The sequence below is a fragment of the Geotrypetes seraphini genome, chromosome 4, assembly GCF_902459505.1.
Source record: "Geotrypetes seraphini chromosome 4, aGeoSer1.1, whole genome shotgun sequence".
NCBI classification, from domain to species: domain Eukaryota; kingdom Metazoa; phylum Chordata; class Amphibia; order Gymnophiona; family Dermophiidae; genus Geotrypetes; species Geotrypetes seraphini.
The window spans coordinates 74374220-74950935 of NC_047087.1; the positions used below are offsets into that span (position 1 = coordinate 74374220).

General features: G+C 42.2%; 1 protein-coding gene and 1 long non-coding RNA gene across 9 annotated transcripts; both read right to left on the reverse strand.

Moving 5' to 3' along the window:
- Positions 1-11510: 11510 nt before the first annotated feature.
- EPHA3 (EPH receptor A3) lies at positions 11511-439122 on the reverse strand. 8 transcript variants are annotated; one of them, XM_033941962.1, is made up of 17 exons: positions 438920-439122; positions 378130-378194; positions 283815-284475; positions 150163-150318; positions 148835-149170; positions 121976-122100; positions 113303-113462; positions 106273-106375; positions 100748-100815; positions 88640-88765; positions 76936-77121; positions 72816-72877; positions 55518-55727; positions 50827-50976; positions 48892-49085; positions 23622-23777; positions 11511-14319 (listed from the first exon to the last, which is right to left on the reverse strand). In XM_033941962.1, the coding sequence occupies exons 1-17, from the start codon at positions 439014-439016 to the stop codon at positions 14214-14216; spliced, it is 2961 nt and encodes a 986-aa protein (XP_033797853.1). In that variant the 5' UTR covers positions 439017-439122; the 3' UTR covers positions 11511-14213. The 8 variants fall into 8 exon arrangements, with proteins under 8 accessions (XP_033797853.1, XP_033797852.1, XP_033797855.1 ...); XM_033941961.1 differs by having other exon boundaries at positions 113303-113465; XM_033941964.1 differs by lacking the exon at positions 438920-439122 and adding an exon at positions 438395-438454 and having other exon boundaries at positions 113303-113465.
- An 82070-nt stretch (positions 439123-521192) lies between these two features.
- LOC117358904 lies at positions 521193-522036 on the reverse strand. Its single transcript, XR_004539117.1, has 2 exons — positions 521851-522036; positions 521193-521628 (listed from the first exon to the last, which is right to left on the reverse strand). It is a non-coding gene; the product is annotated as an uncharacterized LOC117358904 (long non-coding RNA).
- Between the last annotated feature and the right edge of the window lie 54680 nt (positions 522037-576716).

Below are 576716 nucleotides of genomic sequence, written 5' to 3' on the forward strand. Positions count from 1 at the left end.
ACCTGATGAAACATTTTGTAAGGGCTTTGAATAATGATGGTTCGTACATTGAATACATAGCACATACTGTATATTATCTGGATTTAACATAGAAAAAACTGAAGGCAGAAATTTTCAATGGTCCACAGATCAGATAACTTATAAACGATCCATATTTCATAGCATCAATGAATGAAATCAAATCATGTGCCTAGTCTTCATTTGTTCTTCTTGTGAAAAACTTTCTTGGCAACAAGAAGGCAGACAGCTATACACACCCCCTCCTTTACTAACGCGTAGTGTGGGTTTTAACACCGGCAGCGGCGGTAACTGTTCCGACGCTCATAGGAATTCTATGAGCGTTGGAGCAATTACTACCGCTCTGGCATTAAAACCTGCACTATGTGTTAGTAAAGGAGGGGGACAAATAGTAGAGGACATGCTCTTTCATTTCAACAGGCTTGACTGTAACATGAGTGTTAAAGTTCATTATCTGCACAATCACTTAGATCGCTTTCCAGAGAAACTTGGTGACTTAGGCAAAGAGCAAGGTGAAAGATTTCACTGACATAAAAACAATGGAAGCCAGATACCAAGGAAGATGGGAGGCTCTTCACAAAATTGTAATGTTCTCTTCCCCCCTGGACTCAACATCCAACCCCTCTATGCTACTCTTTCCTTTATTAAACTCTTGTAAACCGTGCCGAGCTGTATAATTATGGAGAGGATGCGGTATATAAACTTAAGGTTTAGTTTAGTTTAGTTTAGTTTAGATGGCAGACTATTGTTGGAATCTTATGCGGGATTTTCCTGGCAGATCCCATTCTTGGAAGTCTTATAAAAGGAGCTTCTTGTGTGTGGAATGACTGGAAAGTTTATATCATAAACTTGTGCTTTTGGTACGAAATAAGTAGATTTTCATGTTGTACACTTTTCTTTTCATTTTTAATATGTTTCCTTCAAGCTTAAAAGATATTAATTTAAACACTTTAATATCCTGATTTTTTAATGGGCGAGCAGAGTGAAGAGTGGTATATGGCATATATTCTGAATCTCAAAATCTAGAGCTGATAGGAGAAAACTGGTGCCAATTTTGGAATCAGCAGGCCAGATATACCCAGAAACAGGTCTAACATTTGAGGCACCAAAATGAATGTTGACCAGTGTAGTCTTCAGTGTGAAGTACAATCCATAGCTAAAACAATACAACTTGTTATCAAGTCAGAAGTTCCCCCAAGCTCTCTACGGAACATGTAAAAGATGAGTAGTCTTTTCATATACATGTATATTTATTTAAGTCTTTAAAGTATGTGAAGATTGAAGTTTGGTCCTATATTGTCTAAATAATGAAAATAGTCACATATCGACTTGAAATGGACTGATGAAGAGTCTGACATACTACAAGTTCAGTTTGGATAACAGAAGCCAACTGAAGTCTGTGATGACATACAGTATAAATCATTTTATTGTGGTGTGAAGAATTTTTGTGTAATTTATTTCTTTGAAGTCCAAACTAAGCTCAAAAGTAGACCTGGTTTTCATTCGTTTACAATATAGGCATGCTGCCTTAGGTCGCTCAGTTTTATGTAAATGAATCGAAGGACGCCCAAATTGAGTCATTGCCCAAACCATGCCAATTCCACCCCACGCCTATTGAGTTAGGCGTGAGGGCGTCCATGAAATTGTGGCTGTGTCTACAAAATGATGTCTACGTCCTTTAGATGCCTAAGTACCAATTATTGCTTGTTAAGACCCTTAATTGGCTCATTAACCACTTAGATTGGACGCCTAAAGCATGCATAACTTTAGGCATGACTTAGGCGCCTTTTATAGAATCAGGGCCAGAGTGCCAGCCATTTTCCATTAGATATAATCTTCTACAAAAGGCCCTATGAGTCCAATATATAAGGAAGGCTGAACATTTCAGTACATGGGGTGTTGACAAGTTCTCAGCCCAACCAAGAAGAGAATAACTTTGTTATAGTTCAATCAATGATCTGAAACAATGTGTGTGTGTGGTGGTGGGGGGGGGGGAGGGGAACGGTCAATGAACACGGGGGGATTGTGTGTGTGTGGGGGGAGGGGGTCATGCCTTCATGCATCCAGTGGTCATCTGGGCAGTTTGGGTTCATTTGACCCTATGTACTTGTAGAAAGAATCAGCTCCGATCCCCATAGGGAGGAGCGATGGCAAATCGGCCGAAGCCGTTGCCATTAGCAGGGGGGGGGGTCGAGGAAAGGGGGGGGGTTAGATAAAAGAGGAGTGCTTCCTTGTTTCTCCCATTGAAGTAATTCCAAAAAAAGAGCCTGGCAAGTTCCGCCTCATCCATAACCTTTCCCACCCAGCCGGGGCAGCAGTTAATGATTTCATCGACCCTGCGTTATGCTCCGTACAGTACACCTCACTAGACCAAGCCATATCATTCATAAAAGCATCTGGCCCCAGTACTAAGTTGGCAAAAGTTGACATAGAATCTGCGTTTAGACTTTTGCCGGTACACCCCCAATCTTTTCCCCTACTGGGTTTTCACTGGAACGGGCAATTCTATTTTGATAAATGTATGCCCATGGGCTGTTCTGTTTCTTGTGCTTACTTCGAGCAGTTCAGTACATTTGTAAATTGGGTATTTGGTCAGACAACATCACATGGTTTAGCTGTCCACTACTTAGATGACTTCCTGTTCATTGCTAAGACTCAGAATGACTGTGAACATTTAATGTCGTCATTCCATCAACTGGCCAAACAATTTGGCATCCCACTAGCACAAGAAAAAACAGTAGGCCCGTCAAGCGTTCTCACCTTCCTAGGTATTGAGCTGGACGTGATTAATCAAGTTTCACGCCTTCCGGCAGACAAACTCTATAAACTTCATGCAGCAATACATCACATGTGTACTCGGAAAAAGGCTACATTACGCCAATTCCAAGAAATTCTGGGCTTACTAGCGTTTGCCACCAGGGTGATTCCCATAGGCAGAATTTTCGCCAGACGACTAGCTAGAGCTACAGTGGGAGCAGATAAGCCTCACCACCACATTAGAATTACCGGAACTATCAGGGACGACCTCAGACTATGGGACTCATTCCTGACCAATTTCAATGGACGCGTGTTCTGGCAATCGTCTACCGAAAATGCCGACGCCCTACAGCTCTATACTGATGCAGCAGGCAGCCAGGGATTCGGTATATACTTTCAAGGGGCATGGTCTTCAGCAAAATGGCCTAGTTTATGGGTTAGCTCAGGCATCCTCAAAAACATTACATTTCTGGAGCTGTTTCCTATCATGGTCTCCCTTCACCTATGGGGTAGTTTGTTAACACATAGGTCCATTGTGTTTCGGTCTGACAACTCTGCCGTAGTCGAAGCCATTAATAGGTTAACCTCCAAATCCTTACCCATTATCAACTTGTTAAGACACATTGTACTCATTTGCCTACGCTACAACATCACTGTCAAGTCGCAGCATATACCCGGCTCCCAAAATGCCATTGCTGATGCTTTATCTCGCTTTAAGATGGCAACATTCCGGGCGTTGGCCCCAGCAGCAGAACACCACCCAACGCCGATTCCAGACGAAGTATGGCGCTTTGGACCCCCGAGGTTTGGAAGTTGATGCTCAATTCGCTATCCCCATCTACTCGGCGAAGATATATTCAGCTGTTCACGGACTACACAGCTGCCTGGATGGACTGCACATTGCCCTCCCTCGTCCAATTTATATTACACTCCAAACAGTCGGGCATACGAAGAACTAAGATAGCGGCCACACTCTCCAGCGTGAGTTTCTTCACCGAGGCGATGGGTTCCCCAAACCCCACGAAGACTGCGGTGGTGCGCCGCATGATGAGAGGATAGGAGCGCGAGCAGGCTTCCCTCCCTGACCGCCGCCTCCCTATTTCCCTCGATTACTTAGTTCTGATTCTACAGGTTCTGCCAAAAGTATGCCGCGATGCATACGAGGTGACGCTGTTCCGGTGTGCATATTGCCTGGCTTTTCATGGCGCCCTACGCGTTAGTGAACTGGTCCCAGCCTCCAAACGTCCAGGAGCGTTGGGAGGCATGTTACTAGCCAACGTCCATTTCACAGAGACCTCCTTATCTATCAAGATACCTAGATCTAAAACCGACCAACTAGCCAAGGGCGCCTGGCTATCATTAATCCCCTCCAACGATCTACGGGTCTGCCCAATAAACAATTTTCTACGTTATATGGCCCTCAGGCCCATTGCACCCGGCCTTCTCTTGTTACATTACGACGGGTCTCCGCTGTCCCGTTTTCAATTTGCAAGAATTTTGCAACTTTCCATGAATCAGCTAGGTATGCAAGACAAACATTTCCGCACGCACTCCTTTCGCATAGGAGCAGCAACCACTGCTGCACACCAGGGTCTCTCAGACAATCAAATAAAAGTCTTGGGGAGATGGAAGTCTGCTGCATTCCGAAAATACATCCGTCTACCCAGTGCTCACTAATCGATATTCTACTAACGCTTCTCCCATCTCCTCTTCCCGGTTGCAGGTTCACTGCGACACATCTGGATCTGCGGCCACTCCATCGTGCATTGGGCCAAGAGAAGAACTCAGGTGAGACCTGGGGGTATTAATCTCGGCTTCCCGATGTCCGAAGCAGTGGTCACTTGGATGGGGACAAGGGGAATGCTATGGGATCAGCTCATGCCATCCATTCAATGGGCGCTACGGTCCCACTGCAGTCCTCACACAATCATCTTACACCTGGGAGGGAACGATATCACATCCACGAACAGTGTCCTGCTAGTTAAGAGAATGCAGCACGACTGTCTGTCTTTAGCCGCCATGCTACCCCATACCACGTTAATGTGGTCGCAAATAATACCACGTTTAGTTTGGAAAGGAGCTAGATCCCACTCAGCGGTAGAGAGAACGCGAAAAAAACTAAATAAATGGATGTGCAAATTCATGCCTACCATCAGAGGACTCTACATTGTACATGACCTGCTTGAGGACGGCTGTCCGGGCTTGTACCGACCGGATGGGGTACACCTCTCCGATATCGGCCTAGACATATTCCTCAGTACCCTACAGGATGGCATAGAAGTGCTACTGATGCGTCCCGGGCCGCAGCCGCAGCCATGACACTTGGGGGGAACCCGCGCTAAGCGAGGTTTCGCTAGTCACGGGTAGTGGAAGGTAAGCACAGCATATGTCTAAAAGCATACATATGGGCAGTGTTAAGAAATAGGGCACGTCACCTTGCTTGGACGGCAGGGAGGCCAGGCCATGAGCTTCACTGCAACCTAACGCTGAGGAGAGGACACCTCCTTGCACGGGAAGGGTCCGGCGAGCCAGGGAAGCTTGTACGGCCCCCTACATCGTGCAGGGAGATAGGCATATGCTGTGCGGCTGTTGCTATGTTATATAGTTATGTTATGTTGTTATGTTATGTTCATCTGTTGCAGATAAGTAATGTTATATTGCGCTGCTGGCTGCGGCCTAATAAATTCCACTCTGAGTTGAAATTGTCTGAGTGTCGTTTGTACCAGGTCCTACCTGCCAAGGGGCAACATGTGCTGAGTGCACGATTTGAGAATCAGCTCCGATCCCCATAGGGAGGAGCGATGGCAAATCGGCCGAAGCCGTTGCCATTAGCAGGGGGGGGGGGGGTCGAGGAAAGGGGGGGGGTTAGATAAAAGAGGAGTGGGAAGGGGGACACACCCTTTTCGGCGACGCCAGAGCTAGGAGAAGGAGGCAGCATCCCTCCCACCCACCCTCGACTATCGTCGCAGCCATTCACCTGGAAGGTAAGCACAGCATATGTCTAAAAGCATACATATGGGCAGTGTTAAGAAATAGGGCACGTCACCTTGCTTGGACGGCAGGGAGGCCAGGCCATGAGCTTCACTGCAACCTAACGCTGAGGAGAGGACACCTCCTTGCACGGGAAGGGTCCGGCGAGCCGGGGAAGCTTGTACGGCCCCCTACATCGTGCAGGGAGATAGGCATATGCTGTGCGGCTGTTGCTATGTTATATAGTTATGTTATGTTGTTATGTTATGTTCATCTGTTGCAGATAAGTAATGTTATATTGCGCTGCTGGCTGCGGCCTAATAAATTCCACTCTGAGTTGAAATTGTCTGAGTGTCGTTTGTACCAGGTCCTACCTGCCAAGGGGCAACATGTGCTGAGTGCACGATTTGCAGGTCTAACTCCAAATGATGCCCTGGATGTCTTCAAAAAGGTTTCATTATCCCTGCAAGACATCCAAGTCCTAAGGCCACCATAATCCTGCCCAAAACACGGTCCTTAAGATTTAGATGTACTAGAGGGAAAATTACTTGCAAGACTTCTAAAAGATCTGTTTGAAAATTGGCACTTGGACATTTTGGTGATCGAAATATCTAAGTACCACTTTATGCTGTTTTTGGACGTCTTTCTGTTTTGAGAATGAGCCCCATAGGTGTTTGCACTTAATGCAGGTTAATAGCCAAAACAACATGCCTTAAATGCAAAGGCTCTGTGGCCACTCTTAGGGGGTGTGACCAGAATTCCCCTGCAGTTTCCACATAGACAAGTACTTTAAAGTGCCTTACTTTTGAGCCATATTAGTGAGGATGCACCTAATGTCACTATTGATGTTAACTGCACTTTTGACGATTAGGGGCAAATTCTGCAATGGACGTCTGAAGTTAGGCAGCCATAATGTGGACGTCCGGCAAATTAGACGTCCAAATAAACTGGATAATAAGCTCAATTTACAACTTTAACAAGCAATAATTGAAAGTTAGACATCCAAATGCTATGCAAGATTCACAAAATAAGTGTCCACAATTTTGTGGGCACCCATCAGAAAAAGCTGCGCCTTATGGTATAGGCGTGGGCGTGGCATGGGCATGATTTCCATATAGACGTCCATTTATAGAATCACATGCTGCTCAGCACCCTGTGTCTATCTAATGCCTAAAATGTATTGCAAAAGCAGGTCTACTTTTGAGCATGAGTTGGGCGTTAGTTAGGTGGGCGCGACTTAGGCATCACTTAGGCATGCCAGAGGCATCCACATATAGGTGAACGGGGCTTTATTTTTTTGAGGTACAGAAGATTCCAGTTTGATATTAAGGTCAAAAGAGGCCTCCTATTTGATAATAATAGAAAAAAATGTTTAATAATGCATTACTCAAGCGAGCGAATCTTGTGGCAGTGCTTGAAAGGGAAGTAACTTCACAGGATCAAAAAACCCTAGTGATTAATTAATTTTAGCCTCACTGGGTATTGCTCTAAGCATTCAAACTATCAACAACTTCATTTTTTATTATTATCAAAGAGGAGTCCTCTATACCCCAAAAAATAGAAGCCCCATTCACCTATATGAGGACGCCTCTGGCACGCCTAAGTGATGTCTAAGTTGCATCCACATAACTCATGTCCAACTAACGCCCAAAAGTAGACCTGGTTTTGCAAAGGAGTTCTCTTTTTACCCCCCAAACAGAAGGTTTAGTATGCAATATAAATATATATTTTTCATGTGCTTTGATTGAGGAACACAGAGGCCAAAAGAGGAACTGGGCAAGTGTTGAAGGTACATGTTTGATATTTATCCTAGACTAGAGAAATGACTGCTTATGAATCAAGAGGATATAAGTTTGGCTTTTGAATTGACATGTGGTTTACTATTAGTGTGTATGGTGCAGTGGTTAGAGCTACAGCCTCAGTACTTTGAGGTTGTGGGTTCAAACCCTTCACTGCTCCTTGTGACCCTGAGCAAGTCACTTAATCCCTTTGAGCTCACTAGGACAGAAGGGAAATATGATAAAGTAATGGAATATAAAATTGGGTTGCCTTCTGCATGCCAGAGTACTGCATACAATTTTAATGTAAAAAACAACATAAAATCGCTGTTCTAATGACATCATAACGCTAAAACGCAACAATGTCATAGACATTGGGAAGACATCTATGTGACACCTAAAAGGCGATTCTATAAAGCAAGCCTAACTATATAGATGTGCTTAAATTCTTTGAGCACCGCTGAGCATGATTCTCTATAGTACATCTATGCATTATAGAATTGCACTCAGCATTATCCCGTTGGAAGTCTAAATAATGCCTAAAAGTTAGATGTCCTTTACAGAATCCGGCCCTTAGTGCATACTGCCTACCAGATGCTGATTACAGGGTGCAGTCTGTACCCACTCTTCACCCCTACTCTGCTGAGTTCCTGCCCCTTCCCATGCTAAGCAGTTAGCACTAGACTTTTACGGCACTGGCTGTTTTAACATTAGCGTGTGCTAAAACCCGCTTCAATTGCCTAGTGCACTTTACAAACCAATAAAACAGGTGAATGAGTGTATTTGCTTAAATATTTCAAAGGAATCACCTCATCATTCCATTCTGTAAAAAATACTTTCATTATGTTTATTATAAAAATATAAATGTTTCCACTACAAATCATTGTACATTAGTAAAAGGCCATCTACAATTGCACAACATAGAATCTAAATGGATAATGCACAAAAGATACAAATAAAAGAAAAAAAATATATATTGCCAATCTGACCACTTATATGCATTGCTTACTGTATGCTAGGTACAGCACAGAAATGAGAGATATGTTAACAAAATAAATAATATGGAAATCATATTTAAGATATAAAACAGATAATATGGTATATAATTTTATGGATAATTTTTCTGTTGTTGCAAATAAGCACTGCAGGTCCTAGAGAAGGAGATGGCCACAAAATTTCTAGTACCTCTATTCCACAATGAAGAATTGTACACTATATACAGGGGACTAAACCAATTGATAGAGCCTGCAAAGGTGAATCGGGAAGGAGGGCATGAGCGTAGATCAGGAGTTCCTTAGCAGGAGGGTTACAAGTTCAAGCACCACTGGGGATACAGCATTAACAACATTACACCCCCCCTCCTCTGAGTAGGTCCACCAAGGTCAAAAATATAAATGCATGGCAGAAAGACAGCAATTTGCAAATTCTCTTATTGGGACACATTGACTTTGGAACACAAAAGTTGTGATTTTGACATAGAAGCTGATCTCAATTTGAAGTGGGCCACTGCTACCACCTCTTGTGTGAGTAATTTCTTCAGAATTAAAAAAAAAAGCCCTAAAAGCTAGAAATTTGTTCATTTCCTCAGATGGATGATGGACTCAAAGGGGTGGTACTTAGCCTATGTCTAAGAGAAAGATGCAAAGTGCGTGTGTGGGTGTTTAAAAAACAAAGCTTGATCTGAGCTGAGTCCTTTGCCAAAAGAGGATATATCTAACTTTCTGTTCAAATTGGCAAAGATCAACAGTTTCCATAAACTTTACTCCAGTGTTTTCGGATTTGCTTTTGGATTGTTAAATGAAAGCCTCATATTTCTCTAACCAACTTTTCAAATTCGAGTTCCCAAATCTCCAACAACATTCTGAATACATTGAGCTGTCATCTGCAGTTGAGGCCTTTTGTACCATGGTCCAGGGTTCCTGCTTTGCTGCACTTCATGCAAATGATTCGGGGGGGGGGGGGGGAGGGAGGGGGGAGAGGATCTTTCTCCTGGAGGTAATTTTACTATCTACTTTGTCTTGCTTCTGAGGAAGTACATTGTGAAGCATTGATTCATTTTATTTAGGGTATTGAAAAAGTGTGCACAAAATCAATTTAACATGCATTAACCTAACAAACAAAAACAATCAAGATAAAATGGTATAGAAAAACGAAATGAAATTTTATTAATTGTATATCCATACTAGCTTTCCTGTAGTTTGCAGTATTTCCAGTTCTAATCTGAATAAAGCTTGCCTTTGACAAATTGCCTTTATGCATGAATTATCTACTGTGTTTACAATTTGTAAATGCATGTACTATTATTCTCATATAAAACTAGTTATTGATGTATGCTATTGCATTAGCATGTGCTAGCACCAATTATGTGAATTATTACTAACTAGGTTCTATTTCATAAAATAAGACCTCCAATAAAATAATATGCATTAACAGTGTTAGTACATATATATTAGAGTATCTAAGCTGATAATAAGATGTCATCTAAAGAGCTGTTTTCGCCATCTTAAAGGAAAGTCATAACCCCCATAAAAATTTAGATGTACTATCTACCGTGCTTGCTTGACAAGATAGTAGACATTACTGTAGTTTCAAATGTGAGCAAAGAAATATCTATGCTATGAGTTGAGGGCTGGGTCCTTACAAATGGGCGCCATAAAAGATTGGCGCTAAATATGATTCTAGAATGGGAATGTGCCCTTTAAAGAAATGCGCTTACCATGGATTCCTGCCTCCTAACTTTGGATGCCAGACTTATGCCTACTAAAACGTGGTGTAAAATTTGGCGCCCAAGTTGGGCACGCTGACCTGTGATTGAGAAACACAATAGCTTTTTGGAATGCCCCTGACACGTACATGACCTTCTCATAGCCCATGCCCCTTTTTGAATTGTGCTATGGGATTTGTGCTCCTGGCGTTATACTGTAGGATAGTGTTCAGCCAGACAGCGGTGTACCTGGTGGGGTGGGAATCCAGGGCAGAGCACACCATCCTCTGGGCAGTGGGAGGGCAAGTAGAGCTGTGATGGGGCCACGGCTTGACTGCACGCAGCCATCAACTCAGCCAACCCCTTGCCTTGGAGCAGGAAGTTGACATCAGAGGAGGCGAGGCTGGCAGAGCCAATGGCCACATCCAGGTAGACTGCAGCCCCATGAATACTCCAGCCCCCCAACTCTTTGCACCCACACCACCCCACCCTTGGTGCATTACAGCAGCAAGATGCGTGTGCAAATCCCAAATGGTGCCAATTAACGTCAATAACAGGTTATTAACATCCAATGATTGCTCCATAACAGCTTATTAGCCAATTGTGATGCAAAACACATCTCACATGAATTTGGGCACCCACACTTGGGTGCATTATATAGAATCTGGGAGTCAGTCATTTGTACAACAGGATAGAAATGAAAGGGCAAAGTTTTGCAAAGAAGAAATGCTCAGGCCCTCACGATAGGTGCACAGATGGTTTGTTTCCAGAGCCCAATAAGTGACAGTGGGAATGACACAGGGGAAGGGGTAAAACGCAGACCTCACGGACCTGACGGACCTCGCGGATCTAAAACCGCACATCCTTAAAAATCTGAGGTCTGTGTCACTTGGAGTTAGTTTCTAGTTCTGACAGACCTCGGTGACAATTGAGCGCTGACGGATAAGTCTCAGCATAGGGAGGGAAAAGTATTAGGATCCGTCAGTGCTAAAATGTCACCGAGGACTGTCAGAGCCGCGGACCTCAGATTTTTAAATGTACTGGGGCTGCAGGAAACCGGTTTAAAGGATTTGTTTTAGAGCCGCTCCAGCACTAGTCTCTGGCTCTGACAGACCTCGATGACATTTTAGCGCTGACGGATCCTAATACTTTTCCCTCCCTATGCTGAGAGGGATCCGTCAGCACTAAATTGTCATCGAGGTCTATCAGAGCCAGAAACTAACTCCAAGTGGCACAGACCTCAGATTTTTAAGGATGTGCGGTTTTAGATCCGCGAGGTCCGTCAGGTCCGCATTTTACCCCTTCCCATGACACAGTACTGGAAATGGACAGCCTTGCATTTTAGGCTAACAACAGGAATGGTGAGCAGTCACTCTAAACGAAGGGGAAGGGAGTGAGGGGAATAATCCAAAATCACTCAATATTTCAGCAAAAGGTGGACCCTTTGTGAGTGGAATAAGTTATTCCCTGTCATATAATACTACAAGACGTGCATATATGTATGGATGGATAGAAGACCAACTGACTATTTTGATCACCTGTCACAGAGATAGTCTAAATTGTTTTATTACCAGTGATGCATTTCCTCCTGATAAGTTGGGAAAATAATGAGCAGCACACCTGTAGCTCAACAGCTTTACTATATCATGGAAGCAATTATTGAGAAAGGACAATAAACACTCTGACTGCAAATTCATGGGGTGGTGGCACAGGAAACAGCTTGGGCATGCTCAATAAACTGAGAGATTTTATCATTTTTCAGTGATTGCCAAATCACTGCATACTAATCAGAAAGCTCCACTAAAGCATCGTTTAGAATTCATGACCCACTATTCTAGAAGCAGAGGACAGGACTGAGATTAAGACTGGAAAAAATAAAAGGGGATGGAGGCCATTTACTGAACATATGCTAATTCTATTAGTGCACATTATTTATCGCAGGACCCAGTGCCTAATACAAGCCCTTAGTGGTTAACAAGGGCAATTCTATTAGTTAGGCACCTATGTGCTCTAATCTAATCTAAAACTTGGATTAGTATGTCATGTCTTCATCTAAAAGGAGCTCGACTCGGTTAACAAAATAGCGGTGAGACAAAGAATCATTAAAAAAAATAAAAGAACTCAGATTAAAAACATAACAAGCTAAAAAAAGGAGAAATATTAATGGATAAAGAAGAATAGGCAGTATTCTATAACGTAGCAGCTAAATCCCATAGCTCTTATGTGGGCAGAACATGAGTGGGCTGTGGGCATGTCTTCCATTTATGTGTGTACCTTATATAATACTATAAACTATGCATATCACATGGTACACACTCACCTATGCCTACCATTGACATGTCATGTGAGAATGTACCAACTTTTATGAAAAAAACTACTCCACTTGAATAGCTGCTCTGGCATAGCACAGAAATTCACATTTAATGGAGGAAAAAGCCTCAGACGTGAAGAGAGCAATCATAGTAGCTCTACTCCTTAGATATCACTGGCTCAAAAAAACCCTCCAGAACACTGTGGAAAACAACGAGGGTGGAATGACCAAACGGACACCCATTAGTAGCCCCTTCCAACGGGGAACCCGGGTTTCACGGCTGCCTACAGCTTCATCAGGGCAATGGGGTATGAATGCTGCAATAAATAGGCAAAACCTAAGGCTCAAGCTCTTGTAAAACCAGCACAAGTCAAAAAAAAGTAAAGTTTAGTACTTACAATTGCTTCTGTTCGTCCCTCCTGTGAGAATATGCCTACAAATGGGTGCAGTATTCCATAATGGAATCTTGGCACCAAAATACCATTATAGAACTGGTGCTATGTGCTTGGCATTGGGGCATCTAGACTGAGGCACCAATTTATAGAATTGCCCTTATTATGTGGGTCAGAGGCATTAGCGCATGTTAGTAAATGATCCACAAAATGAATCGCAGATTGCTATTTGAGAACTTTGTAAATCACTATAAAATTTTCATTGATTGAAAAGTCAAAATAGAACTTAAGATTCAGAAGGATTGGTCATTAACTTCCCTTACTTTGTATCTACCTTGAGTGAACCCAGAACACCTATGATTGCTCATCTATATATGCCTCTCCCCCCCAAAAAAAAACAATTTAGCAAATCACAAATTCAACCATGACACACAATTTATGAATTAGGATTTATGTGATATGAAATCCTAAATGAAACTCAGCAACGTGCTTCCTGGATTATAGATTACTTATCTACAGTATATGGCTTATTAGGAAAAAAAAACCTGCCTTCTCTGCCAATGAAGTCTGGTTTGGCAGCAGAAAATGATTGTAAAAAAAAAAAAAAAATCAATGCATGAATATGAATTGGAAGAAAAGCAAACTTGAAATAAATCGTAGATTGTTTCTTAAAAAATAAGACATTTTCCACAAACACGCTTCAAGAAACTAGCATACAGTCACAATTTTAATTGTGAGATAATTCTTCAATTCACTGCAAACACCGGTAATGCATCTTTTGTATACCTCAAACATGATCAGGTATTAAAATCACATAACTGTAAACATGGCTGAAGGTTTAAAGTCCTTTAATTTGGCTGCTTTGAGATTAGAGAAAGAAAAGCACAGCTGTGCTCTAGATCTCCTGCTGCAAGACTGTAGTGACCAGGCATAGACTGCTTCTTCCGTATTTCAGCCTTTCCAGTATTCTCTCAGCTCACGTTCCATTGCTGCAACGTTACCTTTTAAACATTTTATCTGCAATATGAATTTGTTACCATAAGAGGAAAAAAATATCTCCCACCCTTTATGACTAAGAGATAGAAAAGCAGAGTTTGTCACTCCCTTTTTAAGGCAATTGTATATCCGTATTTGAACGTCTCAGTGGGCTGAAAGATTCCCATAAAGTCCACTGTGCTCTTTCACTCTTTTGCAACCCTTGCAGTTCTTCAGCTGCAAATGTGCTTTTCTGCAGGAATCTACCAGTTCCTTGTTATTTGTCCTGAGTACCATGGTTGGGTGCCTTATACTGCTACTGGTCCATTCTTAGTGTGTGTTTCTAAAGCTTTAATACTGCTAATGATCTTCTTCTGGGGCCCGACGATAGTAACACCAACCTTCTTCATATCACTGCAATGAAGAAAACAGATTGAATGAGAATGATGGGAAATAAGCACTGAAAGGCGCTAAGAAACACCTGTTTCTCTAAATTCAGGAGAAATAAAGTAGTTTTGTCAATATTACATCTATTGAACCATTTTGGCCAAAATTCTATATATGGTGCCGTTTATAAAATGAGTCTGTTTATGTCCAATAACCTCTTTCAAGATAATTCTATGGAGCAAATATATGGTTGGTGGTAGTTAGCCTTTATTGGACACCTTCTTTAGGCCTGGGATATTCAATGTGGGGCCATGGCCAGGTACCGACACTGAATATCTGGATTTGCTCAGTCTACTATCCCTTATCCAGTTAAGTGTGATATTCAGCACTTAACCACCTAAGGGCCAGATTCACTAACCTGCCCGATCGAGCCCGATCCAGGCAGGTCTGACAAATTCAGCAAACTCTAACATGCAGATGAGGGCGATCAGAGGAATGCCCCCATCTGCCGGCACGGATTGCTTTATAGCGATCCCCGCGCATGCACAGACCATCTTTAGATCTTTAGGTCCTGGACCTGATGGGCCACTGCGTGAACGGACTGCTGGGCACGATGGACCTATGGTCTGATCCAGCAGAGGCACTGCTTATGTTCTTATGTTCTTATGTCTGCGCATGCGCTGGACCTCTGGCCCGGCACTTTTTTTTTTTCTTTTTTAAAAACTTTTTTAAAACCACAGTCTTACACTGCGGGTAAGAGTGGGAGAGGCAGGGCAGGCAGGCGATCAGGGCAGCTACAGTCGGGGCAGGCAGGCAGACTGGGGAATCAGGAGATCGGGGCTGACAGGGCTGAGAGCAGGGAGGCAGAAGGCAGTCAGAAAGGGCTTCAGCGACTGGTCCTCAGCAGTCGCTTTTTGGGTTGATCGGCCAGCACAGTCGAATCGGCAAATTTGCTTAGTGAATCACATCCCTGCCTACTTTGCATGCAGTTCCCCTCATTTGCATGCATGGATCGGAATCGGATCGCAAAACAGGTTAGTGAATATCGCAGGAGGGAAATCGGGTCGCAAAGAGCTCGCAAACCGATCGGTACACGCTTGGTTTGCTTAGTGAATCTAGCCCTAAGTGAAAGTGAATAAAGATATGACAGAGTTTTATGTGGTTCAATTTGTCTGATTAGCCTAGGCAATTAAGGGGGAAATTCATCAATTGGCACTAACCACCTTAGCTTGCACTAATTACGTTAGCGTGTGCTAATGATTAGCACATGCTAAACACTAAAGATGCCCATTATATTCATTTAGCATTTAGTGTCCACTAATCATTAGCACCTGTTGATGAAGTCCCCCTAAATGCTGAACATTGGCATTTAACCACAAAAATGCCAACTCCACCCCAGACCACCCACAAAGTAGCGAATTTAGAGCTAGATTCACAAAGCAAACCGATCGTGTACCGATCGGTTTGCGACCCCTTTGTGACCAGATTCGCCTCGGGCTCCATTCACGAACCTCTCCAGCGATCCGCTTTGAATCCGTGCAGGCAAATGAGGAGAAACGCATGCAAAGTAGGCAGGGATGCGATTCACAACACAAATTTGGGACACCAATTGGGCTAGCTGATCAAGAATAGAAGCGACTGCTTGGGACCAGTCGCACAGGTCTCTGCCGACTCTCCTGCTCCATTGCCTTGCTCTCTGCCCCAATCTTGTGTAGGAAGAGGTTTCAGGCACCGGGGGAATCGTGCAGCTCCTGTCCCTGCTCTGCTCTCTGCCTTGAGCTCTCCTTTGGAGCTAATTCTAACCAATAGGGAAAGAAAGAGAAGGCAGGAAGTGTGACTCTCTCTGCCACCTTCCCTGCAGTGTGAGCCTACGGGTTTAAAGCTGGGCTGCAGGCCGCAGTGCAGCCCGGCTTTAAACCCGTGGGCTCGCACTGCAGGAAAGGCGGCAGAGAACAGGAGAGTCTGGGTGGCAAGAGTAGGGCTTGGAGAGAGCAGGAGAGTCAGCACGCATGAAGACTAATCTCTTAAAAGTTCCCAGCTCCTGAAAAAAAAAAATCTAGGCCGGGCCCGGAGGTCCAGCGCATGCGCAGACCATCTACAGATGGTCTGTGTATGTGCTGGGATCGCTATCAAGTGATCCGGGCAGGCAGATGGGGGCGTTCCTCTGATCGCCCCCATCTTCATATTGGGGTTTCAAGAATTCATCGGACCTGCCCGGATTGGGCCCAATCGGGCAGGTTTGTGAATCTAGCCCTTAGTGAACAGGGCAGTAGGTAGGCTGCCAGTGTAGAGTAGGACATGAAAAAGAAAATGAGACCAGGAGAGGAAGAAAAGGCTTTCAAAAGGAAAATGAGACCAGAGAGAAGAGAAGACACTGACCTCAAGAGCAAACTCATGAGAAAAAGGCAGGGAATACTGAAATGGAGCAGAAGGAGAGATGGAACTGTAAAGGTATATAGAAAGGCCTTTTGTAAAACGACCCTTAAGTGAAATGCAGACAGCTCAACTTTCCATAACCTTATAGCAGAATAAATGCGAGTTTTGTTGCTGCCCCTGCTCCATTCCTGTAAGCTCTGCCTTAACCACATAAGCCTCGAATATTTATGATTTTAAAGTGTTTGAGGCTTGTGCAGATGAGGACGGAGTTTGCAGGGATGGGGCAGGGACAGGAAAAGAACTCGCTTGGACGGGGTGGGCAAATGAATTCCCACGGGGAAGGGGAAAAATTTGTCCCTGTATCATTCTCTAATCTGTATACCATGCACATGCACATAATCAGACTTTTAAGTTGGCACATGAAGTCCTCTTCTCCAAAGTTATTTGAAGGTAATAAGTGGAAGGTTTCCCAGTGACTTGCATAACCATAGGCATATCAAGATATGGAACTAACTGGAAGAAAACTGTTCAGACAACAGTTCTGAATAACCTGTATAGGGGAGTTTTATCGATGGGGGGGGGACTATTAATCTGAAGTTGAGGTGTTTTGGCTAAGTGCCAGTTTGGATAAACCAAACATTACGTTCTGTAGTCCTGTGCCAGCTGCTCTGTTCCATCATCTCCTAAATCCGGAAGACAGGTCCTGCTCAGCTGAAGAAATGCATGTCAATTAGCAGACCCGAGGCTGTTTTAATTTTTCCATTTCTTTAGACCCTCTGTATCTACTGGTTTTATACTTTGCCTGTTTCTTAATTAAGCACTAAGCTGAAGAAAATGGTGCATAATAAAGTGGCTGCCACTTCCTGCCCCACGGGGATAATTGCAATAATAAACCATAATCAGCATTTCACAATGGTAACAACATATTGAGTGTATTCCATTTTTTTTGAAGCTTTTTGATAGCGAGCTGTTGGTGACTCTGCTGTCGATTAACGATTTTCTCCATCCAGGTGCCCTTTTACCAAGTTGCGGAAAGCACTACCGTAATGCATACTTTCCACAGTTCATAATGGCATGCTGAGGTATCCCACAGTACTTTTGACGTCTGTGTGCATTACCAGCTCGTTAAGAAATAAAATACATTTTTTTTCTGAGGAGGCATGTCTCGGGGCAGAGAGTGGGAGTCTCTGCACTAATCAGTTAGCACAGCTATATTACAGCACACTAATTAGTGCAGGAGATAGTTTAATACTGTGGATGGGCAGACTGGATGGGCCATTTGGCCTTTATCTGCCATCATGTTTTTTAATGAGCCCTTATGCCTTTAAAATAAGTTGTCGTAAGGGCTCATGCATTATTAGGTTAATGCGATAAAACCAAAGACACTGTGGAGAAGATGATCAAGATGCAGGCATTATTAAAAGTTCAATCCAATAATCCACAAAAAGAAATATCTTGGACCCAAATCGTTAGGGACTATAGACCCAACACGGTCCGTGTTTTGACAAAATTGTCTTCCTCAGGGGTCCCTAAAGGGCCTGGCACAGAAACTCGTGGATCAGAGGCTAAAAGCAACTCTGGTAAAACTCTGCACGGTTGAGAAGTCCCCCTCTTCTCCCGCTATTGAGAACTTCTCAACTGTGCAGAGTTTTGCCAGAGTCGCTTTTAGCCTCTGATCCACGAGTTTCTGTGCCAGGACCTTTAGGGACCCCTGAGGAAGACAGTTTTGTCGAAACACAAACCATGTTGGGTCCATAGTTCCCAACAATTTTGGTCCGAGATATTTCTTTTTGTGGATTATTGGATTGAACTTTTAATAATGCCTGCATCTTGATCATCTTCTCCACAGTGTCTTTGGTTTTATCAGATTTTTATTTCTATGGAGTTCTTAGGGTCAACCTTTTGGTTGTTATCAGGTTAATAGCACATGCTAATAGCAATATTAGCACATGGAAAATTGACCATTCTCTGGCTGTAGCAAAAAATGACCTTAGCATGTGGGAAAGTCCTGTATAAAAGTGCCATAAAGCCACTTTTTGCTGCAGCTCTGTAAAAGGGCCCTTAAATTTGTAAACAACTGTTGTCATTGCCAGTGGTCTTCTTAAGAACAATCCAGACATTTTTTAGGGGCTGATTCCATAAGTGGTAAGGGTTTTTACAAGTCTACATTTTTGGCGTCTAGGGTCCTTGCAGAATCGCGGCTAACGTTGTCTAGTGACATCAAAGTCTGATGCTACCTCTAAACGTGCTGTCTTCTGGACTTTGACATCACTAGGCAACGCTAGGCGCTATGGACCCAGGTGCGGACCCAGATGTCACCTAGTGTCACCTAATTTTTTAATGAGGGTTTCATTGTTTTTTATTTGTGTGACCAATTATTGCACCACCATGGTTGGGTGCTGAGCTGGCAGGACTCCCTGAAACTGTAGCTTCGGGGAGTCCTGTCGACTCAGCTGATTGGGGATTTTCCTGCCACAATTAGCTGAACCAATAGGGATATCCCTGATTCCTTTCTCCCTCCCTCCTATCCACCCATCCACCAATTCTACCAGCACCCCTCTAAAGAGAGACCCCTCCCACCGAGCCTGATTGGCCCATTGCCCAAGCATGATTAGCCTTAGTTGCTTGGGCCAATCAGGCCCCTCCCAGTGCATCCCAGGGTGTACCATGAAGGGGAAGGCCTGCCATTTTGAAGAGATGGGCTTCCCAGCAGGAGGGAGTTGGCATCCTTCTAGCTGATTTTCCATTTAGAGGTACAAGGGGGTGTGGAGGGGTATGTGGGGATGTCGGGGGTATGTAGAGGGGTATGTGGAGTGTTGGGCTTGGTGGGATGAGTCTCTCTTTGGAGGGGTGTTAGGGAGATCAGTGGGTGGGTGGGTAGGTGGGATGGAGGAAGGAAAAGAGGAATCAGGGATCTCCTTACTGGTTCAGCTAATTGCACCAGGGGAATCCCCAATCAGCTGAGCCAGAAGAACTTCCCAAAGCTGTGGCATCACTGAGTCCTGCTGGCTCAGCTGATTGGGGATTCCCTGTGACAATCAGCTGAGGGCAAACTGTGGACTATTTTCGGGATCCCTCAGCAAAAATTAGGCGCCAAAAATTTAGGCCAGGGTTTTCCGGGCATACATTTCCGGTCCCTATCTTTGTGCGATTCTCTAACTGGCGCTGCTGCAAGATTGACACGTGATCTGTGGCTGCCGACATGGGCACTGGTTAGAGAATCTAGGCGTTAATGTAATCGGACATGTAGCTCATGCACAGTAACAGTGTTTCTTGGCAGATTCTCTGGAGAAGTTATAGGAATTCATGCTCTACAAGGTAACATAGAGGGGCATATTCAAAAGGACACCCAAGTCAGAATAGAGTCAACCAGCTCATATCACCCAAAACGGACGTCCATTTCGCATATATTTTCCAACAGAAATAGATGAGTAATGGTTTTCAATGCTTTAGCCATAAGTTTAAAACAGGGCTGCCCAAGTCCGGTCCTCGAGATCTACTGGCAGGCCAGGTTTTCAGGATATCCACAATGAACATGCATGAGAGAGATTTGCATACCAAGAAGGCAGTGCAGGCAAATCTCTCTCATGCATATTCATTGTGGATATCCTGAAAACCTGGCCTGTCAGTAGATCTCGAGGACTGGACTTGGGCAGCCCTGGTTTAAAATGTCAGCTTCAATTGCTTTAGAAGTCAAAGAAGCAAGAGTAAGCCACTAGGCACCAAACTAAATAAGTAAGTGAGTAGATTTTCATTTATTTGGAAAGGCAGACAATGATGAATATAGGAGATACTGAACAGATGTAGGACTGGCTATATATATTTCAGTAAGACTTCTAAATAAAGTAGAATTCTTAATCCCTTTGCAGCTATTAGTACTTATGAACAAACATTAGGAGCTAATGTTTTTTAAGGGTTCATCAGATATGCTACTACAATTATTCTTTAGTTATCCACACACATCTTGAAAATGTCTTGTGAGCATACAATGTGTTTCTAATAAATTGCCCGGGAAATTGAATCTCTTTAAAAGCAAAACTTACCGCAACTTAAAAGGGCTTACCGCAAGACACATTCAGGTGTCCTGCAGTAAATTTGAGATCTGTATTTGTAAACCACATGTTAATAAAAGTTTGTATTTTTTTCTGCAGAAGGGGTATGTTGGGGGTAGGGGTGGCAGCTACATTACCCCATATAAACTCCCCCTTTTATGAAGCTGTGTTAGTGTGTTAGGTTTTTTTTTTATTGCCGGCTGCGGCAGTAAAGGCACTGATGCTCATAGAATTCCTATGAGCGTCATAACTTTTACTGCCGCAGTCAGCGATAGAAAATGCTATCGCAGCTTCATAAAAGGGAGCCCAAATGATTAGTGCAAGATTAGCACATGAGCCTCTACCGGCTGCAAAATAGTTGGCAGTAAGTGCACACATGCTAATTTTGGGGTAAAGACCGCATGCTAATGATTACATTAGTGTATGTTCAATCAAAAAGGCCACTCAGCCCAATATACAATAAAAGTAGTATCACTTTCTTCAAATGACCTATATATTCATTCTACTTCAAAAATTATAGTTCTTATATTTTATCTCTTCAGAGACCTCAGTGATGTAACCCAATGTTGGGTCAACATTTCATTACCGACAGGGATTTAAACATCCAATCGGCACCGGTCTCACTTCAATGTTATAAAGAATTCTTAATGGCCATTTTAAAAATTAACTACTGCACTTATAAACGTTGTGCTTGGCAAACTTATATTTAAGATGTCTTGCAACCATTCAATGAATGAAAATCAGATTGGGGACTCAATCACTGACATGACTCATGTTTTGCATAAAAACCCTGTATCAAGGCTTGTTTCCTTTTAGAAATGCCACTATCATCTAGGAACCTCCTTCTCTCATGTTTCTGTTGTAGCCATAAAGAGAAAAAATGGAAACTCAGCCGTTTTAATGCTGCGGTGAAAATGGCCTTAGTGTGCTGGAAAAGCCTACTTTCTAACGTAGCTCCTTATTGATTCGAAAATTGTTTTAGTACAGAAACTGGATGAATGATAGATTATAAATGGTGTTTAAACTTCCTTGTAAATGACTGTGTGTTGGAAGCCTAATGAATGCATACTGCATGTATTGCCTTTTGAATATCTATAGGGCATCAAGTAACCAATACATATGATGAACTAATAAACTGAATTACGGTAACTGCCCAATTAGTCAAAATTTATGTGCTCCATCCAAGGCAATTTGGCTTTTGCCAGGACCACAGTACTGAGTCCATCTTAATTGCCAAGGCTAATCAAATTAGACTCATATTTGGATTTAAGAAAGAGGTCTATTCTACTTGATTCATTAGCGGCTTTTGTTTTCATCAGCTATTATATTTTACTGCCTCATTTCCAATAGTCTGGGATCACTGGTGTTCCCCAAGTTGCTATGTCCTACTAGAGGAGGATGATCGTTTCTAAGCAAATTTTAGTATCAAAACTAAAATCTCTTTCTAACTCTATTGCAATTTTCTTGTACTTGGAGTCTCGCAGGAATATCTTTTAGTTCTAGTTCTCTTCAAAATTTATGTCTCCTAATTGGCTACCATGATTCAGTCTCTTGGGATTAGCCCTTTTATCTACGCTGATTCTTTAGAGACTTTCGTTTCAGATCCACAAGGGGCTGCTAAAAAGTTCTCAACCCAGTCAAGAAGAGGATGATGTGGAGCCATGAAACTTACAAGTTATTTCACACTTTTCTTGACAATTTTTGTTTCATTTCATGTCATTGGAGGCTATTTGACTTGTACAAGATAGGCACTACAGTGTTTTCTATTCTGTGACTCCTGAAGCAGGCAATGATTGCTGAAACCCAGTTTTGTGTTGAATTCACTGGTTTGTTATAGTGCTCTATTTTAGTCCTGGTGATTAATTGTGGTTCTACAGTGCCCCTTTGGGTGCTATAGTTTTGATTTTTAATAAAATGATACATTTTTATCCTTTTACCTTCTTTTTTGGGAAGATCTATGGGCCACTCCTGTTGGTCTGGGTTTTTTTTTTTTTTGTATTTCAAACAACAACAATAACAAAATGTGAAAGTACTAGTAACATTCCTTCTTGAAGAAGAATTACTGTGTTTTCCTGAAAATTAGACTTGTCTCGAAAATAAGCCCTAGCATGATTTTTAAAGGTGCTCCTAATATAAGCCCTACCCCCCCCCCCCAAATAAGCCCTAGTTAAGATCTACCCCCGATGCCCCTCTCGAATGGCCTCAACACTCCCTGACTCCATCCTTGACACACGGGCTGCTATGCGGTCTTCCCTCTGCAGCATTTTTCTATTCCTCCCTCCCATCACCCTGTGCAGCAGAACCCCACTATGAGACTAACATACCTCCTCTCCGAGGCCTCCAAAAACAGCAGTGGTGGCAGCGGCAGCGCTCTGAACGGTCTGCTCTGCGGCCTTCCCTGCTGGGGCCTTCCCTTTGCTGTGTCACCAATGACATCATCAGTGATGCAGAGGGAAGGCCCCGGCGGGGAAAGCCATGAAGCAGCCCATTTAGAGCGCAGCTGCCGCCGTTGTTTTTGCAGGCCTCAGAGCAGAGGTATGTCAGTCTCACAGTGGGAGGGTCAGTGGGGTTCTGCTGCACATGGGGATGGGTGAGAGGGGAGGAAAGATGCTGCACATGGGGGAGAAAGGAAAGAGGAAGAATTGGGGTAGAGGAGAGGAAGGGAGTGATGATTGTTATATATGGAAAAAAATAAGACATCCTCAAAAATAAGCCCTGGTGCATTTTTTGGACCCAAAATTAACATGACACCATCTTATTTTCGGGGAAATACAGTAGTTTTAGGCTTCTGTGCATTAAAATCCTGCATTATAATGCATTAAGCCCCAAACTTAACATGCTTTAATAGAAGGGCCCCTGAAAGTATTACTACATGCAACTGCGTGTACTATAGGCACTTACACAGAGCAAATCTTTGCTATGGTATCGCATGAGCTGTATCCGACTCCTGTAAGGCTGTCCTTACAATGTCCAGTCCAAAGGCCATCTAACCAGTCACCCGTCGTGTGGAAGGCAGTGATATCAGTGCTGTTTTGGTCCAGTAAAAGTGTTGATGGCCTAAAATGACAAAAGGAAAGGAAAGGAAATGAGAAAAGGGCTGAGAAGAGGCTTGCATTGTGCCTTAACTTACTACTAGCAGCAGCAGGAGGCTTCCCGGCTTCGTGCTGCCTTCCTGTTCATCTGTGGAATTTATCTGCCACTGAGGCCTCATCAGTTCAAGCTGGCAGCTCTGTGAAACACAGCAGAATCATCAAGTTTAAATGTTTCTGCTGCTACATTGTCCATGCCTGTGTTTTGAATCATTGAAGCGCTGCCAGAACATGATAGATATCCTTAGATTATAACTTAATTTGTTTAACCATTAGCAAAAATGAGTGTAATTTAGAATATATTTATGTGACTTGACATAAAGTCCCAAATACTGTTCCAGTTGCAACAGTGATAAACCTCTTTTAAATGTATAATTCAGCTGATTTATAACTCAATATACAGGTAACTGCAAGGTCTAAGGACTTTGTGATAGAAGAGAACTTTAGGCTTGTGCATTTCCAGAAAAGCACACACTAGTGAAAGCCAGACATCAGCTATACCCTAAAAGCAACAGTCAACCATCTCACTGAAGGAGATTCTCATGAGATATTTTGAGCATTTTAAAAATGATTGCTACTACAGTGCCAAACACTGAAAGCAGCATTTTATATTTTGCCAGTATTTTATCTATGCCATAGTTACCCTCAGCAAATATGTTGGAGGTGAGTCTATTTCTGGGGCTTTGAGACTTTAACCCAATTCGGGAAAACTACAGTATGTATTTGCAGACTGGTTACTATTTTCAGTAGCAGGAGTAGGGTACACCTAGGGATATATTGCCAATTTCCCATCAAGTGGACCTTTCCAACTCTGTGCAGAGGCAAGCGACAAAGCTTGTAAAAGGTATGGAGAACTTGCGAGGGGATCTGATAGAGACTTTTAAAATACTGAAAGGATTCGACAAAATAGAGCAGGGAACAACTTTATTCACAATGTCAAAGGTGACTCGGACAAGAGGTCATGGACTGAAGCTGTGGGGGGACAGGGCCAGGACAAATGTCAGAAAGTTCTGCTTCACACAGCGAGTAGTGAACGCCTGGAACGCTCTCCTGGAAGAGGTTGTGGAGGAAACCACCATTCAAGGATTTAAGGGCAAGTTGGATGCACATCTTCTTGAAAGACACATTGAGGGATACGAGTAACTAAGGTATTCACCAGGGTAGGCCTGGCTGGGCCTCCGCGTGTGCGGATCGCCGGACTAGATGGACCCAAGGTCTGATCCGGTGCAGGCATTTCTTATGTTCTTATGTTATGTTCCACTTACAGCTGGAGTGTGTCCACTTATAGTGATATCCTCTGAGTGAACCATTCAGATTAGACTCAGATTTCTTCTGTACTGCAAAAGCTCAATGCAACACAACTCACACAGCCAAAGAATAACTCTGACCCAATAAGGCAGGTATAATAGAGATGTTAAAATACTTCTGTGGTATAAATGCACAGGAGAAGAGTCTCTGAATTGAAAGGAGGCTTTGGATTGAGGGGACATAGAATGAAGGCAAAAGCAGACAGAAGTAACCTAAGGAAATACTTCTTCATGGAAAGTTTGGTGAACTTGTGTAACAGCATCCCATTGGAGGTGGTAAAGACAAAAACTATGGGTCCTTTTTGCAAAGCTGCAGTAGCGATTCTCATGTGGAAAATGTGACACAGCCCATTCAGTTCCTATGGGTTACTTCACATTTGCAACGCTGGGACTCATTACCATGGCTTTGCAAAAGGGGCCCTCTCTGAATTCAAGAAAGCTTGGAACTGGTACATAGAATCTCTAAGGGACAGGAAGAAATAATAGATGACATGGATGGGCGGACTGGATATACCATATGGTCTTTATCTGCCTTCATTTTTCTATGTTTCCATAAAGGGCCATTTTTCAGTAGGACGTCTAAGTCTGTTTCAGGATGTCCAGAATTAGATGTCCAAAATTTAGGCACAATAACAAAAAAGATGTCCAGGATGCCCAAGATGTTTTGAAAATGAAGAGTCTAAATCTGGAAAATCACCGTCCAAAACCCATTTGGGTCGCAGCAGTTCGGGTAGAGGAGTGATCGCATCGCGGCAGGGGAGATGAGCCATCTCTCCTGCCGCAATGGTTGCGGCGGGGTGGTGGGTAGGCTGCCGGCCCGCTGAGCTGATTGCGCCAGCCGCCATCAGCTCAGCGGGCCATTTTTTGGCACTTATACCTGTTTTGACTTGGTCTAAGTCAAAACATATAAGTGCCGCCTAGGCAACCTGTCAAAAGGTTTGGCTATACCTGCTGTATGCCTAAGTGTAGGTCAGTCCACCTCACGCCCTTTTCCCTCCTCTAAAAACGCCTCTTTTTGCTCTATGTGTTTAGAGGCAGGGGAAAGGCCTAAGCTGGTTTTAGATACGTCTAAAACCAGCTTTGGTTATGGGTACTTGGACGATCAGGCTTTTTGATCGTCCAAGTACCCATTTAGGCCACTTTTTAGATTTTTTTTTTTATTATTATGAGCCCCTTAAGGTTTAGTTTATTTCAGCATCAGTGAGCAAGCCTGCCCCGGATCACTTCTACTTCTGGTGGCAGGCCTGCTTGCTGATGCTGCGCAGTGGCTGCCTGAAGATTTTAAAATTCAGCGTCAGGAGGAAGTGGGTGGGGAATCGGGAGCTGGGGAGAGGCCGCACCGTATGATTCTGCGGGGCTAGGGTGGAGATCCTGGGAAACCCCCCCCCCAACCAAGCAGAGTTCCATTGTCTATGTGTATACCCATAGCATGCTCCGATCATATTTTGAATAGGCCTTAAAATATATAAGTATTTCCTATTTTGCAATGGAAACATGTGTAGTTCAAAAAAATGTCAGCATCGGCACTAGCATCTGCTTGCTAACTGCTTGCTTAGACCTGGGGCTTGGAGGTGTGTGTGATTGGTGGGAGGAAAGGGAGCTTACCTCCCTTACCAAACAGGACCTCCTTGGTAGTGACATATAATCCAGAGCTGGAAAAACTAAGAAAAATTATACGAGATCTATAGCTCCTACTGCAGGAAGATTAATTACTAAAAGAAATATTCCCAGCTCCACCTGTGCTGGCCTTCAGTCAGCCATCTGATCTGAAACAAAAATTGGTAAAAAAAAAAACAAGCTTCCCACACAAACCAACAAAGAACATGGCATACATTCTTGTGATGTGGCAAACTGTGCGAGCACATCTCAAAGGATCCCACAGTCACTCATATGGAAAAAACATTCAGCATAAAGGAATCCTTCACATGCTCATCTTCTTATGTGGTATACATCATTCAGGGCAATAAGGCCCTGATTCTGTATAGGACGCCCCGGAGAGGTGTCCTATTCAGAATCGGGCCTACACTAAACCCCGATTCTGGAACCGGCGTCCATGTTACAGACGCTAGTTAGAGAATCGGGTTAGATTAGACACGGCCCGCTACACTTATCGCAGCAAGGGATCTCTCTGCCTAGGCGCCTGGGCCAATCAGGCCTTAGACTTAGTTGGGATGGGCGGACCCGCTATGCCTTAGGCCTGATTGGTCCAGGCTTCTAGAGCCTGGGCCGATCAGGCCTTAGGCTTCGGCGGGATGGGCCGGGAAGGGGCGGGCCCGCCTCATTTCGACGAGGCGGGCCTGCCGGTTGGACGGGTAAGACCTGTCTGGCCAAAAGAAAAGGTTAGTTTGGTGGGGTGGAGGTTTGGGAGCTGTTAGCGCAGGGGGGGAGGGTGTGGAGGGGGTGCGTCTTCGGGCAGGAGGGATTGGGCACCCTCCTACAAGCGATCGGTAGTGTCGGGGGGGGGGGCATCTTCTGGCAAGAGGGTTTGGACACCCTTCTGCCGGCAATCGGACAGGCGGTCGCGGCCCGCTATACTTATAGCGGCAGAGAGATCCCTTGCCGCAATAAGTATAGCGGCAGCGTCTACTTACAATGTAGACCAGCATTTTGTTGGCCTATATTGTAAGCGTCTCTTCCTCTACTAGGGAGACGCGTAGGGCCGCCTAGGTTCGCCTAAGGTCCGCCTAAGGCCCTTAGGCGAGCTTAGGTGTCTTGCGGGCCTCCCTAGGTTCCCGGAGGCGCCTTCAATATAGGCGGCCTGCCTGGGGAGCATTTTTTAGAAAAACGTGCATCCCGATTGGCTGATTAGACAGCTGTAGGACGCCTACAGCTGCCTAAAATCGGGACGCACTTTGTAGTATCAGGGCCTAAGTGCAAAGAAGCATGTTACATTGGTGAAACAAGCCAAATGCTAAAGACCAGAATCGGACAACACCCACCTCATCAATGTTTCCCAAGTCAAGTCAGTCCTGGAATACCCCTTGTCAGTTAAGTTTTCAGGACACTTGCAATGAATATGCATGAAAGAGATTTGCATATAATGGAGGCAGAATATTCAAATCAATTTCATACATATTCATTGTGGATTTCCTGAAAACCTGACTGGCAAGGAGGTACTCCAACTTAGGAAACACTGTTCTATATGAAATAGAGAATGACACAGGGACAAATTTTTCCCCCTCTCCAAGGGAACTCATTTTCCCATCCTGTCCCGGCAAGTTCTTTTCCTGTCCCTGCCCTATTCCTGCAAGCTTTGTCCTCATCTGCACAAGCCTCAAACACTTTAAAATCTTAAATGTTCGTGGTTTGTGCCCCAATGATTTTATTGTAAGAATACTAAAAGGGAACTATAAAGACAATCCAAGAATGTAAAACCTTTGAAATCAAAATGATAAAATATTTTGACACCTACCAGACAGGACTTGGCAAAGATCTGGGCTTTCTTTCCCACTACAAATACATTTAAAACTGCTCTTTCACCTTTCCCTCCCCCCCCCCCAGCCCCCCTTCCTATCTGACAAAGAAGGGGAGAGTGTGGCGCAGTGGTTAAAGCTACAGCCTCAGCACCCTGAGGTTGTGGGTTGAAACCCACACTGCTTTTTGTGACCCTGGGCAAGTCACTTAATCCCCCCCATTGCCCCAGGTACGTTAGATAGATTGTAAGCCTGTTGGGACAGAAAGGAAAAACTGCTTGAGTACCTGAATAAATGCATGTAAACTGTTCTGAGTTCCCCTGGAAGAACGGTATAGAAAATTGAATAAATAAATAAAAGCTCATCATAAAATGCATTGAGTTAGTCTAGTGTATTTGAAATTGTGTGCCTCCTGAGATTTCATGGGTGTCACTGAAGAGGAGAGATGCCGGTGCCAGCTGACTCTACAGGATGTGCCTCTTGCGAAGAGAGGCATGTCCTGCAAGCAATCTCCCAACACCAGTACGTCTTTCTCTGCTGGCTCTTCTGACTTCAGTCCAATAAAAAAGGTATTACCTTATTTCCTTTGTTTTTTTTATTTTATTTATTTATATTACCTTGGAAAGCGGACTAACATGGCCACCACACCATTTCACTCTCTGGTGCAAAAAAAAATCTATACAAATTTTGCAAGAATATAAATACATGTATCGTGCCTTGATTAGCTCCATTTGAACGTGAAGTTTTGAAAAAAACGCACTTGCACTTGTGAGCGCTACTAGTTTCGTGTTAGAGGATGACACGGGGGCCAAATTTTTCCCTGTCCCTGCAGAAACTCAATTTTCCCATCCCGTCCCCACAAGTTTTATTGCTGTCCCTGTCCCGTTCCTCTAAGCTCAGCCTTAACCGCACAAACCACTAACGCTTAAGATTTTAAAGTGTTTGAGGCTTATGCAAATGAGGACAGAGCTTGAAGGAATGGGGCAGGGACAGGAAAAGAACTTGCCGAGACAGGAAAGGAAAAGGAGTTCCCTTGGAGACGGGGAAAAATTTATCCCTGAACAGTGTTTCCTAAGTTGATCCTGGAGTACCTCCTTGCCAGTTGGGTTTTTAGGAAATCCACAATGAATATGTATGAAATTAATTTGCATATTCTGCCTCCATTATATGCAAATTCCAGGACTGACTTGACTTAGGAAACATTGATGAGATGGGTGGGGAGTCAGGAGCTGGGGAGAGGTCATACCATAGGAATGGCCAACGGATACTGCTCTTTTATATACATATATTTATATTGCAAAATTTGTGCATATCTCGAATCTTGACATGAACATTTTCATTAGCTGTGGGTAGCATTAGTGCTTTGCCTAACCACATGCACACATATTTTATCTGTTGCGCTAGTATTCTTTTAAAAAAAGTGGGTGCCTATTTTGCTTTATAGAGTGGGCTCCACATAGGTACCCACTAGGCACCTAAGTATGCCCTCATTCTGCTACAAGATTGCTGCTTATATGGTGAAAAAATATTCCTATCTATTCCTGACAAACTGATCTAAGAAATGCAGTTCTCAGTTAAAGAACGAGTGGCCAAGCTTAAGACATTTTAACCAAATCTAGCCTGACAAGCTGATTGGGCCAGCAAATTTTACATTCATTTCTAATCAGGTTGCAGCCTATTCATAAATCCTGCGAGAATGTGAAACCGGAACGAGCCCTTTAGAACTAGATATAAAGCTGGTACATATTCTTGCTACTTGCAAGCAATGACATAGAGAAGTCTTAATAGTAAGTGACAGATACATCCTTTACAAAATACTGGTAGTGAGCAGTAGCAATACCTGACATCATAGCTATGGCTGTTTCTTTGTCCCAGAAAGCACATTTGATTTATTGCTATGCTGAGGCATGCTGTCTTGTCCCCAGACATGGATCAAACACATTTATGATGTGCACACAGAGAGGAAAATGCTAAATTGGACTTTTTACTTTCAACCCACTTTTCCCTCTATTCATTTTAGGAAAGCAGTTCTTCCCCTTGAAACACTGTAGTAAAAATTTTAAATACATATACAAGTTGAAATTGAACAGGACCCATGGATTAGGGATTAGAGTGATCCAACAGAGTTTTCATGCTTATTACTTGGATCAAAGGATCATTGGGACAAAGAATATGACCTCATTTTAATGTAAGTGACCTCTGAATAACCAGCCCTGGAAAGCATTATTTTTCTCTTCGCAGGGCTCTGCTGGGGATTCTAAGCAACGATTGCTTATTTTTCTCTTAAGAGAGGACATCTGGACAGTTTATCAATGAAGAGGAATTTGACTCTTGCTGTGAAGAGTCTGCGAAGTCTCCTTGAACCCACTGAGGGAATGCTGGGATTTCAGAGCATCTGCAGGCATCGGCAGTGACTGGGCCCAGCCCCCAGACAGTGGGGACTGAAGGCAGAAATTTATAGCCTTGGCTGATGTATGCTTTGAGCTCACGTGTTAGCAGACAAATTAGATGGGTCTCAGGCCCATGCAGCTGGAAGCAGCGTCCTGCCGAGCTCCACCTGATCTCCTAGAGTTTCCCATAAATCAGTACCTGCTAGGCTACAGACCTCGGCCATTAAAAAGAAATCACGGAAAATGCATGTTTGCTCAGGGAGAAGAGGAGTGGAATGTCACCTCCTTTTAGTGTTTTTAAGTAGTGGGCATAGATGTAATTTTTGACATTGCTCGCTCTATGGGGAAGGGGGAAGAACTAATCTATACCAGAATTAAGAAAAAATTATCACATGTATAGTAAGTTTCTATGTATATTTAAGACAGATTCCCTCCCACCTGGAAAATGTATTCACTGAACCTATTCACTACACTGACGAGTGGGGCTAACCTTGAAATGTTTGGAAGCACTGGGAATGGTAAATCGATGTGCCATTGACACAGGCCTTATGACACTCTTCCACAGAAAAGAAAAGAAACTATCAGAGTGTTTCTCATTGGTGTGAAAAACCTTCCTTAGGAACAGCTTACTGGACCAAAAGCAAAATCATTCTAAGATATTTGGACACCGTAGGTTTAAATGCAAGTGCTATCGGTAGCCCACAATGAAGCTACTCATAAGTAGTAAATTAAAAAAAACAAATCAGAGAAAACATTTCTTCACTCAATGTGCAATTAAATTCTGGAATACACTGCCAGAAAATGTAAGAACGTAAGAATATAAGAATTGCCATACTGGGACAAGACCGAAGGTCCATCAAGCCCAGTATCCTGTCTCCAACAGTGGCTAATCCAGGTCCCAAGTACCAAGCTGGATCCCAAGTAGTAAAACATATTTTTTGCTGCTTATTTTAGGAATAAGAAGTGGACTTCCCAAAGCCTTCTCAATAATGGCCTATTGACTCCTCTTTTAAGAAATTATCCAAGCCGTTTTTAAACCCCGCTAAGCTAACTGATTTCACCGAATTCTCTGGCAACAAATTCCATAATTTCATTACATGTTGTGTGAAGAAATATTTTCTCTGATTTGTTTTAAATCTATTACTTAGTAGCTTCATTGCATGCCCCCTAGTCCTAGTATTTTTGGAAAGAGTAAACAAGCGATTCACATCTACCCTTTCTACTCCTCTCAGTATTTTATAGACCTCTATCATATCATCTCTGAGTCACCTCTTCTCTAAGCTGAAGAGCCCTAGCCACTTTAGCCTTTCCTCATAGGGAAGTCATCCCAAACCTTTTATTATTTTTGTCGCCCTTCTCTGAACCATTTCTAATGCTGCTATATCTTTTTTGAGATACAGCGACCAGAATTGCACAGTATTCAAGTTGTGGCCATATTATAGAGCGATATAAGGGCATTATAACATTTTCTAGCAGTTTAAACAAGTTCCTATAAGAAATGTTCATAAACCATTATTAATACGGACTTGGGAAAATCCACTGCTTATTTCTGGGATAGGCAGCATAAAATCTGTTTTACTCTTTTGGGAACTTGCCAGATACTTGTGACCTGGATTAGCTACTGTTGGAAAAAGGATACTGGGCATGATGGATTTTCAGTCTGTCTCAGTATAGTGATACTTATGCTCTTATTTAATAATTTGTAATAAACCAGTGGTCTCTGATATGTGGCCCCCAAGGCTGCTGGCAGCCCCCCAAAGTCCTCCATTGCAGCCCTCAAACAGTTGGCTCAAATGCTCTTTAAATCCTGTAAATACAGTAATTTCAATCATGCCCACGAATGCAAACTACAATCTTTTAAGTTTACAGTTTATTTAAAATTTGATAAAAACGCAGATAAAACTTTTTTAAGTGCTGAATATAAAAAAATGAGATACAAAAACATACAGAAATACATAAAGACAAACAATGGACTACAACTTACAGGAACAGAAGGAATAGAGGGAGAGAACTACAATGGTATAAAAAAGAGTTAACAATAAAGGAGAAGATGAAGGGAAGGGGACATAACTGGAAAAATTTTTAAGGAAATAGAGGAAATTGAATGGTTAACTGATCAGTTGTTTAGCTGTGCTGAGGTAAGTAAATTTAGATTTCAAATGCATCCTTAAAGATAAAAGTTTTCAGGAAACTTTTAAATTTTCATAGTATGGACAAAATTGGCACACAGCACTTGTCCTCCCCCCAAACACCACACAGACCCACTGCTCTTCAACAAATGTGGATTCATTAGTGGTTGCAGCCATAAATGCCCAACTACAAACATCTTCAAACAGTAAATATCAACATACCACAATCATTAACGATGCACATTTTGATACCAATACATAACATCATATTCAACAGCAATGAACATTTTGATACCATTGTACAATATAACATTGCTGTATATTGATTCTTACAATAAGCAACTCATACGTGGATTGTCCAGTCTATCTGGCTGGGCTAACGTTGTTCTCCTGGGAGAGCCATTCAAGCTGTCCCCGCCTTCTCCCCATCCTGTTCAAGGAAGGGGCCCTTCACCTATCAGTTGTCAAAGTCAATGCCACACGGCCTCCCCGCCGTCCAAGCAGGGAGACATGCCTCTAAGTGTTTACATCACTTGCTTCTGCAGGTCTATACATTGCCACTTTTTTGCTATTACCAAAATATAATGCTGTATTCTTTCTTGGCCATATGCCGTGCGTATGACCCCAATGATCTCCTGCAATGACCAGGGATAGCGAAACCTCGCTTATCTTGGGTTCCCCACCAGGTATATGGCTGCAGCCCAGTGCCACCTAATGTGGTCCTGCTGACAAGTACTACACCAAGATCAGATAGAGCCGTCTAATTGGGTCAGTCCATGCTCGATACCTCTCTGTGATGATGAGCAGCATTGGTGAAAGGTGGTTCCACTCGACTATAAACATGTCATGGCCATAGTAAAGAACCAGGAAGATGGGTCAGAGGTAGCCTTATATTGCGAGTCGAATAATCCAAAAAGGTCACGAGCCTTACAGAAGCAATATGTAGAAGAGTGAGAAAAGGCCATCGAAAGGAGCACCAAGAGCCTTAGGTTATGACCCGAATAATCCAAAAAGGTCACGAGCCTGACCGAAGCAGGAGATCAAGAAAAGGCCATCGAAAGGAGCACTTAAAGGTCAAGGCCTTGCCGGGTGACATAGATAACTTCCCAAACTCCGTACATGCGATTAGGCTGTGTGATCCTCGGCCTAGTTTACACTCAAGCGTATTGAGCCCTACTAGGTGGCTACTTCACGAGATGTTAACTTACAGAAATAACCAGAGCCTCTGCAAGGTGCTACCCTACATGGTCCTCTGAGCCTAAATGATGGCATAAAAAGTTTCGCAGCACATGCCTTGTATTACCTCAGAGAAGACTTGTGCGCAATAAAGAGAACAATCAAGGGGGGTACTCTCCATTCCCCGCCAACCGCAGACTTGCATAAAAACTCCCAAAAGATCCCAGCCTTCGGAGAAAGCAGTATAGCATATATCCTAGCACATCGGTGCCTATGTCCCCTGTCCCTAATTGGCTCCCTGCCTGTTCCCCTTCCCCTCTTTTCCCTTGACCCCGCCCAGCCCCCCACCTATTTCCCTCTCCAAGCAATGGCCTCAGCCCTTTTGTCACCGCTGCCCCCCTAGACGGAGGGGTGCTTGTCCTTTCCTCTCTAAAATGATTTGGGAGTGAGTTCCAAAACTGGGGCGCAGTGATAGAAAAGATCTTATTACGCCTTGTGCTCATGATTTTTAAAGATTATGAACATTCAAACGTAGTGCTCTAGTGGTGGAATAGGGAATTAACAGTCTGTCTAAAAAGATAGGAGATGAGTTTGACGGATCTTAAATGGTAAAAGGGCAATTTTATGGGATATGTGATGAGGAATTGACAAGTATGTTACTCAAATGTTCAGATAAGCGCTTCTTCAAAGAATAAATTTCTTAGTGAAAGTTTCAAGTTTTAAGTTTATATTAAATTTGAAAACAAGATATTCTTAAGACAAATCTAAAACTTGAGCATAGTTAAGCATACATCCTCACATGCCATCCAGGTTGTTTCAAGGTTACTTCCCCTATAAATAAAAGCATATAAATGAAAATCCTTTTTCATCTCATCAGCTAAATCTCCAGCAGCTAACATATAGAATCCTACTTTTAGGCTGCCACTTCTACGAGTACAACTCTTCCGTTTCAAATGTGGCTGCAGCGTCCTGTAAAATTTAAAGAGCCGTGACCCTGTATGACCTCAGTATTCAATCGACCAATTGGCTCAGACCAATGTCATCCACTCAGTTTCCTTATTCAATCCACAGGGTTCAACTGTCTGCAATTTAAAAATCCAAAACTGTTCTCTGAAATTATCTAATTTTTGAAAATCACCACCCACCCACCCTCTTTCCACTAGTTCAATGATTCGCCATTTGAGGCCAGAAGTCTGATGTTTCTTAATCGAATGCTGGACTAATGGAGTCTCCTGATTTTTGGTATTAATCTTTGACTTGTGCTCAGTCAACCGAACCTTAAGTGCTCTGCTACTTCTACCTACGTACACCAGGTTACAGCGACATAGAATGACATCAATCATTCCTTTGGATAAGCATGAAGTTGCATCTCTAGATATCACCTTATATCTTGATTGTAGATCAGTCCAACAATTTCCCGTCATCACTCAAGTGTGCCATTTATGGAATTTTGTATTGTTGAAAATGCAAAACATATCCTTGAAGTGTTATAGAATCAATAGTAGTATTCATTTTTAATGTTTCATACCCAGTCCGAACAAGCAGGTCAAGGCGGTTTACAAAATCAGTAGTAGGTGTAAGCTTGAAATCTTTTGGTGGCCCTCAGAACTTTCTCATATACGCACAGCATCACTTTACATTGAAAAGCTTGGAGACCACTGTACTAAACTATCTCCTTCTTTTACCAAGGCGCGCTAGCTGATTTAGTGCACGCTAAATGCTAATGCGCCCATTATATTCTATGGAGCATAAGAACATAAGAATAACCTTACAAGGTTAGACCAATGGTCCATCAAGCCCAGTAGCTCGTTCTCACAGTAACCAATCCAGGTCACTAATACCTGGCCAAAACCCAAGGTGTAGCAATATTCCATGCTACCAATACAGGGCAAGCAGTGGCTTCCCCCATGTCTTTCTCAAAAACAGACTATGGGCTTTTCCTCCAGGAACTTGACCAAACCTTTCTTAAAACCAGCTACACTATCTACTCTTACCACAACCTCTGGCAATGTGTTTCAGAGCTTAACTATTCTCTGAGTGAAAAAAAAATTTCCTCCTATTGGTTTTAAGAACATTTCCTTGTAACTTCATCGAGTGTTCCCTAGTCTTTGTAATTTTTGACGGAGTGTAAAATCAATCCACTTGAACCCATTCTACTCCGCTCAGGATTTTGTAGACTTCAGTCATATCTCCCCTCAGCCGTCTCTTTTCCAAGCTGAAGAACCCTAAACGTTTTAGTCTTTCCTCTTACGAGAGGAGTTCCATCCCCTTTACCCTCTTGGTCACTCTTCTTTGAACCTTTTCTAGCGCCACTATATCTTTCTTGAGATAAGGACACGTTAGCATTTAGCATGCGCAGTACTCAAGTATTTTTCCCTGTCTGTCCCGGTGGGCTCACAGTCTATCTAATATACCTGTGGCAATGGGAGGATTAAGTGACTTGCCCAGGGTCACAAGGAGCAGTGTGGGTTTGAACCCACAACCCCAGGGTGCTGAGGCTATAGCTTTTTAACCACTGTGCCACACACTCCCATTACCTGTGTAAAGGTTTAGAATAATGGTATTTAAGCATGTCTGTGCCTAAATGCCAAGAGTCTGCCTATTTTATCAAGCTGCACTACAGGTTTTTAGTTCGGGCCAGCGAAGTATGTGTTTCAGTGCTCATAGGAATTCACTGATCGTCGAAGCATTTACTGTGCAGGCTCGCACAAAAAAAACCTCTCGCACAGCTTGATAAAAGAGGCTCATAATGTGTTATTGCAAGAGGGGGTGGATGCATGGGGAAACAGGCAGCATATAAGAGAGCTCAAACTTACATAGGTACGAACAATGTTTAGGTGTGAGCATTTAGGATAAAAACTTGTATTGAAAAATCTTGGACTGTAACTAAGGGAAATCTAACCTCTAATCTGCATATTATGCTTATAGGTACTGGATCCCTAGTATGTCTCGAGTTATGATAAAAACTTGTATCAAAAAACTTGTACTGTAACTATGGCAAATTGTAACCCGTTAACTATATATTATATATATTTAACCTGTAACCCGTTCTGAGCTGTTTGGGGAGAACAGGATAGAAAATGAAATACATAAATATACACCCATTTAATTTTTAGGCACATATTTATTCTGTCATAGAATAGGCCCCTACCAAGTGCCCTCTGGCTATCTATTTTTTTTTTTTTAATCTTTATTGATTTTCATATATCAACAGTGCAATACAGAAGTATATAAACATATAATAAATCAAGAAAAGCACAATCATCTTACAGACATACATGAGCATTTAAACCCACCCACCCACCCAACCAATAACTAGTCAACAAAAACATAAATAAATAGATTTTTTTCAATAACCTTTCCCTATTTAAAGTAGTAACGTAATCCCACTCTCCTCCCACCCACCTGGATGTATGTATTCAAAGGGCTAAAATTAAGATAAAAGCATCCCTCCCCCCACCCTCACCCTTCCCTGGATGTGTATAGAAATAAACAAAAATTAAAGACAAAAGACAACTATAATGAAGAAATAAAAGATGTCAATGGTCCCCAAACCAATTTAAATAAATTGCTATGCCCCAACATGTCAGCATTCATTTTCTCATATCTATAGCTTGAACATAATTCGCCCACCAAAAAGGAAAATTGAGGCGATCATAATTTTTCCAGTTACGAGTTACCATCTGCATGGCTATCCCGGTCATAATTAGAAAAAGCCGGCATTTTTAGCGGTCCATAGGGGCCTATGCAATAATGTTCCATATATGACTACCACATATGTCAATGAAATTGATGATTCCAGTGTGATACTAATCTGTCCCCATATTGACTTCCAAAAGTTGAGTATCATAGGACAATAGAACAACAGATGATCCAATGTCCCAATGTCCAGATGACAGTGCCAGCATCTATTAGATTTAGAACTGTCTAACTTTTGTAACCTAACAGGGGTCCAAAAAGATCTATGTAACAAGAAAAACCAGGTTTGTCTCAAAGATGCTGACACTGTACATATCATCCTCCAAGACCAAATTTGTGGCCATTGAGACACAGAAATGTACTGGCTATCTAATTGTAGATGCCTTGTTATAAAATTGCTACCTCCCCCCCCCCATATGAGCAAAATTGTACGCTATTTGAGCAATAATGTGCATTAGTGATCAACAGTGTGCACTATGGATAGCATTACCTCTAAAATATAAACACGATTTAAAAATCTCAAGTTAAAGATGAAAAATCCTGTAAACAACTTGGGAAAGTAAACAAATTTGACCTGAACACCCCTGTTAAGTCGTCTGATGTGTAAATTCTGGTTGAATTCTGAATTAATCAATTGTGATACTATCCCCCTGATTTACGAAGCTGCCGCATGGCAACGGTCCCGAAGCCCTTTAAATCTCTATGGGCTTCGGAGTCATTACCGCAGCTTAGCCGCTAGTGTGGCTTCATAAAACAGGCCCTATATCTCACTGAGGTGTGGCTATTTGTTATGGCTCGCCCTGTAGCCACATTTCTTGAAAAGGCTTGCTCTGGAACTTATTTGCATTCATTGCAGACTTTTGCTGGAAATGGGCTGCACGTGTGGGAAATCCTGCAGGCTAGTTCATTTGCCATAAAGTTTCTTCCATGAAGGCTTACAGTGATCTTTAAAGTTGTAATTAAAACATGGAAATATTTTCCTGAAAATTAAATCCAGAATTTTTTTTTACTCATTTTGCATAAGGGTCACTTTAACTTCAACTTATGGAAACATAATCAGATCTTTTTTTTTTTCAATGGTTTATCCCTATCATTTCTCAGAAAAGTCTAATTATAGCAATGTAGTGTACAGCTGTTTCTTGCTAACTCCTAATTCTATCCAGGTTCCATTTTGACTTTCTATACTATACACAACCCTCATTTAATATCTTAGCTTGGTCTTGGCATAGGATCTACAGAACTTCCACAAAACCCATTTATTTACTTAATGAACCATTTTCTAACAATAGCTATATAGGAAGGATAATAATAGGGCATCACACATTTTACAGCACGTAGGGTAAAGTTTGAGATCATGTAGATTTCATGGCATGTTTCTTAGAAGCTTTTTACTAAAGTCTGATAAGATTTTGCACTTACCACACCTGAACAGCAAAAGTGAAAGGGACAGATTCTCAAAACTAAAATCTGCCTTTAACGTGCTCGCTAAACTGGTTCCAGCTGATTTAGCGTACATTTATTTTAGCAATGGATTAACAAAACGACTTACCAAGGTCTTTTCTGAGTTTTCTAGCAGTCTCCAATACGGCCATGCAAATGTAATACAATGAAGTCATTAAAATGATCACGCCGAGCGATTCTCTATAAACGCCAAGTGATTCTCTAACCTCGTTGTGCCACATTTGTGGCCAAAATTTGCCAACAGGTCTGAGCTGTTGTTGCCTTATTTTCTGATCAGTGCCTGAGCACTTATTGGCTCAGACACTGACAGGAAAGTAAGATTTGACAGTTCAAATCCCCTCCCCCATGCAAATTAAAATTAAAAAAAAACCTAAATTGAAGATCGGCAAGAGAGATGTCCACTCTCTCCTATTGCGTCGCACAATTATCTGACACTGCTACCCCCCCCACACACACACAGTGGGAGGGAGACCCACTCCCTCTCGACACCAAGCAATACCCCCTGACACCTCCCTGGCAGCGGAAGAGATACCTACTCCCTTCCACCACCACACAACTCCCCAATCCCCCCATGCCTGCAATGACCCCGCCCCAGGATGAACCGGGGAGGGGAAGGCCCGCCATTTTGAATAGACTGGCCTTCTGGCTGGAGGGAGTAGGCATCCTACCGGCCAGCCAATGTTAACAAGATAAGGGTGAGGGGCAGGGGTCATCACAGGCATGGCAGGGGTTGTCGGTGGTGGAAGGGAGTGGGCATCACTCCCAGTGCCAGGGTAGTGTTTGGGGAGCATTGCTTGGGAGCAGGAGGAAGTGGGCATCACCTCCGCTTCTGGAGGGGTGTTGGAGGGGAATTGCTTGGTGGTGGGAGGGAGTGGGCATCTCTACCGCTGCTAGGGGGGTGCTAGGGAGGGGAGTTGCTTTGTGGGAAGGAGTGGGCATCTCTCCCGCTGCTGAGGGGGAGCATTGTTTGTCAGTGGGAGGGAGGGAGCATCTTTCCTGCCGGAGATCTTTGATTTTGTGGTAGTGGTGGTGGTAGTGGGGTTGTGCATTTATTCTGCGCATGTGCCCATCACTATTACCTGCGATGGGCACTTAGAATTTAGCGAACCTTCGCTACTCTCTGCCAACCTCATTTGCATGAGCATTTTGTGGAGAATGACTCGCTTTTTTGAAATCGCTACAGTAATGGCTGTGACAGCGGTCCATCGGTTTTTAATGCAAAGTTTTGAGAATCTAGCCCTCTGTGTGGTAAATGTAGGGGATGTGCTCAGCACCTACCCTGCATTTAACATCCACGGCCAACATTTACTACACAAGCCCATGTTTCATAGTTTTACAGATGAGTGTACTTGTGCTTTCTTGCCCAGGCTTTGAATTTGGCCTTTATGCTCATAGTTAAATAAAAAGAAAGTCTTTGATAATTAGATTGTAAGCTTTTTCGAACAGGGACCGTCTTTTGCGTGTTTAATGTACAGTGCTGTGTGCATCTGCTAGTGTTTTTGAAATAATAAATAGTAGTAGTAATAGCAGTGTTGGCAATTCCATCCTTTGATACCCCCCATCATTTTGTCCCTTCCAATATCCCTGGCACTTCTGATCCTACTCCTCTGGACCATTCTCCCCCCCCCCCCTCCCTCAAGCTCACTCCTCCTTGAGTACAGCCTGCCAGGAGTATAGTCCTCTAAGCAGAAGCCCCAAGTAGAACTACCCCCTCCAGAGCACAATCCTCCTTCAATTGACATATTATGAATTGCCCCACCCCCTCAGAACAAATGCATCCAGGGAAATCTAGTGCATGGGGTGAAAGCAGTTTCCTTCCACTCTGACTCCCTATTGCTCCAGATCTCAAAATGTCGATCCTGACCCCTAGCAGTAGTCTCTGCAGTACTGCTGCTAGGAGTAATTTTTCTATATATGGAGTGATTACCTTTATATAGAGGACAAACCCTAGAAGTAGTGCTATGCAACTACTACCAAGAGTCATGAAGGCCCTGCAGAAACTAGTCCTGGTGGGGGCAGAGAGGTTCAGACTATACTGGAGTAGAGGGGTTTATGCTCAAGGTGGGTTTGTGCTTCAGGGGATGTGCATTGGGGAATGTGCTCTAGGATGCCTTGTGTTTGGTGGGAAGAGAACTGGAGGGCTGGGGGATGGAAAGGAGGGGAGTAGGTGCCAGGGAATGTGGAATTGGATGGAAATAATGGAGGGAAGATTAGAGGAGCCAAAGGTAGACCTGCTTTTTAGATGGGTCCATCTGGCCACTAGACTTAGCCGGCATGTCAATGGATATTGGCAGTTACTGGCTAAATTGCATGACATAGCCAGTCACTGGTCAATCCACTGAATGGGATATTGGGTAAAGAACAGCATCCACAGAATCACCAGGTCAAGCTGTGTATAGTTTACATATATTTCTGATCTTAAGGTGCTGCTGGTATTGTCAGCTGTATTAATATGGACTGTTATCACATACAAATCCTGTGATTTACATGGGTCAGTGTTTATGAGACACAAATGAAGCAAAAGCTATCACAGATAGCTTGGCTGTTCGCGGTCCCGGTCATTTGCGGTATTTTCTGACCGCGTCATTACCAGGCAGGGGAGGTAGGAGAGGGCAGCTGGAGAGGCAGGAGAGGGCGGCTGGAGAGGCAAGAGAGGGCAGCCAGAGCGCCGGCGAGTGAAGGAAATCACTCGCTTGTATGCTCTGACCGCCTCTTCCTGTACTAAAGTCGGGCCTTACCAATCAGGAGCTGCGTGTCAAAGCAGGAACTTGTCCAACCTTGTCTTGAATCCCTGGAGAGTGTTTTCCCTTATTACAGACTCTGGGAGAAGAATAACTTTCTTACGTTTGTATGTAATCTATCCCCTTTTAACTTTAGAGAGTGCCCTCTTGTTCTCTCTACCTTGGAGAGGGTGAATAACCTGTCTTTATCTACTAAGTCTATTCCCTTTATTATCTTGAATGTTTCAATCATGTTGCATATGGAAATATTCATGCGCCTATGTTTTTACTGCACTAATATGTAATAAACTGTTTAGCATACTTTTGAAACTTACTTTCTCATTAGCACAGATTTTACATTATCACTAACCCAATTATATTTATATGCATTAACCAGGGAAATACTTTTTAAAACCAATAGAAGGAAATATTTTTTTTTCACTCAGAGAATAGTTAAGCTCTGGAATGCGTTGCCAGTGGATGTTGTAAGAGCGGTTAACGTAGCTGGTTTTAAAAAAGATTTGGGCAAGTTCCTGGAGTAAAAGTCCATACGTTATTAAGATAGACATGGGGAAGCCACTACTAGATGGACCATTGGTCTGACCTAGTATGACTATTCTTATGTTCTTATTGCTGTCAGTGGACTTTGGAATACTGATTTTTTTAGTTTTTACAAAGATTAACCCCCCCCCCCCCCTTTTAACAAAACCGAGATAGTGGTTTGTAGTGCAAGGCTGCACTAAATGCTCCGTGCTGCTCCCAACACTCATAGGAACTCTATGAGTGCCAGGAGCAGTGCAGAACATTCAGCGCACTGGCCTGCGCTAAAAACCACTATTGTGGTTTTGTAAAATGGGAGTGAATTTTAATCAATTTAAAATTGACACTTTAAAAAGCCAGATATTTATACAGAAACTTTAAAGTTTCAGCCTACAGAAAAGCAGAGAGCCTACAGGGTAGAACCAAAAATGGAATAACACTTAAATTGAAATGCCACTTAAACTGAAATACAGATCTTTCTAAAGAGTATCAAATAGCATCATATCCCACATGGGACATGTAGGACCTGGACCGATTTAATTGCAGGTATCCTGGCAGGACACAGGCCTAACTGAACTATAATAAACCAAAGAAGGGTAAAGTGATCTGAGGGTACAGAACCCAATTTTCTAACAGTATTTGGTCTATAGAGTGCTGCTAATATGAGCCAAAACATTTGAGATTCATAGTTCCCAAATATGAGGTAATATACCCAAAGCATTAGAACATGTTGCCAAAAGTAATGGAATGCAACCCAGGAGTCAAACTGTAAAATACCCAAACAACATAGAGAGAAATACAATTAAAAAGACTAAGACCAGACTTCTACGGTGACTAAACAGCAGCTTAGATCAGCTTGTTGTATTACATAGCTAAGTTTGTATGAATCTTTAATTTTTATTATATGTACAACCTGTCTGTATCTCGCCTTGTTAACATTTCTCTTTTTGTACTTAATGTGTATTAAAATCAATAAAATCTTCAAACTTAAAAAAAATTCTGAAATGATAAACCTAGTTAACATTCCCCAGGACTGTCATCTTCAAGTTTTCTTATGCTCATAATAGATATCTATAACACTGACAATATGCATCCAGAGCACTTTAGGAAGCAGGTGAAAATTTAACTCTTCACCTAGAACTTTAATGGAAGAAATAACTAACTTGCTAGTCACACACACAAGAAGTGACACTTGGCTGCACATACCATAGCAGGACACATAGGCAGCGGAATGCTACTTGGTTAGGGGAGGGGGGCAGGAGTTCCACCCTAGCACCACGGAATCCTACAGTTCGGCCTCTCCCCAGCTCCCGACTCCCCACCCACCTCCTCCTGATGCTGTACTTTTAAATCTTCAGGCAGGCGCTGCGCAGCGTCAGCGAGTAGGCCTGCCCCCATGAGTAGAACGAAGTGCTACGGGTTAGGCTTGCTCACTGAGCAGCAACTGCCGGAAGATTTAAAATTATGACACCAGAAAGCGGGTGGGAGGGGGGGAGCCACCAATCGAGAGACCACCAATCTTTGGGGAGGCCATGGTCCCTGTGGCCTCCCCCCTTCCGACGCCTATGGCAGGACATGTTTATCCATTCCTACCCTACATAAGATCGTTTCCAAGCACAGTCTGACCTCGTGCAGCTTTCTTCAAATTACTCTCTTATTTTCTAACTTCTGTTACTCTCTCTCTTCTATCTATATATTCCTTCTTTGCTTACACCCTATGCTGTCTACGAAAATGTGTTGACACTGTAATGTAGCACACTATGCCATACTTTGGGCTCCTTTTACGAAGGAGCGCTAGGGCCTTAACGCGCGGAATAGCGCGCGCTAAGATGCCACGTGTGCTAGCCGCTACCGCCTCCTCTTGAGCAGGCAGTAGTTTTTCAGCTAGTGCATGCACTAAAACCGCTAGCGCACCTTTGTAAATTTGAATTTTTTTTATTGCTGTAATTGTCTATTGCTTATGGTTGACTTATTCTTGCTGTACATCGATTTCAGTGAACTCCTTCAAAAAAGTTGGTAAATAAATCCTTACAAATAAATAAAATAAGAGATTCACTAACAAATCTTGGTTGAGTGGTCTCCATTCACTCCATTCAGAGATCTGTACAATCCTATTATAGAAAGGAACAATCTGTTCAGAGATGAGTATCCCCTGAGCTGGCTCAAGTACCAGACTTCACACTTCAGAAAACATGCTGCTGAGATAGTCTACATCTATTTGGCCTTTCCTTTGCTTGGGAACTTTGCAGAATAATCATTAATAAACCTCTTGTATCTAACTGGTACATTTTCATTTTCCAAGTCTCAAAACTCATTATTTATTTATTTAAAATTTTTCTACACTGCTTAAAAAACTAAATCGTTCACATGAGTTAAAACAAATACTTCCTAGTATAAACATTCAATGTGGTTCACCAATAAAAACTGGTACCAAAAAAAAATGCAATTTAGGTCAGTAAAGATCTCAACAAATATCTAAATACTAACAAAACCTTAAGTTCCATAACCTACAATTATGACCCAAGGTCTCATACCTACAGCATAAATATTTGCAAGTGGAAAGGAATCTGGTTCCTGCAGATGCAGGATTGATCAGAGGGAGGTCATGCAAGCAAGAACAATAATGGGTCATTCAATTGCCCTTATTTGCATAAAAATAACAGCTTCATAATGAACAATGCAGAGACAAACAATAATTTCTCTAAGAAAGTCAGTTCATTCTTCTCCACTTTCCTCCTAAACCCTCTGTTCTCCATCTCTGCAAATACTATTATCATTCCTGTCTCCTCTCCTTGTAACCTTGGAATCATCTTCGACTCTGACAACACTACTAAAGTCTGTCACTTCTATCTCTACAACATCATCAAAATTTGCCCCTTCCTCTCTGAGCACACTCCCCGGGCCCTTGTCCACTCTCTTGTAACCTTACGCTTAGACTACTGCAATCTGCTTCTAACAGGTCTCCTGCTGAATTATCCCTCCCCCTGCAATCTGTACTAAACTCTACTGCATAACTTATCTTCTGCCAACCTCACCACACTCACCTCATCCTTCTCCTCAAATCACTTCACTGGCTCCCTATCTGCCTTCACATACAGTTCAAACTTCTATTACTAACCTACAAGTGTGTTCATTTTATAGCATCTCAGTTTCTCTCCTCTTGTCTCTCCTCATCCACCTCCCCGAGAACTCTGTTCCTAAGACAGCTTGCTTTTATCTGTACCTTCTCCTTCACTTCCAATTCCAGATTTTGTTCCTTTCATCTCACCACCCCTTATGCTTGGAAAAAAAAACTACCTGAGCCCATCCGCCATGCCCCTTCCCTTGTTCAAAAGTAGGCTGAAAACCCACCTATTGAGACAGCCTTCAACTCATAACTCTACTTCCATCTGCCCTCTATTCACCACCCCAGCCAGCAATTTAACCATCCCCTCTAACTGTAACCTCTACCATGGCATCCTGTTTGCCTGTTTTGATTGTTTAGATTGTGAGCTCATTCGAGCAGCGACTGTCCCTTTTGTGTCTCTGTACAGCACTGCGTACGTCTGGTGGAGCTCTAGAAATAATTAATAGTAGTAGTAGTTAGAGGTGACATAATTATTCCCAACTTTGTGCCAGCTTGGACTGGAACATCTCAGGATGAACACATTTTTTGGGGGGAGGGGAAGTTATTAATGGGACCTAATGTTAAGATGGGCTATTTTACAACAAGCCGTGTTATTTTAGCACAGGGTCTTATTGCATAAAATAGGACACTTGCTAAATCTGTACAACGTGTAGTAAAATAACGTATCTGAACAGTAGCCCATATTGATAATTTTTCCCATCCTCCAGATGTGTTCATATTGAGATGTTCCAGTTCAAGCTGATGCAAAGTCAGGTGTGGAAAGTAACTCACCCTGCTCTCAGGGCATACATACCCTGAATTCCTGTAAAAGGAAGGAATACAACTTGCAAGAAGTCTGTGGAGCTGTAGACACTGCCATTGAGCAAACTGAATTTTGAGAGCACAGAGAGGAAGTCCATTCAAATCACAATCAGCAGTAGTGAGAAATGCATTTGAGATAACACACAAGACCGTGTTAACAGATTTCCATGTGTCACATGTCTCTAAAATTTTCATGGCATTCAAGTATATTATGAAACTATGAAAAAGACATCTTCAAAAATATATATTTTCTGTGGTATACAGAATACCAATGATGGGGTAGTGTGCTTAAAAATACCAGGGCAAATTAGAATAAACTAATTCCGAACAGATGTCTATGACTACTTGTTTATACAAGGTTTTATAAAAATATGAAATTGCCAGTCAGGAAAAGTTGTTTAGGCTAAAAATGTGATGAGATCAACCAGGAAATCATTAGACATTAGAGCATTTGAGCAACAGTAAGCAGAGAAAGAGGAAGCTTGCATGGCCCAAAGAGAATGTCTCTTAATCAAGTTTCTTATATTTGTATAATGTGACTCAGAAATTAGACCAGACTGTGAGGGTGGAACACCCTACAGTAAGACATTTTATCTGAGCACAACTACAAATTTTTCAGTATGCTATAAAACCTAAAAACAACTGAAACCAGAGAATAGTATTAAAGAGGAAAAATTCAGGGACTCCCCTTACTTATCCTTAAAAGAAAAAAAAACTCCCCATATTTTAGCTGCCAAAAATTTGCCTTGGCCTCTGACTCTGGAAATAATAGATTGACCTCCCTCAGTGGGACAGCAACAAACCCTTTGTACATTTTCAACTTTGCCTGATCACATTGCTATTTTTAAAATGTTTTTTTTTTTTTTTTTTTTGCTTGGCCTAAGAGCTTGCATAGAATGAAAACAATACTTTTTGTCGTTCCCCCTTGTTGCTTCAGTTCATGCTCCCTGTTCAATGCTTATGATGTGCCTTCTTCTTGGATTCATCCTGCAACCCTACATGGTACTTGAGCAGTAAAGAAATGCAGCATGGACTAAACTGCTACATTGACCCAATTTGTTTTACAGTGACTGGTGCCACAAATAGCATCACTGAGCAGCTGAAACTAAATTCTGTTCATGGCATTCAAATACAGTATTCCTCTACAGTTTCTTTACTTCATTAGACCTTGAACCCCATGGCAGATACCAGTTCCTCTTTCTTCATTTTTCTTTCTGCGTACTTAAGTTATGCTATATGCGTCCCAATTCTCTATTTTTGCACTGGAAACTTTCAATAACACAAATTGAAAAACACTAGATACACCTCTCAAAATTAGCAGCCTCTAAGGGACCCAACTGTGTGCCTTATTACTAGCAAACATCTGCTACTTGCTGTGGAATTTGACGTTCTTGTTACCTTCAAATATATCTCAGCAACCTCTTAACATTTGTGGCCTTTCCTTACTTTACACCCATCTCTCCCCATGCAGAGCATCTGCAGCCCATTCTTGGACACCATATCACTTCCCAGCAGAACATCTAATTCTGGATCCAGATCTCCTTCCACACATACCTCATATCTGGCCGTCTTCCAGATGCAGCCACACATTTTCATCTGCACATACATCACTGTCATCTTTCCGGCAACAGTATCATTTGATTAATGAACCACTCAATCAATTCACCAAACTCCCATGACCACTGATCTACCAATTTTTGAGGAGCTCTCTATTTTTCTATTCTAGTTAATCACTCTTTATAATCTTCCACGTTTTTTGCTTTTTTTCCCCCTGAATCTCTCTGTATGCTTCTCAAGTAATTGAGAGCTTTAGTAGTTGTACCAGGCATGGAGAAAACTGGAATCTTCATTATTAAATTCTCATAACCTACAAACTCCTTTGATTATTTTTACTCTGGTCTGATAAAATGCTTCACAACCTTAATCATCAAAAACAACATTTCTAGTTTTAACACCAGTGACCACTTATCTGATCAATTTTATATTTAAAAAAAAGAATTCTCATATATGTCAAATCTTCCAAGTCTTCTAGATCAGTGGTTCCCAACCCTGTCCTGGAGGACCACCAGGCCAATCGGGTTTTCAGGCTAGCCCTAATGAATATGCATGGAGCAGATTTGCATGCTTCTCACTTCCATTATATGCAAATCTCTCTCATGCATATTCATTAGGGCTAGCCTGAAAACCCAATTGGCCTGATGGTTCTCCAGGACAGGGTTGGGAACCACTGTTCTAGATTATCAGGTATGAAAACATTTCTATAATGACATGGATTAATGGAAATATACGTATTTCAACACAAAATAATCCATGTGTCACCTTGCCGCTGTGTTGGCGATGACTTTTAGACTGCTTGGATTCCGGATTAACTTGTCTAGGATACTGACAATCTGCTCAAACTTGGGTCTGTTGTTTCTGTCTTTCTGCCAACAGTCCAGCATCAGTTGATACAGGGCAGCTGGGCAGTCCATGGGGGGTGGCAACCGATAGCCTTCATCTACAGCTTTAATTACCTGCATGAATACAAACATTTAATGATGCTTATGGTGATATAGAAACATAGAAACATAGAACATGATGGCAGAAAAGGGCCTTCGGCCCAACAAGTCTGCCCACTCAAATAACCCTCCCCCTAAGTTCTTCTTTGAAGTGAACCCACATGTTGATCCCATTTGTTCTTAAAGTCAGTCACGTTATTGGCCTCAACTACCTGAAGTGGAAGATCATTCCAACGGTCAACCACCCTTTCGGTGAAGAAGTACTTCCTAGTGTCACTATGGAATTTCCCACCCCTGATTTTTAGCGGATGCCCTCTTGTCGCCGTAGGGCCCTTAAGGAAGAAACATAGAAACATAGAAATAGACGGCAGATAAGGGCCACGGCCCATCTAGTCTGCCCACCGCAATGACCCTCCCCCACCTAACTCAGTGAATAGATCCCACGATGTCTTCTTCCATCTCAATACGGTAAATAACGTATTTGAACGTCTCTATTATGTCACCCCTCTCTCTGCATTCCTCGAGAGAGTAAAGGTGCAACTTACCTAGTCGTTCTTCATATGGTTGATTTTCCTTAGAGACTCAATAACTATATGACCAGGACATTTTAAGGGCAATTCTATAGTTTGATACCTATACTTATATGCTACTTATGTACATTAGAGGTGCCAAAATTGTCAGTTATATGCATAAGTACACTATGGGCTCCTTTTACTAAACTGAAGATTAGCGCATGCTAACCCCTGCACTACGCGGAAAAACTAATGCCAGCTCTATGGAGGCATTAGCACTAAGCGTGCGCTAAAACCGCTAACACTGCTTAGTAAAAGGAGCTCTATGTACTATTCTATAAAATAGTATGCAAATACTTTAGCATGAAACTGCAAAGAGGCATACACATGAGAGGAGCACGGAAGGAACACAGACGTGTCTCTACCTTAGCAAAAGAAACTGTGGAAACAGATGTTCCTGGTGCAGGCTTTTTAATCAGTCTATAAATGATAGCAGGACAATCCACATGTATATGATGCAAAGAGGATCCAACACGGTCCGTGTTTCGGCCAATACGTCTTCTTCAAGGGTCCTAGCATTAGCAACTAATTGAGAAACAAATGTGGATGTGGTGAACATAAGCCCAGGTGCATGGGAGATGCTCAAGGAAATTTACTCCGGTTGGGTCCTCTTTGCTTCATATACATGTGGATTGTCCTACTCTCATTTATAGACTGATTAAAAAGCCTGCACCAGGAACATCTGTTTCCACAGTTTCTTTTGCTTTGGTTCATTGCTTCACTGTGAAAATATAGGGTTCTTTCTTGTTGGTTGACCCACCTTATACATATAACGTAGAACTATCAGTTACACTTTGACTGTCATTGACTTGGCATAAATAGTCAGCTACATTAGATAGATTGTGAGCCTGTCAGGACAGATAGGGAAAATGTTTGCGTACCTGATTGTAAACTGCTTAGATAACCTTGATAGGCAGTATATAAATATATAAACAATAATAATAAATAATAATAATAAAAGTCATGCTTAAATTTAGGTGCACAAATTTAGGTTTATTCTAGTATTCTATAACAGCATCTTGGTGCACAGATGTTGTTATAAAATTGGTGCTCAGTTCATATTATTGACGTGGCTAATTGGAGGTAACAAATAAGAAAATCAACCCTTTCATATTTGTTTGGAATATTTGACTTTTCTTCATAGCTTGGTAAAGGAGACAGCTCATAGGCTAGAGTATACTCACATCCTGATTGGACATCTCCCAGTAAGGTCTTTCACCATATGACATCACCTCCCATAAAACAATCCCATAACTCCACACATCACTGGCAGAGGTGAACTTGCGGTATGCAATGGCTTCTGGTGATGTCCATCGAATTGGGATTTTCCCTCCCTACAATCAAAAAAGTAAAGGTAAGTATGTTTTCCGATAATCATGAATCAAAACTAAACTGGGTTTTATTAAACTGCAGAAGAGCTTCTTACCATGGGACAGTAAGGAAAATGCTCTGACGCTAATAGGAAGTAAATGAGTGTCGGAGCATTTACTTCACTGGCCCGTGGTAAGAAGCTCTTCCATGGTTTTGTAAAAGGAGCCCCGGGTAGCAGTAGAGAAAACAAACACATAGAAACAAATGCATAGAAACATAATTAATGAAACTGTTTTACAAATAACTAGATGTTCAGTAATTGTCAAAATCTTAAATAATTCTGTTTGTACCTTAAATCTATGGGTAAGAGATTTGACATAGCAAGGAAAGCCAGACTATTTATTTGTTTAATTTAATTTATTAGGATTTATTTACAGCCTTTTTGAAGAAACTTATCCATGGCAGTGTACAGCAAGAAAAAGTTTAAAAAGTTATTTTAAGCAGATACGAGTCGAATAGAAATTGCAGATGGTGATTCAAAAATTTTAGGTCGTTCAAGTACTGATTTAGGCAGGTTTTTAGACATATTTCCATTTTGATTATGAACCTCAAAACTACTACAACACAAACAAGGGACTAACCTCCCTTTTACAAAACCCTAGCGCAGTTTTTAGCACCAGCCGCTGCAATAACAGCTCTGACGATCATAGAATTCCTTTGAGCGTCGGAGCTATTCCTGCCACCGCCGACGCTAAAAAACACACTATGGTTTTGTAAAAGGGGGTGGGGTGGGAAGTCTAGGCTGCAGCATGTGAAGGTTTGAATATAGTATATTGGACTGAATTTTATAAATGGCACCTAACAAATCAACGCAGAAAAAAAAATGCTCAGCACTATTCTATAAATGGCGCTGTTTAAGGAATAGCGCTTAACACTGGGAACTGTGACTAACTATAGGTGTGGCCATTTGCAACAACTGAAACGTGCTACAAATCCTTGCACCTAATGAACACCTCCGATCCGAAACAACAAGGTGGAATCCAAGGTGACACCTAGGATTTTAATCGATGTTGAATACGATAAAGGATTACCCTTCAAACTATAATTAATGGGTATATACAAAAACTATTAAGTTACTGTTTGAAGGAAATGCCCAAGAATTTCATGAAACCTAGAACATTGCCAGTCCAACAGGTCCATAGTTCTGGTACAGTTGGTGTTTGAAATTTTGCAGAATCCTCCATCCTAAAGGGCTAGATTTACTAAGGTGCCCTTTTATTAGTATATGCAGTTACTGCAGCTTAAAATGGTACACCGTGGGATGCGCTCAGGCATCCTTTGCTAACTGCCAAATCCGTGTGTGCTAAAAAATATTTTATTTTTTCTTGGCAGGGGCATGTCAAGGGGACAGAGAGTGGGTATTCCTGCACTAATCTGCTAGCATGGCTACATTACTGCATTTCGCACAGTAACTGGTTAGCGCAGGATCACTGCATGAACCCTTACAAAAAAAAAGGAACATCTGCCATTTTACTGCAGTGATAAAAAAGGTCTTAGCATGTGAGAAAAGCTTGTGCAAGGCCACTTTTCACCACAGCTTAGATAAAGGAGCCCTAAGTGCACTGCTGTGAATGTGTGTTATTGGCAATTAGGCCTCTTTCCATGAAAAGGAACCTGCAGAAGATAATACACGACAATGCACACTAGCACTTGGTAACGCACATCCCTGCTTATAAGGTAAGAAGAGTTGGACATGAGGCAATGAAAACTGCGGTAAAGGATTGTGAGAATAACCAAAATGGATAAAGAAGGCGTTCACTAGACAGTTTTGCATCATTTCTTCATTATTGTATGAACCAGAAATGAAAGGCGCTGTTGTTAGTCCCTGTTGTTTACTATCACGCTTCTCCAGGCAATCTTGGACACATGGTTTCCTCATGTGCCTCTTTCCTAATTTCCTTTCTGGAGCCAAACACCTGGAACTGTCTTCTGTTTCTCATCCGGTGATTGCTTCTCTTAAAGAAAGCAAATTACATTTAAAGTTGGATCAGGATTTTATTTATCCCCTGTAGACCTTTTGAGTTTCTATCTTTGTAAGGAAAAGGGATTTGGACTTAGCTCATGCCTTTCTCAATAGTTCAAGAAGTTATTTGCAGGTGCAGCAGGTATTTCCCTGTGCCTGGAGGGCTTACTATCTCAAGATGGTAATTCTATAAATTGGTACCTCAGTCAAGGCACCCCCAGTGTCCAGAATGGCATTTTTGTGCCAAGATTCTGTTACAGAGTGTTGGTGTAAGTTGGCATTGGTGCACCCAGGTATTGCAAGTTCCCAGGGCAGTCTTGTGAGACCGTGAGACTTTGCGAGACTGCTGCAAGAACTCCCAGCAGCCATTAAACCGCATAGAACTTCACAGTATTGCGGTATATAAACTGTTATTATTATTATTATTTCTGATTTTGGGCTCTGCATGGGATAGGAGCAAATGAAGGTAGCTCCTGCCTCACTTCACCTCTAGACCACCAGGGTTCAAAGGTATGTTATAGAGGTGGAAGGTGGAAGGTAGGAGGGAGATGGGGTGGTTAACAGTTGGCCAGGACAGGACATGGTAAGATTGCTCCTGTTCTGGCTCACCACTGGACTACTAGGGCTTAATCAGGCCCTTGAGAGGTCTACAACGAGTCCAGGAGGTGGGAGTGAGGCATGGTGGTTAACAGTTGGCCAGGACAGGACGTGGGAAGGATCGCTTCTGTCCCGGCTCACTGCTGGGTTACCAGGGCTTAAGAGAGGCCTGATGTAGGCATTGGAGGCTTGGTGCAGAGCTGGGTAGGGAGGGAAGGAAAGAGGGAAAAATGTTCTGGTAGTATGGCAGGGCAATTGAATATAAACCCTTGGAGGGGCATAATCGAAAGGGACATCTAAGTCTGTTTACATCCATCTCGCAAGTCGTCCAAAATAAAAAACAGCTTAAGACACATTTTCAAAAGATACGTCCAACTTTTTTTTCATTTCGAAAATCGTCTAATTATACGTCCTGCCGATCTGATCATCCAAGCCACTAAATCATCTATCTCTATAACACATTTTTGTCCAACTTTCCGTCCAATTCCAAAACGCCTAGAACAAGCCCTGTTGGACATGGGAGGGGTCTGCAAAGTGATGGACTGCACACCCAGACATGCCACCTAAATAGTGGGGTACCTTGCAGGGCACTGCTGTGAACTTCACAAAAGGGTGCCATGTCTTCTCCTCCCTACAGCTCCCTTATAGGTTACGGTCAGCCCCCCAAACCACCTCCAGAATCCCCTAGACCTACTTATCTACCACCCCAATAGCCCTTATGGCTGCAGGAGCCACTTATATGCCAGTACAAAAGGGTTTTGGGGGTGTATAGGGGAGTGCACATGTTTAAGTATCAATGCAGTGATTACAGGGGCTTATGGGCATGGGTCCTCCTCTCCATGAGTCCCTAATCCACCCCCAAGACAACTTAAGCTGCCTCTGGGATGGACAACTAGGCTTTCCTATGCCAGGTGGCCAGCTGATGATGGTCTGGAGGCTGAATTTTAAAGTTATGATTAAAATTTTTATGGGGGTGGGGGGGTTGGTGATCACTGGGGTAGTGTGTGGGGGTATTTTTTATGTGTTTTCAGTGCTTATCTGGTGACTTTAGGTGGGTTTTTGTGACTTAGACCATGTTTTACATGGTCTAAGTCACAACATCCAATTTCCATCTAGGCTCTGTTGTAAAACTTTTGGTTATACATGCTGTACTACTAAGTCTAAGCCAGCCCATGTCCTGCCCAACTCATGCCCTCGACATGCCTCCCGAAACGCCCCATTTAGCTTTGATCGTTCAGCGGCACTATGAAGGCCTAAGTTGTTTAGAAATACGTCCAAAACCCGTTTTTATGATTGCCACTTGGACATTTTTGAGAAATGTTCGTCCAAGTGCCGACTTAGGCCGCTTTTTTTATGTTTTTCTCTTTCAATTATGAGCCCCTTGGCTTATATTTGAGTAAACCTTTTTCCACCCGTTTTTTTGTGGGGGGGGGGGAGGAGGTTACCTTGGTTTATAATCAGATCAGTTTATATTCATGTATATATGGTACTGTTATTTGAATGTCTTGATTACGGTAATTGTTTATTGTTTTTGCCCAGGCCCCTTTCTTTACAAAGGTGGTAAATACATCTTAATACTAACTAACTAACTAAAATACTACTAATAAGAACTAATTGAAATGTACTTTAGTGATAAACAGAGTTATCAATTAGTTTTATGCACACACAGGAAAGCAGCCTAGTGAAGGGTTTTTTGTTCCACTAGCTCTTTCAAGGACTGCCTTAAATGGAACTTGTACCTGGTACTGACAATATTTTAGCAAAGACGATAAATAGATCCCTCCCCAACTTCTGAGCTGATGTCAGAGTATGAATTGCACACTGTGTATTGATGTCTTAGAAGATAATATATTTTTGTTCCCAAGACTATCTTCTCTCAGGGCCTATAAGGATCACAGGCAGAGAAAATTATACAATTCATCCTATCATTTGTTCTTTTCTCACCCTCGTTGTGTAAGCAGCTTCAGGGTCATCCTCCAGGACACGAGAGAGGCCAAAGTCAGAGACTTTGCACACTAGGTTGCTGTTGATGAGAATATTGCGGGCAGCCAGGTCACGGTGCACATAGCCCATGTCGGAGAGGTACTTCATGCCGGATGCTATTCCACGCAGCATGCCCACCAGCTGGATGACAGTGAACTGGGCATCATGTTTCTGGAAAACATTAGACATGCACAATTGAGATGTTAATTATCCATGAAAGTGAACCTGATTACAGAAGAATAATTTTGGGAATCAAAATGACATAGGTCAACATTCTCCATGCTGAAAACTAATGGCTGCACGTGAGGGGTCATTTTGAATATGGCAATCCATGTCCTTGCTCCTGGGCTTAAAGATCACTCTTGCACATCGATATAAAACAAGCCCTACTGTCTAATGAAATTGCTTTAGGAAATCCCTAGCATGCAGGAAGAGACTTCTACTACTATTACTAAGAGAGGGGATGCAAGCAGAGTTTTCCATGAGCGAAATGAGTTCTAGTAACAGATAATGAGAAACTGGAAACAAGCAAATTGGAGACAATCATTTTTTTCACAGACATATCAAAACAATGATTAGCAAACTAGAGATGTCCAGGGAAAATAATTGTTTAATTTAGGGGTCTGTTTACTAAAGTGTGGTAAAGTTTTATAGCTACCATTCATTAATTGCAAATGTTAACAGAAGGTGTGACCAGCATCTGCCCTGGAGTTAAGGCTAAGTACAGACATTAAGGGCCTGATACTCGAAATGTACATCCTAATTGAAGGTGGCAGTAGGTATCCTACCGTCAACTGGCAGTCAATCAGGATGCACATTTTTTTTTTAAAGTGTCTAAGGCAGGATGCCTACACTGTAGACCTCTACATTGTACCCACGCTTAAGCATGCCCATGGTGGGGTGTGGGCGTGGTTTTGCCTAGAAGTGGCCTTGGGCGGGCTTAAGTGTCAGTACGTGTCTTTAAAATGGTGGCCTACATTGGACCAGTGATGAATTGATACGTCAAGCTCTAGGGCTATGAGAGTATTCGAGCCCTGAGTGGTATCGCTGAAGTCCTGATAAATCCTTGCTGTATGAGCTCTTCATTATATGACTGCATAGGCCTACATTTAAGGCATCAGTCCGGGAGTGCAGAAACGATTCTGAATAGGATGCCAATACGTGACTGACATGCGCTCAGCGGCCACTTCTTAGGCAGCCACTGATATCGGCACTTACTGCACAGTATTGAGGGAAATTCTGTAGAAGTTGCTCAAAGTTCTGTGCTAGGATGATCCATGCTAAGTGCAAAATCTATAAAGGCCATTCTGCATGAAATGGCCTTCATAGAACACTAGTTTAGCATGAATTTTGGCCCTGATTCTATAAATGATGCCTAAAGATGAGCATCTAGATCGGCACACCTAGCCGATCGGCACACCTAGCCAATTTAAAAAGCTTAATTGGCGCTTTAACAAATAATTAGCACCTCATAATTGGCTTATACTAAAACTAATTGTGGCTAGATCGGTAGGTGCCTAGTCCAAGGTATCTACCAGAGAGTAGACATGGTTAGGGGGGATTGTGGGCATGTTTGGAGTTAGGTGCCCGTATTTAGGCCAAGAAAACCCTGGTATAAATAGGATGCACCTAAGGTTAGGATGCCTACTGGCACCTAAGTTCACTTAAGGCGCCACTAGGCACAGTTCTATAAATGATGCCTAACTTAAGATTACTAGGTGCCACATTCCTCGGCACCTATGGTTTAGATGCCACTTATAGAATCATGCCTAACTTTGGGCACCAGCATTTATGTCTGCCAAAAGCTGGTGTAAATGCTTGCACACAACTGCAGTTAGGTGTGGAAATGCAGGGTTTCTATAAACTTGTGCCAACATTCTGGCCATGTCCTTTTGAGTGTAGGGCAGATCTGCATGTAACTCCTAAGGACTGCCAATTAAATGATTGTTAATGCCAATCATTGATTGCAATGAGAGGGCATAGGATGAAATTAAGAGGTGATAGGCTCCGGAATAATCTGAGGAAATACTTTTTTATAGAAAGAGTGGGAGATGCCTGGAACAGTCTCCCGGAAGAGATAGTGGAAACAGAGACTGTGTTTGTATTCAAGAGGGCCTGGGATAGGCACGTGGGATCTCTCAGAGAGAGAAAGAGATAATGGTTACTGTGGATGGGCAGACTAAATGGGCCATTTGGCCTTTATCTGTCATCATGTTTCTATGTTATCACCAATTTAGTCAATTACTTAATGCATAGATAAGAACTTAAGAATAGTCTTACCAGGTCAGACCGATGGTCAATCTAGCCCAGTAGTCCATCCTTATGGTGGCCAATCCAGGTCACTAGTACCTGGCAAAAACCTAAAGAGTAGCAACATATCATGCTCCTGATCCAGGGCAAACAGTGGCTTTCCCCATGTCTGTCTCAATAACAGACTATGAATGTTTCCTCCAGGAAATTGTCCAAACTTTTCTTAAAACTAACTATGCTATCCACTCTTACCACAACCTCAGGCAACGCATTCGAGTTTAGCTATTCTCTGAGTGAAAAAAATATTTCCTCCTATTGGCTTTAAAAGTATTTCCCTGTAACTTCATCGAGTGTCCCTTAGTCTTTGTAATTTTTGAAAGAGTAAAAAAAAAAATCGATCCACTTGTACCCATTCTACTCCACTCAGGATTTTGTAGACTTCTATTATATCTCCCCTCAGCTGTCTTTTTTTCCAAGCTGAAGAGCCTTAATCTTTTTAGTCTTTCCTCATACAAGAGGAGTTCCATGCCTTTTTCGTCTTGGTTGCTCTTCTTTGAACCTTTTCTAGTTTCACGCTGGTGCCGAATAGCAGCGTGCACAGGCGGTCAAAGCAAGAAGAGAAGTCGGGGAAGCTTTGAAGCCTTGCACAGGAGGAAGGAGAGCCGAAGACTCGGGGAAGCGGCGAGAGTACGCTCCGCCCACCCCCTACACGTCAGAGGCAGCGCCGGACTCCCCCTTGAAAAGGGGAGGAGCCAACGCGGCACACAGACGCTGGTGCCGAATAGCAGCGTGCACAGGCGGTCAAAGCAAGAAGAGAAGTCGGGGAAGCTTTGAAGCCTTGCACAGGAGGAAGGAGAGCCGAAGACTCGGGGAAGCGGCGAGAGTACGCTCCGCCCACCCCCTACACGTCAGAGGCAGCGCCGGACTCCCCCTTGAAAAGGGGAGGAGCCAACGCGGCACACAGACGCTGGTGCCGAATAGCAGCGTGCACAGGCGGTCAAAGCAAGAAGAGAAGTCGGGGAAGCTTTGAAGCCTTGCACAGGAGGAAGGAGAGCCGAAGACTCGGGGAAGCGGCGAGAGTACGCTCCGCCCACCCCCTACACGTCAGAGGCAGCGCCGGACTCCCCCTTGAAAGGGGAGGAGCCAACGGCGCCCAGCCATTCGGCGCGCGGCGAAGGCGAGCGGTAAAGGCGCTCGCCTTAGCGAGAGCGCCTTTGCGAAGGGCCTTGCAAAGGACGAGCGCTACACTCTCAAGAACACCAGAGGAGAACAGACCGGTAAGGAACCGACAGACACAGAAGATAAGAAAGAGACAGACACAAAAAGAAACCAACCTGCACATACAATCAAGGTGAGGTAGAGCAGAGACAGCACACACGAGAGAGAAAACAAGACAAGCAACACAAGGAAGCAGCAGGCAAGGGACACAAGCACACAAAGGCACAGGCACTGTAACACAAACAGACACATTCAAATAGGAAGCCTGCAGTCAGGAAGTCAGAAGGTAAGGGGGAGGTAGGATCAGTAGGAAAAAGAGCAGCAGTAGGTCACATCAAATCACTCAGACAACCCACGAGTAAAGCACGAAATGGAAGCCCAAGGAAGTCAGAAGATGAGCTTTCCTGTCTTCTGTATCGACTGCAATATGTATGACTACCTCCCTTCGGGGATCCAGGCATACATTTGCGATCGATGCACGGAGATGGATAGCTTGAAATGTCAGGTAAGACTATTGGAGGGAACAGTGATGGAACTCGAAGACAGAATCCGAGTACAGGAGAAGATTCTAGTGGAGTACAACCCAAACGATGAGGTCAAGGATCTAGAAATGTTCATAGAGGAAGCCCATCAGCACCACGTAGAGATCCCAGGGCTGGAAAACTGTACTCAGGAAACCCATGTGAATAGAGAAGACACCCATGTAAACACAGAAGGAAACGAAGACGAGGTAGGAGACAACTGCACACCAGGAGGAAAAATGAGAGCACAGGAAGATGTCCCCCCGCTCAAAGAACAGGAAACAATTTCAAGAGTAACATTGGAGGAAGATGACTGGCCCTACTCCAAGGACGTGGACCGACGCCCCCCAAGGAACTCCCGAATAAAGAAGATGGGGATCATCGTAGGCGACTCCATCATACGACACGTGGACAGCCACACCGCAGGAGGAAGAGAGGACAGAGTCGTCACCTGTCTGCCTGGAGCAAGAGTAAAGGATGTGACCAACAGGATCTCCAGGATCATAGATGGCGCAGGGGGAGTGGACACCGCTGTGCTTATCCACGTGGGAACAAATGATGTGAGCGGGCGGAAGTATGACAGGGAAGAGATGAAGGACCAGCTCCGCTCACTCGGAAGACAACTGAAGATTAGGGAGGTGAAGGTGGCCTTCTCTGAAATCCTCCCTGTACCAAGAGCAGATGGAAAGAGACAAGGGGAATTGCAAGCGATCAACGCCTGGATGAGACGATGGTGCGAAGACGAGGGCTTCGACTTCGTGCGAAACTGGACAGCGTTCTGGGGAAAAAGCAAGTACTACAGAAGGGATGGACTACACCTCAACAAGGAAGGAGCAAGAGTTTTGGCAGGCAACATGAAGAAAGCAATAGAGAAGGCTTTAAACTGAAGGACAGGGGAAAGCCGACAGTCGACGACCGGTCGATGGTACGGACAACAGGATGCCCGGACGTAGGAACAAAGGACTACTACTCATACACAAGAGAGGTCAACCTCACAGCCAACAAAGGAGAACAAGCAGGAAAGGACAACTCAGACACAGGAGGGGATGACCACACAACAAACACGGGAGATAACACAGGAGCAGTAAAGGATACCGTAAATGAAACTGTAAGGGCAGCCAAGAGTAAAAAGTCCAAAAAGGTAACACGAAGGGAACTTAAATGCATGTATACAAATGCTAGAAGTCTAGGAAACAAAATGGGAGAACTAGAGACGATAGCAAGACATGAGAACATGGATATCATTGGCATAACAGAAACATGGTGGAATGAAGAAAACAAATGGGACACCGTACTGCAGGGATACAAACTATATAGAAAAGATCGAGTAGGGCAGAAAGGTGGAGGTATTGCCCTATATGTTCAGGAAGGAATAGAATCTGTTGAAGTGGCTACGACGGAACAAAAGAGAAGCTAGAGTCCCTCTGGGTCAAGATTCCTGGCCAAAACAGCGCAGACACGAAAATTGGCCTTTACTATCGTCCCCCAGGACAGGCGGAGGAAACTGACTCAGAAATGATAGAGGAAATCAAACAAGAAAGCAAAACGGGCAATGTAATAATATTGGGAGACTTCAATTTCCCGAGGATAGACTGGAAACTAGGAACCTCCAACTGCGGCAAGGAGGCCAAGTTCCTGGAGGTGCTAGGGGATTGCTTCCTGGAACAATTGGTAAAGGAGCCGACAAGAGACAACGCCACCCTGGACTTGGTACTAAATGGCCTCACGGGACCGACAAAAGAAGTAGAAGTTACGGTACCGCTGGGGACGAGCGATCACAATGTGATCAACTTTAAGCTTGACATCGGGAATAGTAAACGTGCCAAAACCTTAACCAAAACCTTTAACTTTAGAAAGGGCAAATACGATTGCATGAGAGCCATGGTGAAACAACGACTCAAGAAAAAGGTGGACAAACTTGAAACGGTAGACCAGGCATGGTCCCTACTGAAAAATACTATCACAGAAGCACAAAATCTCCACATTCCAAGGATCTCCAAAGAGGGGAGAACAAAAGGTAAGGGAGAACCGGCATGGCTTACCGGACAGGTGAGGGTAGCCATAAAAGAAAAGAAGGACTCTTTCAAAAAATGGAAACACATGAAAACAACCGAAGCATGGAAAATACATAAAGATGATCAAAAGAAATGTCACAAGGCGGTGAGGGATGCCAAAAAGGACTATGAGGAAAAAATAGCGCAAGAAGCCAAAAACTTCAAACCCTTCTTTAGATACGTGAAAGGGAAAAAAACCCGCAAAAGAGGCGGTGGGACCCCTGGACGACCAGGGAAGAAAAGGGTACATCAAGGAAGATAAACAAATTGCTGACAAACTAAATTCCTTCTTTGCGTCCGTCTTTACGGAGGAGGATACCGCTAAAATACCAGAAGCAGTGAAAGTGTTTAGTGGAGTAATAGAAGACAGCCTCACCACAGTTGAAGTGGAGTTGGACCAGATATACTACCAGATTGACAAACTTAAAAGTGACAAATCCCCTGGACCGGATGGAATTCACCCGAGAGTTTTAAAGGAATTGAAGGTTGAAATCAGAGAGCTATTGCAGAAACTTGCCAATCTGACAATCAGAACTGGACAGATACCAGAGGACTGGAAGATAGCGAATGTCACGCCAATTTTCAAAAAAGGATCGAGAGGGGAACCGGGCAACTACAGACCTGTGAGTCTTACGTCTGTCCCTGGAAAGATGGTTGAAGCACTGATCAAGGATAGCATAGTCCGGCACCTAGATACACACGACTTGATGAAACCCAGTCAACATGGGTTCAGGAAAGGGAAATCATGTTTAACGAATTTACTTCAATTTTTCGAGACCGTGAACAAGCAAATTGATAGTGGAATGCCGGTGGACATAATATATTTGGACTTCCAAAAAGCATTCGACAAAGTTCCACATGAAAGGCTTCTCAGGAAACTAAAAAGCCATGGAATAGAGGGAGATATATAAAGGTGGATAGGCAAATGGTTGGAAAACAGAAAGCAGAGAGTGGGCATAAATGGAAAGTTCTCAGACTGGGAGAAAGTGACTAGTGGTGTGCCCCAGGGCTCAGTACTTGGGCCGATCCTATTTAATATTTATATCAATGACCTGGAAGACGGAATATCCAGTGAGATCATTAAGTTTGCAGACAACACAAAGCTATGCCGGGCAATCAGATCGCAGGAGGATAGCGAGGAACTCCAGAGCAACTTGTATCAGTTAGAGAAATGGGCAGATCAATGGCAGATGAAGTTCAACGTGGAGAAATGCAAAGTAATGCATTTAGGTAGTAAGAATAAGGAATACGAGTATAGAATGTCAGGCGCAACTCTGGGTAAGAGCGAACAAGAAAAGGACCTGGGTGTACTGATAGATAGGACTCTGAAGCCGTCGGCACAATGCGCGGCAGCGGCAAAGAAAGCAAACAGAATGTTAGGCATGATAAAGAAAGGAATCACGAGTAGATCGGAGAAAGTCATAATACCGCTTTATAGAGCAATGGTCAGACCACACTTGGAATACTGTGTCCAACATTGGTCTCCCAACCTAAAGAAGGATATAAAACTGTTGGAGAGGGTGCAGAGACGAGCAACGAAGTTAATAAGAGGTATGGAGAACTTGGAATATGAGGAACGACTCAAGAAACTGGGACTGTTCTCCCTTGAGAAGAGAAGGCTGCGAGGGGACATGATCGAGACGTTCAAAATGCTGAAAGGCATCGATAAAATAGAGCAGGAAAATAAATTATTTACATTGTCCAACGCGACACGGACAAGAGGACATGGTTTGAAGCTAAGGGGGGACAAGTCCAGGACAAATGTCAGGAAGTTCTGTTTTACGCAGCGAGTGGTAGACGCCTGGAATGCTCTCCCAAAGGAGGTTATTAAAGAATCCACTGTGCTGGGATTCAAAGGCAAATTAGATGCACATCTCCTTATGAGAGGCATAGAGGGATATGGGTGACTAAAACTACATCAGGTGTATACCTGACTGGGCCTCCGCGTGTGCGGATCGCCGGACTCGATGGACCATGGGTCTGATCCGGAGATGGCAGTTCTTATGTTCTTATGTTCACTATATCTTTCTTGAGATAAGATAACCAGAATTCAACGCAATACTCCAGGTGAAGTTGCACCATAGAGCAATACAGAGACATTATAATAACATTCTTAGTTTTGTTAACCTCCTTAAAAGGACGATCAAACCTTGAAGGCATCTTTAAAAAGAAAGGTTTTTTTAGACTGGATTTAAACTTATCGATTTTAGTGATCTCAAATAGTTTGGGGCTGAGTTCCAGAGTGATGGGGCAGCAACGGAAAAGATATTGTTTCTCATAGTATTAATATGCCTTAAAGAAGGGATGGTAAGCAGATTTTGGTTGGAAGATCGAAGAATACGCTGAGGGGAGTGAGGTAAAGGAGCCAGTTAATAAATTCCTGCTGCCCTGCTATCCTTGTTTTGAATATCAGCCACAGGACTTTGTAAGTAATGCGGTGTTCAATAGGAAGCCAGTGTGCTTTATCAGGAAGGGCGTGGCGTGATCACATTTTTTTGCATTAAAAATGATCTTGATTGCTGCATTTCAAACAGTTTGTAAGCGCCTAATTTCTTTCTTAGTAATGTCCATGTAGAATGCGATACCATAATCTAAACAAGAAACAACTAGAGTGAATGAGGGTATTTAGAGAAGACTGGTCAAGCCATTTGGAAGGAGAGCGTATCAGGCGGTGACGGCAGAAACATTTCTGCACTTTTATTTACAGAATAGCCTCCAGTTAGGCATCCTCTAAGGCCCTCTTTTACTAAGGTGCGCTAATCGATTTAGTGTGTGCTAAGTGCTAACGCGTGCATGTTAGTCTATGGTCGCGTTAGCGTGTGCTAATTCGATTAGCGCACCTTAGTAAACGAGGGGGTAAGTTTCTAAATCTAGGTGCCTTTTTTAGCATTGTCCTTTAAGGGGGCAAAGATGCAATGGGGCAGATGATCTGCAAAATACAATTTGGTGGCACAAAACTGCAGATCAGACAAGAATATCTTCCTTTCAAATGTTTATTCACTCTAATAAATAAACATGGTCAGTGGTCTGTGTCATAAAATGTATAAAAAACAGAAAGAAAAGCAGTGGCATAGTAAGGGTGAGTGGTGCCCGGGGCATTGGCGCCCTCCCCCACCCAATGCGCGCATACCCCCTTTCCCTTTCCCCATACCTTTTTAACTTCTCCAGCATGTGCAGTATGCCCACGTCGATGTCAGCTCGCCCTTTGATGTCACTTCCCCGGAAGTGACATCAGAGAGAGCGCCAATTCTGACACGGGCAGCAACCCCATACCGGGGAAGTAAAAAAAGGTTCGGGGGAAGGATGGTGAATGTGTGGAACGGCCTCCTGGTAGAAATGGCGAAGACAAAAAGCGTATCTTAATATAAGAAAGCTTGGATCAAGAATGTCTGATCTCTAAGGGAGAGGAGGGGGGATAATAGATGACATGGTTAGGCAGACTAGATAGGCCAAATCGTCTTTATCTGCCATCATTTTTCTGCTTCTATGTATTAAAATAGAGAGAAACAGAATGAAAATGCATATCCTTACCGTACACTGGTTGTACTGGAGTAACTTAATACAGTGGTTTCTAACATTTGAGGTCTTACTCCCCCCTCCTCCCCTCTACCCACTTTTTACAAAGCTGTGCTGCCAAGCAGTGCGAGCTAAATGCCAAGCCACTTATAGGAACAGAATGGGCGGCTCGGCATTTAGCTGGTGCTGCTTGGCAGTGCTGCTTTGTAAAAGGGAGGGTTAGTTTCTTTTTTCAGGTCAGTCAGGAATCACAGTTAAACTATTTCTTTTATATGGTATACAGCACTAGGTTTAAATAACACTGAGTCAGCTGAACCATTGGTTGATTACATATGCTATTACACTGTAGCTCATGAAAGCGAGATGGGTGGAACGGGGATAAACTCCTCATTATCTTCAGTTATCCCTCAGGGCAACATCTCAAAAGTGTCACCAAACTCCAAGGATGCCATTTTCCAAAGCAAACCAACAAGCTCAGATTATTGCACAGCAAAAGTACCCAAATGTAAACTGTTAGGTTTCCTGTGGCTATCAAGCGATGAAATTAGATCAGCTACTGTGCAGTAGGGAGGTGCATTTGCTTGAAACAAAAATGGGAAATATCAATGACATATCGCATGTCACTTTGTGTCATTTTCTGTTTTTTCTTTTTCGATTCTAAAAAGTGTGCAGTCTTCTGAAAGAGTGCACATTAGGAGTGATACGGCTCTAGAAACTGAATCAAAGTGTTAAAACCCGACCAAAACAAAATTGCTCAGACATAGAAAACAAAACAAAAATGAAAATTTGGGGACTGAACATCCCCAGCACGGATCGACTTGCTTCATCTGAAATGGCACTGCTCTAGGATAACTTTTACCATCACCCAAAAGCTGTAACATTTTTGCAGCTTGCAACCCAAATTAGAATCGAGTGCCTGCGGAACTTGTGGTGAAATTGTAGATGCACTACAGGCAGAAGAGGGGAGCCGAGAATCCCTAAAAGGGGAGACATACATCAAATCTCACACCATGTGGAAGTGCTTCTGAGCTTAAACATGTAGAAATCTCCTGAGCCCTATTTACTAAGCTTTTTCCCATAGACACAGAATGAAAGAGAAGCCTTCGTAAATCATGCATGGCATGTAGGATTAAGTAGGGTTTCAGGGGCTTTTTTTTCTTCTTCTTTGCTTTATTTCAATTCATTGGCATTTTTCTGTGTTTTTAATTTTGTTTAATTTATATCCATTTATGTTTTCTAAATTACCTCATGTTAAATATTTCCAACATACATGCTAAGGGGGTACTATTTTAAAGGGAGGGTGCATATTTTAAAATATGAGGTACCCATTAAACTGGGGTTTATGGTAGTCATTATTCCACATATGTAGTAACAAACTCATGTACAACATGACCAGTATAAAAGTAAGTGCATCGTTTGATGCTGCATACTTAGGTCTCCTTTTACTAAGCTGTGCAGCCGATTGCTGAGGGGCAAATGCTCTGAAGCCCAGTTGCTACATTTAATGCACCAGCCCACCCTGTCGGACTTAATAAAATGGGGGTTAGTGTTTATGTTTCGTAAAAACTTGCTATATCGCCTGTACTTACAGTGTATATCTAGGAGGTTTCAAGTTTCAAGTTTATTAGATGACTTGATAAATCGCTTAATCAAATATTCTAAGCGATGTACACTTTAAATTTAACAATTATTAAATATAAAAAACAAAAACAAACAATACAGTACATACAATTATTAAATAATGGGTAAGAACTCATGATTATTAACATTGATAAACATGGGAAAGAAGGGATGAACTACAATTCATAAAGTAAAGAAGAAACATTGAGGGGAAACACAAAAGGAAATAATTAACACAGGTGTCATATAGAAAAACATAATACACATTCTAGAAAAAAACGTACACAGAGGGAAAGAAAGCCATAATTTAGACTACATTCAATCAACAGTCATGACTTATAGAGCCCCTGTCTTGCAGGAGTGTCCACCCACCTGGTCTGTAAGAAAGGAAGCAATTGTATCAAAAGCAATTCAAAGAGGTTATAGCTAAGGTAAAAAAAAAAAAGGGGGGGGGGTTTTCAGAAATGATTTAAATTTTGGAGATGACATTTCACTATGGATCTGTGGTGGTAAATCATTCCATGGTTTTGGTGATAGGAAAAAGGAAGCTGAATGACACATGGCTTCACGGTAGGCTGAGCTTGGGATAGGCAAAATGAAACAGTTTGTATCTAATGAACTCAGGGTGTGAGCAGGGCAGGCATCTAATGGACAGCTAACGCGAACAGATATTGTGGCTCTTCTGAGTTATGGTGAGAATCTTATAGCTAACACGAAAAGGGATGGGTAACCAGCGAAGATGAATGAACAAATGGTGTCACCGATCAAATCTTTTCTGCTCTACAGAGTAATCTTGCAGCTGTATTATGAAGTGATTGTAAACATTTTATTTAGGCTTGCTTATGGGTGGAGTTCGGGCAAAGTATAAGTGGAGCTTAGAAGCCCATTATAATTTACATGTCTTTGTTAACCTCAAAGATGCAGACAGTGACATCAGCTCTCAAAGCTGGTGAAAAGATCATGCCTCAAATTAAGGTGCGTTCTTGGCTACTTGTGCAAATATTTTACAAAGAAAAGTAGATGCCTCTTGAAATATTGCTAACTGCTCTGTGGTCCCAGGCTGTTTCCCCCTCCTCCCAAAACAGGTACAGTAAAACCTTGGATTGCAAGTAACTTGGTTTGCAAGTGTTTTGCAAGACAAGAAAAACATTTTATTAAATTTTAACTTGATAAACAAGCAATGTCTTGCAATACAAGTACATACAGTATACCCACATCACAACTGAGCCAATGGTTCTTTTCTCATTGACACTGCAAGAGTGTAGTGACTGTTCTAAACGAGCAAAGTCTTACAATACGAGTATATCCAAAATACACACATCACATCATCACAACTGAGCTGATGGTGCTTCTCTGACGCTGCGGGAGTATAGAGACTGTTCTAAATGAGCGAGGTCATGCAATTCAAGTACGTATAGTATTTTGTATTAAAGTTTACGGGTTGTGGAACGAATCGTCTGAGTTTCCATTATTTCCTATGGGAAAATCTGCTTTGATATACAAGTGCTTTGGATTACAAGCATGCTTCTGGAATGAATTATGCTCACAAACCAAGGTTTTACTGCATTTTCTTTGTTAGTTTCTTAGTCCTCCTTTTACAAAACCGCAATAGCGGTTTTTAGCACAGGTCGGTGCGCTGAATGCTCTGTGCTCCTGACACTCTTAGGAACTCTATGAGCGTAGGGAGCAGCGCAGAGCATTCAGCACGCCAGCCTGTGCTAAAAACCGCAATTGCAGTTTTGTTAAAGAGGGGTGTGTGTGTGTGTTAATCTGATAATTATCAAGAGTAACAGTTAATCCCATGCACATATTGTTAATATGACACCGCAATAAGTACTGAGTTCTTTATATCGCACCTAAAAATCTGGCACCAAAAAAACACTATTCTATAAACTATGGTTTATAGAATAGAGCTTACACCCAGGAACCAAAACAAATTTAGGCATGGCCATTTGCACCAACAAAAACATGGGACAAATGCCTGTGACTAAGGGTCTGGTTTACAAAGCTGCTGCGCGGTAACAGCTTCAAAGCCCATAGAGAGTTAAAGGCCTTCGGGGCTTTTGCCACGCGGCTTTGTAAAACAGGTCCTAAATTTAGGCATGAATGCCTTTATCTATAATTACCTCTTATATTTGCATATATCACACATTATCTCCATTATTCACACATTATCTCCATATAACTACATTTATATATATTATTTTCAGTCAGACCTCAACGACACCACTCGAGGCTGAAAAATGTTTCAATCTGCAAGCTTTATCATCAATCTTAACTATACAATATATTCATTTAGCATATTCTTTTATGCATCTTTTGTCTTTCATAATTACACTTATAAGTTCATATAAATAAACTGAGAGACTTAGCTTAAGGACTTGGGGTAGATTCACTAAAGATAGCGACAATTGCTGTTGGCCAATTCTCTGGCCAATTTTCCAACAGCGATTGAATCACTATCAAGTTTGCATGTAAATAATTTGCATGGAGGTGGAAATCATTTACATGCAAACCCAACGACTCAATCATTCAGTGATTGACACATGCGCAGAGCCCTAACAGTAGTGACAAGGGAAGCAGCCTCCTGTCACTGCTGTCAGGATTTCTGCTTTTTTTAATGGAAAAGCTCTCCCCCTGCACTAGCACCCTCCAAGCCACCATCCCCCCCAAACCCCAAAAAAATGGCAGGAAGGAGACCTACTCCCTCCTGCCAGAAAAGACCTCCCTCTACCCTCCTCCCTGAAGAAAATGGCAGGAGGGATGCCCACACCCTCCTGCCACGAAGGTGCCAATGCCCACTCCCTCCCCCCCCAAAAAAAAAAAACAGCAGTAGGGATACCCACTCCCTCCTGCCAGAAAATCCTCCCCCCAGAAGAAAAAGGCAGGAGGGATGCCCAATCCCTCCTGCCACCGGAGGCTCCCATCCGCCTCCAGGCCTCTGTATCCCGTACCTTAAAGTTGGGAGCAGGAGATACTGAAAACACCTCCTGCTCCTCCTCTCTTCACGATGACACTGGGCCCTAGGCCCCTCCCCGAAGCATCATGTGCCCCTTGGGAGGGGCCTGAGGCGTCTGAGCCAATCAGAGACTTCCTTAGGAAGGAGCATAAGGAAGTCCCTGATTGGCTAATCAGGACAACAGTTTCATCTATAATAATAAAACCCTAGCGCGCACATGCGCTGTTGAACGATTGTGAGTCCTGGTAGCATGAGGTGTGCTTCTGTGTCACACCTCACGGCGCCTGCGCTAGCTGGAGGCGCGTGTTCCAAGGACTCCTCCCTCCCGCTGCCGCTGCTCTTCAAAGCGGCCTGCTGAGGTTCACCAGCTGCTGTAGCGAACCTCGCAGGCCGCTCTCCACCTTCCCAACATGGTGCTGAAGGAGTCGGGGTTGCCGCTGCCGCCACACTCGGTCTTCCTGCAGCCCAGCCCACTGCCATGAAGGAGGTGATCTGGGCTGAGAGGTGAACGATGCAGCCCCAGCTCCAGTTCGAGGAATGGAGGGAGGGGAAGAATGGGAGGGGAAGTGGAAATGGAAGGGGGCCATGGGGCAGGCAGGCATTGCACAACAGGGGCCAGGGGGAGAGGGAAAGGGGGCTTCTTTGGGGGGAGGGGGCAGACAGCAATCATCAGGGGGAACAGAAGGGGGCCACGGAGCACGCAGGCATGACACAACAGGGGGAGAGGGAAAGGGGTGTGCTGGGGGGCAGAAAACAATCATGCTTTGCTCTGGAAGGGGGGGGGGAGACAGAAGGGGGCCACGGAGAGACAGGCAGGCATGGTGCAACAGAGAAATACATGTAGGCAGGGGGGCCAGGGAGAGACACAGACAGAATGAATGACAGACAGACAGACAGACAGCGTCCAAGGAGAGAGAGACAAAGAAAAAAACCCAGACAGACATCTGCTCTAGCGCCCGTTAATGTAACAGGCTTAAAGACTAGTATATATATAAATTGGTAAACTCTGCAAATACCCCAAAATGCATAACATTAAACATCAACCTAATAACTCATTCTGCTAGACATTATCAAACTAGCTGTGAAAAGTTCCCAGTACCTCCAGTGGCCCACAGTGATGCTAAGTCCCCAAAACTCCCCTCCCTTGAGGCAGTAATGCTCTCAAATCAATTTCATAGCATAACCCAAAAAGCCCCCAGTGATTCCATATCCATTCCATTCCCGCTAAGCTGTGACCTATCCTCAACACCCTTCCCACCCTTTGTGTATATCCTTATCCACCGGGAGAGTGGGGGAGCAACAGTTCAGAGTCCTCTACACACTTCACTCCCAAAACAAAGCCCACCAAAACCCAAACTACATATAAACAAATAGAGGGGCATAATAAAAAAAAACGTCTAATTCCCTTTTTGGCCTAAGGCCTTAAACATTGAAAGCAGAAGCAGGGAAAGTGTCCATAACCAAAACAAACGTCCTTGTTTTGATTATGACCTGCCTCTACCTTCAGCTGTTTAAACGCCCAGCCAACCACTACGTCTACAAGTACACCCAAACGACGTCTACACTTATACCCCATAATGAACCAAAAAAACGCATAAGCCCAAAACGCCCAACACAAGGTCTTTTAGGCAAAGGAGGAGCCAGTCCTGCACCTAAAAGCTGGATTCTGTAACCGGTGTCTGTCAAAAACAACACCGGTTACAGAATCCCCCCAACCCCCTCCCCACACACACAACACCGGGGCAAGAGGGAGCCCAAGTCCTCTTGCCCCAGCGATCGTGCCCCCCCCCCACCGAGTACGATCGGGCCAGGAGGGAGCCAAAACCCTCCTGGCCCCAGCAACCCCCCCCCCCCGACTGGATCTGGACAGGAGGGAGCCCAAGCCCTCCTGGCCCCGACGACCCCATACCCCCCACCCCCCACTACAATATGGGCAGGAGGGATCCCAGGCCCTCCTGCCCTCGACACAACCCCCCTCCCCCCAACGACCCCCCCCAACCCCCCGATCGCCTCCCCGCCGACCCGTGACCCCCCCGGCCGACCCCATGACCCCCCCAGCCCCACCCTCCCCTTCCCCGTACCTTTCAATGTTGGCTGGACAGACGGGTGCCAAGCCCACCCGTCCGGCAGGCCAGCCGGCTCCAGAATGGGGCCGGATTGGACCAGGCGGCTGAAACCCCGCCCACAGGCTCCTCCTGTTGGTGGGGCCTTAAGCACATGGGCTCCCTCTTGCCCCGATGTTGTCAGGGGGGGGGGGTTTCGCAGTTCGACAGGGCAGGAGGGCTTGGCCACCCTCCTGCCTGGATCTTTGTGGGGGAGGGGGGGATTCTGTAACCGGTGTTGTTTTTGACAGACACCGGTTACAGAATCCAGCTTTTAGGCGAAGGACTGGCTCCTCCTTCGCCTAAAAGCCCTTGGGTTGAACGTTTGGGGCTTAGGCATTTTTTTGGTTCATTATGGGCAAAAAATGTAGATGTCGTGGGGGTGTACTTGTAGATGTAGTGGTGATCTGGGCGTTTAGTAGAGGCAGGCCATAATCAAAACAAAACTCCTTTTTGGACGTTTGTTTTGATTATGGACATTTTCCCTGCTTCTGCGTTGAACGTTTAAGGACTTAGGCCAAAAGGGGACTTAGACGGTTTTTTTTTATAATGCCCTTCCACGTATTTAAAATGGATAAGTGAAAAAAACAAACCATGAAAAAGCACACAACGATACAGAAAAATTTGAATATGTGAACACTAACCAAATTGGTTACTTGGCTCAGCACATCTTTACTGTTATCCTGTCTATTTGGCCTACTATTTCTCCTGTCCTTGCTTATAACCATTCAATATATTTTTTTCTTTCTCTATAGCACTGTTTCTCAACTCGGTCCTGGAGTACCTCCTTGCCAGTCAGGTTTTCAGGATATCAACTTGATTAGCATACACTGCCTCCATTATATACAAATGTATTTCATGCATATTCATTGTGTATATCATGAAAACCTGTCTGGCATGGGGGTACTCCGGGACTGAGTTGAGAAACACTGCTTTATAGTATGGTACTGAGCAGCTATAGGCTGATCCACATTCAGAAAAATCATACACATACAGAATAGGAGAGTCTTGGTCCTTACCCGGAGAAAACTGTCCAATGATCCATTTTCCATGTATTCCGTCACAATCATCACTGGTTTACCTGACAAATATATTAAGCCAATCAATTATAAGTAACATGATTAGGCCACATACTTAGGGCTCCTTTTACTAAGAAGCGCTAGTGTTTTTAGTGCGCACTAAATGAAAAATACTAACGCAAGCTCTATGAAGGCATTAGCATTTTGCGCATGCGGCATTGTAGCACGCGCTAAAACCACTAGTAAAGGAGCCCTTAGTTACTAACTAAAATTCATAGCATAAAGATTTATCATTCTTTTAAAAAAACCTTTAGTTCGGGGGTAAGGAACTCCGGTCCTCGAGAGCCGTATTCCAGTCGGGTTTTCAGGATTTCCTCAATGAATACGCATTGAAAGCAGTGCATGCAAATAGATCTCATGCATATTCATTGGGGAAATCCTGAAAACCCGACTGGAATACAGCTCTCAAGAATTAGAGTTCCCTACCCCTATTTTAGTTCTATTAGAAATAAAAAGTAAACTGTATCTAACAATGCAAGTGGTATCCCTCCCTCTTCTTCGCCGTTGGACTGCTGAGACTGAGAATGCCATTTTTCACATCCGTCCCGTGGGGATTTGTTTTTAATCAGAAACACATGCATCAAAGCAACATACTACATTCATTCAAAACGAAGTCACATGCAGTATACTATAACAACTCATGTTAACAGTGAAACTAAAATTTATTGGCTAAGCAGGTTACAATTTGCTTTAAATTATTTGGAAAATTAGCAGAACGTGTGTGCTGACTGGGAGCGGAAAACTGCAGCACTGCCGTGTTAGGCCTCAAGGCAAGAAAAGGCAAGTCAAAATGAGAAACAAATTTAGAGGAGTGGGGGCTGGCCCCTCCCCTGTTTCTTCATCAAAATGTCCACAAATCTTCTAATTTCAAGCTACCACCCCTGAGAAAATTGCTACCATGCAAAGATGGGATCGTTTTCTGAATGCCTACTTGAAGTGCATTAGCCTTCTCAAGATGTCTCTTTTTGTACCACTTGCCCTGTTTGCCTGTAAATTTCAGATATGGACTCATGACATATCTTTTTCCGTAGTCTTTCCCTAGTCACATGCCACTTCTTTTCATTCAGAGTGTAAGCTCATTAAGGCATGGGCCTCCTGATCATCTATTATGCCTGTGCAGAGCTGGGGTTCATCTATTTCACCCCTCACTTTCACAGCTTTACACATACCCTGTATAATACAATATGCCTGTCTATAGCTAGAGTCGTACTATATTCATTAATGACACAAATAAAAATTTGTGGTTACTTGGAATGTTTTTATTCAACAATTTATTTATTAATTTGTTCATTTTTATAGCCGTCTTCCCCAGGAGTCCAGAACAGGTTACAATAAAATAAAATTAGGTACTTAGAAGTTCCCTAATTTTCCCGAAGGCTCACAATCTAGCTAATTCAAGGTTATTAAGATGGGCATGGGGAAATCCACTGCTTATTCCTAAAATAAGAAGCATAAAATCTATTTTTACTCTTTGGAATTTGCCAGGTACTTGTGACCTGGGTTGGCCACTATTGGAAAAAGGATAACGGGCTTGATAGATCATTGGTCTGACCAGGGCAGGATTAATTCATCAAGGGCCCCTAGGCACACAAGTACACTGGGCCCCCTGCCCCGCCTCACTTCACCATGCGCCCAGGCGGAAACAGGAAGCTGCGTCAGAGGGGAGCTTTGGGCAAGCAGCACCGCTTTCACAATTACAGTTCCCGTTGCCTTTCTTACCCGCGTTGCTTGCTTGTCTTACTTTCCGTCGAGGGGGGGGGGAACGCGCTGCCGATCGGGGTGGGGTCCGCGTTGCTGATCGGGGGGGGGGGGGCCCGCGTTGCCGATCGATGCTGGAGGAGCCCATCGCTGTTTGGAAAAAACAATGTTGATGTCCTTCTTCATCGGGCCCCCCTGACCATTTTGGGCCCTAGGCACGTGCCTACTTGGCCTTTATGTTAATCCCGTCCTGGGTCTGACCCAGTATGGCAGCTATTATGAGGGGTGTTCAATAATTTATCTACTTAAGTATGAAAGAAAGTGGCAAGCGTGTTGAAACAAAGTCTGGGCATGTTGTGACATGTCTCAAGGCTACTCATGCACCGTTGCGGCTCAGTGTGAGTCTAACATTCCAACATATGGCACTGACATTTCCTAGGTAAATTGCCAAATGACAGTTCTTCCCTATTAATTGTATGATTTTTGTTTGGTCAGCTCTATTTGCATTGGTATATTCTCAAAGCCATGTGACCCTTTCTTTGTTATGATTCTTTTCTTTGAAGAAGTATAACAAAAAATGTTTTTTTTTTAAAATTTTCAGAATAAAATGGGCAGGACGTTTTCAGTTTACATTTGACTCATATCTCTTGTAAAGGCTGCTGCATTCAGTGCTATTAAGGTCTCTAGAAGTGGGTGTGCGTATCTTACATGCTCTGTCTGAACTACATGCATGTGAGCTAAACATTTGGAAGCTGCTCTTAAAACTTGAAATTAAGCCAGGATCATGATCAAACACAATGAAAACATAGAAAAGACTGGGAACCACAAGGCTAGTAAGTAGATTCATATCAAAATATGTGGACATTAATTCTATTCACAGTGGGTTTTGTAAAGTTTATGAAGCTGATATGCAAATCTATTTGACCAGCCAGGATCTTCTTCTGACCAGTTAAATAACATTTTAGCACCTAACTGAAAAGTCACTAACTGGGTTAGAAACTGGCTAAGATTAAGAAGACAGCTTTGTAAAAGGAGCCCTTGATCTCATGCTTCAACAGTGAAAAGGTCTTTTGTGTTGCTATGCAAGAAGCTTTATCCATTCGACAGTCATAAAACCATGGCTGTGTACAAAAAAAGGATAACGTCTACAAAGGCCTTGCTGTTCTGTAATATTAAAATCGATAATTACAGCAATATTCTGTGGATATTAAACCTGCACTAATGATAATGACTTACAATTAAGGCAAACCAGGATATATTGATACCTCTAGTTCTAACACATTATAAAACCTCTGGCAGTGAGTGGATATTATCAACTAACTGTACTGAAGCAATTAGAGGCTGGAGGGCTTAATTGGTTTACAAAATCTGCTTGTGTTTTGCAACTCTCCTGCAATGTGCTTTTCAGATTCTATTTTCTAATTTTTTTTTTCTTTTGTGCCTAGCTGGCATAAGTCTAGTTTTGGAGCAGTACTGATAACAGCGCCCCCAGCAGGCCATTGATCTAAAAGCAGCAAACAAAGGGCATATGAGATATTTTCCAATTTATCTTAATCATGTCTGTTCTAGTGGCATACATCCTAACAAATGTTCCCTTGGGAAAATGCCCTGATCATGTGATTTAACTGACCAGCAGCTGGCTAAATCACTTTGAATATTGACTGGAATGTTATTTCAAGTAGATATTTTTAGGAAATTAATGTATTATATTCAACTGTAAATGTGCAGTTTTTATTTCATTTTGTAAATCGCATAGAACTTAATGGTATAGTAGTATATAAATAAATTATTATGTTATGTTATGTTATGTTAAACCATTACTACCCTGCAGAATAGTTCTTTCATTTTCAGTCAATTACATAGTACAGTGTCTCGCAAACTTTGTCAAGCCATGGCACACTAAACGTAGTGGCTGCGGCTCAAGGCATCTGGAAGTGCGTGGCCATTGATGTGATGATGTCATGCACATGTGTGATGTCATCATGTTGACATCTGCGCATGCATGAAGGCCCTACAGATGGGCCCTGAGCTGCCAGTGGGGAGTGCCTGAAGGGAGGACGCATGAAGAGAGGGAGAGGCACTGATGCCGGATGACTGCATGCAGGATGTGCCTTTCACCATGAGAGGCACATCTTATAGGCAATCAGCTGGCACCGGCGCCTCTCCTCCTCTCTGGCATCTCGCGGCACACCTGAAATCTCGGGAGGCACACTTTGCAAGGCACTGATATAGTATAATCCAACATGCAATATTTGTGGTTATATGGCTATTACTGTAAATACTATAGATACAGCAGGAGACTGTAACAACTTTACAGCATGCTTTCTAAATAGGCACCACACATCAACTAGCTCATTCTTACTTTTGGTGACCACGCCTTCCAGTCGAATGATGTTTGGGTGGTCAAACTGTCCCATGATGCTAGCCTCACTCAGGAAGTCCCGCCTCTGTTTCTCACTGTAGCCTGCCTTCAATGTTTTTATTGCCATAGCAACCTCTTTTTTGGATGAGAGCTTCAGACGTCCACTGCACACCTCCCCAAATTCTCCTAAGGAAGGAGACCAAAATAATGTCAGCGAAACTCACTGGGATATAATGTGTAAATGTGCATATTCAGGGTAGCTGATATGACAGTTTAAATCGGCTAAGGTACTTTAGATCTTGCTTCTTAGTTGACGAACTAAAATCTTGTGGATAAAAATTGGAGGGTATTAGTACATGCAAGTAATCAATAATATACCTATTATTCAAGAGATTTAGATATAGGACTTGTAGGTTCTGCTCCATGTGGTTGTCAATAAACCACACAGCACCATTTGTAGAATCATACCTAGCAGCACTTTAATGGACTTAGGTATTGCTAGGCATCCTAGAGGTAGGTGCAAGTACATTAGGCCAGATTTTACCTGGCATAATATACTGGTGCTTACCTCAAATGCCTAGTGACACCTAAGTCTACCACACCTATTCTGCACCTCTAACCATGTCTACTTTTCAGGTATTTTCACTCTACATCACAGGTGTCAAAGTCGGTCCTCGAGGGCTGCAATCCGGTCTGGTTTTCAGGATTTCCCCAATGAATATGCATGAGATCTTTTAGCATACAATGAAAGCAGTGCATGCAAATAGATCTCATGCATATTCATTGGGGAAATCCTGAAAATCTGACTAGATTGCGGTGCTCAAGGAGGGACTTTGACACCCCTGTCCTATATTGATTTCTTTCTCCTGGAATAACAGCATTCCCAATCCCTGAAGGAAAAAAAATATGAGGTTGATATTCAAAGAGTTTGAATCTCCTGCCCATTATAGAGGCTATATTTTATTTGCACACAATTTGATGTACCTCAAAATTTATTGGCATATTAGAGGAAGGGTTAGAATGCTGACCTTGAGCCTTTACCACATAAATTCTGTACTTATCTGGTCACAACAAAAGGCTGTCCTAAGTTAAGTGATGAAAATTATGTGCATAAACAGAAACATGACGGTAGATAAAGGCCAAATGGCTCTCTCCTCATGCACATTTATACCACATAGGTATTTAAACATCTTTGTCATATCTTCCCTCTCCCACCTTTCCTCCAAAGTATACATACTGAGATATTTAAGTCTGTCCCCATACGCCTTATGATGAAGACCACCGATCATTTTAGTAGCCTTCCTCTAGACCGTCTCCATTTTGTTTATCTCTTTGAAGGTGCAGTCTCCAGAATTGTACACAATATTCTAAATAAGGTCTCACCAGAGTCTTATACAGGGGTATCAATGCCTCTTTTTTCCTGCTGTCCATATCCTTCCCTGTGCACCCTTGCATCCTTCTAGCTTTTGCCATCACCTTTTCAACCTGTTTGGCCACCTTAAGATCATCACATACTATCACACACAAGTCCTGCTCCTCTTTCATGCCCAAAAGTTCTTCACCCCCTAAACTATACCATTCCCTCAGATTTTTGCCTATTCTTCTGTGCATTAATGTGCATATGTCATGCTGAATACATGCATAAAACAGTGTCCCACAAACTTTTTTTTTTTTGCTATGGCACACTAACAGAGCAAATATTTTTCTGTGGCACATCTACAACCTCACCCCACTCCATCCCCCGCTCTGCCCCCTGCCCTGTCTCGCTCCACTCCCCAGCTCCGCCCCACACAAGCCTCATCTCATTTTCCCTGAGCTTGGGGCCATGTCTGGAGGGCCTCTGAGCATGCGAGGGCGTTGATGTGATGAAGTTGCACGCATGTGCAGATGGCGCATGACATCATCATGTTGACATCTGCACATGCTCAGAAGCCCTCCAGACACATCCCCTAGCTCAGGGAAAATGAGATAAGGTTTGTGTGGGAGCAGAGAGTAGGAAAGGCGCCGATGCCGGAAGTGGCACTCAGTATTTGTCGTGTCATTCAATCCCTGGCGGCACACCCGGAATCTCACCAAGGCACACAGTTTGCAATTCACTGGTATAAAGTTAAGCATATAACTTTTATGGCTACGTTACCCGCTCACTGGTATTTGGCTATCTGCCTCTATGTTAAGAGCAACAATATGTGTAACATCCAGAACAGATATTTCAGGAACATATGGGTTAGTTATTAAATAATTTACTGACGTGTTCCTAATTACAGGCAGAACCGCAGTCCTAGAAAGAGAACACATTCCTGGCATTCATTTAGAAACAGGGTTACCGTCCTATGAGTAATCTGCGCAATTTGTAAAGCAGGCATTGATCAAAACAATTTATGCAAGCAAAATTAGGTTTACCCATGCAAAATTGACATTTTATTACAGCCTCTTCTCCTTGGATTAGGATATACATACAGTATCTTTACCTCAAATTAAGACAAAATTAAAAACATTTCTATTCCAGGATGCCTTCAAAATATAACTGCCCTTAAAAGGGCTAAATTCTCATCATTTTCCCTCTTCTTGAGAAATTACTTCCCTGCCTATTCTTTACAAATTTTGTAGTTCTCCCCTTTTGCTTTTTGTTCCTGTTTGTCATAGGTTGTAATCTTTATTTACTAATTGCCCCTGTTGTCACTTGTACGTGAGTTTTAACCTTGATTATTGCAGTTGTACAATGTTTACTGTTTTTATTATTGTACACCGCTCAGAAGTCTGATTGAGTGGTATAAGAAATTTTAAATAAACTTGAAACTTAAGTCATGGGAAGGATATTAAGGACTCCTTTTACTAAGGTGCGCTAGCGTTTTTAGTGCACGCAGGATATTACTGCATGCTACACCACATGCTACGCGGCTAGAACTAATGCCAGCTCAATGCTGGTGTTAATGTTTAGCGCACATGGCAATTCAGTGCACGCTATTCCGCGCATTAATGCCCTAACGCACCTTAGTAAAAGGAGCCCTAAATGTGGAAACTGAATACATTATATTTGGTTTCTGTTTATCATTTCCTACCATGCTGCTGGAATGGTTTTCATGCAGATTTGAACGTATACGGATACATTCTGCCTGCAATCTGCACTCTGCCTTATAAATGAGCATTTTCATTATTGGCTTCAAAGTGCGTCGTCGGCAAACCCAGTTTTTCATAATCAACATGATGGAAGTGAAATAAAGCAATTATGTTATATCACCAATTTCTATATGGTACGATTCCTGAATTTTGTAAGAGCTTGATGTCTGAGTATCAACCATTACGATCATTGTGTTCTGAGAGTTCGGCATTGCTAAAAACGAAAGCTAATCCTAAGTATACAGAAACGAATGCCATGACTTTTACATGTGCAGGAGTTAAGTTATCGAATAGCCTTGTTGGCCAAATTCGAAAATGTAGAGACAGGAATTCATTCAGGAAAATGTTAACACAACTATTTGTAGATGCATTTCTTTGAGCAATTGATCCTATGTAAAGATTGAATTTGTTTGTTTTGTTCTTATTTTGTTCCGATTTTTAAATATTTTATGTATGTAACTTTTTGAAACCGTTTTGGGAAAAAACAGTATAGAAATTTTTAAAATAAATAAATAAATTAATTGATTAATTAAGAGCCCAGTATTCAAAGGCATTTATCTGAATAACAGTAGCTGAGAAGTTATCAATGGGGCTACAATTATGACGTGTTATTTTATGGCTGACCTCAGTTATTAGTAACTAGGGATCCCTTTTACTAACGTGCATTACCTTTTAGGAATAACTTGCCGTAATGCAGGATTTTAACACATGGCGAGACCACAAAAGAAGGGACATGCCCATTATTTTTTATTGCAGGTTGTATGTTAACATTCAGATTAACAGACTGTACCTGTTCCAGAAGCCCTTAGTGGCTCCTGTTTTGGAGGCTGTGAGCAGCTCTATGTTAAATCTATCCAGATGGTGCTTGGTAAGTGCAACAAATTAGCTGACTAATTCTTCCATACCCACTTTCTACCCATGTCATAACCACTGAAGGAAAATTCTGACACATTCAGCAATGCACAGAGGCAAACTACTGCAAAACCCCTTAATGCAGTCTTGCAATTTTTTTTCCTTATGTAAAATATGTGATAAGTGGTTGGTTTTATTGACTGATGTATTTTTTTTCATGTTTTATTTATTGTGACCTGCTCTGTACACCCTTTTGGATTGAAAGCATGGGCTATGAAAATATATTAAATGAAATTAACTTGATGCCCTTAGGTATAAGAGCAACAAGTGCTGAAATAATACGTTTAGTGGCAACATGTCTTTTTTTTTTTTTTTTTTTTTAGTTCAATAAATTTTTATTGAGTATTTTGAAAAGTATAGGGAGCAGTTCAAATACATAAAAATAATATAAAGCTTTGTGTATAAAGGATCTACAAATATATATTTAACTGCAGAGGACCATAGTAGTAAGAAAAGTTCAAAGTGATGGAATTGTTCATGGAGACAATGTGAGAAAAAGATGAGGGAGAACAGGAATAGAGATTAATAGAGAAAGGAAAGAAAGAAGAAAGTAGCCAATGTTGATAACTATGCCCTTAAGGGAGGATTATCATTGGCGTAATAAGGGTGAGCGGCGCCTGGGGTAGTAGCACCCCTTCCTTGCCCTCTTCCCCACCCCACCCCCACCCCACTGCACATGTGCCCCCTTCCCTTTTCCATACCTTTTTAACTTTTCCAGCATGAGCAGCATGCTCACATCAGTATCGGCTCACCCTTTGACTTCACTTCCTAGGTGTGGATCCCAGAAGTGACATCAGAGAGAGCGCCAATGTCGACGCAGGCAGCAACCTCGCACCAGGGAAGTTAAAAAGGTACAGGGGCACATGCGTGCAACAAGGAGAGGAGCGGGTGTGGGGGTGTGTGGAGAGGAGGGGTAGCACACCTTTATGTAGACTGCACTAGGGGCGGACTGTTCCCCCACACCCTCCTTACTCCCCCTACCCTCCACACTGTGCAAGGGCAAGGGCTTTTTCACAGGCAGTAAGGCTTTAACACGTGTTAAGGGAATTAATGCATGCTAAAGGCTAAGAAGGCCGTTTTATACCTATTGCCTACGTGAAGGCTGTAACAATGTTTAAATTCACCCCTAAACGTCTTATCCACCATGGAATGTGGATATTCAGTGACACTATCCACATAGTGCTGCTAAACATCCTTACAGAATGCCTTGGCACTATCCAGATAGTTCAGGAGTGGTGCATGCGTAGAGCCAGGCCAGAACAGGTAATTATCCGAACACAGTGATATTCTGACCATTATCCAAATAACTGCCTGGATCAAATTAAGCCAGAACAATTAATCACTAACCCCCCTCTTTTACTAAGGTGCGCTAACCGATTGGTGCGCGCTAATTGAATTAGCGCGTGCTAAACGCTAACGCATCCATAGACTAACATGCACATGTTAGCGTTTAGCGTGCGCTAAATTAATTAGCGCACCTTAGTGAAAGAGGGCCTAAATATACTCAGTTAGCTTTCCGGATACCAGGCTCAATATTAGCATGGCACTGACCACGGTGAAGAGATATTCAGTGCAGGCTGCAGCTCGGATATCTACTACTACTACTATTAATTATTTCTATAGCGCTACCAGACGCACGTAGTGCTGCACAGAGTCACAAAGACTAAGAAAACAGTCCCTGCTCAAAAGAGCTTACAATCTAAACAGGCAAGACAGACAAACAGGATGTCATGAATACAGTTAAGAGGAATGGTTAATCAGCGGGCTGGGTTGGAGGGCAGAGGAGTAGGGCTAAGGATTGAAATCTATATCAAAAAGATGGGCTGACTATCAGTGTTTTATTTAACCACCAGTGCTAACAATTATCAACAGTGCTGACTTTGAATATTGACCTCATCAACATTTATTTATTTTAAAAATTTCTGTTCCGCTTGAACCTAAGCGGATTGCAGTAAAACAGACACAAATTGCACATCAACTTAACCACAACAATTACAAGTCCCACAAAATCTTCCAACAGTCTGCCTAGGTTAGATGCCTAACAACGCCTAAGTCAATCAGGCCTGTTTTCTACCCATCACCATGCCTACTTCAAACATAGGCATTGTTAGGCATCCTAACAGTTCGGCACCAAACTCTTAAATTGATTCATTCATGGTTGGTTGGTTTTTTGATTGGCTGAAAACCAGCATGGTCAATTACCACGCTGAATAAGCCAATTAAAAAATAAAAACTGGGCGTGGATCCCGAACTTAGGCATTGCTATGAGGCTGCAATTAGGGCGCCTAGCAGTGCCTAGGTTTGTAGAATTCCCCAGGTAATGTACCTATGTTAACTAAATCTGAAGTTTCTAATGCATCACCACATGAAAACTAACAAGAATTTACAAGTTATTATAGGAATCATGGGCTTCATATTCAAGAACAAGCAGACAAAAGTAGTTTCTTATGCTAATAGGGTCATGGTTGCAATGTGGTTGACTGATGAGGCGGGTCTGTGATTTCATATACGCCCTGTAAAATCTAGGAATGTGCATCCAGTTCTTGAAAATCAAGAAAAGCAACACATATTTTCCCTTCAGATTAAGTTCTACTTGGACAATCTAAGACGTCTTGAGTACTCAGATCACCTGGCCTTTGATCCGGGGCTCTGTGATACATCTAAAGTACCTTTAACTGAGCAAGCAAGAAACCCTTTTCCATGTGTTATAGCTACGATCCCTCCTTGTCTGCAGAAAAATGAGTGCAAATGTATCATTTTAGGAGATGCTAGAGAACAGTGCACTCTTGTGGGGCAAAATTTAAAATATTTTGAGTGTGTGTGAGAAAATAATTGGATTTTTATAAAAGTGGCAGAATGAGAATGATTCAGAAACACAGTGGTGTTGTGGTTCCTTGCTGCAACAATCAGTTAGAGGTGCCATCCAAATGAGATTAAGCTTTAGAAAGCTTCTTGTAATATAGAATGCATTTGTTTCTCCAGCCAGCAACAATGTGTACTGTATAGTACTCCCCCGAAATTCGCAGGGGTTCCGTTCTAGGAACACCCGCAAATTTAAAAAACCCGCAAATGCGGTTTTGAGTATGTCAAGAGGCAGGAGAGGGCAGCTGGGACACCGGCGGTACAGTAAATCATACCGGTGTACTCTGACCATCTGTCAAGAGGCAGGAGAGGGCAGTTGGGGTGCCAGCGGGTGCACTAAATCATACCCTGTATGCTCCAACCACCTCTTCCTGTTACTAAAGTCAGGCTACACCAATCAGGAGCTGCTTTGACACACAGCTCCTGATTGGTGTAGCCTGACTTTAGTACAGGAAGAGGCGGTCGGAGCATTTCACGAATTACTGAGGCCGCGATTTGTGAACCATGAATTTGCAGGGGAACACTGTATAGTAATTCTATACAATATAAGATATATTTACAAGAACCCTTCCCATCAACATAGAAATTTTACAGGAAATAAAAGGATCTCTGGTCAATATTCAAAGCAATTTAACCTGGCAGGAGATTCGTATGCCCATTTAAATTGCTTGTACCTGCTTAACTGCTGTGCAGTGTGTGGTGCAATGGTTAGAGCTAAAGTCGCAACACCCTGCAGTTGTGAGTTCAAATCCCACACTGTCCCCTGTGACCATGGGCAAATCACTTAATCCCCCATTGTCCCAGGAACATTAGATAGCAATTGAAGTAAAACCCAGATGTCTCAACCCATCCTCCTTTTTCTAGAGTATAGGTAACCCTATATAAGTGATACACAAATACTAAAAATAAACAAATATTTAGTGACACTTAATTGGTCAAAACCATTGACTATCTGCACTAACTGCCTTTGCACTGCCTGGTAAGTGCTAGGGTGGTTCTTAGATGGAGCCTGAGTAGGGTTACCATACATACAGGAAAACCCAGATATGTCTTTTTTTTTTAAGGACGGACTTTTCAAACCCCTGCAATTTTGTCTGGATTTTGAAAAGCTCTGGCTGCATCTATAGGGCCTCTAAGCATGTGTATTTGATATCACATGCATCCACGCATGCTCAGAGGCCCTCGGATGCAGCCCAGAGGTCAGGAATAAAAAGATAAAGGTGTCTGGGGCAGGGCTGGGGGCAGAACAGGGCGGAGTTAAAGGCAGAATGGGGTGGGACTGGGGTGGAACAAGGTGGGGCTGGAGGCAGAACAGGGCGTTGCCATGCATCCAGGATTTTTCGATGCAAAATATGGTAACCCTAAGCCTGGGCAGAGAAATGATATTCAGACTGCTAGCTTGGTAAGTGGGTAAAGTTAGGAGAACAAAAAGGCTTTTCAAACTTTACCCACTGAACTAAATAGGCACCAGTCTAAATATTGACCAGTGTCCTGTTAACTTCTGGGTAGCAATAGAGGGGCTTCTGATGCTCCCCTCCATCTACCACAGTCCTGATGCCCCTTCTAGCCATGATGACTTGAAGTTCCCAACTGTTAGAGGTTGTGGCAGCTATCTTGTGATTGGAGCCACAACGAGCAGAAAATAATGGACATTGCACCTGCCCATAGGATTCCCTAGACCATCAGGGATACAAGATAGGTTGAGAAGGGCCTATGGGTATGGGTAGCCTAGGTCAGGGCCTTCAAGTTGTAAGGGGGGGATTGGAATTGTGAGGGAGGGGAAACAATTGGAGATGATGAGGGCACTTGCTTTACCTCATGGGTGTCCCATGTAGTGTTCAGCTGAGAACCGCAAACATGGCTCAAAATTTGTCTAAACTCCTAACTTTAAGAGCATAAAAATTGGGTGGCAACAGATGCAGATAAGGGGTGTGGAAAACTTTAGTTGGTCAGCATAGATTTTCAGCACTAGGCTCATAAATGTAGCAAATTAATAGTAGACCTAAATTTATAAACATAAATGTTAAGCTCCAAATTAAGATTAATTTCCAGCAAAAATGTAGGAGTTCTTTCACTAAGGTGTGCTAACAGATTTAAAGGCTCATTTTCAAAGCAACTACACATACAATGCACTATAGAAACCCTTGGTACTTTGTGTGTATAAGTGCTTTGAAAATGAGCTCTTATGTGTGTGCTAAATGCTATGTATACATTCTTATATTCTTATGGACTGCATAGCACTATATAATTTGTTAGTGCTCTATAGTAAAAGAACCCCTTAATTTGGCTGAAAATAGGGCATGCATTTACCCCCAAATTCTACAAAGTTTGACTAAAGTTAATCGCCTACATTGGTGTGCCTAACTTAATTAATAGGCTTAATTGTCACCTTAATTGGCAATTAGCAACTCATAATTGATGTTAATTGGACTTAATTGAAAGTAAGGCATACAACTTGTAAAGCACGATTCTATAAAAAGTATGCGCCTAGTCAAAAGCATGCAGTTAAAACTGGGTATGGTTAGAGGCAGATTGTGGGCCTGTTTTTGAGTTAGGGGCCGTTGTGTGCACACATTAAACATAGGAATTTAGCCCAAGAAAACCCTGGCATAAATAGGGTGCACATAAATATTGGGACACCTAATGATGCTAGTGGCACTTAGAGTATGACGTCAGTAAAGGGCCGACGGCCCAACAAGTCTGCCCACCCAAGAACCCTCCCTCCTTCTCATCTATTAAGCATTCCTCTAGAGCGACCCCACCTGTCTGTCCCATCGTCCCTTGATGTCGAGCGTGTTGCTGGCCTCGACTACCTGACTTGGAAGAACATTCCATCAATCAATTTCTCTTTCGGTGAATAAGTATTTCCTAGTGTCCCCATGAAATCTTCCCCCTCTGAGCTTTAGCGGATGTCCTCTAGTCGCCGTGTATTTGAATGTTTCTATCATGTCCCCCCTTTCTCTGCGCTCTTCGAGAGAATATAAGCACAGCCTGCTCAGACGTTCTTCATATGGGAGATCTTTAAGTCCTGCGACCATCCTAGTGGCCATTCGCTGAATTGACTCCATTCTCTTCATGTCCTTTAGATAATGTGGCCTCCAAAACTGCACTCCAGATGAGGTCTCACCATGGATCTCTATAACGGTAGTATAACTTCAGGCTTTCGGCTGATAAAGCTCCTTCTGATGCAACCCAGCATTTGTTTAGCCTTTGCGGAAGCTTTCTCCACCTGATTGGCAGCTTACATGTCTTCCTGGATGATTACTCCCAAGTCCCGTTCTGCTACAGTTCTTGTTAAGTTTTCACCATTTAGGGTGTATGTTCTGCATGAATTTCCGCTACCAAGGTGCATCATGTTACATTTTTTGGCATTAAAATTCAGTTGCCAAGTTCTGGACCATTGTTCCAGTAAAAGCAGGTCCTGTTTCACAGTGTCGGACGTAGTTGCGCTTTCAGGTTCTGCTGCGCTGCCCACAAAGTTGCATAGTTTAGCGTCATCGGCAAATAATGTAATTTTGCCACGAAGTCCCTGAGGCAGATCCCTTACAAAGATATTAAATAGTATCGGACCCAAAACTGAGCCCTGCGGTACTCCACTGGTCACTTCCGATGTTTTTAAGGGAATATCGTTTACCATCACTCTTTGAAGTCTGCCGCTAAGCCAGTCTTCCACCCATGCAGTCAGTGTTTCTCCCATTGCATTCATCTTGTTCAATAATCTACGGTGTGGGACACTATCAAAAGCCTTACTGAAGTCCAAATACACGATGTCCAGGGACTCTCCCCCATCCAGTTTTTTTGTTACCCAGTCAAAGAAGCTTATCAATTTGGATTGGTGCTAGGTGAAATTCTATACAATGAACATAAATTTTAAGGAATCACACTTAGGATTGTACTAGTTGGCACAGATTTTAGGTAACATATATAGAAATTGGGCCATAGGGCCTAACTTAGCAGCCTAAATTTAAACGATCTGCTTTTTAATATATATATTAATATATATATATATATATATATATATATATATATATCAGACCCATTTGTCTTGCTTATAAAGAATTCTCAGACTATGCAATAGGAATATAAATGAAGAAATAAAATTATGCAATATTTGAAATGACAGGCAAATGTTATGAATTGCATAATTAATTGAGGTGAGATTTTAGGACACCATCAGGCTGCCTCAGTGAGTTTTGGTCTAGCAGCTCCTTAGTTATGTTATGTTATGTGCAGTCTTATGCGGTGACAGGTCAAAGGCGCGCCGAGACAGCTGAGCGCAAGGCGGAAGCCTGCACCGAAGAAAAACTGTGTTTTAAGGGGCTCCGAAGGGGTGTGTGGGGGGGAAAACCCCCCACTTTACTGAGTACAGATCACACCAGCGTTGTGGGGGGTTTGGGGGATTGTAATCCCCCACATTATACTGAAAACTTCACTTTTCCCCTAAAAAACAGGGAAAAAGTTAAGTTTCCAGTATAATGAGGGGGGTTACAACCCCCCAAACCCCCCCAACGCTGCACAATGCCGGTGCGATCTTAAAACACTGTTTTTCTTTGGCGTGGGCTTCTGCCTTGCGCTCAGTTGTCTCGGCGCGCCTTTGTCGGTGCCCGCTTTTGACTATGTACTGTCTTATACAGATGTATCTCTGGACTCACTATGAGGGTGTTCACCTTTCATTTTTTTGCCCTTTGGATACCTTCAAAGGTATGAGATGGAGCTTTAAGTATTCATTCAGTTGAGCGATATTAACTGAATGGCTATGTTTACCGCACAGGTCTATCATTTCCGGTCTTCCTTCTGAAACAGGTTATATTACCTGCACCCACAACTTTATCAATGGTGATGCAGACAGCATCCAGTTCCTTGGCAAACTCATGCACAGCCTGGTTCGGATCTTCATAGGTATGGGGATCTACATAAGTCCTCAGTCCTGGCAATTTTACTGTTAAAAGAAGAAAGTAAATTAAAGGCTAATTATATAATAGGAAGAACACCAATGATAGAAAGGAACAGAATTTGTATGGTAAATATTTGCAGAATGTAATCTTTTCTAGACTAGATATTACTTCAGATTTGCATTGCATCATTCTTTCCATGGTCCTAACTAAATTCCCACTTGTTTCACAGTTTATTTATTTATTTTAGTATTTATACATCACTTATAACTTAAGTCAGTGGCTGTTCACCTCTATTATATGCAAATCTGCCTCACGCATATTCATTAGGGATATCTTGAAAACCCGACTGGCTGGGGGTCCCACTGGATTAAGTGGTTTACATTCAGGTACTCTGAAACTGAATATGAATAAAATTGAACTCCTTATCTTTCTGCCTAAACCCTCCTCCCGTCATTCTCTATTTCTGTGGATACCACTCTCATCCTCCCTGCCTTGTCCGCTCATAACCTCAGGGTAATCTTTGACTCCTTTCTCTCTCCTTCACTCAGATCCAACAAACTGCTAAAATCTGTCGCATCTTCCTCTATAATATTACTAAAATCTTACCTCTCCTCTCCAAGCACACTACCAAAACCCTATTCCATGCTCTCATCACCTCTCACTTACACTACTGCAACATACTTATTCATTCATCCATTCAGTTTTCTATACTGTTCTTCCAGGGAAGCTCTGAATGGTTTTCATGAATTTATTTAGGTACTCAAATGTTTGTCCCTGTCTTGAGTGCCTGAATAAATTCACGTGAACTGTTCTGAGCTCCCCTGGGAGAATGGTATAGAAAATTGAATAAAATAAATAGATGCAGGTATATTAGGCCTGGCAAAACCTGCATCTACCTCTAGGATGCCTAGTGATGCCTAAGTCCATTTAGGTGTTGCTAGGCATGATTCTATAAATGGCGCTGTGTGGTTGATTTCCAACCATGTGGAGCGGCACCTACAAGTTAGGTGCTGTTTATAGAATCAGGTTTAAAACAAATATTATTAATAGTGTGCTTTATTTGCATATAGTGCACACTTTTCTAAAAGAGTGTATATATGTACATAGGGGGAATTCCATAAATGGCCCTCAAAAATTGGCACCAGAAAAAAAATAGATGCTTTCCGACATGAGAGTCCTTTATAGAATAGAGCTTACTGCTAATTCTTGGGTCTAAAGTTAAGCGCTGATATTTATGTTAGCTAAAGCCTGGTATAAATGCTGGCACTCAACTCATCATTGGCTGCTCATAACCATATTTTATATATTACTAATCTTTTTAAATCTTTTGTTTGTGATATAGTGAGTGTACTTAACTTATATATTTAGCTGTTGTCTGCCAACGCCTGGGAGTTTAACCCGACATGTTTCGCACCGACTGGCGCTGTATCAAGGGGACCCTTGATACAGCGCCAGTCGGTGCGAAACATGTCGGGTTAAACTCCCAGGCGTTGGCAGACAACAGCTAAATATATAAGTTAAGTACACTCACTATATCACAAACAAAAGATTTAAAAAGATTTAAAAAGATTAGTAATATATAAAATATGGTTATGAGCAGCCAATGATGAGTTGAGTGCCAGCATTTATACCTACTATTCAAGAAATTCACCCAAACGCCCTAATCCCTTCCTTTTCCCCTTTCACCCCCTCTTAGAATCATCTCATCAAAATTGCTTTAGACCTTACGCCTTTAATTGTAATTGTATTTCTCTTCCTGGAAATGTCCAGTTATCGTTCTGATGTAATCCGCTTAGAACTGAAAGGTACAGGCGGAATATAAGCCAGTAATGTAATGTAATGTAATGTAATACTCATTAAAGTAACTGATTTTGCATATACCGGTTTCCTTACCACTATTTGACATACTGATATTTGATTCCGGTAAAATATTACTTATTAAAACAGCCATATTTTTTGGAGGCACTCAACTCATGGCATTTTGGTACATAAATGGTGCAAATTTTCAGAATGTCCCTGACCCGCCCATGGACATACCAGAAAGTAAAACCCAGATGTCTCAATCTGTCCTCCTTTTTCTATAGCTATATGGCAACCCTACATATACATATTCTACTGACTCACTTTGTAATTCTAAACATTATCAAATCATTCAATCAACGAATAACTGAAGTTATTTAGTGAACACTCAGACCCACAGCTGAGGTCTCAGTGAAAAAATTCACGGAGCAGCTGCTAAAGAGACCATCATCGTTGTTCACAGTCTCACCCTCCATACAACAGCTAAATAACTGCACAAAAATGGTAAAACAAAACCAACTTAGCTTTGAATGGAGAGGGAAATCAATATAGCTGCTCCGGGATTCTGTTTATTCAAGTGACTGCATTCATTACAATTGCCGACCCCCCTACCCAGGTTTCGCCAACTGGCTTCTTCAGGAGGGGTACTATAAATGCAAAACAACCACATTAACACTAAAACACTTCAGTTATCACTACTATGATTTTACACAATACTCACAATTAACTACCGCATCATTCACATTCAGACCTACCGGCATAACGCACTCCACGCAACTCACAGACACTAGAGCTTTTGACGACGAATTTCCATCAGCAGGCCCACCTTATATACTCCTCCCTTTGTGGTACGTCATACTGACGTCGCTATACTCTAACCAATTGAACCTGCTCCTTTTCTATAGATGGAACCATTCGATTTCATTGTTTAACCCTTTTGGGGTCAAAGTGTGCCACTGGAAGATGAATTTTTGTTCCAGATATAATAGACACTGGGTCACATCCCCTGTTTTTTTATGTGTCTTGGCTATAACTGTATATTTAACATCTTCAATTGAGTGCTGCTGTTCAAGCCAATGGTTCACAAGAGGAGCAGACACACGATGACATCTAATATTACTTAGATGTTCGGCAATTCGAGTTTTAATGGCCCGCCGAGTATGCCCGATGTAATAAAGCCCGCAGGGGCATATTATACAATACACCACTGCAGTGGACTGACAGTTAGTATTAGTTCGTAAATAAAATTTCTTTCCTCCTGATTGAGGAATGAGAACTTGGTCAGTATTGAGGACATGAGAGCAATATACACAATGAGCACAACTTACATGAGGGCCCCCATAATTCGATTGACCGGGGGCTTGTTGTTTGAGAATTTGGCCCAAATTACGGCCTCGAGTATAAGCAAATAATGGAAATTGGTTCATGCTTTCATGTACCTGCAATACTGACCAATGCTTTAAAATGATTTGTCTAAGTTGTTGACTCCTACAAGAATAGGGTAATACACATACTAGGGCCTCATTTTTTTCTTTCTCCTTTGTATGTAATAACCATTCCCGCTGACAATTGCGGGCTCTTTTCCATGCTGCTTTGACCACACGAGGTGGGTAGCCACGTTCAATAAACTTTGCGTATAATAGTGTGGCCTGCTGATGGAAATCCCATTCGTCAGAGCATATCCTTCTCAGTCTAAAAAATTGCCCCACCGGTATACTATCCCGGAGAGGCTTAGGGTGATAACTGTGGTAATGGAGGAGTGTGTTACGGTCGGAGGGTTTCCGATACAATGTGGTATTAAACTGTACCTGAGAATCAAATTAGGATTTAACTACTTGAATATCTAAAAAAGATACTTTGTTAGAACTCACTTCATGAGTGAGAGAGATGTTCAAATCCACCTCATTTAATTCTTTAAGGAATTCCTCCAACTCATGACGTTCCCCATTCCACGTGAAAAAGATGTCGTCTATGAATCTTTTCCAAATGCCTACTCTGTTAAACCACCTAGATGTATACACATATCTTTCTTCATGTGGTCAAAGCAGCATGGAAAAGAGCCCGCAATTGTCAGCGGGAATGGTTATTACATACAAAGGAGAAAGAAAAAAATGAGGCCCTAGTATGTGTATTACCCTATTCTTGTAGGAGTCAACAACTTAGACAAATCATTTTAAAGCATTGGTCAGTATTGCAGGTACATGAAAGCATGAACCAATTTCCATTATTTGCTTATACTCGAGGCCGTAATTTGGGCCAAATTCTCAAACAACAAGCCCCCGGTCAATCGAATTATGGGGGCCCTCATGTAAGTTGTGCTCATTGTGTATATTGCTCTCATGTCCTCAATACTGACCAAGTTCTCATTCCTCAATCAGGAGGAAAGAAATTTTATTTACGAACTAATACTAACTGTCAGTCCACTGCAGTGGTGTATTGTATAATATGCCCCTGCGGGCTTTATTACATCGGGCATACTCGGCGGGCCATTAAAACTCGAATTGCCGAACATCTAAGTAATATTAGATGTCATCGTGTGTCTGCTCCTCTTGTGAACCATTGGCTTGAACAGCAGCACTCAATTGAAGATGTTAAATATACAGTTATAGCCAAGACACATAAAAAAACAGGGGATGTGACCCAGTGTCTATTATATCTGGAACAAAAATTCATCTTCCAGTGGCACACTTTGACCCCAAAAGGGTTAAACAATGAAATCGAATGGTTCCATCTATAGAAAAGGAGCAGGTTCAATTGGTTAGAGTATAGCGACGTCAGTATGACGTACCACAAAGGGAGGAGTATATAAGGTGGGCCTGCTGATGGAAATTCGTCGTCAAAAGCTCTAGTGTCTGTGAGTTGCGTGGAGTGCGTTATGCCGGTAGGTCTGAATGTGAATGATGCGGTAGTTAATTGTGAGTATTGTGTAAAATCATAGTAGTGATAACTGAAGTGTTTTAGTGTTAATGTGGTTGTTTTGCATTTATAGTACCCCTCCTGAAGAAGCCAGTTGGCGAAACCTGGGTAGGGGGGTCGGCAATTGTAATGAATGCAGTCACTTGAATAAACAGAATCCCGGAGCAGCTATATTGATTTCCCTCTCCATTCAAAGCTAAGTTGGTTTTGTTTTACCATTTTTGTGCAGTTATTTAGCTGTTGTATGGAGGGTGAGACTGTGAACAACGATGATGGTCTCTTTAGCAGCTGCTCCGTGAATTTTTTCACTGAGACCTCAGCTGTGGGTCTGAGTGTTCACTAAATAACTTCAGTTATTCGTTGATTGAATGATTTGATAATGTTTAGAATTACAAAGTGAGTCAGTAGAATATATTTAAGTATATCACTTTGGATAATTAAATTCCCTCGAGACATAAGATATTAACCCTACATATACCCCATTTTGAGTTGCATGCTATGAGGTTTAGACACTCAAGGTAATAACATAGGACCCCTTTTACCAAGCAGCATTAGAGTTTTTTATCGCCGGCCTCTGTGATAAAAGTTCCAACGCTCATAGGAATTCTATAAGCATCGGAGCTTTTATGACAGCGGCCGGCAATAAAAAACCCTAAAGTGTCTTGATAAAAGGGGGCCAGATGCACGTGCAAATCCACATTAGTACCAATCAAGTACAATTATTGATAATTAAGATCCAGTGATACTTTGTTAATTAATTTGGTTGAACGTGCATCTTGGATTTATGCTGAAATTTTGGCACTGATATTTCAGTGCCATATATAGGATCCAAGGGATATCGTGCACTCATTTCTGATAGTCTGCACTTAAACAAACCATTACATGTGCACAAACCATCACACATACCTGTGCATGCGTGCACTATTAAGCCTAATTCTATAAATTCATGCCTACAAGTAGGTGCCAAATACCCATGTGTGTTACAGAATACTAGCACACACATGGGTAAGAGACACCATCATTGGCATTAATTTGCATATGTGCTAGCCATAATTTTATTAAAAACTTCATGTATTCATTTCAGCACATATGTGAAAGAGGGTGTTTACGTTGGTGGAACATGGGCAAGCAAATGCCAGCTCTACGAGATAACTACGTAACACGCGAACGTGGTGCCACATGCCCTTGAACACTTATGCCAGCTATTGGCATGACATTAGTGACAGCAGCTACATGTTTGTGTCTAAGTGGCATCTTATTTCCATATTCCATAAGAGCATTTACCTATATAAATGGCCTTATAGAATACCACTTGACATCATGATATTTGACGCTAACTTCATGGATCCGATCCTCTTTACTGAATTGCCCCCTATATGCAACTAATGCACACTCTTATCTACAAATAACATTCATTTCAAATGAAAACCCAACTTGGCTATGGACCCTGGAACGTGGTGTGCTTTACCACCCTGGCACATTTCGAGACAGTGTAGGCTGGCACAGGCACTTGAATATGATGGACACTCAGGTCATGCACCTGCCAAATTTTTGCATTGCACAATGTCAGGAAGTAGAGAACTTGGGGGAGGGAAGGCAAGGATGGAATTTAATTTTTTTTCCCTTGAACTCCCACTCAAACAAAAAGGTATTGTTTTGCCTTTGAAAGCTGGCAATACAGTGAGCTCTGGCAACCTCATTTACCATAGCAAGGAAAGGAGATGCTAAAAATGGGAGAAGCAGCAGGGCTAATAATAAGCCACAGATGCTCGGAGCGTCGAGTCACTGCCCAAATGTATTTATTTATTAATGTTTTTCCATGAAGAATTTGCAGCAGTAAATTAGCCTCTGCACTCTCCCTTGTCAACTGCTGTTTTATTTCTATTATTTAATGCCAGTCCAAGAGGTTCCCTGGGGATCAGGTGGAGCATTTAATCCCTTCTCACTAATAATTAAGGGCCGCACACATCATGAGTGCACTCTGTCAGGAATCACAGATAATAAACACGTGTGCCTTGGTTAAGCTGTGCTGCTTTATTGCTTATTCTGTACAAAACACACAATCAATCCCATTTCCACTCTGCCAGCAGGAATTGCCCTAAGGGAAGCAGAAAGCAAATAAGGGTTGGCCCAGAAGGGTGACGGGAGAGCATCTGAGCAGATGAAACTGTTTCTCAGCCTTTGGAGGGATTGGCAGTATGCTGGAGGGGGGGCGTACTGCAGAGCCAGGCTTTTGTTGTGAGTTAATTCATAATGCATTGCTTGAAAAAAGCCAACTGTCACAGTGAGAAAAATAAGCCAACAAGATCCGCTCTTCTTTTCAAAGTGATTTTATTCCCGTCCTCACTCTCCCCCGCAGGTTCAGCAAGGATCAACACTTTGGGCATCATGGCTTGTTAAGGGTTGGGATTTATATAACGCCTCTTTGTTGTTTTACAACCACATTCAAAGCGGTTTTCCCTATCTGTCCCGGTGGGCTCACAATCTATCTAACATACCTGGGGCAGTAGAGGATTAAGGCCTGGATTCACTAACCTGCCTGATTGGGCCCGATTCGGGCAGGTCCGATGAATTCAGGAACGAAAAATATGCAGATGGGGGATCGGAGGAATGCTCCCCTCCCCCCATCTGCCTGCACGGATTGCTCTATAGCGATCCATGCACATGCGCAGACCATCTGTAGATGGTCTGAGCATGCCCGTCTGAGACGCGATCTTTTTTTAACTTAAAAAGTTTTGTTAGTTTTTAGCCCTGCGAGCCCGTGGTTTTAACCTGCTTTAAAACCACGGGCTCGCTGGGCGGGGAAGGGCAGGAGAATGGTGATGCGGCAGGAGAGCTTTAGGGAAGGGCAGGAGAACGACGATGTGGCAGGAGAGATTCGGGAAAGATCGAGGCAGAGCAGGGCAGCATTAGGGGCAAGCAGGCAGGAGAGATTGCAGGGCATAGAGCAGGATTTCCAGTCGGAAAGACGTTTTGACTGGTCCCCTGCTGTTGCTTCTTAAGGTGATTGGCCAGCCCAGTCGGATCGGAAATTTGGTGTTGTGAATCGCGTCCCAGCCTACTTTGCATGCGTTTCACCTCATTTTCATGCACGGATTCGAAGCGGATCGCAGGGGAGGCAAGTGAATCAGGCCGGATGGAAATTTGATAGTAAAGGGGTCGCAAACTGATTGGTACACGATCAGTTTGCTTTGTGAATCTGGCCCTAAGTGACTTACCCAGGCTGTAGCTCTAACCTGTCTGCAGCTAGATAAAATTCCTAGCTGACCAGAGAAATGGTGGTGAACATATGGAATGGCCTCCCAGTGGAAGTGGTGGAGACAAAAGCTCTGTTTATGTATTAACTGCCTTTTTCATGAATGGATCCAGCCAAAGTGGTTTACAATACACTGAATAGTAATCAAATATTTAATCTAACTGTAGTAGTTGGGGCAACAGGGGGATTAAGTGATTTGCCCAGAATCACAAGGAGCAGGCTGGGATTGAATTTACAACCTCAGGGTACTCCAGCAGCAGTTCTAACCACAAGGTCATACCTCTTCCTTAGAAATCAAAAGACCTTGGGATAAATGCATAGGATTCTAAGGGAGAAGAAGGTAGAGAATGACACGGTGACACTCCTTCCTGCCAAAAACCCCTCTGAAGACATGCCCCACCCCAATATCCCCAAACCCACTCGGACTCCCCATACCTATTTCTTGCTGGCTGGCTGGAGGGATGCTTACTCCCCATGGCTAGCAGGCCCACTCCCACAGAACAGCAAGCCTTCCCTTTCCTGGTGCATCCTGGAATGTACCGAGGAGGGGCTAAGGCCCTTTCTATTGGGGTTGTTTAATTAATGCTAAGGCAATGTATCACACGAAGTGCTGGTACAACGGCAGTTGAAGCAGTTTTTTTCCCTGTTGAAGCCGACAGTGAAACGGTAGAGCCCAGTTGGGATAAGCTCAAAGTTAAATACTACTTTTGATTTTTGTATTGAATGAATTTAAGCATTGTCAAATGGACGGAAGGAGGTTTTTTTGATGGGGGATTAGATTGAGGGTTCTAACGGCAGTACCAAATATAGAGTCTGCCTACCCTGATGAGGTGATTTTCCTCCTTATAATTCAAAAATAAAATTTGACAATAACAGTGCCATTATTTATTATATTGATAAAGTTGCTGGTTGGGTACCACTTGTGTTTTGTTATCCTATCCCAGATACAACAATGTATTGACACTGTATATCTTTGGTTCCAAGTTAATCATTTCATTTTAAACCCTATGAATACAATCACCTGTTTGAATACAAAACAATGCCGAGTTATTGCCCTGATGCTAGTTGGGTTCTTTTGATCACTGATAATTCTTTTAAATATCTTGGGATCTATTCTGTTCAACAACTTTATTTAGAGACCCAGATTTCCCACACAGAATGTGCTACCCTTTGTCTATTCAAATCTATATGCTCATATCTTGAACATGACTTTCAAACTACTACACTTTATGCACATATTACATTTAGACTAGACTACTGCAATTCTATACTGTATATGCAGGTCTACCATTGGGACTATTTAAGCATCTCTAACTAGTGGACATCATGTTTGGGAAGATCGAAGGAACCAGGTGAAGAGGGCGACCTGCAATCAGATGGCTGGACACATTGAAAACAACCATGGAGATGATGCTGGAGGACTTTTCTGGACTAGCACAAAATCAATTTCTTTTAGCTCCACAATTCATTAAGTCACTAGGACTCAAGCATGAGTTGATGGCAGCTAACAACAACAATTAGTGGAGAACACTGCAATCCATTTGCTTTGCCATGTTCATAGGTTTGACTGTATCATCCGACTCTGTTAGTACCATTGGCTTTCTATCACTTCTGAAATCAAATTCAAAATTTGTAGTATTTGCTCAGAAGATTATATACACATGTTGCCCTCCCTACCTAATATCACTTATCACTCCTTATTCATCCTTTCAACTCCACTCCACTAATGTACTGTGGCTATTCATATTACTGGCTTCCCTGGATATTCTTGAAGTCTCTAGACACACCACTTTATTTCTTTCTCCCACAGCACATACAGCTTGAACCACTGCTTATTCAATTTAAAGTGGTCCTGAAAACTTTGGGAGTGGCTAAGCTCAAGAGGGTAAGGCAAGTAAGTGAACAGTTTCTGAATTCCTTCCTAATCCCTGTCTATTCTTTCTTAATCACTTTTAACTTTCTTGTTTGATAATTTGTCCTTCTATCTCAGTATTTTTAATTTTAAACAACCTTGTTTTGATCTCAAGAAAGGTGGTGTATTAAATGAAATAAACAAACATATTTTCAAGGTATTTTTTGTCCGGTTCTTTGGAGCATTATTGGATTTCTTTGCAAGATAAGCAGGGCTCATTTAAAAGAACAAAGAATTTTTTTAAAAAAAGTCCCCCATCCAGGTGTTGCACTGCAGCCAGAGCTCAACTGCTCACCTGCTCACCATTCACAGCATTGGTGAAGGATTTTCACTTAAGCCTTTGTTTTATGATCTGCCATATTAGGGGAGTCATTAGCACCAAAGCAGATGCAAGTTTTGGATTCTCTGAGAATAATTCATTATCCAGCAGCTTTACAGCAAGCACTAAAGGAGATGCTGACCTTAGGAACAAATCAAAACAATTAAAGCAAAACTGCAGGTGTGGAGAGTAATTGAAGTAGTGACAGGGGAGTCCTCTGAGCTGAGCAGGACTGGGGTTGGATTGCAAATCTTGGGAGATGCTGGATGACAGCTAGTATGAGGGTTCTTGCAGCTATAAAAATCCCAGAGTTGCAATTAGAAGTCATTCCTGATATCAATGGAAACAGACAAAGTAAATATCCAAGGATATTTGCTGCATGAACTATTATGTTTTATGGACAGATGTACTGGGAAACTGCAAAGCTGGAAATATATTTTGGAAATATATAGAAACTGCAGAAAGAAGTTCTATTATAGAAAATTTGCTGTGGTTTCATTTCATTTCATTGCCTTTATTTCTGGGCCAATTTCAGTAAATTTTGCTCATATGTAGGTGCCCTTTATTATAGAATATCACTTACAGCAGATTCCCACTCCCAAATGTGGGGCGAGGACTTATGCCAGCTGAAACCTGGTATAAACCCTAGAACAGAAACTGGGCATGTCTCTCTAGTTTTCTATTATCAGCCTCAGCTCCCTTCTCACAACACTTCCTGGTCATGGGACCAGGACGTGATATCACAAGGGAGCTGAGGCTGGCACAAGCAGCAGGTGGAAGATGCTACTTATGCTGGCAAACATTTCAAGAAGTAAATGGGGGGGGGGGAGAGGGGCTCAAGTGGCAGGGAAGAGTGGGGGTGCACAGTGTGGCGATGCCAGGTGCCACCGCCCTGGACACTAACCTCCCTTGTTACGCCACTGTCTCCTCCCACTCTCTCCCTTTTTTTCATCCCCCTCCCACTGTTTCAACATGCAACCTTTATTTAGACTTTCTGCATGGTCCTTGCCAGCAGGAGAATTGAGCAAGGCAGTAGTGTTGGGAAGATCGGCTGAGCCTACCAGTGGGGCTACATCCCCTGCCTGCCGGTCCTTCCCATCTTCAATGCAGCTGCCTCTGCTAGGAAGACTTGGGTCCCCACTGGCAGCTGCTATGGCTTTTTCTGCTGCCATGGCCTTGCTGCTTTTCTCAGCCAGTAGGGCTTGGGGTCTCTGCCAATAGGCATTGTTGTTCTTCCTTGTGATGGCAGCCTTCTAAAGTTTCTATGCCGGGGAAGATGAGGTTCCTACAGGTATATTTTTTTCCCTCTCTGGTACCCACCCTGCCTTCTTCTGCCAGTAAATAGTAATGCTCAGCACTCAAACTTGGATGTAAAACTATGCTCCAGGGCTGGCTTCTGGGAACATAATGAAGTTAGAACAAAGAGGCCAGAATGTACTGCCTGATTACCTGACATCCAAACATTGCACACAATGCAGAACAGATCCACTTAGTAGTTTTCTATAGATCCTCTAAAGAATTCCCTTGTATTTAAAGTTAACCAGTGGATGGAGGATAACAAGGAAGTAGATGTTCCGCTCTGCACTGCTGCAATGCATGGCAGCATCAGTTCAACGTTAACCTACTGCACGCTTTACTGAAACAGAGACCACAGACTCCTGTTCATTATTTACATAAAAGGAGAAGAATGAAGAGGAAACAAATATGGATTAACAGGCAGCAAAAAAACCTGAAATGAAGGTCTTTGTTTTGCCAAGTATGGGTTTTTATATGCAACCGTGCTAACCCTACATAAAGAAATAGCAAATTCTCTAAAAACTTACAGTGGCTGATCCCAAACTGAAGCCGCTTCTCATCAGGACTGTGCAAAGTTTTTTTGTAACCACAGAATCTGTCAGAAGAAAACAGGATTGAGAAGCTTGTGAGCTCCCTGAAATGACCACACAGGTAAAAAAAACCCAGCAAACAACACAACAGAGATGAAAGTCAGTTGCAGCATACCCGGTTAGGGTTCAATATCAGGTTATGGGGCCTATTTACCAAGCTGCAGTAAAATTGGCCTTAGCAAGTCCTTACGAAAATCCTCACACGCTAAATCTACTTTTGCCGCTTGGGTTAAATGGCAGATTTTTCTTTTTTTTAAATTGATGGCCATGTGCTAATTTTCTTATTAGCGTGTGACCATTAGCATATGGGCCCCTACCACCACATATCTTGTAGGCAGTGAGGTCCTGATTGACGAAAATGCATCTCCCGATGGCAGGCGGCGATAGGCGTCCTACCACCATCAGGCAGCCAATCAGGATGCACATTTTTCAAAAAAACCTCTCCAAAGCAGGATGTAGGCCTCCGTAGCACATTTACAGAGATGTGCAGCACATCAACATAGATGCATATGACGCTTAAGCACATCCAAGGTAGGGGATGGGCGTGGTTTCACCTGGAAGTGACCTTGGGCAGGCTTAAGCGTCAATACGCGTCTCTGTAGATGGAAGACAGATGCCTTAAATGTAAGCCTGCAAAATGATGGCCTACATATAAGCCGTCTGTCCGGGAGTGTAGACCCGATTCTGAATAGGATGCCCTATACAAGATCAGGCACTAAGGGTTCACTCACTAACCACATGGTAATTGGTTACCCCCCCCTTTTACAAAACGGTAGAATGGTTTTTAGCGCTGGCCGTGGCAGTAACAGCTCCGAAACTCATAGGAAAATGTTTGAGTACCTGATTGTAAAGCTGCTTAGATAACCTCGATAGGCGGTATATAAAATCCTAATAAACTTGAAACTTGAATTCTAAAAACCAAGCTATGGTTTTGTAAAAGGGGGGAGGAGGTTAATGTGCAGTAATGTGGCTGTGCTAATTGATTAGCACAGAACACACATACTCACCGCCCCCAGGCCCTCTCCCAGTGCTAAAAAATAAAATCTATTTTTCAGCACATGGAAAAATTGCTGTGGGATGCCTGAGTGTGCCCTATAGTAACTGATGGGATGCCTGAGTGTGCCCTATAGTAACTGATGGGATGCCTGAGTGTGTCCTATAGTAACTGTGGTAAGCATGTGCTGGTGTGTACTGCAGCTTAGTAAAAGGACACCTAAATCATTGCTACTGATTATTCTACCCTTAAGTTAGCCAACTGTCTGCTTAAATTTAGCACACTGACGTTTTTAAATACAGATTTAATCAAATAACTTAAACCAGATTGATCTGAATTTTAGTGTTATCTGGTTAATGTTCAAACACATGGGTCCATCTCCTCTATTGAAACAGCACAATGAGTTGCCTGAGGATTGGAGAAGGGCGGATGTGGTCCCTCTCCATAAAGTGGAAGTAAGGAAAAAGTAGGGAACTACAGGCCCGTAAGTCTGGCTTTCGTGGTAAGCAGATTAATGAAAATGGTGAAGTTTCTGGAATCCAGTGGATTACAGGACCTGAGACAACAAGGATTCACTAGAGGCAGGTATTGTCAGACAAATCTGATCAATTTTTTTGACTGGGCAACTAGAGAATTGGATAGAGGGAGAGCGCTAGATGTGGTATATTTAAATTTTAGCAAAGCCTTTGACATTGTTCCACACAGACATCTAATAAATAGAACATAAGAATAGCCTTACTGGGACAGAGCAATGGTCCATCTAGCCCGGTATCCCATCTTCACAGTGGCCAAACCAGGTCACAAATATCTGGCAAAAACCCAAATAGTAGCAACATTCCATGCTACCAATCCAGGGCAAGTAATGGCTTCCCCCAGGAACTTGTCCAAACATTTTTTAAATCTAGCTACGTTAACCACTCTTACCATATCTTCTAGCAATGCGTTCCCACAGCTTAACAATTATCTGAGTGAAAAAATATTTCCTCCTGTTGGTTTTAAAAGTATCTTCCTGTAACTTCATTGAGTGTCCCCAGTCTTTGTAATTTTTGATGGAGTAAAAAAAAAAAAAAAAATTGGTTCACTTGTACCCGTTCTATACCACTCAGGATTTTGTAGATTTCAATCATATCTCCCCTCACTCCCCTCAGCCATCTCTTTTCCAAGCTAACCTTATTAGTCTTTCCTCATAGGAGAGGAGTCCCATCCCCTTTATTATCTTGGTTGCTCTTCTTTGAACCTTTTCTAGTTCTGGAATATCTTTTTTTATATAAGGTGACCAGAATTGAACGCAGTACACAAGATGAGGTCGCACCAAGGAGCAATACAGAAGCATTATAACATTCTTAGTCTTGTTTGCCATCCTAGCATCTTGTTTGCTTTTTTGGCCGCCACTGCACATTGCTGAATACTGGAGTTGCTCAAGCATTCAAAGCACCCACAGAACTGGCTCCTGTGGTTGTTAGCATAGTGATAGGAGCTCCAAAGAGCCTTTATGGGTACTAGAGGTTTCTCCGTGGCTTTCTGGTGTTTGTTTAATGATCTTTGTATAAAATCCTGATGTTATTAACCATATCTTACCACTGATTGCCGTCTGTTTGATATAGAAGTTTGATGGATGGCTTCAGTGGTGAAAGGAAAGGCAGGATTTGATGATGATTTAAAGCTCTTGAAGACACGACAAGCTGAATATTTTTAAAAACGCATAAGAGGTACTTCCCTGAACCCTGCTGTTCTGTGAGCAGCCCTTTTGAGGAGCAATATTTCAGCCGCCGATATGGTTCCTGCTAATTAGGAATGCACATGGCAGAAAATTTCATTTTATGGCATTTCAGGACAGCTTTATGATGTTTCTATGATTTTGCCATCCTGTGCACATCATTTAGTCATTTCATTTTAGTGTCTGCTATATTACTATGACAATACATTTCCTTTTTTTTTTTTTTTTACCATGCATATATTTCACTGTGCGCTAAAGTCTTTAAGATCATACTAAAGTACTTTAGTGTGGGCAATCTCACTTTAGATTTAGTTCCTCCTGTGCAACTGGACAAATTGGGCAGCTAGTGCTCTAGTTATCAAATCCAAAAGCAGAAAATGGAGGGAAAACTAAACAATACTAGAAAACCCACCCTTAAAGAATACAAAAAGGAACAAGGATTACCGTACATTACATTACATTAGTGATTTCTATTCCGCCAATGCTTTGCGGTTCAAGGCGGATTACATCAAAGTTATCAAGAATTACTACTGAGTTTGGAGAATGAGCAATGCTTGTTTTGCTGTTTATTTACTACCGGACACTGCATAATGTTTGTGCCTCTATTGTTGCTATTTTTTATGTTTTTGTTACTTCTGTTTTGACTATATACCAATAAAGATATTGAACTTAAAAAAAAAAAAGTTTGAAGGATTAAATAAAAGGCTATCTTGCATGAAAATAAAGACCTCAATGAATAAAACAATGCAAGAGCCCAAGGTAACCCATCCCTTGGGAAAAATCAGCATGGAAGTTTAGGGGGTCTTTTACTAAGGCACACAAGCCAATTTAGCGCGCGCTAAATGCTAACGCGTCCACTAGCGTTTATCGTGCACTAAATCGGCTAGTGCGCCTTAGTAAAAGACCCTCTTAATGCCAAATGCCAACTGATTTCAAATAATGGCAATTAAATTTCAAGTAGTAGTAATAATACTCTCCAATGGGTTCTGTTGGCCACTTTCATTAGAACCTAATACAATAATTTAACTTGACTAACATCATTGCTATGCTCATGTCATTTTTTTAAATGACTATCTGAAATGTAGATGGAAAAATGACAGGTTTTGGGCTCCTTATCCATAGCCATGGGAGACGTTTCTCTACCGTGTGCCAGCGAGGTAAATGCTCAGACATTCATAGGAATTCTGTGAGCGTTGGAGCATTTACCTCGCTGGCCCACAGTAGAAACTTCTATCGCAGCTTTGTAAAAATCAGCATTTATGAATATACCTTTTTCACAGAACAACAGTTTCCAGGCCAGTCTTCAGCCACCAATCTCAGCATTGTTTTTAAACACCGCCTATAGCAGGTACAAAAAAAAAAATCTGGATATTTATGCCCTCTTTTACTAAAGTGCGCTAACCGATTAGCGCGTGCTAATTGAATTAGCGTGCGGTAAACGCTAACGCATCCATAAACTAACATGCACGTGTTAGCACTTAGCACGCGCTAATCGATTAGCGCACCTTAGTAAAAGAGGGGGGTCAGTGTCACTGTGCAGATAATGCTAGCACTGAATGTTCAGATTAGGCAGTTATGACCAGAACTTATCCAATTAGTGGCAATATTTAGGGCTCCTATTTCAAAGCTGTGGTAGCGATGCTGCTGCAGTAAACACACCAAAGCCCATTCAATTCAGTGCATTTACCGCAGCAGCATCACTTCCACAGCTTATTAAAAGGGGCCCTTAGTCCTTAGCTCTTCAGATAAATTATTATCTGAAGAGCTAATTAAATATTGCCACTCTCCAGATAAGTTCCAGGATCACCTTGGCTCCATTCCATCACTATTTGCATAGTGGCAATGCAATCTGTGAAGCTACATGGAAATATTTTTAAAACAAATAGAAGAAAATATGTTTTCACTCAATGAATTGTTAAGCTCTGGAACTCATTGCCAAAAGATGTGGTAACAGGGGTTAGCATAGCTAGGTTATTGAGATAGACATGGGGGAAGCATCTGCTTGCCCTGGGATCAGTAGCATAGAATGTTGCTACTATTTGGGGGTTTTTGCCCGGTACTTGTGACCTGGTTTAGCCACTGTTGGAAATATAATACTGGGCCAGATGGACCACTGATCTGACCCAATATAGCTATCTAAATAGTGCCACTGAAAATCCTGGTTAGCAGCCCTTGTCTCGACAGGAGATGCTTTTACTCAAGAAAGTATTTTTGAATAGTGACCCCTATACTTTTTAAATATCCTTTTTTTTTCTTCCAATAGTATTGTTCTACATAGGTCATAGGAGACATTTCTTTCAGTTATTGCTTTCCTTGTCTTTAGTTTTAAGGCTGGTTTGCAACCTCACTTTTCTGTGTTTCCAGTAAAAAGGTCTCACAGTTTGCAAGGAATTCAACATGGCTGCCTGAGTAGAGAATGACCCGGGGACAAATTTTCCCCCGTCTCCACAGGAACTCATTTTCCCACCCATCCTTGTGAGTTCTTTTTCTGTCCCTGCCCCATTCCTGCAAGCTTCATTCTCATCTGCACAAGCCTCAAATACTTTAAAATGATAAGCGTTCGAGGCTTATGCACTTAAGGCAGAGGCGTACAGGAATGGGGCAGAGACAGGGACAAAACTCACGGGGACAGGATGGGGAAATTGAGTTCCAGAGGGGATGGGGGGCAAATTTGTTCCCATGTCATTCTCTTTCTCAGAGCTCTGCACTGCAGTAAAAAAATGGAAACTGAACACTGAGCACTGAACTAACCTTCCAATTAAGATATAGACCACCACAGTAAGGAGAATAATGGCCACTGCAGCTGCAATTGCAATCACCACAACCTGGCTGTTTTCACTGGAGATTGAGAAAGCTGTGAGGAAAAAGGGACACAAGAGAGAAGGAAGGGTTAGTGCAATACAACTGCCTCTTTTTTTTTTTTTTTAATAATTTTTATTAAGAAAGCAGTCAAGACAAACAACAAGGTCCGAACAGAGGCGTACATAAGCTGTTTTTGTTTTCCCCCTGCTAAATCAAAATTTCAAGGAAAATTGGTCTTCAAATGAACAAATAGACATGTAACATTATATTCTCTGTTTAGTTTATTTTTAAAACCTTGGGAATATCACAACCATTTCCTACCTCATGTCTGTTTTCAAAAGCTTTTTCATTAATATATTTGATATATCACAGGGCTTCTCAGACCTGCCCTGGGTTTTCAGGATATCTTCAATAAAAATTCATGAGATCAATTTGTATATGCTAGATCTCAAATGTAACAATCTCTTTATCTTCTCTCCAAGTTAATGCTGTTGCATTCAGCATAATATTTAATACTTTCTACACATTTTTAAATGCCACCACTCAGCACAGGCCTCAGAAACACCACTCCACCACTCAAAAAACTTTCACTGCGGCAAGCTTTACGTGTTAAATCCTCACGGGCCTATCTTTTCTTTTCAAATATTATTTTGGCTTTTAAATTTGCTTTTCTTAAGATTTATTTATAACTCTCATAAGTTTTTCAGTTCAGAACTGCTTTAAGTTTGATATCAATTTAAACTTATCTTAATAATGTGACGTTGGATATTCCGAATGAATATGGTGGAACCAGGGGTGGGTTGAACACGGAAGTAGAGTGGGCCACATTGAGTTAAATTTTCACTCAATGGAAGGCAGGGGATATCAGCTGTTATGTAGTAATTAACATACTGTATATACTCATAAGTTGAGACCCCCATTTTCCCCCTACAAAAGGAGGAAAAATGGTTGACTGGATAGGCATCAAGTGTCCCCTCCCTCAAGCCTTCCCCTGCCAGATTCTGCACTCAGCCTCCCAACATGCCAAGTTCTGCACCCAGTCCCTTTCCCTCCCTGCCCAGCAAGGCTCTGCACTCATCCCTCTTCCCTACCAGGCTCTGAAGTCAGCCCCCCTCCCTGCCAGGCTCTGAACCCTGTCCCATCTTCCTTCCATGTACCCTTTTCCCCCTCTAGTTGTCTAGTGGTAGGCTGGGACAGGAGGGATCCCTCCTGTGTGCTGTCCCGGCCGATACTAACAATTACCCCCCTCCTCCTCCCTCCATCCCTTAGTTGCGTACCTTTTCCCTGGTGGTTCAGCGGTGTATCCCGCACTGAACCCCTCCTGCGGATCTCGCAACCAGCAGCCAGAGGCACACCCGGACCGGCACACAGGAGTGAGATTATCGAGCTCCTGCCCAGCCCTGCCGCTCCTCAAATGGCTGCCGCGAGAACCGCGAGTCCTACGAGAACTGGTATTCAGAACTATATCCATATTGTTAATGTCACTGCACTGACCCTCTGGAATCCTTTACCTTTCCATCTTCACTTGGAAGCCTCATTCTAAATGTTTAAAGGAAGTCTGAAAACATTTTAATTTGCTTACACTTTTGAAAATTAAGAAATTTAATGTTCATGTAGTGGTGTGATGGCTAAACCCGGTGACTGAGCGACATATTCTCCTTCTTACCTTTCCTGTAATGGAGCTGTAATTTCTGTTATTGTAAACTACCAGGACAGCGTTGCCTTTAGAGGTATATCAACCACAAATAAACTGAAAAACTTGAACCCTGAAACTTCACTTATACTTCTTTCTTCTTCATAGAAATCACCTTTTAGGTCCCCCTCCAGGTCTAATTCCTCCCCCCCCCCCCCCTAGTGAGAAGCAGTCTACTTTTTTCTTATCATAGCCTTTCTTTTTCCATTTCTGGATGTTGAGGGTTGGGTCATCACCAACCCTGCCATGACACTTCTGAGCTTTTCTTGGCAGAGGTTTCTCATTGTCTTCTACAGCTGCAACTGGTCTCCACAGACTGTGAGTGATCCAGAATACGGCTGTAAGGTTGATTTATAATTTGAAAAAACATGGATCATGTCACTCCTTGTTATCATAGGCTGCATTGGCTTCCGAGTGAGGCCAGGGCTATTTTGAAATGTGGATGGCGGACTACTTTGCTACAAAGTGTTGTTTGGCCTTACAGCGGATTATTTAGTGGAACATTTCGCATTTGCTACGTCTAAACATTCACAACGTACTCTGACATATTTCTTGTTTCCTTCTGTTAAGAATTGTCGCTGTAAAAGGCAGCAATTAGAGACAAGGAATTTAGAGGTCTATTACTAAAGCGCTAGCCGATTTAGCGTGCTAAATGCTAACACATCCATTATATTCTATGAACGCATTAGCATTTAGCGCGCACTTAATCTTAGACCCCCTTAGCCAGCTATTAGTTAATGCTGTGTCTTACATACATTTTAGAAAACTTCTGAAAACACATCTATTGTATTTGATAAATTTTTATAAAATCAGAACCGGATAGTTTGTTAATCTGTACTTCCTGAGACTGTCTCAGTTTCTTTTAGCTGTAAAACGCATAGAAATGGAAGGTTATGCGGTATATAAACGACAACGTAATGGCCACCATCTCGATACTGACTAGCTCTGTGATAAGTTAGTTTATTATTATGTATTATTTGGATTTAAATTTAATGATTGTAATCTCCCTTGAGCATGTTGATTTTATGTAAAAGCAGATCGGTGTTTTATCTACAATGCTGCATACGTCGAGCAGCCCTATAGAAATGATTAATAGTAGTAGTAGTAGTTTTAAATTTTCATTTCAATGGGTGTCAGGTCAAAAGCGTGCTTGGACAAAGGCGCGCGCAGACAATTGAGTGCAGCGTGGAGGTGCGCGCTGAAGAAAATTACTGTTTTTAGGGGCTCCGACAGGGGGGCGTGGGGGGAACCCCCCACTTTACTTAATACAGATCGCGCCGCATTGTGGGGGTGTTGTGAGGGGTTTGGGGGGTTGTAACCCCCCACATTTTACTGAAAACTTCACTTTTTCCCTGTTTTTCGGGAAAAAGTTAAGTTTCCAGTAAAATGTGGGGGGTTACAACCCCCCAAACCCCCACAACGCAGCTGCGATCTGTATTAAGTAAAGTGGGGGGGCTCCCCAACAAAAACCTCCGTCGGAGCCCCTAAAAACAGTAATTTTCTTCGATGCGCGCCTCCATCTTGCGCTCAGTTGTCGGCGCGCGCCTTTGTCTTCCGTGATTATGTCTATGAACCTTTCAATGATATACATCAAAACATCATAACTCTGAAACAGAAATATAGAAAAAAAGACAAAAGGAAATAAGTCAACATAGAGAAATACAGTGGAACCTTGGTTTGCGAGCATAATTCATTCCAGAAGCATGCTCATAAACCAAAGTACTCGTATATGAAAGCACATTTCTCCATAGATAACAATGGAAGCTCAGATGATTCATTCTACATCCCAAAAAGCCCCCCCCCCAGAGGCCACTGGCAAGCTTATATCCCACCCCACCACATCTCAAACAGACCCCCCCTCTCAGGCCACTGGCGCACTTACATCCCAACCCACCACATCCCAAAAAGACACCCCCCTCGAGGCCACTGGTGTGCTTCCACCCCACCCCTGAGAACTGACATCACCCCCCCCCCCCAAACCCTTACTGCGATTGGGCACCGGCAGGCAGCACCAACCCAGAGGACATGCCAGTGCCGAAGGAGCCTGCTGCCTGCCGCCTGCCGGTGATCTCTGCTGGGCCTTGATCATCTATGCATGCTCAAGGCCTTCTGGCTCCTGCTCTCTCGGGTTTCTCTGAGAATCTCATTAGAGTGGGAGCCAGAAGGCCTTGAGCATGCACAGATGCTTAAGACCCAGCAGAGATCACCGGCAGGTGGCAGGCTCCTTCGGCACCGGCATGTCCTATGGGTTGATGCTGCGCCCAGACATGGCCACCCAGACATGGAAAAGTGGGGCACCTTAGAGGGCACTGCTGTGAACTTCACATAAAGGGTGCCCTTATAGGTTATGGTAAGCCCCCAAAACCCACTATACCCACCTATCTACAACCCCAATAGCCCTTATGTCTGCAGGTGGCACCTATATGGCAATAGAATATATTTTTATAGGGTTTTGGAAGGTGCACATTTTCTACCATAAATGTAGTGGTAAGAGTGGCTAATGGGCCTGGATCCTCCTCTCTATGGATCATTAGCCCACCCACTAGGCTACTTAAGACACCTGTATGCAGCTCTACTAGGATGCCCCATACCAGATGCTGGTGTTTTAGAGATATAACAATCTATGGCAACAGTGTATGCTCTTCCAGTCACCGTATGTTCAGTATAATAATCAAATATGGTCGTGGCTGGATAAATTCCTCTTATATCCTCAATACTCCTTGATTTTATAGGAAGCCTTAGCCCCACCACTCCACCACTGTATTATCTTATAACTGCGGGAAGAATTATTTGGTGCCTCATCATTGGCTGTCCCTTCAAGTATTTATAAAGTGTCGTTGTGTCAGTTTTGATCCCATACAAAATAAATACAGGATAAATATCTTGTCTGTATATATATATAAATATAAAGTGCTTAAATACTTAGCTCCATATCAGCCAAAAACCTGGGAGTCTGACCAGACATGTTTCGCTCACAAGGAGCTGTATCAAAGGTCTCCTCAAACAATAAACAAGTGTAAAGAGAAGAAAGTTGTAAACACAAACATTTATCTCCAACTAACCCCCCTATATGCAAACTCAACCTCTATTATCTCATATCTCAGACTCACTGAGATTGCTGCCGTCATCCAACTCCATTTATCTTCAGTTGTAAGAGAAAGATGGCGGCGGCCTTCTTCCCCAGATTTAAATACCTCCCACCAACTTAACGAACATACACGCCCCCTGGGTCCCATTCGCTTGAAAATCAGCCAATCACAGTCGTCCATTCGATCTCACAGTTCAAGCCCTTAGGTTCTACTGTATCAAGGGTAAAAATATAGCGTTGTGCTCATTCATTCATTTTTTTCTGATCAGTGCTGATTTAGGATGCTTTATGGATATTAATGTTGTTTTTTTTATTATTATGGGTCCCATAGTCTTATCAACGGTGGAAAGAACTCCTTTAACCTAAGGAAATATCTGTAACTGTAAGGGCTCCAAAAAGACATAATGAGTATTTTGTTAAGAAACGTGGCATTTACAAGGAAATGTTAGTTGGTAAGTGGCTCCTAAAGATAAAATAGCAGAACACATAGATAAAAATTTAATCTGCCTAAGTTGTAGCTAGCTATCTAGAAATGTCTAGAAAAACACTTTCCCCAAAAAAAGTTGGGATCACTCGTAATAAAGTCTCAAAATTGTTTCTTTGTCATGAAGACGTACAAATGATGTCAATATGATAGCTCACCTGTAAACTTCTTCTGATGACTTCAGAATAGCTCTGAATGCTTTCTGAACTTACATTTGAAAGGCTTTTCCAGCCTAACATGAGCCCACAATAGATAACCACTAAAGTTCTGTGGGGTGAAAGAAGACCACAAACCTTGACAAATGGTAGAAAAAATGTCTTGATCCTTTTGAACCCCCCTCAAGCTTACTCTTAAACATGAAGCTAAATTAGGGAAGCAAGAAAACAATTTCCTGGTCTTAGGATCTATAACTATTTCAGACATTCTCCCTCAGTGGGAATTGATGTGCAGAATCTAATCATAAGATGGGAAAGATTAAGGCACACCTGTGCTATGCATATTTGTGGAAGCAGTGATTTTTAATTATCAAATTAAGATAGAGAAGGAAGATAGGCCATTAAATAGTCTTTATGAATCATGTATACTGCAGCAGCAAGGAAAATTAAAGCAACTATTTAAATCAATCCCAAATTAAAGCAAACCTATCTCGATACAGCTTCCTATAGTATATACTTGATGGTTTAGAATTATCTCCCTCATTCCTGCTTGAGTTGTTTGCATCTTTGAAAATTATTTTGTTCAAAAGAGGAGGCCTGCAGGTGGAATTTTGAGAGGTTTATTAATTAACTACTCTTTAAGCCTGTTATATTAACAGGTGCTAGAATAGATGTATGTGTCTGTCTTTCTTTCTCTCTCTCCTTGGCCGCTGTCTGTCTTTCTTTCTTTCTTTCTGTCTATCTCTTTCCTCGGCTGCCCACAACCACCCCTTGCCTGCTCCCCCTGTCCAGCAGTAGCTCTTCTCCCTTCCTTTAAACTCCCCCCTGTCCAGCAGCACCCCTTCATAGCTCCCCCTGTCCAGCAGCAGCCCTTCTCCCTTTGTTTTACCTCCCCCCTGTCCAACAGCACCCCTTCCCTGTTCCCCCTGCCAGTAGTACCCCTTCTCCTTTCTCTGCTCCCCTTGTCCAGCATCCGCTAGCCTGGGCAGCCTCGGAGCTTTTGCTAGGCCGGCCCACCTCGCATTATCGAAGTGGGCCGGCCTAGCAAATACCCCGCGGCTGCAAGATTAAACCGCGGCTGCTGCGTTTGCTGGTCTGGGAGTGAGAAGAGGCATCCCAGTAGCGGTAGCGCAGGAAGTCAGCCGGCATCGGAGAACGGGGCAGAAGGCAGACAGTGCGCATGTGCGGTGTGGAAGCACACATCACGGCAGCAGGGATCACGGCATCGTAAGTGCGCATGCGCGCTTAGGGTTTTATTATAGAGAATAGTGAGAAACCATCTGCTCTACCATAGCATTACTGCTCATTATATTTATGCAAAACTGATATGGTTGCTAAAGTAATAATTCCCTCTTAGAGCCACTCTAGGAGAAATTCAACCTTGGAGTCCATTACTGAATGACTCAAGAGATAGTAATACTACATTTATCCTGGACTAACTGAGGACTTTATTCTAGGTCTTGGTTTTTAACTGGCCAAGACTCTCCAGCTTTGATACTATCCTATACAGACAGTCTGCTTTGTCATACAAAACCTCCCTTATTTCAATTTGTACGTACAGTCTGGACTGGTTTCAAACTCAAATTTGCGGCTGTTGGTTCCATATCCCGCTGCTGTGCGGGCTCGGATCTGGAACACGTACGTGGTGTCAGGTTTCAATGATCCAATGCTCACGTTGATGCCTCTGGCTCTTAAAATGGTGTAACTTGTTTCTTGTTCCTGCTTTGGGGAGAAACGTAGCAAAATTTAGAAACCACACAAATAGCAGCCAGCCAATGACCTAAATCTGGGCTGCTTGGACATTTTCAAAGAACTGCACCTTTGCCTGCAAATTTAAAGCAGTGAGCAAGTATGTTTCCTTTGCTCTGAACTTTTCTGTCGGTTTGGCTAAAAGTGTATTTTTAGTTGCATTGAAGCAAAGCAATATTTAAATGGACAAAACTACAGTTTAGACTCATAAGTGGCTTTGGAAATCTCCTCATGCAGGCCAGCATGTGTTATGCCTCTGTTATACTTAGGACTTCTAAGGAGTTTACAATTTGTAAATTGAGGTGTCTATTTTCAAGCTAAGTTTTGTGAGGATTCACTAAATGGTGTTTGTCAATGTTTTCAAGCCATAGATACCACTGCTTGGCACCTTTTCAAGTAAAATCCATTGTGTACAATACATTTGCATCATTTAGGAATAATCAGGATAAAAAAGACATAAAAATCGAGTGGACGATACAAGTCAAGCTGGAGAGAGGGGCGAGAGAGTACTTAGAAGAATTATTTTATTTTAATATTCATATACCCCTTAAAGCCTAACCGTGGTTTACATTCAGGTACTCAAGTATTTCTCGCTAACTGTCCTGGTAGGCTCACAATCTGACCAAGGTACCTGGGGCAATGGAGTGTTAAGTGTAAGGTTACCAGATTTCCGTTTGGAAAATCCAGATCCCTAGGCCCGCCCCCCAGGCCCGCCTACTCCCACCCTTTCCTGCTCTATCATGCCCTAGTCCCGCCCCCAATCCTTCCCCAACCCTGCTGCCCGACACGACGTGGAGGAAAGCTTTTCAAAACCTGGACCAAGTCATCTGGATCCCCGGACATGTCCTCAAAAGGAAGACATTTCCGAGGAAATCTGGACGTCTGATAACCCTCGTTAAGTGACTTGCCCAGGATCACAAGGAGTAATGCAGGGTTTGTTAAATATTTATCCAATAGACACTTTTATTTTTGTTTCAGAGGTGTTTTGTCAGTGTTTATCATTCTGTAAGCTAAAATCAGAATTGAGCTTGCTCCGGGAGTGCTGTCATTGGCAGCTGGAAAGCTTACCACTGACTTCCTCATTGCTGAGGGAGCATAGGGGACAGTGTATCTCTTTAGCTGGCAAGGCTTGGGCACCCCACTAGGAAAAGTATAATTTTTAATGTGGGGGAGGAGAAGAGCAGAGAGGAAACGCATGGCCTCCCCCCCCCAACGAACTGCTGTTTAAGTGGGTAGGGTGTGCTCAACATACTGACCACCAGTATTCAGTGGTATTTAACCTGGTGGTACCACTGAATATCAGGACTAATTGGTCATCTTAAATCCAGGCAGAAGAGGAGCATTATAGAGGTGGTGTCAGAGAAGAGCCTGCATTATGGCCACAATTTTTGTTAGAACACAGTCACCATTGAGATTTAACAAGACCAAGTTCAACAACAACAAAAAACCTCTCTATTCAGATAAGTACAAATACAACAGCTGAATAGGTTTAAGATCATTCAGGGAGGGTCGGGGACAGGTGGTTGCAATGATGGTCCCCTTGTTAAACTCATGGTAGTGACTTCACTATTTATTGGGTTAAAGGTCTGAGCACATCACCGTAATAATTTTAGATATATATCTATTAAATGAAAAAGATATAAAGAAATAGTAACTGTGAAATTTAGTAGCAAAACCACAATTATGTAGAAAATCATGCACTAATTTGGCATTCACTAAATATCAACTGGCATACAATACTTCACACTATCATGCTGATATATTAATGGAAGCTGGTCGCTAGGCTAGGGAAGTGAATACACTTGTGCAATTGTTGCAGCACAAACCCCTATCCTGAGGAAGATCCGAAACGCATTGGTGGGGACTAGTGCAACAACAGCATAAACGTATGAGGAGAGACTGGAAGCCCTGAATATGTATACCCTAGAGCAGGGGTACCCACACTTTATGGACTTGCGAGCTACTTTTATAATGACTAAGTCAAAATGATCTACCAACAATAAAATTTTTAAAAAACACAAAGCACACTGAAAGGCAGAGAAAATGTTAATTATTCATATTCCGGGTTTTTTCAAAGCGGTCACGGCAGATGACTCTATGCAATGTCACCTCAGTAACAAAATACAAAAATAGACAAATACACCCCCTCCCTTTTTACTAAACCACAATAGTAGGTTTTAGCACAGGGAGTTACGCTGATTGCCTCGCGCTGCTCTCAATGCTCATAGGCTCCCTACGCTAAAAAATGCTATTGCGGTTTAGAAAAGGGAGCCATAGTGCAAAATATAGACAGCAGATATAAATTCTCAAAACAACACATTTTGATCACTAAATTGAAAATAAAATCATTTTTCCTACCTTTGCTGTTTGATGATTTCATGAGTCTCTGGTTGCACTTTCTTCTTCTGACTGTGCATTCAATCTTTCTTCCTTTCTTTCAGCCTCCTGTATGTTTCCTCTCCTCAAGACCTCATTCTCTCCCCCAACTTTTTCTTTCTGTCTCCCTGTTCCCCCTTCTTTCTGTCTCCTTGTCTGCCCCCTTTCTTTCTTTCTCCGTGCCTTCCCCCAAGCCACTCGGTTTGCTGCCACCGCCATCGGGGAACAGCCCCCAAGCCACTGCCGTCCCAAGCTTTCCCTGCAGAAGCGTTGCACTGACCAGCATTCTGCTCCCTGACGTCAATTCTGACGTAGGAGAGGAAGTTCCGGGAAAACAAGGCATTTCTCCTCATTCCATCCAGTCTGAGCTCCATCTCTCCTTGATCCAGCATTTCCCTTCTGTGTCTGTCAGAATTACCATTCCACCTATTTTCCAGCATCACCCTTCTTTGTGTCCATCTCACTATATCCCTATCTCACCACTTTTTCAGAATCTTCATTTGTCTCTGTCCTTGTCTTTACCCCATGTTCACCATTTGCCCTTTCAATGTCTTTATCTCCCCCCCACACACACTTTTTCAGCATTACTTCTATGTCTCTATTTCACCTCCTCTTCATGTCCCCTCTGTATCTCTATCCTTATTCAGTAGGTCCTGCTCCTTTCTCTTTCTCTTCTTTGTGTCACTATCTCCATTTTCAGCTTTCCCCCTTTTTCCTTTGTTACTGCACCCTGTAGACAGAATCTTTCCACCCTCCCTCACTCCGGCCCAGCCCAGTAAGAAATATTTCCTTTTGTTTCCCTCCCCTCTCTCTTTCTCTCTCTCTTCTTCTCCCTCACCCACGAGTCCTGCATATGGCCCTTTCCCTTCTACCTGCACCTGGCAACACCCCCCTGCTCAGCGGCTCTCTTCAGCAACTAGTCAGCAGCGGTGATCAAGACAAGCTGCCGACATCGAGGCCTTCCCTCTACGTGTCCCGCCTTTGTGGAAAAAGGAAGTTGAAACAAGCGGGACTCGCAGAGGGTAGGCCCCGACGTCAGAAGCTTGTGTCGATCGCTTGAGTGGCCGAAGAGAGCCGCGGAGCAGGGGGTGTGGCCGGAAGCAGGTAGAAGGGAGAGGGAGATAGGAAGGCTGTAGAAGCTCCGAAGCATGACACTGACCCCGGCCAGGATAATTTCTTTTTCAGGCTGCTGCTGCCGCTGCCACCCTCCCCCCCCTCCCCGAAATGACAAAAACAGCCTAATGCCCGGCGTCGGCGATTTGACGTCGGGGAGAGGAAGGCTGATAGGCCCGGTAGTTCGGGACGGCAACACGAGTCTATCACAGAGCCTGGGATGAGCTCTGCGATCGACTCACGTTGCCTTCCTGAGCTACCGGTCGATCGCGATCGACGTGTTGGGCACCCCTGCCCTAGAGGAAAGGAGAGACAGGGGAGATATGATTCAGACGTTCAAATACTTGAAGGGTATTAACGTAGAACAAAATCTTTTCCAGAGAAAGGAAAATGGTAAAACCAGAGGACATAATTTGAGGTTGAGGGGTGGTAGATTCAGAGGCAATGTTAGAAAATTCTACTTTACGGAGAGGGTAGTGGATGCCTGGAATGCGCTCCCGAGAGAGGTGGTGGAGAGTAAAACTGTGACTGAGTTCAAAGAAGCGTGGGATGAACACAGAAGATTTAGAATCAGAAAATAATATTAAATATTGAACTAGGCCAGTTACTGGGCAGACTTGCACGGTCTGTGTCTGTGTATGGCCGTTTGGTGGAGGAGGGGCAGGGGAGGGCTTAAATGGCTGGGAGGGTGTAGATGGGCTGGAGTAAGTCTTAACAGAGATTTCGACAGTTGGAACCCAAGCACAGTACCGGGTAAAGCTTTGGATTCTTGCCCAGAAATAGCTAAGAAGAAAAAAAATTTTAAATAAAAAATAAAGCTAACCTCCTCTTTTACAAAGATGCGCTATGCTTTTTAGTGTGCGCTAAATATTAAAGCGCACTAAACACGCGCTAAACGCTAATGCGTGCATGTTATCCTTTGGACGCGTTAGCGGTTAGTGCACGTGTTGATTTAGTGTGCGCCAAAATCCACGTGAAAACGCTTAGCGCATCTTTGTAAAAGAGGCCCTAAGTTCAAATACTATTAGCGTTAGGAATTGAAATGAGTTAAGCAAATTCAAAATGCAACAAAATGAAATGGAGAGTTCAACATTCAGTATGAAATTAAGATTAAAAAACATATTTAAAACAAACAAACAAAAGTATAAAAATAATTTATATCACGTAATTGGGTAGAATCAGTGAAGAGTGCTGCCACGCTGTTCCTGATTGGACAGGGTGGCGTTCTGAGAATCCCCATTGTGATACATAATATATCAGCATGATAGTGTGAAGTATTGTACCACAATTATATAAACAGTGTCTACCAGTAGATGCCTAGATTGGGGATGCTTATTGATCTAGGCACCTAACTTAATTTTTTTAATTGATTCATTATAAACCAGTTAAAAACATTAATTTTCAGGTAGGTAGGCATCATGTAGGCGTTTACACTGAAGGGCCTACCAGTGCCTAGCGGTGCCTACCCAAATGTAGGTGTGGTTATGGGCAGAGTTTGTGCAATGATAGGGATGAAGTGCCAGCATTTTAGGCCAAGAAAACCCTGGCCTAATATATTGGCACCTAAGCTGACGATGCCTCCCAATACCTAACTTGGTTTAGGCGCTGCTAGGTGTGATTTTAGGAATGGTGATTAACTTTGAATGAAATGTGGTAGGTGCCATTTCTAAAGGCATCTATCGAGTTAGACACCGTTTATAGATTCAGGCACTCTATGGGTACCAGCGATATTCAGTGCCAGCTAAGTGGGTAGATAGCACTGTGCAAAGACGTTCCTAACCTTGCTCACTTAGCTATGTGGGTGCCAGCACTGACTATCATTGAATATAGACTGGTACCCACATATCTTCTAGGAACAAGCCTGTAGTCTTCAATGTGCTCCCTTCCGAACATGATCCAACCCCATCAATCAGAGAAGCACTCCACAATGTAATCCAACCATCCTCTTGCCAACAAAGAAGCATCCCCAAATTGATCCAACTCCCTCCCAACATCCCCAAACCTTCTCAAGCAGCAAAGCACCTTTAAACCAATCTAACCCCGTTCACTAGAGGTTACAGTCATCATTTTCAAGACAGAGTGGTAAGGGACAGGAGCAAGTGGGATTTGTTCCTACCTGCCTTACCCTCTGGATCACCGGGGATGGGAGGTTGGTAAAGGAAAGTTCATATCAGTTTAGGGGGTGCTTCGCTGGTTGGGGGGTTGGATCATTTTCAGTGGTGTTTCTCTGGTGGGGCGGGCGTCATGAAGGGAGTTAGATTATGGGGGGGTGCATGGGGGGGGGGGTCATGATACTCCTTCCAAGTAGGTCCTAGTTGATATTGAGCATAAGTGTCATATTCAGGTCCTGGCTGAATATCACCCAGGACTCGCAAAAGAAGTGGAAGGCAGTGCATGACTACATGGCCCTGGATATTCAGTGAATACTCTGGGCTAGTTAGATAGCCATAGCCAACGCTTAAAAAAATGTTCTTGACTACTGGCTCAATATCAGGGGGTTAGAGCACACAAAATTGATTTATTGCAAATTAAACTACTTTTGAAAAAAATTTCTAGTGCAGGTTAAAAAATTCTTAACAGAAATATGTGAACTAAAAAAAATAATACTGAAACTCAGGGGAAGAAGCCAAATCTTAAAAAAAGGAACCCCAAATCTTTTATCTATGCACATACCTTTGCCTGCCTTCCAAAGAGTTTCAGAGGTGATATTATGAAGAATTAAATAATTAGGTTAGAAGCCAATACATTAGATGATTTTTATGTGTGAAAATAGTGAAACCAGGCTGACTGCATGATTATGAAGTGCCAGAAACTCTAGTGGAATGCTGGATACAAGTATCATAGGCAGATTCATCATAGCATGGCAAAAAAATAAAAATCATCTTTACAAAATTTGGTGCAATGGGCTTTTCATTTTCTTTGAATCTTCTGACTTCTGTGGTAATGAATCCTCAAGCACTCCCCTACACTTAGGGTATTCTAATTTCACTCTCAGTAGAATTGCTAAGTATGCAATTCTATACATAGGCCCCTCCTGTTAGGTGCCTTACTGCTACATGCGCCTTACTGCTACTGCACCTTACTGCTCTAGGCGCCTGGGCCAATCAGGCCTTAGACTTAGTGGGGATGGGTGGACCCTAGAGCCTGGGCCAATCAGGCCTTAGGCTTCGGAAGGATGGGCCGGGAAGGGGCGGGCCCGCCTCATTTTCCAAGTTTCCAAGTTTATTAAATGTCTTGATTTATCGCCTATTCACATTTCTAGGCGATGTACAAATTAATATCATTTACAATAAATACAAATACAAAAAAGAAAAATTAAACCTTAAGTGGGATTTAACTGACAATACTAAAACATAAGGAAAATTATTTAATTCGAGGGTTACATACAGTTATTATGTTTAAAAATTCAAGGGAAATACATTGGGATGGGTAAACAATAAATTCAAAGAATTAGCTTGACAAGCAGAGAGATTTATTCAATAGTAGACTTAATCATTAAATGCATCTATAAATAAGAAGCTTTTAAGAAGAGCTTTAAATTTTCCTAAATTTTTTTCTAGTCTTAGGTAGAGTGGGAGGTTATTCCAGGACTGAGGGGCTGTTATAGAGAAGATTGTGGTTCGTCTTGTATTGATGACTTTCAATGAGGGGATAGCTAAGAGATGTTGATCCTGTGATCTGAGAGATCTAGAAGAAGTATACGGTATTAATACTCTATAGATAAAGGCAGGAGTTTTAGATTCTAAAGTTTTATGTGTAAGTAAGCATTGTTTGTAAATGATACGGTGTGCGACCGGAAGCCAATGTGCTTTTTTAAGTAACGGTGACACATGGTCAAATTTTTTAGCATTATATATAATTTTAATGGAGGCGTTCTGTATTATCTGTAATCGTCTAATTTCTTTTTGTGGCAAACCAATAAATAGGGAATTACAATAGTCGAGTTTAGAAATTACAAGAGAATGAAGTAGGATATTCAGAGATTGAGTACATAAAAATTTTGATATAGAACGAATCTGACGGAGTCTGTAAAAGGTTGACTTGACCACTTGGCTTATATGGTCATGAAAAGATAATTTGTTGTCAAATATTACTCCTAAGATCCTAATGTTTTTGGCCATTTGCAAAGGAATACCCTTAATAGATATAGGAGAGGAAAGTGTTTCGTCTTCTTTCCATGGAAAGAACATAGTGTTAGTTTTCTGGATGTTTAAAGATAATTTATTACTTTCAAGCCAATATTGGATTTGATCCAGTTTGTCATTAATTTTGACGAGGCGGGCCTGCCGGCTGGACAGGCAAGTCCCGTCTGGCCAACAAGAAAAGGTTAGTTTGGTGGGGTGGAGGTTTGGGGGCTGTTAGCATGGGGGGGGGGGTGCGGAGGGGGTGCGTCTTCCGGCAAGATGGATTGGGCACCCTCCTGCCGGTGATTGGTAGTGTCGGGGGGGTGCGGCAGGAAGGTTTGGGTACCCTCCTGCCAGCGATCGGTAGTGTCGGGGGGGGGGGCATCTTCCAGCAGGAGGGTTTGGGCACCCTCCTGCTGGCAATCGGACAGGCGGCCGCGGCCCGCTATACTTATAGCGGCAGAGAGATCCCTTGCCGCGATAAGTGTAGCGGGCCGTGTCTAATCTAACCCGATTCTCTAACCAGCGTCTGTACCATGGACGCCGGTTACAGAATCGGGGTTTAGTGTAGGCTCGATTCTGAATAGGACAGCTCTCCCGGGCGTCCTATACAGAATCAGGGCCTTACAGTATAATGTGTCATTACTTTGCTGTCACTTATACCTGAAGCCTGTTCTTGTGAAGGTATCAGTGTTCTGTGCAAGAAGTGGGCACCCAGTTATAGAATTGCCCTTTAGATGTCCTTGCCCCGCATGGTAAACTGAGATGCACAACACCCTATGAACTTATCCTGCCCTTTAAGCTTGTAACAGCAATATCACCCACTTTACTAGAGAGTAGCTGTGGAACTGAGCACAGCTCGTTTCCCACCTTCTCGTAGTATTTGATCTCGTAGTCCAGGATGATACCGTTGGGATGTTCAGGCTCCTGCCAGGACACTGTAACACTGTTTCTGGATGTTCGTTCCTTCCGAATGATGGTGACAGGAGAAGGGGCTGCAAGGGAGGGTAAGAAAATCAGTTTGCTCATGCACTAATTATTGGCAAGCAAGAGCTGTCCCAACTGTAGATGTCAAAGCTGTTGGAGTCTAGTCTTGGTACTGGATCCATGCACACCAACAAAGAAGACAAATGAGAGAAGACTTTCTATCACTCCTGAGCTGGTGTCAAATGAGCAGATGGTTTCAATTTGCTGCTTGATATATTTAATAAAATATGATTGATAGATTTAAAAGGACAATGCAAAAGTGAACTTACTATGATGGTATCTGTTTAGATCAAGGAATCTTAACCTCGTCAAGAAAGACACCCAGACAATCAGCTTTTCAGGATATCCACAATGGACACACATGAGATAGATTGCATATGACGGAAGCAATGCATGCAAAAGTATATCATGCATATTCATTGTGGAAACCCAGACTGGTCCAGTATATCCTGGAGGGGGACGCAGGTGGAAAAGTTTCATTTGATTTTGGTTTGTTTGGCTCTGTTTCATGTTTTAATTATATCCTTCTATTTTATATAATAAGAGTGCACACTAAATAAAATACAATCTGAAACAAAACAGCACAAAAATGACACATCCCCATAGGATACAAGAAATAGTGCATTTTTTTTCTGAGCTCCCAAGCCTCTGCATTAATTTGCCACTGGAACTACCATCAGAATAATCTTCTAAGCAATTCAGGTCAAAACTTAAGACTCACTGTTTAGCAGGCAGCATCAGCACCCCTTGAGATAGATGATTTACTGATAATAATAATAATAATAATAACTTTATTTTTCTATACCGCCATAGTCAGGCGACTTCTAGGCGGTTCACATTGAAAGAAGGCTGGACAGTCAGCGAATGATAAGGGGCCTAAAATAGAAAAGTTACATAAACAAGGTACATACTAATTTAAGTTCCATGGGTAAAGAATACATGAAAATTGGAGCTTTCTGGGAGATTGAATAGCGTTTACGGGGGGTTGTTTAGTTTAAGGGTGGTCTGTTTTAGTCAATGAATTTGTCGAATAGGGCGGTTTTTATTGCTTTTTGGAATGCATTGTAAGTCAGTTTTGGTTAATTTATGTAGTTTCGCAACCAGACTTGTTGTCTATTCGCTTGGAACATGATGGTGTAAGGGGCTTTGACTCTCCAAAATGATTGACTCTTCCCTATTCTGCTATGGAGCTCTTTTCTAATTTTACCCTTATTTTAATTGTAAATCGCCTTGATTTGACTGTTACTAAGATTAGCAATACAGTAAAATTTTAAATAAATATAAACATAAATATAATAGGAATGCACATTTTGGCCTGGATTCTATAAATGGTATCTCGATTGTAGGTGGCGGTAGGCATCCTACCACTGTCTCACCAGACAATCAGGATGCACATATTTTTTTAAAACCCTCCTGAGGCAGCCCACCTACATTGGAGGCGCCTCCGGGAGCCTAGAGAGGTATGCAAGCCCGCATAAGCTTGCATAAGGCTAGGGGCGGGCATGGTTTGGCCTGGAAGTAGCCTTAGGCGGACCTAGACAGCCGTACATATATCCCTAGGTCAGCGGGAGACACGTACAATTAAGGCCAGCAAAATGTTGGCCTACATTTAAATTAGATGTGGCCACTGAGCTTATCGTGGCAAGGGATCTCCCTGCCACGATAAGTTTAGTGGCTGCGGCCACCCGTCCCCCCCAAATGAACATGACAGGAGTGATGCCCAGTCCCTCCTGTCCGGCACCCCCTGATCAAACGCAGCAGGAGGGATGCCCAGTTCCTGCTGCCCGGAACCCCCCGTACATTGAGTACCCCCTCCCCGAACTCCCCTTCCACCCCCACCCCCTCGCACCCCCACTTGAACCCCTCCTAACCCCACTTGATCCCCCCCTCTAACTTTGTTTGTTGGCCAGCCAGATGGGTTCTCCTTCCAGTCGGTAGGCCTGCCTCCATCAGAATGGTGGGCCTGCCCCTTCCCGGTGCATTGTGGGATGCACCAGGGAGGGGCCTAAGGGCCTGATTGGCCCAGGTGTCTAAGGCCCTGTCCATTGGAGGGGCCTTAGGCACCTGGGCCAATGGGGGGTCAGTGGGGTGGGCTACCTGATCTACGGGGGGGGGGGGAGTGTTCCAGGCAGGAGGGATTAGACATCTCTTTTGCCGAAGATCTACTGAGGGGTGTGGGGCTTCTGGGTATGAAGGATTGGGCATCCCTCCTGCTGAAGATCTACCAAGGGCATGGGGTTCCGGCAGGAGATATTGAGCATCCCTCCTGCCAGGTTTGATAGGGAGGGGGGTGCTGGGCAGGAAGGACTGGGCATCCCTCCTGCCATGTTCGTTCGTGGGGGGGGGAGACAGGTGACCGCAGCTGCTAAACTTATTGCGGCAGGGAGATCCCTTGCTGCGATAAGTTCAGCGGCTACGTATACTTTGTACACGTCTCCTGCTGGCCTAGGGAGATGCGTATGGCCACCTAGGTCCAACTAAGGCTACTTCCGGGCCAAACCACACCCGTGCCTAGTCTTAAGCGAGCTTAAGCGGGCATGCACGCCTCCCTAGACTCTCGGAGGTGCCTCCAATTTTGGCGGCCTGCCTCAGGAGGTTTTTTTTTAAAAAAAAAACAACGTGCTTCTCGATTTGTTGCTTAGATAGCAGTAGGATGCATACCACCACCTACAATCGGGACACCATTTATAGAATCTGAGCCTGAATGTCTAATATTAAATCTCTGCCCAATTCTTCTGTCTGTGAAGGAGGCCTGTATATCAAGAAGGGTATTACAACCAGAACGAAAGAAGTTATCCTGCCATTGTATTGGGCGATGATGCGCCCGCATCTGGAGTACTGCGTCCAATATTGGTCGCCGTACCTAAAGAAGGATATGGCGATACTCGAGAGGGTTCAGAAGAGAGCGACACATTTGATTAAAGGTATGGAAAACCTTTCATACCCTGAAAGACTGGAGAAACTGGGGCTCTTTTCTCTGGAGAAGCGGGGATATGATTGAGACTTATAAGATCATGAAGGGCATAGAGAAAGTGGAGAGGGACAGATTCTTCAAACTTTCAAAAACTACAAGATTGAGAGGGCATTCGGAAAAATTAAAAGGGGACAGATTCAGAACCAATGCTAGGAAGTTCTTCTTCACCCAACGGGTGGTGGACACCTGGAATGCACTTCCAGAGGGTGTGATAGGACAGGGTACGGTATTGGAGTTCAAGAAGGGATTGGACAACTTTCTGAAGGAAAAGGGGATAGAAGGGTATAGACAGAGGGTTACGTACAGGTCTGGACCTGATGGGCCGCCGTGTGAGCGGACTGCTGGGCATGATGGACCTCTGGTCTGACCCAGCAGAGGCACTGCTTATGTTCTTATGACTCACAATGTCTCTCCCTTACCCTGCAAATCAAAATGACAGGGCAGATAAAACTGGTGGAGAAGTGGTGCTATATGATAAGACTACTAGACCTCAGCGCTGCCTTTGACACAGTCGACCACAATCTCCTCACATCCAGACTCTACGACATCGGAATCAAGGACACAGCCCTCCAATGGATCACCTCCTTCCTCCATCAAAGGACCCAGACTGTCCTACTAGGAACACATAAATCTAACCCCAAGCCTATCAAATATGGTGTTCCTCAAGGCGCCCTTCTATCCCCCCTCCTATTCAACCTCTACATCAGGCCTGTCATCGATATAGCGAAGAAATATAACATTAAAATCCACTCTTATGCAGATGACATCCAGCTACTCCTCCCTCTAGGCGAGAACCGGTCGTCCCAAATTGCTAACCTCCAACACTGCCTCTCTGACATGAAAACTTGGATGTCAAACAACAAACTTCAACTTAACGCCTCTAAAACCGAACTCTTATGGATCAGGAAAAAAAACACCAAATACCCACGCCCTACACTAACATGGGACTCCACTCTACTAACGGCAACAGATCAGGTTCGCAGCCTAGGAGTAACCCTAGACGGACACCTATCCCTATCTGCCCACATATCCCAAGTAATCTCTACCTCTTTCTACTACCTTCGCCAACTGAAAAGGATCAAACCCTACATCTCCACACCGGACCTCGCCCAACTCCTCTACGCATATGTTCTCTCCAGAATGGATTATTGTAACTCCCTATTTAATGGACTAACCAAAAATAATCTCAAACGCCTTCAACGGGTCCAAAATGCAGCTATCCGCCTCCTACACAACCTCAACTACCACGATCCCATCTCCCCAGCACTCCGTGCTGAACACTGGCTCCCAATTAGCCAGCGCTGTGCCTTCAAGGCCCTGACAATTGCCCACAAGACAATTTATTCCTCCACCCCCTCCTACATAAAATCCAAGCTTCCCATCTACACCCCCACTCGCACCCTCCGCTCAAAATCAGAGATACGCCTATGCACCCCCCCCGGAAGGTCCCTCCTCACAGAAACTGCCCGCAAACGGTCCTACAGCCACTTCATTCCTCACCTCTGGAACCAACTCCCCCCTCAACTCAGACAACAGAACTCATTATTAACATTCCGCAAATTGATAAAGACCCTCCTCTTCAACTAAAGATCACCCTCTATCTTCTCCCCCCCCCCTTAAACCCCCTCTCTCCTCTCTCCCCTGCCTATCCTCTCCCTAAATCTCAATATAGTCCTCTCCTAGTCCTTACACTGACAAACTGTATCTAAACTCATAGAACTGTTCTTAACCTAAACTACTTATATGTAAAGTCTACTCTTAATTTGCTTATTCTCCCTTTATTTAAATTCATCACATTCTTATAGTCCAAACATTTAAACATGTTGTACTTCTTATATGTCAAATTACTCTCCATTGTGTATGTTCACTTGTAGACCGTTCTGAGCTACTGGGAGGACGGGATAGAAATCTAAATAAATAAATAAATAAATAAATAAATAAAAGAATGGCATAGAATCATGTGCTGTGGAATCTTTATGAACAGAAATTCCACTTGTAATGGAATACAGTATACTACCATCTACTAGCAAGAATGAAGACGCAGTCAGTAAATGCTAACAGAAATTAGAAAAGCTAACAGAATTAGTAAGATGATGATAGAAGGAGATTTCAATCACCTCCGAATTGATTAAATGTCTCATCATGGCATGCTAAAGAGGTAAAGTCTCTAGATGTCATAAATGACTACTTCATAGAGCAGCTGATCCAGGATCTACATTAGAGCAACTTATCACTATAATGTAGGACTTGATGCAAAGGATAATGGTGGGGTCGCTTGGAAATAATGCTCAGAAAGCAATCGACTTTAAATTAATCAGCGGAAGAAAGATATTAAGGAAAACGACTGCTCTTAGCTCTAAAAATGAAGACTGATAAAATGAGGAAATTAATAGAGGTATGCAGGTAAAGAAATTTCATGCTGCCTAAAGATTAATGCAGTGGCTTGAGAACCAGGGGAACTGGGTTCAATTCCCATTATAGCTCCCTTTGAAGTAAACTGCTTTGACTCTAACCATAGAGAGGCAGTATATCAAATCCCACCCCTATTCCTTCTTAGAAATTTCATGTTTTATTTTGTTAAAAAAAATCACTGTTTTTTGCTTGTATCATTCTACTTCGTTTGAAAAGAGCAAGTGCTATTTTTGAACAGCATCCACTACCACCGCGTCTAGTGATGAGGAGGTGGTGTTTTTGTGATATCTGCTGATATATTTCTCTTACACAATTGTTCTATAGTTTTGTTAATTTATATTTCTGATATAGACTCATGGTAGTCCTATTACTAGATTTCAATTTGCCATTTTCAAGTTTACCTCATTGACTGTATTTTTGCTTGTGTCTGGTCACTTTACTGTTTTTGGCCCCCTTTTACTAAGCTGCAGGAGAGAGTGCCGTGTGGCAAATGTGCCGATGCCCATTCAATCCCAATGGGCATTGGAGCATTTACCTCCCTTGGAAAGCCTAATGTGGCTTCATAAAAGGGGGTCTTAATGTGCCAGCCAGCCATACATGAAGAAGAGCACGGTACTACTCGAAAGGGTCCAGAGAAGAGCAACTAAGATGGTTAAGGGGCTGGAGGAGTTACTATACAGCAAAAGATTAGAGAAAATGGGCCTCTTCTCCCTCAAACAGAAGAGATTGAGAGGAGACATGATCAAAACATTCAAGGTACTGAAGGGAATAGACTTAGTAGATAAGGACAGGTTGTTCACCCTCTCCAAGGTAGGAAGAACGAGAGGACACTCTCTAAAACTGAAAGGGGATAGATTCCGAACGAACATAAGGAAGTTCTTCTTCACTGCGACAACAGACTATAAATATTGGAGCAACATTTTTATTGGTGTATCCCTGCAAATGCCTGGTTAGGTACTTAGGTGTTAAATATGTTTTTTTCTCTCCTAACCATCTGAAGGAATTTCTAGATGTTAAGCAGATCATCAAGGATTAAGGATTAAGGGATAATAATAATTGGGCGCTAGATACATTATGCCTTTCTTTTTTGTATTATTCCTTTAAATTTCTCTCTAATTTTAGTTTTGGTCAACCCCTGTTTATTGTGGTCTAAGAAGGGGTTTATTATCATCATTATGATGATTGTGGCAAAAGTATTATTGCGTTAAAATTTTCTTTCCTGTATTCAATGTACAAGAATTAATTCTTGTAAAATAAGATTGTATAATTATAAATAAAAATTACAAAAAAAACAAAAAAAAACATTTTGCTCTGTCCCTTTCAAGTCCAAAACATGTTCCATCAGGTATCATTTCTTGCATAAAGTTGCCCATTTTTATTGTGTAACTCCAACACAATTCAGTGAAACCGTGGCTTGTCTGTTGCTTCCCCTCTCCCTTCTAGGACAAACAGCCTCCTCAACAAAAGGTTAAAACCAGAGAATGACACGGAGAAAAAAAATTTATCACCGTTCCTGCCCCGTTCCTGCGAGCTCGGTCCCCGTCCCTGCCGTGCAAACTGTCAGATCCTATTGTTATTCATTCTGCCTGTTTGTATTAGTAGATTGTACACTGCCTTGCTCTTCTATTGCAGTTAAAGTCAATACAGTAAATTTGAAATAAATAAATAAATAGCATGTAGTGCTGGGATCCAAACTGCTTTGGGCATGAAGTGTGTGGTGCAGTGGTTAAAGCTACAGTCTCAGCACCCTGAGGTTGTGGGTTCAAATCCCATGGTGCTCTTTGTGACCCTGGGCAAGTCCCCATTGCCCCAGGTACATTAGGTAGAGTGTGAGCCCACCAGAACATGCTTGAGTACTGAATGCAAACCACTTAGGTTATAGGTGGAATATAAATCCTAAAATAATAATACAAACCTGAAACCAGGTGTAAATCTGCAGATTAATACTACTCTATAACACTTCATGCCTCTTGAGGGAATGCTCATGTCTCTCCCATCATTATGTCCCCTTTGCAGATCAATGTGGAAGCACTTAGGCACTATTCTATAAATTGGCGTTTAAGCGTATTTTTGCATGGATCTGACGTTTCTGGCCTGTTGTAGTGCCTTGCATATGTTATATTGCTTTCCCGCACCAAAAACTCGGCATGGAAGAAGTGCCTAACCTTAGGTCCCTCTACAGATTTCCTCCTATAGATTATGGGGAGTAAGCAATAAAGAACAGATTTACTCCATGGTATCCTGTCGAGAACTTATGACCTGGATTGGATGTGCTCAGATATAGAGATTTGACCAACATACCTTTAACACACCTCCTCCCAGACAAAATAAATATAGTGCATGGTTTGAGCATGCACATCCAAAACTTACCAAGGGACACTTGAGCACATTTAGGGTTGCCAAATTTACTTACGTAAAATCTGGACTCCCCCTAGACTTGTTCCCAATCCCGCCCAATTCCACCCACCCCGTCCCACCCCCAATCCTGTCCTAGCCCCGCCCCACGCTCGCATATGTAGATTTCCTCTTGCCCAACGAGATTTAGAGAAGGCTTTTCAAAACCCGGACAAAGTGCCAGGTTTTGAAAAGCCGTCTGGACCCCCGGGCATGTCCTCAAAAGGAGGACATGTCCGTGGAAATCTAGTAACCCACATCCCACTATAAGCCATTTTTAGCTGTGGTAAACCGGTGCTGGCACTTACAGCAGCTTAGTGAAAGGATCCCTTAGGGCCTCTTTTACCAAGCTGTAGTAGTGATGCTGTCACAGTAAATGTATCAAAGCTTCGGTGCATTTACCATGGCAGCATCGTTACTGCGGCTTTGCAAAAGGGGCCCATAATCTTTCCAAACTAATGTTTATATATGTAGATATGGTAATCAATTTTCCATTGCTCGTTTATGGTGCATGTGGTTTTGTGGCAGGCTATGAAAAATTATTTAGATTTGAAGGGATATAAATGACCAGAAATAAGTAAGGAAATAAAATATGACCTGAAATTTAGGGCCCCTTTTACAAAGCTGGGGGTAGTGATGCTACCACAATGAACGCACCAAAGTCCATTCAATTTCTATGGGCTTTGGTGCATTTACCGTGGCAGCATCGCTACCATGGCATTGTAAAAGGGGCTCTTGTATTTTATGGATATCTATAGATTTCTCTTGTAATAATATAATATATTTTTATTGTATAGCGTCTGGAACAAAGGGCTGAAAATTAAGAAATGTTAATAAAAATAAATAATATGCTTATTTTGAAGGGGTTGAACCATTTCTGTGTCTTATTGTTTAAAAGTATTCATTAGCGAACAGGAAGAGAGGACCATATGTGCTGATAAGGTAATTATTGTTTAGGGGCCATGAAGTGCCATAGTGCTTAAGGCGTGTGAAATTCTCTTGATTCATAGCAAGAGAATTGTGCAAGTAACAGGAAGAGCCTTGTAAGGAAGACAATAAAACAGGCCCTGTCAGATCATTCATTTTTATCTCCTTTAATAACAGCTGTATATAAATTTCCTCATTGGCTTTTTTATTCCCTGCTTATTGCTTTCACATGGAGCATATGCATTAGGGTTACAAATGAGAGCATGGATGTGTGTGTGTGTGCAGCGATCAGAGATGGCAGGAGAAAGTGATGCTCATCACCTATAGATTGGGTGTAGAAGCACTTCTGCGTTCACCTCTGAATCCTGCTCTGTACTATTGACCAGATAAAATGAAACCTGATTTTGTTACATGGAAATTTGCCCCTCAAATGGTGCATTGTGCCTTGGAGTTATAAGAGAATTAATAGAGTAAGAAAAAGAGGTTGTACTGCCTTCCTGGGACACTGGGGAGAAAAATGGGTGCTAGAAAAGTCAAGTGCTAAGTGAAATTCTGTAAAGGGCATGCACCCTTTATAGAATCACATTTAGCAGTAATTCCTACGCCCTAACTTTGGCTGCCAGACATGCCTACTGAAACTGGGTGTAAATACTGGTACCCAAGTTGTGCGGTCTTGCATCTCTGTACTTCCCTTACTTTCCCAGGAGGTCTGACATCGCTTTATTTATCTATTTTGGGGGGATTTATAATCTCATCCTCCCCAAAGAGCTCAAAATGGGTTACAATTTTACAGTCATTCTTTCCCTTCCCTCTCCATCCCTACAATCCAGCATCTTTCTACTAACCCCCCTCCTCCCCACCCTATCTCTTTCAACATCTCCCATTTAGCTTCCCCCCTTACATCAACTCCTCTTCTCTGTCTCCCCCATCGGCCTTCTCTCTCTCCTCTTTCTATCGAGAATCTGTCTTCCCCACTTCAATACAGCATCTGCCCCCTCTCTCCCCTACTATCCATATCTTCCTCCTGTCTATCCACCCTTCCATCCAGTGTCGGCTACCTCTCATGCCTCTCCCCCTACTTCCATACAGCATCTGCCATGCCCCTTCTCTCCTTTCCACCCAGCACCTCCTTTCACTTCCTCTTTCCCTCATCTAAAACCTTTGTCTCTTCCCCCACACCATTTAGCCTCTATCTCTCTCCTCTTCCATCCAGTGTCTCCTCCTTCTATAAAGCATCTACCCCCCTCTCCCTTTCCATCAGTATCTCCTAGTGTCTTCACCTTCCATACAGCATCAGCCCCTCTCTCCAGTGTCTTCTTCTCTCTCATCAACTCCCTCCTTTCATCACATATTCCTTCTGTCCCCACTTGACATCATTGTTCCTGTTGTTGCTGCTGCTGCTACTTATGTTCCACACCAAGGCCCAGAATCACTAAAGATTGTGACTCAATCGCTCTTAGCCGATTCTCTAGCCAATTTTCAAACAGTGATTCATTCACTATCAAGGTTGCATGCAAATGATTTGCATGGAAGTGCAAATCATTTGAATGTAAACTCACCAACTCAATTGCTCAGTGAGCAATTAAATCTGTGCAGAGCCCTGACAGTAGTGACAGGAGAAGCAGCCTTCTGTCACTGCTGTCAGGGCTTCTGTCGGGTTAAAAAAAAACAAAACACATTTTTTTTAATATGGCATAGATATTTTGGGTGTATTACACACGCAAAATATCTGCCCATATAAAAAAAAGAAAAAAGCCCCCCTCCCCCTGAAAAAGAGCCCCCTCCCTCTCTCTCTGATTCCAAAAAAATGGCAGGAGGGATGCCCACTCCCTACTGCTACCATATGGTCCCCCAGACACTCCCCCCACACGTGAATATGGCAGGAGGGATTCCTGGCAGGGTGCTCAATCCCTCCTGCTCCTCCACCGACCGCTCTCTGCAAATGCAGGCCTTAGACCTCTCGCTGGTGCATCATGTGATACATGGGGAGAGGCCTAAGGCCCTGATTGGCTTAGGCTCCTCGGACTCCTCCCTTGGAAGGAGCTGAGGCACCTGAGCCAATCAGGGACTTCCTTAGTGTCTACAGCAGTCGGGTTTTAGGATCGTAAAACCCGATGCAAAATAGCCAAACAAATGTTAGTGAATCATTCGCTTGGCTATTTTGCATGGAGCTTTACAAATTTGCATGGCTGGATTAGAAAATGGGCAATCAAGGGGAAAACACATGGTGGGCCGTTTTGTGAATTGGGTCATTTAGCACCAATTGTCGCTAAACCAGTGACGATCACTGTAGTGAATCAGGGCCCAAGAGCAGCACTTCCCCTCCTCCCACCCAGGGCCACCCCAGCCACTGCTGCTGCTTCTCCAAACATTGTAAATATTAGTGGCACACTACCCAAACAACAATGGCAAAAAAAAGTCCCCAGTGTGTATAAAGCAAACCAACCACTGAACCTTATCACTTGATTGTATAGCATGTGTGGAATATCACTTTTATATGAAGCCCTCAGATACCTGCGCTGGTCGATGATCACATAGATTCAGCTATCTGCAAGTGTTGCAGTTTTCTTTCATCGGGCTTTCATATATTTTATACTTTGTTTTATATTTGAAATCTAAAAGTGAACCACACCCAATAAATAATATAAAAGTTGCATGCAGAAAAGTGACACTTATCTTTTAACTTGTCGCTTGTTTTGTGGCTTGAACAGCTGTCCCGACAGGAGCCGTTTCGCCAACTAATGGCTTCTTCGGGGGTCTGTGTGTTCAGGTGTGAACAGCTCGAACTGTGAAGTACAGATCAAAAATGGTGCCGGCCCAGGGCCACCCCGGCCACTGCTGCTGCTTCTCCAAACAAGCAGCAGCAGTGGCAAAACAGCCAATCTAACTCCCCAGCCGGGCCACGCTCCACACTCACAGCCTCAGTCTGCATGGCTGCCGGTCATGCCCTTCCGACATCCTCTTCCAGTTCCGGGCACCAGCAGCAGCAGCAGATCAGACAGAAGCTGCGAGTGAAGTAGACTGTTTTGCCACCGCTGCTGCTCATTGAGAAAAGCAGTAGCAGCTGCTGGGAAGGTAGCAGGAGGGCAGTGGAGAAGGGAATCCAGTCTCCCCATTACCATGGGAATGCCACAAGAACAGTTCCCATTCCCACGGCACCACCACGGAACGGTCCACCAATCATGCGACATTCCCGGAGGATATGTGAATGCTGCTCCCACGACCGTGATAATTAGCTTGGTAACTGTGGTTCCTGTATCACTCGCTAATGATCTGCCTTAATTTGTACTGATTCGTGTTGATTTGGATTTATTTCTTTCATATAACCGTTTTAATGGAAATGTTTTAGAAATGTTACTTTCTTTTATGCTCTCAAGCTCTGCCAGTGACGGATCTGTGAAGTGTGATGTGCCGGGAGTTGTATTAAGACCTGCACTAAAATATGACTGTTTGATATCGGGCCACTTCAGAGACTTTTTTACTCTTAAATTTGTTTTATTTTTAATTTTTTATCTTCTTCCATTCTTTCTATTTTCTATTTCTTTGATTTTTGATGTTGGAAATGTATTGTTATTACTTAATTTTAGTTTATCAGGTACTTTAGCTATATTGTGAACCTTTGGGACAGATAGGGTAGTTTTTCTCAAGTACCTAATTTCATTTTAGGTCAGTCAAATGCAGGAGCAGTATAACAAATCTTAAATAAACATAATGGCAATTCTATATATGAGCATCCTGATGCAGTGACAGGAGCGTCTATCCTATAATGACATCTGGGCACCCAGATTCTGCTATGGAATGCTAGCATAAACTTGCATTGGTGTACCCTAATGTTGGCGCATTTATACTTGCCAGGTTAATGGCAAGTATAAATGGGTGCATTTCAGTGCAACTCATGCAACTTGGAGTATTCTGTAAATCAAGTGCATATGTGGCAGACATCCTTGGCAAGCTTCCACATGCTTGGAGGGTTTTTAAACAAATATGGGCCCCAATTTGGGACGAGCTGTCCTATAGCTAGAGCATGAAGCACGATGTTAAATGTATAAAATGGAGAAGAATTAGTGAATTGTATAAGTAGCATGGATGCCAAGGTTGAAGTTTATGGATTCTTTAAAGAACTGTGTGGGTTTGGGAGGAGGAACTGCAATTTGTAGCTCTGGCTCTGGGGAGGAACAAACATGAAGTGGGTTTGCTTTTGCAGTATGAAGTGAGTAAAGGGGGGGAGATAAAAATAAAGAGAACTGTTTCATAAATCACTTACTCATCTTGTGGTGGGCACTAGAATTGTTCTATTTTAGTTTTGTGCTGCTGTTTTGTACTAAAGTCCCATTGGATCGCTTGAATCTTGTTGTTTCAATAAGGAATACATACCGAATCCTACCAAGGTAATATAGGGGTGATTCCTGCTTCACATAATGGTAGGCCTCAGACTCATGTCAAGCAAGTCATGAACCATCTTTGCTGCCTGAAGCATTCTGGATGTGTTTACAAGAACTGTGTGTGTGCAGTCAAGGACATTTGTCCATCCCAGCATGTCCATCTCCTAAGTGAACATGGAGGAGGGTTACTTTATGAACTATGCTTTATGCTCTTATCATCTGTGGCGCCTACCAAGGCATCTGCACAAGAAGAAGACTAATCATTCTTGCTGTTCTGCTTTGATTGGTCCTGGAGGGTCATCTGACACGATCTAAGGATTGAGGTGCTTTTCTCAGGGTTAGACAATTTTGGATTTGGGTGAACTCAGATCTAAACTTGTGTTTTTCCTACTTTGCACTGTTTTACAATAAGAACGGATAAAAGGTTTCCTACTGTGACCAGCTCTTGGAGGAGAGTGAACTGTCTTTTGGACATATCTGAAAGTGTTCTGGTTTACATCACAAAAAGGAACTTTGGCCATATCTATTACAGCTGCACCAGTGATAAACGTCCTTGTCTGACTGGATGAAGATCTACATACAACCTGCTAGAAGCTGAACAAAGAGAAATTCCATCCCTAGGATTCGCTGAGGCTGGAATTATCTTTTACAGTCTTGCTGGGTTAGATAGTATCTTGTTTTGTATGGACGGGAAAGTTAGGTCACCTTTGGTGATAAGCTCTAATAAATTGCTGCTAACTTATCAGGAATCAGTATTGTAAGGAAGTATACTTTGTGTGTAAGAATTAGTCATATATTTACTAAATTACTTAGTAATTACTGTGTACTAATTATGTGCTGACATTTATATATATGTATATATTCAGAGATATTTTGAATAATTATTAGTTTGTTGTTTACTGCTGGCTATATATGAATATATTTTTCTATCTTTATAATAAAACTATTTCAGATATTTGGGGTCTCTGTTTTACTCGTGTAAGGAGGCATAGGGCGTAACCCAGCAGCAGGTGTTTATCTGATAGATGTTTATCTGCACTAATTAGCATATTATACCATAAATCTGCCTACAGTAAGCAGGGCCCCATACCTAATGGCCCCCATTCTCTTGCCTGTTCAAGAACCTCAATCAAGTCTGTCAACTTTGTACTGCTTTTTTGCAACTTCTTGTCATTTCTATACCACTACTAGACATGCAGTAGCATAAAGAAAGATGATTTTATACCCCACCTCGACCTTATTACCTTCCAATTTTTTTCCCCCCGACAAAGGCAATAAAAATGCAAAACATAATCCTGACCTTATCAGCTCATAATCTAAATACAAAATCTCAGTTCCTATGGAGATTGCTGGGTCTGCTTCTGTAAGGATCACTGAGGCAGACAGATATGGTAGCAGGGTGATATGTTCTGAAAAGAAAGGTATCTGAAGACATTTAAGCTGCTGTGGGGAGTTCTGTGGTGGAAAGGATTAGTGCACTATACTCTTACCCCTGAAGACGATCTGGCTTTCACTAAAAAGCTTTCACTGGTCTCAGCTTAGTCCTTAGTGAGAAGGATTTGTCTACATCTTGAAATGTCACCCATTAAATTGCCAAAGTCTGGACTGAACTTTACTAACAGGGAAGACAGAAAAATCTTCTCTAAAATATAGCAAAAGAATTGCCATAGATCAAAAGCAACTCATAATAGAACATACAGCAGAGGAGTTGTGCCTATGTTTTCTGTGTTATTTGTCCACATCTTCAGTCATGTCTACTTAAGGGCACTAGGAAATAAACTTAGCAAATGCTAAGGTGGAACTTTCCCATGTGCTAAGTACAATGGTCAAAGAAAAAGAAGAGATAAGAAAATAGCGAAAGATGGTCCCAACCAGCAATATGGAAAAGAATACAATGAATAGCTAAAACACTGTGAAATTGATATAAAAAGCAATGGAGGAAGCCTCGACCCTGAGGAAGTTAATAGAAACATGGTCATGTCAGGAGAGGCACTCCACTAAAATATCAAAGAAATGAACAGATAAGTTTATTTGGAAATTATTGAGAATAAATATTTATAAAAATATAATTAAGAAGAAATAAAGTATAAGAAAGCATTTTTTTTAAACAAAAGTGAAAATCCAATGACAAAAGTGGCTCATACAAACAATGTATGAACATCGAACCTGGGGAGCCAGCTGAAGATCTAAAAAAATAAGATATATGAAAGTATTGAATTGGGGATATATGGTTATAGGTTGATATTAAGTACAATTCCAGCATACCTAGGAAACAGGGCATCTGCAAGCATTTCTTTTTTAGGTCATATGTCAATGTTCCCATTTGTGCATATAACCTGAAAAATAAAATTGACTTGGGAACACTTACCATGCAAATGTCAACACACTAGCTGAATATTTATTTATTCAATTTTCTATGCTGTTCTCCCAGGGGAGCTCAGAATGGTTTACATGAATTTATTCAAGTATTCAAGCATTTTGCCCTGTCCATCCTGGTGGGCTCACAATCCATCTGATGTACCTGGGGCAATGGGGGTATTAAGTGACTTGCCCAGGGTCACAAAAAGCAGCTTGGATTTGAACCCACAACCTCAGGATGGCTTTAACCACTGTGCCACACTCTCCCTGTATGTCCATGCCCATTCTATGCCCCTAGCATGCCTCTTTCAATAATAAATACAAAATTATAGATAACACTCATTTAACACAATCGGAAAAGGTTACTTACCACACTTTAAACTGCTTTATGATAAGTGTTTTCACATGCTAAGCATGCATTGAGTCTTAACAACTTTTAATAGAGATATTCTCCCTTGCTGGCTGGATTTTCTTTCTTATTGACTTTAGTAATTAACAAAATGTTTCCAAATGTCTATAAATATTTTCCAACGATATTAATTCTTATAGTAAAGCCAAATCCTCCTTAATGGCTTTTTTCATGTACCATTGGAACTGGCAAACACTCTTCATTGATTGGCTTTTTTTTAAATTTAGTGAGTCTTCATGAATTGAATTCATCTTTATAAAAAATCTACTCAATATTTTCGTGCGTTTCATACTTTTACTCCTAAATTCACTTATCTGTCAATCAATAATCAACTGCATATGAGGGGTGCTGAAATGTTCTCAGCGCAACCAACCAACTTCCTAAATTCTGAGTGTTATTTTGCCACTGTAGTTGAAAAGAGTACAGTGGTGCCTCACACAACGAACTTAATTGGTTCCAGGAGCAAGTTTGTTATGCGAAAAGTTCGTTATGTGAAACGCGTTTTCCCATAACAATACATGTTAAAAAAAATAATTCGTTCTGTAGCATAAAATATGCTAAGATGACATAAAAAAAGATAAATTTTTTGTTATTATTTTTATTTAGATACATCTAAAAACATAATTGTTTTTTTAAAACAACACACATTTTTTTAAATTTAAAGACAGACTAAGTAGAGTCAAATTTTACAGTGAGAGAGGGCAGAGTCTCAGCGGCAAAAACTGGGACTTAACTGTTCATTTTTTTTTTTTTTTCTAGCATCGGGGAAGCGGCGAGAGTAGCTCCGCCCCCCCCAACGCATCAGCAGTAGGCGCCGGGCCCCTGCGAGCCGACGGTCCGCCACTGCACAGGGAGCCAGGCGGAGAGAGGGCAGTTAAGCGCAGTGCCTGCGCGGAAGGATGCAGCTCAGGCGACTTCGTTGTGTGAAACGAAGTTCGTTGTAGGAAGCAAGACATGAAGTTCGTTGTGCGCAGCGTTCGATGTGCGAGGCGTTCGTTATGCGAGGCACCACCGTATTATATTTCGTTAAGTGTCAATTTGCAGAAACAAAATTCTATGCTTTGACATTGTTTCAGATCATTCATTGAACCTTATCCGCATCATTCTCTTCTTAACTTTTCAGCACCCCCTCATTTTTTTTTTAAATTCAATTTTCTATACCGTTCTCCCAGGGGAGCTCAGAACGGTTTACATACATTTATTCAGGTACTCAAGCAGTTTTCCCTCTCTGTCCCGGTGGGCTCACAATCTATCTATCGTACCTGGAGCAATGGGGGGATTAAGTGACTTGCCCATGTGTGCTCGATTTGCATACGGAACAAGCACTGTATTGAAAACATACTGACTTACCAAAATAATGTCATATAATGTACCCTGTACTGATAATACAGTACAAATGAAAATTCCAGCCTGCACAGAGGCATCAAGTATGTATAACAATAGTGAACATTAGTTCTGTTCTTTATATTTGTTAGTCATCTAATCCCTAATATTAAGTTCTAGGAGAGATACAAAAAGTTAAGGCCCCCTTTTAGAAAGCTGTGCAAGCACGTGCCACACGGCAAATGCTCTGACACCCATTCAGTTCCTATGGGCACTGGAGCATTTACCATACTCTTGAGCAAATTATTTTGGCAATGATAGCTAAATATTGTTTCAGTATCTGGTTAACTAGTGTAAGGAATAACCATAGAGCAGTGCAGCACAAACTGTGCCGCGGCACACCAGTGCATCTCCTGAGATTTCAGGTGTGCCGCGGCGAGAGGCACATCCTGTAGGCAATTAGCCGGCCTTTCCTCTCTGGCCCTTTTCCTTGCTGACACCCCCACTGCCGGCGCAGGGCCTGTATGAAGGGCCTTTGCGCATGTGCGGATGTCGACATCATGCCACACTTGCACGTAATGATATCATGGCGATGTTGCTTATTACGGCGATAAGTCCCTCCTACAAAAAAAACAACATCCCCCCACTGAAAATCACGGGCATCCCCCTCCATCCCTTGGACCTCATCAGCCCCATCCCCAGCCCCACCATCTTAAAATGTTGGCCGGCCAGAGGCATCCTTCCTGCCTTCGGTCGACTGGCCCACCTTCTAATGAATGGCAGGCCTTAGGCCCTAATTGGCCCAGGTGCTTAAAGCCCTAACCATAGGAGACAACTGGAATTTTAGGCCCCATTCATAGTGCCTTCTGGAATGCACTGGGATTGGCCTAAGATTCTGATTGGCCAGATGCATTAGGCCATTCCTATAAGCAATTTGGCACACTTTAGATTTTTAGGGATCCAAACAACCTGTACTTATACTCACCAAGGTACAGTACACTCCTAGAATTAGTAAATGCACTATGATGGAAAAGTTAGGAAGGATATGCACTTGATAGCATGCATTTGGTTAAGCAAGGCTATCCATGTAAAAAATATATATATATTACTTTGAGTACTCATCTATAATTTCTGAATGGTGCACATAAATTTGGTTAATTTTATTTATTTATTCAGTTTTCTATACCATTCTCAGAACGGTTTACATGAATTTATTCAGGGACTCATGCATTTTTCCACATCTGTCCCGGCAGACTCACAATCTCTCTTTGTTTGCATATATAATTTTATACCGATAAATCAAATTGCCTGCACACTCATTTCTGAACCAAGTGAAAAAAAAAAAAGTCCCAAAACTGGCAAACATGTCCAATATGCATCCAAAAACCAACTAAAGGTTTTCCCCATTCACATCCCTAGAGGAAAAGGAAGGATGTTGAAAGACTGCAGGGAGCAACAGCTGCTGGTTCTCAGTGTCTTGTCTCAGAAGCAGCTCCTATCACCCTCCTGCCAACAGCTGTCACACTGCTAACAATCCTAGCTACTCTGGGCTGACTTTCACAGGGAATAGTGAAAAGTAATGTAAACTTGATTTAGTGCCACATTTTTTTTTCCTGTTTGTTCCTGAAACATCTGACACAACCCTCTGTACAAAACAGTGAGTAGCAAAAACCCAGAAGTCCTATTTACTAAGCTGCAGTGAAACAGCACTGTAGGTAAACATTTTGCAGATGGGAACTTCCTACATTACTGGCTATGGCAACACCTGATGGCAGCTTCCCCATCGTGGGTATGCAATCTTTTAGAGAGCCCACAAGACCCTTAACCTCCCTATACCCAACCTCTACTCACATGCCTATCTGAGATATACACTAAAAAAAAAGAAATATTAAAGACTAGCCCTTGCCTGAAGCCCTTTGGAGCAGGGCTGCCCAAGTCCGATCCTCGAGATCTACTGGCAGGCCAGGTTCTCAGGATATCCACAATGAATATGCATGAAAGAGATTTGCTTGCGCTGCCTTCTTGGTATGAAAATCTCTCTCATGCATGTTCATTGTGGATATCCTGAAAACCTGGCCTGCCAGTAGATCTCAAGAATCGGACTTGGGCAGCCCTGCTTTGGAGTATGCTTATCATAATCCCCAAATCTTTCACCAGACATAGGGTTACCATATGGCTCCAGAAAAAAAAGGACGGATTGAGACATCCGTGTTTTACTTCCATTGAAAGCAATGGAAGTAAAACCCAGATGTCTCAGTCTGTCCTCTTTACTTCCATTGCTTACATTGGAAATAAAACCCGGGTGTCATAATCCGTTCTCCTTTTTCTGGAGCCATATGGTAACCCTAACCCAGGCATAGTACAACCTGGCTTTGCTTTCAAAATGGATGCTGCAACTGGGGCATTGCTCCCACTATGACTACACCACTAGGGAATGTAAAGTTGTCCTGGGAGGGGCAGGGCTAGTTTTTGTATTCTTGTTTGTTTGTTTTTTAGTATAGAACTATGATTGCAAGTAATGCAGTTATGATCTCCACAATAGCTTATATGGCAAATAGAGTGTTCCAAATAAATTCATCTGATACAAATTTTAAGCAAGAATCTAAGTCTGTAAATTTGGGACGATAAGCTCTTTCAGAATTAGTCTCTATGTGGCATTATGACATAACTTTCCAAACTTTTGTGAATCTCACTAAAATCTTTAAGACTAGGCTATCACACAAGTCTATAACCACTTAAGTAAGTAGCCTAGAGAGAAACCAGGGGTCTCAAGTGCTCACAGTCAGAAGCCCGATGTTTTTCTCAAAGCTAGTGACTTATTCGGTGAGCTATCATCGGTCCCGTATGCTCTCTATGACATATAAATATTTTTTTATGCTTCTTTTTCTTTCTTTGTCTAAATTTCTAATGCATTACTCTTCCATTTTCATTAAAGTTACTTAGCTTTCATATTCTTTGGCTGAAAATTGAAATAAAGTATTTTCAGCCAAAGAATATGAAAGCTAAGTAACTTTAATGAAAATGGAAGAGTAATGCATTAGAAATTTAGATAAATAAAGAAAAAGAAGCATAAAAAAATATATAAAAATATAAAAAAATAATTATAAATCAATGTCATAGAGAGCATACGGGACTGATGATAGCTCACCGAATAAGTCACTAGCTTTGAGAAAAACATCGGGCTTCTGACTGTGAGCACTTGAGACCCCTGGTTTCTCTCTAGACTACTTACTTAAGTGGTTATAGACTTGTGTGATAGCCTAGTCTTAAAGATTATGACATAACTGCAACATCAGTCACTGTAAAGGCACTGTGGCTTTTAGTTTCCTGTGGTCTCTGGATGTGGAGGTTATTTTGCTTCAAGTTAAAATATGGTCTTTTGTAATACAAATAGCAATATTACTTTCCACCTATAACCTGTCTATAAAGCAGGCAGTTCACAATATGCATACTGCCACTCCCTAGGCAAATGCCTAGGGCATAATGGGATGTGTGTAGCGCCTCTAAACGGCACAGAATGTCTAGAAAGGTGTAGCTCTAAAGTTAAGGAGACTTCTTTCCTGCTTTCTAAAAAGAAATTCTTCCATCCTTCCCGGGTCAGATGGCTCACTAAACAAGAGTCAATCAGACAGTTGTAGTGACTTAAAGCTTAGGACAGCTTTTTATTTCAGTTCCTCACTGTAGGCCCAGCAACAGAGTCACAAACTGGTCTTATCAAAGAATCTCATTCACAAAACAAGGATGCAGCCTGTAAACCAAGCCGAGCTGTTGCAAAAGCTCATTCTCACCAGGTCTTTTTTTCCACCTATTGCTTATTGCCCCAGGTCTCTCAGGCACTACAGTCCAATCAGCCTGGCTCCAGCCTGGACTGTAGCTCTTACAGCAATTGAATCTGGCAAAAGAACTATTACCAACAGTCCTTATTTATCTGTGCTTTCACAAAGTCCCCACGGCAACTGGTTTCTACCTCTGCCTTCCTTTAACAACCATTACATCTAGTGCTGGGCTCTGCTCCAGTGGAAATGTCCCAGAACAGAGAGAGAGAACCCTCCCCCCTCCCCCAAAAAACCCAACCAAATAAAAATCTCCTAACATTTTGCTCTGTCCCTTTCAAGTCCAAAACATGTTCCATCAGGTATCATTTCTTGCATAAAGTTGCCCATTTTTATTGTGTAACTCCAACACAATTCAGTGAAACCGTGGCTTGTCTGTTGCTTCCCCTCTCCCTTCTAGGACAAACAGCCTCCTCAACAAAAGGTTAAAACCAGAGAATGACACGGAGAAAAAAAATTTATCACCGTTCCTGCCCCGTTCCTGCGAGCTCGGTCCCCGTCCCTGCCGTGCAAACTGTCAGATCCAATCCGCACAAGCCTTGAATAGTTATGATTTTATACTGAACTTATTTTATTAAAGTATAAAAAGAGACAATATTCTGTATAATTGTCATTTTATAAACACAAATAATATAGAGCAAGGATCAACAAAACCCCTGTCTCCCCTCCCTTTCATAAATATCCCCGTCACTATTGTGAAACTGAACAAACCAAATTACTAAAGAATGCTACATAGAAAAATCAAGCTAACAGAATACTTCAGTCACACATGGCAGGAATAGTGTTAGGAGAGTGCAACTAGGGCAATTGCCCCTGGGTCAGAGAGAGAGCCCTAAGCCAGCTGGAAGCTAAAGCAGCACAGCCTGGGCTTTGCGGTCCCTAGTTATGTCTAATACCAGCTCTAGCAGGATACATATTTCAAATCTGAAATATTCTAATCACAAAATATAAAATAAATTTATTTTTTTCTATCTTTTGTTATCTGGTAATTTAATTCTCAGGCTTTGGTTTTGGGTTCCTTCTGTTTTCATCGTGGCATGGCTGGCTCCTGAAGGTAAAATAGGCACAAGAGGAGCTGGGAAGGAAATGCCGAGTCTGACACGGGCACAATTTTTTTAACACAGGAGCAAGACTTTTCACCGTTCCCACGGGGCGGTAAAAGGTCTTGTCCCATTCCTGCGGTAAACCAGTTGCAAATGTCTCCATTCCTGCAGATTTACTGTGGTGACCATGGTTTACCGCGGTAAACAGTCCCATGTCATTCTCTATTTCAAACAGTGCTTCCCTTAGTGCAAAAAAAAAAAAAAATGGAACATGGGCTTGAGTTTGGTTCTTGCAGTCTGCTTAGCTAACTTAAGTCATATTCAGATATATGACACAGAAAGTCCATTAGATAGTTTAACTCAGATAAAATATTTCTCCATAATACTTTTGAGCAGGGTGGCTAGGCTTAAGGACTCGGGTCAGTTTATTTTCTCAGCATGCAGGGCCAGGTCAGTTTGGCTTGCCTGTACCTCTCAAGCCAGTGCTTCTCTCCCTCTTTTCTTTCTCATCAATTGCTTTAAACAGCTCCAGTTGGGTAGGGTTGCTGTTCACTCAGCCCCTCACTAGGTCTCTCATTACTGAGCTGCAGAGCCTAGTGCATTCTGGGACCAGTAGTTCACTCAAATAAACCTCTATTTTACCTTTTTAAAAGTGCTAAGGTGAGCTAATATTTCCTTGTACTTCATTATCTTTACTGTAGCAAATAGCATCTTGCCTGATCTCTTAGGCTCCAGTTATAGTGATGGGCAGCAACTCCTTTTCCCCCTTCCCCCTGCTGTCAAATAGGTAATTCAGCTTCCCCGGGCAACTACCTGCTCTTCCTTTAAGAAGGCTTTGCATAAATTTGGGGTTTAACTGGAAAGAGTCTCATCCAACTCCTCCCACACCATCCCCTGGATTCTACTGTATATAGGTAGCCCAAATTTGGATGCGGTCCTCAGATCTGCATGCAAACTAATTAATTAATGAGCCATTAACAATCAATAATTGGTGTTAATTGGCACGCATATGTAGGGTTACCAGATTTTATGTATGTAAAATCTGGACTCATAGACCCGCCCCAGGAACGCCCAGTTACAACTATCCCCACCCTACTATGCCCACATCATGCCCCAGCCTCACTCCTAGTCCCACCCCCTTCAGCCTGTTCGTCTTGGTCGGGAGGGCATCCGCGCATCCGTAGATGCCTCTCCCGACGCGATCTGTTTTTCAAAACCTGGACAAAGTGCTGGGTTTTGAAAAGCCATCCGAACGCCTGGACATGCCCAGGTAAATCTGGATGTCTGGTAACTAGTGCTGCCCGATTCACGATTCGAATCGGTTCACCGATTTACTTCGGGTGAATCGATTCGAATCGGTTCAAAACAAAAAAAAAAAAAACTGGCTTCCCGATTCGCCTGACCTTCCCTCCTCGCCCCCTAAAGCAGGAGCAGCGAGGGGGGAGGTTCAGTTGGGAAGTGCTGCTGTCGGCTTTCCTTCCACCACCACCCCAGCGTCAGGCTTCCGGCTTCCAGCCCCCTGGCCTTCTGCTTCACCCCTGGCCTCCCCGCACTGTTTACCTTCCAGAAACAGCCTGCAAACAAGATTGCGGTGCTAGCGACCTTAGTACTTCTGACGTCAGAGGAGGGACGGGACCGTGACGGAGGAAACAGCTCCGAAGTTGTACTAAGATCGCTAGCACCGCAATCTTGTTTGCAGCAGAGCAGGTATACATGTGTGTGCTGTTTGGGCCTGGTTCTGTGCAAAACTCTGCTGCACTACTCATCGTCTACCAGCCTCGCTACACTCACGTCACCCCTCTCCTTAAGTCACTTCACTGGCTCCCTTCATACAGTTCAAGCTCCTATTGCTGACCTCTCTCCTTGTACACCTCCCAGAGAACTCCGTTCCTCAGATGAGCCGCTCTTAGCTGTACCCTTCTCCTCCACTGCCAATTCCAGACTTCGTTCCTTTCATCTAGCTGATCTCATGCCTGAAATAAATTACCCGAGTTTCTCCGCCAAGGCCCTGCCCGTCCCTTGTTTAAAAGCAGACTGAAAACCCACCTTTTTGATATAGCCTTCAATCCATAACCCTACTCCTCACAGCCCACCAACCCTGCCAGCTGATTAACCATTCCCCTTAACTGTATCCATGACATCCTGTTTGTCTGTCTTGTCTATTTAGATTGTAAGATCTTGAACAGGAACTGTCTTCTTCTTCATGACTCTGTACTGCACTGCGTACATCCGGTAGCGCTATAGAAATAATTTAGTAGTAGTAGTAGTGCTCCATAAAATATATTTGTGGCACCCATTGACTTGTTTTTCTTCCTGTGAAGTTCAATGTGCAGTTTCTTTTATAAGTTATCTGCAGGTAACATTCTGATCAGACGAAAGGAATACAATTTATTAGAATAAGAAGCTTAAAAGTCTCCTTTATATTCCTTTTTCCCCTCTGTTTTGTTCTGGCCTTCTGCCTTATGTGTGTAGAAGTGAGGCTTACAGAACATTGGCTGCAATAATTGATTCTGTAATTTAAATAAATTTGTACCCTTGAGGTTTGATACCTAAAATATGACCAGGTCAGGTAATTTTAAATAGGGTTTTGGCATTTTTATTGCCTTATGAGGTGATAGCGGATCCACTCTTCATTGCTAACATTTTTTTGATCCTGTTCTTTGTTCCCTTTCACTCTTCTGCTTTGTCCATCCCATTAAGGCAATGCTACATCTAGTTTAAATAGGTAAATGAAATTGTCTTTTAATGTTGTTTGGTTCTGGCTAATGAATGCAACTGGAGCATGACTGTATGTAAATCACTTGCTCCCTCTACATACATTTTGCCAGCTTACAAGCAAACAAACAGACCTCTGAAAAATTTATGAACACAAAGACTTACTATATTACCTCAGAACCCTTTAACAGTTTGATATGTTCTCTAAAGATTTTGCATTGCAGCCAAAAAAAAAGAGAGTTTTGAACACCATTTGTACTACTAAAATGCTTGCGTACCCAAATAAATTCATGTAAACCATTCTGAGCTCTCCTGGAAGAACGATATAGAAAATTGAATAAATAAATAAATAAACACCACTGGAATACCCTTCTCTTAAACAACTAACTTCAATGTCCATATCAACTAGAATCACAGAAGGAATCTTATGGTAAAAGTCCAGTATACTGATAACAGCTATATGTTACAGTGTGTAGCTAGGGCAGTGTATCGGAAATTGTGCTGCGGCGAGATTCCAGCTGTGCCACGAGACGCCAGTGAGGAGGAGGGGTGCCAGCTGACTACCTACAGAGTGCGCCTCTCGTGGCACGAGGCACATCCTGTAGGCAGCCAGCTGGTGCCTCTACTCCTCTACCCACCCCCACTGGAATACCAATTTCAGGTCGAGCAAGCTCAGGGACCTGTCTGGAGGGCCTCCACGCATGCACGAACGTCATCATGATGACATCACACATGCATGTGATGCCATCGCGTCAATGTTTGCGCATGTCCAGAGGCCCTCCAGCCGCAGCCCCCGAGTTTAGCGTGCCGTGGCTTGAAAAAGTTTGTGACGTACTGAGATAGGAACTGAAAAAAAACCCCTGCATATGGTGCAAGTGCTTTGATTGTACCCACAGAAAGGTGGTATATCAAATCCATTACCCTTACCAATTACTCCTTTCTAATCCTATAAATCAGGCAATGTTCTCTACAAATATTTCTATAGACACCAAAAAATACAGCGCCAGATCACTGATTGCACAAGGTTATCACACCATATCTGCAAAACTACTGCTTGGAAACAAGGCCACTTAAAGCAAGGTGAATCCTTAATAAAACAGAGCTGGCCCATTCCACAAGAAAGATTTTAGGCCTGTTTTTGGTTTCTGGCAGTCTCATCTTGGTGTTTTATAAGACTTGCAGCATGATTTCAAAGGATAGAATTAAATACAGTCAAACCTCGGTTTGCGAATAACCCGGTTTGCGAGTGTTTTGCAAGACGAGCAAAACATTCTCGCAAACCGAGTGTTGACTCGATTTGCGAGCAACCCCCCCAAATAACCGGCATCGCTCCCCCCGCTTGAACCGGCACCCCCTGCCCGAACAACTTGAACTTACCCCCCCCCCCCCACCATCCAGGACGTGCCGGTGCCACTAGAAGATCTTCCTGCCTCTGCCGGGCCTTGAGCATGCATCTGCACATGCTCAAGGCCTTTTAATTCTCCCTCTTGCCTTGCAGATGCATGCTCAAGGCCCGGCAGAGGCAGGAAGATCTTCTAGCGGCACCAGCACGTCCTGTGGGCTGCATGCCAGTACCAGACGGGGGAGGGGGGGTTAAGTTCAAGTTGTTCGGGAAGGGGGTGCCGGTTCGCGCGGGGGGAGGGCCTTTGCGAGAGGGGGTGGGAGCAGCGCTGCTGGCCTCGGGGAGGGGGGAGAGGTAGGAACGCATCAAAGCAAGTTTCCATTATTTCCTATGGGGAAACTCTCTTTGATATATGAGTATTTTGGTTTACGAGCATGCTTCTGGAATGAATTATGTTCGTAAAACAAGGTTCCACTGTACTACAAAGACCACATTACACAGGGGTGTCCACTGAAAACCAGAGCTCCCTCCTGGAACTGGGTAACTTAGTAGCTCTGATAACATTTGTCAGTTGATAGTGAAAATAAATCTCAATAACGTTGTTTGGGAGAACTAGTAAAAGTTACTTACCAGCTTGATTGGTTGTGATATTGACTGAAGCAAATTGTCTCGAGAAAGCACTGGAGCCAGACACCGCATTCAGTGCCTCGATCTCAAAAGTGTAGTTGGTATGTGCCAGAAGGTCTGTGACTGTCACAGAGGTGTTAGTAAGCCCATTCTGGCGGGGCACAAAGCGCACATTCCCACTGCAGGGCTCACAAACCATTGGCTGACCCCCACATTTCTTGCAAATAATACTGAAAGTCACATCTTTCCGACCCCCAGTATCCAGAGGCCAGTTCCAGTCCAGGATAACTGATGTCTCATTGATATTGGAGATTACATTTCTTGGTGAGGAAGGAGGTCCTAGAAAGAAAATTTAAAAAGGTCACAATTATACAGAATGTTATGACTTGAGACACATTTAATTACACTTGTCTCAGCTAATTCCACCGAGTGAAACAAACTATGGCTAATCAGGGACTTCCTTAGTCTCCTCCCTAAGGAAGTCCCTGATTGGCTGAGGCACCCCAGGCTTTTCCCAAGGGAGGAGCCTGAGGCGCCTCAGCCAATCAGGGCTTTAGGCCCCTTCCTGTGCATCAGATGATACATCAGGGCGTGGCCTAAGGCCAGTATCGCAGCAGAGCAGCAGGAAGACTTTTGCCCTTCCTCCTGCTCTCGTAGATCACAGGACTTGGGAGGCCTGAGGAGCAGGAGAGACTGGGCACCCCTCCAGCTCCCACAATTTCTAAAGGTACAGGGATGGGGTAGGCCCAGCCCGCCCAGCTAGATGGCCTACTACAGGGAGGGAGGTGGGTCGGGCTCAGCCCGGCCAGGTGGTATTTGTGATGGCAGAAGCGAGATGGCATCCCTCCTGCCTTGTGTTCGGTGGGGCATCAGCATGTGCGCGGGGGGCATCGGTGCGCAGGAGGACGGGCATCAGTGCACGGGGGCATCGGCGCAGGGGGGGGGGCGGGTTAAAACCACAGGCTGGCAATTATCTAGAATATATAAAAAAAAGGAATAATTTATTTTTTATGTATTCTGTAAAAATTGCCAGCCCGTGGTTTTAAAGGGTAGAAGAGGGCAGGAGAGTCGGCGAGGATAGAAGTGACTGGTCTTCAGCAGTCACTTCTTTTCTGATCAGCAAGCCCAATCGGTGTTAGCTAAAGTGTTTAGTGAATTGCTGCCCTCCCAAATTTGCATGCCATTTCCTCATTTGTATGCACGGGAGGGGATCGCTAAACACTTTAATGAATTGGGTCGGAGGGAAATCAGGTCGCAAAGGACTCGCAAACCGATCGGTGCACAATCAATTTGCTTAGTGAATCTAGACCTTAATATCTAACACTACTCACTGGTGCAAGCCATAGATGGAGGATCTGTCTCCGCCCGAAAGTAGTTCTTCTCACAGCTGCAGTGGGTCAATGCCTCTTCATGGGCAAAGCTGTGAGGTGGGCATTTAACACACTTCGTGTTGCCAACAAAGGGTTTGTAAAATCCAGGTTGGCAAGCTGTAACACAAAAACAGAAAGATTACTTTTCAAAATTGCTAATTTTTTTTTGTATGGGTAGAGGTTGGAGTCTATAGATTACTATTGTCCACGGACCAATGTAATGTACGGTAAATAATCTTTAATGTTTATTGATTGGCAACCTCTTTTTAGACAGATTGTAGAAATCAGAATTGAGACATCCAGGTTAAGATGTTATAAGTGTCATTAGCATTGTAAAACAAAATCTACTGAGGTAAAAGCTGTTCTAAAGTACAAGAGAAATGGATATTTATGTAATGATACAGGTGGCATAAGCATCCATTTTAGAAAATAAAATGTTAGAATAGTCCATGGTTTGAAAACAAGCAAATAAAAATGATTGTACTGGCATATATCTGTAAGTGCTCATATTTGCCATTTAAAAAACATAAATAAGGGCACTAAAGGCTCCTTTTATGAAGGTGTGTTAGGGCCTTAATGCGTGGAATAGAGCACGCAAAAATGCTGTGCGTGCTAGCTGCTACCACCTCCTCTTGAGCAAGCAGTAGTTTTTCGGCTAGCACGCGCTATAGTGTGCGCTAATCCGGTGCGTGCGCTAAAAACGCTAGCGCACCTTCGTAAAAGGAGCCCTAAGACCTGTATCTTTTTTTTTTTGGGGGGGGGTTTGACAAAAACCACTGGGGCTTAAGGAGGCAATCTCTCCTAATTCCTCCAATGGAATGCTGCTTGATGAGAACAATTTGCCGAAACCTAAATGTGCTTGGTAGAAAGTGTAACTTTATTCTTTTAGGAGATAGAAATTTAGTCCCTTTCTGAAATTCTGACACATTCTTGTCCTACCCCAAACACACCCAGACAAAGCCCTCTTGGCATTTGAATGCACTTAGGTTTAAAATATGCATATCCCAGCTTTGTTCGACGGGGTCTAGATGCTTATTCAAGATAAATGTTTAAGTGCTAGTTTGTGCATGTCTCAAACATTAATGGCCCTTCTAAAATGACAGCCTAATTATAGCGAGAAAACTCATTTTTTGTGAATAAATTGGGATTTTTGATAAAACGCAATTGACTTGTTTCAAAAATACTAAAATTCAGCTGTAACCTAAATAGTATTAGGTATGGAAAATCCAAGTAGGATCACTCAAATTTTTTCCAGTATAGTAGGGGGGGTCCCCAAGTTTTTCAGAAAATATTCACATTGGATATTCCAGATCAATGAAAAGGCCAGTGTGTAGGAGGTTCCACTTGGATATTGCTGAGCAAGAAGGGGAGATCCCCCCCCACCTTAGAGTTTGCTGAGTTTATTGTGTGGTCTCGGAATCCAGCAGCCTTGTTGCCTTTGCTACTGCCCCTTGTGAAAAAAACAAGCAACCTTCCTCTGGGGGTCAGATACTGCCACAGACAGGAAAAGTATGGCAGGATGGAAAAGTGAGCCTAGAGACTGTAGTTTGTGGACCTTTTTACTGCTTCTTCCTCTATAATATTACCAAAATCCAACTTTCCTCTCTGAGCTTGCTACCAAAACCCTTATCCATGCACTCATCACCTCAAACTTAGATTACCGCAACTCGCTACTCTCAGCTCTTCTGCTTTGCCATCTTTCTCCCCTTCAATCCATCCATAATTCAGCTGCATGATGCATATTCCATGAGAACTGCTTTACTCACATTACCCTTCTCCTAAAGTCACTTCATTGGCTTCCCATCTGTTTCCGAACACAATTCAAACTCCTGTTACTGTCCTACAAATGCATTCACTTAGTTGCCCCTCATTATCTCTCTTCACTTCTCTCCCCCTATGTCCCACCCCCCCCAAACCCGGCGAGCTCCGCTCAACTGAAGTCCCTCCTATTTGTGCCCTTCTCTTCATCTGCCGACTCCAGACTCCGTCCTTTCTGTCTTGCTGCACTATATGCCCGGAATAAACTGCCTGAATCTCTACAACGGGCTCCGTCTCTGGCAGTGTTCAAGTTCAAGTTAAAAGCGCACCTCTTCGAGATTGCTTTCAGCTCCTAACTCTCCTCCTTGGGTTCTGCATCGCCAACCCTCTATGTCATGTCTGTCTGTCCAAGTTAGATTGTAAGCTCTTCCGAGCAGGGACTATTTAATGTCAGAATGTACAGTGCTATGCATGTCCTTCAGCGTTATACAAGTGTTAAATAGTAGTAGTAGTTCCTGTAATGGAGTACCAAATCTATTGAAATAAAAATTCAGTACAGAACACTTGGCTATAAGAAGTACAGAATTTGATTTACATCAAATCTGCCAAACTCCCCCCCCCTTCCCTTTTATGAAGCCATATTAGGGTTTTTTTTATTGCTGGCCATGACGGTATTAGCTCCAATGCTCTTAGGAATTCTATGTGCGTCGGAGCTAATATCGCCGTGGCCAGTTATAAAAAAGCCTAACATGGCTTTGTAAAAGTGGGGAGGGGGGAGATAGTTAAGGATGGCCACAAAGAAATCATAGATCTAATATAAACCGAAAAGGTTCATCTATGTGTTCCAGAAGTCTCACCAAGTATATCAAAGTTGCATCTACTTGGTTGACTTGGCATCATCATCTCCTCTCTGTTGCTACACAAGATGCTGATGAATGAGCCAACAGTATATAAATAAACACTGAGCATCTTAAAATCATCTTTATTCAGTTAAAGCTGATTCATCAAAACAGTATCAAATAGACAAAAGCATTAATTGTATAAATGGAAAAATAAGGGATTGTTCTTAAAATATGAATTATAATCTGCTCTAGGGACTTGGAATCACAGCGTGACCGAGCATTGCAATCCATTTTCAGTCTTTAGTGGAGAATTCTTTTCTTTCTCAGTCTATAGCTGTATGCAGGAAATGAATGATCGGCCTATTGAAAATGAAAGCAAACAGGACAAAGTTCAACATAAGAATCCATGCAAATACACTGAGAAAGCATTGCTCAATCATACTCAATGTGTTTGCAGCCAATCAGACCCTTGAATTTCCTGTTCATTTGCATTCTCCATAAAGCCTCAGAAACCATTAATTAATACACATTTTTATTTTTAAAAGACTATAAACCTAGAGGAGACTATTAAGTTTGGATAGGAAGTGAATGGCTAGGACATTCCCAATGTAATAGAAGGATGAGTTTTGTATTCTTTGGGTTCTCTAGGGATACTGGTGAGAGGCATTTGTGTGAACGGCAGCTGACAAACTCCAGGTGGTGATCTTGCAAAAGACCTCATTTACAACCACAGAAAAAGAGGGGGGGATGAGGAAAAATTGAAAAGAAAGTGCAGAAAGCAATCTAACAAGCTCTGATTACCGTATTTTCACGTAGATAACGCGCACCCGTGTAAAACGCGCACACGGGTATAGCGCGCGGAAAACACAAATTTATGTACAGAAATTTTTGTATACCGCGCACACCCGTATACCGCGCATGCTGCCCGACTCTCCAGTCGCCCGCCCCGACTCTCCTCTGGCCACCCCGACTCTCCTTTCACCCGCCCCGACTCTCCTCTCCCCCTTGAAGTCCTGTCACCACCCTGAAAGCCTGATGCCCCCCCCCGACATCCGATTCATCCCCCCCCCCCGCAGGACCGCTCGCACCCCCACCCCGAAGGACCGCTCGCACGCACCCCCACCCTGAAGGACCGCTCGCACCCCCACAGCCTCCCGACCCCTCCCATCATGTAGAAGCTCCTACCGGTGTCCTGCTGCTTCCCCTCTTGCCCCGCCGACTCCCCGACACGATCGGGGCAAGAGGGAGCTCAAGCCCTCTTGCCCCAGCCAACTGCGGCACCCCCGACACGATCGGGGCAAGAGGGAGCTCAAGCCCTCTTGCCCCCCCCCGACTCCCCGACACGATCGGGGCAAAAGGGAGCCCAAGCCCTCTTGCCCCGCCGACTCCCCAACTCCCCGACAATATCGGGCCAGGAGGGAGCCCAAGTCCTCCTGGCCCTGGCGACCCCCCCCCCCTAGTTGTTCGGGCCAGGAGGGAACCCAAATCCTCCTGGCCACGGTGACCCCCTACCCCCACCCCGCACTACATTACGGGCAGAAGGGATCCCAGGCCCTCCTGCCCTCGATGCAAACCCCCCTCCCCCCAACGACCGCCCCCCCAAGAACCTCCGACCGCCCCCCCAGCCGACCCGCGACCCCCCTGGCCGACCCCCACGACACCCCCACCCCCCTTCCCCGTATCTTTCTGTAGTTGGCCGGACAGACGGGAGCCAAACCCGCCTGTCTGGCAGGCAGCCAACGACGGAATGAGGCCGGATTGGCCCATCCGTCCCAAAGCTCCGCCTACTGGTGGGCCCATGGTCGGGTTGGGCCCATGTGCCTCAGGCCCCGCCCCCAGATGGGACCTAAGGCTCCCGGGCCTATTCTGATTGGCCCAGGCACCTTAGGCCCCACCAGTAGGCGGAGCTTTGGGACGGATGGGCCAATCCGGCCTCATTCCGTCATTGGCTGCCTGCCGGACAGGCGGGTTTGGCTCCCGTCTGTCCGGCCAACTACAGAAAGGTACGGGGAAGGGGGTGGGGGTGTCGTGGGGGTCGGCCAGGGGGGTCGCGGGTCGGCTGGGGGGGCGGTCGGAGGTTCTTGGGGGGGCGGTCGTTGGGGGGAGGGGGGTTTGCGTCGAGGGCAGGAGGGCCTGGGATCCCTCCTGCCCGTAATGCAGTGTGGGGTGGGGTTAGGGGGTCGCCGTGGCCAGGAGGGTTTTGGCTCCCTCCTGGCCCGAAAAACTAGCGGGGGGGGGGTCGCCAGGGCCAGGAGGACTTGGGCTCCCTCCTGGCCCGATATTGTCGGGGAGTTGGGAAATCGGCGGGGCAAGAGGGCTTGGGCTCCTTTTTGCCCCGATCGTGTCGGGGAGTCGGGGGGGCAAGAGGGCTTGAGCTCCCTCTTGCCCCGATCGTGTCGGGGAGTCAGCGGTCCTTCGGGATGGGAGTGCGGGTGCGTGCGAGCGGTCCTGCGGGGGGTGAATCGGACGTCGGGGGGGGGGGGACTATGTAAACAAAATTTTGTACAACGCGCTCACGCGTATACCGCGCAAGGGTATGCACGGTTTGTAAAAACACGTATAACGCGCGCGTTATATGCGTGAAAATACGGTAGTCCTTCCTTTTCTCTGGGGACAAGTACTCTATTGTCTCCGTACTGTCTTCATCTCTCAACTACTCAGTGGTGACCAGTCATAAAGGAAATAAAATTGCTAAGATTCCTGTGGACCCAGCATGCCACAGTAACTTGAATCCGATTTGGATCATCCTGCAGGCTGCCTGTGCCCTCTGACCTTGTTTTTCAGATATCTTTAGGATCCTGGAGTCCCAGGAAACCCAACGAAAAAATGGCAATTCTAATACAAATTGTAATTGTAATGGGAAATCACGTTGGGGCCCTTTTATTAAACCATGGTAACATTTTAACTGAGATTTTATTGTGCAGTAGATGCATCTTTTAACACGACCCCTATTGAAGGTGTTCCTACTCTTTCCTATTGCAGATCATGTGTTAACATTCAGATTAATGCATGGTACCTATTCTCAGTTAATGTGGAAACGGGGAAATTCTAGAAACGGCACCTATATTTATGCACTAGTAAGTGCCCTACCAGTGCCTTAGGTGAATAACAAGCACTGTTTAAAATGGCAAAAATCAGCACTGTTAAAGTGCCTACCGGCACCTAAATAACGTGCCAGGGTTTTCTGGGCCTACATTTTCGGTGCCTATCTATGCCGTGAATTGCATCTACATAGGCAATTTAGACCACCGAAAGCCTCTATGTGTGTGACTAATGCCAGAAGTGGTGTTAGGCAGTCTAAAGCACCTATGTAGATGTGATTCATGGCATAGATAGGTGCTAGAAATTTGGCCCAGAAGACCCTGGCCTATATTTCTGGTGCCTATATTTTGCGCAAGTCTGATTCTCTATAGGGCATCTTCACGTGATTGACACACTAAGGTGTGCATGTATTTTCTAGAATTGTGCTAACTTCTCAAACTCTTTTCAATGTGCTGCATCAGACCCACCACCAACATGGCCAGTGTTTTGCATTTTTTGTCAGGGTAGTGGCCAATTTATATTCAAATCAGAATGGTTAGCTTGTTGATATGAGTGCACCGCTCTGATTATTTACAACCGAGGATTGATATCATCAGTGCACCCACAAATGTTTTGCATGCTTATCCATATTGTGCAATATCATTGTCTATTGCTTGTTTTTACCCAAGATGGTGTTGGACCCCTGAGGTAGGCCTTATGGCTAAAACACGGCCCTTGTTGGGTCACATCATTCCTGCATACACTCCATTCCTTGTTGTTTTCTCCACTGTTTGATTTTATCTTGGATCACTCCATGGATAGGTTTTTCCTCTTATTTTATCATGCCCAAGGCCTGCCATTTCTGACCCCTCTGAAATAAGAAGTGTAGAGAGGGAGGGAGCAGGAAGGACTTGAACATAAACAGATGCTCAAGGCCCCATACCTGCTAACCTCTATGCTTTTGGTGCTGTGCCAGTTGGAGTTTCATTACATTACATTACATTACATTACATTAGTGATTTCTATTCCGCTTGTACCTTGCGGTTCAAAGCGGATTACATAAGAAGAAGCTGGACATTTCCAGGAGGGTACATGACATTTAGGGTAAGACATAGTTACATAATGAGTATAGACTTGGTAACATTGGATGAGAGCAGTTATATTACATTACATATCAAATCTTTTTCCGGTTTTTGGTCGGTTGAGGATTTGGTGTCAGGGAGAGGGTAACCTGGTCGGTGTATGTGGAAGAGGAGATTAGGTGTTATGAATATGCTTTTTGAAAAGTAGCGTTTTGAGTTCTTTGCGGAATGCTTTGAAGTCAGATGTTGAGGTTAATAATCTGGTTATGGAGGGTTCGAGTTTTGCTGCATGCGTTGCTATGAGGTTATCGTAAAGCTTTTTACGATGAGTGCCGTTGAGTGGTGGGTATGAGAATGGTGTCAGTGTTCTTCTTATTCTGGGTGGAAGGTTCCGGTGTAGGCGATCGATTAGATAGGCAGGTGCTGTACCGTTGAGTACTTTGAAGATTAGACAGGGAGGTATGGTACTAAACACTTCACAGGGGGCTGGGAGGTAGAGAGCAGTGCTAGACACCATTGGGGGGAGGGGGAAGGGGAAAATGCCAAGCACCATAGTGGAAGGTTCAGAAGTAAGGAAAGATGCTGGATGACATGGTTGGGGAGGGCAACTATGGGATGGTAAGGGAAGAAGAAATGCTGGAGCAGAGTGGTGTATGGGTGGGATTGGGAGCGAACTTTCTTGATTGAGGCCCCCCCCAATCAAAAAGGCGTTCTGCTGTTCCTGTTTCATTTGCATAAGTGCTGTTTGGGTGATAAGCAGTACTTTACAAGCTTAGTACACAATCCATATAGTACACAACTGTAGGGGCATACAAGTGGGAGGAGCATGGGCAAGGCATGAGTAGATCCCACATGTGCAGAACTTAAAGAGTGTTACATGCTAAAGTGCAATTTATATGCATTAAATTTTATGCTGCCTTTTATATGGTATAAGTAATAGCACTTACATTTTGGCATACAAATGCAGACCTGTGCTCTGTTCTATAATGAAATCTGGGCACCCAGATGCCGTTATAGAACTTGTGTTCAGCGCCCTGATTTTTAGCACTCAGTTTTGGGTAACCTATATAGAATCACTTACTTTGTATCCCAAAAATCCTTCTGTGTGTATATCTGCTGGAAAGCTAACATTATGTGAGGGCACAGCATTTTTGTTTATTCCAGAATGTGACATTTTTCTTCATTGCCATAAGGTAGGAAATATCGGTCTCGAAATCACTGCAGTTATTTATTGTCTGTATATGTTATAATTATTACTAATGTTCCTGAATGTCTCTTTACCATATGTCAAGCATGATCTTCGCACACTCTCGGCATTCAAGAAACAAATCCAAACTGATGAGAATATCTGAGCAAGGAAAAACCAGGTGCGTGCCCCTGCCCCAAAAGCTCACACAATGGTTTGAGATCACATCACCTAAGGTACACAGCAGGTGTGCCTTAGGAGGCAAATATTTAAGTGATTGCTTCTAAGAAAAAGTTTCAGAGGTGATCAGGGCATGAAGTCTCTGCTCTAGAGCCTGGCTTAGTCTGCTAAGCTCTTGCTCTAAGGTGGCAGCTAAAACTTGAAAATGAAACATCTCAATTTGCCTGACCATGGTGAGGTTGAACAGAAAAGTCACTAAACAGCTAACAGTGATAATGCATTATTAGTAATGCAAGAGTGTACATCGGAGACAAGAGAGAGCCACAGTATTAAAAGTCACCAGTAGCAGGCAGATTTTGGACTGAAAAGACTTAAAGAAGTTCGAAGGAAGGAGAAAGTCAAAAGTGAAACATGGTTTGGCTAATTCCATTTTTCTACTCAGATGCTAGTTTGGTGTCGGAAGCCCTTTTTTTTTGTATTTGTATATATATTCTGCTTATTTTCCTGATAGTATTTGGGACTTAATTGCAAAATAATAAAAAAGAAACTGAATCATGGCTAAGGTCTAATTATACTCACATGCATTTAGGCTATAATGAGATGTTATTAAGGGTTCCTTTTACTAAGCTGCGATAGCGTTTTTAGCGCGTGCAGAATTTTAGCGTGCGCTAAACCCACGTTACACGGCTAGAACTAACGCCAGCTCAATGCTGGCATTAGCATTTAGCACGTACGGCAATTTAGCACGTGCTAAGCGTGCGCTAAAACAACTATTGCAGCTTAGTATAAGGAGCCCTAAGTGTAGTCTTTTGTGTGATTAGTTAAATGTAATGTAATCTCCATTCTTTAGAATTATATTAATTGATGTGTTTATTTATTTATTGCACTTATATTCTGCCTACATCCTAAGCAGATTCTAATATAACGCATACACAATATAAAATCACAACTCCTATCTTTTATCATATTGCTAATATCTTGTTCTCCATCCTCTAAGTATACCAGGATCAACCTAAGAAAAAAAAAAGCATGCCCATATAAATATTCTATAGGTGCTTCTTAAACTGTCCTATTGTGCAACACAAATGTATATTCCCTGGTAACTTATTCCACAAGCAAGGACCAGCTATCGAGAAGGTCATTGCCCTCATACCACCATAATACATTCTAACAGATTTCTCAGTTAATAGCTGCATACTCTCCTTTGATCTTAAACATCACCTTGGATGATAACGTGAGATTACCGGAGACAATTGTGAATTGTTGTCTGACTCCTGCACTGTAACCTGCCCAACATTCTCTCCTTATTCTGAAAACCACCTTGATGACGGATATTAAAGTAAATAAACCAAACCCAAAAATTAAATCATCATCCCCACTCCTGAACCCTACTTGCCTATTAATGCTTACAGAAAGTAATAGTAATGCAAAATATGAGGTGGGTGTACAGATATATGTTGACTCTGCACTGTGCAAGGTACAGTATACTGAAGCATAACCCATTTCCAGTGTTGGGCAAGTAATATATTACTAAGTAATATCTTATAGTTTATTATTTATTATAATTTAATATACCATCTTTCCTCAGGAGATAACAAAGTAGTGAACAATAGACAATAAATCAAAATTTGAGAAGAAAGAATGCCAATTGTCAAAGGAAAGGAAATAAATTGAAGAAAAAGGTAAGAAATAATAGTACTAGCAATATATTACTGACAACATATCACTGGTAATATATTACTTTAAAAAGTAACAAGCAACAACTGTTGAGTAAATTACTTTCCAAAAGTAATATAAAACAGTCACTAGTTTCATTAGGAAACAGGAATAATGTTACATTTACTAGTCTAGGTAGGTTGATGTAAAAAATCATGTAAATTAGATAGATTGGGAGCCCATTGAGATGGTTAAGGAAAAATGCTTGAGTACCTGAATAATTTGTAATCCGTATAGAATTGTAAGATATGCAAAATATAAATTATAAAAAATAAAATAAAATAAAAAGTAATACTGTATGTTACCTTTAATATATTATGCCCAACTCTGCTCATGTCACACTATCAACCAGCACCAGGCAACTTGGGTAAACTGATGGATCAAATACTCATTATGAGATGTCTAGTCAAAAATGCCCAAATATAAGGCTAAAAAGTTGATAAAGGGCAAACCCACAATAAGGGTAAATTAAATATATTAGTATGTTGTTCTCCAGAAACCATTTATCATTTCTTCAGGAGTTCAGCTGTAGCCAATATCTTCATTTGGAATCTATGAAAGAACATGTATGAGCACCACTAGTATCAACTAAAAAAAAGAAAAAGGAAAAAAATGAAGAGAAATTGCTGAGAATTTGGGGCATGGTAATATGCATAAATTGATATGGGGCCCATTGGCATTATATGTCACCTCATTATAATTGATAATAATTGAGTGTTGACTAAGAGTCGGTTTTTGTTTATTGTGGTACATATCCAGGGAAGGGGGGAGGGGGTTATTTGTGTCATAAATTGATTTTTGAATATTCACACTTGGGTGGAAAGATATCATTATTTAGAAAAGGGTCAGGTTTTTATGGTAATATATGTTTTTTGTGCTTCATTGAATGATTATTGGGTGGGGGTGGGGGAAAATGGTTGATTCTGAACATCTGAAAGTTGAATGCGCTTTTATTGTATCATTATACGTTGCATTTGTTGTATTGCACTGTTGAAGGTTTGAAAATCAATAAAGAATTTTTTTTTAAAAGAGAGAGAAATTGCTTTGTGAAATGCAGTTCAAAGAAGAAAGGGATGCATCTCAAGTGAATACATTTCTATAGAAAGATATGTGATAAAGAGAAATAATTACTGGAATACTTTTTGGCAAGGAAGAAGAGTAAGCAACCAGTAAGAGCATACAGACTGCCTGCCATGACGAATTAGCAGAGCACCAGATCATTCTCACTGATATCAAATGATATTTCAGCAATACAAGTGTGACAAAGACTCTGGCCTGTTGTGAAATCACACAGTGGGAGACCAGTACATTTGCACTGCCCTTAATTGTAAACCCACCATTGCTGTGTGTACTATAAACAGAGTGAGGATCTTACCACCTCTTGTTAGGAAAGTGTCACTAAACATATGGCTCCTTTTATTAAGCTGCGCTAGCGGGTTTAGCGCATGCTAGACGCTAATGCCACCATTGAGCTGGCATTAGTTTTCACACGTAGCGTGGGGGGCAGCGAGTGGTAAAAACGCTAGCGCACCTTAGTAAAAGGAGCCCATAGTCTACACAGGCTCATGCAGATTTCCTTTTTAATTAAAATGTCAAATTGCAATTCAAGAAAATATCTTATAACAGAAAACAGGGTGGATATAAATTTTAAAAAAGATACTAATAGGGGGCCTAATAAAAAAACTAAAACATTGAAAAACTGCCTAATTCAGCACTTGGACATGGTTATCACTGGGACATCCAAGTGCCGATTTTCAACCATTTTCCTGGATATCTTGTGAGACATTTTGCCCGCTGTGCATCCAGAGTTTAAAGGTGTGTTATGGGTGGGCATTGGGTGTGCCAGACTTAGACGTCTTACAGGGATAATCAAACATTTTCCAAGACATCCTGGAAGCATCTACGTGCCAAAAATGTACCAAAACTGACCAGATGGCCACTGAAGGGATTAAGTAATGACTCCCCACATACACAATCTCCCAGTGGTCACTGACCCACTCCCCCCCCAAAAAAAAAAAACAAACGCTGAATGAAACAATACATACCTGTCTCTGGAACAACAACATCTGGTATGGGAAATCCTAGTAGAGCATCACACAAGTGTCTTAAGTCACACAAAGGATGCCAAGTACACATTTTACCATAACCCCCTTATCATGTAGTAAGCCCTCCAAAACTCCACCCAAAACCTACTATACTCACCTATCACCTAAATAGCCCTTATGTCTGTAGATGTCACCTACATGGCAGTACAGAAGATTTTGGGTGAGTTTTAGTGGTTTTATACTTTCCACTATATTGTAGTGTGTAGGATAAGATATGGGCCTGGATCCCCCTCTCTATAGTTCACTACACTGCCCGCCAGTCTACTCCACACACCTGCTTGCTACTCTACTAGGATTTCCCAAAATATCTGCAGCTGTCATAGAGGCTTGCATGGACTATTTTATTCAGAGTTTTGGGGGGTGGGAGTTGGTCAGAGACTATTGTGGGAGTGTGAGGAGTCATACCTTACTGCATCTAGAAGTCATCTGGGTAGTTTGAGTAACTTTTAAGCCCTTATGCACTTTTAAAACAAGTCTAACCTCGAACGTCTAAATGACGCCCTGGACGTCTTAAATAATGTTTGATTATATCTCTGCAAGAAGTCCAGTTCTTAAGATCACACTAGTCCTACCCAAAACATGTCTCTAACATACCTCCTTAAGATTCAGGTATACTGGAGAGAAAATGGCCTGCAAAACATCTAAAAAAAATTAGTTTTGAAAATTGGTACTTGGATGTTCTGGCAATGAAAATATCCAAGTGCCACTTTAAGTCATTTTTTGGACATCTCTCTGTTTTGAAAATGAGCTCCTTAGGCACTAAAGGGAAAATTCTATACAGTAAAACCTTGGTTTGCCAGCATAATTCATTCCAGAAACATGCTTGTAATCCAAAACACTCGTATATTAGCAAATTTCCCCATAAGAAATAATGGAAACTCAGACGATTCGTTCCACAACCCAAAAACTTTTATACTTTATACTGTACTGTATAAAGTATAAATATATTAACCTGCACTTTACTTTTGAAAAGCATCAAGGCTGGTGTGAGGGAGATGAGAGAGAGGAGATAATGAGGGTTATTGTGTAGGACAACTTTCACTATGACGTGATGTGCTTATTGCAAGGCCTTGCTCGTTTAGAACAGTCACTACACTCCTAAAGCGTCAGAGAGAGAAGAACCATAGACTCAGTTCTCATGTGCGTATACTGTAAGTACTTGTATTGCAAGACCTTGCTCGTTTAGAACAGTCACTACACTCCCGCAGTGTCAGAGAGAGAACCATAGGCTCAGTTGTAATGCGCATATACTGTACTTACTCATATTGCAAGACCTCACTCGTTAATCAAGTTAAAATTTAATAAAACATTCTGTTCGTCTTGCAAAACACTCGCACACCTAGTTATTCACAGTCCAAGGTTTTACTGTATCTGGGTGCTACTTCCATGCCAAGTTTTCGGTACAAAAAAAAGCATTCTAATGGATACAAGGCACCACAATGGGTGTTTCTGTGTTGATCTGCAAAGGGAGAGGGGCCATGGGAGGGACATGGGTGGGCCAGAGATGTTCCCTTAAAATGTGTGCAGTGTTATAGAATTTGGGGAATCTGTACCCAACTTGCATGCTGGGATATATACCTGGTTTCATTTGGTGTACCTCCTTGCACCCAAAATTGAACATGAGTCCCGGTTCTACGCGCTAGTCTATTAAGTGTACTGATCCCTGAATGCCCATTGTAGATTACCATTCAGCGCTGATTTTCTTTGTCACCAAATTTTGAATGCCATTTACAGAATTTCCCCCTAAGGTTATAGAATGAAGAGGATGGTGGATATGCATCCTGACTGACTTTAGATTTTTCAGAACCAAAATCCATATATGACCACAAAAAAAGGATTGAATTTGGATCCTGTCTGTTATTCTAACTAAGGGCTCCTTTTATCAAGCCGCACTAGCGGTTTAATGCGTGTAATACTGCGCGTTAAACAGCCGGTCGCGCTAGCCGCTAACGTCTCCCTTGAGCAAGCGGTAATTTTTTGGCCAGCGCGGGGGTTAGCGTGTGACGAAAAGTCGCACGCTCTAATCCCGCTAGCATGGCTTGATAAAAGGAGCCCTAAGTTCTTTGCACCAATGCAACATGGGAAAAATGCACTTTGAAGAAAGTGTGCTTTTTCTGTGAATTTGACAATTTCAAAGTCCTACAAAAGATCAGTAAATTCTTATCATCTCATTTTTTTTTCATCCCAAAGCCATAATTTTGTATCTTTCATCATTTGAACAATAGCTTTCCAAAAATATACATTCTGCTTATTATAATACCTTGTGGAGGTAGTGCTACTGATAATAATGCCTGTGTGAAGGCTGCCGTGAATCTTCAGAATGTGACATCTTCAGTATGATGCAGGGCTCCAGAAAACAGATTCAAAAGGTAATTATAGCTTGCTAGTCAGAATATGCCATAAGCAGAAATAGTTTCTTTCTAAGACAATGCACTAATTCCATGCTCTTTTTGTTTCTGAATACATTTTGGGAACCAGAGAAAGAAGATTTAAAAATCTTATTTGACCAGCATTTTATTCAATTTTGTATTTGTGGTGAATAAAATTACTTTATACTTCTTAACCTAATGGGTTCCATTAAGCTCAATGATGCACAAAATCATTCTGGTAGATTTGCTTTTACTGAGCCACCCATAAATTATTGGGAAATTAATTTGGATTTTTTTTTTTTGTTGTTACTTTGACCCTCAAGCATTCTTGCTCTATATTGTCCTGTTTAAATAATTTCAGCATTCAATCGCTAACTCTGACCCTCCTGCACATTATTTACAATCCATGCAAAAGTAACATCTACCTATTGAAGGACTCCAATCCCAAATCTCCTAATACATGATGACTACCTGCAATAAAATTACTCTGCTTCCACTTCTATTCTCTACCACCACTGTGCTTTGGGAGCCAATAATGAACTGTTGTATAGCTTTTCCAGTGACTGTATTGCCTGATATAGGACTTCATGTTTTAATGGTATCTTCCACTACAGATATGCACTCGTAGCATATTGCAAAGTTGCATTACTTTTTCTAGTTTTGATGCATGGCAGCTACCATTGTTGGTAGCTTGGGAGAGGGGTTATTTAATCCTAGAAGGCACCTACTGGGAACCTATTGCATGATAAAAAAAAAAAAAAGTAGGTGCCTATTTTCCTTTACAGAATACTAGAGTAACTGAGTATATATAGGTGCATGTGTTTAGGTGTGAGCACATATGTTATCTATAGAGTTAGTGCAAATTCTCTTACCTATTTTTGGGAGATACATGTATAACTTATAATATTCTATAAGTAATGCATATAAGTGTGTATTCCGTCCAGGCTCTGCTCAGACTCTGTCCATGTGAACACCCACTACAAAGTATACATTATTGAAGATAAGGGTGAACTTATAGAAGAGTGTTAAGCAAGATTATTGTTATTTACATGTATATGGGTTCATATTTGCACATCAATGCCTATAGGCAGCTCCTTACAGAAGTATTTCCTATGTATGGGCCTATGAGCATTTTATAAAATATGTGTGTATTTTCCAACTTAAGCCCAGTTCAACCCAAACTATGCCCTTGAAAATGCCTATATGTAGATTATGTAAAAGTAGATGCAGTTTTTGGGTACTCCTGTTTTTAAGTATGTATAGTCATGTGCAGTTTTGTAAAAGCCTTTTCCGCATGCAAAACATGGTTTATATGTAGAATGGGCATATTAAAACTACTGATATACACAATAAAGATGGTAAGTGAGACCCACTGGAACAACTCCAAAATAACAAGAAGATCACAATGTTCAAAGCACAAGGTGTAAAAAAAAAAAAAAAAAGGGGGGGGGAGGCAAAAGATCTCAGAAACCTGCTTGGTGCCAGGGAATAAACCTCAGCCAAGTCTGACAAGGCTCCACGTTTCATTCATTGATCCTGAGAAACCTCCTCCTTCCTTTTGTATTCTATTTATTTTATATTTATTATGATTCTTTCTTCCTTTTTTTACCCCTTATGCTTTGAACAGTGGGATCTTTTTATTATTTTGGACTTATTAAAACTACCCCTTTAATGCCTTCCCACCTAAAATTCAAATAGTTTATTTGCAAATGCTTCAATTCCAACTTTTTTTTTCAAATTGCTTCCGAGTTTCGTCTCCCCTGCTGGGCAGATTTTGTTTTGGCTATTAACAAAAGGCCAACTGCTTGTCAGTGTCAGCAGAAATTAAGTCAAAACAAAACAATTGAATCATGCCAGTAAGAGCCTGATTTGCTAAAATTGTTCTCCATATTCACAGAATGAAACAATGCCCCAATAAAGGAGATTCTAAGTTTGCTATATTTTCAGTCTTAACATAGGCCTGGTATCGCACACATGGAAGGGCATTTTCAATAGGGTGTCTAAGTCTGACTTTGGATGCTTCCTTTCTATGGTTCACTATACTGCCCACCAGACTACTCCAGACACCTGCTTGGTTCCTCTACTAGGATTTCCCATAATATCTGCAGCTGTCATAGAGGCTGGTATGTACTGTTTCTTTCACATCATTGGGGTGGGGTGGGAGGGGGACAGTGACCACTGGGGGAGTGGTGGGGGGTTATGCCTTAATGCATCCAGTGGTCATTTGGTCAGTTTGGGCTTTTTGGCCCTTATTCACCTATAAAACAAGTCTAATTTCGAACATCTAAATGACGTCTTGGACGTCTTCAAAAAGTTTGATTATCCCTGCAAGACATTAAAGTCCTAAGGCTGCTCTAATCCAGTCCAAAACATGCCTCTAACATGTCCCCTTGAGATTTAGATGTGCTGGAAGGAAAATGACCTGCAAGATATCTGAAAAGTCAGTTTTGAAAATTGGCATTTGGATGTTTTGGCAAGAAAAACATCCAAGTGCCACTTTATTCCATTTTTGGGGGACATGTTTCTGTTTTGAAAATGAGCCCCATGGTCTGTTAAAGGCCTTCTCAAGGGTGAGGGAACCTGTAAAAAAATGTTTATTTGTCAACCTAGTATACAGATACCATCAGACATGCAGCCACCAATAGGGCTGTATATATGTTAAGGCACATATGGTGGACTTGGTAACCATACAAATTTTAGCGCACAAAAACTTGATAGAAGAAGCGTATACTTATTAGCAATTATACAGCTGATTTGTACCCATTAAAAGTTTTACTCGACATTCAAAAATAGTTATTTAATCAAATGTGTGAAATGAACCATAAAAACACCTGAAAATCAAGAAATCAAGATCATATTTCACCATGCTAGAGGTAAACATTTTTTTAGTTCATTTTCAAATGAACTACAAAGTTTTGGCTTTGCACATCCTTCACTTCCATCTGTTCTGTTATGAAGTACTTCTTTTCCAGTGTTTCTCAGCTGTCCAGCAGACACCAACAGTTGTGCCTCAGACTAGCATTCCTGCCTTTCCTGTGAAAACAGAGGAGGCAAACAGCTGAGGAGTCCCAAAGACAGCAGATTGGACTTCGACAGTGCTGTTTACACTCCAACATAGGTCCTCTTTTGATCACAAGCTGTATTTATACAATGCATTTTTATACAACTGGTATTTTGCACTTTTGCAAATGTCATAATTAGAAAAAATCCAGCTGGAATCTTGGGGGGGGGGGGGTGAGGGGAAGGGAGGGCAGAAGTGAGGGGAATCTCTGAAGACAGATGCCTCTTCCCATGCTGTGCAGGCTGATCCTTTTTTTTACATTTTATGAAGTTGTGGATTTGCAAGAAATATAGGGGTCCTTTTATCAAGCTGAGGTAGGAGTTTAATGCACGTTAAACCGCCTGCCACGCTAGCCGCTAATGCAGACGTTAGTTGTTTAGCCGGCCGCGGGGGTTAGCGCATGATGAAATTTCTGACGCGCTAACCCCGATAGCGCTGCTTGATAAAAGGACCCCATAGAAACTGTTAAGTGACTCTCAAAAACTATCCAGCATGGTGAAACTCAGAGGACAATTTTCAATGGCAACAGTCACCATATTAAATACCAGTGCGAGCTTTTAAATTAATATGCATATTCTGTGCCACTCTATGCATTAAATACAATTATGATGTTATAGCAATGTTTTTTAAAGCATAATGCCTAAAGTGTTTCCACAATTTTGACCATAAGTATATGGTGAGACGTACATCTGGTACCCGCTATGTAAAATTCCTACTGCTCTGTTGGTATATCCGTATGGCCAGTCCATTACAATGCTGGCACCTCCCACATCCAAATGGTCTGGATTTGGATGTTTTGAACTTAGACATTTTTTTGGATCAAAACTGGAGAACAAAGTGGATGTTCTAAGTTTGGACATCATGGCGGCCAAGGCGTCTAAGTGGGTGATTTAAAAAAAAATAAATAAATAAATAAATTGGACATGTAGCGATTTTGAAAATGGCTCTTTCACTGTCTCCAACTTTGGATGTCTTGTAGGAAATGTCCAAAGTTGGACTTAGACGTCCTATCGAAAATGCTCCTCTTTGTGTATCTATGCAATAGTTTGAGAATAAATCCCATAGTGCCATAGCAGATGACAGCAGATAAAGAATAGGCACAGTAGGCACGTGCCTAGGGCCCGAAATGGTCAGGGGGGCCCAATGAAGGAGGTTATCAATGGAAATGGGTTTTTTTTTTCAAACGGCGATGGGGTCCCCCCCAGCATCAATCAGCAATGTAGTCCCCCCTATCGATGGACTAATCGGCAAAGGACCTCCCCCCGCCATTGACGGAAAGTAAGATAAGCAAGGAACACAGGTAAGAAAGGCAACAGCAACTGTAATTTTCCAAGCAGTGCTGCTTGCCCAAAGCTTCCCTCTGATGCAGCTTCCTGTTTCCGCCTGAGAGAAGCTTTGGGTAAGCTGCATCGCTTGCAAAATTGCAGTTGCTGTTGCCTTTCTTACCTGCGTTCCTTGCTTATCTTACTTTACGTCAATGGGGGGGTCTGTTGCCGATCGGTCTGTCAAGGGGGGGGGCGCGTTTCCAATAAGCACATAAGCACATAAGCATGGCCTCTGCCGAGTCAGACCATAGGTCCATCATGCCCAGCAGTCCGCTCCCGCGGCGGCCCCCCAGGTCAATGACCTGTAGTGATCTATTACTCAAGAGCATTTTGTCTTGTATAGTAACCCTCTAATTGTACCCCTGGATTCCCTTACCCCTCAGGAATTCGTCCAATCCCTTTTTGAAACCCAAAACCGTACTCTGCTCAACCACCCCCTCTGGAAGCGCATTCCAGGTGTCCACCACCCTCTGGGTAAAGAAGAACTTCCTAGCATTTGTTCTAAAACTATCTCCCTTCAATTTTTTTGAGTGTCCTCTAGTTCTTGTTGCCCCCGCCAGTCTGAAAAATCTGTCTCTCTCTACCTTCACTATACCCTTCATGATCTTATAAGTTTCTATCATATCCCCTCTAAGTCTCCTCTTTTCTAGGGAAAAGAGCCCCAACTTCTCCAGCCTCTCAGCATACGAGAGGTTTTCCATGCCCTTTATCATTTTTGTCGCTCTTCTCTGGACCCTCTCGAGTATCGCCATATCTTTCTTTAGGTACGGCGACCAGTACTGGACGCAGTACTCCAGATGCGGTCGCACCATTGCCCTGTACAGCGGGAGGATAACTTCCTTGGTTCTGGTAGTGATACCTTTTTTGATAATGCCCAACATTCTGTTCGCCTTTTTTGAGGCCGCTGCGCATTGTGCTGCCGGTTTCATTGTTTTATCCACCAAAACCCCCAAGTCCTTTTCTAGGTTGCCTTTTCCCAATGTCATCCCCCCCCCATCATGTAGTTGTACATCAGGTTCCCTTTCCCTATGTGCATAACTTTACATTTCTCCACATTAAAACTCATCTGCCATTTATCTGCCCACTCACTCAGTTTGTCCAGATCCCTTTGGAGTTTTTTACATTCCTCTACAGATCTAACCTTACCGGAGAGTTTTGTGTCATCCGCAAATTTTATAACTTCACACTTTGTCCCTGTTTCCAAGTCATTAATAAATATATTGAATAGCAGCGGTCCCAGCACTGACCCTTGTGGGACGCCACTTGTGACCCCTTTCCAGTCAGAATAGTGTCCCTTTACTCCTACCCTCTGTTTCCTGTTTGCCAACCAGTTTTTGATCCATCTGTGTATGTCCCCTTCCACCCCGTGGTTCCACAGTTTCCTTAGAAGGCGCTCATGAGGTACCTTGTCGAAGGCTTTCTGGAAGTCTAGGTATACTATATCTATGGGGTCACCTTTGTCCAAATGTCCGCTTATCCCCTCGAAGAAGTGCAGTAGGTTTGTTTGGCAGGATCTTCCAGTACAGAAACCATGCTGGCTTGTTCTCATCAGCTTATTTTTTTCTATGTGCTCACTGATACTGTTCTTGATCAATGATTCGGCCATCTTCCCTGGAACTGAGGTCAAGCTGACCGGTCTATAATTCCCCGGGTCGCCTCTGGTTCCTTTCTTGAAGATAGGTGTAACATTTGCTATCCTCCAGTCTTCCGGTATTACCCCTGTTTTCAGGGATAGGTTACAAATCTGTTGCAGTAACTCCGCTATTTCGTTTCTAAGTTCTCTTAGTATTCTTGGGTGAATTCCGTCCGGGCCTGGCGATTTGTCAGTTTTTAGCCTATCTATCTGTTTGAGTACGTCTTCGAGGCTTACCTCCATGCACGATAATATTTCCTCTTGGTCCCCCTTGAAGAATTTTTCCGGTTCCGGAACATTGGATGTGTCCTCTTTTGTGAAGACCGACGAGAAGAACGTGTTTAATCTGTCCGCCACTTCCTTTTCCTCCTTTACCACTCCTTTCCTATCCCCCTCATCCAGGGGTCCCACTTCCTCCCTCGCCGGCTGTTTCCCTTTCACATATCGAAAGAAAGGTTTAAAGTTCCGTGCCTCTTTTGCAAGTTTCTCTTCATATTCTCTCTTTGCTGTTCTGACTACGCGGTGACATTCTTTTTGGTGCTTCCTGTGCTTTTTCCAATTTTCCTCAGTTTTATCCTTTTTCCATGTCCTGAAGGATTTTTTCTTATCTCCTACCACCTTCTTAACTTCTCTTGTTAACCATGCTGGGTCCTTTGCTTGATTCTTTCTGCCCCCTTTTCTAAATCTGGGTATATATCGGCTTTGTGCCTCGTTCACTGTGTCCTTAAAAAGGGTCCAGGCTTGGTCCACCGTCAGTGCCTTTCTGGTGCTGTTCTTGAGTTTTCTCTTTACCATGTGTCTCATGGCATCGTAGTTCCCTTTCTTGAAGTTGAACGTTGTTACAGTGGTTCTCTTCCCCTTTGGCATACTTAGTTCCACTTTGAATTGGATCGTGTTGTGGTCACTGTTCCCTAAAGGTCCCGCTACTTCCACTTCTTGGGCAGGTCCTCTCAGCCCATTAAGGATTAAATCCAGAATAGCTGCCCCTCTCGTTGGTTCTTTGACGAGCTGTTCCAAGTAACAGTCCCCTACAGCCTCTAGGAACTCCAATTCCTTTGAACAATTGGAAACTCCATGGCTCCAGTCTATCCCAATCAATGTTTTGGGGGGCCGTCACCGTTTGAAAAAAAAAAAATCGTAGTGAAAAGTGAGTGATGAGATAGTCCTAGGGTGGAGGGAGAGAGAGAAGGGGGCAGAGCAGGGCAGATGATGGATGTGGGAAGAAAGGAGCAGGGCAGGACAGGGCAGATGATGGAAGTGAGGAGAAGGGAGACAGAAGGGAGCAGGGCAGGACAGACAATGGAAGTGGGGAGAACTTGTGCCCAGCCCTCACCTCCTCACCACTGCTGCTGCTTTCCCACATGCTGAATGGGGGGAATAAGATAGTTAGTGAGATAGTGGAAGGGTGAAGGAAAGGGGTGGCAAGCTCTGAGTAGACACAGTGAAAAGAGGGAAACTGAGAGCTGAATAGTAAGAAAGAATTTAATTTAGACAGAGGCAGAAAATAGAGAAGGAAGACCAGAGAAGAAAAGGGAAGAGAGAGGAGAGAGATGCCAAAGAACAGGGAAGGAGACAGAGATATCAGATCTGAGTGGAGGAAATGAGAAGAGAGAGAGATTCTAAAAACACAGGGGGGGGGGGAGGGAAGGAGAGATGGAAGGAGAAAGATGCCAGACCATGAGGGGAACAGAGGGAAGATGATGGATACCAGACCAAGGGGGGGGGAAGGGAGGCAGGAGGAGAGATGGCAGAGGGAGGCAGACATTTTCTGGAAGGGGCAGACAGTGGATGGAAGGAAGAGAGAGACAAGAAGATGAGGAAAGCAGAAACCACATGATAAAGGTAGAAAAAAATTCTATTTTTTATTTTTTTGCTTTAGGATAAAGTAGTATTGTAGCTGTGTTGATAAATGTTTAGAAATATAAATAGAAATAGTGATCCTTCTATTGGACTAATTTTTTTACATTTTTGATTAACTTTCAGAGACCAAATTGTTCCTCAGGTCAGAACAGAATACTGACCTAAGGAAAGAGCCTTTGACCTCTGAAAGCTAATTAAAAATGTATTAGTCCAATAAAATGGTACTATCTTAGTTTCCATTTTTTTTTGTTTTATTTTTATTTGTTAATTTGTAAAGTGATTTGTTATTTTTCTTTTTTCAAATTTACATCTGTTATCTTTATATTTTGTTCAGTATTGGGGGATATGCACCACTGTTTCTTCACCCCCTAAACTGTACCGTTCCTTCGGTTTGTAGCACAAGCCAGCATGCTGAATGCTCTGCACTGTTCCGATGGTCATAGAATTTCTATGATCATCAGAACAGTGCAGAACATTCAGCCCACCAGCCAGCACTAAAAACCTCTTTTGTGCTTTTGTAAAAAAAAAAAAAAAAGGGGGGGGGGTTAGTTTGTGATTACTTATTCCATACTGAGTGAGGGTGGTTCTGTGTCCTGTGTGTATGAAAGAGATGGTTTTCTAATAGTGTTGACCAGCCGTGTTTGGCGAAATGCAACAGGTATGGTTCCTGTGAGCACCTTGAAATATAAACCTGATTTGAATCTCCTTATTGTCTGACGATCTTCTTTTGTTCCACGCTGGGTTCTTTGGTGGACCACTTACCTTGTTGTTTTGCTACAAATTAACATATAGGAGTGGAACGTACTAGAGGAGTTACAGATTTGGTTGTTTATACATATGGGTTAAAGTTGGACAACATAGAGTGAGGCAGTTGAGAGGAGTTGCTAACTTGGTTATTAATATAGACATGTTTTGGATAGTATTACTGCTGTACAATGCATTTGAACACTTTTATATACGTTTGGAAAGGGTTCTGAGTTAAAGTCCTGGGCAAGTAGATTAATCCTGCCCTGCCAGTATGGTCCATCCAGACTGCCTTATAAGATAAACTCATAGCATGTGGTATGATGGAATATTACATATGCTTACTTGATCTTGATTTGTCCTTGCCATTTTTAGGACACAGACTGTAGAAGCTTGCATGGCATTGGCTTTATTTCTCAATTACTGGTGTTGCCATCTATACACTGCTGAGTTTGTTGGATCCATTGACTTCCTTTACAGGGTTTCTTTTTGTTTACACCATGCATTTTTGAATTCTATAAATTTTTAAAATCTCCACCACCTTCTACAGGAAAAGTAATTCCTGACAGTATTCTTGAGTTGGTCCCCCGCAACCTTAGTCCTCTAGTTCTGCCACTTTCCTATCTCTGGCTATATTAATACATTTCAAATATGTGAAGTCTTTATCATATCATCCCTATCTCTCCTTTCCTCTATGGGAGTGGTTCTCAAATCTGTCTTGGGGGACCCCTAGCCAGTTAGATTTTCAGGATATCCCTAATGAATATACATGAGCCAGATTTGCATACCTCCCACCTCAATATATGCAAATCTCTCTCAAGCATATTTATTAGGGATAGCTTGAAAACCCAGCTGGCTGGGTTGGGGGGGGGGGGGGGAGTACCCCAGGACAGGTTTGAGAACCAATGCTCTAGGTTACACATCTTCAGGTCGACTCTCTTCTCATATGTCTTGTGGCAAAGGCCCTATGTCATTTTCATCACTTTTCTCTGAACCACTTCAGGTCTCTTTTCATCCTTAGTGAGATACGGCTTCCAAAACTGAACACAGTACTCGAAGTGGGGCCTCACCAACAACTTGTACAGAGGCAGAATTTTCCTTTGGCAAAGCCATGCTGCCTTGGATCCTGCAACCTGTTGGATTCTAGAAAGCTAGCTATCTTTTCCTTAGCAGCAACACCATTATTTTTCTTACCACCGACATGAAGCTTACTAGCCTTTAGTTTCCCTGTTGCTGCTTTTGTGAAAAGGGACCACATCCACTCATCACCAATCCCACAGAATTTTCCCATCTCTAAGGAAATATTAAATAAATCCTGAAGAACTCCCACTAGGATTTTTCTGAGCTCCCTCTGTATTTTGGGATCCATCCCCATAGCTTTGTTCCCTTCCAGATTTTCAAATTGCTTATAAATGCTTTCTTCTTTGAACAGTGCCACATCCACTCCATTCCCAAATGTACTCTTGGCTGCTGATTTCCACTTTACATGTATTACAGCTTAGAATTTACAGTGGTACATTTAAAAGTAACTCATTTGAAAAATCTACTTCATTATTGGGAGAGTTTCCTATTGCCTAGGACAAAAAAATATTCTCTTCACCATTTATGTTATTAATTATAAAGGAATGAAGCTGCTATTTATCTGGCCAGGAACAGCTCTTGGCTAGCTAAACAGCATTAAGCCAGCTAACTGCCAATATTCAATGGGAGATAACTGACTATTTCCTGCTGAATATTCTGGTCAACAGCTAGCCTGGTCAATGGCTATGATGAATGACATAGCGGGTTAGCGCCAATATTCATTGGCTGACCAGTTAGGTTTAACGGCCAGATAGACCTACCTAAATAGCAGGTCTATCTTTGGCCATTATGACCTAGTCAGTCAGCCGATGAATATAGATTTGGCCAGATATTTTAAATGCAGCTGCACATGGACCGGAAATTCAAAGCTGATCTTTGGATAAGGCCCTGGCATTGAATTTCTGCCTCCCGCATTCTGAAAATCAGGCCTTGTCTCTATCCTAACAATAGTGTGAATCAAAATACTGAAGTCAGATCTTTTTGAAAAGACATATTTGCGTGATATGCTTGTTTACCCAGTAACTGAGTATCAGGGAGATGATGGGCCACAATAACACATTTACAAATACAATACAATCTTTGTATACTGTCAATACCTCCATGAATTCACAGCTGTTTACATGAGTAATTATGGCGATACAAATTTAAAACAAGTATTACAATATTTATTTTTTATATACCACTTATATCTTAAGTGGTTTACATTCAAGTACTTTATCATATTTCCCTCTCTGTCCCGATGGGCTCAAACTCTATCTACTTTACCTGGGGCAATGGGGGGGATTAAGTGACTTTCCCAAGGTCACAGGGAGCAGAGAGGGATTTGAACCTACAACCTCAGGGTGCTGAGGTTATAGCTCTAACCTCTGCGTCACACAAATTATTGGAAAAAATATGTATTTAGGTCTTTTTTTAAACATTTAAAATTAGATTGCTGGTTAATATTTGTTGGTAATGCTTTCCACAGTTTTGCTGCTTGATATGACTATGTGGAGTTAAAAAGTTCTATTGAATCTAATGTTCCTAATGATTGGATACTGAACAGTATCAATGCTTCTAAGGTTCAAAGATGGGTTATTAGAAAATTTAACAAGATGTGGCATATAATCAGGAGTTTCTCCAAACCATATTTTAAATAGAATAGAATAGAATTTATAAAGTATTCTCCCTTCTAAAGGAAGCCAGTGTAATTCACATAAATAAGGAGTAATCTTATTGCTTTTTTTCAATCTGAAGATTAATCTAATGGCTGTATTCTGAAGTGTTTGTAGTTTATTTTATTACAAATTTAGAGCAATCTAAAAAGGTGACATTGCAAAAGTCCAGTTGAGACAAAACTAAAGATTGTACTAATAGGCAGAATTGATAATTTTCTAAGTACTTTCTAATCCTTCTAAGTTTCCAGAAAAGACTAAAATACTTTTTTTTATTAACAAGTTGATCTGAGGTAATAGTGAATATAATTTAGTTTTATCCTTATTCAATTTAAGTTGATGATTCAACATCCAATTCTCTAAAAACTTCATGCAAAAATTTACCCCTTTTACTAAGGTGCGCTAACCGATTAGCGTGCACCAAACGCTAATGTGTCCATTATATTCTATACACATTAGCATTTAGCATGTGCTAAATCAATTAGCACGCACTATATTCTATGGATGCATTAGCGTTTAGTGCACACTAAGGGATCCTTTTACGAAGGCGCGTTAGGGTCTTAACGCGTGGAATAGCGCGCGCTAAAATGCCGACACGTGCTAGTCGCTATCCTCTTGAGCAGGCGATAGTTTTTCAGCTAGTGCATGCTAATCCAGTGCGTGCTTACTAAAAACGCTAGCGCACCTTCGTAAAGGGAGCCCTATATCGATTAGCGCGCGTTAATTGGTTAGCATACATTAGTAAAAGAGGGGGTTAGTTTTAATTTAATATGATCTAATGAGCAGGAAAGAGGAATATTATCTTCTTATATAAATGACATGAATTTGTCTTTTTCCAAGAAAAAACCCCAGAGAATGCAGGAAGATATTAAACAGGGTATGGGAAAATGGGGAACCTTTGGGAACACCATAAGGAAGAGACCATTTTTTGGATATCATTTTAGACATATTTACTTTATAAGATCTTTTTAAAAAGTTATTAAAACAATTTAGAATATTTCCAGATAAGGCAAGATCGCCTAATATTCTTAATAATATGGCATGATCAACTACGTCAGAGGCGCTCAAGAGAACAAATTGCAGTATTAATACTTTATAACCCTTTGAAATGTTGCTTCTACCAATATCCATTAAAGATCCCAGAATAGTCTCCATACTATGACCCTTATGGAATCCAGATTGATTAGGATGGAGTATATTGAATTTTTCAATGTAAGAATTTAATTGAGAATTTACTAATCCTTCCATATTTTTTTTTTTTTTACAAAAAATAGAATTGATGCTACTGGTCTGTAGTTGGATGTTTGACTTTGGCATCTTTTAGTAATGAAGTTAATAAAATTTGACTCAGATATCTGGGAAAGGAAGCATTTCATTTAGCCAATCTAAAAGAATCATTTTAAATGATAAAGGTGCACATCTTAGGATGTATGATGGGCATATATCTAAATAACAATAAGAATTAATATATTTATCATAAATTTTAATAAAGTTGGCCCACTCTATTTTGTCAAATGTAGTCCAGTATAGGCCCCCTCTGAGAACTTTTAGATCTTTATTATAGAACAAGTATTTGGAGTCACATTGTGGTGGAAATTGATTTTTAATATCTTGAACTTTTTTTTTTAAGTAACATGTTAGTTGTTGAGCTAATGGTAGTTTAACTGTGGAAATATTAGTAGTGTTAGTTAATTCCTTTACTGGTTTAAATATTTTTTTGTGTCACTAACATCTGTCCCAATAAGTTTAGAATAATAATCCTTTTATGAATCAGCTAGTAGCTTTTGTAGAAGGAAATCTTTTTTTCTCCAAAAAGATTTTAAGTCATCAGTTTGATGTTTTCTTCATCTTTTTTTCTAATTTTCTGCACTCTCTTTTTAAAGTTAATAATTCTGTTGAGAACCACTTAACACTGTTGCATTGATTAACCATTTTTTATTCCTTCTTTGAAGTGGGTCTATTTTATCTAATATAATTGATGACATAACATTCCATTGTTCCATAAAGATTATAGGATTTACATTATGATCATAATTTAAATGTTTCCATAATAACATTGGATCTATTTTTTTTTTTTTCTGACTTCCTGAATTTCTTTTTTGTTAATCTTGGGGGTATGCTTACATTTTTTCCAATACACAATAAAGTCTGACATAAAGTGATCAGACCAAAGATTTACATACCATTTTGTGGGACTAAACCAAATATTAAGTTCAGAGCCTCGTAAGAAAAAGACCCAATCTAATTGATGGCCTTTAATGTGACCTTTAATGTGATGATATGGTGGGTTAAAATAATCTAATGCATGTAATAAAGAATAAAAATCCAATACTCTCTTATCTAGAAGTTGATCGAGGTGAAGATTTATATCTCTAAGAATCATATTATAATTGGTAGATATTGAATTTATAAGAATAAATTCTTGAAAATCATCTTTAGCTCGGTTCCAGTTATTAGGAGAGGAGTAAACGATCATATAAGCTAAGATTTACAAAATCTTGCTCATTATGCCCATTAAAAATCTTAAGAAGCTCCCGTGGCAACACTGGTTTTTCCTCTTCCACAAATCTCCTAAGCTTCTTGTGTCATTAATTTAGCATTAGTTCTAATGGTTACTCATTCATAGCCCTGCCTCATGGAAATGATGAATCAGCTACACTATTTTGTTAGAAGGGAAATACTGCAAACATGGTGAATTTAGTCTTTAAGCTTTCCTAACTCACAGCTGACATGGACCAACAAAACATCATGCTCAATTGGTTTTCTCATCTCAAGCAACAGATGTTTGACAAGGAAAATTGAAAAAGAACTTGTGGGTACAGAATGCAAAGACACCGTCAACACAGATGGGAAGAGTGAATAAGTAAATACCGTATTTCCCCACCTATAGCTGTCCCTCTGCATAGGCCGCACCCATGTATAGGCTGCAGAAAAGGGCAGCCTATGTTTAAAAAACAGAAGATAAGCCGCCCCATGGTATTAACCACCACTTATCTTCCAGTACTTCTCCTGCCTTTTCCATTCATCCCCGTCACCCCCGGTACCTTTTTCGTAAGCCCCATCGCTGGCACGCTGGCAGCCACAATCTGTTCGGCATCTGGCCTGCCCCTGCACCGCTTGCTGAATGGCTGGGGTCAGCTCTCGCGGGATTCACGAGAACTGACCTTAACCACTCAGCAAGCAGTGCGGGGGCAGGCTGGATACCGATGAGATCACGGCTGCCCTGCACTGCTGGAGACTCGAGATGTATGCCAGCGAGGGGGCTTACAAAAAAGATACCAGGGTGGGGGGATGATTTAAAATTTTTATATAGGCAGCCCCATTTAACTAGGCTGTTCCCCATACACGGGGTTTGTAAAACCCATGTATAGGCTGCGGCCTATATATGGGGAAATATGGTACACATTCACAATCACATCTGAGCATAATCTTGGCAAGGTGTAACCAGAACGAAATTTTTTTAACCAGTCCAAGTCATACAGGTCTGAACCATGCTAGTTATATTCTTACAGACAAATAGGAGGCAACTTTATAAATGGTGCTCAAACAAGTCCCGACTCCTCCTGAACTGCCCAAAGGCTTAAACTATCCTTCCCCTCTCCACGCGGCATCCACTATTCAGGCAAACTGGGAAAATCCCTTCTCTTCAAAATCACAGGTCTTTGGAACGACCTCACCACCCCGCTGCGGAACCTGAGCTCCCTTCAGTTATTCCGCAAACAACTGAAAATCTGGCTTTTCAGCAAATTGTAGCTCTATCCTTCCCCCCTTTCTCTCCCCCCTTCTACACATAAGTTCATGTAATCCTTTTTCTTCTTCTCTACCCACTATTTTAAGTTCTTGTAAACCGTGTCGAGCTCCATTCTCATGGAGATGATGCGGTATATAAACTTAAGGTTTAGATTAGATTAGATTAGATTAGTTAAGTATGATTATATAAATGGTGATTTGAGATGAGTGCCATTTACAGAATAGTGCTTAGCATCTATTTCTGTGCCCAAAAAACTTATGTGCTGATCAGTTAGTGCTATATTTTCACTCCAGTGTTTCTGCATGGAAATTGGCATAGATGGCAGTGCTGATGTTGGTGCTTAATATATGATGATGTCATCTGTGTGGGGACAGTAAAAAAATGGCATCAACCAGAAGACAACCAAATTTCTCTACAGCTGATACCCTCCTGTTGGCCAGGTTAATTCTTTTAAAGACAAAAATGTTCTTCATTATCCCTGGCCACAGAAGGAGGTCCTATTTGTAATATAGTAAGGCCTGGCAGAGACTGATCACCTTCTATAACCTGGAGACATCCTTCCCTAGGGAGTTCAAGGCTCTTGATTGTATATACTGTATAAGCTGTGACCCTAGTTCAAGAAAGCACCGTTTACATGTTAATTTTCTATCTATGGCAATGGGTGGTGAAGTGAATAGCTCAAAATGACAGATGGGCAGTGATGTGATTTGAAGCAGCTACCCCTGAACATCTATTCCACTGTTCTAATCACTAAGCTATCACTTCCTCTCCACAGAGTGTAGTGTATTGTTTTCAGAGTGTAAGACTACCATTGCTACATAAGAAAAATATGTGCTGATAGGAGTTGACACTGAAGATAAAAGCCAAAAGGCCTCAACAACGGAGACAGTACACACAACAGATGAGTCGTGAGGATAAGATGTCAATGATACAGCTATGAGCTTAAAAAGTCCTCCATTTTATTGACAACTAGCTGATGCCCCGGCGTTGCACGGGTATTTAATTATAGCAATAACACTGTAAATGGATTCAAAAAAAGATACTTTATAGTGGTGAATGAAATTATTGTTTTACAGCTTAATAAAAAGTACAATATTCAAATTATAATGTGAAATATTTGACAAAATGAATACAATACAACTAACGCAAAACGTGATTATAAACAACATATTTAGTTTCACCTCCAGGAGCAAGAACATATAAATTCTTGGTTGAACCCACCCTTGAGCAAGCAACATAGAGTTGTGGGCCGCGAGACCCCCAGAACATATCAGCCCAGGTAGTGAGGGATCTGCATACCAAGTTTCGTTCAAATCGGTCAAGCCGTTTTTGAATTACAGGGAGAAAGGCAGCTTTTTACATTTTTTCCATTGACATGAAGGGTGAAATCTGATTTTCTGTTTGTAGCTCCGCCCACGTGTGCAGGTGGGCCGCGAGACCCCCAGAACATATCACCCCAGGTAGTGAGGGATCTGCATACCAAGTTTCGTTCAAATCGGTCAAGCCGTTTTTGAATTACAGTGAGAATGGCAGCTTTTTACATTTTTTCCATTGACATGAATTGGTGAAATCTGATGTTCTGTTTGTAGCTCCACCCACATGTGCAGGTGGGCCGCGAGACCCACAGAACATATCACACCAGGTAGTTGGAATTACTGTGAGAATGGCAGCTTTATACAATTTTTTCATTGACATGAATGGGTGAAATCTGATTTACTGTTTGTAGCTCCGCCCACGTGTGCAGGTGGGATGCGAGACCCCCAGAACATATCACCCCAGGTAGTGAGGGATCTGCATACCAAGTTTCGTTCAAATCGGTCAAGCCGTTTTTGCGTGATCGCGGCACATACTCACACACACACATACATACCTCCGATTTTATATATATAGATAGTACAATGAAAACGCAAAGACTCGACACTGGCAGTGTTTCGGCACTCGTGCCTTTGTCAAGAGTTTGTGGAGTGAACAGCATGGTAACTGGGGTCCAAAATGGAGCACAGGGTCACGAGCAGAAGTTGATACAGCTGCTGCAATGGGGCATGAACCTGGTTCTGTAGCTTCTGAGGCTGGTTGTGCTAATCATAAGGCTACAACAGCAGACTGAACGCCAAGCTTTTCACTGATAGAACACAAGAACACTGCATTGTTAAGCAGGATGCATCTCTGTGAAGCACCAAAGAGGCGCTGTGTCCAGGAACAGGATCTTACTGTATAGCATAGCAACACACACTTTAAGTCCGAAATGACATATGAAAGCAAACTCGATTGCAGTTTACAGCAACTACAAAAATTGGTACCAAGTTGGGCACCCTTTATATATTAGTGCATAAAACCGGGATCCACAATGACCTTTTGAGTACTGATTGTCTTGTTAAGCAATTAAATTGTGTGCAGAATTTGGGACACACCCAAATATTCATATGCAATTTTTAACACCATATAGAAAATTTGGAGGTTAATGCCTTTAAGTGCATGTGGCAATGAATTTCTTTGTAGTCTGCAACAACTGTCAATGATTGTGGAAATATTTAAACTTAAATTATTTCATATACTTATCATTGCTAAATCACATACACAGATATGAAAACAATTAAATTATATTTAAAGATAACAAAAGAGGCAATCAATGCCATTTTTAAGGATCCTACCTCACAGCACACCAATCCACAATAGTAGGGGAAGGAGATACCACTAAGTTTACACAAAATTCTTCACAACTTTATTTAAATATCATTACATTACATTGCATTACATTAGTGATTTCTATTCCGCCATTACCTTGCGGTTCAAGGCGGATTACATCCAAACTAAAACAAAATTACATTCAAAATTTGAAGGAATAGAATAAGCAATGACATAGAATTTTTAAGGTAATATATATTGAGTAAAGAGTTACCAAAGGGAAGTAGAGATCTTTAGGAGATAAGAATAGGGTGAAATTATGGGTTTTAGATAACGTTTGGTAGATAAAAGAGTATTAGAGAGATCTAAGGGTAAATATCAGTTTTACCAATGCACTTAAATTATGTTGGATCTGTCAAAATCTTTCAATATCCAACATGTTTGCGTAATTCCAAAGTCGGGTGACTCATATTCATCATTGATCCAAATTTTTAATCTGCATATACCTCAAAACATTTTTTGTTAGTATTTTTCTATTGTATTAAAACTTTCAAGAGATACTTATGTTGCAAAAGCAGCTGGAGTTAACGCACACACACATAAAAGCACAAACAGAGACTGCACATGGGGTAATAATTGAGAGGCAGCAGGACAGACACTGACAGAGAAGGACTCAGTTGGGGGCAGGGGCAGGATGAATGTAAAAGGGGGCTCACGGGTGGGAATGGGAAAATTTGGTGGGGAGAGGTATGTAGGGGAAGTATGGCAGAGGTTTGAGAGATATTCTTTGGAGGAGTAGTGGAACGGGTGAGATTGATAGACTACCAGCATATACACATATATTTCTGGACATATGTATGCATTTCCATTGAGGTACAGTTATATAAATATGCACATACATATCATGCATAGCATGCAGCTTGAACTAGAGTTTGAAGTTTCAAGTTTATTAGTGTTTTTGATTAATCGCTTAATCATACTTCAAAGCGATAAACATAAATAATAAACATTAAAAATTACAATATTAAGGAGTAATACAATATTTAACATAGACTTAAAATCAAACCAGACTATTAACAAACTTCACAAACAAGAAAAAAGGGAGAAAGGGAATTGAACTACAAAGTATTATAGATAGAATAGTCAGGGAAAAAAACCCAAGGTAGGGCAGAGCGTGTAAACTTAAATATGTTAATTATAGAATGCTATAAATTATGTGCCAAACTTAAGTGCACAAACTTACACTGGCCTATGGCTATGTACATGTATCTCACATGCTACACTATAAAGAAAAGCAGGCGCCTAAATAATATGTTCCTATCAAGCATCCAATTACAGAATTGCTCTTAAAGTGCCCATGAAGCTGTGAGGCAAGTATTTTGGGTTCATGGCAGCTCTACTCACAATCTGTACCACTTAAAAGCAAGTTTTACTAGGACCCAAGTTAACACATAGTAAGCTTAGGTCCCAGCATTGTTTCCTTTTCAGCAGCTTTAACATTAGGGATGGGTGCTCAGATAATTTTCATTTTATATTACATGGGGCCCAATACCATACATTGAGATGCCGGCAGGGAAGTTTTGTTTTATTGGCAGTTGTCAATAATAGTGTGCCTTTAGAAACAGTGAATACTATGTGGAAAGAGGGCACACTCTTTTCCCAATAGGGTGCACATGGGCACATGAGTCAGCATGTTTATGCATTCACAATAGTTTCATACATGGATGGCAAAAGACTGAAAGAAGACTCAGCAACTCCAGCACTGAGGGAACCGAGGCCAATGTCGGACAGAATTCTATGGACCGTGTCTTACAATTAGCAGAAGACTGAAAGAAGATTCATATCCAGCACTGGGGAAACCGAGGTCAATACTAGATAGAATTCAATGGTCAGTGTCCTGTAAATGGCAAAAGACAGGTGAAGCTTTGGCAACTCCTGCATTGTATATCACTTTATTGTCAAGTGAGGATGTGTACAGATCAGGGAGAAAAGACATCTTGACTGGAAAGTTGAATACCTACAGTAGATGTCTTGCAACCATCTAAAATTAAACATGGTTAAGACTGAACTCCTTATCTTTCCTCCTAAATCCGCCTCTCCTCTTCTTCCATTCTCCATTTCAGTGGATAATGCTTTCATCCTCCCCATTTTGTTGGCTTGCAAGCTTGGGGTCATCTTTGACTCATCTCTTTCCTTCTCTTCGTATATCCATCAGACTGCCAAAACCTGTCATTTCTCTTTCTACAATGTCACTAAAACCCAGTCTTTCCTTTCTAAGCACACTGCTAAGAACCTCATCCACACTCTTATCACATCTCACCTGGACTACGGCAACTTGCTTCTTACGGGTCTTTCACTAAGCCATCTCTCTTCCCTTCAATCTGTTGAGAATTCTGCTGCATTCTTCGTATTCCACCAGTGTCATTATGCCCACATCACTCCTCTCCTCAAGTCACTTCACTGGCTCCCTATCCATTTCCACATACAGTTCAAGCACTTCTTATTGACTTATAAATGCATTCACCCAGAATTTTGATTGTGGAATGGATTGTATATTGCAAAGATTTGACGAATATAGATGAATCGTGGGGTAGTTGTCGAGGCGTATGCCTGGAACAAACTGCCTGACTCAGTACATCGGACTGTGTCTCTGATGGTATTCGGATCCCTGCTTAAAGCCCATGTTTTTGAAGCCGCTTTTAAGTCCTAACTCCAACCCACTTGTAAAGCACCCATATCTATTTGACAAGTTTCCAAGTTTATTCACTATTCACTATTTGATATACCAACCATCGGCAAGAATCTGATCGGTTTACAATGCTAAAATTTAAGTTAAAATAAAAGTAAAATGGGGAAATATGTAATTAACATAGGACTCCTTTTACTAAGCTGCGCTAGCAGTTTTAGCGCACGCTACATTGCCACGCACGCTACATGCTAACGCCTCCAAAGAGCTGGTGTTAGTATTTTCCATGTAGCACAGGGTTAGTGCGCGCTAAAAACGCTAGTGTACCTTAGTAAAAGGAGCCCATAATTATTGGACAAGACATAGACAAAATTGATACAAAAGGGACTGGGGAAAGGGAACGATTCAAAATTACATCGAAGTAAAAAAAAAAAAAATCAAAGGGAGGTAAAGAGGGGAGGGGAAGAATAAGAAGTGAAGTGACATCGCTTCTTAAAAGTGGCTCTCGTTCATCGTTAGATGTAATTGCGGAATGAACCTTATCTTGTATTTTGGTAAGCATCCTGAAATAGGAAGGTTTTGAGTATGATTTTGAATTTGAATTTGTCGAGGGAGTTTTCAAGGTGGAGGTGTGATGGCAGAGCATTCCAGAGAACAGGGGTTGTGGCGAAAAAGATGGTGTTTCGAGTATAAAAAAGTTCTTTGATTAGGGGAACAGGCAGAAAATTCTGATCAGCGGATCTCAGAAACTGTGAGGATGCGATATTTGGGATGAGATATTTGTCTAAGATGAGACAAATTTGTCTAAGATGAGACAAATTTGTCTAAGATGAGACAAATTTGTCTAAGAAAGCAGGGGAGTGAGTAAATTTAATTTTGAAGACGAGAAGGAGTATTTTATATGTTGTTCAATGTTGTTCCAGTGATGGAAATACGAACTTTAAAAATAGAACTTGTAAACACATGTAGGACTCATAAAGCAACTCAAAACTAAAAAAAAAAACCTGGATATGCACAAGTTCATATTCCCAACACTGGAGTGACACCTAGTGGACCTAAACACACCCCTGAGGCAGGCCTCCACTTGGAGGCCGAAACATGGACCGTGTCGGGACATCAACTGGATCCTTTCACAATAAGGACATTACGTTTATAGGACTTTTTATTCATGTGTTTCTACATGTATTTTATTTTAAGTTTATAGAAATAAAAAATTGTTTGTCTCAAGATTGACGTGTTCTATCCTACTCCCCTCTTGTTCTCTTTTGGTTGGATTTTACGTGGGGTTTCTGTTCCTTTTCTTTTGTTCTACATTTGGGGCTCCTTTTACAAAGGTGCGCTAGAGCCTTAACGCGCGCAATAGCGTGTGTTAAATTCCTAAGCGCGCTAGCCACTACTGCCTCCTTTTTAGGAGGTGGTAGATTTTCAGCTACCGCGCGCTATAGCGCATGGTAATTTTGTGCGTGTGCTAAAAACCCTAGCACACCTTCATAAAAGGAGCCCTTGGTCTTTGTCTTCCATTTATTGTGCTTCTATCAAGAAATCTTATACAATCTTTCCAAAATAGCACACACTCTTTCCACATAGTGTGTACTGTTTCCAAAGAGTGCACATTATTATTGGTGAAGGCATGGACGTTTTTACTCTTTTTCATTTAATAACAACCTGCAACATACACTAACATTTCCTATGTCATGGCAAATAATAGCCCATCCCTATTTACGGTAATACACTTAAAGAGAGATCTGGCCCATATTTAGGGAGACTCTGCCTCTTTCTCCAGATTAGATCGCTTGAAGGCCTCCTGAACTTTAGGAAAGCAATAAAAACATAGCTCTTTACCCAACTCCCCTGCTCACAACCGATAGATTACAAAGAAATGTATATTGATACAAGATCCACGGTATGTGTTGCGTTAAGATAAAAACTTGTATTGAAAAATCTTGCACTGTATCTGTGCAAAATTTAATCTGTAAACTGTATATTATAGATATTGGTATTAGATCCATATATGTGTTGAGTTAGGATACAAACTTGAATTGAAAAACCTTGCACTGCAACTCTGGCAAATTGTAACCTGTAAACTGTATTTATTTATTTTAAAATTTCTTTTCCGCCTACAACCTAGGTGGATTGTAATAAAACAAACACAGAATATTTCACATAATCTTCACACCAAAACAAACTGCAGCAAATAAACCTATTACATCATTCCCTCTTCTAAAATTTCAAATATAAAATCTTACAAAGACATTTCAATCAAAAAGGAAAATTTCATAACATTTCGCTCTAGAAAAAAGCTTGTACAAATAAGTAAGTTTTCAATTCCCTTGTAAAAGATTTTAACTCCCTACACAATCTTAAAAGACCTGGCAACTGTGGACCTACAACTGAAATTGCTGTTGTCTATGGCCTTTATGATGTCTCCCTAATGGTTCATAGACAGCGGCGCGAAAGACAAAAGCGCGCGCCAACAATTGAGCGCAGCGCGCGCCACCGCGCCACTCTAAATTACAGTTTTTAGGGGCTACGACGGGGGGGTTTGTTGGGGAACCCCCCAGTTTACTTAATAGACATTGTGCTGGCGTTATGGGGGGTTTGGGGGGTTGTAACCCTCCACATTGTACTGTAAACTGAACTTTTTCCCTAAAAACAGGGAAAAAGTGAAGTTTTCAGTAAATAGTGGGGGGTTACAACCCCCCACACCCCCCCACAATGCCCCCACAACGCGGCGCGATGTCTATTAAGTAAAGTGGGGGGTTCCCCCCCACACCCTCCCATTGGAGCACTAAAAACAGTAATTTAGAGCGGCGCGGCGGTGCACGCTGTGCTCAATTGTCTAGGCGCGCCTTTGTCCCGGTGCGCTTTTGACCTGACACCCTCCCTAACTGATTTAAACAACAATCACTTTGCTGTTTTACATCTTAAAAAACATGTTGGCAGGTACTTTCTCAGCACATGTGTTAAATACCAAGGTGCTGTGCCATAGATTGCTTGATGCACAATTGTCAAAACTGTATATTATGGGGCTCATAATCAAAACTTTAAAACATCCAAAAACAAACCTATGTTGGCGCTTGGACATCCTAATAGCAGGGACGTCCAAATGCCGATAATCAAAACCAACTTTCTGGACATGCGGCAGCACTTCTAAGCTGCTGTGCATCCAGAGAAAAAAGGGATGTGTTGAAAGGTATGTTATGGGCAGAAAATAAGGTGGGCTTCAACCTGGATGTACCCCCAGCCATAATCAGAGCTTTCCTAGAAGGAACTTAGATGCTGGAAGTTAGACCTGTTTGAATTGCATCTAAGTTCCACAGAGGTGCCCAAACTGACAAGAAGATCATTGGAGGATTTAAGGCATGACCCCCCCCCCCTTTTACTCTCCCAGTGGTCATGACCCCCTATCTCCATCCAAAGAGTGAAAAAATCCTCCCCTCCCCCCAACCCCCCCCTTAGGCTTCTCATCAGATGATGGTGACAGAAAGAATCCCCATCAGCTGAGCAAGTTTCGGGGATTCCTGGTGGCTCAGCTGACAGGGATTCCCCCTGCAAGTATCAGCTGAACCGCGGATCCCTACAGCCCTCCACCTGACATCCCAACATTGCCCTGATATCCCCCACATCCCCTGACATTTCCACCCCACCCCACCCCCACCCCCACACATCTTTACAACATTCCTGGTCCCCCCTCCCACATCCCCGGACCCCCCTCCCCCCATACCTTCAGAAGAGCAAATGGAAGGGGGAAAGCTCACTCAGTCCTGCCTACAGGGCTGTGTGCTGCAAATGATGGGGCATTCCCCTCCCAATGCATCTTGTGATGCATTGGGGGGGGGGGGGGGGCGAAGGCCCTGATTGGCTCACAATTGCCTCTTTTTGTGTATATCTACCTACTGTGAAAATATATCAAACTGGCTGCTAAAAGTCTCTGCAGAAACAATCTAGCAGAAAAACTGTACCTTGGTCACAGATACAGAACAGAGACTGACTGTTATTTAAACCAGAATAAGGGAATACTGTATATGTTAGTAACAAAACATACATACAAAAACTATAGAGGAAATCTAAAGACATCAGATGTTAAGTCCTGAAATACTGAGCAAAATGCAAAACTGTGCCGCCTGTGAAGTTTTAATACATGTGAGATTGCAGGTGAGACAGGAAGCATGAGCAGTGGGGTGCAGTTTCTGTCATGCTGCTGGTACTGTATCTTTGGCTGGTGGGGGGGCATATGTATTCCTACTAGTTATAGTATTGAGACATTGGAGAAGCATGAGCCAAACATGGAAGAGCCTGGGTACCTCCAGCCCCCCTCCCCCGTGACTATATCCCTGGAACTCAGGTGTTATTAAATATGAGTGATGCCATCCTTCTAAGAAAATGTCTAAAGGCAACAATTGTGATGCACAGACTTAAGCTGGAAGCTCTAGTTTTTATTCTATGCTGTTCAAAAAAGCCAAAGAAGAACAACATTTGTTCTAGATGATTTTTTTCGGGGAGCAGGAAAGAGCAGTGTTTGAGAACCAACTCTCAGAATTTGCAAAAAAAATTCTATAACAGAAAGCATCTTTCCTATCCGCTCTGATGAGCTTGGGTCAGCTGGGATAGCAGCACATTTGTTAAGCCATTGCTGCCAGGTATCTTCCATTTATCTCCACCAAATTTATCACCAGCCACCACATAAACTCACTCGTTGAACCTCTCCCGACGAAAGAAAAAGTTCATCTGAAAGCAGACGTTTTCATACATCATGCTGCAGAGCCAGGCTTAGCACATAAATCAGTACAAACCTTCAGCTGGGTGCAGCAGAAAGTTATCAATAACGGACAGAGTTATAAAGTGGAGCAAATTATCAGGGTCTCATGCATTGCTACACCGCAGAACTCGTGTTTTCCTCACTAACATCTCCCAAGACTAGAATTGTCTATCATCTATTTTATTCCTAAGATATCAAGGTATCAAGATATCAAGGGGGGGATTTTAAGTCTAACATCTTATATAAAATAATTTAATTACTTATTATGAAGGGGTGGGAAGGGAGGGAGATAAGATTTTATGATTGGTATTACTGCTGAATATTAATTGATATTCTCAATGTGCAAATGTGTTTATGTATTATCACACTTATTGTACGTACAAAAATGAATAAAGATTAAAAAAAAAAAAAGATATCAAGGTATATGTTACAATGCATCTTTTCCTTCTATCAAAATATCTTTGTTCCTTTTGTTTATATGTAATATATTAAAATAATTGTATGGTATGCTTTATGACTATTTAACATCAAACCTAACTTCTCTGCTGGCTACCAATTAAGATTATTATCAGGGTTAAACACTGTTCTATTATCTGATCAGGTGGTCTTATGACACATATTTTGCATTCTTCTATTTCTTTATGAATGTATGCCAGGAAATAGTTTAGAACCAGTCTGTGGTTTTAATGAACAGGTGTTTTAACTTAAATTTTACCAAAGAAAAGCAACAGCTTAGTTTCTTCATATTATACTACACAGTAGTAAGAAAAAAAAAATGATTTGGAAAAATAAACCATAGTCAACTCTTTCCCAGAACAAATAAGCAATACATTTCATTTTTAGGTTTGACAAAAGAACAGAGGAAAACCTTTTTAAAAATAATGTATTATTAATTTATTGGTTAAGAAACATCTAGAGGCAGATATTCAAAGTGGTTTAACCAGCCAGGACAGGCTTTTGCAAGGCCATCTTGAGATATTCATTTAAATGGATAATGCCATTGAATATCCCTTCTAACAGCTCATGCTGAAACAGGTTAGCTTGTGGGTGGTCGAGGTAGAGTTAAGGAGTAGCAGAAACGTAGCCACTCAGCGGCTGCACAAAATTAGGACAGAAAAAAGGCTGTCCTAACTTTATGCAGGGAGTTAAATGAGCAATGGTCTAAATATCAGCTGGTGACTGGTTAACTTCTGAGGTAGTATAATCAGAAGCACACAAGCACTCTCTTCCAATCTCTCCTCCCTTAATCCCCCTGGAAAAATACAATCCCCCCTTCTGATCCTCCTTCCTCTCTCCCACCCCCTTGAAGCACACAAGCCTTCCTTCTAATCCCCACACTACTGAAAATCAGAGTGTCAGAGGATAAATTCTGTGGGGATGTGCTGAGTGCTTTTAGACCCTATCTCCCCCCCAATGCAAAAGAAGTAGTGCAAAAGAAGTACCAGACAAACCCGGCTCAAATCCCTCCCACTCCTGTAGGTTCTCTACATCTACCTTGAAGTGTCCAGTGGGGTCTGATCGGCAAGAACAATACCTGCATGCTCTTAGCAATCATGGCTGCCTCCTTAAAATGGCTGCCACAACCTCTAGCAACAGTCTCATCATAGTCACTAGTGCATCCTCTTTGCAATATCAGTTGTATACAGTTGATTTTCGATTTTTAGTTCTTGTTTTTGTTTCAGTGGATAATACTATGAAACTTTTGATATTTATGTATTCAAAATCTACATGCCTGGCTGACTGCAAATTGATTATCATTGAATATAACAAAGACATAAATATTGTGGTTATCACCAGAAAAGTGAAATTGTACTGTCCAGTTGGTTTCATTGGATGGAACAGAAATTCCAGGGTTTTGCAATATGTGGGATTAAGATGTGCAACTCAAGTCATCTTTGCCTATGAAACTACAATTAAAGTGATTTAAATGTGTGTGTTTTTTTAACAATGAAGATGCTTAGTTAAGAGGTCTGTTGAGTTCTAAAAATATTTGTACAGTAATTCAAAGTCTAGTGACGCTTTACTTGGATTATTGTAATGCTTTGTATTTTGGTTTGCTGTTATAAAATAAGTGTGAGATGGACAGCCTAGTGCTGAAAACATGTAGCATGAACATCCATTTTACAAACGGACACTTCCAAATTAGGACCAGAACAACAGCTGGGCATCTGGGTAGCAGCAGAAGAGCATCCATATTATAAAATGGCCACATGGGGGGGGGGGGGGGCGCTAGAGAGCCCGAACAAGATGGAGGCTTAGGGCTAGAGCTCTCGCCCACGGCTCCGCTAATTTTACTTCCCTCGTGCACCATTACATTTACTCGCGCTAATTCTTTCAGTAAACATGCCTGCCCCTAAACAGGGAAAAATTGAGGCTGCCTTTGCAGGCACGTCCGGCGCTAAACGGCAGAAACAGGACCCGCCATCCTCTATCAAAGGTGATGCGCCTCGGCCACGTGTCGACCCGGAACTCACGGTGTCAGACCAGCTCCAACTCATTTCCAATATGCTATCCGAAAGCAAAGATGACATCAAAGATATCAAGCACGAAATGATATTGCTAACTGAAAAAATGTCTGCGATGGATTCCAAACTGGAAGCCTTGGAGCGCAAATGCCAAACTATTGACGAGCTCACAACAAATCAATCGATGGACCGGAAGGCCCTGCGCGCCCTGGAGGAACAGTCTGAATGATCTTGGTAACCACAGTCGACGAAACAACTTGCGAATTACCGGCTTACGTGAAGGGATCGAAGGTCTTAATGCCTGTAAATTTTTTGAAGAATGGTTCCCCAAAGTGCTCTCTCTACAGTTCGATCGGCCGCTTGAAATAGAGCGAGCCCACCGGGTTCCAGCCAAGACTCCTTCGGGTTCCCAGCAGGCACGTCCTGTAGTGATGAAGCTGTTGCGCTTCCCACACGTGGCCCAAATCTTAGAAAAAATGCGATCGCTTCGGAAACTCGACTGGCAGGGGCAAACCGTGTATATATCTGCTGATTACACTAAAGCCACTGCGGAGAAGTGGCGTCAATTTCTGGCTATGCGCCCTCACTTACGAGCACTCGAGGCGCGCTTTGGCTTACTTTCACCTGCTCGCTTTAAAATCACCTTCAACAACCGTACCAAAACCTACAATGACCCTGCAGATCGGTTCCTGAAAGAACAGGAGGACCTGCAGCGTATGGACACTTGACTGTGTATCAGGCTTTTTGCATAGACTTTTTCACTTATATTTACTGTTATACTGTTTTAATGTATTACTGAAAGCGCTTAATAGCTTAGCTCTTTTCAGAGCTATGGGTGGAGTATTTCACCATAATATTTCTGATTTCTACCATCATACTTGCAGCGGGGCCGATGGGGGAGGGGCCTGGCCTTGAGCCTCCATGTTGTGTTGCCTCTTACCCTCCATAGGCCTTCGGGGCGCCTTTTTGGTGGGATAATTACAGGGCTATTGTCTTGTGGGCGGGAAGAGGGCGTTGAGATGCATGTGGGGTGGGTGGCGGGGTGTATGCAAGAATGTGTGAATAGGGTTTATTTCTGTTCTTTTTCTGTTCAGAGCAGAGCAGTTACTGACTGGTTGAATGCCATCAGGATAGCGTGGGATGTGGACAAGTGACGCTCAGTTTTTCTGTATATTGCTCCTTATGGCTTTTTGTAATGTGTTATCTTTGAATATTAGAGGTTTAAACCATCCTATCAAAAGGAAGCGGGCACTTTTGTATTGTAAACATCATTCTGCACATATAGTTTTTCTGCAAGAAACCAAGCTAAATTCGATTGAATCTGCTAAATTGAAACGGGATTGGGTCTCTCAATGTTTTTTCTCCCCTGCAGTGTCATCTAAGGGAGTGGTGGCCATCTTACTCGCTAAACAACTTAACTACACTATAGTGCATACCTCTCATGATTCTTAGGGGAGGTGGGTCACAGTAACCCATGACATAAACTCTCATAGATACACTTTCTTTACGCTTTATGGCCCAAATATGCCTAATACTGATTTCTTTAGTGACTTAGCTAAAGAACTAACATCTATATCCACTGATTACTTTGTACTGTGTGGGGACTGGAATTTGGTCTTGGATGCCCACCTTGACCGAAGATCCCACTCCTCTTACCGTTCCCCTTCTACGCTTCCGCTATTGAAGCATATTATCCAGTCCTATGGACTGGCTGATGTCTGGCGTCTCTTTCACCCTAAGGATCTAGAATACACCTTCTGGTCTGCACCCCATGCTTCTGCCATGAGACTAGACTACTTTCTTCTGTCTCATTCCCTTTTACAAACTGTACGCTCATCATCTATTCTTCCTTGCCCTCTATCTGACCATTCCGCTGTCTCAGTTTCCTTTAATCTGTCTGCACAATCCTCTCCTACACCTACCTAGCGTTTGAATATGGCCCTCCTGGAAAATAAAGATTTTCTTACACAGGTTGCGACCTGGACTGAAGAATATTTTGCACATAATGATACCCCAGAGATAGCCTTTCAAACTATATGGGACGCATATAAAGCATACTTGCGAGGTAGAATCATTGCATACTCAGCACACTTGAATAAAGAACGAAAACGGGCACTCATTACTTTAGAGAATCAAATTAAATCACTGGAGGTGGTGTATCATATTTCTCCCACTTTGCCAGACTTGGCGCAGATTCGCAAGCTCAAATTCCAATACAACTCCATACTATCTGAGAGGACAGGAGTCCTATTGCTACATGAAGGGGCTATGTATTACGAGCATCGTAATAAAGAAGGAACGCTATTGGCCAATTATCTTAAGCACAAAAAGAGAGCTGGACATATTAAGGCCCTTAAACCTGCAGGCTCTCTCATTACAGATCCTAATGACATAGCTGATCAATTTAAATCCTTCTATGAGCGCTTATATACATCAGAGATAGACCCCTCTAAAGAGGATTTTGGTGATTTCTTTCAAGGTTTGACCCCCCCTACACATCCGCCTCAACTAATTGAAAATCTGAATAAACCTCTTACAACCTCAGAAATTGAAGTTGCTATAGCCGGGCTGAAGTCGGGCAAAGCTCCGGGAGGAGATGGCTTTCCCTTGGGCTTCTATAAAACCTTTCAGATGTCTATTCTTCCCCATTTGTTCCGACTATATATTGATTTTTTGGGAAAAGGAACTAGTGCTGGAACTTTCGTTGAAGCGGATATTGTAGTTTTTCCCAAACCTGGACGTGATCCCTTACTTCCGAAAAACTATAGACCGATTTCCCTACTCAATTATGATTGTAAAATATATGCGAAACTTCTTGCAGAACGACTAGCTAGGGCTCTCCCATTGCTCATTCATCCTACTCAATGTGGTTTTGTGAAGGGCCGCTTGACGGCGGATAATTCGAGAGTATTTTGTCATGTGTTGCAGGCAGCCCGCAATATTTCCACTCCAGCGTGTGTGATGTCATTAGATGCAGAAAAAGCCTTTGACTATGTGGAGTGGAAATATTTATTTTACACACTACGGTGGTATCAATTGGGAGATGCTTTCATTGATATGGTACATCTTTTATATGCCAGTCCCAGGGCCAGATTGAATGTGGAGGGATATCTATCCCCATACTTCTCTCTATCTCAGGGAATGAGGCAGGGTTGCCCTCTGTCGCCGCTCCTATTTAATCTGGCCCTGGAACCCTTATTGCGTAAACTTGATAATGAGCCTACAATTACAGGTATACGGGTAGGTTTGACCGAGGTGCGTCTTTCTGCTTTTGCAGATGATGTGCTTCTTTATGTCTCCAATCCTAGAGATACCCTCCCGGTGATTCTCAATCTTTTTTCTAGTTTTGGTCGGCTATCCGGCTATACAATCAATTGGGACAAGACTGAGGTCCTACACTTGAACATCTATTGTACACAAGCTATGGTTGCACCCTTCGGACTTACCTGGTGTTCCACTTCCATTAAATATTTGGGGATCCATTTTTGTAACACCTGGCAAGATACAGTGGCCCTTAATGTCAAATTATTACTTTCCAAACTGCAAACATTATGTAATCAGTGGTCCCCACTATATTTAAACTGGTGGGGCAGACTGGAAACCATCCGCATGATGTTGACTCCACAAATTCTTTACGTTCTCCAGATGTTGCCCCTGCCCCTCCCTCCTATGCTATTTAAGCAAATAGATCGAACTTTAACCACATTTTTATGGAAGGGGAAGCCCTCTCGAATTGCTTTATCTACTCTTAAGAAACCATGGAGTCAGGGTGGGGTCAATTTTCCTCACTATATACGTTATGCCACCACAGCCTTATTGAGAGGGGCTAGTAAGTGGTTTTTACCCCAAACAAGTACTGCTATGCCTTATTGGGGTATATTGGAGGGTAATTTAGCACTACCTTATACTCTAGCAACTGCTTGCTATTCCCAGGCTGTTCCCTGCTTTAAGGAATGGGAGGTGATGCACGCCACTCAACGAGCGATACTCAGTTTAGGCTATACTTTACAGTACCCTCTATTTATGACCATCCACTCCTCTATATGGGGTAACCCAAACATTACCATAGGATCTTGTATGGTGCATTGGCCTACATGGATAGACAGAGGAATATGGTTTATTCGAGATCTTTTGATAGATCATGCTTTCTTGACTTTTGCCCAACTGCAACTAAAATATAATATACCCTCCCATCAGGCCTATAGATATCTTCAGCTATGCCATAGTCTTCATGCGGCCTATGGGTCCTCATTAGAAAAACTACAACAGGGTACACTTTCTCTATCTGTCCTGCTGACTTCTTGGAGTACTAAACCTCATGTGATGTCTAAAATTTATGATGTTATACAAAACTCGGGTCCAGATGATTTCCTTCCTATTCAACGAATGTGGGCTCACGACCTTCAATGTGTACTATCTGAACAGCAATGGTCTCAAGTTTGGTGTTTTTGCAACCGTCCCCTACACTCAGCTTCATTGAGACAATCCTTGTTTTTTGTCCTTCATAAATCACTCTGGACTCCTATTAAACAACAACGTGTATCTCCATCCTCCTCCAATAGTTGTTGGCGGTGCGAGGCTCATCTTGGAACCTTTCAACACATGCTATTTGACTGCTCCCTCGTCTCAACTTTTTGGTCAGAGGTTGGAGACATAGTGAGCCAGGTTCTCCCCACTCCAGCGTCCTTGTCTTACTGCCAGATCATACTGCGTTCAGTCGTACTGGATCCTCCACTTTCTCGACAGCACTCTGCTCTTTTTGACATACTCCTGGGTCTGGCGATCAAAACTGTGTTACTTCACTGGAAACAGAAATCTTCAGTGCCCACATCTCAGTGGTGGAACATGGTCCTCATGTGCTACAAATATGAACTTCGGTTGGCTGAATGCAGAGGGTCGCAAAAGACCTTCGGACTTATATGGTCTCCTTTGATGCATAACTGTAACTGTACATCTTGATTGCGTATATCCATATATACCACTCACAGTTTCTCTCTGTATCCTCATGCATCTTCTTCTTATTCTTTTTTTTTTTTATTGCGACTCTATATGGCACTCATTATCCCATGATGGTATGTAAAACATTTTAGCTGCTCTGCTCTATTGTTTCTATTGTTTATGTTTTGGTGTTCTTTTATCAATAAAACGTTTGACTTCAAAATAAAATGGCCACATAGAAGTCTGTTTTCGGAGTAGCTTTGTGTAAGCCAGTGAAGAGATTGAAAAAGTGCAGATTCAAATCCCACAGTAGCTTTTTTTGTAATTTTCTTTTTAAATTGTGAGCACTCCAGGGACAGAAAAATACCTACTATGACTTTCTTCAGTGGTGCAGTGAGGGAGGGCGGAGGGGTGAAACACCCTGGACGTGCCGACACCTTTTCTTTTCTCTGCCCACCTACCTCTCCAAAATGTCTGGTAGCAGCGAGCAGCATCTCTTAGCTGCTGCTTGCGTAGGCCTCAACACTCATTCTGATGTCACTTCCTGATGGGAGGAACAGGAAGTAACCTCAGAGGGAGAGCCAAGGCTGGTGCGAGCAGCAGCTAGGAGATGTCATTCGCTACTATCAAACATTTTGGAGATATACACAAGGGAGGCATGACAGAGAAGAGGTATGTGGGAGGAGTGCTTGTGATGGGGAAGAGTGCAGAGGGGATGCTCAGCACAGCACTGCTGGGCACCACTGCTCCGAGCATCTTCTTCCTTCGCTAAATCGCTGACATTCTTATCTCTATTAAGTAGAGAACTGCTCAATCAGAGCACCTTTCTGTAATCTGGTCATGCCAAGTACCAGGTCTAAATACAGATGTCCATCTTTTTTAACATGGATGTCCCTTCCCCTTGTGCAATCAAAGCTGGATGCCCCTCTTTTGGCCCCTCCCTAGTACCCCCAAAACATATCCACACCACTCCCCCTAGCCATAAACTGTAGTGTTAGACATCTATAATCTGACTTTATGAAATCAGTATTTGGATGTCCCAGTACAACAGATGTCTAAATGTCAATTTTCAGATGTCCAAAACATAAATAGAGTTTCAAAAATAAGTACCATAATATACCAATAAGCCTTATTTACTTAATATTTACTTTTTTGTATTTATATACCACTTATAGCATAAGTGTTACATTCAAGTGCTCAAGCATTTTTCCCTACCTATCCCGGTGGGCTCACACTCTAGCTAATATACCTGGGGCAATGGGGGCTTAAGTGACTTGCCCAAGGTCGCAAGGAACAATGTGGGCCTTAATAATATATACACAAAATTATTTTACCACCCTGAAGGGTGAGGGGGGGGGGGTGAGGGGGAAGGAAACAAAGGTCAATGTAGAAAGCTACAATGAGCCTAATTGTGGGGTTACTGAGGATTCTGCGTACACTTTAATTCATTGCAGAGAGGGATTGACTCATGCGGGCGTTAACTCATGCAGAAGACATGGAAGCACATTGTATTAAAGTATATTGAATTGGGGCCATTAAGTGTTCTGCTGCAGTGCAGAGGGAAAAAAACAAACAAACCAGTGGCTTTTGACCCACGGACAATGCTAGAAATTTTTCAACTTGTCCAGGAAAAAGAAAAAACTCCACTTGTTAATATAAAAAGAAAATGTAAACAATATAGTGATTTATTGATTGAAGAAAATGGTGCTATTTGTTGCTGACTTGAACAAAATTAAATCTGACACATTGGTTCCATAATCAAAGAACTGTGCAGAACAATCACGACCAGAAATATCTGCCTCCAATTAGTAGTCCCCATGAAAGAAGCATCAACTGTAAATTCATCTGCCACCCCAATCTTGCTATAAACCTGTCTAAAAGCACTCAGCACATCCCCACAGAATTTATCCTCTGACACTCTGATTTTCAGCCCTCATTTGCAGGTCAGTAACTAGGACATAGATAATTGGCTCCAGCCATTCAAACAATCACAATACTGATAGCATGCTATGCAGTTTGTTGATATTGACACTTATGAGAAATGCATTGAAAATCTATTCAATGTTGTCAGAACATCACAACACAGTAGATACAGTAGATCATACTGATTATTAACTTGTAGTGGACATGGGAAACTTCTCATGGGAAGCATAGTCAAAGGACCAGAATGCCTATGAACACCATGGTAAGCTTTTGATAATTAAAACAGTGGTTCTCAACCCAGTCCTCAGGGGCATACAACCAGTTAGGTTTGTAGGATATCCAAAATCAATATGCACGAGAATATCCTGAAAACTTGACTGGCTAGGTATACCCTGAGGATGGGTTGAGAACCACTGCTTTAATAATATCTTAGACTATAAGAAAGCAACTTTTGAAAGCTTAATAATGTGCCAACTACTGTAATTATTGGTATTGTTGAATTTGCAGACTGATTAATCTGGAAAGAATATACAACCCTATTGTGTCTGTCTTAGTTAATACTTTGATGGTACCAGTTAAAAAAATGCTTTCACAATGGAGAATCCTGAGGAAGCATTACAAAGATGACTAAGGGGTCCTTTTACTAAGGTGCAGTAAGCACTAATGCAACTTAAAATGATATACCGCAGAGAAGTGCTGCCTGATTCGCAATTCGAATTGATTCACCAATTCACTTCGGGTGAATCGATTTGTTTGGGGAAAAAATTGAACTTACCAATTCGTCGGTCCCCTTGCTATAGGTCCATTGGGGCTTTCCATCTGCCACTGGAGTCCTTTCATCTAATGTAACTTCTGGTTTTGCAAAACTGGAAGTTCCATCAGACGCAAGGACTCCGGTGGCAGAGGGAAAGCCCGAACGAACTTCTGCAAGCAGATTGGCAGCAGCAAGACTCTCTCCTCCCCAGCTGGAAGTATTTATTTTTCATTTATTCAGCCCGTCCTCCCAAAGAAGCCCGGAACGGGTTACAAAGGTACATTCACAGTATAGAAGGACAAAATTATTGAAAGACATTTTTGGCAGACATAGCTTAGAAGAATATGTGGCATTCGTAGAAGATATTACATGGCATAGTATAGATTTAGTACAGCATTCACTGTACTAACAGAACATAACATAATTGTACTAAAGTTTTAATCTTGTAAGTAAGTACATGATTGGTGGTCGGCAGTTTAGGTCCCGTGAGTAGCGTTGGTCATTTTGGAGCTCGTGAGTAGCGTTGGACATTAAGGAGCTCATGAGTAACGTTGGACACTAAGGAGCACATGAGTAGCATTGGACATTAAGGAGCTGGATTTGTGAAGAGGAAGGTTTTCATGGCTTTCCTGAAGTTCCATAGATTGTCTAGCGATCTAATGAATGTGGGGATGATGTGCCAGAATCTGGGTAAAAAATGTGAATAAGAGCGTTTGCGGGCTGTTTCAGTTTTGAGTGAATGACCAGGTGGTAGTGTGAGCCGTCTATCTGTTTGAGATCTCAGTGATCTGTATGGGACGTAAATTTGTAGTTTTGATGTCATGTAGTCGGGTGTCAGCTTATGGAAGGTCTTGAAGGCTAGGACCAAGGCTTTAAAGGTAAGGCATTTTTGGATAGGTAACCAATGCATTGATGTAAGTGCTGGGGTGACATGGTCTCGGAAGCCTAGGTTTTTTAGGAGACGAAAGGCTGCATTTTGTACACCTTGGAGGCAGGAGAGGGTTTTTGTGGGTAAGCCCACTAGTAGTGTGTTGCAATAGCCTAAGCGGGATGATACAAACGCATGTAGTAATGCCTAAGTCAACCACACTTATTCTCCACACCTAACTATGCTTATTTTCAGGTAGGTATCATTAGGCATCGGAGGTCACGGGAGGGTGGTGTCAGGGGTGGAGGGTTCTGGTGCTCAGGGGGATCATCCCACTAGACTACCAGAATTTTGTGGGAGGGGTCTAGTAGATTGGAAGGCGGGGGAGAGCACTCGGTGTTTGGGGTATAAGAGGGAAGGGAAGGCATGTGTGTAGCAAGGGGTCAGAGAGGAGGAGAGGTATGGGTGCTCCCATCAAGATAGAGCCCAGGGCAAACTGCCCCCTCCTTACTATGCCATTGCTTGCACTAAAGCTAAGTAGTATATTTAAAACAAACCCAGACAAAATATTACACTCTGAAATTCATTGCCAGAGAATGAGGTGGATGCAGTTAGCTTAGCAGGGTTTAAAACAGATTTGGATAATTTCCTAAAAGTCCATAAGCCATTATTAAAATTTACTTAGGAAAATCCACTGCTTATTTCTAGGATAAGCAGCATAAAATCTGTTTTACTTTTTTGGAATCTTGCTAGACACCTGTGACTAGACTGGCCACTATTGGAAACATGCTACTGGGCTTGATGAACCTTTATTCTGTCCCTGTATGATAACTCTTATGTTCTTATGTTATGTTCACTTTTTACTGCAGTTTGGTAAAAGGGTCCGAAAGAAAATGATCAATGAACCTGAAACTAGTCTGTAGCGATGCATTATAATAAACCCTTGGAAGGAATTATTGTATTGACATAGCTTTTACTAGATTGCTTTCATTTGTAAATACTCTACAAAAAGCGTTGATTGTAACATGCCTTAATTGATCTCCATGTATTTTATTAGGTGCCCCTTGCGGTTTAATTTCACTTAATAATATACCTTTCAAGTTTTGTACGTGAACTAAAGCTCTTATTCATTTAGGGGCTGATTCTGGAAGTGGCACCTACCATGACAGGCGCTTACAAAATGGCCGCCTGCCGTGTGTTCAGAATCATAGCTTGACAGGACCCTAGGTGCTGGAAATGTAGGTCAGGGTTTCCCATGCCTACGTTTTCAGTGCCTAGAGTCACATCAGAATTGTCAGTAGCGCATAGTAATACCAAAGTCTGACGCCACCCTACCCGTACTCCTTTCCGAGCTTTGGAATCACTATGCATTGCCAGGGAGCTTTAAAAAAAAAAAAATCACATTTTAATTGGAAAGACTAAAATGGTTAGGGCTCTTTAGCTTAGAAAAGAGATGGCTGAGGGGCGATATGATTAAAGTATACAAAATCCTGAGTGGAGTAGAACGGGTAGAAGTGGATCGATTTTTTTACTCCGTCAAAAATTACAAGGACTAGGGGACACTTCGTGAAGTTACAGGGAAATACTTTTAAAACCAATAGGAGGAAATATTTTTTTCACTCAGAGAATAGTTAAGCTTTGGTACGCGTTGCCAGAGGTTGTGATAAGAGTGGATAGCGTAGCTGGTTTTAAGAAAGGTTTGAACAATTTCCTGGAGGAAAAGTCCATAGTCTGTTATTGAGAAAGACATGGGGGAAGCTACTGCTTGCCCTGGATCGGTAGCATGGAATGTTGCTATTCTTTGGGTTTTGGCCAGGTACTAGGGACCTTGATTGGCCACTGTGCGAATGGGCTACTGGGCTTGATGGACCATTGGTCTGACCCAGTAAGGCTATTCTTATGTTCTTATTGCATCGTTTATCACCAATTAAAACAAGTAAGATAGGTAGCAGTAGGATGCCTACCGCCACCTAATTTTCGGCGGTCTGACGAGAATAAGCCCCTTCATTTCTTTCTTCACTTTTATTTGTAGCCCAGTTAGAAACAAGCACTTTAGGCTGCGATCAATAACAGCAAAAGACCATACATAGTAATACTTCATAAACATAATGTAATTTATAATAAAAAAAAAAAAATACTGGGGACACAGACAAAGGGCCATATTCTATAAATGATGCCCCAAAAAATTGATGCCAAAAAGGACGGCCCTTCGTGTGATTCTATAAACAGCCTGTCTGCATCACTAAAATGTAGGCATAGTTTATAGAATCAAAGTAGTGCCTGCCTGCGTCACTAACATTTAGCTGCAACCATTTATGCCAATCAAAACTAGGCCAAAATACCTGCTCCTAAGTTGTGCATGGATCAGGCATATTCTATAACAATGCGCCTAACTTTTAGGAATGCCCACGGCCTGCTCATGCTCCTCCGCTGCCCATGCCCCCTTTTAAGATCTACACACTAGAATTTGCATGCACCACTTTATAGAATATGCTTAGAAAGTTGTGCACGTAAATTCTAAATAGTGCCAATTGGTGTCAATTTCTTGTTAAATAATTTCCAATTATCAGCGCTGATTGGCTTGTTAAACAATTAAGTTGTGTGCACAAATCAGCAATGCACATAGATTTGTGAATGTAATGTTGGTTGCCCTATACAGAATCTGGCTCCAAATGCTTAAAGCAAAAAACAAAAGGAATTGACCCCAAAATATCCACAAAGAAGAAAATCCAGAGAAAACCAAAAAAACTCTGTGGAGTGACGATGTTCCTAAATGGACTTTATTTGAAAGTATCAAAGTTCCAAAGGTACACTAAAATCATCCACATAAAATAATTCCATCCACATAAAAGTAAATCATCCACATAAGAGCCTTAAAGGACCTAGTCTGCTAGGGATACAGGACCCAACACGGTCCACGTTTCGACAAAAAGTCTTCTTCAGGGGTCCCTGGGGGTCCTATAAAGGTGTGTACGTGGGAAACAATTGTGTGGTGAACCGGAAGTGAGACACTGCTTGCATTTGCAAGTACCTTTGGAACTTTGATACTTTCAAATAATGTCCATTTAGGAACTTCGTCACTCCACAGAGTTTTTTTGGTTTTCTCCATATGCTTAAAATCATTTTACACTATTTTTTTTGCAAAGTGCCTCTTGTGACTTTTATAAAAATATTTCTACATGTAAAAGCTTACTGGAAAACTAGAGATGTATACATGTGTAAAAAGTACTTATAGCAAAATATTGTGCATATTTTTACTGGGACCATACATAGGCAAACAATGGAGCCTTTTCACTAAGCTGCAGTAAAAAGTGGCCTTAGCATGCCCTTAAGCTTGCATTTTTCATGCGATAAGGCCATTTTTACCTCAGCAACAAAATGGTTGATTTTCCATTATATGAATTAATGACAATGCATTAATGCTGCCAATGAAAACAAAAACTGTGGATACAGATGTTCTGGAGATAATTTATTAAACACTGACATATAAAACCATGAAAATTCAATTAAAAAAGTACAATGATAAAAAATACTGTGATAAAAATCCAACCGGACCCTACAAGGTCCGTGTTTCGGCAAACACACCTTCCTCAGGGGTCCAATGGTTTGCAAACTCACATATAAAGAATTGGACTGAAAACAGTCTATTGTCTTTATACATGTGAGCAAAGAACACCACAGACAAGCTGAAGTAGCAAAAAAATGCTAAGGAAAGGGACGGGAAGGGACCTCTCATTCCGACATGTTTCACAATGTCCATTGATCGGGATGGTGTGGATTTAAAGCAGAAGGGGAGGCTTTCTCTTGATACAGCCTTCGTGCAAAACATGTCAGAATGACAGGTCCCTTCCCGATAACTATTGACAAAGGGAAAACTCAGAAAATGCAGAAAAAAGATAAGTTGAAAGATTATTTATTTATTTACTCAAGCACTGAAGTATAGAAGCACTAAAGCACTTTATATAAAACATAAGGGTCTGATGAGGAGGCTAGTGCCACATAGTATTTGGCCACTCAAACCAATTGGCTAATTCTGGCACTTCTGAAGACCAATGAATAAGTAAAAATTATAAATGAATATGCTATGAAGTACTGTTTGTGGAGAACATAACAGTACAAAGGACTGCTGTACACATTACTTAGCCAATAGCATAACAGTACAAAGGACTGCTGTACACATTACTTAGCCAATAGCATGCAGCCATTTAAGAAAATTAGAAAATGAACCACTAACAGATAAAAGGTCATGTATCTAATCCTACGCTAATCATTTAGCGTGCGGTAATGTAGATGCACTGATTAGTCCAGAAACGCCCATTCTCCTCCCTTCAAGACACTCCCCCCTCCACAAAAAAAATTAAAATATTTTTAGCACACACTTTGTATATGCAGATTCGGATCTTACAGCTACTTATAATTTCTATAGTGCTGCTAGACGCATACCGTGCTGTACATTAAACACGTAAGAGATAATCCCTGCTCAATAGCGTTTCCAATCTAATTAAAACAGACAGGACAAATAGAGGTTAGAGAATTTCTTACAGAGGGAACAATAAAACAGTACTTTATAATTTGCAGGATGCCTGAGGGCATCCCACTGTAAACCTTTTTAAATTGCAGTAAGTGCTAATGTTTACCTCAGTTTAGTATTTATTTATTTTAAAAAATTTCTATATCGTTTTACTCTATGATGCATTCTATAAAATTCCCATTAAATTTATAGACCTTCAACTTTAGGGCAGTTGTAAATTTATGCAGAACTGGGGCTGGCTTTTGAAGCCTATTTTTTCAAGGATTATAGGCATCTGTATTGCTCTTATAAAACAGTACTCAAAATAATCACAGATTATTTTACTTTTCAATAATCATAATAACATTCATTATAATATTGAATGTGAAGTACTCAGACCCAAATCCAGTGCACAAGTGTCAATCAACACAGCAAGAAACAGAAAAATTGCATATCAAAAATCAAAGACAGATCTGTAAATTATCAAAATTCAACAGGTCCAAGCATACAGTACATCTTCCACAATTATAGTGATCCAAAGTCACCTCATTATTCTGGACCCTTAATATGGGATCTTGAAAATAAGATCATTTTAAAATATCTCTGATGTTCCTGCCATGCTTAAAAGCAAAGGGGGTTCTTGTTCATAGATTTGGGCATATAAAATGTTTCCACGTAAAAGAAGCTAGACCTGAATAATGTGGGACATTCAACTTTCCAGAGTTAACACTTTGATTTCACAAACTTATGCTTCAGTTTATAGGCCAAAGTCTAGTCTGAGGTATAGCAAGGCAAGCATTTACATTTCATCCAATCCCTGACCGGCCAGAATGAAAGGTCATATATAATTGAATATCATTCACATAAGTGCACACATAAGTGCATAAGTGCACTACATTAACCTGCCAAATTACAGCAGCTCATGACAGCAAAAATATGTTCAACAATGCAGAACTGTATATGAGACAATCATGACTTCAGGGGACCCTCAAGACATCTTCTCAAAAAGGAATAAGGGATGGTGCTTGAGATTTTCAGGTCCCTGACATCCTTGGCAGCTACAGTTTGTGATCCGTCCCCAACAAAAAAAAATATTTTATATATTGTAGCGCAAGGCTGCTATCCACTAGGCCAAGCCTTCACAAATTGTGGGTTGCAAATCTCTTCAGATCTATATCAGCCTGTCTTACCTTGGAGAGGCCAGCAAAGTGATACACAACCTGAAAAGTTTTGGGAAGTGGGGGGATGATGAAGGTTAGCATAAGCATGACATATTTACATTATGCAGGCATTGGAAAAAAAAAAGTCATCCTCACCTGCAGCCCTACCCTCATCCCGTCTCTAGAGGTGATAATGGGCAATTTATTTCCCCTTCTCCTCTGTTCATACTATAATTTTCTCATAGTCATTCACAACTTCTGCATGAGCATTTAACCAGCTATATGGCAGGTGTAAATGCTATATCCCTCATTCTATAACTGGTCACCCTAAATCTGTGTGATTTGCTCATGTACAGTACATTTATAGAATACTACCATTTACTCTGGTAAGTACATATTTATGCATGTAAATGGTTGCCACATTCTCAGTGCTATTCTATTATATAGAAACATAGAACATAGAAACATAGAAAGATGACGGCAGAAAAGGGCCATAGCCCATCAAGTCTGCCCACTCCACTGACCCACCCCAATAGTCTAGATGCTAGTGACTCGACCTACGTAGGGATCCCACGTAAGTGTCCCATTTTCTCTTAAAGTCGAGCACGCCGGTGGCCTCGACCACCTGCACCGGAAGCTCATTCCAGTGGTCCACCACCCTTTCCGTGAAAAAATACTTCCTGGTGTCACTACTAAATTTCCCCCCTCTAAGTTTAAGCGGATGCCCTCTTGTGGTCGAGGGTCCTTTGGGGAAGAGGATGTCATCTTCCACCTCGACACGTCCCGTGATGAACTTAAATGTCTCAATCATGTCCCCCCTCTCCCTGCGTTCCTCTAGAGTGTAGAGCCGCAGTCTGCTCAGTCTCTCTTCGTACGAGAGACCCTTGAACCCCAAGACCATCCTTGTATACTTTCTTATTATGTAAATACAAGGGGACATTTACAGGGAAGGAGCATGAACAATCCATAAGCATTTCTAATAGTTACACAGGCAACTGTAAGTTACGCATATAACTGCTGCACTTGAAACATACATTTATAGCTACCATAGACCTAGCATCACTGTTTCCTCTAAGATGGGCAGTATTCCTCCACTTACAGTTCTGATAGTGTGTGTGTGTGTGGGGGGGGGGGGAAATGTTTTACTATCACATTTTCAATAGTGAACTTTGTTCAACTCCAGGGAACCTGCCTGTCCCTAGCAATTGAAAGCACAAATTGAAGCAGTGCCTCCTACTGGCAGCAATAAAGTTGGAGGACTTCTGCTCAGCTTACAGGGAACAGTACCTGACATAAGTGGGCATACCTATATTTAGGTACACTGATGCCGAATTAACACTAGTATTCTATAATGTCATTTACATCTGCCTTAGACCTGGCATAAGTGGGCACATTGATGCTGACTTACGCTACTATTCTATAACGCTGTTGAGGTGCACAAAGAACTATAGAATTGATACTCAGCACATCTGTGTGCCTAAATTGTGGTACCCAGTTACAGAACTGCCCCTTTATGTACGCATGTTCTCAGCCTCTTGCGTTACTATTTTATAAGGAGATGTTGGCACAGGATATAAATGGCGCCCAAAGTTAGGTGCTGTTAAGATCCACACTAAGGGCTCCTTTTACAAAGGTGTGTTAGGGCTTTAACGCTCGGAATAGCATGCACTGAATTGCCCCGCGCACCAGACCTTAACGCCAGCAATGAGCTGGCGTTAGTTCTAGAAGCATAGTGTGGGTTTAGCATGCGCTAAAATCCTGCATGCGCTATAAAAACACTAGCGCACCTTAGTAATAAAAGGAGCCCTAAGTACCAGTTCTGTAAAGGTCACTTATCACTAAGCAAACTTTATAGAATTGCACTTAAAGTGGATTTCTGTGCCTAACTTTGGGCATGAGGACTAACGCCTGCTGAAATCTGGTGTAAATCCCCATGCCCAACTGGTGGCAGTTGGGCACATAAATCCGATTATTCTATAGCATTATGCCTTAATTCTGGGAACGCTTCTTACCTGCCCACGCTGCACACAATGAAATTTAGACTCATATGTTACAGAATAGGGCATAGGCCGGATACACGTGTAAAGCCTAATTACTACCTTTCAATTACCAATCAGCTTCAATAATTGTTAGCACCTAATTAATGAATTAGTTTACGTGCACATCTGGGACCTGCACTCAAATCTGGGCACCCAATTTTTGGCAACTTACATAGAATCTGGAGGAAACTTCGTTGTTGAACGTACTTAGAATAGGCATCATAACCAGAGCCTATAGCAGGCTCCCTGTTATAGAATTATCATCCGTATGTGACTATTAATTACTATGAATTGTACTTTTGCAAACAGCTTTGGTTTCTGTCTTTGTTGTTATTTGCTATGCTGTTTTTCATCAATAGCAGCAAACGAATTTACAACAAAACACTCTTAAATCACCTCAGTAGTGCTCTCTATGGACTGCAACTTAGGGATTGACACTAGAATATGCCGATCTCTATGTATAAACTTTACCCGTGCACTGAATGATAAGGTCTCAATTGCTACACCTCTGCTAGATCCTACCATCGAACTTAAGTGGTCAGACTGTATCAAGCATGCCCTTCCGTCACCTTACTCGACCTCTCTCCTGATTCTAAAGTAATTCTACCCAATATTCTTCTGAAACCATGCAATGCTTAGCAGAACTCTTTCTCTTTTATTGTTCTACCATATGCTAGCTTAGCCATTACTTTTTCAGCATCAGTAAGTAATAATAATAATAACTTTATTCTTGTATACCGCAATACCATGGAAGTTCAATGCGGTTAACAATAGAAGAGACTGTACATTTACAGCGATGATACATATTACAGTGTTGTTACATTTACAGAGATGTTACATAAATAGCAGTAATAAAAAGGCATATACTAAAGAAGAGACTGTACGTATACAGCAATGTTACATGTTATAGCGGTGGTACATTTACCGTGATGTTAAATGTGAGGCAATGAAAAGGCAGGGCAATTAGATAAAACAGAGATTGAGAAAGAGAGGCCATAGTGGCTTGGGAGGGGGGCGTAGTCAGAGGGAATGGAGGCATGTCGAGGTCAGGAGGGTGCAGGGAAGGAGGGAAGGCAGTAATCCTATAGATTATATTGTAGCACACTGTATGTAAACTCTCTATTGTAACACTGGTAAATTGTAACCCATTCTGAGCTCTTTGGGGAGGACGGGATATAATTCCAAATTAATTAATTAATTAATTAAAATCAAGACATGATAGGGTTCTCCATTTAAATAGGGAAGCATGATTAGGACAGACACAGATTGTCTGCATGTTGCATTTGCTCATCTCACCTGCCAGCTACAACCAATTATCTTTGTCCATTGTCAGTATCAAACAAACAAAATAAAATAATTAAATAGGAAAGCCATTAAATAAAACACAGATTTTGAAGAGTAAATCCTTGTTTTCCTTTTCTAGGAAGTAGTGCATGACATATGAGAAGCCGTAAGAGAGAAACAGACCAGATTTTTTAAGTTCAAGAAATTTTATTGAGTTTGGTATATTAAGTACAATAAATGTTAACAAGGCAAGAAACATGCACGCTGCACCAATGCAATGAGTCACAAGAAATTATCTACATAATGTGATACTTTTAATCCTGTGTGTCGTAGCATGTTTTTAATTAATTATTTGGTTCAAGTTCAAGTTTCAAGTTTATTTTTAATTTAATGGATCGCTTCTTAAATTTTACTAAGCGATGTACAAATTAAAACAAATAAAATATAAATTTATATAAATTTAATCAGTAAATAACATGGGTTAAACCAGTGGTCTCAATCACGCAGCCCGGGGGCCACATGCGGCCCGCCAGGTACTATTTTGAGGCCCTCAGTATGTCTATCATAATCACAAAAGTAAAATAAAAGTTTCTTGATCATATATGTCTCTTTAGCTATAAATGACAATATTATTATTAAGACTTAGCCAAAAGGAAAGATTTATAAACTATAAAGAGTTACCTCATGCAAAATTGTCATTTCTTTAATAACACATGAACAATTTTTTCTGCGGCCCTCCAAGTACCTACAAATCCAAAATGTGACCCTGCAAAGGGTTTGAGTTTGAGACCACTGGGTTAAACAGACTGACATACAAAACTTACAGATACATAAGGAAAAGAAGGGCTGAACTACAATTATTATTATTAGGTTTAGAAGAAGACATAAAAGGAATGACCAATAGGAAATGGGGAATGAAGATTTTTTTTTTTCTTTAAAAAAAACCAAAAAAAAAACAACAAACGTTAAATATGTTTATAAGTCAAAAGCGTCTTTAAAAAGAAAGCTCTTCAGATTGCCTTTAAAACAGTTTAAGTCATTTTCATCTCTAAGATACTGAGGTAGGGCATTCCATAATTGTGGGGCCATTACAGAGAAAATGTCATGACGACGGGTTCCAATAATCCTCAGTGAGGGAACTGCTAAAAGTTTTTGGCTAATGGACCTAAGGGAACGAGATATACTATATGGAATAAGTAGTTTATTAATGAATTGAGGTTCATTTGAAGACAGGGTTTTAAAGACTAAAAGTAAGATTTTAAAGGTAATGCGATGATTGACAGGGAGCCAATGAGATTCGATCAAAAGTGGTGTAACGTGATTGTATTTTTTTCGGTTATGTATCAGTTTAATGGCAATATTTTGCACTATCTGGAGATGCCTCTTTTCTTTTTGGGTGATATTTATTAATACAGAATTGCAGTAATCTAGTTTTGTAATAATTAGTGAATGAATCAGTATATTGAGAGATTTTGGCTCTAAAAATGTAGAAATAGAACGAATCATATGCAACCTATAGAAGCAGGATTTGACAGTGTTACTGATATGTTCTTGGTATGAAAGCTTATCATCAATTTTAATACCCGGTTCAGAATGAGGTTTTTTTTTCTTGTTTTCCTCCTCTAAATCTAGGGTGCGTCTCATGGTCAGGTGCGTCCTATGGAGGAAAAAATACAGTAACAGTCAATTTTGGGTTGCAACTAGTCTTATTTGGTACTAATTGGCAGAAGTGCCCTGAATCAATATTTAGGCAAAACGCGAGTCGGGGGCCATCTTGATTGGGATTATATGTCATGTTTCTGAAGTTAAGCTACCACCATATTGAACAAATAAGATAAGTTCCATTCACTCACATTGAATGTGCATTAAGCAGGGATTAATGGCATTTTTAGGCGATATGGGACCATGAGTGCTATGATGGTCCCATTAACATTTTTGTGCTGATGATAGATTTTAATATGTATTAAACCTGATTGTAACACATTTCACTCTCTAGAAAACAATTATCTTCTTCAGGACAGTCCCCACAACCTTGATCGATGGGGAAAGAAACCTCTCGTGTCACTCTTGAAGTGCTTTGATTTGTATGAGCCATAAAATAGGCAGTAGAGAGCAGATGAGAACTCGCTCTTTGGATTTCTTCATCACTGCCCTTGCCTTCATATTGATCTCAAGTTAAACCTGAGTTCTCTGCTCAGCATAATCACCGTGATCTAGACAGGCTACCTTTTCTGTCACTCAAGCGTAAGCTATGGAAAGTCTCCCTGCTTCCGCCCTTCAGTTTCTTTCTTTAACCTTTATGGCTTTTAACATCTTTCTGAAATGTGGTTCATAAATCTTTATCGATTGAGAAGCAGCTCTACAAATAGCAAGTGCTGGGTTACTCCAATCTTGATGTACTTTCATATGTTTTAACATTACCTCAGCCTAGTGTTAGAAGATGATTAGAATCTGCTGGATATTACTTGTATCTAATTTTATCATATTAGTTAGTGGACCTATTTATTATAATTTATCAATGGTCTTTTATCGATTTATCAATTTGAATTTACTAGCTGTATTTATGAAGATTTCTCCCAAGGCAGGTTTTGCTTGATGAAGGCACAGAATAGGTATAGCTTGATATGAACAAGTAATATTATATTAACAATATAAAAATAGTACGTGTAAAACACAGTTAAAAAGAAGAAATAATGATCACGTAACACCTTCCTATCGAGTATTGCATTGGCTGCTAATGGAGGCGCGGGTGAAATTAAGTTTGGTCGCTTCTGTTTTAAGGCTTTGGGCTCCTTTCACTAAGGTGCGTCAAACTTTACAGCCTTGCGGTATATAAACTGATTATTGCTATTATTATAAAACAATGAAGTAAACATTATGGGCCCCTTTTACAAAGGCGTGCAAGCGGTTTTAGCGCACGCGCTAGCCGCTACCACCTCCTCTTGAGCAGGCGGTAGTTTTTCAGGTAGCGCGCACTATAGCGCGTGCTAATCCGGTGCGTGCGCTAAAAACGCTAGCGCACCTTTGTAAAAGGAGCCCTATGAGTTTTAAATTACATCCTATGAATACAGCAATAATATGATATAGAGGGGGCATTTTCCACATGACATTCAAATCTAAGTTTGGATGTTTTGTGGAAGACACACAAAGATCCAGTAGTGAACATGATAATTTTGGAAACAAAAGAATGTCTTTTTGCTTTGGAAATGCTCATTTCTCAGATGTGCTTGTCCCCCAGTGTCTCTATCTTTTGGAACCATTAAAAAAAATAAAAATCCAAAAGAAAAAAGCAACAAACAAGCCATGTAGGAAGGACCAGCAATTTTTAATAGACTGGCCACACAGACAACCCAACAAATCAATGGAGCACTGCAGTGAACTTCATATAGAAAAGCCCAGGTACTCATCTTACCACAACCCCCTTATATTGCATGGTTAGCCCTCTAAAACCCACCCAAATCTACTGGATCCAACTGTACACCACATTAATAGCCCTTATGTCAGGAATAATGGGAACATTATCACTGGACCTATATAGGACAATTCTGGGTGCTCGTCCACTCGGTGTCACATAAAATTTGCAGCAACTATGCAGGAAAATCCAGTGTTCAGCTGTAGTAACTGGAAATTCTATTGCGGCTTAGTAAAAGGATCACTAGGTCTGATTGTATAAAATGGAATCTGTGGTAAAATAACACAGACATGGGGGTAGCCCTGGATCCGTAGCATGGAATGCTGTTCTTTCTTTCTTTCTTTTTCTATCCCAGTTTACAGGTTAACATACATAATATAAAGTAACGTCGCTCTGCAAAGAATCAGCCGTCCAGCAGGAGACCGCACTGGACCACCGCCATTTAAAAAAGGTACCTGGGGGGGGGGGGGGCGCGCGGTGTATTTGGTCCATAAGATACACCCCGTTTTTCACCCCCTTTTTGGGGGTGGAAAAATTGTCTTATTTTCCGAAAAATACAGTATGTTTTTATTGCTTCCCTAAAGTTCAGGAGTCCTTCAAGAGCTCTGATTGGCGGGGGAAGTTGATTCATGTGACTTGGTACTATTTAGGTTTCTGCCAGGTACTGTGACCTGGATTGGCCACAGTTGGAAACAGGATACTGGGCTAGATGGACCACTGGTCTGAGCCAATAGGGCTGTTCTTATCTAAAACATCTTAACACTAGCCCACGTTGATAACTGTGGCCCTTAGAAACAATGAGGATAATTCTATAAAGAGATGCCTTTTAGTCCCTTTATCTTTTATTTAAATGTTTTCTCCTAGGCAATTTGGTTAGATTGTGAGCCTGTTTGGGACAGTAAAGGAAGTTAATGTGCCTAATATTCTAAACCGCTGAATACTTACGTACAAGTGTGACCTGCATCTATTTTTTTAGGCGCTGGCTGATTTAGGCACCATATATAGAATCAGCCCCATACTGACTAGGATACAAACATATACATATGTACAGTATATACCTGCCACCTAAATCTAGGTGGCTCTATAAAGCAGTGGTTCCCAACCCTGTGGAGGATCACCAGGCCAATCAGGTTTTCAGGATAGCCCTAATGAATATGCATGGAGCAGATTTGCATGTTTCTCACTTCCATTATATGCAAATCTCTCTCATGCATATTCATTAGGGCTAGCCTGAAAACCCGATTGTCCTCTAGAACAAGGTTGGGAACCAGTGCTATATAGAACTACCCTCAATCCCACAGATTCTATATATGGTGCTTTGAGTTGCATGCTCAAATTTGGGCATGCATGCAATTTGCACACCCAACTTAATTGATTAATAAGCAAATCAGTGCCGATAATTGTACATTAACAAGGAATTATTGACACCAATTGGCACTAATTAGAATTTACATGTGCATCTTTTTAGGTGTATTCTGTAAATAGGTGTGCATAAATTCTAGTGCATAGAGAGGGAAAAAGGGCATGCCCATGGGAGGGGCATGTTAGAGCCATGTGCATTCCAAAAATTTACTATTACAGTAGAACCTCAGTTTGCCAGTAACCCGGTTTGCGAGTGTTTTGCAAGTCGAGCAAAACACTCAGCAAACTTTTGACTCGCAAACCGAGCACTGCCCCGATAAACAAGCCCTTACAGCCCAGGAAGCGCCACTTCGGGGGATTCCTCTTCCGTCTTCCAGCCAGCCTTCCATGCCGGGTGCCTTCCGCAGGTTAGAGGGCCTCTGTCTGGGCCTGCGCGGCTGGGTGTCGTCCCGCCTGCACGTTGCGTGTGATGTACACAGCGTCAATCATCGGCGTTGTGCGTGTCATGCGTGGCGTGTGGGTGGGGTGGTGCTCGGCCGCGCAGGCCCAGACAGAGGCCCTCCAACCTGCGGAAGGCACCCGACGTGGAAGGATGGCCGGAAGACGAAGAGGAATCCCCCGAAGCAGCGCTTCCTGGGCTGTAAGGGCTCGGGTGGGGGCTCTCAAGCATGCCGGGGGCATCCGATGTGGAGGGCTGGCCGGCGGATGGAGGAGGCATCCCTCTGAAGTGGCACTGCGGGGTTCTCTGGCGGCTGGCAGACATTAGATGCATCCCCCCCCGAAGCGGCACTGTGGGGTTCTTCTTCGGATGATGGATGGAGGAAGTGGACGGAGGAGATGGCGCTGCAGCACCCAGCACCTGACAGGTACAGACCCCGGGTTCTGGAATGAATCGTCAGTGTTGCCAATATTTTCTATGGGGAACTTTGCTTTGATAAACGAGCGTTTTGGATTACAAGCATGCTCCTGGAACGGATTATGCTCGTAATCCAAGGTACCACTGTATTTTTATTTATTTTATTTTTTGTAAAAAAAACATTTTATCCAGCACATCACACCAATCTATGCAGGTTAAAATATACACACACAAATAAATTAATAAACAAACAGACATATTTCAAAACCAGACAGTAAAAATTAGAATAAAATAGTGACAAAATACTTTTGGCAAATTAAAACAAACCATAATTTATTTATTTAAAAATGTATTTATCGCATACAGCTATGCGGTTTCCATGTCACATACATAAAATCTTGTTTCCCTACGGTTACTACATACAACATAAACATGTCTAAACAACCTCATAATCGTCCCTGTTGTAAACAGGGAAAAAAACACAAATTCAGTCAATTCATAAACACAAGCAGGCTTTATATAAATCAAACATTACTATAAAAAAAAAAATCTAAAAAGGAGATTATCAGCTGGAATAAGCCTTAGCATAAGAAGGCATTGGCAAATAATTGAGTTTTCAGCATTTTCTTAAAATTCATCCTCCCCATACAGAACCGCAAGACACCAGGCAAGGAATTCCATAATTCTACGCCAGCCACAGATATCATTGATGCTCCAATCCTAGCGTGCATAATCAACATTCTACCCTCTAAACTTAATTTCATTCCATTTACATCTCTAAGCACTCGTCTCGGTTTATAGATCTCAATCTTCATCTCTTCTTAGTAGTACTAAAAGCCTTCTGAAAAAGATATACTTTTAAAGTCGGTGACGGGACTAAATCGCGCGAGACAACGGCGCGCCGACAACTGAGCGCAAGGTTGACGGCGCACCGAAGAAAAGCACTATTTTAAAGGGGTCCGACGGGGGGCGGGGGGGGGGGAACCCCCCCACTTTACTTAACAGACATTGCGCTGGCGTTGTGGGGGGTTTGGGGGGTTGTAACCCCCCACATTATACTTAAAACTGAACATTTTCCCTAAAAAACAGGCAAAAAGTTCGGTTTCAAGTATAATGAGGGGGGTTACAACCCCCCAAACCCCCCCCAACACCAGCACGATGTCTGTTAAGTAAAATAGGGGGGTTCCCCACCAACACCCCCCGTCGGAACCCTTTAAAATAGTGCTTTTCTTTGGCGCACCGTCAACCTTGCGCTCAGTTGTCGGCGCGCCGTTGTCTCGCGCGATTTTGTCTATGAACCTTTAAAGTCTTATAAAAAGTAAGAATATGCATAAAACACACCTAGGTTAGGCACGGGGATTTATACCAGGTTTCACTTGGTGTAAATGGTTGTGCCTACATTTAGGGCTCCTTTTACTAAGCTGTGATAGCGGTTTTAAATTGCTGCGCATGCTAGACGCTAACGTCAGCATTGAGCTGGCATTAGTTCTAGCTGCATAGCGCGGGTTTAGTGCATGCTAAAATTCTACGTGCGCTAAAAAACGCTATCACAGCTTAGTAAAAGGAGCGCTAAGTGCTGGCATGGGTGCCAGCGCTAAGTGCTTTTCTTTAAACCGCATGTAACTTTAGACACAGTTTGTAGAATAGCACTAAACTGGATTTTTTTTTCTATGGCAATTTTTTGGGCACCATATAGAGAATCCCCCTCAGGATGCACAAGAAAAGGCCAAGCTTCCGGAAGGCTGTGCCACATTCTGCAAACCAGCTGCTTTCATATGAACAAAGACAAAGTGGCAAGCATAATATACATTTATAGGATCCAGAGCGAATGCGCTGGAGGAAAAAAATACACTTTCTTAATACCTCTCAATTGGAGATGAATAGTCTCATTTCAGAAACAGTGGGATGTTATCAGTGATCAATTAAGTAAGATCCTACATAGGCAAGCAGCTGACGGGCTGGTTCATTTCACTGAATGCTGTGCAAATTGAGCCATTTCTCTGAATTTTCAGCATCATTTATCCAGGGCCTTTATTAAACAAATCTCTAAATTCTTAACCAATTAGTTGGAGATGGCTGTTAAAAAAAGAACAAATGAAATTAACTTATAATGGACAAATTCTTCTTTCATACTTGGTGCCTTACTAACCAAGGCTCTCTTTTACTGAGCTGTAGTAGAGGGAGGGAGGGTAGAGATACTCGACCACAAAAGGTTTTTTTTGGGGGGGTTATGTTGATAATACAAACTGTGTCAAATATACAAAAAAGGGGGTTAACTTGAAATTTTCAAAAGATAAAGATAAGCATGTACAAACAAAAAAATCACTCTAAATAATACTTATGAATATACTATATCAATAGTGTATAAAGTATTAGCAAACTGTATGCTCAGAATCATGGAGGTGGTAAACGGGGGGAAAAAACCCCCGACACTACCGCCTCACTGCCCAATCATCGCATGAAGGGAATGTCAACAAACAACTTATATTTTGTCTTTATATGTTCAAGTGCCACACGGGCTAAAAGTTCTTAAACTGTGTACGTCATATCTGCCAAAAAGAACTCAGCAAACTTATCTTTTAGCGTGCAGGTTCCGACGTGCCACGTTTCGTTCCTGTCTCAGGGAACCAAAAAGACTTTACAAAGATTTTCCAATGGTGGGCGAGAAAGGATTCAAAGTTAGTAATAGGTGTCTCACATAATGCACACAGCTTCAATCGTAATGAGGCAGGAACGAAACGTGGCACGTCGGAACCTGCAAGCTAAAAGATAAGTTTGCTGAGTTCTTTTTGGCAGATATGACGTACACAGTTAAAGAACTTTTAGCCTGTGTGGCACTTGAACATATAAAGACAAAATATAAGTTTGTTGTTGACATTCCCATCATGCGATGATTGGGCGATGAGGCGGTAGTGTCGGGGTTTTTTCCCCCCGTTTACCACCTCCATGATTCTGAGCATACAGTTTGCTAATACTTTATACATTATTGATACAGTATATTTATAAGTATTATTTAGAGTGATTTTTTTGATAATACAAACTGAGTAGAGTAAAGTGAACCAGAATAGACACTGTGCTACAGACAGAACCTATAAAACAACAAGTTAGCATTTCAGTGACAAAGGAAAACCAGAGAAGTACTGGAATGTCATCCTGCTGTGTATACACATGGTATTCCACTCAGAGCATGAACAACCAAATTGTTTTGCTACAGCAAGCAGGAGGAGCAAAGGGAGGCCATATCTATGAAAAAAAGCAAAAAACCCTTTAATTTAATGATCATAGTAAATCTAATCATGTTTCTGTTGTTCAGGCTGACAGATTGTTCTGCCACCTTTAAGGCAGGAGCTCCTCCGGTTTTTAACCTTCCAACAGAATGGCCGGATGCTCTCTCTCTCCCTGGCCTCTGACTGCTAGGGAATCGGGCTAGCACCATTAGCTGACCCAGAACCAGCAATGCCCTGGAGGAAGATTAGGTATGCAATCTGAATAACAGTTCAGTGTAGTGGGGATTAAAAATAAATCTATCATACAGGAAAGTAGAACAGGAGAAACGCTAACAAACCAACCTTCTGTATTTTTTTTTTTACGCTTTTTTGTACTTCAGAGAGAAAACATCTCACAGCCATTTCAAAGGACTTCCAGAGAGTTCTGGGCATGCATTATGAAAGGCAATAACATAACATAAAAGCTTATTTCTATACCGCAATACCGTTACATTCTATGCTGTTTACAACAATAGAATGAACAAACAATTGAATAAAATGCGTCAGTTACCTAAAAATCTAATAAACAGATATGTTGTCAATCTCATAGACTTAAGATCCTTATCCCAAGATTGCTGCTTGATAAGAAAAAAGACACTGATGCACGAATATAGGATGTCTGGGGCGGTACTTGGAGAGGGACTTGGGAGTTCTGATCGACAAGTCCATGAAACCATCTGCACAATGTGCTACGGCGTCGAAAAGGGCGAATAGAATGCTAGGAATGATCAAGAAGGGGATCACGAACAGATCCGAGAAGGTTATCATGTCATTGTACTGGGCCATGGTGCGCCCTCACCTGGAGTACTGCATCCAGCACTGGTCGCCGTACATGAAGAAGGATACAGTACTACTCGAAAGGGTCCAGAGAAGGGCCACTAAAATAGTTAAGGGGCTGGAGGAGTTGCCATACAGCGAGAGATTAGAGAAACTGGGCCTCTTCTCACTTGAAAAGAGGCGACTGAGAGGGGACATGATCGAAACATTCAAAATACTGAAGGGAATAGACTTAGTAGAGAAAGACAGACTGTTCACCTTCTCCAAGGTAGGGAAAACGAGAGGACACTCTCTAAAGTTGAAAGGGGATAGATTCCGTACAAACGTAAGGAAGTTTTTCTTCACCCATAGAGTGGTAGAAAACTGGAACGCTCTTCCGGAGTCTGTTATAGGGGAAAACATCCTCCAGGGTTTCAAGACAAAGTTGGACAAGTTCATGCTAAACTGGTGAGACTGGATTCATTTGGAGCACTGGCCTTGACCTTGGGGCCGCCACGTGAGCGGACTGCTGGGCAGGATGGACCATTGGTCTGACCCAGCAGCAGCAATACTTATATTCTTTTTATATTGGCAGCCTTTGACAGAAGGGAAAACAAATAGAGCATATGTGCTTTGGGAGCATGTAGAATTTGCAAAAATTATAACACCTTAAAACAAATGCATCTAAACTTAAATTTTACAAACAAGCCTCAACAGGCAGCCAATGTTGTTCATGAAGAAAAGGAGTAAAAATCAGTCAAATGGCTGCATTCTAGATGTTACGCAATCTACAAAGATTTTTTTTTTGAGTGCCAGCAAGGTGAACAATATTACAGTAGTCCAACTAACTTAGAACTAATGATTGTACCAGCAGTTTAAAAGATGAAACGTCAAAATATGCTCTAATGGTGTGCAATTTCCACAACATATGGAAACCCTTCCATACCAGAGCATCAACCTGATTTCTCATAGTTAAGTTCTGATCCAAGATCACTCCCAGAATCTTAGTAGTAGATAGAACAGGATAAGTAATAGCATTTAAAGTCAGGGAGGTCTCAGTGTGATTTTGATGCTGTGATGCAAAGAAAAATTTTGTCTTCTCCGGATTAAATTTAAATTCAATCATAAAAAATAAAAGTCTACAGAGCTTGGAAAAAAGGAGATTGGCTAGTAAAGAAGCTATGGCTGGAAAAAAAAATTTGAGAGTCTTACTTTGGACAGCAATAGTTAACCCTTTACCACAGGAAGTAAGCAGAGTGGGTTCAGCCAGTGAAATAGGCAAAGATTAGTTAGTACTGAAGTCATTAGTACAATTTATTGTTCTTGCAGCAGTCTCTTACCAACCCAGTCTCTGGGATATTAAAACAAGGGAGCAGTCATTGCAAAGGACACTGATAGGAAAATAAGGAATCCCTTACATTGCGTACTTATTCTAAGACAGTAAGCATGGAGAGGAGAAACTGTTTTCACACTAGGGCAGGGTTAGGCAATTCTGGTCCTCAAGAGCCGGAGCCAGGTCAGGCTTTCAGGATATCCACAATTAATATGTATGAGATGAATTTGTATGCACTGTCTCCTTGAGATGCAAATCTATCTCATGCATATTTATTGTGGATATCCTGAAAACCTGACCTGGCTCTGGCTCTTGAGGACTAGAATTGCCTACCCCTGCACTAGGGCTTATAATGCTTGATATGAGTACTACGGTATTATCAGCATTATAAACTCTGTTTTGTTCCATTGCAGTGCTGAGCATTTCTGGGACATTAATCAGCTCTTTAATATAATGATCTCCAAAGAAGGCTCTATTAAATTTTTTCCAAAGTGAACATTAGCACACTTCAGAACATGCATTGTTAAAAGTTAGTGCCTACCTTCAAGGAGCCATGTTTTTATATGGAAGAATCCTGACTCTACCCCAGTGAACAGTAAATTTATATTTTCTCCAGGGACTGTGGTTTTTATGGTTTATCTCTGTTTCATGTTCATCTGGCAAGAGACAGCAGACTAATCCAAAATCACCCAAGTTAATTAAGGACCTCATTTACTAATGTGTATCAACTAATTAACACTCATTAATGGATGCTAACATGCGTAATTCAAGTTAAGCACATTGTTAGTAAATAGACTCACTGAGAATAATGGGGCTTACCTTATTTAACATGCATTAAATCGCATTAACATGTGTTAACTGCATGTTTTAGTGGAGAGAATCTAATCCAGGGGTTCTCAACCCAGTCCTAAGAGCACATCAAGCGATCAGGTTTCGAGGATACCCTTAATGAAAATGCATGAGAGAGCTTTACATGCATTGCTTCCACTGTATGCAAATTTCTCTCCTGGGTTGAGAAACCCTGATCTAATCTAGTGAGTGCCTCACAAAATCTCACAGAGGAGAGATTCAGCCCAAATTCTTTGTGGGAAGCTATGGACAAAGAAAATAATAAATGACTTGTCATTGCTGCACTGGCATTTGCTATGACTTTTAGGATAAGTATAAGGTTACATCTTTCTGATCGATCCCGTTTAAATAAAACTTGTTCCAGAATATCAGCGGCAATCAATTTCTTTTCCAGCTTCATAAAAAAGAAGTTTTACCATTCCTTTTTCTGTCTGTATCTAAGCTGGTGATATCTCTTGATGCTCCCAAGCAGGGGCTGGAGGAACAGGAAAATTTTAGCCTTCAAAAAAGACTTTCTATATCGCCTTGGATCAGACTTTTACTTTCTTAAGATTGCCATGTCTTTAAGGTTCTGGCTAATAACACAATCAAAAATTAGATGGACTGTGCTTAAGAGTGTTCCTCGTTCTAATTATTAATATTACACGTTCTTTAAATAACACCCATTTTGATATGTCCTTTAGTGTTGGAGAAGGGATGCCTCAAGTGCCTGCGGCTGATTATGACATAACTAGTCTTATCAATATTGCCTTAGTATAGGCTATCATTGGTCCCAAAATGCTCCTTCCTTATTGGTTTATATTACTGTATATATTACTTTCTTTATAAAAATAGTTTATTTTTTTTTCAAAGTAATAATGTTAGCAAACAATATTAGAGAAGTATAAACTTTTGTGCTTAACTTTATTTTCTCGGCTGCTGATAATATAGTTTTCTGGCGCCATGAAAAGGCTCCATATGAAATGCTTAAGTGGGTCATAGGACTATGCAAAAGATGTTCCTACTCTGAGAATTTGATAAATGATTGAGTCATTGGCTATCATATATCACATATGCATTGTTCCTGCATGTCTCCGTAGCAGTCCATCTATAAAACAATGGTGCTTATTTTTGAAGTACTATTTGGATTTTAGACATTCATAAACTAGCACTTAGATGTCTCTAGTACTTGGATGTAGGGCCGCCATCAGGGCAGTACCACCAGTCCTGCATTCAGGGGCCCGGAGCTGACAGGGGGCCCGGGCTCCCCCAGGGTCCTAGGCCACAGTCTAGGGGGAGGGGCGGTCCACCCCACGTGGACAGGAGAGAGCTGGACAGGGGACCCGCGGAGTTCAATACATCTCGAGCCGCGAGGCTCGTCTTCTGTTCCTGCCTGCCCTGCCGCTCACATATAGCCGATCGCAAGTGTTCCCCGATGTCAGCGCTGACGTCGGAGGGAGGACTTAAGCAAAGCCTGCCCTCCGACGTCACCGCTGACGTCGGAGAATACTTCCGGTCGGCTATTTGTGCGCGGCAGGGCAGGCAGGAAACAGAAGACAAGCCTCGTGGCTTGAGCTTCGTTTTGCTGAGAAAGTTGCAAAGATGGGCTGGGAGGCAAACACGGAACACAAAAGGGGAAGGGAGTGCGTTTTGGACACAAGGCATGAACTTGGGAGAGAGGAAGAGAGGGAAAGAGATGCTGAGGTGGGGGAGGGAATGGGTTTTTGGACACAGAAGGCATGGACTTGGGAGAGAGGAAGGGAGGGAAAGAGATGCTGAGGTGGGGGAGGGAATGGGTTTTTGGACACAGAAGGCATGGACTTCGGAGAGAGGAAGGGAGGGAAAGAGAAGCTGAGGTGGGGGAGGGAATGGGTTTTTGGACACAGAAGGCATGGACTTGGGAGAGAGGAAGGGAGGGAAAGAGATGCTGAGGTGGGGGAGGGAATGAGTTTTTGGACACAGAAGGCATGGACTTGGGAGAGAGGAAGGGAGGGAAAGAGATGGTTGTGTACATGGGGAATAGAAGAAAGGAGAATTTTTGGTCATAGGGAGGGAGTGAGGTACAGATAGTGGCATACCAGGATGGGGGGGGCGGTCCACCCCGCCCCGGGTTTATGTCCCAAGGGGGTGCACAGCTGGCCACCCTCCAGTGTTCTCCCTAGGCCGGCAAACTGCGGCTCTTTAGCCACTTGAGTGCCACCGCCACCATCGGGAACAGGCCGGCGCCAAGTTCTCCCTGCTTTTCCCTGTGGGGCTGGCCAACTCTCGCCACTCGCGTCAATTCTGACGTCGGAGAGGACGTTCTGGGCCAGCCAATCGCTGCCTGGCTGGCCCAGAACATCCTCTCCGACGTTAGAATTGATGTCGGGTGGCGAGAGTTGGTCAGTCCCGCGGGGAAGAGAAGCAGGGCGAACTCGGCGCCGGCCTGTTCCCGATGGCGGCAGTGGCAGCCTATTCCCCAGTGGCGGTGGCAGCATTTTCCCAATGGAGGTGGCATAGGGGAGGGCAGGGAGAAAGAAAGAAAGGGGGGACAGGAAGCCAGAAAGAAAGAAAGGGGGCAGGGTGAAACAAAGAAAAATGGGGCACGGAAAGAGAGAGAGAGAAAGACAGACATACAGAACAAAAGAGGGTGTGGAGAGAGAAAGAAGGGGGCAGGGTGAGAGAGAGAAAAACAGACATACAGAAAGAAAGGGGGTATGGAGAGAGAGAAAAAGAAAGAAGGGGCAGGGTGAAACAAAGAAAAAGTTTGGGGAGGGAATGAGGTCTGGAGGAGAGGAAGCATACAGGAGGCTGAAAGAAGGGAAGAAATATAAGAAATATTGGATGCACAGTCAGAAGAATAAAGTGCAACCAGAGACTGATGAAATTACCAAAGGTAGGAAAAATGGTTTTATTTTCAATTTAGTGATCAAAATGTGTCTGCTTTGAGAATTTATATATGCTGTCTATATTTTGCACTATGGCCCCCTTTTACTAAACCGCAATAGCGTTTTTTAGCGCAGGGAGCCTATGAGCGTTGAGAGCAGCATGGGGCATTCAGCGCAGCTCCCTGCGCTAAAAACCGCTATCGCGTTTTAGTAAAAAGGGAGGGGGAATATTTGTCTATTTTTGTATAGTTGTTACTGAGGTGACATTGCATAAAGTCATCTGCCTTGACCTCTTTGAAAACCCGCGGAATATAAATGATAATTAACATTTTCTCTGCGTACAGCGTGCTTTGTGTTTTTAAAATTTTATTGTTGGTAGATCAATTTGACTTGGCCACAAAGGTAAGGGGGAGGGAGGGAGGGGAACTTCTGAAAGACATCTAGTAATCCTTGAAGGCTTGACTGTGCAGGGAATTATTTTTGTAAAATCATGTTTTGTTATGTGACTGGCATTATTTAGACTTTAATTTCTATGAATGAATAGAATGAAAATGCTTGTTTTTATGTGCGTGTGCTGAAGGAAAGTGGAGAGAGAGTGGGCTGAGGACGCTGAAGGGAAATGGGGAAGAGAGAATGGGGAGAAGATGCTGATTTATAAATTGACAATTGTACAGAATATTGTTTCTTTTTTATATTCATCCATAGCTGCATGTTAATGATGTGCTCATATGCACTTATTTATCATCATAACATATACATCATCATTAATATGCAGCTGTGGATGTGTAAGGACAGGCTGAGGAGGATGGATGGGAAGGAAGGAAGGTGCACATATCAACATATCGTACATTTTTAACATGCATGATGCAGCTATAGGCAAGCAGAGGAGGATGGGATCATACAGATGTGTATGTTCAGATATGCGCTCAGATGTGTAGTTTTTTCTGATATATTTATTAAGCTTATAGTATTTATAAAAACACATTTAATACTTGTTACAAAAAATATTGTGCAATTGTGATCTACTTCTGGCCTACAAAGGTCAAAAGAAATCCTTAACTGAGATTTTACATTCAAAAGTGAATTATAGCTACTAGCACTATTATTTATTCGTTATTTATTATGCAGATGTTTGTTAGTTTGTTATTAGTTCAGTATTAGACATATGTTAGTTTAGAATAGATAGGTATAGATTAGTTTAGTTTAGGTTAGGTTAGGGCCCTGCTGAAAGAGTCTACCTTGACGTGGTTGCAGGCTTACAAATCTTTTGGTCAAAGAGTGCGGCGACAGAGAAAAGTATGTGTGTATTCGGCCCATGGAAGAAGGGGGGATCGGGGGGGATGGGGTGTGTGGGGGGCCCAATAGGATTGCTCAGTAAGGGGCCCAGAAATTTCTGATGGCGGCCCTGCTTCGATGTCCAAATCCTGATTTTACAAAGTTAGAATATGAATGTCTACATGCAAATCACAAAAAAACTGGGAGGAATGGAGGAGGGAAGTGTAATACAAAAATCAAAAAATATTTTTGGATTTTTGTACATGCAAATCACAGCATAAATATTTATGTGCCTATGTTTTTCCTTACATATATTGAAAGGTTTTTGTTTTCATAGCCAGTATGCAAATGTCCATTTCACTATTTATTTTAAAAAGGGCTCTGCATTGAAAATCCTTTCTAAAATATTGAGTGGGACTTGAATGGGCCAAAAAATAGGCATTCATTCCCCTTCCAGAAAGGAAATTAACAATGTAGTCCCAGAAGACAGATATTGGGAATTAGACCTGCCCTCTAGGAAGTCTACGAAGCCCTTTTAGGAAGTGCAAAGCCTGTGTGCAAAATCCATAGAGTGTGCCCAGCATCTGCCCTCCAAGTACTGCATAGGACAATTATTGTATCCACCAAAGAAAGAAAGCAGCTGCATGAGATTCACTCTCAACCGATACAACACCCTTCCAACCTTCGGCAGTTTCCGTTCCACAGTCTAACCCCCAACCCCTTACAGTTTCATTCCTATCACTTAACTCCCCTCCCAACCCCCCTGAAGTTTCAATTCCATCTGATTCCCTCAACCTCTTTCACAATTTAAATTCTACAACCCAACCCTCCCTACCCCATATGGTTTTAATTCTACCACTTTACACATACACATACTCCGCTGAGGTCCACCTATTTCTTTCGATCACCTGTATGTCCACCTTCTTTCCACTTACTCAAGAAGTGCAATCTTTGTGAGACTATCCTTAAGAGGCATAGGTGCCTCTTAAGTGTCTGGCCAATCAGAGCCTTGGGCTCATCCCTGGCGCTTCACAGGATGCACTGGGAAGGCCTGCCATTTTGTTAGAGGTGAGCCTGCCAGCTGGACCATGAATAAGGTAGGAGGGATTGGGGGTCATTGGGGGCATAGGGGGAGTTGTCGGGGCTTGAACGACAATGGAATAGTGAGCATCCCTCCTACTGTGGAGGGGGGGGGGTTGTGGTGGTGGGTAGTAGTGTCAGGGGACTGTGCAGCAGGAGGGAGTGAGCATCTCTCCTACTGCAGGGGGGGTGGATAGTGTTGGGGGATTGTGCGATGCGGTAGGAGAGAATGGGCATCTCTTCTGCAGCTGGGTGGGGGTGGGTGCATAGTTTTGGAGAACTGTATAACACAGTCAGAGAGAGTGGGTAGCCCTCCCTCTCCCAGGGATGGGTGTCTGGAGGTTGTGCAAGCAAGGCAGGAGAGAGTAGGCATCTCTCCAGCTGATCTTTGATTTGGTTTGGGGGGTTAATATGCAGGTATATTCTGCACATGTGCTGATCGCTACCACCAGCGACTCATCTCAAGTAAATTTTGCGAGTCTACGTGAACATCTGCTAACCTCATTTGCATGCGGGGTCTTTGGAGAATGACTCTCCTTTTTGAAACCGTTACAATAGCGACCTCGGTAGAATCCCATCGGATTTTAGCGTGAAGTTTTGAGAATCTTCCTCTAAGTATTAAGAAGGAGAAAATGGGCTTCTTAGCATTTAGCATGGACTAAGATTTAGTAAAAGGACCCCAGTGTCAATGCAATACACAATAAAACATCTTAGTCCACAGTATAGGGTGTAACCAGAGTTGCAATATTTAAACCTGTGGCAGTTGCTAATGCTGTGGTAAATGTTCCAACGCCCATAGAGATTTAATGGGCACCAGAGTGTTTGCCACATGGCATGTTCTACCACTGCTTTGCAAAAGGGGGGTGGGGAGATTAGATAGATAACAAATATGGGTGACTAACTTAAGGAAAATTTGTACATGAATTTAGCCCTACCTTATTATACTGGTAACCACTGAAGTTTTTGCAGGAGTGGTGTGAGTGATCTCATCACCTATAGCACTCTATAAGTTGTGCTGCAGGACTCTAAATCAACTGGAGCTGGTGCAAACCCTTTGTAGTCCAACCAATGTAGAGTGCGCTATAGTAAAGTAATGACATGAATAGACATATATTCCAAACTTCTGCCTAAGCATTATTCTGTAAATATATGTATCTTACACAACACATTTTGGGGGGTAGCATATACATCAGTGAAATCTTTGCAGGGCATAAAGTTACATCCACAACTTATAGAATGCTATCTTGCATGCATATTTCTGGAAATTAGGTGCACATATGCTAACTTTGTGGCTGGTATAAGTACTTGCGCCTATTAGTCTTTTAGTTAAAATGCAGTACCGCGTGGTACCTTCAGGTGTCTTGCACTGGGGGCAGGTATGGAAGAAGAGATTAGATGTCTTCTACATGTGGCTACATTGCCACATGCTAAATGTTTATCATGTAGCTAGCGTGTATGCCCTTACCATTTACAAAATAGGTGCCGGTAAAGGCTCAAGTGGTAATGGCCGCTCACTAATGGGAGAATAAGTGCATGGTCATTATTGTAGAAATAGAAGATTCAGCCATTTCCTGGCCTTAGCGTGCGGGAAGGATCAGTTTTTTGTGCATAGTAAAAGGGACTTAGGTCTCATTGCATAAAATGGGACCTGTGCTAAATTAGCACCAGCTAGTGGCAAAATAACCCATCTTAATGGTAACCCATGTTGATAATTTCCCCCCTAAAACTACAAATAATCCTGAGACTAGAGAAAAGAGTTTATTGCTTTTGTAAATTTGTACAAAAATGTCCCCAACCCTCATTTTGTCTCCCCACCCTCCTATACAGTACAAAATCCAAGGTAAGCCAAACGCTCCATTCCATGAAGGAGGATGTATACACTGTGTTTTGTTTTTTTTTTTTTTTTTGTAGTGAATAGCTTATTATTTTTTTGTTGTGAACAGCTGAATATTGATAGTTTTGTTTTGCAGTGGACCATTTCCATGAAGAAGTATCAAAACACTGGTCATGTCAGCAGTTGGTCCGTGTTCTTTTGAAGAAAGATAAGTCCATATATTTTGATTTTTTTTCAATCTATAGTTAAAGAATTATACCTGCATGTTTTAAGAATCCATTATATATATATACAGTGGTACCTTGGATTACGAGCATAATCCGTTCCAGGAGCATGCTCGTAATCCAAAATGCTCGTATATCAAAGCAAGTTTCCCCATAGGAAGTAAGGGAAACTTGCTTTGATATGTATTCCCATAAGGGTAACCAGGAATTGTAACTTATTTGCATACCCGAAGATTTTAGGCTGTGAAGTTAGGTCTTTTTTAGACAGGATGCTTGCATTTAAAGCAAGTAAACAACAGTCCTGGTTGGGTAACTATATTAGCAGAGCCAGGTTATTTTATGGCGCCTTCCGAAAAGAAATTAAGACAGCATTATTTATCTCTTAATTCAATGTTTTTATTCTTAATAATAATTTTACTGTTTTTACTTAAACTGTTATTGTCTTTTTAGTTAATTTGCTGTATTCTCTTTTTAGTATTGTACATCGCTGATTGTCCAGTTATTCTCTCTTGCGTAAACTGCCTAGAATTCTCTTGATTGTGGCGGTATACAAAAAAAAAATTATGTTCTGTTATGTTAATTAGTAGGCAATGATATGCTGCTGATGGGAAAGATGCATCTTTGATGGTCCTTTAATTAATGGAAATAGGATTAGAAAAGAGAAAAAAATTGTTTTGAAATTTATGTCAAAGTGTATTAGAAGTGTTTGAATCAGTGATTTATCACATAGCTGGGATATAGATGTTTGTTTTTCCTGCGTGAAAGCAGCAGTCCCATTCCATGGAGTAGCATTCATTGCTCAGATACTCCAGTTTAGGAAATTGTGCTGTTTAATATCTGATCCTGGAATAAGATAGGATTTCTTATTCTGCACTGTTAATATAAAACAACATATTAAAAACCTCAGAATGCTTGGGACTGGAAACAGAAAACAGAACTGGGTTTGTGCATCCACAATGGAAGGCAGTTGGTTGTGAGGTCTGATGTTTACCAGAAATTTTCTGCCATCTCCCTTCCCCCAACTAACTTTCTAGAAATCCTTGTCTGTGTTTGAAATCGAGTGTTGGTCTGTAACCACATAAATCCATGAAATTAGGAGATGACTATTTCTATGCATGGTCACTGCTGCTACATCTATATAGATGGTGAAAGAAAAAGAATTAAAGTACAATGAAAGAGAGGTCGAGACACAAAGGAGCCATTAGTGCTATAATGATCAAGATATAAATTGTCTGCCACACATTTCTGTGACTTTAATACACCAATTTACATGGAGAAAAGGGAAAATTTCCTTCAAAAGGTGCCATGAAAATAATGGACAGCATATGCTAATGCTATATGCAATTCAGTTTATGTATTCCTTCTTCATGTTCACAAGCTCCGGCTTAAAAAAAAGAAAATATAGATTTACCAGCTTCGTTATATTATTTGTTCAAGCACGAGGGCTAATTCTATCACACAAAAAAAACATCTGAAAATAATTAATTCTTGTACACAAATAAAACCTTTCAAAAATGTAATGACCCCCAGAGTCCAAACTACAAACCAGCAACCAGATCCTGTGGAGAGCAGACATATCATGTGACTGACATATTCACCAAAGCTCCACTTCATCTCACCACTTGGCAGGACATAAATATTCCCCTGCTTGCGAATACCACCTGAGTAAGCGTGAACCTCCAATGAGATCTGGTGGAAGGTTAAGGAAAAATCACTTGCAATACACAAGGCCAAGGCAGATAGGGGCATATTCTTTAAAGGCCACCTAAAGTTAGGCGTCCAAAATGTGGACAACCAGCTACTTAGGCACCCAAATAGATTGAATAATAAGCACAATTAATGACTTTAATAAGCAATAATTGGAAGTTAGACGTCCAAAGGCTATACGTGATTCACAGATTTCATAGATGCCCATCGGAAAAAGCTGCACATAACGTGATAGGCATGGGCATGGTTTTAATATGGACATCCATTTATAGAATCGCATGCTGCTCAGCATCCTAACACTTCTACATTCTACTTTTGGACGTGAGTTGAGCACTAGCTAGGCGAAAGTTAGGTGTGGGTTAGTCGTGCTAGAGGCACCCAGATATAGTGGTATGGGTTTTGTTTTTTGAGGGTAAAGAATACTCCAGTTTGATAAAAGATATTTAATAATGCATTACTCAAGCAAAGCACATGAACAACTGGACAACATTCTGGGGGAAGAGCAAGTTATTCACTGTAGGTATGAAGAAAGCGATCAGAGACAAGGAGACTTTATTTAAGGAATAGAAAAGGTCAAAAACAGACAAAAACTGGAAAACGCACAAACAACATCAAAGCAGGTGCCACAAGTGGTAAGAAGGGCCAAAAGAGACTATGAGGAAAAAATAGCCAAGGAGGCGAAAAACTTCAAGCCGTTCTTTTGATATATTAAGGGGAAACGACCCGCGAAGGAAGCGGTGTGGCCGTTGAATGACCATGGAATAAAGGGAGGAAAAAGCTAAAGGAGGACAAAGCCACTGCCCACAAACTGAACACATTTTTTTTGCATCTGTATTTACCGAAGAGGATATACACAACATACCTGGAAATTGGTACGACGAGTGAAGTGATTAAATTTGCGGACGATACAAAGTTATTCAGAGTAGTAAAGATGCAGAATGATTGCGAAGACTTGCAACGTGACATAAACACGCTCAAGAAATGGGCCGTGACATGGCAAATGACGTGGATAAGTGTAAGGTGATGCTTGTCAGTAACAAAAATCTTATACACGAATACAGGATGTCTGGTGCGGTACTCGGAGAGACCCCCCAGGAAAGAGACTTGGGAGTACTGGTCAACAAGTCGATGAAGCCATCCAAGCAACTAAAAGGGGATAGATTCCATACAAATGTAAGTAAGTTCTTTACCCAGAGAGTGGTGGGAAACTGGAACGCTCTTCTGGAGGCTGTTATAGGGGGGAAACACCCTCCAGGGATTCAAGATAAAGTTAGACAAGTTATTGCTCAACCAGAACGCATGCAGGTAAGGCTCACATTTAAGGGGCAGGTACATACAGTAGTACGGAAAGTGTTTTTTCAACTTTGTCTGGTAAATGGACTTAGACCCTATTTGTTGGCCCATTTATTTAAACTAGTCCTGAAGACAATTGTTCTTTCAGTTCTTGATTACTGTAGTTTAGTACTTCTATTGAGTGCTGCATTGCCTGCCAATGGAGGCGCGGGTGAAGTTTAAGTTTGGTTGCTTCTGTTTTAAGGCTTTGTTTGATTTAGATCCCAAATATATAATTGAGCTTTTCTCTTTTGCAACCAACATACATAAGAGAAACTCACAGCTGAATTTTGGTTTTCCGCCTGTTAGAGGATGTAAACTTAAAAAAAATCATCAAAATCTTTTTTAATATCAAGCAGCGTTATGGGGTAAGGATTTAGAACAATTGCTTTTGCTTACTGACACTTATGGGGAATTTAGGAGACATCTAAACACATATCTGTTTTCGAAGTATTTAGGCAGTTAATTCGTAAAAATTTTATTATGCACTATTTTGATCATTTTAGTGTCTCCAATTATTGGCTTTTAACTTTTTTTAGTTCTATTCAACTTCTTTTATTGTTTTTGGTTTTTTTTTTTTAAACTATTGTAAACCACATAGAACTTTATGGCCTTGCAGTATATAAACTGATTATTACTATGTTATAGACATTGCCAGGATGTCTATGCAATGCCTAAAGGCAATTCTATAAAGGACACCTAACTATATAGACCCGCTTAAATTCCCTGGATGCCCTGTACAAAAACCCCATGGGTGGATGCCCATCACAATTGACATTTTGAGATATCAAACCCCTCCAAGCAAACACACACGAACTCCACGCATTTTTGACTGCTCTGTTTTCTGCTTGTTCTGCTCATGGTTGTTTGTTCCTTTGCAATTGTTAATAAAGAGAATTACAAAAAAAATAAATAAATAAATAAATTTCCTGGATGCCACTGAGCTCGATTTTCTATTGTGCATCCAGATGTTTATAGAATTTGTCCCATAGTACCTGAACAAGGATGTTTTCGGTGCATTTTTTTTTTTTGTGATGAACAAATTTTGGTGCCAGTTCTATATATGAGGTCTGTTTAAAAAGTTCCAGGACTGATTTTATAAAAATTTATTAAACAATCTTATAACTTATTCCACTGGATCCCCTTCCCTATGTATACACTTTTCCCAACACTGTTTCCACTTCTGGAAACAGTCCTTAAACTGTTTAGGAATCACCAAAAGTTGCTGTGTCAAATTTTGCTTTATGTCTTCATTGATGTTGAATCGCTTTCCTTTCAGCGTGGATTTAAATTTAGTAAACAAGAAGTCAGCAGGGGCCAAGTCAGGAGAGTAAGGCGGTTGGGGAAGCACTGTCATCGTGTTTTTTGCGCACAATTCGCAAACTTTGACACATTCAAAACATCTTCCACGACTCATGACATGTTCCCCATAAACCACTTTCAACATTTCATAAGTTTCAGTAGCGGTCTTATCCAATTTAAAACAGAATTTCACACTCATCATTAAGGTCGCACATGATGAAAAATAGCCAATCACAAAAACACACTTTCACAAAAACTGCTGTAGCTGAAAGATGAAAACAAATATCAACAAATATCGGTGGGAAAAGGAGGTTACTCGTGATGTTTCAAGCTATTCAACACCGCCTAGCATGTCTCAAAAGAACTTCCCATTGGCGCACAATTAAAACTGTCTTGAAACTTTTTGGACAGACCTCGTCTTATGAAAATTACTGGATGAGAGAACACAGTTACATAATTATATATATGGACTATTCTGAAATAAAGAGAATGTGCTAAATATTTCATGTTCCTCAAGAGTGTTGACAGCATATGTCAGTCTTATGAGAAGAGATATTTTAAACATGTTCCGTCCATGATACCAATGCATTCTACGGGAAGAGAACCCAATAGCCCTGTGATTTTCATCACTGCTTCTTTGCTGGGTTTTTGGTTTCAATGTCATATGAATATGTTATTTTAACAATTTGATCGGTTATTCTGGCTGAACTAAAATACCAATAGCAGCATATCCTGCCTGTGACCCCACTGGGGTTAGAAGACAAGCAACTGACCCTTTCCCCTTGACTGCACACACTTGTCAGTTTTTGACTCCTGCAGCTGTCGTGTATGCCGGGGATCAGCTGGTCGGAAAGAGTCAGGGAATAGACCTATTAGCATTTCTATAGCTCAGTCCGGTGCACTTGATTGCAAATTCATTCAAATTAATTAATTTTTAATTTTGCGCTTCCTCAGCGATTATAAATCAAGTTGGTGTGGCTAGTGAAATGTGAATCGAGGCCTGACACTCTCTTGGGGAGAATTAGACCTGATCAGAGGCTTATCTCCAGCAATATGTCATTTCTTGGAGAACAAAAAGAGGCATATTATTCCTCACTGAAATTACTGCAAAAGATTGCTTTGATTAATAATGCCCTTTTGGAAAGGCCACCAAAGGAACATAAGACACTATTGCAGCGTTAAGCAGCCAGAGATGACAATAAAATGGATTCAGAATGTCCCAGCTTATTTAAATCAAGACAAAAAGACCTTTCCATGTTTTCATTTATTTGTGTTTTATGGAAAGCCTTTCTTTTATTTCTGTGGGGGGAAGTTAACAATGCGGGTTACTGTTAAGATGAGTTATTTTACTGTTAAGATGGGTTATTAGTAAGTAGATCTCATTGCATAAAATAAAATAAATAAAATAAAATAAAAATGTACTAAATTAGAATGAGTTGTGATAAAGTAGCTTGTTTTAATAGTAACCAATATTGATAAATGCTACCCCCCCCCCCTCCATGTCTCCTAAGTCTGGGTTTTGTGTATGCCTTATCCCTTATGTTCCCCCCCAGAATCCTAAAGTCTACATCTTAATACACTCTTAATGTCCCTTCACTAAAAATAATTGGCACTCGTCGCGCACACATCTTTTCGGTAATGGCACCTTCAATTTGGAACTCACTTCCTTTATACTTAAGAGCAGAATAAAGTCTGGATAAATTTAAGAATAGTTTAAAATGCTTTCTTTTTAACATTGCCTTCAATTGATTTATCTCACACCTTTTAGATTTACTTTTATCCTTTTATTTTTTAATTCTAAAATTAAAACATTTCCCCATCTTATCCTTTCGGTTTTATCCTTATGTTTTTTGGGTTTTTTTTTAAGAATTGTAATTTTTCCCTTCTATCCTCTTGTTATTCCCCTTATCCCCCATAAGTTAGTCTGTCTTGTATGATATATGCTTATTTTATATTGCTTGTTTCAATTTTAGATTTTATTGTACAACGCTTTGAAATTTTATGTTAAGTGTTTAATCTAATTTTAATAAACTATGAAATGTGGCAGGAAAATCCCAAACTTAAAAATTTCCAAATGTATTATTTTTCATTTGTTATACCATCCATTGTTCATTCCTTCTGGGTGGTTTACATGCTGTATATATAACATCAATTACAGTAATTATTGGAGGAAGCCTTGACTTTCTCTATAGTTACAATCTCTATCAAATCCCATAGCCTGAAGAACTGCAGTGACATCCTAATCCCACTGTACTTACATATAGGTGACATCTGCAGGCATAGGGGCTATTGGTGTGGTGTAGTTGGTTCCAGTAGGTTTTGCGTGGGTTTTGCAGGGCTTACCATACAATATAAGGGGGATATGGTGAGATGGGTGTCTGACCTAAAACTAGTTACCCCAGCAGCATATAACGTAATCAGAAAAATTGTATAGAATACTGCTCATACTGGACAATACATATCAGTATTGGGAGCCCAACAGACTTGAAGGGCTCTGGCCTCAGAATCGGAGCCTACACACAGCAGTGAATCACAAACTGAGATGATCCGCGTAGTTATACAGCTCCTGCTCCAATCATTGGCCAGTAATCAAATTTTTTGAAAATTTTTTTTAAAGCAATTTAATAAAGCTTAAAACCCTTCCAACTTTAAAGGGATACTATACATATGTAGTAGCCAGGATTTGAAAAAATGTAGACCAAAAGGACTTATCTCAAAACTTGACTTATCTTTATAACATGTTCAGTCACCAGTGTCTATTTGCCGACGCGGCCACGTTTCGCGGGAATTTTTAGCATCCGCTGCGTCAGGGCCACCAGGACATTCAAAATCACAGGCTCACTAGAAATCAAAAATAGAATTAGAACATTCACACTTCCAAAACCCACAAAAACAAATAACAATAAACCAACACTCACATCAATTCACTCGGTCACAGATTTTCAAACCGTGTCAAGATGGCAGCAACAACAGTTTTATAGCGTACTCGTGATGTCATAACATAACGCCACGCACCCACGTCACAGTTCATTCAACAAAATATAATCTAATAAAAATGTTGCCATTCAAACGATCTATTAAGGCCCATTGGCCACAATGTACCCAGCCTATTAATCCAACGCTGTTCTCTTTGAGCAAGATATCTCCTAAAGTCTGAATATTCGAACCCTTCGGAGCAAATAGATGCTCCGAAGGGTTCGAATATTCAGAAATCAGGAGAGCAGGTCATGACTTGTGTTGTGACTTATTCGAGCCAGTGTCACCGTATGGTGCGCTCGTTAAAGAGACACTGGGCGATTCTGCAAACCTCTGGCATTTTTAAAGCTTACGATTTGAGGATAGCTTTTCGGAGAACTAGAAATTTGAAAGAAATTTTATGCCCCTCTATATTTCCCAGTGCTAAATCTAGGTGTGATACTGTATGGATGGGTCACAGAGCTTGTGGGACGTGTCAGATGTGTGGACTTATGATGTGTACCAATAAGTTTTGTAATCCTAAAGATAAGAAAGAGTACATCCTAAGACATACGTCTGACTGCAAATCTTGTGGTGTTGTTTATATTATAAAATGCCCCTGTGATCTAATCTATGTGGGGCAGACATCCAGAAAATTTACCACACGACTTACAGAGCACAAAAGTAACATCAAGAATAAGGTAGTTGGGGCTCCACTAGCTAGACACTGCATTGAAAAAGACCATGATTTTGGGTCTTTATGGGCTTTAATTCTGGAGATGGTTGTTCCGGGTAGGAGAGGGGGGGACTTTAGGAGATATCTTGCTCAAAGAGAACAGCGTTGGATTAATAGGCTGGGTACATTGTGGCCAATGGGCCTTAATAGATCGTTTGAATGGCAACATTTTTATTAGATTATATTTTGTTGAATGAACTGTGACGTGGGTGCGTGGCGTTACATTATGACGTCACGAGTACGCTATAAAACTGTTGTTGCTGCCATCTTGACACGGTTTGAAAATCTGTGACCGAGTGAATTGATGTGAGTGTTGGTTTATTGTTATTTGTTTTTGTGGGTTTTGGAAGTGTGAATGTTCTAATTCTATTTTTGATTTCTAGTGAGCCTGTGATTTTGAATGTCCTGGTGGCCCTGACGCAGCGGATGCTAAAAATTCCCGCGAAACGTGGCCACGTCGGCAAATAGACACTGTTGACTGAACATGTTATAAAGACAAGTCAAGTTTTGAGATAAGTCCTTTTGGTCTCACATTTTTTCAAATCCTGGCTACTACATATGTATAGTATCCCTTTAAAGTTGGAAGGGTTTTAAGCTTTATTAAATTGCTTTAAAAAAAATTTTCAAAAAATTTGATTACTGGCCAATGATTGGAGCAGGAGCTGTATAACTACGCGGATCATCTCAGTTTGTGATTCACTGCTGTGCGTAGGCTCCGATTCTGAGGCCAGAGCCCTTCAAGTCTGTTGGGCTCCCAATACTGATATGTATTGTCCAGTATGAGATGGGTGTCTGGCCATGTTTATGTGAAATTCACTGCAGTACCCCTTAAGGTGCCCCACTGCTCTGCAGAGATGTCTGAATAGCCAGTCTAGTAAAACCACTGGCCCCTCCTACATCCCAATGGCTTATTTTGTGCATTTTTCTTTTGGACTTTTTTTTTTGGTTTAAAAAGATAGACGCACATCTAAGAAATTGCATTTCTTAAACAAAAAGATGTGTTTCTCCCCCTCTTCTACCAAACCGCGATAGCTCATTGAGTTCCTATGAGCGTCGGAAGCAGCGCAGGCCATTCAGTGTGGATCTCTGCGGTAAAACCGCTAGCGCGGTTTAATAGAAGAGGCCCTCTGTTTTGAAAATGGTTATGTTTGCTACTGGATTTTTGTGTGTCTTCCGTAAAACATACAAACTTGGATTTGGTCATAATACTGAACATGTCTCTCTATATCTCCTGATTTTTCTGTGTTTTATTTAACAAAAAAATAAAGGTTAACAAAACTGCCTTTAGATACTGGACTACCAATGCATTTCTTCACTAGCTTTTGACAGCTAATGCTTTTGAAAGTTAGTCAACAAACATATCTAGTCCAATAAAAAGGTATTGCCTTACTCTACTGGGCAATATTTAGCTGGCAGCAGCCAGCATTTCTGTAAATGCTGACTGGTGCCAGCTATATTATACCTGGATATTTATGCTGGCCATTATCTGGGGACTGGCATGGAATATCTGGGTATTTGGTGGGTATGTGGGTTAGAGAATGATGTAGGGGACGTGTATCCACTGTTAACTGTCATATAAATATGTTTTTGTGAGTAATGGGACAGGAACAGAGCCCTTGGGGCAGGGATAGAAAAAGAGCCTGCGGGAATAGGAACATGGACAAACTTTGTCCCCATGTCATTCTCTAATTTAAACTTGAGACTAGTATCAATAGGTAAAAACTTGACATATCTTAGGCAATTGGCACCTGAATACAGTGATTTTAAAAAAAACCTGCAGAAGCTGCTTTTGAATTTAAGTGAAGTACTGCTAAATGACATCATTTCTATCTTGTCAGCTCCTACCCTCTGCAACATCCTCCCATCATGTGCCCAGCTGCTTATGCATCTTACTGCTTTTGCAACAGATTCATTCATTGCTGCTAGCATCAAGGAGCATTTCCAACATTTAATAGACACTTATTTTCCTGTTCAGCCACTACACAGTTTAGGATCTCTTCTACACCCATGTCTGAAAGCCAATCCAATTACCTTCCCAGATGATGTAAAAACATAGATAACTGAATTTTGGGACGGTTGGACCAAAACCAGAGAGAAATGGAAGGCTCTATTTGTGATTTCTAAACAGTTAGACAGAATAGGGTCCTTTTTTATACTTTAATAAAAAGATTTAAATATAAAATTGTAACTGTTCGAAGCGTGTGCAAATAAGGACAGCTCGCAGGTACAGGGTGGCTGGGCATGGAGATGGAACCTGTGGGGATGGGGCTGGGACAGGGACAAACTTTGTCCCCTATATCATTCTCATTTTCCCATTAGCTTGCGGCCTTTGGCGCTTGAGCACCCACTGGCACCTATTTTGTAGGCAATAGGGCTCATGTGTTAAAGCTGGTTAGTGTGACAATGCCTATGAGTGAACGGATTAGAAAAGAACACACCCAACTGCTAAAAAAAAATTTTTATTTTTAGTGCTTGGGTAGCAAGTATGCATCCCCAAATTACCATAGGATGCCTCAGGGCACCCCATAGTAAACCATATTTTTGCTGCGGTAACACAAGTTAGTACTTACTGCGGCTTGGCACAAGTGTCACTGAATATCCGGATTAACATGATATCACACTTTGGCCCTCTTTTACTAAGCCACGGTAAAGGTTTCTACTGTGGCCCAGGGTGCTAAATGCTCCGACACTGCTCTGGCACTCATAGGAATTCTATAAGAATCGGAGCATTTAGCGCTTCGGGCCGCAGTAGAAACCTCTACTGTGGCTTAATAAAGGGGGGTGGGGGGAAGTTTGTTAATTAAGGTGGTTATGATCTGAAATTCTGAGACACAAGCTGAGAAGATTAATCAACAACAAAAAGAGCAGGTCTTATAAGAGAAGATAAATACTGTAGATAAAGGAAAATATGACCAGTAATCGATCAAATTATTTATTAAAAGTCAAATAAATAATATAAAACCTTACATAGTCATGTTTCGGCATACACCTTCTTTAGGGGTAATAAAATGTCAAAGTTATCTTCTTAAAAGCTAGCACTATAAAATAAAAAACCAAATCCAGGAAGACAAGATTCTTAACAGTGGTAAGTTATTTTCACTTTCTTCAAAATATCACAGACAAGGTACAAGGCAGGATTAAGGCTGAGGTCCGGCAGGGATGCAGCAGGATCAAAAAGCATCTCATAGTCAAACTTTTATAGGGCTTGAAACTCCAGGTGCAACTAACAACTAAAGTCTAAAAAAAATAAATCCAACTCCATCAGCTTTTCACATTCAACTGCTACTTCTGAGAAAATCAAAATAGAGCAAAGTTCTCTCATAGGGACGGTTTTGTAATGCATCATTCACTGGCTCCTCTGCCAGCCTGGATAAATTAAACCAGACAAAATTGTCCATATAACCTTCTTCAGATATTCTGTCCAAAAGTGCTATTTGTGTAGCCTGACATACCTTATTAAATTTATCCAGACAGTGCTGAATATCAGGGACATACTAAGAGATGATCTCTTTTTTGTCAAATAGCTCCCTAGGCCGAATTATGGCAGAAAATGAGGAAAATTTTAAACTTCAGAGTTTGTCTGGCTAATTCCAAAAGTTAACTTGACAATTCCTTTCAATATTGGTTTTCTAGCTATTACCATACTTGCTGCCTCCCAGATATACTTACCGACTGTTAATTCTGTTATTTAAGTTTGCTACAGTCCTGGCTATGTAAGCAGCTGCAATTTTGTTATGATTTCCAGTTTTCATGGGATAGTTTAGAAGAGTTAATAATGTGTGTGTGTGTTTAGAAAGTTGTATAAAAAGTACACACAGAGAAAGTAGTTGTCTAATTTTTCTCCCTCGTATACAAAGCCGTACTAGCGTTTTTAGCGCCAGCCATGGCGGTAACAGCTCAGACGTTCATATGAATTCAATGAACGTCAGAGCTGTTACCGCAGTGGCCGGTGCTAAAAACGCTAGCATGGCTTTGTAAAGGAAGGGGTTTATGTGATCTATGTGTAAGAAAGTATAGTTAGGTTGGAGCGGAGGAAGAGTTGGAATGTACGCATGTGTGTAGTTTCTAAAACATGTGTAAAGTATAAGTATTCATCTATGCTATGAAAACAAAGGATGAGCAACCAGAAAATTTGCTCTTCGGGTCATACCTAGGCAGCTGATTTGTACAATCTTATTCCACAATAACTGATCTATAAAGCTGTTAGTCACTAGCTTTTAACTTTGTTAATTCTACTCAATTTGTAGCATTTTTAATCATTGTAAACCGCATAGAATTTCACGGTCCTGCGGTATATAAACTGTTATATTATTATTTCCCACATGGTGTCTGAGAATGTTCATTTATGTCTACCGTTTTTTTGTCAAGAAAACAACATCATTGAAAGACGATGCATTATGACTATGTGCAAAGAGGGTATACTCGATCTAAAAGAGTGCACACTATCCCCCAAATTCTGTATATGGTGCCTGTTTTGCACACACATCAGTGCACTTAGCTCATGTGCATGCACAACTTAATTGATTACTTGGCCTAATCAGTGTACATAATTAGCAATGAACACCTCATAACTGATGCTAATTGGCACTAATTAAAAATTGTAAGCACAATTCTATAAAAAGTATGTGCCAGTTGCAATGCACAAATTGAAAAGGGGATGGAACATGGGCATATCGTGAGCATGCCTAACAGTTATGCACATTGTTATAGGTATGCCCGATGTGTGTACAACTTACGTTCAAGTATTTAGGCCTGGCTTTAGCAATCCTAAATGGCTGCGCCCATATTATGCAACACACACAGATACTAAGTATGATTCTAGAAATGGTATGTATAACTTGCAGAATCATGCTAAGTGCTGTTCTAGTCAGAGCCAATTTTGAGGGCACTATATATAGAATCAGGCCTTATGTGCACATGCAGAATGACTTGTGCATCCATCGCATTTCACTCATGGAATGGAATGATTGGTTTGTTCTATTTTGGAATGGAATACCTTTCCTTTTTCCAGATTTTTAATATCGTAAACTGCTGTGAGTGCCTCAGTAGACAAGAGGTATATCAAATTTAATAAACTAACTGTAAATGTTGTATGGGCACCCTCTCAAAACGATAAAAACACTCAATGGTTTTTTGTTCTTTTTTCAGCTCATTTTCATTTGACATGGGGTATGTTATTGAAATGTCCCATATCACTGCAAATAAATGCTCATCCCTAATGGAATCTAGTTCTGGAGCCTGTTTTATAAACAGAAGAAACATGAATAAGACAACAGCAACAGAAGAAACGGAATGGACAGTGGGCCAACAGAAACTTGGAAACAATCACCAGTCAGGCTTTATTACACAATGCTGTGATAAAAGCATAAATGACTCAATACGAGTTTGTGTTTTGGCCAACAGGCCTGCATAAGGAGCAGTGGTGTACCAAGAAAGGGGGGGGGGGGGGCTGGGGGGGTCGGTCCGCCCCAGGTGCACGCCCCAAGAAGGTGCACAGCCAGCCACTCTCCCTATTCTGCCGCTGCTGCTTTCCTTAACCAGCAGCAGAGGCAGTAAACTGTAAACAGGGGTGTCCGCGGCCCAGCTTGTGCTTCCTCCGGCGGTTGTTTAGTTTCTGGCTGGCTCCCCTGCTCAAAGCCGTGGGTGTCAGCTCCTCGCACGATCTGCTGAAACGTTCCCTGAGAAGGCTTCTGACGCAGCTGCAGATTGCGGGAGGTGTCGACACCCACGGCTATGAATAGAAAACCAGCTGCAGCAAGGAACCGGCCAGAAATGCTGGGCAGGGAAGAGAAATGTTGCTGCTGCACAGGGAAGGGGGGGGGGGGTTAGAAATGTTTCTGCTGCACAGGGAAGGTGGGAGAAATGCTGCACAAGCAAGGGGGGAGAAATGCTGCACAAGCAAGGGGGGAGAAATGCTGCACAGGCAAGGTGGGGAAAAATGCTGCACAGGCAAGGGGGGGAGAAATGCTACACAGGCAAGGGGAAGAGAAATGCTGCACAGGCATGGGGGGAGAGAGAAATGCTGCTGCTGCACAGGGAAGGGGGGAGAGAAATGCTGCTGCAGCACCAGCATCCAATTGAGGAGAGAGGGAAGGAGGGAGAAGGAAGACAAGGGAGAGGAACCAGAGATGCCAAGTCCATGGGAGGGAGGGAAGGGAGAAAAGGAAAGGAGATACCAGACCATGGAGGGGGAGGGAGAGATGCCAGGGCATGGGGGTGAGGGAAGGAGACAGGTGCAAGACCAGGGGAAAGGAATGAAGGAGGAAGGGAGTGAAAGGAAGAAGAGGAGACAAATGGAGACAAATTCCAGACCACAGGGGGAGGAGGTACCAGAGCATGGAGGGAGAGAGATGCCAGGGCTTGCGGGAAGGGAAGGGAAGGAGTTAGAGATAGAGATGACAAAAAATGTAAGGTCATGCACCTTGGCAGCAAAAACCCATGCAGAACTTACACTCTGAATGGTGAGACCTTAGCTAGGACTAGGGCAGAACGTGATTTGGGAGTAATCATTAGTGCAGACATGAAAACTGCCAAGCAGGTGGAGAAAGCTGCATCCAAGGCTAGACAAATGGTGGGATGCATCCGTAGAGGTTTCGTCAGCCGGAGGCCCGAAGTCATAATGCCCCTGTACAGATCCATGGTGAGACCTCATCTTGAATATTGTGTTCAATTCTGGAGACCACATTATCAAAAAGATGTGCGGAGAATCGAGTTGGTTCAGCGAATTACCACCAGGATGGTCTCGGGACTCAAGAACCTCCCATATGAGGAAAGACTGAATAAACTGCAACTATACTCGCTCGAGGAACGTAGAGAGAGGGGGGACATGATTGAGACTTTTAAATATATCACGGGCCGCATCGAGGTGGAAGATGATATCTTCTTTCTTAAAGGACCTTCAACCACAAGAGGTCATCTGCTGAAAATCAAAGGTGGGCAATTTCATGGCGACACCAGGAAGTATTTCTTCACCGAAAGGGTAGTCGATCATTGGAATGAACTTCCATTGCAGGTGATTAACACCAGCAGCGTGCTCGATTTCAAAAAGAAATGGGATATGTATGTGGGATCTCTAGCCGGGTGAAGTCTGGGGGTGGGTCATTAGCGTGGGCAGACTTGATGGGCTACAGCCCTTTTCTGCCGTCATATTCTATGTTTCTATGAGATACCAGACCATAGTGGGAAGTGGGAAGGAAGGAAGGAAAAGAAAAGAGAGAGAGAGAGATGCCAAATCATAGGGGAGGGGGTGGAGACAGAAAAATAGAGAGGGGGTGAATCTGAAATGAATTATGTGCAAAGGAGAGAAGGGAAACAGGATATACAGTTTATTGAAGGGACAAAGAAAGAGGGAAGATGCCATATGGAAGAGAGAGAGAGAGGGTGGACAGTGGATGGAAGGGGCAGAGAGAGTGTGGGCAGTAGATGGAAGGGGTAGAGAGAGAGGGCAGAAGCTGGGTGGAAGGGGCAAAGAGAGGGCATGGAAAGGAGAGAGGACAAACGCTATATAGAAAGAAGAGAGCGAAGAGAAGATGATTAAAGCTGAAATGACAAAAGGTAGAAAGATTTTTTTGTTGCTTTACTTAGAATCAAGTAGTATTGTAACTGTATAGATAAAAGTTTATAAATAGGAAATGGAAATAAGGCAATTTTCTGGACTAAACCCCTCTTCTCAGGTCAGGACAGGATACCATAACAGCAGTATACTGTACTGTTCTGAAGAAAGATTTAGCCTCTGAAAGCTAATTGAAAAATGGATTAGTCCAATAAATGGTATTTTCTTATTTCTCATTATTTGTTTTATTTTTATTTGTTAATTTGTAAAGTGATGATTGTTATGTATCAGTTTTTTCAAATTTATATCTACTGTCTTTATATTTTGCACAGTATTAGGGGACATGTGTCAGTTTTTGTGGTTTCTTGGCAGTTCAGTTTAACTTTTGTCTACATATTTCTATTTTTAGTTTGTGATTATTCCATATTGGGCGAGGGTGTATTTCTGTTCTGTGTGTATGAAAAGGACATAGTTTTTAGTTGGCATTGACTGTTCAGGATCAATTGACTGCGGGATCTGGCTTGTTTAGTTTTACAATGTATGTGTTGGTGTTCTAGTGCTCACTGCAGTGTTTAAGATGCTGCCTTTTCCTAGGTACACTCTTGTTGTGCGATATGTGGATTGTTACTAAAAATCATATTTTTCATATAGATGAGGGGGAGTGTCAAAAAATGATGTACGCCACTGATCAGGAGTCAAATATTCTGATGTGTCAGTATGCAAAATATGCCTGGAATAGGCTGCCAGAGTCAATACATCCTGCTCCGTTTCTAGCAGTATTCAAATCTAAGTTAAAAGCCCACTTTTTAAAGCTGCTTTCAACACTTAATTCCTACTCACTGTCAGATATCTATACCCATTGTATCATTCTTTCTATCAGAAATTCCCCAACCCTAAAATGTAAGATTAGATTGTAAGGTCTTCTGTACAGGGACCATCTATTGAATGTTAAATGTATAGTGCTGCATATGCCTTTTAGCGCTATAGAAATGATAAGTAGTAGTAGTAGTAGTATTGAAGCTCTCATGATACAAATGGCAACTAACTGTGAAGAAATCGCAAATTTAAACTCCTTAAAAAAGGTGCCAAACTGCCATTTGTTTCATGAGAGCTTCAATACATTCACCTTTTTTGTACCGCTACATCAGAACATTTGACTCCTGATGCAGGCCAAAACACAACTTGTGTCGAGTCATTGATGCTTTTATCACAGCATTTTCAATAAAACCTGACTGGTGATTGTTTCCAACTTTCCGTTGGTCCGCTCTCCATTCCGTTTCTTCAGTTGCTGATGCCTGTTTGATAAAGACACATAGGGACCAATAGTCAGTGTTATTTAGCTGGCTGAGAACAGCTTCCGGCCAGCTAAGTAGAACACAGCCAGCTATCCACTGATATTAACGGGAGATCACTGGCTATATCCCACTGAATATCTTGTTCAGTAGATAGCCCATTGACTAGTTATGTGGTTTGGCATAGCCCGTCAATATTCAGTGGCTCACCAGCTAACTTCAGCAGCCAGGCAGACCCACCTAAAAAGCAGACTTATCTTTGACCTCTAGGAATTAGGCAAACAGCTGATGAATATCGGTTTAACCGGCTATGTCTCCGCCAGCCAAATCTAAACCAGAAATTCTATGTTGGTTGCCTGATACGCTACTGGTATTGAATTTCCAGTTTCTCTGTGGACCATGGGAGACAGCTGGCTATCTCCCACAGTCTGTATGTCAGTCAGATAGATTTTCCTGTTGCCCTTATTTAAAAAAGACAGTTTTGAGGCTTCTCACATATGTCCTATTAAAACATCGGGTCCATAAAGTACAGTTTATAGCTATCCCCTCTCTTTGGTAAGAAAAAATCCTTTTAATGAAATAGCCCTGAGCCAGGAAAACGTAAAAAGTTAAACAATATTACTTGTACGACTGTGTTGAATTGCTTGAATAGTTATTTTGCAACAATTATTGTTAACAATATCATGAAACTCAAAAAGAACTGGAACAGCTGTTGCCAGAGAGAAAGTGCTGTAATTAAATGGCAGTTAAAATTAACAGCAACATAAACACATATTCTTTACCATAGACATTACGGGTTCTTATGAGATTATAAGATATACATTATTTCATTTTAATGTTAAGACTCAAATCCTTATTCTAAGAATTTCATAATAACTTCCTTTTTAAAATTGAATGTTAAAGGCAGGATGTCTCATTTCACTTAAACCTATAATATGCCTTTTGGATTGCAGGATGTTTTATGTGAATGATTAGATCAATTCAGTTTCTTCTTTGCTCTCTTTAAAGCTAGCTAATATGAACTTATAAGTCGAAATATTACATTTTTAACGTTGCTTTAGCCTACTGCAAGTGAATCTGTAAAAATGAAAAGCCAGAGTTCCAAGTGTGTCATTAGGTTCCATGTCAGTTCTTCAAAGTTCTAGATTCTATTCAGTGAAACTGTGTCACTCAGCTCATGCTGAGTACTGTTTGTATATGACATCATAATGTTCTACTGATGTCATAAGCAGGGGACATTTTGGAATGATAATAAGTAGCCCTTTTTTTTTTTGCTCTTCTGACATAAAAATCAAACATCTGCTGGTCGCTTTTTTTTTGTAATTTCATAAGAAACCGTTAATGTTTTGAGTAAAAAATATACTTGCATATTTGTGCTGTCTTAATTGAAATGTAAACTGTACTTTCTAAACATATCTTTTATTATATAGCACTGATTGTTCATACTTTTTGTTAACAGTATTATAATAATGTGTATGTTTCTGTGGCAGTTAATGGTTTTGAGGAATTCTCTTAATGGTAGCTATAAACCTCCATTACTGCTATGAAGACTCATATTCAAAAGGTCAGTTTGACTAAAGCATATGGAACTTAAAAACTGTATTTTTGTTTAAAAGAAATGACTCTGAACACAAGAGAACATGTGTTTTATTTCTGTGCTTAAAGTTAAGGGCCTGGTTTTATCACAGGTTTGTCCGTATTTGAGGTCTGAAAGGTTGCCTAACCCAAACCTATTCCAAACCACACCTTCAATAAGATATAATCAGGATGGATTTGGTCCAGAAGGTGGCTACTAAATTGGGCAGTGGTGTTCATAATTACGCATATAGAGACAGACTCATAGATCTCAATATATATATTTTGGAAGAAATATGAGAGCGAGAAAAAATGACTGAGGCATTTAAATATCTTCACAGCATAAATGCACAGGAGGGAGGTCTCTTTCAACGGAAAAGAATTGGGACAAGAAGCAATAAGATAACGTTGAAGGGGGTATAGATTCAAGTGTAATCTAAGAAAATATTTCTTTATGGAAAAGATGGTGGATATATGGAACAACCTCCCGTGGAGGTGATGGAGATGTAGGACTGTACCTGAATTCAAGAAAGCATGGGTCAGGTATGTGGGATCTCTTAGGGGAAGGGATAGCGGATGAAATGAATGGGTCATATGGCCTTTATCTGCCATCATTTTCTATATTTATATAAAGGCAACAAATGTACCTACCCTGTTCCCCTGAAAAGAAGACCTTCCCGAAAATAAGCCCTAGCATACATAAATAAGCCTAGCTACGTCTGCTGGCCTACATTGTACATTGTTTTAAAGATGCTCCTAATATAAGCCCCCCAAATAAGCCCTAGTTAAGATTGACCCCCGAAGCCCTCCACCCAAATGTCCCCGACACTCCCTGAATCCATCTCTGACACCAGTGCTGCCCGATTTGCCAAAATATCAGACTCGTCCATTTAGCGACCCCACCCCGGTAAGACCTGACATACCTCCACTCCGAGGCCTCCTAAAGCTGCAGCGGTGGCAGCATTCTAAATGGGCTGCTTCGTGACCTTCCCCACCGGGGCCTTCCCTCTGCCATGTCATGGTGGGAGGATCAGTGGGGTTCTTCTGCACAGGAGAATGGGAAGGAGGGATAGACAGATGATGCAGAGGTAAGACCCGGCCCCAGCGGGGAAGACCGCGAAGCAGCCAGTTCAGAGTGTTGCCGCTGCTGCTGTTTTTGGAGGCCTCAGAATGGAATCTCATGATGGGAGGGTCGGTGGGGTTCTGCTGCACAGGGGGATGGGAGGGAAAGATAGAAAGCTGCTGCACAAGGTGATGGGTGAGAGGGGAGAAAATATGCTGCACATGGGGGGGAAGAGAAAGGAAAGAGGAAGAATTGGGGAGGAGGAGAGGATGGGAGAGATGATTGTTGTACCTGAAAAAAAAAAGATATCCCCTGAAAATAAGCCCTAATGTATTTTTTGGACCCAAAGTGAATATAAGACACTGTCTTATTTTCAGGGAAACACGGCATATGTCCTTGTATAATAGGCAAAATTGTACTAAAAATGTTCTTCACAACAACAAAATTTCAGTGAAACAACTCAAGGACACAAGGGGCCGGATTAAGTGGTAGGCCCAGTAGGCATGTGCCTCTGACCTGAAAACATCAGGGGGGTGGGGCACCAGTGTTGTGCTTTGACCAGGGCCAGCATTAGGGGAGGGCAAACAGCTTAGGGGGCCCCATTGTCCGAGAATTTCTCCCCCTTGTTGGCCCAGTTCCCTCTCTCCTTCTCACCTTCACGGTCGCCTTTCCATTTCAAAATCAACATTTTCTTTTTCAGGCTGGCCTTGGCACAGAAGCCATTCTCTTAAGCTGCAAGCGGCTGATGGATCCAAAGCTTCCCCTCTGATGCAGCTGTTATTATTTTGCTTTAGGACAAAGTAGTAATCTAGCTAAATTGATAAATGTTTATAAATATAAAATGGAAATAAGGTGATCCTTTTATTGGATTAATTGTAATAAATTTTTAACTAACTTTAAGAGGCTAAATTCTCTTTCTTCAGGTCAGGACAGGATACTGTAACAGCAGTATCCTTTATCGATCTGAGAAAAGAAGTTTTGACCTCTGAAAGCTAATTAAAAAATGTATTAGTCCAATAAATTGGTATTATCTTATTTTCCATTTTTTGTTTCATTTTTATTTGTTAGTTTGTAAATGATTTGTTATTTCTCTTTTTTTCAAATTTACAACTGCTACCTTTATATTTTGGACAGTATTAGGGGACATGCACCACAGTTTCTGTGCCGTTGCATTATATGCAGAGCCTGGCTTCTTTATGGTTCAATTTTTGTATGCATATTTATACTTTTATCCCCCCCCACCCTTTGAGCATTCATATGAACGTCAGAGCAGCACAGAACATTCAGCACACCGGCCAGCGCTAAAAAAACTCTTCCACGCTTTTGTAAAAGGGAGAGTTAGTTTGTGATTACTTATTCCATACTGGGCGAAGGTGTTTCTGTGTTCTGTGTGTATGAAAGACATGGTTTTCTGTTAGCGCTGACCAGCATGATGAAAAAAAATAAAATGTGCAGACAACAAAGGTGGAAAAAAAGAGTTTTATTTTAAATGTATTAGCTGGAAAATGTTAGCTGTGAGATATGTGCATCACAGATCTAGGGTGAGAGAGCAGGAAATTCATGCAGTATTCAGCACCAGCAATGCCAACCACAAACAGAAAAGAAGCTATCAAGGGTAGAAGTTAAAACAAGGATCCCACGGACCCCACGGAACTAAAAGTGCATGGCCGCAAAAAAAGAAAGCGGCCGTGGCACGGGATCCGCAAGGATCCTTGTTTTTCAACTGCCGCAGACCTCAAGGATCCCACTCACTCCATGGATCCTTGTTTTAACTCCTGTAGACCTCATGGATCTCATTGAGGTCTGAAGGATACATGGGGTGAGCAGGATCCATGAGGAAAGGGTTCAGAGCTTGTCCTGGGCAAGTAGATGGAAAAGGACGGAAGGGGGGATTTGTGAAGAGATGTTTGGGGGTTGCATAGAAGAAAAACTGTACACCGGCACCGGTACGATAATCTGTGTTGTTTATTTTGAATTTTAAAATAAAAGAAAAAAGAAGTCAAGTGGAAATAAAGAAGTAAATATGAAAACAGTATAGAAGTAAATAAAGAAGTAAATATGAAACAGGTAAATGGGGGCAGGGGCAGAGGTTGGCCCAGTGTACTTGTGTGCCTAGGGGCACTCAAAGAATTAATCCTGCCCTGAGGACACACTAATGATATCAATTAAATCAATGATTTCATATAATTTGTAGAAAATTCATCCTCAATATGAAGTCATAAGATATGAGAGTGGCTAACCAAAAAGTCACTGAAATTTTGTTTTTGTGAAGATCTTTTTAGTACAATTTTGAGCAATTGTTCTTCTATTCATTTTTTTATGATTTGATCTTGTATAACAGGCAAGCAGAACAAAAACAAAAAAATAGAAACGCAGACTCCGTAGAAGAGATGTAAAGAACAAGCTCCGATCCCTTCTAGGGAGGAGCGAGGCCAAATCGGCCGAAGCCGGAGCGATAGGATGGGAGGGGGGAGGGGGAAGGGAGGGGCCAATCAACAGAGGAAGCGGGGGGGGGGGGTTAGGGGATAGGGGTGAGCGGAAGGGAGGTCGCCCTTTCGTTACGGCGATCCCCAAGAGAGATGCGGCTTCCCTTCCTCCCACCCTCGACCGCAGTCTGTTCCCTCACCTGGGGCGCCTCCGGCTCCCGCGGCGATCGGGTCCGGTGTCCTCTCCTGCGGCTGCACGCTGGTGTGTGGGACCGCCGCCCGCGGGATGCCTGCATGGGGGGGTTGGGCCGCTGCCGGGTGGGAAGTCGCCGGCCGGTGCAGGCTGTGCCGTGGGCCGCTGGCCCCGACGTGGTCAGGGGGTGGGTTGCGCCTGCAGGGAGATTGTCTTCGGCGGCCCATCTCCATGGGCTTCGCGGTGCCGCCGCCGTCTCCGGCAGCGCGGCGCGCTGGGAGGTGGGGTGGCTGGGTTTGGGCCGCTCTGCACGCGGCCACTGAATATCCAGGGACCGCGGTCGATGGGACAGATCCCGCTATCACGGGTAGTGGCAGGTAAGCACAGCATATGGATAGAAGGCATACATCTTTACTGTGGTTAAGACATGGGGCACGTCGCCTTGCTTGGACGGCAGGGAGGCCAGGCCATGATCTTCACACCTACGTACCGCTGACGAGGGGACACCTCCTTGAACGGGAAGGGTCCGGTGAGCCGGGGTTGCTTGTACGGCACCCCACATTGTGCGGGGATAAGGAGGCATATGCTGTGCGCCTGATCATCGGTTGGTTATATGTTGCCTGGTGATGTACCTTGTGTGTTATGCCATTGTCAGAAGTGCGGTTACAGTGTACAGGCCATCACCGTTCATGCTTGATTATTATGTTCAGTTGATAACAGTTGGATGTAATTGTGCTGTTATGGCTGCGGCCAAATAAATTCCACATGAGTCGATAAATGCCTGAGTGTCATCATTGTTCCATGTTAGTCCATGAGGGGTAAGAGCTACAGTGCTGAGTGCACGATTTGGGAACCATAAAGCAGAGGTGACAACAAGGTTCTTTATTAACATCATTTTGCACTGTTGGTTCAGATGTTAGTGTTACCTCATTTTGATTACTGTAATTCTTTATATCTGAACTTAACATCAAAACCGATCAAAGAATTGAAGTTGCTCCACAATACTGTGGTTAGATTAATTTTTGGTCTAAAAAGATATGAAAGTGTTGCATTGGCATATAAGAATCTTCATTGGCTATCAGTTGAGAGACGAAGTAAAGGCTCCTTTTACTAAGGTGCGCTAGCAGTTTTAGCACGCCCGCCAGACGCTAATGCCAGCATTGAGCTGGCATTAGTTCTTGGCACGGAGCGCAGGGTTAGCGTGCACGGCAATGCAGCATGCGCTAAAAATGCTAGCGCACCTTAGCAAAAGGAGCCCTAAATTTAAATCAGCTCACATAGTTCATCGTATATTGTAGACTGAGGGCTCCTTTTACAAAGCTGCGCTAGAGCCTTAACGCGTGGACTAGCGCACGCTAAATTGCCGTGCGCGCTAGCCGCTACCGCCTCCTTTTGAGCAGGTGGTAGATTTTCAGCTGGCGCACGCTACAGTGCGCGCTAATCCGGTGCGTGCGTTAAAAACGCTAGCGCACCTTTGTAAAAGGAGCCCTGAATCTTCATATAATCTGAATTTGCTTTTTTTCTCATTTGCACCAGATTATGTGGTATTTTATTACTACATTTTCCACAGATAAATGACAGCTCAACTCCTCTTTTGCTTACGCTGCCATTACAATTTGAAATAATCTACCTGTTTACATTAGGACGGATATCAGTTACTTAAGGTTTCACAAAAATTTGAAAACTTTTTTTTTATATGACTTGTCACAATATTCATGTTATGATGATATTTTTATTATTGATTGCTTTTGCATTTTACTGTAGATTTTACAGCCTCTTTGAAAGTAAATCGCTTTGAACCTTTTTGGTATAGTGCAATCGATAAATTGTGTATTAGATTAAGAACATAAGAACATAAGAAATGCCTCTACTGGGTCCAGGACCTGTGCAGTAATCCTCTATCTATACCCCTCTATTCCCTTTTCCAGCAGAAAGTTGTCCAATTCCCTCTTGAACCCCAGTACCGTACTCTGCCCTATCATGCCCTCTGGAAGCGCATTCCAGGTGTCCACCACACGCTGGGTAAAGAAGAACTTCCTAGCATTCGTTCTGAATCTGTCCCGTTTCAACTTTTCTGAATGCCCTCTTGTTCTTTTATTTTTTGAAAGTGTGAAGAATCTGTCCCTCTCTACTCTCTCTATGCCCTTCATGATGAAGGAGCCCGAGAGCTGGTCTCAAAGGGCGGAGAGTAACACGGGGCTGGGAGGCCCGTGTGTTGCTTGCAGGCAAGGTAGGGAAGAGTGGGGGGGGTTGGTAGAGAAGAACCGTTAGAAGGAATCATATGGAAGAAGGGGAGGGGTTCGCGCCAAAAGGAGAGGCAGGGATTGGATAGTGCAGGAAAAGGGGGGCGTTTTACTTAAAGTTTTAGCATGAGCCTTGGAGGACTGAGTTCATTGCAGGTCCTCCAAGGCATATTTTTGTGCCTTACCGGAGCTTTGTCCTGGTTCGCTGATTCGGGGGTGCTGTTATGGAGTCCTCCAGTCGGGTGGAAGAGCGTGGTGAGGTGGAGGAAGTTGAAGTGTCCTTCTTAGCTGGGGACTCGTTCGCGGAGGAGCCGCTGGAGCAGGTTGGTGGGGGTTTGGGTGAGGAGCGTGTTCAGCCTGTCCGGCGGTCCAAGATCGAGGCGCTGTCGGCTTTAGCCATGGCTGGTGCGGGGGTCAACCGGGGGACTCGTTCGGGGTTCCTTCCTGTGGCGGGGAAGGCCCGCCGTAAGACTAGGGCGTCGGGCAGTGAGTTGGGAGCTGTTCCGGCCGGCCGCAGTTCGTTAGAGGAGTCGGGGGGCGGGGCTTTTGCAGCGGTTGCCAGGGGTGATGGTTCGTGCAGGAACGTGCTGCACATGGAGACGGGGGGAGACTTAGCTTCGGCGAGTGAGGCGGCTGTTGGGGGCAGGGACATGTCTGTTGCAGCTTCTGTCTCTGAGCCCTCTAGCTCTGGGGTTTTAGGTGATAGCGCTGTCTCTACTGGGTTGCTGGCTGGGGGTCGTGGTGAGGCTTGTGGGTCTCCAGGGGTTTTTGGATTGGGTCGGGGGATGGGTGCACCTGGATTTATACCGGTTCCCAGTGCGTCTGATTTTATGTCCGGTACTGGTGGGGGGTCTGCTGGGACGTTCCCTGGTTTGTTTTCGGGCAGTTGGACTCCGAGTTGGGGGGGCGGGTTCATGGGGAGCTAGTTCGTCGGGGGGAGGTTTGCTGCCTTCGGTTTCCCATTGGGGAGGTGGAGTGCCGGGGAACATTCCCTTGGGGATGGTGCCTGGGGCCGGTTATGGAGCGGGATGGGGAGTTCCTGTTGGTATGCCCGGGTTTTGTTTTCCTGGTCCTGCCTCTGTTTCTTGGTCTCCACAGGTTGCGTGTATCCTTCCGGGAGGACAGCTGGTGCAGACGGATGGATTGGGAGCAGTTGGCAGTCCTGGAGTTACTGAGAGACCTGGCTGTTCTGGTACGGAGCGTGGATCGACGCTGAGGGCTGCTGCAGTTGCTGGCGGAGGCACTGCGGATTCTCTGCACAGTTCATCCCAGATGCCGGAGGTTGCTGTTCGTGGCGGCTCGGTGCTCGCTTCTGATGTTTCTTCCGTGGTGGGGACTGCTGGCCAAGGTGTCTCTGGAGGGTCTGCTGGAGTTCCGGGAGCTTCTACTACAGGTACTAAGGCGCCTGCTCAGGTTGCTGGTGGGGGGAAGGCGCGGCGTAAGAAACGCAGGCGACGGCATAGGGGTTCGTCTTCCTCGTCGTCTGGGTCTTCTTCGTCGGGCTCGTCGTCTGCCTCTTCTGTGGAAGCACGGCCTACAGGAGGTGTAGACTCTGCTGGTGCGGGTAGCGGGGAGGCATCTACAGGGGAAGTCCGGGGCGCGCCGGCTCTAGTGGCACTTACTGAATTGTGGGAAAAGGTTCCTCGGGACTTGCGGCGGAAAATTCGCCAGCGGTCCTGCTTGGATATTTTTCGCCTCATGGAGGGTAGAGCCCATAGGAAGAGGCATAGGAAATCTAAGCGGGACGGGAAGGAGGTGAAACCCTTTCCAGTTGCTCGTTCCATTATTAATTGGATACGTGCTTTTTTACGGTTAGCGAGTGTGTGGGGTCGTGCTAATCCACAGGATGCCGGTTTATTGTTGTCCTATGCGGATTCGATTTTGGATTCCTATCAGCGCTTCGGCGGGTGGGCTTGGTTGAACTATGACGAAGCCTTCAGGGACAAAATGGAAGAAAATAGTTTCATGTCTTGGGGTTCTCAGGATGTGAATCTATGGCTTACACATATGGCTTCCAAATCTATATCGGGGGCGCCGGTGCGGACTTTTGGGAGTCCTGGGAGTGTTCGGCCCTTTCGCGGGGGGTCGGGGGGGAGTCCTTCAGCAGGTTCCGACGTGTGTTGGAAATTTAATAAATCCAACTGTCCCTTCTCCGACTGTAAATTTCGTCACGCCTGCTCCATCTGTGGTCAATCGCATGCGGCCGTTAAATGTCCTAAACGGGTCGGTGGAGCAGCTGCGGGTATTGCGAAGTGATGTTTCGGTTGCGGTGCCTACTCCGATTCGGGTTGGAGCTATGCGCCCGTGGTTGCACAGTTATAGTCGACGGAGGGTGGCTGATATTTTGGAGGCAGGGTTTACAGAAGGTTTTGATATTCCTTTTTTGGGGGAGGTGTCGGCGGCGCGGGTTCAAAACTCATCTTCAGTGTCCACTTTACGTGGTATTGTGTGGGATAAGTTGTCTGCTGAGATTCGATTGGGGCGCATTGCGGGTCCTTATCGTGTTCCCCCTTTTTCCAGCATGAAGATTTCGCCTCTGGCAGTGATTCCTAAGAAAGTGCCGGGGCAGTATCGTCTCATTCATAACTTGTCTCGGCCTGTTGGTCGGTCGGTTAATGACGGTATTCCCAAAGATCTTTGCACTGTGCGGTATGCCTCTTTGGATAGTGCATTGAGGCTTATTGTCTCTGTCGGACGTGGTGCTTTGCTGGCAAAGGTGGATATCGAATCAGCATTCCGATTGCTACCCATTCATCCGCGGGCTTACCCGTTATTGGGTTTTCGTTTTGACGGTTTGTATTTTTATGACCGGTGTTTGCCCATGGGCTGTTCCATTTCGTGTGCTTACTTTGAAATGTTCAGTTCATTCTTGCATTGGGTCTTAGTTCAGCAGGTGGGTGTTGACTCAGTTGTACATTATCTGGATGACTTCTTGTTTATTGGTGCAGGGAGTAGTGGGGTTTGTGAGCGTCTTAAGCAGGTTTTTGAGGATTTGGCGGAGGATTTTGGTGTGCCTTTAGCTCGTGACAAATCGGAGGGGCCGGTTACTTCTTTGGTGTTTTTGGGGATAGAGTTGGACACAGAGGCGTTAGTGACGCGGCTGCCTGTGTTAAAAGTTCGTCAATTACTCGGACTCATTGAGCAGGTGATTCATGCTCCTAAATCTACCTTGCATACGATTCAGTCTTTGTTGGGGTCTCTTAATTTTGCCTGTCGAGTTCTTCCTATGGGGAGGGCTTTTTCACGTCGGTTGGCAGCTTCAACGGCAGGGGTACGGGATCGTCATCATTTTTTGCGTCTCCCTGTGGGGGTCCATGCCGATTTGCGTATGTGGTCAGTTTTTCTTCGGGATTTTAATGGGACTGTGCCGATGCTGGCACCGGAGATTTCTAGTGTTGACCTTGAGCTGTTTTCAGATGCGGCAGGGGGTGTTGGTTTCGGTCTGTATTGCAATGGAGACTGGTGTGCGGAGCGTTGGCCTGAGGAGTGGGTGCGGGCCGGCGTTACAAAGAATATTACCTTGTTGGAATTGTTCCCGCTCATAGTGGCTTGTGAGCTCTGGGCGGGTGTTTTGCGTAATAGACGGGTGGTATTTTGGTGTGACAATTTGGGAGTTGTGGAGGTCATTAATCGTCAGGCGGCGCGCTGTTTGGCGGTGAATGCGCTCATGCGGGAGTTGGTTTTGCGCTGTTTGCAGTTGAATTTGTTTGTTCGTGCTCGCCATGTTCCGGGTTTGCAAAATGGCATTGCTGATGCTTTGTCTCGTTTCAATTTTTTGCAGTTTCGTCGGCTGGCGCCAGGAGCTCGAGCAGACGGTTCGCGGATGCCAGCGCGTTTGTGGAGCCTGGTCGGGAAGGAGTCTGGACGATGCTCCGTATGTCTGTAGCATCTTCTACGTGGTCACGCTATTCAGCGGGGTTTCGGGCGGTAGCAGCTTTCTTAGCTGATAGGGGTTGGTGTCCGGGAGATGTGGCCGAATCCTTATTGGAGGATTTCGTGCTGTCTTCTTTTCGGGAGCGGGTTTCTCGGGGTGTTGTGCGTGGTCAATTGGCGGGTTTTTCTTTTTTCTGCAGGGCCTTGGGTTGGGCTTGCCCAGTATCTAGTTTTTTGGTCCAACGGTTGCTACGGGCATTAGGTCGCGTTCTTCCTCAGCAGCGTTACTCGAGGTTGCCTGTTACTCATGAGTTACTTTTACGTCTGTTGGCGGCATTGCCTGAGGTTGCCAACTCGCCTTTTGAGGCCTGTTTATTTCAGGCGGCTTTTTCCATTGCCTTTTTTGGTGCCTTACGGGTTAGTGAGTTAGTCGTAGGTCCGGCTTCTGGAGGAGTCCCACGGGGACTTCGGATTCAGCATGGGGCTTTGCAGGATTCGGTGTTACGGCTGCATATTGTTAGCTCTAAGACTGATCAGTGTGGTGTTGGGCATTGGGTGGTGCTGCACGCTGTGTCTGGCTGTTTGTCTTGTCCGGTTTTGCGGATGCGTGGTTACTTAGCCATTCGACCCTCTATTACTCAGATATTGTTTGTACATGCTGATGGCGCCCCTCTGACGCGTTACCAGTTTCGGGCTGTACTCAATTTAGTGTTGGTGCGTTGTGGTATGAATCCGGCTGATTTCGGAACTCATTCCTTCAGGATTGGTGCTGCCACGAGTGCTAATAGGGCTGGTATGTCTGGGGAGGGCATCCAGAGATTGGGGCGGTGGGTTTCAAATGCCTTTCGGGGTTATATTCGTAGTGAGGGTGAAGGTGCTGGGGGCCTTGTTGCGCGAGGTTCTCAGTAATGGGATTTTTATAAAGGCCCATTGGCAGGGGGTTTGATTTGTTTTGTTTTATTCTCTTTTCAGCTCCCAGTTCCCGTTCCTATTCTATGTGGATCGTGGGCCATTCTTTCATCCACTGGGCTAGCGAACGTGCAGGTATCCGCCCAGGTGGTCGTCATCTCGGACTGGGGCATTTGGGACTTCGTGTTTCCTGGTGGGGACAACGTGGGATGCGTTGGAGTCAGCTGTTGGTCTTGTTGACTGATCTGCGCTCCCGGACTAGTCATCCTGACATACTGCTGATCCATTTGGGGGGTAATGATGTGGATGCCTGGACGGGAAAGGACTTGGTCAATAGGATCAAGGATGATCTGCGGGTGGTGTGGGATTGGTTCCCGGGGGTGTTGCTCGTATGGTCTGACATTGTGCCTCGTCCACGTCGTATAGCGTCCCGACGTTGGACGAGGGGCCTGGCCAAGCTTAACAGACAAGTTGGGAAATGGGTGGTTGGTCATGGAGGGTGGCAGATTCTGCATGATTGGGTTGATGTTAATTGTTTTGGTTTGTTTCATGCAGATGGGGTTCACTTGTCGGATGTGGGGTGGGACCTTTTGCTGGATGATTTTGCGTCCAGTTGTGAGAGGTTTCTCAGTGCTCGGTAGTAGTCGCTGCTCTTTTGGGGGAGGGCCTGTTTGTACAGGCCTGTGGCGGGTCTCCCGAGCTACTGGGTGCTGGGGCTCATCCGGCGATGAGCGGTGGGCCGGCTGGGAGCCGTGCCTTGGGGTCAGGTGACCCGGGTTAAAGGGGCATGAGGTCATGCCACCCCTCAGACACTTGCTGTTGGTGGCGGGGTCGGGGGCAAAGGTACTGTTATACAGGGTAGCTCGGGAGGAGCTTGCTGAGGTTCATTGTTAATTAAGGTTCAATGTGTTAATGATGTTAATTTATGCAAATGTATTTATGGGTTAATGTGATATAATAAAGAGCTGCGGCTATTTACCACAATAAGGAGTGTTGTTTTATTAATATGGGGTAGGGAAAGGAGGGAGAATGACAACATGATGGGACTATCCAGATCCCGATGTTACTTGTAAGTCTCTATCATATCCCCTCTAAGTCTCCTCTTCTCCAGGGAAAAAAGTCCCAGTTTTTCCAATCTCTCAGCGTATGAAAGGTTTTCCATCCCTTTTATCAGACGTGTCGCTCTCCTCTGAACCCTCTCGAGTATCGCCATATCCTTCTTAAGATACGGCGACCAATATTGGACGCAGTACTCCAGATGCGGACGCACCATTGCTCAATACAATGACAAGATAACTTCTTTCGTTCTGGTTGTAATTAGATTGGAATATTAATAAAGAACCTTGTTGGCACCTGTGGTTTAGTTCTCTGTTTCTTTTTTGTGGTCCCTTATAGAAGACGTTCCCAGAATCAGCCCAAGTACTGTACAAATGCCAATGCACACATTTATAACCTGCTCCAAAGTTAATAGACATGTCAGTGAATATTCTCATCACTGCAAATCTGCCTCCATTCCACCAAAACTGCAACCCTGCTGAGGCCTACATACAGCTCACAGAACAAGAATGCACACTTTGGGGCTGATTCTATAAATGGTGCCTAAATTGATGGCACCTAAGTAAACGGTGCCGGCCACAGGTCAATCACACTTAGGCACCATTTACAGAATTGTGGCTAGCGGCACCTGTGTAAAAACCTAGGCACCTGAAATGTAGGCGAGGGTTTAAAAAGACCTATATTTCAGGCACCTAACTTTGTAGAGAATCGCACTTACCCCCCTGTTTTGCTAAGGTGCGCTAAGAATTTTAGCGTGCACTAAATCTATGCACGCGCTAACCTCTAACGCGTCCAGAGACTAACGTGCACATGTTAGCATTTACCACGTGATTAACGCGTGCTAATATTGAGCACGTGTTTAAAAGTATAGCATACCTAAGTAAAAGGAGCTCTAAGTTGGGCCTAAGTCACGCTCAACCCATAGAAAAACCCACTTAGGAGTTAGGTGCCACTAAGCGCCATGTGATAGGTTCCTATCTTTTATAGAATCGGATAAGCACTTATCACCCGATTAAAATTTTTACTTTTTTTTAGCAATTATTGAGTCTATTAAGGGAATTTTGCCAATTAAGTTAGGCACCCTTTATAGCAGTGTTCTTCAACCTTTTTACACCTATGGACCGGCAGAAATAAAATAATTATTTTGTGGACCGGCATCGGTCCGTGGACAGGCGGTTGAAGAACACTGGGCTAAGTTGGGGGCCATACCCCGCCCATCTCTATTCAATCTCCACCCCAGACCCCGCCCCCATAATAGTACTAATTGTAACATTATTTTTCCATTCATTTTTCACAGATACACAATATAATCTTATTAACAGCACAACGTCAGAGAGAAGGCTTCCGGTTCAGGCACAGGACACGCGTAGGAGCCACTGCCCGTGGCTTTGTGCACTGAATCAGTGAGGAAGAGGGAACTGGCTCGAAGATAACACCACATTAATCGCACCGTGGACCGGCGGTTGAAGAACACTGTTTTGGGCCTGATGCATGTGCTGGCCCTGTGGACCGGCAGGAAATTTCTGTGGACCGGCACTGGTCCACGGACCGGTGGTTGAAGAACACTGCTTTATAGAATCAGCTCCTTTCTAATGCAACACTTTCTGTCTGTGTATTCTAAGTTTGTAAGTGGTCACACCAGGAGTGGACAGGGGCAGATGGTTCCAGTATCAATAGTTAGTACTTTTAATGTGTGGATATACTATTGAGTACTAACTTAGTGGCAAAAAATTTAAGCTCAAAAAATATTGAAGCAGAAAACACATCCCCAGGCATTGGGGCCATAGGCCTCTAAACACATATTAAAAGTGATTACACTTAATGGAAGCTAGGGGAGAGTAAGTCCTACTATTATCCTCGCATCACACAATTTTATAAAAGCTCTTTTCATCATATAAAAAAACTTTAAAAATTACCACAAAATACATGAAGCAAACCAAGAGAAAATATTTTCTCCTTATCTCTACAAAGGGGTCTATTTATTAAAGATTTTTTTTCCTATTATGCACCTATGGGAAAAAATGCTTAGTAGATAGGTACCCAATTTTTTAAGAGTCTCTAAGAAGTTGATACCTTTGTATAGCAGAAATCCATATGGAATAAAACAAGACACCCTACTCTTAGGTATATCGGGAATGTTTTTTGTTTTTAAATGTGTGTCCCGATTGGCTAGTTAGGCAACATTTGGCTGCTTACAATCGGGATGCCATTTATAGAATTTGGCCCCTAGTGTGTATCATTATGGCACCTATTTCTTGGCACCAAATGATAGGTTTGCCCCTGGTTGTAAAGTCAGTGCCTAAGTGCTTATTAAAATGGTTGTTCTCCTGGGATATGCTTGCTTGTACCATTTTATTTCCTGACATCCTTATACATATTTTATATTGTACATGGCCTGATCTGGATGTCCCAAATCTTGCTTAGTCATTCTTGGGCTTGCAATCTAAGTACTATGGGTTAATGGCAGGAACTATAATAAAATACTTTTTAATGCATCTTAAGGATTTAAATAATCCAGTAATGAGGAAGGAGATATAAAACTATAGAAATAAACATAAAGGGGCTCATAATCGAAAGAGAAAAATGTCCAAAAACCGGCCTAAGTTGGCACTAAGTTCTCAAAAACGTCCAAGTGCCAATGATAAAACCGGGTTTTGGACGTATTTCTAAACAACCTAGGCCTTCATAGTGCCGCTCAATGTCCAAAACTAAATGGGGCATTTCAGGAGGTATGTCGAGGGCAGGAGTTGGGCGGGATATGGGTCGTACAGCCTAGACGGAACTTGGACATTGTGACTTAGACCATGTAAAACATGGTCTAAGTCACAAAAACCCACCTAAAGTCACCAGATAAGTACTGCAAACACATAAAACAGACCCCCACACACTACCCCAGTGATCACCAACCCCCCCACACCCCCATAAAAATTTTAATCACAACTTTAAAATTCAGCCTCCAGACCATCATCAAAGCCTAGTCGTCCAGCACTGAGTTTAGGGATCCATAGAAGGAGGCCCCATGCCCATACCCTGTAATCACTGCATTGATACTTAAACATGTGCACTGCCCTATACACCCCCAAAACTCTTTTGTACTGGCATATAAGTGGCTCCTGAAGCCATAAGGGCTATTGGGGTGGTAGATAAGTGGGTCTAGGGGATTCTGGTAGTGGTTTGGGGGGCTCACCATGACCTATAAGGGAGCTGTAGGGAGGAGAAGACATGGCACCCTTTTTATGAAGTTCACAGCAGCGCCCTGTAAGGTACCCCACTATTTAGGTGGCATGTCTGGGTGTGCTGTCCATCACTTTGCAGACCCCTCCCACGTCCAACAGGGCTTGTTCTAGGCGTTTTGGACTTGGTTGGAAAGTTGGATGGAAATGTGGTATAAAGATAGATGATTTAGCGGCTTGGATGATCAGATCAGCAGGATGTATAACCAGACGATTTTCGAAATGAAAAAAAATTTGGACATATCTTTCAAAAATGTGTCTTGGGCTGTTTTTTATTTTGGATGTCTTACGGGATGGACATAAACGGACTTAGACGTCACTTTCGATTATGCCCCTCCACCCCTTTATTCTTTTAATGTTGCAAATTGTTTAATTTTGCACATTTTCTTCATGATGTTTCCTTCTGTTTTTCTCAAGCAAGAGTTCTCTTGTAAAATATGTTAAAACTGCAATAAAATATAAAGTAAAAAAGAAAGAAACATAAACCTTCCCTCTTGCATCCTTTGCACAGCCTCTGCTAATCATCTGTTCGTTCACATTGTCTATTGCTCCCAATCTGAATCCACTTGCCACTCAACTTTCCTTTATTGACCCCCCCTTCCTTTAGAATTTCCTTCCATTCCTTATCCAAACTGACCAGTCCTATCCAAAATTCAAGTCTGCACTTAAAGCTCAGGCTACCACTCCAGATTTTCAATCCCAGCTTGTTGTTTTGTTTACTGTGCAGTCTTTACCATGGATTTTTTCAAGTTTTTGTGCTGAAAGCAAGGAATCCTCTGAGGTTGCCAAGCACTATGGAACTCACTTTGAGTTATTAGCTACTATAAGAGGCTCCTATTCAGCCAACCCATACTTCTGTAATCTTAGTGTTACTAGTCAGACTCTATATTTGTTGAATAACTTTCTTTAATAACATGAAATAAAGAACAAACACTCACAATTGATGACTTCAAGGCAGTTTGACTTTCACAGAATCGTCTCACTCTACCAGTTTTCTTATTTAAGCTAGGAGTATGACCACAGCTTGTGGAAATAACAGTTCTCCAGACTTAGATAGAGAATCAAAACTGTGTTGGATTGTTAGAAATAAAAGGTAAAAAACAAACAAACAACTGGTGGGAGAATAATGCTAACTCAGGTTCTCATACAACCATGTAGTCTCAAATATGGCAACAATTCTCTCTCAAACTGGAGAAAAAGGGCGGGGCTTCAGCTCTGTGAAAGCAGCCTAGCTCTGGGAGAAGCAAGGCCCTGTGGGGAATTAAGTCCACAGAGCATACCTTACTCATACATCTTAACATAAAATGCTTACACTTATAAAAGAAACTGAGCAAATGAAGTGGGGGCAGAACCCTTCACCCTTGCATTCCTGCTAGGATCTTGAGGTGATATGGCACAAGGACATCACCTCTCAACTTCTTACTCCCTCTTTCTCCTTTCTGTTCTCCTTTTCCTCTGAAGAACACTGCACTGTAGTCTTTCTGCTCTTTATTTTTAAATGTGTGAACCACTTTGATTGTTTAAACTTGAAATGTGGTAAGTCAAGTATTTTTAAACATTAAACCTTATACTGTTTTCCTACAGGAAATGTATTTATCCTTCCAAGAACTATTAAAGCTCAAAACTAACTTGTCTCCAGCTTTCCAGGAAAACAAAATGGATGCAATTTTGTAAAGTCATTCAAGCACATATATGGCCACATACAGATGGAAATGACCTCTTATGGAATTCCAACAGCATAAAAGTATATACCATAGCAACAAGAAGCATCCTTTGCTGGACATGGGCATTTGCACTAGTTCTAGGGCTGGTATATGAATAAATGTCTGCACTTACAAAGTAGGCATACATTAGGCCACTTAATATTAGTATTTTATCAAGGAAAGTAGATGCTTAATTTTCTTTATAAAATAGTGTCCACTCATGGTACCCTGTTATTATGTTACATTGGCCATAGCCCTTAGACAGTCAATTAATATAAATTAATTTCTTCATCCTCTGTTATGAAGAAAGGGGAAAAAAGCACAAGTAGCAATTGGTGCAGTGAGATTAAGACTACCATTTTCTAAAGCTGCATTAAGGCAATATCACAGCTTAATGTAGGATTTTTTTTTTTTACTGTAATGCAAATTGAATAATAATTCACTCTGAAGCATGCAAATGCATGAAAAACAGCTCATTATTATGTAAAAGGAATAATACAACTTGCATTAAACCTCACATGCTGTGTTATTCATGCAAAATTAACAATATCTCAACACAGAGATCAGTACTGGAAGTAATTCAAAGGTGTGAATCCATTTAGAATTGGCAGCCCACTGGGAACCCAATCACCTTTTTGAATCCATTAAGAATTAATCTCTTCAAAGCCCACCCCACCCCAATCCATCTAGAATTAAAATCCCACTCTTCAGCTCCTCACAACCTCCCTCATCCCTGAGACATATCTAGGGTCTCTGTGGTGGGTAATGAAGGGGCAGGAGTAATCATCCACCCTTTGCAGCTCCCTCAGTCAAAATGGCAACCTCCAGACCCAGTAGCAATCATTCTGCGATACTACCACTAGGAGACAAGTTGCCAAAAAAGGGGAGTGCTAAGGGATATGAGGCTACTATCTTGAAACCAAATAAAGTTGTTTTGCTGCAGTTGGGAACATTGTTCAGGCTACTAAAAGGACAGCAGTGGAATAAATCAACTCAGTCAGCGCCCCCAACTCCCATGAGTCCCAATGTCAATAGCATCCGTTGCATCTCCATACTCCCTGACATTCCTGACATCAATAACATCTCACTGCCTTCTATACCTAAAACTCCTAGCATCAATAGCACTTCCAGGAGGACCTCCCATTCCCCATTAATCTTGGCATTAATAACACCCCCCACTCAACAGCTCCCTCCAAACATGTAAGCTAGTACCCTATATGTTACCTCTATACCCTAAATAATCAAGGCACCTATAGCACCCCTGCAGTACTCTCCACCATTCCTTATTTTGTATCTTGACCGATTATGATAACACAATGAGAATAATACAAGGAATAGACATACTCTATTTTCAATATGGATGACAATTCAGCAGGAGAGAGTGGGAATCATTTCTGCCACGACAACTAGGCACCAAGAAGACCTTTAGTAAGTCCTGAGGGATCATGGGGTACTTTTGGAGTTACTATTGATGCCGGGATTGTTAGGTGGTGGGGCATAGTGGGATTTCTCTTAATGTGATTTTCAGAGGATGGGGATGTAGTAAAAGAGTGTAATTGGTGCTGTGAATGTCAGAATAGTGTGTGTGTGTGTGTGTGTGTGTGTGTGTGTGTGTGTGTGTGTGGAGGGGGGGGGTTACAGCAGGGGCTGAGGTATGTAAGACACTGGCTCCTTTAAGAAGCTCTCTGGAAGCATCAGACAATGTGTTAGCAGCCCCTGGGGAAGAAAGATAATGGCATTCAAAGCTGGTGTCATCTTTCTATTAATAAAGAACCTTGAAAGGTTAAACACAAACTGTGTTATTCTTTTTGCATAATAATCAGATGTCTTGAATATATTTACATAGTTTGCATTTCATTATTATTTAGCTGATACTATAGTAAAATAATGTGATTATTAACATATGATTTATGCCATTTAATAAGCATTATTTAGCAAAAATCATTCAAAGAATCCCTTGAAACAAGTCTGTAACTTAATTGAGAACTAAGTAAGAGTAGGATGGGTGAGTCCACCTCAACAGATTTTGTTCAGCTAGCTGCAGGTTAAAAAGAAGTTAAGATTTAAAAAAGTGAGCAGATACTTAACATTCACACTTTTATGCCCTCAAAAGAACTCTGATCTTCCATCAAAACCTATGTAGGCAGTTTGCTCCAAATTCAGCATATGGTGCCATTAGCCACATGCGCAAATCAGTGCACACAGCCAATTTGCATGTGCAACTTAATTAAAAAGCTGATCAGTGCTGATAATTGGCAATTGACACCTAATAATGGATGTTAATTGATACTAATTAGAAGTTATGGCTAAAATTCTCAAAACTGCAATGGACGTTAGGCAGTGGTAGGTGCCCTAACATAGAAACATAGAAACTGACGGCAGATAAGGGCCACGGCCCATCCAGTCTGCCCACACCGATGACCCTCCCCTACCTTTCTCTGTGAAGAGATCCCACATGACGATGCCATTTTGTCTTAAAATCAGGCATGCTGCTGGCCTCAATTACCTGTAGTGGAAGACTATTCCAGCGATCAACCACCCTTTCGGTGAAGAAGTATTTCCTGGTGTCACCATGCAATTTCCCGCCCCTGATTTTCCACGGATGCCCTCTTGTTGCCGTGGGACCTTTGAAAAAGAAGATATCCTCTTCTACCTCGATATGGCCCATGAGATATTTGAACGTCTCGATCATGTCTCCCCTCTCTCTGCGTTCCTCGAGTGAGTATAGCTGCAATTTATCCAGCCGTTCCTCATATGGGAGATAAGAACATAAGAAGCGCCATCTCCGGATCAGACCTTCGGTCCATCAAGTCCGGTGATCCGCACACGCGGAGGCCCTGCTAGGTATACACCTGGCTTATTTTATAGCCACAAAAAATTGCACCCTCCAAAATACAGGACAAAAAAGTCACCTTTCTTTACAAAAAGGGAGAAAAGACCTCAGTGTCTAATAGGGGCTCTTTAAGCTTCCCATATAGACAGGCTAGTTTTAAACAGAATTTAATCCTAGCAGACACATCCTTGGTCAGAAAAACTCCCAATTAGTAAGTGAACCTCTATTCTAATTTTCTAATAGTTTTATATATTTTCTTATAGTTTTATATATTTTTTTTAAACTTTTCTTCAAACAACAATTGTCAAAAATAGAAGTCACTTATCTGAGCACTTCGATATTCAGGTGTAGTCCTGGAGTAAAGCAAGCAGGAAAAACTGCTCTATGGAAAAAAGCTATCAGTCAAAACATTCTTCCAAAATATTTTGGAAGAATGTTTTGACTGATAGCTTTTTTCCATAGAGCAGTTTTTCCTGCTTGCTTTACTCCAGGACTACACCTGAATATCGAAGTGCTCAGATAAGTGACTTCTATTTTTGACAATTGTTGTTTGAAGAAAAGTTTTAAAAAAATATATAAAACTATAAGAAAATATATAAAACTATTAGAAAATTAGAATAGAGGTTCACTTACTAATTGGGAGTTTTTCTGACCAAGGATGTGTCTGCTAGGATTAAATTCTGTTTAAAACTAGCCTGTTTATATGGGAAGCTTAAAGAGCCCCTATTAGACACTGAGGTCTTTTCTCCCTTTTTGTAAAGAAAGGTGACTTTTTTGTCCTGTATTTTGGAGGGTGCAATTTTTTGTGATTTATTTTGGGCATCCTTTTCTTGATTTTTTGGATATTTTTGTTATTTTATAGCCAACCATATCTTTATATGCCTCTCTCAAGGAGATATGCATCTAGTTCTCTTTTGAAGCCTAGGACTGTCGATTCCGCAATAATCTCCCCTGGGAGAGTATTCCAGATGTCAACCACTCTCTGTGTGAAGCAGAACTTCCTGATATTAGTCCTGAACTTGCCCCCCCCCTTAGCTTCATTTCATGTCCTCTTGTCCGTGTCAAATTGAACAATGTAAATAATCTTCTCTGCTCTATTTTGTCGATTCCTTTCAGTATTTTGAAGGTCTCGATCATATCCCCACGCAGTCTCCTTTTCTCAAGGGAGAACAATCCCAGTGTTTTAAGTCGATCCTCATATTCCAGTTTCTCCATACCCTTCACTAGTTTAGTTGCTCGTCTCTGCACCCTCTCCAGCAGTTTTATATCCTTCTTTAGGTAGAGAGACCAATGTTGGACGCAGTATTCCAAGTGGGGTCTGACCATTGCCCTATAAAGCGGCATTATAACTTTCTCCGATCTACTCGAGATTCCTTTCTTTATCATGCCCAACATCCTTGAGTCCTGAGACCATCCGGGTGACCATTCGCTGGACCGATTCAAGTTTCAGCACATCTTTGCAGTAATGTATCCTCCAGAATTGTACACAGTATTCCAGATGGGGTCTCACCATGAATCTATACAATGGCATTATGACTTCGGGCTTACGGCTGATGAAATTCCTACGTATACAACCTATGATTTGTTTAGCCTTAGATGAAGCAGTCTTCATGTCTTCACTGCTGCTTTACTTAATTGTCAATAAACAACATGGTAATTGACCACATCATTTAAAACCAATTAAAATTTAATTTAAAAATAAAAAGTGTAGGTGCTTGTACGTGCCTACAAATGACGGTGTCCAACCCCCATCCATTGAGGCACCTACTGGTGCCTATATCTCAAGCAGGCGTGATTTACGCCGGAAGGAGATGTAAGTGCTGGCAGGTGCCTCTATGGCCACGATTACCATCAAAGTAGGTGCCAGAAATGTAGGCCTGTAAAATCTTAGCCTACATTTCCAGCGCCTACTTTCATTGTGGCCTCAGTTCTCCAAACGGCACTGTCACATGAAAGACGCGCGATCGGTGTTGCTTTTCTAAGTGACCGCTGTTAATGACGCTGCTTAGAGAAGTGTTCTTCAACCACCGGTTCATGGACTGGTGCCGGTCCACATAAATTTCCTGCCAGTCCACAGGATCAGCATGTGCATCAGGCCCAAAACTGTGTTCTTCAACTGCCGGTCCGCGGTGCGATCGATACGTTGTTAATAAGATTATATTGTATGTATATATGAAAAATGAATGGAAAAAATAGTGTTACAATTAGGACTATGGGGGAAGGGTCTGGGGTGTAGATTGGATAGAGATGGGCAGGGTCTGGCCCACGACTTAGCCCAGTGTTCTTCAACCGCCGGTCTGTGGACTGATGTCGGTCCACAAAATAATTATTTTATTTCTGCCAGTCCATAGGTGTAAAAAGGTTGAAGAACACTGGTTTAGAGAATCTAGTCCTATATGTGCAACTTAATAGGTATAGTCTATAAAATGGTGCATTTCACTTCTAGTGTGCAAACCTCAAAAGGGGGCATGGCCAGGGGAGTAGAATGCTTGGATCATGGACATTCCTAAAAGTTAAGCCCACTGTTATAGAAAATGCCTAATCCACACTCAGCTTAGGCTCAGGCATTTAAGCTTGGTTTTCCTTGGCCTAAATGGGTGCACCTAAATGTTATGATGTGTGTGGCCGCTAAATGCAATTTTATATATAGCGGGAGCCTTTATAGAATCATGCTAATTGCTGTTTGGTTCCTTAAACAGAATTTGGCCCTTTGTGTTTTAAGATCAGGTTAGTTTGCAGGGGCTGAAAAAGTATACATCTTATTGAAAATCTATTTGCTACAGCATATTTAGAATTCAAGTTTCTTAGGATTTTATATACTGCCGATCAAGGTTATCTAAGCGGTTGTTACAATCAGGTACTCAAGCATTTTCCCTATCTGTCCTGGTGGGCTCACAATCTAGCTAATGTACCTGGGGCTATGGAATACTATGGTACTTATGCCCAGGGCACGCATGGCTTTATGCAGGCCCATTGAATCAGGGTGGTTGCTATCTTGAAAGAGGCACATGCAAGTCATCACATTTAAAATCTGATGGCTCTTTATTTTCAAGTCTGTCTTTCATTGTTCTGAAGTGTCATTTAACAGTTTCAGTGCCATTGCTATGTAAAGGAGAGGGTGGGATTGCCAACTGATCACTGTCTGCCTGGAAGGTATTCCTTAATTAAAAAAGAATCTGATATGAAATACCAAGCTTTGTTTTGAAAAGACTATACCTAAACAATGTCAGACAGCCTGTCAAAATTAATTACTGCCATGAAACCAAAGTATAGTACATTTCATTCTGAAGAATCTTCTAACCACTATTTATACTCAATACACTAAGTACCCTTATGATTTAACACCTGTTTTCATAGTAAATCTTGTTAATTGGATAACCAAACAATAATCTGCGGAAAAGAAGTTTGCCTACATTTTGACATGCCTTTCTGCATCTCTTTGTGTTCTGAAATGCCCTTCACACTGAATTCTTTCCTTCATTCAAGACTATATCAAAGAACAGCTTCTTTCACAGAAAACAAAGGATTGTAACCAATTTCCTACACAGTTTTTGGGTGATGGCAGACTTTGGAAGAGGACCCAGCGGATATTATTCATAGGCAGTGGAATGCTTTTTTGTTTGGGGGGGCTCACAAGCTCCACCCCAGACCCCGCCTAATCGCCACCCCAGACCCCGCCCCATAATAGTACTAATTGTAATACCATTTTTCCCATTCATTTTTCATATACACACACAATATAATCTTATTAACAATACATAATGGTTAAAGACAAAATTAAACTACACAAAGCATACTGTACGTATGCTTCTCAACATTCATTCCTACCAAAACACAGATAACCCCTATGCAAATATGGGACCACAAAAGTATTAATAAATATAAATGAAACCTTAAGATTCAAGACTCTGTATGCAGTACAACCCCAGAGAAATAGAAACAAATGCATTTCTTCCTTAACAGGGTAAAATATAGACAGCAGATGTAATTTCCCAAAATTGGCACAATTCAATCACTAAATTGAAAATAAAATCATTTCCTCTACATTTGTTGTCTGGTGATTTTGGTTTTCAAACTATCTTTCCCAATCTCTGGCTGCACTTCCTTTTCTCTGTGCTCTTAACTGTGTATCCAGGGCCACCTTATCTATTTGCTGTTTTTCTCTCCTTCACTTTCTGCCATACATCCATCTTTAGCATTAACTTTTAACATTCAACTTTCTTCCATTTTTCTGCTTTTTTCTCAAAATCTACTTTTCCATGCCTTCCCTTCCCATCCATCCATGTGCACCATCTCCTCTCTCTTTCTTCTCCCCTACTCCCATCTATCTATAAGAAGCATTTCTTCTTACTCTTCCGTGTCGCACCCATTGCTATACACCATCTTCTCCCTCTGTCTCCCCTTCCCCTCCATCCCTATGCACCATCTCATCCCTCTCCCATGGTCAGACATCTCTGTCTTTCCCCTTCCCCCCTCATATAGTCTAGCATCTTTCTCCTCTCCTTCCCTTAGCCTGGAATCTCTCTCCTCTCCCATGGTCTGGCATCTCTCTCTCCTTCCCTCCCTCTTCCTGAGGTCTAATATCTCTCTCCTCTCCTTTCTATGGTCTGGCATCTCTCTCTCTCTCTCTCTCTCCCCTCCTTCCCTTCCATTCTGTGGTCTGGCATCTTTCTCTTTCTCTCTCCTTCCCATTCCAGTGATCTGACAACTCTCCCTTCTTTGGGTCATCTCTCCTTCCTCCCAGTGTAACATTTCTCCCTCCCTCCTCTCCACCACTATCATGCCCAACAATTCTCCCTCTTTCTTCCTTTCCCCATATACATCATCTCTCTTTTACCTCTCATGCTACACACCCATGCCCAACAATTATCCATTCCTTTTCCCTCCCCCACTGGCAGCATTTATTTCTCTCCCTTCCCACTACTCCACCTGTGCGGCATCTCTATTTTCCTCCTTTCCTACCCCATAGCCCCTGTATTTCTCCTTCCCAACTCTCTCCCGGTATGTGAGGTATCTGTCTTCAAACCTCCCTGAGCATCTGTCCTCCCTGCCTTCCCAACATCCAACTCGCTACCCCCTGCACCCAGCCTCTCCTTGTCATGCTCTGCACCCAGCCTCCTTCCCTCCCTCCCCTGTCAGGCTCTGCACCCAGCCCCTTCCCCCTGTCAGACTGCACTCAGCCACTTTACCTCCCTTCCCTGTCAGGATCTTCACCCGCAGAATATGGGTTTCTTCTGCTACTGAGCAGCAATGAGCACTTTCCCAGCCCACTTCCCTCCTAACTCCTGTCAGGCTCTTCACTCGCAGGATTGGGTTTCTTCTGTCGCTGAGTGGCAACGAGCAGGAGCATGCTTTGGCACTCCTGCTCGGTGCTGAGTGACTTCTTGACTGCTCCTGCGAATTCTCACACACAGCTTTTACAGATCAGTTTATTTTCGATTGGCATATTCACCCATATATCTTTACCATAGGACTTCATAGGGACCCCTGACGAAGACATTCTGTCGAAACACGGACCATGTTGGGTCCAGGGTCCAAAGCTTATCAGCAGACTGCGTCTACCAAGTCTTAATATTATTTTTATATCAATAAAAATCATGAACATCATTTCTCCACAGTATTTTTGGTTTCTTCTTGGATTTGTCTGTGGAGATCATTGGGTCAATTCTCTTGTTTTATTCTATAACACTGTGCCAAAATTTTTGAAATGCTTCTGGCCTGCCTATGCTCCCTCCCATGGCCACACTCCTTTTAGGCTGTGCATGATTCATTTTCTGGCAGATTCTATAAAACACCTAAAGTTAGGCACCTAGATCAGCATGCACCTTGCTAGCATAAATGTGTGCATTCAAGTGCCAGTGAGATGTGTAGAACTTATAGCATTCTATAAATTATCACCTTATTCTAAAACTTGGCATCTAATCTTATGCACCACTTGCATGTGTCATTTACAAGTTGCTAGCACTTACGTGCATTAGAGTATCAATATTTTCTATTTTCTAATGTAAGATTTAATACATGAGGGAGTGTATAAATGGGCACAGTAAAGAGGGTGCATGGGCATGTTACTATATGATATGCAAAGCATTTAAGATACTATCAGTTGTGTGAATTTCATGGCATATGTAGGTGTGCCAGCTTATATCAGCCAATGGCCTAATAAATAGGCATGCCTAAATTCTGGCGCATCGACACGTTATTATAGAATTGGCAATGAAAGTCCCATTGCAATGCCTTAATCTTGGTGCCAATTTATAAATTTGTCCCTTTACATCCTAACTCTACATATGGCACTCAAAATTGTTTGCACAAATATGAGTGTGTAACCAGTTTCCCTGCGTAACTTAATTGATCAATGAGCCAATTAGCTTCAATAATTGGATGCTATTATAATCAATTATTGGGTGTTAATTGGCATTAATTAAAATTTGTGTGCACATTTTTAGGTGCCAGGATCTGCACATAAATTTTATATATGCATGTGAAAGGGGAGCACAGCCATGGGAGGGACATGGGCAGATGAAGGGTGCTCCTGGTGTTTTAAAAATTATTATTAAATGGATGGAACTCCACCAATAAGCTATCTCGCTCTCAAAGAGAGGAATATTACTTATAAAGTATTATTAATTTGGGGAAAGTTAGCTCACTTGATTAAAAACTTAGCTCTGTAACCATAATTAAATATATAATATATGAATATTTATTCAAGAACTAAGACTCAGAACATTGATAAGCAAACTGAAAATTTATTTAAAAGCATTAATCAAGCAGGTAAAGCTGTTACGATGGGACCTTTTGAGCAAAGGGTACAGGATTGCACAAGACAAATGTTGCTAAAGCAGAAAGATTAATTTATCTGGATTCAAAAAGTTACTCACAATGTAAATAGTCCTTAAAATGGAGCAGAGGCCTTGTGAAGAAGCATGGTGATCCAGGGAGAAGAATTGTAGCTTGATCTAGGCTGGTTCCAGAGGGAGAGAGAGCATCTTCCCCTCTGAGAAAGGATTCCACTTCATATTTATAGGGCTGAGACCTGTTCTAAAAATAGAATCCTAGGTGGACAACGTCATGATTGAATTATAGCAGTTCAGCCTTTTTCTCTGTTCCCAGGTGGTGTTATGATTGAATTACACTGTCTTAAAATGGTGTCCCAATACAGAGTATTGTTACTTGTCCTTTCTGAATGTGGTGTGAATCTACGTCTGAGTGGTTTAAAATGGTGTGATGAGCTTCTATTGTTCTTGCTGATTGGAGTAGTCCAGAGATGAATTTGGTGTGAAGGGCTTCTGTTAAAGTTCTGTTTAGCTCTGGCCATGTCTTTTGTCTTATATACTTATTAACACTTTCTGAAGGTGATGGCTCAATAGATGGTGATGGCTCAATAGATGTGCTCTATTGAATGGGGCATTTAACACTTTTCTGAACAGATGGCTATGCTGGCTCAAATACCACATCAAAAATTCACTTTTAAATCCATCAAATTAATATACTTTGGGCTAGATTCAGTAAGCAAACCGATCATGTACCGATTGATTTGTGACCCCCTTTGCGACCCGATTTTCCTCCGAACCAATTCACTAACCTCTGTGCCAATCCAATTCTGATCTGTGCATGCAAATGAGGGGAATAGCAGGCAAAGTACATAAGAACATAAGCAGTGCCTCCGCCGGGTCAGACCATAGGTCCATCCTGCCCAGCAGTCCGCTCCCGCGGCGGCCTAAACAGGTCACGACCTGTCTGAATCACCAGAAGTGGCCCCTTTGCCACCTTGGTTTCCCATTGAGTCCTATCTACCCATCGAAGTCCTAACCCTCCGGTCTTGCACATGCACGACCTGGTTGGGTTTCTATACTTATTACCTGGTTAGCTTTCTATACCTGTGTTACATCCCAGCACCTCTCTCAGTATCCCACGATCCCTTTATCCCTCAAGAATCCGTCCAATCCCTGTTTGAATCCCTGTACCGTACTTTGTCCGATCACTTCCTCCGGTAGCACATTCCAAGCGTCCATGACCCTTTGGGTGAAAAAAAACTTCCTTGCATTTGTTCTGAACCTATCTCCCTTCAGTTTCTCCGAATGCCCCCTCGTACCTGTTGTCCCCTTCAGCCTGAAGAATCTGTCCCTATCCACCCTCTCTATGCCCCTCATGATCTTGAAGGTCTCTATCATATCTCCCCTGAGGACATGATTCACTAACAAAATTCAGACACACCAACTGGGCTGGCCAATCCAAAAACAAGCAACTGCTGAGGACCAGTCGCTTGTGCAAAAACCCTGCTCTCAGTTCTGATTCTCCTGCCTTTTTGCCGCCCTGTTCAGCCCTGACTCTCCTGCTCTGCCTCTTTTTTCTGACAGTGGTTTTAACCCGCGGGTTAAAACCACGGGCTCGCGAGTAAAAGTAAAGTAAAAAAAAACAAAAAAACACAGACAGCAAACACATGCGCAGACCATCTACAGGCAAAGAAGATGGTCTGCACATGCATTGGAATCGCTCAGTAGCAATCCGTGCGGTTGGTGGGGAGCATTCCTTCAATCGCCCCCATTTTAATATTGTCCGGTCGTGAATTGGTCGGCCTGCCACGGATCGGACCCGGATCGGTCACGATTGGGCAGGTTAGTGAATCGGGCCCTTTAACTCCAAGCAGAATTGTAAAACCTTATCATTTTTACTTTAAGTCCCTCAGAATAAATAATCTATTGGGTCAGGCAATAATTCAAAATTCATATCAGAATTATAAAATCATTTCATTCTACACTGGAATTTATACACAGTTTTACAGAATAAGGGAGATCTGTGCACTTTGTAAGATAAGTGCTACTCTGTAAATTCACATGTATCTGCATTCATATACCATTATTCTCATGAAATACATGCGTAATCAGCATGTACTACTACTTCTACTATCTATTCAGTTGTGTCCAACCCTTGGATACTCTGTAGGCCAGTCCTCACATTTACTTTATAGAATTACGCTGTAAATGCCTCTTTCACATGAGCTGTTAAACAGGATCAGTACTGTCAAGCAGATTCTACTTACTGTTTCCCTTATTAGGATGAAGCCTGTCAGAGTATCTATTCTAAATTATTCCATTCTACCATAGCTGAATAGAAGACAACCACTCAACAGTAAACTTTGACAGACCCAATCAGCGTATGTAGCTTTGCTCCTGCAGGTGGTTACATTTATGCATAGTTATTAATACTAACAATTTTCACCTTTCTATATAAGAATCTTCATGTGCAAGACATATCACAATATAAGCCCCATGAATATCATACCTGGATATCTTATAATCTAGATATGAGCAACGAGATTCTGTGATCTGTTCAAGGTTACCTAGTAAGTTGTGGCAGTAGCATATCAACTTGTGTCAACCTCTGCATCCTATTATTATGCTCATTCTACAGTACTTTGCCATTTATCTTACAAAAAAAACAAGAGGAGCCAGCATAATACCACATAGACCTTTCTGTGCAAGTACATACAGTACGAGCTATTACAGCAGTATGAAATCATAAAAGGCAGGCATCACCCAATCGTAAATTAAGGGCTCCTTTTACGATGGCGCGTTAGCGGGTTTAACGCATGCAACTTTTCATCATGCGCTAACCCCCGCGCTAGCCGAAAAACTACCGCCTGCTTAAAAGGAGGCGGTAGCGGCTAGTGCAACCGTCAGTTTAGCGCACACTATTAAATTGCTAACGCGCCTTCGTAAAAGGAGCTCTACAAGCAATAAAAGAAAGTGGAAAACATTTTGCACATTGAGGAGCAGATTATTCCTAAATAATTTTGTAAACTGAAAGGCAGACCTAACTAGTTTTCCTACAATATCCTAAGAGGATTTTTCCCACAAATCTGAAAGCAGCTGCAGATGAGGTATTTCTCTGTCAACAGTGTGTTTGACAGCACAGTTAAGGGAATAAACAGAAGCAGCGTTCTTTCAAGATGTCTTGTTTTAAGAGTATTTCTATCAAATGTTCTTCAAGCTTGCACTTCTCTCCACAATTGCTCTCTATTAAAGCACAGTGCCAGCTGTCAGGCTAGTAATGGAAACCCTTATTAGCTTCCATACGTTCCATTCTGGAACTAATAAGGAGATTGTCAAATAACTGAAAATATACTGTAGGTACAAGTGGTGGCTACATCAGTTCAGTAGAGCACCTTTCATTGAAAGATCCATGAATGGAAACTCCCATTATCCAGAAGAAATCACGATCCCAAGTCCATGGATCCATTCTGCAGAATAGCTTCAAATATGACATCGCTGACATCATTCTCTTCTTGCTCTCGAGGCATTTGTAACTAATATACCCACAGCAGGACATAAATATTGCCTCTCTCATGTTCCCAGAGGTGAGATGCCAAACATCCACATTTTCTATGGGTGGTGGAAAATATTCATAGGCTATTCAGAGTCAGACAGCTCAACAACATGGCTCTTCTCCAGTTACCAGTCTTCTTAATGGTGGTGGCAGCAGTGAGCTTTGCAGAACAGTCACCAAAAGACCTTTGTTCACTGAATTTGCTAAATCAAGGGTACAGCTTTAGCTAAAGAAAAGTCCAGGTGTGAAAATTAAGAGGTATGTGCTATCCATTCATCATCATGAGCTACTCATCTTGCTCTTCTTTTCACCACTTCCTCTGGCACTCAGGTGTGGTTCCCTTACACCACCACAGGATCAAGAAGTCAAGGATGTTGCTAGCATTCCTAATCTGAAGGCCAGGATCTTTAGTCTGCTACTATGTTCTTGTAAAAAGTATCCAATACCTCAGAGTTATAGTGCCACCTTGCTTACAAGTAACCCATCATGCTGTATATATCATATGTAAACCACTTTGATTGTACCACAGAAAGGTGATATATGAAATCCTTTCCACGTTTCCCATTTGTGCTTGAAGGTTATTAGTCATTCACGCTCATCAAGTGACCACTGATCTATCTAATAGGCTCGTTGTTTTGTTGTAATAAAATAAGTGATATGATTAAAGGTGTAGAAAGTTAGTAAGATGGTCATCATGGCTACTGTGCTATTTGTGAATTGCTTTCCTAGAGTCTTCTTCAGTAATAAACAATGGAAGATTCTCCCTTCTATGAATTTGTACAGCAGTATATATTGGCTATTCCATCTCATTTATCTTCATGTTCCAGCTATCACCTTTAATGTCACAATATCCACCAGTTTGAAGTCCTCATACATGAACTATCTTAGTTTTAATACAGACTTTTAGACTCTCCTCATGCAGCTTCTCAATATTTTTATTTGATATGCAGCTTTTTGTTTCTGTTTCTCTTCTTTAGCATACAGAGGAATACCTATTATTCGGGAAAAAAAATCCAGTATCCTGATCATTTGATCCTGGTTATTGCAGATAAGAATGTTTTACGAGTACTGTATTTTAAAAAAGTTCATAGTATTTCTTGGCGATGTAAGTTTGTGTGCTGCTGTGGAGAAATCTTCTCTGTAAGGGAAAGTGCTGTGCATCAGGGCTCTTAAAGTCTTTTCTAACACTTTTTCCCCCCTACCTATCCTCACCATGATTTTCTGTAACAAACACCTGATAGACTTCAAAGTTGGGAGTTTTTGAAGTCAAAGTAAAGAATTTTTACAAGTTAACCAGTATATCGGAAGTTGTGAAACCAATTCACCAATTGATTTAAAGCTAAAAACAGACACATAGAACAGCTTTTCATTGGGTTCCCTGACGAAGATAGAAAAATGTGGTCCACTCTAAGGCTAAATGGCAGCACGTGCTAAAAACGCTAGCGCTAGCAGTTTTAGTGCATGCTTAGCGCATACTACATTGCCACATGCGCTACATGCTAACACCTCCATAGAGCTGGTGTTAGTATTTTTTTGTGTAGCGCGGGGTTAACGCGCACTAATCTTTAGACCGTGCTAAAAACGCTAGCGCAGCTTAGTAAAAGGAGTCCTTAATTAAAGTCTTCATCTACTCAGATCAGTGGATCCTAGTTCTAGATTTCATGTTACATGAAATGTAGACAGTACTACATCTAAATTAACGGTGTCTACTTACATCCGTGCCAAGTGGTCTATAGAGCTAAAAAATCACTACAAAATGGCTTTAAATCCCAAAGAATCGTTACTCAGAAAGAGTCTTTCTTATTATAATTGGTTTGCTACCGGGAGAAAAGCCAGAGAATTAAAAAAAACTCACTTCTAAACAAGGAAGAAAAAATTCTCAGACCAAAAAACCAGGCTAATATCAACTGCTCCAATAGGTCACTAGGCACAAATAATTCAATCAAAAGGTTATATATTAAATAACAGTAACTTAGCTGCAGAGCAGTCGTGTAGCTTCAAAGCATTACTGCTTTATCATGAGTCCATCGGTGATTGCATCAAAAATCCATTTTACCAGTCAAACGATGGTTGTTTTTTTATTTATTTATTTATTTATCATTTTACACAAAAAAATTTTCAAGCATTATATCTTGTAAGATTGTATCCTAATACATATATAATAAGAAGAAACATGTAACATATTTTCTTACGCTTAAGCAATCTGTAGTCCCCAATCTTGAATCCAAGATTTTCAAAGAGTGACTTACAAATTAAAAAGAAAATAACAATAATAAGCAAATCAAAGTGGCTGAAATCAAAGGGAGTTTTCTAATCATGAGTCAGTTATTATTCCAGTTGTTCTTTCTTTCTCAAGACGTTTCAAAGCCACAAAATTTGTTAGGTGCATTGGATCAAAGAAAACATATCTATCTACACCATGAAGAACAATGCATTTACAGGGAAATCTAAAAAAAAAACTTTCCCCCCACTGAAATTACTCCTGGTTTTAACAATAAGAACTGCCTTCTCCGTTTTTGAGTCTCTTTGGTAACATCAGGAAAAATCTGTACTTTTTGTCCCAGGAATTCTTTAGTTCTATTTTTAAAGAACAACTTCATAATCCAATTCTTATCTGGTGCTAAAGCAACAGTAGCTAACAATGTTGCTGGTGTGACCAAATCCTTTGCAGAAGATTCCAATAAAATGGATATATCCAATTGTGGTTCCTGCTGATCTTGATTACCCAATTGCTGTTCCATTTTTTTAACAGGCAAATAATATACTTGGGAAAAAGGCGGAATTAATCCCTCAGAAACTGAAAAAACTTCCAAAAAGTATTTCTTTAACATTTCCCTAGGTATCATAGATAAGACCCTAGGGAAGTTTAGGAATCTTAAATTATTGGTTCGCTGGCCATTTTCAATCATTTCCAGCTTCCGCCTAATATTCACACAATCTTTAACCACTATTTCTTGCACTTGTTTAACCTCAGTTATTTCAAGTTCATTTTTTTCCAACTTTGTTTTAGTTAAAGTCATATCCGCTTGTATTTTATTTAATTCTTGTTCTTGTTTGCATATTGTCTTTTCCATTTCTCTAATTTGTGGAGTCAAAGTATTTCCCAGTTTTATTACTAAGTCCCAAAGAGACTCCATAGTGATTTCAGTGGGTTTTTTTTTACCACAAAGGAACCATTCTCACCTTCCAAAGATGTAGTTTGTTTGTCTTGTTTTTCCTCCTCTCTCTTCTCCGATGTTCCCAGCGCTTCTGTATCTCTCCCTAGACTCAAAAAGTCCTGGGGGATATCTGTCTCCAGACTCACCGATGAAAGAGCCTCCCGGATAGCAGACCCTATCTCTCCAGACAGGTCTGGTTCCCGTGGTGAGCTGGTGCGCTGTGGCTGAGGAGGAGTATCTCTTTCATCAGGGCTGAGCGTAACCTCCAGCCCAGGGATCCCTCTAGCGACATCACTCTGCGTCGCCGGTTCCAACGGGCGACTCCCTGATGCCGTTAACCCCCTCTGAAGCCGGTTCAGCATTTGCTCGATGGTGATAGTTGGGGGATTTTCAGAGGGCCGCGAGGCTCCTGCAGCACTTCTCCCTCTCCTTTTCGGCATGAGGAATAATCACTCAGCCAAGCTGAAGAAACTAAAAGGTAAATTTCGATTTTCCCCGAGCCTCTGATGAACGCTTCCGAAGTTCAGCCACTCGCGGCCATCTTGGATCCCCAAACAATGGTTGTAATCCCCCAAACAAAAGAAAGTCTTAATTCTCAAAAGTCTCAACAAGAGATCTTGCAAGGCCTTGTTTTGAAGGTCGCTGCATCATGAGAATAACCTCTCTAGCTTCCCAAACTGCTCCAATTTAGGTATAGTGCTGTTAAGTATTGTGTCTACCCTTCCTTTCTTAGTTGACAGTGAGATATGAAATGTAGAACCTTCAATAAGCTGTACTCCCATCACTGTTCACTCTAATGCTTTCATTTTATTGTCATATTTCTTAAACTTTATTAAGGTTATCAATGCACTGAAATGCATTTTCCATTGGATAATGTTCCACTGATAAAGTGCTGGGGGATGGTTAGGTGGTACACTGCTTCAGGGCTCTGGCCAATCCGTGAGAATCTTTCAGTTTAAGCTTGCCACATACTGGATAAGCATGAATTCCCAGTGGGCATTTTTCCTATATAAATCACTCCACTTCAGAGTGTAATATATAAGAAAGGAGGGTAAAGGGTCTCAGAAAACCCATTTGATTCAACACATAAATGTGTACTATCAAAGCTAAATGGGTTAAAATCTTAATCATTGATCCTTATCACCACCTCCTGCTTAATGTTATGCCAAAATCTTACTGTTGCTAATTTACAATATAACTAAATTTTAATAAAGCATTATCACAGTCTTTAATATGCAGAATTACTAGCCAGCCCAACGGAACCCGTTTCGCCATTCAAAGGCTTTGTCGAGGGTTCTAAAGGAGCTATTTTGAAGCATCCTTCCTCATTTAAGGGCTAGGTTTAACTGCAGTGGGATGATTTGTATTTGTAGAAGTTTCCATTCAATCTCACTTCATCATCTTCCTTATCCTGTACTTAGTGATTCATTTTTCCTATATCACAAAGTTCCAGACTCATGTAACATAGCATAGCCTAATCTATGCCCAGAATACTAGATATTGGTAGAGCTCTGCAATTCTCCACAATTATCACTACATAGGGCCGTACCTTGATTATCTCCTAAATTTTCTAAGCAAAGCAGTGTCAATTTGGCCTGACTGGAGTTTAGAAACCGACCTCCCCCATAAGTCCCCCAAAAGTCAAGCAATAAAACTACATTAAAAATGACAGTACAGTATGTTTTCCATATCAACATTATTATTATTATAATACAATGACACAATGACATAGCAAATATTTTTCCTCGTTTGGTATTCCAGAGATAAAAAGTGAATAAGAGCAGATGGGTTTTAGGTCCCATGAGACTGTACAATGGCATGCTCATATCATCTCACTAAAGAAGGGACTGTGTAATAGCAATTAAAATGTTGCAGTGCTTTATGATGGTTGCACTAGGCATCTTATCATTATTTTATAACATTTCAGTTGGTTTAAATATTACTGACACATCCACCAATAATGAAAGCCAACCTCATGTTAGGCAAAACCCCAATTGTCGTTTATTTGCTCATATCAATTACAAAAGCATGCCAATGCGTTAAGCTGTCTCTCTAGTACCCCTTTGTGGGGCTCTCTCCATGACTCTTACTTGGCTCCTTGTTGCTCTGCTGCTCAACAGGCAGAGCAGAGAGAAGCACCAAGCCAAGCCAAATACTGTAGGAAGTATGGAACCCATTTCCAAGATATCTGCCTCTTGCTGTGAAGCTGACATCAGGAGCCAAAAGCATCTGTATTGCTGGCTCATTTATGGGATGTGTCCTAACAGAATGCATCTTACAACGGGTTTGCATTTTGGCAGAAACCATAAAGGGAGCAGGACGCGTACATGTAGTTAGGATATGCCATTTTCAATAATGATATTGCTACTAGTAGGATTTTATACAATGACAATGCGTAACTAAAGTCAAGGCAGAGGCTATAGTTACATGTCAGCATTCATTCCCCCAGGTTAGTATCTGCCTGTGAATAATAAATTATGGAAATATGGTAATTGTCTGACTTCTGTAGTTAGTAATAATTATTATGGAATAAATTTTCAGTGGTGGCAGCACCTTTAATCTTTTAAACGTCGAGGCTGGCATTTAAATTATTGCATACATTTTGGGCTGTTAGACTTGTAGTCAGAAGTACAGAATACAGATGTTGTGAAGTCAATGTTGTCACCTCTGTATATTTCATTTTAGCATATTAATTAGCAGGCTGAAGCTACTGTAAACATGCAGCTTATCTTGATAGTGACTGAAAATCACCACAATCTGGAACATTTTGTCACTATGCTGTCGTTCTGCCTTCCTTCCACCTCCTCCAATATACAGATAGTCTCAGGCCACATAGAAGGATTTTGGTCTAACACTATCCATGTAGTGGCCAAAAATATAGATAGTGGACTTATTCATTTGCCATTGGTGAACATTCAATACAGGGAATGTTTCAATATCAGCCTGTGAGCATAAGAATAGCCTTACTGGGACAGACCAATGGTCCATCGAGCCCAGTAGCCCTTTCTCACGGTGGCCAATCCAGGTCACTATACCTGTTTTTATCTTTGCCTCAAGAGAGATTTGAAGGGCCTGATTTTGTGCCATAGATCCAGATTGAGAGAAAAGCTTTAGTGAATCAGGCCCCCTGTATGTTATCTCACTCTGAAAACAGTATGAAGCATCTGTTCTTATAACCCATTACATCTAGAGTTAGTGAGTGAATACAAAAATCTTGTGAAGCTATATTAGGGTTTTTAAAAAAAGTAATCACAGGCCGCTGTGGTATAGCTCCCATGCTCATAGGAATTCTATGAGCATTGGAGTTTTTACCGCCACATCTGGTGATAAAAAAACACTCATGTGGCTTCATAAAAATGTGTGTGGAGGGGGAGGGGGAGGTTAATGTGGCATAATACTTATCTTTTTGTAATTTATTGAATCAATACTGGTGCAACTTTCAAAAATTGAAAACTGCAGAATACTTATGGCTCCTTTTACTAAGCTGCCATGCTACAATGCCACGCACGCTAGACGCTAACGCCTCCATAGAGCTGGTGTTAGTTTTTCCACATAGCGCACTAATTTTCAGCGTACGCTAAAGACGCTACCGCAGCTTAGTAAAAGGAGCCCTAAGCTTGGTGGATGAAAGTCAAAAGGAAATGGTTTATCAATTAAATATAATTTATTATTACCTTGGCAAGTATATCCTTTTTCTTCATAGCCAGTGTTACATAAGCACTTCCCTATTGGCACTAGCCATTCTCCCTCTGTGCTGCAGTACATCCTGGGTGGATCTTCCTCTTTGGAGTGATTGACACAAGAACCTCTTACTTCCACCAGGGACTGAGAGTCCATTGGTACTGTATCTGGGAACATGGCCAAATTCTTCACGGTAAAGGGGCACTTTTTAAAGTACACGCGTACAGAAACTAAGGCAACACAAGCACCCACATCCTGAAAAGCCAAGTAAAAGCCTTTTTTGCCGACAGGTCCCACCTCTCGAATTTCTGTGTTGAGTTTTAAGATTCGATCCCCTAGGTCCATCTGAGTAAAACTTTCATCAGCTGCAATGGTATCAATCTTTGTAAACTGATGCTCTCTGAACTTGGCTCCATGATCATCCTCTGTTTCCATGTAGTAGAGATTAAATGTCTCTTTGCAAGTGCCCATAACCAGAGGAATACTATTACAGTCCCTCAAAGTGAACTTGAGCTCTACATAGATCTTCTGAGCTGAGTTACGTGGGATCCAGTTTGTCCTGAGCCAGTTGTTCTGGCTCTGGTCCATGACATTGCATACCTGGTAGGTCCTGATTGGTGTATAATGCTCATCAACTCCACTGATCTCTTCCCACTGAAAGAAAATAAACATTAATGATGATGTAATAGAAATAACAATAATCAAAATTAGAGCAGTATGTGATAGCTTGAGCACTTCCAAATAACAAACTGATAGACTGACAAGTCAAAACTTAGACGCCACATAAAAATTGATCCTGACTGATCACTGTTCTATATCTCAAAAGAAGAATGTCTAGTCTATACTTTCCTTTGTAATCTTTCACAATACACAAAGCAGAAGTAGACAAAAAAAATATACCTTCATACTTTCTGTTCTGCTTCCCATATTACTGAGTTCATCATAATAATCTCAAATCAGCAGTACCAACAAAAATATTTTCATGTAATTCAGTTTCTAGTTAAAATAAAATAATCAAGTTTCTCGCCTTTTGATCAAATCTATGCTTTATTTCATAAGAGATATTAGTGTTTAAAGTTTTCTGAGAGCTCTAACAGGCTATTGTGATCTCAGATTACTGTCCCAGTATGTAGTGTAGCTGTGGTGTCACCACAAGGAATTGTAAATATTCTTCAGTTATAGCATTTGGACTCTGACCATATATAATCTTCTGATTCATGGCTTGCCAAGTCAGCCCAATGATAAAAAAGTGACTCCTGTCAGCCAGTAACAATAAAGCCCATGTGAGAAAAGACCAAATTGAGCAATGTAACATGAAGTGCCAGTGAAATCATTTCAGCACTTGCAGATAGAGCAAGGAGACAGTAAAAGACTAAGAGGAAAGACAAATAATTGAGGAGAAATAACAAGATTAAAGAAACAAAATGAAAAATGAAGAGGGTTTTGAGCATCAATATTTTTTTTACTCTCTGGAATTTTTTTTTACTCTCTGGAAGCTTCAGTCCATTAGAGCATATTTTGATGTTTCATCATTTAGAATCCTAGTACAATCCCTTATACTGAGTCAACTAGATTATTGTAAATTATAAATCTGAAGAACTGATTTTCTTAAGGATTTCAATAAATATAAAGAAAGAAAATGTTGAGGTGGAGAATCTTGTGCCAAATATAAAATATAGTGTATTATTCTATTGCAAGTGCTACAATTCTACATCATCTTCCAACATTTCATCTGGTGTTTACTTCAAAACATGCATATTAAATCACCAAAAAACTGCACTATTAAGCACTTCCTAACCAAGGTGATAATTATTATCGAATCATTCTTCCAAAGACTGAATTATCTCCAATACTTCCAAAGACTGAATTATCTCAAACTGCGCTAGCAGTTTTTAGCGCAGAGAGCCGTGCTGAATGGCCCGCGCTGCTCCTGACACTCATAGGAACTCTATGAGCGTTGGGAGCAGCACGGGCCATTCAGCTCGGCTCACCGCGCTACAAACTGCTAGCGCAGTTTGAAAGAAGAGGCCCTATGTCTTTGGTTCTAATCCATTGGTGCAGAGTTCGATTTGAAAAGTGTTTAGAACAGAGAACATTTATGAAGAAATCAGGCAAGACTCCTCCACACCTCGTACTTCTTTAGATCTTCGCCAGCATGAGTAACTTTTCCTGCCTGTTGCTCGTGCCAGCCTGATTTCACCTCTAAATCACTTCTGGGTCAAGGGGCCAGGAAGTGACATCAGAGGGAAACCCAATGCTGTTACGAGTGGCATGCTGGAAAAGCCACTTGCGCTGGTGAAAATTTACAGAGGTACATTGGGGGAAGGGAGAGCATGAGTGTGGATTGGGATGTGCGGAAGGTGGAGAGGAAGGCGCGGGAGGTGGCAACACCAGCCCAGGTGCCTCCTACACTCGCTACGCCACTGACAGAGGTGCTATTGAGATAGGTTTCAAATGGGATATGCATAATCTGTGGCATCAAACAACTTTAGCAGCTTCATCTTTTACATGACAATCTTATCCTCATTCATGTATATATCCACAGAAAAAAATGAGATAGGGGAAGGGGATGGGACTTGTTAACACTGCCTTTCTGTGGTTATAATCAAAGTGGCTTACATATTAGATACAGGTACTTATTTTGGTTCCTGGGGCAATGGAGTGTTAAGGAGCTGCAGTGGGAATTGAACCCAGTTCCCCAGGTTCCTGCACAAACCACTATGCTGCTAGTCCTCCACTTTAATGGCAATGACTGTGAGAAGTCCCCAGCACATACCTAACTTTTTTTTTTTTTAAGATTGTGAAATTTGAATAAACAAATAAAGTAAAAAAAATAAAAATTAAATCAGAAGTATAACAAGAATATTGTGCAAACTTCAACACCAGCTATGGAATGATAATTATACTGAAACAAAAATGTATACACAATAACATTGTAAATCATGGCAAAAAAAAAAAGAACATATTCTGGCCCAAACAATGTGCCCAGTTACTTTGTTCCTACTGATTATAATATTTGGGGTACAGTACTCCTCCGATATTCACAGGGGTTCCGTTCCAGGAACCTCTGCGAATCTTGAAAAACCGCGAATACGGTTTTTCGGGGGGGGAGACTGGAGAGGGCAGCGGGAGAGGTAGGAGAGAGCAGCCGGAGCACCGCCAAATGACGGAAATCACTCACTGTATGCTCCAATCGCCTCTTCCTGCACTAAAATCAGGCCTTACCAATCAGGAGCTGCGTGTCAAAGCAGCTCCTGATTGGTAAGACCCGACTTTAATGCAGGAAGTGGCGGTCGGAGCATACAGCGAGTGATTTCCTTCACTCGTCGGTGCTCCAACTGCTCTCTCCTGCCTCTCCAGCTGTCCTCTCCTGGTCAGCAGTTCGCGGTCGGAAAATACCGCAAATGACCGGGACCGCAAACCGCCAACCACGAATGACTGGGGTAACACTGTACTTTTATTCTGACTTGGCCACTGTTGGAGGTGGGAGGTAGAGAATGACACGGTGATAAAATTCAGCACCGTTCCCGTCCCCGCGGATAACCTAGGGAAATAATCCCCTGTCATTTTCTAGTGTCTATTTCAACCTCGGTCCTTCTACACCAGCATTCTTCAAAGCAAAGCTTGCGGGTCAGTGGTTGTGCCAAATTATACTCTGATTCTTCCCTCTCTCCTTAAAGAATGACATGAAGATGGTTTCCCGCAGTTATCCGCGGGGACAGGAACGGTGATGAATTTTGTCACCGTGTCATTCTCTAGTAGGAGGTTGAACTTGTTTGACTTGTAATTTGTACACAGAAACAGAGTCAAATATACATCGGAAGTTTTATGCAAATGACTTCTCAACAGAACTCTCAGGAGTAGTTTTCCTTAGCTGCAGTTCATTTGAAGCTCCCCTTTAAGTAATTGATGAGTATTCCTTTTGCCTTGAAAATAGTTTATCTGAAGAGCAGTTCATGGCTCCATCTTAGTACAAGATGGAATTATTAGTTCACAGATATACTGGGCAAAAATACTCAGCATAAAAGTCTGTCCATTCAAAACATTCTGTTTGTCCTTTTTCAAGCTTAGGGCTCAGACAGAGCTAGCAGATACCTCACACAATTATTCATAATTGAGAAGGTCTGACCTTTTTGTTAGCAGCACCAAAAAAACAAAACGCTTTACTTCAGAAGCAGTCAGCTTGCTCTCAGTTCACAATTTCAATTGCCAATAAGAATTTCAGGGATCCACATGGTGGGTTCAGAGCATAAGCCTTTATTTTTCCTAGCTCCATATTTTCATCTTCCTCTGGAGCTGTGGAGGGCCATTTTTGAAAAGGACATCTATGTCAGACAAGTTGTCCAGATTTAGAGGTGGAGAAAAGTCCATTTTCGAAACCACTGAACATCCAAAGTTTTTTCTTAAAATTGTCTACTGGATGCTTAGCAATCCCCTCCCCAAGATTTGAGGATGCCCCGTTGACTGCAGCAGATTTTCTTGTTTTGTCCCTTATCTTTAAGGAGGAATGGTGTTTTAGAGGACTTTTGACTTGAGGTGGCCAAACTGCTAAAGTACCTCCTACTTCTTCCACAGATTTTTTTAAATAGGTAAATGCTCCTATTTGCACATATAAAAGCTGAACAAGTCTTCTAAACTGACCTCCCAAACATTGTTAAAGGCTTCTTCCTTCCAAAGAGCAAATGTGCATGTGATGGTAAGATTCTGCATGTCAAATATCTCTGTAAAATGTTAGCTCTTTTTCTCAGAAGCCTTTAGAATAAAATGCAAAAACACATCTCTCAACTTGTGAAACTAACAATTAGCATTTAGAATATATTAAGGAAAGCAAGAGCAGTGCTGCTTGGTAATTTAAGGAATCAGGGCTAATCAACTGGAAAGATAACATCAGAAGGCAAGTGGGAAGGGATTCTTTCCATCTTAAATATGCAGCTTAAGTGTGGCGCAGTGGTTAAAGCTACAGCCTCAGCACCCTGAGGTTGTGGGTTCAAACCCACACTGCTCCTTCGGATCCTAGGCAAGTCACTTAATCCCCCCATTGCCCCAGCTACATTAGATAGATTGTGAGCCCACTGGGATAAACAGGAGAAATGTAAACTGTTCTGAGCTCCCCTGGAAGAACAGTATAAAAAATTAAATAAATAAAAATGGCAACATGTTTATTGCAGGGATGTGTCATGGGAACCATTTTCCTTTTAGCTGCTCGCTGTAAGGCCATTTTATGGGACGTGCTATTAATTTAGCCAAACCATTTGCTATGTTTCAATACCATGAAAGTATTCAAGACATCGGAAGTCATAATCCAAATCAGTTTTTACAAAATGCTTATTACAAAGTAATTTTCAAAGCCATCGATCAGGAGAAATAGGTGTTCACTTATATAAATTGACCTGCATGGAAACTGTCATTTTATTCTATCAAATATGGTAGGCTTCCACATCAGGCACATGTGTTTCCAAGAAGTGTTAAAAATTTGATACAAGATACAAGCATGCTTACATAATGGGCTATCCAGACTTGCCCCCCCCCCCCCTCAAAAAAAAAGGGTCTGAGGAAAGGAGTGTAGCTACTGAAATCAACTCAAGAAAAATGTATATTAAATTAATTCAATGAAAATCTATCAATTTATATTTTTAGTTTGTTTTTTTTTTTAAGGGGAAATTGGCAAACTATGTTGGAGCCTTTGCATGGTTGTTAGTACCTTAATGCATATTAAGGGTAATTACCATATTTTTCACTCTATAAGATGCACATTTTCCCCCCAAAAAGTGGATGGAAATAAGGGTGCATTTTATGGAGTGAATCCCCTCCCTCCCCGGAACCTTCTTCTTCTTGGGATCCTTATCTTCAGCCATCCCTCAGACCAACACGAAAACAGCAAGAGACCCACTACCACCGCCGCAGGAAAAAACATCGCCGGTGCTAGGAGAATGGTGCGTGAATCTTGTGGGGAGAGGGGGGATGGTTTCTAGATACTGCTGGCTACTGGCCCAGCAGAAAAGCAAGGGCGAACAGGTTGCACATTACCAGCTACAGGCCAAACGCTAATAGCAATCGATCTCCAAAGCGTGCCCCTAGGACTTTATCCTAGATTCACAGCCAGCTTCAGGCTGAGCACGAGATCATGGATACAAAATCAGCAGAGCGCAACAAATCTCAGAGAATTCTCTAGTGAGGTATCGACTGTGAATTAGGAAGCGTCTGCGTAAAGATGTGAAGAAAGTTATTGAGAGAGTGAGACAGACAGTGTTCATTTTTCTCTGTAAAGTTATGGTGAGATTTGGACTTTGAATGTTGAAGAGAATGAGGGTGAGTTAGCAGCTAAAAGTAGGTAATGGAGAAGGAAAGGTATGCTATATACTTAGAGATATGAATTGAGAGAATATTGATTCTATACTTCTTTCTCGCTGTCTTTTAGTTTTCATCATTCGCAACCCTTTTGCATTTATTTTTTTTCTTCCCTTAGTTGGTTTATCCTAGCTATTACACCACATAGCTTTTTTCTCTCATATGCTGCAAGCTTTATTTGGCTGCTGGTAGGTGATAATAATGTCCGTAGTACATCCATTTTGTTGTGGCTCCCTTTTCTATTAGCTTCCCTTTTCAGCCTTTCTAGCTCCTTGATTTTCCCCCATCCACCTACCTCCCTGAAGTGGTAAAGCAACAGCCTGGTTGAAGACAAGTCACACACTGAATGCTACCACTGTTGCCCCTTCAACTTAGAAGTGAGTGCTGATAAGACTCAACCCGATATTTACCAAGTCTTAGGTGTCTAACCCCACCTAGTGGCTGGATTCAGAGCCCATGATTACTACTGTACCTGCCTGCCTGCCAGCTACTAGGCCTGCCTGCCCTGTGCCCTGTCCCGGCCTACCACTAGACCACCAGAGGGGGGACAGGGTACAGGGCAGGGCGGTGGGACAGGATACACCATTTGATTTAGAAATTTTTTTCTTGGATTTTCCTCCAATAAATGTAGGTGAGTCTTTTGGTCAGGTGCATCTTATATAGTGAAAACTACGGTAATACCTTTTATACCTATGGGCTTCTTAGCTTTTAACATGTGTTAATTTCCCTTAATGTGGGGTAAGACTTTAATTCCTGTGTGAAGGCCTTAATGTTGCTTGATCAATTTTTTCCTTAATTCTGATAAGGATAATTGTATTATGCAGAATATAAGGGGGGGGGGGCATAATTAATATGGCCCCCATAACCAAGATATATATATATATTAGATACACTTTTAGTTAGGGCTTTAAAAGACACTAATATTATAGCTGAATAATAGAAATCCTTCAGTAACCTATGACACACAGCAAAATATAAATAGCAACTATCAGAGTACATATTTTTCCTTCATAGAGCAAAATATTATGGATTAATGTCTGAAACAAGATGCTGGAGCCATAACATAGCAGGCCTCTGCAAATAAGCTAAAAGTCACACTGACATATTTGTCACTTGAGGAGTTGGGGGCGATCATGTGACTATAGCCAAGTGGTTGCAGATGAGACAGTTTCTGGTGAACATATTTTTCTTCCAGTGGTTGTTTAGACGGTTTAGAGAGAAAAACGCATCTGTTTATAAGAACATAGTTTTCTTCCACTTACATAGTTAGGGCAAATATTGATGTGCTGGTAGTTATAGAAAAACATGTGATTGTTTCTATAAATGAGATATTTGCAATAGAGAGCAAGGGTCAGCATGACCTCAGTCCACTTCCTGCTATGATGAGACAATAGCATGTGATGAGTTAAGTCATTGTTGCTAAGGAACAAAGTAATCAGTAGAATATTGCAATTTGTAAATGGATTGTAATTGGACGATGCACCAACTACTATGTTTAATAATGGATTAATTCCTGTCATTATTTCCAATAAAATGACCAGTCACCTGTATTGGGTAAGTCTTTCTTACGACCCATTATTCTGGGGATGCAGAAACGCTTCTCAAAGCTTTGAATATTACCTACACTCTTCTGTGGATTTCTTTCTCTGATCTTCCCAGAAAAAGAATAAAGAACTGAGGAATATATGGAAGTTTAGGAGGCAGGTAGATAGCCTGTCTATATGGTTATTTCAACCAAACAATTCCATACACTCAAGCTAATACATTATTATTTTCCCAATCTATAGATCAAAGAAATAATGAATTTGTGTAAAATCTGTCTGACTTGAACATTATGATGCTTATGATCTAGAAAGCAGAAGACTCATCTTAAATCCTGGCACCTTTGCAAGCATCAATAGAGAGGGATTACTGCCACTTGGAGCACATATGTGGGGTATCTACAGTGTGAGTAGATGAATTGGGAAGTGGGAGACAGTAGAGCTTGGGGGAGGGGGAGGACTATGGCTCCTTTGTCCTAGGTAGGGTTTATGAGTAGGAGAGAGATCGCTTGGGAAGTGGGTTGGTAAAGGGTTAAGAACACAAGGGGTAAGTGGACAAATAGGGTGGTTCAGGAGGGGGACTAGACATAATGACATCTTTGGTGACAGCAATATGAATAACTGTGTTGCTATTGCACAACATAGACATTCATGTTCTGTAAATGGATGTGTCTGTGCCTGCCATTTTCTTGTCCATATTATAATGTATTTTTTTCAAAAATGACTGTTCCTGGTACACATAACAGCGCCTAGGCATCTATTTTATTAATTCATTTTAGAGCAGGTTCTACCTCAGTAGATCCTTTTCTAAAACATTAGAGGAACTTCAAATGCCCCCAACTCAGATGCCTGATTTCATATTTGAACGTTCTTTTTATAATGCCAAGCCATGTGAATGGTTTCCCAATAATACAAAAGTAACAAATGTAGTATCGCACTGTTATAAGCAAGGCAGTGAATGTGCCTTCTGATGGAATCACAGTATAATCAGCTGAGTATATGGGGGCAATTTATTAGGTTACTTTATCAAATTATCATCAGAAGAAAAGCCACACTGAGTCAGACCAAGACCCATTCAGCTCAGTATCCTGTATCCAGCAGTGGCTATTCCCTTTTTAACCATTGTAGCCCACCCATTGTAGTTTAATATATTTCCAGATTCAGTACATGGCACCCAAAGTTAGACTAACTCTACATTACTGATGAAAAGGATTGAAACCACAGAGAGAGTGAATAACAGTCTATCTGCAATAGTAGCAGGAGGAGAAAAAAAGCTTCAGAATAAAGTGACAGTCATAAACATAAGTAGTATAATGCTGTCATAAAATCAGTCATTGGCATTAAACTCCAACCTTGCAGCATAGTTGAAACACTCACAATTGGATTAAAGGTGCACTAAAGGTCACTTATCTGGTATGGTCCTATAAATCCGGGCTTCTTCTCACAGCTATATAGCTTCTAAACACTGCCCAAGGATCAGTTCCATTCAGTTTTCATCTGTAAATGGCACCAAAAGTTAGGAGCCTAGAACGTGCCTACCTAACGTAATTGCACCTAGCTTAATTGCATTAATTGGCACAATAAGTGACTGCGCTATTTAAAACCGATTAAAAACTCATAAAAGCAGGCACCAGAATCGAGCCTACAGCATGGCACCTAGCAGTGCCGAAGATCAAAGCAGTCGTGTATGGGGTGGAGATGACTTTAGGTGCCGCTAGGCACAATTACCCATACAACTTAGGCACCGGAAATGTAGGCCTTTAAAACCCTGGCCTAAGTTTTTTTCTTAGGTGCTAGTAGCTGCCATTCTGTTAACAGCGCCTAAGCATGATTGACATGTGGCCAGTGCCATTTTTCAAGGCACCAGCTGATTTGGGCACCATTTACAGAATCTAGGCCTAAGAGCCCAATTCTATATATGTCACTTAAAAAATTGTCACCGACTAAGTGAAATTCTATAACAGATAACCCACTATAGAATCATGTTTAGCACTGCCTAAGCATGCTTAGGCGGTACTAAACATTCTAACATTTAGGTGCACCCTATTTAGGAAAGGGTTTACTTGGCCTAAATGCCTATGCCTAAGTTAGGTGACCAATAGCTCCTAACTCAAAAACAGGCGCCTAACCCAAAAACACTCCCATGATCTGCCCCTAATCATGCCCATTTTTAACTTTGCACTGTTGTAGACTTGCACCTACCAAGTTAACACAAATTAGTGCCAATTAAGATGTGTTGAATGCTGATTATCAGTGCCAATTTAGTCTATTACTTAATTAAGTTAGTAGCCTCCATTGACTAGGCACACCAATACAGGCATACTTTATAGAATTGGGGGGTAAGGGCTCATATGCTAATCAGTTAGCATGTGGCAATATAGCTGTTCTGACTGATTAATGTAGAACATACCTACTCTCTTCCCTCAAATCTGCCCCAGCACTAAAAAAATAAAAGTTTTTGGGTGTGTGGGTTCTGTGCACACATGCAAAAACTACCGCAGGACACCTGAGCTACAACTACAGCTTATTAAAAAGGCTTTTAAGTGTCATATATTTTCTGCTCATATTTGTTTGTTAATAACTTGAAGGGCTAAATTCCATAAGAACATAAAAAGTTGCCTTTTCTGGGTCAGACCGGAGGTCATCGCACCCAGCAGTCTGCTCCCGTGGCAGCCCATCAGGTCCATGACCTGTAAGGTGGTTGGCGTCTAAGCTCTTTTAGTCCCCTTATCTTTCTATGTAAGCCCTCTTTCATAACCTATCTCTACCTCTATCTGTATCCCTCAACCCCCGTGTCCTTCAGGAATTTATCCAATCCTTCCTTGAAGCCCGGTAGGGTACTCTATCTTATTACAACCTCAGGAAGCGCATTCCAGGTGTCCACCACCCTCTGAGTGAAAAATAATTTCCTAGCATTGGTTCTAAACCTGTCCCCTTTCAATTTCTCCAAGTGCCCCCTTGTTCTTGTGGTCCCTAATAGGCTGAAGAATCTGTCTCTTTCTACCTTTCATGATCTTGAAGGTCTCTATCATGTCTCCTCCGAGTCTCCGCTTTTCCAGGGAGAAGAGCCCCAGCCTTTCTAACTTGTCTGCGTAAGAAAGGTTCTCCATCCCTTTTACCATTTTCGTCACTCTCCTCTGAACCCTCTCCAGTATCGCCATGTCCTTCTTGAGGTACAGTGACCAAAATTGGACACAGTACTCCAGATGCGGGTTCACCATCGCGTGATATAGTGGCATGATGACTTCCTTCGTCCTGGTCGTAATACCCTTCTTAATAATACCCAACATTCTGTTTGCTTTCTTTGAGGCCGCTGCACATTGTGCCGTTGATTTCATTGTTATGTCCACCAGCACACCCAAGTCCTTTTCAAGGTTACTTTCCCCTAGCACTGATCCCCCCCATTTTGTATCTGAACATCGGGTTCTTCTTCCCTATGTGCATGACTTTGCATTTCTCTATATTGAAGTTCATTTGCCATTTATTTGCCCACTCTCCCAGTTTGTTTAGGTCCCTTTGTAGGTCTTTACATTCTTCCGCGGTTCTGACCCTGCTACAGAGTTTGGTGTCATCCGCAAATTTTATAACTTCACACTTCGTCCCTGTTTTCAGATCATTTATGAATATATTGAACAGCAGCGATCCGAGCACCGACCCCTTTGGAACACCGCTTGTGACCCTCCTCCACCTTTGCTTCCTGTCTGCCAACCAGTGTTTAATCCATATGTATACGTCCCCTTCCACCCCGTGGTTCCACAACCATGGCTCCCTTTTATCAAAAAACACTCAAACACAAGCAGAATATCAAAAAATAAAGTATAGCCACCAATAGATATGCTAAAGTCATTAAAGTCATATTTTCTAATTTGGAAATATGGTTGCTGATTGGCTAAATCCCGTCTATGTGCTATGATTGGCTGGATTATACGTCAAGCCATACCTCTTTAAAGCCGAGTCAGAAGCCAAATCGCCATTTTCTTGATGAAGATCTTTGAAGCAGGAACTCGTTGTGTAAAGGTGAATGCTTTTTGAATCACTGTTTTTCAAGTTTGTATAATTTTGATGTTTTAAACAAGGAATTGACTGTGAATGTTTTTGTTTTTAGAAATTCTCCTGATGCAGCTTGACCGCGAAACAGGGCTTGTCAGGAATACTATGATTACTCCCAGTGCAAAGTTATACTGAAAGAAAGTAGCACCGGGAGTTTCACTGCGCTGCGGTGATCTTGCCTACACCAGAGGATACCTAAGATAAGTGCAGATTTTTGAATCTATTTAAACCATTTTGAAGATTTTGAAGTTTATGAATTATATTTATTAAATTTAAATGGAGTTTTTCTCTGACCGAGGATGTGCTATCTATGACAAATTTGCATTTGCCATAGTAATTTCCGGAGTTCTCTGGAAACACTGAGGTCTTTTCTCTGTAATTTTTGTTACCTGCTCTATCTAAGTCTCTGGGAAGAGGCTATAACTTTAGAATATCTGTTGGTGGCTATACTTTCCCTTTTATCAAACCACGTTAGGGTTTTTTTATCACCAGCCACAGTGTTATAAGCTCTGAGACTCACAGCATTAGAGTTTTTGCCACAGTGGCCGGCAATAAAAAAACCCTAATATGACTTGATAAAAGGGGCCCACTATTCGGTGCCCAAAAAGTACGTGCTAAATAAAGCACTTAAAGTTAAATGTGGTTTATAGATTACTGTTTATATCTGGAGTGGTAGAATTCTCGCCAGCCACACAGGAGGCAACCTCTTGATTTTGAAGGTTTTGTGGAACGACATAGCGAACAACCCCCACCCGCACACTACAATGGCGGTGACTGAAAAGATGCACCATTGAAGTTAGTTATTTTTCTTTCTTCCAAAGCAAAGCAAAGCAAGACACTGGGAAGTGCGTCTAAACTTAGGCATGGCCATCTGTACCAATGAAAACATGATACAAATATCCATGAAGGCCCTATTTCTATAATTACAAGAAACTCCCCGATCTGCCCATTTCTTGCCCATTTCTGCACTCCCACTTTGACTCACATTTAAAATTTAGGTGCAGATCCCATACCTAAATTTACATGCATAACCTTTGATTGATTCTAATTGTTAGAATGCCAATTAACGGTACTAATTAGCTTGTTATTCAATTAAATTTTGCACACAATTTGGGAACACAACCAAAATTGCATGCACAGTTGTTTGTGCTTTTTATAGAATTAAAGGGAAAATGTGGTGGGTTTCTGTTATAGCACACACTGTTTTAGATGGATATTAGTTTATCAAACGAGTTTGTGTATTTGTTTTCTATCTCAGTACAGTATTATATTAATGGTATGTTTTATATTCAAGATATTTGTACATATGCTAATATAGTTATATGTTTTTAAGAAATTGTTGTGTTTCATTTTAATTTGTAGACTCCTGATGAAGACACATTGTTTAAGTGTCGAAACACTGGCCGTGTCGAAGCTGAGCTGGAATCCATTTCATGTAATTCTGCAATAAAGATTGTCTGTTCCTGACTTTTTTCTGCGTGCGCATTTACTGCATGGGGTACGACTTTCCTGTTTCCTTTTGGGATGTGTTTGTTGACATTCCCTTTGGCATCACAAATGACTGTCCATCTCTAATGTGTAATAGTTATCAATTCAGCACAACCAGTGTAAACCTTTACAACTGTGTAACCGAATAATAAAATGGTAATGCCCTTTGTTGGCTAAGTCTTTGTAGTTAGAAGTTAGACTAATATAGCCGCAGTAAAAGCTCTTCAACAGGCTTCCCATGAACAAGTTGCTGCTTGCCAATGAGATACAATAGAGGACTGTGGTAATAAATAATAATATAGAATTATGGAATTTCATAGCTCCTGGAACTGTCCTTAATCCCTTCCATTATCATTAGCAATTGCTGTGTGTAGCTTTATTTTAATCATACAAATCTTGAAGAAAGTCACTCCATGAAGGTCAAAAATAAATACAGCCCAAATTTCATTTACTTGCATATCTAGTAGAACTCTGCTCAGAGACATGAAGGCTGAAAACTCCACCTCACCACCCAATCATCACAGTGTTCAATGCAATTTCCAGCTTATACTCATAGTAGTTCATTATACTATAACTAGCTACTCGAGCTATGAAGGAACATCTCTTTTTAAATCACTTAAGAGTATATTGAAAATACTGGGACTTAGCTTAGATTTTTTTCTGGTTCCGACGTACCACGTTTCGGTACTGCTTCTTTCTTTGTGATTTTTTTGTGATTTCTAATATCATGACTTGCTAGTGAGCTCTTGCACTTGGTATTTAGTAGTACATTTCATTGAATTCTGTTCTCTATCTTGAATTGTATTTTAGATTCAACTTCTTAGTATATTGCTATTCATCACTTTGCACTTTATATTGTATTGTCCTATTTATTGGGTCGGTTTCTAGGGAGTGTATGTATTTTGTGCCTTTTTCACCTTTCTTCCCTGGTGTACAAGTCTGAAGATTTCTTATTTTCAGGGAGTGTGATTTCATTCACAGGTTTACTAATTTCACAGTGGACTAAATGATATATGAGGCAGTTCTCATTGAGATTGTGGTCTGGTGCTGGTCACCTATGAGATACCGCCTGAGCCATAAGTTCCCATTTATCCATCAAGGGCTCATACTGATGTCCATAATTTAAATAAGTTTTTTTATCCTTTTCTATTTTTTGATTCCTTCCCAATTCAGACTTTTTATCCAAGGGACTAAGTGTGCTAGCCAATTCTTTAGTATTACTTTCAGGATAGTATTGGCTATTATCTAAAGGGTTATATTATTGTGCTGATTTGGTAACACCGGAAATGTCATTAGGTGCTGTAAAGAACCTACAGAGGATCGATTCACATCAAAAGTAGGCGCTAAAAAATGTAGGCCTCTTTCATTTGAAAGGAAACTCTGCAATGAGAGCGGTATAGGATGAAGTTAAGAAGCGATAGGCTTCGGAATAATCTAAGGAAATACTTTTTTACAGAAAGGGTGATAGATGCATGGAATAGTCTTCCAGAAGAAGTTAAGAAGTGGTGGAGACAGAGACTGTGTCTGAATCCATAAGGGCCTAGGATAGGCACGTGGGATCTCTCGGAGAGAGAAAGAGGTAATGGTTACTGCGGATAAGCAGACTAGATGGGCCATTTGGTCTTTATCTGCCATCATGTTTCTATGTTTCTCTGTTTCTATTATTCTATAACAACATGTACAACTTTTCAGAATGTTCCTGGCATGCCCATCCCATGACCACACCCTCTTTTGAATTGTGTGCTATGGGATTTGGACGCTAAGCAAAGATATAGCACAGATCGTAGACAAATGCATACACAAATCATAATTGGTGCAATTAAAGTTAATAATTGGTTGTTAGCCAATTATTCCTCATTAATGGCTCGTTAACCAACTAAGTTGCATGTGCATCTTAGGATCTTGCCCAAATCTGGATGCCATATATATATATAATCCAGGGATATCGCTTATAGGCATTCCTAATTACATAGTTTGGGTGGAGTAGGGTCAGAGATAAGACATATATACTTTTTTAAAAAAATAAAATACATGGAATTTATACCAGATTCAGTGCAAGTATTACAACATGTGTCAATATTTACACACTGCTGGGGCTGGTTCTTGGTGACTATTTTATACAGGCACATAGATTTCCTTATTAACCTTATAAAATGGGCTTAAAATAGGAGTCTTTTTGGACTTCTCACACAGATTTCCTGTTATATAATCAGGTCTTGAGACAGTGACCTGAACAAATCATCTGTTTAATTAAAATGGGTGGCTGATCCACGTAAAGACTCCCTTGAGTGAAAAGTTTTACAAATATTCCATTCCCAGAAGTCCACTACATGCAAATGTTTATGTAATTTTCAAACTATTGAGCTGCATTAATACAAAATCAGGCGAATCAGCTCATACATTTTGAATTTGAATAAAAGGAGGTGCCACATTACAGAATTGTGCCCTATTTAGATTATGAGCCTTGCAGGGACAGGGAAATGGCTGTTGTACCTGAATGCAGCTCTCATTGCGCTACATCGGAAAAAAACCCTCAAAAAACAATGTGATTCAAAGCCATATAAATGTAATTAATCTTCTGATAGATTTCAACCTCAGGGAATAGGTCTCGTTTTATGAATCTGCGATAGCAGTTTCTAGCACGGGGAGTCGTACTGAATGGCCCGCGCTGCTCCCGATTCGCATTGAGTTCCTATGAGCGTCGGGAGCAGCACAGGCCATTTAGCGCGGCTCTCTGCGCTAGAAACTGCTATCACAATTTTGTGAAAGAGGGGGTCAATCTTAGATAAATCTCAAAAAGAAAAAATATGAGAGATCTTCAAAATGTTTCTGCACTTTTATTTTTTTAAACACTATTTATTAAATATCTCAAAAACAAACGACATCACTTTTCCACATAGTCACCCTGTTTTGTGATACATTTTCCCCAGCGTCCTGCCAACTTCTTACCACTTCTCCCATCCCAACCATTTCCTGTGAAAATATGAAATATGAAAGTGCAGAAACTTTTTGAAGGACTTATATCTTAAAACATGGAATATTCCTGGCCTAAAATGTTCATTTCACAACTAATATTATGCTCAAAAAAAGTATCAAGGATGAGAGAGTTCTAAACAACAGGCTCTAGAACCAGAAGGCAATTTATTATCTATTTATATCCTGAACCTTATCTTTATAGTAAACTAATTTTTTATTTGAAGAGGTGTGTATTCATTAGCACACATTCAGTTCATTAGTGTGCCTTTAAAATGTAAGGTGCGGTAACCCGATTTAAGGTGGATTAACTCATGAATTAACATATATAAAGTTGATTAGCATGTGCTAAAAAGTTCTAACATTTATGAAAAAAATTGAAACCTCCCTCCCCTGAAAACAGAAAAAGGTCCAAGCAAACAAATGTATAACTGATTTTTTTTCCCCCTTAGTAACTTGTGAATAGAAAGTAATATTTTTAAAAGCTTTAATTCTAAAAGTAGCAAATTACTATCCACAGGTTTTCTGAATATCTAAATTGAATAAGTAACTCTATTCTGCAGCTCATATAAAATATATGAGAGAAAATTCATATATGAATCCCATGGGGCGAAATCACTACTATATGGTTTTAATAAGCTGATGTATTTATTGTATTATGCAGTGTAAATTACAGAATGTTAAGCCAAGCGCACTGGAAAGGCAATCCATTTATTCTGTTAATATGACAGAATGCATAATAAATCAGATCTTAATTTCAGTGGGAAAGGCTTGTTAGACATCTCAGATCACACCAACACCCTTGTGCATTGCACGCAGGTACAAAGCTGATCACTTTCTGAAAGGAACCATTTTCTACTGTCCATCTGTCTATTTCTCACGTCTGCATTTTGTTCTCAGTCAGGAAAAACAGTATCCAACAAGGCCTATACAGAATAGAGAACTGCACTGCTTCTTGAGGACACATATGTCAACATTGGCTTTCTGACTGACAGCAATTTGAATCAGGTGACCTAGACAATTATTAAATTGGAGTACACGAGAGGGAAACAATGATCTGATGTGTTAAAAGAATCCTCTCTTGGGTGTGGGAGTTAATGGAGCTCACTGAGGACATTTAAGCCACTTTTAGATAGTAGCCATGAAGTACAGGTCATGGTCAGTTGGAAACCTCCTGGCTGCCTATTACTGCCACTACTTATCATTTCTAAAGTGCTACTGGACATGTGAAACATGGTACAGATATACCAAAAAGCTTAAAGTAGGCACTTCTTAGACATCTAATAAAGACATTCTTTTATAGAAGTAAAGCATCCTGAGAGTGATTTAAGCGGGCTAGAAAAGCTCTGACCTGTTTAAATTGCCTGTTACGGCCCGACTGCTAATATTTAGCGGCACTAAACTGAGCAGTGCCACTGAATATCATCTCTGACTGGTCCCAACAAAAGTGGGCTGGTCAGGGGTGGGACAGGGGGCATTGCTGAGGTAGAGCTTGGGATTATGTAGGTGCAGGTGATATTCAGCTGAATATCGAGCCAGGACCTACATAAGCCTTTATAGAAAATCTGAGACCCCTTGAGCTCCCAAATGCATTCTTCTCTCTCCCTCTCCCTCCTCCCATTCTGATGCCATCTCTCTACCACTCCAATAGCCCTTATGGCTGCAGTTGGCACCTATATAGCAATAAAGTAGGGTTTTGTGGGCTCAAACTTTCCACCATAAATGTAATGGCTAGAGTGGCTTACGGGTCTGGGTCCATCTCTTTACGGTTCACTAACTCACCCACCAGGCAACTTAAGACACCTGTGTATAGCTCTATTAAGCTTTCCCATGCCAGGTGCAGCTGTTCTAGATATAGGTATGTACTGTTTAATTCAGATCTTTGTGAGGTGGGAGGGGGTTAGTGACCACTTGGAATGTATGGAGGGTCATCAACTAATTCTTTTGATGGTCATCTGGTCAGTTTGGTTACCTTTTTGGATCTTAGATGTTTTTAAAAGTGGTCTAGCTCAGACCATCTAAGTTCCATCCTGGACATCCTTGGAAAAGTCATCCAAGTTTCAAGTCATCCAAGTCTAAGCATGCCCAAAGCCCACCCAGAACTCAGTTTGGATGCCTTGAAAGCTGTCCAGAATAACCGTTTCTTCAGGGCTTTGTCAAAAATGTGGGGAAGTGACTTTTGACAAAGCCCTGAAGAAACGGTTACACACCGTGAAACGTTGGCTTACATGTTGTTTCACTTACATCTTCACAATTAGATAAGAAGTAGCTAATGAATTAATTTCTGCAAAAATAGAGTAGTGGTTTTTGCACATTCCCTTCAGAGGTTTTTTGCCGATGATGTGGGTGGAGGAGGTTTGAGCATTTTTTGCTCTGCCGTAATAATACCTGAGGCTTTTTCTTCCGTTGTGGATAGTGCTCCTATATTAACAAGTGGAGTTTTTCTATTTATTGACCAATAAGTCATACCATTACCTAGAAAGTACTAAGGCAATTTAACATTTCCTTCATTTATGATCACATCACTTTACTTCCCTATCTATTAACAACCTATCCAACTGATTTGATTCAAAGAAGACAAAGCTTGAATCTGGCAAAAAGAAACTAGACATGTTGAAAGAAATTTCAAGAAAAAGGTGGCACCAAGGACCACAACCTTTGATTTCAATTGAAGAAATTGCTTGCATCTACCCTGAGTAGCTCTTGAAACATCTGGAAAGATCTTCAGCTTAGCAAGATTTTAAAAGGTTTGGACAAGTTCCTATAAGAAAAGTCCATGACCCATTATTAAGATGGACTTGGGAAAATCCAGTGTTTATTTCTAGGGTACGTAGCATCAAATCTTTTTGACTCTTGTGGAATCCTTTTCCAGGTAATTGTGACCTGGAGTGGACACTGTTGGAAACAGTATACTGTCCCATTATGGAGATAATTATGTTCTTAGGATCTTACTCTTAGCATTGATGACCAATTAATGCCTAGAACTGGTGTTCGTTGGAGATAATTGGCAGTAATTATCAGTTACATGCGCAACTGTGTTTAGGATTCTGCAGATTGCATGAAGAAAATCTATAGCTCGCGACAACAGTGTGGACCAGGGAGGTGCATGGGCAGATCAGTGTGATTAGCACTAGCGGGCACAGGTTCAGAATACTATCAGTTATGCGCCTAACTGTCTACAATTAGGTATGAGCATTTATGCCAGCCAGTTACCGTATTTTCACGCATATAACGCGCGCACTATACATGATTTTACAAACCGAGCATAACCGTGCGCGTTATATGTGTGAGCGCATTTTACAATTTGTTTTTTACATTGCTGGTTCCCCCCCGATCTCCGATTCATCTCCCAGCCCCCCCGCACCGTTTGTCAGAGAAGGGGCGGGACCGCAGCAGAGGAAGCAGTGCAGAGAAGGGGTGGGACCGTGGCAGAGGAAGCAGCGCAGGGCTCACTGGCATCGCAAACCCATGGTAGGCTGTTTCTCCACCGCAAACGGTGCGGGGGGGCTGGGGGATGAATAGGACATCGGGGGGGTGCGAGCGGTCCTTCAGGGTGGGGGGGCCAGCGGTCCTTCAGGGTGGGGGTGTGAGCGGTCCTTCAGGGTGGGGGGGGGCCAGCGGTCCTTCAGCATGAGGAGCCAGTGGTCCTTCAGGGTGGGGGTGTGAGCGGTCCTTCAGGGTGGGGGTGTGAGCGGTCCTTCAGGGTGGGGGGCCAGCAGTCCTTTGGGGTGGGGCATCAGGCTTTCAGGGTGGGGCGGGCCTTCAAGGGGGGGACAGGACTTCAGGGGGGGACAGGACTTCAGGGGGGACTGGACTTCAAGGGCAGGGCGGCGAGAGGAGAGTCGGGGCGGCAAGCAGCATGCGCGGTATACGTGTATGCGCGCTATATGTAAATTTATTTACATAAATGTTGTTTTCCCGCGTGCTATACCCGTGTGCACGTTTTACACGGGTGCACGTTATATGCGTGAAAATACAGTAGCTAGTATAGGTGATTAGGCACATAACTTGTGCTACTATTCCATAACAGTAATTGCATAAACATTCATCTATAGCATGCATCGTGCTGGTGCCTAACTTTAGGAGATCTATAGAGAATTACCCCCATGAGTCTTACTTATTTACCCTATTACTGTAATTGAAAATTTTATACAATAGATGTGAAAAAGCAAATCAAGGAACTGCGTTTAAACATGCCACTAGTTCTAGCATTCCTGCACTTGCAGTTGAGCTGACTCTCATCAGACAGCCAAAATCAAAAGTAAAACTAAAGAAGGAAATTGATCACCTCCCTTTATGACAAAGACAGCCATTTGCTTGACTCAGTTTGAGACCCCGCTTACAGGATACATTGCACCAAGATCATTCTGCAGTGCAGAATGTGTGAACTTTCCATTCAACGCAGTTAAACTCTTGCCTATTATAAGAGACTCTTGGCTATAACACACCCATTTACCCTAAGTAACTCCTGAACATGTTATTTATTGCAGCTGTTTAATTCTAGTTAGCCAGCATTGGTAAGCATTCATTGGCTCCTCACTGGGTTATTCTAAAGGGAGATCAGTATATATTGAAGATTTTCCAAGTAGGTAGGATAACATCAAAGTTGGCTCTACCAGGCAAGATATTTTAGAGGATGGCAAGCCTGGAGATTCCTTCCTCCTTGTACTGAAATATTGTTGTTACTCTTGTTTCTTCCTCTTGCACTGTATTATTAAACTGTTTATATCTCCTAGAGAAAACTAGTTTAGCTTGAGGGAGTACATGAGATCCAGACTATGCATTTTCTACCAGGCCGAGGCTGTCAGGCTGGTTTCTATCTATGGATGTGATTGCTGCCCTGGTATGATAAGCAGAGGGACTAATTACTCAATTATGGTTCAAGCTTGGAGTCACTCCTTCCCTTGTGGGTTCAGCAAACTTGATTTTCCCCCCTGTGATGGTCTGTTGGTTTTTCTTTGTGCTTCCAGCATTTGGTCTAGGTCTTTATAGAGGGCTATGTGGTAATATTCTGCATTACGTTGCCTGAAAGAAATCAGTCTACATTCTGCTGTACCTTCAGATTCATAGTGAGGACAGTGGGATATGCTCCTCACGTTTCCAGATATCACTCACTTAACAAGAACAAGAATTTGAGCTGTTACAGTCCAGTGCTGCTGACTAGCTTACATCTTCCCAACACACATTTCTTTTCTGTTAACATTAATACAAACTTAAAACTTCTGGGGGAACTATGTGCTGTCTCTTGGATGTTAGTATTTATAGTTTGATTTGTTTGATTTGTACACGCTAGCTCTGAGTATTTATAGTGACATCCTGAAATTCAGCCTTCTAGTCCAATACCTGTAATGTGTAATAATACAGAAGATGATAGGGCAAAAAGACCAATTGACCCATCTACTCTACCCAGTTATTCTTGTCCAGCCTGTCAAATATCTATCCAAGCTTCCAGCCACAGAACATCCATACCTGTGGGATGTCATGCTTTCGTTGTCTTTCTCCTCTGTGTTGCACCCTGAAGGATTAGCTTAGCAGTTAGAACAAGGGACTGGAAACACGGTCCTTGTGATGTTGAACAACTCATTTCACCCTTCATTATTTCAAATTTAATAATGTGCACATGCAGTATCACATTTATTTACCACAAGTTCCACCTTATATACAATGGGGCCTAAGACGTAATAAAACATGCTGATGGTTAGTCCACAATAATGCATATGTACACTTTAGTAAGCCTAGACTCACCAGAGTCTTATACAGGGGCATCAATAATATCTCCTTTTTCCTACTGACTATTCTTCTCTCTATACACACAAACATCCTTCTAGTTTTCACCATCACCTTTTCAACCTGTTTGATCACTTCAGGATCATCACATACTATAACACTCAAGTCCAATTCCTCTTTCAAACACAAAAGTTCTTCACTCTCTAAACTGTACTGTTCCCTTGGGTTTTTGCAGCCCAAATGCATGACCTTACATTTCGTAGCATCAAATCTTAGCTGCCAAATTTCAGACCATTCCTCAAACTTCACTAGCTCTTTCATCATGTTATCTACACCATAAGGGATGTCTACTCTATTGCAGATTTTGGTGTCATCCGCAATGTGACAAATCTTACAAAAATGTTAAAAAGAACAGTCCCAAAACTGAACTTTGAGGCACATCACTTGTAACATCCCTTTCCTCAGAGTGATCTCCATTGACTACTACCCTCTGTCATCTTCCACTCAACCAGTTCCTGACCCAGTCCATCACTTTGGGGCCCATCCTGAGGACACTCAGTTTATTTATTAGATGCCTATGTGGAACACTGTTAAAGGCTTTGCTAAAATCTAAATACACCACATCTAGTTCACGACCTCTATCCAATCCAGTCAAAGAAATTGATCAGATTTGTCTGACAAGACCTGCCTCTAGTCTAGTGAATCCATGTTGCCTCGGGTCCTGTAATCACTGGATTCAAGAAATGTGACTTTTTTTCTGTTTTAAAAGAGTTTCCATTAATTTACTTATCACAGAAGTCAGACTTACCAGCCTGTAGCTCCTTATTTCTTCCTTACTTCCACTTTTGTAGAAAGGGACCACATCTACCTTTCTCCAATCCTCTGGTACCACTCCCGATTCTAGAGAAGCATTGAAAAGGTCAGCCAGCGGAATTGGCAGAACTTCCCTAAGTTCCTTCCGTACCCTTGGATGTACACCATCTGGCCCCATCGCTTTGCCCAACTTCAGTTTAGCTAGCTCCGCATAAGCACAATCCTCTGAAAATTGATCAGGGCCAATTTATGCTCTATTCTGTAATGGAATCTGAGCAGATGCCATTATTGAATACTATCTTAGTGCACAGATTATTGATGCCTAGGTTTTAACACCCCTTATAAAATTGTTGCCAAATAGGAATATATCAAACACAACATGTGAAAGGGAGATTTACAGCATAATTCTACGAAGTAAATGTGAGGACTGGCCTACAGAGTATCCAAGGGTCGGACACGCTATTATGGTTTTGAAAAGGGGAGGGGTATATGCAGTTCTATTTATGCAGTTATGCTAGCTGTTTACGTGCTGATAATTAGCACTTAACCAGTTGAGTGCCAACTCAACCCCTGGAACACCTACAAAATAGTTTCAGTTTGGGTGCTAACCAAGCATTTTCAGTGCCACTATCTCCCAAATTCTATAAATGGTGCTCAAAATTGCAAATGCCAGAACAAGTCCACCAGAGAGAAGACCCACAAACGCAATGTAGACAAAGAAAACAATGGGACCAGACAAAAAGCTTTCCACAAGAGCCAATGGGATAAAATCAAAAGATATTTATTTCAGTCCAAAATACGCATGCACATATTTGGTCACATGCTCAATTTGAGTGCTCAGTTTAATTGAATAAAATACCAGTTAGTATCAATAATTGGGCACTAACAATCAATTATGCAGTAAGTGCTACTTGGCAACTATTTCCATATACCCATACAACTTCGTAGTCAATATTCAATAAAGATGTGCATGTAAAATTAAGAGTGCATTTGCAAAAGGGCATAATCGTTGAAGGGGCATGGGCTTGTCAGGCGCATTCATTTTGGAGGTGCAGACTATTATATCTGACGTCAGAGAAAGGGCGGGACCGCCGGAAGAGGAAGCAGCGCAGACGCAGGGCTCACAGAAGGGCCGGGACCGCCGGCAGAGGAAGCAGCAGGACAACGGTATGAGCTTCTCCATGATGGGGGGGAGGCTGTGGGGGTGCGAGCGGTCCTTCGGGGTGCGGGTGCGGGTGCGAGCGGTCCTTCGGGGTGCGGGTGCGGGTGCGAGCGGTCCTTCGGGGTGGGGGTGCGAGCGGTCTTGCGGGGTGAATCGGACGTCGGGGGGGGGGGAACTATGTAAAAAAAAAGTTGTAAAATGCACTCACGCGTATAACGCGCATGGTTATGCACGGTTTGCAAAATTGTGTATAACGCGCGCGTTATATGCGTGAAAATACGGTAAGTGCTGTTGAAAAATCCCCAGTTAATCCTGGACATGTAATTTAAATGACCAGGAACCTCTTCCTAGCCATTTAATTCATTTGGAATATTGGGCTTCTTGTTTACTTGATCTCTTTCTAGGGCTCATTTTACAAAGGTGTGCTCGCGTTTTTAGCGCACACACCGGATTAGCACACGCTATAGCGTCTGCTCAAGAGGAGACAGTAGCGGCTAGCGCATAGCATTTTAGCGCACGCTATTCCACGCGTTAAGGCCCTAAAGCACCTTTGTAAAAGGAGCCCCTAGTGTTCCCTGAAACAGCCATGTTTGGGTAAAATGTGACCACATCGGGCTTAAAAGTTAAGTCCTTGTTTGTTTGTTTTTAGAGAGAACCTCATATGGAGGAAGTTGGGATGCAGAATGGATGAGGAATTGGCCCTTTTGGGTTGTTTTTATAAAATATCTTGGTATGAATGGAGGTGAGGTCTGTCCTATATTATGCATGGAATTCTTATTGGTTTTCTATTATGTGTTTTTATGGATTGTAAACCACTGGGTACTGGATGCTGGTAAGTGGTATATCATAAGTGCGAGGTTATAAAATTCGCAGATGACACAAAACTTTTTAGTGGGGTTAGGACTAAAGACGACTGTGAAGATTTACAAAGGGACCTGAACAAACTGGAAGAATGGGTGAATAAATGGCAAATGAACTTTAATGTAAAGAAATGTAAAGGCTTGCATGTAGGAAACAGAAACCCGATGTACAGCTAGCTATACGATGGGAGGGCTGGTAATGGGTGAAAGTAGCCTAGAGAAGGACTTAGGGGTACTGGTTGATAAAACGATGAAGCCATCAGCACAGTGCGCAGTGGCCTCAAAGAAGGCCAACAGAATGCTAGGTATTATCAAAAAAGGTATTACAACCAGAATGAAGAATGTTATCCTGCTGTTGTATCGGGCGATGGTGCACCAACATCTGGAAGACTGTGTCCAATACTGGTCGCCGTACCTCAAGAAGGATATGGCGATACTCGAGAGGGTTCAGAAAAGAGCGACACGACTGATAAAGGGTATGGAAAACCTTTCATATGCTGAAAGATTAGAGAAACTGGGGCTCTTTTCCCTAGAAAAGCGGAGACTTAGAGGGAATATGATAGAGACTTACAAGATCATGAAAGGCATAGAGAAAGTGGAGAGGGACAGATTCTTCAAACTTTCAAAAACTTCAAGAACGAAAGGACATTCAGATAAATTGAGAGGGGATAGATTCAGAACCAATGCTAGGAAGTTCTTCTTCACCCAAAGGGTGGTGGACACCTGGAATACGCTTCCAGAGGGAGTGATAGAACATAAGAACTGCCATCTCCGGATCAGACCCATGGTCCATCGAGTCCGGTGATTTGCACATGTGGAGGCCCAGTCAGGTATACACCTGATGTAGTTTTAGTGACCCATATCCCTCTATGCCTTTCGTAAGGAGATGTGCATCTAATTTGCTTTTGAATCCTAGAACAGTAGATTCCATAATAACCTCCTCTGGGAGAGCATTCCAAGTGTCCACCACTCACTGCGTGAAGCAGAACTTCCTGACATATGTCCTGGACTTGGTCCCCCTTAGCTTCAGTCCATGTCCTCTTGTCCGTGTCACGTTGGACAATGTAAATAATTTATTTTCCTGCCCTATTTTGTCGATGCCTTTCATTATTTTGAAAGTCTCAATCATGTCCACTTGCTATTGGGTTTCAAGAAGGGATTAGATGATTTTCTGAAGGAAAAGGGGATTGAATGGTATAGATAGAGAATTACTATACAGGACCTGGACCTGATAGGCCGCCGCGTGAGCGGACTGCTGGGCATGATGGACTTCTGGTCTGACCCAGCAGAAGCATTGCTTATGTTCTTAATAAACATAAATATAATTAATTTGAATCTTGATTCTGACTACACATGTGATCTGCTACATTGAAATTATTGCCCAGGGCACAGAGGGTGTAGCTGTGTTGAAAAAGCTGAAGAGAGTTCATCTTGTGTGTATGCCAGGTTTGGCATCAGGTTCTACAAGACTTTCTGTTCCAAACCAAATCAAGCCATCTAAGCAAATAGGCTGTTCCCTGCCTCCCACTTTCCCCCCAACAATCAAAGAAAGAAATCCTCTATTATGCCTCGATTTTGCAATTTTCAGGAGCAGTTTTCACATAGCTCTGCAGAGCTGGAAAGATTTCACAGTCCTAGCACTCCCAGCTCCTAATTAGTTGAGGTCAGGAAAGGTTGACTTGCATACCACCTCCACAAAATAAGCAAGATGTAAAAGTTTCTATAATTGCAAATCTAATCCCAAAAATACCATCCTTGCCAAACTTATCTGCTTCTTATCAAGATCTGGGTTTGGTGCAAGGAGCATTCAATTCATTCATCATTGTCACTGCACGAGGCTCTAATTATTTCAAATTGTTTCCTCAGGCAGAGGTCTAGGACAAACGCATGACAGACAAAAATAGCAGCTATGAATAATTATGCATAATTTAGCCTGAGGACCGGGCCAGCCTATCATTAAAACTTTTACTTGCCATGCTTGATTCATGCTAATTGCAGACTTTAAATTAATCCAAGGTTTTTTCCACCAGCCAAATCTTTACCCGCTTTTCTTGGGTTTTCTTCTTCTTAAATCCCTCTAATGAATTTAATGAACCAGCTATTGAAATTTGCATCTCTCAGACTAGGACACTAAAAGAAATTAAACCTAAGGTCAGTCTGGTAGTTCAGCAGCAGTACTGTCCCCTTTCATACAGAGGGACCTGGGCTTCACTCCATTTCTGATTCAGGGAACACAATTGAACAATTGATGGTTTTTTGGGGTTGTTTTTTTTAAGAAGCATTATTTAAGGTGGATTCAAGGAGCCCTTGTTGGGTCTTTTCATGACTTCGCAATGAGCATATATCAAAACCAGAGGTAAAAATGAGAATCTTTTATTATTATTCAGTTAGACATTTTAAAATTTTACCTGCTGCTTTATAGAACTTCAGAAATGTATCAAATACAGGATTATAGGTGTTAGGGGATTTTTATTATTTTTATTTTTTTAAAGGAGTGCAAATCTAGTAATCAGCCCCAGGTTTTTCAGGTTCCAAGTCCATAGAAAGGAGTGCAAAATTCCTGTGGAATCACTATGGGAGATCAAGGGTCAGAATGTGGCAGGAGTGTGCATTTTTTTTCCATTCATTTTTCATATACACACAATATACACAGCAGGTATAAATTCTCAAAAATGACACATTTCAATCACTATATTGAAAATAAAATCATTTTGCCTACCTGCGATCCTCTGCAAGCTGCTGTAATTAGCTTTAAAGGTGAGACCAAGAGGCCAGGGGGGAAGCTAGAGGATGCTAGAGAGAAGGGGGATACATGCAGGTGTTTGGCGAATTGGGCAGCGCTGGCGCTGTACCGCGTAGGGAAGTCAGCTGCCAAGCGCCTCTCTTCCTCCTCAGTGTGCCACGGTACACTTGGAATCTCAGGAGGCACACTAGTGTGCCTCAGCACACAGTTTGAGTTACACTGGTATAGAAAATTGAATAAATAAATAGTTCAAAATTAATCCACATGAATCAAGAAAGGGCCATGTTACTCCTCTGCTTAAGAATGTTCATTGGCTACCAATTCTGCACAGAATTACTTATAAAATTGCCATTCTTTCCTTCAAAGCCCAAAATACTAAAGAACCTGCTTTCATCCACAAGCTTCTTATCCCATATGACCCGCTTAGAACACTAACCCCCTCTTTTACAAAGGTGCGCTATGTTTTTTAGTGCACGCTAAATATTAGTGCACGCTACACACGTGCTAAATGCTAATGCGTGCATGTTATCCTATGGTTAGCGCATGTGTGCACTAAACGCATGCTAAAACGCTTAGCGCACCTTTGTAAAAGAGGGCCTAAGATCCACTACCCACTATCTTCTTCATGTACCCGCTTTAACGATTATCATTACTCGCTGGGACACATCTTTTGCAGTTACTGCTCCTTCAATCTGGAATTTTCTACCAACCCAAATAAGGGCAGAAAGTAATCTAGATAAATTCAAGGGAAGTTTAAAATGCTTCATCTTCACCAAAGCTTGGCACAAAGCTTGCTCAAAGATTTGATTGTGCTAAGCTTTGGTGGACCGTGCAGGCAGGACTAAGGGTTTCCTGTCGCTTTGCAAGGATATTACTCCTTTTGTGTCTTATTGCACCAGCACTTTAATCCCCGCTCCTGATGAAGACATTGAAATAGAGCTCTGTCGATTGGTGATGCAAACTGTTGAGTGGTGACATGAACTTTTAACGGGACTCAGCTAAGTATACTTTATTGATGGACATAGTTTTTCAGTGAAATTTTTCTATGTGAGCACATTGCACTTTCACGGTTTTGATGCAGATTTTTGTTTTGGGGCGTTATTACGTCTTTACTCCTCTTTTTTCACTTGGTTTGAATGTTTGTTAAAGATTTATACAGTGTTCTGAGTTAATTAATTCCACAAGATTGAACTATATGATGTATGGGGCAGTTCTTATTTAGACTTATTGTCTGGTGCTTGTCATCTATGAGTTACTGCCCGGGCCCAAATTTCACTTTTGCAAAGTGAGTTGTGCCCATACTGATGTCCATTACATTGATTTTTTTTTTCAGTATATAGTAAAGTTCAAACGTTCTCACCAAAGGAAAAGGGGTGTTAGCCAATTACGCTTTAGGCATTGGATTTAAAATTATTTGCAGCAGATTGTCTTTTGGGTTTTAGTTTTATAGATTTATATCTCACCATAACCCCTTTATAATTTATGGTGAGCCCCCTAAACCTACTATACCCTCCTGTGTACCACCCCAGTAGCACTTAGGCTGCAGGTAGCACCTATATGGCAGTATAGTAGGGTTTGGGTGGGCTCACACATTCTACCATAAATGTAGTGGTTCTCTATGGTTCACTAGCCCATCCACTTAGCTACTTATGACACCTGTGTGCAGCTCTACTAGGCTTCCCCATACCAGGTATGTACCTTTTTGTTCTCATTTTTGTGTGGTGGAAGGGATTCAGTGAGCACTGGGATAGTGTGGGTTTGTCTTACCTTGATGCATGCAGTGGACATCTAGTCAGTTTGGACAACTTTGTGGCACTTAAGATGCTTCTAAAACAGGTCTAGTTCCAAACTTCTAATTTCCGTCCTGGTTGTCTTGCAAAATGTTTGATTATTGCTGCAAGACTTCAATGTCTAACCTGCCCTTAGGTATGCCCAAAGCCCACCCATAGCATACTTTCACCAGTCCCATCTTATGGTCTGGATGCACAGAGGCTGGACACCTCATTAGACATCCAGAAAAGCAATTTTGATTATCGCACTTGGACACCTGGCGATTAGGATGCCCTAGTGTCAATTTAGAATGCTTTTTGGACATCTTGGTTTTTTGATTATGAGCCTGATAGTCTCAAGCTGAATCATCAATGAAAATGTGTCTACACCAACCAAAATACTATTGGCAGACTATGCATATCCAAAGGTGTTGCAGCACTTGGTGTTCCTTCCGGCTGGACTAAGTCTACAACATATCTTTAGAGTGAGCTTCCTCTAAGTGCTGACTTAGGAGTGCTCTATAAATACTAATTTACTACTGTTTAAGAAGTGAACTTAAGACAGATGAAGATTTGCATAGCTTGGTGAATTGGACTTAGGAGTGCTGGCATCAATAGACAGGCTGTGTGTCTAGGCTGAGGGTTACATCCGCCTCTTGCTGGGTGGGCAATTCACCTCCCGTCACTGACCCAGAGAGCAAGGCCTCTTGCCCAGCATTGATTCTTAAATCCAAAGTGGCATATTGATCCATCGGACCCATAAAAATATCAGCGTCCTCTGTAGGAAAGGTATACTGCTGTCTTCTTCTTTTAGGCATGCAAAGGAAGAAATCTAAAATATGTCAGGTCAGGACAGGTCAGGTACATCTATTCACCTGTTGCTTCAAGCAGCCATCTTGTTATAGAATTGCACTTAATAGTGATTTATTGGGTCAAATGTTAATCATTTTACGGGGAGGAAGGTCATTTTGGAAAAAGGACTTCTATATCTAGCTGTTAACTGCATAATCCTTTTTTAATATAGAGCCCACATTGTACTAATTGCCATAATGCTCTGTTTTCCAAATTTTCAACCAACCTAGTAGACAGGGTAACATCTAGCTTACAGAGTTGAGGTTTTGCATTTGTGTCTTTATAATCCAATTTCATAATTCTCGACTGAGAGTTAGTATAATTCTACCGGTGTGACATTTTTTCAGCTCTTTCATGTCTCACTGGCAGTCTCATATTATAACCTGCTCAGCAGTTCCTCTGAGATTCTGCCATTAAACAAGCTGTCAATCCCTTAAACATGGCTCTATTTAGGGGATGCAATTTTGCTTCCTTTACATGTTGCTTAATATTAACTCAATCCCATGAGAAGCAAATTTGCAGCTGTAGCGCTGAAGGCCTTGGCACCTATAATTATGTGTTTTTTTTCAGCGTTGTTGAGTCCTTTATTCTACATATCCAGAAACAGGAAACAGCTTTCCTAGTAAGAGAAATTATTGCAGGTAGAAAACTGCCTTCAAAAGATCAAGGTGTCACTAATAGTTAATGACTTTCAGGCTGTACCAATAAATGGCAACTATTAGAAATCAAATACATTTAAAGACATCAGTAGTCTAGCCTTCAGAATCTTGGCATATTCAGGCCTGGCTAGTACAGCATTGGTTTAATCAATTCTATATGAATATAAAACTGAAAGTCATCATACTCATATAGATTAAAAATGATAGCTAAACTTCTGTAGATGCGCAGGGAATAACGTGTTTATTGGCTGCCTGATATTCAAAGCGATTTAACTGGCTGCTGATTGGTGAAATTGCTTGGTCGGGGCTAGGCTATAATTTTCAGTGCCACTTAACCAGCTAAGTGTCGCTTATATTCACAATTAGGCCCAGATTCTATAAATGGTGGCTGAAATTAGGTGCGCCTAGCCCATCTAGGTGCCTAATTATTTAATTGGCTTAATCAGCACAGATAACAAGCTTAATTGGCTTAATAATTAGATTAAATTAAAATGAATTGGGTGGTAAGGGGCAAATTCTATAAATGGCATCCCGATTGTAGGTGTCCTACTGCTGTCTAACCAGCCAATCAGTAAACACATTTTCTAAAAAAAATAGAGCCCAAGGCAGGCCAGCTATACTGTAGGCGTCTGTCAGGAGTTCAAGAAGATGCCTAGGTCTGCTTAAGCTTTCCCAAGGCTGGGCATGGGTGTGATTTTGCTGGAAATGGCCTTAGGCGAGCTTAAGTGGTCCTAGATGTCTCCCCAGGGCCATGAAAGGCAGCTGTAATGTGGTCCAGCAAAATGCTGACTTACATTTCAAATAGATGCAGCAGCTAAACTGATCACTGCAAGGAAATCTCCCTGCCGTTATCAGCTGAGCAGCCATGGCAGGGAACACCTGAATCTGACCACAAGTCGGCTGGCAGGAGGGATGCAAATTCCCTTCTACCACCACCCCTGAACCCCACCACACTGTCTGTGGCAGGAGGGATGCCCACTCCTTCCTGCCGAACCCCTGAAATAACCCCTGGCAGGAGGGATGCCCAATCCCTCCTGCTGCCACCCTGAAACAATCCGTGGCAGAAGGAATGTCCACTCCCTCCTGCTGGAACCCCTGAATATATGACCCACCTCCGAACCCCCACCCCTGAAACCAGTGGCGTACCTAGGGTATGTGGCACCCGGGGCCCATCATTTTTTGACACCCCCCCCCCCCCTCATGTAAAATTTTTTTTTTTTTTTTTTTTTTGCAATAACCATGAAATGGAATAAATGGTCAGAATAGAAACAGGCAGTGAAAATTTTCTTTTTTTTTTTTTTTTTTTTTTTCCAAAGTATTTTTATTGAGAATGGCAAAAGGTCCAGACAAGCAACCATGGTCTGTACAGAAACTTATACATTATCAAAAAGAACACAGAATGAGAGTAACAGCAACAACAAGCATGAACAAGCCTCTCCCAAGAGAAAATTGCCAATGAGAGGCATAGCAATACACAACAAAAGGCCAAAACTTGGGGCAAGCAAACAAATCCCACCCCAGAACCCACAAGAATAATAAGCCGGACTAGACCCTCAGCCATATTTTATAATGAAAAAAACCCCCACAAGCAACAACACCCAGACCGCTCACCAGACACACCAATCCGCACAACAAGCACCCAAGAAACACCCAGCCACCACCCAGACAAAACTACCAGACACACCTACCCCACCAAGCCCAGACCCAACCCCCCCTCCCCAGAGAGTGCAAGCGCAAAGTGGACCGTGAAAAGGGCAGCTGCAGAAGTGGAAAGCCCCAGATAAGTAGGTTAGCTAAAGAAAGCCCACAGATAGAAGAAATCAGGATAACAGAAGTTCCAACAAATGCTCCCACAGAAAATTTTCTTTTATTGAACCTCATTTATGTAACCATTATTCCAAACATAACATAACATAAATTATGTCTGAATTGTCATGACATCAGAAGTACATATGGAGTAGTTGCAGGTGATGCTTGGGACAGTTCTGATTATGTTAGTTTGGTTTTATGTGTTTTTTTAATAGAAGGGTTTTTATTTCTTTTTTTAAGGTTTTGTAGTTTGTGGTCGAGGTCAATAGGTTGTAGAGTTGGGGGTCAAGTGTTGCAGCTCGAATGGCTAGGAGGTTGTCGAACAGTTTTTTTCTTTTGACGTTTTTGGTTGGAGGGTGTGTGAATGGTGCGTGAGTTCTCCTATGTCTGTTTGAAGTGGATTGAATTATTTAGCTGAAGAAATTAGTTACCCCCCCCCCATTCCACACACATTAATTCTCTTCCATTTTTGTTCCCATTATAAAAAAACACTGATAAGTTCCCAGGAAAAAAATACATTAAAATAAGAAGTGAAAACAAAGGCCCCTACAGATGAGAACATAACATAAGAATAGCCTAACTGGGTCACACCAATGGTCCATCATGCCCAGTAGCCCATTCTCATGGTAGCCAATAGTGCTGCCCGATTCAGAGAAAAATATTTCATTCGATCCGATTCACCCTGTTGAATCGATTTTTCGATTAGATTCACTGTTAATGACACCGCTTTTTAAGTTTAAACAAAGTATAACAATAAATTTCACAACAACAATAAATTTCACAAAGTACTTAAAAAAAAAAAAATCACATTTTTCCACAAATCGTGCACTCAGCACTTCGTGCTCAACCCCTTGGTCCGGAAAACAAAGACACTACACAAGCGTTTTCAACTAGTGTGGAGTTTATTAGGCCGCAGCCATAACAGCACTATTACATCACAACTATCATCAATTGAGCAGAATAACCAATCAGGTATGACCACCACATGATCAGGTGCACAGCATATGCCTCTTCATCCTCTCCGAATCTGAGTTGCCGTAACAGCTTCCCCTGCTCGCTGGACCTATCCCGTTCAAGGCTGTGTCCTCTCATCAGCAGTACGTTGCTGTGAAGATCAGGGCCTGGCCTCCCTGCCGTCCAAGCAAGGTGACATGCCCAATTTCCTAAGCAATGTAAAGGTGTATGTCGTTGACTCATATGCTGTGCTTACCCTCCTTTCCAGTCTGGCTGCGACAGAAGTAGAGGGTGGGCGGGAGGGAAAACCGCGTCCGCCTCATGTGAAGCCGGATCGAAAGGGGCGACCTCCCCTCCGCTCACCCTAATCTATCCTACCCCCCCTCCCCCCCCCCCCCCCCCGCACCTAGCCGATTGGCCCCCAAGGCTTCGGCCGATTTGTTATCGCTCCTCCCTATGTGGTTCGGAGCTTGTTCTCAAATCGTGCACTCAGCACTTGGTGCTCAACCCCTTGGTCCGGAAAACAAAGACACTACACAAGCGTTTTCAACTAGTGTGGAGTTTATTAGGCCGCAGCCATAACAGCACTATTACATCACAACTATCATCAATTGAGCAGAATAACCAATCAGGTATGACCACCACATGATCAGGTGCACAGCATATGCCTCTTCATCCTCTCCGAATCTGAGTTGCCGTAACAGCTTCCCCTGCTCGCTGGACCTATCCCGTTCAAGGATGTGTCCTCTCATCAGCAGTACGTTGCTGTGAAGATCAGGGCCTGGCCTCCCTGCCGTCCAAGCAAGGTGACATGCCCAATTTCCTAAGCAATGTAAAGGTGTATGTCGTTGACTCATATGCTGTGCTTACCCTCCACTACCCGGGATAGCGAAACCTCGCTTATCGCGGGTTCCCCCCAAGTGCTGTAGCTATCGCGGGTTCCCCCCAAGAGCTGTAGCTGCGGCCTATATGATACCCACTGCATGGGTTGCAAAGGTACTGATAACTTTTCGTAATGAATCGCCTCAGTGTAATGAAATATACGCAACCCACTGCACGGGTACAGCGCTCCAACTATATATGCCAAGGTACGGATAACTTCATCAACTGATATTTGCAAAACTTCATCAACTGATATTTGCAAAACTTCATCAACTGAAGGTCCTGCTAACAACTTCATTGTCTCAGCTTACTCAAGTTATATCTATGGCCCTATACTGATGAGCCTAGCCAATGTACCGAGGAGCACATGCTATGTACTGATAAGCCTAGCCAATGTAGAGCACATGCGATGTGCTGTACCGGGAGCACATGCAATGTGCTGATAAGCGTTGCCAATGTACCGGTGGCCGTGGAAGCCTCTGCTGTTAGAGCTGCTGATGTTGTATCTTGCTGATATTGTGCTGCCGTAGAAGCTGGCGCTGCAGTTGAGGCCGTGGAAGCCTCTGCTGTTGTATATTGCTGATATTGTGCTGAAAATATGCAACCCACTGCACGGGTACTGCAAGCCTCTGCTGTTGTATATTGCTGATATTGTGCTGAAAATATGCAACCCACTGCACGGGTACTGCGCTCCAAATATATATGCAACCCACTGCACGGGTACTGCGCTCCAAATATATATGATATTGTGCTGAAAATATGCAACCCACTGCACGGGTACTGCGCTCCAAATATATATGCAACCCCCTGCACGGGTACTGCGCTCCAAATATATATGCAACCCACTGCATGGGTACTGCGCTCCAAATATATATATGCAACCCACTGCACGGGTACAGCGCTCCAAATATATATGCAACCCACTGCACGGGTACTGCGCTCCAAATATATATGCAACCCACTGCACGGGTACTGCGCTCCAAATCTATATATGCAACCCACTGCACGGGTACTGCGCTCCAAATATATATGATATTGTGCTGAAAATATGCAACCCACTGCACGGGTACTGCGCTCCAAATATATATGCAACCCCCTGCACGGGTACTGCGCTCCAAATATATATGCAACCCACTGCATGGGTACTGCGCTCCAAATATATATATGCAACCCACTGCACGGGTACTGCGCTCCAAATATATATATGCAACCCACTGCACGGGTGCTGCGCTCCCAATATATATGCAACCCACTGCATGGGTACTGCGCTCCAAATCTATATATGCAACCCACTGCACGGGTACAGCGCTCCAAATATATATGCAACCCACTGCACGGGTACTGCGCTCCAAATATATATATGCAACCCACTGCACGGGTACTGCGCTCCAAATCTATATATGCAACCCACTGCACGGGTACTGCGCTCCAATATATATGCAACCCACTGCACGGGTACTGCGCTCCAAATATATATGATATTGTGCTGAAAATATGCAACCCACTGCACGGGTACTGCGCTCCAAATATATATGCAACCCACTGCACGGGTACTGTGCTCCAAATATATGCAACCCACTGCACGGGTACTGCGCTCCAAATATATATATATGCAACCCACTGCACGGGTACTGCGCTCCCAATATATATGCAACCCACTGCACGGGTACTGCGCTCCAAATATATATGCAACCCACTGCATGGGTAGTGCCGTGGAAGCCTCTGCTGTGATAAGCCTGTGATAAGCCTAGCCAATGTACTGAGGAGCACCTCCAATGTACTGATAGGCCTAGCCTATGTAGAGAGGAGCATATCCAATGTACTGATACAGAGGAGCATATCCAATGTACTGATAAGCCTAGCCAATGTACAGAGCACATCAAATGTACTGATAGGCCTAGCCAATGTACAGAGGAGCATAACCAATGCACCGATACCGCTATTGTACAGAGGAGCATATCCACTGTACTGATAAAGAGGAGAATATCCCATGTACTGAAAACCTACCCGATGTACAGAGGAGCATCTCCAATGTACTGCTAAGCCTAGCCAATGTACTGATGAGCCTAGCCAATGCCCAGAGGAGCCTATCCAATGTAGTGATGAACGTAGGAGCATGTCTCCTGTACTGATGAGCCTAGCATCTAATGTCCTGATGTGCCTAGCAATGTACAGGAGCCTAGTCAGGAGCATATCCGGATCAGTGTGTAAATATCACACTAATTATCTCATATTCCCCATAATCCAAGCATGTGAGACCAGTATGGAAGTAATGCAAAGCGTAAGGGAGGCATCGGACATGCCAGAATCTAGCCAGCTTCCTTGTCAATTCGTTTGATTAGACCCAGCTTCTATCCCTTTATAACTTTCATATAACCAAAGTAAAATTGTTCTATATGTAGCCGATATGTGAGCACGTCCATCTATATTCCTCTAAAGCCCTGTCCCTTCATGCATCGAACTTACCTCCCAGATGCTGATTATCGTACTGCCGCTGATTGCGAGTACAGGATACCAGATGTCAGCTGTTGTGGTCTCTGGTAATGAGGTCGTAAGCAAGATAGTATGGATAGACTGGGACCAGCAGCGGCTGTGCTGGTAACATCAGCTGTGCTGTAGGTGGGTAGGTCGGTGTTGATGCCGCTTGTGGTGGCTCTACGGGGACCCGTGTTGACTGGCCAGCAAGAAGTCGTTGGCGCACAGTTTGAACCCCTTGCTGGAGTATCTGCCTCTGGGACTCAGCCATTAAGTCAATCAGATCTTGATGAGATTGTGCTGCCGTAGAAGCTGCCGCTGCAGTTGAGGCCGTGGAAGCCTCTGCTGTATATTGCTGCGCAAGTGCTGCTGTAGAAGCTGCCACTGCAGTTGAGGTCGTGGAAGCTTCGGCTATTAGAGCCGTTGCCGCCTCTGCCATAGAAGCTGACCCTGCAGTTGAGGCCGTGGAAGCCTCTGCTGTTTGAGCCGCTGCTGTTGTGGCCCGCGTAGTCTTAGTCGTTGTGGCACGCGTAGTCCTAGTCCTTTGACTAGTAGCCGAGGGCTTTTTCTGCGCTGCTGGTTTTGATCGTGGCTTACGTTGAGCCGGCCTGGCTATACAAAGTACTAAAAGAATGGAGACAGTGAGACAGGCCCTATAAGAAGCATAAGATGCAAAAGGAATAAAGCCGTCAGAAACAAAAGCCACCGAGAAGTCCAGCTGGAGACAAGCGCCTTGGTGCGAAGTTGTTGAATAGCATATACAGATAGCCATCAATAGCATATAATGGCCAATCGCATATCCTAGCATAAAATTGCATGTAAAGAGCATACAATAGCCAGCAATAGCATATAATGGCCACTCGCATATAATAGCATAAAATAGCATGTAAAGAGCATGGCCAATCGCATATAATAGCATAAAATTGCATGTAAAGAGCATACAATAGCCAGCAATAGCATATAATGGCCAATCGCATATAATAGTGTAAAATAGCATGTAAAGAGCATACAATAGCCAGCAATAGCATATAATGGCCAATCGCATATAATAGCATGTAAAGAGCATACAATAGCCAGCAATAGCATATAATGGCCAATCGCATATAATAGCGTAAAATAGCATGTAAAGAGCATACAATAGCCAGCAATAGCATATAATGGCCAATCGCATATAATAGCATGTAAAGAGCATACAATAGCCAGCAATAGCATATAATGGCCAATCGCATATCCTAGCATGTAATAGACTTTAAATAGCATACAATAGCCATCCATAGCATATAATGGCCAAGCGCATATAATAGCATAAAATAGCATTTAAATAGCATACAATAGCCAGCAATAGCATATAATGGCCAATCGCATATAATAGCATGTAAAGAGCATACAATAGCCAGCAATAGCATATAATGGCCAATCGCATATCCTAGCATGTAATAGACTTTAAATAGCATACAATAGCCATCCATAGCATATAATGGCCAAGCGCATATAATAGCGTAAAATAGCATGTAAAGAGCATACAATAGCCAGCAATAGCATATAATGGCCAATCGCATATAATAGCATAAAATAGCATGTAAAGAGCATACAATAGCCAGCAATAGCATATAATGGCCAATCGCATATAATAGCATAAAATAGCATGTAAAGAGCATACAATAGCCAGCAATAGCATATAATGGCCAATCGCATATAATAGCATGTAAAGAGCATACAATAGCCAGCAATAGCATATAATGGCCAATCGCATATCCTAGCATGTAATAGACTTTAAATAGCATACAATAGCCATCCATAGCATATAATGGCCAATCGCATATAATAGCATAAAATAGCATGTAAAGAGCATGGCCAATCGCATATAATAGCATAAAATTGCATGTAAAGAGCATACAATAGCCAGCAATAGCATATAATGGCCAATCGCATATAATAGCATAAAATAGCATGTAAAGAGCATACAATAGCCAGCAATAGCATATAATGGCCAATCGCATATAATAGCATGTAAAGAGCATACAATAGCCAGCAATAGCATATAATGGCCAATCGCATATCCTAGCATGTAATAGACTTTAAATAGCATACAATAGCCATCCATAGCATATAATGGCCAAGCGCATATAATAGCATAAAATAGCATGTAAAGAGCATACAATAGCCAGCAATAGCATATAATGGCCAATCGCATATAATAGCATGAAATAGCATTTAAATAGCATATCAGGCCTCAGACTAGCATAGAATGGCCTTTCGGCATATAGTATTACATAGCATTCAATAGCATGGGATACTAGCACAGCAGGTAATAAAGTCTTACCTTAGTCGTGCCACGGCACAGCCTAGAGAGGGGCCGCGTGGGTGGTCAACCCTCTCTCCCTCGGGCTCCATAGGGCTGTGGAAGCTCCGGCACAGCCCAGAGAGGGGGCCACGTGGGTGGTCAATACTATCTCCCTCGGGCTCCTTAAGCCGGGATCGCTGGGACTGCTCCCTGCCCTAGTAGGGTGAGGGGGGGGGGAAGGTGGAGCGACACGTGAGAGTGAGCAGTGGACCTCCTTCACCGGATCAGATAGTTAATCGCGCTGCAGAACGCCGGCTTAAGTTTTTTTTTTTTTTGTATTAGCCGGCAGGAAGCGGAGCAGATGCTCCCAGGCAGGCCGAAACAGCATGAACGCGCCCTCCCCGGCCCCCCCCCCCCTTTTCCCAGGCAGCGGCTCACCATCCGCGTGCGAGGGAGCGAACGAAAAGTAACGTCGGACATCGCGTGAGAGGGAGGAGATGAAGGACAAACGCGAGGGCAGCAGACCCCGCAGGGGCGACGCGCCCCCCTCTCCCCTCCCGCCGCACACGTTGCGAAAAGAAGGGCGGCCATAGTACGGCGCGGCGGATCGCAGGGCTGCAGAAGTGGCCGCACAGGCTCCAGGCCGAAGACCGCGCCCGGGCGGCTGGGACCCAGCGATGGGCCCCGTCGGAGCCCGCAGCAGACTGGCCGCACAGCCAAAACCGGCCGCGCCGGGGTCAGTAGGTGGCCGCCGCTCCAGGCCGAAGAACGCGCCCGTGCGGCTGGGACCCAGCGATGGGCCCCGTCGGAGCCCGCAGCCGTGTGGCCGCCGAAGGACATAGACCCCAATTCCCCCCATCTCCCAACCGCCGGACGCATTGGGCCACCCCCCCAATCCGGCATATCGACCGGCTGGCCGTGCCAGCGGTACCGGCCGGACCCGATCGTAGCCGGAGATTCCTTCTGGCAGGCGGCAGAATCAAAAGGGGGGAGTCAGGGGAGTGCCCCCCGACTCACGTTCCGCGTGCCTCCGTAGGCGTGATTGAGCCAGCCGCCAACTAGGAGACATGCAATGGTCTCACGCGAACTCCCCTCTGCTCTTAATGGCTCGGGGATCGTGGCCGGCCGCGTGTGCAGCGGCCCAACGTCTCAGCACACCATCGCGCGTGACTCCGTAGGAGAGAGTGCACGCTGGTAGGAGAGTGAGCCGCCCCCAGCGATGTACGTGGGGGAGACAAACCTGCCGATTAGGAGACATGCAGAAATGGTCTCCCGCGAACTCCCTTCCGCTCCCAATGGGTCGGGCCCACACTCGCTCACTGGAGACAGGAGCCGGAGGCGGCCATGAGGACGCCCTGCCAGCTTCTAGCTCCGCGGGAGCACTCCAGTAAAGTAAGAGGCAAACAAATTGTTTATGTAGTGGGGTGCGGAAGGGCAACCGCGTCCGCCTCATGTGAAGCCGGATCGAAAGGGGCGACCTCCCCTCCGCTCACCCTAATCTATCCTACCCCCCCCCCCCCCCCCCCCCCCCCGCACCTAGCCGATTGGCCCCCAAGGCTTCGGCCGATTTGTTATCGCTCCTCCCTATGTGGTTCGGAGCTTGTTCTTTAAAGCAGTTCTGGAGACATTTGCTTGAACAGTCTTTTTTCCCAGTCCATAAGCAAGCAATATGAAAAAGATTTCCTTAATTATCTACTCAAACATTTTTGCTATTTACTTTCATTGTACCTATACTATTATTCAGTAGAAAAAATGGACTTAACTGTGCAGGAAATGAATCTCCTCATACACCCACCATATAGTGCAAAAATGTGCAAAGGTCTGTTTTTTTCTTTCGATCACTACATAGCCTAATGCCACACAAGCAGCGCTGTTACAAACATATTCTGAAGGTCAATGCTAAGGTTGACAAAGTTTCCTTCCTTGGACCAGAAGGAGATACTGACAAACCACTGGAAGAGATTCTAAAACAACTACCCAGAAATAACACCCAAAGACCCACTCAGTGTGTGAACCAGTTGAGTGGAGTGGACTAACTGGGGGTGGAAATGGGCCCAGAGTTTGCTCAGCAGAATTTCCCAGACTACCTCTTCCTCTCAACACACTGACATGCTACCACCACCACCAACACTAGGAACACCTCACCGAGTATGCCAGCAATGCTTATAAACTTTATAAAACACATTATTATATTTTCTTATAAAGCATATATTTTAACTGAACTCAGCCTTGCCATTCACAAAAATAGAAAAGTTCCCATTTCAAGCTGTCTCATGTACACTTTTCAAATCTAACATATTGTAATCACAAAACAGAAAATAAAATTATTTTTTCTACCTTTTGTTCTCTGATCAATATTCAAATCTTGTTGGTCCCAGGCTCTTGTTGTCTTGCTTGCCAGGGTCTCCTTTCTCCGTGCTAACCATCCGTCTGCCATCTCTGTTCTCCCCTTCCGTTTCCCTTCCCTCTCCCGGAGATCTGGCATCTTTCCTTTTTTTTGTCTCCATCCACAGATTCACCTTTTCTCAACTCCCCACCACCCCAGGATCCACCATCTCTCCCTTTCTGTTCCCAACTATCCTCCTATCCAGTATCTCTATCCCCCCTCCATACCATCCCCTGTTTCCAAGTTCTCTCCCTTTCTGTTCCTTCCCTCCCTAAATCCCATTATGCACCATCTCTCTCCCACTCCTCTGTTTTTAGACCCATTATTTCTAACCCCCAAAGTCTGGCATATGCATGTATCTTTGAACCCCCCCTTCCCTCTCTCCCTCTGTGTACTTTTACACCAGGACCCCCCTCCCCCGAAGGTCTGTCCCCCCTCCGAAGGGCTACACCCCACCCCTGAAGACCTGCACCCCCCGAAGGCCTGTCCCCCCCTTGAAGGCCTGTCCCACCCCCTTGTAGGCCTGTCCCCCCTTTAAGGCCTGCCTGCCTGCCTTTCCCCCCCTTGAAGGCCTGTCTCCCCCTTGAAGGCCTGCACCCCCCTTGAAGGCCTGCACCCCCCCTTGAAGGCCTGCACCCCCCCTTGAAGGCCTGTCCCCCCCCCTTGTAGGCCTGTCCCCCCCCTTGTAGGCCTGTCCCCCCCCCTTGTAGGCCTGTCCCCCCCTTGAAGGCCTGCCTGCCTTTCCCCCCTTGAAGGCCTGCACCCCCTTGAAGGTCTGCACCCCCCCAAAGGCCTACACCCCCCCCCCGAAGGTCTGCACCCCCCTGAAGGCCTGCCTGCCCCCCTTGAAGGCCTGCACCCCTTGAATGTCTGCACCCCCCCCCGAAGGCCTGTCCCCCCTTGAAGGCCTGCCTGCCTGCCTGTCACCCCCCTCCCCCTTGAAAGCCTGCTTGCCTGCCCGCCCGCCCCACCCTGAAGGCCTGATGCCCCGACCCACCCCGAAGGACCGCTCGCCCCCCTGGCCTCCCCGCACCACCTATGAACAGCCGCAGCAGGATCGCGAAGTCAGCGTCGGGTACCAGCCCTAAGGGGGTGTTCCCGGCCTTACCGTTCAGTCCCCCGCCACCCCCGAAGGACCGCTCGCCCCCCTGGCCTCCCCGCACCACCTATGAACAGCCGCAGCAGGATCGCGAAGTCAGCGTCAGCGATCCCTGCTGCTTCCTGCGCCACGGTCCCGCCCCTCCTCTGACGTCAGAGGAGGGGCGGGATCGCGTCGTAGGAAGCAGCGCAGGGATGCTGACGCTGACTTCGCGATCCTGCTGCGGCTGTTCATAGGTGGTGCGGGGAGGCCAGGGGGGCGAGCGGTCCTTCGGGGGTGGCGGGGGACTGAACGGCAAGGCCGGGAACACCCCCTTAGGGCTGGTACCCGGGGCGGCCCGCCCCCCCCCGCCCCCCCCCTAGGTACGCCACTGCCTGAAACCCACCCGGACTCTCTGGACATTTATCAACAAGGCCAGCTGGAGGGATGCCTACTTCCTCCGGCTAGCAGGCCCACCTCTTCAGAATAGCAGGCCTTCCCCCTCCCAGTGCATCCTAGGATGTATCAGACAGGGGCCTAAGGCCCTGATTGGCCCAGGCACCTAAGGCTGCTCCCATAGGAGGGGCTTTAGGCACCTGGGCCAACCGGAGTCTTAGGCCTCCTTCCCAGTGCATTCTGGGATGCATTGGGAGTGGCCTAAGATTGGCCAAATACCTAAGGCCACTCTCATTGGCACAATGGGCATCCCTTCTGCCAACTCGATGTGGGGGGAGGTGTTAGGAGTATCAGTGGTTCAGCTGATCAATGGGGTCGGCGGCAGGAGGGAGTGGGCATCCCTCCTGCCAGTTGGGCGGGGGTCTCTGTCTGTGGCAGCTGACTCAGCTGATCGGGGCAGGGGAATTCTCCCCCTCCAAAAAAATCTCAGGAAGGACATACAAAACTAAAACTAATGAATTATGCCCTATTGGAAACCATAGGAGGAACCTAGCTAGACACTACCAGGTCTACCCACTGCACTCATACAAAGACCCACTCATTCACTTAACACACAAAAAAAACAAGAAAAAAAGGAAAAAAAAAGTAGAGAAAAAGCCTCAGTTCATCTTCATATGGCAAAAAACTCCACTTATAAACAACCATTAAGCAAGGTCCAAAATGTATCAGTTCACTCAGCAGTGAGAAACACTATAGTAGCCTTCGTAGGAACCACCTCAAAAAAAAATCTAGCATGCCAAATTACAAAACTTCAAAAAATGTAAGTAAAGCAAGCAGCACATATATGAGTCTCAAACACAGTCAGTGGTAAGAAGGAAAAAACAAACAAACACTTAGCTGCAGACGGTGTCCCCTTCCCCATCAGCTGAGCAGAAGTGAGTCCCTAAAGCTGCAATTCTGTAACCGGTGCCCTCAAATGATTAACAGGTGATCCAAATTGGGTGCCAGTTATTTGTTTATTGTCTTCCCCTTTTTAATATAAATTGTAAAACGCTTAGAAGTCTTGATTTGCGTTTTAATAAACTTGAAACTTGAATCAGGCCCAGCTCAACTTTGGGAAATTTAGCCGGCTTAGCTGATTTGGGATAAATTCCCCTGCCATAATCGGCTTATGACTGCTCTGGTCTAGCAAAGATAAGCAGCTGAAATGTAGGCCCAGGATTTCCAGGCCTACATTTCAGACGCCTATCTTGACTGAACAAGAGCAGTTCTGTAACTAGCACCCTCGAATAATTGACAGGCGATCGGCCGACTTGGCGCCGGTTACAGAATCTGGCCCTAAGTGCCTAACTCGGTGAGTACCTACCAAGTTTGAGTAGGTGCCTAGCCTAATGTGCCTACCAAAAAGTGGGCGTGGTTAATGAGGGATCATATTTTGCATGTAGGTACCTAAAATAGACTCAGGCTTTGGTATTTAGGCCAAGAAAACCCTGGCATAAATAGGGGGTACATGTCTATTTTAGGCCCTGCTAGGTGTGATTCTATAAATGGCACCTAACTGAAGATTAACAGGTGCTATGGTGTAAAATATTTAGGTGCCATTTATAGAATCGGGGCCTTAGTACCTATCTCAAAGCTGGTTATATTGGGGATGTTTCTGAGGCGTAGTCAACACTTGGCCACTTAAGGGCTGATATTCAGTTCTTAAATGACCAGGTTTTATTGTCTGATTTTGTTTTTATGTTTATTGTATATATTTATTTTGAATGTTTTTATGTAAACTTCCTACTACCGTAGGATAAAGCGCATAAATGTTACATCTTATGAACTCTAAAAAGAAGCTGTCTTTGGAACAATGCAAATTTTACAGCTAATGTTAGCAGTAAATTTGAGAGACTTAGATCATACTCTACATGTCCTGGCTTAGGAGTGAGGTTCATAATATGCACAAATCGCCAGCCCTCCAATTCATTCTCTTTCATTGGAAATTTTGTAAATATTACATTTCTGTACCAGAAAAGCATTGGGATCAAAATGCTGAAAGAACTGTGGAAAATGAAGAGGTTATGATAACCTGAGGCTTCCCTATCCTGGCTAATATAAAGCTGAATGCAAGGAAACTGGACATAGTGGTAAAAGAGAAAAACAGCATTAATCATAGAGCTGTCACTCTGAAGCAATTACTTTGTGAATTGTGTGAAGAGAAAGAAGATCCTCAAGTACCAAGATATGCAGTCTGAGACCAAGAAAATGTAGCTGAAAGATCTAGAAATATTTCCCATCATTTTGGGGTGTTATTGGCTTGATTAAAAAGAATTTCCAAGCATACTTGTATGGGTTGCGTATATATGATACATCTTACAAAGTCTAAAGGGAAGCTCTGTGGTACTACTGTATGGAAGTACCACAGTGAGCATTAACAGTAAGTTTGAGAAACTGAGGGGCCGATGCTCAAAGGTCTCCATTAAAATCCTTTGAGCAGTTGTAGTACCTGTAAATTTTCCAATTTCTAAACGATGAGTGGTGCTCAAAAACCTTTGCATGCAAATGAGGTCCATCAGAATTTCAGCCGATCAGTTGCTGGAGAAAGTGACTGACACATGCACAGAATAGTTCATGGAAAGAGGTATAAATGTTTGTATGCTTTAAGAAAAGCTAGGTCATAGACACGCATATCATAGGTGTACCTTATTGTAGCACATCAAAGGCACATCTCATAAGCACCGTTGGGGGAGGGGCTGGGGGAGACAGAGAACTACCAGAAAACATGCAAATGTATTTTTTGAACTTCCACTTCATGCATTCAGCAGCCCCAGACCCGCCAGTATATGGGTTTATAAAATACACCTGAGATGCACCTTTAACACATGCACCTGAGATATGCTTATAACACATGCATATAGCAAGATATATATGCTTTTTTAGATGCCCCCCCAACCCTATACAAGTATGATGAATATTTTTTTTGAACTTCTACCTCTTATGCCAGTATATGCTTTTAATACACATGGTTCAATGCTATTGGCTTCAAAGTGAGATTCATTACTATCACGGTATGTGCAAAATTAACTCATGTGGAGACATTACCCTCAAGACAACCACTAAACTGCAGCATATTAGTGGCCTCTGACAGACATGGATTACCACACAAATGTTAACTCATAACTTTGAAATTTCCGTATGGGTCTTTTTTCCCTAGTAAAGGAAAAAAAAATGGTGCTATTTTTTTAATATAGTATTTTAAAATGAAAACATATTTGAATATTACCCATGGGGACTCTGTTCCCTGCTTTTGATGATCACTGAGTAAGATTGCATTCATGTAGTTTATTTAAATGCCATTTTAATCAGCATGAGACAAAAATTCAGCTTACTGTTGTATTTACATTAATTAAGCCTCAACATTGAAGGATCATTTTTTAGAAAGAGTGTATGAATCAAAGCCTTGCCCTTAAAAAGACTTTAATTATACCAGGAATTGCCATAGGGAGAGGGAATGCATCCTTCTATTTGGTGGGTTTGGTTCCTCCAAAACATTAGTAGGGAAGGTCTGAGCTCAAGATGAGGATTTTTTTTTTTTGGCCAGCATAGAATCCAAAGTGAATGACAAAGCCAATTTTGTCATCATGACATATTTCTTCTCCTCCCTTACCTTTTCTAATATTTTTCATCTATTTCTAGTGTACATCTTACATATCCTTAGCAACATGTCAAATGCTTCTATGAGTGTTGGAGCATTTACCATATCAGCTCGTGCTAAAAACCTCTAGTGCAGCTTGATAAAAGAGGTCCATACTTAGGGATCATTTTACAAAGCTGTAGTAGAGGTTTCTACTGCGGGCTTGTGAGGTAAATGTTCCAACACTCAAAGGAATTCTTTGAGCATCATAGGAATTCTATGAGCATCAGACCATTTACCTCGCCGGTCCATGGTAGAAACCTCTACTGCGGCTTTGTAAAAGCCATTGTTGGCTTCTTGATGGGATACAAAACGTTTACATGGAAAATGTAGAAAAAAATTAGCACCAATAGATAATTCTTAAACCAAGAATTTGAACCTAAGAAATTGCCTCCTTTTCAGCTGAGTTGTTCTGAACATGCCTGAAAATATGGTCATTTTCTGGTCATACTACACTACATCTTACTTGGAGAAATTGGTTTTTAAAACTGATAACACAGGCCAACAACAACAACAAAAATTTTCTTGGCCAGTTCCTGGGGTTATTTGGGGCACAGATTCAGAAAATTGCATTGGATAGACAGCATCAGCTCTAGCTTCTTAGATATGGTTGAATTTATTAATTTTTTACTGCTATTTAAAAGATCTCATCTGCAGAATTGGGATGTCATAACAAGCTTTGTTTTTAATTGGAAATTTATGTATATAAATTACCCACTTTTTTTGTGTATAATGGCCCAGGCAGTAACTCATAGATGACTAGCACCAGACAATAAGTCTAAATAAGAACTGCCCCATACATCATATAGTCCAATCTTGTGAAATTAATTAATCCGAAACACTGTGTAAATCTTGAACAAACATTCAAACCAACTGAAAAAAGGAGAAATAAAGACGGTTTTTGATGTATATCTATGTTTTTAGAAGTTTATTGTCTTTATTTCTCCTTTTTCAGTTGATTTGAAAGTTTATTCAAGATTTACACAGTGTTTAATATTAGACATAGCTGTTTGCTGTAAAGCTTTAGCTGTACCTTCCAGTTTTTCCACCTTATTTTCCAAAAACTTTATCTGAGATTTTTGCTCATTTACTTTAACAGTTACATCTGAGGAAAATTGATATAGATTAGATACAGTAGCCTATAACGAGGACTCAGTTCTGTTAACAATCAGCCAGATATCATTCCAAGAAATTACTTTGTCTTTAGGAAGAACTTCCTTATTAGACCCCCGATACCATTTGAACCAGAGTCAAAGGCTGTGCTCCTATAGATTTTACACCTTCCGGAAATAAATCCATAGTGTCAGTTGGTTGAGGAAGTTGTAAAAGAGAGTTTGATGATTCCCCATCCCTAGGGGAGTCAATTAAACTCCCAAAAGAGTTAAGTATCGGTTGAAGAGGAGGTGACGGTTCCCCAGAGGAGAGAGAGACAGTTTGAGATGTTATGATTACCTTGTCTTCCATCAATGGTGAAGATAGGGGTTGAAGATGTCTGTTCATTGATCCTGAGGTCAGATGAGATGGTACAACTTTAGCTTTCCTCTTCCCCATTTTGAAGCATAACGGTAATCCCCTGGCCTCTGCTCCTCGTGGCTCCAAAGGGGCTCATAAGGGGCATAACCTGCCCCTTAGGCCACGCCCCTTCAGTCACGCGACCACGGGCCACATACCGTGGCTCACAGCTGACTGATATACTCTCCACCGGGTGAGTTTAGGTGGATGCGGGGAAGCCTGCCCGATCTCCTACTGCTCCAGTAGTGGCTGACACTCTCGCGGCTCACAGCTGATTGATATACTCTCCACCGGGTGAGTTTGGGTGACAGCGGGGAAACCTGCCCGATCTCCAACTGCTCCAGTAGCGGCTCACACTCTCGCGGCTCACAGCTGACTGATATACTCTCCACTGGGTGAGTTTAGGTGGCAGCGGGGAAGCCAGCCTAATCTCCCACTGCTCCAGTAGTGGCTCACCTCAATTATTGTTTATTAAAGTCATTAATTGGACTTATCTAATTTATTTGGATGCCTAAATTTCTGGACGTCCAGGTTATGGACACCTAACTTTAGGCATCCTTTACAGAATTTGCCCCTAGGTACCTATTTTGGCTCAACTAGCTGATGTAGATGCCTAACTTAATTAATAGGCTTAATTGGCACAAATAACTGGCACTTAACACCACATAATTGGCTTTAATTGGACTTTAATTAGAAGTTATGCAACTAACTCACAACCACAATTCTATAAAAAGTAGGTGCCTAGTCCAAAGTACCTATCTAAAAGATGATAAAGCGCCGACCAAGATGAGGAAGGTGATGGAACTCCTTTCGTATAAGGCAAGACTAAAGAGGTTAGGCTTTTCAAAATGGAAGAGTTGGCTTAGGGAAGATATGATTGAAGTCTACAGAATCCTGACTAGTGTATAACGGGTACAAGTGAATAGATTTTTTACTCAATCAAAAAGTATAAAGATTAGGGGATACTTGATGAAGTTACAGAAAAATAACTCTAAAACCAACAGGAGGAAATATTTTGTATTCAGAGAATAGCTAAGCTCTGGAATGCATTGCCAGAAGATGTGGTAACAACTGTTAACGTAGCTGGTTTTAAAAAAGGTTTGGACTAGTTCTTGAAGGAAATGTCCATAGTCTGCTAATGAGACAGGGAAAGCCTCTGCATGCCCTGAATCGGTAGCATGGAATGTTGCTACTATTTGGGGTTTTGTAGTTACTTGTGACCTGGATTGCCCACTGCGGAAACAAGGATACTGACCCAATATGGTTATTCTTGTGTTATGTTGTGTCAAGTGGGCATGGTTAGGGGTGGATTGTGGGTGTGTTTTTGAGTTAGGCACCGCTTTGTGAATTAGGCACAGGTATTTATGCAAGAAAGCCCTGGCATAAATTGGGTACACCTAAAGTCAGGATGGCTAGTGACACCTAAGCCTGCTTAGGTGGTACTAAGCATGATTCTATACAGTATGCCTAACTTTCATAGAAGCATGCTTAGCGCTGTACTAGTTGGTGCTGATTTTTTTATGCAGACTATTTAGATTTGGGCTTTGATTGTTACAGGTAGAATTAGCCCTGGATGGAACAATGCTCCAGCACAAGCACAATAGTAAAATCTGGCAACCCTACCCCAGATCACCAGAGAAATCAAAGGTATGACCAGGGGCCTACGATGGTGAGAAAGAGAGGGGGTTCAGATCTGGCCTTGATTTTTCTTCATGGGGAGAGAGGGAGGGCTGGAAAGGGGGGAGAAGTTAACTAGGCACCAATGCAAATAAGTACCTGTATATACTATGTAAACCGTTTTGAATATGTAACTACAAAAAGATGGTATACAAGTCTCAATCCCTATTTTGATCGGTGCTCAGTTAGCTCCATGGCTAAAGTTGGGGCAGCCTTTTTGCTGTTCTAAGTTTACATACTTACTTAACCGGTTTGTAGTATGACTATCACAACTACCTCTTTAAGTCCTGCTCTGGCAATAATCAGACAGTACAGGTATGGTTTTTGATGATATTCAGTGGCACAACTGAATATCACTGGTTAGATGGCCAGAAGTGTTTAACCGAGCAGGATCATCTCCTGCCCAGTTACATTGCTTTGAATATCAGGCAGTATGTTTCTCTCTCTGATATACTAGAATTCCAGATTCTTGATTTCAATATCAAGGGCAGTTATTTCTATTTTATTTTGCTTATACTTCCCAGCTGTACATGTTATAATAGCTCCCCCTAATGTAGTTTTGAGAGCATCCCACCAAACTGAGGTCTGTGTTTTCTTTGGGTCATTCTCTTTAAAATAAAATTCACAGGTCCTTCTAATGGTATCTTGAAATATTTGATTGGCCAGTAAGTTAGATTTAAATTCCAGCTGGAAGACTGTGAATCAACATTAAATCTATTTATCATTATTTTGATCACAACTATGTTTAATATCTGAATGAATAATATTTGTAAAAAGGGATTTGGACAGAAGAAAAAAAAAAAATCAATCCAGGAGTAAGAACTGTGTGGAATAGATTGATAAGTGAAATCTTCCTCCACTGGATGTTGTAAATGCCATCGGTCACATAAGCCTCATTCCACTATTAAAGATTGCGGTCCTGCCCAAGAGCTGTGTATTTAAGCTGTCTATCTAATGGCATATTAAAATCACCACCTAGAATTAGGGATGATACCAGCTTCTGTCATTACTATTGGCCAGCTCTCCAAAAATTAGTTTACTGTTGCATATATACATTAAGGAGAAAACATCTGAGAGTCTCCTTATACAGAGGGACAGAGGAATACCTTAATGGTTAGAGTTGCAGGCTGAGAACGAGGAAAGGCTGGCTCAAATCTCACCATTAATATAAACCAGAGAACAAATTCGTATCAAGTTATGTTGGATTACCAGACCTCAAATACCCAAGGCACTACTTAACTGATTTTTCATGCCCTTACTTGGGTGGTAAGTTCATCATTGATCTTGGTAAAGTGACTTGTGCTATGAAAATTTTTAAATATTTATAATATCAGTTTCAATAAATATAAAGTGCAATGGGTACGTAAGGTGCTTGAAAAAGATAAGTGCTCTCCTTTTTCAAGAACCTTACGCACCCATTGCACTTTATATTTATTGAAAATTGATATTATAAATATTTAAAAAATTTTCATAGCACAAGTAACTTTACCAAGACCAATGATGAACTTACCACCCCAGTAAGGACATGAAAAATCAGTTAAGTAGTGCCTTGGGTATTTGAGGTCTGGTAATCTAACATAACTTGATATGAATTTGTTCTCTGGTTTATATTAGTTTTTGTTTTGGACAAATTTTCGTTTTCTTCATTTTTAGTTGATTTATCAAATCTCACCATAACATTATATTAAAAAACATTTATAAACCACATTTTACCAACTTGAGTTCAAAGCGGCTAATAAGAAAAGATAGCTGAATAATGTCCATTACCTCAGGTACAAACTTAGGCCCCCTTTTATCAAGCCGCGTTAGGGTTTTTTTTCACCGACCGCTGCTCAAAGAATTCCTATGAGCGTCGGAGATTTTACTGTAGCGTCCAGCGATAAAATACCCTAACGTGGCTTGATAAAAGGAGGCCTTAGATTGTGAACCCTCCAGGGACAAAAAATATATATATACCTACTACATTTAAATGCACATCACAGTAATAACTTGCAGGCAGTATATAACTTGACACACAGTCCTTGGACAACTGGAGTTCAGTACTATTAACAGTGCTCTATCCTATTTATTAAACAGACTCGACACGATCGTGTTTCGGCCCAAGAGGGCCTACCTCAGGAGTCTTTATACTGAGTAATAAAACTAATGAAGTGTCAATCCAAATGTTGCAATAAAAGCACTGAAAAAGACCAGAATGATGGCTGACAGTGATTACAGCGAGAAACACGATTGTGTCGAGTCTGTTTAATAAATAGGATTGAGCACCATCTGGTTTCCTTCATTGCTTTTATGTGCCTTTCTGGTGTGAAGGCAGTTTCTTCTGTTTGTCTTTTGTTCAGTACTATTAACAGCCATACACTATCTTATCTTGCAACAGCTTGTACAGCAAGCGGAATAAATCCAAAGTCGAATAGAAACATCCTGTATACCAGAAAATTTTCATTTCTCCACAAATGCAAAACAAAAAGACTAACACCCCAACTCTGCCCCCCTACTGCCCACCCTCCCCACCCCCCTGCCCTGGTGCTTCCAAATGCAAGGATATGCATTGGCTCCACAGTTCACCTAATGGGCCTTTGATACTTCGCTCTCGGTTACAGGATTGTCAACCGTTACGAGCATTACGGTCCATGGACAAGTTGCGTCTCAATGTGCCATCTTGGAGTGTGGTGAGACTCTCGGGGCAACGGAGGGCTATGTTGATGATACAAGGGGTATTACACTGGAACGAGTTGCCCATGGAGTTGAGAAGTCTGTCCGGGATTCTGCAGTTTAGGAAGATGTTAGGCTGTTTGAACAAGTGTTCCTTTCATAAACTGTGGTTTTAATGTTATGTTTGACATGCTCGCTGCCTGTGTTTGTTCTTCAGTTTTTAAATGTTTTGATTACAGTAGTTCTTTGTTGTTAACTGTTTGTATAGTTTTCATTATCATGTAATTGTGTGTTATTTTATTATGCATGCCGGTCCCAGCGTCTTTGATTGTAGTACGTTCTGGACTCAGGGGATTTTTCTTTGCCGACAGACCTAGCAGTCTATGTCGGCTTTTCACCAACTTATATTCAGTTTTTTCCAATTTAATTTCTGCTCCTGATGAAGTGGCGAAACGGAGCTCTGTCGAGTGGTGATTCGTGAAGTGGTGATATTTATGAGTGACTCTTAATAGTTTATACGTTCCGGATATTTGTGATTGGGCTCTATCAGAGCCTCTTGTGTGTCTGTATATGTGTGAATGTTTAGTATTCATTTTGTATTATTTTAGCTTGGTGTGTATGTGTGTGTGTTTGGGGAGCTTTTCAGCTCACGAACCTTTTATTATTAGTACATGAGGCACGGTTAGCAAGGAAGGGCACTAATACTTTGAATGATAGGACTTTCAAAGGTCAGTAATGACCTACATTTGCACTTTCTTCTGATATTTTTTATGTATATTTATATTGTTATTATGGTGTTTTAGGTTTCAATCTCTCTTGCAGTTTAGTTTAAATTTGATTTCTACCAGGAACCTGCAGTGGGATTCTTTTGCACTTGCACTTTATGCTTCTTTCCTGCCATAGATTTTGCATTTGCACTTTAAGCTGTATTCGTGCCATAAATTTTGCAATTGCACTTTAGGCCTCATTCTTGCCACAAATTTTGCATTTTATGAAGCACCTTGCACTTTGTATATATATATATTTTCTTCAATTATTTATTAGGTATTTATTTATTTATTTTGCTCATTTGCACATTCACACACAGACACTATTATATATTATACATTACATTTTAAATGCACATTTATAGTATTTATTATATGTATGGTTGTATGTTTTAGTAAAGGTTACATGGTGTGCCAACAGGCATAGTGTATATATTATGTCCTTTTAACCCCTTCTCCCTGGTGTTAAAAAAGTCTTTTTGGTTTTGAGAGGGTGTGAAATTTTGCACATACATGTCTTTGGTATATATGGACTACATGATGTATGAGGCTATTCTCATTTAGACTTCGGTCTGGTGCTGGTCACCTTTTGAGATATTGTCTGAGCCAGAGGTCTACGTTCATCTTGTTATGAAGGGCTCATACTGATGTCCATTATTTATTTATTTTTATCTTTATTCATTTATTTTATTTATTTGCAGTTTTGCCTCATTTCCTCAGACTTTTTCTTCCCCAGGGATTAGGCGTTTTAGCCAATTTTGGATTATTCTTATATGTTTTAATGTTACCCACCTAGAATTGCAGGATAGGCGGGCTATACGTCTTTAAATAAATAATGGGTTTTTAATGGTGTTGTCAATTACCATATCCTTTAACCCATTAAAAAACAAGTTGTGCACAAATTTTAGGCCCCCTTTTATGAAGCTGCATTACGTTTTTTTTTATTGGTAACCGTTGCGGTAAAAGCTCCAACGCTCATAGAATTCCTATGAGCATCGGAGCTTTTACCACAGTGGCCCATGACTAAAAAATGCTAACGCAGCCTGATAAAAGGGGGCCTTAGTTAGGCATTGCTAGGTGTCCGTGATTAGGGCACCTAACGTCGCCTAAAAGGCTCCGTTTACTGAATTTTCCTCTTATTGTTCAATGTCAATGATTCATTCTATCTTAAATGTAGTTTTGGTACGAAAACTGTTTCCAGGGAGAACTGTTTCAGCTAATGCATAATTTTCTTCTTCTTAAAAGGATTATTGAAGCTTTTCACATATAAATAGTGGGCCTGATGCTCCCAGATGATTAAACTGGGCAGGAGAGACTTTTGCCCGGTTGCATTACACTGAGTGGACCAGGAGGGGATAGTCAGTGGCATTTAATCTGGAAGTGCCACTAAATATTCCCTCTGACTGTCAATGCCACTGTCCAAGCAGTGGTCCAGGGGCAGAGTCTGGGCAAAGCTGAGGGCTAGGTTGGCATCAGTGACATACAGTGCCGGTGCCTGCATAGCTAACCAGCCAATTAGCACCACTGAAATAACAGCTATTTACCTGCATAATTTCTGGGTACCACAGCTGACAGTTTCTGGCTCAATCTCAAGACAAGTATATTTATTATGGCCTTCATTTTATAACCCCTCTTCAGGTCTGATATGTGAATAAATTGACACTTGAATGTTTATCATACATAAGCATCCATGATCCATTTTGCAAAGCTGGGATATGCACATATGAAACTCAAATAGTAAGAGGGCACGGTGTGGAAAATCATAAGGGGTGCAACCCTTATGTTGCAAAGGCACAAGTAATTTAGCTTTGCAAAAGATTTCTTGTATGTTTGTACGAGGGTACTTGGTGTCTTTGATTACAGATAGTGATCTTCATTGGGCACATTCAGTCTCGAAGAGAGTGTCAAAATGTAAGTCGAAACAACTTAGGTAAAGCCACCTTCATAAGCTTAAAGGGATCATTTCCTCAGCACCCTTCATAAGGGCTAGCACACAAATCCTCTAAGCTCTGTTTCAAAACTGGGTTGCCTTCACTCATCACTGTAGCTCTGTGATGTTTGCCAAATTAACTGCCACTTTACTGTCTACATTTTCTGTGCAAGTAAAGAGAATATATCTTCATTGCTGCCAGTTCTAGTCTGACCTCAATGCTTCTTTACTCTCTCTTAACAGGGCAGTTCTTGCTTTGATGTCTTAATGTCTTGAATGGGACAGTTTAAGGACTCCAACTTACACCCCGTTGTCTACAGAAATCTTCTTCAGTGGATTTCCAGCAAATTTTACAAGGATAACGATATTTATTTAATGAACATAGGAACATAAGATTTGCCATACTGGGTCAGACCAAAAGGGCATCCAGCCCAGTATCCTGCTTCCAAGAGTGACCAAGGCAGAATCCAATGAAGTAGCGGTGTCAGGTCAAAAGCACGCCGGGACAAAGGCGCGAGCAGACAACTGAGCGCAGTGTGGAGGTGCGCGCCGAAGAAAAAGACTGTTTTTAGGGGCTATGACGGGGGGTGTGGGGGGAACCCCCCCACTTTACTTTATACAGATTGCGCCACATTGTGGGGGCTTTGGGGGGGGGTTGGGGGGTTGTAACCCCCCACATTTTACTGAAAACTTAACTTTTTCCCTGTTTTTAGGGAAAAAGTTACATTTTTACTAAAATGTGGGGGGTTACGACCCCCCAAGCCCCCCCCAACGTTGCCGCGATCTGTATTAAGTAAAGTGGGGGGGGCTCCCCAACAAAAACCCCCGTCGCAGCCCCTAAAAACAGTCTTTTTCTTCGGCGCGCGCCTCTGTCTTGCGCTCAGTTGTCGGCGCGCGCCTTTGTCTTCCGCGTTACTGTCTATGAACCAAAGTAGCAAGATGCTATGCTAATTTCACCCAGGAATAAGGAGTGCCTTTCCCTGGGTCTAATTTAATAACACATTATGGACTTTACCTTTTTTAAACACAACTATGCTAATTGCTTTTACCTCATGGGAGCCTTTTCTTCATGTGTCTATCTTGTTTCAGGACCACTAGCCCACCTCTCCCTTATCTTTGTTGTTAAATTATGATGTGTTTATATTATTTTGTAAACCGCCTTAAGCCTGATATGGATAGGTGGGCATATAAGTCTAATGACTGAAATGAAATAAATAACTAAGAGATCCTTTTATCAAGCTGCATAAAGTTAGCCGTAACCCACCCTTCCATGGATTTTTCCTAAGCACTAAGGCCATTTTTCCTGATTGATTTTCTATTTTCTCAATTAAAGACCGTACATTCATCTTGTCATGAGCGCATGGCCATGAACAAAAATTAGCGCATGAGAACTTACTGTCACTCATTTTATAGGTAATAAGGACTCACATGCTAATAGTGCACTAATCAGTTAGCATGCAGTAATGTAGATGCGCTAACTGATTAGTAAAGGAATAACCACTCTCCACAGAAAAAAAAATTTTTTAAATTGTTTTGCAAGCGATTTGTGTGCATAAATGTCAAACCTAGGACAGGATACCAGAGCAAACCCTTTTAAGTTGTGTTGGGAATATGCTAATGCCTAATAGAGAATGACACGGTGAGAAAATTCATCACCGTTCCCGTCCTCGCGGATAACCGTGGGAAATAATCCCATGTCATTTTCTAGTGTCTATTTCAACCTCAGTCCTTCTACATCAGCATTCTTCACAGCAAAGCTTGAGGGCCAGTGGTTGTGGCCATTCATACTCTGATTCTTCCCTCTCTCCTTAAAGAATGACATGAAGATGGTTTCCCGCGGTTATCCACGGGGACGGGAACGGTGATGAATTTTGTCACCGTGTCATTCTCTAATGCCTAACACAACTTAGGGCTCCTTTTACGAAGCCGCGTTAACGGCTTTATCACACGCACATTTTTAGCGCGTGCTAACCCCTCCGCTAGCCGAAAAACTACCACCTGCAACTAGTGCTACTAGCTCCTGCGGCTAGCGCGACTGGAAAATTAGCGTGCGCTATTACGCATGCTAAACTGCTAATGCGGCTTCGTAAAAGGAGCCCTTAGTCAAAGGGCCCCATAGTTAGGGTCATCAGATTTTCCATTCGGAAAATCTGGACCCCCCCTTAGACCCGCCCTCATGCCCACCCAGTTCTACCCATCTCTGCCCCATCAGACCCCAGTCCTGCCCCCAATCCCGCCCTAGCCCTGCCCCCTGCTGCCTGCTCTGGTCAGGCAGGAAGGCATATGCGCATGCGACGCGATGACATCGCGTTGCCTTACTGCTCAAAGTTGATTTTGAGGGAGGCTTTTCAAAATCCAGACAAAAGTTTTGAAAAGCCATCCGGACCCCACCCCCGGACATGTCGTCAAAAGGAGAACCTGTCCGGGGAAATCTGGATGTCTGGTAACCCTACCCATAGTAAATAACCTGGAGTAAAGTATCTGCATCACATTTTGTGCTCAGGGAAAGAGAAAGGGATTGGGACCTGTATACTGCCTTTTTGTAGTTTTATAACCACAATTCAAAGCAGTTTACTTACAGGAACTTCAAGCATTTTCCCTATCTGTTTCGGAAGGTTCTCAATCTATCTAATGTACCTGAGATCACTGTTCCCTGGGCTCTGACTCTGGAAGTGACAGATTAATCAATTTGGAATTAAACATGTCTGTGCATTATTAAAAGAAGTTATTCTGTGATGACTTCCAGACTGACGTTAAAATAGAACATGAGTGTGAACATGTGATAAGATTGATTTTTCTTTTTTTTTTCTTTCTGCGAGGAGTGTTTGTAAAGGAAATCTAATGACAGCAGATGTTGTGGTGCTTTCATCGACTGCTCTGAAATTCCCACTGCTCCCAGTGTTAACTTACTTTCCTTTACAAAATAGGACGGATTAACGCTGCACATTGCTATCTTTTAAAAAAGCTCCTAAACACTATAGCAAAACATTCTTATTTTTTGTACAGAGCTACTTTTCTGGGAGTGCTATTTCCCCTACAACTGTTGTATATTCTTTGAGTCTGAGAATTGCAGACTGGTTGATAAATTCTTTCTGGTTCCCAGTATCATAATCTGTTACATTTTAATCATGCACTATGGACTCCTTATAAGGTTTCAGAATTGTCTTCCCATGGGTCTAGTTTGTATTGGGCTTGCAAGATAGATAAAGACACCTTTTTCATATGTTGTCTGGGTGTGTTAATGTGAAGGATTTGAGGGGGGGATTGGTTTGGCGTAGGGTTCAATATTTCAAGATATTCAAGATGTTTTAGAACTTAAAGATGAGATATCATATAAAATTATTATTTTACATTCAGTGGCGTTACCTCACTTGCCCCCCCTTTTTACAAAACCACGCTAGTGTTTTTAGCACTGGTTATGGCAGTAACAGCTCCGATGCTCATAGAATTCCTAAGAGCATCAGAGCCCTTACCGCCGTGGTCGGCGCTAAAAACCTTAATATGTTTTTTTTTTTTAAGGGGGGGGGGTTGATATGTGTGGGGAAGTCTAGGCTGTTTGAAATCCTTCTGGGTTTGGCATTACAGCACATTTTGTCAGAGTGGAAGAATAGCGCTGCATGTCTTTCCATGTGTGGTGGGTTGGGGTCTGTCTTGTACATAAAAATGAAGAAATGGCTGATGGGTTCTACAATTTGGAAGAGTTTGGGCTTCTTTGGGTGATTTCTGTTGTTTGATTAACATGTAATGCTTTTTTTTTTTTTTAATTGATATGCATTCTTTGCTCTGGACTCCTAACCTGTTGTTACATGAGTTTTTTTTCTGGTTATTTTTGGGAGGGTTGGTGGGGCTAAAGGGCTTTCTGTATTGTATTGTGCTATTTAAAATTAATAAAGATACATTTAAATAAATTTATCAGTAGCACCCAATTTGGGATTTACACTAATTTCTCTATGAGAACAAGATTCTAATGAGAGAAGCCCCAACTCTGATAAATGTGAACTAGTCTACACACCCAAAGTGCCACAAGAGGGATGGGGGCAGGGAATTAAAATATTAGTGGAGCTACGATGGATCTAGTGGATGCGGGCTGTTGAATCGTGCACAGTTAGGGAAGATATGCATGGCTGATATTGAACAAAAACTTATTTGTGATGAATACATTGGATAAATTGTCCATGAGCCATTCATCCGTGTGGAACTGTGAATCTTGCAGCCCTGCCAAGGTCAATGAAACCTTGGGCGGCTGGTGGAGCAAGGGCTGATCAAGCCCGTTAACATTCCCCATAGAATCAGCTTTAATTTATACAGCGTATGCAGCAGCTTTGTTTTCTTTTTCTTTTCTGGGTGGGGGAGGAAATAAATTAGATTGTTATTATTTTAGACATGTATTCATGAATGTCACTGAAGGATTTTTTTTTTTAAACTGCATACATTTAAAAGTGAAAAATAAAGTCTTCTACTTTTAGAAAAAAGAATAATAAAACACCACAGTTTTTACGATTGCATTTTGGACATCAATGATTTCAACCCTATAAGGCTTCAAAGTCATGGTAAAATAAAGCATTGTGCAGTTTTACCACATGACCTGTGATACTTTTGTTTTTGTTTTTTGGGGGGGCCTGGCTGTAGCTAGAAATATTGTATATTTTTGGCTGCAGCAATTTTATTGATCTTTTGAAATGTTGGGGGGGCAGCAATTTTTAAAAATAGCCCTTTCCCATCTATTTTTGAATTACTCTTTCTTGAAAACACTCTACCCCCCACCCCATCCATCTTGGAAGAGAGGGTACTATATAGGAGGGCATGTCTGCTAATGTATTCAGATGTTTGGGGGTTTATTGGGTAGGAGTGGAAAGGTAGAAAATGGGGTAAAAGTTTGGGGATATTTTTGTATAGGTCAGTGTGTTACTTATAGGTCCTTTTACTAAGGTGTGGTAGCTGATTTAGCGCACATTAATCGATTTAGCACGTGCTAAACGCTAACGCGCCCATTATAGTCTATGGACGCATTAGCGTTTAACGTGTGCTAGTCTTTAGCGTGTGCTAAATCGGCTACCGCACCTCAGTCAAAGGACCTATAACAGCTGTAATGTAAGCTTTAATGATGTTGCTTTGATAAGATGTCTGTCAATAAACAGTTAATTGCAAAAAAAAAAAAAAAAAAAGCACTTATGCACACATATACATGCTAGTATTTTAAACATTCATGCATATGTCCCTAGAGGGACCTTAGTGACAGAGGGAAGATGATAAAGTGAGATCTGTGATAGTACACTATGAGGGGGCTGCTGAAAAGTTCCTAGCCCTACAAAAAAAGTTGGGGCAGTCCCCATCGAGGGCTATATACTTAATCCGGTGATTTTTTTACTTTTATCATTCCATCAGAAAAATATGAATGAAAAAAGTGGAAAATTGCCGGACTAAGTATATAGCCCTCCATTGAGACTGCCCCAACTTTGTAGGTTGGGCTGAGAACTTAGGTTGGATCAAGTAACTCATTTCTGCTGCCACCTTGGGGGAGGTGGGGAGGGAGAATTCTATAAATGGTGCAAAAAAAAATTGGCATTGGAAAATAATTGGTGCTAAGTAGTACTTTATTTGAGATGCTCTGGGTTGAGTGACCTTTATAGAATAGCACTTCAAGACGATTCCCATGCCAAAAGTTGGGTGCCAAGATTTACACCAGCTGAAACCTGGTGTAGAGGCTGACAACAAAATAATTTCATTTGGATGTGGAAATGGTGGTTTTCAATAAAACCACACACAACTTTTTAAAATGCCCCTACTCTTCCGTGTTTTCTACCTCCCCTGTCCACACCCCTTCCTAAGTTGTGCACTAGGGGATTTGCATAAGAACATATGAATAGCCATATTGGGTCAGATCACTGGTCTATCTAGCCCAGTATCCACAGTTGCCAATCCAGGGCACTAGTACCTGGCAAAATCCCAAATTGTAGCAACATTCCATGCTTTTGATCCAGGGCAAGCATTGGCTTTCCCCATGTCTGGCTCAATAGCAAACTAAGGGCTTTTCCTCCAGGAACTTGTCCAAACCTTTTTTAAACCCATCTATGTTAACCACTGTTACCACATCCTCTGGCAATGTGTTCCAGAGCTTAACTATTCTCTGAGTGAAAAAAATATTTCCTCCTTTTGGTGTTAAAAGTATTTCATAAGAACTTAAGAATTGCCGCTGCTGGGTCAGACCAGTGGTCCATCGTGCCCAGCAGTCCGCTCACACGGTGGCCCCCAGGTCAAAGACCAATGCTCTAAATGAGTCCAGCCTCACCTGCGTACATTCCAGTTTAGCAGGAACTTGTCCAACTTTGTCTTGTATCCCTGGAGGGTGTTTTCCTGTATAACAGACTCCGGAAGAGCGTTCCAGTTTTCTACCACTTTCTAGGTAACTTAATCAAGCATCTTGTAATTTTTGGTGGAGTGAAAAATTAATTCACTTGTACCCATTCTACACCACTCATGATTTTGTATACTTCAATCATATCTCTCCCCAGCCATCTTTTATCCAGGCTGAAGAGCCCTAACCTTATAGTCTTTCCTCATACAATTTAGAAGCCTAGTCTTATAGAATAGCACACATGCTGATACACACACAAATCCCAATTATTGCCAAATAACTGTAGTAATTGATTGTTAAACATCAATTAATTGCAAATTAATGACTCATTAAACAATTTATCTGTTTGTGCATCTTCACTCTGCCAAAATTTTGGTGCCCAAGTTTGGGTTATTTGTAAATCTTTACATAAGATCACATCTGCAAATTTACAATATAGGTAATATGTTCCAAATTGCTATCAAAGTAACTTTTGAAAAGTTAGTTTATTGTACAGCTTGCCTGTAACATAGTGATTTGTCTTTATGACAGATTTTCATTCTAACTCTGATCGGACATTTCAGCAAAGCTGAAAGAAAAGATGATTTCATGGTCTGAGAGCAGTGCTCCAGGCTATAGAGGCTGCATTTCTAGGCTACCATTTGTCTTCTCCATAGATGCTATACAACTTTTCTTCAGTAGTCCTCTTGTCTTTTGACTTTATGATGTCTAAAATTCCAGCAGAATATATTCACAAAAAAATTGATAAACCCCGCCCACCCCTCCCCTCCCCAAAGTCATTCTGGATTCTGTTGGTTGTGGCAGTTGATTCTGATATAAAATCTGCCTTTGTGACTAATAAATCTATCAACTTCTACTGTGCTATACAGAAGCATCACTGGCATGTGATAAAATGGCAGATATGACCAATCAATGATAACACCCAACACTACAGCAGTATAAACAAAAATTTGCAAAAATGAAACATAAAATCTCATATAAAAATTATTCTCCAGAAACAAATGGTCAAAGACTAAATGGCTGCTTCTTACTAGAGTTAACAGACATCCAGGAAAACCTGGACATGTCCTCTCTTTAGAGGACTATCCAGGCTCCTGGATGGACTTTCCAAAACCCGGCATTTGTCCAGGTTTTGGAAAGCCCCTACAAGCTCCAGCTGCATCTGGAGCGCCTCTGAGCATGCGCGGAGGCGCATCTGAGCATGCTCCAGGCCCTCCAGACACAGCTGGAGCTCCACAAAGAGAGGAGGCTTTCTGGGGGAGGAACTGGAGGGAGGAATTGGACAGGGCTAGAGGCAGAACTGGGCGGGGCTGGGGGCGGAACGTGGCAGGATCATGTGTCTGGAGGTTTCTTTTTTAAAATATGGTAACCCTACCTCTTACGCCTAAGAATGTTTGATGACTTTTTAGTCATATTTTTATGGTAGGTTGGCCTCTGCATCCTGACCACTTGCTTATGTTGCAATTCAAAGACACAACTTGCTTTTACAATTCAGTACAAAAATAATTAAAATGTCCATAACAAAGGGGTCCTTTTACTAAGTGTGTCTTAGCGCGCGCTAAATGCTAACATGTACATAGGATAATGGACGCGTTAGCATTTAGCGCACGCTAAGATGCACTAGCGTGCCTTATTAAAAGGACCCCAAGGTATTCATACCAATATAAATGTAACATATAAATAATCCAATAGTAGACTTATTGATAACACAAAGCTGATTATGGACATTTATGTTACTTTTATATATTGTAATTCGCTTAGAAACAATTCTAATTAAGCGATTAATCAAATATAAATAAAACTTGAAACTTGAAACTTGACATTTATCAATCTAATAAAACAAATGATATCACTGTCTGACAAGAAGCAATGTTTTGCTATTTAGATCTACAGTACCTGACTCATAGGACTTGATAATGTATTCTCAGTCACGTTTTCCAATGATTTTGGATGGTAGATTTTCTTAATAAAATTTTACAAAAAATTGACCGTGTTTTCAGTCCCCGACTCTGCCAAAAATCAATTTTCTGTTGTCTGATGATGAATTGAGGGACCTAACATAAGAACATAAGCATTGCCTCTGCCGGGTCAGACCAGGGGTCCATTGTGCCCAGCACTCCACGCCAGCGGCGGCCCCCCAGGTCCATGACCTGTAAGTTCTCCACCACCTAAATTGTTTATACCCTAATCATTAAATAACCTATATAGTAACCCTCTATCTCTACCCTGCAATCCCTTTCTCCTTCAGGAAGTCATTCAATCCCTTTTTGAAACCCAATATTGTACTCTGTCCTATCACCTCTCCTGGAAGCGTATTCCAGGTGTCCACCACCCTCTGAGTGAAGAAGAACTTCCTAGCATTCATTTTGAATCTGTCTCCTTTCAGTTTTTTTGAATGCCCTCTTGTTTTTGATGTCCCCGCTAGTCTGAAGAATCTGTCCCTCTCCACCTTCTCTATGCCTTTCATGATTTTATAAGTCTCTATTATGTCCCCTCTAAGTCTCCGCTTTTCCAGGGTAAAGAGCCCCAGCTTCTCTAGCCTTTCAGCATATGAAAGGTTTTCCATGCCCTTTATCATCTTTGTTGCTCTTCTCTGGACCCTTTCGAGTATCGCCATATCCTTCTTAAGGTACGGTGACCAGTATTGTATGCAGTACTCCAGATGCGGGCGCACCATCGCTCGATACAGCGGCAGGACAACTTCCTTCGTTCTGGTAGTGATACCTTTGTTGATAATGCCCAACATTCTGTTCGCTTTCTTTGAAGCCACTGCACATTGTGCCGCCGGCTTCATCGTTTTATCCACCAATACCCCCAAGTCTTTTTCTAGGTTGCCTTACCCCAGTACCCTCCCTCCCTTTAGTCATTCAGGCACAACTCAAATCTCTGGATTAAAAATTAGGCAACAGCACATAATATCAGTAAAACATTCCAAGCACTCTCCGAGAACTAGAAGGCCTTGAGCATGTGCAGGTGTTCAAGGCCCAGCACAAGCAACAGGGAGGATCTTCGGGCACCGGCACCGACATGTCTTGTGTATTGGTGCTGGTGCCGGTGCCAGAGCGGGGAAAGCGATTGTGTTTGGGTGGGTGGGTGGGTGAGTGGGGGATGCCAGATCGCAGCGGGGGGATGACGACGACACAAGCAGGGGGTATACTGGATCGCGGGGGTGGGGTGGAGTGAATGCCGGATAACAGGGGGGTGGAGCAGCGCAGGTGCCTCGGGGGGAGGGGTAAAGTGGAGCAGCGCCAGTGACCTTGGGGGTGGAACGAATCAAGCGAGTTTCCTTTACTTCCTATGGGGAAACTAAATTTGATATATGAGTAAATTGGTTTATGAGCATGCTTCTGGAACGAATTATGCTCATAAGCCAAGGTTCCACTGTACTTTGTTACAGTACTTCAGTGCAATTGGCAGTACTTTTACAAATTACTTTTTTTGCCATACTCTTTACTTATAACTCATTACAAGTAAGCTATACTTTTGTACTTTGTAACAAAGTAGAAAAAGTATTATTTTTAAATATTTTCAGGACATTTATGTATTTGTTTATTTATTCATTACATTTTCAATACAGTTCTCCCAGGGAGGTCATATTACCTCTGCTTCTCCCCTTCTACATCTGATTGGGCCCGAACTTCCGGTCCCAAAAGAAGCTGAGATGGGACCAATATTTCAGGACCAATCAGATACAAGCCAGTGTCTGGCATCACTAGTCCCCACATGAGCTGAACCAGAAGGGGTTGAGCTCTTATAAAATATCACTGGACGATGTGCTGCTGGCTGGTCTTCCTTGTGCCATGTTGATGCCGGTGAAGGTGCAGGGAGGTAAAGAGGAGAAACCAAGGGCCCAAAGCAAATAGAGAGGACTGGGGCTGAAATAGAAATGGATAGAGGTATGCCATGCTGAAGCTGGTAAGGGTGCAGGGAAGTGAAGGAGGGAGGGGCCCAAAGCATATAGGGAGGCCTGGGGACTATAAAAAAAAGATGAATGAGGTATTGAGGGGGAGGGGTTTGAAACAGAGATGAATGGAGTAAGAGAGTGAAGATTCTGCAGCACATCGGGCAGCTTCCCGTTCCTCTGTCTAGGGTTACCAGACAGAGGTGTCTGGAAAAACTTGGACATGTCCTCCTTTTTAGAGGACTGTCTGGGTGTCTGTATGGATTTTCAAAACCCAGTAGTTTGTCTGGATTTTGGAAGGCCCCCGAGCTCAAGGTTATGTTTGGAGGGCATCTGAGCATACGCGGATGTGTGCGACATCATCGCGTCGCATCTGCACACATGCTCGGAGGCCCTCCAGACGTGGCCCAGACTCGGGGAAGGAGAAGTGATGAGGTTTGTATTGGGGGGGGGGTGGAGGCAGAATGGTACTGGAATGGAATAGGGCAGGGTCATGTTTCCTCTTTTTTTCTTGAACAAATATGGTAACCCTACCTCGGCTGCCTTGGTCCCTGGCAATTCTTGCCATGTCGGCCTCCAAAGTAACAGCTAGAGATCAAAGCAGCAGAGGAGCAGGACGCTGTTGTACTGTTCCTCCTCATACCATGCTGAAGCCAGTGAGGGTGCAGGAATGGAGGGAAGGAGGGGCCTGGAGTATATTAACCTATTAGGTTCTGTGGTCCAACTGGTAAGAATACTTTTTATTTTGTGATTAAAAGGTAGTTTTAAGAACTGCACTTTTTTACTTTTACTTCACTGCTTTTGAAGTCAGTATTTTTTTACTTTTTACTTAAGTACTTTAAAAAAGTAATAACCCCATCTCTGCCAGTTGGCTATACTATTTACCACATGAACTGATCATCAAAAGAATTTTCACACCGAATACCTGCCAAATGTGTTGCTATTTAAAAACAAAGGATTCAGTTACACTCGTTCTATAATGAAACTGGAGTACTCTCCAGAAGAGTCAAAAAATTGGTAGTAGATAGGTGAGTTATAGATCATCCAGCTCCATTTGTTACCAGGTTTTTTAGAGCAAAGTTTAAACACTCAAGAAGGAATGCCACATTATTTGCTTGTAAGGTTGACTGATTATTGGTCAAACAGAACTTTGTGATCATCCAAGCAAGTGCTGTTGCAGATAACCAATCCTTTGGAAGTTTGATTGATTAGAAATAAAAAGAGTGCCTTTATGTAACAACATTGCTTTGGAAAATGTTAGTACTGGAACACTGATTTAAAGCAAATTATCTATCTTTTGCAAAAAAATAAATTAAAATTGGTTGTTTGCTTTCACATTTCCAGAATGTTGATAGGATAAAAAAAAAAAAGTGGAATATGAAGAAAGCTGGGATCGTAATGTTCTTGGCATCTTTTTATTTTTTTACCTATATGTTTATGTTATTATTATAGTGGTTTAATATTTTTATTGTAAACTGCTCTGCTTTGGTTTAAAAAGCAAGGTATCAAATATGTCTTCTTGCCACTTACTGCTAGGTAGCTCCTTAAAAAATTGTTCCTTTAGCATAGTGGCATTGTAAATGATGGCAAATGAAGAACTGTACAATCTATTCACTCGGCCGACAATTTGGCCACAACATTGCTAACTCATATATGAAATCAATGTACAAAACAATATTTATTATATGGTGGGCACTGGGCTAGTCTCAGAGTCATACAGTTATAATATCTGAAAGCTACTGACTTTCAGATTTTTTTCCAGACTTAAGATCTAAAAGTGTATGCACGTACAGGCTGAAGGATTAGCATGTAGATCAATGACAATTTGCATTAATTGTTGCACCTGCTGCTTCATGCAGATAACTTCCCTCTATGCCTTGTTTACAATTTGAAAGTTATATTGGGGCCTATTTACTAAGATGTGCTAAGTGATATTGCAGGCTTTCTGCAGCAAAAACGCATTTACCACTGGGCACACACAATTGTCCTGCATTTGCCCTTGCTTCCCACATACTAAAAAAATTCATAAAGAGAGTAAGCATGTTCTGTGCTAATCAGTTAGCACAGCTACACTGGTATGCGCTAACCAATTAGCACACGAGCCTTTACTGCCTAAAAAAACAGATGACCACAACTGTAATTTGGATAAGCACAAATGTATGTTGGCTGTAAAATTAATCAAATTAGGGTCAACTTCAAGCAAAAAACAGTCATCTGCATAAATAAATAGTGATTTGATAGGGCTTAGTTTATAAAAATTTAACATAGCCATTTAGATTTTAAAGAGGTTAGGAGATAGCCGGGAACACCACACCAAGCAGAAGGTGTTGTGCTCCCAAAGTTCACTACATAGGACCGCAATGAAAGAAATCCTTTGAACCAGGTCAGAACTTTATCCTCCATGACCATATCTGAAAGCAGTTAACTAGAACATGATGGTTTACTACGTCAAAGGCTGCTGAAAGATCATATTGTAATAGCGATCATATGGCATAGCGATTCTGAGATAATAGGCTTTGAATCTTAGAAATCACTGATAAGAACATAAGAAGTTGCCTCCGCTGAGTCAGACCAGAGGTCCATCCTGCCCAGCGGTCCGCTCTCGCGGCGGCCCATCAGGCCTAATTGCCTGAACAGTGTCCCTGACTAATTTTGTAACTGCCTCTATTCCTCTAATCCTATCCCTATTACCTACCTCTACTCCTATCTGTACCCCTCAATCCCTTTGTCCTCCAGGTACCTGTCCAGACCCTCTTTGAAGCCCTGTAGCGTGCTCCTGCCTATCACATCCTCCGGTAGCGCGTTCCATGTATCCACCACCCTATGAGTGAAAAATAACTTCCTGGCGTTTGCTCTAAACCTTTTCCCTTTCAATTTCTCCGAGTGCCCCCTTGTGCTTGTGGTTCCCCGTAATTTGAAAAATCTGTCCATGTCCACTCTTTCTATGCCCTTCATGATCTTGAAGGTTTCTATCATGTCTCCTCTAAGTCTCCGCTTTTCCAGGGAGAAAAGCCCCAGCTTCTTCAGTCTGTCAGTATATGAGAGGTCTTCCATACCCTTTATTAGCTTAGTTGCTCTTTTCTGGACTCTCTCAAGTACCGCCATGTCCTTCTTGAGGTACGGCGACCAGTACTGGACACAGTACTCCAGATGCGGGCGCACCGTTGCACGATACAGTGGCAAGATGACTTCCTTCGTCCTGGTCGTGATACCCTTCTTAATGATGCCCAGCATTTTGTTTGCCTTCCTTGAGGCTGTGGCGCATTGCACCGACGCCTTCAATGATGTGTCTACCAGGTCTCTTTCAAGGTTACTCACCCCTAGCGGTGATCCCCCCATTTTGTAAGTGAACATCGGGTTCTTTTTCCCTACATGCATGACCTTGCATTTCCCTATGTTGAAGCTCATTTGCCACTTTTTGGCCCACTCTTCCAGCGCTGTCAGATCTTTTTGGAGATTTTTGCAGTCCTCCTTGCTTTCAACCCTGCTGTATAATTTGATGTCATCCGCAAATTTAATAACCTCACATTTTGTTTCTGCTTCCAGGTTGTTAATAAATATATTGAACAGGAGCGGTCCCAGCACCGACCCCTGCGGAACTCCGCTCGTGACCCATTGCCCTTTATTCCAACCCTCTGTTTCCTGTCCGCCAGCCAGTTTTTGATCCATCGGTGGACCTCCCCTTGCACCCCTTGCACTGATGGTAATAAGGTTCCTGTGCCAAAACTAGAACAGAATCCATGTTGAAAGGGCAACAAAATGGAAAATTTATCTAGATAGCTTGAAAGTTGTTTGGAAACAATTGACTCAATCAGCTTAGTTACTAGAGGAATGCTGGCAATAGGACAATAATTCATTGGAGCAGCACGATTTAGGTCAGTACCTTTCAATAGTGGGGTAAGAACTATATGGCCCATAGATGCAGAAGAAAAAGCCATTCTCTAAAAAAATGGTTTATCATAATGGTTACACACTAAAATCTTTGAGACTTGGCTAGACCACTTTGTAGTTATTAGCTTGAAAAACATATCAGGCTTATAGCTGTGAGCGCTTGAGTTCTCTAGTACCTCTCAATAACACCCAATTTGGGTACATATTGACTTGTGGTCTAGCCAAGTCTCAAAGATTTTAGTGTGTTTCACAAGAGTTTAAAAGATTATTGGTATTATCATAATGGTTAACCAGGAATCCGGGCCTAAATATCCAGTATAAATTTAAACACTGCATTCAACACTTGAAGTCACTGCTGACTGCAGTGTTTAAATTTATACTGGATATTTAGGCCCGGATTCTGCAAAGTGCATCCCGATTTTAGGCAGCTGTAGGCGTCCTACAGCTGTCTAATCAGCCAATCGGGATGCACGTTTTTTAAAAAATTGTTCCCCAGGCAGGCTGCCTATATTGAAGGCACCTCCTGGAGTCTAGGGAGACCCACAAGACTGCCTAAGCTTGCCTAAGGCTAGGTGGTAACCTTAGGCGAACCTAGGTGGCCCTACACATCTCCCTGCCAGCGATGGGGGGGGGGGGGGCATCGGGGTTAGTGTAGGCCCGATTCTGTATAGGACGCCCCTCCTGGGCATCCTATACAGAATCCGGATCTTAGTGCCAGGCCATTCTCAGATACCTGTGCTCAATATCTGGTTATAAGCAGCATTTGCTGCTCAGACAACTAGTGCTCATTGGACGTGTCAGTGAATTTTCTGTATAATGCTACCAAATATCATGTCTGACCAACTAGTGTTGTGGCAGTTTGAGAGTGGTACAAGGATATCCTTGAAGCAGCTGTTTCGGTGAAACATGTCAGATGAAGTCAGTCCCCGGCCAACATTATTCTAATATGCAAATAAGTGAATTTATGCTAATATTTATGAAGAAAATGATGCGTTAGATATATTAGACATTATCAATATAAAAGTATTTACAAGGGGTAGAAAATATTGAAAGCTGATCAATGACAAGTGTGTGAAAGATCCAAATGGTACAAGAAAACAAACATATGGAGGCACATCTGAAGATCTGGTTTAAACAATATCAACATGGTTATTAATATTAAGAAGTCAAGAGATTAAGGCACACTGCGTGAAATGATATTATTATATTGCAAAAGTGCAGCCAGAAACAAGAACCGACTGAGACACACATACTTTACAGCATTCTTTAATCTGAATGTCTGACTTTACATCCCACCTATACTCTGCCCATGTTAATGCCCATCTTTAAACCTTACGCCTTTGCATTCAGGTACCATTTTATAGAATAGCACTTTACCAAAATATTGGTATTTAGGTACATATGTGCATACATATGCACATATATGACAGTATCCTGATGCTTAAACCTTGCAGCCTTGTTTATAGAATTATACCCTAAAGGCCTGATTCAGTAAATGGTGCCCAAAATTAGGCACCAAGAAAAATTGGCACTCAGCATTATTCTATAAAGGGTGCCACATGATGAGTAAAGCTACTTGCCCAGGGTCACAAGGAGCTGGGCACACCACGCTAACCACTAGACCATGCCTCTTTATAAAGATGTAGAATGAGATCTCACCAGAAACTTATACAGAGACATTATCACCGCATTTTCCTATTGGTCATTCCTCTTCCCATGCTTGGGAAGCTCTACTTTTGTGCATAAAAGTACTTTACCCCTTAAACTGTTCAGTTCATTTGAGTTTTTGTAGTCCAAATGCATGACCCTGCAATTTTTTTTTTACATTAAACCGTGCTTTCAAATTCTAGACCATTCTTCAAGTTTTGCCAGAACCCTCATCAAGCTAACTACACCCTCAATGTGCCCCAGAATGGCTACTCTTATGTTTCTTTATGTGCTAGAGATGTGCAGTTATTAAAAACTGAATATTTGGGGAAAAAAATTTCATTGATGCCACTTTTCTTTCTCAATGCATGCTATTCTTATGTAATGTGAATTATGCAAGAATAGCACACATCAATAATGAAGAGCATGCCTAAAACCAAACACTTCCGGGAAGGGGTAAAACGCGGACCTCGCGGATCTAAACCCGTACAGCCTTAAAAATCTGAGGTCCGTGTCGGTCCGTGTCCGTGGCGCTTGTAGTTTCTGTCGATGACAGACCTCGATGAGATTTTAGCGCTGACAGATCCGGTCTCAGCATAGGGAGGGAAAAGTGTTAGGATCCGTCAGCGCTAAAAATCTCTTCGAGGTCTGTCAGAGCCAGAGACTAGTGCTGGAGTTTGGAGACTTCTTTTCCATAACGCACGTCCAAAACCTGTGTCCCCGCACTCTTGGCTTCTGCTCTGCCGCTCCAGCACTAGTCTCTGGCTCTGACAGACCTCGAAGAGATTTTTAGCGCTGACAGATCCTAACACTTTTCCCTCCCTATGCTGAGACGGATCCATCAGTGTAAAAATCTCATCAAGGTCTGTCAGCGACAGAAACTACAAGCGCCACGGACACGGACCGACACGGACCTCAGATTTTTAAGGCCGCACGGGTTTAGATCCGCGAGGTCCATCAGGTCCGTGAGGTCCGCGTTTTACCCCTTCCCAACACTTCCTAAAGAGAAAAAATTGAAATGCTATGAAAAATGAAATGCACAGACTCAGTCTTTAACTGCTTTGCTAATCCACAGAGTCATCCAGTCCCTCTCACTGAGGTTTTTCTTTCTGTAGTGCAGAGGTCAAGAAGCCACATTAATTCTGGAGAAAACTGAAGTCTTTGTAGGTTGTGATAGATTTATAAAGAAATAATGAACAAATGTTTAGAAGACAGGACTTGTGAGGTCTTGAAATCTCATGTAATTCTACATCTTTCTTGCTAATTCTTTTGAAAGGTATCACTGCTTGTTTGTTCCTATTGGGTTTTACACTTTCAGATTATGCTTCTTGCTTGTGCTTGATTAAGTTCTGGAATTGGTTACTGGAGAATGTGGTAAAGGCAGTTAGCATAGCTGCATTTAAAAAGCTTTGTAGAAGGTTCTTCAGTTAAAGGCCATAAACCTTTATTAAGGTAGGCTGAGGAAACGTGACTTCTTATCTCTGGGAGTTAGGAATATGTCATCTATCAATTTTTTGGACACTACCAGGATTTATGATTTTGATTGGCCACTGTTGAAAATAGGAAACTGGGCTTAATGTACCTTTTGTTTGGTAAATCTTATGCTGCTATGTTACATTGCTACTGTCAGTTCCTCGTGCACTACTGGAATTCTTGTTCCCCTGAACTTCAGTTCTTAACATTCATTAGAAATGGAAATATTGATTATGAACAAAATAATCTGTGCTCAACAGTAGCAATTAATCAAAGGCAGTGAGGAAAAAGATGCAACATTGGCATCCAATGTCCTAAAGAAGAATATGGAAACATTGAATTTAGAAGGTATGAGCATTTTAAAATTATTTTTATTACATTATTTCTAAAGTCTCCATGATATTGTGTATTAAACTCCAAATGTTTGCTACTGAATGCAACATGAAGACTAGATGGTCTTAACCACTGTAATAAAACAAAAAAAACCCTTCTCATCATCAGTTCTGCAATAGGTTCCCACAAATGTTTTCCATTTATGTCGACAGAGTGCAGAAAATAAAAATCTAACCCACAAGGGAAATGGTCTTGCTTTAAAGAAAGAAGGACAAATCCCTGGAAATTTGGGAAGCAAGCAATGCTTGCACTAGCAATAAAAATCTTTATTCACTTATGAAATGGTAGATGAAATTCACAGTTCTCAAAACCACTGGAAAATGATCCTCAAACTTGCAGCAATCTATTTTACAAGTGGAAGAGTGATTGATCATGAAGCTGATGAAACAGGACAGCTCTTCTGTAGCCCTGCATGTACAGTATACCAGCTACAGAGCTTTCCTGGAATGTCCCCTCACTGAGGACTTACCACACATAATCTAAAACAGAGCTACTGTGAAATAAAGATAGGGATAAATAGTAAGAGAGCTTCAGATTAGGAAAAAAAAATGCAGTCTTTCCATCAATTCACAATAAAAGCCAAATCAGAAAATTGCTGCATAAGGAAAATTTATATGTGATCACCCAGATACAGCCACAGTAACTGAATCCAAAGTATTGTCCAATGGGGGAATATAGGTCTGACTATAAGAATGTTGACATGGCCCTTGGAAGGTCTTTTCAGGCATGTTGATTTTAGAGTCTGGGGTAGGCAAATGGTACTGATACAGAATAGACCCTTGATGATTTGCACTCTAATTCAGCTTATTCAAACAGAGTTTGCCTTATACATTTCCAAAAACCAATTGTGAGTTTGGTTGTAAGAAGTCGTTGGGTCTTCACACTGCCAACATTTAACTCTATTCTCCTGGATTCAAGATGGGATAATACCCTGTGGGAAAGAGATCTGACCCCCTTTTACCAAAATACTAAACAAATAAGAATAATTTGGCTTTTTGGAGCATCTATAAGAAAAATTCCAATGCACTTATGGGGCAATTCTAGAACTTGTCATTTCAGTTTAGGAACCTCAATATTGTGTGCTTAGCAACCAAGATTCCATTATAGAAATCTAGCCTATGTTGGCATTAGTGCATCCATGTTTAGGCATGATTTCTTATACCATGCCAATGGAAGGCATAAGCTGGTGCACTTATATATGCCAAGTGACATGCAAGATTTATAGTGTTCTTTAAAATATGCATATAACTGGAAGATATACCCATGGCCCACAGAGAGCTTTCCGAGACTCATCAAGCCTAATGACTATTATTGAATGCTATATGTCCATGTTGGCACTAATGATACTGCAAGGTACCTCTCCGAACATATCAAAAGTGACCTTCTGGCTCTGGGAGAGAAGGTGAAGCAGTCAGGTGCGTAGATGGTGATCTCATTGATTCTCCCTGTAGAGGGTAAAGACCAGGGCAGAGAAGCTTGCATCCTGGAGATAAATGTGTTGCTGCACAGATGGTGTCATTATGAGCGTTTTAGCTTCCTGAACCATGGGATGATTTTCCAAGGGCTGTTGAGTAAGGATGGTGTTCATCTATCAAAGAAGGGAAGAAATGTCTTCAGAATGGCTAACCTACTCAAAAGGGCTTTAAACGTGAATCATCGGAGCAGGGTGATCAAAGCCCCCAGGTAAGTATAAGCCCTCAGCTAAGTGAATCACTAAATACCTTTACACAAATGAGAAAAAGGGGCAATGTCTGGAAAGCAGTATGTACTAATGTATGAGAAACAAGATTCTTGATCTAGAGGCTGTGATGGAAGAGGCTGAGTTGTATTTAGTGGTGATCATGGAAATGGGGTTCACAGAGAGCCATGACTGGGATATAATTATACTGGGCTATAATCTGTTCATCAAAGACAGGATAGGAAGAAAAAGAGGGGGAGTGACATTATATGTTAAAATAGCAGGATCTACAGAGTACGGAAGAGTCAAACTGGAAAGAAGGAATGGAAAATATATTTATATTGGTGTGATATACAGGTCTCCTTCATAGATAGAAGAAGCAGACAGAGATTTAATAGAAGTAATTAAAAATATAGCTTTAAAAAGTGAAATACTAATATTAGGAGATTTTAATATGCCAGATGTTGATTGAGGTATCCCTTTTGCAGGATCTTCTAGAAGTAGGGAGATCTTGGATTCTCTGCAAGTTAGCAGTTGGCAATGGAATACTAGTCAATGGAGATCACTCTGAGGAAAGGGATGTTACCAGTGGTGTTCAGCAAGGTTTGGCTTTTTAACACTTTTTTAAACGATATTGCTGAAGGGCTGATTGGTAAGATTTGCCTCTTTGCGGGTGATACCAAAATCTGCAATAGAATAGACACTCCTGATGGTATGGAAAACATTAGGCAGGACCTAACGAAGTATGAGGAATTGTCTGAAATTTGGCAGCTAAGATTTAATGCTAAGAAATTCAAGGTCATGCATTTGGGCTGCTGAAAACCGAGGGAATGGTACAGTTTAGGGAGTGAAGAATTTTTGTGCATGAAAGAGGAGTAGGACTTGGGTGTGATAGTATGTGATGATCTTAAGGTGGCCAAACAGGTTGAAAAGGTGACAGTTAAAAGCTAGAAAGATGCTTGGATGCATAGGGAGAGGAATGGTCTGTAGGAAAAATGAGGTATTGATGCCCCTATATAAGACTCTGGCGAGACCTCATTTAGAATATTGTGTACAAATCTGGAGACTGCACTTTCAAACAGATATAAACAGGATGGAGTCTGTCCAGTGGAAGGCAACTAAAATGGTTGATGGTCTGCATCATTAGGCATACGGGGACATATTTAAAGATCTCAATATGTATACTTTGGAGGAAAGGCAGGAGAGGGGAGATATGATAGAGATATTTAAATACCTAAGTGGCATAAATATACATGACGCGAGTATTTGAATTGAAAAGAAACTTCAGAGTGAGAGGGCATAGAATGAGGTTAAGAGATGATGTCTCAGAAGTAACCTAATGAAATACTTTTTTACCCAAAGGGTGGTAAATGCATGGAATAGTCTCTCAGTAGAGCTGGTGGAGAAAAAGACTGTGTCTGAATTCAAAAAAGCTTGGACAGGCACTTGGGACCTCTTAGGGAGAAGAGGGGATAGTGGATGATGTAGATGGGCAGACTTGATGGGTCATTTGGTCTTTATCTGCCATCACATTTCTATGTTTCTAAGTTAAATATATTGGAGTCAATATTGAGACAGTGAGAGGGAAGCCGTTTCCGGTGATTGGCATTGAACATCTGGCCTATTTTTGGCTGGCTCAAACTTAACCAACAATGTCAATTTTAAGCGCTTGCTGGCTAAGTTATAGTGACCAAAGATAGACCAGCAATTTGGCTAGCCCTATTTGGCTGCTAAACATGAAAGGTCAGCATTTAAAATCAGCAGCTATTGTACTATATAGCATTCCAAATTTTAGCTGCTAAGTGCTAATGTTTAGTGGAGATAGCCAGCTATCTTCCACTGAACATTAGCACTTAGCTGGCCAAACGCTATTTAATCGACTGTTCCTGGCCAGTTAAATAGTACTGAGTATCAGGCACTATGGCATTTAATTGCTACCTTATAGAATAACCTCTAGTGCACATAAGTGCCTAAGTGGTACCTCTAGGTGCCAGCTTATAGGAATTGCCCAATTTAAGATCACAGAATAAGAAGCAAAGCAGAGCTTAGATGTGAAGCACAAGAACAAACTTATTCAGGTCCAATTAAAGCGACAGCAACTAAAATGGAAAATTGCACCCCACTTCTCACTTAACTTCCACAGTAATGTCACCACCAAAGTGACCACATGTAGGATTTCTTCATCTCTTATTCATATTGCTGGAAAAGCAACTTAGCTCTTAACCTCTCTTCCTGCACTGCTTAAAGAAAGAATCAAGCATAAACAGTTGCTGATGCCCTTAATACACCAAATGCTTATGTAAACCAAGTACTGCATATACCCTAAAGCAGATGCAGCATGCATACATCTGAATAGATGAAAAGAACTAAAACATTTCTGGTTAGAATAAACAAACAATGAAAAATCACATCACAAAGGATTTCTTCCTTTTTATCCTATCTGCCTTTCATCCCACAAAGGAAGTTGCAAGCTTGACTTCATAAGACTCCCCACAGCTGGAGTCGACATCCAATTGTCAAAACATGCAGTTTACATGTAAGACACGGTATGATTCAAAAAGAAGGAACGAAACATGTAAGGACATAAAGGAATGTTTTTACATCTAGCAGTAGTCACTTATGATTAAACCTATTCTTTGTTACAGTGGTAGGTAGGAGAGGTAAAAATACTAGAAAGATATAAATAATGCAGAAGAAGCAAACATTTCCAGAAATTGTAACAGAAGAGGTCATGGAATGAGGCTGAATGGGATTAGACTCAGAAGGAACAGCAGTCTGAGAATCTATGTTCACAAATGGTAAGGTGGGACTTATTCAGTTTAGGATTGATTTAGTTAATGACAGCATTCGATCATTGTGTTCATTTTTTTTTCTTCAATAACTTCTTGGCCCTGGGGTTTGTGAGAGGAAGTGCTACATCCCCCTGTGTTTGGCATGAAAAAAGCCTAAATATAAAGCAGCAAAGAAAAAGTGGATCATTTAATTACATTCAATAAGCCCGCCATCATAATTTGTGAATGTATTCCTCAAACTATAATATTTCAGATATGGTAAATAATATTGATTATTAACATCAATGTAGTGCTTTCTATCTACTTTGCAACCCAATGTGTTTTGGAATGCAATATGTCAGGGTTAGCCTAAGTCATAGATCAGTATCTAGGATCTTCAAACCTGGCTAGCGTTGTGATTGCTGCTGAAGCAGCACTTGCAAGTACTGGGTAGGAAATCGGAGTTATCCTGCAGTAGTGACACCTAGTGGCCTTAGTGGGTTCACAATCTACTTTAGCATGGCCAGCTTAACCATTAGGTAGACTAGGTTGTTGTACATGGTGTCAGCTTCCGAGTGGCAGCAAATAGCAGCTGCTGTCAAGGTAAAACAATGGCTCTGATAGCCACAACAACTCTCCAAAAGAAGGGTGGGTAAGGTCCATATTTACCCAGGTAAATAGCTTTTTGAAAAATTGTCCTCATTATGGAGATAAATTTATATGCAACTTAGACATGAGCACTTGTAACATTGCTCATGTCTAAGCATTGTACTCATTTAAAATAGGTACTCAGAAAACAGCAACTTGTACTTAAATAGGCTTTTAAATTGTTTGTTGGAGTATAGAAATATGATCATGTTTCCCTACTATTTAAAGAAATACCATTGAGTGCCAATTGTCTATTGAAGGCTTGTCTAGCCTTTTTCTATCAGGGGCCACATTTTACATGTTGTAACATTTGGAGGGCCAAAACACACACCGCTGTATTTGCTTCGTCAAATGGTGGCAAAATACAACAGTATTTTGGTCCCCTCTCAGTCTGCCTCTCTTTCTCTCTCTCATCTACCTGCAGCCTCCATCCTGTCTACTTGCTTTCTCTCATGTAACCACCACCCCCCAGACAGGCTCTACCCAATCTCTTTCTCCTCACCAGATTTCAGTTGCAGAACAAACAATAGGCTTCCTGCTTCTCCAGCATGACTCGGCTCTCTGCAAGCCTGAGCTGCATGGTGCCTGAATTTCAGGTTGGTCTTATGATATCAAGCCCCATGAAACTTGAAACCACAAGACCAATTTAAACTTATAGCACTGCTCAGTTCAAACTTACAGAGATCTGAGTCATGGCAGGGAAGCAGGAATCTTGCCTTAGGCACCAGCTCTGTGGGTGCTAGAGCACCCCAATATTCTTTCCAGCACTACCCAAACATCAAAGCTGAAGTCTTCCCAAAGTAAAGCTGCAGCTACTGCTCCTACCTCCCAGGGGAGGGGCCTCAGGCATTTGAGCCTGTCAGGGTCTTAGGCTCTTCCTTCTGTGTCCTGGGATACACAGGAAGGAGCCTAAGTCCCTGATTGGCTCAAACGCCTAAGGCCAGGGGAGATGCTTTAGGCATCGGAACCAATCAGGGACTTAGGCTCCTCCCTGTGTATCCCGGAATGCACCGGGAAGGGGCAGGCCCACCATTTTGGAGTGGTGGGCCTGGACATCCCTCCTGCTGTCACTGTAATGTAGAGGTACAGGGATGGTTCAGGGGGAGCAGGGGGACACCCAGTAACAGCAGGGAGTGGGCATCCCTCCTGCCAATTTATGATAAAAGGGGAAAGGGGAGGGAGGGGGTCAGTTTGGGAGGGTCTTGGTGGGGGGGTCAGTTTGGTATGAGGGTATGCGGCAGCAGGAGGGAGTAGGGGGGTCCTGCGGGTGGGGGCCGTTCGGCTGGCATGGGGCAGGTCACACTGGCAGGAGGAAGTGGGCATCCCTCCTGCTTCTATTTTGGTTCTGGGGGTTGTTGGGGGGGGTCATTTGGGGGCTAGGGACCATCATGGGGGGGGGCTCACAGTTGTTTTTTTTAATGGGGACAGATATTATGTATGTAACACATGCACATTTATTTATTTAATTTTCTATACCGCTCTCCCAGGAGGAGCTCAGAATGTTTTACATGAGTTTATTCAGGTACTCAAGCATTTTCTCTGTCTGTCCTGGCGGGCTCACAATCTATCTAATGTACCTGGGGCAATGGGGGGATTAAGTGACTTGCCCAGGGTCACAAGGAGCAGCGTGGGTTTGAACCCACAACCTCAGGGTGCTTTAGGCTGTAACTTTAACCACTGCACCACCTCTCCTCATTAAAAAATAAAAAAGCCCCATCTGAACGGCAGGAGGCTGCTTTGGGGCTTCCCCTGCCGCTCAGATGTTAGGACTTCCCCAAACTGTCTCAGTGCATATGTCAAAGTTGCTCTCACAGCAACCGATCAGACAGGATTATGGCGAACCTCTGCGAAAACATTTGCATGCAAACTTGTAACATTGGTCATTTTTTCAGAATTGGCCCCCAAATCAGCCCACAGCGACCCGCACAATCTCAACGACCGTGCTTTGTGTATCTAGCCCTCAGTGAATCCTCAGCAATACAGTCCTGATGTTTTATTTTTTTTCTTTACTTTTTACTTGAAGCAGTTTGATTTGTTGAGTAGGCAGCCTGCTCAACCAGTCAAACTGCATCAAATAAAAAGTAAACAAAAAAAAAGTTGGGCTGTGGGCTGGGAACTCTCTGAACCCCTTAAAGGTCCTGTCAGTACTGATCTGAATTTGATTGGCTGAGCAGCATAGGTTAAAAAAAAGGGGGTGGGCTTAGAGAGGTATTTACTTTGTACCTGGGGCAATGAAGTGTTATGTAACTTTCCCAGAGTCATGAGAAGCTGCAGTGAGAATTAAACTCAGAACCTCAGTGTGTTGAGACAACTACTCTAATCACTAGACCTTCACTCAATTAAATTGCACATGCAATTTGGGTAAGTTACCAATATTGTGTGCACCATTTTTAGTACTTTTTATAAAATGTGGGGGCTAGCATGTACTCTTTGTGAACAGTACTGGATATAGGTACAGACAGCACAGGTATCTCCCTAGGGTACTAAAGGCTAGATTCACTAACCTGCCCGATTGTACCCGATCCATGGCTGATCCACGGCAGGTCAACAAATTCTGAACGGGCCAGCAAGCAAATGGGGGTGATTGGTGGAACGCCCCCCACCGACCACATGGATCGCTAGTGAGCAATGCTGAAGCATGCACAGACCATCTTCTTTGTCTGTAGATGGTCTGCGCATGCTTACAGAGCTGCGAGCTGCTTTTTTTACTTTTTTAATACTTTGCGAGCCCATGGTTTTAACCCGCTTTAAACCCATGGGTTAAAACCACGGGCTCGCACTGCAGGGGAAGGGCAGGAGAGTTTGGGGCACAGGACGGCAAGTTGGGGCAGAGAGCAGGACGGCGAGAAGAGAGTTGGAGCGAGAGCAGGGTGGCGAGTTGGGGCGGCAAGAGGAGATTTGGGGCAGAGAGCAGGAATTTTACTGAGCAGAGCAGCAGAGAGCGGAGAATCGGGTCGGGGCAGAGAGCACTGAGCAGGGCGGCAGAGAACGGAGAATCGTGGCAGAGAGCAGGAGATTACTGAGCAGGGCAGCAGAGATCAGGAAAGGGCAGTCGGAAAGCATATGAGCGACTGGTCCCCAGCAGTTGCTTTTTTGTTGATCGGCCAGCCCAATCAGTGTTCCAGATTTTGTTTAATGAATCGTTGCCTGCCTACTTTGCATGCTCCCTCATTTGCATGCACAGATTGGAATCGAATCGGAGGTTGATCAGCCATAGGTTAGTGAATCGGGTTGGGGTCGCAAACCGATCTGTACACGATCGGTAAGCTTAGTGAATCTAGCCCTAAATGTTGAAATCACCAAGTCCAAGCTAAAAAAAGAGCCTTCTCCCACTTAATTTATGGCAATTCTCTGGTGGAACTTCAAAAAGGCAACACCATGGCACTCTGGCTCAACACCTCCCCTCCCCCCTTTTTTTCAGTGCACAAGAACCCTCCTTGGTTGTCTGAACTCAGGTGGAAGACAATTGTCATCAACCTGAATTCTCAAATCCAACCCTGTTGAGATAGGGCTAGATTCACTAAGCAAACCGATCGTGTACCAATCGGTTTGCAACCCCTTTGTGACCCGATTTCCCTTTGACCCGATTCACTAACCTCTCCTCCGATCTGATTCCAATCCATGCATGCAAATGAGGGGAAATGGCATGCAAAGTAGGCAGGGACACGATTCACTAAATAAATCTGGGACACCAACTGGGCTGGACCGATCAACAGAAGAAGCGACTGCTGGGGACCTATCGCACACGTCCAGCCAAGCCCACCCCCGGCCCAGCCCAACACTCCCCATACCTAAAAGTTAGAAGCAGGAGGGGTACTCAGTCCCTCCTGTTCCGTAGGCCTCCAGTGGTGAGAACAGGAGGAACCGCAAAGTCCTCCTGGTCCTTCTCCTCCGCCCTGCCCGATGCGAATACGGGCCTTAGGCTATTGCTTTGGTCAATCAGGGACTTTTTTAGGCTTAGCCCTAAGGAAGTCCCTGATTGGCTCAGGCGCCTCAGGCCCTTCCCAAGGGGCATCACATGGTACAATGGGGAGGGGCCTAAGGCTCGCATTCGCATCAGGCAGGGCTGAGGAGAAGGAGCATGAGGACTTTGCGGTTCCTCCTGTTTCCACCGCTGGAGGCCTACGGAGCAGGAGGGACTGAGCACCCTTCCTGCTTTCAACTTTTAGGTACAGGGGGAGGTGTAGGGTTGGTCCAGGCCAGTCGGGGTGTGTGCTGGGCCGGTCAGGGATGTGTGTGTGTGTGTTCCGGGCCGGGTGCGCATAGGGGTGGGCATGTTTGGCACGGGGGCATTTGTCGTGGAGGCTTTTTTTTTTCTTTTTTTTAATAGGTCTGATATTTTGCAGCCCATTATAAAAAATGAAAAAAAAAGCTGGCAGAAGCCCTGACAGCAGTGACAGGAGGCTACTTCTCCTGTCACTACTGTCAGTGCTCTCCCTGACTCAATCTGATCCGTGCAGTCGGTTGGGGGCATGCCTCCAATCACCCCCATTTGCATGAAGATGGTTGGTGAATCGGTCCGCCTGCCTCCAATCACACACAGATCGGTCACGGATCAGAAGGTTAGTGAATCTAGGCCATAGTAACTTCCCAATTATCTAGGGGTAGAAAGGATTTTTCAGTTCTTAAATGCATTATCCACCTTGTCTGTTATCACACTGATTTGTTTTATCCCTTTGACATCTGCTCTGAAGCAGTTTAAGTGAATTACAATTAGGGTCTGGGTCATCAAAGACATTTCTCATAGACCCAGAATGAAAGAAAAGATTTAATGAGTCAGCCACTTAATGATAACCTAAGATGAACTTAATCAGTATGCCAGAAATATAATCTGCTCATTTCATCTAGGCCTTTGATGGCACCTGTAACATCGGCTGTTTTGCTGGGGAAACAGAAGCAAAGAACAGAGAAACCGAAGAGCAGCAGGTAAAGGCTTTTTCTTGCTGAAGGAAAAATAAATGTAAAACGGATTTATTTTTTATTTTTAATATCCTTTCCTTTCTAACATGTCAAATTTTACCTTTTCCTTCTTTTCCTGTCTCAGTTACAACAAACTCAGCATTTCTGGTGCCAACCTGCTGGCTTCCAGATATCCTGTGTGGTTCTAAGTGGTAGTTAATATGTTTACAATATGGTATTAACAGCAGGGAATATTTGGCACTTTACTTTGAATGAGGGTTTTATACACATGCCGACATTTCTAGCTGATGAATATTCTCTACGCAGAGAAGAATTATACACCTTTGCAGCCTGGATTAGATTCCAATCAAAAGAGTGAACTAGGAACAGATGCTCCAATCTACCCCCTTCACCACAGAGAATGAAACTATCTATACCTAATGGGCTACAGCAGTGTATCACAAACTGTGTGCCAAGGCACATTAGTATGTCTCCTGAGATTTCAGGTGTTTTGTGAGACGCTGGGGAGGAGGAAAGGTGCTGGCGCAAGCTGACTGTCTACAGGACGTGCTTCTTGCAGCGAGAAGAACGTCTTGTAGGCAATCAGCCGGCGCCAGCACTTCTCTTCTCTGCCAGCACTCACTACTGGCAGCTCAGGGGCTGTCTGGAGGTTCTTTGCGTATGCGCGACGTCAATGCGATGACATCATGTATGCATGTGATGTCATCACGTCAACATCTGCACACTTCTGGATGCCTCGAGCCGCAGCCACTACGTTTAGTGTGCCGTGGCTGAACAAAGTTTGCGAGACACTGGGCTCCACTAGACTCTGGTAGATTGTGATTGGCCACACAGAAGCATCCGTCCTACCAAGCGATTCCCCTACAAAATTCATTTGCATCACTAGAATATTATGATACAAGAAACCAGAACTGAAGTGAAGCCAGAGTCTAAGGGAGGAATTCAAAGAAAATCAAATTACCAATATACAGACAAAACATCTCAAAACTTAAAGGTCTTGCTCATAGGGGATTCCATTACATTGGAAGCATTACATTGGAAGCAGAGTCTTTGGGCCCCAACAAAGAAGGTGATTAGAGAAGAAAGTAAAAATTCTAAGAGTGTTGTTGTAATATATGTGGGAACAAATGACCTGGCTACAGATTGCACACTTTGAAAATGGGCTACACCTAACAAGATTATCTGTACGTCAGGAAGTGGATGAAAACTTGGCTTTTCTCGCAAACAAGTAATTCTTTAAAGAAGTCATTAAAATTAGGTAACAAGAGCAGATATAAATGCTGGTATTCCACTCATTCACCCGCATATGTGAAAACATAGCCGCATAAATGACAAACATATTACCTAAGCACTGTTCTGTAAATAGAAGCATACCCCCGATATCTATATAAAAAAACATTTGTGCATGCAATTTAATTGAATAATGAGTCAATTATCACCAATAATTGTAATTTTATCAAGTAACTAGCTGATGCCCCGGCGTTGCACGGGTATTTAATTATAGCAATAACACTGTAAATGGATTCAAATAAAGATACTTTATAGTGGTGAATGAAATTATTGTTTTACAGCTTAATAAAAAGTACAATATTCAAATTATAATGTGAAATATTTGACAAAATGAATACAATACAACTAACGCAAAACGTGATTATAAACAACATTTTTAGTTTCACCTCCAGGAGCAAGAACATATAAATTGTTAGGTGAACCCACCCTTAAGCAAGCAACATAGAGTTGTGGGCCGAGAGACCCCCCAGAACATATCACCCCAGGTAGTGAGGGATCTGCATACCAAGTTTCGTTCAAATCGGTCAAGCCGTTTTTGCGTGATCGCGGCACATACACACATACATACCTCTGATTTTATATATATAGAAGATTATTAGCGCTAATTTATAGGCATTATACTGTGAGGAAAGAGGGGCAGTTTTCTGAAAATTGGAGACCATTTGGGGGGATTCAGAAAGGGTGTTAAGCACGTTAGAGGATGCTAATGCATTAGCTTGTGCTATCCGCTAAAGGCGCCCATTATATTTTATGGGCATCTTTAGCGATTAGTGTGCACTAACTTGATTGCACACGCTAATGTTAACATGCCCTTTAACATGCCCTGTCATGAATTCTCCCTTGAGTAACTCAAGGCTCTCCCCTTTCCATTTCACTTTTTAATTTGTTATGCCAATCTATTGGGGGTTGCTCTCAACTGGGTTTGTTTTAAACATTAACATATATATGCAGATGATATTACTATCATTCTTCCAATATCCCAATTATGATTAAGATTGAGATTCCAAAAATGTGTGAATACTGTTGAAGTTCTCATTGTTTCAAATTAAATGTTTAAAAAATACAAGTTTTTATAGTAGAGGTTTCTACCACGGCCCAGATCACTAAATGCTCCAATGCTGTTCCGACACTCATAGAATCCCTTTATGCATTGAAGCAGCATCAAAGCATTTAGCATTCTGGGCTGTGATAGAAACATTAGTACCGGGCAAAATGGTAGAGACTTTTATAAAGAACAAAATGACAGAACATATACGTAAGCATGGATTAATGAGAGAAAGCCAACATGGTTTTAGTCAAGGGAAATCTTACCTCACAAATCTACTGCATTTCTGTGAAAGGGTGAATGAACACATGGATAAAGGTGAACTGGTTGACATTGTGTATTAGAATAAGCTATCCCCCTGTTTAAGGGGAAAGCGAACACAAACAGGCTGAGGGAGAACGCGCAGAGAAGAGGTGGGAGGGGCGGGGGAAGGAAGGGTGTTCCAAGAGTAGGGATGGGCTATCCAGGAATAGAGCATGGCGAGAAGGGTTAGGCCAATCAGGAAGAGTAGGCATCAGGGGAGGGGGGAGGAGGAAGCCTTGGTGGGGAGCGCCAGAAGCTGGACCGGCAGTCCGGCATGCTGGCCAAGTGGGATCAGCAAGGTTTTTAGCTTACCACACAGAAGAAGCTCCCTGAGGACTCTGGAGCAAATTTTTCAGTGTTTCTCCTGAATTGCAGCGTGTGATGATGCATGTGGTGCGCTCCATTGTATTCCAAGGTTCCCGACCGGAATGGGAGTAGCACCAATAAAGAGTGCAGATGGATTTCAGTCACTGTGCCGGAGAGGTGGAGAGGAGTGGATTGGTACTTCTTTCGGTAGTGGTAAAGTCTTGAGTAAAGGGACTGCTCCAAAGGGGGGAGGGAACAATTCTGGGATCTATTGGTGGGTGCCACTGATGCAAACAAACAAACAAATAAATAAATAAGGGACTGGCTATGTGTCTGCACGATGGGGTGGGATGTATATATACATTTAAAGCATTGGAGAACAACATACTGGGAAGGTTGTAGTGGAGTATGTCTTCGGCCTCAGTTTTTCTTTGTCTGCAGCCACATGGAGACCATGGATGCTGCCATGTTAGGGAACGGGGTGATGCAACGGAGTTAGAGGCAGTCAAGATGACAGGAGGTTAATATGCACCTAGGGTGGTGGCCTCTGGGGAGGGCAGTGGGTTTTGTCAGGAGAAAATAAAAAATGGCAGTAAGGTGGATTGATCGCTGCTGCGCCGAGACAGCCGTCGCACAAAGAAGAAATAAAAATAAAGTGTGTGTGGTGGGTTGCTTCAGAACGGGGGAAGGGCATGCAATATATATATATATATTAAAACGTGTTTGAAGGGGGAGGCTCGTTTGCCATGAAATGAAAGTTGCTAGGGGGATACTGGGGTTGCAGAGGCCATGCACTTTAAGCGGGCGACCCGCACATATATGTAATTTTTTAAAAAAGGGGTGTGTGAAGGGGAAGAGCAATTGGAACTGAAACACATTTAATTTGAACTGAAATTTTGCCTAGGCATGATATCTGTGAGTAAAGGAAAAGGAGAACAGTGTAGACGAGAGTGCTTGTGAGCAGTTAGGAGCAAGTTTTCTTCTACAATGATGGGTTTTTGTGGGAGCGGCCATTCAGTGACTACCTGATGGAGTCACTAATTGATTATGTGTTTGTTTTCATAGTAATCTACCCACAGGGATGCGATCTCAGTGACGCAAGGCACCAAAATGGCAGAAGGAGGTGGATAAGTCACTGCCTGCGGCAAAGCAGTGCCAATAGAGACCCAGGAGAGGAGCGGCAGCTAAGGACACTCATCAGGGTATGGAAGAGGCATGAACAGGTCAGGGGAATCCCAAAATTTTAGACACAGTGTTATAGAAAGCCAGGGTTAAACATCCAAATTGCATGCAAGGATTTACACCAGGAGTCCTTTTATCCTCATACAGAGTGACTGATTTTCTTTTTCTTTTTTTATTAGTTCAAAATATTTTTATTGATTTTATAGGTATAAAATAAACAACAATAGGCTTCCGAGAAAGCCCAACAAGAAAAAGAAGTGACAGCTCCTTTCAAGTACATCACCACAATAAGATAATATATCGGTAACAAACATATAAGCATCAAATAATACAATACAGTCTTCTAGCCACAATAAATAGCAAGACAGAGAAGTTGGTAGGGCAATGGAGGTGCATAGGAAACCCCATGGGAATGGTTTTGAAAATTACACTGTTATTGCTGAATAGCTGCATATAAAATATCATAAAGAAATAATGAAGAAATAAGATTGATCTATTAGCAAGCTGATCCTGAGAGTACCAGCAACATTAAATTTTATCTATTATTCAAAAAAATTATAATTTGCTCAATCTATAATTCTTGGAGGAGAACAAGAAAAATCACATAATAAAATCACTCAGGGGCCCTTATGCTAAGCTATGGAAAAAATTGGCCTTAGTGTACCTTACACAGGCCTTTCCCATTTGCTAAGGCTATTTTTACTACAGAAGTAAAAAGGCTGAGTTTCCTTCATTTGAATTAATGGCCATGGATTAATGTTAAGGAATTATCTCAACAATGATTCAACCAAAAATTTTAGAGTAATATTCCAGCAAAATATGAATTCCATTGAAAAATTTGAGCATATGTGCTAATGTTGCCATTAGCATGGGCCATTTAAAAAAAAAAAAATAGTGTGTACGCATTTACCGATACCTGTTTTGTAAGCGGTAAGGGCTGGATTCTGAAAATGGTGCCCAAATTCTCAGCTGCCTCCAAGAAAAGGCACAGGTCGCGTGCCAATCACACTTAGGTCCCATTTAAAGAATTGCAGCTAACTGGGCCTGTCACAAAACTTAGGCACCGGTAAAGTAGGCCAGTCCTTTTGAGAATTATGCCTAATGGTGCCTAAGGTCATATCTGCTGCTAACCACATCTACTTTGACCTTAGGCACCGTTAGGCGGCTTGCTGTCAATGCGATTACAACGCCTACTCTAGTAGCTGCCTCCTGGCACCTACTTTTTTAACGAGTTTTTAATTATTTTTTAATTATCACGCCAATTAAAACAATTAAGTTAGGTGGCAATATGGTGCCTTCTGTTACCTAACTTACAGCATTGTTTACAGAATCAGACCCTAAGGCAGGGGTAGGGAACTCCGGTCCTCGAGAGCCGTATTCCAGTCAGGTTTTCAGGATTTCCCCCAATGAATATGCATGAGATCTATGTGCATGCACTGCTTTCAATGCATATTCATTAGGGAAATCCTGAAAACCCGACTGGAATACGGCTCTCGAGGACCGGAGTTCTCTACCCCTGCCTTAAGGTCTCACATGCTAATCCTGTGTAGTAGTCTAGATCAGTGCATTTCAATCCAGTCCTAGAGGCACACTTATTCCCATCAGGTTTTCAGGATATCCGCAATGAATATGCATAAGATAGATGTACATACCAAGGAGGCCATGCATGCAAATCTATCTCAGGCATTTTCATTGTGGGTATCCAAAAACTCATAGAACTAGGTTGCTCCAAAGACTGGGTTGAGAAGCACTGATCCAGATGCACTAACTGAGTAGTGCAGAAACACTCACTCTCCACCCCAGATATACTCCCTCCATGAAAAAAATTGAAAATATATTTTAGCATACATTTTGCACATGCAAATTGGAATCATATTGCAGGTCACATGAGCACGTCCTGCGGTAAATTCTTTCAAGCTCAAGGAGGACAATAGTAGAAGTCCACATGAACTAAAGTGGCTGTTTGATGCTGAATGAGGACGAAACCTTGCTAGTATGTACTTTTCAAACTACTTTAAGGCATACATTTGTTCTATACCTTGGTGTAATTAATAGAGGATTTTTTTTCTTACAACATCTTAATCCCCATCCCCACAAATTGACTTGGATTTTGCCTATATGATTGTATTTGTTTTATATTGTTGTTTTTAACATGTTTATGTTGCAGCCCTCCTTGTTGTTTTACCAGGCAGTTGGGGGAGAGGGGAAGAGAGAAATTCTGATGCACCAAATGGGGTGGGTGGGGGGGGGGTGAGAAATGCTGATGCACCCAATTAAGGAGAGTGAGGGAAGGAGGGAGAAGCAAGACCAGGAAAGAGAAAGGAGAAGAGAGATACCAAGACCATGGGAGGGAGGGGAAGGAAAACATATATCAGACCATGGAGGGGGAAGCAAGGGAAGGAGACAGATGCCAGACCAGGGGAAAGAGGGAGAGGAGAGAAAGGAAAGAGAGAAAATGCCAGATAATGGAGGGGGAGGGAGAGATAAAAGAGAAGAAAAGGGTGGGGTTAGGTGGGATAGGAGGTGGGGTTCGGTGGGACAGAGGGTTGGGCAGGGGGCCCAGTGGATTTGTGTGCCAGGGGCCCTCAACAAATTAATCCTGCCCTGGCCCCAGGTACATTAGATAGATTGTGAACCCTCCAAGACAGACAAGGAAAAATGCTTGAGCACCTAGGGAGAACAGTATAGAAAATTGAATAAATAAATAAATGAATGTGCCATTTATGAATTTACATTAGATTTGTTGAAAACCAACCCATGTGGGAGATTCATGGGAAACAATGTTGCAAGTGGGCACCTCATTCTATATACCACAATGCTACATGGTGAGACCCTATTCTATGATGGTATCCGAGCACCTGGATTTCATTATACAATACTATTGTAACTCAGCATTAGTATGCTTACATGTACAGGACCATAACTACATCAGCCATAGGTCTGGCTTAGCTTCAAACATAGAAACATGAAGGCAGATAAAGGCCAAATGGCCCATCCAGTCTGCCCATTTTCAGGGCTACATGAGAAATCTTTACAATGAGTAATAACCACATTGTGATCTCATCCCAAACTAAGCTGCTTCAGCATCTGCTCATGGTAATTCTATTAATCATTTATAGTGTTTTCATCCCCCCAAAAACCTTATCAACAAAGTGTGAATCAGCAATTCAGCAGGTCTATTGCAACATAAAACATCACCAACTTATCTGGAAAATTTGCTGTGGCTCTTGCCCGATGAACATATTCAGTGACATACGGCATCTTAGACATTTCTCTTTCCTCTACTAATTGCTTTGTCTTTTTTCTTGTTCTGATGATAGAGACACAGAGGTTCGTTTCATAGAAAGATTTGTGCAGCAGTAGAACAGAAACCTGTGCCAGCGAAACCGTGTCCTTAGTCACACACACACAAAAAAATCAATTTACCTGAGCCAAATTCCCTTAGAAAATACGGGGTAAAACTAACAGAAAAGTTCAGAATTGTAACACCCAGCAAAACAAACTTAAAGCACACAAAAGGCATAAGCACAAATCAATCTACCAGCAACAAATATGAATAGCAGAGACCATCTAATCATCAGGACCAATTATTTCTACTTGAGGGTGCTTTATTCATTGGGACTTCAATAAATTTATCTTTGAAATAATATATCATGAGCTTTCTTAGCAAGTGTGTCCTTTATGAGATAAGATTACTCTGTATCTACTGATCTCTCTCGCCTCATGCATTGTTCCTTCTGTAAAGCTTTGTTAGCCATATTGAATCCTTGTTGAAAAATTGCAGGATAAAAGACCTGTATAGTATAGTTTAGTATAACTATAAGGAGTGCAATATAGGGCTCCTTTTACAAAGGTGCTTTAGGGCCTTAACGCGCGGAATAGCGTACGCTATAATGCCGCTCGCACTAGCTCCTACCGCCTTCTCTTGAGCAGGCAGTAGTTTTTCGTCTAGCTTGCACTATAGCACGCACTAATCCGATGTGTGTGCTAAAAATGCTAGCGCACCTTTGTAAAAGGAGCACATAGTTATGCCCTCATAGCCACAATTGTCATCATAGGTCTCCCATAATTTCTTTTTTTTTGTGCATTATCTTGTTTTTGCAATAAAACTGTTCAATCTTATTCAAACAACTGTTTTTTTCTTTCAATGAATTTCAACAATTAATACTGAACAATGTGCAACGTGCTGTTCCTCTGGACCCACCGCCAACATGGCCAGTGTTTTCAATTTCTTTGTCAGGGAAGTCAACCACATTATATTGCCTGCATGTTCTTACAAAACTTTCACACAAGTAAAAGCAAACAAATAGTAATAGACATGCAGAACACGTTAACTAAAACGTGATAAGTGGGCACTTTTCAGAAGTACTCCCTCCATGCATTCATATTTACTCAAGATGGATTTTCCCGATACAGATCTTGCATTTGTCTCTCCTTTCAAGATTCAGAATGAGACAATTTTGAGTTTCTTACAGTAAGTGAATAATAGTTCTCTTTTTATACCAGGTATAGATAAAAACACATAAATACCTTCCCTCTCTCTTCTATAGATACACTTGAGTCATTTTAAAACTTTGTAACTATCTTGAAACCACACACCACACTCTTGCTTCCTCTTCCTGAGAATATAATGAATCACAGTGTGCATTGCATATATACGGCTTGTTTTTCCCATCACAAAACAAGAAAAACTGACACAAAGATGACAGGTATATCATGGTTGATATAAAACAGCCATGAATAATAGATAGAATTACCGTGTATTTTAAGATAAATACTATAGGAGTCAAAACTGCTTTAAAGGAACTTAAAATAGAGCTTTGTAGAGAGTGAAAAGGAGGAACATCCATTACAAGCTCCCCATTACTTATTAGATCATAAGATATTGTAAATTAATTTTTGAGGTAAGATTTATTCCAGCTTCTCTTGTAGCTGCCTGGATCTTTATTAATTCTTCATATTCTTTATCTATTTATTTACCTCCCCTTATATGAAGCCATGTTAGGCTTTAAAAAAAAAATCTTTACTCATTTTAAAACCAGCATAAAGTGCAACATATTATCAATCAATTAGCTCAATAGCACTCAATTCCTTCTAATGATACAATAAATACATAACCCCCTCCCCAGCCCCACCCATCCTTCCTAAAAGTGTAAAAACATTTAATATAATGCAAATGAACAAGATAAACAATCTTGCAATCCAATAATAAATTAATTACATATCCCCCCTCTATCCTGGATGCATATAATCAAAGGGCTAAATCCAATAATCAATCTTTACAAAATTTTGTCAATGGGTCCCAAACATCCTTAAATTTTTTATAATGTCCCAATTGTATTGCTCTCATATGTTCAAATTTATAAGTTTGGCACAAGGATTCCCACCAAAAACTATAGTTTAATCTATTCCAATTATTCCAGTTTTTCAGAATAAGTTGTAATGCCGTCAGAGGTGATATTAATTCCAACGCTCATATAATTCCTATGAGTCAGAGCTAATATTGCTGTGGTCGGCGATAAAAAAAAAGTCCTAACGCAGCTTTATAAAATAGGGCGCTACATTTTTGTATACCATTTACAAGTTTAACAAAATTAATTGAAGCGGTGTACAATTATTATCATCCTACTCCTCCACATCCAACCCCAAACTAGAAATGACAGAGTTACAAACTGTTAGTGAAACGCCCCCAACGAATTAGGGACTTACTCAAAATGCATACATGTGTAACTTGTTTTGAGCTCAGATTTAGAAAAAGAAGTAATTAACCCACATCCCCCTTTTACAAAAACCACACAAGAGGTTTTTAGCACCAGCCAGTGCGCTGAATGTTCTGCGCTGCTCCGACGCTCATAGGAACTGTATGACTGTCAGAGCAGCGCAGAGCATTCAGCACACCGACCAGTGCTAAAAACCTCTTGTATGGTTTTGTAAAAGTGGGGGTTAAATCCAGATCCAAGCTAGTTCATGTAAAGCTAATACATCACTATCAACATTATTTGAAAGTTAGCATTTCTCATTTTCTAACCCAATGTAGTCAATAGCACAGAACAAATTAAGGGGACCTTTTAATAAGTGGAGGTATGAAGTGGCCTTTGCGTGTGCTTACGTGTGTCATTCCTACATGCTTAAACCACTTTTCCATGTGGACAAAATGGCTTATTTCCAATATTTATGGCCACGCACTAATTTTCCCATTAGCGTGTGGCCATTAGTGCATGAGCTGTTACTTACACCTATTTTGTGCTAATTTGGGCTTTTATAAAGTCATGGTAGAGGTTTCTACCACAGACTGGTGAGGTAAATGCTCCCGTGCTCATAGAATTCCTATAAGTGTCAAATCATTTACCAGGAGCAGGGAGAGGTGCCGGTAGATCGTGGACAGGGAGGGGAGGGGAACGATAAAGAGAAGAATTTTATGGGGGGTGGGGGGCATCACCAAAATTCAAAGGCCCTGCTATAGCTCCCAGACTCAACACATTTTTGTGGCTGTTTCATTGTGAGACTATGATTCAGCACTGAAACAGCCATGCTGAACTGGCCGCACTAAAATGGTCGCAATGAATCATCCTAGGCTCCTTAAGGTACATATCTGTGTTTCACACAGTTATTGTACATTCACTTCCACAGTTCTGCAGTAAACCAACTGCCAGAAAGGAACTGATCCTCAGAGTATCACCTGTTTGACACATACTATGGAAAAATTAATGCAGACTTTTAAGGTAAACTAGGGACATTATTTGTTATTTAGGCCAGTTGTTTTGCACAGCTGCTGAAGTATTGATTGTGTGTGAGGTCTCCGTCCCACTAAACCCTCCAGGCTTTCAGACCAAACTTCCTTTCTGTGGTTCTATGATCGGCAGAGAGAAGCAGGCCAAGAGATATAGCACAAACATCATTCCAGATTTACGGTATAGCTTTGCCTTTGAAGTCCCGAAGAGTTCCTCCTGCTTTGTGGTGTCCTGTGCAGGGGAAACAATGGTTAAGCGGCACATTGATCTGTCATGGTACTTTCCCTTTCACAGTTCGGTGAACTCACCCCATGCGATGGGTAAGAGATCCAGCCCAGCTCCCCTTGAATTGCTTTTGAATCCAGCAGGTTAACTACAAAAGAAGACACATAGTAAAGAGACGTGAGTTTCCTTTCTCTTTGTACTGCTAACCGTAATCCCTGCCTCCTGAAAGATGTGTTTATTTGGTGGCTAGAAGGGATTCATTTGTTCAGGTGGTCTGACACAGTGGGGACTAAAATTGGCCATCCCATTTAGCCTGATCTAGCATGTCAACTGAGAAGGCCAAAGCTTTACAAGCAAACACTAATCAGCATGTCCCGGCAATGGATCTCGGTCCAAATAAATTACGCAGGGCTCCGTTGGCTATTTCCACACACATCTGCACAAGTAGAAGAAAGGTATCTAAGGAACAGAATTGTAAAGTAAATTGCAAAAAATCTACTAACATACCATTTTATTCATACAAATTGGAGATCTTTATAATGATGCTGTCCGCAGTGGACAATCTGTGGAAAATCTCCGAGCAGCACCAGGAAACATCATTGCTCTATACTCAACATGCCAAATTATACCTATGGATTTCAATGGAATTTCTGTTGTGTATAACCAGATATCTCACCTGCAGATTTGATCATATTTATTCTCCTCTACCTACACTGGGACTGCATTAGGGGCTCCACTTTCTCAAGCAAAACTTATCCCTTCCTGATGATAATCAACTGCACGCACAAATGTAGAGGCTCATTTACTAAGATGTGTTAAGAAATGGGCTTAGCAGGTTTTAATGTGTGCTAAGCCCATTTCTAGCATGTCCCTAAATAGGGTTTTAGTACGATAACTACGATAATTGCACATCAAATCAGAACAATATTGACACCCTTCACCTCTTTTAAGAAGTTTGATGTCCTAAGAGTCACAGATGGACGTCAAACTATTCTTACCCCAAATTAGGGTGACCAGATTTTCCGTTTGGAAAATCTGGACCCCTAGACCTGCCCCTAGGCCCACCCAGTTCCACCCATCCCCGCCACACTGTGCCCCAGTCCCTACCCCAATCCCGTCCTAGCCCCGCCCCCACTACCTGCTCTCATTGGGCAGGAGGGCATCCACGCATGCGTGGATGTCCTCCTGCCCAATGGTGATTTGATAGAAGCTTTTCAAAACCCAGTCAAAGTCTTTTTTTTTTTTTTGCGGGTCTTGCAATAATTTTTCCATTATCATGTGGGACATGCAAACAATAAATAAAGCAGGGACACTTACCACCTCCCATTTAGGAGGATTTAAAGCCTCCTAAATGGGAGGTGGTATGTGTCCCTGCTTTATTTATTTGTTGCATGTCCCACATGCTAAAGGTTCCTGTGCTAACGCAATGCTAGCCAGTTAGCATGCTCTAATGTGAGTTTTTTCAAGTTTTATTAGAATTTTATATACCGCCTATCAAGGTTATCTAAGCGGTTTTACAATCAGGTACTCAAGCATTTTCCCTATCTGTCCCGGTGGGCTCACAATCTAGCTAACATACCTGGGGCTATAGAGGACTGAGTGACTTGCCCAGGATCACAAGGAGCAGCGTGGGGTTTGAACTCACAACCCCAGGGTGCTGAGGCTGTAGATTCAACCACTGCGCCACACACACTGAGCATGCTAGCTAGTCAGCACTTCCATGCTCTTTGCTTGAAAATTTATGGGCCCTTTTACTCAGCTGCAGTAAGCATTAACGCGTGCTTACCACAAGCTAAAATCACTATTGAAGGCCATGCAGTTTCCAGATCGGCGCATGCTTTCCTTCCGCGTGCTTAAAAATACTTTTAATTTTTTTAAGCACCGGGGTTATGTTTGAGGGCAGAGAGTAGGTATGCTCAATGCTAATAGGTTAGCACAGTTACATTGGTGTACACATACCGAGTAGTGTGTGGTTAGTGAGGGGACCTTACTGACTAAAAAATGGCCATGCGCTATTTGGGAAATCAGCATGGGAAAAATAAGAAATGAGGCCATTTTACAGCCTCCCTAAAAGTAGCCTCAGAGTGCATGAAACCCACATGAACATAATACTACTATCACTACTATTAATTATTTCTACAGCACTACCAGACATAAGCAGCGCTGTACAGAGTCAAGAAGGAAACAGTCCCTGTTCAAAGGAGCTTACAATCTAAAGAGACAAGACAAATAGAATGCCATGGATACAGTTGGGGGGCATGGTTTATTTGCTGGATTGGGCAGAAGGGTTAAGGATTGAAGGCTACATCAAAAAGGTGGGTTTTCAGTCTGCTTTTAAACAAGGGAAGGGGAGTGGCAGACAAATTTGGGTAATTTATTCCAGGCATAGGGGGCAGCTGATGAAAGCAACAAAGTCTGGAATTGGCAGTGGAAGAGAAGGGTACAGCTAAGAGCAGCTGATCTGAGGAACGGAGTTCTCTGGGAGGTGTATAAGGAGAAAGAAGCGATGAGAGATATTGAGGGGCAGCAGAATGAACACACTTGTAGGTTAGTAATAGGAGTTTGAACTGTATGTGGAGGCAGATAGGGAGCCAGTGAAGTGATTTAAGGAGAGGGGTAACATGAGTGTAGCGAGGTTGATAGAAAATGTCATGCAACAGAGTTTTGCACAGATTGTAGGAGGGAGAGGCGGCACAGCGGGAGACCAGTTAGAAGTAGATTGCAGTAATCTAACTGTGAGGTTATGAGAGTGTGGACAAGGGTCTGGGTAGTGTGATCAGATAGGCAAGGGCAAATTTTGGTGATGTAATAGCGCAAGCCACTTTTTAGCTCAGCTTAGTGAAAAGGCCCCTAAATTTTTTAAAAATAATTAATGCATATTTATCATGCTTAAACAGGCAAACTAGTAAAAAAAAAAAACCCCTAAAACAATGCTTTAATGCACTTTGAGGTAGCCTGTTTTCCACATGCTAAGCACTCATTAAGGCTTAACCTCTTTTGGCAATAGACCCCTTTAAATCCTGACTGGTGAAAAAAATCAGACCTGGAAAGCTACGTATACAAGGGAGAGATAAACGCTGAACTACATCTGATTGTTCTGAAAATTTGAAAGCACAGTACTTCATAAACTGCTCACCATTTACTGTGAGGTGTATAAGAATGGTGATTTTGAGCCAATCAGCCCCTCCCACTACATCCCAAGATGCATTGGAAGGGGGAAGCTCCATCATTTGCAGCATGTTGCTCTGTAGGCAGGAGGGAGTGAGCTTCCCTCCTGCCGTTTCATCATCCAAATGTACAAGGGAATTTGGGGATGTGGAAGGGGATCCAGGAATGTTGTGGGATGTGGGGGAGGGGCAGAGATGTCAGGAGATGTCGGGGGATATCCAGGAAGAAAGGGAAATAGGATATTGGGGATTTAAGGGGGATGTGGGGGATTTCAGGAAGATGTGGGGGATGTCAGGAGATTTGGGGGGAAGTTGGGGGATGTCATGGGAAGGAGTTTAGGGCTCCGCAGCTCAGCTGATCCTACCAGGGGGAATCCTCATCAGCTGTGCTGCCAGGAATCCTCAAAACTGGCTCAGCTGATGGGGATTCCTCTGCCACGATCAGCTGATGGGAAGCCTATTGAATTGGGAGGGGAGGGTTGCTTTTTGGGTGGTAGGAGGGGGTCATGACCACTGGGGGAGTAAGAGGGGGGTTCATGCCTTACATCCTCCAGTGGTCTTCTTGTCAGTTTGGACACCTTTGTGGAACTTAGATGCAACTGAAACAGGTCTAACTGCCGGCATTTAAGTTCCCTCTAGGAAAGTTTTGATTATGGCTGGGATACGTCCAGGTTGAAGCCCGCCTGATTCCTACCCATAACATACCTCCCAACACACCCCTTTGATCTCTAGACGCACAGAAGCTTAGAAATGCTGCTGCACATCCAGAAAGCTGGTTTTGGTTATCAGCACTTGGATGTCCCTGCTATTAGGACATCCAAATGCCGACTTAGGCTGGTTTTTGGACGTTTTAAAGTTTTGATTTTGAGCCCTTTAACATGCAGTTTACGGGATAAATTTGACATAGTTACAGTGCAAGATTTATCAATATATGTTTTTATCATAATGTGACACATAATCAATATACATTCATATTTCTTTGTACTCTATCGGCCTTAGGCAGGAGAGAGGTGAAGAGGTGTGCTTTTATTGCTTTTCTAAAGTTGAGGAGTCCTTTAAGGGATCTGATCTGTGGCATGGAGTCTGATCTCCAATCCTGCCAGTCTGGCTATGAGTGGCTGCTGAGACAGGGGTCTGGCTTGTTCTTTGGTGGAGAGGACTCAGGAAGCGTAGATGCTTCCTGGACTAATGGCGGTGCGCTTTCCAGCTGCGTAGTATGTCCCAAGTCTGTTAAAAAAGCTCTCCACATAAGACTTACAAATTCTGGAGAAAAGCCCTGTGTCATTTATGGAATATGAGGCCTGCAGCAGAGTCTCTTACAGATTGAAGGGAGAGAGGTGGTTTAGCGGAAGGCCAGTGAGAAGCAGGTTGCAGTAGTCTAGGAGAAAGGTGATAAGAATATGGATGAGGGTCTTGGCAGTATGGCCAGAAAGGAAGGATTTGATTTTAGTGATATTGTAGAGAAAGAAATTACAGGTTTTGGTAGTCTGTTGGATTTGTGAAGAGAAAAGAGATGAGTCAAAGATTACCCTGTAGTTGTGAGCCAACAAGACATTTACCAGGTTATTTGTTCACACTTTCTAAAGTGATACACAAAGCAAGAGGCAACCTCATAACTGTTTCAATTCTGATATAAAAATGACATAAACTACATTGCATAACCCCTTCTAAGCTACCTTATATACTTCAATATAAACTGGGAGTTTTGAGCAAAAGAATTGACCCAAAAATGGGGGTCCCAGCACCGAGCAGCAGCACCAAAGCGCGCTCCTGCTTGTGTCACTCGGTGGCTGAAGAAACCGGAACTTGTGACAGCCACGGCAGCGACCAACTGACTGGGTTAGCAGCAGGGCAGGAGCGCAGAAAGCTTAATTCTGCTCGCTGCACCTCTAGACCACCAAGGATCAGCAGAGCAGCTATGACATACAGGGCAGGAAGGGAGGGCAGGGATCAGAGCTAGGGAGGGAAGGAAGGGGGCTGGGTGCAGTGCCTGGCAGGAAGGGGGCTGGGTGCAGACCCTGACAGGGGAGGGAGGGGGCCCTGGATGCAGATCCAGGCAGGGCACTTGAATATTAAGTCGCCTGACTTATAATCGAGTCAACCATTTTTCCTCCTTTTTGGGTGGAAAATGGGGGTCTCAACTTATATTTGGATCGACTTATATTTGAGTATATAGGGTAATCTAAACTTAGAAGGTTATGCTTTCAATACATCTAAAATCATAAAGAGAACTTTTCTAAAACAAAAATGCAAACTTAGTTGAATGTTATATGGTTATTATTTACATTTTTAAAATGCAGCAAAAAAGTCAACATAGCATGTGAGGAGCTAGAACTGATTAGCAATTCCCTAAGTTACAAGCATATTTGTTAACAGTCACTATGGCAGTGCAATCAATAAGCAGTCAGCAGACTAACAGGGAATCACTGCCAAAGCATACAAAGCTGCATAAATCAAAGAAAAACATGATACAGAGGTCTTATTTTATTACTAAATATCAACAGGAATGACAGCACTCTCATTAGGAAGCTGCCCAGACAACAGATTTAGCTTATAGAAAGAAGGACGGAAATAAATATTTTCAATCTTAGAGGTAGACATGGTCTATGACTCGGTTTGTTTACAACTCAAGAAGGTGATTCCTTTCCAGGCTCTCCCAAATACGTTAGCAGAGTTATCAACATCCTCAATGGTGATATATGGGATTTGGGCTAAGGGCTGGCTCAAGGGTCCTAAGCCACTTTTTGCTTTTGGACCCTTCTCTTGGGGGCCAATGTTGTAGTATGAAAGTCACAGATGGCTGGGATCATATCATAAAAATGCCCCTTCCCCCCTCAGTTTTTGATGGGCTTGTGGGAATGTGCATTCATTTGAAAAAGTGTGCACTCTTCTACAAGAGTATACTGTCTTTTGAAAGGGTGCACACTTTTCACAAAGAATGTGCCCACTTTTGCAAAGGTGCACACTCTGTTTTCTGATAGTGTATGAATACACTAGTGACTCCCAAGCCTGTCCTGGAGAAAACCGAGCCAGTCATGTTTTCAGGATATCTGCAGGAATATTCATGATATTGATTGGCATGTCCTGCTTCCACTGCATGCAAATGTCTCTCGTGCATATTCAGTGTGGATATACAGAAATCCTCGGGTTCCCCCAGGAGACATTTTGGAATTGTCATACACAAGTACCATGTGCAAGCATACGCTACCAAAAAATAATGTGTCCTCTTCTAGAAAGAATACAAAGAGAGTCATTTTTGATAGGAGGTCTAAGTCTGACTTTGGACGTTTCTCGCAAGACGTCCAAAATCGGAGGCGGACAAACAGCCATTTTCAAAACTGGAAAAACTGCTAGACGTCCTTTTTTTTGGGGGGGGGGGGGAAAGTCACCAACTTAAACATCTTGGCTGCCAGGCCATCCATCCTTAGTATGTCCAGATTTAATCACCATTTTTGACCACAGAAATGTCCATGTGCAAAATGTCCAAATCCAGACCATTTGGATGTAGAGGGGCCAGCACTGTAATGGACTGGCCACAGACATTCCAACAGAGCAGCAGGACACCTTAGAGGGCACTGCTGTGAACTTCACATAAAGGGTGCCAAATATACATCTCACAATCTACCCCTTACAATTTATGCTGAACCCTCCAAAACTGCCCCCAAACCTACTTGTGCTTTTGTTCAAACAGTACAAGCAGTGACTCATAAGGCCGGGCTTAACTTGGATTTGCTATTTATACCTGTTGGGATGATAGGAAAATTAATAGCACCTCCAGAAGTACAACCTATGATATGGTCAGATCACTCATTAAATATGATTCATATTGCAAACATCAGAGACTCCTATACAACCTTTGAAAGAAACTGTAAAACGGTTAGTATGCCCAAAATTTGATATTGATATTGATAAAAATAATTTCATTTTGGAACTAGAACAATTGAATGAAAATGATGATGTATCTGTGATGGCCAACGACTGGTACAGGTTGTTAAAGAAGATACTGGATGATATTGCTCCTGAATGGATAGTTAATGTTTCCTTAGTTAGTACACCTTGTCCATGGCACACAGAAATTTTATAGGAGTTGAGAGAAGAAGTAAGAAAATATGAACGACTATGGAGGAAAACAAAAGATGTGGGTGATTATGATAACCTGAGGGAGAAGTACTGAACAGCACCAAGGATACAGGCTTGAGACCAAAGAGGAAGCTGAAGAAGGGGAAGTCTGCAATCATAGTGGGAGACTCAATCCTGAGAGAAGTGGACAGTCACGTGGCAGGAGGGAGAGAAGACTGGCTAGTGACATGTCTCCCAGGGGCAAGAATGAAGGATATCACCGACAGAATCGAGAGGATCCTGGAAGGAGCTGAGACGGAAGAGACAGTAGTGATGATCCACGTTGGAACCAACGATGTCAACAGAAGAAATTACAGCAGGACTACACTAACTGAGCAGTTCAAGACCCTGGGAAGGAAACTGAAGATGAGGACACAGAAGATCCCGCCAGTACCGAGGGCAGATGGGAAGAGACAGTCCGAGCTACAAACAATAAACGCATGGCTGAGGAGATGGTGTGAAGAGGAAGGTTTCCTCTTTGTGAAGAACTGGACAACTTTTTTGGGGAAGAACAAACTCTTCAGGAGGGACGGACTATACCTGAGCACGGCGGGAACGAGACTGCTGGCGAACATCAGAAAAGGAATAGAGAAGGCTTTAAACTGAGAAGAAAGGGAAAGCCGACAGTCGACCTGACGTCGATGGTTCAGACAAGAGTATCAAGTGAAGATACTGAGCGGAAAAAATGCTGGGAAGAAACAAAAAACGAATTACAGGGGTCCAAGGATCAAGAGAAACTAATGAACAAAAAGAAGAGCAAACAGCAGGAGCTAGAAGAGCAGGTGGAAATGAGGAAACAGGTTGAGGACAAAAAAGACGCACCACAGAAAGGGGAAGAGCGAAACGGAATTCAGGGGCTGGCAGCCCATGAGGGGGACGGCAAGAGGAGCAAACCACAAGGAAAAACAACAGGAAAAAGAAAAAACCAGGACTTAAATTGCTTGTACGCAAATGCAAGGAGCCTGAGGACCAAAATGGGAGAACTGGAAGTCACGGCCAAAAAAGATGACCTAGACATCATTGGAATCATGGAAACATGGTGGACTGAGGAAAACAAATGGGACATAGTACTGCCAGGGTACAAACTCTATAGGAGAGACAGGACTCACATTTAAAATAAAATCTTCTCACCTGCCGCTATATCTTCACAAACTTCTCATTCCTCAGTGCTCTACTCGAACTTTGAGATCTTCAAATCAAAATCTCTTATTGATTCCATCTATAAAAGAGTTTTATTACACACGAAAAATAAATTTTGCGGTAACAGCCCCGTCATTGTGGAACTCTCTTCCACAACCACTTCGAGACGAACAACATCTTGACAAATTTAAGAAAATCTTAAAAACATTTTTATTTCGTGATGCATTCTCTATTATTTAATTTCTCTCTTTTTAATTTCTCTTCTATTTAATTTCTCTCTTTTAAAAACATTTCATATATTTTATCCCCATCCAACTTGTTTTTCTCCCAACCCCTCTTTCTCCTTTTTCTACCTACAATGTAACTTTACCCATCCATTCCCTCTATCCTCACTGTTAAGTCCGTCTTGTTAATGTCTTTAATGTTCACTATATATTATTTAAATTACTAAATAATCCTTCAATCGTTCTTATTCTTATCTGTCTTTTTTAAATTTAATGTAAACTGTCCAGATATTTGCTTGATGGTCGGTATATTAAAATCTAATAAACTTGATAAACTTGAAACAAGAAGGGTGGAGGAATAGCACTATACATAAAGGACACCATTCACTTGACCGGAATGGATACGGTAGCAAAGGCGGAAGGATTGGAATCATTATGGGTCAAATTACCAGGAAGGAATGGGGCTGACATAAAATTGGACCTGTACTATCGCCCACCTGGACAAACAGAAGCAAACGACAAAGAACTGGAAGCAGAATTGAGGTGAGAATGCAAAAGCGGAAGTGTGATGGTAATGGGGGATTTTAACTACCCCGGGATAGACTGGAGTATTGGAAGCTCCAACTGTGCGAGGGAAGCAGAATTCTTAGAGGCTGTGAGGGACTGCTTCATGGAACAGCTTGTCAAGGAATCAATACAAGGGGATGCCACTCTCGACCTAATCCTCAACGGGATAGGGGGTCCTGCAAAGAATGTGGAAGTAGTAGGACCGCTAGGAAACAGTGATCACAACATGATCCAGTACAAATTAGAAGTAGGAATATCAAAAGTGAAGAGAACCACAGCAACAACGCTCAACTTCAAGAAAGGGAACTACGATGCTATGAGAGTAATGGTGAGGAAGAAACTCAAAAACGGCTCAAAAAGGATGGAGACTGTAAAGAAAGCCTGGTCCCTATTCAAGGGCACAGTGCAAGAAGCACAAAACCTGTACATCCCCAGGATTAGGAAAGGGTGCAAAAAAAACCATACTAAAGACCCGGTATGAATAACAAATGAAGTGAAGAAAGCGATAGGTAACAAGAAAAAATCGTTCCGAAAATGGAAAAAGGATCAAAACGGGGAGAACTAGAAGGAACACAAAAAACACCAAAAAGAATGCACTGAGTGGTTAGGAAAGCAAAAAGAGAATACGAAGAGAGGCTGGCTGGGGAAGCAAGAAACTTCAAAACATTCTTCAGATACGTTAAAGGGAAGCAACCGCTGAGGGAGGAGTAGGACCGTTGGATGATGGAGACAGAAAGGGAGTGGTAAAGGAGGAAAAAGAGGTAGCAGACAGGTTAAACAAGCGAGGACACATCCAATGTACTGGAATCCGAAGAGATCATAAGTGGAGATCAAGAAGAAAAACTGTCGATATTAGAGGTGAGCCATGAGGATGTCCTCAAACAGATAGATAGATTGAAGAGTGACAAATTACCAGGCCCGGACGAAATCCACCCAAGGGTACTAAAAGAACTAAGAAATGAGATAGCGGAAACACTCCAAAAAATTTGTAACCTATCCTTGAAAACTGGGGAGATCTCGGAGGACTGGAAAATAGCAAATATCACACCTATCTTCAAAAAGGGATCGAGGGGTGACCCGTGGAACTACAGGCCGGTAAGCTTGACTTCAGTTCCAGGCAAGATGGTAGAAGCACTGATAAAAGACAGCATCTGTGAGCACATAGAAAAAAATGGACAACTGAAAGCGAGCCAGCATGGCTTCTGCAAGGGAAGATCATGCCAAATGAACTTACTACACTTCTTTGAAGGGATAAACAGCCAGATGGACAAAGGGGAACCCATAGACATCATTTATCTCGACTTCCAAAAGGCCTTTGACAAGGTACCTCATGAGCGGCTACTTAGGAAGCTGTGGAACCACGGGGTGGAAGGGGACGTATACAGATGGATTAAACACTGGTTGGCAGGCAGAAAGCAAAGAGTTGGTGTGAAGGGCCACTACTCGGACTGGAGGAGGGTCACGAGTGGTGTCCCACAGGAGGTCGGTACTCGGACTGCTGCTGTTCAATGTATTTATAAATGACCTAGAAACAGGGACGAAGTGTGAAGTTATAAAATTTGCAGATGACACAAAACTGTAGCAGGGTTAGAACCGCGGAAGATTGTGAAGACCTACAAAGGGACCTAAACAAACTCGAAGAGTGGGCAAATAAATGGCAAATGAGCTTCAATATAGAGAAATGCAAGGTCATGCATATAGGGAAAAAGAACCCGATGTTCAGCTACAAAATGGGGGGATCAGTGCTAGGGGAAAGTACCCTTGAAAAAGACTTGGGTGTGCTGGTGGACACAACAATGAAATCAACGGCACAATGTGCAGCAGCCTCAAAGAAAGCAAACCGAATGTTGGGTATTATTAAGAAGGGTATTACAATAAGGACGAAGGAAGTCATCATGCCGCTGTATCGCACGATGGTCTTCCCGCATTTGGAGTACTGTGTCCAATATTGGTCACCGTACCTCAAGAAAGACATGGCGATACTTAAGAGGGTTCAGAGAAGAGCGACAAAAATGATAAAAGGTATGGAAAACCTTTCATACGCTGACAGGTTAGAAAGGCTAGGCTCTTCTCCCTGGAAAAGCGGAGACTCAGAGGAGACATGATAGAGACCTTCAAGATCATGAAGGGCATAGAGAAGGTAGAAAGGGACAGATTCTTTAGCCTACTGGGAACCACTAGATCAAGGGGGCACTCGGAGAAATTGAAAGGGGACAGGTTTAGAACCAATGCTAGGAAATTCTTTTTCACTCAGGGGGTGGTGGACACCTGGAATGCGCTTCCGGAGGTTGTGATAGGACTGAGTACACTACCGGGATTCAAAGAAGGATTGGATAATTTCCTGAAGGATAAGGGGATTGAGGGATACAGATAGAAGTAGAGATAGGTTATGATAGGGTATAGATAGAAGGACAAGGGGGATTAAATTATTTAAATAAGGATCACCTTAGAGGTCATGGACCTGATGGGTATGGACTGCTGGGCGCGATTGACCTCTGGTCTGACCCAGCGGAGGCAATTTGTAATGTTCTTATGTTCTTATAATTATTCCTTTCAATTGATTGAATATCGGGCTTATTGTGAACTAGAAAGAAATGAATACTATTGTGAGAGGATTAAGCTTGAAGTTAATAGACCACGATAGAGTGAAATTTCTTATTGAAGGTAACACTTTTAAAGATAATGCTGTAGGTCCAGAAGCTGATGATTATTTAGAGTATCTCTTGGAGAAAATATTTTAAATTACATAGTAGGTTTATTAATATACATGATAATATACATGATGCAAAGTTATGCACCTGGGCAGCCAAAATCCATGCAAGACTTACACCCTAAATGGCGAGATCCTTACAAGAACTGAAGCAGAACGTGACCTAGGGGTGATCGTCAGTGAGGACATGAAGGCTGCCAATCAAGTGGAGCAAGCTTCATCCAAAGCAAGACAAGTCATGGGTTGCATACGCAGAGGCTTCGTCAGCCGAAAGCTGGAAGTCATTATGCCATTGTATAGATCCATGGTGAGGCCCCACCTGGAATACTGTGTGCAATTCTGGAGACCGCATTATCGTAAGGATGTGCTGAGACTGGAGTCGGTTCAGAGAATGGCCACTCGGATGGTCTCAGGACTCAAGGATCTCCCATACGAGGAACGGTTAAACAAATTGCAGCTATACTCACTCGAGGAGCGCAGAGAGAGGGGGGACATGATCGAGACGTTCAAGTATCTCTCGGGCCGCATAGAGACGGAGGAAGATATCTTCCTCTTCAAGGGTCCCACGACAACAAGAGGGCATCCGTGGAAAATTAGGGGAGGGAAACTACGAGCTGACACCAGGAAATTCTTTTTCACAGAAAGGGTGGTTGATCGCTGGAATAGTCTTCCACTACATGTGATCGAGGCCAGCAGCGTGCCTGATTTTAAGGCCAGATGGGATCGTCATGTGGGATCTATTCACAGGGCAAAGGAAGAGGAGGGATCTATTCACAGGGCAATGGTAGGGGAGGGACATTAGCGTGGGCAGACTGGATGGGCCTTGGCCCTTATCTGCCGTCTATTTCTATGTTTCTATGTTTCTATGATATGGAAGCACCTGTTGCTGGAGATAGGCAAGTTAAATGGGAGAGCTTTACAAATGTGGATGAACAAGAGATAGGTAGAATTTTGAACTCTTTGAAGCCAACAAGGTCATATGATGATTCACGTTCCCTTGCACCAACTCTCTATGAATCTCTTTGCTTCCAAGAACTTCCACTGCTTGTCCTGGATGGGTAGCATGGAATGTTGCTAATCCTTAGGTTTTGGCCAGGTATCAGGGACTTGGATTGGCCATCATGAGAACGGGCTACTGGGCTTGATGGGCCATTGGTCTGACCCAGTAAGGCTATTCTTATGTTCTTATGTTCCTCTCAGTGACATTCCCTGGTCTTTAAACTCACTATAGGCACTGCTCCTTTTTGAAAAACATAAACTTTGCTTCCCTATGGGGTTTCCTTAGGCTCCAAATGCCTCTCTTATGTTCCTTAGAACTCTCCAATGTTCCCCTCCTAGCATTTACCTCAACCTCTAGCTCTTTAATAAATTGGGTATGGACCTTCTAAAAATACATATTGGGTCTTCTAATACTATTACAAGTAGCTCCTGCTACCTTGTATCCAGTGTCTCCTTCTCCAAGCTGAAGATGTAAAAAAACAGCAAAACACCTTTAAACCTGCAGCCTAGCACCGCTGTGCACATTGGGCATCCTCATGCTTTGGTTCATTTTCCCTGAATGTAACTTCCCTAATGTCTCATTTCTCATCGTCCTGGCAGGCCCATTCCTTATGGCCTTGCCAATTTGCCTGCCTCAGTCACTGGCAGCCTTCACTCACCCCCTGTCTCCTTTAAATGTGACTGTAGCCTACAGTCAGCATTTCTGCTATGATTTGTGACCTCTTTAAAATAAAATTAATAAAAGAACCTGTGGCATTTCAGGTCCCCAATGGGTCCCAATCTTTCCCTGAACCAAAAACACCTCCTGAGCTTCAGCAACCTCTCTATCTGATCCCCACGTCTCCTCTCTTCAAGAGATTCCAGGAACATATTTTAATCTTTTCTACCTATATTTTAGTCTTTTCTGCCTATATAGTTCTCTAGATTACCCCTGGAGCCCTTCTTAAAAATTAATGCTGCACTGGCCATCTTTCAACCTTAAATGACCATCAACAGCTTTTCTGATAGACAATGAATTACTAATAATAGGTCTGCAATTTCATTGTTGGGTTTTTTTTTGGTAGCTTAGTATGTTTTTCAGTCTAGGTGATTTGCTACTTTTCAGTTTGTCAGTTTGCCTATTACATCTTCCAGGCTCACCGTGATTTGTTTCAGCTCCTCTGAATCATCGTCATTATTAAATATCACTTCTGGCATGGGTTATATCTCTTCCCACCCTCCTCGGGAAAGACCAAAGCAGATAATTCTACTTCTGCATTGTGTTCTCTGAGCAGCCTTGATTATGTCTAACGGTCCAACTAACTCCCTCCGATGCTTCTTGCTTCAAATGTACCTGAAAATGTTTTTTTATAAGTATAAAAGTATAAGTATAAGTATAAAAGTATAAGTATAAGAATAAGTTTTTTTTATAAGAGAGCTTCTTTTAAAAAGTTTTTTTTGCCTGCCATGCCTGTGCTTTACATTTAACTTGATAGTGCTTATGTTATTTTTTTTTTTTTTCTATTTTCTTATTTGGATGAACTTTCCATTTTATGAATTTTTTTTTTGTATACAATAGCCTCTTGCCTCATTTGTTTAACCATGTGGATAATTGTTTGGCTCTCTACCTACCTTTTTTAATGTTAGGAATCTATCTGGTCTGGGCTTCCAAGATGGTATTTTTAAACCAAATCTTTGCCTGATATAAAATCTTAACTCTTATATCCCCCTTTTATTAAGCCACAGCAGAGGTCTGTACCGTGGCCCAGAGCACTAAATGCTCTGATGCTCATAGGAATTTTATGAGCGCTGAAGCACCATCAGATTATTTAGTGCTCCAGGCTATGGTACAAACTTCTACCGTGGCTTAGTAAAAGGGGGGGGGGGGGTAATTTTTTAACCTTTTCCCTCATTTTATTATAGTATCCCTGTTAAAAGTTAAATGCTAACAAAGCTGCTTTCCTTAAAGCCTGTTCTCCAGTTATTATGTCAGATTTAACAATTTTATGAGTCACATGGTCCCATTATTTATTAGGCTATGCTAGTAAATGGTCTTAGTGCACCCTAATGCAGGACATTCCCATGTGCTGAGTCCGTTTCTAGTGTGGTCATAAAATAGGTCTTTTTCCATTGAATACGTTGAATGTTAGCATTAGCACACACTATTAATAATAACAGAGGGGAAGACACAGTACAAAAAAGTACATCAATAAACAGTGTGTCAACTAATAATTTGTGACATCAGAGAAAGGGCAGGACCGCCGGAAGAGGAAGCAGCGCAGACGGAGGGCTCACAGAAGGGCCGGGACCGCTGGAAGAGGAAGCAGCAGGACAATGGTAGGAGCTTCTACATGATGGGGGGGGGGGGGGTTGGGAGGCTGTGGGGGTGCGAGCGGTCCTTTGGGGTGAGGGTGCGGGTGCGAGTGCGTGCGAGCGGTCCTTCGGGGTGGGAGTGCGAGCAGTCCTGCGGGGTGAATCGGACGTCGGGGGGGGAACTATGTAAAAAAAAAGTTGTAAAACGCGCTCACGCATATAACGCGCATGGTTATGCACGGTTTGTAAAATCGTGTATAACACGCGCGTTTTATGCGTGAAAATACGGTAGTAAACCCTAGAGATAAAGATCCAGGCCCATACCCACCCTATCCACTACATTTATGGTGGAAAGTGAGAGGCTACCAAAACTTACCCAAAACCTACTGTACTGCCATATAGGTGACACCTGCAGCCATAAGGGCTATTGGGGTGGTAGACAGGTGGGTATAATAGGTTTTATGGAAGTTTTGGAGGGCTCACCATGCACTATAAGGGGGTTATGGTGAAATGTGTGTCTGGCACCTTTATGTTAAACTTATAGCAGTGCCCCCTAAGGTGTTCCATTGCACTATTGGTATGTCTGTGTGGCCAGTCCATTAAAATTCTGACCCTCTCCCATGTCCAAATGGACTTGTTTTGGATGATTTGCATTTGGACATTTTGATTTTCAAAAATGGCCATAAAAGATAGATTTCCTCAAGGCCAAAACAATCAGACAAGTCATTTCCGGATAACAAAAGATAGATGTTTTGCAGTTTCTAAAATTATCATTTTCCTGACCTGACTTTTGGACGTCTACAGATACACCCAAAGTTGGACTTAGATGTTCTATTGAAAATGCCCCTCCACATGTATAACATAGAATAAACAGCATTTAACACATCCTATTAGTTAGCATGTGTGAAGCTTTAGTAAAAGGTCCCTAAGTGACTTGTCCAAGATCAGAAGAAACTGCAGTGGGACTGCTTGACCATTAGATTATACCTCTGCTCTATTACTCTGGCACCAAATTCTGGGATTCATTGAATACTGGATCTGTAATAGCTCTGCTTCTCATTGGTTCCTTGACCAGCTGCTCCATGAAACAGCCATTTCATCTAGAAATGTTACATCCTTAGCATGTCCTGATCTGACATCAACCCACCCAGGCAAAGTCCACCCTTCTTTTTCCCAGGAAATGGAAGAAATATGTTTTCTATGCCATTATGCAATGCATTTGTAAACTCAAACTACTTCAAAGAACATCCATAATTCAAAACAAACAATGATGGGGTTTATAGCTGTGTACAACAGTGAAAACAAAATTCTGAATGTCATAAGAAAATTGAACTGTGGTAAAATTCACAATTTTACTACTGCTCAGTTTACCTTATGAATCACTAACCTGTTGCCTCAGTACTGCAGGTTAGTGACTCATGATGTACATTGTATTTTGTGTTTTTGCAGCTGGGAATACCACCATGTTTCTGGCCTTTAAAACACAAAGATAGTGGGTCAAAGCCAGGACCATTACCTTTTAATAGAGCTGGTGGTGTCGGAACAACCTCACAGGCTCCTCTTACCCCATTCAACCTCTCCAACCCCCCCCCCCCCAAATCAAATTCCCAATCCATCCTCTATGAATATGAATCCTCTTACCCCTGGACCCCATAAGCATCTACTGGAATGTTTCCTGGTGGCTAATAGTGAGGCAGGAGAGATCCCCAGTCATTCCTGCCCTATCAGTACCCAGATTCAAAATGGTGCAAAAATCCCACTTGCAAAAGTCTCACAGTGTTACCAGAAGGGATCAAGCTACCAAAAATAAATCACTTCCTTATTTGAACTTGACACCCTAGTGGTAGTTTCATAAGGCTTCCAATACTATCACTAGCGGATTTCATTACCATGTTGAACCCAAGTGTAGCCTCAGCCTGGTAAGTACAGTGGAGAAGGTGGGAAAATTACTAATTTGATGAGGAGGGTTGGGTATTTGATCATTTGATTGAGGTAGAGATATTTGATCAGGGATAAGCATTGATCATGAGGATTTGGTGGGTTGATACAGGGAAGAGACGTAAGCCTTCCAGTATTGGCCTCTTTTACAGCTTCCCAAGAGCATCAGGCCATGCATTAGCAGTAGTGAGGAAATATTGCACTAGTAGTGTTATTCATTTTTGCATAACAATTAGCTGTTTTACATATATTTGCATGCTTTGCATCTCATTATTACCTACTTTGCAATGTGCTACAATATAATGTACAATTTTGCCATTTAACATATGTTATTCCCTTAACATACATTAGCATCTGTCCTTCATAGACTGCAGTATGTGGAGAAAACTGTAACACTTTTATGGGCAAAGAATCTAACCAATGATTTTGTCATTTTGCTATTTATTGATTTGATATACCATTATTTAGTCAAATTAGTCTGACAGTTTCAAAATCACCTAATATTAGCATATAATTACAACCTCGACATACAGAATAAAATGCAAAATTACATAAAGAGAAATAAAATTCCAAATGTAAGGATCACATAAACCTCATTCAATAAATAACAAAACCTATCTCTTCTCACACCAGAACCTGAGATTATAAAAGATTATTCAACTGCTTACATGCACCAGCAGAAAAACCCAAGTTTTAATGGTGGCTTCAAAAAAGAAAAATATATAAAAAGTGAATTCCTGTCTCTCTCAGTCTCTCAGTATACCAGAATAGACTGGTAACAATTTTTTCCAATGTTTTCTATATTCTGCAGGTTGTGATTCTATGTCTGTCCCATTTGTACTGAAAATGTTCTTAATATTCTTGTGAAATAACAGGGTTTGCTGATTAATCTGAATGGAGGCCAAGCGAGCAGGATACCTCCATACAATAATAATAATAATAATTTATTCTTATATACCGCCAGACCACGAATGGTTCTAGGCAGTTCACAGTAGATAAGGCTGAATATCCAGCGAATATACAGTTCACAAAGATACATCAGTTTCTAGAATGTACACAATACATGTTATATTTAAAAAAGCATTAGGAAGCTTGGGTTACAAATTTGTCAAATAGTTGTGTCTTTAATAGTTTTCTAAAAAAAATAATAGGATGAGACTCCTGGCATGATTTTGCCAAACTAGACGTTCATTTTGGCTGCCTGGAAAGAGAGAGTTCTCTCGAGAAATCTCTTCAAACGACACGATTTGACAGTAGAATATGTGAATAACTGGACTCTACGTGTGGGCTTATTGGAGTGATTTAAAGAGAAATGGGAAACAAGGTAACTTGGGGACATACTGTTACTGTTGATTGATTTGAATCAAATACATGAAACTCTAGCCTCAATCGGTAGCCAGTGTAATTTTTGGTAATAGGGAGTAACATGCTTCCATTTTTTTAGACCGAAAATCAGTCGGACAGCAGTGTTTTGAACCACTCTTAGTTTTTTGAAGATTTTCTTATAGGTGCCCAGGTAGATTATATTACAATAATCAAAGATACTCAGTATTGATGACTGAACTAACAAATGAAAGGAAGCTGTATCAAAATATTTCTTAATGGTTCGGAGTTTCTAAAGAACTGAGAAACATTTCCTGATCAACAAATCTGTGTGTTGTTCTAAGGTAAGGTGTCGATCTAAAGTCACTCCCAATATTTTTATGAACTGTTCTATAGGATAAAAATAGAACCTTGTATCCAGAATCATGGCTGCAATTTTCCCCAGCCTCATCTGGGCAAATATTGGACAGTGACTGAATCAGAACCAGAAAAAAAATAAAGTTGAGCTTGCAAATCTTTTCAAATTTGCCACATCAAGTATATATAGCATGATTCAGAAATCAAGAACAATACTTCTACTATATAATGCAAGCCTCTGTCATTAAAACTGCTGCCACTACATCATGTCGCCCCAGTCTAGGATATAATGAGCTGAACTTTGGCCCCAAAGTGATTTTGGCAGGCTGTAGGAAAAGAGTTGAGCCCTAGTAGAACTCCAGGCTTTTTGGTCTTATTACCTCTGAATACTTTGATGAAAGTTATATATATTGTAAATAAAAAGTGGCTCGGTAAATCCAAAGCAACTAGTAAAGACTTTTGAAAGACTGAAGTAGAACAGAACAGCAAATTGTTATCAGCTCACTTATACTGTATTGGCTTATGCAATTGAACATTTCAGAAAAATGCTCCGTGGGGCTCTTGCCTTATATGGCTCCGTGTCAGAAATTAACAAAAGTCTCACAGTACTTTTTTGCAGAAGTGCACACTCACATTTTTTTTTCCTGTGGAATATTTTCGCTCCCTGAAGTTGCAGGAAACTAGATCCCTGGAAAAAAGATGAACCATTTCCAAACTATGCCAATAAGCTGATATGTAAGTGTCCCGCATTTTTTTGCTTGAAACTGATGCCAGCCCCTTTGAAAGCGCTTAACATACATAAATTATCACTGCATCTTAATTTTCACACAGATGACTCAGTTATATATATGATGCTGAAAAAAATCAGCGTGGAATAAAAATGTGCTTAGTGTAATTCTATAAATAAACCACAACTAAAGTTAGGCACGGTTTATAGAATACATGTAGTGGCCAGCCCCGCAGTAAAATGTAGATACCGTCATTTACTCCAACTAAAACCTGATGTAAATGGCAATGCCTAAATTCTGCATGAATTAGGCATATTCAAATAACAGTATGCATAATTTTTAGAAATGCCTTTCTTTAGCATTTTAGTTTTGTAAACCTCTGTAACCTGGCAACAGAAACTACAGTATAACAGGTGTGTGTAATAAACAGTAGCAACTGTCAGTTGCACATGCAACTGACAATTCAAGTTTCAAGTTTATTATTTTTCTTGATTAATCGCTTAATCAAATTCAAAGCGATGAACATTTTAAAAAATAGTCAATAAGAAACAAACAGTACAGACTATAAATAATTACATTGGGTAAATTGCTAATACATATTTACATTACATAGGGTAAGATAGGGTTTTGAAATACATTTGATTTGGTGACAATTAATGCCAATTATCGCAAATTTAAGCCAGTAACTGGTTAACGCTCATTAATAACTAATTATTAAATTAAGTTGTGTGCACGATTAATTTTACTTAATAAATTGGATGCCCAACTTTGCATGCTAAACGTAAAGTTGGGTACAACTTTACATGCTATACATAAAGTTGGGTGCCCAATTCTATAGAATTAGGGGGTGGGTGGGGAAGGGAAGAAGAAACAGGGTGCTTAAAGTAAGGATGGTAAAATACATTATTGTTACATGAAATGAACAAGTAGCTTCAGGAATGAGTTTAAGTCTGTGAAGAGTGGTAGACGCGTTCAACAAATGCACTAATGTAGAATTAATAAAAGCGCTTTCATATGTACTATACTATGTGATATTAGTATAGTGAGTATAAGCCTTCAGGTAAGTAAATCTGGAAAGCAGTATATACTAATACTCAAAGTATGGGAAACAAGATTCTGGATCTAGAAGCTGTGATGGAAGAAGAGAAGTTGGATAAAGTGGCAATCACAGAGACGTGATTCATGGAGAACCATGACTAGGATGTAGTTATACTTGGCTATAATCTGTTCAGGAAAGACAGGGTCGGAAGAAAAGGAGGGAGAGTAGTGTTGTATGTTAAAGATCATATTAAAGCCACACAATTACAGGATCTGCAGGGCAAGGAAGAGGCACTGTGGATCAATTTGGAAAGAGGGAATGGTGAATATATTTACATTGATTTGATATGCAGGCCTCCTTCACAGGCGGAATAAGTAGATAGAGATTTAATAGTAGACATTCAGAATATATCTAAAAAAAAAAAGGGAAGTCTTACTAATAGGTGATTTTAACATGTTGGATTGGGGTATCCCTATTGGGGGTCTTCTAGAAGTAGGGAGATCCTGGATTCTCTACAAGGAGAGCTGTTCCATGAGGGATGGGATCATACTGGACAGTGCTTACAAACGGGGAAAGTGTTTTTGATGTTACAGAGGGTGATCATCTGGCATCCAGTGATCACTGCATGGTACAGTTTAATATTAAGATGGGTATAGAGATAGCTCATTGAAAAGCAAAGGTTCTAGACTTTTATAAAACTAACTTTGTTCAGATGGGGGTTTATGTTAAGAAACTGTTGTCTGGGTGGGAACATCTGGAAGGAGTGGAAATGTGGTGAGCAAAACTGAAAGGAGCGATTGTAAGGGCGACAAACCTTTTTGTGAGGCAAGTAAGTAAAAGTAAGAGGAAAAGAAGGCTGTTTTGGTTCTCAAAACTAGTAGCTGAGAAGGTAAGGAATAAGAGGTTAGCTTTCATAAACTACAAAAGATCGCAGAAAGAGGAAGATAGGCAAAAATATCTGGAAAAGTTAAGAGAGGCTGGTCGTGTAGTCATGAAAACAAAGAAGCAAATCGAAGAAAAAAATAGCTGACACAATAAAACAGGGAGACAAGACTTTTTTTTAGATATATTAGTGATAGGAAGAAGTGCAAAAGTGGCATTGTGAGACTCAAAGGTGAAGGGGAGGAACATGTAGAAGCTGTTCTGTGTTCACGGCTGAAGCGCCGGGAGCGGGATCACAGAAGGCAAACATGAATAATGGAGGAGTAATAGACCCTGATTGATTTTCAGAGGGTTGTATTCGTGAGGAACTAGCTAAAATAAAGATAGACAAAGCGATGGGGCCTGATGGTGTACATCCGAGGGTGCTGAAGGAACTTAGGGAAGTTCAGGTTGTTCCGCTGACTGACCTTATCAATGAGTCCCTAGAGTCGGGAGTGGTACCGGAGGACTGGAGAAGGGCAGATGTGGTCCCTTTCCACAAAAGTTGAAATAAGGAAGAAGTAGGGAATTACAGGCCGGTAAGTCTGACTTCTGTGGTAAGCAAATTAATGGAAACACTTTTAAAACAGAGAATGGTCAAGTTTCTGTAATCCTGTGGATTACAAGATTAGAGGCAACATGGATTCACTAGAGGTAGGTCTTGTCAGACAAACCTGATCAATTTCTTTGACTGGGTGACCAGAGAATAGGATAGAGGATGTGCGCTAGATGTGGTGTATTTAGATTTTAGCAAAGCCTTTGACAGTGTTCCACACAGACGTCTAATAAATAAACTGAGTGCCCTCGGGATGGGTCCCAAAGTGATGGGCTGGGTCAAGAACTGGTTGAGTGGAAGGTGACAGAGGGTAGCGATCAATGGAGATTTCTCTGAGGAAAGGGATGTTGCCATTGGTATGCCTAAAGGTTCTGTTCGTGGGCCTGTTCTTTTTAACATTTTTATAAACGATATTGCTGAAGGGTTGTTGGGTAAGATTTGGCTCTTTGCCGATGATACCAAAATCTGCAATAGAATAGACACGCCGGATGGTGTGAATAACATGAAGAAAGACCTGGCGAAGCTTGAAGAATGGTCTGAAATTTGATAGCTAAAATTTAATGCTAAGAAATGCAAGGTTATGCATTTAGACTGCAAAAACCAGAGGAAACGGTATAATTTAGGAGATGAAGAGCTTATGTACACAATGGAATAGCGGGACTTGGGTGTGATTGTATGTGATGTTCTTAAGGTGGCCAAACAGGTTGAAAAGGTGACGGTGAAAGCTAGAAGGATGCTAGGTTGCATAGGGAAAGGTATGGCCAGTAGGGAAAAGGAGGCATTGATGCCTCTTTATAAGACTCTTGTGAGACCTCATTTAGAATATTGTGTACAAGTCTGGAGGCCACACCTTCAAAAAGATTTTAAAAGGATTGAGTCGGTCCAGAGGAAGGATACTAAAATGGTGTGTGGTCTTCTTGATAAGGCGCATGGGGACAGACTTAAAGATCTCAATCTGTATACTTTGGAGGAAAGGCAGGAGAGGGGAGATATGATAGAGTCGTTTAAATACCTACGTAATATAAATGTGCATGAGTCGAGTCTCTTTCATTTGAAAGGAAACTTTGCAACGAGAGGGCATAGGGTGAAGTTAAGAGGTGATAGGCTCCTGAGTAATCTGAGGAAATACTTTTTTACAGAAAGAGTGGTAGATACATGGAACAGTCTCCCGGAAGAGGTGGTGGAAACAGAGACTGTCTGAATTCAAGAGAGCTTGGGATAGGCACATGGGATCTCTCAGAGAGAGAAAGAGATAATGGTTACTGTGGATGGGCAGACTAGATGGGCCATTTGGCCTTTATCTGCCGCCATGTTTCTATGTTTCTATTGATGGAGAAACAAACTAAAAGATGAAGGCAAAAATACATCATGTTAAGTAGGATCTGCTTTTTGCAATTTCTTCTAAAGCTGATTTCCATCGGTACATTGCGGTACTTTCAGTTTGGGTAGCATTAGTATGCTTAAGAACATAAGAACATAAGAAGTTGCCTCCACCGGGATCAGACCAGAGGTCCATCGCACCCAGCGGTCCGCACCCGCGGCGGCCCATCAGGTCCATGACCTGTCAAGTGTTCCCTGCCCTAAAAAAACCTATCCTTACTTCTATCTGTATCCCTCAATCCCCTTTTCCTTCAAGAATTTATCCAAACCTTCTTTGAATCCCTGTAGTGTCTTCTGCCCCACCACTACCTCCGGGAGTGCGTTCCATGTGTCCACCACTCTCTGGGTGAAGAAGAACTTCCTGGCATTGGTTCTAAACCTATCCCCTTTCAGTTTCTCCGAGTGCCCCCTTGTACTTGTTGTTCCCCACAGTCTGAAGAATCTGTCCCTGTCTACCTTATCTATGCCTTTCAGGATCTTGAAAGTTTGTATCATGTCTCCTCTAAGTCTCCTCTTTTCCAGGGAGAACAGCCCCAGCTGTTCTAGCCTGTCGGCATATGAAAGGTTTTCCATACCTCTTACCATTTTCGTCGCTCTTCTCTGGACCCCCTCAAGCAATGCTATGTCCTTCTTGAGGTACGGCGACCAATACTGGACACAGTACTCCAAATGCGGGCGCACCATTGCACGGTACAGTGGCATGATGACTTCCTTTGTCCTGGTCGTGATACCCTTCTTGATGATACCCAGCATTTTGTTTGCTTTCTTGGAGGCTGTCGCGCATTGTGCTGATGCTTTCATTGTTGTATCCACCAGCACACCCAGGTCTCTTTCAAGGGTACTCACATCTAGCAATGTTCCCCCCATTGTATAGCTGAACATCGGGTTCTTTTTCCCAACATGCATGACCTTGCATTTCTCTATATTAAAACGCATCTGCCACTTTTTGGCCCACTCTTCCAGCTTCGTTAGGTCCCTTTGCAGGTTTTCACAGTCTTCCGTGGTTCTAACCCTGCTGCAGAGTTTGGTGTCATCTGCAAATTTGATAACCTCACATTTCGTCCCTGTCTCCAGATCGTCTATAAATATATTGAACAGGAGCGGTCCCAACACCGACCCCTGCGGAACTCCGCTCGTGACCCGTTGCCAGTCTGAGTATTGGCCCTTCACTCCAACCCTCTGTTTTCTGCCCGCCAACCAGTGTTTAATCCATCGGTATACATCCCCCTCCACTCCGTGGTTCCTCAGCTTCCTAAGCAGCCGTTCGTGGGGTACCTTGTCGAAAGCTTTTTGGAAGTCGAGGTAAATTATGTCTATGGGTTCCCCTTTGTCTATCTGGCTGTTTATTCCCTCAAAGAAATGTAGTAAGTTTGTGAGGCAAGACCTTCCCTTGCAGAAGCCATGTTGGCTCTCCCTCAGCTGCCCATTTTTTTCCATGTGCTCGCAGATGCTGTCCTTAATAAGTGCTTCCATCATCTTACCCGGAACCGAAGTCAAGCTCACCGGCCTGTAGTTTCCCGGGTCTCCTCTTGATCCTTTCTTAAAGATGGGCGTGACATTTGCTATTTTCCAGTCCTCCGGGATCTCCCCAGTTTTCAATGATAGATTACATATTTGCTGGAGTGTTTCCGCTATTTCCTTTCTCAGTTCTTTTAGTACCCTTGGGTGGATTCCATCCGGGCCCGGTGATTTGTCGCTTTTTAATCTATCTATCTGTCGTAGGACGTCCTCATGGCTTACTTCTATTTGCTCCAGCTTTTCATCTAGATCCCCACTTATAATCTCCTCAGGTTCTGGTACATTGGATGTGTCCTCGCTCGTGAAGACCGACGAAAAAAACTTGTTTAACCTGTCTGCTACCTCTTTTTCCTCTCTTACCACTCCCTTTCTGGTTCCATCATCCAATGGTCCCACTTCCTCCCTTGCCGGTTGCCTCCCCTTCACGTACCTAAAGAACGGTTTGAAGTTTCTTGCCTCCCCAGCCAGCTTCTCTTCGTATTCTCTTTTTGCTTCCCTGACCACTCGGTGGCACTCTTTCTGGTGTTTTTTGTGTTCCTTCCGGTTTTCCTCAGTTTGGTCCTTTTTCCATTTTCTGAATGATGATCTCTTGTCGCTTATCGCCTTCTTCACTTCCTTTGTTATCCACACCTTGTTTTTTGTTTGGTTCTGTTTGCGCCCTTTCCTAAACCTGGGGATGTACATGTTTTGTGCTTTTTGCACCGTGTTCTTGAGTAGGGACCAGGCTTTCTCTACGGTCTCCATCTTCCGTGAGCTGTTTCTGAGTTTATGTCTCACCATTTTCCTCATAGCTTCGTAGTTCCCTTTTCTGAAGTTGAGTGCCATCGCTGTGGTTCTCTTCACTTTTGATGTTCCCATTTCTAGTTTGTACTGGATCATGTTGTGATCACTGTTTCCTAGTGGCCCTACTACTACCACCTCCTTTGCGGGGCCCCCTAGACCGTTGAGGATTAGGTCAAGAGTGGTATCTCCTCGTGTCGGTTCCTGGACCAGCTGCTCCAAGAAGCAATCCCTCACAGCCTCCAGGAACTTTGTTTCCCTCGCGCTGCTGGAGTGTCCAATGCTCCAGTCTATCCCAGGGTGGTTGAAGTCTCCCATAACCGTCACCCTTCCGCTTTTGCATTCCTGCCTCAATTCTGCTTCTAGGTCATTGTCACTTGTTTCTGGCTGTCCAGGTGGGCGATAATAAAGTCCCAATTTTGTGTCGGTTCCCTTTCTTCCTGGTAACTTAACCCATAGCGATTCCAAACCTTCTGCCCTTGTTGCCGTATCCATTATGGTCGAGTGAATGGAGTCCTTTATGTATAGCGCTATTCCTCCTCCCTTCTTACATGTCCTGTCTTTCCTATAGAGTTTATAACCTGGTAGTACTACGTCCCATTTGTTGTCCTCAGACCACCATGTTTCTGTGATTCCAATTATGTCTAGGTCCTCTTTGTTGGCCATGACTTCCAGCTCTCCCATTTTGGTCCGTAGACTCCTTGCATTGGCGTACAAGCAATTTAAGTTTTGGTTTTTTACTTTCCCTGTTGTTCTTCCTTGTGGGTTGATTCTCTTGTCGTCCCCTTCTTGGGGTGCCAGCCCCTGAGTCCCATTTTGTTCGTCCCCTTCCCATGGTGTGATTTCTTTGTCCTCAGCTTAGAATAACTGTGTCAAGCTCTTTCAATGTCTGCAACCTTTCCACTGAATTACAGCTATTGGTTGTATAACCTGTGGCACTATGCTGCTTGCATTGTCCATTATTGAAATATGTTTTCCTCACAGACCTGCCCCATGCATGATCGCTGCTTCAAACTCAATTGGGCAAATGTCATATTTAAAAGCAACATTACAGAGTGCAGGCATCAGCTTTGAAATTCCTGTAAGTGAACCATCAAGTCCCAAGAATTGGTGCCAAAGCATGTGATGTATTTGTGAGCATGGGTGGCTTATGTTAACCCCTTTATTGATGTTGTCAAGTACAACAAGCCAAGCTAAACTTCAGGAGAGAGATCATATTTGTAGGTTACCCATAAAGAGCATGTTAGTCATCACCATGCACAGACACCAAGGCACATAGCATAACTTACATTGCATACATTGCATACAATGGAAAAAACAGAACTCAGAATGCAGAGTCTCTCATCTGAGTTAAACAACTTGAAGCAGGACATATCAACCCAACAACCCTAATAAGGAAGGAAAGAGGAGTCACCTCTTCAGGGGCCAGCAGCGCTCTTTAGAAAGGAAGGAAAAGCCATATCTTTAAAGGTCAGCAACCCCTTTTAAAAAGAAGAGCCATATCACCAGATGTCAGCAGTCTTTATTAGGAAGGAAAGAGGGGCCATGTGCTCTGGGGCCATTAGCCCTCTTTACGAAGGAAGGCCTAGCATTTTTAGAAGTATAGAAATATAAGTATTACAACAAAGGTCAGTTTATGGTCTACTATATTTTTTTTCTTCAGATAAAAACATTCCCCAGTGTTTTAAAGCCGTAACACATACATAGTGCAATAGTTTAATACTATGAAAAGCATTACAGAATGCAGGATAAGAATAAAGACAAAACCATGAACATCAGGCAAACGTCCAAAATCTACAGGGGTTGTGACGGATAAGATAGACCAAAAGAGTTCTAAACCTGGGTTTTTCGTTCTTGCCACCTTATTTTCTGGATAACCATAATAAATTTGCATGGGATATCTTTACATAAATTGAGCCGTTACTACTAGTACTGTTACTAAAACTACTACTATTATTTATCATTTCCCAATAATGAGTCTCTTTCATTTGAAAGGAAACTCTGCAAAGAGAGGGCATAGGATGAGATGTGATAGACTCCAGAGTAATCTAAGGAAATACTTTTTTACAGAAAGGGTGGTAGATGCACGGAACAGTCTCCCAGAAAAGGTGGTGGCGACAGAGACTGTCTGAATTCAAAAGGGCCTGGGATAGGCACCTGGGATCTTTCGGAAAGAAAAAGACCATGTTTTAAATAGTCTAAGTCACAACGTCCATGTTCCATCGATCCTGTGCTGTATAACTTTCGGTTATATATGCAGTATGACTAAGTCTAAGCATGCCCACGTCCCGCCCAAATCCCACTCCTCCTGAAACACCCCATTTAGCTATGGTCATTCAGCGGCACTGTGAAGGCCTAGATCGTTTAGAAATACGTCCAAAACCCAGTTTTATTATCGACACTTAGACATTTTGGACTGATGATCATCCAAGTGCCACCTTAGGCCGGTTTTTGGACATTTTTCTCTTTTGATTATGAGCCCCATAATTTATAATTGGATTTAGATGTTTGGCGTGGGTAGTAATGCAGTGTATTGTGTGTTTTTAGAGTCCACTCCGACCCTGAGGAAGAACTCGAAATGCGTTGGAGAGAGGGGTAAGTGTCAGATCTTGCAGTGCAAGCTAAGTTGAAAAAAATCTATATACTGTATATAAAATCGGATGTATGTATGTATGTGCCGCGATCACGCAAAAACGGTTTGACCGATTTGAACGAAACTTGGTATGCAGATCCCTCACTACCCGGGATGATATGTTCTGGGGGTCTCGCGGCCCACCTGCACACGTGGGCGGAGCTACAAACAGATAATCGGATTTCACCCATTCATGTCAATGGAAAAAATGTAAAGAGCTGCCAACGCAAAAACGGCTTGCCCGATTTGAACGAAACTTGGTATGCCGATCCCTCACTACCTGGGGTGATATGTTCTGGGGGTCTCATGGCCCACCTGCACATGTGGGCGGAGCTACAAACATAAAATCAGATTTCACCCATTCATGTCAATGGAAAAAATGTAAAACAGCTGCCAACGCAAAAACGGCTTGCCCGATTTGAACGAAACTTGGTATGCAGATCCCTCACTACTTGGGGTGATATGTTCTGGGGGTATCGCGGCCAACCTGCACACCTGGGCGGAGCTACAAACAGAAAATCAGATTTCACCCATTCATGTCAATGGGAAAAATGTAAAAACTACCTCCGCAAAACCGGCTTGCCCGATTTGAACGAAACTTGGTATGCGGATCCCTCACTGCCCGGGGTGATATGTTCTGGGGGTCTCACGGCCCACCTGCACATGTGGGCGGAGCTACAAACATAAAATCAGATTTCACCCATTCATGTCAATGAAAAAAATGTAAAACAGCTGCCAACGCAAAAACGGCTTGCCCGATTTGAACGAAACTTGGTATGCAGATCCCTCACTACCTGGGGTGATATGTTCTGGGGGTATCGCGGCCAACCTGCACACCTGGGCAGAGCTACAAACAGAAAATCAGATTTCACCCATTCATGTCAATGGAAAAAATGTAAAAATTGCCTCCGCAAAACCGGCTTGCCCGATTTGAACGAAACTTGGTATGCGGATCCCTCACTACCCGGGATGATATGTTCTGGGGGTCTCGCGGCCCAACTGCACACGTGGGCGGAGCTACAAACATAACTTCAGATTTCACCCATTCAAGTCAATGGGAAAAATGTAAAAAGCTGTGGGACCGATTTGAACTAAACTTGGTATGCTGATCCCTCACTACCTGGGGTGATATGTTTTGGTGGTTTCGCGGCCCACCTGCACACATGGGCGGAGCTACAAACAGAAAATCAGATTTCACCCATTCATGTCAATGGAAAAAATGTAAAAAGCTGCCATTCTCACAGTAATTCAAAAACGGCTTGACCGATTTGAACGAAACTTGGTATGCAGATCCCTCACTTCCTGGGGTGATATGTTCTGGGGGTCTCGCAGCCCACCTGCACACGTGGGTGAAGCTACAAACAGAAAATCAGATTTCACCCATTCATGTCAATGGAAAAAATGTAAAAAGCTGCCATTCTCACAGTAATTCAAAAAAGGCTTGACCGATTTGAACGAAACTTGGTATGCAGATCCCTCACTACCTGGGGTGATATGTTCTGGGGGTCTCGCGGCCCACCTGCACACGTGGGTGGAGCTACAAACAGAAAATCAGATTTCACCCATTCATGTCAATGGAAAACATTTAAAAAGCTGCCTTTCTCACAGTAATTCCAACTACCTGGGGTGATATGTTCTGGGGGTCTCGCGGTCCTCCTGCACACGTGGGCAGAGCTACAAACAGAAAATCAGATTTCACCCATTCATGTCAATGGAAAAAATGTAAAAAGCTGCCATTCTCACAGTAATTCAAAAACGGCTTGACTGATTTGAACGAAACTTGGTATGCAGATCCCTCACTACCTGGGGTGATATGTTCTGGGGGTCTCGCGGCCCACCTGCACACGTGGGCGGAGCTACAAACAGAAAATCAGATTTCACCCATTCATGTCAATGGAAAAAATGTAAAAAGCTGCCATTCTCACTGTAATTCAAAAACGGCTTGACCGATTTGAACGAAACTTGGTATGCTGATCCCTCACTACCTGGGGTGATATGTTCTGGGGGTCTCGCAGCCCACCTTCACACGTGGGCGGAGCTACAAACAGAAAATCAGATTTTACCCATTCATGTCAATGGAAAAAAATGTAAACAGCTGCCATTCTCACAGTAAATCTAAAACGGTTTGACCGATTTGAACGAAACTTGGTATGCAGATCCCTCACTAACTGGGGTGATATGTTCTGGGGTCTCTTCACCCAAGAATTTATATGTTCTTGCTCCTGGAGGTGAAACTAAAAATGTTGTTTATATTCAAGTTTTGTGTTAGTTGTATTGTATTCATTTTGTCAAATATTTCACATTATAATTTGAATATTGTACTTTTTATAAAGCTGTAAAAAAATAATTTCATTCACCACTATAAAGTATCTTTATTTGAATCCATTTACATTGTTATTGCTATAATTAAATACCCGTGCAACGCCGGGGCATCAGCTAGTTCACATATAAAAATTTAATAATATATGATCTTTATAAAAAGAATCACTGTAAGAAGTAATATATAAGGAGGATAGAGTTAATTGCCAGTTGTGCTGTGGGACTAATGAGGAATGCAGCCGTAAGGTGTTAGGCTACACCATCAGCAATCTGAGGATCCTGCATAAACACGGCATTTCTTTGTAGAATATTTGCTCCTGAGATCTACACTTGAGAGAGGGATTTTGCGCTTTGATTTAATTTAACATCTGTGCATGATTCGAGGATTGCTCTCTCTTGGGGATCATTGTGGGACATGCATTACACCTTTCTGCAACATCTCTTCTACAGACCATGTGTTCCCAGACCTTGTGCCTAGATCTACTATGAGCTCTCATTTGCAACTTTTCAACCAGCATCATTGTGAGTAACTTTTGAACCCAGCTATATTAATCATTCTGCTTTAGCAAAATCTTGTCTTGTGGCACATTTTCCCTTGTTCAAAGATACTATCTATAACTGCATTGCCTGTTTAATTTTATAATTCTGCTCTGTAAGAAATAAAATTGTCGCAAGAATTCGCAGGAACCATTAAGGAAGATGCTCAGCGCCAAGAAGCAGTGCCAAATTGCGCTGCTGCTTGTGCCACTCAGCTGAAGAACCTGGATCCGCACAGCCGGTTAGCAGCGGGCCAGGAGTTCGGAAAGCTTGCTCCTGTCCGCTGCACCTCCAGCAGGGATCGGCAGATGTATGATAGGGCAGGGAGGAGAAGGGGGCAGACCCTGGCAGTGGAGGCAGCCTAAAAAATTCTGGGAGGGGGCATTGGCCCAAATATAAACCGGGACCCCCATTTTTGGGCCAATTTTTGGGCCCAAAAATCTCAGTTTATATTCAAGTATATATATAATACAGAGTTAAGTTTTAAACAGGTAGGGCTTTTTTCCCCAGACTAAAATTTCTTTATAAAATATATTTCTCTAAGTCAGAGTGATATATTTTATTGGTGTCTTATAAATCAATCAGTAATAATAATATCACAACTTTTAGGCATGCCCATTTAGGCCAAAAAATACCTGGCCTAAATGCCTGTGCCTAAGTTGTACACATTGGTGCATAAGCTAAAAACTTACCCCCTTTCAGATTGAAATGCAAACTGACGCATAGAGGAGCATTTTCGATAGAAGAAAAACGTCCAAAAATCGGATGAAGAAAATGTCCATTTTCGAACCTGTAAGATGTCTATCTTTTCTTTTTTCCAAAAATGACGCATCTAGACATTTTGTCTAGCAAGATGTCTAATTTCTTTTTTTTTTGCTATTATTAAAAAAAAAGGTCCAAATTAAAAATATCCAAAACAAGCCATTTGCATGTGTGAGGGACCAGCATTATTAATGGACTGGCCACACAGGCCTGCCAGCAGAGCAGTGGGGCACCCTAGTAGGCACCGTTGTGAACTTCACATTAAGGGTGCAAGATATACACCTCACCATAACCCCCATACATTATATTTTAGGCCCTCCAAAACTTCCCCAAAACCTACTATACCCACTTTTCTACCACACCAATAGCCATTATGCCTGCAGTTATCACCTATATGGCAGTACGGTGGGTTTTTGGTAAGTTTTGGTGAGCTCATACTTTCCACCACAAGTGTACTAGTTAGGAAGGCATATAGGCCTGGGTCTCCTTCTCTGCAGTCCACTTCACTGATCACCAGGCTACTCCAGAGTCCTACTTGCAGCTCTACTAGGACTTGCCATAATATCTGCAGTTGTCGTACAGATATGTACTATTTCATGCAGATATTTGGGAGGTGGTAAGGGATAAGTGACCTCTGGAGGAGTGTGTGGGGGCCATATTTTCATTCTTCAATGGTTATCTGGTCAGTTTGGGTGCTTTTTTGGCCCTTATTCATTTTAAGAACAGATCTAGCCCCAAATGTTCAAATTGTGCCCAGGACATTTTATAAAATGTTTAATTATCACTGTAAAACGTCAAAATGCTAAACCTGCCCTAATCCCACCCAAAACATACCTCTAGCATGCCCCCTTAAGATTTAGATGGACTGGAGACAAAATAACCAGTAAGATGTCTAAAAATTCAGTTTCAAAAATGCCCGCTTGGACAGTTTGGACATTTTGACCAGTAAGACACCCAAGCGTCGGTTGAACGTCCAACTGTATTTGAACATCTATCTTTTTAGAAAATGGGCCCCATAACATTTTGAGCAGCGTGCCAATTATTGACACCAATTAGCTTTGTTAAACAATTAAAATATGTGCACAAATCGGTTGCATGCACTGATTTGCACACATAACATAAGGTGCTATATACAGAATTTGGAGGCCTGTGCACAATCATACATGGATTTGTGATCTTGATAGAGTGCACTAAGGCCTCTGTGTTATGCACTACTCATCTGATTTTATGCAGACTGCGGCATCATAGCAAATGTCATTCCCAATCTTGGGTAAAGTGTTGAGAAAGCTTGAGCAACAGGTGCCTCAAAACTATGACATCATGGTTGTAAAGTTAGGCAGGAGGCATGATTAAAATGTGCAGGCCTGTATACATGATACCAGTCTCTACTCTTCCAGAACCCTAATCCATATTGTGCTGTTCAGCTGGTTTGTGCACGTGCAAGACATTCTCCAGAGAGCACAGCTGGATCCGGCCATTTCCCCCCACCACTCCCGAGCAAGACTGGAGTTCAACCCTCACTTTTGAAAGTCAAACTCTTCAAGTCTGGATGCAATCCCATGCATTGGAAGTTAAAATGCTTACTTTTAATTTTAATTTTTTTTTTTTAAGAAAGGAATTTAATGGGAAAAAAAAGGGTTACTTCCATCAAGTGTACTGTAGGAGGGCGTTGAAATTAAAAAACATTATACTGACAACTGATTGAAACTGTGCCTGAGAAGAGAGACCTTCGGTATTCATTGTTCCATGATATCTGCCTGCTTTCTGTAAAGATTACAGCACCATCTGGAGACATCATTTCTGGGATTTTGCTTTACATTATTACTCTTATTATTATAAATGAGACATGGAGCCTTCCAAACCACAAACTCTCCAAGAATAACTGGTTTCACCATCTGCATAAGAACCATCAGCTTCATCATCTCTCTGAGTTGGCAGCTTCAATCTCTCTGTAAGAGGTCATCGGCCTCACCACTTCCCTAAATTTCTTGCCTTAACATGTTCCAGGAAAACACTGATCTCACCATCTTCCTGATTTACTGGCCACATCCAATTTCTGAGAGCTTATCGTTTCTCTGATCTTATCATCTCCTTGAAAATAATGGGCCTCACCATTTCCTTGACGTCCACTGGCCTCATCCCTGAATTATCAAGCTAATCTTCTCCCTGAGATTCATAGATATGCTATCAATTATAAAGATCTAACTGAGCTCTTACAAATAAACTAGAGTTCTACAATATTTAATTTACGGTACTATCAATGAAGAGAAATTATTATTGCTATTAGTATTGACAGTAACAATGATAAATGGTTTCATTCTTTTCTCATTTTCTTTTCTGCATGCTTTAGTATTTATAACTTGTTCTTAACTCCTTTTTGTACTAGTCAGGCCACCTGAGAGTATAGTCACTGACTTTTTTCCTACAAAAAAAAAATCATGAAAATATTTACGAGAGGCCGCTGAAAAGTTCTCAACCCAACAAAGAGAATGATGTGGAGCCATGAAACTTACAAGATATTCCACACTTTTCTTGACACTTTTCATTTCAATGAGGCAAATGCATCTAGCAAATGGGCACAAGTATAGGGAAATCAAGCCAATGTGATATCACCGACAAGGTTGGCTCTTAGGCATTGGTGAAATGAGGCACTATGACATCACAATACGAGGGGCCGCTGAAAAGTTCTCAGTCCAAACAAGAAGAGAATAATGTGGAACCATGAAATTTACAAGTTATTCCACACTTTTCTTGCCACTTCATTTCAGATTATTGAAATGAAAAGTGTCAAGAAAAATGTGGAATAACTTGTAAATTTCATGGCTCCACGTCATTCTCTGTTGAGTGTCAAACCATTTACCTCACCAGACTGCAGTAGAAACCTATAAAAAGGAGCACAAAATAAAAAAGATTGTTTCAGAGACACTCTCTTAAGCTTGTTTTACAGCAGTGTCTCTCAAACCTTGTTAGCTCTGGCACACTAAACAGAGCAAATGTTTTTTGTAATACATAAAAATTTAAATTATAAAATTGCAAAACCAACAACAAAAAAAAATTTGAGAGATATTTATTTAAAGTTCTTTAAGCTATGTATGTGTAATTGTAACAATGGTGAAACTAACCCCCTCCTTTACAAAGCCACGCTAGCGATTTTACTGCCAGCTGTGGGGGTAACAGCGCAGAGGCTCATAGGAATTCTTTGAGCATCAGAGCTGTTACCGTGACAGGCGGCGCTAAAAACGCGAGCGCAACTTTATAAAGGAGGGGGTAAAGTAGAATAGAATTGCTAATCAATGCAATGGATGTGCATGTTTTTCAGTGCAAATTAACTCAAATCGCAGCTCAACAAGCAAACACGCATTTCATCATTCACCATCTGCAGTCATTCTGTTTTTTTTTTTAAAAAAATTAATTTCTGTCTAAGCTGAAAATCCAAGTTCACAAAGATAAGAAGATCCAAACAGTAACAAAGTCTTGATTGCTTTTGTTTCTCAAGTTAGGATAACTTAAGCATAAAAAAATTAAAATAAAATTACGTCAAAGAATGATGCTTGTCTGAGAGGTTGTATTCTTACGCACACAGACGCTCATGACATTTACAGGATCTTGCGTGCGCAATGTTCTTGTCATCTATTCTAGAGTATACATATGAAGGAAATTTTTTAAAATAAAACTCTGGAATATTCGTGAAATACCCAGAATTTCTTGGGGTACACCACTGTGCTATGGCACACAATTTGACAGACACTGTTCTACAGGATACAAAACAACATAAGGGGTTCTTTTACTAAGGTGCACTAGCCTTTTTAGCGCGCGCTAAACGCTAAAGCGTCCATTATATTCTATAGGTGCGTTAGTAAAAGAGGGGGTTAACTCTATGCACCTGGCTACTCAGATGAAAATGTCTTTCACTGTTTCTCATAACACACTATGGGCTCCTTTTACGAAGGCGTGGTAGCGGTTTAATGCTCATAATAGTGCGCGCTAAACCACCGGCCGCGCTACCCGCTACCGCCTCCTCTTGAGCAGGCGGTAGTTTTTTGGCTAGCGCGGGGGTTAGCACATGATGAAAAGTCACGTGCACTGAAGCCACTAATGCGGCTTCGTAAAAGGAGCCCTACGTGCTGTTTGCTTAAATTACTTCAAGTTGTATACTTCATATCAATTGTCATTTTGCCTACTAGATGTTGTTTAAAAACCTTTACTGTTTTCTCCTTTTTGATGTGTTATTTCATTTTAAGTCCTATGCATACATTTCTCTTATACATTGACTTTTTAATGCTTTGCTATAATTTGTACAAACTAGAAGGGGAGTACTGAAAAGTTCTCAGCCCAGCTAACCAACTTCCTAAATTATTTTGCCACTGTAGCTGAAAAGAGTGTTATCTTATTTCGTTAAGTGCCAATTTGCAGAAATAAAATTGTATGTTTTTTTAAAATATTGTTTAAGATCATTGATTAAACTATATCCACGTCATTGTCGTCTTGGTTAGGCTGAGAACTTGTCAGCAGCCCCTCCTACAAGTCTCATTCCCTTTCCCCAAATACTGCAATGTTGAATCTGGACTAAGTAATACAACACGTAAAACAATCTTCTCAGTAACAGCCCCCACATTGTGGAATGTCCTACCCCTGGCTATGAGACAAGAAACTAGCCTCTTAAAATTTAAATCCAGCCTAAAAACATTTCTTTTCAAAGATGCTTATGAGATCTACTCCTAAGGCTTTTCGCTTATCAGACTCAGACAATTGACTTAACATTAAAGACTCCCTTACCCCTCTCGTTCTTCCATTTCCCCTTTCTTTTTAGTTTTTTGCAATGTATCCTCCCCATCTACCCTTACGTAGCATGTTATGTCTGTATTGTTTAAGTAAGTCTGTTAGCTACCTCTTTTATATTTTTAAAATATTTTTTATAATTTATGTATAATTGTAAACCGCTTTGCATTTTTTAAGCGGTATATCAAAACTGAATAAACTTGAAACTTGAAACTTAAGTGCACAGGAAAGCCCCATATTAAAATTTGCAAAGCCTAGATTCTAACACCCTTTAGTAAAAAGGTCGACATTGAATATAATGCTTTCTCTCTGTATAAATAGATAGATATAGAATGAGTTTTGTTTTAAATCTATGTTATTTTTTTTCAGTTGACAAATAACATTTAACCTATTTCAAGCGACCTAGTTTCATTTTTAAACATTATTTCTTTCTGGGATGGAAATAGGGGAGCTGAAATGAACCCTGCTCCTGCTTGTCTGCTTTACTTCGGTTATTTATTCCAAGCTGGCTTCAAGGCTAAAAGTTTTGTGTTTTTTAACTTTTCACTGGGTAGAGGATGAAGGGGAAGCAGTAAACCCTAACAGACAACAAATTAAAATAAATCTACCACAGTTTTAATTGGGATATGGAAATGTCCAGGGACCCTGTGTTTATTATAGTTTATAGAAGTCTTTGAAAGCTGAAACTTTAATTTACATCCAGCTTTGAAAACAGCTTTTCTCTAACATACGGCCTGGTAGCTTCTATCCTGCTCAGTTAACATAATAAACATTCGGCTTATGTCCAGATTATACAGGCTTAGAGTTTGAACTTAAACATGCATATTTTAGGTTTGTATCTTTTCTTCTGCAGTTTGTGTGCCCTGGCTACAAACTCGTCTGCTCAAGGTTTGGTGTTGTTTTTGACGGCTTGTGCCCACAGTTCCAGGCAGACTTAAAAATAATGTTTCAAATTTCCTGCTCTGTGCCCTATCCTAATAACCTCGCTTCAAGTTTTAATGGCAAAAAAACAAACAAACAAAAACCTTGTTTGCTAAAATGTCTAACTTATACTATTAATATTAATATTTTTCTAGGCATATATGATATTTAGAGCTTTTTGTTAGTTCTTTGAAAGCTTTCCTATTTAAATATTTTATCTGTATAGAATTTATTGCATCTTCTTATACCTTGGACCAAGCTTATGAACAACATTAAAGATTTCTTTCTGAACAAGTAGCTAAGAAGTGAGTTGCCTTTCTAGTTAGTTCAAATAAATATTTTGTTTGTTTTATTTCTAGTTATTATTTTTTTTTAAGAGTTTAATAAACTTCTATGTAAGGGAGAATGGGGGTTGTGAGGTGTAGGATAGGCAAAAAAGAATTACACTAGAGGCCCAGTCTAACTTGCTTCATATGAGGGGCTGAAGCAGATTGGAAGGACTGGGGAGAAGGAGAAGGCGAAAGAAATGAGGTCCACAAAATGCCACAACTTTTGTTTCTAAATGCCACAAAGTAGTGCCAAGCAGATGGACGGTTTTGGAGGGGCCGTGGAAAAGTTCTCAGCCCAACCAACAAAGTTAGGGCAGTCTCTTTGGAGGGCTATATGTCTTTTTCTGATGAAACGAAAAAAGTGGAAAATCACTGGACTAACCCCCTCTTTTACAAAACTGCAATAGCAGTTTCTAGCGCGGGGAGCCGCACTGAATGACCTGCGCTGTTCCCAACGCTCATAGGAACTCTTTGAGCATCAGGAGCAGCACGGGCCATTCAGCATGGCTCACCGCGCTAAAAACTGCTAGCGCAGTTTAATAGAAGGGGGTAAGTGTATAGCCCTGGATGGAGACTGCCCCAACTTTGTTGGTTAGGCTGGGAACCTCTCTGCGGCCCCTCTAAAACCGTCCATCTTTCTTGGCACTACTTTGTGGCATTTAGAAACAAAAGTTGTGGCAGTTTGTGGACCTCATTTCTTTTGCCGTCTCCTTCTCCCCAGTCCTTCCTATCTGCTTCAGATGTTAGTGTCTTGTTAGAGGCTCCTTTCGACTGTCCTAGCCAGTCGCTGAGTTTTCACACACACAGAACTAGGGCAGGGGAAAATACCCTAAGAGTTTTCTTTATTTAATGGCTTTAAGTAATACACTTATATTATTGAACAGAAAATGAATTCACTTTTAAACATTATTTCTTTCTAGAATGGAAATAGGGGATCTGAAATGAATCCTGTTCCTGCTCATCTGCCTTAGTATTAAAAATATTCATTTTTTAATACTATTGTTATGTTAGCTACTTGAAATACTTTCTTTTTATTCCTAACACAATCAAGTGAGATAAAAGCATCCTTTGAAATTACCGGTAAAGGGGATCTTTTGCATTCTTAACATGAAAAGTACATGTGTACCTCAGTTAGACGAACAATTCACTTCTCCATTCCTCAGCAAGCGTTAATCCCTTTTAACTTGAAAAATGGGTGAGTTAATACCGCAAGACAGAATGCGAATGATATTAAGGACTTGCTGTTCTTGAATGAACATCTTCTAGGGGGCTGATATCTTAGTTTGGCCGCTTTTCTGAACCGATTTCTATTGAGCTGAAGGAATGAGGACCTCGGTGCACTGCCACACTGGGACAGCTCGGCTCCAGGGACTTTCTCTCAAAGCTCATCAACTGCGTCTGCACTTAGTTACCGCTCGCAGTGACCCTCGCTGGCAGCGGAATCCTGATCACCTGCAGATGTGTTTGCAAGGCTTTCGGCAAATGAAAGAGGGTCCCTAAGTACTTTCCTGGAAGGTTAAATATTTAGGGTCCCTCGAAGAGCTTTGCTGTTATGTTCTGCCTGTAGGGAAATCTCACAACGAAGAACAGTTTTTGAGAAAATAAATAGCTTAATAGGCTTGTTAATCCTAGTGTTAATTATGAGCACTTTTAACTGTCACCACCACAATGACCTAAATTGTTACCAATTTATAGCCCAAAGTTATTTTCTCATTCTACCTGTCTGTAATTAGTCATAAAATACTCTGGTTCAGGATGCTATGTAAACACTGGAAATTAATTATTTCATAAGTAACAAGTTTTATTTTGTGTACAAAACGTTTAACAATATTTTTATCTGCATTCTCAATATTCAGTATCTAACCAAAATGTACACTATAAGAACATACTAAGATGGATGAAGAAAGATAAATACCAATATAGCCGACCCAGTCTACCAATTAAAGTTGTTTGGACAGTATCTACTGCTCTTTGCAACTTACAAGCTTTTTTTTTTAACTTTTTTTCATAGGGGTGGGTGGGAATGATACCCATGGGGCAGTGCAAGTTTTTTCTCCTTGCCTTTTCTTTTGGCACTGTTCATACCTGTTACACAGTGCATGTTACTTTCCCAATTATTTCTTAGAAGAGATCTGGGGTCTTTGCCACCCCTAGGCACTGTTGATACTGCTGCCATCTCCCTCTTTCCAGGGAAGGTCAGACATGACCTGGTGCGGGGGAAAATGGGATTGTTTTCATGGTCCAGCTCTTATATTGCATTGTTCACTGCACAGTGAAAACTGCAGAGATGATAGAAGAGCCGACACTAAGAGGAACTTAACTAGCCTCATGGAGACTTTCCAGACTGTGGAATTGCGCTCTCTTCAATGGAGCAGCCAGCTGGTGCCAAGGTTCAGATATTCTACAACATTCTGTGGCCAGAAACTTTTCTGCCCTAGATTTACACAAGCAAAGCAGTCCTGTACAGAAACTGACGTCTGAAAAGATGAGATGGAGAGAGGAGAGGAAGAAAGGAAGGGAGACAGCAACACACATGCACACACAAGCATTTACTTCTGTGTATGGGACAGGTATACATATGGAAAAGTGCAGCATAAAATACTGTCATTGTTTTTCCATAGCAGCTGATGTCACATTGATAAACTGTGAGTCTAATTCTATATATGGCATCAAAAAAAATCCATGCCAAAAAAAACACTGCGCTTAGTGCTATCCTATAAACTGTGTCTGGAGTTAGGTACGATTTATAGAATATGTGAATAGAGAATGACATGGGGACAAATTTTTCCCCCTCCCCGCAGGAACTCATTTTCCCGTCCAGTTCCCACAAGTTTTCTTGCCCCTGCCCCATTCCTGCAACCTCCATCCTCATCTGTACAAGCCTCAAACACTTTAAATTCATAAGTGTTTGAGGCTTGTGCAGTTAAGGCAGAACTTACAGGAATGGGACAGGGACAGCGACAAAACTCACAGGGACGTGACGGGCGAATTGAGTTCCTGTGGGGACGGGGAAAAATTTGGTACCGTGTCATTCTCTATATGTCAACTCCCATTCCTGCATCTAAAATTTAGATATGGTCATTTATACCAACTAAAACCTAGTGTAAATGCCTGCGTCCAACTTAGGCCTGGATCAGGCATATTTTATAACAGTGCACATAACTTATAGGAGCACCTCTCTTCTGGCCATATCCCCTATTGAGATCTGTACGGTAGAATTTACATGCACAACATTATACAATATGCTTAGCAAATTGTGCGCATAAATTCTAATTAGTACCAACCAATGCTGACAATTTCTTGTTAATTGGCAATTACCAATACTGATTGGCTTGTTAACCAATTACGTTGCATGTGCAAACAGACAAGGCACACAGATTTGTGCACACAACTTTAGTTGCCATATCTAGAATCTAGAGGGTTATGTCTTACGGGGGGAGGGGGTTGCTGAAAAGTTCTCAGCTCAACCAACCAACTTCCTAAATTCTGAGCATTATTTTGCCATTGTAACTGAAAAGTGTCTTTATTTTGTTAAGTGCCAAATTGCAGAACCAAAATTCTATGTTTTTGACATCGTGTCAGGTCATTGATTGAACCATATCCACGTCATTCTCTTCTTGGTTGGCTCAGAACTTCTCTGAATCCCCTCATAGTGTGAAGACTTTCAGTCTCTGGTAACCAGAGCTGAGATTGTGATGTCATAATGCCTTATTCCACCCATAAGAGCCAACCTCACCAGTGATGTCACAGAGGTTTGATTGTCCTTTATTTGGCTCACTTTTATTACATTCAAGGGGGTGCTGAAAAGTTCTCGGCCCAACCAACCAACTTCCTGAATTCTAAGTGTTATTTTGCCATAAGTGCCAATTTGCAGAAATGAAATGCTATGTTTTGACATGTCATTCCCTTCTTGGTTGGGCCGAGAACTATTCAGCACCCTCTCGTATAGGGCAAAGGTTGAATATAAGCTTTTGTATTAAAAACACTTGATGTATTCTGTATATTTTAGAGCAGAGAAATCCAGTAAAAGCAGGACATAATGAAACAAATTACTCATAGAGGCCACAATGTACAAATATTTTTCAAGCAAAGATTGCTCTTTTCTCTGTCTGATGAGGCCAGAAAAATATGCATGTCAGGAAAATAACACTGTAGATGATGGCAGAAACATATCAAACAACCCCTTTCAGTCTGCCCAGTTATTTCTGCCCTCACTGCTATGGATATGTTCAAACTTGCATCTGTAGAGCATGATCACTTTTGAGATACCTCCCATTATCCAGGACAATTTTTGTTATTTTTCTCTTTCCAATCATTTTGGTTTCTATGTTAGGAGTCACTGCCTGGGAAAAGAATCTAGTTATCATTGTTGAAGATATGTTGAAACCCTCAGCTCAATGTGCGGCAGTGGCTAAGAAAGCAAATAGAATGTTAAGAATTATCAGGAAAGGAATGGAAAACAAAGATGAAAATGTTATAATGTCCTTGCATCGCCCTATGGTTTGGCTACAACTTGAATACTGTGTGCAATTCTGGTCGCTGGATCTCAAAAAAGATATAGTGAAGTAGGAAAGGTACATAGAAGGTCAATGAAAATGATAAAAGGAACGGCCAGAGCTCTTTAGCTTATAGAAGAGACAGCTCAGGGGTGTTATGATAGAGGACTATAAAATACTGCATGGAGTAGAATGGATAGATGTGAATCCCTAAGTAGTAGTGCAGAAAGTACAGTGGAACCTTGGTTTACGAGCATAATTCGTTCCAGAAGCATGCTCATAAATCAAATATATATCAAAGCGAGTTTCCCCATAGGAATGAATGGAAACTCGCTTTGATTCGTTCCACCAAATCCCCCCCCCACCCGAGGCTACCGGCGCTGCTCCATCACCCCCTCCCCCCCGCTCTAACCGGCTTCGCACTCCCCGAACCGGCATCGCAACCCCCCCCCCCATGAACGCCCCTCCCCCCCCACAAGCTCAGAAGCTCAAGGACCGGCCCAGGCAAGAGGCGGGAGCTTACTTTCACTCTCACAACCAGCAGAAGGGATAAGGAACGTGTTTGAGAGGAAGGCCGGGTGGATGCCGCTTTCAGCACGGGGGTGCGATGCGGTTCTCGTGGGGGGGGGGTGTTCATGGGGGGGGTGCGATGCCAGTTCGGGGGGTGCAATGCCGGTTAGAGCGGGGTGGAGGTGCTCGCCTATCGGAACATGCTCATTTTGTGAGGCAAAAGTTTTCTGAGTGTTTTGCTCATCTTGCAAAACACTCGCAAACCGGGTTACTCACAAACCGAGGTTCCACTGTATTTCTTCATTCAATGTGTAATTAAACTCTGGAATTTGGTGCTGGAAAATGTGATGAAATCAGATAGCTTAGCGGGGTTTAAAAAAGGTTTGGATAAATTCCTAAAAGGGAAGTCCATAGGCCACTATTGAGATGGCTTAGGGAAATCTACTGCTTATTCTTAAGTTAAGCAGCATAAAATCTGTTTTTTTATTTGGGATCTAGCTAAGTACTTGGGACCTGGGTTGGCCACTGTTGGAAACAGGATAAACATAAACATGAAAAGGTATTTCTATTCCGCATTACTGGGCTTGATTGACCTTTGGTCTGTCCCAGTATGGCAATTCTTATGTTTTTATAGATAAATGAGCATATGAAGGGACATTTTATAAGAGAACATCTAGTTTAAGTGAGCAAGTGAGTGACTAGGTATCTTTATAAAATATTAACTTGGGTCTCTTTTGGAGATCAAGAGAGGCATAATCAAAAGAAACGTCTAAGTCCGTGTTGGCTTAACTCACAAGTTGTCCAAAGTCAGACATGGGAAAAGGTCCATTTTTTAAAAATATGTCCAGCATATTTTTTTTTTTTTCCTGAAAATTGTCCAACTGTATATCCAGCTGCCTGATCATCCAGACCGCTAAATCATCCATCATTATACTCCATTTTTTGGCCAAAAATTTGTCCAAGTCAAAAACACCTAGAAAAAGACATTTTGGACATGGGAGGGGGCCAGAAAAGTAAGGGACTGGACACCCAGACATGGCAACAGAGTAGTGAGTGAGGCACCTTACAGGGCACTGCTGTGAATTTCACAAAAAGGGTGCCACATAAACATCTCACAACAGCTCCCTTATAGGTCATGGTGAGCCCCCCCAAACACCCCCAGAATCTACTAGACCCCAATACACCCCAATCTCCTACACCCCCACCTATCTACCACCCCAATAGCCTTATGGCTGCAGGAGCCATTCATATGGCAGTACAAAAGGGTTTGGGTTTTTTTTTTTTGGGGGGGTGCACATGTTTCTCCATGAATGCAGTGATTAGAGTGGCTTATGGGCCTGGGTCCTCCTCTCCATGGTTCACTAACCCACCCCCAAGACCACTTAAGCCACCTCTGTGCAGCTCTACTAGGCTTTCCTATGCCAGGCTGTCAGGTGCTGATGTTCTGGAGGCAGATATGTAAAGTTGTTATTATGTTTTTTATGGTGGGGGGGGGGCAGTGATCACTGGGGCTGGTACTTTGTGTCAGAAGTGCTTATCTGGTCACTTTGGATTTTTATGGACTTAGTCCTGGTTTTAGATGGCCTAAGTCACAACGTCCAAGTTCCGTCTAGGCAGTGTTGTAAAACCTTCAGTTATACATGCAGTACGACTAAGTCTAGGACGGCCCACTTCCTGCCCAAATACCGCCTTCACCACTCCTCTTAAAACGCCCCTTTTAGCTCTGGTCGTTCAGCAACACTGTGAAGGCCTAAGTCATTTTTAAATACGTCTAAAACCGTGTTCGATTATTAGCACTTGGACATTTTTTGTTACTGATCGTCCAAGTGCCGATTTAGGCCTGTTTTTAGACGTTTTTCTATTTCGATTATGAGCCCCCAAGTGTCTGTGGTTAGATTAAACATGCACATAAATAAGTATAGTTGATAATCTCCAGGTCCATACTTGTACACCTTTGAAATTTAATAACAGGTCATTTCCATGCTGCTACATACCATAAATATGACTTTATAGAATTAAGCTCCTTAAGGTCCCACATTTAGTGGCACTCTCACTAAAAGGCATTAAGCCCTTAACGTGAGACTAGTGCATACAAACAGGCTGCCACAGAAACACGTAAAAGCATTTTGCAACATTTTGCCTGTTGCATGCACTAACCTGCGCACTATTGATCTTTCAAAAATAATTCCAAAACAGGTGTGTCACAGGCATAGCGTGGGCATTCCTGCATTATCTGGCTAATATGTTATGATTAGCGTGTGCCAACTGGACAATGCAGAGTTAATGCAAGAGCCTTTGGCGCTTCAAACATTCATTTTTTTGCAGGTACTGCATGCTAATGGGAACATTAGCGCATGACCTGCAAAAAAAAAAAGAAACAAACAAACAAAAAGCCCTAAAATAAAGTGTCTGTGAAACTCCTGTGTTAAAATGAGCTTTAGTAAAAGGGCTTTTTAGTTTTCTCCTGCACCCCTTCTTTCCTTCTCTAAAAGGTTGCAGTAATCTAAATAGCAACTAATACCATTGTGAACATTGATCGAGGAACTGTCCTCCTATGTCCCCTGTATAGCATGTCAGAGTGACACATGTGCCTATGCTGTTAGTTAATTTATGGCTTTAAGTTATTCCTACACTTGCCTGCTGTTTGTATAATTCTGAAAATATGCAAAAACACTTTCTATAAAATTTTATTGCCACTGGGAAGTTCAAGTGTAAAATTGAAAGGAAATAGGAATTACTATTAAAATTATATTAAATATTTGTATAGATCCTCAGTATTCACTCCTCTCAAGTCAGGGCAAGCCTGTAATAGGAGTTGTGAGCCATTGTCACCCAGCAGGGTAATCAGATGTGAAACATCCTCGGACCTAGTGCACAAGTGTAAAGTGAAAAATAATAAGTGCACAAGTTTGTGACATAAAAGCGTTTTGTCTTTTTTTTCTGTTCTTTGCTTTGGACAATAAATGTAATAAATTCACTACCCAGTGTGCAATAAAGGTATGATGAGATTAAACATTAAATACAGGAAACTAGTTCCTTGTAAAAACTCCCATAACATCCACAAATTCAAAACAACTTGCAAAAAATTGTTTGAAGTAAAACAGTTTGGACTTATCTGAGCATAACAAAAGTTTTAAACGCTCTTTGTTGGGCAAAGTTGGTTGCTCTACAGAGCTCCATTTCAGAGAAATGATCCCCTTCTTCAGAAGCAGGCACTGGATGCTAGCAGGAAAATATTTACCTATACCAGGGGTCTGCAACCTTTAAGACATAAAGAGCCACTTGGACCCGTTTTCGAAAAGAAAAAAAAACTTGGAGCCGCAAAACCATTATAAAACAAATCTAACACCTCATATATTGTTTCTTATCTTAATGCTATATACAGGATCACTAAATTGAAAATAAAATCATTTTTCCTACCTTTGCTATTTGGTGATTTCATGAGTCTCTGGTTGCACTTTCTTCTTCTGACTGTGCATCCAATCTTTCTTCCTTTCTTTCAGCCTCCTGTATGTTTCCTCTCCTCCAGACCTCATTCTCTCCCCCAACTTTTTCTTTCTGTCTCCCTGTTCCCCCTTCTTTCTGTCTCCGTGCCCTCCCCCAAGCCACTCGGTTTGCTGCCACCGCAATCGGGGAACAGCCCCCAAGCCACCGCCGTCCCAAGCTTTCCCTGCAGAAGTGTTGCGCTGACCAGCATTCCGCTCCCTGACGTCAATTCTGACGTAGGAGAGGAAGTTCCGGGCCAAAAAGGCATTTCTCCTCATTCCATCCAGCCTGAGCCCCATCTCTCCTTGATCCAGCATTTCCCTTCTGTGTCTGTCAGAATTACCATTCCACCTATTTTCCAGCATCACCCTTCTTTGTGTCCATCTCACCTATATCCCTATCTCACCACTTTTTCAGAATCTTCATTTGTCTCTGTCCTTATCTTTACACCATGTTCACCATTTGCCCTTTCAATGTCTTTATCTCCCCCCCCCCCCCCACTTTTTCAGCATTACTTCTATGTCTCTATTTCACCTCCTCTTCATGTCCCCTCTGTATCTCTATCCTTATTCAGTAGGTCCTGCTTACCCTTTCTCTTCTTTGTGTCACTATCTCCATTTTCAGCTTTCTCCCCTTTTCCTTTGTTAATGCACCCTGTAGCCAGAATCTTTCCACCCTCCCTCCACTCCGGCCCAGCCCAATATGAAATATTTCCTTTTGTTTTCCTCCCCTCTCTCTTTCTCTCTCTCTTCTGCTCCCTCACCCACGAGTCCTGCATCTGGCCCTCTCCCTTCTACCTGCACCTGGCAACACCCCACTGCTCCGCGGCTCTCTTCAGCAACTCGTCAGCAGCGGTGATCAAGACAAGCTGCCGACATCGAGGCCTTCCCTCTACGAGTCCCGCCTTTGTGGAAAAAGGAAGTTGAAACAAGCGGGACTCGCAGAGGGTAGGCCGCAACGTCAGAAGCTTGTGTCGATCGCTGCTGCTGAGTTGCCGAAGAGAGCCGCGGAGCAGGGGATGTGGCCGGAAGCAGGTAGAAGGGAGAGGGAGATAGGAAGGCTGTAGATCTCCGGAGCATGACACCGACCCCGGCCAGGATGATTTCTTTTTCAGGCACCTTACAAGTCCAGCGTCGCGGCGGGAAATAGCCATGCTGAGCAGTGAGCTCAGCATTACACAGATGAAAGCCTTGCTTGCTGATTGGTCCGGCGGCACGGCGGGGCAGGGCCGCAGGACCAATCAGCAAGCAAGGCTTTCATCTGTGTATGTGCTGAGCTCACTGCTCAGCATGGCTATTTCCCGCCGCGACGCTGGACTTGTAAGGTGCATGCCTGCGTGACACACTACCGGAGCCGCAGCAAAGGTGGAAAAGAGCCGCATGCGGCTCTGGAGCCGCAGGTTGCCGACCCCCGACCTATACAAATACAGTGGTACCTTGGTTTACGAGCATAATTCGTTCCAGAAGCATGCTCGTAACCAAAATACTCGTATATCAAAGCGAGTTTCCCCATAGGAAATAATGGAAACTCGCTTTGATATGTTCCCAACCCCCCCCCCCCGAGGCCAGTGGCGCTGCTCCCCCCCGCTCACAAAGGCCCCCCCCGTGTGAACTGGCACCCCCCTCCGCGCAAACTTGCACCCCCCGCCCGAACAATTTGAAATTACCCCCCCCCTCCCCGTCTGGCACTGGCACGCAGCCCACAGGATGTGCCGGTGCCGCTAGAAGATCTTTCTGCCTCTGCCGGCCTTGAGCATGCATCTGCGCATGCTCAAGGCCTTCTAATTCTCCCTTTCAACGAGAGCAACCCCCAACCTGCTGTCGCACCAGCGTCGGCTCTTCCTCTGATGTCACTTCCTGTGCGCAAGTTCAGGAAGTGACATCAGAGGAAGAGCTGACACTGGCGCAACAGCAGGCTGGGGAATGCTGCATGAACCAGGAACATTGCAGAGGTTCGGGGGAAGGGAAGCGGGCGCGCACGTGCGGCAGTGGGGGGCGGGGAAGGAGCAGGGTGGCAGAGAGGCGGATGGGTGCCTGTGCCCTCACCAAGATGGTTCCTGGGGTGGACCTTCCTGCCCCCCTTACTATGCCACTGATGCAGGACATGTTTATTCACTTCTACTTTAGTAGATATCATATTAATGCACCTGCCTGACTTCACATGCCACTTTGTTTAAGTTATTCTCTTGATTTTCTAACTCCTGTTACTCAATTTTAAAACACTTAAACACAAAAAGTACCGTTGTAGCCTATGGAACGTTGTGGGGCTGATTCTACAAACAGCATCCTGATTGTAGGCGGCAGTAGACGTCCTACCACCATCTCACTAGCCAATTGGGATGAACGTTTAAAAATAAATCCACGCCACAAAGGTGTCTGACTCGTGCCTACGAAGGCATCTAGGCATGCCTACTGACTTTGAAGGCTGGCATAGGTGTGGTTTCCTCCGGAAGTGGTCTCCGTAGGCACTAGGCAGATGCCTTAAATGTAGGCCTGTAAAGTGCTGGCCTTCATTTAAGGTGTTTTGTTAGAATAAAAAAGGTGATTCTCTAAAGGATGCCAATCCATGATTGACATACGATTGACGGCCACTTCATAGGTGGCCGCTGAGATTGGTGTTCTTTAGAGAATCAGACCCTGTGAGGGGCATAATAAAAAAAAGTCTAAGTGCCTTTTTGATCTAATGTGCTAGGCACCCAAAGTAGTCCGTTCTTGAGAAAAAAAAGTCCAAAAGGTGTATTTTTTTTTTAGAATGGCCTATCTGTACGTTCAGGCGTTTAATCGCCCAGACCACCACTACATCTACCTTTAAGTCCTATTCCTAAACAAAATTTTACACAAATCCCAAATGCCCAAAACAACACCTTTTAGGAGTGGGAGGGACCAGTCCTATGCCTAAAACCATGATTCTCTAACCTGCGTCTGTCATAAGCTCTGGTTAGAGAATCATGGAACCGTCCCCACCCCTGCAATGATCGCAGCAGGAGGGATGCCCCGTCCCTCCTGCTGTAACCTGTCACGACCCACCGCAATGAATGCAGCAGGAGGGATGCCCAGTCCCTCCTTCCCACCCTCCTTCCCACCCTGACTCCCCTGCAGCGATCACTGGCAGGAGAGATGCCCAATCTATCCTGCCGGACACCCCCCAAACCTCCGAAAGTTTGCCAGCAGGAGATATACCCAATTTCTCCTGCTAACATCCCCATCCGCCCCTGAAGTTCACTGGCAGCAAAGATGCCCAATTTCTCATACCGCCCCCCTCCCCCCCGAGCCCCAAAATGTTTGCCGGAGGAGGGATGCCGTGATCATTGCGGGAGAGTCATAGCGGGTGCGAGCAGGAGGGACTGGGCATCCCTCCTGCCGTGATTGTTGCGGGTGGAGTGGTCACGGCAGGTTCCGGCAGGAGGGACAGGGCATCCCTCCTGCTATGATCGTTATGGGGGTGGGAGGACGAGTTGCCTGGGCCGCTGAGCTGATCGCAGCAGACATGATCAGCTCAGCAGCCCGATCTGGAACTTATACCTGTTTTGACTTCATCTAAGTCAAAACGTGTAAGTTCCATCCAAGCAACCTGTCAAACTTTTGATTATCGCTGCAGGACGACTAAGTCTAGTTCAACCCACATCCCGCCCACCTCCTGCCCTAACCACTCCTCAAAAAACACCACTTTTCACTCTGGGCGCATAGCAGCAGTGAAAAGGCCTAAGCTGCTTTTATATATGTCTAAAACCCGTTTTTGATTATCGGCACTCAAACAACCTCTTTTTGATCATCCAAGTGCCAATTTAGCTGGGTTTTTAAACGTATTTTCATTTTGATTATGAGCCCCTGTGTGTCCTGCTACAGTGCTTTGAAAATATGGCCTTCATATGTTCCACCTCTGTTTACACTCTGTCTATTAAGGTGATTTAATCAATAGAATCTAATACTATATTTGGAATATCTTCCCTTTGCAACTTGGGATCTGGGCTCAGGTATGAAACCGCAGGATTATTTTTCCTTTCTGGAATTACTTCCCTATCTATCAAATAATGGTATTCCTATTTTTAAGATTTCAAATTTTAGTTTTATAAATTGCCTTTCTATTTGAATTACATATCAAATCTTTAATAAACTTAGGCCCCCTTTTACAAAGCCACACAGCAAATGCTTTGATGCCGATTCAGTTCCTATGGGAGTTGGAACATATACTGTGCTGGCCTGCACTGCCAGCTTTAGTAAAAGATGCAGTTAGTAACTTGGAAACTTAGTGGGAAATTCTAGAAACACCTAAATTTAGGCACCTAAGTTAACAAACACCATTTAACTATGACAAATTTAATCTGTAAACTATATATTATGTATATTAGTATTAGATCCCTAGTATGTGTCAAGTTAGAATAAAAATGAATTGAAAAACCTTGCACTATAACTATGACAAATTGTAACCTATTAACTTTATATTATGTATGTTAATCTGTAACCCATTCTGAGCTCTTTGGGCGGATGGGATAAAAAAATGAATTAAATAAATAAAATGGTAAAAAACTGCACTGCTAAAGTGCCTACCAGGGCCTAAATAATAGGTACTGGAATTACTCCTATGTAGGTGCTTTAGGCCTCCTAATGTCACCATAGGTGTGGCTAATGCCAACTTGGCGAAACATGTTGGCAGAAGTCCCCAGCTGACAAATCGATGAAAGCGTAAACTAAAGCTGATAAGAAAAAAATATAAGTGCAGCGCTTTAGTTAAATGTTTTATGAATGTTTATCTAATTTATTGAAGCACATTACTATATCATAAAAAACATATAAAAATAAAAAATAAAATAGAGTTGCTCTAAGCTCAAGGATTGTATGAGGATTCTAGCAGTTCTAAAAGCAATCATTGAAGAGTACTGCGTCTATCTAAATATCCTTAAAGCTATGACAAATATAGATGGAAAAATAAATAAGATTGCACAGGTTTATTACTGGTGGTTAAAACATAGAAACATAGAAATAGACGGCAGATAAGGGCCACGGCCCATCAAGTCTGCCCACTCCAATGACCCTCCCTATCTATCTTTGCGGATAGATCTCACATGTTTGTCCCATTTGGCCTTAAAATCTGGCACGCTTCTGGCCTCAATAACCTGAAACATAGAAACATAGAAAAAAGCAGCAGGAAAGGGCTATAGCCCACCAAGTCTGCCCATTCCAAGTATCCCCTCCCCTGAATTTACTCCCTTAAAGATCCCACGTGAGTATCCCATTTTCTCTTAAAATCCGTCACGCAGCTGGCCTTTATCACCTGGAGTGGGAGTCTGTTCCAATGATCCACTACTCTTTCGGTGAAGAAGTACTTCCTGGAGTCGCCATGAAACTTCCCTCCCCTGATTTTCAGCGGATGCCCTCTGGTGGTCGAGGGTCCCATGAGCCAGAAGATATCATCTTCTGACTCGATGTGTCCCGTGATGTACTTATATGTTTCAATCATATCTCCCCATTCTCTTCTTTCCTCAAATGAGTACAGCCGCAATTTTTTTAATCTTTCTTCATACGTGAGATCCTTGAGCCCCAAGACCATCCTGGTGGCCGTTCGCTGAACCGACTCGATCCTCAGCACGTCCTTTCGGTAGTGTGGTCTCCAAAACTGAACACAGTACTCCAAGTGAGGCCTCACCATGGCTCTGTACAACGGCATCATAACTTCAGGTCTCCTGCTGATGAAACCTCTGCGGATACACCCCATCATTTGTCTTGCCCTGGAGGAAGCCTTCTCCACTTGATTGGCAACCTTCATGTCCTCACTAATGATCACCCCTAGGTCGCGTTCCGCCGTGGTCCTAACCAAGGTCTCACCATTTAGTACATAAGTTCTACGCGGGTTTCTCTTACCCAGATGCATTATCTTGCATTTTTTAGCATTGAAGCCTAGCTGCCAAGTAGTTGGCCATTGTTCCAGCAACAGTAGGTCGTGTGTCATATTATCAGGTAATAAGCTTTTGCCTACTATGTTGCAAAGTTTGGCGTCGTCGGCGAACAGTGATACCCTTCCTCTAAGTCCTTGCGTCATATCTCTTATGAATAAGTTAAATAGAATAGGGCCCAGGACCGAGCCCTGCGGCACTCCACTGATCACGTCCGATGCTTCGGATGGGGTACCGTTCACCACCACCTTCTGAAGTCTACCGCTCAGCCAATCCCCAACCCATGTAGTTAGAGTGTCTCCTAATCCTATCGATTTCAGCTTGTTCATTAATCTTCAATGAGGGACGCTATCAAATGCTTTACTGAAGTCCAAACTGAAGTGGAAGACTATTCCAGCGATCAACCACCCTTTCGGTGAAGAAGAACTTCCTAGTGTCACCGTGCAGTTTCCCGCCCCTGATTTTCCACTGATGTCCCCTTGTTGCCGCGGGACCCTTGAAAAAGAAGATATCCTCTTCCACTTCGATGCGACCCGTGAGGTACTTGAATGTCTCGATCATATCTCCCCTCTCTCTACGTTCCTCGAGTGAGTAGAGCTGCAAATTTGGGGGCAATTATAAAAACACCTTTGCCAGACTGTGTGGGCTTAATGCTGGAAGTGGCATTAGGCAGCCTAAAGCCCCAGTGTTTGCATAATTCCCGACAAAGACAGGTACCGGAAATGTAGGCCCAGGAAACCCTGGCCTATATTTCCGGCACCTATCTTTCGCAGAGGCACAATTTTGTATAGGGCGCTGTTGTGTGATTGACACGGAATCAGTGGCCACTTTTTTGGTGGCCACCTTTATCGGCACACTATAGAGAATCCGGGCCTTACTGCATATTGTGTTAACATTGTCAGTAGTATACAATGCTATCTAATATAATAAAACGATAAGCCGCGCATGCGCACTCCCACTGCATGCGTCCGTTTTCCGTGAGATGTAGGGCACCTCAGGTAGGAGTGCGCATGCGTGCAAATCTCTCTGGCTGGTCATCGGCGTCTTCTTCGCTCCTCTCCCCAGCACACCCGAACCCCCGTTCAGCCTCCCATCCGACCCTCCCTTCGGCTCCCTTAGTCCCTTGCCGCCGCTCCTCTTCTCTTCCCGCCCCGACAAACGTCCTTACTTCAGCAGGGGCCACAGCACTCTAAACAAGCTGCTTCGTGGCCTGCTACTGCCCTGATTTGTTCTGCCCGACACGGCAGAGCAAATCAGGCCAGTAGAAGGCCGCGAAGCAGCGTGTTTAGAGTGCTGCAGCCCCTGCTAGAGTAAGGACGTTTGTCGGGACCGCGGGAAGGGGGCAGCAAGGGACTAAGGTAGCAGAGGGTTGAAATATATTTCTTTCAGGTACCATTTGACGACAGGTAGTTCTGTAGAAAATGAACTGCCACTTACTGGGACAAGCCACTGATTTTCTTTAAATGGTGAGAACAGGACCCGATATGGGGGCAGCTTTGGGGGAGGGGTGTGCTGCGAGGCAGACAGCTTTGCTTGGGGGGGGGGAGACAGAAGGGGGGGCCATGGAGACACTGTCAGGGATGAACTGGAAAGGGAGAGGGAAAGGGGGCTGCTTTGGGGGAGGGGTATGCTGGGAGGTAGACAGCTTTGCTTGGGGGGAAGACAGAAGGGGGCCACGGAGAGACAGTCAGGGAGGAACTGGAGGGGGAGAGGGAAAGGAGGCTGCTTTGGGGGAGTGGTGTGCTGGGAGACAGACAGCTTTGCTTGGGGGAGGGAAGACAGAAGGGGGGCCATGGAGACACAGTCAGGGAGGAACTGGAGGGGGAGAGGGAGAGGGAAAGGGGGCTGCTTTGGGGGAGGGATGTTTTGGGAGACAGACCACTTTGCTTGGGGGAAAGACAGAAGAGGGGCCACGGAGAGACAGTCAGGGAGAAACTGGAGGGGGAAAGGGAAAGGGGGCTGCTTTGGGGGAGGGGTGTGCTGGGAGGCAGACAGCTTTGCTTGGGGGGAGACAGAAGGGGCCACGGAGAGACATTCAGGGAGGAACTGGAGGGGGAGAGGGAAGGGGGCTGCTTTGGGGGAGGGGTGTACTGGGAGGCAGACAGCTTTGCTTGGTGGGGGAAGACAGAAGGGGGGACACGGAGAGACAGTCAGGGAGGAACTGGAGGGGGAGAGGGAAAGGGGGCTGCTTTGGGGAAGGGGTGTGCTGGGAGGCCCACAGCTTTGCTTGGGGGAGGGGAGACAGAAGGGGGCCACAGAGAGACAGTAAGGGAGGAACTGGAGGGGGAGAGGGAAAGGGGGCTGCTTTCTAGCACCCATTAATGTAACGGGCTTTAACACTAGTTCTTTATATTCTTTTACTGCTGCAATTATCTATTGTACACTTTCTTGAATGAATATCTTTGCCTTTGATGATTATATATCTTTCTTGAGATAAGGAGACCAGAATTGAACGCAATACTCCAGATGAGGTCACACCATGGAGCGATACAGAGGCATTATAACATTCTTAGTCTTGTTAACCATTCCTTTTTAAATAATTCCTAGCATCCTTTTTTTTTTTTTTGGCCGCCGCCGCACATTGGGCGGAAGATTTCATCATATTGTCTACGATGACACAGAGATCCTTTTCTTGTGCGCTAATCCCCTTTTTATTATAGAAGTTTTTGCACATTTAATTAAAAATGGAGGATCACGCAATGATTGGGTGGTGAGGTGGTTGGAGGTTTTCCTCCCTTGTTAACCCCTCCATGTCTCTGAGCTTAATCCTACCATCAAAAAACATAACACTTTTAAGTTTAAGATTTATTGCATAAATATTTACCGTTGGAAGCTTTTGCATCAACAAATGTTTTTTAAATGCCAGCTACAATGTTTAAAAAAAAACATATGATCAATGTTGTTCCGTGAATAGGCAGCAGTGTGGCCACCTCTATTGACTATACATATGACGGCAAAATTCAGTCACTATTATGAAGCAATTTGTACTGATCTTTTCCAGGCCTCAATTAAATTCCACCCTAGCCCAATCCCTTTAATACTACCATAGCTAGTGCTGCTGTAAATCTATTGCAAAAGGGAATTACATGTTTGTTAGTGGCTGCAAAATGTGTAAGTCCTTTGTATATTGTTAGTTATATGTTGGGCTCAATGGTTGATCCGTCTATATCAATGGCCATACCTTATTGGTCTATGGACGTCCTGACTTTGGACAAAAGCTTAGATGTGTATGACGGATGGACTGTATGTATATATATATATATATATACTGTATATATATATATTTTTTTTTTTTCACATATAGGCTAAAGAAAGTACTAAACTGGATCCTTCCTCTTTCAAACGCTAACATGTTAATTATCTAATCTCATCTGCCTCAGCTCTTTCTGATTGCTTCATTCAGTAAAGAAATAATAAACATTTTCTGATGACAGGCACGTCTAGCAGTGAAATGAACTGCGCACTCATGCCCACTCACTCTACTGGGCTGATCACAAGCTCTGGAAATGAACAAACGCTTTCATTTCTTTTCTGCCTGTGAGGAGTCCCATGGAAATGAGTGAATTGAATACCCAGCTTCACAAATGTTTGCTGTATAAAGTTGGTAAGAAGTTTGAAGCTATCTGTTATCCCTCATGCTGGTTATAATTTGAAGTTTTGTATTCTGTCAAAAAAAAAAAAAAAAAAAAAAGTCACTTTGTGTTGATTTTTAAGAGGTTAGAAGAAGGTTCCTGTTTGCACAGTCAAAATATTATTGAAGCAATTTCAGTTGTCAGTAAAAGCTTACGCAAATTTGCTGATAAGCCTCTTAATGACCCAGGTCAAGTGCTAACTGGTGCAGGTTATAAAAAAGTGAAATGATAGTTTCTGGTGCCCTCAAGCAAATAGTGTAGCAGCAGAAAAGGATTAAAAAATGCAATTAAATTACAAATGGAGAAATCCATTCAGGGTAGTGATCACATGAGCTGCTGAAGAAACAAGCTGACACCCTCTACAAAAGAAGAGCGAGCAGAGAAATCTGAACTGAAAATGTAGAAGATTTCTGGGACAGAACTTCTAGAAATCAGTTTTGTTTGCCTGCTGTCTTCTGTAAGTTACAAAATGTGTGAATTTAGCCAACCTGCACATTTTCAGCCTCCCCTCCCCCTCCAAGCAAGACTCCCAGCCTCTTCCCTGTATTCTGTTTTCCAAAAAAGTGGGATTCATGCACACTAGAATACAGCACAGTCTCACAGATATCATTTTTGTATTGATTGGCAGTATATCAAGTAATAAATGGAAATGAAAAATGGAAATAAAAATGCCCTCCTCACATCAGCCAAACAGAACCAAGCCATCTATTTGGGTCATTTTTTTTTTTCTATTAGATTAGAATACACATACAATTAAATATTTCATTTTTTAAAATATGGAAATCACGCATACACCAAGTCACTTTCTGGCAAAATAGCAGATTTTTAATATGAAATTATCAGTTATAATTACCTTCGGCATGAATAATATACAGTAATATGTAATAGATATGTTGCTGAGTTTGTCAGTTATTTGCTTTACTGCAAGCATTGTTTAAATTTGTTTTGTGGTTTTGTAATTCTCCAAGAGCTGTGAGACTAGTTTGGAATTATTATTATTTTTTTTTTTATTAAGAGAGAGGGAGATGTATGTTGTTGTTGTTTTTTCTTACTTATGAAAACCTCTGCTGTATCTGTATTTATCTCTCTACCTATATAGATGTAATTTCATAGAGATACAAATAAGTGAGAATCCCAGCTCTCTCCTGGGCTCTCATGCTCATTACACAAACACGGGGACAGGGTTGTGTGTAGGCCACTTTAGCTTTCCCTACACAATAGCGGGGTTGGACAGAAAAGCAGAAGCTTTACCAACGCTTGACGGAAAGTTAATGGACCAAATGTCCCGTTTGTTTATTCCACATTCTCCGAGCATGTTCTCTTTTGTCTAATGTCATTTTGCTGAAGGCACCACTGCAGGGGTTCTGCATTTTTTTCTATTTTGAGAAGTAAACATTTGTTAATAAATCATCCCATTCACTTTAAACTTCCACACATTCGCAATTTAAGACACTAGGCTGTGGGAGATGTTTTAGAACCTCTTGCAATATCCTGATATCAACCTGATTACTTTCTATATAGAGCATACGCCGTAAGCTGATTTCAGTTTTCCTCCACCCTAGATACTAAAAAAAGAGAATCTCCAGCCTTTGGTCTCAGAGATTAAATGATGCTCTCTGTTTTTGGTTTGTTTTCATGATTCATTTCCATGTTTGTTTTTTTTAAATTGATGCCCTGAAATGGTTACAATAAACTATTATTGATTTCAGAAGCTGTAAACTAAAAGTTAAGAGCAATCAGGGAAACCGGAGCTCAAACTTTATCTTTGCACTAATACTGTCTGTGACCTTGTCAAGTCAATTTATCTTCCGAAGCCTCAGTACATTCTTAGCCCATAAGCTCTTTTGGGAAGGGACCTTATTTATTAACAATATAAGCTGCCCTGATCCTTATTTGGAAAGGAAGCTAAACATTTAAATTATTATGTAAAGCTACTGTTCAAATATTTAAAATAAAAAAGGAGCATTTTTTAGTTTTTGCTTGTCGGGTTTAGATTTGGCGATCAGTAAATGGGCAGATATAGCACTTTTGACCGTCTCCCATTTGTAATCATGTCTTGCTGCTGATAACCAGTATTTGAAGGCAAGGGTCGATTGTGAAAAATAAACTGACTGAGCATTAATCTATGGGGAAAGCTGACAGGAGCTCAAACCCTTTTAAATCATGGGCAGGATGGGATTATGTAGATAGGAACATCATTGAACATCTGAATGAGGAGAATGTTTAATTAAATCTATCCAGAAGGTCAGAACAGAGGAAGAAAGGAACAAGATTCAGACAGGTATCTTACAAAATCTGAGTTTTGGAGGGAAGACCTTTTCTTGTTGGCTATCGGGTTAGTTTATTTAGCCTGTGAATCTCTCCTTTTCCAGGACTGCAAAAGTCAGCACCCGGTTTCTGGGGATAATTGGAAATTTTCTGGTTTGTAAATCAGGAATAAATTGGAGGATTCTACCCTGCATAATCTAATTTTAAAAATGTTAACTAGCATTATACATTTATATAACTAAAATGTTACGAATAAGAAGTTTCGAGTGTAAGAGGCATCGGTGCTGAGTAGATACTTTATAAAGAAGTGGATTATAAAAGAATAATTAGCATAAGTGTAGAAAAGAGAAAGAAAAGATCACCAAAATGCCATTTATAGAAGTACCAAAGAGGTAATGAGGATCTCTTTACTGAAGATCTTACCATACAGTATTTAACTCTCTTAGGTAAAATGCAGTGACCCAGCTCTACAGCTTCACCAATGCTTAGCACCAACGCGGAAAATCTACCATCTGGAAACAAGCTTTTGTTTTAAGAAAAGAAATAAGAGCAATGAAAGATATCCTCAGTTGCGTATGAAGATCACATTTTCAGAATAGTTTGCCATTAAAGAGAAGTTAATAATTTTTTTTTTTTTAAGACACTTTCAGGACCAAGCCATAAACGTCCCGCGTGTTTCATGCAGAAAAAGTTTAAAGCTGTGTCATTTCACATATGACTGTCCTTAGGGTAAATATAGAATACTTATGTGTCTTTGGTTTATGGTTTAACATTTTAAGTACTAGATGCACTGCTTTCTTCAGCTTTTGCCTGATATACCGGTAGCAGGTTTTTGAATTTTTTTTCCCTCTAGGCAAGTTTCTCACTCTTTCACTCTCTCTGTACCAAAACCAATTAACTTAATCATCTGTGCACCTACATCTGTACAAACACTTTCTAGATACGGCAGCTGTGGGTTTTATTGTACTGCTTGTTAAGGGTAGATATGAAGAATCCCCCCCTCCCCCCCCCCCCCCCCGCAATTCTTCCAGAGAATAGAACCGCCTGTGTCCCATTGATCCTTACAATCGTGCATAGGTTGTAAATGCACTGGGTGACTGGGCGGTTCTGGCGATTCACATCATCACTTCGACAACAATTTTATTAATTTTATCCAAGACAGGTATCGCGTACTAGAAAAATGTATACAATTAAGCCCTGGCCTTGTGCCCCGACTTCAAAGTAAGACGAAGGAAGTCAAATAGGGATTTCAGCAGGTTAAAAAAAAATGTGACAGATTTAAAGGGGGAGAGAAGAAAAACATGATAACAGGGTTAATCCCGACTCTGACAGAGAGTAGAAGTATTGGGCAAGTCATTTACCCGCCATGGACTCAGGTGCAACTCACGAGCAGTGGGCGTAAGCTCTTCTAGACAGGGTCCCACCAACTATACCAGCCTCTATAGCCCAGATTTAGAACAGGCAATTAGCTAAATCCATTCCTATTTCATTAAAGGAGAATTGTCAACATTAATTTTCCCATCGACTCTTTAAATTAAAGTAATTCAACTACTTGCCATCATCAAGTATTAGAGGTGCAGGTGCTGGATGGAATTCACTAGGTTCAGGGTTTCCTTAATGAACCGAACGTAAAGGAAAGGAGAAGCATCTTAAATAATGAACCACCAGTATTTATAGAGAATTATGCGGATCCCAAGGTGAGCAATGGCTTTGCGTTCTCATTGACTGACACATTTCTAGATTTCCCGGCAGTTTTCCTTTCTCTCAATATTTCATAGCACACAGTGTCGTGCTAATACATTTTGACATGGTGTTTGCCTGCATCGTTAGAGCCAGGTGCAAAATCCTTGATTGTTTAGCACCCCCCAATCATTTTGAAAAGTTGGCTTCCTTATGACCTGCATCTCTTAAAATCCACATGCTTATTATCTTCCCTCCTGAACAGGTGAATGCAGTAGAGCCACTGGAATAATTGCTGTTTCTTCACTTCGAATAAGGCTATCACACACTGATACTCACATCACCTCACCTCCTGCAAAGCATAGACTGGACTCAGAACAATTCTAACTGTCCAAGGCCAACAGCCACAATACTGGCAAAACAATCCCCCTCTCCCCCCAATCAATGCAAGTTCCTTTAAGACTTTTTTTTTTTTCTAAAACATCGCAGTCTGCCAATAATTTACCAAACCAGAACAGAGAGCGCAGGTGATTTGCACAAACAGAAAAGAGAAAGAGAAAACTTTGCAAGCCGGTCTCTGGATTCTCTGATGTCTCACGGCAACGTGAGCTGTCAGATTCCCAGAGCGGTAAAAGAGAAATCGCTTCAGCTGGATCAGATTTGCTGCTGGAAAGCACCCTGCCCTCCCGTTGCCTTTGCATAACTAAGACACAATTGTAGAAACTAGACCACTTTTTATCATCGCAGCAGACAATCTCATGGTGAAGCACGTTAAAGAACTGGCCTCATGTGCATGTGGGTATACCCCGTATCAGAAGCCCCCTCCACCTCCCACTGCTTGCTGCCTGGGCTGTGCAAGCCCCCTGAGTCTCACCTTGGTTGGTAGGATGGAGAATCAGATCCCCCCAGCAGCTGAGAGCAGAGAGGAGGAGGAGGAAGCGGAAGATGCAGGAAGGGAGCTGACAATCCATGTTGTTGGAGCAGAGGGCAGTGAAAGACACATATCTCCATGAAGCTTGCCAGTGATGTGAGCGGCAGAGCTGCCGATTGCTGCACAAGTTAGCAAGCTCCCCTCACAAGCTGATGTCAAGTTTGACACAGGAGATAAGGAGGAGTCTTTTGCCTGCCTGCTACTCTGGCTCTGGTTTTCCCCGGGTCCTAGTGTTTGCTCTGAGACTAGGCACCAGTCACAACCAGTTTCCAGGTTTTTAACAAAGAACTGGCACATGTACTAAGAAGTTATGAAAATGGACCAAATGGCTTTTATTCTTAGGTATTTATGAAATGTAAATTGCCAGTAGGTATGTATTTTCCAACCAAACAGGTGATTTAAGGATACGAAAAATCGGTGTTTTTGCAACGCAGACACATAAGGGCTCCTTTTACTATGCTGTGCTAGCGGTTTTAGTTCGCGCTTAGCACGCGCTACATTGCCGCGTGCGCTACATGCTAACGCCGCCATAGAGCTGGCATTAGTGGTTTTTTGTGTAGCGCGATGTTAGCGCATGCTAAAAACGCTTGCGCAGCTTAGTAAAAGGATCCCTTATTTTCCATTGACATGATGCACTTATTTTCCAGTGAAGCTGAGAATCTGTCGGCACAGAAATTGTGCAAAAACAGTGAAGACCCTAAACAGACAAGAGAACAAAAGTATTAGAGGGGTGCAGAAAAGTTCTCAGCCCAACCAACTTCCTGAATTCTGAGCATTATTTTACCACTGTAGCAAAAAAAAAAAAAAAAAAAGAAAAGAGTGTTATCTTATTTCATTAAGTGCCAATTTACAGAAACAAAATTTAGTTTTGACATTGTTTCAGATCATTGATTGAACTATGTTCACATCATTCTCTTCTTGGTTGGGCTGAGAACTTTTCAGCTTTTCAACACAACCCCCCCCCCTCCCCCGGTATTAGGGGAAGTGAGGTTTTTCTAGTATTTAATCACTTTTGTTGCATCAAGGGTGTTTTATTAGTGTTTATCAATTAAAATCTAAAATCAGAAGCCTAGCCAGCTTTATGGGTGCTGTGGGTGCATGAGCACCCCAAATATTTTTGGGACCTCACGTGACCACAGATGCATTGCAAGGCCCGCAGTTGGAGATCTTTTGGGCAGCTCACACAGAAATCTGGGGTTCCATTCCATACACACACACACGGTGGGATCCATCATTGCAGCTGCTCTTTCACTCTTTGAGTGAAGTAAATACACTGCCTTCCATGGCCCAGAAGCTTTCCTCCTGCTTCCTGTCTCCTCACATAGGCATACAGCTGTAGCAGAGGGAAAGCTTCCGGGCCACCAAAGGCAGCATGTTTACTTCACTCATGCTGCCGACAGCCCAAAGAGTGCAAGAGTAGCTGCCTTACTGGATTCCATGAAGGGGAGGAACTCATGGGGGTTGCTGGGGGATCGTGGAGTTGGCCATTAGAGAAATGCTGGAACATGGGTTGGAGAGGAAAAAAAAGAAAGAGATGCCAGACCTCTGGGGGAAGGAAGGGAAGGGAAAGGGAAGGAAGGGAAGGGGAGGACAGAGATGCCATATCATGGTAGGGAGGAGGAAAGGAGAGAAGAGTAGGTAGACCACAAGAAGGAAGAAAGGGAAGGAGAGAAATGTTGGAATACTGGAGGGAGAGGAAAGGACCGAGAGATGCCAGAAGAGAGAGAGGTAGGTGTGAGGGAGATGAGAAGGACAGGGAGTTGTGAGACCACAAAGGGGGAGGAGGAAAGGGAAGGAGGGGAGAGAGATGCCAGATTGTTGGAAGGAGAGGAGAAAGATGTCAGACCATCAGAGGGGGAGAGAGAGGGAGAAGATGCTGCAGAGGTATGGAGAGGAAGGGGAGAGAAAGTGAGGAGATGATGAACAGAGATGGGAAGGGAAGAGAGATGCAAGAAATGCTGTTTAAGAAAAGATGGGACTAAGGGAGAAAGAGGGAAGAGATGGTATAAATGGATGGAGGGGAGGAGAGGGCAAGGGCAGAGAGAGGGAGGAGATGGTGCACATGGAGGGAAGGGAAGACATGGAACAGTGGATAAATTTGAAAAGATAGAAGAAAAATGGAAGAAAGTTGAATATTAAGTTAATGCCAAAGATGGATATAGGGCAGAAAGTGAAGAAAGAGAGAAAGACAACAAATGGATAAGAAGTCCCTGGAAACACAGTTAAGAGCACAGACAGAAGAAAGTTTAATCAGAGACTGGGAAAAGATGATTAGAAAATTAAAATCAACAGACAACAAAGGTAGGAAAATGATTTTATTTTTAATTTAGTGACTGAAATGTCAGTTTTGAGAATTTACATCTGCTGTCTATATTTTGCACTGTTCAGGAAGAAATGCATTTGTTTCTATTTCTCTGGTGTTGTACTGCATGCAGAGTCTGGCTTCTTAGGGTTTTGTTTGTGCATATTAGGACTTATAGTTTGTGATCCTATATTTGCATAGTATTTATCTGTGTTCTGTATGTGTGACCAAGGCCAGGTGTTCTGGTAGGAATGATTGTTGAGAAGTGCCATACAGTGTGCTTTATGTAGTTTAACTTTGTGGTTAACCATTGTGTATTGTTAATAAGATTAAATTGTGTATACTGTATATATGAAAAATGAATTGAAAAAAGGCATTACAATTAGTACTATTATTATGTGGGTGGGGTCAGGGGCAGAGCTTGGATGGGGTCTGGGGTGGAACTTGAGTACCCCCATTCATTTTGAAAAGTTGGCTCCTATGTACGAGTATATATATATAAGTCTAGCAGCAATATAGAAATGTAGTTTTAACCTAATGGAGATACTTCTATAAAGTAAGGACTAACATTTACACACTGATTATGCACATGAACTCTGTCCTGTTTCCCTCTCTGTAGTGATATACCCCCCCCCCCATCCCATCTCTGAAGTTGTACAGTACTCCTGATTCTCTCCCTATTGTGCCACACTCTTCCAACTCCTGATCCCCTTCCTCTAGTGATATGCTCAGTAATGTAGCAAAGGAAAGCGATGCTCAGGGTGGAGGCACCCCTCCCCTGTCCTCTTCTCTGTCCCACCCACCTCCTCCTGCTATGCACACGCCACTTCCCTTCCCCGTACCTCTGTAACATTCCTGGCACACACAGCAACCCCTAAGCTGCTGTTGTACCAGCATTGGCTCTTCCTCTGATGTCAATTCCTAGGCATGGGTTCAGGAAGTGACATCAGAGGAAGTGCCGATGCTGGTGTGACAGCAGCTTGGGGGTTGATGCTTGAGAGGTACGGGGTAAGGGAAGCGGCATGTATGTGTGGCAGTGGGGGAGGGGGGTGGAGAGGAAGACTGGTGCCTTTGCCTTCACCAAGATGGTACCCGGAGTGGACCGCCCCCTTCCCCCTTATTGCACCACTGGATACATTGCTTCCAATTCTTTCCTTGAAGTGTCTGACTCCTGATCCCCTCTTTGAGAATAGGCCTGACCCACTGATGGTAAACTCCATCCCCAAAGAGCCCCAAACTCCAGCCATATCTGGGATTTACTTGGAGTCAGTATTGGTGGGACAGTGGATATTTATTCCTTATATAGAAGGGTGAGTCATATGGCTCCATAAAAAGGAAGAAGGCTCCAGAAAAAGTAGGAGGAAGTAATACCCAGAATGTCTCAATCCATCCTCCTTTTTCTGGAGCCATATGGTAACCCTAAGGATAATCCCCAGTGAGACTACCACTAGGGATTGACAGTCCCTTTTTGAATGGCTGCTGCCCTGTACCAACCAATGCTGACCCTGGTTATATCCTGGGAGGTGGGGGTCAGGAGGATTGGGCTCTGAGGCAGAGTTTATTGTCAGTGGGGCAGGGCATATTATTGGGGAACTGATCAAAAGTACACTGACACATCAGGGAATTGATCGGGAGGAGTATGTTATTAAAGGGAAAAGATCAGCAGCAATGTATCACTATGGGGAGGGGAACAGAAGTGCAGACGGCTGTGCAGTAGTGTTACCTGATTCAGGCAAAAGTTTTTTGATTCAATTCAACCTATTGAATCAATTTTTTTATTCGATTCGATTTTCCTGCCCAATTGGGTGTTTTTTTCAAACATCCGGGTGGGTTTATTTTAAAGCCTCTTTATCCCTTTTATAGGCTCTTCACCCCCTTTGCCTTCTCCTACCCACACTGGTGGTGTGGTATAAACAAACAAAAAAGACTTTTCCTCTCTCTGTTAAATCCTAGCTCACGTTTGCGGTCTAGCACCAGCTCTGGTAGGTTACATGTTTCAAATCTGATACATTGTAATCGCAAAATAGAAAATAAAATTTTTGTTGTCTGGTCATTATTCAAATAATTTTGGTCCCAGACTGGTTGTCTTATGATAACTCGCTTGCCAGGGTCTTCTGCCCATTTGTTGTTTTCTTCTTTCTCAGTGATAACCATTCATTTTCCATCTCTGTCCTTCCCTTCCATTTCCCTTCCCTCCCCCAGAGGTCTGGCATCTTTCCTTTTTTTTTTTTTTTTTGTCTCTATCCCCAGATCCACCTTTTCTCAACTACCCTTTTATCCAGCATCTCTTCCTCCTTCCCCACCACCCCAGGGTCCACCATCTCTCTTCTTCTCTTCCCAACTACCCTCCTATCCAGTATCTATATTCCACCTCAACACCATCCCTTGTGTCTAACTTCGCTCCCTTTCTGTTCCTTCCCTCCTTAAATCCCATTGTCCACCATCTCCTCTGTTTTTAGACCAATTATTTCTTCCCCACAGTCTGGCATATGCATGTCTCTTTGAACCCCCTTCCCTCCCTCCCTCTGTGTACTTCTTCACCAGGGCCCCCCTCCCCAAAGGCCTGTGCCCCCTGAAGGCCTGTCCCCCCGAAGACCTGCACCCTACCCCTGAAGGCCTGCCTGTCCTCCCTGAAGGCCTGCACCCCACGCCTGAAGGCCTGTCCTCCCTGAAGGTCTGCACCCCCACCAAAGGCCTGTACCACCACCCCTGAAGGCTTGCACTACCATCCCTGAAGGTCTGCACCCCCCTGAAGGCCTGTCCCCCTTTGAAGGCCTGCACCACCTCCCTTGAAAGCCTGCACTCCGCTGAAGGCCTGCACCACCACCCCTAAAGGCCTGACCCCCTGAAGGCCTTACCCCCCTCCCCCCCCCCGGTTTCCCGCTCTTCCATTTACCTAATTCCAGCAGCAGAGCAACCTGCAGAGAGGATCGCCAGTGCTAGCAATCTTTGCCGGCTGCCATTGGCCTCCGGAGTTATCTTCCCTCTGCCGCGGTCCTGTAACTTCTCTGATGTTAGAGGCAGGATCGCAACAGAGGAAACAACAGCTCCGGAGACAGATGGCAGCCTGCAAAGATCGCTAGCACCAGCAATCCTCTCTGCAGGCTGCTCCACTGTTGGAATTAGATAAATGGATGCGCGGGAGGCCATTTGGAAAGCTGGACACAGCAGCACGTCTCGACTGACCCCCCTCACCCTCTAAAGCAGAAGTGGCAGTGACTGGCCAGCAAGAGGCAGTGCTACCACTCCTGCTTTAGAGGGAAAGGCGGGGGAGGGTCAGTCACCGAATCGGGAGGCCAATTTTTTTTTTGTTTTTAAATCAATTTGAATCGATTCATCCAAAGTGAATCAGTGCATCGATTTGAATCGTGAATCCGGCAGCACTACTGTGCAGTACTTCACCTATCAGCAGCTGCACTAATGGCCTGCCGATTGTGCAGCTGTACTTACCTGTGCAATCAGCTGTACTTAGCTGTGCAATCAGCAGTTGTGACAACTAGCATGTGGTACCAACCCATGAGCTGTCACAGCCACTCCTCCTGCCACTGTCATGCCCAGACCTGGCCTATTCCCACATGAGACATCTAATGCAGCATTTTGAATGTAAAGGCCCCTGTCCTAGTACCGTAGAGAGTATTGCAAGCCTGTGCTGCTATCTACCACACTGATAACGCTGTGTTAGCTACTTAACACAGTTTAGTAAAACGAGCCCTATATTAGGAAAAGGATCTTAGCTGTGGAATTATTTGTCTTTAGACATCAGAAATGTTGCTAGTTATATAAGATTTGGCAGTTCATTAAAAAGTTGGCTTTTTCAGAATTTTTGGGGTTGAAGCTTAAACTCCCCCCCCCCTCCCATACACACACACACTTTATTAAACTGTGATAACGGTTATTAGCGCAGGGAGCCATACTAAATGCTCTGTGTTGCTCCAGACACTCATAGAGATCCTATGAGCGTCGGGAGCAGTGTGGAGCATTCATCGTGGCTCCCTGCACTAATAACTGCTATCGCGGTTTAGTAAAAGGGGGGGGGGAGCTTGTTTCTGATTGCTTGTCTGATGTACTATTTCTAAGCCTGTTATTATCTACTAATTAACTCATATACATACATCTACAATGTGCTGAGTTTAAATTAGCTCTTGGATAATTGCTTATTGATTCATTGATACAGATTTTATTTTTTATTGTATGTTTCTGCTAATTCTAACAACATTTTAATGTGTTGGATATATGAAGGAACAATTGTTGTCATTTTATTGTTATCTGCCTTGAAATTTTTCTAGTCAAGCAGAATGCAAATGTTCATTTTTAAACAAAAATTAAAATAAATCCAAAATTTCCTACCTTCTCCTTCTGAGTTGAAACTTGCAGAAAAAAAAGAAAAGAGAAAGCACAGAAACTTACCCTCCTCCACCACACACACACACAAATTATAAACAGAGTAAGCTGCAGCAGTCTTTTAGTAATAACTCATAAGCAAATCAAGATTAGAAACAGAGAAACATGATGACAGATAAAGGCCAAATGGCTCTTCTACTGTAGTCTGCCCATTCACACTATCCACTATCTCCTCTTCCTAAGAGATCCCTTGCTTTTTTGAATTCAGATAAGATCTTTGACTCCACCACCTCCGTCAAGAGTCTGTTCCACGTATCCTCCAAGGTATTTCTTTAGATTACTCCTGAATCTAAAACCTTTTGACGTTATCCTATGTCATCTCATTCTAGTTTTCTCTCATTTGAAATAGAAACTCCTCCTGTACATTAACACCATGTAGATAGTAATATGTCTCTATCAAATCTCCTATTTCCCACCTTTCTTTAAGATTAAGGCATAGGAAAACTAAGCATGGGTCATGATTTAAGAGGGACCCTCTCAGATGTCCAAAACAAAAAGATCATCACCAAGTTCCACAGAAAACAGAGGAACTAAGGACAAAAAAAAGACAGTGGAAACGATGTTCTTGATCTAAAAGTCTTTAATGACAAATGTTCTTCTTGAATAAAAGCAATGCAGACAATGTAAAGGTCAATGCATACAACACACAGCAGAAATGGTTGTGTGGACCCAACACGGTCTGTGTTTTGGTAATGAGTAACCTTCTTCTGGGGTCCAAATGAACAACACCACAAATTTTCAGTTATGTTGGAGCATCCAACAATGTGTGAATGAAATCGCAGGGCACTGACAGCAATGAGTGCATCGCATGCCTTATCACAGTCAAAAAATACCCTCTCAGATGTAAAGAACATAAGAACATAAGCATTGCCTCTGCTGGGTCAGACCAGGGGTCCATCGTGCCCAGCAGTCTGCTCCCGCGGCGGCCCCCCAAGTCCATGACCTGTAAGTGATCCTTTACCTAAATTGTATATTCCCTATTCATTTAGTGTCCTGTATAGTTACCCTCTATCTGTATCCTTCAATCCCCTTCACCTTCAGGAAGTCATCCAATCCCTTTTTGAAACCCAATATTGTACTCTGTCCTATCACCTCTTCTGGGAACGCATTCCAGGTGTCCACCACCCTCTGAGTGAAGAAGAAATTCCTAGCATTGGTTTTGAATCTGTCTCCTTTTAATTTTTCTGAATGCCCTCTTGTTTTTGTTGGCCTGGTTAATCTGAAGAATTTGTCCTTCTCTATGCCTTTCATGATTTTATAAGTCTCTATCATGTCTCCTCTAAGTCTCCGCTTTTCCAGGGTAAAGAGCCCCAGCTTCTCCAGCCTTTCAGCATACGAAAGGTTTTCCATGCCCTTTATCATCCTCGTCGCTCTTCTCTGGACCCTCTTGAGTATCACCATATCCTTCTTAAGGTACGGCGACCAGTATTGGACACAGTACTCCAGATGCGGGCACATCATCGCTCGATACAGTGATAGGATAACTTCCTTCGTTCTGGTAGTGATGCCCTTTTTGATAATGCCCAACATTCTGTTCGCTCTACTACTCAGTTGCTCCCTGAAGTCTATTTGTTCTCCTCTCCTCCTGTGCATCCTCCTCCAGTCAGCAGGAGTTGATGTGGGATGCTGGCTTTTGTCTGCTCTCTTAACTACATGAGGTCCTGTTTGTATGTCTTTTAAAATATATTTACCGATGATGGGGGAAGGGACCATATTCCTGTTTGCCTAGAGTTGCTAAAGGATTAATCCTGCCCTGCCCAAAAGGCTGAACACTTTTATCATGACCTGTCAGAATTGATACAAATCTCTATGGTAAAAAACATTATTTGAAAGTTGAAAGGGAACTATAACAGTTTTCTTTGATAGAAGGTGAATTTTCAAATGCATACCAATACCAATGGTAGAATAAGAACTCCCAGTCCATGAGGGCTACAAATGGGTCAGGTATTTAGGAGATCCCTAATGAAGACACGTGAGTAGGATTTGTTTACAGCATCCTCATTCTGGAATGGCTGCAAAGATGCTACCTGCCTTTTATACAGTATACTGTAAGTCATAGGCCCCTAGAGCATATTTTTCATGGTATGGGTTTCAGTATGAACTGCAATGTGTGCTTACATAAGAATAACCATACTGAGTCCATCTAGCCTAGCATCCTGTTTCCGCAGTCGCCAATCCAGGTCATAAGTACCTGGGTGAAACCCAAATAGTAGCAACCACTCCCAGGGCAAGCAGTGACTTTGGGCCTATTTAATTTATGTCCAGTGATAAACTAACTTTGAATTTAAGTTTGTGTCCAGAGTGAAATGAGTATGAAAGACAGAGGTTTTACCCGCCCCCGTTCCTGATATTTGATTAAGAAGTAGAGCATCAGCTTCACTCTCAAGCTGAAGGGAAAAAAAAGAGAGCTAAGCCCTACTGGGCTAGAGGAGGAGGTACTTTAAACAAAATTGTTGCTATTGGAAAGAATCTCATTAATAATAATAATAAGTTTATTCTTGTATACCGTCCATCCGTGAGGTTCCGAGCGGTTAACAGAGAAGAACTGTACAATCAGTGACATATACATAAAATATGGTAAAACTTAATAATAATATAAAAATGCATGATTATTTGACAAACTTTTATCAAACAAATAGGTTTTTAAAAACTTTCTAAAAACATAATAAGAATCCATTTGACAGATCAGCGGGCTTAAGCAAGAGTTCATTTTCCCTAATTGAAAAGCAAGTGTCCTATTCAAAAATCTCTTGCAACGACAGGCCTTAACTGAAGCGTACATAAACATAAAATTATTTCGGGTATTTTTAGATGATCTATAAAAATGAAATTGGGAGGTTAGATAACCCGGAGCTAAACCAAAAAAAGCTTTAAAGCAAAGACAGCCAAACTTAAAAAGAATACATGCCTCGAAAGGCAACCAATGCAATTGTTGATAATAAGGACTGATATGATCATATTTCTTTAAACCAAAAATTAGGCACACTGCCATATTTTGTATTAATCGAATATGTTGTAGATTTCTCTTAAAGCATGCAAGATAGATGGTATTACAATAGTCGAGGACAGACAGAATCAAAGACTGTACCAAGAGTCTAAAAGAAACAAAATCAAAATATCTTTTGATGGTTCTAAGTTTCCAGAGGATCTAAGGAAGCAGATACCAGAAAATAGTGGCAGTGTGTTTGATTCAGGAGAGAACAAGTTTGTCCTGGTACATGAGAAACCATTTACCCTCAAAACATTATTATTGAAAGGAGTGATGGACACAGATAAAGAACGAGTGTGGAATATTACTGCCTCAGAACAGAAAGACTAACTGAAAAGCATAATTGTTTTGAACTTATCTTCAATAAAGAGAGTTGGAGCATTCCTTATCTGTCTCTAAGTGATTATTTGAAGGGTCCTTTATGTCACGACCTTGAAGGGAGATCCCTTCTCCCCAGGAAGAACCTGCTTCCTTGAATAAGAACATGCATGATGTACTGACACAAGTAAATGCTCCTTCAAGCCCTCTAGTTTGAATCTATCAATGGATTACCCTACAACTACCCCCCCCTCCCCTCCCCCCATTATCATCCGGAAACCTGACCTGGAGGACTGGGAATGAAAACTACTGCAGTAACAGTAGCTGGAAAAAGGACATGATTTGACATGGCAAGATGTTGGCTTATTCCAGCATTGACAGCTTTTCAACAACACATTTTTATATATTCTTTTGTGAAGGATTGCTATTGGTGGAGAAACTCCTAAGATGTGGTAGAAAAATATACCAATTTTTAGGTTTAACGGTTCTTTTTCTATGTTGGCCTAGTATTATGGAATGAATTTTTACTGCACATATAGAAATTATCCCCTCAAGTCCATTAGTTAAGTGTGTGATAACTAAGTCTGTTTGCAGTGCTTCAGTGTAATTACTAAGATATAGGTGTCCTATTATATTCCTTGACATACTGTATGTTCCATGTACCTTGCTACCCTCCAGGACCCAGTCAACACCGATAATTAATTAAACAGACCAGTCAATCTGCAAACCATATGCCTGAGGGAAAATAACATCTGCAAAATGAATATGGACAGAGAACTCTGACCCCTTGTGACACTATGTGGAGATTTCAGATAGTTTTTGCATCTTTCTGATATATGTTGGCCCAATTTTGGTTCCCAAAGCATCAAGTTCCAAGTGCATACATACCAGTGGAATTCTGATTTATTACCAATTAAGAATGCAGGACTACACGTACCTTCCAGTAAGGAGATTCACTTATCGTTGGTTAATAAGTCCAGGAGCACAATACATTCTCTAAAGATGTTAAAGCTCTGGAAACCTCATTTACTCACTTGTGCTCATTATAACAAAGTTCTGGAATGCAACTGTGCCAAGGTGTTTCTACCAATGGAAAAAGAAGCTTCCACATTCTCTGCAGTAATTGCATTTCAGGCTATGAACTGCATTCAGATTCTTGTGATAAACCCAAGGGACTCAAAGGTGCTGCCAACCCCAACTCTATTAAGGCAGTTAAGTTTGGTGGGGAGGGGGGAAAAAAGTTTTCACATACATATTTAAGTAGTTACTTATCTCATTTGCTTTGAATATTGTTTCCTTCAGGGAGGTTGAAAGTACGGTGGACTCTCTCAATGCAGAAACTTTATGCCTGATTTTTAAAAGGATCTAGGAGGACTGGGCTATGACAGTATTCTAAAAACATGTATGTACATAACACATATGTAGATTCGAGCCTTTGGCTATAGAGTTGCCTGACTATGTAGAGAAATGCTCAATTGCAAAATTATTACTCATGTTTCTAAACTTTGTACATAGGAGCAATGAAACAAAATTAGAATTCCATGTTACACAAAGCAAAATGGTAATTATGTCTGTATGTAGAAAAAGCCAAGCCATGGCGTAGACTCTTGGCCTCATCCATGGGGCAATCGCTATAGAGTTTAGACACATTTATTAAAGTTAGCTACTGGTTTTCCAAGTCACTCTTTTACTAAACTACATTAGGTGCTAATGCATGCCTGATGCAGCAAAAATGGCTTTATGCTGGATGTGCAAAAATGTTTTGCATTAGTTTTGCCATGTGTGCGCACTAAAGGGCTCATTCTGTATAGGATGCCGGTCTCATTGGCCACCTAAGAAGTGTCTGAGAATTGTGTACCAGCATCCTAAACAGAATTGCGTATGCCCTAACGGACAGACACCTAACCCCTCGATTCTCTAACCGACACTCATGTTACAGGTATGCCAATCAGCTAGCAGCTCTGCACAGGTAGGAGAAACCTGCCTTCGCTCCTGCCCGTGCAGAGCTGCTAGCTAATTGGCTGCCGGGAGTTCTCACAGTCCCACGAGAACTCATGGCAGCCAATTAGCTAGCAGCTCTGCATGGGTAAGAGCGAAGGAAGATCGCTCCTGCCGTGATCTATCGCTGGCCCACCAGATATACTAAAGGGCATGGGCAGAGCCACTAGTGGCAGCCAATTAGCTAGCGGCTCTGCATGGGCAGGAGCAAAGGAAGTCACTCCTGGCACGATTCACCACTGTACCACCAGGGAAACTAAAGGTATGCGGGGGAGGCTGAAAGGAGATAACAATAATTAGAATTGGCTGGGACAGGTGGTGGGAGGGATCCCTCCTGTCCCAGCCACTGCTGGACCAGCAGGTTTCACAGCGGCATCGGGAGGGAGGGGGAAAGGGTACAGAACCTGGCAGGGTGAGAGGGAGGGGGGTTGGGTACAGAGACTGGCAGGGCAGGGGAGTTAGTGAGGGGGCTGTATGCAGAGCAGTGATGGTGGGGGAACAGGGTGTAGAGCCTGGCAGGGCTGGGCAAGGTAAGGCACTGCCCTTAAATATTAAACCTCTCTGTTTGGTTTATATTTGAGTCATCCTTTTTTTTCCTTTTTTGGGGGAAAAAAGGTTATCTCATTTTAAATTTGGGTCGGTTTATATTTGAGTATTAACGGTACCAATTTGGGATGCCTGTGGCAATCTGCCCCATGAGTATCATTGTTGCTTCACTCCTTTTAACCATACTGCTGATTGATTGGCAATGAAGTCCAAGTATAAATTCAGCAGAAGAATAGGGAAACACCTTTATATGCAATTGGGCACTAAGCAAAGCATTTCCATCCTGTAGGCCAAAAGAAATCTTTCTGCATTCCTTCCCTTTGCAGACAGGCAAATTTCTCAAAAATTCTGCTTATGGGCATTTCCGTGTTAGAATATAAATTAGTTTCTGTCTTATATACCTTAACTCTTCTTAGAGGAGTAATTTCAATTCAAACTTTGGAAGAACCCATGCCAAATATAATGGTTTTCCTATAATTAAGATGAATTCAAGTCTTCTTCATGTCCAAATAGAGACTGAATTTGTTGGATCTATTTAAGAAATAAGAAAAGGACATTTATTTGGTCATCTCAAGCATTATATTGCACACTGAGACTTCTCCCATAAGCAGAATTTTACTAGGTATAAAATTAAAGAAATCTAGTTCCAGTCCTCTTTATCATCAGTTCTAATGAGTCTAGTACAAATCGTAGTTCCTCTGCGCTTGCTAATAAATATGGCAATTGATTCCCGAGGCTGCTAGGCTGGTGGCAGACCAGTAAGAGGATGTTAAGCAAACATGGCATTTCTGAGGCCCCCGTCACCCAGCTGCAAATTGGAAATACACCCTCAGTTATTCCATCAACAAAAGAGGCCCTTAATGTGTGATTCCACTCATCATCCTTCTTAAGACATTATCAAGCTGCTCAGATCAGACAAGAGCGAATTAACATGATCCCGATTGTCAGCATGTCAGATGCTCATTATTACAAACAGTAGGGGCAAGGATGATGAAGAGAGAAGAGGCCTCCGTTCCTTTGTTCTAACATCTCAGTGCTTGTTTTTGTCTACAGAATGGAATCCTAAAATGATTTAACAGAGTGAAAAGTCTTTTTGTGTACATTCAGAGAGTAATTTTTTAAATGGCATTTTCATACGTCAATGTTGTTTTACACGTGATGGCGATGTGTACTTTTTTACTCATTTTGATGTAGATATTTTCAGGGGAGGGCATTGGGTAGCACACAGATGAAGTGCAATTTAGACAAAACCTCCTGGATTCTATATAGGTCGCTCAACGTTGGAAACTCAAATTTAGGCACAGAGCCCAGATACCATGCGCAAACTAATTAGGCAATTGGATACTAACAAACAATTATTGACATTAACTGGATTTGATTGACACTAATTTTGGATTTGCACATTCATCTGCCTATGCTGTGTGCTGAAAATGGCTCACATGCAACCCAAAAGAGGGAATGGCCTTGAGAGGCGCTTGGGCAGGTCAGGGGCATTCCAAAAATGTAGGCGCAGTGTTATAGAATACTGGGGCCATGTGCCCAGCCTGTGTGCCAGGATTTACATCAGATTTCAGTTGACATAAGTCATTGCATCCACAATTGGGCATGGGAATCCATTTGAAGTGCTATCCTTTAAAGGGCACTCAGCCTGGAGTGCCATTTATAGGATAGCACTAAGGTCCATATTATTAATTCCCTATAAGCCTTTTTGTACTCTACGTTCATCGATTGCTCACCAACTGGCTTTGCTTGCAGTTCATTTAGTTCATTTGGCATCTTTGCAAAAGTCTGCTGTTTTTTGCAGCAGTTCCTTGCCTGTGGAATTCACACCCAGTTTTGAATCATTCTGAGTTATACTTTGTAAAATTCAGATCAATGCTTACGATGCATCTTTTTGGTTTAGCATTCTCATGAGAAGATTGCTGTATTGGCAAATATTTTAAATAAGATTTAAACAAAATTATTTGCCTTTTGAGGTTTTTAGATTATTTTGCTTTAATTAATTAATTTAGATTTAATTAATAAAAATTTAGATTTAGGGCTCCTTTTAATAAGCAGCGCTAGTGGTTTTCTAATGCCTCCATAGAGCTGGCATTAGTATTTTCCACGTAGCGTGGGGGTTAGCACGCGCTAAAAACGCTACTGCAGCTTAGTAAAAGGAGCCCTTAATTAATTAATTTTATTTTTATTATATTTTTGTGCTGTTGATAAACCGAAGTGCGGTTAAAACTTTTAATAATAAACATAAATATATAAATGGCGCTTTAACTTAGGTTGGTAGGTGCCTTACCAGTGTCTAAGTTTAGTTCTAAACACCACTTAAAAGTGGACAAGAGAAATTACATAAGATGGCGCCAGAGTTGTGCCTTCAGATGCACCTTCCAGAGTCTCATGCCACTATAGGCGTGGCTAATGGCAGAAGTAGCATTAGGCATTGGTAGGTGCCTCCGGTGATGCAATTCATGTCAAAAGTAGGGGTCGTAAATGTAGGCCTTGAAAACCCTGGTGCCTACCTTTGCTGGAGACACGATTCTATAAGCGGCAACGTTGCGTGATTGATATGTGATTGGCGGCCTCTTTTAAGGCAGCTGCCGATTAGTACCGTCTACAGAATCCGGGCCCACGTCTGGATTTTCCCAGATGCTTAAATGTCCTGAATCTGGCCATATTGTATAAAATAAGCAAAATTGTTCCGACTTTACGCTTATAGATTTACACCTATTCTCAGGATTGTGTAAATGTAGCCACAATTTAAGCAGCTTTTGTGTTAATAGTTTTTACAGACACTTTACAGTAGGCATCTATGGATCATTAGAAAACAAGCCTATATGGGGCAAATCAACTTGATATTGGAATCCTCAATTCCATTAACCTATGATATGGTAATATGTGGGATATCGTTACAGACCAAACTTTTATTAGATAGGCATAGGAGTAGGCTCTTTATGATTATGACTGGGATAGCCATGCAAATGGTCATTAAAACTGGAAAAATTGTGACAGACTCCATTTTACCTTCTGGTGGGAATTTTTTATATTTATACTATAAATATGTGAAAATTAATTCAGAAACATTGTGTCATAATAAGCAGTTTAAATTAACATGACAAATTTTGTTCATTCTGATTAGTTGAATTATACCTTTATTTTCCCTTTTAGATTGCATATCCAGAATGGGTGGGAGGGAGGGAGGGGGGTTATACACGTAACAAGTGTTGTGTGGGATTTTAATTTCATGTATAATTTAAAGCATTTCTTTTTGTTCTCAAACTAGGGTGGGAGGGAGGGAGGAGATAATTATTTTGTATTAATTTCTGATTGTAAGTGCTATTTCTGATGATAATTGTATGTATAATTTGAAAGCACTGTTCTAGATTTGAAAATCAATAAAGTTTAATTTAAAAAAAAGAAAGAAAACAAGCCTTAAGGGGCTGATTGGTGCCTGCAAACAGATGCCTGCCGTGTGTCAATCACAGACAGGCGCCGCTTCCAGAATTGCAGTGAGCAGGGGCCCTAGGTGCCAGAAATATAGGCTCAAGTCACCTTACGTTAGGGTTTAAAAGGCCTACATTTCCAGCACATAGGGTCCTGTCAGAATCGTGGCCAATTGCTCATAGTGCCACTGAAGACCAGCACTGCCCCTAAATATGCCCATTTCTAAGTTTCGGCAGAACCAAGTGCTGTTAGTCACCTGGGACCTGGGTACTGGTCACAGAAGCCACATAGCCAGTGGCATAGTAAGAGGGGGCAGGGGGGCATTCCGCCCCAGGCGTCCTGTTGCTAGATGCACCAACACCTCTCCTCCCCCTGCCGCGCACACCCCTTGCCTTCCCCCATATCATTTTTACTTCTCCGGCGGGAGCAACATTGCCGCCTGTGTCAGCATCATTGCTCTCTCTGATGTCACTTCTGGGTCCTGTGCCTAGGAAGTGAAATCAGAGGGTGAGCCGACACCTACGCGGGCATGCTGCTCGCATTGGAGAACTTAAAAAGATACGGGGAATGATAAGGGGCGCACGGGGTGTGGAGAGGGTGGGGGAGGGGTGCCACTGCCCTGAGTTCCTTTCACCCTCACTATGCTACTGCATGTGGCAGTGGCTATTCTTTTTTCAAGGGTTTAATTAGGTTTTAATGGTGGAACCAATTATTGTACCACTTAAACTCATTTAAACCATTTATGCTAAGCGCTGATAGGAACAATCTAGATGCCTGTCAGCACCTAATGTAAGGTGACTTGTTTGTGAATCCAGATCTAAATGCCTACTTGCACTTAGACAATTGTTATGAGAACATAAGAATTGCCATACTGAGACAGACCGAGGTCACAAGTACCTAGCATGAACCCAAGGAGTAAAACAGATTTTATGCTGCTTATCCTAGGAATAAGCAGTGTATTTCCCCAATCCATCTCAATAATGGCTTATGGATTTTTGTTTTAGGAAATTATCCAAATCTTTTTTAAACCCTGCTAAGCTAACTGCTTTCACCACATTCTCCGGCAATGAATTCCAGCTGAATGAAGAAACATTTTATCCGGTTTGTTTTAAATTTGCTACTTAGTAGTTTCATCACATATCCCCTAGTCCCAGTATTTTTGGAAAGACCTTCCTTGTAACCTTCCATGTGACTGATAGATAAAACACCTCAATATATAAAAACAATGAGGCATAGGTCATCTTTAACACATATGATTATAGGCCAAATCAAAGCAGCCAATTCATTCTCTCTTAAAATTACATTGCTGATTGATCTAAAAAGATTAGAATAAATTACTTGGTTCCCTGACATATAACATAGCGTAATTTAAAATGCACTTTCTGGAAAATTGGAATAGAATGCTACTTAATTCCCCACTCAAGTACACATTAAGTAATAGATTAAAATGACATAAAGGGATATGTCATCTAGAAGGAATGAATAAAATCTTTATAATAATACAGTCTATATTTTTCAATCCATTTTCATTCTGTATAAGCATCTTCAAAATTTAAATTTAATTTTAATGCTAAGGTATAGACCATTCAGTACTTGAAATATAGGATCCGAGGTTGCTGAGGACTATTGTTATGATTATGATTTCTGCAAGTATTGTTTCACGACAAATAAATACATGAAAGAAATTCAGATTGGTTTCAGAAACCTTTGAACCCCAGCAAAAGTTTGGTTCCCAAAATATCTCCAACAGTGAGAGAAGTTCATTGTCTGAGAGGATATTATTCCAGTTCAAGGGATGATAGCATTGCCTTTAAGTAATTCAATATATCTGTTTTTGGACATAGCCATCAAATGTGCTACTTCTATCAGTAAGATGTGATGAGAGCCAGTTTGGGGTGAAGCTTTGATAAGATTATATGCCCTCATTTTTCAGCCAATAATGCCCCCACTTCCTTTCCCTTCAGCATCAGAGCTTGCAGCTCCTGTTCAAATTCTGTTCCCTCTGTCATGTCCAGACCTCCCTGTCAATCAGGATGTATTGCTAGGAAAGAGAGTTTGATTGAACAGGACCTGGACTTGCATCCCACAATGAAGTTTGGGGAAGGGGGATGTGGGAGGAGTATAGCTTGAGCTGGGTGACTGCTAGGAGGGAAAGGATTAAGGGGATTTAGCATGCACTGCTCAGCATGCAACGACTAATGCAAAACAAGCCATTCTAGTATGGGCAAATTCAGTTACAAAACTGTTGCATTGTATTAAGTTCTCAGAGCACGTCTTTGTGTGGTCTAAATTCTTTGGTTCAGGCAATGTGCAAGACTGTGTATGGATAGCAGACCATGATTAAAGTTTGTTGGATAACTGTGATCAACTTCACTTCTAGCCATAAATTCCTATGAAATTTATTCATCTAATTATTCTAATACATAACTCTCACCCTTCAGACTCTGTTTTCCAGATTTGCCACTAACCTCAATGGACCTCTGGTCTTCTCTTAAATGTGCTTTGTAACTCCAAGCCACCATAATATGAGCTACGCTTGGATTTTTTTCCTCCCTCTAAACATTTTCCAGGTTTTGCTTATTACAAACATTTTTCAGGTTTGCTTATTACAAACTGCAAAAAAAAAATAAAAAATGCTGATTGCTGCCAGATCTATTCAGTTCATTAGGAATGCACTGTGCTGGTTTCCCTAAGGCTAATAAATACAAGGAGGCAGAAAACCAGGAATGACTCAGCCTCCACCCGATGTGCTCGCAAATGCCGTCCTTGATCATAGCTTCCACCATCTTCCCTATAATTGAAGTCAGGCTCACCGGCCTGTAGTTCCCGGGGTCACCCCTTGATCCCTTCTTGAAGATAGGTGTGACATTCGCCAATTTCTAGTCCTCTGGTACCTCACCAGTTTTCAAGGATAGGTTGCAAACATGCTGGATTGTGCCCGCTATTTCTTGTCTTAGTTCCTTCAGAACCCTTGGGTGGATCCCGTCCGGGCCCGGTGATTTACCGCATTTTAACCTGTCTATCTGTTTGAGGACATCCTCCTTACTTACCTCTATGTGCTCCAATTTTTCGGCCTGTTCCCCACTCATGAGCTCCTCTGAGTCCGGTATATTAGATGTGTCTTCGCTCGTGAAAACCGACGAGAAGAACGTGTTCAACCTCTCAGCTACCTCTTTATCCTCCTTAATCACTCCCTTCCTATCCCCATCGTCCAACGGCCCCACCTCCTCTCTCGCTGGTCGCTTCCCCTTTACGTAACTGAAGAATGCCTTGAAGTTTTTCGCCTCCCTGGCCAGCCCCTCTTCGTATTCCCCTTTCGCTTTTCTAACCTCTTGGTGGCATTCCTTTTGGCATTTCCTGTGCGCCTGGTGATTTTCCTCCGTTGGGTCCTTTTTCCATCTCCGGAAGGATACTTTTTTGTCATTTATTGCCCTCTTTACTTCAGTTGACATCCAAACCGGGTCCTTTGATCGCTTGTTCTTGCAGCCTTTCCTGAAACTGGGGACATACATTCTTTGTGCTTCCTGCAGGGTATCCCTGAATAGGGTTCAGGCGCTTCCCACAGTCTCCATCCTAAAGATGTTTCTGAGCTTCCTCCCAACCATTTCCCTCATAGCAACATAGTTCCCTTTCTTGAAGTTGAGCGCAGTTGTTGCGGTCCTCCTTACTATGGGTGTCCCCCTTTCTAATGTGAATCTGATCGCGTTGTGATCACTGTTGCCTAGTGGTCCTCCCACTTCTACCCCTCTTGCAGGCCCCCCTAATCCGTTTAGGATGAGGTCAAGAGTAGCACCCCCTCACGTCGGTTCTTTGACTAGTTGCTCCATGAAGCAGTCCCTCACAGCTTCTACAAATCCTGTTTCCCTAGTGCAGTTGGAGTGACCCGTACTCCAGTCTATTCCCGGGTAGTTGAAGTCCCCCATCACTGTTACACTTTCAGTCCTGCATTCCTGTCTCAATTCCGCTTCCAAGTCGTGTCCGACTCCTTCTGGCGTACCAGGTGGGCGATAGTACAGCCCCAGTTTTATGCCTGCACCCTTGTTTACCGGCAATTTGACCCATAGCGATTCCAGCCCCTCTGCCTTCGTTGCCATATCCATCCCGACCGAGTGGATAGAGTCCTTTATATATAGTGCTATGCCTCCCCCCTTCTTGTGGGTCCTGTCCCTCCTGTAGAGCTTGTACCCCAGCAGCATCACATCCCATTGATTTTCCTCTGTCCACCAGGTTTCTGCAATTCCCATTATATCTAGGTCCTCCCCCTTGGCCACGACTTCTAGTTCACCCATCTTGGCCATGAGGCTTCTTGCATTTGCGTATAAGCACCGCAGGTCCCGTAGGTCCCGTCGTTTTTCCTCCACCTCTGCATTTACCTGGGCCGCCTGCCCTTGGATTTCGGGCAATTCTCCCGTTCCCTGTGCTTCTGCTTTGCCCTCAGCCTTTACCCTCTTAGCTTTCAGCTTCCCCACATTCCTGCCACCCCACTTCCCCGCTTTTCCTCTGGGTTTTCTAGCCCTACCGGCCCCCTCCTGGGCTATCATCCCTTGAGCCTCTGTTTGATCCCCCTCGCCTTGTGGTACCTCTATATTGCCCTCAGCTTTCGCCCTCGTGCCACCCAGTCCCCCTGTGTCTCCATGCCCCTTAGTCTTCTCCCAGCAAGCTCCCTTTACCTGATGTTTCCCTCGCTGTCTGATCATAAGATCCTCCGGTCCCTCTGCTTCCTCCCTGCAGTCAGCCCGTTCAGCATCTGTTCTGGATACTGTTGTCCGAAGCGTCAACATCAGATCAGCTGTCGGCTTTCCCCCTCTCCTCAGTTTAAAGCCCTCTCGATCTCCTTCCTCACATTGGCTGCCAGTAGTCTAGTTCCCGCTGTGCTCAGGTGCAGGCCGTCCCACCGGTAGAGCTTGCTCTTTCCCCAGAAGGACGTCCAGTTCCTCACAAAGTGGAAGCCCTCCTCCTGGCACCATCTTCTCAACCATGCATTCACAGCCTGGAGGTCTGCCTGCCTCTTTGCATCTGCTCTCGGTACAGGCAGGATCTCCGAGAATGCTATCCTCCGTGTGCTCCGCTTCAGCTTTCGTCCCAGGACCCTGAACTGGTCAGTCAGTGTGGCCATGCTGAAGTTCCTCCGGCTCACATCATTCGTTCCGACGTGGATTATTACCGCAGTCTCCTCTGTCTCTGCTCCGTCCAGGATCCTCTCGATCCTATCAGTGATGTCTCGTGTCTTGGCCCCTGGGAGACAAGTCACTAGCCGGTCCTCCCTTCCTCCAGCTACGTGACTGTCTACCTCTCTCAAGATCGAGTCTCCCACCACAATAGCAGACTTCCCTTTCCTCAGCAACCTCCTCTGCCTCAGGTCCGTGTCCTTGGTGTAGTGCAGTGTCTCTCCCTCGGGGTCCCAGTGAGTCGCGGTCTCCTCCTCTTGCATTGTTCCTCCGCTAGGTCCTTCCCCGGTGTCGCCTTGTGGATCCTGGGTCTCGTCTGCCGACATCGTCTGTGCAGCTGCTGGTCCCGTTCCTCCACCTTCCTATAGGCCTCCTCGATGAATCTCTCGAGGTCTCTCACCTGGTCCACAATGGGGCCTGCTCCGTCTGTGTTCTGGGTTGACCAGCTCGTCTCCTCTGTGGTGCACAGTCCCTCCAGTCCCTCCAGTTCCTGGACCCTGACCCTCAATCTGCCAACCTCCATCCTCAGGCTTTCCAGTTCCTGACACCGACTGCATATGTACTCCCGCCTTCCCAAGGGGAGGTAGTCGTACATATTGCACTCTGTGCAGTATACCGGAAAGTACCTCTGGGATCCTGGGTCCTCCATCGCTCTCGTAAAGTGCTGGTGTGCTCCTGCTGATTGGAGCCTGTTATTTTGTTAGCTTCAGAATCCAACTGTCGTCACTGCAGGCGCTTCACAAAGGTGCGCCGAACGGCTGAGCGCCGTTGGCGCTGTGCTCTTTTAAATGTTCCCTTTCGGTCAGGGAGGGGGGGCGGAGCAGGGCTCCCACGCTGCCTCTCTTCGGGAACAATCTGGATATGCTGTCTCCCGCTGGTGGGGTGATGGTGGGGGAATTCTATAACCAGGTACCTTCATTTAGATACCCAGATGGTGGATGGTAGGAATAGAAACATAGAAGATGACGGCAGATAAGGGCCATAGCCCATCAGGTCTGCCCACTCTACTGACCCACCCCCAAGTCTACTATCCTAGGGATCCCACTCCTGGTGACATAGTCTCTTTTTAGAGGACTGTCCGGGTTCCTGGATGGACTTTCCAAAACCCTCCAGTTTGTCTGGGTTTTGGAAAGCCCCGAGGTGTGTCTAGAGGGTCTTCAACAAGCATGCGTAGATGAAGTCACACACATCCGCGCATGCTAGGCCCTCCAGACACGGCCTGGAGGTTGTGAAAAAAAGAGAGGGGGCTTTTGGGGGGTGGGGCTGGAGGCAGAATGGGGTGGGGTTGGTGGCGTAACAGGGCAGGTCAGAGGTGGAACAAGGTGAGGCTGGGGTGGAACGGGTGGGGCCATGCATCCAGTTTTCTCCATTATTAAATATGGTAACCCTAGGGAGGAACCTATTCTGTAACAAAACCTAGTAGCCTATATTTGCACTTAACATTTAGATGCTGGCATGAATATAGACAGCTAAATCTGTCAGGACACATCTAACTTATAGTATTCTGTAACCATCACATGGATAAATAGTAATTTGCTCACATAAATTGATTGTATGGAAATTGAAGAGCATGTTTCCAAAACTCAATCAGTCCATCAGCAGACTGAGTTCTGCATAGAGTATTGAATACAAAGTCATTAAAATTCCATGGACCGAGTAAGTTTTGACATAGGAATAAGCTTAACCCTCTAAGGGATCCCACATGGGCATCCCATTTGCTCTTAAATTCTTGCACGCTATTTGCCTCGATCACCTGCACCGGGAGCTCGTTCCAAGGATCAACCACTCTCTCGGTGAAGAAATATTTCCTGGTGTCACCATGAAATTTCCCGCCCCTGAGTTTGAGCTGATGCCCTCTTGTGACTGAGGGTCCTTTGAAAAAGAGAATCTCTTCTTCCATCTCAATACGGCCGGTAATATACTTAAACTTCTCGATCATGTCTCCTCTCTCCCTAGGTTCCTCGAGTGAGTACAGCCGCAAATTTTTCAGCCTTTCCTCGTACGATAGATCCTTGAGCCCCGAGACCATCCTGGTGGCCATCCGTTGCACCGACTCTACTCTCAGCACATCTTTTCGGTAGTGTGGCCTCCAGAATTGCACACAGTATTCCAAATGAGGCCTCACCATGGTTCTGTATAATGGCATTATGACTTCAGGCTTCCGGCTGACGAAACTCCTGCGGATGCAACCTAACAACTGTCTTGCCTTAGATGAAGCCCTCTCCACATGATCAGCAGTTTTCATGTCTGCGCTGATGATTACTCCCAAGTCTCGTTCAGTTGAATTTCTAGCTAAGGTCTCACCATTCAAGGTGTAAGTTCTGCACGGATTTCTGCTGCCGAGGTGCATGATCCAGACATCCAGGAAAACCCAGACATAGTCTCTTTTTAGAGGACTGTCCGGGTTCCTGGATGGACTTTCCAAAACCTTCCAGTTTGTCTGGGTTTTGGAAAGCCCCGAGGTGTGTCTAGAGGGTCTTCAACAAGCATGCGTAGATGAAGTCACACACATCCGCGCATGCTAGGCCCTCCAGACACGGCCTGGAGGTTGTGAAAAAAAGAGAGGGGGCTTTTGGGGGGTGGGGCTGGAGGCAGAATGGGGTGGGGTTGGTGGCGTAACAGGGCAGGTCAGAGGTGGAACAAGGTGAGGCTGGGGTGGAACGGGTGGGGCCATGCATCCAGTTTTCTCCATTATTAAATATGGTAACCCTAGGGAGGAACCTATTCTGTAACAAAACCTAGTAGCCTATATTTGCACTTAACATTTAGATGCTGGCATGAATATAGACAGCTAAATCTGTCAGGACACATCTAACTTATAGTATTCTGTAACCATCACATGGATAAATAGTAATTTGCTCACATAAATTGATTGTATGGAAATTGAAGAGCATGTTTCCAAAACTCAATCAGTCCATCAGCAGACTGAGTTCTGCATAGAGTATTGAATACAAAGTCATTAAAATTCCATGGACCGAGTAAGTTTTGACATAGGAATAAGCTACAGTAAATGAGTCTTGCCTTGATGAACAGAATTATCAGAGAACTCAAAACTGACCAAAAATGGACTGAGTGAGTTTTGGGAAAGTGCTCTTCGATTGCTCTTTTAATTGCATTTGGGGAATTATTTCAAGTCAGCACATATTACTTTCTATAGAAAATCAATCTGCACAAAAAGTAGGTATACTTCTGGTAAGTTCAAAGTAAAGTACATGTGTACTTTTGGTTTTTGTTTTTTTACAAAATTTGGTTTAAAGTCTGTGATTAATAAGAACCCATGAATTTTCCTTTGAAGCAAATTGTGTCTAACTTCCAGCACCATTTGTAGAATCTGGGTCACTTAACCCAACCACCCAGAAACCCACTTACACATCCCCTGCCACCTTATTGAGACACACTTTACCTTGGAAACTTCAATCGACATAGACCTGAATGTGTTTGAGAATGACAGAAAAGGGAAAGGGTCAGTTGTCTAACACTGCACGGAGTTAACTTGTATATGCATAAATGAGCTTTTATAAAATTACCTCAAACTTTAAAAAAAACAACAAAAAACCAATTAAATATTCCTATTTAAGCTATTCAGGAGTCCTCCAACTGCACTCTTGTCAGTGGGGGATAGTGCTTCAAAATCATGCTTCCCATTGCAAGGAACAGGCAGGTTCCTTGGAGTCATGCAGAGTTGGCTTGTTCCTTACTTTGAAATGTAATATTGAAACAGGATGCCTACAGTATAAAGGGGATAGGACTTGGGGCTAGATTCACTAAACCCTCTGATCGATCCCCGACCCAGACACGATTCACTAAACTGCTGCCGTTCAAATCTCCTACCCGATCCAATCCACCCATGCAAATGAGGGAAAATGGCATGCAAAAGTAGGAAGCCATCGATTCACTAAAACACCGATTGGGTTTGCCAATCCGAAGTGAAGCGACTGCTGAGAACCAGTTGCTTACTATCCTTGCTGACTCTCCTGCCCTCTTCCGCCCTTACAATCCCATACTGTAAAATTTATTTTTTTTTGTTTATAAACTTTATTGAATTTTAAATAATGGCAGTGCATTACAGAAATTATAACATGAAAAGCTTGCATAAAATGCACCTTAATACACAAAATATAATGAAACAACCATTTCCCCCCCTATCATTCAACTATTAATACCTTAAATCCTATTTTTATCACAAAAATATACTCATATATTTAAACCTTCAAAATATCCCTCCCTCCCCTCCCCCCACCCTGGATGTGTAAGGAAATCTAGGAAAGAAAAGCAACATTTACAAAACCCTTATTATTTGTTAAATATCTTTAAAACCATGGGCTCGCAAGCCCATGGTTTTAACCCGACAAAAGTGCCCCCACCCGCACCAATGCCCGATGCCGTCGCTGCTTCCAAATTATAGCAGGAGGGATTCCCACTCCCTCCTGCCATCGGTCCCACTCCTGATTCCCCCCCTCAAACACACACAAAAAACAAATGGCAGGAGGAATGTTGACTCCCTCCTGCCACTGGATGCCCCTCCCTATTCCCGGTCCCCTCCCCATCCCACCCTCCCCATACCTGTAATGGAGCAGAGGGGTACTCAGTCCCTCCTGCTCCAATGACTCCATACGGAAATCCCTGATTGGCTCAGGTGCCTCAGACCCCTCCTACCGGGGCAGAGCCTAAGGCCTCGGACACATTGCTGAAGTCATTGGAGCAGGAGGGACTGAGCATCCCTCCTGCTCTGTTACATGTATGGGGAAGGGGGTGGGGAGGGGACGTCCGGTGGCTGGAGGGAGTCAGCATCCCTCCTGTCATTTTTTTTTTGGGGGGGGGAGTCAGGAATGGGACTGATGGCAGGAGGGAGTGGGAATCCCTCCTGCCATAATTTTGAAGTGGTGGGCATCATGGGAGGGGACACTTTTTGGGGGGTTCAGGGAGAGAGGGGGAAGGGGCACTTGTCGGGAGGGGTGAGCTTTTAAAATTTTTTAAAAATCGGGCTGATAATTTTGCATGTGTAATACATGCAAAATATCTGCCCGATTTAAAAAAAAAAAAAAAATTTTTTAAGCCGGCAGAAGCCCTGTAAGCAGTTACAGGAAGCTACTTCTCCTGTCACTAGTGTGAGGGCTCTGCCCCGATTCAATCGCTTTGAGTCCGGATTTTGCATGCAAAGAAGATAGTGAATCAATCTCTTTTAAAATCGGCTAACAGTGATTGACTCCCTATCTTTAGTGAATCTGGGCCTTGATATACTGCTTTTTCTGTGTGATTACACAATCAAAGCACTTTACATATTTTAAAGACAGGTATTTATTTTGTACCTGGGACAATGAATTTTTAAGTGACTTGTCTAGAGTCACAAGGAGCTGCAGTAGGAATTGAACTCACAACCTCAGGCTGCTGAGGCAGCTGATCTAACCACTTGGCAACTCCTCCATTCCAAGCATGAATGTAGGTGGGGTGGAGGACTCCCACAGAGCTTAGAGGGAACATTGTTTAAAAATACATATGAACTTAACAGCACAAAAGTTCAAGTAAGGAGTTTATGTGGAGTGTAGATGGAGTCACAATTTACATGTGTATTTTATAAAGTATGCACCCACTTTGCATGCTGACATTTATGGACCTTTCAAAGTAGACGCAATGTCTGTGGCTTCAATGTAGGTACTATTTCTACAAGATTTGTACTAGTATTTTATAAAGACACATGGGTGCCTTTGTTTCATTATAAAATAAGCTGCAAATAGGTGGCTTTCATCCTTCACACATAGTCACATTTACCCTCCATATGCATGCCTTTCATCTTATTTCCATTACAATTGGCCCTATTCCCAAGACTGCAATGAAAGCATCTCTTTAATTTTATGATGACACCATTTCTTTCTCCTCATTTGAGCTTTTAGCTCATTTGAAACCAGGATTTCCACGACTGCCCTGGAATGCTTTTAATATTTTATATCCCACTCCCAACAAACAGTCTGGTATTGCAGCAGCAATCCTTAGCCCAGGGCCATGCATCAGAAGAGGTGCCTAATTGAGCAGTAGGCTGAAAATCAGGGAAGTGAGGTTCAAATCCCACTACAGGCAGGGCAGGATTAATCCTTCAAAGGGCCCTAGGAACACAAGTACACAGGGCCCCCTGGCCCTACCCCAGCCCCACTTCCACCTGTTTGGCTATGCCATAGAACAATACAAAGCTAACATATTCCAGTTAATAAATTCCCACCAGCCACTCTGCCCTTCTCTCTGAGGACTTGTCGATTTGGCTCTCTCATGAAACTGGGAGTTGCAAGATCAACAGGCTATTCATCTGCTCCCAGGAGGAAACAAGTCTTCAAATACCCCCTGGTCGGAGCCTCAAACTAGAAAGTGCCAAAGCACTGGAATCAACTATGGGCTACATTCACTAAGCAAACCGATTGTACTGATCAGTTTGCGAGCCCTTTGCAACCAAATTTCCCTCCAACCCCATTCACTAAAGCCTGTAGCAATCTGATCCTGACCCTCCCATGCAAATTAGCAAAATCCCATGCAAAATATCCAAGCGATTGATTCACTAACAATTGCTTGGCTATTTGGAATCGGGTTTTACTATTGGCAAAGTTGACTATTGTAGACATGTCGGTAACTGATTTACTGACAGTTCTGCAGGATTTTTTTATACACGCAAAATATCTACCAATAAAAAAAAAAGAAAAGACAGGCAGGCCTGTCAAAAAACGGCTGAGGGCCCCCCCCCCAGGCGACCCTCCTGCAACCACTCGACGCTGCCCTCCCCACCCATGCAAATATAACATGTGACTCACCCCTCCCCAGCCCGGCCCACCCCCGACCGGCTCACCGCACCCCCGACTGGACTGGCCCAACATCTCCCCTGTACCTAAAAGTTGGAAGCAGGAGGGATGCTGAGTCCCTCCTGCTCTTTAGGCCTCCCTCCAGCGCTGTCTTCCAGAGCAGGAGGAACCACAAAGTCCTCCTGATCCTTTGTCTCCTCCTGCTCTTGGATGACGCACCACCACAAATGTGATGCATGGAGAGGAGCCTAAGGCCCTGATTGGCTCAGGTCCCTCAGACTCCTCCTCCCTTGGGAGGGGCCTGTGGCACCTGAGCCAATCAGGGACTTCCTTAGCCTAAGGAAGTCCCTGATTGGCTATTACTTTTGGAATATCGAAGGAGGGATGCATTAGTGGGTCTGTGGATTGTTCTCAGAGTAGAGACATAGATTTTATTGTGTGACTGTGTTTTGGGTCAATGATGAGTCTTCCCTATCTGGAAATAATAGAGTTATTTTAATACTAGTTTAATTTATTGTAAACCACTTTAAACCAGAAAGGTTTAGCAGTATATCAAGTTTTAATAAAACACAAACCATAATTAGTGTTAATTACCACTTGATAAGGCTCATTATTGATAGTTTTCCCAATTAAGTAGCAATTTGGCCAATTAGGGTGCCTAAAGTTAGATGCCTAACTTAATTGGCAAAATACCCTCAATAGCCTTAACAGTTGGTAAAAAAAAAAATAATAATAATAATAATAATAATTGGGTGATAGGCACCTATTCGATTGTATAAAAGATATGGTGTGCCCCCACCTGGAATACTGCGTTCAACACTGGTCGCTGTACATGAAAAAGGACACAGTACTACTCGAAAGGGTCAAGAGAAGAGCGACAAAAATGGTTAAGGGCCTGGAGGAGGCTAGAGAAACTAGGTCTCTTCTCCCTTGAAAAGAGGAGATTGAGAGGGGACATGATCAAAACATTCAAGATAATGAAGGGAATAGACTTAGTAGAGAAAGAGATATTGTTCACCCTCTCCAAGATGGAGAAAACGAGAGGGCACTCACTAAAGTTAAAAGGGGATAGATTCCGTACAAACATAAGGAAGTTCTTCTTCACCCAGAGAGTGGTAGAAATCTGGAACGCTCTTCCAGAGGCTGTTATAGGGGAAAGCACCATCCAGGGATTCAAGACAAAGTTAGACAAGTTCCTGCTGAACTAGAACGTACGCAGGTAAGGCTAGACTTAAATAGGGCACTGGTCTTTGACCTAAGGGCCGCCGCGTGAGCGGACTGCTGGGCAGGATGGACCACTGGTCTGACCCAGCAGTGGCAATTCTTATGTTCTTATGTGCCTATCGCATGGCGCCTAGCAGCACCTAATGCCTAAGTGGGCACTTCTATGGATGAAGTGTGACGTAGGCGCTACTATGCGTGATTCTCTAAAACCTTAGGCATCCGAAATGTAGGCCTTTAAAACCCTGGCCTACATTTCAGGCATCTAAGGTTTTATACTGGTGCCGTTAGCTGCGATTCTGTAAACTGCGCCTAAATGTTATTGACAGCTGGCACCATTTTCTAGGCACCAGCTGATTTAGGTGCCATTTATAGAATCATCCCCTTCGTTTATAAGCACAAGGGACCTTATTTTATAACACACCCAATTATGTGCCTGTCTTTGAATGTCATTTATAGAATCATGGAATAAGTGCATTTAGCATAATATAACATAAAACTTTATTTATGAATTGCAGATACCTTGCGGTCCTATGTGATTTACAAAGAAAAAAACAGCACATTAACTGTGAATTTGCAATCATTTAAAACCATACAATAATCATTTCCCAAGTTTGTTAAATAAATAAGCTTTCCCTAATCTAAAATGCATTTATTTTTAATATTTATATACCACTTATGCCTAAATGGTTTACATTCAGGTACTCAAGCATTTTTTCCCTATCTGTCCTGGTGGGCTCACACTCTGATGTACCTGGGACAATGGGAGATTAAGTGACATGCCCAGGGTCACAAGGAACAGCATAAGGTTTGAACCCACACCTTGAGGGTGTTGAGGCTGCAGCTCTAACCACTGTGCCAAACACTCCCCTGTGAATAATAGTGAAATTAATGGTCAAATTATAAATCCCCATTTGGCCATTTGGTAGGAAACTACATAGATTGGTTACAATCACTTGCACCAATTCTATGGCTACTAGCAGTGCTCACCCCCAAATTATATACATGTATCTAACCTGCAAGTGCCTGTTTTCATCTATGGAATATGCTCTAATCAGCTCCTTCTAGGTGCCTATATTTAAGTGAACTGTTAACAGAATTACCACCCACATCTTCTAAACACCAAAGCTGTTAGGCTTTGGTGTTTAGATAGCTTTCTTTTTTTTTTTCTCTGCAGTATGATGGATTATAGCACAAGTAATCTTCTTGGATGTACTCAATAGAAAGCGTAAGATATAAGAAGTGATCTGCCAGCAGACTGATGACTCATGCTATGTGAAGGGCAAACGGGGTCAGGTTTAAGTGCTGCCAAAAGTTCTGCTTTGTCTTTGTTGCTCTTTCCTGTCTATAGGGTTCTTACCCCTCTTTTTAAGTCTATCACTCGGGTCAAGATTAATTTAGGCTATTTCAAAACTCAATGGCCTTTGTGTCTCTTAGGATCTATCACTACTACCTCTTAATTTTATGAGGATCTAATTGAAAGGGATTATTTCTAGTACAATTCTGAAGAAATAAATTTTAATTAATGACACTTAAGCCCTGGGCAAAGCAATAAATTACTTGGTGTTTCCTTAACATGTTACAGTTCCAAATAACATCTCCATAGGCAAACCAAAGAGTTTTTTCACCATGCACATTTTTCACCAGAGAATGGGATAGACAGAAGATCAGCAGGTTAATGAGATTGTATATGTAATGTATATGTAATGTATTGTTTTATCGTATGTTATGTCTGTATTGTTTTTAATTAGACTCTTGATTGTTTCCCCCATATCTTACTATAAAACGCGTGGAGGGGCATAATTGAAAGGAACGTCTAATTCCTTTTTCATCCAAGTCGCAAGTCATCCAAATTATTTTCCATTTCGAAAATCGTCTAACTATACGTCCTGCCAAACTGATTGTCCAAGCTGCTAAATCATCCATCTTTATACCACATTTTCATCCAACTTTTCGTCCAAGGCAAAAATGCCTAGAAACAGACCTTTTGGACATAGGAAAGGTCTACAAAGTGATAGACTGGACAACCAGACATGGCACCTAAATAGTGGGGTACCTTACAGGGCACTGCTGTGAAATTCACAAAAAGAGTGCCATGTCTTCATCTCACTACAGCTCCTTATAGATAATGGTGAGCCCCCAAACCACCTCCCAAATCCCCTAGACCCACCTATCTACCACCTCAATAGCCCTTATGGCTGCAGTACAAAAGGGGTTTTGTTTTTTGTGTTTTTCTTAGAGGAGTGCACATATTTAACCAGCAATGCAGTGATTACAGTGACTTATGGGCATGGGTCCTCCTCTCCATGTGTCCCTAACGTACCTCCAAGACAACTTAAGCCACCTCTGTGCAGGTTGACTAGGCTTTCCTATGCCAGGCTGCCAGGTGATAATGGTCTGGAGGCTGAATTTTAATGGTGTGATTACGATTTTTAGGGGGTTGGGGGGAGGGTTAGTGATCACTGGGGTAGTGTCTGGGGGTCTGTAGTTTGTGTCTGCAGTGCTTATCTGGTGACTTTAGGTGGTTTTATGTGACTTAGACCATGTTTTAAATGGTCTAAGTCACACGTCCAAGTTCCGTCTATGCTGTGCTTTATAACTTTCAGTTATACATGCAATACAACTAAGTCTAAGCCTGCCCACGTCCTGCCCAAATCCCGCCCTCGACACTCCTCCTGAAACGCCCTGTTTAGCTATGGTCGTTCAGTGGCACTGTGAAGGCCTAGGCCGGTTTTATTATTGGCACTTGGACGTTTTTGACTGATGATCATCCAAGTGCCGACTTAGGCCGGTTTTTGGCCATTTTTCTCTTTCAATTATGAGCCCCTTAGAATTTATGATTGGCGTTTTATCAAATTTTAATAAACTTGGAAACTTTAGAAAGTTCCCATAAATGAAAGCAGGATATATTTCTTTTATAGTTAAAATAATTTTACTTTTTATTTCTTAATAATGGTGAAATTTTTTAATGAAAACATCATATTTAGAAATAAGATGCAAGTGGTATATTAGAAGTAAATGTTAACGAGGAAGAAACTTCAGCAAAATACGTAGGGCTACTGAAAAGTTCTCAGCCCATCCAAGAAAAGAATGAGGTTTTTGAGAAATAACTACAAAGAACCACTGAAAAGTTCTCAGCCCAACCAAGACGAGACTGATGTGGAGCCATGAAACTTAAAAGTTATTCCACACTTTTCTTGACACTTTTCATTTCAGTGATATGAAACTAAACAAAAAGTATCAAGAAGAGTGTGGAATAACTTTTAAGTTTCATGGCTCCACATCAGTCTCGTCTTGGTTGGGCTGAGAACTTTTCAGTGGTCCTTTGTAGTTATTTCTCAAAAACCTAGGTAAAATCTAACCATCACTAGCCTCTTTCGTTTCTCCCCCACTCCCCGCAAAATGATATATACCTTTAAGTCTAGCAAATTTCCTTAAAAAAAAACTAGCACTGCTTCATTTTAATATTCATTTTTATTTCAGAGTATTCAAGTACACTAACATAGCAGTCACATACTACTTTGTTCAGTTTTCATGTTACAAATTGTGCTTATCTATGGAATTTAGTTCCTTGTTCAAGCGTAACATATTTCTTTAAATACGCAGCTTAAAGCTACCCAATTTCCAATTTGATGCGCTGCATGAAAAGCAGAACTTGGAGCTCAGACTGGGTTGCTTTGTATTGGTGCGCGTTTTGATGGCTACCATTTGATCTAGCTTACTTATGGGTCATTTATAGTTCAGAAATTCCCTTCCTCATCTCCACATATCCTGATTCCAAGGCAGCTAGAATTAACTATACACAGGTGGTGTGGAGCTAGGCGTGCTATACCAGTGCTGGAAAGTTTCTTGGGAGATTGGTCTGCCGTGTGCAGCAACAGGTGAAACTCTTAATATTGGTGATATGTTGTGTAAGCACTTAGGAATCCTGAACTTGTCCTGTGAGCTACACTTTAGATCCCCCCCCCCCATATAACATGCCCCAATATACCCCTCCCTCCCACCCTTTTACAAAACCATAGCATGTTTTTTAGCACCGGCCGCTTTGGTAACAGCTCCAATGCTCATAGAATTCCTATGAGTGACAGAGTTGTTACCGCCGCAGCCGGTGTTAAAAACTGTGCTACAGTTTTGTAAAAGGAGGTGATAATGCAGGATTGCTTATGACATAGGGCTCCTTTTATGAAGGTGCGCTAGTGTTTTTAGCACATGCTAGCCGAAAAACTACCGCCTGCTTAAAAGGAGGCAGTAGCGGCTTGCACACACGGCATTTTAGCATGCGCTAAGTGCGAGCTAAAACCACTAGCGCACCTTTGTAAAAGGAGCCCATAGTAAAGGATTACCATATTTTCACGCATATAACGCGCACCTGTGTAAAATGCGCACACGGGTATAGCGCGCGGGAAACTGACATATATGTAAAAAAAAAAATTATATACCGCGCACACCCGTATACCGCGCATGCTGCCCCGACTCTCCCGTCGCCGCCCGACTCTCCTTTCTCCTGCCCCGACTCTCCTTTCCCCCATCTCGACTCTCCTCTCCCCCTTGAAGTCCTGTCCCCACCCTGAAAGCCTGATGCCCCCCCCCGACGTCCGATTCACCCCCCCGCAGGACCGCTCGCACCCCCACCCCGAAGGACCGCTCGCACGCACCCCCACCCCCACCCCGAAGGACCGCTCGCACGCACTCCCACCCGCACCCGCACCCCCACCCTGAAGGACCGCTCGCACCCCCACAGCCTCTTGACCCTCCCTCATCATGTAGAAGCTCCTACCGGTGTCCTGCTGCTTCTTCTTGGCGGTCCCGCCCTTCTGTGAGCCCTGCGTCTGCGCTGCTTCGTCTTCCGGCGGTCCCACCCTTTCTCTGACGTCAGTGCTTTATCATAGTCTATTGTCCGCTATTTGGATAATGCAAATAGGTTTTTTGGGACTGGATATATTTCATATAGACCCTGATGTTTTACTGCTATACTGCACTTGGAGTTGACCAAAGAAAAAATATATTGCACTGTTTAAATACAATTAAAACTGATCGCAAAGAACAAAGATCTAGAACTGAATGACTTTTAATAGTGCTCAATGTTGTTTGAGATCATCTAGGAATAGTCTCATTCATTTCCATGGAAGTGGATGCCTACATGTAGAGCTTGTGAGAGAAAGCATTCTTGGCGTTGAGTTGAAAAACTATGAGAATTTAAGAACATAAGGATAGCCAAATTGAGGTAGACCAATGGTCCATCTAGGCCAGTATCCTGCTACTGACAGCGACCAATGCAGATCCTGGCAGAATCCCAGGTGGAATGACTTCTTTAACAGCTTGACCTCTAGCACTAGAACTGCAAGAAAACCTGCCTGAGGTCCCAGATGCCATTCTGAACCTGGACTGATATCAGGGCATGTGAATCCAAAAATCACCCTTTCCCTCCCACTAACTCAATAGGAGAACCCCCTGTAAAATGCTCAAAGGGGGGGTGGGTTGAGGAGGTTAAGAGTAGATGGGGATTCTGATTTGGGGTCAGGAAGTTTATCAGGGCTGGGAGGTGGGATGGTTGCTGATCAGAGGTCAGAATGTTCATCAGAGGGGATGGGAGTTCATTGATGGGATGAAAATAATTATACACAAAATAGGGAGTATCCCTGGATATATTGTTAAACTACTGAAAAAGCAAATACAAACCATTTGAGGACTCATAATTGGACTCAGAGCACAGTGGAGATTAATTGCCTCCCTGACAGTACCCTGGTCACAATAAGGGGGTCTTTTTTACCACAAGTATTACAAACAGGATGCTACCAAGGTCAAGGTAACAGATGGGTCAATTATCATCCTACAGATCAAGACAGACCAAATACCAGATCTCAGACTCAGCAGTAATTAATTTGATCACTTATACTCTTACCAAAGATAAGAAAGCTGTTTCAAATCTGGGTTTGGCGTTTGTTCCTTTTTCTAATTACAATGCTTTCAATATGAGAATAGCTATTCATAGATTTTTACATAAGATACAACTAAGAGACTACTTTTCACATACTCAAGGACAAATTGAGGATAATTCCATGATGAAGGGTAGATCTCAATGTATTCCAATAGGGGCTATGCACCATACTATTCAGACATTTCTCAATTTGATTCTTTGAGATCTTTCTAAAATTGAATTGAATAGCCTTTCTATTTGACTAGATTGTGATGCTCTATTAAATTTGAGAGCAAAGTCAGATCTTATTATCTCTAGAGCTGTCAAAACAATTATATTTGCAGGAAGCTTATTGACAACTTAATGATGGCAAGTGATGAGATTTTGCCTGTTGTCTCCCCTCCTAATTTGTTAGTACAGATATTTATTTTATTTAAAAAATTTCTATTCCACTTATATACTAAGCAGGTTACAATATCCACATTCATAAATAAGTATAAACAACAAATTTGTAAGATTTACAATTCAGCAAATTGAAAAAAAATACAATAGACATTAAAATGCATCAAACATCAGATAATCTGTTAAAATTAGCTAAGGCTAAAAATTACATAACTTTGAGAGAACACCAATATTTGTAGGAATTACACCCTAGAACATCAAAGTTTTTTTTGGCAAAAATCTATAAATTTCTGGATTCTCCTCCAGGTTGTCCAATTGTTTACACAAAACATTCTGTATTGGAATCCCTGTCAAAAATTTTGGACTTCTTTTTTAGCCCTAAGGCTCAAGCAGCTTGTTCAAGATTTGTCTCATCTTTTATGCACAATTTCTGAGATTGATAATTTACCTCTTGATTGTATTTTTGCAACGTTAGATGTGACATCTCTATATACAAGTATCATTTGGATCAAAGGGTGGAAGAATGTAGAGTTTCTACTGAAGTTTTTATGGATATTGTGAGATTGGTTCTTTATAATAGTTTGATGGAGATTTTTTACAGGCCAATCTTTGGAATTGTGATGGGGGTATCCTGTTATCCATCTATAGCTACTATATATGTAATGTAATGTAATGTAATTTATTTCTTATATACCGCTACATCCGTTAGGTTCTAAGCGGTTTACAGAAAATATACATTAAGATTAGAAATAAGAAAGGTACTTGAAAAATTCCCTTACTGTCCCGAAGGCTCACAATCTAACTAAAGTACCTGGAGGGTAATAGAGAAGTGAAAAGTAGAGTTAGAGGAAAAATAAAAATAAAATAAACATTTTAACAAGACAGCATTGATCTAAATACTTTGGAAGGTAGAAGAGAGGAGAGAAAGGAATAGAAGCAGAAGGGGGAGCCGTTGAACAGTAGAATTCTGGAGAAATTTAAATGATAGAAATAGAACAAAACAAAGACAAAAGGCAAAACAATAGATAAGATTAAAGATAAATCATAAGCTGGAAAGAAAAATAAAATAAAACTTTGTCTTCAATCCACGGTTTCAGCGTCAGTGATGAAGTGGAGCAAGTAAGTTTAGGAGGAGCGATTGACGTTTCCAGAAAGGGCTTCTTCAGGGAAGAGACTTGGCAGACAGTCCCAGGATGCCTATGTCTCCTCCCCTGCAATGTTCTCCCATCCATGCATTCCCTCCCAGACACACTGCCCGTGCCCCAGCCGCTCCAAGGAGGCTGCCCCAGATGAGGCCCACGGTGAATGCAGGATTCTCTCCTCTGCGGGAAAGCCGCCCGGAGCCGACAGTCGATCTTCTTAGCGGATTGCATGGGGGGAAGAGTTCACACTCTTGGTAGGATCGGGTCTGTGTGCTCTCGGTGGTTGTGGCTGGTCTCGTTGCTGCTTAGGTGTAAAAGCAGTTGATCTCCACTGCTGCTGATATTTAAAAGCAGGCAGATTGATCTCTCCAATGGACTGCAGGGGGAGGAGTTCACACTCCTGGCAGGATCGGGTCTGTGGGCTCTTGGTGGTTGCGGTAGGTCTCGCTGCTGCTTGTATGTAAAAGCAGTTGTTTTTCTACTGCTGCTGATATTTAAAGCAGGTAGATTGATCTCTTAAACGGGATATAGGGGGAGGAGCTCACATGCCTGGTTGGATCGGGGCAAGGGCTCCTATTATAGGCTGCTTAGGTGTAAAAGCAGTTGATCTCCTACTTCTGATAATATTTAAAAGCAAGCATATTGATTTTTCCAACGGAATGCTGGGGGAAGAGCTTACTTGTTTGGCTGGATCAGGGCAAAGGGCTCTCGGTAGTGGTGGCTGGTCCTGTTGCTGCTTAGGTGTAAAAAACAGTTGATCTTCCTAGTGGACTGCAGGGAGAGGAGCTCTGCACTCAAACTGCCATCCTCCTCGCCTCCAAATGTAGCTTATTTTGAGGAAAAAAAATTTGTATCCATCTTCATGGTTTCAACATGTGATCCTGTGGAAATATTTTGGGGATAACTTTTTTAAAATATGGAATGGATCTGAAGATTTGTTATGGACATTTCTAGGGTGGTTAAATCAAATGGGTAGAAATTTTCAATTTGTACCAGGCTGGAATCAGAAAGCTATAATTTTGAGGGGGGGGGGAAGGATGTTCAAACTTTGAAGGCTAGTGGGGGTCTGGAAATTACATTATATTGGAAAGCTACAGATCATAATAATCTCTGACAGTTTCACAGCTTTTATCTTTGAAGAATAAAGGAAAACCTCTCTATTCGGAAGTTGTTGAGACTACAAAGGATTTGTTCCTCCATGCAGTGGCGTACCTAGGGGGGGACGGGGGGGGGCGGGCCGCCCCGGGTACCAGCCCTAAGGGGGTGTTCCCGGCCTTGCCGTTCAGTCCCCCGCCACCCCCGAAGGACCGCTCGCCCCCTTGGCCTCCCCGCACCACCTATGAACAGCCGCAGCAGGATCGCGAAGTCAGCGTCAGCATCCCTGCGCTGCTTCCTACGACGCGATCCCGCCCCTCCTCTGACGTCAGAGGAGGGGCGGGACCGTGGCGCAGGAAGCAGCAGGGATCGCTGACGCTGACTTCGCGATCCTGCTGCGGCTGTTCATAGGTGGTGCGGGGAGGCCAGGGGGGCGAGCGGTCCTTCGGGGGTGGCGGGGGACTGAACGGCAAGGCCGGGAACACCCCCTTAGGGCTGGTACCCGACGCTGACTTCGCGATCCTGCTGCGGCTGTTCATAGGTGGTGCGGGGAGGCCAGGGGGGCGAGCGGTCCTTCGGGGTGGGTCGGGGCATCAGGCCTTCAGGGTGGGGCGGGCGGGCAGGCAAGCAGGCTTTCAAGGGGGAGGGGGTGACAGGCAGGCAGGCAGGCCTTCAAGGGGGGACAGGCCTTCGGGGGGGGGGGGGTGCAGACATTCAAGGGGTCCAGGCCTTCAAGGGGGGCAGGCAGGCCTTCAGGGGGGTGCAGACCTTCGGGGGGGGTGTAGGCCTTTGGGGGGGTGCAGACCTTCAAGGGGGTGCAGGCCTTCAAGGGGGGAAAGGCAGGCAGGCCTTCAAGGGGGGGACAGGCCTACAAGGGGGGGGACAGGCCTACAAGGGGGGGGACAGGCCTACAAGGGGGGGGGACAGGCCTACAAGGAGGGGTGCAGGCCTTCAAGGGGGGGTGCAGGCCTTCAAGGGGGGTGCAGGCCTTCAAGGGGGAGACAGGCCTTCAAGGGGGGGAAAGGCAGGCAGGCAGGCCTTAAAGGGGGGACAGGCCTACAAGGGGGTGGGACAGGCCTTCAAGGGGGGGACAGGCCTACAAGGGGGGGGGGACAGGCCTACAAGGGGGGGACAGGCCTACAAGGGGGGGGACAGGCCTTCAAGGGGGGGGGCAGGCCTTCAAGGGGGGTGCAGGCCTTCAAGGGGGAGACAGGCCTTCAAGGGGGGGAAAGGCAGGCAGGCAGGCCTTAAAGGGGGGACAGGCCTACAAGGGGGTGGGACAGGCCTTCAAGGGGGGGACAGGCCTTCGGGGGGGTGCAGACCTTCAAGGGAGTGCAGGCCTTCGGGGGGGGGGTGCAGTCCTTCAGGGGTGGGGTTTAGGCCTTCAGAGGGGGACAGACCTTCGGGTGGGAGGTAAAGTCCTTCGGGGGGTGCAGGTCTTCAGGGGTGGGGTGTAGCCCTTCGGAGGGGGGACAGACCTTCGGGGGGGGGGGGTCCTGGTGTAAAAGTACACAGAGGGAGAGAGGGAAGGGGGGGGTTCAAAGATACATGCATATGCCAGACTTTGGGGGTTAGAAATAATGGGTCTAAAAACAGAGGAGTGGGAGAGAGATGGTGCATAATGGGATTTAGGGAGGGAAGGAACAGAAAGGGAGAGAACTTGGAAACAGGGGATGGTGTGGAGGGGGGATAGAGATACTGGATAGGAGGATAGTTGGGAACAGAAAGGGAGAGATGGTGGATCCTGGGGTGGTGGGGAGTTGAGAAAAGGTGAATCTGTGGATGGAGACAAAAAAAAAGGAAAGATGCCAGATCTCCGGGAGAGGGAAGGGAAACGGAAGGGGAGAACAGAGATGGCAGACGGATGGTTAGCACGGAGAAAGGAGACCCTGGCAAGCAAGACAACAAGAGCCTGGGACCAACAAGATTTGAATATTGATCAGAGAACAAAAGGTAGAAAAAATAATTTTATTTTCTGTTTTGTGATTACAATATGTTAGATTTGAAAAGTGTACATGAGACAGCTTGAAATGGGAACTTTTCTATTTTTGTGAATGGCAAGGCTGAGTTCAGTTAAAATATATGCTTTATAAGAAAATATAATAATGTGTTTTATAAAGTTTATAAGCATTGCTGGCATACTCGGTGAGGTGTTCCTAGTGTTGGTGGTGGTGGTAGCATGTCAGTGTGTTGAGAGGAAGAGGTAGTCTGGGAAATTCTGCTGAGCAAACTCTGGGCCCATTTCCACCCCCAGTTAGTCCACTCCACTCAACTGGTTCACACACTAAGTGGGTCTTTGGGTGTTATTTCTGGGTAGTTGTTTTAGAATCTCTTCCAGTGGTTTGTCAGTATCTCCTTCTGGTCCAAGGAAGGAAACTTTGTCAACCTTAGCATTGACCTTCAGAATATGTTTGTAACAGCGCTGCTTGTGTGGCATTAGGCTATGTAGTGATCGAAAGAAAAAAACAGACCTTTGCACATTTTTGCACTATATGGTGGGTGTATGAGGAGATTCATTTCCTGCACAGTTAAGTCCATTTTTTCTACTGAATAATAGTATAGGTACAATGAAAGTAAATAGCAAAAATGTTTGAGTAGATAATTAAGGAAATCTTTTTCATATTGCTTGCTTATGGACTGGGAAAAAAGACTGTTCAAGCAAATGTCTCCAGAACTGCTTTAATGGAAAAATGTGATTTTTTTTTTTTTAAGTACTTTGTGAAATTTATTGTTGTTGTGAAATTTATTGTTATACTTTGTTTAAACTTAAAAAGCGGTGTCATTAACAGTGAATCTAATCGAAAAAATCGATTCAACAGGGTGAATCGGATCGAATGAAATATTTTTCTCTGAATCGGGCAGCACTATTGGCTACCATGAGAATGGGCTACTGGGCATGATGGACCATTGGTGTGACCCAGTTAGGCTATTCTTATGTTATGTTCTCATCTGTAGGGGCCTTTGTTTTCACTTCTTATTTTAATGTATTTTTTTCCTGGGAACTTATCAGTGTTTTTTTATAATGGGAACAAAAATGGAAGAGAATTAATGTGTGTGGAATGGGGGGGGGGTAACTAATTTCTTCAGCTAAATAATTCAATCCACTTCAAACAGACATAGGAGAACTCACGCACCATTCACACACCCTCCAACCAAAAACGTCAAAAGAAAAAAACTGTTCGACAACCTCCTAGCCATTCGAGCTGCAACACTTGACCCCCAACTCTACAACCTATTGACCTCGACCACAAACTACAAAACCTTAAAAAAAGAAATAAAAACCCTTCTATTAAAAAAACACATAAAACCAAACTAACATAATCAGAACTGTCCCAAGCATCACCTGCAACTACTCCATATGTACTTCTGATGTCATGACAATTCAGACATAATTTATGTTATGTTATGTTTGGAATAATGGTTACATAAATGAGGTTCAATAAAAGAAAATTTTCTGTGGGAGCATTTGTTGGAACTTCTGTTATCCTGATTTCTTCTATCTGTGGGCTTTCTTTAGCTAACCTACTTATCTGGGGCTTTCCACTTCTGCAGCTGCCCTTTTCACGGTCCACTTTGCGCTTGCACTCTCTGGGGAGGGGGGGTTGGGTCTGGGCTTGGTGGGGTAGGTGTGTCTGGTAGTTTTGTCTGGGTGGTGGCTGGGTGTTTCTTGGGTGCTTGTTGTGCGGATTGGTGTGTCTGGTGAGCGGTCTGGGTGTTGTTGCTTGTGGGGGTTTTTTTCATTATAAAATATGGCTGAGGGTCTAGTCCGGCTTATTATTCTTGTGGGTTCTGGGGTGGGATTTGTTTGCTTGCCCCAAGTTTTGGCCTTTTGTTGTGTATTGCTATGCCTCTCATTGGCAATTTTCTCTTGGGAGAGGCTTGTTCATGCTTGTTGTTGCTGTTACTCTCATTCTGTGTTCTTTTTGATAATGTATAAGTTTCTGTACAGACCATGGTTGCTTGTCTGGACCTTTTGCCATTCTCAATAAAAATACTTTGGAAAAAAAAAGAAAGAAAATTTTCACTGCCTGTTTCTATTCTGACCATTTATTCCATTTCATGGTTATTGCAAAAAAAAAAAAAAAAAAAAAAAAATTTTACATGGGGGGGGGGGGTGTCAAAAAATGATGGGCCCCGGGTGCCACATACCCTAGGTACGCCACTGCCTCCATGGATGAATTTAAATGTGAAGCCTCTATACTGAAAGTTCAATTGATGGATAGCAGTTATCCAGAGATGATAATTATGAGGGTATATCTCCATGCACATTTTGATCAATGTGAACTTCTTTTAAATTAACAGCAAAAAGAATATTCTGATCATATGACATGTGCTCTGTACTCTTCTTCTGTCTTGCCTAGATTGTAAGCTCTGTTGGGAGCATGGATTGTCTTTTCTATGTTTTGATGCACTGTGTATTTCTAGTAGCACTATAGAAATGATTAGTAGTAGTAATTATTATGATTTTGCATAGACACTGGCATGTGCTGAATTTGTTGAATGTTACCTTAGAGTTTCTTTTGATTGCCTTCAGCCACAATAAGAACATCGGTGAATACTTATCTTCACTTTGTGAATATGTCAAATATGATGCTACAGATAGCTAGCTATCTCTGTAAACGTGGCACATGTCAATGGTGTGATCTGACCATTAAGTGATCCCTTGATGAACAGATATATACTGGTGAGACAACAAACTTATTGTTCTGAATATATGATCTATGTGATCTTGTGTCCTTGCAACAAAGTACATATTGAATATAGGAGACTAATTAAGATTCATCTTAATGAACATAAATCTAAAATTAAAAATCAATGTCTCTCATTTTGGTCTCTCATTGGTTAGAGAAGAATAATTCAATATCTGATTTGAGATGGAAAGTTATTGATGCTCTCATACAGGTGGGAGGGTGGTAATTATGAGAGACTACAAAATTATAGAGAACAGAAATCGAACCTGGGCAAGTCACTTAGTTCTCCATAGCCCCAGGTACATTAGATAGATTGTGAGCCCATCGGGACAGATAGGGAAAATACTTGAGTACCTGATTGTAAAACCGCTTAGATAACCTTGATAGGCGGTATATAAAAACCTAATAAACTTGAAACTTGATACTATAGCCTCGACAGGGTTGAATCAGGCACTAGATTGGTTATCCTTGCTTTAAACTGATTATTCTTGACTATGTATCGTTATATTTGATGTCAGACATAGTGGCCATTTTGAATGGAAGTTATGAAGAAACTTGAGCTATGAACAGATGTAAAAGAATATTAAAAGGTTGCAGATCATTCAGAATATGGTTGTTCAGTTGATTTTCAACTTGAAAAAATTTGATCATGTAACTAAATTCTATCGGAAGCTACATTGGTTCCCAGTTGAGGCAAGAATATTATTCAAGTTAGGTTGTTCCTGTTACAAGACATTGGGCTCCTTTTACTAAACTGCGTTAGGGCTTTAACGCGTAGAATACCACATGCTACAATGCTGCGCGTGCTAGACACTAACGCCAGCATTGAGCTGGCGTTAGTTCTAGCCATGTAGCGTGGGGTTAGCCCGCGCTAATTTGATGCATGCACTAAAAACGCTAGCGCACCTTAGTAAAAGGAGCCCATTGTTTGGCCTTATACCTGATTATATTATTGACCACTTTAAATTTACTTACAGAAAACATTTTTCTTGACATTTTAGATTTACATTTCCTATTGTAAAAGGTTGCATATACAAAAGATTTTTCCATAGAATTTTATCTTTTCATGCTGGATCATGGGATAAGCCCTTTTCTGTCCTGATAACAAACTCCAACTCCTATCTTTACTTTAGAAAAATGCTAAAGACCTACTTATTTGACAAATTCTTCTGAATTTGATTATAATACACTGTGCTTGTACAGTCTTTTGATTGTTATGATTTTGCATAGAGTTTTAAGTTAAAATCATTGTTATGATTTTGCATAGAGTTTTAAGTTAGGCGCCTCTCAACGCAATTCTATAATGCGCGTCTAAGTTGCATAAGTATAGACAGCTCACCAGGTCGTGCAGGTACAAGGCCGGAGGGTTAGGACATTGATGGGAAGATAGGACTTTGATGAGAAACCTAGGGGGCAAGGGGGCCCCTTCTGGTGATCAAGGCAGGTCATGACCTGTTGGGCCGCCGCGGGGGCGGACTGCTGGGCAGGATGGACCTCTGGTCTGACCCGGCAGAGGCACTGCTTATGTTCTTATGTTCTTATGTTGTTAACCACAATGAACTGAGAGGTTACTGTGGTATATAAGTGAGTCTGTTTTGTTAGTGAAAGAGAATATAGTGATGTTATTTATTATGGATCTAACTGATTGTAGACCTTCATTGTTACATTATTTTTTTTTCCAGAATAACATACCCCTGAGGCAGCTATGAGCAAAATATAGTACTATGTTGGGTGCTTGCTCTGTGAATATGGCTTCAATTAAAAAACGATGAACAGAAATTTGGATATTTAAGCATTTTAAGTTAAGTACAAAGAATCACTGTTATTGAAAGATTCAGGGGGATTCTATGAACTTTTCTATAAAAGTGGAAACAGGAAGATTTGAGAATATGGAATTGGACTGATGAGGAATTTAGCACTTTAAATCAGCACAATTTGCTGGAAATATACTGGCAGCTATTCTGATGGTCCAGCTATTAAGAAATATAATGATGTGTGAATGCATAGGGTAAGAGGGGTATTTGATGTATGATTATATTGTTGACCGTCTCATGAGTATATAGGACTCCCTTTATCAAGCAGCAGTAGAACATTTTACCGTAGGCCAGTGAGGTAAATGCTCTGACGCTCATTCAATTCCTATGGACCATGGTAAAATGCTCTATTGCTGCTTGATAAAAGCATAGGAAGTGACATTTTTATTGTAACGTAGAGCAAACTGGAATGTGAAAATCAGCCTGTAGTGATTCCTTAACTAGACCAGTTGTAGATGATCTGAAGAATAAAGACACAGTGTGGTCCCTCATTGGCATGCTTCATTTTAGCATACAGCATGTTGATTACAATGACCTCACAAAGATTCATCTATCTGCCAATGTGATCATTTGATAATCTCAAGATTCTACTGTTGCCTATGAACCATCCAGATACTGTTCCTAGTTTTAAATGGGGGAATGAGGAAGGGATGAAAAGTGATCAGCCATATGTTTAGCATATAAAAGAGACATTTCATAATTTCATAGAAATAGAGTTTATGAATATGACAGCAGATATATAACATTATACCCATCTAGCCTGACCCGAATAGTAAAGTTTGAGGTTGCAGTGCTTTTCCCAGTAGACTGGAGTTCAAGTAGAGCATGGGAGGGATAGAGAACTAAAGACTCTGTGTTCTGCCTGTTTAATGTATTAATGTCAGAATCATCATTTGTCTCAGTGTAGCGGCTTTATTGATTCTTTTTATGCTAGGAACTACAGTGTCTAGCTGCATATGTAGTGCTGGAAAGTGAGACTGCAGCAATCATGGACGTATAAAGGGTTTCTTTTAAACAAGTATGAAACGCTGAAAGGCAGGGACATGGTTATTGGATCAGTGGATTCCCATTCTGTTGCTTAACATGAGCTTTGTCCTGCCTTTCATTACGGATTTGCTGTGCGCCTCTTCTAAAGGCTGGGAGTGACAGGGAAGGGTAGAAAAATGTTTTATTAAGTCTCTGGTTCAGGGATTGGGTTTCATTTTCTCTCCTAGGCATCCCAGTTTGATTTTTCTAAGTCGGGTCCATATGGTTATTTTCTACATCTCTGACGAAAGGCAGTGTTTGAAGTAAACCATCAGTACCCATGACAAAATATGAGTTCAACTTTTAGGAGTAAATTTCCATACTGTCTGCACTGGGACAAAAACTATGCTTTCCTTTTACCCACATTATTATTCTGATTTTTCAGGATACCTGGCTATCTTCCCCTTTTACAAAAGCGTAGCAGGGTTATTAGCGCTGGCCACGGTGGTATCAGCTCCGACACTCATTGAATTCCTATAAGCGTAGGAGCTGTTACCGCCAGGGCCAGCGCTAAAAACCACGCTACACTTTTGTAAAAGGGAGGGGGGTTATGTTAATCTTTTTTATTGTTTAGTTTTTATGATATTGTTTGTATATTTTTACTATAACCTGCCCTGGGCTATAGGGCTGGAACATGTCACTCAAAAATGGACTTTACAAGATTTATCAAGCATGAGCCACTTTTTGTGCAGGTATAATTCTGTTTGAAAAACACATATGGTGATTTGAAAATTCCATTTCATGCTCCTTCAGGGAAATTCAACAAAAGGCGCCTAAAGTTAGGCACCCGACTTACCCCCCTCCCTTTTTATAATGCCACATCAGGATTTTTTTTTAAATCGCTGGCCATGGCTATATTAGCTCTGACACTCATGGGAATTCTATGAGCGTTGGAGCTAATACCACCACAGTCGGTGATAAAAAAAAAAAGCATAATGTGGCTTTGTAAAAGGGGGGGGGGGAGTTACTTAGTAAATTGGCTTAAATCATGAGCTTTAATAAGATCATAATTCAAAAAACTAAAAATGAATTGGGAGATAGGCACCTATCTTCTTGGGGGCCATTCTACAAAAGATAAGCGCCTATCGGTGCCTAAAACCAAAGTAGACATATTTAGGGGTGGAGAAAGATTTAGGCACCACTAGGTGAGATTCTTTAAAGTACTTAGGTGCTTATAACATAGGCCTTTAAAATCCTGGCCTACATTATTGGCACCTAAGTTTTAAGTTAGGCGCCTCTCAGCGCAATTCTATAATGCGCGTCTAAGTGTGATTGACATGCAATGGGCACCTAACTTTAGGCACCTATTTTTTTAGGTGCCAAATTACAGAATCTGGCCCCTTGTGTCCCTGAGCAAGTCACATATACACAGTTTTTTTTTATAGGTCATCAAAAGCTGAGCACCCATATATTATCTATTTTATTTATTAAACAGTTTAACTACTGCTCTATCTTTACATCCTATGCGGTGTACTAAAAACACCCATAATAATCACATTAAATAACCAAATTAATAAATCATTATAGTTCAAACAGTACATTATATCACATAACATTAGCATTCACACCATGTCACCAGGTCTCTTCACCCATCTCTCTATCATTACAAATATAACACTGCACTGGTTACCGATCCAGCATAGGGTGCAATATAAGGTATTGTCGATAATTCATCAGGTTGCATATCATGTCTTTCCCGTTATACTGAAGGAGTGGTTTGTAATCTACCGCCCACAAAGAAGTATGACATCTGAAAAAAAACATGCAATTAAATTCCAATAAAAGTCAGTCTATGGTACATTCAAGGATTGGCGATGTTATGGTGTCAGTGTGTGTGTGTGGCGGGGGGGGGGGGGGGAATCAAGCATTGGAATAGCTTGACTTGAACCTTGCGGTTTTGTGTACCCAAATTGGGCTTTAAGAAACTATTGAAAACCTATTTTCTTGTTAATGCATTTACATAATGGAATGCAAATGTGATCAGGAAGTAAAGCCGTGTGCATGGTTAAGGTTTGGAGCTATGCCTTTTGATGTTATTTTATGAAGTGTAGGGTTTGTTTTAATAATAATTATGTTTGTATTGACAAATTTTATGTATGTTACTTAGGTAAACTGTGTAGGTCATATGCAGTATATCATTTTTTAAAAAATAAATAACACAAACACTATCATTGTAGACAAATATTTGGCCGTAGCATTATTCTCCACAATCATTTAACATAGTTGTACAGATTCTGCATTTAACTTATAACATTACCCCATCCCTGCACTACAAGCTATTTGGTGACAAAACTAACTTGCACATCTTGGCAACTGCTTGCCACTTCAGAATATAGCATGACCCACGGTATTGTCAGGTCACACCCCAACTCATGGCAGTGACGCCAATAAGCAACCCATTTCTCATCCCCAGCTTCCCATGTGCATGAACTCAGACTTCAACTACGTGGTCTCAAGGTCCCCCCAATTTGGCAAAAGAACCCCCTATGCAGCTGTGACCACTCCCTCTTCATCAGTCCCTTTATACCCTTCCTAATGCCCAAATATTATCCCAGAAGCAAAAGATAAACAACCAGGGCGGGGAACACATTTCACACATATGATCTACCCAACCATCCCACTCCCTACCCTCCCACCAAATTCCTCTCAGCCCGCCAAATTCATTCTCTCACCCAATCACCCCCTGCCTATCTCCATCCAATCCTCTTGCACCTCTCACCTTTTCTTTTTTTTTTAATCCCTTGACAATTCATCATCCAATCCACATCCCTCTCTCACTTACCCCCTCCTAACTCTATAGCAAACTCCCTCCCCCATTCCATTTCCAATTCTCTGTATGTGACAGGGCTCAGCTAATGTTATGTGCCCACCAGTCCAAACTGGTGGGGCTATCTAAATTCTTCTCCTATACCACTCTGATCTCAGCAGCAATTAAAATATCACCATAAAACATTTAAAATATACATCAAAACTCCTTCTTAAAAAAAAAAAAAAGATTGCTGGATTATGTCTTCAATGATTTATGAAACTACAAATTTGGAAGTTAATTAGTTAATGAGCCATCAATAATTGTAATAACATCTGTACTAGACACTATTATATAAAATGTAAGCCTAAATTTTATAACTTGCAACTCATAAAGGAGGGAGGCGGGGAGGATGGCCATGGGAGGGACATGGATCAATAAGAGGGAATTCCTAGAAGTTAGAGTGCCCTTAATAGAATACTGTAGACTCTCAGTTAACCAGCACCCATAGGATTTGATAGATGCTGAATAAATGTAGTTTATGGTTGCTTGAGAGTTAATATTAAAAATAGGCATAACTCATACTATACCCCACACTATGCCATACCATAAACTGTTCCAGACAAACTACCAGACATGTGATAGGCAAAGCGTGGGCGTACTCAGGTATGGCATACCAAGTTTACACTTAAATTTTTGCCAGAAATTGATTTCATTTTCATTTTTATTTAAAAGAGTACAGTATTTCTTTGATTTTTTTTTTTTTTTTTTTTTGCTGGTTGCTTGAGAGTTCTGGTTGCTTGAGTTCCAGTTAACAGAGAGTCTACTGTATTAGCTTAATTTGAATCTTTCTAGCACCTAATTTTGGGCTCCTTTTATCAAGCAGTGGTAGAGCATTTTACTGCAGGCTGCTGAGCTAAATGCTCCAATGGTCATTCAATTCCTATGAGCGCTGGAGCATTTACCTCGCCGGCCCGCGGTAAAACGCTCTACCACTGCTTGATAACAGGAGCCCATTGGGCACCATTTACTGAATACGGCCCTTGACCCAACATTGTCACAGATATAAACTTAGTTAAGTCCTCCAGGGACAGAAAAATATGTGTGGAATGCAGCTCACCTTGAGCTACAACTTAAAAAGTTTAAATAATATCAATAAATAACCTTTACTCTCCTAACATTAACACATACATAGGAACACCTATTCTTAATGCATGTGCAGAAGGACAATGCATTGTATGTACTGTGGAAATCACTTTAAATATTGCCATTCCTAACTTGGGGATCCTTTTACTAAGGCGCTAAATGCTAACCTGTTCATTATAATCTAAGGACGACTTAGCGTTTAGCACACACTAATATTTAGTGCACGCTAAAATGGCTAGTGCGCCTTAGTATAAGGACCCTTTGATTCTTTAAAATGGTGTCTGATGAACACTGAATAAGATTATGAGAAAATGCAATTGGCATTTGAATTGATTTTTAATTTAAATATTAATGCAATCAATGAGAGAAATAAAGCTCCTTTGGTTGAGATAAAGAACTCTGCGTTTTGGTTTATGAGTTTATTTTCTTTCATAACATTTACCCCCCTTTTACAAAACCATAGCGCAGTTTTTAGCGCCAGCCATGGTGGAAACAGCCCTGACGCTCCTACAATTCCTAGGAGCGTCAGAGCTGTTACCACCATGGCCGGTGCTAAAAAAAAAAAAAAATCTCTGTGGTTTAGTAAAAGGGGGGAGGGTTACAGAATTTTATTTATTTACCCCCCTTTTACAAAACCATGGATTGATTTTTAGTGCCAGCCATGGCAGTAATAGCTTTGATGCTCATAGGAATTGTAGGAGCGTCAGAGCTGTTTCCGCCATGGCCAGCACTAATAACTATACAATGGGCTCCTTTTACAAAGGTGCGTTAGGGCATTAACGGGCAGAATAGCACACGCTAAAATGCCGTGCGCGCTAGCCACTATCACCTCCTCTTGATCAGGCGGTAGTTTTTCGGCTAGCACACGCTATAGAGTGCCCTAATCCGGTGCGTGCGCTAAAAACGCTAGTGCACCTTTGTTAAAGGAGCCTTATGGTTTTGTAAAAGGGGGGTTATTTATTTAAAATATTTATTATCTACCTAAAACCTAGACGGCTTACAATAAAACATCCAAAGTCATTCAACAGACATTTGCAAGGTTTAAAAAAGCCCCCATCATTTACATTCTCTAGAATGATATTGGGTATATATTTCCAAATTGCTAAGGATATCCAATGCAAATAAACAGGAACTAACCCCCTCTTCTATGAAACAGCGCTAGCGGTTTTTAGCGCAGAGAGCCACGCTGAATGGCCTGCGCTGCTCCTGATGCTCATTCAGTTCCTATGAGCGTCGGGAGCAGCGCAGCTCTCTGCGCTAAAAACCGCTAGCGCGGTTTCGTAGAAGAGGAGGTAAAATGCAAAATGTTACTAACGATAGTCCATGTTGTAGCAAAGATCACTAGACATAATTATTATTAATAGTAATAGTATTTGTCCCTGCCCAGATAGGAGCACCGATTTCTGCAGGAAAATCTAATCTTACAGTCCTAAGTAGCTTTTCCAGTCTCGTACATCGATGGGACTAGACAGTTCCCTAACGTGAAACATTGCTCACGTTCCACATCTGTCAAGTTGGCATGTGTTGTATATTATTCTTCATACACTATCTAGTCAATAGACATAAGCATCACATTACCCAGCATACATAATAATCTAATTCAAAATAGATATTCTGTGTGAAATGGGAAATGTTCTAAACAATTTGTATTCACTTTCTGGCTCTGTTCAATAGCATGCTGTAGTTTGTTCTCCACAACTATTGTACATAAGTATAGCTATAGCTTGGATTCTCTAGGTGGGTTTGCATATATTTTAATTTCAATGGTTCAAACTGTGTCAGTTTCATTCCTCTGGTGGTGAAACTACTCACCTTCTCTCTCTCTATCTCAGTAATCCAAATTACACTATCCACAATGATAATTGATGCTCCCAAGGACTTTGCTTCAATTTGAAGTAAACTTTGAAGCAAATGTTACAGAATTCAATTCCACGGCAATTCATCTAGTTTAATGTAATTCAATTTAAAACTAATATTATACCATTTCAGGTTGTGAGGCCCAATTTAAGGAAATTACAAAGCTCATCAAAAGGCAGAAAAGAAAGCAATTTAAAGGGGAACTATTCATATAACATAAATGCAAATGCAATGTGGCTTAAAAATAAATAACTTCTACCAAAGTGTTACTGTTCTTTTAATATTTGAACTCATGAGAGATCACATTTCATGCAAATGGTCTCTGAGATCTAATCATCAGTCCATTAACATGATCGAGAAAATGCATGAACGAGAAAATTTAATATTATAAGGAGTGAAAAAAAAAATAACGGAACGTGGAAGATTCCTGAATGAAGCTATTCTATATGACCCTACTGAAAAAGAATATCTTAAACTCCTTCTTTAGATACAAATATGAGGGCTCGGATTTTTTACCCCTTCCCATTGTCTCATCCCTTATTTTCTCTCTCTCCTTAAGCCATGAAAATGTAACTTTATCCCTTTATCCTCACGTTCCATGTACGTCTTAAAATTGTTAGTCCCAAGACTTGTGTTTGTTGTTTATTTAATGTAACACGCTTTTATGAAGTTGTTAATCGCTTAGTAAATCGAATAAGCGATCCATCAAATATAAATAAAAACCTGAAACCTGAATATCCAGGCAGACCTAGGATATTCTGAAGTAATGATTTATAATGAAGCTAGAAAAGAGACTGCTTAACATGAGATAGAGTTGGGTGAGAAGGTGTATATTTGGGGCTTCTTTTACTAAGCTGTAATAGTGGTTTTATTCTAAATTGCCGTGCGTGCTAGACGCTAACGCCAGCATTGAGCTGGCATTAGTTCTAGCCGCATAGCGCGGGTTTAGCGCATGCTAAAAACGCTATTGCAGCTTAGTAAAAGGAGCTTAGTAAAAGGAGGTGAGTACAAATACAGTAAAACCTTGGTTTGCGAGCATAATTCGTTCCAGAAGCATGCTTATAATCCAAAGCACTCGTATATCAAAGCGAATTTCCCCATAGGAAATAATGAAAACTCAGACGATTCGTTCCATAACCCAAAAACTTTAATACAAAATGCAAAATACTATACGTACTCGTATTGCAAGATCTCGCTCGTTTAGAACAGTCTCCACAGCGTCAGAGAGAGAAGAACCATTGGCTCAGTTGTGATGTGTGTATACTGTGTGTACCTGTATTGCAAGACATTGCTTGTATATCAAGTTAAAATTTAATCAAATGCTTTGCTTGTCTTGCAAACCAAGTTACATGCAATCCAAGGTTTTACTGTACCGTAATGCCATGGATTTTATATTATGATTAGAGAAAATACTTTAAAAATAATTTTAAGAAATGGACACTGAAATTATAATATAAAATATATGATTCTCATATATGTTTACAACCTTTAGAAATTATTTCATTTACATAAAACGATATGTGTGCCATATAGAGTGAATTTGTAATGCACTTCCCAACGTTGGAGTTAATTGTATGTATAACCTTGTAACCTGCAATAAAAAGTGTATTACAAAATCATATCAATATAGCATATTTCATCCTAGAATTCTAATCACACACAATTTTTGTATCTACCATAGGTTTCAAAGATCTCTGAAATGCTTAATATGTCTTGGCTTAATTCCCAGCTGTCAGAGACCTTCAAGGAAGGTTATTGTCCTGTGAAATTAACATGCAGATTGCTTTCCCTTTTGGAGCATTCTTATGCAAGGAAGAAATCTATGCAAAACTGTATAACTCAACCAGCAGAATCTTACCAAACTGTTTCCAGGCTTAAGTTTTAATGATCCTTGTATTTTCCGTGCTTAAGGGGTCATAGCGATAGTATTATATTTTGTGATGCATGAGTAGAAAACCTTGTGGTATCAAATCAAATAATTAAAAAAACAAAGCAATCGCCTTACTTAAGTTATGTAATTGAGAAATATTTTTATAATAGCCTGCACCAATTTGCAGGCTGTTAGGCACCTACACACAAGCAAAACTTACCACACACGTATTTCCACCAGCTTAAAAGCGTGGGTAGTTTTTTCCCCCTAAATATTTACACACATGCTTTTAAAAAGCAAAAAGGTCCTTTTACGAAGGCGCGCTAGCCATTTTAGCACACGCTAAATGCTAACGCATCCATAGAATATAATGGACGCATTAGCGTTTAGCACGTGCTAATATTTAGCGAGCACTAGAACGGCTAGCGCCCCTTAGTAAAAGGACCCCAAACTGAATATGTCTAAATGACAACCCTTATTCCCTGGCTGCAAAACTAGACCATCAACTCTCCGATCGACTAATCGCGACCCCAGACTACAAAACTTTCAGAAAAGAAATAAAAGCCCTGCTAGTCAAGAAATCCATGAAGACTAACTAACACCGTATGAAACATTTCAATTCTCTGAAGCAACCCGCTCTACTCTGTAATACCTTTGGACATGTCCAGAAATCCTCTTCTGTAATCCGCCTTGAACCGCAAGGTAATGGTGGAATAAAAATCACTAATGTAATGTAAACAGCATAGAGAGGGTAAAAGTACACCACATAATCAAACAAAAATGAAAAAACAGCACAAAAGAACTCAATGAACTGGGACTAATCGTTAATCTTTATTGACCCAACATGAACCGTGTTTCGGTGCACATCACCCGCATCAGGAGTCAGACAAAGTTCATTTATTTAGCCAATAAAATGATATGTTTTAAAACAAGTAATACTCATACTCTGAAATGCTCAGTTTCCAAGATAAAAAGTTACAGCATCCCCAAATGAACGGTGGGAACATTTTGGGTCAATTAAGAATAAAGATTAGGCCCAGTTCATTTAGGCCCTTTAGCTTTAAAACATTAATGTGTACTAAACAATGTGATAACTCACATTAATGGCGACGTATTACCACAGTTTTGTAAGCAACCTCCATAATGTCTTTCAACTGCCTTTTCCTACAATTTATTTTTTTTCAAATATTTTATTGGCCAATTCAGGCCATGTCTTTATCTTGTAATATCCCCATCCATATAGTAGTAATTTCATTTCAATGCTATGATTTGAATTCAACACAAAAACCTACTGATTACTGCTGAAACAGAGGCCTTCAATTATATATAGTTTAGGAAGCACTGTTGCAAAGGATGGAGACTCATTTCAATAAGCCATTGAATATAATAATTATTCTGACAGAAAAGAGCGAGGGAATAAATAATAGTAATCTATTGTTTTATTCTCATAACTTTGGAAAACTCCACATCTGATCTGTAGGCTTTTTAGATACATTTTGCAGCTAATTAAGGATGGGCTCTTGTTTGCAAAACATAGGATATGTCAATGACATATCATTACCAAAGAAAAATGAGAAGAAAAAAGTTCATTTTGAACCAGATTCAATAAACGGCGCTGTCGTCATTGGCTGTCTCAAAAAACAGCTGCTGATCATGTGTCAGTCATGCAACAGTGCTGTTTAAAGAACTTCGCCTTCAGGAAAAATAGGCGCCAAAAATGTAGGCCAGGGTTTTCAAGGCCTACAATTCTAGTGCCTACATTTTACATGAATCACGCCTATGTAGGTGCTTCATGACGCCTACCATCACTTCTGGCATTAGCCACACCTACAGTGGTGTTAGGCGTCATAAAGCCTTTTATTTCTGTTTTAAACGGTGTTTTCAACTTAAGTTAGGCACCGGTAGACGCCTACCAACTCCGAAATTAATGTAACATTTATAGAAACTGGGCTTTTGTGTTTTGTCTTTTGTTAATAATAGTGTGCACTATTTGGAACTAATTCATATTATGTAGGAAGAGGGTATACTATTTTCCCATAATGGAACTACCAAGCCCATGGTATTAAGTTCCTGGATAGTTTCAAGCATGCGTTGAAGAACACATGTGCAGTTAAGTGGTTTGCTTTTTTATTTTGAGACCTGGCAGGTTGAAATGTAATGAACAGCACCCAAGATAAAGATCTGTGAGTCATAAGAACATAAGAATTGCCGCTGCTGGGTCAGACCGGTAGTCCATTGTGCCCAGCAGTCCACTCACGCGGCGGCCTCCAGGTGAAAGACCAGTGCTCTAAATGAGTCCAGCCTCACCTGCGTACGTTCCAGTTTAGCAGGAACTTGTTCAACTTTGTCTTGAATCCCTGGAGGGTGTTTTCCCTCAGATATTTTTGGATCTCTGAGGCAGGCTTTTGACCAAAACACGACCCATATAGGTTTAATATGAATACATTTTGATGTTGCCTTTATTGCCTCCACTGTCTGTTTGTTTGGTTTGGTTTTTCCCATGGAGAGTCATATATTCCAGTTGTTATTTTTGTTGTTGTTTTCAAACAGCATCAACCAACATTTTCTGACTGTCCATCCTTACAGCTAATGAGCAGCTATTTGGTGCCTGGCATACCTTTGTTATGCAGGAATACTTCATAAGAACTTTAAATAATGCTCTCAGAATCTGACATCATTAGACACTGCACTCATAGCACTTTGCCTCATGATGTCAAAGTTATTGGAAAAAATGGCTGACTTTCATATGATACAAAAAAGAAGGCAAAAAATGTCAGTAAGGACTCTATGAGTGTGTCTATCAGCTAATCACTATTGACAAACCAAACCACACAAATACCAAATGTCAATTAAGCTCTCAGTGTGAGGTTAGTAGCGACGGGAGAACAAACTCCAGCGCTTCCACTTACAAAGACGGAGGTGAATCACCCCGCCTGCACACCATCATCGGGCGTCCCTAGTGTGCAAAATCAACTGTGCAGAATTAATAACAATAAATAAGTCACAAACAGTGAACTAGTGAGAGAGTGAATCAAACTGAAAACCCACTCATAGAGTCCTCCCCAGCCTAATCCCCAAGATGCAAAATGAAACCACAGCCAACTTAGCTTTTAAAGCGAGCCAAATGAAGTCAATGAGAATTGCAGACCAGAATAGTCATTGGATCAACCGGTTTCGGGTGAAACCCTTCATCAGTGCTCTCCTGCTTCCCTCCCAGCCGGTTCTGCTCCAGCCTTAAGATCCTGATGAAGGGTTTCACCCGAAACCGGTTGATCCAATGACTATTCTGGTCTCCTGCAATTCTCATTGACTTCATTTGGCTCGCTTTAAAAGCTAAGTTGGCTGTGGTTTCATTTTGCATCTTGGGGATTAGGCTGGGGAGGACTCTATGAGTGGGTTTTCAGTTTGATTCACTCTCTCACTAGTTCACTGTTTGTGACTTATTTATTGTTATTAATTCTGCACAGTTGCTACTCTTTCCCATTAGAGTGCCAAATTAATTAACTTTCATTCTTCTAGGATCGATGATTGTCATGAAGACATCACATCAGAGCATCAGAAGGTATCTGGAGCTCTGACAGCTTTCTGGTTAACATAGAAAATATAGAGGAGCATAATCAAAAGAAACGTCTAAGTCCGTTTTTAGCCTAAGTTGCTAGTCGCCCAAAGTCGGCTAAGGAAAATGTCTAATCTAAAAAAATACGTCCAAAATATTTTTAGCCCCGAAAATTGTCTAGTTGGATGACCAGCCGTTTGATCATCCAGACTGCTAAGTCATCTATTGTTATACCCCATTCTCATCCAAAAATTCATCCAAATCAAAAACGCCCAGAACAAGACCTTTTGGATGTGGGCGGGGTCAGTAAAGTGGACATCCAAACATTGCACCTGAGTAGTGGGGTACCTTAAAGGGCACTACTATGAACTTTACAAAAAGGGTGCCACATAAACATCTCACCACAACTCCCTTATAGGTCATGGTGAGCCCCCCAAAACACCCCTAGAACCTACTAGACCCATCTGTCTACCACCCCAATAGCCCTTATGGCTGCAGGTGCCACTTATATAGCAGTACAAAAGGGTTTTGGGGGGTTTTGAGGGGTACACATGTTTCACCATGCATGCAGTGATTAGAGTGACTTATGGGCTTGAGTCTTCCTCACCATGGTTCACTAACCCACCACCAAGATCACTTAAGCCACCTTTGTGCAGCTCTACTAGGCTTTCCTATGCCAAGCTGCCAGGTGCTGATGTTCTGTATGTTTTTATTACGATTTTTATGGTGTTGGGAGGGTGTCAGTGATCACTGAGGCAGTGTGTGGGGGTCTGTACTTTGTGTCTGCAGTGCTTACCTGGTCACTTTGGATACCTTTTTGCCACTTAGACCTGTTTTTACAAGGCCTAAGTCACAACGTGCAACTTCTGTCCAGGCAGCCTCGTTAAAGTTTTGGTTATACTTGCAGTACGACAAAGGTCCTCTTTTACTAAAGTGCGCTAACCGATTAGTGTGCGCTAATCAATGTAGTGCATGCTACACGTTAACGCGTGCATGTTAGTCTATGGACGCGTTATTGTTTAGTGTGCGCTAAATCGTTAGCGCACCTTAGTAAAAGAGGGGGTAAGTTTAGATCAGCCTATGTCCTGCCCAAATCCTGCCCTCACCACTCCTCCTAAAACGCCCCTTTTAGCTTTGGTCATACAGCAGCACTGACAAGGCCTAAGTCTTTGTTAGGCCGTCTAAAACCCATTTCAATTATCGGCACTTGGACAATATGTCTTTTAGATCGTCCAAGTAGTGATTTAGGCGGGTTTTTAGATGTATTTATTTTTTGGTTATGAGCCCCTTAAGCCTTATTTTCTGGAACTGACTTTTTAAAACCTCCAGAGCTGCTTGAGATGGGAATATTATTCCTGCACTCTCACTCAAGGGTCTTTACTATCTGCTGTGCTGTAAATTCAAGCAATTAAACTGTACTAATTGGATGGAAGAATAAATTATGTCTTAGGTATAAATGCAGAATTCTGTTGGAATCATTGTGCAGACGAATGTATTAAAAGATCATTGCAATCCATCTATTCATCCAACCCTGATGCTAATCAGTTTCCCTGGAAGTATATTTTAAAGACACGAATATATCAGCAAAATACTTTTTTTTTTTTTTTTTTTTAAATCAGTTCATTAAGGGGGGAATTCATCAAAGGGCGCCACTGGGCTAGCATGCATTAATTCGCATTAGCACGCAACAACGATTAGCACATGCTAAATGCTAAAGAAGCCCATAGGGATATGATGGGCATCCTTAGCATTTAATGCACGCTAATTTTTAGTGCATGCTAATGCGGTAGCGCCTTTTAATGAATTTTCCTCTAAGTTAGAACAGTTTTCATAGGGCTTGTTTTGAACAGTGGTATGCCAGTTTGGTTGTTCTTCTCTGCGGTGGCGGCGAAAAGGGTAAACAGAATGCTAGGAATGATAAAGAAGTGGATCATGAACAGATTGGAGAAGGTTATCATGCCGCTGTACTGGGCCATGGTGCGCCCTCATCTGGAGTACTGCGTACAGCACTGGTCACCGTACATGAAGAAGGACCTGGTACTACTCGAAAGGGTCCAGAGAAGAGCAACAAAGATGGTTAATGGGTTGGAGGAGCTGCCATACAGTGAAAGATTAGAGAAACTGGGCTTCTTCTCCTTCAAACAGAGGAGATTAAGAGGAGACATGATCGAAACATTCAAGGTACTGAAGGGGATAGACTTAGTAGATAAGGACAGGTTGTTCACCCTCTCCAAGGTAAAGAGAATGAGAGGGCACTCTCTAAAATTAAAAGGGGATAGATTCCATACAAACGTAAGAAAGTTCTTCTTCACCCAGAGAGTGGTAGAAAACTGGAACGCTCTTCCAGAGTCAGTCATAGAAGAAAACACCCTCCAGGGATTCAAGACAAAGTTAGACAAGTTCCTGCTAAATAAGGACCTACGCTGGTAGGACTAGTCTCAGTCTTTGACCAGAGGGCCATTGCGTGAGCAGACTGCTGGGCATGATCCCAGAAACGGCAATTCTTATGTTCTTATATTCAGAATAGGGACACTGTCAAACCACTATTTTTTTTTTAAGCTCAGAACTTTCAAAGCACCTACAAATGTGAATGACATAGATTTTTTTTATGGTGAGTTAATTTGTGAGGGTATGTCTTATTGAGTGCACTGCACAAGACTGAGTTAACTACTACTACTACTTATCACTTATATAGCACTGAAAGGCATACGCAGCGCTATACATTTTGACATTTATAGATGGTCCCTGCTCGGAAGAGCTTACAATCTAACTTGGACAGACAGACATGACATATAGGGTTGGGGATGCAGAACCCAAGGTAAGAGGAGTTAGGAGTCCAAAACACTCTCAAAGAGGTGGGCTTTTAACTGGGCCTTGAACAATCCCCGAGATGGAGCCCACCGTAGGGATTCAGGTAGGTTATTCCAAACATACGGTGCAGCAAGGTAGAAGGGACAGAGTCTGGAGCTGGCAGTTGAAGAGAAGAGCACAGATAGGAGGGGCTTACCAGCTGAGCAGAGCTCATGGGGGAAGGGGGAATCATAGGGGGGAGTTAAGTGAAGAGAGATAGTGAGGGGCAGCTGAGTGAGTATATTTGTAGGTCAGAAAGAGGAGTTTGAATTGTATTCAGAAATGGATGGGAAGCCAATATGACTAGGAGAGGGGTAACATGAGTAAAGCAGCTCTCTCAGAATATGAGTCGTGCAGCTGAATTCTGGACAGATTGGAGGGGAACGTGATGGCTAAGTGGAAAGCCTGAGAGTAGTGAGTTGCAGTAGTCTAGGGTGATGAGGGTGTGGATAAGTGTTTTGGTAGTATGCTCAGAGAGGAAGGGTCGGATTTTGGTAATATTATAGAGGAAGAAGCGGCAGGTTTTAGCGATATGTTGTATTTGGACGGTGAAGGAGAGTGATGAGTCAAAGTGTTAACAAAAGGATTTGATTTGATTTGCTGCTCCTTTCATCCAAGCTTATGAAAGGTAACACTTATGCAATTATATGCAACACTGACAAGGTTAACATATACATAGTAAACAGTCATAAGAACATAAGAAGTTGCCTCCGCTGGGTCAGACCAGAGGTCCATCGCGCCCAGCAGTCCGCACCCGCGGCGGCCCATCAGGCCTATAGCCTGTAAGGTGATCCTTGTCTAAGCCCTATAATCCTTTTTTTTTTTTTTCTATCTATACTCTTTCTATGACCTATCTCTACCTCTATCTGTATCCCTCAATCCCCCTGTCCTTCAGGAATTTATCCAATCCTTCCTTGAAACCCCATAGTGTACTCTGTCCTATCACAACCTCTGGTAGCGCATTCCAGGTGTCCACTACCCTCTGAGTGAAAAAGAACTTCCTAGCATTGATTCTAAACCTATCCCCTTTCAGTTTCTCCGAGTGCCCCCTTGTATTTGTGGGTCCCAATAGTCTGAAGAATCTGTCCCTTTCTACCTTCTCTATGCCTTTCATGATCTTGAAGGTCTCTATCATGTCTCCTCTGAGTCTCCGCTTTTCCAGGGAGAAGAGCTCCAGCCTTTCCAACCTATCTGCGTATGAAAGGTTTTCCATACCTTTTATCATTTTTGTCGCTCTTCTCTGGACCCTCTCAAGTATCGCCACGTAAGAAGCTGTTCATGATATAATATCATTAAGGAAATCCTTGCTAATAAGAGCACAGCATGTTTTGGTCCTAGAATATATCAATGAGATGAAATCAGTGCTATGCTTAGTGATGTAGCTATAGGTAGGCCTGGGTTGGCCCAGACCTACTCATTCTTGGCTCAGGGCCATCTAAGACAAGTCAGCAGTGGCTGCCTTTCTCCTCAGTCTCCCACATCCGGATCCAGCAATTGTCTTGTTCACCTGCCCACAGCCTGACAACTCCCCCTTCTCTCTAAACTTGCCCCTTCCCGGTATACTTCATCACCCTTGCAGTTGGGGGTTGCAACGTGTATCTGTTTTTGAAACAACTTCAGATATCCTAGATCATTTGAGTAATTGTTTTCCATAATCAGTGAATGGATAGTTAATAACCATTTGAAGTTCAACATCAGTAAAACCTAGATTTTACTTTTAGGATGCTTTGCAAATTTGGATCTGCTTTTATCTTGCAAATTTGGATCTGCCTTTATCTTGATAATGTAAACATTCCTACACTTGATAAGTATATATATTTAGGTGTACTTCTTAACACTGCTTTGTCCTTTAAGCCCCAGATAAAAGCAGTTTTTATATCTGAGAGTTTTGAGGAGGCTTAAGGATGATTTATCTTCTGATAATTTTTGGACGGTTTTAGATGCCATATTTCCAATTTTTGATTATTGCAACTCATTGTATCTTGGGCTACCAAACAGTACAGTTCAGGCGCTGCAGTTGTCTCAGAATGCTGCAGCTAGATTAATGACAAATTTGTCCAAATTTGATCATATCACTCCTGTTCTTCAAGCTCTACATTGGTTGCCTATTCATGCACGAATTGAATTCAAGACTTTGTACTTGATTTATAAAATGCTAAATAACAAAAGTTCTTTTGTATTGACTTCATTGTTTCAGAGGTATTATACTTCATATTCATTGTGCTCTGAAGATATGAAATTTTTAGAAGTCAAATCATTTAAATCTATTAAACTTCTAGCTCATCAACAGTCTATGCTTTCCATTCAAGATGTAACATTGTGGAACACTCTGGCCCTCTTTTACTGATTAGCGCGCTAAACGCCTACGCGTGCATGTTAGTCTATGGACACATTAGCATTTAGCGTGCACTAATCGGTTAGCACACCTTAATAAATGAGGTCAGATCCCTGCCTACGGTCTTGCAATTTATAAAATGTTTGAAAATCTAATCTAATCTAATCCTTAGGTTTGTATACCGCATCATCTCCACGTTCGTAGAGCTCGACGCGGTTTACAGTAGGAGAAATAGGAAGGAACTACAACAGAGGGTTAGAGGTAGAAGTGCGAAGAAAATTTAGAGGACTTGGGATGCCAAGATATAAGAGTTTCCTTGATTCCTAAGTTGGAGGGAGACTTACATTTTTTGAGAAAAGCCAGGTTTTCAGATGTTTGCGGAAAACTTAGAGAGAGCTCAAGTTCCGAAGAGGGGAGGTAAGGTTGTTCCAGAGCTCAGTGATTTTGAAGTGGAGGGAGGTCCCTAGCTTTCCTGTGTGGGAAATGCCTTTTAGCGAGGGGAAGGATGGTTTTAATTTGTGGGAGGATCTGGTAGTATTAGGGTTTGAGGAATTCCAAGAAAGAGGGATAAAGGGAGGGAGGATACCATATAGGATTTTGAAAGTTAAACAGGCGCATTTATAGTGGATCCTGGCGATTATCGGAAGCCAGTGGAGCTTGGCCAGGAGCTGGGAGACATGGTCAAATTTACTTTTAGCGAAGATGAGCTTGGCCGCGGCATTCTGAATCTGTTGGAGTCTGTGGAGGTTTTGTTTCAACATGTTTATCAGTAGTATTTATATTTGAACATCTCTGTGATATAATCTGTTTTATTTTATGTTAATGGTATTCTGTTATTATGTATGTTTTATTGTACCCTGCTCAGAACTGTTGAATATAGTGGGTTATAAATTTTTTAAATGTATAAATAAATCTGCTGCCTGTGCTGGCTCCACAGACATTCCTATGCTGTGTCCCGCCTTTGCTGATATCATTTCCTGTTTTCTTTCTGGTGGGACAAGGCAAAGGGAAGACTGTGGGGCGGGCGCAAGCGGCAGATGCGCATCACTGCTGCTGTCACTCAGGAGTCAAAGTACACCGGGAGGGGAAGTTGCTGGGCTTCAGGAAGAAGATAGAGGCAGAACGAGAGGAGCCAAAATTCAGGATAAAATATGTGTTATGATGGCAGTAGTTTGGTAAGATTCACCCCAAATAACAGATCTGGCTATGCTACTGGCTATCCTGAAGAATATAAACAAAATCCTGAATGCACAATTTTCAGAAATTTTGTTTATCTAGGTTCATATCACAGAGAATTATCTTGATGAAATCAAAAGATGATAGTCTTGGTCAGGTGTCAAGTTTGTAAAAAGAGCACAAAGCTGTACTCTAACCCCATCACAAAACTACTGGTCAAAAATGTGTTTGTTAATTCTTTATTATTAACGAAGCTATAGAGATATGGCTTGAGCGGATAATGCAAACGGAAAGGGCCCTTTCTGTATAAACATTCCTCCTATGAGGTTACAAATCACAATTTGTCTTCATTAGCTTGTAAAGAGAGACATCAGATAACAGCTTCTAGATAATGTGTGGCTAGGCTTAACATTCTCAGTTTCTTTCAAAGAAAGTTAAACATATCTGTTCCATAAATGTTGCTAATTGAATTAAAAAAGCTGAGTTTTTGCAGGGTCATGTGGCACTCAACATGAGTCAGACAGTCTAAAGAAACACAGTAAGGGGCTCATAATCAAAACAAAAAAATGTCTAAAAAGTGGCCTAAATGGGTACTTGGATGATCAAAAAGCCTGATTATCCAAGTACCCATAACCAAAACTGGTTTTAGATGTATCTAAAACCAGCTTAGGCCTTTCCCCTGCCTCTAAACGCATAGAGTGAAAAGCGGCATTTTTAGAGGAGGGGAAAGGGAGGGAGGTGGGCCGACCTACACTTAGTCGTACAGCAGGTATAACCAAAGATTTAGGCAGGTTGTCTAGTCGGCACTTATACGTTTTGACTTAGACCAAGTCAAAACAGGTATAAGTGTCATAAAGGGGGCCACTGAGCTGATCGCGCTGCCGTGATGAGCTCAGCGGCCCTGGCAACCTGCCTACCACCCCCACCAATGATCGTGGCAGGATAGATGGCTCATCCCCCCTGCTGCAATAGAAATACCACCAAGTGCCACCAAACGCGGCACTTGGGATCGCTATTGCGGCAGGAGAGATGAGCCATCTCTCCTGCAGCGATTCACCCTTCTTCCCAATCGGATTGGGCATGCCCTGGTGACTACCCACCTGCCTGACACTATCGGGGCAGGAGGGAGCCCAAGCTCTCCTGCTCCAACGAAGGCCGACACCCCCAACAACGATCGTGGCAGGAAGGAGCCTAAGCTGTAGAGGCTACTCATTTCTACTTTTTGTCTCAAGCCTTACACAGCCTCAGAGGGGGTAAAACATGGCCCTTTCAGGCAATTGAGAATTGCCAGCATTCGGTGTAATAAAACAATTTATTATATATTTTTATGCTTGTCTACTGGTTTTGTTTTTGGACTGGATCTTATAGATTTTGCAGATCACTTGCCTATCTTTTGGGACCTGTTTTTGCCATTTACATGACCCAGAGCCTAGCAATCTGCCCAGCATTTGTCTTACTTCCCAAACTTCTAAAGCTGCCGTCATAGCGCACTCCAGCTATGAGGTCATTTATGTTTTGCTTTCATTGGATTCTATCTTTTTTTCTATATAGTAATCTTCTTGCATTCATGAATTCTGTCACTGTTTTTGTCTTCACAGCCTCCTAAGGGAGAGCATTTCACCATCCTTAGTGTGAAAAGGTATTTTTTGATGTTGCTCCTGTCTTCTACCCAACAAACCCAAAGCATGACTCTAGTTCCACCTCTCCCCTACCTCTGATAAAGATTAGTTTACATATTAATACCTTTTATGTATTTAAAAATCTGTATCATATCCCCCCATCCCTCCCTTGCAATATTAGTGGTGCTATATTACTGTCCACCTATTGAGAATGAACAGATACATGATAAAATGTTAACAGAAATTAAGGAAACTAAGAAATCTGGATGATTTATTTTACTACCCAAACAAACAAAGGAAATATAGACACAATCTTGCTCCTCCAATTTGATTCAGCCTCTAACTGTGATATAATTTGTACCCTGATAACACAGTATCCCATCGGTTATCCTCCTTCTACCTGGTCTCTGAGATGACTAATATATCTATCTCTTCATTTAGTGTTATTTACTCTTAACTCTTCTCTCTTATTTTTTAGGCTTCTAGCATTTGTACACAGACTTATCAAAGTGTGTTTTTGTTTGTGCAGTCTTTTTAGTAAGGGTATTAGTGCCTTAATTTTACAATTAGATTTGAGTAGTGTTTTGATCTCTTTGACCATGACAAACTACTGGAATGTCTGGATGCTATAGGTGTGCATGGTAAGGCCTTTAAATGGTTTGAAGGTTTCCTAAAGTTTTGAACGTATCAAGTAAGGTTTATCACCGAGTACTCCAATAGTTGGAATAATCCTTGTGGAGTACCTCAGGGGTCTCCACTGTCACCTTTACTTTTTAATATCTATTTAGCATCCTTGGGAAACAGATTATCCCATTTCAAGATTAAGCCATTTAGCTATGCAGATGGCATAACTGTTCTAATACCTATTTCTACTTCTTTTTCTCATATCAATCAAACTTATAGAGGTTCTGTTGGCCATTGAATCTTGGATGGCAGAATACAAACTAAAAATCAATACAGATAAGACCAAATTTTTCTTTTCATCTCCGAATTTGAAGGAAGATGTTACATCCATCGTTTTAAATGCTAAATCTTACATTATCCAACCAACTATAAAGATGCTTGTCCCCTCTGTTACTAAGGTGTGCTATGCTTTTTAGAATGCGGTAAATATTAGCGCACGCTAAACACTAACGCGTGCATATTATGCTATACATGTTGTGGAAACTAAGAACCATTAGAGCATATTTTGATATAAATTCCTTTTGATTGTTAGTACAATCACTGGTTCTTAGCCAACTCGATTATTGTAATATTGTGCATCTTGCTGGTGCCAAAAAAAAAACCTTCAAAGATTGTGCATAATACAGAATGCAGCAGTTCGATTGATTTACAACCTGAAGAAATATGATCAGTGGCATACCTAGCATATGTGGCACCCAGGGCCCATCGTTTTTTGACACCCCCCATTTCTATGAAAAACATGATTTTTAGTAACAATCCAAACGTCACACAAGAGTATACCTAGGAAAAGGCAGCATCTTACATACTGCAGTGAGCAGTACATCAATACACCCATTGTAAAACTAAACAAGCCAGATTAGTACAGATCAATCCTGCAGTCAATCCTAACAGAAAACCATGTCTTTTGAACACACAGAACACAGAAGACACCTTCGCCTAGTATGGAATATGTAATCACAAAATAACCCCTCCCCCTTTTACAAAACTGTAGTGTGGTTTTTAGCCATGGTGGTAGAATTCTGAGCATCAAAGCTGCTACCATCACGGCTGGCACTAAAAAACGCTCCACAGTTTTGTAAAAGGGGGGATAAGATAGAAGTACATAGACAAAGGTTAAATTGAAACAGCAAGAAGCTGGACTCTGCATACAATGCAACACCACAGAAACAGTGACACATGTCTCCTACAGCAATAAATAAATAGAAAATTTTTGTTCTACCTTTGTCTTATCTGGTTTCTGCTTTCCTCATCTTCTTGTTACTCTCTTCCTTCCATCCACTGTCTGCCGTCTCTCTGCCCCTATTTGGCATCTTCTCTCCTTCTATGCCCCTTCCAGAAACTGTATGCCTCCCCCTTCCATCTCTCCTTTCATCCCCATTGGTCTCTCTCCTCTCCTTCCCTCTCCCACACCTCTCCTCTGCAATCCCTTTCCCTCATTTTCCCTTTCAATTTATTTTCTGCATCTGTCTAGATTACGTTCTTACTACCCTCTCATCAATTTCCTTTTTTACTGTCTACCTACAGCTCACCACCTCTTTCCCTCACCCCCTCCAGTATTTCACTAATTCAATCCTTTTCCCCCCATCATCTGCCCTCCTTTTATTTATCCCCTCCTTCCATCATGTTCCCTCTTTCTCTATCCCTTCCATCTAGTACCTTCTCCTCTCTCTGTCCACTTCCATCCAGCATTTGCTCCCCTCTTTCTCTCCTCCCATTTCCTTCCTGCATTTGCTCCCTTATCTCTCCCATCTGCACTTCCATCCAGCATAGGCTCCCCACTACCATCCAATGTCTGCCCTTTCTCTCTCCATCCACCCCTCTTCAATAAGCATTTACCCCCTTTCTTTCCCTCCAATCCAATTCCATCCAATATCCTTTCCCCTTATGCCTCTCTTCCCTTTCCCTGCACATCAATTCCATCAGAACCACCCTCCCCCTTTCTCTCCCTCCACCACTCTTGAAGTCCTGCTCCCTTCATGCAGCAAGGTCCCACGATGAGTACGTCTGCCGGCTCTGCTCCGGAAGAAGTAAGTTACGTTGGAGGGGGTGGACCCGGCAGACGCAGTCATCGCAACTCCCTGCATCTGCCGGGTCCACCCCCTCCGATGTAACTTGCTTCTTCCGGAGCAGAGCCGGCAGACGTACTCATTGCGGGACCTTCCTGCATTTCAGCGCAGCTGCCGACTCTGCTCTTAAGCAAGTATATCAGAGGGGGTGAACCGGCAGCTGCGCTGAGGTGCAGGTCTTTCTCAACAGTAGGGCAGGATGTTCCAGACTGCTAAGCACCCCCCTGGGGCGTGCACCCGGAGCAAACCGCCCCCCTAGGTACACCACTGAGTACGATCATGTTACCTTTTTCTATTGTCAATTGCATTGGTTGCTGGTTGAGGCACAGATTAAGTTTAAGTTTGGATGTATTTGTTTCAAGGTACTGGCAGGCCTCATCCCAGATTATCTCATGGAATCTTTTATCATTACCAATTCCAAACATTCTAGGATATCTCATGCATTATTCTCTTTTCCATCTGCTAAGGGTTGTAAATTCAAAAAATTTCAAGAGTGTCTGTTGTCTTTTCAAGCGGCTTTATGAGCTAAGGATCTGAATTTCTTATTTACATCCTCTAACTCTTACTAACAGTTTTGACGTGCTTTAAAACCACATCTTTTTATTGAATCTTTTGGAAATTAGATATCTTGTTACTGTATTCACCTGTATTCTTTATCTTTTGTGAACCGCATAGAACTTAGCGGTATTTGAAGTCTAGAAGTGAGTTTTTATGTGCTTAAAGTTAAAAGGAATAATATGCAATCTCTAAAGGCTCCTGGCTTACTTTTACCTTTGTTGCAACCTCTTTATTGAGATGTCTTAACTTCTCTGTCTTGATAGTACCCTTCAAATATATTTCGAACCATGCACTCCTGAGTGTTCCTTAGGTTCTAGTTCAGACCAATAGAAGAAATATTAGTACTGAATGTGGTAAGCATTACCTGCTGCAGATCAGTGAAATTACTTCCACTATGACTACCTGGCTAATGGTATAAACAAAGCAGGTTATGAAAATTATAGTCTCAATGAAATGCTTATATGAGGTAATTTAGAGCTTTGAATGGAGCTAAAATTTCTCAGTAATGTTATGAAGTAGGAGAATAGAAGAATGCTATGATTTTTGGGGAATATATTAACAATATTTGCCAATACTTGCATGCTTTTATGTAAGAATAAGCAGTCCCCCCCCCATACACACCCAAAAAATAATAGACATACTTGTGGTTATATGAGAAGTTGCTCTCCAGTCCTATACGTTGGGGTGCTGAAAAGTTCTCAGCCCAACCAAGACGAGATATGGTTCAAGAAATATGGATATGGTTCAAGCAATGATCTGAAACAATGTCAAAAACATAGAATTTTGTTTCTGCAAATTGGCACTTAATGAAATAACACTCTTTTCAGCTACAGTGGCAAAATAAGGCTCAGAATTTAGGAAGTTGGTTGATTGGGTTGAGAACATTTCAGCACTCCCTCATATCCAGCAATGAGGAAAATAAATTATACAGATAACTACCACTATTTTTTTTTTCTGAAACTGATGGCACACATGGGAGTATAATAGAGAAAATACAACAGAGAGAAGAATAAAGTGTATCTTCCAGCCTCTCTTCTTTGAGAAAACGTACACTAGGGACAAGCAATAGGCTTAGTATGCAAGGAATAACTCACTAGAATCAGTCCAAAGTCTCTGGCATGTCAATGTTCTAGAAAAAGTGTACATAGCAGATAAATGGAAAGATCAATGCCACTGTCTTTATAGATGTTCTGCTTTCTGCCTGTAGGTCATATAACAAGAGTTTCCTTTGATTATGCTCTTCTTTTTCCTCTTTCTCATCTGATATACCTGTTTATCATTGGTACTCTACATGTGCTTTTAGAAAAATTGTCTATAGCTGGCAAGAGAAGGAGAGGAAAAAAAGAGTGGAAGGATCCAGCCAAAGGGAAAGCTTCTAGTCACAGGAAGGTGGGACTTAGCTTCAAGGGCTATAGGAAAGCTGAACTCTGCTTAGGGCCTTTGGAGAGAATCAGTGGACCCAGTGAGCATTCTTGAGGGGAGGGAGGAAATTGTTGCAAAGGAGTAGGACAGAAGAATGGGGGGAAATGTGAAGGGTCTTCTATCAGCTAAGGAAAAGGACTGGTAACAAATACCAATGTAACAGGCTGGAAACATCATGCACCGTGAGAATAAGGGATATGGTGCATGTATTTCCTATTCTGCTAGTCAATGTATTAACATAAAGATACAGTGATTTAAAATCATCAAGTGTGGCAGTTTGGGTTTGAATTGTCTGCACTTGGAAGGGAGAGTTTGTCAAGGAGACAGGTTAGTGTGCTCAGACATGCTACTGTAGCTCCTGTGAAACTGTCAGACTCCCTGTTCAAGGGGAGTTAGGAGTTTCTGGAAGCTCAGCACTGCAAGAGACCAAGACCCATATGTTCAAAACTCACCATGCCTTTAACGTTCAACGCTAAACCAGTTTTAACTTGTTTAACGTTGAAGCATTTCAGCTATCGATGTCCAACATGGTCTTTCCGTGGTTTGTAGCAGCTTCCGATAATCGTATGTGAATGGATTATGAGTTCATCAGTATTAAAATGAGCACTCTGATTGATGCCCAGATGATGCACAAAATGAAGTGCCAATTTTTTTTTTAAGTTCAATCTTTTTTATTGTTTTAGTCAAAAACAATACAATACAATCTCCGATTGGTCTGGAGGTGCCAGTAGTGTAAAAAAAAAAGGTGGCCCAAATAGCAGGTTTTTTTTATTTTTAATGGGCACAGAAGTTGTGCATTACACATAAAAAAAAGTTGTTCTCGGACCCTCCCCCCTCAAACTTAAAAAAAATAAAATCAGCAGGAGGGAAGCCCACACCTCCTGCTGCTCGGGCCCTGCCAAAAATCCCAATCCCCCTGCAAACCCCAAAACTGTTCCATGTACCTCTACATTGAAGATTATCAGGAAAGATGATCACTCCCTTCTGCCGGCAGGCCTGCCTCTTCAAAATGGCAGGCCTTCACCTTCCTGGTCTATCCCAGGATGCACCGGAAAGGAGTCTGAGATCCAGATAGGCCTAGGCCTAAGACATCTTAGTGTTTTGAAAATGCCCTAATAGTCTTTATGAAACATTTCCTTTGGTTTATTTTGGACAATTTACAGTACAATTTAGTTGGCTTTTGACATTAGAAGAAGAGTTCTTATTTTTTTTCCTATATATTTGTAACCTCTTGATTCTCGGGGGAAAAGGAAAGCAGAAATATAAAGTCTTCTGTCAAGATCTTATTCATCCAATCTAGATAGAGCATAATATAAAAGATAAAGCAGCATTTTGTCCTTGTGAGCTGAGGATGTTGTCTGTTGGGCTGAAATACTGAGGCAGTGTCTTGTTTCAATTTAGAATCCCTGTTATGCACTCTCTGTGTGACATCTCACTTGGCTGGTCCCTTGGAAGTCTATGGATGCATCACATGTGTAGCCAGAAGAATCAATAGCTTCCCTGATGCCTTGAAGTCATTATACAGAATGATTACTATTGGAAGCATTTTTCATCATATCATCACATACTGATTCAATTTGATATTCTGTACATCAAAGGAACCAGACTGGGTGAAATACTCTTTCAGCAATGTACAGCGTTTATTCTGATTGTGCATTCACCAACCCAATCTATTCACTAGCCATGGCTTTTAAAACCCTTCTCTGCTGGCTTGCTGGAAACTAGCAGCCCTTCCAACAGCACATACCTCAGCATTTTGGAAAAATTCAGTGCAGAAACACTCTGAAAACTAAGACAATCAGACTACTATTTATTATTTCTATTGCAATACAAAAACAAATTTCTATAGCACTACGGTGCAATATAAAGCAATGTTCTCTGGTGAAGGCAGAGACAAATAAGAAGTCCATATTGCATAGCTAGCTAACTTTTGTCCTTCTGTCCTATAATTCTAGTTTTTGAAACCCATTATTTGAGACTCCAATTAGAAAAGTTCCAGAGACACTTTGTTCTGAACAGAAATTTTGTGGGTTTCTGCTATCATCTATATTCCTTACCAGACAGGGATTACACTTGCCAGCAAACTGGAAGCATCTATAACTGAAAAGGTGATTTATGGATGCAAAATACTGTTCTGTGCTTAAGTGGCAAGACCTGCCGTTCCAACACTGTGTGAAGTTATACCACATTAAGGTGACCAGAGTAGGCAGTGTGTCCTCAGAGCAGTAGCCACAGACTTATAGTTAAAGAACCATAATCACATGCACAAGCCTCCCTAATTGGAAACACATAGCACAGTAAAAGTCAGAGGTCCTCAAACATAATGGCTGAACTAGTTTCCATTTCTGGCAAAGTGGATAGTTGTTTTCAGGAAATCTTTGCTACAAGTAGGATGATGAGTTCATGTCAAGTTCAGAGCGGCTACACAGGCAAATAATGATTTTAGAAAGCTGCTGTTTATATATGGAGATCCACACCAAATCATATTTTCAGGGCCTATAGTTAGGGTATGCTTTGAGCGGGTTAAAAATCTATTCCCCATTTTACAAGGCCTTATGAAATTTTACATTTTGATATATGTGTGGGGTTTCTTAGTTGATGTGACGTGTATGTTACATGTAATTTGATTTGATATATAATTTGTTATAGTGTGTCTTTGAAGTGTTTTGTATGATAAATGTAAATCTTTTATTTTGTATGTTAATGTGTAACTCGCCTTGGATAAGGGCGGGTGAGAAATAAACAAACAAACACACATGGTAACCTAAAAATCTCCATGTCGGCCTTTATACTTGCCCTGAGGCACATATAGGTGCCAACTTGAAGGGGGCAGGGGTACAGGTTGAAGGAGTCTCCATCCTTCCCTGAACTCTTGACAGCATAAGTAATCACTTTCCCTCCCCACCCTCTCATCATTAACATCCAGCCTTCCAAATCCTATTTGAATAGGGTTGAATATGATTATGATTATTGAGAGCTTCTATACCGCTACTAATGACTGGGCAGCCAATTCAGAGAGGTCTACATCACAGTTCTTCAACCGCCGGTCCGCAGACCGGTGCCGGTCAGCAGAAAATTTCTGCCGGTCCGCGCAGGGCCGGCGAGATCCAGTCGGCAGTTTAATTTCCTGCCAACTGCAGCAGTAGCATACTAAGGGGGGGGGCGGTCCGGCCTTGCCGTTCAGTCCCCCCCACCCCCATAGGACCGCTCGCCCCACTGACCTTCCTGCACCACCTATGAAGCAGCCTGCAGCAGGATCGCTATGTCAACTTGGGCGCTGCTTCCTGCGCCGCGGTCCCACCCCTCCTCTGACATCAGAGGAGGGGCGGGACCATAGCGCAGGAAGCAGCGCCGAAGAAGCGCAGGGATCGCTGACATCGCGATCTGCTGCGGGCTGCTTCATAGGTGGTGCGGGGAGGCAAGGGGGGCGAGCGGTCTTTCGGGGTGGATAGGGGCATCAGGCCTTCAGGGTGGGGCGGGCTGGCGGATAGGCAGGCAGGCTTTCAAGGGGGAGGGGGTGACAGGCAGGCAGGCCTTCAAGGGGGGGGACAGGCCTACAAGGGGGTGGGACAGGCCTTCAAGGGGGTGGGAAAGGCATTCAAGGGGGTGGGACAGGCCTTCGGGGGGGGGTGCAGGCCTTCGGGTGGGGGGACAGGCCTTCAAGGGGGGACAGGCTGGCAGGCCTTCAAGGGGGGGACAGGCCTTCGGGGGGGTGCAGACCTTCAAGGGGCTGCAGGCCTTCAAAGGGGGGGACAGGCCTTCAAGGGGGGGGACAGGCCTTCAAGGAGGGGACGGGCCTTCAAGGAGGGCCTACAAGGGGGTGGGACAGGCCTACAAGGGGGTGGGACAGGCCTACAAGGGGGTGGGACAGGCCTTTGGGGGGACCCTGGTTCAGAAGTACACGGAGGGAAGGGGGTTTTCAAAGAGATGTGCTTATGCCAAACTTTGGGGTGGGGGGAAGAAATAATGGGTCTGAAAATAGAGGAGAGGGAGAGAGATGATGGACCATGGGATTTAGGGAGGGAAGGAACAGAAAGGGAGAGAAATTGGACACAAGGGATGGTGTGGAGGAGGGATAGAGATACTCGATAGGAGGGTAATTGGGAAAAGAAAGGGAGAGATGGTAGACTCTGGGTTGGTGGGGAAGGAGGGAGAGATGCCGGATGAAAGGGTAGTTAAGAAAAGGTGGATCTGTGGAGGGAGATGAAAAAAAGGAAAGATACCAGACTTCCTGGGAGGGAAGGGAAATGGAAAGGGAGGACAGAGTTGGCAGATGGATGGTTAGCATGCAGAAAGAAGTAGACCCTGGCAAGCAAGTTATCAGAAGAAAACCAGAGCCTTGGACCAACAAGATTTGAAATATAACCAGACAACAAAAGGTAGAAAAATTAATTTTATTTTCTGTTTTGTGATTACAATATGTCAGATTTGAAATGTGAATCCTGCCAGAGCTGGTGTTGGACTGCAAATGTGAGTTAGGATTTAACAGAGAGAGGAAAAGTCCTTTTTGTTTCTTTATTTTATTTACACCACAGCGCCAGTGTGGTTAGGAGAAGTCAAAGGGGGTGAAAAAGCTATAAAACCCACCAAGATTTTTGAAAAAAATCACCCAACTGGGCAGGAAAATCGAATTGAAAAACCAATTCAATAGACTGAATCGAATCAAATTTTTTTTTCCTGAATCTGGCAGCATTAGTTTGCGCTACTGTCTTAGACTTTAGGATCTGGGATTGGGGAGAGATAGCATCCTCAGTACTTTATAGTGCAAGTGAAACGAGGATTTGGTCAGACTTTTGAAGGGTCTGCAGAAAAAAAATATTGTATAGGCCGGGGACATAAGACAGCAGGAAATGGGAACTTTTCTTCCTTCTATTTTTGTGAATGGAAAAGCTGAGGATGTCAGAGAGTTCAGTTAAAATATGTGCTTTATAAGAAAATATAATAATGTGTTTTTTAAAGTTTATAGCATAGCTGGCCTACCCAGTGAGGTGTTCTTAGTGGTGGTGGTGGCAGCGTGTCAATGTGTTGAGAGGAAGAGGTGGTCTGGGAAATTCTGCTGAGCAAACTCCGGGCCCATTTCCACCCCCCAGTTAGTCCACTCCACTCAACTGGTTCACACACTGAGTGGGTCTTTGGGTGTTGTTTTGGGATCTCTTCCAGTGGTTTATCAGTATCTCCTTCTGGTCCAAGGAAGGAAACTTTGTTATCCTTAGCACTGACCTACAGAATATGTTTGTAACAGTGCTGCTTGTGTGGCATTAGGCTATGTAGTGATCGAAAGAAAAAAACAGACCTTTGCACATTTTTGCACTATATGGTGGGTGTATGAGGAGATTCACATTTCCTGCACAGCTAAGTCCATGTGAAGTTATCTTGTGCTGTATTTGATATCTAGCAAGGTCTCTGTTTGAAAAGAAAGATCTAAACTTAAAAATGAAGTGGCCAGAAGTTATGATAAAAGCAGATAGTGTAGCTGGTTTTAAGAAAGATTTGGACAAATTCCTGGAGGAAAAGTCCATAATCTGTTATTAAGACATGGGGGGAAGTGTCTGTGTGCCCTGGATCGGTAGCATGGAATGTTGCTACTCTTTGGGTTTTGACCAGGTATTAGTGTCCTGGATTGGCTACCATGAGAATGGGCTACTGGGCATGATGGACCATTGGTCTGACCCAGTTAGGCTATTCTTATGTTATGTTCTCATCTGTAGGGGCCTTTGTTTTCACTTCTTATTTTAATGTATTGTTTTCTGGGAACTTATCAGTGTTTTTTATAATGGGAACAAAAATGGAAGAGAATTAATGTGTGTGGGATGAGGGGGTAACTAATTTCTTCAGCTAAATAATTCAATCCACCTCAAACAGACATAGGAGAACTCACGCACCATTCACACACCCTCCAACCAAAAACGTCAAAAGAAAAAAACTGTTCGACAACCTCCTAGCCATTCGAGCTGCAACACTTGACCCCCAACTCTACAACCTATTGACTTCAACCACAGACTACAAAACCTTCAAAAAGAAATAAAAACCCTTCTTTTCAAAAAACACATAAAACCGAACTAACAGAATCAGAACTGTACCAAGCATCACCTGCAACTACTCCATATGTACTTCTGATGTCATGACAATTCAGACATAATTTATGTTATGTTATGTTTGGAATATAAGAAAATATTCACTGCCTGTTTCTATTCTGACCATTTATTCCGTTTCATGGTCATTACAAAAAATATTTTTTTACATGGGGGGGGTGTTAAAAAATGATGGGCCCTGGGTGCCACATACCCTAGGTACGCCACTGGACTGCGATTCCTCCCAACTAATGTTCCTCCCAGCCTCAGGCGATCAAGACAGGCTGCCAACGTCGGGGCTTTCCCTCTCTGAGTCTCGCCTGTTAGAAAACAGGAAGTTAAAACAAAATAGGCGGGACTCAGAGAGTGAAGGTCCCGATGTCAGCAGCCTGTCTTGATCGCCGCCCCTGCCGAGTTGCTGAAGAGGGCCGCGGGGAAGTCGCGAGTAGAATGGAGAGAGCTGCATATACAGGTGCAGGTGGAGGGAGATGGTCAGCGTGTGTGAGCAAGATCCTGGGGAGCCTTCACAGTGGCTGTCTCCCCTCCCACCAGCTCTCCTACTTGCCAGGGCAGTGATTTACCGGCAACTTCCTGCAGGCAAGTACTGAGAGCTGCTGGAAGGGGAGGAAGCCACTGTAGGAGGCTGGGAAGCTGCTGGATAAAGGGAGAGCTGTTACTGGACTTGGAGAGAATTAGAAGGAGAGATGCTGCTGGGAGGGGAGGAGGGAAAGGGATGGGAAGAGAATTAATGTTGGATAGAGGGAGGAGGGAAGGGAGAAGGAGGGAAGGGAGAAAGAAAAAAGGAAGGAAACAGCTGGCAGGGAGATTACAGGAGGGGAAGGGGATCAGGGTGGAATGGAGAGATCAGATGAGGGAAAGGGGAGAGAGAGGAATGAGAAAGTAGAAAGACATTGATGCTGGAAAGGGGGTCAGCAGAGAAATGAGAGAGGGATAAAGATGCTAGATCTGGTGTAGGAGAGATAAAAATGAAGAAGGCAGTGAAGCTGGAATGAATGATGTAAAAAGGAGAGAGGAGGAACAGGCTGGATGGACAGGGAAGAGGGGCATAGAAAGAAGTCAGATACATATGGAAGGGGGAGAGGGAAAACATTGGATGGAACGGGCAGATGTTGGAAGGAAAAAAGTGAAAAGAAGATGAAAGCAGAAACCAGAGACAACAAAAGGTAGAAAAAAATAATTTTATTTCTATTTTGTCATTAGAATATATCAGATTTGAAATATATATCCTGCTAGAGACATAACTGGGGACTGCAGTATTCTGTTAGCATGATATTTCTATGTAGCATTCTATAATAACTTGGCTTGTTCAGTTTTCTTGATAGTAGAGGGGATATATGTGAAGGGGAGGTGAGACAGGGGTTTTGTTGGTCCATGCTCTGTATATTTGTATTTATAAAATCACAATTGTTCAGAATATTGTTTATTTTTATACTTTAATAAAATACGTTCAATATAAAATCATAATTGCGGCTTGTGCAGATGGGATCAGATGGTTTGCGGGGACCGAGCTCGCAGAGATGAGGCGTAAACGGGGTTTTTAAATTTTAGTCCTAGTAGTTTGCCGATCCACAAAATAATTCTTTTATTTCTGCCGATCCAGGGTCTAAAAAGGTTGAAGAACACTGGTCTACATGATCCTCTGCAAAGGCGTTAAGCTACATGAGCTTCTGTAAAGGTGTTATGATACATTAGCTTCTGTAGAGATGTTACCATAAGGAGTTGTGAGGTGTTACTTGCATGGGCTCTGCAGGAGCTCTGTAGTGGTGTTACAGAGTTATTAATAGCAGCATAGTTATGCCATAATCTATCATCCTACTTATATGCACATGTTTATACCAAATTGGTTGTCCTATGTGTTTACACATGTAATTCTAGGTTTACTATTGCAGCTAAATACACTATATACTTTTTTTACATTCCTCTTAAGGAGCTTGGCCATTTCAACTAAATATAATCTATTGACATGTATCCCTGAAAGTTCTAGTTTCCTCTCTCTGTCAACTTCATAATTTCAGTTGAAGTAGTTGAAGAGTGGTTGGCATCTGGAATACTCTCCCAGGGGAGATTATTGCAGAATCGACAGTCCTAGGCTTCAAAAGCAAACTAGATGCATATCTCCTTGAGAGAGGCATATAAAGTATGGTTGGCTATAAAATAAACCAGGTGTATACCTGGCAGGGCCTCCGCGTGTGCGGATCACCGGACTTGATGGACCGAAGGTCTGATCCGGAGATGGCGCTTCTTATGTTCTTATGTTTGAGAAAAAAAAAAAAAAAGAAAAAAAAAAGGACAACTGGCTCCACTCCATTCCACCCCAGCCTCGTCCCCCATATAAACCTTCTATCTCCTTCCCCAAGGTCTGGAGGGTCATCAACACAATTAGGTCACATACATGCATGTGTGCATACGATATCATCGCATCAATGGCAGAGGGCCTCCAGATGCGGCCCTGAGCTCGGGGACTTCCAAAACCCAGACAAACTGCCGGGATTTGGGAAATGACTCCGGGCACCCGGACAGTCCTCTAAAATAAAAGGACATGTCTGGGTTTTCCTGGATATCTGGTAACCCTATCGTTGTACCTCTTGACAAAGGCAGACCCCCAGTGACCAGTCCCACCTCTGTTCCTTCCCCATATTTTACCAATGGTCTCCTTGGTGTCTATGAGGGAGCAGTCATTCTCGCCCCTTCAAAAATACAATAAAAATACTTCCTCGTGTGGGGCCATTTTTGCAGTATGAGCCTTGACATCTATATAATTTATAGCACAAGGCTACCCACAAGATGGAGGCACAAAAGTAAAACTTGGCTTAGGGCACCACAACCCATGAACTGACGCTGTTTGTAGCCTTCTAACTTTTCTGCTTCTATTTGACATGTATATGTGCACTGCTGTACATCATTACAGCTTTTTACAACAGGATCCACATTTGGCAAAGCCTTTTTGTAAAATTCCAAGGGAAATTTCAACCTGGACCTCTCAACATTCCATGTAAAATGGGCCTTCACATCTCTTCATGGGTATTTTATTGAAAATTATCTTATCTTTTTTTTATTTCTTTATTCATTTTAAAGCCATAAGTAGGTGCAAAATAAAATACAATCATATAATTCTATAACAGCACTTAAATACAATTCTAATCTATGACAAAAAGAATATTAAAGATAGAAGTGATAAGGTTAAACCTAGCTAAGAACAGCAGTGGCCCAAATTCATCAGTTCTTCATTGCTAAGAAACAGATCTTTGTCTTAGGTCTGCACTAAGCATGTGTTAGCATTTCTGCTGTAATGGTGTTATCATGCGTATCATATACATTATTAATCGGCAAACTAAATTTCAATATCCACAAGGGGGCACTTATTTCTTATTGTCAACAAGTAAAACAAACCAATTTTTTATTATTATTATGAAACTCTTTTTTATTGGTAAATAGAATAACAACTCACAACCACAGAATACAGAAAAGGATTGTAACAGTTACAAGAAAAGTCAAAGGAGGTCACCTCCCCCCCAAAGAGGACTGGACTCTGATGTCCTCTCAGGGAACAAAGAAACCCAAACACCCCCCCTCAAACCCATACCCCCCCCCCTTCCCCCCAAACCCCGCCACCCCCCCAGCCCCAACAGAAAGAATCCCAGGTCAGACAGGTGGAGCAGAGTATAATTGCAACCCATTTACAATTCGACTACGACTTCTTGGCGGCAAACTGTCCAAGTATGGAAGCCAAGTACGAATAAAGTCACTACTCTTTCGGCGGGAGGAACGAGCCAGCCGGGCCTCCCAACACATCAGCTCATGTAGTTTGTTCCTCCAATACCAGAAGGAGGGAGGAACATCGGCCAGCCAATGGTTCAAGATACACTTCTTCCCTAAAATATAACATTTACTCAAGAACAACTTTTCAGCGGAAGAAAAAGCAGAAAATGCAGGGAAGTAAGCAAACAACATGTGGAAAATAGAAAGAGGAACAGGAACCTGAAGGAGATCCTGCAGGAAGGAGGCCAGAGCCCCCCAGAAACCCTGTATACTCTCACAACTCCAAAAGCCATGAAAATAAGAGTTCACTTCAGTGTTACAGGTGAGACAAACCTGGGTATCCACACAGCCCATATAGAAGGCCCGGCTCTGGGAGGTATAGGCCCGCAGCAAGGTCCTGTAATGGCACTCTCGCAGCTCAGCATTTGAGACCAGGGCAGTTTTGAAATCAGAGTGGAATTTCCAGGTCTGCTGCTACTGCTACTGATTATAACACAGTTGTTGCTGAAGAACTGTTCTATCAGGTGCTGAAGGTGTTGCTGGAGGGGATCTGGTAAAAAGAGAATAATTTTCCCAGAGGGAGAAAGGGAACTGGAGAATCTCACTCAAGAGTCAAAATGTAGCTGACCAACCAGAAGAGAGAGGGGCAGGGCCTACCCAGAAGACATAACTCTGCAGAAGGACCAATAAGAAGATGTGTCAGGGCAATTATCACACCGAGCTCTTCCAGAGTTTTTATTAATTATAATCTCTTTGGTATTAAATGTTGAGAAAAGCAGGATATAAATTGTTATTAATTAATAAATAGAGTATGGGTTCCAAAATATTACTAACCAATTGCTAAAAATTTCCAAGGATGATGATGCAGAGATGCCAAGTTACCCAGCTCCAGGCTGAAGACATTTTGGCCAGTCCTGGTTCTGAACTTACATCCCATCGCAGTGTGAGATTTATCGTGCCTGGTTCTGCACATTGAAATCAGTGTTGTAGTTCCCATTAATGCATCAGAATGGTGTGGTCAGAAGTCCAGGACTGACCCAAAATCTCCAGCCTGGAACTGGGTAACTTTTTGACATCTCTAGATGACACAGTTGCTCAAAGTTGTTAAATTGCAAGAGGTTTGTGGAAAAACTGCAATAGGATGTTGCGAGACTAGGGGCTCCTTTTACAAAAGGTGTGCTAAGCGTTTTAGCGCACCCACCAGATTAGTGCGCGCTAGCCAAAAAATCTACCACCTGCTGAAAAGGAGGCTGTAGCGGCTAGTACTTGTGGCAATTTAGCACATGCTATCCCGCTATTAAGGAACTAATGCGCCATTGTAAAAGGAGCCCTAGGAGACTGGGCATCAAAATGGCAGATGTTTAATGTGAAGAAGTGCAAAGTGATGTATGTGGGAAAGAGCAACCCAAAGTATGGCTACTGAGTGCAGGGTTTGTCTGTCTTGACCAGTTTGTAAGCACTTTTGAGCAGGGGCTGTCTCTTCTATGTTTTGTTGCAGAACACTGCATATGTCTGGTAGTGCTATAAAAATTATTATTAGTAGGATATGTTGAAACCACTAGTTTAGTGTGAGGCAGCGGTTAAGAAAGTAAATAAAATGTTAAAAATTTTGAGGAAAGGAATGGAAAGCAAAGATGTGAGTATTATAATACCCTTGTATTGCTCCAAAGTGCGGCATCTTGAATTCTGGTTGATGCATCTCAAAAAAAAAAAAATTAAAAAAATAGCGGAATTAGAAAAGCTACAGAGATGATAAAAATGATAAAAGGGATGGGATGACTTTGCAGCTAAGGCTCTTCAGCCTGAGGTATGATAGTGGAACAGGTATTTGTGAAACACTTGTTTACTCTTTCTAAAAATATTAGGACGGGGTGCCATGTGATGAAGCTACTAAGTAGTAGCTTTAAACCAGAGAAAATATTTCTCCATTCAACATGTAAACTCTGAAATTTGTTGCTGGAGACTGGTAAAAGCTTTTAGCTTAGCTTAACAGGGTTTTAAAAAAGGTGTGGTGAATTGCCTAAAACAGAAGTCCATGAGTCATTATTAAGGTGGACTTCTAGAAAGCCACTGCTTATTCCTAGGATAAGCAGCATAAAATCTATTTTACTCATTGGAATAGTGCCAGGTACTTGTGACCTGGGTTGGCCAATTTTTTGGAAATAGGATACTGTCCTAGTATGGCAACTCTTGTGTTCTCATGATCTTATAGGATAATGCCTCTGTGTATTCACATGCAACTGCAAAGGGATCATTCCCATGAGAGGGGCATGAGCGAGCCAGGGGCATTCCAGAAAATTGCATGCAATCGATGAGTGTCTAACTTGTGCACCAGGATTTACACCTGCTTTCAGTAGGTGTAATCCCTCACCCCTAAAGTTGGGTGTGGAATTCAGAGACCAACACTATTCTATAGAGTGTTCATCCCAGAGTGCACTTATCTTCTAACAACAAGCTATTACTCATCATGACAGGGGTTGCCATACAACAGATCATGAGAAATTAGAAAAATTGGGATAGATTGAATTATAGCTTTTGGTGGAATTCCCTATGTCATATATTTAAAATGGAAAGAGTAAAATTGCCATGCAGCAGGGGAATTTTAGGAAATTTCAGGATAGTTGGGAACCATTAACATAATATTGTAATGAATGAATATCATTTTTTCCCCTTAAATATGCACATCCAAGGTGGGGGAGAAGGGTGGGGGTATTTTGGTTTTCTTATAAGTGCAAATAATGTGGAGAGGGGAGGGTTATTATACGTCTTCTTATGTTTGATGAAAGTCATTGTATATGGGGAGGGAGGGTTATGGAATCTGAATTCAATTTTAATAGGATATTAAGTGATATATTTAAATATAAATTGATGTTATATGCTGTTGCACTTATTGTAAAGTTTTAAAAATGAATAAAGAATATATTTAAAAAAAGCGCCGAGTGCTAGCTTTTTTTTTTTTTTCTTTCATTGTCAATATTTGGGCGCTATTTACTGAATCTAGCCCTAAATGGATAGGGTAGACCTAATGGAAACAATACTAGTATTATGGTATGCATATTGTCGCCTGGCCGTCCCCGCTAAGAACAATGCGGTGACCCACCACCAGGCGGCACTCAATACTAGGCCTGCCTCTCAATAGGGAGAGGGCCCTACAGGCAGTGCTGGCTAATAAGGTTTGCCAAAGCACCTTTGCAGACCACCCAGAAAAGCTCACAGAAATCACTAAGGCAAGGTTTTAATCGTTGAAAACAAAAGTAGACTTTTATTATGTAGTCTTTGCAAAACAAACAAGTTTTCCAGCAAGACAAAATCAATCTCTAAAACAGAACAAAAAAGGTATAACAGAAAATATGCAGTGGCACAAGAATAAAATAATGCAGCACTTGAAACAAACGCTAAAACAATAGGCAGGTATGGGCAATGGCTGCCTGCTTGCATTCAGTGGATCTTTGGCTTTCTTCAGCCTGGTTAGCTGTCACGCCCAGACTCTGCTTAGGCCTTGTTTCCAGGATATCAGGAGGCTCACAAGAGAGGAGGAAAAACCTTGAGTAGGTTTCAAATACAAACACCACTTCACAAGTTCATTTATCAGCACTGCTACCCATGTATTGCTCAGTTAACTCGACACAGTGTGTATGGTGCGGCATAGGTTTCACAATTCAGTAAAGTCTTTCAATTAGTCCCAGCCAAAAAGAAGAGAGAAAAAAAAAAACATCCATGAAACAAAACACAATTCAAGATGATTGTTCTCAGGTGACAGCAATAAAGGTTTCCTGCAGTTTTCCTTTGCAATGAGGCAAGCAAAAAGAGAAAAAGAATCCCTTCTCCAAGAAAGAAAAAAACAATAAGCAGAGTTCATTCAGCTAATGTCCATATCTTCATTCAGCTCACCTTGTGCAGGCACTGTTTCACACACTTCCATACATTCCTCAGGAGTAGGCCAGGTTGATTGAGTGGGCAGTCCAGTTTCTTCCATTTCCATCAACTCCTCACCAGGACTGGATCTGAGCTCAGCTCTGTTCCACCTTCTGGTCTACTCCTCTGGCACCTTCTGCTGGGCTGGTTTCCATCCACCTTCCTGAGCCACCCTTTCACTGTCTGAGGCTCTGGCTTATATTGTGGCAAGCCACGCCCCAGGCTCTGAGATATGGGAATGGGCCAGTACTGCCTTTGGCTCCCCCTTTGGCCATAATGAAAATAGCAGTCAGGGAACATATGCTGCTTAAAGGCAGTTTTAAAAGGTTTTATTCTTTGCCTGAAATGGGCTCCATTTGCAGAGCTGCTTCTCTCATTCTGCACAGAGCTGGCCTGTAAGGTTTCTGTACTGGGCTAGGCAGCCTCATAGCTAGGGAAATTCCTCTGATGGAATTTACTACCACCTGAAATCTTGTTCTCCCTGCTTTTACCATGCTGCAAGTTGGAAGCAGTGCTGTACTTGCCACAATATACATAGGATAAGTGTATTAACCATCAATGAAACACTCTGTTACGGAAGCTCATATAAATCACTCTGAATTGATTCCCCATTCATTAGTAGAGGTATAGAAGCTTTCAATAAACCATAATATTTTTGAGTTCTGACACATTAACAGAAAAAAATAGCATGGGATCTGCAAAAAGAAAAAAAGATGAAAACCCTATTTTTAGGCTGCATGTGGGAAAGTCCTGCATTAAAATGTCCATTTCTTAATCTTTTGTAGTAAGTATGTCCCTGTGACTTAATATACATTCTTTTATACAGGAGCATAACAAAGCACAAGTAGTGCACAGGTTTGCATCAAAATTTGCTAAGGTAATTTAACACTTGATATACTGCCTCTCTGTATCCCCAGTAGACTCACAATCCAAGCTTTTGTACTTATGGCAACAGAATTAAGTGACTTGCCCAGAATCTCCAGGAACTATAGTGGCCATTGAACTCAGTTTTCAGCCCATTATACTATTCCTCCACGTGCTAGTTAACTGATGATGTTCCACTATTTATCTTTCATTATTATTTTTGTGTGTGTGTCCTTTCCAGGCAAATTCTTTCCTTTTTCTCACTGTTGTATAGAAGCTACTGCTTCTTTCCTTTGTCTTTGTCCTTGGTCATCTCTCTTTTTTTCTCCACATCTGTATTCCTTTCTCCCCATTTTTAACTCAGTTTTTAACCTTTGCTTTCCCTCCATCTGCACCTAAGAAGAGTTTTGGTCAGCATAAGTACATAAGAACATAAGCCGTGCCTCTGCTGGGTCAGACCTGAGGTCCATCATGCCCAGCAGTCCGCTCAGGCGGCGTCCCATCAGGTCCAGGACCTGTGTAGTGGCCCTCTGTCTATACCCTTCTATCCCCTTTTCCTTCTGAAAATTGTCCAGTCCCTTCTTGAACTCCAATACTATACCTTGTCCTATCACTAATTGGTTCCTCTTGTGTTTGTTTGTTTGTTTTTGGGGGGGGTTGTTTGTTTTTTTTTTGCTGAAAGTATGAAGACCCTAAAATGGTGCTCAGTATAGAAACCTACTGGCAAGATGTTGACATTTAAATATTTGGCAGAAGAAACTTGTACAGAACTCTGGAGATGCTGAGCTCATAAATCAATGACTCAAAAACATCATTGCTTACCCCCGTACGCCACAGATAAATGTCAAACTTTTTTTGAAGCGCAGGAATAAAATAGGGTTTTTCACAAAGTGGTTATATTGATTCTATTATAGCGATATTAAAATGGGTTTGTGTGCATCATTTCATATTAATATTCCTGTTCCTGTAAAAATACTTTGTGAACTTAAAAGTAAGCAAGTAGCATTCTAATATCCAGTATCAGAGTGGAATGCAATTTGCAGCAGCCCAGTAAATTCACACTGCTCTCACCCTCACTGCATCCTCTGATTAGATTGAAAGGCATCAAGCAAATCTTAATATGGATTTTGCAGGCTTTTCTCCCTGCTTACTGGCAAGTGTAATCATCCACTACCACACACTTCACAGTATCATTTTTTTTTTATGGCTAGAACGCCAGAGCAGGGGAAAGTGAAAGGAACAGAGAAACAGCATTTTGCCCTTGCTCTTTATGGAATATATTACTCGCCCATTTTTACAACTGCTTTTGTAAGTATTTAACATCCCTTTGCAATATGTTTTCTCTATATGCCATTCTTGTGAGACATCCTTTGAGAGTTTTATTGCAATTGTAAACTGCACAATCTCAAATTTTCTTGCTTAATTTTGTGTTAACCAGATGTTGACTGTGCCATGGTGAGCAATGCATTTCAGAGACATTCATAGAATAAATTTGGTCAGTTTGTATTATTTCCTTAGATTCATTTAGTACAATTGGCTTTTAGGCATGTGTAAGGGAATCCACTAAGGGGCCCTTCTACCAAACAGCAGTAAAATTTGCTGTTATCACTGTTTAGCGGGGGACTTTAGCTTGCAGTAGCTGCAAATTTTAACACAACACCTATCGATAGGGTTACCAGACGTCCGGGTAAACCCAGACATATCCTCTTTTAAGAGGACTGTTCGGGCTCCCGGATAGACTTTCCAAAACCTGGCGTATGTCCTGGTTTTGGAAGGCCCCCAACGAGTTCTAGCTGCATCTGGAGGGCCTCTGAACATGCACAGATGATGCCACACATCCGCGCATACTGCAGGCCCTCCTGACATGGCTGGAGCTTGTGCCTTAGATATCCACATTTTAGAGAATCGGACAGGTGCCAATTTTTTAATTATGAATTTGTTAAAGCTCTTAAATGAATTTATTCATCTAAATCATTTGGATGCTTAAATCAGCACCTAACAGCGCCTACTTTAGATGTCCTTTATAGAATATGCCCTAAGGCCTGGATTTTGGATAGGACGCCCGGTCTCCGAGCACACGGGCGTCCTGTACAGAACTGCACCTAAGTCTGCCTAAAAAAGAGCCCGATTCTCTAACCAACGTCTCTGTTACTGATGCCAGTTAGAGAATCGGGTTGCCGCTGAGCTTATCATGGCAAGGGATCTCCCTGCCACGATAAGTTTAACGGCAACCCATCTCCACCCCACCCCCGCGAAGGCAACCGGCAGGAGAGATGCCAGAAAGCAAACAGAATGTTAGGCATGATAAAGAAAGGAATCACGAGTAGATCGGAGAAAGTCATAATGCTGCTTTATAGAGCAATGGTCAGACCACACTTGGAATACTGTGTCCAACATTGGTCTCCCAACCTAAAGAAGGATATAAAACTGCTGGAGAGGGTGCAGAGACGAGCAACGAAGCTAATAAGAGGTATGGAGAACTTGGAATATGAGGAACGACTCAAGAAACTGGGACTGTTCTCCCTTGAGAAGAGGAGGCTGCGAGGGGACATGATCAAGACGTTCAAAATGCTGAAAGGCATCGATAAAATAGAGCAGGAAAATAAATTATTTACATTGTCCAACGCGACACGGACAAGAGGACATGGTTTGAAGCTAAGGGGGGACAAGTCCAGGACAAATGTCAGGAAGTTCTGCTTTACACAGCGAGTGGTAGACGCCTGGAATGCTCTCCCAAAGGAGGTTATTAAGGAATCCACTGTGCTAGGATTCAAAGGCAAATTAGATGCACATCTCCTTACGAGAGGCATAGAGGGATATGGGTGACTAAAACTACATCAGGTGTATACCTGACTGGGCCTCCGCATGTGCGGATCGCCGGACTTGATGGACCATGGGTCTGATCCGGAGATGGCAGTTCTTATGTTCTTATGTTCTTATCCCTCCTGTCAGAACCCCCCACAACCTCCCCATAGATCGCGTGGCAGGAGGGATGCCCAATCCCTCCTGCCAGAATGCCCCAACCCTCCTGCCCGGCAGCCCCACCCCTAACAATCACGGCTTTGTTTCTGGAGTAGATCAGTTACACATGTAACTCCTAATTAGTATTTGTTCAGGTCAAATATTGATAGTCAAGCATATCAACAATTATGCACCAATTGAGCCAATTAGTTTACTTGTACACGGGACCTTATTCTATAATTACACATAGTCAATTAGTCTGTCTTTAGGCATAATGTTTAGAATCAGAGAATAAATGTAGTTCTTGCAGTCTGAGATTTTCCGTAATCCTAATGGCCAAAGCCCACCTCAGACTGAGAGATACCTTTATCATGGCTCATCATTAATGCCAATTGTGAAGAATACTAATGAACTCTATTCACATTTTATCATCTGAAACATTTGTTAAAAATGTGTTCCACAAATGTGTTTAAACATACTGTATATGCCAATGTCAAAGAAGTAAGCTTTGAAAGTGTGTAAATTTTGGAGGTATGTAAATATTGGGTACTTAGCTGCAATAATAAACCTAATATTATATGCATATATGTAGGATGAAAGGCCTTTTTAAGCTGTGGTAAGTCCATGTTAGTGCTTACCTCAACTTAGTAAAAGGACCCCAAAATTACTATCCAATTTCAGAAGGCATGCAGGGGATACCATTACAAACTATGGTGAGCTGTGAAATTCAACTGCTCTCCAGATGACCTAAATATTGAATTCAGAGCTCACAAATAAATAAGGGAAGTTCTCTTATAAAATTCTATGTGAATTTCCAGCTGTCCTACTTGTACTTTAAAGATAATTGAAAATTCACATAATTTTAAAAATGGATAGTTTATCTACTCTAAGTTATACGGTGCCTGCTTCACTTTCATCATTTTGTTCTAGGACTTTTGGTTCTTCTTAAAATATTGTGGATATTTTAATTATTTTTGGGTGTTGCCCATTTGTTTCAGGTACTCATTTTAATAAAAAATTGTTTATTGCCTATTGTAAACTTTTAAAATGTGCAAATCAATTGCATGTGTGTTATTGCTTAAATTAGATTGATTTTTTTTCACTAATTAACTATGCACTAATGAATGTACACACACATTTTCTTTCCTAAAGTTATGGGAATAATACATAAAAGCAACAAAACTCAGCTTCTAATCAATTTGTCCCCAGTTCATGGGACTGAATAATGCTAAATAATATGTATATATGACAAATGAATACCGTATACAGTATATGCAACTCATTTGAAAGCTGATAGGTTTCATTTAGAAAGGTGTCTTTTTGAACGGATAGTTAATGTTGCATCTGATAAAGTGGACTCTCGTTCTTGAAAGCTCACGCCTCAAAAAATTGTTTAGTCTATAAGGTGCCACCTGCCTCAGCTTTGTCACACCAGACTAACATGGCTATCCTTTTAAAGTATTCATCAGGCAGGTCAATTACATGTGCTTTGTGCATCTGTGCAGATAAATGAGGGGTTGGAAGTCATATTCCTTAGTGAAATAACCAAACACTTTTGATTGTAGTATGTAATAATGATTTACCAGTTCAGGGAGATATGGAGACTAAAAAGTGATTAAAAAGCTACGGTGATAGCAGAATTTGTCAGGCTTCACATAATAATAAGAGATAAGACATAGACAGGTGCTTTGTTGTTCAAGAATAATGTTTTCTTTGTCTAACTAGGAATATTAAACCATGCTTATTCAACGCACTCTGCATATGTAGTTAGGACTCTGAGGGGCAAGGATCTTGGACAAATCTCTTAACCGTCCGTTGCCTGAGAAACAAACTTAGATAAGCTCTCCGAGGGCACGAAAACATCTACTGTACCCGACTGTCATTTGCTTTAAGCTACAGCTGAAAAAAAAAATAAATAAAAAAAGGGATGAGCTAGCATTCCTTATGGACATAACACCAGGTTTTCAAAAATATGAATTTAAAATGCAAACCCCTCCCCTACCCCAGCTCCAGGAAAATCTCCACTCAGTCTAAGGAAAATTACATGTCATACATGCTTAACATCATCCACACATCGAGAAAGAAATTCTATAAAAAAGACTGTTTCTGAGGATAAGTGGGTGAACCATGAAATCACCAGGTGTGCCATAACATGGCCGAGCATTACACCTCATGTATTTAGGAGGTGTTGGGGGAAGAATGTGGGTCAGGAAAAGGAGGTTAGGGAAGGGAAAGGTTAAATTAGAAGGACAGGTTAGGAGGTGAGGGATAGGTTGAGAAGAAACATTAGAGATGAAGGAAACGAGGCTAATTGGAGCAAAAGGGTGAGGAGGGCTCCAATCAGCTTGAGCAAGGCTTAGGGAAACGTAGAAACATGATGGCAGATAAAGACCAAATGGCCCATCCAGTCTGCCCGTCTGCAATAAGCATTATTTCTTCCTCTCTTTAAGAGAACTCATATGCCTATCCCATTCTTTCTTGAATTCAGACACAGTCTCTATCTCTAACACCTCTTCCGGGAGACTGTTCTACGCATCTACCACTCTTTCTGTAAAAATGTAGTTCCTTAGATTACTCCTGAGCCTATCACCTCTTAACTTCATCCTATGCCCTCTCATTCCAGAGCTTCCTTTCAAATGAAAGAGACTCAACTCATACTGAGCTTGGTTGGGAAGTACTTTCTGTGAGAGCTTAGGCCAGGATTTTCAAAAACCTGTGTTAAAAAGCGACGGTCTGCTAGGGCATCTGTTTTCATACCAAATCTATAAACCTTTGACATTCTTAAAAAATTGCGCTTACAAATAAGATCGCTGGACAGCAGCGAAGGTTTCCTACATTTGCATGCACCCATCTCCTGCTGCAAATAAAAAAATAATATTTTAAAAAAATTTGACCGGAACGCCTCGCCCCCACCCCCACAGCTGGAGAGATGCCCACTCTCTCCTGCTAGTAGTAACCACACTCCCCATCTCTGCTGCACCCCTCCCCCTTACCTAAACAGATGAGTTGGCAGTACAGCCTCCTTGCAGCTGCTGCTGCGTTGTCTAACTGGGTATTTCCCACACCCGGTGCATCTTGGGATTCACCAGAGAGGGTCTTGAGGCTCTGATTGGCCCAGGGTGTTTAAGGCCCCTCCTATGGGAGAGGCCTTAAACATCTTGGGCCAATCAGAGCCTCAGGCCCCTCCCCGGATGCATCAGGAAGGGTCCTAGGGCTCTGATTGGCTCAGACACTCCATAGGCCAGGCATGGAAGGTTAATTAATAAATGTTGCAAATCATTGTTAGTTCGCTACAAACTAACTACAATTTGGTGACAATTGGATTTGTTATATGTTCTTCACTGCCAAGAAAATTGTATTGAAACATTTGGAGTGTACTGGAGTTAATAAAGCTTGATCAGTTTTTGCTATAAGCATGTCAGCTGACTCATTATTTTGGTTTGCTACTACTATTACTATTAATTATTTCTATAACGCTACCAGACGCAGGCAGCACTGTTCAGGCAACATCGCAGGTCTCATGGGAGAGGGGGGCAATGACTGGATTAATTTTGAGTGTAAAGCATAGTACGGATTATGGGACAGAGGGCTAGTTTGTTTCTGATTAGCTGTCAGGGCTATGGGTCAAAAGACTGCTTTAGAAAAGAGTGCAAAGTAGTTTTATCCATAATTGAAATTGTTTATTTGATGGGAGTGGTTAATTAATCAATTATGTGTGCGAATGAAGCAGTGCGAGTGCCAATATGTGTTGGCACATACTGTACATGTTTTTTTGCCATATTGGCCCCATTGATATTTTAGTTGTTAGAAGTCGACAACTGCAAAATTCATGTAGCCGGCACATACATGTCCATTCCTGCATATATTTTTGAATATGTTCTATGTCAGCAGATCCTTTTCAAAAGAAGTAGGTGACACATTCCAACCTGAACATCTCAATTCTTTTCGATTCTGTGCTTTCATATGAACCAGCTTTATGAACGTTTGAAGAAAAATTGCCGGTGAAGGGCTTAAACTGAGTTTTGTGTAGATATCACGGATGGCCTCTAGATAACAGCAGGTTTGTGAGCAGAGTAATCAGAGGCCTGACAGATCAGCTGGCAGTCCACCTACCTAACAATATGTTTTTAAACAATGGAATAAAGCCATTGTTAAAAATATTATGTTTCATCTGTGTACTCAGGTTAGTATACAGTAGTGTTTTCTTGTGTTCTTTTATTGTATTAATTCTGAATATCTGGCAGTTTGAGAATTTTTGGCAGTCGATAGTAGAACAATGCTTTGATGTTTTTGCCACTGGCCCTGAAGCAGTGAACTAAGAATAAAATTCACGAAACGCTGGCAAAGTCGGCACCATATAGACATTATACAAGGCACTATCCAGGCATTATACAACAGCAATAGACAACTAACTAACAACGGAAAATGTTGAGATAAGTGTTTCAGCTGTCAATTACTTTTCTAACCTAGGGAGTAATGTATTTACAGTAATTTATAAGTTAGATTTTAAAATATAGTTTAAGTTAAAAACTTTAAATATAAATTTAAAATTTTTTTACAAAAAGCAAGAATTAGTAAGTTATTAAGGAAGAATATATTATAATCTTCAGGTTTTTTGGCCAATGACTGGAGCATGGAGCAGAAAACACTACGCTGACCGTCCGGTCTATGATAAGACTGTGCGTAGGCCTTTTCCTGAATATTTAACAGTTAGTATATAGAATACTGTTGATGCACCTCCTATATAGAGTGGTATATATTATATAATTTGGTACAGTTTTTTGGGTGGCTCATGTCTGCTAATGGATGCACTGAATATGTACCATGTTCCTTTCTCTTTAGTTCTCAGACTTAACGATGCTCTGCAGGCAGCAGGCAGTTTGGCCATATCTTATCCATCTCTGCTGAAAAGCTGCTAGGCATTGAGTGATGAATGGAAGATAAATCATGAGAGCGTTGTCCATTGAGTCAAGCTGAATGACATTGACGGAACACTGTGTGAACTCTCATTCTGTGCCAGCTGGGACAATGCATGGTTTGTGGATGGCTTCATTCTACAATGATATCAATTCTTTTGCTTTACAAAGTATTTTCCTGCTGGTTCCTTTCTTATGTTGCCCAGATTTTACTATTATTGCTACTATTTAACATTTCTATAGCGCTGATGGACTCTCGTACACAGCACTGTACATTTTGGTAAGGGATTCATCAAACAACAATATCACAACTGAAAATTCAAGTTCAGACACAGACATGTTCATTTGATATAGGGTTACAGGGGCTATCAGATTTGGGGTTTGGAAAGAGAGCTTGCTTTCACTGTATAACAGAACTGACAGTGCAGAAGGGTGAGTTTCTTGTTGCCAATTTTTCAATTACAACACAGATTGCCGCAAAGGAAGCAAATGAAAGTTGAACCTTAATCCCTAGACCATGCCTTTTGCCAAGATTAATGATGATTGAAGTAATGGATTGGCAACCAGGAGATGAGAGATCACTTATGCTACTGACATTTGATGTGAGTTTGAGCCAACCATTATATGTCCCATTTCCTCAGATACCCGCTGTAATTGTAAACTCTTTGGGCAGGGACCTTTATGAAATTTATTGTATGGTACCCAGATTTGGGGTATTAGATTTATGTAAATGCTGAAATATAATAAATAAAACATAATTGCAAAAATAAGTTATCTTATACATTCATGTAAATGAACTCTCAGGCTGATGTCAGTTTCCTTAATTGATGCATTAAAAGTCTTTCAGTGTTGTAAAGCTTCATTAAGAGTAGCCCGAGAGCCCGTCTCGAAGGGCGAATGATAACACGGGGCTGGGAGCCCCGTGTCGCCTTCGAGTCGGGGGGGGGGGGGGGTTAGGGGGAGGAGAGAGAGCAAGGTTAGGGGGTTGCTAGGAGCGCGCGAGGAAAACGATGCGCGATTGGAGGAGGAAGTGGGGGTGGCTGTGGAGGAGGTCTTAAAAGCCGGGACCCTGGAGGACTGAGGGTTTTTCTGGTCCTCCAGGGCGGCTTTTTTCTTCTGAGACGTTGTTCGCGGTCTTTTTGGCGGTTTGCGGTAGGGATGGAGTCGGATGGCGTGTCTTGTGGGGGTGAGGAGGCGGCGGCTGGCGAGATTTCGCTGCTTGCGGGTGACTCATTTTCGGAGGAGCCGGAGGAGCAGGTGGGTCGTGAGCCAGCGGTGTTACGTCCGGCGCGTCGCTCTAAAGTGGCTGCACTGTCGGCGCTTGCGGGGGCAGGAGTAAGGGGGGCCCTGGGGAGCAGGTCCGCGGTTTCTGGGTCGTCGGTTAAGGCAGGGCGCAAGTCGGGTGCGTCGAGCAGCTCTCTTCAAGCTGTTTCGGCCGGCCGTAGCTCAGTTACCTCGTGCATGGGCGGGGCGTCTGCAACGGTCGCTTTACCTGTTGCTAACAGTCCTGTTTCTGTCTTGCCGCGGATTGTGAGCGGGGGTGGGTCTGAGACTGCTGAGGTTCTGCCTGCTGATCTCCCTGGTGCTGGGGTGGGGTCAGGTCATCTGCGGGTTGAGGCCGCTACTGGGATGCCTCCGGTTTTGAGTGGGTTGCAGACAGGGGGGTCTCCAGGAGTGGTTGGTTTTGGTAGGGGGGTGGAATGCATGGGTTTCGGGTCTGTTCCGGTAGGGGGGCCCTCTGGCGCATGGTCTGGGGTCTTTCCGGGGGGCTGGGGTCCGGGATGGGGTTCCCCGGGTTGGGGGCAGGGCTCTTCGGTTGGTGGAGTGGGTCCTTCTGCTTCTCACTGGGGAGGGAGTCCTGGTCCGCTAGCCCTGGGCTTTATGCCCGCGGGCACTTATGGATCTGGTTGGGGTGTTCCTTTGGGTATGACGGGAGGAGTTTTGCCTGGTCCTGCCTCTCTTTTTACTTGGTCTCCACAGATGCCTTCCTTTTTCTCTGGAGGTCGAGAAGTGGGAGCGTCGGATGTCGGCGGAGTCGGAGTGGCAGAGCGGCCTGGAGGTTCCGGTTCGGAGCGCAGTCCGGCGCTCGGGGGAGTCGTGGCTGCTGGCGGTGGCGCTACAGGTTCTACTCTACTCTCATCTACTGTTCCTGGGGTTGCTGTTCACGGCGTCTCGGCTTCGACTTCTGGTCCTGTTTCAGCGGCAGGGACTGCTGCCAGTGGCGTCTCAGCAGTTCGAAGTGGAGATCTTGGCTCGTCTTCTACTCAAGGTAATGTGGCGCCTGTGCAGGTTGCTCTTGGTGGGAAGTCGCGCGGTAGGAAGGGAAAGCGTAAGCGTCAGCGCCGGGAATCGTCGTCCTCGTCGTCGGGGTCTTCTTCGTCCGATTCGTCGGCTTCGTCGTCATCCTCCGCCGGTCGGGCGGGCAGGTCTGAGGCTTCAGCGGGCGGTGAGGGTGGCGTTTCTGCGGGAGGTGTGCGGGGCGCGCCTGCGTTAGTGGCTCTTACCGAGTTGTGGGAGAAGGTGCCTAGGGTGTTGCGTCGGAAAATTCGCAGACGGTCTTGTCTGGATATATTTCGCCTTATGGAAGGCAGGGCTCAGAGGCGGGGTCATAAAAAATCTAAACGGGATCGTAAAGAGGTCAAATCTTTTCCAGTTGCGCGGTCTATTATTAATTGGATGAGGGCCTTCTTGAGACTGGCAAGCGTTTGGGGGCGCGCCAACCCGCAGGAGTATGGGTTATTGTTGTCTTATGCGGACACCGTACTCGATGCTTATCAGCGGTTTGGAGGGTGGGCTTGGTTGAATTATGATGAGGCGTTTCGGGACAAAATGGAGGAAAACAAGTTTATGTCCTGGGGCACACAGGACGTGAACCTGTGGCTTACTCATATGTCTTCCAAACCTCTGGCGGGTCCACTGGGTAGGGCGGGCGTGGGTTCTGTTGGCGGTGGGCGGCCCTTTCGCGGGAGCGGCGGGGGAGGGGCGACGCCGAGTTCCGATGTGTGTTGGAAATTTAACAAGTCCACCTGCCCCTTTTCTGACTGTAAGTTTCGGCATGCCTGTTCCGTCTGTAGTCAGTCCCATTCGGCCCTTAAGTGTCCTAAGCGGAGTGGCCTCCCAGCCGGACCTGTTGGGAAGTAATGGTAGGCAGGCGTTGCCGACGCCCATACGGGTTACGGCTATGCTCCCTTGGCTTGGGAGGTATCGTCCTAGGGAGACGGCGGTCTTTTTAGAATCAGGTTTTACGTTTGGTTTTGTTATTCCTTTTCAAGGGTCCTTGGTCGGAGGGAAAGTTCAAAATGCATCTTCTGTTTCACAGTTACGCGAGGTCGTTCGGGATAAATTGTTAGCGGAATTGCGCTTGGGTCGCGTGGCTGGGCCATTTCGAGAGCCTCCTTTTTCGCGGATGATTATATCTCCGTTGGCGGTCATTCCTAAGAAGGTGTCGGGCCAGTTTCGTCTCATCCACAATTTGTCCCGACCCTTAGGGAGTTCGGTTAATGAAGGCATTCCGCGTGATCTTTGTTCGGTTCGTTATGCATCCTTGGATAGTGCATTACGGCACATAGTCGCGGCCGGGCGGGGAGCTCTTTTGGCGAAGGTGGATATTGAATCTGCTTTCCGGTTGTTGCCTATTCATCCACAGTCTTTTCCTTTGTTAGGTTTTCGTTTTGAGGGTTCTTATTTTTACGATCGCTGTTTGCCGATGGGTTGCTCGATCTCTTGTGCGTACTTTGAAAAGTTCAGCACTTTTCTGCATTGGGTGTTGGTACAGCAGGTGGGTTTATCTTCGGTTGTCCATTACTTGGATGATTTTTTGTTTGTTGGAGCAGGTTTGAGTACTGATTGCGAGCGTTTAAAAAGGACTTTCGAGGAGATGGCAACGACTTTCGGTGTTCCTTTAGCTTTAGATAAGTCTGAAGGACCGGTTTCTTCCCTAGTGTTTTTAGGGATTGAATTGGATGCAGAGGCTATGGTTACTCGGCTTCCTGCGGAGAAGGTACAGCAATTGCTCGCGCGTATCGAGCATGTGCTATCGGCCCCTAAATCAACATTGCAGGTGGTTCAATCCTTGTTGGGTTCCCTTAACTTTGCATGTCGAGTGTTGCCTATGGGCCGGCCTTTTTCTCGTCGTTTGGCTGCAGCTACTTCAGGCGTACGGGATCGTAGGCATTTTCTGCGGCTTTCGGGAGGGGTGCGTTCGGATCTCCGTATGTGGGCCCTTTTTCTGCGTGATTTTAATGGGACGCTTCCGATGCAGATGCCTGAGGTCACCAGTAAGGATTTGGAGCTGTATTCTGATGCGGCAGGTGGGGTAGGTTTTGGGTTATTCTGCAGTGGCGCTTGGTGTGCGGAGCGATGGCCAGAGGAGTGGGCAGCTGCTGGTATTACAAAAAACATTACCTTATTGGAATTGTTCCCTCTCGTGGTGGCGTGTGAATTGTGGGCAGACGTTTTCCGCAATCGGCGGGTTGTGTTCTGGTGCGACAACTTAGGAGTTGTGGAGGTAGTGAATAGACAGGCTGCGCGTTGTTTGGCGGTAAATTCTTTGATGCGGGAGTTAGTGCTGCGCTGCTTGCGTTTAAATTTGTATATGCGGGCGCGTCATGTTCCGGGTTTCCAAAATGGTATTGCTGATGCCTTGTCTCGTTTTAATTTTTTGCAGTTTCGTCGGTTGGCGCCAGAAGCTCGAGCAGAGGGTTTGCCGATGCCAGCTCATTTATGGAACCTGGTCAGGAAGGAATCTGGGAGATGCTCCGCTTGTCAGTAGCTGCTTCCACATGGTCGCATTATAATATGGGGTTTCGAACGGTGGCGGCTTTTTTGGCTGCTCGGAGCTGGTGCCCGGGGGACGTGGCCGAATCCTTGTTGGCTGATTTTGTGTTGTCGTCCTTTCGGGCTCAGGTGTCTCGTGGAGTTGTCCGGGGACGTTTAGCGGGATTTTCCTTCTTTTGTAGGGCTTTAGGGTGGGCTTGCCCGGTGTCTGGATTTATGGTTCAGCATATGCTGCGAGCTATGAATCGCGTTCACCCTACTCTCCCTGATTCCCGTTTACCTATCACCCACGAGCTTCTTCTGAGGTTGCTTGACGCTTTGACGGTTGTTACCTGTTCGCCCTATGAGGACAGATTGTTTAGGGCTGCTTTTGCCACATCCTTTTTTGGTGCCCTGCGGGTTAGTGAGTTGTTGGTGTGTCCCTTGTCTCGATTAGGTCTTCGCGGGCTTTTGGTATCACATGTCAGCTTTCAGGGAACGACCGTGCGGCTTCGCATTGTCAGTTCTAAGACGGATCAGTGTGCGGTTGGACATTGGGTGGTTTTACATACGGTATCAGGCTGTCGTTCTTGTCCCGTTACTTGCTTGCGTTCTTATCTTGCGGTGCGGCCGGAAGGTGGCGCTGTTTTGTTTGTCCATGCAAATGGCTCCCCTCTTACGCGCTATCAATTTCAGGCGGTTTTGCGTTTGGCTTTGAGGTGCTGTGGTGAGAACCCGACTTCCTACGGGACTCATTCCTTTCGAATTGGAGCGGCTACGAGTGCAAGTATTGCAGGCATGTCGGGGGAGGGTATCCAGCGTTTAGGGCGTTGGGTTTCAGATGCTTTTAGGGGTTATATTCGTCGGGGGGGTTCGGGGTCGCTGTCGGCCGGTAGGAGGGGAGCTCGGTGACTGGTGGGGGTGATGGCATGATCATTGTACTGTTGTGAATAGTTATTGTTGTTTTTATTGCAGATTCCAGCGGCAGTCGTTACTCCTTGTGGATCGTTGGTCACTCTTATGTTCACTGGGCGGCTGAGCGTGCGTTGATTCGCCCTGGTGGTCGCCATCTCGGGCTGGGTTCTCAGGGCCTCCGTGTTTCCTGGTGGGGACAACGTGGGATGCGCTGGAGTCAGCTGCTGCTGTTGATGGAACGTCTGCGATCTCGACCTCGTCATCCTGACATTTTGCTTATTCATTTAGGGGGAAATGATGTTGATTCCTGTTCAGGGAAGGATTTGATTAACATTATTAAGGATGATTTAAGGGTGGTTTTAGATTGGTTCCCTGGTGTGTTGTTAGTGTGGTCGGATATTGTACCGCGCCCTCGTTGTTTGGCGTCACGTCGCTGGACTCGTGGGTTGGCGAAGCTTAATAGACAGGTTGGGAAATGGGTTATGGGTCAGGGTGGATTACAGTTGTTGCACGACTGGGTGGATGTTTCGTGTGCTGGGTTATTTCATAGTGACGGGGTTCATTTGTCTGCAGTAGGTTGGGATCTCCTGCTAGATGACTTTGCAACGGGCTGTGAAAGAGTGCTGGCCACACGGTGAAAGTCGCAGCTCCCTGGGCGGGGGGGGGGGGGGGCCTGTATGAATACAGTCCTGTGGCGGATCTCCCGAGCTACTGGGTGCTGGGGCTCATCCGGCGATGAGCGGAGGGCCGGCGGGGAGCCGTGTCTTGGGGGATATTGACCTGGTTAAAGGGGCATGAGGTCATGCCACCCCTTAGACTCTTGCTGTTTATGGCAGGGTTGGGGGCCATTTATTGATGGTCACACCGGGTAGCTCGGGAGGAGCTGGCAGATTTTGTTATATGAAGTTACTGGGTTAAAGATGTTAATTTATACAAATAAATTTGTTGATATTTTATTAATAAATTGAGCTGCGGCTATATTCCAAGATGGTGTGTGGTTTCAGTTATTTGGTCTAGGTTAAGGGGACGGGGTGGTTGGGGTGAAGACAGTAGGGGCTATCCAGATCCCGCTGTTAAGAAAATCAACATCAGGTACTAGCTGCACATTTATGGGTCCCTTGCATTCATAAAGGTCCTCTTTTACTAAGCTGCTGTAAAGGTTTCTATCTCAGTCTAGGGTGCTAAGTGCTCCAAAACTGCTCTGATGCTCATAGCATTTTTTTTTTTTTTTTGCTACTTTAGCTTGCCTGCGGTGTTCTTTGCTCACAGGTTTAAAGACAGTCTAATTCTTTATATGTGAGGTTGCAAACCATTGGACCCCTGAGGAAGGCGTGTTCACCGAAACACAGACCGTGTAGGGTCCGGTTGGATTTTTATCACTGTATTTTTTATCATTGTACTTTTTAAATTGAATTTTCATGGTTTTATATGTCAGTGTTTAATAAATTATCTTCAGAACATCTGTATCCACAGTTTTTGTTTTTGTTTTCATTGGAGGATTGTTTTCACTGTGGATCATTGGGTCTCTCCATTTTTCTTTGTTGTGCTGCATTTTCATAATGTCAGGGTTAGGGTTGGTGTAATTAATGTAGTGTAAATGGAAAGTGCAGCATTACCGTCTTATATTACTATTCTAATCTGGGCACCCAGATGTTGTATCAGGGCCACCAAGAGATAAAGCCAGGTCTGTGCCCTCCCCCCCCTCCATCACACTCTGCTGTACCTCCCTTCACCCCCTTTATTGAAAGATTCCCCCAAGACACTCCTCCTTTATTCCCCCACACAACCTTCCTTTTTTTTTCAAGACACCCACTCACTCCTTAGTCTCCTCTATACTCCATTCTACTTGTCTCCTTCTCCTCTGTGAAGTACTTCCTGTTTCTGGACTGGAAGTACACATGGGAGGCAGTAAAGGACCAAGCAGGAATGAAGAGGACCTGTGGATGATAAGTTCTGCCTATGTTTTTTATTTCTGCCACCGTCAGGCTCCCTTAGGAGAATGGGCCCCAGGGAAGTTGTCCCCCTTTCAGTAGCCAGTGGCAAACCAAGGGGGGTGGGGGGGGGGCAGTCCACATGAGTGCACGCCCCAAGGGGGTGCACAGCTGGCCACCCTCCCTATTCTGCCACTCATGATTTCCTTAACCAGCAGCAGCGGCAGTAAACTTTAAATCAGGGATGTCCACAGCCCAGCTTGTGCTCTCTCCAGCGGGCATTTAGTTTCTGGCCGGTTCCCCTGCAGCAATTTTTCTGCTCAAAGCCACAGCCGTTGGCTTCTCATGGGATCCAAGGCTGTGTCGGAAGCATTTCCTCTGACATCACGACTTCAGAGAGAAGGCTTCTGAAGCAGCCGCGGATCGTGCGATATGTCAATGCCCACGGCTTTGAATGGGAAACTGGCTGTAGCAAGGAACCAGCCAGAAACACTGTTGCTGCACAGGGCAGGGAAGAGAATGTTGCTGCTGCACAGGGAAGGGAGGGGGGGAGAGAAATGCTGCTGCTGCACAGGGAAGGGGTGGGGGAAAAATGCTGCTGCTACTCAGGGAAGGGGGAGAGAAATGCTGCTGCTGCTGCACAGGGAAGTGGTGGGGATAAATGCTGTTGCTGTACAGGGAAGGGAGGAGAGAGAAATGCTGATGCTGCAGCACCCAATTGGGGAGAGAGAGGGAAGGAGGGAAAAGGAAGACAAGGGAGAGGAACCAGAGATGCCAAGTCCATGGAAAGGAGGGAAAAGAAAGAAGGAAAGGAGATACCAGACCATGGAGGGGGAGGGAGAGATACCATGGGGGGAGGAGAGATACCATGGGGGAGGGAAGGTGATAGATGCAAAACCAGGGGAAAGGAAGTAGGGAGGGAAGGAGAGAAAGGAAGAAGAGGAGATGTCAGCTAATGGAAGGGAAAGGGGAGTTAGAAGGAGAGGAGAGAGATGCCAGGGAATGGGGGGAGGCAAGGGAAGGAAATAGAGATTCCAGACGATGGTGTGGAGTGGGAAGGAGGGAAAGGAGAAGAGAGAGTGATGCCAAAGCATAGGGGAGGGGGTGGAGACAGAAAAATGGAGATGGGGTAAAGCTGAAATGAATCATGTACAAAGGAGAGAAGGGGCACAGGATATTGAAGGGACAAAGAAAGAGGGAAGATGCCATATGGAAGAGAGAGAGAGAGTGGACAATGGATGGAAGGGGCAGAGAGAGTGTGAGCAGTAGATGGAAGGGGTAGAGAGAGTGTGGGCAGTAGATAGAAGGGGTAGAAAGAGAGGGCAGAAGCTGAATGGATGGGGCAAAGGAGGGGTGCAGATGTTTCATGGAAGGGAGAAAAGACAAATGCTATATAGAAAGAAGAGAGTGAAGAGAAGATTTAAAGCATAAATGACAAAAGGTAGAAAGATTTTTTGTTGCTTTACTTAGAATCAAGTAGTATTGTAACTATTGATAAAAGTTTATAAATAGCAAATGGAAATAAGGCAATTTTCTGGGACTAAATCCCTCTTCTCAGGTCAGGACAGGATACCATAACAGCAGTATACTGTACTGTTCTGAAGAAAGATTTAGCCTCTGAAAGCTAATTGAAAAATGGATTAGTCCTATGAAATGGTATTTTCTTATTTCTCATTATTTGTTTTATTTCTATTGTTAATTTGTAAAGTGGTGATTGTTATGTATCAGTTTTTTCAAATTTACATCTACTTGCTTTATATTTTGCACAGTATTAGGAGATATGTGTCACTGTTTCTGTGGTGTTGTGGTTTTGCATTGTATGCAGAGTCTGGTTTCTTGGCGGTTCAGTTTAACTTTTGTCTACATATTTCTATTTTTAGTTTGTGATTATTCCATATTGGGCGAGGGTGTATCTGTCTGTGTGTATGAAAGGGACATGGCTTTCTGATAGCATCGACTGTACAGGATCAATTGACTGTGCAGGATCTGGCTTGTTTAGTTTTACAATGTATATGTGTTGGTGTTCTGGTGCTCACTGCAGTGTTTAAGATGCTGCCTTTTCCTAGGTACACTCTTGTGTGATATAGGTGTCAAAAATGATGGACCCCGGGTGTCACATATGCTAGGTATGCCACTGCCAATAGCCATGGTCGATGCCAATTTATAGAATTACCTCATGAATACATTTTAACTAGACAACTCAATATCTGACCAAAATTAGCTTATTTATATTTAGGAGGGGCCAACCAAATTTTATCCAGGTAATAGCAATATTATTTTATTTATTCATTCATTCATTTTTATAGCCCATCCTCTCCGGGAGCCCAGAACGGGTTACAAGAATACTTACATCCAAATAGATTTATTCATGTAGGGGAATTATATAAACATATGTCCCAAGTTTAAAAACTAAGATATTTATTAAAGGCCACATATTCAATGATCCTAATAGATAGGGCCATTAAATATCTGGAAATAACAAAAATTGAATAAATCATCTGCTTATCTTTAGGCTGGAGCCATAGATTTAAAATCAGTGAAATTCAAGCCATTCACAGCTTCATATTCACTCAGTTGAAACATTTGTAGAAGGAGCATAGAAACATGATGGCAAACAAAGGACAAATGGCCAATCTAGTCTGCCTATCTGTAGAATCTACTATCTCCTCCTCTCCCTAAGAAATCCCACTGCCTATCCCACGCTTTCTTGAAATCAGACTCAGTCTTTGTCTCTACCACCTCTACCAGGAGACTATTCCACACATCTACCACCCTTTCTGTAAAAAAAGTATTTCCTTAGATTACTCCTGAGCCTATCATCTCTTAACTTCATCCTAAGCCCTTTCATTCCGTACCTTCCATTCAAATGAAAGAGACTCGCCTCGTGCATTTATGCCACATAAGTATTTAAGTCAAAATTAGAATTAGGCTGATTTAATTATATAATACAACTGTTCTGTTTAGCATAGCAATACCTTCATCAGGATGGCATTCTGAGGTACCCTAACCTCTCAGGGATGAAGGCATTGCTATGCTAAACATAAAGGTTGTACATAAGTATTTAAACATCTCTGTCATAACTCCCTTATCCTGCCTTTCCTCCAAAGTATTTATATTGAGATCTTTAAGTCTTTCCCCATATACCTTATGATTAGGACCACCAACCTTGCTGTGAACCAACTTCATCATGTTTATATCTTTTTGAAAATGTGGCATCCAGAACTGTATACAATGTCCTCTAAGGAAGGCGACACAGTCGCCGAAACTTGGATCCTAGTCGGGACTTGGTTTGTTCTTACATTTTTTAGATGTTTTACTTTGAATAAAAGACTCGTGACTATCATTTGGTTTTGGCATCTTCACTGCCTCTTTTTGTTGCTCTCTAAATGAGGTCTCACCAGATTCTTTTACAGGGGGCATCAATACCTCCTTTTTCCTACTGGCCATACCTCTCCCTATGCACCCTAATATCCTTCTAGCTTTCAACATCATTATTTCAACCTGTTTGGCCACCACATACAATCACACCCAAGTCCTGCTCCTCTTTTGTGCACAAAAGTTCTTCACCCCTAAGTTGTACCATTCCCTCAGGTTTTTGCAGCCCAAATGCATGACTTTGCATTTCTTAGCATTAAATTTTAGTTGCCAAATTTCAAACCATTCTTCAAGTTTCACTAGGTCTTTCCTAATGTTATTCATACCATCAGGGGTGTCAATTGTATTACAGATTTTGGTATCATCTGCAAAGAGGCAAATCTTACCTGACAGCCCATCAGCAAAATTGCTTACAAAAATGTTAAAAAGAACAGGCCCAAGAACCGAACCCAAGGCACACTACTGGTAACATCCCTTTCCCCAGAGTGATCTCCATTTACCACTACCCTCTGTCACCTTCCACTCAACCAGTTCTTGACCCAGTTTGTCACTATGAGCAATATCACCATTGGATAATCCTTACATTCAATTATAGATAACAGAGCTATTCAGAATTTACCCCTCTTTTTCAAAGTTTGATAGGCAGACTGCCCCAAAGCCCATAGGGATTTAAAGGGCTTTAGGGCTTTTGCCACATGGCAGTCACTAGTGCAGCTTTGTAAAAGAGGGGGTTACATAGTAACATAGTAGATGATGGCAGACAAAGACCCGAATGGTCCATCCAGTCTGCCCAACCTGATTCAATTAAATTTTTTTTTTTTTTTTAAATTTTTCTTCTTAGCTATTTCTGTGCAAGAATCCAAAGCTCTACCCGGTACTGTGCTTGGGTTCCAGCTGCCGAAATCTCTATCAAAAACTATTCCAGCCCATCTACACCCTCCCAGCCATTGAAGCCCTCTCCAGCCCATCCTCCCCCAAACGGCCATATTCAGACACAGACCATGCAAATCTACCCAGTACTGGCCTTAGTTTAATATTTAATATTATTTTCTGATTCTAGATCCTCTGTGTTCATCCCACGCTTCTTTGAACTCAGTCACTGTTTTCCTCTTCACCACCTCTCTCGGGAGCGCATTCCAGGCATCCACCACCTTCTCCGTAAAGTAGAATTTCCTAACATTGCTCTTGAATCTACCACCCCTCAACCTCAAATTATGTCCTCTGGTTTTACCATTTTCCTTCCTCTAGAAAAGATTTATGAAGTTATAAAATTTGTGCATTTGTTATTGAATTGTTATTAATTTATTTACTGTGATTTATCAACCATCTTTATAAAGAGATTCACCTGAGGTAGTACACAGCATGTATTTGGTTAGTCATCCTTAAAAAATGTAATTCACAATAAAAAATGATTTAATGTATATGAATCTACAAATGAATGTATGTTAAATCAATTACCCCTCCCCCTTTTTTATTAAACTGTGATAACAGAACAGGGAACTACACTGAATACTCCGCGCTACTCCTGATACACATAGGAACTGTATGAGCATTGGGAGCAGTACGGAGCATTCAGCGCAGCTCCCTGCGCTAATAACCGCTATTGCGGTTTAGTAACAGGGGGGGCTTGTGTACATAAAAAAGTTCTAACATGCATTAAAATTTTTATTAAATCAACTATTTGAAATAAACTGAAGAATATCTGAAAAAATCAAACGAAGGCCAAGCCAAAAAAAACAAACCAAAAAATCTTTGCCCTTTATAATTCCCTACTTTTTCCTCATTTCATGTGTAAGAGCAACGTTTAGAAAATCAGAACATTGTTTCTCTTCTTGTCAAGCTTCTAAGATAATTTATTTAATTTTCAAATTTATATCCTGCTCCATCCAAAATTCTGGGAAGGTTGCATAGAAAAAATATACATAGATATTACACAATACATAGCAAAAGAAAATAGGTTTAAATTATCTTGCTAATACACTGGAAATCTTTCCATCTAATATAGACAAGACTATTTTAAAATTAGTCACAGGAATAGTTTTAGGGCTCCTTTTACAAAGGTGCGTTAGGGCCTTAACGCACGGAATAACAAGTTCTAAAATGTTGCGCGCGTTAGCCGCTACCGCCTCCTCTTGAGCAGGCAGTAGTTTTTCAGCTAGCACGCACTATAGCATGCGCTAATCCAGTGCGTGCGCTAAAAATGCTAGCGCACCTTTGTAAAAGGAGCCCTTAGTTCATAAGAACATTCCAATAGCACAATCTAAAATTTAGAGAATCTTTGATTTTTTTATGGACTATGACAAGGCTAATAAGGAAAGAAATACAATGCTTCCTCCAATGGGCTCTGCACTTTCTGCTTACCTGTTTTAATTATATATAAATTCTAATGGTAGGCTTAGCTATTCAATGCTAATAGAAGGTTCCAACCACAGTATATATATTGGGGTAAAGTTTTCTAAACTACCCCTGAAATACCTTCTATATAATATTGCTTCAGACCCTCTGAAATGCCACCAAGTGTTCAATTAAATTTTCATGACACTTGGCTTTATGCATCCGAATCATCATAAGGTCATTCTATAAATAAATTATCAACTTTTTTTTTTAAAAAAAGACTGTTTTCTTGATTTTATACTTGTTTATACTTTTTTAACAACTTTTGAAAAGATATATTGTACTTATCTTAGGTGGTAAGAAATAAGGGATATGTTTGCCAACATGTTTCACCCCTGGGGGGTTTCCTCAGGGCTCCATTCCCTAAAATATAAAACCCACTTCAGTAAATAATGGACCTGTAAAAACTTAACTACAACTGGTTATAGGTAAGCAATTACCTTGATGATATTCAGACTTCATGACGCAACCACCCGATGTGTTTGACAAGATGGCCGCAGCGCACTACCGCTTAGGTTAAATACTCTCCGGCTCAGCTGTGAGAGACGTTGCAGGGCGGAGTGAACGCTATCGAATGCAACGTAACAATTAAACATCACTCTCTCAGCATGTCAGCCGGCCGGGAGTATAGACCGCATTTCAACTAGTATAAGCACCCCCTGAATTTAATAATTTAGAATACTAGAGAGGAGACCCCGGAGAGACATCATATTAAGGACAACCACTCCAGCTCAAGGTTGAGGCCATTGGGGATGGTGGTGTTAAGACGATATATCCATCTTTGTTCTAAATAATTAAGTTTTGCTTCCATGTTACCCTCAGCTCCCTCCATCTTTAATGAATCTATGATCCTCCACTTAATCTGGTCTACAGTGTGATTCTTAGACACCTAATGTTGTACTAATGGGGTGAAACATTTGGCAAACATATCCCTTGTTTCTTACCACCTAAGATAAATACAATATATCTTTTCAAAAGTTGTTAAAAAAGTATAAAATCAAGAAAACAGTCTTTTTTTTTAAAAAAATTGTTAATTTATTTATAGAATGACCTTATGAAGATTCGGATGCATAAAGCCAAGTGTCATGAAAATTTAATTGAACACTTGGTGGCATTTCAGAGGGTCTGAAGCAATATTATATAGAAGGGGTAGTTTAGAACACTTTACCCCAATATATATACTATTAAAATTATATATAAACATTCAAGTAAAGCATATGTATAATATAGTTCATATGTACTGTAGCTCAAGACAATGAATATTCAGAGTAATATAAGGCAGTATACCCTTCACGTTGTTTACAAGAATCTTCTGTTTCCATTTGAGTTCCAATGGTATTCTGGGTAGGAGAAAAATATGAAACATCATCTTCCAGCTTTTCCATTTCTTTCAATCCAGATCTAAGCTGAGCATCATGATCTTTAGTGGCCATAATCCAAGCATAACAGTGTGGCGTGCAAATTGTGCTTAAAGGCAATGGCAGGTCTTGTTTTCCCAAATTGTGCTTAAAGGCAATGGCAGGTCTTGTTTTCCTAATATTCAAGTCAATCAATAAATCACAAGCTTAAATAAGTTTTGATTTGGAATATTTTCAGTTATTCCTAGTGCTTGTGTCACTGATTCAGTCAATATTGCAAGACTTTAATGGTAAGCCTGCTGGACTATATGAAATTCAAAGAACTGTGAGAATGGTAATGAGAAATCTTTCCTGCCATTAATACACTGCCCTCCTTTCCTCCACCTAATCTAGAATACTCTGAAAAAGTGACAGAAACCCCATGGAGGAGCATTTTTGAACAAAAATGTCTAAGTCCAACATGGACGTTTCCAGTTCAACGTCCAAAATTAGAGACACGTAAATAGCCATTTTCAAACGGCAAACTGCCGGACATCCAAATATACGAGGGTCATTTAATAAATAATGTACACTATTTTTTAAAATTTACATGTTTTATTTTTTTTCAAGTATTTATTTACAATCCTTCAATATAGTCTCCCTGCTTTGCAATGACCGAGTCCCAACATCTGGGACGCTTCATTAGTCCATCCAAGACACCGTTTTTGTTCAGTTGCCGAATGGCTCGGGTACCGGCAGAAAAAAGCTCTTCCAGAGATGCAAAACGATGTCCACGCAAAGGTTTCAGCTTTGGAAAAAGGTTGAATTCTGGTGGACTCATGTCTGGACTTTAGGGAGCATGAGGTAACACCTTCCAGCCGTATTTGCATAGCTTTTCAATGACAACATTCCCTATGTGCAGGCGAGCGTTGTCATGAAGAATGAGTGGCCCAGCCAAGAGCAAATGAGGTCTGGTTTTGTGAATTTTTCTGCACATTTTTTTGCAAAAAATCACGATAATACACTGCTGTGACACTTCTTCCACATGGAACTTTGTCTGTAATGATGATGCCTTTATGATCATAAGCAAAAATCATCATTTGTTTGACTTTTGATTGAGCTTGTCAAAATTTTTTTGGCTGCGGGGAAGATGGAGCTCTCCACTCGTCATTGAAAAACTACATGAATACAGCTGAGAGGTGTTAGCTCATGCTCCCTATAGTCCATACATGAGTCCACCAGACTTCGACCTTTTTCCAAAGTTGAAACAACCTATGCATGGACATCGTTTTGCATCTCTGGAAGAGCTTTTTCCTTCCGGTACCCGAGCCATTCGGCAACTGAACAAAAACAGTGAGACTATATTGAAGGATTATAAAGAAATACTTGAAAAAAAATAACAAAATATGTAAATTAAAAAAAAATAGTGTGCAGTATTTATGAAATGACCCTCGTAATTTTTTTTTTTTTAATTGTCTGTTTAGATGTCTTAGTCACTAGGACGTCTAGGCCGCTAGAATGTCTAATTTTATACCCCATTTTCAATCAGAAAAACATTCAGGTTGAAAATATCCTAATCCTGACCATTTGGATATGGGTGGGGCCAGCATAGTAATGGACTGGCCACTTAAACATAGGTGGAGAGTGTGTGGCATAGTGGTTAGAGCTACAGCCTCAGCACCCTGAGGTTGTGGGTTCCAATGCTGCTGCTTATGACCCTGGGCATATTACTTAATCCCCCATTGCCCTAAGTATATTAGATAGAGCAGGGCTGCCCAAGTCCGGTTCTCGAGATCTACTGGCAGGCCAGGTTTTCTGGATATCCGCAATGAATTTGCATGAAAGAGATTTGCCTGCACTGCCTTCTTGGTATACAAATCTCTCTCGTGTATGTTCATTGTGGATATCCAGAAAACCTGGCCTGCCAGTAGATCTCGAGGACCGGACTTGGGCAGCCCTGAGATGAAGTGTGAGCCCTTTGGGACAGATAAGGAAAAATGCTTGAGTACCTGAATGTAAACCACTTAGGCCATAAGTGGTATATAAATACTAAAATAAATAAATAAATAGACATCCCTGACAGAGCAATGGAACACCTTAGAGGGTACTGCTGTGAACTTCACATAACAGTTGTCAGATGTATATCTCACCATCATCCCCTTATAATTTAGGGTGAGCCCCCTAAACCCTCCTAAAAACTACTATACCTTCCAGTAGCACTTATGGCTGCATGTGGTACCTATATGGCAGCATAGTAGGGTTTGGGAGGGCTCACATGTTCTACCAGAAATGTAGTGGTAAGAGTGGCTTATGGGCCTGGGTCCTCCTCTCTATGGCTAGATAAACTGAAATTTTTAACAAAAGAGAGTTAAATCAAAGTGGTTTACAGGAGTAAAAATCCCACCCAACAGGCTACTTAAGATTGGGTTTCAGACCTCTGTTCAGAACCGAGACAGTAATTGCGGCGATCCTGGATAACTTACGCTCCTTATTTAGCAAGGGCCATAATGCCCTGATCATGCAATTTGACATGAGTTCGGCCTTTGACTTGGTGGATCATGAGAAATTGTTATACTGCTTAGACGCAATTGGCATCAGAGGAGAGGTATTTGAGGTATCTGCACTTGATCATCCTGGCGATTGCGACATTCAAGTGCCGATTTAGGATGTTTTTGGGACATCTATGTTTTCTGATTATGAGTCTGTAAGTATATATTTAATTGTTCTGATTTCAACAAATCTACAATTTCTCTAATTAAGCTTCATGAACATGGATTTCCTACCTTCACTGTGCTTCTGTTTAAATCATTTTTTTAAATAAGTTTAAAATTACAATCAGGCAAAAAAAGGAGAGAGAAAAAAAGCAATATTACCAATACTAACAGAAAAATAATAGAACAATTCAAATCTTTCTATTCTTTCCATTCTCAATTCTAGTCCACCATTAAGAATACCCAGTACCATACCATAGATCACAAAAGACGAGAAGGTTCATAGCACTTCAAAGATCTTTTTAAAAATTCTAGACCAGCACTCTTCAAAGTTTAGAAAATGATCATCAAAATATCCTAAAATGTATCCTAAAGTGCACAGGTAACCTATATAAAGCCTTCAGAGATGATATGACACGATAAGCACATTAGAATCCCAAAATCAGATGAACAGCAGTGGGCTGTACATCTTATAGTGCTTCACAGCATGGTTGGGATGAACCCAAATAAAGACCATTATTGTAATCTAATCTAGACAAGATCAAACTCTGAACCTAAAATCAGGGTGAGGGATCATATTTCTTAATCATTTCTTTGGCACACATATTCTCCAAATGTGGAAAGTTCAAAAACCTTAAATTAGAAACTTCCAACAGTTCTTAAGTGTTTCCAATTTAAATCTAATTCCAAATAAATCATTATACTTGACATTTGAGCTGCTTGAATCTGAGAAATGACTTGTGCAGAGTCATATTTTTCTAATGAAGTAAGTTTAGATATTTACTCTTCACGCTGATTAATCTGCAGATTTAAAGAATTAACAATAGGAAGAATTGTTTTTGCTAACACAGAAATAGGTAATCAGATTGACTCTACGAGGGAGAACAGAAAAGTTTTCAGCCCAACCAACTTCCTAAATTCTGAGAATTATTTTGCCACTGTAGCTGAAAAGAATGATATAGTTTGAGTTACCTCAAGTCCATCTACAGCAGTAAATTGTGTCTGTCTCCAGGATCTTCCATTATGGAGGTATATCACACCTTCTGAGCCACCAAACTGCCCTAAATCACTCTCAACTGGGACACTTTCTTGCAGACAGTTCTTTCTGTTTTCCTCGATGCATTGCATTCTCTCTAAACATGAGAATTTTTCCAACCTAACTGGGAAGTTCATCATTACAGGCTGCAACAGTATAACTCTATCATCCAAGCTGAAGTTGACCTATATAAGAACATAAGAGATGCCGCTGCTGGGTCAGACCAATGGTCCATCATTCCCAGCAGTCCGTTCACGCGACGGCCAGTCCGCTCACACGGAATGCTCTATTCCACCTCCAGTGGTAGGCAATTCCAACAGTGAATGCTTTGATCTCCTGTGCATATCACAAAGGACTCAATTGGGTCAGCAACAAGCAGAACATAAGTCTTACGGTTTCTGTTTCCATCCACCCATAATAGCAGGCAAGTCAAGTGGGTAAGAGGCTTGCCTCACCATCTCAAACCACAGCCACCATCTTACAGCCTCCTTTATTATCTCTTTCCCATTATATTCTTTCCCTTCTTTTTTCTCTCTATTTCTTTCCACCTTTCTATGTTTTTTTTTTAAATTTTAAATTTTTTTTTTAAATTTCTGATTTTATTTAATGTAAAACGCTTTGTATTTGGAAAAGCGTTTAATCAAATAATTTAATAAACTTGAAACTTAGTCTCATCTTGTCTTACTCCATTATTTTTTCTAGACCAGTGTTTTTCAAGTTAGTCCTGGAGTACCCTTTTGCTAGTCAGGTTTTCAGAATATCTACAATGAATATCCATGAAAGAGATTTTTATATAATGTTGGCAGTATATTACATTACATTACATTAGTGACTTCTATTCCGCCTGTACCTTGTGGTTCTAAGCGGATTACATTGGAAGATAACTGGACATTTCCAGGAAGTTACATTACATTGGAAGATAGCTGGACATTTCTCGGAAGTTACATTACATTGGAAGATTGCTGGACATTTCCAGGAAATTACATTACATTGGAAGGCTGGTTTCAGGTTACATACTGAGGTTTCAGGTTGTATTTTGTGACATAGAGAAGTTACCAGAGGGGTGGGTAGTTCACGGGAAATTTGCAGAGGGGATAGGAGAAGGGGGAGGTTAGGTTAACTGAATATGTTTTTTGAATAGTAGTGTTTTTATTTCTTTTCGGAATGCTTTAAAGTCAGTAAATCACTTCCATGCATATTTTTTGTGGATATCCTAAAACCTGATTGGCAGGGGGATACTCCAGGACTAACCTGGCAAACACTGTTCTAGACTGTTACTGTGGTAATGGACAGCCAAATTGCCCTCCTATTGTGGGAGTAGAATATAGTGGGACTTTTACCTTTATCTGCTAACATGGAGGGGAGTAGTTATCAATATGGGCTACTGTTAAGAAGTATTATATTATTGTGAACCCTAGTTATTAGTAACTAGGTCTCATTGTAAAAATAGGGGCCTGTGGTAAAATAGCACAAGTTAGTAGTGGTAAAATAACATGTCTTGAACGGTAGCCCACATTTGTAATTATGTCCCTTAGACATCATTGGAAAGGCTAAAGCAGCTAGGGTTCTTCAACCTTGAAAAGAGACAGCTAAGGGGAGATATGATAGAGGGCTATAAAATACTGAGTGGCGTGGAATGGGTAGATGTAAATTGTTTGTTTTACTCCTTCTAAAAATACTATGACTAGGGAGCATGCAATGTCAATGAAGCTACTAAGAAGTAGGTTTTTAAAAACCCAGAGAAAATATTTCTTCATTGAACGTGTAATTAAACTCTGAGATTTGTTGCCAGATAATGTGGTGAAAGTGGTTAGCTTAGCAGGGTTAAAAAAAAAAAAAAAAAAGGTTTTCAATAATTTCCTACATGAAAAGTCCACAAGCCATTATTAACATACACTTGGGGGAATTCCACTGTTTATTCCTAGGATAAGCATATAAAATCTCTTTTATCCTTTGGGATCTTGCCAGGTAGTGATGACCTGGGTTGACCACTGTTGGAAACAGGATACTGGACTTGATGGGCCTTCTGTCTGTCCTAGTATGACAAATTTTTATGTTCTTATATAAGGGAATATTGGCCTCAACCATGATATTGTGCTACATTGTGACTCTGTAAAAGTGAAATATTACAACAGATTTGCAATTAACATGCTCTATTAGCATCTATGTTTGTTTCCATATTTACTTTGCACTACATGCAGGTCATAATTGCATGATAATGCCTAGGAAAGCTGGGAGCAAAGTCAATGAAGAGGTCATTCTGAAATTCAGCTTACGATTTAGCTGATGTACTTAGTGAACAGAAACCAATAAATTATTCTAAATTAATTAAGGCAGTGCTCCCTAAGTACAATGCAGAGTGAACTGCATTAAATTAAGCACTATAAACTAAATATGTTCTTGTAATAATCATATCGTAAGGGAATTTCAGGCTGGATAGTCTCTCCTTCACCCACACCAATTGATTTATAGCGCCTTGTTAAACTCTAACAAAATCAAAAAGAAGTGAATGTAATCACTACACCTTACCACATTTGCTCTGCATTTTAATCTCTCAGAACTGCAAGTCAGTGAAGGTCATTTGGTTATGTAAAACTTAATCAGGTACCTGCTGAAATATGAAAATGTGTACCTCTAACAGCTCTCATTAGAGCATACTGCAGATCATTTAGACCCATCTCTCACAGTTAAATTTGTGACACTTACGATGATTATCCCCTGACATTTAGCCAGCAATGGTGAATGGGTTTTTTTGGGGGTTTTTTTTTAAACAGTAACCATTGCCAGCTAAATTAGCCCCCAGTATTCAATGCTGGGTCATGTCTGTGCACAGGCATTGAATATTGGGGACTTCTTGTGAATGGGCTGAATTCTGGAGCTTATGCCGGACCAGCCTATATTCAGCCAGGGCCCAAGTTATGTGGGCACCGGCTGAATATTGGACTGGCAACCGCATAATTTTCTTTTTAAAATATGAGCCTATGGAGGCTTTCCCAGCCTCCCCCAAACAAAGCCCTGTCCTTCCTAGCCCACGGCTTGTAAGCAGTCTCCTCTGCCCTGGAAACCCCTTAGCCTCCTCGGCCATTCAGGTAGCTCTCACCCACCCCCACCCCCATCCCCGAGACTACTTGTATCCTTGGTGGTTCAGTAGTGGTAATTAGGGGAGGGAGCTCAGACCCCTCATTCCTGCTCCTTGCAGCACCCTTCTAAAATGGCTGCTACCACAGAAAGCAATTTAAGTGGACAGAAGTGGACCCTGCCTGCTTAAATCACTTTGAAAATCGGACATTATCTGCCTATACATTATGGATTGGAGGAAGAAGTGACTAATGTATCTTTAGCGAACACAAGATTTTTACCAAATATACAATAAATGGCAAAATTATGTGTTATTTTACCTTAACACATGTTCTTACTGCTACACAAGGTAAATAATGACATGGAAAATATGCAAATGCATGAAAAGTACCTCATTATTATGCAGATTGAAGTGTGCAGCTTGTGTTTGACATTGGATAATTTATTTATGGAAAAATATTGCCAGTTTTGAGCTGGCATTATCTTTCCTGCCAGGGCGCATTTGACCACAAATACATAGCCAAATATACCACACCGCCAGTAAACACCTCCCATCCAGACACCACCACCCCCTTCCAGACAAACTATCATTCCTAAAGACATTCCCCAACTTCTTTCCCCCTAAAAAAAAGATCCATCCACCCTCTGACATTTCCCATGGGAAACACACCTATCCCCAAAGATACACTCCAGATTCCTTGACGCCAGAAAATTCCCATCCCCTCTAAGATATCTCTTGGAATCACATGGACTATCCCTGGTGTCTAGTAGCATATGTGTGTGTGTGTGTGTGGTGGAATTCCCAGATCTACTTCCTTCTAGGCTGACAAAATCAATATGCCATCAGTAGACCCCAAGTATGCTCTCCTTATTTGGCAGCTTTTACCCCTAGTACTAGTACCATGAAAACACTTCTAGGTTTCAACAGGTACCATTTTGATATCAGAAAACTAGTGGGCAGGAGTGACTGGGGATTAATATTGGGAGGTGAGGATCTCTTCCAGGGAAGAGACAGAAAGTGTGTTTGCGAGGTAAAACATCTTTTCCAGGGGAAAAGATCAGACAGACTGTTTTGGAGGGTTCTGATCTGTGGAGGGATCTTTGCTGGGAGGGATTATGGTTACAGAATTTACATTATCTATGGCCCATTTAAGATAGCCCCTAGGAGCATCGAGCCCTACATTGACATCCTGATGTTCTCAGGGAGGAAAAATAAGGCAGCTTGTGAGGCTGAAAGCAAGCTGTGTTAATCATTTACCATTGTAATTCCTGAGAATGTCGCAGCTTCTTTGAGTTGTAAACCGCATAGAACTGGAAGTATAGCAATGATAATGTAATGTAATGAAGTTACTAACCTGTGATATTGAGTTACCACAGGTTAGTGACTCCTGCAGTAAATTAACTGCAGTAAAATGCAATATTTTAATACAGCTTAGTAACTAAACCCTGTGATAGAATGTACAACAAACTGCTGGTCCCTTTATGCACATTTTCCCATAGGGTCATATTCAGAGGCCTATATCTACTGGAGTTCTCAGCAAGAAGGATGTGGACAAGGGCAGATAAAACCCCAGGAAAGATACAAGCCAAAAAAGGCTTAGGGGATGGCAAGAGCAGCCCTCCATTGCACACTTTTATAACCTATGTATAAAGTATCAGAGGATAGACTAGGGCAGGAAAAGATTTTTCTTGGACCAATGAGATAGTCCTGACACTTTGTGGCCAGGCCAGAGTCAGACCTCGGTTTGTTTAATACTGAATTTAAACTAATACACGCTGTGACTGTAGGACCTTGGAGAAGCCAGTCCCCTTTGAAGACTGTAACTGATTTGCAATAGGCTTTAGTTTCACTATTAAGTTGCTATACCTGTGATGCGTACAAATTTTAAAGTTTATTTATTGTGATAGTTTAATCCAGTGATTCCCAACCCTGTCCTGGAGGAACACCAGGCCAATTGGGTTTTCAGGCTAGCCCTAATGAATATGCATGAAGCAAATTTGCATGCCTATCACTTCCATCATATGCAAATCTCTCTCATGCATATTCATTAGGGCTAGCCTGAAAACCCGATTGGCCTGGTGTTCCTCCAGGACAGGGTTGGGAATCACTGGTTTAATCTGAGAATATTAATAAAGAGTTTTGCTCTATTTTTCTGCTCTTTTGGGCTGTGTCTAAAAAGGCAACTACCACACCCTCTTAGCTGGAAGCAGTGTCTGTAAGCAAGCAGCAGAAGTGCAGATCCATATACCAGCATGCATGCTTTGCCAACCCCCAAGAACTTGGCATACATGAGGGCTGTTGTCTGTATCACATGTGTATGGAGCCCTGGATAAGAAAGAGGGATGTCTGTGGAGGTTTGGGTTGACAATGGCTGTCTGACAACATGGGGCTCAGGAAACAGGAATCTGAGAAACAGGCTAAGTGAACTGGAGAGCTGTGGGACTAGGTAAATGAGAACAAGAGCAGAGTACTTGAGATAGATTTGGCAGGGAGATGATGGATGATAGTGCTTGGTTGACACAGGTCCTGGGGATGGTGGGGCAGAAATGCTCAGGATTCAGGTGATGGTGAGGAAGGGACAAAGTAACCGCATGAATAGAAGACTCTGAAAAATGTCACTAGGTGGTTAGTTGTGTAATATTTCTGTTAATAATGCAAAATCCAGCAAGAAGTGATGTTGAAAGGGAACCTTCGACAAAGCAAGAAAATCCAACGATTCTGCAGTCAAAGTCAGATAGCAAAACCAAAAAGAAGTCAAACTGCAGAGCTGATGTACAGGATTAAGGAACGTTATTGAGGATAACGCAATGTTGCATTCCAAAAAATGACTCTTATAAGTCAAAACTGGGAACTTTCAACATTACTACTACTATTTATCATTTCTATAGCGCTGACAAGCATATGCAGCGCTGTACATTTAACATGCATCAGATGGTCCCTACTTTGAAGAGCTTACAATCTAATTTGGACAGACAGACAGGACATATAGGGAGGTTGGAGACTTTCTTGAAGAGAACGATAGGAAGAACATAGGTAATTTTATGGTGATTGGGAGTTAGAATCAAAAAAGGTTTTTTTTTAGCTTGGATTTGAATAGTACTAGCAACGGTGTCTGATGTAAAGACTCAGACAGTTTGTTCCATGCAAGATAGAATGGATGAAGTCATGAGTAGGCAGTGGAGGAGAAGGGTACAGATAGGAGGGACTTGCCCAATGAATGGAGTTCATGGGTGGGAGCATAGTGGGAGAGAAGTGTGGAGATATACATTGTGAACCAAAAAAAAACCCCACACCAAAATGTCTTTTGTCATATCAGTCAAAATGCTCTAAACTATGTACATGAATCAAACTTGGGAGATTAAAAAATAGAGAGATGCTAGATGATATGAAAATGAGGCAGTCTGGGATCAAGGCTTCAGGAAGCTGTGAGTGTAAAAAAACAAACAAACCACACACACCTCTTCTTCAATCAATGGATAAGCTCAGCTTCCTGTTTCCGCCTGGGCGCATGGTGGGGTGGGGCAGGGCAGGGTCCCAGTGTACTTGTGTGCCTAGGGGCCCTCGATGAATTAATCCTGTCCTGGGCAGGCCTGTATTATTTTTTCTTCAAGCCCAATCAGCATGCTGTTGATATTGTTTTTATTTCTATTCCATTCATAAAGTATCTCATGGGGTCAGAAAAGATCCTGATTGGGCTTGAAGAAAAAATAATACAAGCCTGCCCAGGGCAGGATTAATTTGTCGAAGGTCCCTAGGCACACAAGTACACTAGGACCCCTGCCCCTCCCCACGATGCGCCCAGGCGGAAACAGGAAGCTGTGTCAGAGGGAAGCTTTGGGTAAGCAGCACCGTTTGCACAATTACAGTTCCCGTTGCCTTTCTTACCCGCGTTGCTTACTTGTCTTACTTTCCGTCGATGTGTGGGGGGGCTGTGTTGCCAATCGATGCTGGAGGGGCCCATCGCCATTTGGAAAAAACAATGTTGATGCCCTCCTTCATCGGGCCCCCCTGACCATTTCGGGCCCTAGGCACATGCCTACTTGGCTATTGGTTAATCCTGCCCTGGGCCTGCCACTGGCAGGATCCATATCCAAAGTTGTGCTAGTAGCCCCATCATTTAGGGGTCCTTTTACTAAGGCACTAACTGATTTAGCGTGTGCTAATGATTTAGCGCATGCTAACGATTAGTGTGCAATACTAAGGGCTCCTTTTATCAAACCGCGCTAGCGGGGTTAGCGCATGTGACTTAATCATGCGCTAATCCTCGAGCTAGCCCAAAAACTACCACCTGCTCAAGGCAGGCATTAGCGGCTAGCGCGATCGGGGGTTTAATGCACGCTGTTACGCGCGTTAAACCACTAGCGCAGCTTGATAAAAGGAGCCCTAAGGTGCCCATAGAATATAATGGGTGCCTTAGCATTTACTGTGTGCTAATCATTAGCATGCGCTAAATCGGTTAACACGCCTTAGTAAAAGGACCCCTTAGTTCCACTTGTAAATCTGTGACTTGTTGAAGCTAAAAAGTAGGTGCTCAAAAGCAAATATGTAAATTGGCAGCAATGCCAGCCATATAGGTTAAGCTCCATATACTGTACAGATAACTTGCCATTCAAAAAAGTCAAATGGCCAAAGGGATTGGAGCAATTCAGAAGTCATATCTAAAGTTACCTATTTAAGCAATCATAACCAGCCACAGTGCTAACCTGATAATTTATCCATTTAAGGGATGTCATACATGTAACAGGATTAATGTAAAATTGATATTTTATTCCTTAAGATTTACCTGTGAATTTTCAATTAGCACTAGGTAAATGTCTGATTACATATAAACTTACTTGAAAAATCAAGAGTCAAATTAGAGTCTTTACTACTACTATTAATTATTTCTATAGCGCTACCAGACGCACACAGCGCTGTATAGAGTCACAAACAGTAAGCGAACAGTCCCTGCTTGAAAGAGCTTACAATGTAAACAGGCAAGACAGACAAACAAGACGTCATGGATATAGTTAAGGCGAACGGTTAATCAGCTGGCCGGGTTGGAGGGCAGGGTTAAGGATTGAAGTCTATATCAAAAAGGTGGGTTTTCAGTCTGCTTTTAAACAAGGGAAGGGGTTTGACGGACAAACTCGGGTAATTTATTCCAGGCATAGGGGGCAGCTGATGAAAGGAACAAAGTCTGGAATTGGCAGTGGAGGAGAAGGGAAAAGCTAAGAGTAGCTTACCTGAGGAACGGTGTTCTCTGGGAGGTGTATAAGGAGAGAGAAGCGAGGAGAGATATTGAGGGGCAGCAGAATGAACACCTATTGCTTGTAGGTCAGCAATAAGATCTTGAATTGTATTGTATTAGAGAATTCAGCAACAAGACAGAAGCTCATACTTGAACTTGGCTGTAACCATGGAATGATGTTTAGTAAGGATTGATTATGTTTATTATTTGGTTTGGGATAAAAGAGAAGATAAAGCAATGCATAGATTTTATTTTATGTTAGTTTATTTATGTTCACAGAGGTCCCTCTCCTGATGAAGCATAAGTTAGCGAAACTTGAGTAAAGGGAAGTCTATGAATGGAATAGTCACACTTTGTTGACTATGGTGGCATGTACCAGACAGCTAACAGTGAAACGGACACAGCCACCAGAACCATCTTTTCAAGATAAGTGATAACTATACACCTTTTATTTGAAATTATGATTGATGTAGTTTGATGGGGTCGTAACGATGGTCCCGGTACAACCTTAATCTAATTTTATACCCCCACCCCTTTTATAAACCTGTGTTAGGGGGTTTTATTGTTGGTTGTGGTGGTAAAAGCTCTGATGCTCATAAGAATTCTATGAGCATCGGAGCATTTACCGCCATGGCCGATGATTAAAAAAACCCAAAAACTAACTAATGCAGCTTCATAAAAAAAAGGGCGGGGGGATATTTATTTAAAAATTTTCTTGATATTATATGCACTTTAAAACCTGATAAGCCAGCATTAAATATAATTTCTCTGTCCCCCTTTTACAAAGCTGGGATGTACAAATGTCAAACCCAAGTGTGTCAAACCCAAACAGTGTGACAAGGCAGTGGCTGCTGCCAGAAGGATTCTGGGCTGTATAAAGAGAGGCGTAGTCAGTAGAAGGAAGAAGGTGTTGATGCCCCTGTACAGGTCATTGGTGAGGCCCCACTTGGAGTATTGTGTTCAGTTTTGGAGACCGTATATGGCGAAAGACGTAAGAAGACTTGAGGCGGTCCAGAGGAGGGCGACGAAAATGATAGGAGGCTTGCGCCAGAAGATGTATGAGGAGAGACTGGAAGCCCTGAATATGTATACCCTAGAGGAAAGGAGAGACAGGGGAGATATGATTCAGACGTTCAAATACTTGAAGGGTATTAACGTAGAACAAAATCTTTTCCAGAGAAAGGAAAATGGTAAAATCAGAGGACATAATTTGAGGTTGAGGGATGGTAGATTCAGGGGCAATGTTAGGAAATTCTACTTTACGGAGAGGGTGGTGGATGCCTGGAATGCGCTCCCGAGAGAGGTGGTGGAGAGTAAAACTGTGACTGAGTTCAAAGAAGCGTGGGATGAACACAGAAGATTTAGAATCAGAAAATAATATTAAAGATTGAACTAGGCCAGTTACTGGGCAGACTTGTACGGTCTGTGTCTGTGCATGGCCGTTTGGAGGAGGATGGGCAGGGGAGGGCTTCAATGGCTGGGAGGGTGTAGATGGGCTGGAGTAAGTCTTAACAGAGATTTCGGCAGTTGGAACCCAAGCACAGTACCGGGTAAAGCTTTGGATTCTCGCCCAGAAATAGCTAAGAAGAAAAAAAAAAAAAAATTTTAATTGAATCAGGTTGGGCAGACTGGATGGACCATTCGGGTCTTTATCTGCCGTCATCTACTATGTTACTATGTTACTATGTAAGTGCTTGCAAATGGCAAGGAAGTGTGGTCTGGGTGTGTTTTGGGATTGACAAGGGTGTGACAAGTTCATAGTTTTCATTTCAGATAGAGACGTGAGTGTACGCCAGGAACGGAGCACATTTAGGTTTTGGGCAGTATTCAACTGGAGGGATGGGGGGAGGGGTGTTCCCCTTTATCTCCCAGTGGTTTTTGCCTTCCCTCAAATGCCAAAATGGCAAGAGAAACTGGCAAAATATATACATATACAGCATATAGCAGTGTAATGACTGATTTATGTTTCTAAGGTCTCACAAATAATTAGTTATGTGCTGGCTTTAAACCCATTGAGTTTTTATTCATGCATTTTTCTAACATGCTCTGTTTTGGCAGATTCTGTTCTAAAATACTGGGGAACCTTGCGATGCACCAACCTGCTTGTCTCAATTCCTACTTCTACAACCTGAAATAGGGCTGTATACATTTTCATCCTGCATTTGAAAAATGATTCTGTAATATCTGTGAGAGAAAAAAAGGGGGGAGATGTGGATCTGTGGGCTTTCTCAGTGTCTACCTGACATTAACTTTCCTTTTAAGAATTCCATTGCATCACAGGCAGAATAGGGGAAAGGAATGTTTTTGCTTTGTGAATCTGACTTCAGGCTAGATCGGGCCCAATCCGGACAGGTACGACGAATTCACCAAACTGCAACAAGCAGATGGGGGTGATCGGAGGAACGCCTCCATCTGCCGGCATGGATCGCTCTATAGCGATCCCCGCGCATGTGCAGACCATTTTTAGATGGTCTGCGCATGCGCTGGACCTCTGGCCCAGCACTTTTTTTTTTTTTTTTTTAAACTTTTTTCACAGCCCCGTGGTTTTAACTCACTTAAAGCCTGTGGGTTAAAACCATGGACTTACACTGTGGGGAAGGGTGGGAGAGTCGGGGCAGGCAGGCAGGCAGGCAGATCGGGGCAGGCAGGCAGATTGGGGAAGCAGGGGCTGACAGGGCTGAGAGCAGAGTGGCAGAAGGCAGTCGGAAAGGGCTTCAGCGACTGGGCCTCAGCAGTCGCTTTTTGAGTTGATCGGCCAGCACAGTCAAATCGGCAAATTTGTTTAGTGAATCACGTCCCTGCCTACTTTGCATGCAGTTCCCCTCATTTGCATGTGCGGATCAGAATCGGATTGCAATACAGGTTAGTGAATACTGCAGGAGGGAAATCGGGTCGTAAAGGACTTGCAAACTGATCGGTACACAGTCGGTTTGCTTAGTGAATCTAGCCCTTCGTCTCTGAAATCCTGAGATCATATCCTATCATTGAAGCAAAGTGTCATGAAAAGTGTGGAATAACTTGTAAGTGTCATGGCTCCACATCATTCTCTTCCTGGTTGGACTGAGAACTTTTCAGCGGCCCCTCATATTGTGATGTCATAATGCCTCATTCCACCAATTCCTAAGAGCCAACCTCATCGGTGATGTCACAATGGCTTGATTTCCCAATAGCTTGTAAGTTTCATGGCTCTACATCATTCTCTTCTTGGTTGGGCTGAGAACTTTTCAGCGGTCTCTCATATGTTCTCTAAAGTAACTACAATTAAAGAAAACAATACAGTAACGCAAATATAGAATTTAATGGCAATCTGCGTGGCTGTTCATGAATAATTTTCGCACCACCCATCTGAACTTTAACAATGAATTCTTAAGTATATTACACTTCCACAAATCATGCCAAATGGCTTAGCTGATAAAAAAAATCCTGTCAGCTGTTTCTAAAAATTCTATTTTTAAACACACAAAAGCTTTGTCATTTCACTATGTATCCTAGAAAGAAAACCATGCTAGCACCTTCTAATCTTAAAATATGCAATTTATGGTGCCCATTTTGTCAAAACTAGATCTGATGGTCTTACCAATGTTCCCAGTGGGTCATATGCAATTTCATGGTCCTCACATGATACCAGTATAGTATTCAGATAACCCCCAGAGTTATTGGCTGGTAATAAAATTAGTGGTCCTTTTACCAAATGTAATGTAAATGTGCAGGAGTCGAGGGCATAGGATGAAGTTAAGAGGTGTTCAGGTTCCGGAGTAATCTAAGGAAATGCTTTTTTATAGAAAGGGTGGTAGATACATTGAACAGTCTCCCAGAAGAGGTGGTGAAGACAGAGACTGTGTCTGAATTCAAAAGGGCCTGGAATCTCTCGGAGAGAGAAAGAGATAATGGTTACTGCGGATGGGCAGAATAGTCGGGCCATTTGGCCTTTATCTGCCATCATGTTTCTATGTTTCTAATAACAGTGACCTTTACATAGGTCATTCCCTCATGCTAAAATTATTTTTCCACTGGGGTACAATGGTGGAATCTCTCTTTTTTTTTTTTTTTTGTATTAATGGCCACATGCTTATTTTGCCATTAGCACATAGCCATTAAAACAGATTAGCGTGTGAGCCTTTACCACCACTCATTCTGTAGGCAGTAAGGTCCTGATTCTATAAAAGAGGCCTACAGTTAGGTGCCTAGATTGGTACACCGATCTATGTGGCTAACAATTTTTTTAAACTGGCTTAATCAGTGCTGACAATTGCAAGCGCCAGTTAAATAAATAAATAAATTTGCCAGTAGGCATCTAATTTGGTTGGTGTCTGCCACTTCGAGGTAGACACCCACACCAAGGTGCCTATTGGCAAGTACGCATGGTTGGGGGTAGATTTGGGATGGAGTTTGTGGGTGGCTTGACCATAGGTGAACTCAGGCTAAGAAAATCCTGTCCTAAATGCCAGTGCACCTAAGGTTTTAATGCCTACGGGCACCTAAGAACGCTTAAGCACCGCTTGGCATGATTCTATAAATGGTACCCAATGGATGATTGCAAACTGCGCTGAACGGTGCTTAGGAGTTAGATGCTCACACGCTGATCATGTGCTAATCGCCTTTCCTATTTTAATGGAATTCTTTTCAACTCTTAAGTTGTCATTTTTAGATTATTTTGTAAACCACTTTGATCTTCTATTGTACATACGTAAATGCATAAATAATGCTAGAATCTTCTAATCTTAAAATATGCAACTTCTAGTTTCAGCCTATGATACCCATATTGCTAAAAATAGTTCTGATGGTAATACTGAAGTTCCTGCTAGACCACATGTGATTTCTTGTCCCTCAAAAGATACCAAATTATAAGCTGGTAAAAATAGTATGTATAGCAGTACATTGATCTTATTTAAGGGTTTCTATTGTTCTTTATCAGGAATATGGCACTTTGAGAGTTGTCATGTGAGATGCTGAAATGTTAAATCTGCTTCTAAACCTGGGAATGGCATAATCTTAACTTGCTTAAATCCAAGACATTACATGACATGTGTACAGACTTGGGGGGGGGGGGGGAATAATTCAGCATTTTCACAGAACAATGAAAGCTTACTCATGCTCAGATTCTGCAATGGAAGCTCAATTTCTCCTAAACAAATACATTGAAAATGATGGCATAGACTGCTGCTATGTGGGACAATTGATAACACTCTATTATAGGATTTAGCAGAAGCAAAGAGAAGCATTTTTATAGGGAAGAGCCTCTTTTATTTCAGGCTTAATAAGCTTGGCCTGTACCAGCCTTTCTCACATCAGTCCAAGTGTCACATTTGGGTTGGGAGAAGCTTGTTAGTGGTAATTACCAGCAGTCGGTTCTATTATTTGCCAAAGTAATTTTCACTGCTGAGTACCACCAGAACTGCCTCAAGTCTTTAATTTTTTTCCCCCCCTTTCCAATGCCTCCTTTTAAGTTGGTGCATTTTCCCATGATACTGCTCCCCGTGGTGCAGGACAGGACACAGGCACAGCTCTGCTTAGCAATGTGATCTTGAACGATGGGGTCAGGCCTAGTGAAAGTCTTTCACAAACAGATCCTGAACTCTATTAGTGATGCAAATCCACTCTCTAAGTGAGAATTGTTTCAGAGGAATAATGGAACCCGAGGGATCCCGCAGCAGACCGCCTTTCAGTAAGACTCTTTTGTCTGCGTCTTAGCAAATTTCTGCAGCCTGTTTAAACTCTGGCCATTGTCCTCCTGGCTTCAGCGATTTCTCTCCCTGCCACTAGCTCACAATGGGCCAATGCTAACATCTCTGTTACTGCTTTTGTACTGTATATCAGAGCAATGTTTCAGCAGATTGAGGCCTAGCTGGAAGAATTAAACCTATACTGCACAGAACATACTGAATTACAGGATTTACATATCATTTTAAGGAGTGCTTTTGGTTGTTTCTGAATACAGTTATGTCTCAAAGGATGTTGTCTGAAGACAGGATGACAGAAGAGGAAGTGATTTTGATACTCCTTAGCAGTTTATTACAGAAGATACAGGCTTGTGGTGGATTGTCACAAAACCATATCTTTCTAAGGTACATCATAAGATTTAACAGAGAGGACTGGACATTGTAGAGTTAACTTACTTTGTATGCCTTATGGTTTCAGAATTTCAGTGACCCATTGTGTTAGTTTTTTCGGCCCCACTTCTCTGACATAAAAGGACTCACCTCAGGTCATGACCTTAAACATGGAGTGTATTTCCAGGTCCTGATGTGGTACGTGTAGCATTGCTACACTGCGGCAATGCAGTGCATGTCAAACTTCATGGAAACAGAAACAGGGGGAAAATTATCAATATGGGCTACTGTTGAGTTATTCTACCAGAATTCAGGTTATTTTAACATAGAATCTCATTGTATAAAATGGGACCCTGAGTAAAATGTCACGACTAGTGATAAAATAACTCAATAAAAGCCCACATTGATAACTTCCTCCCTCAATATATATTCCCAAGGAGATTACCCGTTAGTTCTCTGCTAGGATTATTCTTAATTTTATAGCTGATAGTAAATCCCCCTGGGAGGGGGAGGGGCACTGTGGTGGCAGGATGGAGTGGGCATCCCGCCTGCTGTTTTTTTGGGGGGGTTCTAGCATGGGGAAAGGAGCCGGGGGGGATTTTTTTTTTTTTTTTTTTTAATGGGGCAGATATTTTACGTGTGTACTGCATGCAAAATATCTGTGCAATGGAAAAAAAAAAAGAACAAAACAAAACAGGCAGACCTGTCGGGTAACACAGTTGCTGACAGATCTACAGAAATCGGATTTTAGAATTGGTAAAACCCAATGCTAAATAGCCAAGCTTGGCTATTTTGCATGGGGTTTTACTGATTTGCATTGCCGGATCAGAAAATGGGCGAATGAGGGGAAAAACACACGGTAGGCCGTTTTGTGAATCAGGTCAATTAGCAGAGATCGTCGCTAAAGACAATCACTAACTTTAGTGAATCTAGGCCTAAGTTTCTTTCCCTTTAAGTTATTTAAGATTAGGAAGTAGATTCAGGAAGTGATAAATTAAAGAAGAAGACCTGATTATCAGCAGAAGAGAGGGATAAGAACTAAGGAAATTCCGAAGGATTGGTAAGACAAATACAAAAACAACAGAGACATAAGAGGAATATAAAAATGGAGACATACCTATACCTACCCCCTGTTTTACCAAGGTGCACTATGCGTTTTAGCGCATGTTTAGTGCATGCTAAATATATAAGTGCACTAACTGCTAATGCGTCCATAGACTAACATGCACGCTTTAATAATAATAATAATAATAATAATTTTTTTTTTATATATACCGCCATACCCAAGAGTTCTAGGTGGTTCAGAACAATTGGATAAGATACAAACAGTACAAGTTATTTAAAAAGACTGCAATTGAAGGCAGCTAAGGAAAGAAATACATAATTTATAAAATGCATGCAGTATAATAGAATGCGGAGAATTTTACATAGCAAGATAAAAATAGAAAAAAGTATTAAGGTCCTATTCCTGATTCATTAATAACACAATCAACACATCAAGCTGGTCATACTATTGACACAGCTCTTATAACAGCATCTGCAAGAAACAACTTTTCTTTAAATTGTTGCCTTCCAGTCCCAAGGTCAGATCATCACCTGATTTCATTAGCCTATACTAGTCCGTATATCAAATCTAATACTAAACAACAAACAATCACTTTTAGGAATTTTAAAGAACTTTCTTCCGAGTCAATACAAGCAACATTTAAATTAGATTTCTCTGAACCAGTCACTAATTCAATTGATGATTTAACCAATCTTTGGAATATGGCCATACAATCTACCATAAATAAACTTGCTCCAATACAAAGTAAAATCATCTCTGTTCGCAAAATCCATAACCCTTGGTTTACTGCAGAACTTTTACTTCTTAAAAAACAATTAAGATCTCTCGAACGAATGTGGAGAAAAGATAAAACCGAAAACAATTTACTAACATACAGTGAACATTTGAAGTTCTATAAAGCAAAAATAAATCAAACCAAAATGAAATACTATTCCGATAAAATATTAAAAGCTAAAAATCCTTCTCTTCTTTATACCATCCTCAACAATATAACACCGAATAATAAAAAAACAATGTGAATCAAGTAATACAGTTCCCACTGCTCAAGAACTTGCCGATTACTTTACTGAAAAAATTATTAACATTAGGAAATCATTTAAAAATAACTTACTACTTTCAAAAGATCTTGAACAGGTTAATCCAGATTCACTATCTTCTAAATGTTCAAAATTTAAAATATCTAGTCTAAATGAGATTGAAGCTACTCTAAAAACTCTGAATATCAAAGGTTCTAAAGCTGATCAAATACCACCACTTATTCGTAAACAATACTTTGACATCTTTGGACTTTTGATTCATACATTAGTTACCGAAAGTTTAAACCAACACACTGTCCCCTTGGATTGGAAAAAGTCATACATTCGTCCCATTATTAAAGATAAAAATATCGGTCATGATGACCTATCCAATTATAGACCAATATCTAACATCCCCTTTTTAGCAAAATTAACATAGAAAATTGTTTTCAACCAAATTTAAGAGTTTGTAGATAAAACTAACATGTTACATCCGAATCAAACTGGTTTTAGACAGCACAGAACACTCCCTGATTGGCATGACAACTTCTATTCAATATTTCTTAGATCATCATCAATCGGTGCTGTTAATTTCTATTGATCTTTCAGCAGCATTTGATACGATTGATCATCAACTTCTTCTTAGCAGACTCCAATCTATTGGGGTTACAGATGAAGTTCTTGCTTGGTTTACATCTTATTTCAGTGATCGCACATCCACAGTTCTTTTCAATGAATCTTCCTCTAAACCATCACACACTGCACATGGGGTTCCCCAAGGATCTATTCTTTCACTCTTACTTTTCAATATTTTTCTTGCACCACTATTGACATTACGCCAATCTGTAGGCTTTCATGTCTTTGCCTATGCTGATGACATTCAGCTACTGCATCCTCTAAATAATAATAATGTACTTGAAATCTCGGCTATTAATGGAAAACTTGACCAAATTTATCATTGGCTGGATGAAAACAGATTGGCACTTAATATCAAAAAAACTAATGTCATGCTTTTTCCATGGAAGGACAGTTTCCCTCTTGTTACTCCTGTCACTATTCAAAACGTTCCCCTACAATCAGTCAAAAATATTAAAATTTTAGGGGTAATTTTCGATAATAAACTTAATTTTCACGACCATATTAGTAACATCATGAAAACTACCTTTTACAGGTTACGTAAAATTTGCTCTATTTCTAAATTTCTATGTCCCAAGTCACTTAACATTCTGATTCACTCTGGTGATATCTAAAATAGACTATTGCAATTCTCTATTTAAAGGAATTGCTTTACATGAAATAAAACGTCTTCAAATTATACAAAATGCATCAATTAAACTAATAACCAAATCCAGAAAATTCGACCATGTAACACCACTTCTTAAAAATGCTCACTGGCTTCCAGTTATTCACAGTATAACTTTTAAACTTTGTATGATCACCTTTAAAACCCTATATAATATGACCCCGCTTTTTTATTTAAGTTATTAATTCCATATTCTGCAAGGAGAATTTTAAGATCCAACGAACAAAACTTATTGTCTATTCCTTCACTGAAAAGTATAAACACGAGAAGGCAATTTATTTTTTCATGTACTGCACCACAGACTTGGAATGCCCTCCCTATTTTTTTAAGAGAGGAGAAGGAATTTGGAAAATTTAAAAGTAACTTAAAAACTTTTCTTTTTAAAGATGCCTTTGCAAACTAATTTTATTAGGCTACTACTCCATTTTACTTTATTATATTTTTTAACTACTACCCTCGTGTATTTTCCCTGAATGTCTCTTCTTTACTTTAATGAATTGTATTTCACCCCTCCTTACCTAATGTTAAGAGTATGTTAAATTGAGTGTAATATAGTCTTTTTAAATATTCGTATGTATTGTACTGTCACCTAACAAATGTAAATTTTAATGTGTACATCGCTTAGAAGTTTGATTAAGCGATTAATCAAGATACCTAATAAACTTGAAACTTGATTCTGCCACTCCTAAACTGAAAAGGAATAAACACAAAACCTCAGTACAGTACTTAAAAAACAACAACTGAATTTTAGAGATAGAAATAGAAAAATAGACTTGTTGATATATAAAAATATAAAACTAATCTGATACGTTGTATACGTAGGAGTTTCGTCAGCCGTAAGCCCGAAGTCATTATGCCTTTGTATAGATCCATGGTGAGACCCCATCTGGAATATTGTGTACAATTCTGGAGGCCGCATTACCGCAAAGATGTGCTGAGACTTGAGTCGGTTCAGCGAATGGCCACCCGGATGGTCTCGGGACTCAAGGATCTCCCGAATGAGGAACGGCTGAATAAATTGCAGCTGTACTCACTTGAGGAACGCAGAGAAAGGAGTGACATGATCGAGACGTTCAAATATCTCACGGGCCGTATCGAGGTGGAAGAGGATATCTTCTTTTTCAAGGGCCCCAAGGCAACAAGAGGGCATCCGTGGAAAATCAGGGTGGAAAACTACACGGTGACACCTGTCACCAGTGGGGTCAGGGCAATGGGTCCCGAGCCGCTGGGACACGGATTTTGGCTCTTGTGCGCTGTGGCTGGCGACACAAGGATGGATAAGTCAGGTTTAGCCAAAAGAAAACACACTGGAAACAGGTAAGTAAGAAAAAAACAAAACCTGGACTGGATTTAATTTGTAACATCCAAAAACAAAACAGTTGCTTCACACTTCAGCTTCACATCAGTCCCCAAAACAAAGAAAGCAGAAAATAAACTTTGTCAGGAAATGACCATCAATAGGTAAGTCTCTGCATGTTCAGATAAAGTAAACTTATTAGTCTTGTTCTAGTGCATAGTCCAACCAGAGAGTCTCAAAAACAAAACAGACAAAACAGCAAAGCAGAAAAACAAAACTCAAAATCTAAATCTCTTACCTCAATCTCTTACCTCAAAAAAAGGGATGCTTTCCTGTACGACAGAGTCCCATACAATAAAGTTTTTTTAGCATGGCTAGGATATAGGTACAGCACAAGTCCTTATTTTCTCCCAACCAGACTTGAGCCTGAACCAGCGCTATGGCACTGATTCCTCCAGCCTCAGCAGGGCTGGACAAGGTGGTGTGCTCCACGTGATGGAATTTTGCCAAACAATGGCCCACTATCCCTCCACATGTAACGTGGGGCTAACCCCCCTCCCACCTTGAATACAAACAGTCTCAATTGTACAAAAATAGTCACACCAGGAAAACCTGGATAATTGTAATCCACAAATAAGATTATGGACACTTGCCTTGAATTAGCTGACTTCCATAGGCAGCTCAATGGAAGGTAACTCTGTGGGTGGCTCTTGCTCCAAATCTAGTTCCATAGCCTGGAACTCTTCCAAAGGGCCTGCAGGTGACTCTGCTCCAGCCTCCACCAGTTCCATCGATTCAGGAACCGAACAGCTTGGCAGAGCTCCCAGCCCTGAGCTTTGCGACTGCCTAGCTTTCCTCCAGTTTTCCTTCTCCCCTTCCAGCCAAGCAGACCTTAGGTTTAGCAGTTGGGAACCACGCCCCAAACGCTCAAGTGTGCCGCATATCCTGTTTCTCCTTCCCTGACTAAGTGGGGGAAGGGAAACCTGCAGTTTGGCACTAGGACTCCCTCTGCTGGATACAGGAGAAAAAACAGGCAAAAAGTTACCCTGAGGTTTTAAAGGAGCAGCTTGGGTACTATCTGCTCTGGAAATAGGCTTTGTACTAGGAATAGTCCTAGCAGGCATACCTTGCATATCACACACCAGGAAATACTTCTTCACCGAAAGGGTGGTTGATCACTGGAATAATCTTCTGCTACAGGTAATTGAGGCCAGCAGCATGCCTGATTTTAAGACAAAATGGGATCGTCAGTGGGATCTCTTCACAGGGAAAGATAGGGGAGGGTTATTGCGGTGGGCAGACTTGATGGGCCGTGGCCCTTATCTGCCGTCTGTTTCTATGTTTCTATGATATTATACTGCTCTTAGATACGTAAACTGGATCCAGTTAGGGGCTAAAAAGAAAAATATATAAGAGAATTTTCACTTCACTGTGTTTGAAGGGTTCATTTGTGATATCTTAAGAATTATATGTTGTGTCCCCTATTCCCTTTCCTTATTTTATTGTGCCCTATCCTTCAGAGAAGTGCTGCCCAAAGTATTGGCCAACTAAGCGACTACAAACGAGGTGAAAGTAGGACAGTACTCTCCCTGGAGGGTAAGGTTACAGCAATCAGAGTGAATATTCAGCCTCTATTGTACCAGGGAGGATAGGAGCAGTTCAAACCCAGGAGCAGGGGAAGCGTGGAGTGTTTGTGGGGGCTGCAGTCCACCTGTGTGCAGCTGTCAGCGCCACTGGTCCCCTGCCCCAAAACAGGAAATTGACATTAGAAGGGGCGTGGAGGCGGAGCCGATTGCCATTCGTATGTGGATTGCAGTCCCGTGACCACTCCACACCCCTGCTCACTGCCTCTTAGGAGGGGATGATCCAGTAGAAGGAGAGGGTGCTCTGCATTAGGTGGCCATTAAGCCAGTTATACCACTATATTCAGCAGCTCTATCTGGATATTCCACAGGCTGTCACTTATCTGGTTAGCAACAACTGAATCCACTGCCAAGGAGAAAAAGAAGGAAAGAGACAGCCATGAAAGAAGGGAGAGAAATAAGTCCCTTCTTTTTAGGCTCTGAAACATGACACAGTGGTAAAAGACTGTTACCTTAATCACTAATTTCAGGGTGCTAGAAATACCTGGACTGATTCCACTGTGCTAGAGTTTGAATTTGCTTCCCACGATGCATCATCTCCTTTGACCCGTTGTCTAATAAATAAAGATCTTACTATGAGCCCTCACTCCTATGAAGGTACAATCCATTCATCTCTGTGTCCCAATTTCTTTTTCATGTGCAGATTTTTTTTATTATTATTATTGGTTCACAAAATTGGTTTTGAATTCTCCTGTGCCCCATTTAAGGTGCCTGCTGGGAGAATTGATTTTAACTTCATTAAATTTTCATAGAGTCAATCCATAGGGAGCAGGGTCAGAGAACCGACTTCCAGTTTTGTTAAGCAGCATAAAACCAGCTTAGTAAAAGGACCCCTTAGTACATTGCAGAAATTAATGCATGAAAAAATGTAATTATCGCATGTAAAATCTTTACAATACATATATATCAACCTTATGTACATTAATTCAGTTAGCTGAATGTAAATAAAATTGATTTTGTGCACAAGCTATATACACATAAAATTTTCCAACTGAATGCACATATCTAATTTCTAACTATTCAGATTTCCATCTCAGGACAAGTACAATATCGGACATATACAGATTCCTCAGGAATCACAACTCAGAAACTGTTTCAACCATATGAAAGGAGTGTTATCCCTTACAGTTTGTAAATCTGACCTGCCAGTGTCATGTAAAAGTTTTTATAATCAAGTTACTGATTATCATCTTGAATCCATGGGAACTACAATGCTAGGTAGCCAACTTTTCAAAATGATTGGGGATACTCAAGCTCCGCCCCCAGACCCAGACCCCATCCAAGCTTCACCCCAGACCCCACCCCACAATAATAGCACTATTTGCAAAACCATTTTTCCATTCATTTTTCATATATACACACAATATAACAAAATGGTTAACTACAAAATTAAACTACACAGAGCAGCACACTGTGTGGTGCTTTTCAACATTTATTCCTACCAGAACACCTGGCCCTGGTCACACATCCAGAACACAGATAAATGCTATGCAAATACAGGACCACAAACTAAAAGTCCTAATATACATAAATGAAACCCTAAGATGCCAGACTGCATGCATGCCGTACAACACCAGAGAAATAGAAACAAATGCATTTCTTCGTGAACAGTGCAAAATATAGACAGCAGATGTAAATTCTCAAAACCACCATATTTCAATCACTAAATTGAAAATACAGTAAAATTATTTTTCCTACTTTTGTTGTTTGGTGATTTTCTTTTTCTTTTCTCTTTTTTTTTTTTAACTTGAGATTTTATTAAGTTTTTGGAAGGTACAAAAAGGAAAAGGGAAAGGATTTTATTTTTCTAATCATCTTATCCCAGTCTCTGGTTGAACTTGCTTTTGTCTGTGCTCTTAACTGTATTTCCAGGACCTTCTTATCTATTTGCTGTTTTTCTCTCCTTCTTCACTTTCTACCCTACTTCTATTACTACTATTATTTATCACATATATAGCACTGAAAGGCATATGCAGCGCTGTACATTTTGATATTTAATAGACAGTCTCTACTCAGAAGAGCTTACAATTTAACTTGGACAGACAGACGTGACATATAGGGTTGGGGAGAGGAGTTAGGAGTTGAAAGCACTCCTGAAGAGGTGGGCTTTTAACTAGGCCCTGAACACTGCCACAGACGAAGCCTGTTGTTGGGATTTGGACAGATTGTTCCAAGCATATGGCATAGCAAAGTAGAAGGGATAGAATCTGGAGTTGGCAGAGAAAGAGAAGGGCACAGATAGGAGGGACTAACCAGCTTAGCGAAACTCACAGGGGGAGGGGGGGAGAGGAAACATAGAGGGAGATAAGTGAAGAGAGATAGCGAGGGGCAACTGAGTGTGTGCATTTGTAGATCAGTAAGAGTTTGAATTGTATTCAGAAATGGATGGGAAGCTAATAAAGTGACTTTAGGAGTTGTGCAGCCAAATTCTGGACAGATTGGAGGGGTAATGGGCAGTATGAATGCTTTAACCAAACCCTACATGAGATGCTGAGGGCTCTGCCTTCTGCATAGAAGAGATGCTGGAGTGATTATCTGCCACAGCTAATGCTTGTGTACAACAGCCAGATACATAAGTCAACAGGGTACACAACATTCTACCTCATGTTTGGGAAGGACCAAAGGTTGTTCTCGGACATTTATACCAGAGAAGAGGAGGAAACGACCACCACATTAGATGCCTGGGTCACGCAGCACCATGATAAGATGACCTTGTCCTGGGAGATAGCCAACCAAGTGGCTGAAAGGAAGGGACAGATCCGGAAGTGGTGTTATGACCAGCGGGTGAAAGAAGCCCTCTTAAAGAGAAGAAAAAGGTGTTGTTGCGAGTCCAGAAGTTCCCCAGGCGTCACAAGGTACTGGACATATAGGAGGACAGAGTGTATGAGGTCAACTAGGTGAATGAACCTGGTGGTAATAGCCTCAGAGTCACCTCTGAAGATGGGGGGCCTGTCAAAGTAGTACATAGGGACCATGTAAATGTGTTGCCCAGCATGTTATGTAACTGGGTTTACCTCAGAATTGTTTGAAATGTCAGATGTGGAAGAGTGCAGAAGTAACGAGTTCGAAGATGGTAGTCTGTATTTGTTGAAGTTACATCAGCTGTTCCAGTGTAGCAGGGATTGAAGAGATTCCGAGAGGCTATGGAGCTGGCAAACCTGCCGGTAGTGCTGCACTTTAATCACTAGCACTGCAGGCAAGCTATAAAAGGTTAATTAGAGGGAGGGAAGGAAAAAGAGTGACCAACCAGACCACGGAGGAAGGGAGGGAGACAGGCAACCACTGAGGGAGGGAGGAGAGAAAGATATACCCAACCACAGAGAGAGTGAAGGAGGGAAAGAGGAGAGAGAGAAAGAGATACCCAAACACAGAGACAGGGAGGAAGGGAGGGAGGAGAGAGACAGAAAGAGATAGCCAACCATAGAGAGAGGAAAGGAGGATAGGATCATGAGAAGATTTGTTGGGAGAAAATAGTGCATATGGGAGGGTAGGCTGATCTTTGAGAGGACCAGATTTTGGAAATAGGGATGGAAAAAAAAAGGGAGATGGTGACAGAGGAGGGAAGAGGAGAAATGGTGAGCGCAGAGTGGTGAGGAGAGAGAAGGGAAGAGAGGGTACCCATGGAAGGGAAAAGAAAGGAAGGGAAGAGAGATAATGGTGCCCATGAATGGCAGGGAAGGGAAGAAAAAAGGGGACGAAAACTAGACAGATTTGAAAAAGAGAAAGAAAAATGGAAGTAAAGTTGATTGTGGAAAATGGATTTAGGGCAGGCAGTAAAGAGGACAGAAAAAGACACAGTGAATAGACAGAGCAAGAAAGCAGAACCAGATAATAAAAGCAAGATTTTTTTATTTTTAGTTTAGTATATCGCCTTTCTATGGGACAATTGAATTGAAATGTGTCAGTTTTGAAAATTTATATGTACATCTGCTATTACACTATACAGGAGGAAATGTGAGGGAGTTCTCTATGTGATTAACCATGTGATTAAAAATTTGAATCAATATACAACCCTAATACAAGTTTAATTGGAATAGCACTGGATGCTAGGTCTTATGCAGGTCCCAGCTGATAATCAGCTAAGTCCCAAATAATACATTTATGTAGGCCCGGGCTGAATATGTTCCCGCTAAGCTGCGCTGGGGTGCGCTGGCGCACAAAATATTACCTCGCAGCGCACAAGTTTCTCGTCACAGCGCACACAGTGTAGAGCACAGTTCTTCAACCGCCGGTCCGCAAACAAAATCTTGCCGGTCCGCGAAGGATTCGGTCCCCGCCGCAACGAAAGGCCGGCGTCAGCTGACTTGCAACTTCCTGTTGCAGTCGCTGTGCCGGGACTCCTGCCTTCGCCGGGACTCCTGCCTTCCACCGCGTTTGCCTCCTGCCTTGTCTCCGCACCTCCAGACCAGCAGCGGCAGCTGTGTATGCTTTTAACTTCGGCACAGAGCTGCCCCTAATCAATAGTTTAGCGCGGTTTCATAAGGCAGCCTCGGGGCCTTTGCTAGGCCGGCCCACATCGCATCATCGAAGCGGGCCGGCTATCAAAGGCCCCGAGGCTGCCTCATGAAACCGCGCTAAACTATTGATTAGGGGCAGCTCTGTGCCGAAGTTAAAAGCATACAGAGCTGCCGCTGCTGGTCTGAACTCTTGGGCCGCTGAAGGAGGGCAAAAAGCAGCTGTCCTGGAGGTTTCCCTTCCTCTCGCCTTTACAGGTTCCTTTTTTCCACCTTTTTTTTTTCCTTCAAACGGCAACGGGCCCCAGCATCGACATCAATCAAGTAAGTTCCACTGTCAATCAAGCGGTTCTGCTCGGCCAAAGCTTCCCCTGTGACATGAGCCACCCTCAGGGGAAAGAAAGTGACCCACAAAGGTGAGGGGAAGGGGGGCAGATGATGGAAGTTGGGGGGGGGGAGAGAGAGAGAGAGAGAGAGAGAAGGGGCAGATGATGGAATGGAGGAGATGAGAGAGAGAGAGAAGGGGACAGATGATGGAAGTGAGAAGAAGGGAGAGAGAGCAGAAGGCAGATGGATGTCAGTTGAGAAGGGAGAGCAGATGCTGAATGGAAGTGGGGAAAGAACACATACTGGATGGAAGGAGGAGATAAATAAAGGGGGAAGAAAATAGTAAGATAATGGAGGGGTGAGGGAAAGGGGTGACAAGCTGTGTGTAGACACAGTGAAAAGAGGGAAACGGGACTAAATAGTAAGAAAGAATTTAATTTAGATGGAGGCAGAAAATAGAGAAGGAAGACCAGAGAAGAAAAGGGAAGAGAGAGCAGAGAATGATCAGATCTGAGTGGAGGAAATGAGAAGAGAGATATGCTAAAAACCACAGGGGGGAGGGAAGGATAGAGATGCCAGACCATGAGGGGAACAGAAGGAAGATGATGGATGCTAGACCAAATTGGGGGGTGGGGGGGGGCAGGAGGAGAGATGGCAGGGAAAGACAGACAGTGAATGGAAGGGGCAGATGCTGGACTGAAGAGACAGAGAAGGTTATCATGCTGCTGTACCGGGCCATGGTACGCCCTCACCTGGAGTACTGCGTCCAGCACTGGTACTTGAAGAAGGACACGGTACTACTCGAAAGGATCCAGAGAAGAGCAACTAAAATGGTTAAGGGGCTGGAGGAGTTGCCGTACAGCGAAAGATTAGAGAAACTGGGCCTCTTCTCCCTTGAGCAGAGGAGATTCAGAGGGGACATGATAGAAACATTCAAGGTACTGAAGGGAATAGACTTAGTAGCTAAGGCAGGGAGAACGAGAGGGCACTCTCTAAAGTTGAAAGGGGATAGATTCCATACAAACGTAAGGAAGTTCTGTGGTAGAAAGCAACATATTTATTTGGCTCATAACTTGCTGGCGCCCGATATTTTTAGCTCACAGTGAAAAAAGTTTGCTCACAACACCCGCCCGCTTAGAGGGAACACTGGGACCTGTATGATTGCAAAGAGATGGCTTAACTGCTCCAATATCCCCCTTCCCTACCTCTGCCTGTAGAAATTACTGGTCCTAAACTAACTCCACCCCCATCCTGTAAGCTCCCCCATCTTGAAGCTCCATGGAGCTCTAGAAGGGCATACAGGCAGGAGCGAGACTAGCTTTAGAGATAGCAGCAGCCATTGTCAAGGGGGAATCGAGAGGAGCAGGAACAAATGGGGTTCATTCCTACCCTAAGGACTACTACAGGCAAATTTTCCATTCCATGTTAACCTTCCTGGGTATACAAATTTGGAATGACCTTCCAGAAACAATCAGAATGGAAACTAGCTGCACTTTATTCTGGAAGAATCTGAAAACTCTTCTCTTCGACAACTGAACCTACATACATCTCTCAATCTCTCCTCCCACAATTTAGGCCACTCCTTCAAGTCCTTCCTCTGCACCTCCCCTTGACCCTCCCCTCCCCTATCTCTCCTTCTCTCTGTATGTTGCCTAGAGCCTGCACAGGTATGAGTGACACACAAATGGAAGATTAGATTAGATCACCAGGGGCTTGCAGTGTGGAAGAGAATCAAAGGTTCTTGGGGTGGGAATGGAAAGGAGGTTGGAGATACATCATGGATGGGGTGGGGAGTTATTCATAGATAAATCAGGGGTGGGAGAGCTGCATAGGGGTGTTGGATGGAGGAATGAGCTGCTTCATAGGAGCCAGAGGGGAAGTCATGAATACTTTGGCCTGACTGACAGCTATACTGGTGCCAGCAGTGAATATCACTGGCATCTGCACAACTGCCAACTTCTCCCCAACTCCACCGGCTTGAGAATCCCCCTCTCTGACCTATTTCAAAAATGACTAGTCAGAGCTAAGTTTTTAATTAAGTACCGCTGAATATCTGCATCTGGGATGCTGAGTGTGATTAATGTGGGCAGAAGCAGGCTTTCTTTGGATGAAGAGCTGATATATTATATATAAAGTACTTAAATAAAGCATTTACTGTTTTTTTTTATTCAGATGGAGCAAC

Excerpts from the sequence above, each read along its gene's own strand:
- EPHA3 (XM_033941961.1), bottom strand. The coding sequence starts at position 439,016 with ATGGATTGTCAGCTCCCTTCCTGCATCTTCCGCTTCCTCCTCCTCCTC. Across the intron at positions 106,376-113,302 it reads GTTTGAAACCAGTCCAGACT|CTTTCTCAATCTCCAGTGAA; the intron begins GTACGTACAAAT and ends TTTTCCTCACAG. Across the intron at positions 49,086-50,826 it reads GGGAGATGTCCAATCAGGAT|GTAATTAAAGCTGTAGATGA; the intron begins GTGAGTATACTC and ends GTATTCATGCAG.